Genomic DNA, 519,024 nt, shown 5'->3' with positions numbered 1-519,024 from the left:
CCATTACTCTGAGAAAGGGCCCATAGGTTCACCAGATTGGCATGGGGTCCATGGCACCAACAAGATTGGTGCCTGACACTGTTCAGTGCCCACTAACCCTGGATCACCTACCTCTGGAATTTTACAAGAGAAAGCAATACAGTTGTCACCTACTTTAGGTGTTTTACTTTTTTTTTGGACAGAGCCTTGCTCTGTCGCCAGGCTGGAGCTCAGTGGCGCTATCTCAGCTCACTGCAACCTCTGCCTCCTGGGTTTAAGCAATTCCCCTGCCTCAGTCTCCCGAGTAGCTGGGACTACAGGTGTGTGCCACCATAGCTGGCTAATTTTTTTGTATTTTAGTAGAGATGGGGTTTCACCATGTTGGCCAGGATGGTCTTGATCTCCTAACCTCATGATCCACCTGGCTTTGCCTTCCAAAGTGCTGGGATTACAGACGTGAGTCACTGTGCTCTGACAGTGTTTTAGTTCTTTTCTGTGATTATCAAACTGAATCCTAACTAATATCCATGATAACTTTCCCTTATTTTTAAGTTCTTGTAGCCCAGAAGTACAATAGTAAATTTAAGATTCTGGGCTGGATGCAGTGGCTCACACCTGTAACCTTAGCACTTTGGGAGACCAAGGCAGGAGGATCACTTGAGCCCAGGAGTTTGAGACCAGCCTGGGCAACATAGCGAGACCTCATTTCTATTAAAAAAAGAAAGTTTCTGGAATGCTTTAGACTCCGTGTTATACAAGCTTTCTGACAGTGCCAATGAATCAGGGAGGATTAAGTTAGCAAATTTCTGACCAGACAACTGACTGGAAAAAACAGCTCGTGAAGCGCTCAGTATATAACTTCATTCCTCGGGTTCATGTAACAAAGGTTTGAAGGCTCACAGCATATTTCAATTCCATGCGATTAATCTTACCCCTGCACTAGTTTTGTATCTTGCCTCAGTAACAGGTTCACCCAGCCCTCAATGTCTACAGGAGACAAGGAAAGAAAGGCAGAGCAAAGACAAATCACCCACCAGAATTGTTAGCAAGAGAAGCGCCGGCAGCAATAGGTCCTCTTACAAAGAAGAAACTTACGATGAAGCTGTTTCCTGAAAAGACTGAAAGATCTTTTATCCTCCATAAATAGCTACTCACCCAATTTCTGGCAAATCCCCACTTTTGCTTCAAAAATGAATAATAGCAAATACTTACCTAAGCTTATTATGCACCAGGAACTGATCTAATCATATATATATATATATATATATATATATATATATATATATATATATATACATCAGTTTAAATACTTTTTTTTTTTCAAAGAAAGAAAGATGGATGGGCATGGTGGCTCATGCCCGTAATCCCAGCACTTTGGAAGGCTGAGGCGGGTGAATCACGAGATCAGGAGTTTGAGACTAGCCTGGCTAACATGATGAAACCCCATCCCTACTAAAAATACAAAAAATTAGCCAGACATGGCGGCACATGTCTGTAATTCCAGCTACTTGGGAGGTTGAGGCAGGAGAATTGCTTGAACTCCAAAGGCAGACGTTGCAGTGAGCTGAGATCGCACCACTGCACTCCAGCCTGGGTGATAGAGCAACCATCTCAAAAAAAAAAAAAAAAGAAGAAGGGCCTACCCAGAGGTTGCTGTGAGGCAAGATTGCACCACTGCACTGCACTCCAGCCTGGACAACAGACTTCATCTCAAAAAAAAATTATTTTTATTTTATTTTTTGCAATGCCACAGTTATAGGAGTGTATGAAGAGGTAACACATCTCCTTTTCCTTGACCATGCTTTTTTTTTTTTTAATCTTCTGCACAAAGGTAAAAGTTTGTGTTAATCTCATAGTTAATGGTATAAAACAGAGGTTGGCAAACTTTTCCTCCAACAGGCCAGGTGGTAAATTTTTTAGGTTTTACAGACCACATATTTTTTTCTTTTATAACTCTTTAAAAACATAAAAATCCCTGGAACCAACCCAAATGCCCATCAGTGGTAGACTGGATAAAGAAAATATGGCACATACACACCATGGAATACTATGCAGCCATAAAAAACATGAGTTCGTGTCCTTTGTAGAGACATGGATGAATCTGGAAACCATAATTCTCAGCAAACTGAACAGAAAACCAAACACTACATGTTCTCACTCATAGGCGGGTGTTGAAAAATGAGAACACATGTGCACAGGGATCACACGCCAGGGTCTGTTGGGAGGAGGGGGACCAGGGGAGGGTCAGCAGGGGGTGGGGAGGTTGGGGAGGGATAACACTGGGAGAAATGCCTGATGTAGGCGATGGGAGGATGGAGACAGCAAACCACTGTGGCATGTGTGTACGTATGCAGCAATCCTGAAAGATCTGCACATGTACCCCAGAACCTAAAGTACGATTAAAAAAAACAGAAGGGATATAAAGGAGGAAGTACGTGACCTAAACTCTCATCACTGTTAACATTCTGATCCAGTCTTTCTCCTCTTACGCGCATTTGAATTTTAAAACATAGTTGGAATCATACTACATAAATGATTTTGTTTTCTGGTATTTATAGCTATTATATTTTTAGAATTTTCTCACAATTATTAAAATTATTTTAAATTTAAAAAGTACAAATCATTTAAATTTGCACCATACAGAAACAGACTGGGCTCAACGTGGCCCGTGGGCAGCAGTTTTCCAACCCCTGGCATAAAATACCTACTTCGTCTTGTCAGAGAAATTGCTGTTCTTAGGCTTCTAGACAATCTGCTGAGAAATGAGAACGTGTGTCTATACAAAAACCAGTATATGAATGTTCATAGCAGCTTTATTTATTTATTTATTATCTTTTGAGACGGAATCTCACTCTGTCACCCAGGCTGGAGTGCAGTGGTGTGATCTCAGCTCCCTGCAACCTCCGCCTCCCGGCTTCCGGTGATTCTCCTGCCTCAGCCTCTGGAGTAGCTAGGATTACAGGTGCCCACCACCATGCTCAGCTAATTTTTGTATTTTTTTTTAGTAGAGATGGGGTTTTACCATGTTGGCCAGGCTGGTCTCAAACTTCTGACCTGAAATGATCTGCCCACCTTGGCTTCCCAAAGTGCTAGGATCATAGGTGTGAGGCACTGCAGCTGGCCAATGACAACATTATTTATAATAGCATGTGAAAAGAGCTCCAATGTTCATCAACTGAGGAATGGATAAACAAAATGCGGTTTATCTATTTTGTTTATTCATTATGGTCTATCCAGATTATTCAGCCATAAAAAGGAATGAAATACTGATACGTGCACAACATGGATTAACCTTGAAAACATTCAGCTAAGTAAAAGCAGCCAAACACACACATACAAACCCCACATATTGTATGACTCCATTTTTATTTATTTTTATTTTTTGAAACAGGGTCTCACTCTGTTACCCAGGCTGGAATGCAGTGGTGCAATCTTGGCTCACTGCAACTTTACCTCCTGGGTTCATGCAGTTCTCCTGCTTCAGCTTTCCAAGTAGCTGGGATCACAGGCATGTGCCACCACACCCAGCTAATTTTTGTATTTTTAGTGGAGATGGGGTTTTGCCATATTGGCCACACTGGGCTTGAACTCCCGGCCTCAAGTGATCTGCTCACCTTGGCCTCTCAAAGTGCTGTGAGACATGGCGCCCAGCCTGATTCCATTTTTATATGAAATGTCCAAAATTGGCAAACAGAGACAGAAAGTAGATTAGTGGTTGCCTAGGTCAGGGTGAGGGTGAGGATGGTTGGGAGCATTGGAGGTGACTGCTAATGGGCACAGAATATCCTCGTGGGGTAATACAAATATTCTCAAATTGATTGTGATGATGATTGCACAAGCCTGTACATATACTAACAACTACAAAATTGCATATTTTAAATGGCTAATTTTTACTTACATATGTGACTTATAGCTCAATAAAGCTGTTACTGAACAATTGTTCATTTACTGAGGTCATTCTTTTATACGTGTATACTTTAGTTTGTCTAGCCATTCACTTAGTTGATGGTCATTGGATTGCTCTCCACTTTTGGCTACTAAAAATAAAGCTGCAGACCAACGAGGTGCTCACATCTGTAATCCCAGCACTTTGGGAGGCCAAGGTGGGAAGATGGCTTGAGGCCAGAAATTTGAGACCAGCCTGGGCAATATAGCAAGATTCCATCTCTACAAAAAACTAGCCAGGAATGGCAGCTTGCACCTATAATCCCAGCTACACAGGAGGCCGAGGTGGGAAGGTCACTTAAGCTCAGGAGTTTGAGGTTGATCAGCTACTATGAACACGCCACTGTACTCCAACCTGAGCATTAGAGTCAGACCCTGTCTCTAAGAAAATAAAAATCAATTAAAAAATAAAGCTTCAAGCAAAGTGTGGTGGCACGTGCCTATAATCCCATTCACTGAGAGGCTGAGGCAGGAGGATCACTAGAGCCCTGGAGTTAGAGTCCAGCCTGGGCAACATAGCAAGACCCTATCTCTTAAAAAAAGAGCTGCTATGATTTTTATTTGTCAATTATACCTCAATAAAACCGAGGAAAAAACAGCAAAGCTGCTATGAACATCCGTGTACAAATCTTTGTATAAACATGTGCTTTTTCTTTTTTTATGTCTAGATTAGCATTTGATTAACATGTGCTTTTTCTTGGGTAAATACACAGAGGTGGAAAGGCTAGATCATATGGTAGTTATGTTTAACTTTTTAAGAAATGGATCAGCTGTTTCCCAAAGTGGTTTTGCCATTCCCACCAACAGTGTATGAGAGTTCTAGTTCTCCGCATTCTTATCAACGTGTCGTATGATCGATCTTTTTAATCAGACATCTAACAGGTATGCAGTAGTTTCTCATTGGGATTTTAATTTGTATTTCCTTAATGTGTAATAATGTTGAACATCTTTTCACCTGCTTGTTTGCTATCCATTTTTTTTTGATGAAATATCTGTTTAGATCTGTTGCCTACTCTTTTTTTAAAAAATCGAATTGTTTGCTCTTATTGATTTCTAAAGTTCTTTATATATTCTGGACACAAGTCCTTTATCAGAGATATGGGCTTTGTAAATATTTTCTCCCAGACAGTGACTGGTCTTTTCATTCCTCTCATAGTGTCTTTTCAAGAAAAGACGTTTTTAATTTTGATGAAGTCCAATTTATCAAATTTATTTCTTATGGACTGTGCTTTTAGTGTAATACCTAAGACATATTATCTAATTCAAGGTCGCAAAGATTTTTCTTCTATGTTTTCTGGAAGTTTTATAGTTTTAGATTTTACACGTAGGGTCATGATCAATTTGTACATGGTATGAGGTGTAAACTGAAGTTCCTTTTTTTTTGCACATGGCTATCCAATTATTCCAACTCACTGAAGTTATTCATTAGAAATTAGCCTTTCTCATTATCTTGGGTCTTTTTAAAAATCAGTTGTGTATGTGTCTGAACTTTCTATTCTGTTCCATTGATCTGATATTACTAGCACCTCATCCGGATGACTGACTATTATTTTATATGAGGCCTTGAAATTAGGTGGGGTTAGCCCTCCAACTTCGCTACTCTCTTTTCAAAGTTGTTTTGGCTAATCTAGATCTTTTGCATTTTCATGAGAATTTTTAGACAGCTTGTCAGTTTCTATAATTTTTTTTTCCTGTAAAGCCAAGACAGAAACCCAGGGCTCTGAGGTCAGTCTGCCTAGGCTCGAGTTCCATCTTCACCTCTTTATAACTGTCTGACTTTGGCCAAGTTGCCTAACGTCTCTGCAATTCCATTTCTCATTCATAAAGCTGAAATAATGATATTATCAATCTCATGGGGTTGTGAAAGGGCTTAGATGAAGTAATGCAGATAAGGCTGATAGACTTGAAAATACCGATAGACAATGGCTAGACCATATGTGACAACAGAACTCTGGCCCACAACCTCTGCAGCAACCCATCCAGGAAAGCAAACCACAGGCTCTGCAGCAATCAGCCCAGAACTGTCAGAACTTGACCAAGTCAGTGAGTGCAGCTGCCCTACCTTCTGCCCCCACTTCTAACTCAAGACCAAGCAGAGAAAGCCAAATACGGTGCCAGAGTGGCTCACGGGAGGCCAAGGCAGGTAGATCACCTGAGGTCAGGAGTTTGAGATCAGCCTGACCAACATGGTGAAACCCCGTCTCTACTAAACAATACAAAATTTAGCCATGGATGGTGGTGGATGCCTGTAATCCCAGCTACTCAGGAGGCTGAGGCAGAAGAATCTCTTGAACCTGGGAGGTGGAAGTTGCAGTGAGCCGAGATTGTGCCACTGCACTCCAGCCTGGGCAACAGAGCAAGATTCCATCTCAAAAAAAAAAAAAGCCAAATATGTTTCCCGATCCAATCACATTGGATGCTCCATTTCTAGTCAAGCCACCTCCAGCTTTCCCATATCAACAAGCTCCAATCAGGGTAAAGCTGAAGACTTCCCTTTTTTCACTATGAAGCTTTGCATAGCCCTGCCTGCCTGAGTCTCTGACGAATGTGAGTGATGGTGGCTGAGTCCCTGACTAAAGCAAGCTCTGAATAAACAGCTTCTGTTTCTTCTCACTTGGGTGGTTTTTGCTTATTTCCACAGTGCTCTCAGAGTTAGTGATTGCCCAGCACATTTTATATAGAGCAGTAGAATTGTTTTGTCAAATGAAACATTAAACAGGATTCCAATAGATAAATAAAAACGGCATTTCAGTAGTTCATTTTATCTGTCAGTCAATAATAAAGGTAGGATTTTTGCAGTGATTTCAATAACATTACATGAGAACATGATGGCTGATCCTTGCAACCACAAGATTTTTTAAAAATCTTGATTCACACAATAAAAAGTTGCAAATGCTAAGTATCTGTTTTCTTTTAAACAGGTCACCTTGTAATTAAATATCTGCAGAACCTCTGAAGCACCTCTTCGAAACTCTAGGGCTCTCAGAAACATGGGAGTAAAAACCCTGGTGTGAGGTTAGAGTTCAGGGTCTTGATTTCAGTCCTAGGGATGCTGCCAATCTGCTGGGTAACCTTGGACATGACACTTGACCTCTGAGATTTGTTTCTCCCTTGGAAATGGAGGAAGCTAAACTAAAGAACTTCTCAAAATTTAGTGTGCATGGATAACCACGTGTTTATACTGGGGGAGGGGGTGTGCCTGTTTAAAATGTAGGTTTCTGGCCCACCCAGTGGTGTCCGAGTCAGGGCTCTGGAATCTGCATTTTAACAAACACAGGTGACTCTAGGTGCTGGTGACAATTGGGCATAATTTGAGACGCACAGGAGCAAATGATCTTTTGGGTCTCTTCTGGCTCCGACGTGTGTGATTCAGGTGGGGTTGATGAAGAGCAGTCACTGGGCTGAACACTGGGAGAGGAACAGTGAAGGAGAAAATCATTCAACAGTAGGGTGTTGATTTTTTTAAAAAGCCTATTGTGTCAGTATTTCACTTTTTTTTCTTTTTCCTTTTCTTTTCTTTTTTGAGACGGGTTCTCACTCCGTGGCCCAGGCTGGAGTGCAATGACATTGATCTCGCCTCACTGCAACTTCCACCTCCCAGGTTCAAGCGATTCTCCTGCCTCAGCCACCCAAATAACTGGGACTACAGGCACCCCCCCCACCATGCCTGGCTAATATTTGTATTGTTAGTAGAGGTGGGAGTTTCTGAATGTTGGCCAGGCTGGTCTTGAACTCTTGACCTCAAGTGATCCTCCCACCTAGACCTTCCAAAATGCTGGAATTACAGGTTGGCCACCGCACCCGGCCACTTTTGAAAGCTCCCATGACCCTGGTCCAGAAGGATTTGGATTCCTGGTCCTGGTCTTCGAGCCCTTTGCAGAGGCAATGTGCATTTTATTCTCCAAGAGACCACAGGGGAAAAAAGCACCCTTAAATTTCCCAACCCCATGCCCTAAATTTCAGTGCGCCAGAGATGAAATGCAACATGTGAAATACCTCCCTGCTCTTCTGCTCCACAGTTTCTCCATAGCTCAGCTTGGGGCAGGAGGGGACAGAGGAGGGTTTGGCCAGTTGGGCGTCTAGCCCTCGAAGCTAGATGAAACCCAGGCCACAGCTCATGCACTCCGACTCCTCTCAATTCTACAACTGGGTCCCAGTTCAGTGTGGCCATATCGCCCTCTTGCGGTGGGGAGCCGGACTCCGCCTGGAGAAGAGAACAACCGCCAGGGGCAGAGACAGCGGCAAAGACTGGAAGCTCTCCTTGGATGGAAGGCAGACGCGAGGAGGGAAAAAAGGTATCACCAGAGGGACACTTTTCATTGTGACTTTTTCTTTTTTAAAAATGTTTTAATTCATATTCGGCTTTTTTTTTTTTTTTTTTGATATAGAGTCTCGCTCTGTCGCCCAGGCTGGACTGCAGTGGCACGATCTCGGCTCAAGGAAACTTCCTCCTCCCGGGTTCAAGGGATTCTCCGGCTCAGCCTCCCGAGTAGCTAGGATTACAGGTACAAGTCACCACCCGCCGCTAATTTTCGTATTTTTGGAGGAGACCAGGGTTTCACCATTTTGGTCAGTCTGGGTCATCGAACTCCTGACCTTGTGATCTGCCCGCCTCGGCCTCCCAAAGTGCTGGGGTTACAGGCATGAGCCACTGCACCCGGTGAGACTTTTTCTGCTTTTCCTCTCCCTTTCTTCTTCCCAAACCCAGTTCTCCCACTTACCCTGCCCACTATTAAAAACTGTTTTGTAATGAGAAAACCAGTCATTTACGAGGTGTTTTCACAAACTTCATCACGTGTGAGCTACTCTCACCCCCTTTTCTCACCTCTCTTCCTCTTCCAGAAAGAGAAGAAAAAAACTGGAAAAAAACCGCTAAAAACCAAAACAAACTGAAAACATTTACAAATGTCTTTCTAGTATTTTGCATAAGGGTGGATCTGCCCACACCTTTGGTTTAGGTTCCGGGACTAGTTATCTTGGAGCTGAAATTCAAGCTTGACCCCCGTCAGGACCCTTTAGCTTTGTGATCACAAATAGAATCTTAAACTTGACAGGGCTTGATCACAAGAAGACCGAGCAAAGCATATGACCAAAGCCACAAGCCTGCTAAACAATTTTTTTGTTTCAACTTTTTTTTTTTTTTAAGAGACAGGGGTCTGCCACAAGATTCCTAGAGGAAAAAAAGAATTTTAATAAAAATAAAGAAAATGTTTAAAAAAAAAAAAAAAGGGGGGGGTCTTAGTGTGTTAGCCAGGCTGAACTTGAACTCCTGGACTCAAGCAATCCTCCCACCTGAGCCTCCCAAGTAGCTGGGATTATAGGTACACACTATTGTGTCCAGCTAGTTAATTAACTTTTTATTTTATTTTATTTTTTTGAGATGGAGTCTCTCTCTGTCACCCAGGCTGGAGAGCAGTGGTGCTGATCTTGGCTCACTGCAACCTTGAACCAGGGTTCAAACAATTCTCCTGCCTCAGCCTCCTGAATAGCTGGGATTACAGGCACGCACCACCACACCCAGCTAGTTAATTAATTTTTTTAAAAAATTAATCAAATTATGGGCAGGGTGTGGTGGCTCATGCCTATAATCCAGTACATTTTGGAGGCTAAGGTGAACGGATCACTTGAGGTCAGAAGTTCGAGACCAGCCTGGCCAACATGGTGAAACTCTGTCTCTACCAAAAACACAAAAATTTAGCCAGGCATGGTGGTGTGAGCTGTAGTCCCAGCTCCTCAAGAGGCTGAGGCAGGCGAATCACTTAAACCCCAGAGGCAGAGGTTGCACCGAGCAGAGATTGCGCCACTGCACTCCAGACAGAGCAAGACTCCATCTCAAAAAAATAATAATAATCAAATTATAACAAAAATAGAAAAATGCACAAATCATAAATGTACCATTCAAATAATTTTCACAAAGTGAGTATACCTGTGTCACCAAACCTCCAGATGAAAAAAGAGAACATTACCAGCATTCCCTGATGCCTACCTTCATGTTCCTCCCAGCCGCAAATCACCCCCAACGGAACTCCTATTATGATTTTTAATGTCATAGATTAATTTCATCTGCTTTTGAATTTCATATAGAAGGAATCACACAATATGTACTCACACATATGCCTTTTGCTGAACACTGTGAAATTAATCTATATTGTTGCACACCATTCTTTCCTATTGTGCTAGTATCCCATTGTAGAAATATACCACAGTGTATCCATTTTATTCATGGTAGACATTTGGGGATTTATAGTTTAGGGCTAGTATAAGAGTGCTTTGGATTCATGAAAGCACTTGTTCTTGTATTCATGAAAAAACAGCATTTTCTAGAGTGATCAAAGGGATTAATGGGACATTTATATACCTAGAAACAGGATTTATATATATGATGTAAGAAAACAGCAGGCATTATGAATCCTATTTATTTATTGAACTTCCACGTTTATTGCAGCACTATTGACAATAGCCAAGACATAAAATTAGCCTAAAAGTGTCCGTCATCAAATGAATGGGAAAATGAAATGAAATGTATATACACGACGGGATAGGATTCAGCCATAAGAAAAGAAAACCTTGTCATTTTCAATCTTGTGGATGAACCTGGAGGACATTATGTTAACTGAAATAAGCCAGACACAGAAAAACAAATACCTCATGATCTCACTCATATGTGGAATCTAAACAAGTTGACCTCGTTGAATCAGAGAGCAGAATGGTGGTTAGCAGAGGCTGGGGTTTGACGGGGAGCAGGTTTGGTGAGATGTCTGTCAAAGCACACCTAATTAGTTAGATAGGAGGAATAAACTCAGGAGATCTGCCACACAGCAGGGTGACTGTAGTTAATGATGATATACTGTATCTTTGAAGAATGCTAAGACACACGATGTTAAGTGCTCTCACTACAAAAATAACTCTGAGGTAAAGCACTTAATTGGCTCGAATTAACCATTCTACAATGTATATACACTTCAAAACATCGTGTTGTACTCACATATACGCCTTTTGGCCAAGATGATGAAACCCCATCTCTACTAAAAATATAAAAAGTAGCCGGGCGTGGTGGTGGGTGCCTGTAATCACTGTTCATCATCAAATGAATGGGTAAAGAAAATGTGGTGTATATATACACAATAATTGTATACACACAAAAATGTGGTATATATACACAATTATGATAAATGAATAAAATTTTATCTGACAATTTTAAAAGTAAATTAATTGTATATCAATATCTTTATCTACCTATATATCTCTATCTATCTGTCTATATATATTGTTTTATTTTTATTTTTTCTTTGAGACAGGATCTCACTCTGTCACCGAGGCTGGAGTGCAGTGTAATTATGGCTCACTACACTTTCAACCTCCTGTGCTCAAGCAATTTTCCCACCTCAGCCTCCCAGATAGCTGGAACTAGAGGTATGCATCATCATGCCTGGCTAACTGTTGGGGGTGGGGGCGGAGCGTGTAGACACAGGGTCTCACTATATTGCATCGACTGGGTCTCAAATTCCTGAGCTCAAGCGTTCCCCTTGCCTCGGCCTCCCAAATTGCTGGGATTAGAGGTGTGAGCCACCACACCTGGCCAAAAAAAGTAAATAAAATTTTAAAACACATTATGAAAGGATAGCAATAGGAGGGGGCACAGGGGCTCATGCCTGTAATCCCAGCACTTTAGGAGGCCGAGGCAGGTGGATCACCTGAAGTCAGGAGTTCAAGACCAGCCTGGCCAACATGGCAAAACCCCTTCTCTACTAAAAATACAAAAATTAGCCGGGCGTGGTGGCAGGCACCCGTTATCCCAGCTACTCAGGAAGCCGAGGCAGGAGAATCTCTTGAACCCAGGAGGCGGAGGTTGCAGCGAGCCCATCTCGCCATTGCACTCCAGCCTGGGCGACGGAGTGAGACTCCATCTCAAGAAAAAAAGAAAGGATAGCAATATTCCAAGGGCTGAGTCTGTGTCTTTGTCACAAGCTTAGCTGAAATCACCAAAAGCCATGATGCTTTTGTTGTTCTACTAGTTGGTCATAAGCATACAAGCCCTGATGATTACCAGCACGTTTAACACACGCGCACAGCGGGGGAGCCACTGAAGGGCTTCAGGACTTTGACTTGAACCTCGTGCACCTGGAGATTTTGGTGCTGATGATGCTGGCGTGGAAGACACTACAGAGGCTAAAGTGCTAACAGTTCCATTTCTGGCCACTCTGAACACAGAATAAAGTTTGCATCCAAAATCACTGAAGAAGTGTTTCAAGCCACATGCTTCCACAGGCCAGGCACAGTGGCTCACACCTGCAATCCCAGCACTTTGGGAGACTGAGGCGGGAGGATGGCTCAAGCCTGGGTGTTTGAGGCCAGCCTGGGCAACATAGTGAGACCCCATCACTACAAAACAAACAAAACAGGCCAGGCACAGTGGCTCACACCTGTTATCCCAGCACTTTGGGAGGCTGAGGCAAGCAGATCACAGGGTCAGGAGATTGAGACTATCCTGGCCAACATGCTGAAACCCCATCTCTACTAAAAATACAAAAATTAGCTGGGCATGGTGCTATGTGCCTATAATCCCAGCTACTCAGGAGGCTGAGGCAGGAGAATCGCTTGAACCCGGGAGGTGGAGGTTGCAGTGAACTGAAATCATGCTACTGCACTCCAGCCTGGTGACAGAATGAGACTCTGTCTCAAAAAAAAAAAAAGCTTCCACAGTCATTGAGAATTTTTCTAGAGAGAATGACCAAGGACTTGACTATAGTTAGGTAACTAAGAATAAAAACTGTAGAATGTGAACTGCAACCTTTAAAACGAAGGAAGATATCATATATGAGAGTAAGAAATAGGCCAGGCGCAATGGCTCACGCCTGAAATCCCAACACTATAGGAGGCCAAGGCAGGCGGATCACCTGAGACCAGGAGTTCAAGACCAGCCTTGGCAACATTGTGAAACCATGTCTTTCATGCATTGCTTACGAAAGTTATAAGTAAACCACAAATGGCCTGTACACTTAGATTTTCCTCATGCCTCTTACATTTCAGAGTTCTTAATCTTTCATGGAAAAGTGTACATGAATGATGTCCACCTGAACTTGTCCAGTCTTTCCTTAAGTGTAAACTCTCAAGGCTTCAGCTTCCATATCTTTTCACTATCACCTTTTGAAATTAATCTTTTTTTTTTTCCAAGACAGAGTCTTACTCTGTCTCCCAGGCTGGAGTGCAGTGGTGCAATCTCCACTACTCTCTGCAACCTCCGCCTCCCCGGTTCTAGCAATTCTCCTGCCTCAGCCTCCTGAGTAGTAAGATTACAGGTGCACGCCACCATGCCCAGCTATTTTTTTTTTTTCTGAGACAGAGTTTTCCCTCTTGTTGCCAAGGCTGGAGTGCAATGGCACGATCTTGGCACACAGCAACCTCCGCCTCCCCGGTTCAATTGATTTTCCTGCCTCAGCCTCCTGAATAGCTGGAATTACAGGCAGGGAACCACCACGCCCATCTAATTTTTGTATTTTTAGTAGAGATGAGGTTTCACCATGTTGGCTAGGCTAATCAGAAACTCCTGACCTCATGATCCGCCCACCTCAGCCTCCCAAAGTGCTGGGATTACAGGCGTAAGCTACTGTGCCCGGCCTAATTATTGTATTTTTAGTAAAGATGGGGTTTCACCATGTTGGCCAGGCTGGTCTCAGACTCATGACCTTGTGTTCCACCCACCTTGGCTTCCCATAGCGTTGGGATTACAGGCATGAGCCACTGTGCCTGGCTAGGAATGAATCTTTTATGTCCTGCTCTGGCAAAAGGTCTTGAGTGAAATGAGAAGACATAACTGGGTGTATGGCTCCTTTCTCCTGTCTCTTCATATTCCAGAGCTCTTGCCTTTGCTCCAGGCAGGTGATCACGTCTGGCTTAGATATAGCAAGACCCAGAGAGGCCAGGTTTCTATAGTTGTCTAACATCACAGCCCTATACAAATTCTGCTATGCAGGGTCCAGCCATTCCCACTCCTCTGGAGAGAAGACCTCCACATCCCTGAACGTCAACAGACACATTTCCCAGCTTCTAGGGTGTCCTGGTTTTCTCCCTACGGATCTCTGAGTACCTGTAGATCCCAGGGTTGCCAATCACAGCCCATTCTTGTATTTAGTTTTTGGGAAATATATGTACACATTTCTGTTGGCTTTATAACTAGGAGTGACATTGCTGGGTCAGAGGATCGCTTTCACTGATACTGCCAGCTTTCCAAAGTGTTGTACTTACCTTTTTTTTTTTTTTTTTTTTGAGATGGAGTCTTGCTCTGTCACCAGGCTGGAGTGCAGTGGTACAATCTCAGCTCTCTGCAACTCCTGCCTCCTGGTTCAAGCAATTCCCCTGCCTCAGCCTCTCGAGTGGCTGGGACTACAGGTGCACGCCACCCCGCGTGGCTAAATTTTTTGTATTTTAGTAGAGATGGAGTTTCACCGTGTTGGCCAAGATGGTCTCCATCTCCTGACTTGTGATCTGCCCGCCTTGGCCTCCCAAAGTGCTGGGATTACAGGCATGAGCCACCACGCCCGGCCCCCAAAGTGTTGTACTAATTTACATTCCCATCAGCAATATATAAGAATTTCATGTTTTGTTTTGTTTTTTTACAACAATTGGCATGTTATTTTCCATTTAGTTATCTTGGTATGTGGGTAACGGTATTTATTACCTTATGCTTTTAATTTCCATTTCCCTAATGACTAAAGCACCTTTTCAGGAACTTGCAGCCATTTGGTTTGGTATCTTCTTTTGTCAAGTGCCTTATTTAAGGCTTTTAGGCAAACAATTTAAAGTCTAAATTTATCCACCATGAATGTGATAAGACTATTGTTAAAAATAAAATAAAATTAAAAAACGAAAAAAGTCTCCAAAACTGAATTTTTTCTTTATAAAATAAATAAATAATTTAAAAAGACCATTGTTAAGTTGCAATCTAATCCCAAACAAGCAAGCTCTATGCATGAGCGACATTGAGAGATAATCCTCACACCTGGACGGTATCTGCATGAGCTCATTTGGCTAATACAGCAAGTACTCTGGAAAGTAGAAAGCTAAGGTTATACTGTTTTACCTGGAAGGGAGCCATCTTGGAGGGTTTGTGACATGCTCAGAGTAAGTGGCAGAACCAAGATTCTCAAAGTTTTGCAACTTCCTGACCAAAAACTAATTTCACCATAGTAGTTCTCAACTCCATTTAATTCCTCCACATTTATAATAAACATTTTATATCATCCCCTTTACTGCAATGAGATTAAATTTATAATTTCAAAAGATAATCAAGCCAAGCACGTGGTATCCACCTGTAGGCCCAGCTACTCAGGATGCTGAGGCAAGAGGATCTGCTTGAGTCCCTGGGGTTTGAGGCTGTAATATACTATGCTCATACCTGTGAAAAGCCACTGCTCTCCAGCCTGGGCAACATAGTGAGACCCTCTCTCTGAAAAAAAAAAAAGGTAATTGGCTGGGCGTAGTGGCTCATGCCTGTAATCCCAGCACTTGGGAGGCTAAGGTGGGCAGATCACAAGGTCAGGAGATCAAGACAATCCTGGCTAACATGGTGAAACTTCATCTCTACTAAAAATACAAAAAATTAGCCAGGCATGGTGGCACACGCTTGTAGTCCCAGCTACTCAGGAGGGTGAGACAGGAGAATTGCTTGAACCCAGAAGACGGAGGTTGCAGTGAGCCAAGATTGTGCTACTGCACTCCAGCCTAGGTGGCAGTGTGAGACTCCTCAAAGAAGAAAAAAAAAGATAATCAATATATTGCCTCTATGGTAAAAAGGGGAAATAAAAGGATAGTAATTTATAATAAATAATTACTGGCCTGGCACAGTAGCTCATGCCTGCAATCCCAGAACTTTGGGAGGCCAAAGTGGAAAGATCACTTGAGCCCAGGAGTTCAAGAACAACCTGAGCAACATAGAGAGAACTTGTCTCTACAAAAATTTAAAAAAAAAAGCCAGGTGTGGTGGCACATGCCTGTAGTCCCAGTTACTTAGAGGCTGAAGTAGGAGGATCTTTCAGGATTGCTTGGGCCGGGGAGGTAGAGACTGCAGTGAGCCATGATCACACCATTGCACTCCAGCGTGTGAATTTATCCACCATGAATGTGATAAGAGCATTGTTAAGTATTGGATTTAACCCCACACTAGCAAGTTCTATTCGTGAGAGACTTTGAGAAATAATCCTTACACCTGTACGGTTATTTTCATGCTCTCATTTGGCAACAGAGGAAGACTCTGTCTCAAAATAAAATAATAATTGCAATGATTACAAATAGAAGAAGTAATAACTATGTAATTATAAGTAAAACAATAATAAATCCCGGGCACAGCTATATGAGAGCGTGTAATGGAGTGACAGATACTTTCCTCTACAAACGGACTGGCTTTTGTCTGAAACAGACCAACATGATTTTCGACATTGGTGAACAACTCTCGGTAAAACTGTGAACAAAACAAAGTATGATACTCTTTTACATGGTAGTTGTATTCCAGGGAAATTAACTGTGGTAATTTTTGACATGCTTTTTAAATCATTATATGAGTTTTAGGCTCAGATAATTATGGACAGTTTTTCACCTACATGATTATCTGAGGATACATTCAAAAGCCGGACAATTCTTTACTCTACAGGAGGGTCACATTCAGTGCAGAACAACATAGCAACCCTGGCTCCATGGCCCCTAAATGGCAGTAGGGTCCTGCAATCATTGTGACAACCCACAGCTCCTTGGGGCAGTGCTTCTCCTACCGACAATACTATACTACATGCCCTGTCCAGGAAGGTTCCAGCCTGAAATATGCAATGTAACCAACAAGCCGAGGTTTGGCTGAGAAAGACCTGGGTTTGGCACTCAGCCATTCACTCGCAGTGAGACCCCGAGCAACCCACGTCACATCCCTGAGCCTTGGTGTCCCAGCTATGAGGCTGGCCTCTGCCTTTCGCAGTAGCAGCAGCAGCATTTACTACGTCACTACACCTGCTGCAAGCTGCATGGAGCATCTGTGTCCCTCCCACTCCATCACTCAGCCCCTCGTTCAAGCACCACCCAGCCTTGCCCCATGTTGGCAGAGATTTGCAAGGTTGACAAGCTAGTGACTCATGCACATAATGCTTTTGATTTTCCCACTCTCTGTTGATCAATATGTTCAGCAGTAACATGGAAGATATTAGTATGAACTATCACTATCAGGAAAAAAGTGTCAAAATGTGTATCTATTGGCTCAGTAGAAAATATTCCTTAAGGCCGGGCACAGTGGCTCATGCCTGTAATCCCAGCACTTTGGGAGGCTGAGGCAGGCTGATCATGAGGTCAGGAGATCGAGACTATCCTGGCCAACATGGTGAAACCCTGTCTCTACTAAAAATACAAAAATTAGATGGACATGGTGGCAGGCACCTATAATCCCAGCTACTTGGGAGGCTGAGGCAGGAGAATCGCTTGAACCCTGGAAACAGAGGTTGCAGTGAGCTGAGATCATGCCATTGTACTGCAGCCTGGGCAACAGAGCAATACACCATCTCAAAGGAAGGAAGGAAGGAAGGGAGGGAGGGAGGGAGGGAGGGAGGGAGGGAGGGAGGGAGGGAGGGAGGGAGGGAGGAAAGGAAAGGTGGAAGGAAGGAAGGAAGGAAGGGAGGGAGGGAGGGAGGGAGGAAGGAAGGAAGGAAGGGAGGGAGGGAGGGAGGGAGGAAGGAAGGAAGGAAGGGAGGGAAGGAAGAAGGAAGGAAGGGAGGGAGGGAGGGAGGGAGGGAGGGAGGAAGGAAGGAAGAGAGGGAGGGAGGGAGGGAGGAAGGAAGGAAGGAAGGAAGGAAGGAAGGAAGGAAGGAAGGAAGGAAGGGAGGGAGGGGAAAGGAAAGGAAAGGTGGAAGGAAGGAAGGAAGGGAGGGAGGGAGGCAGGGAGAGGAAAGGAAAGGAAAGGTGGAAGGAAGGAAGGAAGGAGAAAGAAAGAAAAGAAAATACTCCTTAAGGTTTTAGCTATTGAAAAAATATTCTGTTTGACACTTTCTCAAGTCCAAATGCAGAAGCTCATCATAAGCAAAGACTTGGTAAATATAACACTTCCCCACCGGGATCCCAACTGCAGGCCTTGCTAGCACATGCCTCTTGAAATGTGTGATAATTAGCTGCTTGAAAAATAGAAATCAAATTAGTGAGTGATGTCACAGTGGCTTCAAAAGTATGACTACAACTGAAATTCAAAGGCACAGGGGTGCAGAGTATGAACATATTATTATTAAAGCATAGTTTTTAAAAAAGTTAATAACATGAACTTATGCAAATATAAAATTAACATACATCAAATATTTCATTCAACTCAATTAGTAAAGGAACCAATAAGATATTTTTAAAAATTCAAATGAGAATTTTACCTACAGAGATTTATATTCTCCACTAGACAAAGGTTTTTTTTGTTGTTTGTTTGTTTGTTATTTGAGACAAGCTCTCACTCTCATCTAGACTGGAGTACAGTGGCATGATCATGGCTCACTGCAGCCTCAACCTCCCGGGTTCAGGCAATCCTCCTCTCTCAGCCTCTTGAGGAGCTGGGATTACAGACATGTGCCACCATGCCGGGCTACTTTTTTGTATTTTTCATAGAGATGGGATTTCACTATGTTGCTCAGGCTGGTCTCAGACTCCTGAGCTCAGGTGATACACCTGCCTAGGCCTCTCCAAGTGCAGTGAACCACTGCACCCGGCTGAACAGAGTATTTTTAAAGTTCTACGAACAGAAATCATTTGCATTACTACGGACAAGAAGCATTTGTATCTCTATCAATTTCTACAACTAAACTACCCTAGAGGCTGTAAAACAATCTGGTCTTAGTCCCCTATTGCTGCTGTAGCAGATGACCCTTAAACTCCAAAGCTTAGAGCAACACATATTTATCTTACAATCCAGTTGGAGTTTCTGACAGTGGAGGGCAGAGGCCCTAAATGAGCTTACTTGGCTGAAATCAAGGTGTTGGTGGGGCTGTGTTCCTTCCAGAGGCTCTAGAGGAAAATCCATTTCTTCACGTTTTTTACCTTTTTTTTTTTTTTGAGAGACAGTCTCTGTCACCCAGGCTCGAGTGTAGTGGCATGATCTCTGGCAACTCCCTGTTAAAGCAATTCTCCTGCCTCAGCCTCCCCAGTAGCTGGGATTACAGTCATGCACCACCACACTCGGCTAATTTTTTTTTTTTTTGAGATAGAATCTTGCTCTGTTGCCCAGGGTAGAGCACAGTAGCATGACCTTGGCTCACTGCAGCCTCTGCCTCTTGGGTTTAAGCAATTCTCTTGCCTCAGCTTCCCAAGCAGCTGAGATTATAGGTGCCTGCCACTACACCTGGCTAATTTGTTTTTTTTTTTTTTTTTTTTTGTATTTTGAGTATTTTTTGTATTTTTCACCATGATGGCCAGGCTGGTCTCGAACTCCTGACCTCAGGGGATCCACCCGTGTTGGCCTCCCAAAATGCTGGGATTACAGGCATGAGCCAACGTGCTTGGCTGCTTTTTCTACCCCCTAAAGACCACCCACATTCTTTGGCTCATGGCCTATTCCTCCATTTCCAAAGCCAGTAATGGTTTTGCTTGAGTCCTTTTCACTCTGCGTCATCTCAAGTTCTCTGCTTCCATGGTCGCACCTTCAACTCTGACTCTCTGTCTCCCTCTTTCATTTATAACCTTGTAATTATGTTGGGCCTACCTGTATAATTCAGGACAATATCCCCATCTGAAGACCTGTCAGGCTGGGCATGGTGGCTCATTCCTGTAATCCCAGTACTTTGGGAGGCCAAGGTGGACAGATCACTTGAGGTCAGGAGTCCAAGACCAGACTGGCCAACATAGCAAAACCCTGTCTCTACTAAAAATACAAAAAATAGCCGGGCGTGGTGGTGGGCACCTGTAGTCACACCTACTCAGGAGGCTGAGGCAGGAGAATCACTTGAGCCCAAGAAGCAGAGGTTGCAGTGAGCAGAGATCATACCACTGCACTCCAGCCTGGGTGATAGAGCAAGACTCTGTCTCAAAAAAAAAAAAAAAAAATGAAGATCCATCAATGACACAAACTCCTAGAGTCAGATCATCCTCAGAGAATGTGTGAGACTACACCCTATGATCCACCGAAAGGACACCCAATAGTCTCTTTTACCCTTTTCCTAGTCTTTAACTAGTCTTTAACAGTTTTCCTGGCAATGTCAAGGTTAATAGCAAGGGTGATTTTGCAAAACACAAGATCATACAGCCCGGGGCCCATGGTCCCTGTGAACAACCAACCACCTGAGCAGGGAAGCAGCTGCCCCGTTCACCAGGACATGGTCACTTTGTCCCTACCCAGCCAGCCCGGCTTGTTTCCCTTGGCTTCTTCGAGGGTGAGAGTTTTTCACCCCTGGTTACTAATTAATCACATTACATTCCCTTCCCTCCATCTTGGAGGGATGAAAAGGGAGCAGAAATATTTAGCCTATAAACTGGGAAAGAGTTAGAAGGAGACAAGGAGGGAAAAGAGACATACAAGTATTAATAGGACACAAAGCCAACCCTTATCCATTTCATACTTTTGTGTAGATCTGGCATTGTCCCAGGGCTGGGGCAGGAAGTAGAGGCAACAGAGAATGGGGTGAAGATGTCTCTCCACACTGCCCTCTTTCCTGAACCCATTTGGCTCTTGTGGAATAAGGGGGAGCCAGGACACCCCCTATAACAAATCCAAGATGGCTTCATGCTATTAACTATGTGGCCATGGTGAAACAGAAGTAGCTAGACACTCGATTAAGCCAACAATTTCCAAACTACTCCTGCTCAAAGCCTCATTTAACACTGATTTTCCCCACTGGTTAGTTACTCATCTCCTCCTTCCTGAGCAAATCCTCCTAAATAAATGGCAATTGACTAAGACATAATAAGGAGCTGCCTGATGGAGACCAGAACATCGTTTTAGTCAAAGCCAGAGTAATTCATTCCTTCCCCAAGCAAACACTGATTGAGCCTCTGATGAGTGCTAGGTCCCACGTCCGGCTCTGTGGGAAATACAAGTACGCCTACAGTCCTGCCTTCAAGGAGCTCCCAGTCCAGTGGGTAGAGGGGTGAGAGTGAAATTGCACACACAAAAGCAAAGAGAGGGAAGAAGAGAATTTCAGAATGATGGGAGAGCCGTAGAGAAAGCACAGATAGGTGGACACAGAGGGCTCTGTTCTTGGCTGGGAGCTTCAGGTAGAAAGAAGCAGCTGGAGCTGAGTGAATGGGAGGTGAGACTGCAGGAGAGGAGGGCCAGGTTCATGTAAGCATGCCTTGAAACTGGGGTTCAACAAGTCCCTCATTTGCTAGGTGTTTTTTGAGTACTTCCCATGCACCCAATACTGAGTCAAGGATGGCTAACATAAATATAACTGAATGTGAAATGGCTCTACCCTCAGTAAATCACAATCGAGTGAAGAGAAAGGGCTATGGAGGCCAGGCGCAGTGGCTCAAGCTTGTAATCCCAGCACTTTGGGAGGCCGAGGCGGGTGGATCACGAGGTCAAGAGATCGAGACCATCCTGGTCAACCTGGTGAAACCCTGTCCCCAAATACAAAAAATTAGCTGGGCATGGTGGCGTGTGCCTGTAATCCCAGCTACTCAGGAGGCTGAGGCAGGAGAATTGCCTGAACCCAGGAGGCGGAGGTTGCGGTGAGCCGAGATCGCGCCATTGCACTCCAGCCTGGGTAACAAGAGCGAAACTCCGTCTCAAAAAAAAAAAAAAAGAGAAAGAGCTATGGAAATACTTCGAGTAGAGCAAGTCAAGTAAGGCAAGAGATGTCCTTAAGCGCTAAGTGAACCAGGCCCACAGGACTAGGGAGAGGAAGGCAGGCCCCTTGGGAGGCTTTGCCAAGAGCTATATAATTAGTAACATGCCTCTCGGCATGTTAGAAGTAGAAGACACGAGGAATTCGGGGATGACAACTCATAATCTACTCCAAGGGTCTATGCTTAATAGACACTCTAAAGGCACAACACTCATCACGTCCAGCTCAGTTGGGTAGTTGATGGCTCAGTACCCATGACATCAAGACACACTGAGGGCAGATGACAATCCTGCACCCATTCCTTTTTTCCCTTCTGCTGTATGTACTTGCTCCTGCGTTACATGCATTGGCCTGGTTTCTCCCTGCCCTGCAGCTCTGCAATGAAACTCAGGATCTGATTTCTCCCGACTTTTGACCTTGGACTCACTGTCTGGCTGTAGTTGTTTAAATTTCTGATTCTGTAAAAGGCCTTTGGGTCACAGTAACTAACTCCTAAGCTCTGAGATTCCCAGTCAGGTGAGAAGGAAGAGCTTGAAGGGACTCTGCACTCACTGCGCTTGGCTAACTTGGCGATGTAAAGAAACTTTCTCCTTCTAGAGGTGAATTCCAGCTTTTACAGTGAGAAGAGCCAAAATTCTGAGCCGGCAGCGCCATTCCCATCCTCCCCCCGTGCTGGCCGAGTCCCCGGTCTTCTCCCTCCTCCCAACACTGCTCCGAAGCCTCTGCTGTTTTACGTCATCCTGCTCTGTCGGCATCATTTGTTGACCCTCCTGTCCTCATACTTTGGGGGCAAGGAAAATCACAGAACGATTTCTGTTTTCTTGCCCTACTGAGAAACTCTGAAATGGTTTGTGCCCCTCATGTAGTCAGAGAGACCTTGAACAGAATCCATTCTGCTGGATTCCTCGTGGCACCATTTGGAATACAAAAGGCCCCGACAGGCATCAGCCGTCTGCCGTTTGAGATAAGGAAGGAGACGGTGAGCCTCTCTTTCATGGAAGTCTGTTTCCTGGCTCTGGATTTGACCTGTGTGCAAATTTCCAGGAAGGCTTGAGCATAATGATGCTATCAACCCCCTCAAATGCCCTTGAAGGTGGCCTTACAGAAATGGTAGCCTTGTGGTATGGCACAAAGGGATGCTGGCTACCTGTCTACACCTGCTCACCAGTCTGGCTGAGCCCTGCGACTGGCTGGGCCTGTCCACAGCACTGAGGCTCATGGGGACAACTGTAGCTTTGTGCATGCCCATCAGGGAAGTGTCATTTATGCTACGGGGTGGGACTTGCTGCGTGCCCCTCCTCCAGTAACCATCTGTACGCTCCTCTTTTTCTTCATGCTGGTCTTTTTCTCTCCCCGACTTTTTCTGAATTTCAATTAGCAATAATCATGCCTTGGATACAGCTCATTGGCTACAATACTGCCACTGTGCAAAGCTCTGGCCATTTTTTTTTCTGCAGGAATCTGTCCACGGGCCAAACCCCAAAAGTTTCGAGTCTTGAGCCAACTCATCAACAAGGGCCAGTCCAACAAACCTGGATTCAAACACATCCAGTCTTCTGGTTTTGGTGACTGTCAATGCCAGACACACTCTAGCGGGGATGAGGGGTGGGAAGGGGTTTGTCCAACATGAGACCCCATGACAGCTGGCCATGGAACTTGGGAAGCCATTGCCATTTTTATCACCCATTTGTCACAATAATACTGAGACTCACCTGTTTCAAGATCCCTGTTTCAAGGGTGGTGTCCTGGAACCACCTCAAGTGGTGGCACCCTCCTCAGCCACCTGCTGGCATCACTTACAGACCACCTCCCAGTCACATCTCACTTTCTGACGTGGCCTTCATCGGGTCCAGCCCAGGCCACTGGCCAAACACATGTGTTTTTAGGGTAAATGATTCCTTATGAGTGACCATCTTCCAACAGCCTCATGCCAATTGCTGCTTGTATTTACATACACTGTCCAGCACTGGGTAAAGCACTTAGTAGGCTCTTTATACAGGGTACCATTTTCATTATCATTGTGCTATGTGGTGCTTTCTAAATAAACAGTTTTTGAGTTCAGAACCAAATTGTCATCCAGGCATTCGAGCCGTGAAGTCTTGCCATGGTCTCAAATTCAACATAATTTTTTGTTTTTGTTTTGAGACGGAGTCTTCCTTTGTCGCTTTATTGCCCAGGCTGGAGTGCAATGGCACCATCTCGGCTCACTGCAACCTCCTCCTCCTGGGTTCAAGCAATTCTCATGCCTCAGCCTCCCAAGTAGCTGGGATTACAGACATGCACCACCATGCCCAGCTAATTTTTGTGTTTTTAGTAGAGATGGGGTTTTGCCATGTTGGCCAGGCTGGTCTGGAACTCCTGGCCTCAAGTGATTCACCTACCTTGGCCTCCCAAAGTGCTGGGATTAGCCACCCTGCCCAGCCAAATTCAACATAATTAAAACTGAATTCATTCCCTCCAAATCAGGTTTTTCCTTCCAACTCCTCTATTTCTGTTACCAATTTCTCAGTCTCTGGGATTAAAAAACCTGAACATCTTCCCTCTAAATCCTCTCTAACAATTATCTCTCATATTTAATCAGTTTTCCGATACTTTAGAATAGATTCTTTTTGAATGCTTCCCTAACCCAGTAGTTCTCAACCCTAGTTGTTCATTAGAATTATTAGAGGAGCCATTTTAAAATGAAGATGTGGGTTACGCCTGGGACCACCTCCCTCATACCGCTGTGTGGGTTATTCACTGCGCTAGGGTGAGGGGGTGGTTCCAGCTCATGCTCAGCTTGCTAAGCCTTTGGCCCTGGCATTGAACTACCTTTGATGGCAGAAAAGGGAGCCTTTTTGAACTCAAACAAAGGCACTGTAAGGGCTAAGAAAGGCCTAGCCATTCCCCTGAAATTCCAATTGAGCAGATGTAGGCATTTATATTTTAAATAGGGAAATATATAAACTTTACCCTTTTTTTTTTTTTTTTTTTTGAGATGGAGTCTCCCTTATAGCCTGGCTGGAGTGCATTGGTGTGATCTCAGCTCATTGCAACCTCTGCCTCCCAGGTTCAAATGATTTTCCTGCCTCAGCCTCTCAAATAGCTGAGATTACAGGCACACACCACCACATCCAGCTAATTTTTGTATTTTTAGTAGAGACGGAGTTTCACCATGTTGGCCAGGATGGTCTCGATCTCATGACCTTGTGATCCACCTGCCTTGGCCTCCCAAAGTACTAGGATTATAGGCATGAGCCTCTGCACCCGGCCAACTTTACTCTTAAACAGTCGTGTTCCCTTCTCCCTCTTTTTTGTGATATTATTATTATACATTTTACTTCTTTGTGTCATACATCTAACAGTACATGTTATAATTATCACTTTTTAATTTTTATTAAAAAATTTTTTTTAATTTGAAATGAGGTCTTGCTATGTTGCCCAGGCTGGTCTCAAACTCCTGGCCTCAAGTGATCTGCCCGTCTTGATCTCCCAAAGTGCTAGGATTATGGCTGTGAGCCACTGTACCTAGCTCTAATGATTACTTTGAAAGAATCTGAACGAAGAAGACCAAGTACATATTTATAGAGTTAGTTATATTAATCTTCTTATTTACCTTCCTGTTCCTCTTGATTTCTTCCTATGGATTTGAGTTCCCATCTGGTGTCATTTCCTCACTCCAATATAGCTCTGCTCCCACCTGCCTCCTTTGTGCTGCTATTGTCAAGTATATTATATTTTTACATGTCATAGGCCTAAAAATATAATTCTATACATATTATTTTACACGGCTGCTTTTTAAGTGAACTCTAACTCAAAAACCATAAAATTCACCCCTTGATGGTTATTGGTGACTAAAGATGAGCATCTTTTCCTGTGCTTTTTGGCCATTTTTCTCTCTTCTTTGGAGAAATGTCTATTTCAATTCTTTGATCATTTTACAAATTGGGTTGTCTTCTTATTGTTGAGTTGTAGGGGTTACTTTTTTTCTTTATCTATCCTTTTTTGTTTTGAGATAAGGTCTCACTCTGTTGCCCAGGTTAGAGTGCAGTGGCATCATCTTGGCTTACTGCAGCCTCCACCTCCCAGGTTCAAGAGATCCTCCCACCTCAGCCTCCTGAGCAGCTGGGACCACAGGTGTGCACCACCATACTCAGCTAATTTTTGTATTTTTTTTTCACAGAGCTGGGTCTTCACCATATTGTCCAGGCTGGTCTTGAACTCCTGACTTCAGGTGATATACCCACCTTGGCCTCCCAAAGCACTGGGATTACAGGCATGAGCCACTATGCCCAGCCTAGGAGGTTTTTTTTTTTTATTTTCTTGATATAAGTTATTTATCAGATAAGTGATTTGCAAATGTTTTCTCTGATTCTGTGGGTTGTCCTTTCACTTTCTTGATGTCCCTTACAGCACAATTTTTTTTTTAAAAAAACAGAGTCTCACTTGATCACCCAGGCTGAAATGCAGTGGCGCTCGCTATCTTGGCTCACTGCAACCTCTGCCACTCTGGTTCAAGCAATTCTTCTGTCTCAGCCTCTGAGTAGCTGGAATTATAGGCGCCTGCCACTGTGCCTGGTTAATTTTTGTATTTTTAGTAGAGACAGAGTTTCACCATCTTGGCCATGCTGCTCTTGACCTCCTGACCTCATGATCCACCTGCCTCGGGTTTCCAAAGTGCTGGAATTACAGGCATAAGCCACCGCGCCCAGCCTACAGAATTTTTTAACAAAAAATACTGTTTTAATTCTGATAAATTCCAGTTTATCTGTTTTTTTTTTTCCTTTTGTTGCTTTTGCTTCTGGTGTCATGTTTAAGAAACTGTTGCCTAGTTCGAGGTCATGAAGATTTACCTGTATGTTATCTTTTTTTATGCCTCTCACAGCTGAAGAATACCTGTATTTTCTTTATACATTTTATCATTTTAGTTCTTACATTTAGGTCTTGGAACCCATATTGAGTTAAGTTTTGTATGTGATGTAAGGTAAGGGCCCAACTCCCTTCTTTTATATGTGGATATTCAGTTGCCTCAGCATCACTTTCTATAAGACAGTTCTTCCCTTGTTGAATGGGCTTGGCATTTGTATTTATTTCCTAGGGCCACTGTAGCAAATGACTCCAAACTGGGTGCCTTAAACAACAGAACTTTTCTTACATCTCACAGTTCAGGAGGACAGAAGGCCAAAATCAAGGTGTCATCAGGGTCGGTTCTTCTGGAGGCCCCGAAGGATAAACCATCCTACCCCCGTCTCCATGCTTGTAGCTGCTTGCAGCCCTGGGCATTTGTTGGCTTGTAGAGGCAGGACTCCAATCTCTGCCTTCATCACGTGGCATTCTCCCTGTGTCTTTCTCTCTGCATCCTTTCTTCTAGGACACCAGTCATATTGGAGTCAGGACCCATCCTGATCTCAGGACCTCATCCTAACTTAACTAATTATATCTCCAAAGACCCTGTTTCCAAACCAGACTACATTCTGAGGTTCCTCATGGACATGAATTTTGAGATGACACTGTTCAACCTAGTACAATCCACCCACTGGCACGCAAAATTCACATCCATCCCATGTGAGCAATACACTCACTTTACCCCAAGACTCACAAAAGTTTTAACCCATCCAGTATCAACTCTAAATCCCAAGTATCATTTAAATATCAACTCAAGAAGTTCCAGAATATCTAAAAAGGTATGGGTGAGACTCTGGGAATGCTCCATCTTGGGACAAAATTCCTCTCTGTTCATAGACCTGTTAAACCTAGAAAATAAGTGATCTGTTTTCTAAATGCAGTGGCAGAACAGGCATAGGATGGACATATTTCCATTCAAAAAGGGAGATAAATGGAAGGAAAATGTGGCAGGGGGAGTTATTGGTCTAAAGCAAGTCTGCAATCTAGCAGGGCCAATTCCATTAGATTTCAAAGCCTGAGAGTAATCCTCTGCGGCTCAATGCTGTGTCTTCCGGGCCTCTACGGTAGCCCTGACTTCGCGCTTTCTGCTTCTGCAACCACAGCTCTGTCCTCAAAGTCGTTCTTCTTCCATTTTATTCTATCTCTTTCTCATTCAGTCTAGCCTGGCAGTGTTTGTGTTGGTATAAAATTCTCAAAAACCTTGTTGGTTTTCTGTGATATTAAGGGAATCCACACCGCTAGACATGAGGGTTTGTCACTGATTCGTCCTGGAGAGTTACATTCCTGCCTTCTGCTGAGATGGTTGGATCCATGAGTCACCCGCCTGATCTCCTTAGCAAATGGGTTGTTGAGGCACGGCCATGATGTTTTCTCTAGAGCACACTTTCTCATCTTTTGCAATGTGAATAAACTGAGAGCATTCCAAACCATGAAGTTCTGATTACCTTTTGCTTAACCATTTCTTCCTCTATTTCTTTCCTTTTGCATTTTACTATCAGCAGCAAGGAGGAAGCAGACCATGTCTTGGATATGTAGATTAGTATTTTCCATCAATTTTGGGAAGTTTTCAGCCGTTATTTCTTCTTTTAAATTTTTGTTTTATTTTAAGTTCCAGGACACGTGCAGGATGTGCAGGTTTAAATGTGTGCCATGGTGGTTTGCCGCACCTATCAGCCTGTCACCTAGGTATTAAGCACAGCATGCATTAGTTATGTTTCCTGATGCTATCCCTCCCTCCGTGCCCCACTGACAGGCCCCAGTGTATGGTGTTCCCCTCCCTGTGTCTATGTATTCAATTATTTCTTTGAATATTTTTTTCTGTCTCTTTCTCTCTCTTCTCCTTCTGGTACTATCATTATATGTATGTTGGTGCATCTAATGGTGCCTCACTTTTCCTTGAAGCTCTGTTCATTTTTATCCATTGTTTTCCTCTTATAATTGCATAACCTCTGTTGATCAGTCTTTAAATTCACTAATTCTGATTTTTATTTATTTATTTAGACAAGGTCTCATTCTGTTGCCCAGGCTGGAGTGCAGTGGCACAGTCACAGCTCACTGCAGCCTTGATCTCCTGGACTCAAATGATCCTCCCAGCTCAGCCATCCAAGTAGCTGGGACTACAGGTATGCACCACCATGCCCAGCTATTTTTTTAATTTTTTTGTAGAAATGGGGTCATCTCTCTATGTTGCCCAGTCTGGTCTTGAACTCTTGGGCTTAAGTGGTCTTCCTGCCTTGCCCTCCCAAAGTACTGGGATTACAGGCATAAGCCAGCACACCTAGCCTGATTCTTATTGTTGTCAGAACAAATCTGTTAAGTCCCTGGAGTGAATTTTTCATTTTGGTTGTAGTACTTGATATTCTCTATTTGATAAGACATTGTCCTCATATCTCCCTTTACATCCTTTTGCCCCATTGTTAGCGAGGGCCTAGCAGCATGAAGGTTCCCTCTGATGGCTCATGATAAAGTGCAGCCTTGGGTATGCCCAGAATGTTCTCAACTACCAACCAGGGAAGAGTGTAATTTTACTTCCAAGCCTGAATTCCTAGGAGTTGCCCTGGTAAGAGTAGTTTATTGTTCAGTCATTGTTTAAGGCCTTTGTGCCAACGAGCCTTCTGCTCTGCATTAAAGGGCCTGCGTGTGGCTTAGAGAATGTTCTCAAGTCTGCCCCATGCAGCCAGAAACGTGCACACCCTTTCCCGACCCCAAGAGCTGAATGTGCATCCAGGGTGCTTTGATTTCTCTTTCCTTGGTTCTCTGTATGAAATTTCTGTCTGCTCTGCCGTTTTGCTGTGTCATGGAGCTGCCAGCCTCCTCTTAACTGCTCCCTTTCAAGGTCTCTGTTGTTTTCCACAATACCCTTAGGCAGCGTTCTCCAGGCTCTGTTCCAATAAAGCCTGTGTCCTCAAGTAGAGCTCTTAAGCTCTCTGTCCTATTGGCTGCTTTTCTTCCTGGAAGAACCCCGGTGACACTGCATCAGGGCTGGGGTGGGGCCCTGTGTTGCCTGTAGTGACACCTGGCTCTGTGGGTGGGCGGTGGAGGAGGCAGGGGAACCCGCTGATTCTCTTTGCTTGACCCTCCTGGTATAGAACCTCCTCCATTCTTCAAACTGGCTGGGAGGAGAAAGGGGAAGTGATCGGATCCCAGTATTCTCAGCCTGCCATGCCTGGAACAGTTTCTCCCCTACAGTTGGGGTTGGGTGAGGGGAGGGACCAGATCCTGCCTGGAATACAGCAGAGGACGGGGAGGGGACGAGAAACCCTGGCGGCCTCCCCCTACCTGGGTAAAACTTGTAGTCACAGACTGGGAGCTGGGAAAAGTCTTGCCAAGAATAGAGCTCTCAGGTACAGCTTCCATAACAGGGAACGGGGATGAGGAGTAAAAGAATGGGTCATGCCTTAAATGCCATAAACTGACTGATTGTTCTTACCAAGATTTAGATTCTCTTGAATAATATTTCTATGCCCTTAGGACAATTTCCAGATTTTATATGATTGTATTCTGTTTTGCAATTTTTTTAAATTGTCCTTGAGACAGCGTCTCCCTCTGTCACCCAAGCTGGACTGCAGAAGCACCATCACAGCTCACTGCAGCTTCTGTTTCCCAGGCTCAAAGGATCCTCTCATCTCAGCCTCTTGAAGAGCTGGGGCCACAGGTGTGTACCACCATGCCTGGCTATTTTTTTTTTTTTAATTGTTTTTGTAGAGACAGGGTCTCACCAAGTTACCTAGGCTGGTCTTGAACTCCTGGGTTCAAATGAATCTCTCACCTCAGCCTCCTGAAGTGCTGAGATTGCAGGTGTGAGCCACCATGCCCTGATCATTTATTCTTTAATATTCTTCACTCATCAGTGAAGACTTATTTTGAGTGCACAGCCCATGATGGCAAGCCTGCCTCTGAACCCAGTAGCATTTGTTTTGTGCTACTTTGCCCAGTTAGCTACCTTCTGTGCAAGAATGTCGCCTCCCTGGCTGGGCCATGAGATGCTCTTATGCTTTTTTATATCTCCAGTACCCCAGATACTCAGTAAATATGTTAAATGCTATGAAACACAAAGCAGTATGGACAACAGAGGAATAGCCTGTAGCAGACATCTATGTGACTAATCCCAGTGATACATCCACTCAATATACTTTTCTTTTTTTGTAACAGCTTTATTGAGATATATTTCATATACCATACAATTAACCCAGTTAAAGTGTACAAGTCAATGGCTTTAATAAATTCATGGAATTTCACAACAATTACCATAATTCTAGAACATTCCCATCTTAGCCTTTCAAAGTACTAGGATTACAGATGTGAGCCCCTGCGCCTGGCCAAACAAATTTTAACAGAAAAAAAAAATTATTTTTCACAAATTCTGAGGAAGTTTGAACAACACTAATCCATGGAAGGCCAAGGACATAGACTACAGAAAAGAGCTAGATTCATAATCTCTAATAGCACCAGGGTGCTGGCTCCAGCTCTCCCCTCACTTATTCTAGTTACATGGCCAGAAACTCAATCCCTCACAGCTCCAAGTTTACATCTCGCAATTCTGACACCATGGAAGGGTTGCTCATGTGGTTCATGTGTCCACGTTCCTAGCAGAAGCAGATCTGCTGCCTGTCCCCTGCGCCTCACAGTACATGCCAACGCCCATCCCCAGCAAGACATCTTATATGCAAAGTTATTTGGCTGGGTACAGTGGCTCACACCTCTAATCCCAGCACTTTGGGAGGCTAAGGTGGGCGTCATCTGAGGTTAGGAGTTCAGGACCAGCCTAGCCAACATGGTGAAACCCTGTCTCTACTAAAAGTACAAAAATGAGCTTGGCATGGGGGCAGATGCCTGTAATCCCAGCTACTTGGGAGGCTGAGGCAGGAGAATAGTTTGAATCCAGGAGGTGGAGGCTGCAGTAAGCTGAGATCATACCACACCAGGCTGGGTGACAGAGTGAGGCTTCATGAAGAAGGAGAAGAAGTAGGAGGAGAAGAAGAAAGAAGAAGAAGAAAAAGAAGAAGAAGGAGGAGGAAGAAGAATATGAAGGGGAGGAGGAGGAGAAGGAGGAGGAGAAGAAGAATAAAATAAAAGCAAAGCTACTTTCTGGAAAGATGTATAGGACTTAAAGTGGTCACTGGGGATCTAGGGATAAGGGTGGAGGAGAGGGACTGTCACTTTTTATACTTTTTATCATATGCATGAATTACTTAAAAATTATTTAAAACAAAGTGAATCTTTAAAGATTATTTAAAACAAAGTGAATGTTTATAAGAAAAAATTGCATATTGGAGAAAAGATAGGAAAGAAATATTCCAAATGCTAGCAAGTGACAGATGTATTAAGACAATGAGGTCATGTGTGATTGTTTTCTGTTTTCAATTTTTCCCCAAATATTTTGGTAAAGTGATTATATAATTTTATACCAAAGATAATTTTTAAAAATAGAACCATATAAAAGCTAAAGAAACCCTTCAGAGATGTTGTTGGAAAACAAAATATAAATGAAATAAGCAAACAAATACATACTCTCCTCCCAAATGTATCATTTTGGGAAAAACCTCTGGATTTCCATAAGTTTTGCATAAAGCAGGGCTGACCCAGACACCCTCTCTCCTTTTGGTGCTGGCAGTCACAGTTGCTACTGGCTAGTACAGGAATCAGAAAACTGAGCAAAGAACCTTTTCTGTCATCCATGTTGGCCCAAGTCTGGTCTGGGGTAATAAGCTCAGAAATAGCAGTGAGGTTTTAGAAGCCTAGACATGATGATAAAGCTCCTTGATAAAAGAAGTGAAGTTAGGAACAAAGCCTGCTTGACAGCTCCAGTGTTGCTGAACATAGTCCACCGGGATCTATTCTACAGGGAACTACTCAGCCACAGACCTAGCTGCAGGGATGACCTTGGATTGCTGTTAGCAGATTCCCTTCAACCTCAGCCCTGATATGCCTCTTTCTCCTTCCCTTAGTAACCTCTTATATAATCCCTATAAGACTCCCAATCTCTCTGAGGCTTTCCCTTAATCTCTAAACTCTGCCCTAACAAAGGTTTCTGGTGATTCTCTCTCCTGAGCACTTGCCATGGCTTTTACTGTGTCACCAAATACATGTCAGGGAGCAGAAAAGTTGAGTTGATGACTAGAAAGAAGATGACTAAAGTGACCATATTTCTAACAAATAATTTTAAGTGTGGATCAGGCACAGCCAGGCAGAATGAATCAGGGACTGGAAGAAAGCCAGCTCTGTCCTTTCTCTCCAGCTCCAAGACTCAGCCCCAGGCTGTAGGAGTAGGAATAAGGTAGTTAGGAGTGGTATTGGCTTTTCTATGGGACTCTCCATTGCTTTTAGAATTCTAAGCTTAAGAGATATTTCCTTATATTATTTGTTTATTGATGTTATTACTTCAGCTTGGCCACCATATTTTATACATAAGTGCAAATTTGCTTCATAGTTTGCCTATGGTTGTGTGTTAATGCTGGTATAGGCCATCAAAACCCAGAGCATCTCAACATTTAAGGATGTCCTAGGGCTGCGTCTGACCCTTCTAACCCTTCCATTCAAAAAATCAAGCTGACTCCCAAGTTGGGGGAATTAGGGATTCCTTTTCCGAGAGACATTCTCAACCTTGTGTAAGAGAATAGGATGGCAATGAGAACACACAGACGCAGAGAGGGGAACATCACACACCTGGGCCTGTCAGTGGAGGGATAGCATTAGAACAAATACCTAATGTATGCAGGGCTTGAAACCTAGGTGATGAGTCGATGGGTGCAGTAAATCACCATGGCACATATATACCTATGTAACAAACCTGCACATTCTGCACGTGTCCCAGAACTTAAATAATAAACATAATTTTTTAAAAAAGAGAATAGGATGGAACAAGATGGGTGGCAAATAGTACTGGCCTGAGACCAAATTCAGAGCTAGCAAACTCCTGGAATAGAAAGTTGCCCCTTTGTAATATACATCTAGAAACTCCTGAGATTCTGCTAGTTTCCTGCTATTAACCTGAATTTGCTTTTACTTAATGGATTCTGGTCCCTTTCTCTGGTCCTGTTTTAAGCTCAGACCATGATGTCCTGGGGCTTGAGGGTGAGGAGCAGGAGCCTCTGTAAGGGGAATAAGGATGGTGTATAGAGGGGCACAGGGTAGGTAAATCCAGGAGTTTTCAGAGGGTGTCAAGATTCCATATGCCAGTTTCAAGCCTGTACAGAGCTAGGAGCCTCTGAGGCCGGATCAGGATTTAAGAAAAAAGAGAGAAGAGACCAGAAACAAAACAACAAAATAAGAGTATGAAAGCTGGGGGGCTGGCAAATGCAATGTGACATTTTGTTCTTTTTTTTTAATTGATATATAATAATTGTATATATTCGGGGGTATATGGTGATGTTTTGATATATAATATGTAGCAATTAGATCAGGGTAATTAGTATATTCATCATCTCAAACATTTATCATTTCTCTTTTTTAAATTCTGTGGAATGAAATCTTAAATTATGGTACATATAAAAAATTCATGAGACATTTCTCTTTTGTAATGAATAAGGCAGTGGCCAATTATTACTCATGAACAGCTTTTTTGAGATAAGCTATTGAGTCTGCCCTTTCTCCCTTCTTCTTAATGCTGCTGAAGATCATTTTTGTTCCAGAAATGCAATTCTTTGGATTCTCCAAATACTCTGTTAGTGTATCCTCTTCCCAGGTGAGGCCTTTGTTCTTATTGGTGTCTGTGAAGCAGACTCCAATGCCCTGGCCTGTCTTCCACCCAAAGAGACCATGGAGATTAGGCTCAGCCTTGTGCTTGCCTCCCTTTTCCCTGGTGTGGCACTGGGAACACTGGTGAACACAAATATTCTTAGCTGTCTCAACATCACCCGTATTTAATTCTCTCTTTTGTACTGACACTGTGAAGGTTCCCACTCAGAAACCAGACATCCCGCTCTCTCATTTATCATTTCTTTGTGCTGAGAACATTCGATATCTACTTTTTAGCTACTTTTTTTTTTTTTTTTTTTGGCGACTGAGTCTTCCTCTGTTGCCCAGGCACAATCTCAGCTCACTGCAACCTCTGCCTCCTGGGTTCAAGCAATCCTCTTGCCTCTGCCTCCCTAGTAGCTGTGATTACAGGTGCATGCCACCACACCTGGCTCATTTTTGTATTTTTAGAAGAAATGGAGTTTCACCATTTTGGCCAGTCTGGTCTCTAACTCCTGACCTCAAGTGATCCACCCGCTTTGGCCTCCCAAAGTGCTGGGATTACAGGCATGAGCCACCTTGCCTGGCCCTTTATAGCCATTTGAAACTATATATTATTGTTACATCTAATCATCCTACAGTGGTATAGAACAGGGGTCCCCAATCTCCGGGCCATGGATGGGTACTTGTCTGTAGCCTGTTAGGAACTGGGCCAAACAGCCGGAGGTAATTGCAGCTTTGTCGGTATTTACATTTGCTCCCCATTGCTCACATTACTGCCTGAGCTCTGCCTCCCAGCAGATCAGTGGCAGCATCAAGGTCTCACAGGAGCTCGAACTCTATTGTGAACTGCGCATGGCAGAGAGCAAGGTTGAGTGCTGCTTATGAGAATCTAATGCCTGATGATCTGTGACTGTCTCCCATCAGCCCCAGATGGACCATCTAGTTGCAGGAAAACAAACTTAGGGTTCCCACTGATTCTACGTTATGGTGAGTTGTATGATTATTTCATTATATATTGATATTACAGTGTATTAATAATAGAAATAAAGTGCACAATAAATATAAGGCATTTGAATCATCCTGAAATCATCCCCCACTCCCTGGTCTGTGGAAAAACTGTCTTCCACGAAACTGATCCCTGGTGCCAAAAAGGTTGGGGATCACTGGTATAGAACACTAGAATTTATTCCTCCTATCTAGCTGTAATTTTGTATCATTTAAAAATATCTATCCCCCACTTCCCTTTACCCTTCCAGCCTCTAGTATCCTCTGTTTTACTTTTATGAAATCAACTTTTCTTAGCTTCCACATAGGAATGAGAACATAAAGTGTTTAATTTTCTGTTCCTGGCTTAATTCACTTAACATAATGTACGCCGGTTCTATCCACATTACTTCAAGTAACTGGGTTTCATTCTTTTTTCAATAGCGGAATAGCGTTCTATTGTGTACATATACCACATTCTCTTTATCCATTCATCGGTTGTTGAACACCTAGGTCGAGTCCATATTTCTGCTATTGTGAATAGTGATGCGATAAATAGGGGCACAGATGTCTCTTTGGTATACTGATTTCTTTCCCTTTGAATAAACGCCCAGTAGTGGGATTGCTGTATCATATGGTAGTTCTATTTGTAGTTTTTGAGGAATCTCCAACTCCTCTCCATAGTGGCTGTACTAGTTTACATTCCCACCAACAGTGGATGAGAGTTCCATCTTTCCACATCCTCACCAACATTTGTTATTTTTTTCGTGTTTCTGATAATAGCATCCTAACTAGAGTGAGATAATGGTTTTGATTTGCGTTTCCCTGACTTTTAGTAATGTCGAGTATTATCTCATATATTTGCGGACCATATGTTGGTATGTCTTCTTTTGAGAACTTTTGTTCATATCATTGGCCTTTTTTTTTTTCTTTGAGACAAAGTCCTGTGCCATTGCCCAGGCTGGAATGCAGCGGAATGATCTTGGCTCACTGCAACCTCTGCCTCCCAGGTTCAAGCGACTCTCCTGCCTCACTCAGCCTCCTGAGTGGCTGGGATTACATGCACATGCCTAGTTTTTAATATTTTTGGTAGAGACAGGGTTTTACTATGTTGGCCAGGCTGGTCTCAAACTCTTGACCTCAAGTGATCCACCTGCCTTGGCCTCCCAAAGTGCTGGGATTACAGGTGTGAGCCACCATGCCTGGCCCATTTGCCCATTTTTTAATGGAATTGTTTACTTTTTTGCTGTTGAGATGTTTGAATTCCTTGTATGTTCTAGCTAATAATCCCCTGTTGGATGAATATCCAAATATTTTTTCTCATTCTGTAGCTTGTCTTTTCATCCTATTGATTGTTTCCTTTTCTGTGTAGAAGCTTTTTAATTTGATGTAATCCCATTTGCTTATGTTTACTTTTGTTGCCTTTGCTTTTGAAATCTTATAAAATATTTTCCCAGACCCATGTCCTGAAGCATTTCCCCATCGGTTCTTCTAGCACTTTTATAGTGTTGGGTCTTACATTTAGGTCTTTGATCCACTTTGAGATGATTTTTGTTTAGGATGAGAGTTGGGAATCTAATTTCATTCTTTTGCATATGGATATCCAGTTTTCCCTGCACCATTTATTGAAGAGATTATCAGTGAGGGTTCTTGGTATCTTTGAGGGTACCAGTGAGGGTTCTTGGCACCTCTGTCAAAGATCAGTTGGCTGTGGATACATAGATTAATTTCTGAGTTCTCTATTGTTTCTAGTGATCTATGTGTTTGTTTTTGTGCCAGTGCCATGCTGTTTTGCTTACTACAGCTTTGTAGGCTATTTCTAAGTCTGGTAGTATGATGCTTCCATCTTCATTTTTGCTCAAAATTGCTTTGACTATTTAGGGTCTTTTGTGGTTCTATACACTTTTTTTTTTTTTTTTTAAGATGAAGTCCCACTCTGTAGCTCAGGCTGGAGTGTAGAGGTGCGATATCCATTCACCAAAACCTCCTGGGTCCTGGTTCAAGCAATTCTTCTGCCTCGACCTCCCAAGCAGCTAGGATTACAGGCATGTACCACCATGCCCAGCTAATTTTTGTATTTTTAGTAGGGGCAGGGTTTCACCATGTTGGCCAGGCTGGTCTTGAATTCCTTACCTCATGATCCACCTGCCTCATCCTCCCAAAGTGCTAGGATTACAGGCATGAGCCACCGCACCCAACAACATTTTAAGATTTTTTTTTCTATTTCTATGAAGAATGTCATTGGTGTTTTGATAGGAATTACATTAAATCTATAAATTTCTTTACGTAGTAAGGTACCTGAATGCTAAAACTGCAGGTACAAATAGGATGGCACTGCTGGTTCAGAAGAAGGGCTGATTGGCCAGGTTGCCCCCTACTTGCCCTGACTTCACTAGTCCCCAGCCTCCTCTCAGTAATTTGAGGGACTAAGACAAAAATATCTCATATCACAGGTCTGATGCTGAAAAAGTTTGTTCTTTTAATGAGATGGGTTTTGACAAATTGGATCCAATATCTCTTGTTACAATGGAAATACGTATTTGGAGTGGTGGTAGGGTAGGTAGATAAGTAACAAGCCTGAGCAACCATCAGCACTTTAGTATGAATTAATTTAAGAACAAAAAAAATTTCCTGGGAGGACATGATCTATAATGGGATGGTTGGGGGTTTTGTTAGTGGTGGTGGTAATGAGTTAATTTAATATTGAATGTGTGCTGCAGGAAAGGAAAAAGTTTAATGGAGTGTCCAGAGCTAAAGCCATGCTGAGTGACAGGTGGAAGGCAGTCTGATGGATCATAGTCATCTGTTCTCAAAGAATACATAATTCAGGCTTGCATGAGACAAGATGAGCCACTGACATCCTAGTTTCTCAAAGTAGTCATTGGAAGTGGAAAGAAGAGCCAGGATTTATTGAAGGGTATAGTCATACAGAAAGGGTTGATGGAGGTGGGGGACCCTTTCACCTCCCCACTGGGCAGAAAGCACTTGCCATAAAAAAGGGTGGGAAAAAGATGATTAAACTCAGCAAGAAAAGTGTCTTGGGCCAGTCTCTGTACTGCTAAGTAGGGCCTACCAGCCTACCCTGCCAATCCCTTCATAGTCCCTGTCTTCAGTAAACACCAGGGTTCACTTACCTTCCATTCCAAGAATCAATTTGACATCTGCTGTATTAGTCCATTTCACACTACTGATAAAGACATAACTGAGACTGCGCAATATACAAAGAAAGAAGTTTAATGGACTTACAGTTCCACATGGCTTGGGAGGCCTCACAATCATGGCAGAAGGTAAGGAGTAAGTCACGTCTTACATGGATGACAGCAGGCACAGAAAGAGCTTGTACAGGGAAACTCCCATTTTTATAACCACAGATCTCACGAGACTTACTCACTATCACAAGAACAGCATGGGAAAGAAGTGCCCCCATGATTCAATTATCTCCCACCAGGTCCCTCCCACAACATGCGGGAATTCAAGATGCAATTTGGTTGGGAACACAGCCAAACCACATCATTGGCTGTGCCTTATCCCACAGATAGCAGAGATTCCTAATCTATCAAGAGAACAGCATTTTGTGAGTGGTCAGGATCTCACCCTTCTTTTAACCAACTAACCACCACCAGCCAGCCACCACCGTCAGAGGTGGGCCTACAGAGAGCCTCAGGGTCTCCAGGAAGTGGGCCACACTCAGTCTACTTCCTAATGTGCTATGGCTCCTGACACCCTGTGTAGGGGGTCTCCCCTCCACACACCAAAGGAATGACTGGACTTGAAAAACGTGCCAACTTGCTTATAAATCAGTATCTTCAGATCGTACAATTCACAGACCCATAAAACCTCAGAGCTTCCAAGATCTTTAGAAAATATCAAGGCCAATGTTCCCAGGAAGCCTCAAGGCTGCCATTTTACAAAGGAAGAAACTGAAGTGCAGAGAGATTAAGGGGCTTGTCCGAGTCACACAGCTACTTAGTGGCAGATCTGGAACTAGAAAGGTTTTAATTCAAATTCAATGTTCTTTCCTCTAGAATCTAGCCTCTGCCCCCTTGTTATTTTTGGCATGAGAGAGGATTATATTTGTGTCTCTAGAAAAGCTGTGCTCTTGGATTGAATTCTGATTTTCTCTTCCCAAGTCTCATTGAGAACCACATGAAAAAAATTTCTCTGTTGGATTTGAGTTAAAAAAAAAAAATGAATCTGAAGAAAAACCAGCAAATCTGGTGTCCTAATGAGATAATGAATGCATAAGTACTTTGAAAGAGATACACCACTTCAGTGCTTTTCAGATATGAGGTTTTATTATGCTCTTGAAAGAAACACATAGGCCTTAACTGACGTGGGGGCTGGGGCCAGGGCCCTGGCAGAGATGGGAAAGCACAGGCTGGAAACAGGGGTTTCTCCAGAAGGCTGACTCATTTCTTGGCTGTCCCAAGCTTAGAGAGCCAGATTTCTTGGGGTTGTTTACCACCTTAGTAAGGAACTGGTGGAGGGATTTTTTCTGGGGTTAAGCACTGCAGGAAGAGCTGCCCACAGTATGGGGGTGGGTCATCTGCTTCAGGACTGCCCAGGCCAACTGTGGTTACCCCAGTTAACTGTGGTGAGCTGTCCGCATAACCAGCCTTCTAGAGGAGTCCCGCTGTGCTCCGCCCTGCTGAAGCTTCTGAAAGGAAGTTGTAGGCAGTTGCTAGAGGCGAAGAAAAAGGCAGTAGCTAAACTATAAACACAGGAGTCCTGGATCTGGCTACATCCTGGTGATCTTGCATATGGGATGAATTCCTAAGAAAAGGTGAGTCTTGTTAATGTACATAGCATACAAGCTGGTGGAATGGTGTGCCAGTCAGTAGATTTTCAGTTGCAAGGTAACAACAACCACACAATTTCATTGATTCCCATAATGGAAAAGTCTAAGGATAGGGCTTGTTTCAGGCACCACCCTGATCTCGTGGCTCAAACAACGTCACTGGGACTTGGTTTAACCCCGTCTCAGCTCTGCCTTTCCTCAGTGTTACTTTCTTTCTTGGGAGCCTTGGGGTAAGCCCCCAGTGGCAGCAGGTCATCTGTAACGCCAGGGGGTCCCAGCAAAACAGAAAGGGAAGCTCTTTCAGTAACGGTCCCCTCCCCCACCAAATTCTTGGTTTCATTCTGATTGGACCAAGTTGGAGCACCTAACCATTCCTGGGCTCTGACTGGCCATAACAAAGTCCAACGCTCCAGCTGCCAGGCTTAAGGGTAGATCTCTCCTGTCTCAGGGTCACTGAGCCTGAGACAGGAGGTGGGGTGGTTTCCTAAAGGAAATCTGGCATGCTGGTACCAGAACAGGGAATAGGCTTGTGTTGACATTTTTCTGTTTTGCAGGGCTCTTCCTGGGCAGTACATTTCCTTCTCTTCTAGTGGAGTTAGAACTTAGTGCTTACAACTCTTTCAGAAAATGGCAGTAATTAGAAATGGAGTCTGAGGAGGTGGGTTTGTGCAAAATATTCTTTATCATTTTTCTTTAGCAATATATTCTGTAATCATAGATGAGCTGCTTGAAGAATTGAGCACAGCCTGGAAATATTGCATGTTTAATACCAGCCTCCTTTCCCTTCTTCAGAATTAAACTCTGGGTCCGTCTTAGACTTGGTCAGTTCCAAGTCACTACTTCTCCAAATATACTCTTGTCATAAGAGGCAGTAAGCTTCAGTGGTTATGATCACAGACCTAGAGCTGGTCTGAGTTTAAAGTCAGACCCTATAGCTTCCCGGATGTGACTGTCCGTATAACCTTGGGCAAGCTAGGTGACCGTTGTTTGCCTCAGTTTCCTCATTTGTGAAGTGCAGATAATAATAGTGTCTACCTCATGTCATCATTTTAAGGATCAAAGGAATTAACACATTTAAAAAGTTGGGAAACATTGGTAGACTTGTTTTTAAGCAGTGTATTAGTCAGCTTTTCAAATAACATGGTCAGGATCTTTTTCTTCAAGGCTTGGACAACCCCCTGTTTAAGGCAATGAGTCCAGGCCAGGCATGGAGACTCACGTCTGTAATCCCAACACTTTGGGAGGCCGAGGGAGGCCAATTGCTTAAGCCCAGGAGTTTGAGACCAGTCTGGGCAACACAGCAAAATCTTGTTTCTACCAAAAAAATAAAAATACAAAATACAAAAAAAAATTAGCCAGGTATGGCAGTCCACACCTGTGGTCCCAACTGCTTGGGAGGCTGGGCAGGGAGAATCATGTGAGCATCGGAGGCTGGGAATGCAGTGAGTGTGATCGCGCCACTGTATGCCAACCTGGGTGACAGAGCTAGCCCCTGTCTCAAAAACATTATAAATAAAATAAAGCAATGAGTCCAATTTTAATCTTTAAGAAGTACAATAAACACACTAAAAAGTGTCCAAAATTTCTGGAAATATGGGAAAAGATGTCTATTTAATCTGAAGTAAACTTTTTTCCACATTAACAAATGGATTCATAGCTTCAAATTTAGAAATATTTCACCTGAAAAGATGTCTTGGAGTTAAAAAAAAAATTGAACATATTGGCCGGGCGCAGTGGTTCACGCCTGTAATCCCAGCTCTTCGGGAGGCTGAGGTGGGTGGATTACTGAGGTCAGGAATTTGACACCAGCCTGGCCAACATGGTGAAACCCCGTCTCCACTAAAAATACAAAATTAGCTGGGCGTGGTAGCGCAGGCCTGTAATCCCAGTTACTTAGGAGGCTGAGGCAGGAGAATCGCCTGAAACTGGGAAGCAGAGGTTGCAGTGAGCCGAGATCAGGCCATTGCACTACAGCCTGGGTGACAAGAGGGAAACTCCGTCTCAACAAAAAAAAAAATTAACATATTATTTGAAAAGCTAAATAATATACAATTTAAAAATCTTTTTATCCTGTTTCCCAACTTTTCAGATACCCTGTACTTAACACGGTGACTGGCCCTTAGTAGGCATTGTTGCCAATGTCATTTTCCTATGATTAATTAAGTCCCTTCACTTTACAGGGAGGGTTCCCTCCTCTGCCTGGACCATTGTCCAGTCTAATGTATCCCATTTTGGAAACTCTTAAAGTAGCATGTCTTCAAAGAGCTGCATCGGCCAACGCCATTTCTCACTGTCCTGGGAAGTGAAGTGATAAGTACAGAAATGGTGTTTGTCTTTGCTCAGGCTACTGCAGTCTCACTGTTGCCTAGGCTGGACTACAGCAGCACAATCATAGCTCACTGCAGCCTTGAATCCTGAGCTCAAATGATCCCCCCACCTCAGCGTCCTGAATAACTAGGACCACAGGCACATGCCACCACACCCAACTAATATTTTATTTTACTTTTTGCAGAGACAGGGTCTCGCCATGTTACCCAGGCTGGTCTCAAATTCCTGGCCTCAAGTGATCCTCCTGTCTCAGCCTCCCAAATTGCTGGGATTACAGGCATGAGCCACTGCTCTGGTCTCTTCTTATAAAAACACTAATTCCATCATAAACGCCCTACCCTCATAACCTCATCTAAACCTAATTTTCTCCCAAAGGCCTATCTCCAGATACTATCACATTGGGGTTAGGTATTTGGTGGGAGGGGTGATTCAGCTCATAGTAATATTATACACCTGCCCAAAAAGAGCGAGGGAGCAACTTAAAGTGATACTGGAAACCAAAGATCTTATATGATAAATAGCCAGGATACTTAATGGCACTAATGCATAAAGACACCAAATTGACCAGGTGTGGTGTCTCACGCCTGTAATCCCAGCACTTTGGGAGGGTCACGAGGTCAAGAGATCAAGACCATCCTGGCCAACATGGTGAAACCCTGTCTCTACTAAAAATACAAAAATTAGCTTGGCAGGGTGGCATGTGCCTGTAGTCTCAGCTACTCAGGAGGCTGAGGCAGGAGAATCACTTGAACCCATGAGATGGAGGTTGCAGTGAGCCAAGATTGCACCACTGCACTCCAGCCTGGCAACAGTGAGACTCTGTCTCAAAAAAAAAAAAAAAGACACCAAATTAATGCTGACAACTTATTGCCCCCAATAGTTTCTTTATTTGTTTCTTAAGTAGCTGGTACATTCACGTGGTTTACAGTCAAAAGAGGCAAACGGATATGCAGTGAAATATCTCCCTCTCCTGTCCTTGCTGTCCAGCCACCAGTTTTCTTCGCCAGAGGCTATGGCTGGTGCTCTTGTCTCCTTCCAGTGATAGCCTATGTACTTCCAGGTCCCTTGGCAACATGGATTGCAGAATCCAGAGCATTTCAGGTTTAGGCAGTAATAAGGTGCATATACATGTATTCCATAACACCCCAGGCTCTGTCTAGGAACACCAGTCACCCCAGTTTGTCCTAGACTGCCCCAGCTTTAGCACTATCAGGCAAACCAGGCTGATTTGACCACTTTTTAGTTTAACCAAGTTTTTGTGAGTGACTTTTTTACCTTTGCTGCTTCTTAACATCTATTCAAGATTGTTTTGATATCACTTTATTCTTCCTTTTCAGATATCACTTTATTCTTCCTTTGGTTTTCAGACTTGCCCTCTCTTTCAAACCATCAGGCAAAACCCTGATTAACGTATCAAATTCAGCATCAAAGTAGACACTTACAAACAATTTTAATGCTCATTATCAATTAACCTTAAAATAGCTACGTAAATAAAATCAGCAGGATTATCAAAGGATAGTTCAAATAGCAATTACAGATTTCTTTCCCTCTTCTTTAAAAACTCCAGAGATTGGCTGGGCAGGGTGCCTCATGCCTGTAATCCCAGCACACTGGGTGGCTGAGGCCAGCGGATCACCTGAGATCAGGAGTTCAAGACCACCTGGCCAACATGGTGAAATCCCCATCTCTAATAAACATACAAAAATTAGCCAGGTGTCATGGCGGGCACCTGTAATCCCAGCTACTCAGGAGGCTGAGGCAAGAGAATCACTTAAACTAAGAAGCGGGAGCCTGCAGTGAGCTGAGATCGCGCCACTGCACTCCAGCCTGGGCAACAGAGAGAGAATGTCCCAAAATGTATAAATAAATAAAATAAAAAATAAAAACTTTAGACATTGTTTGTGATGTTGTTTAGGTCTCTGGAAACATTAAATGTCAGGCTAATTTTTTGTGAAAAATACATGTTTGTATGTGTATATGCATGTGCCCAGAGAAAACTCTGGAAGGTAGTGGCAGTGATTTTATTTATTTATTATTTTTTTTGAGAGTGACTCTCACTCTGTCACTCAGTCTGGAGGGCAATGGCACCATCTTGGCTCACTGGACCCTCCGCCTCCCAGGTTCAAGCAATTCTCCTGCCTCAACCTCCTTAGTAGCTGGGATTACAGGCACCTGCCAACATGCCTGGCTAAATTTTATATTTTTAGTAGACACAGGGTTTCACCATGTTGGCCAGGCTGGTCTTGAACTCCTGACCTCAAGTGATTGGCCCACCTCAGCCTCCCAAAGTGCTGGGATTAGAGGCTTGAGCTACCACACCCCCGCCTGTTTATATATTTTTATAATGAATATGTCCTAATTGTATAATAGTTTGAAGTAATTTTTCTTTTCCTTTTTAAAAGGGGGCTGATATGTTGTTTCTGGGATTATCATGATTCTTTTCAAATTTACATTTTGTCATTATTGGTAAAGCAGAAGTCACTTCTGTTTTGAATCCAAACAACGTAGCTAGGCTTGTGGCTAGATCACACGCTCATGGCTAAGGCTGTCTTGTTCATCAATTTCAGTGTATGTGCTGCCTAAGGGAGCACTGGCTGCCTCATTCACATTTGTACCCCGGCCCTTACTGTAATGCCTGACATGAAATGGGTGCTCACAGCTTGTTTTCGGTACTGCGTGTGAACACTCCTGTAAGCATACTTTATTCTGGATGCAAGGATCCAAATTCTTTTCACGGATTAAATAGTTTAAACCTATTATCACAGGTTTTCATCCATGGTGAGTATCCACACACAGTACCACCGAGAATAGTATCCTATTACAAATACATCACCTTCAAAAGGTGAGTCACAATGCTCCTATAATCAAGGTGACATAAAATCCAAGACTAATCTTAGTCAAAATTGCCAAAGGTATTTCTACTCCCTGCAAATGCTATTACAAATACATGAATTTCATAATAGAGGTAATGTAGTCTGTGAAACCCAATGATATCCAACCTCTTTCAAATAGAGAAAATTTTTATTTTTTAAAAAATTTATTTATTTTACTTTAAGTTCTGGGGTACATGTGCAGACGGTGTGGGTTTTTACACAGGTATACACGTGCCATGGTGGTGGTTTGCTGCATCCATTGCCCCCCATCTACATCAGGTACTGACTCTTGCTCTGTCTACAGGCTGGAGTGCAGTGGCACGATCTCAGCTCACCACAACCTCTGCCTCCTGGGTTCAAGTGATTCTCCTGCCTCAGCCTCCTGAGTAGCTGAGATTACAGGCATGCACTGCTACACCCAGCTAATTTTTGCATTTTTAGTAGAGATGGGTTTCACCATGTTGGCCGGGATGGTCTCAATCTCCTGACCTAGTGATCCTCCCACCTCAGCCTCCCAAACCAAAGTGCTGGGATTACAGGCATGAGCCACCGTGCCCGGCCAATTTTATCTATTTTTAATGTAACAAAATCATATCTGTAAAGAACAGATCATAGTTGAAATGCAAAATTCAATTACATTTCAATGTTTTAATTTATTTTTCCCATGTCATTCCATTAAGAATTTGTGACAGGCTCCCCTTGCCTGAAGAACCTTTAATGGCCTTCCCCAGAGGTAGATGCTTTGCAAGGGACTCCAGGTCCCCTTAGGACTCATCGCGACTACTTTTCATTGCTCCTAGACCTGTACGATTTAGGTTATAGCAGGTCCCTCGGAATGAGGTACAAAGTGTAACCCATGAAAAGACAAAACACACACTGAAGAATTACATTATTTTACCAATTTATATCAACGAATTCCCAGACTGAAAACAGTTCACAGATGTAGAACCTCTCACATATACCAATTTTTGTCAACCAATTTATATCAATCTGGAGAATATTTGTGGAATTGGGTCCTCAGAGTATGGAATCAGAGTGAAAGAAATATAAAGTGGGGCCAGGCCAAATGGATTGACATGAGCTCGGCAAGCAGAGATTCTAGATTTCATATTGTTAGCTCAAGTTGCTAGAAATGATGATAGTATGTTTGGTTAGTTAACTTGAAATCTGGACCCAAAGGTGGCTTACACTGAATAAAGTTTCCTTCATATATTCTGGAGCAGAATTTCTCAATCCTGGCATTATTAACTAAGAAAGAATCAAAATGGAGCCACTGATGTTAAAAACCCTGACAAATAGAGCTGGGGAAGGCCACAAAGGGAGGATTCTCATGCATCTCTCCATGAAAGAGGGTCCTGATTATAAGAACAATTACAAAAAAACTCTACAAAACCACAGCCTTGCACAAAGTCCATCTCAACTTTACACAGAAAAATCCTTCTGCAAGGATTTTAGAGAGTCTCCCTTTCTATTCGTTATTTAGGTTGACATAACATGAGACTCTGTGGTGGGGGCTGTCCTGTGCATTGCAAGATGTTTAGCAGCAGCGCTGAGACCAGGGTGGGTTGAGCAAGACAGCTAGCTTTGGGCCTTGGGTCACCTCATCCTGGTCCTGGCTTCATTTAGCAGTAGCTCTGCCTCCTAGACAGCAGGTACTAGCAGCACCCACCTATCTGTGACAATCAAAGATGTTTGCAGACATTGCCAAATGTCTCTGGGGGACCAAAATCACCTTTAGGAGGGAACCACTGCTCTAGAGGAATGTTTTCAAAGTCTTAAGGATATTGGAATGCAAGAGTACATTTATCGGCCGGGCGCGGTGGCTCACGCCTATAATCCCAGCACTTTGGGAGGCCGAGGTGGGTGGATCATGAGGTCAAGAGACCAAGACCATCCTGGTCAACAAGGTGAAACCCTGTCTCTACTAAAAATACAAAAATTAGCTGAGCATTGTGGTGCGCGCCTGTAGTCCCAGCTACTCAGGACGCTGAGGCAGGAGAATTGCTTGAACCCAGGAGGCGGAGGTTGTGGTGAGCCGAGATTGTGCCATGGCACTCCAGCCTGGGTAACAAGAGCGAAACTCCATCTCAAAAAAAAAAAAAAGTACATTTATCACACAATAGGTGCTCACCCATCCTTTACTATCTCCCCTGGGGCCCATGCCAGTGAGAAATATATTTGTAAGGACCACTCCAGCTTTTTCTTTCTTTTTTTTTTCTCTTTCTTTGCTTTTTATATATAGAGACAGGGTCTCACTGTGTGGTCCAGGCTAGTCTCGAACTCCTGGTATCAAGTGATTCTCCTGCTACAGCCTCCCAAAGTGCTGGGGTTACAGGCGGGGACCGCCATGCCTGGTCCTGCTTTCTTAAAAAACTCTGTATTGGCTATTCTCTGTGGGCTAGGAATGACAGTTGGAACTACTGTCATTCAACTGGGATCCCTGAATTTGGTAGGGGTGGTGGGATCCTGGGGTGGCAGGGACCAAGTGGTGGCACTTAATTGGCAAAGATAATGTAGAAGTGGTTACCGTAGTAACAAACAGCGGAATCAAAATCATAGTTAGAATAGTCTGACAGGAGAGCTCTTTGCCACTGACCAGTTGATCACATGTTCCTAGAGCTAAGATAGATGGGCAGCTTACTGAAGCCTAACTTAATTTGTGTAAGCGGGAAAGCTTTGGTCCTGGTGAACAGAATTCTGACATGAATCACCACAAGAGAGAATCTTAGCCCTTCAGCCAATTCCCAGACTGGAACATGCTCACAGACCCAGAACCCTTTGCATGAAGGAGACTCCAGGTCACGAAAAAGAACCTGCTGTCTAATCAACAGTTTATACTATAAACCTTCTTCCTAGCCTTCTCTGGAGGAACTTTAGCCCTTTTCCTGGATGACTGTGCATTGGTAAAGGGGAAATGAATGTTTTAGAGAAAACCAAAACAGGCTCTCAACTGATACTAATTCCTGAACATCCAAAATGCCACTGTGGCCTACTACTCAGAACAGAGGTTTACGGCCATCATGTGATCCATGGATGATCCTCAGGTCAATCGATCTCACAGTGGAAATCAAGGGGTGAAGATGAGAGTGGCTCACAGATGTCTTAGTTCGTATCAATGTGTTAATTTTCAAGGAAAGAATGCTTCTATGTAGGGGCCAGGCATGGTGGCTCATGCCTGTAATCCCAGCACTTTGGGAGGTCAAGGCAGGTGGAGCCCAGGAGTTTGAGACCAACCTGAGCAACATGGCAAAACCCTCCATCTACAAAAAAATATATACAGATATTAGCCAACCATGATGGCAGGCACCTGTTGTCCCAGCTACTTGGGAGGCTGAGATGGGAGGATCACTTGAGCCTAGGAGGTCAAGGCTGCAGTGAGCCAAGATTTCACCATTGCACTCCAGCCTTTCATCAGGAAGGAAAGAAGAAAGGAAGGGAGGGAGGGAAAAACTTGGGAAATTCTGACTCATAACAACATTTTTCCTGCAAAAATATCAATAATAAATGTTGTTTTGATAGCTCTAAGTGTATAAAGTCTAAATATCACTAAGTCCAGCACTTAATTACATCTACAGTTGCTTTTGGTCATCATTAGCATGACCATTAGCATAAATTTCAAATATAGCATCACCTCCTCACCTGTTATTATTATTATTATTTTATTTTAGAGATGGGGTCTTGCTCTGTCACCTAGGCTGGTCTGGAACTCCTGGCCTCGAGGGATCCTCCCACCTCTGCCTCCTCAGTAGCTGGGACTACAGGTGTAAACCACAGTGCTGGGCTCACCTATTATTCTGATTAAAAGAAATCAGAGAAGTTCAGTGATGGGCAGTTGTCAGAAAAAAAAAAGAAATCAGAGAAGTTAAAACAAAGTAGCCATGTGTTTAAAGTCAGGCATTTCTTCTGCTCACAGAGTTAGCCCCTGAAAGACAGAAGGTAATAATCAAAGCAGTTAATATAATAAAAACAGTTTTCATAATTAGTTGTTTCTTATCATATGTAATACGTGTTATGAAAACTTGCAGTGCAAGGAAAATGCCTGAAATTCCGCCTGGATGTAAACTTATTCTATGAATATAATGATGATGACTAGTAAATACATAATTCAAAAATAGCATCACTTTGGAAATGATATGATGCCATGGATTTACTTCAAAATAGTCCTGTGGTGGGGGCAGTAAGTGGGACTGGTGATGAAATAAGAAGGGCTACGAGTCAATGACTGTTGTAGCTGGGGGTTGGGTCCAATGGGTCCTTGTACTATTATCTTTACGTCATTTATATTTGATTTCATTATATAATTTTTGTTTTTCTTTTACCTTTAAAAAATTTTTTAACTTTATTTATTTATTTATTTTTGAGATGGAGTCTCGCACTGTCACCTGGGCTGCAGTGCAGTGGCACCATCTTGGCTCACTGCAACCTCTGCCTCCTGGATTCAGGCAATTCTCTTGCCTCAGCCTCCCGAGTAGCTGGGACCACAGGCGCCCACCACCATGCCTGGCTAATCCTTGTATTTTTAGTGGAGACGGGGCTTCACCATCTTGGCCAGGCTGGTCTCAACTTCCTGATCTCAGATGAACCACCCACTTTGGCCTCCCAAAGTGCTGGGATTAGAGATGTGAGCCACCACGTCTGACCTACTAAGTTTTTAAAGAATCATCTTTTCCTACTTAAGCCCATTCTTTTGTTGAAATTATTTGTTTCAATTGTTTCAAGTTGCCTCTGCCTATTATTTCAGGTTGCTCTGATCTTTTATTTTGTTGCCTTTTTTAGCATAAGTTTTGCTATATGACATACTTAAACAGGTATGTCATCAAGGACAGACATGCTTCCTCTTATCTTCAGGCCTGATTGGGTGCCAGTCTCCGTGGGTAGGCTTGTCCGCCCCTCCTTTCACAGGCCTTACGTGCCGGCCCACTGGCTGCCTCCCGTTGACCATACATTTGCAACCCTCTGGATCATCATATCTTCTCTGTTCAGCAAAATCCTCCTTCCTCTAGCTCAGCTCAAAAAATGCCACTGCTCTCTCCTCTTCAGAGCTTCACTTCCCTTTCATTCCAGCCCACTTCCCTTCTAGACATGCCAAGTTCTCTTTTCCACCTGTTCCAAAAGAGCATTGCTCACGTTTCCCTTATGCGATTTATTACATCCTATCATTTGCCATGGTAATAATAAGAATTATTTGGTTGAAGGAAAGAGAAACTAACTTACACTAGATTAACAGGAAGTGTATTAAAAGAATAACAAGGAAACTCTTCAGACTAAACTGCATGTGGCCAGCTGGGTCTGAGGGACTACTCCCAGAAATAAACACTTCTCCAACTCTCTCTCCTCCGTGCTCTTCTCTGGGTGGCTGGTCCATTCTCCTGCCACAAATCAACTATTTTGCTCTGTAGTCCCTATGGCAAAAAACATGGGTGTCCCTCAGCTACCAAGTTTATCTGTTAAAGGTTTAGCCACACAAAGAGTGAGTGACTATCTCTGTTTTGAGAGGGAGGGAATGGATTGGCCCAGTTTAGGTCAGGACTTATCTGGGGGGAGTGGAGGGTGGGTGGGCAGGATCCATGGTACAAAATAGCCACCACCTCTATGGATGGGGATGGAGCAGTTATGGGTAAATAGGGACATGGTAGACCTTCCAAAGCTTCCACAGCAGTTACACACATGTCTAATTCCCCAGTTAGATAGTGAGCTTCTCAAGGGCAGTGACAGTGGCACCTTCATCTTTGTGTGCTTTTGCCAAGAAACACATATTTATTCAATGAATTTATAACCAATTCTGTGGACTTTAGCTTACACATTAGGCTCACACAAGCATCCGAAATAATGCATACAGACATATTCTGATAGACACTTTAACATATAATAAACACTTTGTGGACTGGATGTGGTAGCTCCCACCTGTAATCCCAGCACTTTTGGAGGCTGAGACAGGCAGATTGCCTGAGGTCAGGAGTTCAAGACCAGCTTGGCTAACATGGTGAACCCTGTCTCTACTAAAAATACAAAAATTAGCCAGGTGTGGTGGTGTATGTCTGTAGTCCCAGCTACTCGGGAGGCTGAGGCAGGAGAATTGCTTGAACCCAGGAGGCAGAGGTTGCAGTGAGCCGAGACAGCACCACTACTCTCTAGCCTGGGTGACAGAGAGAGATTTTGTCTCCACAAAATAGAATAAAATAAAATAAACACTTTGTGGCAGACGTTGTCCTAGTTTCCTACCCATATCCTTTCTTCCCTTCTTTCTTAATAGAACCCCACTTTTCTTTCTTTTAGGGGAGTAGTACATTTAGTTAGCAATATTTACTCAGAGGTGGTGATGTGGCTGAGTTCTAGCCAATGAGATATTAGCACAAGTTCCTGGTAAAGCATCTGTGAACATTTTGTAAAGGGGACAAATGTGTCTGGCTTGTAACTTTTGCTTCTCCCTTTCCCTGCCTGGAATGTGAGTGTGAGTGATGTTTGGATGTGTAGCAGCTACCTTGTGACCAAGAGAATGAAGGTTGCGCCCTAAGATGGGGTAGCAAAAAAATAGAAGGAGTTCTGTCTCCTTGAGAATGTTATTAAGTCTTTGTGTGCAAAGGACCAGCCCTGAACAGTCCATCCCCAGACTTCTTGTTGCCTTAGATAGCAAATGAAAACAAAACAAACTTCCTTGTTTAAGCCATGGTTCGTTGTTTTTTTGTTACTTGCAGCTGAAAATAGTCCTAACAAGCTTAAAAAAAAAAAGATTGGCCAGGTACAGTGGCTTACATCTGTAATCCCAGAACTTTAGGAGCCTGAGGGGGTGCCAATTGCTTGAGCCCGAGAGTTTGAGACCAGCCTGAGCAACATGGTGAAACTCCATCTCTACAAAAAATATATATACATATATATTATTTATGATATATATAATTATTATATATATATAATATATTTATATATTATTACATAATATAATAAAATATGATATATTTTATATATATAATATATATATACATATATAGTCAGCTGGGCATGGTGGTATGTGCCTGTAGTCCCAGCTACTTAGGAGGCTTAGGCAGGAAGATCACTTGAGCCTGGAAGGAGGAGGGTGCAGTGAACCAAGATCGTGCCACTGCATTCCAGCCAGGGCAGCAGAGTGAGACCTGTCTCAAAAAAGCAAAACAAAAAAATGTAAACTAGAATTTATTTTTTAACTGTGCAAGCCCTATTCTTACCTAAGGAAAGACACTAGATCCTTAGAGATGTCTTTTAAAAGTATTGTCCATAGATGATCCACATCAGAATTATACAGGCTGCTCGCTAGGGAAAGTAAATTTTCAATGTGCTTGTTTGCTCGACCTAACCTCTCAACCGAGAATCAGAATCACTGGGGCTAGGGCCTGGAAATCTGCTCTTTCAACAAACTCACCAAACAATCCCTGCGCTCAGAACATCTTAAGAACCATGAATAAATAATCCAAAAAAGTTTGAATCATTTGCTGGACAACACGGTAAATGTAACTAGTTTTTTTTTTTCTCTTTAGTTTAACACTAATTCCCACACCTACCAGCTTCACTTGCGGATAATCAAGAAGCATCTAACCTCTTTTTGGAGAGAAAATAAACTGTCAAGCTTTAATAAGAGCACACAATTTCCTGTGAGGTTGAAGCAAACGTTCTGCTTTCTTTATTAAGTTTATTTTAACTAAATTTGCTAAGCTTCCTCTAAATGTGTCATAATACCCCTACCCCCTTCCTTTTTTGAGCACTGCCAGTCACAGTTCCATTTCTGAGCACATATGCAATTGTGAACAGTGTCATATTCTAATTGTCTGACACATTTGAAATGAACACAATCCAATATAATTCTGATTTAATATTCCCTTAGCTTAGGCTCTCCTGAGTTATTAATTCTTTTTAGACTCAGAATACTCTTATCTAATTTTGTCTTTCTTATTGGACTAAAAATTATTCATATGTGAAAAAACTTAAGTAGAAGAATTTTTAAAACCCCAAATCTGGCTGGGTGCAGTGGCTCATGCCTGTAATCCCAGCACTTTGGGAGGCCAAGGCGGGTGGAACACGAGGTCAGGAGATCCAGACTACCCTGGCCAACATGGTGAAATCTGTCTCTACTAAAAATACAAAAATTAGCTGGGTGTGGTGGCACACACGACTGTAGTCCCACCTACTTGAGAGGATGAGGGAGGAGAATCACTTGAACCCAGGAGGCAGAGGTTGAAATGAGCTGAGAGAGCGGCACTGCACTCCAGCCTGGTGACAGAGCGAGACTCTGTCTCAAAAAAACCCCAAATCTTGAATTTGAATATGATCAGAAGTTATTTATTAAGTACCACCAGAGGCAAATGACTAATATTTGAACCCCTAAACTATTGTGATCCTATCTTTTGAAGTCTCATTTCTCAAAACACCACAAAGCATATTCTCCTCTCTAGTCATTATGCCATCCTGAACTCATTCTCAGCTGCTCATCTTTACTCAGGCTGTTTCCCCACGTAAGGTAGCCAAGCCTCACCTCCTCTTCAATTCCTGCAACCCATTCTGCTAGCTCTCTTCTCCAAATTCTTATTCTAGTCACTATCATTAAATCTTCCCAAATGAGATTTTGATATGTCAGTCTCCAACTAAAAATCCTTCAGTATCACCATGTCTACTTTCTTTCTTTCTTTCTTTCTTCCTTTTTTAAAGACAGAGTCTTGCTCTGTCACCCAGGCTGGAGTGCAGTGGCGTGATCTCAGCTTACTGCAACCTCCGCCCCCCAGGTTCAAGCAATTCTCCTGCCTCAACCTCCTGAGTAGCTGGGATTACAGGTGCCCACCACCACACCTGGCTTATTTTTAGTAAAGACGGGGTTTCACCCTGTTGGCCAGGCTGGTCAGGAGTTTAAACACCATGTGTTTTGTTTTGTTGTTTTTTTTTTTTGAGACGGACTCTCGCTCTGTCATCCTGGCTGGAGAGTGCAATGGCACGATCTCAGCTCACTGCTACCCCCTCCTCCTGGGTTCAAGTGATTCTTCTGCCTCAGCCTCTGGAGTAGTTGGGATTACAGGCACCCACCACCATGCCTGGCTGATTTTTGTGTTTTTAGTAGAGATGGAGTTTTGCCATGTTAGTCAAGCTGGTCTCGAACTCCTGACCTCAAGTGATCTGCCCACCTTCGCCTCCCAAAGTGATGGGATCACCGAGCTACCATGCCCAGCCGAGCGCCATGTTTTAAACACTGAATACCTCCTGTGTCCCATGCTCTGCTAGGTTCCAGGGGTACACATACTAATGCAACATGGCCAAAGTCCTACAGGCATTATGAACTTATGGGTTATTATCACAGGGGCTCACTAGAATTCAAGCTGTCTACAGAGTGAACTGGAACTGGAAACAACCCTCAAGGCCCTCTGTGATCTGTTTCTAATTTGTTTTACTAATTTTAGCCCCCCTTATTCTCTTCCCTTTGATCCAAATACATGGGGCTACTTGCCCCTAGCCAAACACACCTGCTCTTTTTTGCTTTCGCTGAATTTGCTCACTTTGATCTGGGCTCCTGAAGTGACCTCACTTCTCTACCCATGTCAATTCTGACAAATCCTTGAGGACTCAGATTTCAAACGCCACCTTCTTCATGAAACATTATATTGCTCATGAAGTTCCAATTAAGTCAAATTTCTCAAAGAGAACCCCACATAATGCCAAATGCAATGACTAGTTCTTGATTAAATCCTGGTTTGAACAAACCAGTTGTAAGATATTTTGAGGTCATTTCAGGAAATTTGAGTATGAACTGGGTACAAAATTATATTAGGAAACTTTGTTAAATTTATAAGGAATTATAACGTTATAGTTTTAGAAAAAGTCATTATTTTTAGATATTAAAATGAAATTAATGGATAAATGACATGATAGCTCAAAAATGGATGAAGGAAACATGAGAAAATGGGGAAATTTGGTAATGGGAATACTCTGGATTATTCTTTCTACTTTTCTGTACATTTGAAAATATTTCTAATCAAAAGTGAAAACAAGAACACCAAACATTTTTCTTATTAATAAAAATAAAACATATTAACTAAATAAAATCTGAGGAAAAAGAAAAATAACACAAATAGAAAGCAACTGGCCGGGCGCGGTGGCTCACGCCTATAATCCCAGCACTTTGGGAGGCTGAGGCGGGTGGATCACAAGGTCAAGAGATTGAGACCATCCTGGTCAACTTGGTGAAACCCCGTCTTTACTAAAAATACAAAAATTAGCTGGGCATGGTGGTGTGCGCCTGTAGTCCCAGCTACTGGGGAGGCTGAGGCAGAAGAATTGCTTGAACCCAGAAGGCGGAGGTTGCAGTGAGCCAATATCATGCCATTGCACTCCAGTCTGGGTAACAACAGCAAAACTCCATCTCAAAAAAAAAAAAAAAAGAAAGCAACCAATATCCTACCACGCAGAGAAAATCGCTGCTTATATTATGATGCCTTTTCTTCTATACACTTATAAACCTAATTTTTTTCTTTATTTTTTATTGACACATAAAAATTATATATATGTTTATTGTACACAGCATGGTATTTTAAAATATATAATTCTTTTTATTATACAAAATTGTGATGGCTCTGAATATCTAGTTTTGTACTGATTTCAGATTTTAAAAGGATATACCCCAAAAATAGAAAGAAGCACATAAATAAAAGAGAGCACTGCATTTTGTAGATATGTTATATGTCAATAAAAAGTTAAAATACAAAAAATATATAGTAGGAAAACTTGCTAAACAGAGAGCATGGTGCAGACAAACCTTCCAATCTTTCCAGAGTCATATATCACATACCATCAGTTAGTTTTCTAATAATCCTAGAAAACTAGGGTTTTTCAATGGTGCATTTCAAATGGTGCATTCCAGACTCAGTTGTCTCTTTGTAGTGTCCAGCATTTGTAGTTCTCACTGTGGGCTCTCCAGGGTACTACATGCTTTTTGTTTCTTTTGTTTGTTTGTTTGTTTGTTTGTTTGTGAGATGGAGTCTCACTCTGTCACCCAGGCTGGAGTGCAGTGGTGAGATCTTGGCTCACTGTAACCTCCCCCTCCCAGGTTCAAGTGATTCTCCTGCATCAGCCTCCTAAGTAGCTGGGATTACAGGCACACACTGCCATGCCCAGCTAATTTTTGTATTTTTAGTAGAGATGGGTTTCACCATGTTGGTGAGGCTAGTCTCGAACTCCTGACCTTGTGATCCGCTCACCTCAGCCTCCCAAAGTTCTGGGATTACAGGTGTGAGCCACTGCGCCTGGCCTAGTACATGCTTTTTGAAGGAAATCATCAGGCTGGCTAACTGGGATTACCATAGTCATCAGCTACTCCACCTGGGCCATCACTGCTGCTGACCTGTCTTTCGTCGGGTCTACTGCCTTGCACTACCCAGAACTCCCCTGTCACTGCTCCTCTCTTCACATGGCTTCTTGCCAATGTTAGCTCCAGAAACATGACCCTCTTTCTTTACAGAGATATCATTCAAATGTTTTAATTCTCTTCATATTTATATGTGATAATATTAACTATATTTTTAAGTTAGAAATTGCTACACATCCCATCACAACAACGCAGCTGATTTTACTTTTATATTTTTTCATCTCTGTTGAAATTTGCCCATATTTCTTACTGTGAATGTGCTTATATTGTTAAAATCTTACATACTATTACATAATCTTTTTGAGTTCCATTTTTGTTTGTTTGTTTTCTTTTTTTTTGTTTTTTGTTTTTTTTGGAGACAGAATTTCTGTGCCCCAGGCCGGAGTGCAGTGGTGCAATCTTGGCTCACGGCAAGCTCCACCTCCTGAGTTCAAGTGGTTCCCATGCCTCAGCCTCCCAAGTAGCTGGAATTACAGGCACGTGCCACCACGTCCAGCTAATTTTTGTATGTTTAGTAGAGACAGAGTTTTGCTGTGTTGGCCAGGCTGATCTCAAACTCCTGGCCTCAAGTGAGCCACCTGCCTCAGCCTCCCAAAGTGCTGGGATTACAGGCATGGGCCACCGCACCCGGTCTTGAATTCCATTTTAAATGGCAACATTATATATTTCAAAGAACTGAAATACCTTCTCCAAGGACCCAAAATAAGTTGAAACTATTCACTGATTATCAGATACTCTATATGCTTAATTCTACAATCTGATCTTTGCACCTCCTATGTCATGGACCTTTTTGCAAGTCAGTACATACATTTTCTATGTTATTTTAAATGACTGCATAGCATTCCATAGTAAAACTATATTTTTTCAATTTTTAAATTCTTTTCAACTTTTCAATTTGTGTGATTTTTTTCAGTTTGAATCATTAAATACACTCTATGCTTCAAAAACCAGAAAGAATAAAATGGCACACAGTGAAATCTCTCTCTTCTCTTTTTAGGTCTCATCACCATCCCAGTATGTAACCTCCTTTCTTACTTGATGTCTTACATTTCCTTCCAGAGTTTATTTAGGCAGGGGGAAGCAAATACAAATGTCATTCCTTATTTTTGTTCTTTCTCTTTCTCTTTAACCGGAAGGTAATATATCATATCCACTGTCCCTCATTTTGCTTTTTAAACTTAATGACTTAACTTGGAGATTATTCCAGCTCAGTGCATAGAGCGTTTCCTAATTCTTTATTCTATATTTGCGTGGCTTCCTACTTCATGGGTGGCGTCCATGACTTCCACTTGAGGGACATTGTGGTCATCATTTTAAATCCTGATCCCATCTCTACCTGTTAATTCCAAAACCTCATTCCGGCCATTATCCACCTTAATCCCTTTTTACTGTTTCTTGTTTGTTTGTTTGTTTTCCTACAAACATGTCAGGTCTCTTATACGTGAAAAGAGAACTTTCTCTTTATTCTGAGGTCCCTTAAGGCTCCCATAACCTTCAAAGCTCCAGTGAGAGACATCCACAGTCTTTGTTTCCAACGTCCATTTCACCATTCATTCCTTCCTTGACACTTTGTGATCTTCCTTCTTCTTCCTGTCTCAGTTTAAAATGATCTCTTGCCCGGGGGCAGTGGCTCAAGCCTGCAATCCCAGCACTTTGGGAGACTGAGGCAGGTGGATCACTTGAGGTCAGACCAGCCTGGCCAACATGGCAAAACCTCATCTCTACTAAACATACAAAAATTAGCCAGGCATGGTGGCAGACACCTGTAATCCCAGCTTCTTGGGAGGCTGAGGCAGGAGAACTGCTTGAACCTGGGAGGTGGATGTTGCAGTGAGCTAAGATCGCATCACTGCACTCCATCCTGGGTGACAGAGTGAGACTCCATCTCGAAAAAACAAAACAAAACAAAAACCTAATTTCTGGAAGATCATCTAATAGAAACATTCAGCATCTTGGTCTATTTCTCTATCCTCCCTGCTCTAACATCTGAAAATGGGCACCTACCCATTCACTCGTTAACTTCTTGTAAGATGATCTCTATCCACCCTACCCTCTTCATACTAAAACTGATCTCCAAGTATCACTTAACCTGTTAACAGCCAGTAATCACCCAATAACCTGGCTGTGACTGCCATCTTTAACCTTCACTCTTAGTGCTCCTTTTTTGCCTGCTCCTCACCACAGCCTAGCTCTCAAGAGTCTATCTTGCCAGAGGCTTCCCTTCTCTCCTCTCTTAACCTTCTATTATTCTATTACTCCTAAATCAGTTCGTGATTTCTGATTATCTGGATGACGAGTAGCATGCTTCTAACAAGTCTTTCTCTCTCCAGCCTCTTTCCCACTCTAACTGAAAACAGTGGGTTTTCCATCATCCCTTTCTTCAAAACTCTTATTTCTAAATCATTTAAACACTAACTCCTCAATCTGATATTCAAGTACTTCCACAATTTTAACACAATTCAACATGTGTCGGCATCGGTCAGCATTATCTCTCACTGCTATTACAAGCATACTCTGTGCTCCAGCCATAGCAGTCTGCTTATTTTGCACAAAACACATGGCATGCTTCTGCACTTCCAAACTTTGGTTCACTCTTTTTTAAAATCCACCTGGATTATGTTTCCCCTCCATCTCTGCTATTCTAAACCCCATCCTCCCCTAATTTCACTTGCCACGATATTTTCACTAACCCTTTACCACATGTATTATAATTATTTGTGCAGTTATATTTCTACACTAGATTCTAAATTCTGCTAAAATGAAATACTGTACTGCCTTTGATGAGCCTTTCCATGTGCCAGTCATGTGCTAAGTGAGCTAAGCATCCATTATCTCATTTAATCCTCACATGGATAGGTCAGGACTCTCCCATTTAACATTAAACAAACTGAGGCTCCGAGAGATTAAGTAGCTTCCAGCTTTCAGGCAGCTAATGATGGTGGAATCAGATCCTTCCCCGAGGTTCACGTTTGTATTACTTAGGGTAGCCAGCACAGTATATTCACCAGCAAGACTGCACTCAACCTGTGGGTGCCGGATCAGCATGTTTAAAACGGTGTGTGCAAGTAGACCAAGGGAAAGAGAGACTGCGGGGGCGGGAATTGACACAGCAATGAAAGGACGGCAGGATTGGCGGTGATGTTTCCAAATTTCCACTGTTGGGTTATAGAGCTTTTGAAATAAGCGTTTAAAATACGTAATTACTAAAAAGGATCACATCTACTCTTAGTCTAATTATTATATGTAGGTTAGTTTTGTCTCCCTGATTTTATTGTCATCCCCCGGGGATTGTTTCTGTTCTCTCGTTTTCCCAGAGCTTTCGGCGCATTGCTTAACACACGGTGTGCGTACTTGTTGATTTTAATGTATGTGTGTTTGCATATGTGCACAGCAACTGGGCAGAGGACGTGGGTGTGGGATGCACGGTGCATTCCTTCTCCTCATTCTTGTTCCTTTGAGCAGCTGCAGCCTGGATGTTTTCCCTTCGGGGAAGGGGGGAGGCAGAACCGCTGACCCTTTAACAAGTTGTCCCTCACAGAACAGGTGTCTCCCCCGACTCTCGGTGGAGAGGGATGTCTGGATACTTAGTGACATCAGCCATGAGCCAATGGGAAGTCGGGCTCCAGCCGCCGCGCCAATGGGCGGCCGGGGGCGGGCCGGGTTTCCTGGGCGCCGGGCTGGCCGGGCTGGTCCTGCGGCCGCCGCGGAGTCTTGGTCGCTCGCGCTGCCCACCGCGGCTCCGGCGGCTCCAGGCGTGGTTCGCCAGCCCGCGCTGCTCCCGGACCCCCGGCTAGGGCGCCTCCGGCCGCGGCGCAGCTCCCCCGCCGGCCGGGCACCTGCGCGGCGCGGCTCATGCCCCCGGGCGCGGGGCGCACAGGCCGGTCGGCCGCCGCTGGAAGATAGGCCCCCGGGGGCGGCGGTGGCGGGGCCATGGCGCGGAGACCCGGGGCGCCGGCAGCCTCCGGGGAGGAGTTCTCCTTCGTCAGCCCGCTGGTGAAATACCTGCTCTTCTTCTTCAACATGCTCTTCTGGGTGAGTCTCGGGGTCGAGGGCATTTGGGCGGCGGGGTCCCCCCGCGGGGCGGAGGGGCGCCCCGGGGTACCCGCGCGCGGGATCCGCACTGCCGAGTTTTCTGGGCTGACGGCACTTTGGGGGAGTTCATCCTGGGGAGGGGACAGCACACGGGCACCTCGTCTGCAGGGGGCGTTGGAGGGATGAGGGTATGCCAGGGAATCAGTGAAGACCGATGGCTATTCTCCCGGCATCGGAGGAGGGTCTGTGCCAGGCTAGCAAGCTGGGTTTGAGGGAGCCCGTTGGCTCAAGGCAAACCCACTGGCACATTTATGATGGGGGTTGGGGGTGGGGGGTAACTTTCAGGCTTGTGGGTAGAGGCCCAGCTGGCAAAGAAAGAAGAGGAAGGAAAAACCCGTACCTCTCTCCCCACCACCTCAGAGAGGTCGGGTTATGGGCCTCATCTCTTCCTTTTGCAGGCCTCATCTACCCCCGCCTACCACCCACTCCCCCAAAGTCTGGCCTCCAGGTTCAGATGTCTTTCGCATCCCAGCACTGCCCCAAACTTTGTCCCCCTCCCCACCAACCTTCTCAGGACCAGACTTCACCCCTGGAACCTGACAGTCATCAGTGTCTTTAAACAGGACCTCGTGTTAGGCTGGAAAGCCAGGGGTCCTTTCAGAATCTTCTGGTTGGAGCGGGGGAAGTAGAAGAAGTAATGGGTTGGGACTCTGGACACCTGGATTCCTATCTCACTCTGCCATTCATTGTTGACTCGACCAACCTACTAAGCATGTATGTTCATGTCTGCAGGCCTTAGCTCCCTCCCCCACAAATCCAACCCAGTGTGATCAGGGGTGGCAGAAAGACTGCTGAAGCTGAGAATTGAGCTGAACCAGATCATGCAATGCTAGCTCGACCCCGTTTTGTGTCCAGAGTCCTGGAGTTCCTGGGGTGTGAGAACATAGGGACGTCCTTCCCTCATTCACCTCCTCTTCTGGCTCCTACCACACCAGAGCTGCTGCCTCTGGAGCCCATCATCCTTGCCCACTTCAGAAGGAAACCTAAAGTTCAGACTTGCAGGAGGGAAGAACTGAGTCTAAAATATGTTTCCTAGCAGAGGGAGCAGAACAGACATCTAAGCCATTTGCCATAAGGGTTTCACAAAGCCTGTGGGGTGAAGTGCAGACACAAAGCACATAGTGCTGGCCTGTTGGGACAAATGAGAGAAACCTCAGAGGGTGGTGATGACAGCGCACTCAGCCATCATACTCCTGGGGAAAATGAAACTTGGGCTCCTATCAAATGCTCAGTTTCAGAACTGGAAAAAATTTTTAGAAGACATCTTGTCCAGCATCTGCGTTTATGTACATAAAATGTAGAAAATGAAAGCACAGAGATGTTAAACCTTTTGTCCAAGGTCCAACAGCTAGTTAGCAGGCTTGGTCTGGTGACCTTTCTACTGAACCACAGTGCCTCTAGGGGAAGTCCTCGGCATGGATGGCTGCTGCTGTAGCTGGGGTACTGGCAGTATGAGTAGTTTACCAGTCAACCCAAGTTCCCATGGTCTACGTTCTGCTTCAGCTGGAGGTTAGGGAAGAACAGAAGAAAATCCCTTATCACTCTGCCAGTGCTGGGGGATGTTCTAAGGGACTCCCCACCTAGGGGCAAGCACCAGTCAAGTCTCTGTGCTCACTGAGTGTGAAAGGCCAGTGACATGCCATCCTTGGAGTCAGCACTAGCATCTCAGGGACTTTAGGTCATCACTCTGGCCTCCTGTATCTGCCAAGACTGTCTCCCTTGGAGCCATCGGCATCCCACCCTTGTCTGCGCTCACCAGTGACAACAGCTGGGTGCATCTGTTACACTTGTGTTCTGGTCATCTTTTTTTTTTTTGAGCTTCCCTACCGCCTGCCTCCACCCTACCCTCCTTTTAATAGCCAAATGTCTTTGAGAGATCTCAGCCAGGAGAGAGTTTGGCTCGACAGACCCATTTACCTTGGTAAAAAATGCTTCATTCAAGGTCACAAGACCTGGCTAGCCAAGCTAGCACCACCCCAAATTAGAACAGAACCCCTTCTTGGTCCTACAGTAGACTCATAAAAATCAGAGGCTCTAGAAATAGCACACTGAAGGACAAGAGGCCCAGCATCATTTTGGCACCAACTTACTGTGTGACCTTAAGCCAATGTATCCATCTCTCTGACCTTAATCTTTCTCCTCTAAAGGAGAAAAAATGTCTGCCTCAGTGAACTATTTAAAGATGAATGAATCATTTTGCGGACTGTTTTCTTTCTTTAAGACCTGGAGCTGGATCGAAGGATGACTCTCCCTGTGTCCTGACTGCACTTCCTAAGGGACAGTACTTTACCCCTGTTATTGAATGTCCCTTCTCCCCCAGACCCAGTGCTGCACAGGTATATTCCATACAAGGGCCTCTGGGGAGAAAAGGCTGCTTCCCCAGATCAGGGGGCCATCTTTCTTCCAGCCCCTCTACAGACACTGGTTCCCATGCTTTCTTTTTTGTAGACTTCCACCATCCTAACCGAATTCCCCTCTTCTGCCTGGGAAGCACTTTTGGATGAGATGATGGTCAGCCCACACCCTTTGCGAGTAGAGTGCATGCTCTGGCCAGCTTCTGGAGTTGCCGTACGGCAGTGGTGTTTGTGTCTATGCCTGGAACCCACTAGAAGGTATCTGGCATCCTCTGGGCTCACACTCAGTGGTGCTGGTGGTGATGGTGGCCACCTCTGCTGTTGCTCCAGAAGCCCTGACTCTTGGGGCATTTGGAGTCTGACTCAGAAAGCTAATGGATTTTGGGGGACTGGGACCTGTTCGTACTGTTCATGTTTCAAATCTCACTTCCCCTTTGATCTGGGAGTTCTGATTTTCTTCCCAGAATTGTGTTGCTGGGTTACCGACTGTTAGGATTCCATGGCCTGGAGTAGTTGCTCTAAGATCCGAGATGTTGTATTTGTATCAGGTCGGGTGACTACAGAGCAGCTGCGTCTCCTCACCTCCCTCTGCAGGACAGCTCTGTGCAGAGGGTGCCTGCTGTATCAGCTTGGCCATGTGTTGTCAGGAATATTTGGTGCCGCCCACCTCCTTCCTCACTGGTCCTTCTCCCACTCAGGGCAGCAGTTGGCTGGCTTTTGAGTCAGGCGGAGCCCAGAAGCTCAGACCTCTACCCACTGTGTTTCAGCCCAGGTTTCCTTGGCAGCCATACCTTGGGGCTCCTGTGGCACCTTCTGTATACTTCGATTGTCACATCCCTTACCTGTGCTGCAATTGTGTTCATTTCTCCATCTCCCTCTCTAGACTTTGGGCTCTCAAGGGTGGGCACAGCCCTATTCACTTCTGGATTCCTGGTGCCCAGCTGTGTTTGGCAGAAATTGGGCAATTATTGAATGTTTATTGGATGGTGAGTAAGAGAGCAAACCCCATGGGATAGAGGCATGATGCCTGTCCTCCCTCCTTATGGACCCTGGCCTGTCAAGGTGCGGCTCAACCTGGGGTCTTTGAGCACGCTTGGTGATGAGGCACCCAGCTGTGTTCTCCTCTGTGTTGGGTCTGGTGGCCTGGCAACCCCTCCCTCAAGCCAGGTCGGAAACATGGCGGCCATCCCCTCCTCAGAGCCATGTATACTCCACTTTTCTCACTTCCACTGCTCCATATATGGACCCCTGTCCAGGTCTTCCCTAGGCTGATCCAAGCCACTGGTGGGACATCTTCTTCAACAAATCCACTCTCCCATCCAGGACTACTGTTTTGGAGTCCTTGGACACTCAGAATCACCCCAGACCACTCACAGCACCATCTCTTTTTGTCTGGCTCAAAAACCATGAGGAAGTAACCAGGCATCAAGCTAGGCAAAAACCTCTTCTAAGTGACGGAAGCCCTTTCTGCCATCCAGTCCCTTCCTCCTATACTTCCAAATACACTAGGAGGCAGAGCCTACAACCTTCCTCTCCCCTGTCTTTCCCATAGACTTGGCTGGCTTCAATAACTGAGGGTAATTAGATGCTTTTTATAAAAACAACAAAAATTACAGAATAAGGGAAAAGAAGATGAGAACCATCTGCTTTGCTACGCAGGTCACATGCACACCTCCTTAACTCCGCAGCAGTTCTGTTTGCCTCGTACCAAGTAGAAAAACCATAGAGTTCAAGCAGCCTTAAAAAGAAGCAGAGAAAACACAGAGTGCCTCTCAGATCTTGGTAGGATGCTAGTGCTGGGCCAGTCCCTCCGGGGCTGTGAGTTGGAATGTTTATTTACTGCGATTGCAGACCTCCCTTCCTTTCTTAACCTCCGAAGAACTAAGCCAGCCATGGCCTGAGGAAATGCCAAAGGCCTGGCCCCAGACACTGGTGTGGAAGGAGCCCTGTGGACTCCTCCACTCCAGAGGGACAGTGCCTCCCAATCCAGAGGGAGAGTGCTGAGAGCCAGCCTCACATGGACAGCTGCCACCTCAGACACCCAAGACAGCAGCGCCATGGGGACCACAGAAAGACCGTGGGCAGGGAGAGAGGTGGCCCTGCTCTGAGACCAGCAGGCTGAAAGTTCCTTTATTTCATCCAGATATAAGGGGAGGGAGGACTGAGAAACCAGAGGTAAAGACCACTGCCTTGCCCACTTCCCTCTGAGCAGAAACAGGGTTTTGATTGCCACACAGGGAACCACTCTACCTTCAGCTGTCCCCACCATCACCTTCAAAAGAGGAGGGAAAGAGATTCTATGGAGGATGCGTGGACCCTGAGACATTGGGGCTCCAGTGCTTCTTGCAGCCTGGACTTCGGACTATGGAAGACAGACAAGGCTAGGGCTTTCCTTGGAGGCTGTGCCAGTGGGGGGGGCCTCCTTGTGCCAACACTGTGCCTTCCCTTTTCAGAGTGCTGTTCCAAAGACTTCCCTCTGAGCCGCCTCCTGGAACCAGCTGGCACCCTGTCCCCCAACCCCCCAACCCTGCCAGCTGCTATCTTCCTTCCCCTGCCTGAGCCCCAGCCCGTTTGGAGATTATCAGCTACTCCCCAAAGGGAACCACAGTCCGCTGCTTCTCACCTCCCATGATGGCTGAGGTGAACACACAAGATTCTGGGGGTGCTGGGAGGCAGAGATAAGAAGGCAGCCAAGTGGCTGAGCTCATAAGGCTTTGGGTCATCAAGACCTAGGTTCCAGTCCCACTTCAGCCACACACTAGCCAAGTGAAGTAGGGAAAGTTGCTGGAACTCTCTGAACAGCAGCTCTATAAAATGAGATCCTAACAACCTCTTAGGTTTGTGGTCAGAATTAAAGGAGACAATGTTTAGCCCAGCACCTGGTCCTTAGCACTCAACAAAAGGTACTGCCACTACTGTCCCTGTAAATGCTCCTAGAGGTCACCTGCTTGGGGTGGATGTAGAGAGTGAGGCTGAGTGCTCCTCCAGGGAGGAGGAAAGAGGGTGGTAAGCAGACCGGGACTGAGCTAGGGAAGGGCCAGCCTTTGCTCAGCCCCGTTTGCTCACATTCCCATCATAATGAAGGAAGACAAAAAAACAAAGGAAGAAAATTAAAGAGAAAAGAACAAAAGCTAAGCAAGAGACAATCATTATTAGTGGCTTGATATTTTTTACTTTGTGGAGAAATTTCCTGTCTATCCCAGGAACAGAGCCCCACTGTTGTCTCCGGGGGCCTTCCCTAGCTGTGCTCCTCAAGGCTTGTCAAATCACCTTGGTCTTTTAAAATTTTTATTTATGTATTTATTTGTTCATTTGTTTGTTTAGAGACATGGTCTTGCTCTTTAACCCAGGCTGGAGGGCACTGATGGGATCACAGCTCACTACAGCCTCGACTGCCTGGGCTCAAGCAATTCTCCTACCTCACCCTGTTGAGTAGCTCAGACTACAGGCATGCATCGCCATGCCCAGCAAATTTTTTTTTTAGAGACTGGTCTCACTATGTTGCCTAGGCTGGTCTTCAAATCCTGGCCTCAAGCTATTTTCCCCCTTCAGCCTCCCAAAGTGGTAGAATTACAGGCATGAGCCACCATGCCCTGCCCTACCTTGGTCTTAAATATAATCCAGTAGAGATGGACTCTGGGAGCTAATTTGCCTGTAATTATTGGCATTTGGGCATAAGAGCCAGGAGAACAACCTTTGTTCAGGAACTCAAGTTGAGGTCCTCCAACCTTCCTCTCTTATTACTGATGGCCCTGAAGTACTGTCCTATGGGCTAGAATAAGGGTTTTTCCTCTTAATCATCAAATCATGACTCTTTTTTCACAATCTGCAAGAAAAAATGTCAAGATAAGAGAATTTTCTTCGTTTTCTCCTTTCTCCAAGAACATTAGTACCTGCAGCTGCTTATCTGCCTGCAGGTGCTAACAAAAGGCAAACGAAAGAGGACAAGTAGCAACTATTATGGAAAAGTAGGAAACAATTTATTTAGAGTATTGCCTGCATTGTTTTATGAGACATGTGTCCAGCAACCACATCTCTTAGTAAAATTGTTCCTTATTTCTGTAATAAAAGTTAATGGGTTTTGCCTCCTCACGTGATATAGTGAGATGGGCATAGCAGTATCTATGTAATATTCCTGTCAAAATGTATAATCTGAACCTAACTATGAGGAATAACCAAATAAATCCAAATTGAGGGACATTCTGCAAAACAGTTGGCCAAGACACAAACAATGTCAGTGTTTGTTGAGTGTGGTGACTCAACGCCTGTAATCCCAGCACTTTGGGAGGCCGAGGCAGGTGTATCACAAGGTCAACAGATCGAGACCATCTTGGCCAATGTGGTGAAACCCCGTCTCTACTAAAAATACAAAAATTAGCTGGGCATGGTGGCACGTGCCTGTAATCCCAGCTACTCAGGAGGCTGAGGTAGGAGAATCACTTGAACCAGGAGGTGGAGGTTGCAATGAGCTGAGATGGCGCCACTGCACTCCAGCCTGGTGACAGTGTGAAATTCCACCTAAAAAGAGAAAAAAAAATTAAACATAGAATTACCATATGACCCAGCAATTCCTAGGTATAGAAAACATTGAAAACAGGTATTCACACAAGACCTTGTACACAAGTGTTCACAGCACTACTATCCACAACAGCCAAAAGGTAGAAACAACACAAACATTCACCAGTGGAGGAATGGATAAACAACTGTGTCATAGTCACACAACCAAGTATTATTCAGTGATAAAAGGAAATGAAGTTGGCTGGGTGCGGGGGCTCACGCCTGTAATCCCAGCACTCTGGGAGGCCATGGTGGGCGGATCACTTGAGATCAGGAGTTCAAGACCAGCCTGGCCAACATGGTGAAACCACCCCTCTACTAAAAATACAAAAATTAGTTGGATGTCGTGGCGGGCACCTGTAATCACAGCTACTTGGGAGGCTGCGGCATAAGAATTGCATGAACCTGGGAAGTGGAAGTTGCAGTGAGCAGAGATCGTACCACTGCACTCCAGCCTAGGCAACAGAGTGAGACTCTGTCTCAAAAAAACAAAACAAAACAGGATATGAAGTTTTAACACATGCTACAACATGGATTAACCTTGAAAACATTCTGCTAACTAAAAGAATCCAGACACAGAAGGCCACATAGTATGTGATTCCAATGACAGAAAATGTCCAGAATAGGCGAATCCATAGAGACCAAAAGCAGATCTGTGGTTACCAGGAGCTGGGGGCGGTGGGAATGGGGAGTGACTGTTTTGTGGGTACAGGTTTCTATTTGGGGTGATGAAAAAGCACTGCACCCTGATTGTGGTGATGATTGCACAGCCATGTGAATGTACTGAAGGCCACTGAACTGTATACCATAAAATGGCTAAAATGGTACATTTTGTGTCACACGTATTTTACCATAAATTTTAAAGTCAGTGTCTTAAAGACTAAAAACAAAGGAAGAAAAGTAAAGAGAAAAGAATTAAAGCCAAGAGACAGTTCCAGGCTAAAGGAGATTTAATCTCTAAATGGGTGATCCTTGATTGGATCCTGGATAAGAAACAAAAAAACAAGGTTCTTTGTAAGGACATTTGGGGGATAATTGGGGAAACTTACATATGGACTGTAAATTAGGTCATAGTAATAGTGTATTAAAGTTTTAAAAAGAGGTCAGGCACAGTGGCTCATGCTTGCAATCCCACAACTTTGGGAGGCCATGGCGGGTGGATCACTTGAACCCAGGAGTTCGAGACCAGCCTGGGCAATATGGTGAAACCCTGTCTCTACAAAAAAAAACTAAAAAATTAGCCCAGTATGGTGCCATGTGCCTGTAGTCCCAGCTACTCAGGAGGCTGAGGCAGGAGGATTGCTTGAGCCCAGGAAGTCAAGGCTACAGTGAGCCATGATTGTGCCAGTGGGTGATAGAGCAAGACCCTCCCTCAAAAAAAAAAAAAAGAATATGGCAAAATCTGTAATGTGCACCAACAGAGCACCGTGATTTCCCAGTGCACTGTCACTTGAACAGTTTTAAGATTTACTACCTTAGCCAAGCATGGTGGCTCATGCCTATTCATCATAGGGGGTGGGTGTTAATAATCCGAGCACTTTGGGAGACCAAGGTAGGAAGATCACCATAGGCCAGGAGTTCAAGACCAGCCTGGGCAACCTAGCAAGATCCTATCTCTACAAAAACTTATAAAATTAGGTAAGTGTGGTGACATGTGCCTATTTTCAGGAGGCTGAGGCAGGAGAATCTCTTGAGCCCAAGAGGTCGAGGCTGCGATGAGATATGATTGTGCCACTGCCCTCCTAAGCAACACAAGAGTGAGACCTTGTCTGTTGGAGGGCTGGAGGGGATGATCCACTGCCTTAAGTTTTGGTGTGATTGATGGGAAATCACTCAGTTCTAAGTGTGTAAAACTGTATGCAAGTGAACCCTATTTTATGAAAATCTGATATTAAAAAATGTGTAAGCTGGGCTCTGTGATTCATGCCTATGATCCCAGCACTTTGGGAGGCTGAGGCGTGTGGGTCACCTGAGGTCAGAAGTTCAAAAACAGCCTGGCCAACATGGTGAAACCCCATCTCTACTAAAAATACAAAATTAGTGGAGTATGGTGGCACATGTGTGTAATCCCAGCCTCTTGGGAGGCTAAGGCAGGAGAATCGCTTGAACCTGGCAGGCGGTGGTTGCAGTGAGCAGAGATTGTGCCATTCCACTTCAGCCTGGACAACAAAAGCAAAACTCTATTTCATTGTTTTTGTTTTGTTTTTCTTTCTCTCTTTTTTTTTTGTCTTATTTCTTCTTAAATTTTCTTTGTTTTTGTTTTTTTGTTTTTTCTTTTGAAACTCCATCTCAAAATATATATATACTAACAAATTGGGTGGGAGGTTAATAGACTTTTTTTCAGAACAGTTTTCTTCTAACAGAAAAATTAAGATAGAACAGATGTGGACATTTCTCCAAAAATAGAAATACTGGACAATCTGGCAATCCCACTACTGTTGATCCAAAGGAAAAGAATCTGTTGAAGAGACATCTGCACTCCTATCTTACTGCAGCACTATTCACAATAGCCAAGAGATGGAATCACCTTAAGTGTCCATATGCAAATGAATCGATACAGAAAATATGGTTCATATACATAATGGGATATTATTCATCCATTAAAAAAATGAACCCTGTTATTCACAACGTAGATGGAACTGGAGGTCATTATGTTAAGTGAAATAAGCTGGGCACACAAAGACAGCTATTGCATGTTCTCACTCATATTTGACAGCTAAAAAAGTGAAACTCATAGAGGTAGAGAATAGAATGATAATTACCAGAGGCTGGGATCCAGGAGCAGAAGGATAAAAAGAATCTGGTTCATAGGTACAAACATATGGTTACATGGAAGGAATAAGTTGGCGTGTTCCACAGCACAGGGTGACTATAGTTAACAATACATTGTATTTTTTCAAAATAGATTAAAAATGTTCCTAACACAAAGAAATGATAAATGTTCAAGCTGATGGCTGTTCCAAATACCCTGATTTGATCATTACACTTTGTACACATGTATCAAAATATCACGTGTACCCCATAAATATGTATAATTTACATATATCAATTAAAAACATCTTAAGATACCATTGAGAATTCCTATATATCCCATACTCAGTTTTCCCTGTTACTAACACATTAGTATGATACATTTTTTGCAATTAATAGCATTATCATTATGGTCTATACTTTATTGGGATTTTTTTCATTTTTATTTACTATCTTTCTGTTCCAGAATCCTATTCAGGATACTACATTACTTTTTTCTTTCTTTTGAGACAGAGTCTTGCTGTGTTGCCCAGGCTGGAATACAGTGGCAAGATCAGGGCTCACTGCAGCCTTGACCTCCTGGGCTCAAGCAATCCTCCCACCTTAGCCTCCCAAGTAGCTGGGACTACAGGTGCGCACCACCATCCCCAGGTGATTTTTATTTTATTTTTTGAGGAGATGAGGTTTTACTATGATGCCTAGGCTGGTCTCAAACTCCTGGGCTCAAACCATCCTCCCACCTCAACATTCCAAAGTTCTGGGATTACAGGTGTGAGCCATCACCTGCCCTACATTATGTTTAGTTGTCATGTCTCCTTAGGTTCCTCTTGGCTCTGACGGTTTCCTAGACTTGCCCTGTTTTTGATGACGTTGACAGTTTTGGGGAGTGCTGCTCAGGTATTTTGTGGAATGTCCCTTTATTGGAACCTGCCTGCTGTTTTTCTTATCATTATAATACTGGGGTTATGGATTTTGGGAGGAAGATCACAGAAGTAAAGTGCTGTTTTCATCACATCATATCATATCATAGCATTGATTCGGCAACATGATCCTCGTGGATGTTGGCCTTGATTGCCTGGATGAAGTAGTGTTTATCAGGTTCCTCCACTTAGAGTTAGCCTATCCCCCATGTTCCACACTGTGCTCTTTGGAAGACAGTCCCTGTGCACAGTCTACACTGAAGGAGTAAGGAGTTAAGCTCTACCTCCTTGAGGATGGAGTTCCTACATGGATTATTTGAAATTCTTCTACATGGGAGATTTGTCTTTTCTCCACTATTCTCCAATAAGTCATTTATTTATATCAGTATGGGTCCACAGACATGTATTTTATATTTTGGGTAATAATTCAATACTTCTTTATTTTGATGCTCAAATTGTTCTAGCCTTGGCCATTGGGAGCTCTTTCAGTTGGCTTCTGTGTCCCTTTGGGATGCTCACCTTGATGAGGGTAGTGATGTGGGGGATTCATTTTTATTTCTTTGTGAGCATTTCCTTTCTTTGGGGCACTACAAGATTCTCTAGGCTCACCTTGTGCCTTTCCTGCCTCCATCCTAGAATCAGCCACTTCTCCAAGGAGCCCAGGGGTTGGCTATTTTCATTACAAGGTGATCACTCACCTTACATAGGGATCATGGTACTGGCGTGTGCAAATTATTTTATATAATTTGACTGACAGCTTTTCAGGAGCATACATTTTACTAAAAGCTATACTCAGCCATTTTATTTTTGTTTATTTTTATTTTTATTTTTTTTGAGACAGAGTCTCGCTTTGTCACCCAGGCTGGAGTGCAGTGACACAGTCTCACTTACTGCAACCTCCACTTCCTGGGTTCAACCAATTCTCCTGCCTCAGCCTTCTGAGTAACATGGACTACAGGCACCCGTCACCACTCCCAGCCAGTTAATTTTTTTACTTTTTATATTTTTAGTAGAGACGGGGTTTCACCGTATTGGCCAGGTTGGTCTCAAACTCCTGACTTTGTAATCCACCCACCTCGGAATTCGAAAGTGTTGGGATTATAGGTGTGAGCCACTGCGCCTGGCCCAGCCATTTTAAAAATTGTGTCTAGCTCTTAAAAGTTTCCAGCCAGGGCCGGGCGCGGTGGCTCACACCTGTAATCCCAGCACTTTGGGAGGCCGAGGCGGGTGGATCACGAGGTCAAGAGATCGAGACCATCCCAGTCAACATGGTGAAACCCCGTCTCTACTAAAAATACAAAAAATTAGCTGGGCATGGTGGCGCGTGCCTGTAATCCCAGCTACTCAGGAGGCTGAGGCAGGAGAATTGCCTGAACCCAGGAGGCGGAGGTTGCGGTGAGCCGAGATCGCGCCATTGCACTCCAGCCTGGGTAACAAGAGCGAAACTCCGTCTCAAAAAAAAAAAAAAAAAAAAAAAAAAAGAAAGTTTCCAGCCAGGCTTCATTCTAGTCAGAATGTGAAAAGCTATCCAAAGAAGATAAATGTCTTTCTCTCCATCTTCAGTGTGAATGGAGGTCATTCGTGATACTGTGAGGTGCTATAAGGATTTTACAGAAAATACCGACGTAGTGGAAAGAGTCCCAGAGTGAGATTGGGAGGTTGGCTTTAGCCCAGATGTTGCACTGCATCCATTTGCACTTGGCTCAGTGTTACTTCCACTCTTTTGGCCTAATCTATAAAAAGAGGTGAGTGGCAAACCCATTTCTAAAGTTCTGGTCACCTTCAAATGTGATGCCATTAACAGCAGCAGCACTAACCTAGGAATGGCAGTAACTTTGAGGAATCCAGGGTAGGAAGTGGGGGCAGGAATGGGAGTTGGCAAGGTCAAGCTGTGAAATGCAGAATTTGAGAGCTCAGGAGAGGACATCATTAATGATCATATTAAGTATAATAATAAAATTAAAGACTTAATCTTGATTTATTTTTCTTTTGGTGAGATGGAGTCTCTCTCTTTTGCCAGGCTAGAGTGCAGTGGTGTGATCTTGGCTCGCTGCAACCTCCGCCTCCCTGGTCAAGCTATTCTCCTGCTCAGCCTCCTTAGTAGCTGGGATTGCAGGTGACTGTCACTGTGCCCAGCTAGTTTTTGTCTTTTTAATAGAGATGGGGTTTCACCATGTTGGCTAGGATGGTCTCGATCTCCTGACCTTGTGATCCATCCACCTCAGCCTCCCAGAGTGCTGGGATTACAGGCGTGAGCCATCATGCCCGGCCCTAATCTTGATTTTAATGTAGGCTGCATCTATGGCTCTAGATCCCTGGCTGATTGTTCTTTAGGCTTGTAGGTTCTCAAAATTGGCTGCACATTGGAATAACCTAGAACACATTCAGAAATACTGTTGGTCCCAATGCCAAAGATTCTGATTGACTTGGTTTCAGATGCAGCCTAGGCATTAGCAGTTTTTTTAAGCCTCTCCCCCATAACCCTAAGTCCCAGGCAATTCTAATGGCAGCCAAAGTTAAGCATATGCTTTCAGCTATAAATGCTTTTGTTCCTTTACCTTATGACACATAAATTATAGGTCCTCAACGTACCATCTGCATAGCAGTGGATGAATTGGATTTGGATAGTGTATTAGTTTCCTGTTGCTACTGTAACAAATGACCACAAATGTAATGGCTTAAAACAACACAAATTAATTTTCTTATATTTCTGGTGACCAGAAGTCCAAAATAGGTCTCACCAGGCTAAAATCAAACAGGTCTCACTGGGCTAAAAATCACTGCATTCCCTCAGGAAGTGCTAGGAGGAACTCAGATCCTCACCTGCTCCAGCTTTTAGAGGTGGCACCACAGCAGTCAGCCTCTGCCTCCATTGTCATCTCCTTCTCTGACTCTGGCCCTCTTGCCTCCTTCTTAGAAGGTCTTTTATGATTGTACTGAGTCCTCAGGGACAATCTCCCTATCTCAAAATTCTTAATCACATTTGCAAAGTTTCTTTGGCCATGTAAGGGTAACACATTCACATTCACATTCCAGGAATTAGGACATGGCCACCTTTGAGGGGACGTTATTGTACCTACCATAGATAGAGACAGAGCAACTGCTGTCATTACAGTCTCATAAATAGAGTTAACTTACTCTATGATATGTGGCATCTCTTTATTTTGCCCACTTTTTCACCTTTTATTTTAGGTTCAGAGGTACATGTGCAGGTTTGTTATATAGGTAAGTTGGGTGTCACAGGGATGATATTTCATAACCCAGGTAACAAGCATAAGTAGTTTTCCATCCTCTCCCACTTCCTACCATTCACTCTTAAGTATATGTGTCCATGTGTACTCAATGTTTAGCTCCCACTCACAAGTGAGAACACACAGAATTTGGTTTTCTGCTCCTGGGTTAATCTGCCTAGGATAATGGCCTCCAGCTGTATCCATGTTGCTGCAAAGGACATTATTTCATCCTTTTTTATGGCTGCATAGTATTCCATGGTGTGTATGATGCACCACATTTTCTTTCTTTTTTTTTTCTTTAACATGGAGTCTCACTCTGTTGCCAGGCTGGAGTGCAGTGGCGCGGTCTCGGCTCACTGCAACCTCTGCCTCTCAGGTTCAAGCGAGTCTCCTGCCTCAGCCTCCCAAGTAGCTGGGACTACAGGCATGAGCCACCACTTCCTGCTAATTTTTGTATTTTTAGTAGAGATGGGTTTCACCATGTTGGTCAGGCTGGTCTCAAACTCCTGACCTTGTGATCCACCCACCTCGGCCTCCCAAAGTGCTGGGATTACAGGTGTGAGCCACCATGCCCAGCCCTAATCTTGATTTTAATGTAACCTGCATCTGTGGCTCTAGATCCCTGGCCTTGTGAGCCGCCATGCCCGGCCCAGCCGCACATTTTCTTTATCCAGTCTACCGTTTGTGAGCATTTAGGTTGATTCCATGCCTTTGCTATTGTGAATAGTGCTTGTTTGGACTTTCTTGTTTTAGCTGTGCTATAATCTAATCAGAGACCATCTTTATGAAAAGTTATACACCCTGGTGAAAATTGAACCTGAAAAATAATGAAGGGCCTGGGAGCAACAGAAATCAGGAGTGGATACACATTTTTCAATAGTTCAGTAAAATGACACTCAGAACTATAATTGGCTACGGTGGGCTTTAAAGGGCAGACAGAGATGCTCTCTCACTCTGGCGGAGGACTGGCTACCAGCCCTGGGGGATGACTGGCATCTCTATCGTATAGTTTCCCTGCCTCCCCCATGTTCCCTGAGCCTGGCCTTGCTGTGGGACAGAGCGCCAGCTGGCACCTGCCACTCTGCTAGCAGCTCCCTCCCTCTTAGACAAAGAGTATGAAGGCTGGTAAATAATACTTTGGGCCCTGAGTTAGAGGCATGGTCAAATGATGTGGGGCAGGAAGAGTGGGGCTGGCTGGGTGTAATGACTCATACCTGTAATCCCAGCACTTTGGGAGGCTAGGGTGGGAGGATCAATTGAGCCCAGGAGGTCAAGGCTGAAATGAGCTATGATTGTACCGCTGCACTGCAGCCTGAGCAACAGCATATGAGACCCTGCTCCCCCACCCCCGCCAAAAAAGGGGGCTGTACAGGCAGAGAAGGGTCCTGGAAGAGCTGGTTTTAGGTAATGGTTTGCCATTTACTGCTATATGCACCTGCCCTCCCCTGCCAGATGGCAGAGGACCTTCAACAAGGAGGCCTACAGGGAAAAATGTCTTTGTACTGAGGGACTCACCTGACCCTATTACCTGTTCTGAGGGCCCAGCTCCCTTCTCCCATCAAATCCCCATGGTGGCTCTTTCCAGCTGCTTTCTGTCTTGCAGAACAGTGGTGTCTAGTCAGCCATCTCCTTCCCCACTGAGTTGGTCAAGTCCCTGCTGCTGAGAACTCTCTGCTGCCAGAGCTTGGGCCCATCTGTTGCCATGGCAACAGCCAGCTGCTGCTTAGCACCAGCCTGGAGACTGGGCACAAAGAAAGGGTAGCCAAGGGAAGTATGCACTGGGGCTGCCCTGCACCCTTGGAGGCCTGTGGGGTGGGTAGGGGCAGATAAAGCCCCTTTGGGGTCTCCTATTAGTCTCTGATGGGTTTCTTCTCTCAGGAAATTTGGAAGAGCTAAACTCCTTTCTGTTTCTCCACACTAGAATCAGAGTTGGTGGAGATAAAGGTTCCTTTGGCAAGGCAGTTCCAGTGCTTACACACATGCACTCACACACAGTCCTTCACACTGGAGTACACTTTCTTTTTGTACTTGACATGATGTTGACCTCTAAGAGGATTGGAAGCCTGGAAGTATGCAACTGCCCAGGCCTGCTTTAGGTATAAAACCCACCCTTTAGGCCAGGTACAGTGGCTCACGCCTGTAATCCCAGCAGTCTGGGAGGCAGAGACGGGTGGATCATGAGGTCAAGAGATCGAGACCATGCTGGTCAACAAGGTGAAACCCCGTCTCTACTAAAAATTCCAAAAAAAAAAAAAGAAAAAACTAGCTGGGCATGGTGGCACATGCCTGTGGTCCCAGCTACTTGGGAGGCTGAGACAGGAGAATTGCTTGAACCCGGGAGGCAGAGATTGCAGTGAGCCAAGATTGCACCACTGCACTCCAGCCTGGGCAACAGAGCGAGACTCTGTCTCCAAAAAAAAAAAAAAAAAAAAAACTGCCCTTTGATGCAGATAGATTCGAATTCAAAACTTCCATTTCTATGTGACCCTGGTCAAGTTAACTATTAAAATGATAGATAACATTTATTGTCAGGCATTGTGTTAAATGCTTTCCATGCATTATTTGCTTCTCAGTAATCTTATCAGTTGTTTGTTCTTACTTCCCATCTTCAGATACAGAAACTGAGGCTCAGAAATTTGCCCTATGTGTGCCCAAGTTTGACTTGCTCTAAAGCCCGTGTTCTTTTTAATTTTTACTTTAATTTTTTTTTTTTTTTTGACACAGAGTTTTGCTGTTGTTGCCCAGGCTGGAGTCCGATGGCACAATCTTAGCTCACCACAACCTTCACCTCCCAGGTTCAAGCAATTCTCCTGCCTCAGCCTCCTGAGTAGCTGGGATTACAGGCATGCGCCATGACACCCAGCTAATTTTGTATTTTTAGTAGAGAAGGGGTTTCTCCATGTTGGTCAGGCTGGTGTTGAACTCCTGACCTCAGGTGATCCACCTGCCTCAGCCTCCCAAAGTGCTAGGATTACAGGCACGAACCACTGTGCCCAGCCTACTTTAATTTTTTTGAGGCAAGATCTCACTCTGTTTCCCAGGCTGGAGTGGCATGACACAGTCACAGCTCACTGCAGCCTTGCTCTCCTGTGCTCAAACCATCCTCCTGCCTTAGCCTTCTGAGTAGCTGGGACTACAGGTGCACACCACTGCACCCAGCTAATTGTTTTTTTTTTTAAGAGACAAGCTCTCACTATGTTGTCCCAGCTTGTCACAAGCTCCTGGCCTCAAGTTGATCCTCCTGCCTTGGCCTCCCAAAATGCCCGTATTCTTTTTTTTTTTTTTTTTTTGAATTAGAGTCTCACTCTGTCACCAGGCTGGAGTGCAGTGGTGCGATCTTGGCTCACTGCAACCTCCACCTCCCAGGTTCAAGCGATTCTCCTGCCTCAGCCTCCCGAGTAGCTGGGATTATATATAGGCACATGCCACCACGCCCAGTTAATTTTTATATTTTTAGTAGTGACGGGGTTTCACCATGTTGGCCGGGGTGGTCTTGATCTCCTGACCTCGTGATCTGCCGGCCTCAGCCTCCCAAAGTGCTGGGATTACAGGCGTGTGAGCCACTGTGCCCGGCCCATATTCTTAATCATTGTTCAGTATTAACCTTGGATTGCTTTAATTTCTTCATCCATAAAATGGGCATAATATCTGCCTCGCAACATAATTGTGTTTCCAGAATCTCTGGTTTCTCTGGTTTCCAGAGTATCAGGCTCTGGCTCTTTCCCCATGTCCGCAGGTGATTTCCATGGTGATGGTGGCTGTGGGTGTCTATGCTCGGCTGACGAAGCATGCAGGTAAGCTGGAGCTCTCCCTCCCTGCTCCCACCTCGTGCCATGCCCCTTCCCCCTCTGCATCCTTCAGCCTGGCTCTCATACATAAGCTATGGGGCTAAAGAAGGCAGCCTCCCTGGAGCCAGATCTTCATGGTCTATTTAGGTGTCAGAACCCGCCCCCATGCCAGTTCCCCTGGATTTCCCTGAGCCCCTCTGAGTCTTCCAGGATATATCTATATTTGAGGCTTAGGAAGTGTCTAAGATAGAAGGTAAGCCTCTGGAAGCAGAGAGTCACCAAGGGCTTTAGCCCCTCCCTAGCTCTGTCCTGGAGAAACCCAGTCACCGTTCCTCTTTCACCACACAAGTATCCAGGAAACAGAATCTGTAAAGCTGGTGAGCCTAATGCCTTTCTGATTCTGTTCTGGGGTGAAAGCCTCTCCTCTCTTAAGCCCAGGAATAAAGGTTTTTATTTCTGTAGTATCTCAAATTAAATGCCACAACCCTTCTGGGCCCTTTTGGTTCTCCCCGTGGGACAGGGGTACTGCCTCCTCTTAGCCTTCATCTGACCATACCGGAGATTCCCCCACCAGGGAAGGAGAACATTTTGGGGGCACCCTCCCATCCCATCCGTGGGTTCCTCAGTGGGTACCAGGCTCAGTCTGAGGGCTGGCTCCTTCCCCAGAAGCAGCCCTAGCCTGCCTGGCGGTAGACCCTGCCATCCTGCTGATTGTGGTGGGTGTCCTCATGTTCCTGCTCACCTTCTGTGGCTGCATTGGGTCCCTCCGTGAGAACATCTGCCTCCTGCAGACGGTGAGTGGTCAAGGCCCCTGTGGAAAGCCCCTGGCCCCTCCCCATCATGCCTCTTAGCCTCCTGGTGCCATTCTTATGGCCCTTTGGTTTCCTCATCCCATCCACCCCCAGGCCTGTGCTGTTCACTCCTCAGTGCAGAGCTCAGCCCAGGTGACCCAGCACATGGTGGCCACCCCCAGGACAGTGTCCTAGAAGCAGCTGTCTTTCTCATGTGTGGGGCATCTGGGAGAATTGCCCAATAGATCCCAGCATCCCCATGGGCCTGGGCGGTGGGTGCTGCTGCCCTGACTGGTCCCAGAGGCCTCCTCTTCCTGCTGCTCCACAGTTCTCCCTCTGCCTCACCGCCGTGTTCCTGCTGCAGCTGGCCGCTGGGATCCTGGGCTTCGTCTTCTCAGACAAGGTAACACTGGGAGCTGGGAGGCCTCTTCAGGTGTGGCCCAGAGGGAGGAAGGAAAGTTCCTGTCCATGTTTAGCCTGGTTAATTAACCACAGCTCTCCTTCCCCTGATAAACATCAGCCGTGGAAAGGTTCATTAGGGATGAATGAATGGCCTGTAAGCACATCATATTTGAGGAGAATTTCAAAATCATAAGGTGCTTTCCTCTGACAGTCTGAGAAGCTAACAGGGAAGTAAATTATACAAACACAAAAAATAATTTAGAAACTCTAAAAGCAATGACAGCATCAAACTCAATAATCAAATGGACCACTGATAATATGAAGAGCCTCTTATTTCTTTTAAAAATTGTTTATTGAGATAAACAGAAGAAGGAAGGAGGAAAGAAAACAAGATTTTGGTTTGGGTTTTGTTTTGTCTTTTCTTTTGTTTTTTTGGTTGGTGTTTTTGTTTTTTAAGAGATGGGAGTCTCACTAGGTTGCCCAGGCTGGCCTTGAACTCCTGGGCTCCAGTGATCCTCCTGCCTCCATCTCCTAAGTATCTGAAATTACAGTCATGTGCCACCATGCTTGGCTTAAGACAAGATTGTGAATAATGCTTGCCATATATGGAAGTGGTCTGCCATTCAGTGACAATCCTTTTAATTAAGAACCAGAATGCCTTTCCCAAAAGGCAGATGATTGCTAAAGGCAGAGTACAGGACTATGGAAGGAAAATTTAAGAAAAGTAGTGGAGCAGGAAGGAAGGGACCATGGTAGAAAATTATGAAATCAGACCAGGCGCCATGGCTTGCGCCTGTAATCCCAGCATTTTGGAAGGCCAAGGCAGGCGGATCACTTGAGGTCAGGAGTTCGAGTCCAACATGGTGAAATCCTGTCTCTACTAAAAAATACCAAAAAAATTAGCTGGGTGTTGGGAGGCTGAGGCACAAGAATGGCTTGAACCCAGGAGAAGAGGTTGCAGTGAGCTGAGATCGCACCACAACACTCTAGCCTGGGTGACAGAGTGAAACTGTGTGTCTCAAAAAAATAAAAGAAAAGAAAATTATGAAATGGAGAGCCACTGAGTTAATTCCAAATTTCCTAGTCCTCCTGGCTTAGTAAAATCCTGAAGTGATGTATTAAATAGATCCGTTTTGAGTCTAAAGAGATGTAATTATCTCGTGTCCACTAGAGGGCAGTGCCTCAGCTCAGTAAGCTACTTTCTGCTAAAAAATTAAAAATTAGTTTGTTTTCATCAGTCAACAAGTATTTTGCGATAATAGCATTCAGAAGTAGATAGACATTGGAATATCTTGATGTGTCTCTGAAAAGCTTCAACAGCAGGTCCAGCATTTCTGCTGCCCACTGGTACCTGAGGGCCCTCGGGTCGATAGGCTTTAAACCAGAAATGGCTGTTTTCCACCATTGGGACTCTATTCTGACTTCAAGGCAAACTCAGTTAAGAAGGATGATCCCTGGCCAGGCACGATGGCTCACGCCTATAATCCCAGCACTTTGGGAGGCCAAGGTGGGCAGATCACCTGAGGTCCAGAGTTCAAGTCCAGCCTGACCAACATGGAGAAACCCCATCTTTACTAAAAATACAAAATTCACCGGGCATGGTGGTGCATGCCTGTAATCCCAGCTACTTGGGAGGCTGAGGAAGAATCGTTTGAACCCGAGAGGCGGAGGTTGTGGTGAGCTGAGATCGCACCATTGCACTCCAGCTTGGACAACAAGAGCAAAATTCCATCTCTCAAAAAAAAAAAGAAGAAGAAGAAGGATGATCCCTGTCTACTGTTATTTTTGCAGGAAGGAGCAAGTTAGGGATTAGTCCTGTGTTCTGATTCCTTGCCCATGTCTCCGGCAGGCTCGAGGGAAAGTGAGTGAGATCATCAACAATGCCATTGTGCACTACCGAGATGACTTGGATCTGCAGAACCTCATTGATTTTGGCCAGAAAAAGGTACGGGTCAGCCAGTGGTCTGGGGGACTGTGGATAAAAGTGAACATCATCTCAAGAGATGCCTCACCCTCTGTACCTGTGGGGCTCTTGGTTACCTGCCAGGTAATGGCTTCTGCAAAGGGGTTTGGCAAAAAGGCATACATAGCAGAGTGTTTTAAACATACCTTTAAAGGCACAGAACAGTATATATAGTAATCTACTGTGTTATATGTGGTTGCCTACAGGGGGATGAGGAACTGAGCAGATTCTTAAATATAACCTCTTCAAAAGTGATATTTTAGGCTGGCCGGAAAGTAGAGTTATCTGACTTGATTGTTCACAGTCAACTATGGATCTAACTCCTTGTTCTACTCTTTTCCCCTTTCACTGCTGCACTTGACTAGTCTAAAAAAAAAAGAAAGTTACATTTTAAAAATTGTGATAATATTTACACAGTGTAAAATTTACCGTTTTTAAGGATACAGATCTGTGGCATGAAGTATCTTCAATTGCTGTGCAACCATCACCATCTCCAGAGCTCATCTTCCCCAGCTGATACTCTGTATCCATGAAACACTAACTCCTCATTTTCCTCTCTTGAAACTGTATCATGGCCGGGTGCGTGGCTCACGCCTGTAATCCCAGCACTTTGGGAGGCCGAGGTGGGTGGATTATGAGGTCAAGAGATCGAGACCATCCTGGTCAACATGGTGAAACCCCATCTCTACTAAAAAATACAAAAAATTAGCTGGGCATGGTGGTGCGTGCCTGTAGTCCCAGCTACTCAGGAGGCTGAGGCAGGAGAATTGCCTGAACCCAGGAGGCAGAGGTTGCGGTGAGCCGAGATCGCGCCATTGCACTCCAGCCTGGGTAACAAGAGTGAAACTCCGTCTCAAAAAAAAAAAAACAAGAAAAGAAAAAGAAACTGTATCATCAAATACTAACTCCCCATTTTCCTCTCTTGAAACTCTGTATCTATTAAACACTAATGCCCCATTTTCCTCTTCCCAAGCAACTGCTATTCTACTTTTTGTCTGAATTTGACAACTCTAGGTACCTCAAATGAGTGGATTTACAGTGTTAATCCTTTTTTGAGTGGCTTATTTCACTTAGCATGTCTTCAAGTTTCATCTCTGTTGTAGCATGTGCCACAATTTCCTTTTTAAGACTGAATAATATTCCATTATATGTATATGCCACATTTTGTTTATCTATTCATTCACCAATGGAAACAAGGGTTGCTTCCATTGTTTGGCTATTGTGAACAAGGCTGCTATGAATCCAAAGTTAACAATTAGGCCGGGCATGATGGCTTATGCCTGTAATCCCAGCACTTTGGGAGTCCAAGGCAGGCAGATCATTTGAGGTCAGGAGTTTGAGACTAGCCTGGCCAACACCCATCTCAACTAAAAATACAAAAAGTAGCCAGGTTTGGTGGTACATGCCTGTCGTCCCAGCTACTCGGGAGGCTGAGGTACGAGAACAGCTTGAATATGGGAGGTGGAGGTTCCAGTGAGCCAAGATTGTGCCATTACACTTCAGCTGGGGTGACAGAGACTCTGTCTCAAACATAAATAAGTAAAAAATATGGCCAGGCGCAGTGGCTCATGCCTGTAATCCCAGCACTTTGGGAGGCTGAGGCAGGCAGATCACGAGGTCAGCCTGGCCAACATGGTAAAACCCCACCTTTACTAAAACACAAAAAATTAGCCGGTTGTGGTGTTGCACACCTGTAGTCCCAGCTACTCAGGAGGCTGAGGCAGGGGAATTGCTTGAACCCTACCTTAATTGGCTGAGATTGCAGTGAGCCAAGATTACACCACTGCACTGCAGTGCAGCCTGGTGACTAAATAAATAAATAAATAATAAAAACAAAAAAAATAACTTTTAAGTAAAAGTGCTTTTGAGACAAGTCCCGAGTTCCCCTTCCTCTGGTGTGATAGACACTTGACTTTGAGATCCAGTTTGCTCTCATGGAATAATGATGGACTCACAATGTTGAAGATTCCTCTCCTGTGTTTTCTTTATCTTTCAGGGAAGTTTTTCAGCACTGATCCTTTAATTATTTCAGCCCGTACTTTTGAACACTTCCATTTGCCTACAAAGCCAGAAACTTCTCTCAAGAAGATTATAGCCGAATATGTAATACAAAATATATGTACAACTGTAATACCAACAAGCATAGTGGTAATTTATAACAAGATATACAAAGCAATAGAAATTAAGAAGTGAGAATATCTTCAGATGAAGGCAACTGGGAAGCTGGAGCTCAAAGTTTAAACCTGTGTTTAAACAAAGTTCCCAGTGGAAGCATGCCATAGACTTTTGGTGGCTCTGAGAATTTCCCTGGTCACCTCAGTGTGAGGGGTGGGTGAGTCTTAACCTCTGGTGGATTTTATTGCAGTTTAGCTGCTGTGGAGGGATTTCCTACAAGGACTGGTCCCAGAACATGTATTTCAACTGCTCGGAAGACAACCCCAGCCGAGAGCGCTGCTCTGTGCCTTATTCCTGTTGCTTGCCTACCCCTGACCAGGTGAGCCAGCATCCTGCCTCATTTCTTCCTGGGCAGTCAGCTGAGTCGCTTTCTGATGGCCGCAGTTGCTACTGGGAATCCCCATCCTGTAGCTTAACCGATCAGTTGTGTGGGACAGCTGTCAGGTGACTTTCTTCACCCCAATCTGATGCTTCTGTAGCCCACATGGAATTCAGAAGGGATAGGTTTAACTTTTTTTTTTTTTGAGATGGAGTTTCACTCTTGTTACCCAGGCTGGAGTGCAATGGCGCGATCTCGGCTCACCGCAACCTCCGCCCCCTGGGTTCAGGCATTCTCCTGCCTCAGCCTCCTGAGTAGCTGGGATTACAGGCACACGCCACTGTGCCCAGCTAATTTTTTGTAATTTTTAGTAGAGACGGGGTTTCACCATGTTGACCAGGATGGTCTCGATCTGCCGACCTCGTGATCCACCCGCCTCGGCCTCCCAAAGTGCTGGGATTACAGGCTTGAGCCACCGCGCCTGGCCAGGTTTAACTTTTAAGGTCAGATTCAGTACCTGTGCAGGTTTGTTACATAGGGAAACGTGTGTCTTAGGGTTTGTTGTACAGATTATTCTGCCACCCAGAGCAAAGAGACCTGGACCCTGACCTTTCAGAGGAAGGGAAGTCTGCATTTAGCAACTTCCAACCCAGCATCCTCCACATGCATTCTCTGACCATTTAGCAGTTTAGAAAGGGTGGGAAGCCCATCAGCTAAGGCCCAAAACAAAAAGTAATAGGAATGGGAGTCCTAATTGGTTTTTCAACTCTTTTCCCAGGCAGTGATCAACACTATGTGTGGCCAAGGTATGCAGGCCTTTAACTACGTGGAAGCTAGCAAAGTCATCTACACCAATGGCTGTATTGACAAGTTGGTCAACTGGATACACAGCAACCTTTTCTTACTTGGTGGTGTGGCTCTAGGCCTGGCCATCCCCCAGGTAACTTACCCTGTGAGACTTGTGGGTCTCACACACTCTGTAAAGACTCCTTTGTTTTGGGGAAGGCACCCGGGGATCAGCGAGGGTGTCAGGCACTGATATGGCTGAAGGGTAGGAAAAGGGATAGTGCTGACCGCACCGGGAAGATTAAGCCAGGGAAAACAAGGCCATCACTCATTTCTGAGGGCCCAATTCCTTCTTGCCTCTCCCAGCTGGTGGGAATTCTGCTGTCCCAGATCCTAGTGAATCAGATCAAAGATCAGATCAAGCTACAGCTCTATAACCAGCAGCACCGAGCTGACCCGTGGTACTGACAATCCATCCAGCACCTCCTCACCATGGCAACCGGCAAGCTTCATCAACCAACAGCAGCGGGTGCTGAGAACAGCCCCAAATGGAGACTTGGATTCCAGCCCCCCAGTGATAGCCCAGTGGGAAGATGGAAACTCCAGATGGGCAGAAGGCAGGGTGCACAGGTGGCTCCGGTCTCGGGAGGATGGGCCTCCTCTCCCCCGTCCTCTCCCTCAGCACTGTGCGAGAGTTATACTCTTAAGTGTTTGGGTTTATGTTTTCAGTTTTGTTTGGGAAACAGCAGCTGCACAGAGTTGGGAGTCCTGCTGCTGCCTTTTCACCAGGCAACACCATCAGCGCTGCTCCTGAGCTTGGTGGACAGACTTAGATCTTAACGTGCCAGTGAGACCTGGCTGTGGAGAGTTGCACTAGCAGCCCTGCCTGGAGTCCACCTGGCATGATACCAGCTCCAGAAGAGAAGGGAGTGAAGCAGGCAGTGGGGAACCTACCTGGGGTCGACTGGGGACAGCCCTAACTGCTAGGTAGGCGTGGAGGGGGATATGTTTACCAAATGCCTGCCCTGCCATCCTCCCAGGTAGTCAGAGTGAGCTACATCCTGCCCCGCCTTCATTACCATGGAAACGTGGCAGCAAGGGCACGGGGGACTACTGCAGCCAAATTCTTCCCCACCCCACCCCCTTCGAAAAATAATGTGGACCCCTGGTCCCTGTACTCTGCAGTCAGAAGTGGGACTGAGCCATGCGTGCCCTTGAGTTCCTCCCTGTCTGGCCCTCCGTCTCCAGCAAGCGGGGTTTTCTTTAACTTGGCAGGGTGCAGAGAAGTGGTAACACTCCCACCCCATTCCCCTGCACCGGAGCTCAGTATTCCTACAGGGTAAGAGGCAGGAATCTTGCTGGGACGCGGGGGGAGCCTGAAGTGGCAATAAAAGCGTGTTGACCTGGGCTACGCCGGACTCCACGAATTTTCCATTCTGGCAACTGGAAGGGGAGGGTTAGAAGGGCCCTGCCTCCCGGAGGGCACTGGAGACTCTCCTAAACGCCACACATCTCTGCCTTACTGCCTGCCACACGCGCGTCTCCTTCTGCGATGCACTGCACCCTCCCACCGCCTCGCCCTCTGCTCTAAATTAGGTCGAAAGAGTTCCCAGCTCCAATCTAGGAACAGCATCATTTTATTCCAAAACCTGATGTGTTTTTTTCGAATTAAAATGGATTAAAATTAATTTGTCACCCAAAACAAGAGGGGAATGGGGAGGAGGGAAATGAGCACTCCGCTGGGGCCGGGAGGAGGATGAAGAAGAAGGCCCTCTCTTCACCCGCCCTGGGACCTCCATGCCCTTCTCCCCCAGCTTGCTGTAGGGAGGATTCCGAGGACGCTCGGCGCGGTGGCGCCCGGAGGAGCCCGCGAGGCAGGCAGGGCGGGCGCGTCCGGGGCGGGGCTCTGGGCTCCGTGGGTGGTCCCCGCCCCCGCGGCGGCCCCGGCCCGCGCCTGCTTCCCCTGTCCGGGAAGAGCTAGGAGCTGTGCGAGCCGCTTGCCAAGCGAGCGTTCCCGGAGTCTCCCAGCCGCACCTCGCTATCGGGCGCTCAAACCCCGGGCTCGGCCTCGCGGGGGGAAAGCCTCGCAGAACCGCTGGGGGGACAAAGAGCCGTGAGTTCGCTCCCTGCCCCCAATGTCTCCTAAGCCAGCCTTTTGCTCCTGAGAGGGCGCCTTTCCAGCAGCTGCCTGGGGCCCCGGCCAGTGTTTAGCTTCCAACTAGTAACAGACGGAAAGAAAAAAATAAAATCATCTAGAATAAAAAGTAAGGGCCTTTTATTCTGGGAGAGGAGAGTTTTAAAGCACCCTTTCTTGCCAACTTGCCTTTCTTGCTTAGTGCCAGAGACGTGCGCTTTAGAAACTTCTCTAAGTGACACGGACTCAGAAGTCGATGTCTTGGGTCAGGGGTTGGAATGATGCGCCCTCTGGGTTCAGCGGCTCAGCCTGCAGCGGGGTCCGTTTGGGGCCTCTTGGAGGAAGTAAGAGACCAGGAACCGTGGCGCTCAGTGTGAGGATTCAAATCCGGATTTTTAAGAATCCGAACTACACTTCTACCATGGCCTCTGCTGTCTCTCAGTGACTAGCCTCCTGGGTCTGGACTAAAAGGCTGGGGTCTTCTGCCCATGCCCCAGACTTTATAATGCACAGAGCAAATGTTCAGTGTAGTGAAGCTCAGGGTTCCTAGCCGGATTCCAGATTGCCAGTGTCCCTGATTCTCAGTCCCTAGCTTGCTTTCTCTTCGGTCTGATGCTGGGGAAGAAAATGCCCAAAGTTTTATATTTCATGTTTGCTCCTTGAATTTCTACCTATTTCTAGTAACCCTCACCCCAAGTGTAAGGGATTAACACCGCTCTTACCAGACAGAGTCCCAGTCCAGACCCCAAGAGAGGGTTCTTGTATCTCATACAAGAAAGAATTCAGGGCAAGGCCGGGTGCGGTGGTTTATGCCTGTAGTCTCAGCACTTTGGGAAGCCGAGGTGGGCAGATCACCTGAGGCCGGGAGTTTAAGACCAGCCTGACCGATCAACATGTAGAAACCCTGTCTCTACTAAAAATACAAAATTAGCCGGGTGAGGTGGCACATGCCTATAATCCTAGCTACTCAGGAGGCTGAGACAGGAGAATCGATTGAACTCAGGAGGCAGAGCTTATGGTGAGCCGAGATCGCGACATTGCACTCCAGCCTGGGCAACAAGAGAGATACTCCATCTCAAAAAAAAGAGAAGAAGAAATATTCAGGGCAAGTTTATAGAGAGTAAAGTGAAAGCAAGTTTATTAAGAAAATAAAGGAATAAAGAATGGCTCCTCCACAGACAGCAGCCCCAAGGGCTCTGATTGCCCATTTTTATGGCCATTTTTTGATGACATGCTGAACAAGGGATGGATTATTCATGCCTCACCTTTTTAGATCGTATGAGGTAACTTCCTAATGTTACCATGGCATTTGTAAACTGTCGTTGCGCTGGTAGGAGTATAGCAGTAAGGACTACCAAAGGTCACTCTCATTGCCATCTTGGTTCTAGTGGGTTTTAGCTGGCTTCTTTACTGCAAACTGTTTTGTCAGCAGGATCTTTATGAGCTGTATCTTGTGCCGACCTCCTATCTCATCCTGTGACTTAGAATACCTTAACCTCCTGGGAATGCAGTCCAGTAGGTGTCAGCCTTATTTACCCTGCCCCTATTTAAGATGGAGTTGCTCTGGTTCAAACGCCTCTGATGCCACTACTTTAGAATAGGTAATCAAATACAGGCTGCAAAGGTGGTTGAATGAAAGGAGATTCTTGGGGACAGCAGAAATCAGGCTGAGTATACACAGGTGGAGGGAAAGGCCTGAAGGATGGTGAAAACCTGGCAGGGTGGCACAGCAAGAAGGGTGCCACTAAGTTCTGTGGGCCTCAAGCCCTGCAGTTAAACAAGGACTTGTGTGCAGAAGAGCAAATTTTGCAGAATGTTCAGTGAAATTCTGATTTCTTCCTCTATGTTTTTTATTGCTACTGTTATAAATTACCACACATTTGACTGGGTGTGGTGGCTCATCCCTATAATCCCAGCACTTTGGGAGGCCAAGGTGGGAGGATCACCTGAGGTTAGGAGTTTGAGACCAGCCTCTGGTCAACATGGTGAAACCCTGTCTCTACTAAAAAATACAAAATTAGCCAGGTGTGGTGGCGCGTGCCTGTAATCCCAGCTACTCGGGAGGCTGAGGCAGGAGAATCCCTTGAACCCCAGAGGCGGAGGTTGCAGTGAGCCGAGATTGTGCCACTGTACTCCAGCCTGGGCAACAGAGTGAGACTCTGTCTTTTTTTTTTTTTTTTTTTTGAGACTCTCAAAAAAAATTACCACAGATTTAGTGGTTTAAAGCAACACAAATTTATCTTACCATTCTGGAAGTAAGAAGTCCAAAATGAGTCTCCCTAAACTAAGATCAAGGATGGAGCAGGGCTGTTTTCCTCCTCGGGGGCTTTAGGAGAGAATCCATCTTTTCCTGCTCCCAGAGGCCACATGCATATTTTGGGTGGTCTCTTCCTCCAACTTCTGTCATCACATCCCCTTTTTCTCTGACTCTCCTACTGCCCTCCGGCAGGACCCTGGTGATTGTATAGGCCCACCTAGATTACCCAGGATGCCCTTCCCCCATGAAGATTTTCCATGTAACCACATTTACAAAGTCCCTTTTACCATGTGAGGAAAGATACCCATCGGTTCTAGGGATTAGGACATGGACATTTTTGGGGTGGCGTGATTTAGCTCATCCATCCCTTTCCAGCCTTCAGGTGCAGGCATTTGGGAATGAGCTGATCTTGGATACTGGCAAGAGTTTGAGGTAGGTGTTCTCTGGCCTTTGTTCTGATAATTACCTAACATCTATCGAGTGCTTACTATGCACCAGGCACGTATTTATTATGAAGTTTAATATGCAGCCTTTGCTATTTTCTGACTAATTCTCTTCCTAAAGACCAGATATGTTAACAGGGCCAGAGACCAGATTCAAAAAGGAGAGCAGGCCAGGTGCAGTGGCTCATGCCTGTAATCCTGGCACTTTGGGAGGCCAAGGCAGGAGGATCACTTGAGCCCAGGAATTTGGGACCAACCTGGGCAACAAAGGGAGACCCTATCTATACAAAAAGTAAAAATTAGCCAGGTGTGGTGACACATTGGCCTCTACTGTCTCTTGACATCTGGCCTCCTGGATCTGTCCCAGCTACTTCAGAAGCTAAAATGGGGAGGATCACTTGAGCGTGGGGGTGGGTGGGGGTGGGAGGTGGGGAGATGGGTGTCAAGGCTGCAGAGAGCTGTGATTGTCCCATTGCACTCTAGCCTGGGCAACAGAGAGAGACTTTTCACAAAAAAAAAAAAAAGAACAGCGAGCAGCATAGTTTCTTCCACCACCAGCAGAGTTCTGTTTTATTTTGTAAACACCCACACCCCACCCCTAAAAATAAGAGTAATTAGATATTTCAAATCATCATAGATAAAGCACTTAGGGGCGGGAATAAAGTAAGGAGTATCCATGGTTTAGAACTCAAGTTGGAAATTAAGCCTCCTGAGTCTTCTCATTACTGTACCAGGAACCTGGAAAATCAATCAAATGAATGGAAATAGCAAAGGGATTCCAGAAATAATTTTGAACATTGGTGCTCACTGTCCAATAAACAAGAAGCAACACAGTGTTGAGAGGAAGCTGTAATCATAATCACTAATAAATGTTATTAGACAAATGAATCATTGCAGTGTGGAAAATAAGGACCGGCTTCCTACCTCACACTGTGCACTGCAGAGCATTCCAGAAGAATAAGAGAGCTGAGATTTTAAAGTAAAACAAACAGGAAAACCAGAATATCATGTTGTCCTAGCTCTAGGAAGCTAGAGTGGACAGCTTTTCCGTGTATCTGCCCAACTTGCAATGATTCTCTCTTCTCTGGAAACTAGTGCCCACCCCTCAAGCCACAGGAGTGAGTCTTGAGGAGCCATGTTTGTCCTCTAAGGCTGGGTCCCCTGGGCACAGCCGATTAGATCCAGCTCAGGCACTCTCTTCGTTTCCTAGAGCTCCCATCACAAAGTGCCACAAAGTAGATCGCTTAAAACAACAGATATTTATTGTTTCACAGTTTTGGAGGCCAGAAGTCTGAAATGGAGGTGTGGACCGGGCCATGCTGCCCCGAAGCCTCCAGGGGAGGGTCCTTCCTTGTCCTCTTCAGCTTCTGGTATCGGGGCATTTCTTGGCTTGCGGCAGCATAAATGCAGACTCAACCTTCCTCTTCACATGGCCATCTTCCCTCTGTGCCTGTGTCTCAGTTTCTGTCTTCTCACTGTACTCCAGTATCCTCATCATTTTTGTTTTGTTTTGTTTTTTCAAGATGGAGTCTCACTCTGTTGCCCAGGCTGGAGTGCAGTGGCTCAATCTTGGCTCACTGCAACTTCTACCTTCCCGGTTCAAGCGATTCTCCTGTCTCAGCCTGCCTAGTAGCTGGGATTATAGACGCTGTGCCACCATACCCAGCTAATTTTTGTATTTTTAGTAGAGACAGGGTTTCACCATGTTGGTCAGGCTGGTCTTGAACTCCTGACCTTAGGTGATCTGCCCATCCCAGCCTCCCAAAGTGCTGGAATTACAGGTGCTAGCCACCATATGCCCAGCCTTCAGTATCCTCATTTAACTAATTACTTCTGCAATGATCCTGTCTCCAAATGGGGTCCCCGTCTGAGGTGCAGGGGTCTAGGGCTTCTACCTGTCTTTTTTGGGAAGACACAATTAAATGCACAAGAGGCACCTAACCCAAACAGTAACAGAGTTCTTTCCCTGGGACTTGGGAATTGGGAATGAGGTTCTAGTCACAGCCTGGGCATTATTATTCTCTTCTTGAAGAGAAATAATGATTGGGGGTGGGGTGAGGAGGAAGAGGAGGGGTCCTCCTGGAAGCACCTTCCCTGTACAATTCCAGAACCTTTCTGCAGCACAACTGCTTTCCAGCTGTGGCTTCCCTGTCTGCTTACAGTAAAGCCTGTTTTGTTTGCTTAGGGAAGCTCAACTTGGTTTCTCCTGCTTGCAAGCAGAGCTAGTAGAAAAGCTAGAATCAGAGTAAGATGCTGTATTCGTTTTCTATTGCTGCTGTAACAACTTTCCACAAACTCATTACTCAAAGCAACACAAATCTGGCCAGGCTCAGTGACTCATGCCTGTAATCGTAGCACTTTGGGAGGCCAAGGCAGGTGGATCACCTGAGGTCAGGAGTTTAAGACTAGGCTGGCCAACATGGTAAAACCCTGTCTTTACTAAAAATATAAAAGTTAGCCAGGTCTGGTGGCACATGTCTGCAATCCCAGCTACTTGGGAGGCTGAGGCAGAATTGCTTGAACCCGGGAGGCAGAGGTTGCAGTGAGCTGAGATGGTGCCACTGCACTCCAGCTTGGGTGACAGAGTGAGACTCTGTCTCAAAACAAACAAAACAAAACAAAAACCCACAAATTTCTTATCTTACATTCTGTTGATCAGAGGAGTCTCACTGGGTTAAAACCAAGGCATCAGCAGGGCTGCGTTCCTTGCTGGAGATTCCAGGGACAATATATTTCTTTGTCTTTTCCTGCTTCTTGAGGCCACTTGCTTTCTTTGCTTTATGATCCCTTTCTTCAACTTCCATGTCAGCAAGGGCAGGGCAGGTACTTCGCACACTACTGTCTCTCTGCAGCCAGGAAAGAATCTTCACTCCTGAGACTAGGCTGAGCCATCTGTATAATCCAAGATACTTTCCCCAACTCAAGGGATGTAACCTTAATCACACCATCTGCAAAGTTCCTTTGGCCATGTGAGGTAATTTATTCACAGGTTCTGGGGATTAGGATATGGATATCTTCAGGGCCTATTATTTTGCCAACCACAGATGCACAATAGAATATGTTATGAGCATTGTAGTAAGATAGATAACCAAGAGTTTAGTGGTATTTCTTTGTACCATTTCTTTTTCTCAAAAATCGTTTCATTTCAACAATTCAGTCTGAAGCTCTTTTGGAGGAACATAGGGTCAATTCTGTCACATTCAAGGACCTTTATTTAGCTGCCTTCTCATAGCAGAAGTTTTAACTCTCCCAGAAAGAATGGGATAAAATATGTATTTCCCACTAAAGAATTTCATTTACAGCTGGGCATGGTGGCTCATACCTGTAATCCCAGCAATATGGGAGGCCAAAGTAGGAGGATCACTTGAGCCTAAGAGTTCAAGACCAGCCTAGGCAACACAGGGAGACCCTATCTCTACAAGAAAAAAATAAAAATTTAGCCAGGCATGGTGGTATGTACCTGTGGTTCCAGCTAGATGGGAGGCTGAGGTGGAAGGATCACTTGAGCCCAGGAGGTTGAGGAGGCTGCAGTGAACCGTGTTTGTGCCACTGCATTCTAGCCTGGGCATCTAAAAAAGACTCTGAAGAAAGAAAGAAAAAGAAAGAAGGAAGGAAAGAAAGAAAGAAAAAGAAAGGAAGGAAGGAAAGAGGGAGGGAGGGAAGGAAGGAAGGAAGGAAGGAAGGAAGGAAGGAAGGAAGGAAGGAGGGAAGGAAGGAAGGGCATTTATTAAAATGTAATTGCCAGAAAAAGGCTATTTTAAAAAAATGTGGTGTCCAGGCACAGTGGCTCACATTTATAATCCCAGCACTTTAGGGAGCAAAATGGGAGGATCACTTGAGCCCAGGAGTTCAAAACCAGTCTGGGCAATATAGGAAGACCCTGTCTCTACAAAAAAATTTTTTAAAAATTAGCTGAGCCTGGTAGCAGGTGCCAGTAATCCCAGCTACCAAAGAGGCTGAGGTGAGAGGATTGCTTGAGCCCAGGAGGTTGAGGCTGCAGTGAGCTATGATTGTGCCACTGCACTCCAGCCTGAGTAGCAGAGGGAGACCCTATCTATAAAAAAAGGGAACGAAGGAGGGAAGGGGAGGGGAGAAGAGGGGACTGGAGGGGATGGGAGGGGAGAGAAAAGAGAAAGAAGAAAAGGAAGGAAGAAAGAAGAAAGGGAGGGAGAAAGAAAAAAGAGAGAGAGAGAAAGAAAAGAAAGAAAGAAAGAAAAGAAGGCTAAATCTCTGCACTGAGAATCTGGGATGAATACCTTGATAAAAGTGATGTTTCTGGTAGAGGGCTACAAGGTCTAATTTATGTATAGACACAATAAATGAAATGGTCACCTGTAGGAAGCCAGGTATGCCCACACATTCACTTAACAAATACAGTGTGCCAGATGCCATTCTAGCACCAGGGAGAGAACATAACAAGTGCTGGGCCCCCTAGTTTACGTTCTACAGATCTATACAAATATATGTTATAGCTTATCCATTATATATACTATAACGTCAGATATAAGCTATGAAGAAAAATAAAGCAAGTTGAGAGGATACAGAATGATGGAGGGAGTGCTATTTTTGATGAGACGTTTTTCGTTCTTTGTTTTTCTTTAGAGACATGGTCTTGGTCTTGCTGTGTTTCTCAGGCTGGCTTCAAACTCCTGGGCTCCAGCAATCCTGACTCACCTTCGTGAGATGCTGGGACTACAAGGCACTTTTTAAAATAACTATTTTTTTTTTATTTAAATAATTACAGACTCACAGCAGGTTGCAAAGGAGTGCACGGGGAAGTCCTATGCATTTTCCCCCACCCTCCCCTATTGTTGACATCTTATACGATTACAGTGTAATACATTAGCAGAACGAAGGAATTGACACTGGTACCATGTATAGAACTTATTTGGATTTCACTAATACATGCACTTATTTGCATATGTGTGCATGGCTCTGTGATTTTATCACATGTAGCTTTGTGTAATTACCACTACCATCAAGGTATACTCAACTGTGTATGTGAATTATATCTCCATGAAACTGTTACAAAAACGTACTCAACTGTGCCATCATCACAAGACACACTGGTGTTACCCCTTCATAGCCACACCCATTCCTCCCCACCACCACTAACCTCTGCAACCACCAATCTGTTCCCCACCCCTATAATTATGTTATTTCACGAATGTTACAGAAATTGAATCATTCACTAGTTACCCTTTTGAGATCGGCTTTTTTCACTCAGCATTTCTTTGAGCTCCATCCAAGTTGTTGCATGTATCAATAGTTTGTTCCTTTTTATTTGTGAGTATTATTTCATGGTTTGGATAAACTACAGCTCATTTAACCACTCACCCATTAAAGGAGATTTAGTCGATTTCCAGTTTTGAGCTATTATTACAAATAAAATGGCCATGACCATTTGTGTACAAGTTCCTGCGTGAAAATAAGTCCTCATTTCTCTTGGAGAGATGCCCAGGAATGTGACTGCTGGGTCGTATGGTATATATGTTTTTTCCAGAAACTAACAAATTGTTTTCCAGAGTGGCCGTATCATTTTATGCTCCTCAACACTGTACGAGCGACTCAGTTTCTCTGCAGTCTTGCCAGGATTTGGTGTTCATCACTATTTTTTATTTTAGTTATTTTGATCAGCATGTGGTGATATCTCATTGTGGTTTAATTTGCATTTCTCTAATGGCTAATGATGTTGAACATCTTTTCATGTGTCTATTTGCGACCTACATCTTCTCTTTGGTAAAATGCCTCTACATGTCTTCTGCCCATCTTCTAATTGGATTGTTTGGTTTTTTTAAGTACTGTTTTCAAGTTCGTTGCATGCTCTAGATACAAGGCTTTTGTTGGACATGCAATTTACCAATATCTTCTCCCAGTACTTAATTTGTCTTTTTATTTTTTTAATAGTGTCTTTTACAGAGCAAAAGTTTTAAATTCTGATGAGATCCAATTTGTCAACTTTTCCTCTTTTGGTTTTGCTTTTTATTTTTTATTTTACTTTAATTTTTTTAGAGCTATTGCCCAGGCTGGAGTGCAGTGGCTGTTCACAGCTGCAATCACAGTGCACTGTAGCCTTGAACTCCTGAGCTCAAGTAATTCTCCTGCTTCAGCCTTCTGAGTAGCTGGGACTACAAGTGTGCATCACTGCGCCTGGCTCTGGGATGTGCTTTTGGTATCAAGTCTAACAACTCTGCCTGGTATGAGTCCTGAAGATTTTCTATGTGTTTTCTAGAAGTTTTATAGTTTTATATTTACATTTAAGTACGTGACTTGTTTTGAGTTAATTTTTGTTTAGGGTGTATGAGGTTTACATAGCAGAGTTTTATTTTAATTTTTTGCATATGGATATCTAATAGCTGTAGCACCATTTATTGAAAAAGTCCTCTTCCACCATTGAACTACTTTTGCTACTTTGTCAAAAACTAATTGGCCATATATGTGGGCATATTCTGCTACGTTGATCTATGTGTCTGTCCTTCTACCAGTACCACATTGTCTTGATTACTGTAACTACGTAGTCAGCCTTAATATTAGGCAGTGATTCCTCCCACTTTAATCTTTTTTAAAAATTGAGTAAAGCTTTCACTTTTCATATTAATTTTGGAAAAAGCTTGTCTATGCCTACAGAGAAACTTGTTTTCTTTCTTTCTCAAAACTTGAGATTTTGATAGGAATTTTGTTAAACCTAGAGGCTTAGGGTATCAACTTAGGGAAAAGCAACATCTTTGCTCTGTTAGATCTTTTGATTCACGAGCAGAGTATGCCTCTCCAAGGATTTAGGTTGCCTTTGATTTCTTTCATCACCATTTTATAATTTTCATCATAAAGATCCTTTATAAGTTTTGTTAGATTTATACGTATTTCATTTTCTTTCTTTTCTTTCTCTTTCTTTCTTTTCTTTTCCTTCCTTTCTTTCTTCCTTCCTTCCCTTCCCTCCCTCCCTCCCTCCCTCCCTCCCTCCCTCCCTCCCTTTCCTTCCTTCTTTCTTTCTTTCTTTCTTTCTTTCTTTCTTTCTTTCTTTCTTTCTTTCTCTTTCTTTTCTCTGTTTTTCTTTTTTTAGACAGGCTGCAATGCAATGGCGTGATCTTGGCTCACTGCAACCTCTGTCTCCCGAATTCAAGTGATTCTCCCACCTCAGCCTCCCCAGTAGCTGGGATTTCAGGCACCTGCCATCATGCCCAGCTAATTTATGTACTTTTGTAGAGACAAGGTTCCACCATGTTGGCCAGGCTGGTCTTGATTATCCACCCACCTCAACCTCCCAAAGTGCTGGGATTACAGACATGAGTCACTGTGCTCAGCCAAGTATTTCATTTTCTTTGGAGCAGTTTGTTAGGAATGCCTTCTGAGGAAGAATATTTGAACAGACCTAAATGAGAACATAAGAGTAAGCCTGAGTGGCAAGATGCTGAGGCAAGTGCTTGCTTGGTGTGTGTAAGGACACACAGCAAAAACTGCACCCATTAATCAGCAAAGAGGACAGCATGTTCAAGGTGGTGTGAGCTAGATAAAGAGTGCAGCAAATGAGATCCAGGAGGTTGCCAGGGGTTAGCAGATCCTTGGTGAAGTCCTGATGAGAAATTGAAATTTCACTCTAAGTGTGATGAAATGCCATCAAAGTGTTGAACACAAGAACGATGTAATCAGACATATTTTAGGAGGATGACTGTGGCACCTGAATGAAGAATAGGTTGTAGGAGGGAAGGGAAAACAGGAAAGCTGCTAGCTCTTGGAGCAGCCCAGGGGACAAGCGACAGTAGCTCAGAGGAATCAGATGAGAGCCACAGTGTGAAGGGGACGAGGAGTAGTTGGATCTAGATACATTTTGCAGGTGTACCTGTGAGGATTTGCTGATGACTCGGTGTGAGAAGTTAGAGAAAGGGAAGAGGCAAGTACGACTCCAAGGTTCTTGGCCTGTGCAGCTGCGTGAACAGTGGTGCCGTTTACTGAGAAGAGAACTACATTCTTCAGTACACAGAGTGTCAGCCGGCACAGTGATGCTGCACCTGTAGTCCCAGCAATCTGGAAGGCTGAGGTGGTGCGGGGGTATCATTTGCCCAAAGAGTTTGAGGCCAGTCTTGGCAATCTAATGAGACCCCATCTCTTAACAAACAAACAAAACAGAACTGTCACTACCCAGAAAAGACCTGAAACCTAGCATCTCAGTGTGCAGTCATAGACTGGCATAGGATAAGCTTTTTCATGCTACTTCAAACTAATCCTCATTAGACTCATTATAACTAAGTAAAAATACCCTTGTTTTCCCCCTTTTTTCTTTCTTAAAAAATTGTAGTAAAGTATATATAATATGTATTATTATTATTATTTTTGAGGCAGAGTCTTGCTCTGTCTCAGCTCACTGCAACCTCTGCCTCCATTCGAGTGATTCTCCTGCCTCAGCCTCCCGAGTAGCTGGGATTACAGGCACGCACCACCATGCCCAGCTAAGTTTTGTATTTTTAGTAGAGACAGGGTTTGACCACATTGGCCAGGCTCGTCTCAAACTTCTGACCTCAGGTGCTCCACCTGCCTCAGCCTCCTGCAGTGCTGGGACTACAGGCGTGAGCCACCATCCCGGCCTCCGTATTTATTACTTTAACTATTTGTAAATGTTCAGTTCAGTGCATTAAATATGTTCACAATGTTACATAACCATCATCACTATCTTTTTTTTTTTTTGAGGCAGAGTCTCCCTCTTTCGCCCAGGCTGGAGTGAAGCGTCACAATCTCGGCTCACTGCCACCTCCACCCTCTGGGTTCAAGCAATTCTCCTGCCTCAGCCTCCCGAGTAGCTGGAATTCCAGGCGCCTGCCATCATGCCTGGCCAATTTTTGTATTTTTAGTAGAGATGGGGTTTCACCACGTTGACCAGGCATGTCTCAAACTCCTGACCTCAGGTGATCCACCCGCCTTGGCCTGCCAAAGTGCTGGGATTACGGACGGGAGCCACCGCACCTGGCCCCATCACCACTGTCTATAGCCAAAACTCTTTCATCACCTCCAACAAAAACTCTGTACCTGCTAAATAATAAATTCCTTTTTACCACTTTACCTCAGCCCCTAGAAACTTCTGTTATTTTCTATTTCTATGAATTTGCCTATTCTGGGTACCTGACATCAATGGATTCACAAAATCACAAATATTTGTGATTCACAAAATATTTGTTTTTTGTGTGTCTGGCTTATTTCACTAAACATTGTTTTCAGGGTCCATCCATGTTATTCATATATCAAAATTTCTTTTTTTTATGGCTTAATAATTTACTGTTATTACAGTATATTATTAATTACAGTATATTGATAATATATCTGTTATTAAAGATATACCACGTTTTGTTTATCCATTCATCCATTCATGGACACATTTCCACCATTTAGGTATTGTGAGTAATACTGCTGTGAACATTGATGTACAAATGTCTGTTCAAGTCTCTGCTTTCAATTCTTTCCAATACATATACCTAGGGGTGGAATTGCTGGATCACATGTTAGTTCTATCTTTAGCATTTTGAGAAACCACCAAACTGTCCTCCACAGCAGCTGCTCCATTTTACATTTCTGCCAGTAATACATGAGGGTTCCATTTTATCCACATCTTCACCAATACTGGTTATTTTCTGTGCTTGTTTTAATTATAATCATCCTGGCTGGGGGTGGTGACTCATGCCTATAATCCCAGCACTATGGGAGACCAAGGTGAGCAGATCACTTGATGTCTGGAGTTCGAGAGCAGCCTGGCCAACAATAGCGAAACCCTGCCTCTACTAACAAACACAAAAATTAGCCGGGTGTGGTGGCATGCACCTGGAATCCCAGCTACTCAGGAGGCCGATGTAGGAGAATTGCTTGAACCTGGGAGGCAGAGTCAAGGTCGCAGCACTGCACTTCAGCCTGGGGGCAGACTGAGACTCCATCTAAAAAAAAATTAATTATAATCATAATTATGTGAATAAATGTGAAATGGTATCTCACAGTGGTTTTGATTTGCATTTTCCTGGTGGCTAATGACGTGGAGCATTTTTTCATGTGTTTATTAGCTATATGTGTATCTTCTTTGGAAATAGAGTCAAGTCTTTGTCCCCTTTTTAGTTGGGTCATTTCTTTTATTGTTACTGAGTTTCAGGAGTTCCTTCTTCTGGTTGTGAGCGCCTTATCAGACATATGTTTCACAAATGTTTCTCCCCTTCTAAAGGTTATCTTTTTGCTTTCTTGACATTGTCCTTTGATCCTTTGATGCACAAAAGTTCTTAATTTTGATAAAGTCCAATTTGTCTATTTTTTTTCATTTACAGCCTTTTTTATTATTATTTTTTGAGATGAAGTCTCTGTTGCCCAGGCTGGAGTGCAGTGGCACAATCTCAGCTCATTGCAACCTCTGCCTCCTGGGTTCAAGCAATTCTCCTGCCTCAGTCTCCCAAGTAGCTGGAACTATAGGTGTGTGCCACCATCCCTGGCTAATTTTTGTATTTCTAGTAGAGACAGGGTTTCGCCATGTTTGGCCAGGCTGGTCTTGATCTCCTTACCTCAAGTGATCCACCCGCCCCGGCTCCCAAAGTGCTAGGATTACGAATGTGAGCCACCGAGCCTGGTTGCTCAATTTTTCTTTTGTTGTCTGTACTTTTGGTATCATATCCATAAAATCGTTGTCAAATTCAATGCCATGCAGATTTTCCCCAATGTTTTCTTTTAAGAGTTTTACAGTTTTAGCTGTTAAATTTAAGCCTTTGATTCATTTTGAGTTAATTTTTTTAATATCATGTAAGATAAGGGTCCAACTTCATTCTTTTGCATGTGTATATGCAGTTTCCCCAGTTCTATTTGTTGAAAAGACTGTCCTTTTTTTCACTGGTGTTGGCACTCTTGCCTAAAACCAATTTGTCACATATGTGAGGGTTTACCTTTAGGCTCTCTATTCTCATCTAATGACTTGTATTTCTGCTCTTTGCAAGTAGTACAGTGTTTGGTTTGGTTTTGAGATGGAGTCTCACTCTGTTGCCCAGGCTGGAGTGCAGTGGTGCAATCTCGGCTCACTGCAATCTCTGCCTCCCGGGTTCAAGCGATTCTTCTGCCTCAGCCTCCTGAGTAGCTGGGATTACAGGCACGCACCACTATGCCTGGCTAACTTTTTGTACTTTTAGTAGAGACGGGGTTTCACCATGTTGGTCAGGCTGGTCTCGAACTCCTGACCTCTGGTGATCCACCAGCCTTGGCCTCCCAAAGTGATGGGATTACAGGTGTAAGCTACCACGCACCTGGCCCTAATTCTTTTAGATGGTATTGTAAATGGTATTACTGTTTTAATTTCCCTTTCAGGTTGTTAGTCACTGGTGTATAAAAACACAACTGATAATGTTCATTTTTGGAAGGGAAGAAACTGAGGCTCAGAATAAGTTGTCAAAGGTCCATAGTAAGGCCCAACTCAGGGCTCTGATTCCGAATCTACTATGCTGTCTCTCTGAGGAGCTTGTTTATTGGGCCTTTTACCATTTTGCCCTTTCTCTTCGACTCAATGCTATTAACTGCAAAATAGGGAGCACTGGGAAAAAAAAGAACTGGAGCACAGCTGGGTGCAGTGGCTCGTGCTTATAATCCCAGCACTTTGGGAGGCCGAGGTGGGCAGATCACCTGAGTTCAGGAGTTGGAGTGCAGCCTGGCCAACATGGAGAAACCCTGTCTCTCCTATAGCTGGGCATGGTGGCACATGTCTGTAATCCCAGCTACTTGGGAGGCTGAGGGAGGAGAATCGCTTGAACTTGGGTGGCGGAGGTTGCAGTGAGCTGAGATTGCACCACTGCACTCCAGCCTGGGCAATAGAGTGAGACTCCATCTCAAAAACAAGACAAAACAAAAACAAAAACAAAAAACTGGAGCACTGCAACAGTTATGCTCCCAATTCAGTGTAACAGCTGAACCATAGGAGGCAGCCATGGTCTCAGGGATACCCATGGATAGCCCATAGGTACGTTCACATCAACCCTCTTCAACTGGAGGGCCCACAGGCAAATAACAGTTAACATTGAATGTGTGACTTCAAAATACTTGATGAGAATGACTCCGAAATCAAGAAGCCACTTGTAACAGATCAAGTACTGAAATGCATTGTCAAGACAGGACAGTCTCTCATCCCTGACAAAAGGTCTGTGTTAGGACATGTAGTTGGGGCTAAGACTCTTGAGGAACTGGGTGGGGCGCAGCTCAGGCTCGGGAGAGAAGCACTTCGAAGCCTGCCACCAGGCTGGAGACCTGAATGTGCCAAGTCACTCTGCGGAGCCTAACAGACACTGGCAGTCTTGCTATGTCTACAGGAGGGATGCATGAACTTTCTCCAGGAACCTGAATACCCTTCATGAACTACTGGGAAATTCTGTCTCCCCAGTCCCCACTGAACACTTTCCTTCTCTAAAATGACAGGATTCCTGAATCTCTTTCTACTTTCCTCCCTATCTAAGAGCTAGCACATCACTGCAGCTGTCACTAATGGGAACCCTACCTGGTAGCTGTGGACAGTACTAGGAGTGTTTTCTTAGTCTGGCTTCCTGCTACCGTTTGCTAGACCAGCAGGACTCCCACAAAGGAATAGTGAAGTGTGGTGAATAGGAGCACACGTGTGCATGAGTGTACATGCACACACACACGCATACATGGAGAGATAATTGAGAACTTAGAGTATATTCTCTCCAACCCCCAACACCAGAAAGGCAGAGCATTCTGGCTGGAAGATAGTGTCTCAGGATAGCCTCCATTCGCCTCTTCTATCTTCAGTGTGAAGGCATTCTATTCCGACAATACAAATCTTCCTCACACTTCCCGAGAAAGCTCAGACAAGACATGGGAGAGCCTATATCCTTGAAGAATTACCTACTAATGTTTTGGGGTGGACAAGTAAGGGCCACCTGACCACATGTGTAAGTTCTTTCCTAATACATGAAATATTAAGAGAATCCCACAGGGCTTCAAGACTGCCAAGGTAACAACCAGATATTTTACTCTTGCTCACTCAGGAAGGTAAAGAGAAAAGCAAAAACAAGCAAAAAGAAACACACACACACACACACAGAAAATAAGTGCAGATAGTTCACAAAGCAAAGCATCAGGTGAGCTATCAGGCTCCAAGGCAACTTTCTCTACGGGCTGGACTTGGACACGTTCTAACAGCCATTTTATTACATCACAGAAAGAAATAACTGAAGTAGGTCATAACATTTCCAATAACTTTTCCAGTAGGAATATTATGCCCTGATGATATAGTCTCTTTTCACTTCTTCCATAAATCACAGGTGACTTCCCTTAAAGTGGCCCCTTGTCTCCAGCCTCTTGCACTTCATGCCATCCTCATGCTGCTTTATGCATTAGTCTCTTCTCTCATTGCTCTAAAGAAATACCTGAGACTGGTGAGGCGCCATGGCTCACGCCTGTAATCCCAGCACTTTGGAAGGCTAAGGTGGGTGGATCACCTGAGGTCAGGAATTTGAGACCAGCTAGGGCAACATGGCGAAAAGCGGTCTCTATTAAAAACGCAAAAATTAGCCTGGTATGGTGGTGTGTGTCTGTAATCCCAGCTACTTGGGAGGCTGAGGCAGGAGAACTGTTTGAACCTGGGAGCTAGTGGTTGCAGTGAGCCGAGATCGCACCACTGTGCTCCAGCCTGGGTGACAGAGCATGACTCTGTCTGAAAAAAAAGAAAAATGAAAAAAGAAATACCTGAGACTGGGTAATTTATAAAGAAAGAGGTTTAATTGGCTCACGGTTCAGCAGGCTAAACAGGAAGCATAGCAGCTTCTGCTTCTGGAGAGGCCTCAGGAAACTTCTAATCATCGTGAAGGCAAAGGGGCAGTGAGACATCTTACAGGGCTGGAGCAGGAGAAAGAAGGGGGAGAGATCCCACACCCTTTAAACCATCCTCGTGAGAACTCGCTATCATGAGAACAGCACCAAGAGGATGGTGCTAAACCATTCATGAGAAACTGCCTCCACGATCCAGTCACCTCCCACAGGACTCACCTCCAACACTGGGGATTACAATTCAACATGAGATCTGGTGAGGACGCAGATCCAAACATATCACCTTGTTAACAATTCAAGATTAATGGCATTCCCCTAGTCAAAACTTTAATTTCCTTACCACCAAGAGAATTGTCCTTTAATTCTGTGTGTTATTTGAGGCTTCTTACCAATCAGTTTCCCTGCTTATCTTATTCCCTATGTCCTGATTCTAACTCCTACTTAACACTTGAGTCCTGGATTCAAAACCCACCTCTAATACTTCTCTTTTTTTGAGATGGAGTCTTGCTCTGTTGCTTAGGCTGAAGTGCAGTGGCACAATCTTGGCTCACTGCTACCTTTGCCTCCCAGATTCAAGCGATTCTCCTGCCTCAGCCTCCCGAGTAAGCTGGGCCTAGAGGCACTTACCACCATGCCCAGCTAATTTTTGGATCTTTGATAGACGGGATTTCACCATGTTGGCCAGGCTGGTCTTGAACTCCTGACCTCATGATCCACCCACCTCGGCCTCCCAAAGTGCTGGGAATACAGGCATGAGCCCCTGTGCTCTGCCATCCTCCACTTCTATTCATGCTAACTTCTGTCCTGTATTACTATTGCATACTCACGGTAGGCCTTATTTTGGCAGCTTATGTATCAAGTGATTAATGTGTATGCCCAAGTGACCTAGAAGCTTTTTGGACACAAAGAGAATAAGACAAAGTCCCTGATCTGGAGGATGAAATGTTGCTGTTTTGTTTGCTGCCATGTTTCTTGAGGGCAAGCCATATCTCCACAGGAAAATGCAAGTCTTCAAGCTCTTTCAGGATGTCTCCATGCTATGTACATGCTGGAATTTCAGAAAGGTTGCTAAATTGAATTAAATTCTCTCTTTCTCTCTGGGGCTCACTTTCCAATTAAGGATTTAGTTGAAGTGCAGTAGCTAATACGCACTTAAATTGTCCAAAGTAACAGAACTAGTCCACTACAGCTAGGCCATGAGTGAGTCTTCCATAAGTAAGAAAGGAAAACCCACCCTGCTGTGCTGCCCAATCAGCCAAAAGGAAAAAAGTAGCTCAGTGCTTGGGAGGCCAAGGCGGCGGATCATGAGGTCAGGAGTTCGAGACAAGCCTAGCCAACATGGTGAAAACCTGCCTCTACTAAAAATACAAAAATTAGCTGGGCATGGTGGCGCGTGCCTGTAGGCCCAACTACTTAGGAGGCTGAGGCAGGACAATCGTTTGAACCTGGAAGGCAGAGGTTATGGTGAGCCAAGATCGTGCCACTGCACTCCAGCCCGGGCAACAGAGAGAGACTCCTTTTTTATTTTATTTTATTTTATTTATTTATTTATAGAGACAGGGTTTCACCTTGTTGGTCAGGCTGATTTCAAACTCCCGACCTCAGGTGATCCACCCACCTCGGATTCCCAAAGTGCTGGGATTACAGGCGTGAGCCACCGCACCTGGCCCAAGACTCCAAAGAAAAAAAATTGCTCAACGCAAGTCCACTCTCCTGGCTGGAGCCTTGGTGGTTATATTGGGTTGTACTTGGTTATGCAGGTGTAAACTGTTACAATGGGAAATTAAGTGTGGTGACCAAAGGCGTGATACGCAAAGGAGTCAGGAAAGGCAAAGCAGTGAGCCGCGTGGGGAAGAGGGGCAGCAGGGCCATCAAAGGACTGGTTTCCTTCTCACATAACCAAGGCCAGTCCCTGGGAACCACAGTTCAGACTTCACATATTTGTAGCAGTAAAGCCTTCATACTGACAAGTTTATTTCCCAGACACCTGTTCCCGCAGGTAATAGCAACCGGAGCATCTGCTGGAAGTGACTCTGAGGTCTTCTTTCTCAAAGATCCCGAACTGAAGGATTTGGAGAAGCGCAAACCCCAAACATGGCTTCTTATCCTTGGGGCCCCGGGATAAGTTGGAAAATCTAACCTGAAGCAGGAAAAACTGGCGGGACTGGGGCAGTGATGGAACAGAAGACCCCGTTAACTTCAGGCATCCCCTCTCTCTCCCACCCTAAGCCAGGAGAAAAGTCCGCTGCCTGCAGACGACCTCAGACCAACCAAGGTCTCCGCCGAGTCTCTCCTTGCAGGTCCGGCCCACGATTTCCACCCATCTCTGCTCCCCCGCGCGGGCGGGGTCACCAGATCCCCCCCAGCCCGGGCCCCTCCGGGCGCCTGGGACGCAGAAGCTCGCGCTCCTCCTCTCCCGCCTCCCATCTCCACCTCTCCCGTCCTTCGTCCAGTCCCTCCCCCAGCCTCGGCGCAGGGGGGCCGGGCTTGGCTCCGCGAGGCCCGTGCATTCCAGAGAGCCCAGCGAGCTAGAGCAACAAAGGAGCCGGGTTGTCGGCGGGGAGAGCTCGGGGGGCTGCGGCGCGCTCGGGCGAAGGTGGCTGCTGGGCCGCGGGCTGGCGCGGGAGAAAAGCCGGAGCCGCACTCGCAAACCCGGCTCGCACCTGGCCTCCCTCGCGGGGCCGGGAGTTGGTTTTAATGGTGGGAGAGGGAATGGGGCTGGGGATTGGCGGTCCAGGGGGCTCCCAGGGCTGAAGACAAACTTGGACTGCGAGGCGAGGGCTTGGGGAGTTGTGCATCCCGGCCCGGGCCTCCGCAGCCCAACATGGGCCCCGGTTTCCAAAGTTTGCGAAGTTGGGCGCCTAGGGGCCGGGGCGCGCCGAGCGTCCTGGGGGGCCCGCGCCCGGATTCCCTGGGCGCCCAGGTCGCCTGAGCCGCCTCCGCGGCTGCCGGGGTCGTGCGTGTGGCCGGGGGGCTCCGAGGAGCGGGCGGGGACGCCGGGGCTTTTGCTGAGTTGGCGGGGTTGGCCATGGCAACTGCCCGCCCCGCGCGGGGGCCGGAGCTCCCGCTCCTGGGGCTGCTGCTGCTGCTGCTGCTGGGGGGCCCGGGTCGGGGGGCGGCCTCGAGTGGGAACGCGACCGGGCCTGAGCCGCGGAGCGCGGGCGGGAGCGCGAGGAGGAGCGCGGCGGTGACCGGCCCTCCGCCGCCGCTGAGCCACTGCGGCCGGGCAGCCTCCTGCGAGCCGCTGCGCTACAACGTGTGTTTGGGCTCAGTGCTGCCCTACGGGGCCACCTCCACGCTGCTGGCCGGAGACTCGGACTCTCAGGAGGAAGCGCACGGCAAGCTTGTGCTCTGGTCGGGTAAGTGTGCGGGAGCTGGGTCTGGGGGGCAGGGGGTGCCGCGGTGGGATGGGGGCACCGTTGGAAAGAATAGGCTCAGGCCTGAGCTTCGGAGAGGGCGGGGACAGCACCCGAGAGAGTTGGAGGGACAGAGTTCGAAACTTTGGGGGCAGGTTACGTGCAGGATGGGACCCTTGGTCATGGGGAAGGGAGGGCGAGGAAGTTGACGAAGCGAGCTACAAAGGGTCTGAGGTGGTGGGTGAGCAAAGGATGGCGGGGATGAGGGGCCCTTGAGGAGGGGGCTTAAGTGAAGGGAAAAGACATTGTGTAAGAAGAGATGCTCCACCTACTCTGTAAGCCGGGGATTCCAGGAGGTGTTCAAGACCCTGGGGAAATTGGAGTTGGACAGGAAAAGGAGAGGGATGACGGTAGAAAAGGTTTAGGCATTTGGAGGGAAGGGCAGGGGGACACGATTGACTGAAGTTTTGAAGGAAAAGTATCCTCCCTAGTGATGAATTATTAAAAGGTAACCAGAAAGTTCTGGAAATCTTTATTTGGGAGACAGGAAGGAAGCCTAGAGAACTGTGACCTTGTCTGGCTCTCGCAGATTTCATTCAGTTTGTGCATCTGAAAAATGGGCACTCTGATGCACGCAGGAGGTTGTGAAGGAATAAGACCTTTCTAACAATTATTTGTGTGTTTTTTGGAAATTTGGTTACTGAGGCTGGTTAGGGCTGTGGAAGGACCCTTAAGTCTGGGATGTTGAGAGCCTGTGGACACTTTCATGGTGTGTTGAAGTCTCAGAACCCCCTCACTGGAGGGGCAGAATCTGAAAAGCTTCGCATTGAACCCAAATGTCCTTCTTTAGCAATGTGGAGTAGACGCTTTCCCCACCTGTCACTTTTCTAGATGAGGCCTAGAGGGTGCTGGGGAAGGGAGCTGGCCTTATCAGCCCTCACTTCTGGACAGTGTGATTCTAAAACTGTCCTTGAAAAAGAAAAGAGAACCAGGATCCAAGAGCAGACCTGGAGCCTCCTTCTTTTGACAGGTCTGGGGTACCCCATGTCTTAGCTCTGCCCAGGGGGCTCGTGAGGGCCCTCATGTAGGGAGTGTATGTAGGCCACCTGTCATTGACAATCTGGCCACTAGAGTTCTCAGCCTTTGTCAGATGTTGGACAAGGTGATAAGGTTCCTGGCTTAGTTCAGATGCTGGAGGAGGAACCTGGAGGATGGTATCCATGGTACCCATGAGGTGGAGCTGCATCCTTGTAGGGATCAGGTTCTAAAGTCAGCCCATCACCTTGGACAGAAACCATGTGTAATCAACAGTGGCTTTGAAAACTCTGCAGATTACTGTAATGTCAGGTCGATGAGGTTTTGCATATATACTCCTTCTATGTCTGCATAAATTTATTACCTGTAGTGTACATGTATACTCATGTATGAGAAGGGGTATACATAGAAGATAATAATTGTAATTTTGAAGTTACATTCATGCAAAAGACTGAAAGAAAAAGAATAATAATAAAAGAGGCTGGGTGTGTGGTGGCTCCTGCCTGTAATCCCAGCATTTTGGGAGGCCAGGGCGGTCGCTTCGTGAGATCAGGAGACCGAGACCATCTGGGCTAATATGGTGAAACCCATCTCTACTAAAAATACAAACACATTAGCCAGGCATGGTGGCATGCGCCTGTAGTCCCAGCTACTCAGGAGACTGAGGCAGGAGAATCCACAGAACCCCGGTGGCAGAGGTTGCAGTGAGCTGAGATCATGCCTCTCTGCACTCCAGCCAGGGTGACAGAGTGAGATTCTGTCTCCAAAAACAAACAAGCAAACAAAAACACCAAAGTAAGATTAAGCAAGGTGGCTTTGAGCACCGCCTGAAATGAGACTTGCGTTTAGAAGCCAGCTGTATGGAAAGTCCAAATCTCTCAGCACTAGAATCTCACCCAGTTCTGAGTTGCTCTCAGAGGATAGTCTTTCTATCCCTCTCTTGACTGAGTTTGCAGAGGCCCATGGTTGAATTCTCCCAAGTTAAATGCATGTTTTTGATGTTGCCTCTGTGTAGTTACCATCAGATCAAGGAGGAAGGGTATGAACCTCTTTCCAGCCCATCCTCTTGAGAGCAGCTGCTGAGCAGACAGAAGTAGCTTAAGCTGAACATGTATGAGTTAGAACCATCTGCTGGTTGTGCAAGTTGAAATCTCACTAACTCTGCCTTTTGGCAGGGGAGGCTCCTACAGAGAGGCCAGCACTGAGCCCAGCGCTGTTAGTTCCATTAGTTCACTATGAGCTCTTCTCTGCTACCAACCACCATCCCTCTGCTCATTCCTGTTTCCATGTGTGTTCCGGTCACACTTTTTCTGCTTGGGTCTCTCAAGTGGGGCCAGAAGTAGGTGATGGCTTGAGCTGGGTCATGCATAGCTAGAGTGAACCCAAGCCTCGTGTGAGAATCACAGTCAGGTCATCAGCTGGTAGCCTCTGACAAGTGATTTATTCTGTCCTGAGTTAGTGATCTTGATTTTGCATTAGACATGATCAATGTCACCTGGCTCTTAGAGGTGTTTTTGTGGGTGAAGGATGAAGATGATCAGATTGTCTTCATTGGTAAACTCTTGAAGGTAGGGACTGGTCTTCACTTTTTTTCAAAGCCTCCAAATACTGAGTACACAGCCATTCTTCCACTCAAGCATTCAGTTACGTATTGAATGTTTGCCATGTGTCACATTCTGGGCATGTAAAGATGAGGAATACAGACACGATCCTCTGTCATCAAGAGGAAGACAGGCTGGGTGTGGTGCTCACACCTGTAATCTCAGCACTTTGAGAGGCTGAGGCAGGAAGATTGCTGAATCCCAGGAGTCTGAGACCAAACTGAGACCTTGTCTTCAAAAAAAGAGGAAGACAGGCTTTAGAAATACTTGTGAGAGGTACTGTGGCATTTTAGGGTGCTGAAAAAGCAAAAGGACCCAAAGAACATCCCCAGAAGAACTGACACTTAACCCATAACTTGACACATAAGCAGGAAATGCCTGGCCGAGGGAGAACTGAGGTGTGAAGGGATAGAAAGAGGAAATAGCATGTACAAAGATGTAGACGAAGGAGTGCTTGGTGCTTTTAAAGAAAGTATAAGAATTGCAGTAGAACTGGATCAAAGCATGTGAGGGGTGGAATTGTAAGAGATAATTAGAAAATTAGAAAATAAAGGGACTTATATCCCATATTAAGTTTTGATGTTATCCAGGGTGATAAGGAGCCACTGAAAGCTTTCCTTTTTTTTTTTTTTTTCACTCTGTTGCCCAGGCTGGAGTGCAATAGCATGGTCTCAGCTCACTGCAACCTCTACCTCCTGGGTTCAAATGATTCTCCTGCCTCAGCCTCCCAAGGAGCTGGGACTACAGGCATGTGTCACCACACCCAGCTAATATTTGTATTTTTGGTAGAGATGAGTTTCACTATGTTGGCCAAGCTGGTCTCGAACTCCTGACCTCGTGATATGCCTGCCTCAGCCATGATTACAGCTATGAGCCACTGCACCTGGCCCATTAAAGCTTTTAAGCAAGGGAGAGATGTAATCATCTTTGCATTTTAACTGGATCTCTTTGCGTGTGGTGTGAAGAAGCCACAGGAGCAGGGAAGGCCTGGAGCCCGTCTTCTTCAGCAGGGGATGTTGAAGTAGCCCTAGTAAGAGATGATGGTGGTCGGGACTGGGTAACAGGATAGAGGGAGTGGGCAGATCCCACTAACTTTCAGAGGTGGAGCTAATAGGACACTGATGGGGTCTCAGTGAGCAGGAGGCCTCCGGTTTCAGGCTTGGATGGAAGGTGGTGCCATTGCCTTTCACTAAGTCAGAGAATGCTAGAGGAGGAAGAAGTTTAGGAAGGAGATGTGGCTTTGATTTTGGCCATATGAATCAGAGATGCTCATTGGACATCTGTGTGGAGATTCTTGGCAGATCTGGAAATAGGAATTGCTGGAGAGATCTGGCCACTCTGTGCTTCCTTAGCCCTGACTACTGAGGCTTTGGAAGGATGCCATTGCCTGAGAAGGTTTATAGCTCAGGTTGATCCAATTTCGAGGTATGTATAGACCTCAGGTCTTTCCTCTGTCTGTCATCTCTCTGGCCTCAGGCTTCTTCAGTCACTTAGCATCTCTCCCCTTTACAGCTGGAAATGCGTTCTCCCGGGCATTCCAAGCTGACCAGACAAACATAATGTCCAGGCCGTGGTCCATCTTAGGCCAAACCTGGTTTAGTAAGTGGGGCAAAAAAGCAGAGAGGCCTGCAGCTGGCAGTGGCGATAGGTCCCTGAGAGCCAGCACGTAGCCTCCTTGACCACTGTGTGCTCTGTGTGGTACATGAGTGTGTGGCCCTGTCACCCTGCCCAGGTGCAGGTAAGCAGGAGAGAGACAAAGGCTGGGAGGAATTTCTTGTTTGCCTTTCACATGTTGAATTGGGGGTGAGAAGAGGAATGTTTTTGGTGATGGTGGGTTATTTTCAGGGACGGATCAGAAAGAATTTTCTTTCTTTCTGTTTTTTTGAGATGGAGGCTTGCTCTGTTGCCCAGGCTGGAGTGCAGTGGCGCGATCTCGGCTCACTGCAACCTCCACCTCCTGGGTTCAAGCAATTCTCTGCCTCACCCTCCCGAGTAGCTGGGATAACTGGCACCTGCCACCATGCCTGGCTAATTTTTGTATTTTTAGTAGAGACAGAGTTTCACCATCTTGGCCAGGCTGGTCTTGAACTACTGATCTTGTGATCCACCCACCTCAGCCTCCCAAAGTGCTGGGATTACAGGCGTGAGCCACCATGCCTGGCCTAGGAAGAATTTTCTTAGAGCTGTTGCCAAACTTGGCTGATGATCAGAGTCAGTTAAAAAGATATATATGTATAGGCCGGGTGCAGTGGCTCACGCCTGTAATCTCAGCACTTTGGGAGGCCAAGGCAGGAGGATTACTTGAGGCCAGGAGTTCGAGACCAGCCTGGGCAACAAAGTGAGACTCCATTTCTACCAAAAAAAAAAAATTAGCTGGGCATGTTGGCATACACCTCTGGTTCCAGCTACACTAGAGGCTGAGGCCAAAGGATCGCTTGAATCCAGGAGGTTGAGGCTGCAGTGAGCCATGATCATACTACTGTACTCCATATTGGGTAACAGGGCAAGACCCTGTCTCAAAAATGTATGTGCATATGTATGTATACACACATGCACATGCACAAACACGTGCACAAACATGTATCAGGAAAGTATAAAATACAGAAAAACACACATGGACCTAAGTCTTTTTTTTTTTATTATTATTTATTTATTTATTTTTGAGACGGAGTTTTGCTCTTGTTACCCAGGCTAGAGTGCAATGGCGCGATCTCTGCTCACCGCAACCTTTACCTCCTGGGTTCAGGCAATTCTCCTGCCTCAGCCTCCCCAGTAGCTGGGATTACAGGCACGCGCCACCATGCCCAGCTAATTTTTCGTATTTTTAGTAGAGACGGGGTTTCACTATGTTGACCAGGATGGTCTCGATCTCTTGACCTCGTGATCCACCCGCCTCGGCCTCCCAAAGTGCTGGGATTACAGGCTTGAGCCACCGCACCCGGCCTCTAAGCCTTTTTTAAAAACAAAATTTTATTAATTATTTGAGAAATGAGGTCTTGCTGTGTTGCCCAGGCTGGAGTGCAGTGGCTGTTCAGAGGCTGGTTCATAGGGCACATGGTGCTTCTGGTGCCTTGAATAGCTGGGACCACAGGCATGTGTTCTGCGCCAGCCCAAGTCTCCAATTTTGCTTCAGATCTTTAATTTTTAATTGTGAAATATCATGTGTATGCAGAAAAATACATAGAACACAGAGGTACTGAGTGACAAATACTTATAAAGTGACATGTGGTTCAAGAACTAGAACATGGTCAGACCCCAGAAGCTCCCTCTGTGTCTTGTCCAGTCACATCCTCCTTCCCTTGCTCAAGAGGTTTTCAGTCATCATTTCCTTTTTTTCCTCTATGGTTTTACCTCCTAGTTTTGGAATCCCTAAGCAGTATATTTCAGTTTTGCATGTTTTTGAACTCTGTACAAGTGGAATTATGCTGTGCTTATTATTTCTTGCCGTTTTGCTCTACATTATTATGTAAGATTCATCCATGTTATTGCAGCTTATTTCTTTTGTTATTTGTTTGTTTCTGTTTTTTTGAGACAGTCTCACTCTGTTGCCTAGGCTGGAGTGCAGTAGGGTGATTTCAGCTCACTATAATCTCCACCTCCTGGGTTCAAATTATTCTCCTGCCTCAGCCTCCCAAGTAGCTGGGACCACAGGTGTGCCCCACCATGCCTGGCTAATTTTTGTATTTTTGAGTAGAGACAGGGTTTTGCCATGTTGGCCAGACTGGTCTTGAACTCCTGACTTCAGGTGAGCCACCCACCTCATACTCCAGCTTGTTTCTTCATTGCTGAATAAGATTCCATTGTGTGAGTACACCACCAATTGTTTACTCATTTTATTGTCATCTCAAGTTTTTGCCCAGTGTGAATAACATTGCTGTGAGTAGTCTTTTATGTATATCCTGGTACAACTGGCACAAGTTTCTCCAGGTATATACCGAAGGGGTAGAATTGCTAGATAATAAGGCATGCATACTTTAGGCTTTTGCCACACCATTTTTCAAAGTGGTTGTACCAACTTATACTCCCACTAGCTAGTAGAAAGTCAGCATTGGTTCACATGATTCCCAGTTCTTGGTATTATCAGCCTTTTACATTTTTGACAATTTAGTGGATATTTTGTGGCATAGATTTGTAGTAATTTATGCTTCCCTGACTGCTAGTAAAGTTAAATGCCTTTTCAAATGCTTACTAGCCATTAGGATTTCTGCTTTTGGGAAGTGTCTGTTCAAATCTTTGATCTATTTTTCTATAGGGACGATCTGTCATTTTTGTAATATTTGTAGGTGTTCTTTATATATGCTAGATATTAATTCTTTATATGTGCTAGATATGAACATATAGGATTACAAAGGAAATCAATTATATTGATATAATAGTTATCAAACATAAAAATGCTCACTAGATTTTCCTGCCTCAGTGTCCCTAGTAGCTGGGACTATAGGCATACACCACCTTGCCCAGATAATTTTTATATTTTTAGTATAGACTGAGTTTCACCGTGTTGGCCAGGATGGTCTCAATCTCTTGACCTCGTAATCTGCCCGCCTTGGCCTCCCCAAGTGCTGGAATGACAGGTGTGAGCCACCATGCCCAGACTGAATTTTCTAATATTAAACCAGCCTTATAACAGTGGTACTCAACTTGACTAGTCTTCAGAATCACACAAACAGAACGTCTTTTTCAAAGTCTAGATCAAATTGTAGCAAATGTTATTTTAAAAATCTGTGAATATAGAAAACTGTAGAGACTAATATTGTTATAACACCTGTATTCCTATTTCTCTTTATTTCATATTTTATTAAAATAAAAGAAGTAAAACAATACAGATAAAGCTAATGTCCTCTTTCTTTCTCTTTTCAGTTTCATACCCTTCTCTTCTCTGGAAAGCTTCCCCATCCAAGTAATTCATGTATTTCTTTATTTTGTTTTTAAGCTCAAGTATTTTATTTTATTTTATTTTTTGTAGAGATAAGGTTTGGTCATGTTGCCCAGGTTGTTGGTCTTGAAGTCCTGAACTTAAGTGATCCACCCACCTTGGCCTCCCAAAATGCTAGGATTATAGGTGTGAGCCACCACGCCCAACCTTAAGCTTACTTTTAAAAAATAGGTTATATCGCTGGGCACAATGATTCTGCCTGTAATCCCAGCACTTTGGGAGGCCGAGGCGGGTAGATCACAAGGTCAGGAGTTCAAGACCAGCCTGGACAGCATGGTGAAACGCTGTCTCTACTAAAAATACAAAAATTAGCCTGGCATGGTGGCATGTGCCTGTAATCCCAGCTCCTCGGGAAGTAGGAGAATCACTTGAACCTAGGAGGTGAAAGTTGAAGTGAGCTGAGATCACGCCACTGCACTCCAGCCTGGGTGACAGAATGAGACTCTGTCTTCAAAAAAAAAAAAAAAAGGTTATACATGTACATGGTACAGAATTCAAAAGGAACAAGTTAAGTCCTACTTCCACATCGAGCTACCCATTTTTCCTCTGCAGAAGTAACCACCAACACTGGTTTTGTGTCCTTTTGGATATCTGACATCTGTCCAGATGTAGATGTGCTTGTAGTCTCCTCTACCGCCCAGCCAGAACCATGCTCTACAGACTGTTCTCCACTCAACTGAGTCCATGTAACATTACAGCATCAGACATCATTCTATTTCAATGCACATCCTGTCATGCACCCCATAAGGAGATTTTGGCTAACAATGGACCACATGTGATGACGTTCCCTTAAGATTATATTACCACATTTATACTGTAGGCTTTCAATGTTTAGATATGTTTAGATACACAGATACTCAACGTTGTGTTACGATTGCCTATAGTATTCAGTATAGCAACATATTGTATAGGTTTGCAGCCCAGGAGCAGTAGGTTATCCTGTATTGCCTAGGTTGACGGTCGCCCATACCATCCAGGTTTGTGTAAGTGCACTCTACCATGTTCACATAAAGATGAAATCTCCTGATGACACATTTCTCAGAAGATACCCTCATTGTTTTTGCTTTTTTTTTTTTTAGAGGCAGGGTTTCACCATGTTGGACAGGCTGGTCTCTAACTCCTGACCTCTGGCGATCCACCTGCTTCGGCCTACCAAAATGCTGGAACTATAGGTGTGAGCCACCACACCTGCAGATACCCTCATTGTTAAACAACATGTGACGATAGTGCGTCCTTGAATACTGAATAGTATTCTATTATAATGGTGTATGTTATTTTACTTGGTTGGTCTTCTATTGATGGGTATGGATTCAAGCTGTTTCTACTCTTTTGCTATTACAAACAGTGCTGCAATTAATAATTTATATTATCTTTGGGAACGTGAAGTAGAAGTACTAGTATAAAATTTTGGTAGATAATGCCAAAGTGATCTCCACAAGTGTTTACTAATTTTTATTCCTATCAACAGATATAAAAGTGCCACATATCCCCAAACTGTTTATACAATGTTTTCTTTTTTTTGAGATGGGGTTTTTTTCTGTAACCTTGGCTGGAGTGCAGTGGTGTTCTCAGTTCACTGCAACCTCTGCCTCCTAGGTTCAAGTGATTCTTCTGCCTCAGCCTCCCAAGGAGCTGGGATTACAGGCACCTGTCACCAAGCCTAGCTAATGTTTGTAGTTTTTTTTAGTAGAGATGGGTTTCACCATGTTGGCCAGGCTAGTCTAGAACTCCTGACCTCAGGTGATCCACCCACCTCGGCCTCCCAGAGTGCTGGAATTACAGGTGTGAGCCACTGTGGCCAGCCTGATAGTACAGTATTTTCAAATGTTTTGAGCTTTATCACTAAGTGATAAAAAGTATAAAAGTTTAAAAAAGAATATTCCTGCCGGGCGTGAAGTGCAGTGGCATAATTCTGCCCAGGCTGGAGTGCAGTGGCATAATCACAGCTCACTGCAGCCTTGACCTCTCCAAGGCCCAGTTGATCCTCCCACCTCAACCTCCCGAGTAGCTGAGACTACAGACTCACACCACCACACCTGGCAAATTTTGGTATTTTTCTGTTGAGGCAAGGTTTCACCATGTTGCTCAGGTTGGTCTTGAACTCCTGGGCTCAAGCGATCCTCCCACCTTGGCCTCCCAAAGTGTTGGGATTACAGGTGTGAGCCACCATGCCCAGCCCTCTTTATGTTTTTAAAGGCCATTTATATCTTCTCTGTGTGATCTGCTATTTGTCTTTTGCCTATGTTCCTTTAGGATTATGCAATTTCTACTGATTTGGAGGAGCTTTATGCATATAAGGAAATTAGCTCTTGTGATATGCATTGAAAATAGATTTTTTCACTGTCTTCTTATGATTTTGTGTCTATTTTTCTGAAGTCTTTTGTTTAAATCTTTTATTTCATGATGTGTAGGTTTTGTGTCATTTCAGAAAGCCGTCTCCACTCCAAGGTTTAAAAAATCATTTCCCATCTTTTCTTCTAAAATTTTAATTTTTTTAGAAAAACAATGTAGTTATTTTTGATCCCTGTGGACTTTTATGTAAGAAATGGGGTAAGGATTCACCTTATTTTTTCCCTAGATAATTCCTCAGTTGTCCTTTAAGATTTATTTAATAATCGTTTTCCTGAGGAGTTTTATTTTTAAGATATGAAACAATATTCACAATGGGGAAAAAAAAGAAAAACAATCAAATTACACATTTTTAAAACCCGATTGTTGTCGGGCACAGTGGCTCACCCCTGTAATCCCAGCACTTGGGAGGCCTAGGTGGGCAAATCACAAGGTCAGGAGATTGAGACCATCCTGGCTAACATGGTAAAACCTCTTCTCTACTAAAAATACAAAAATTAGCTGGGTGTGGTGGCACACCCCTGTAGTCCCAGCTACTTGGAAGGCTGAGGCAGGAGGATCGCTTACACCCGGAGGCGGGGGCTGCAGTGAGCCAAGATCGCACCACTGCACTCCAGCCTGGATGACAGTGAGACTCCCTCAAAAGGAAGGAAGGGAGGGAGGGAACCCTGATTGTTGTTACCACGGATATAAAAAGATTGAGAAAAATAACACATTTTAATAAAATGAGACAGCGTCTTACTCTATCACCTCCACCTCCGTGATTCTCCGGCCTCAGCCTCCCGAGTAGCTGGGACTGCAGGCGTGTACTACCATACCTGGTTAATTTTTGTATTTTTTATTAGAGACAGGGTTTCACTATGTTGGCCAGGCTGGTCTCAAACTCCTGATCTCCGGCAATCTGCCTGCCTCAGCCTGGGATTACAGACATGAACCACCATGCCTGGCTGACACAACTTTTATTTTATTTTATTTATTTTTTTGAAACGGAGTTTCGCTCTTGTTACCCAGGCTGGAGTGCAATGGCACGATCTCGGCTCACCGCAACCTCCGCCTCCTGGGTTCAGGCAATTCTGCTGCCTCAGCCTCCTGAGTAGCTGGGATTACAGGCACGCGCCACCATGCCCAGCTAATTTTTTGTTTTATTTTATTTTTTCCAGACAGGGTCTTACTCTGTCACCCAGGCTGGAGTGCAATTGTGCCATCTTGGCTCATTGCAACGTCTGCCTCCTGGGTTCAAGAGATTCTCCTGCCTCAGCCTCCCAAGTAGCTGGGATTACAGGCATGTTCCCCCAAGCCTGGCTAATTTTTGTATTTTTAGTAGAGACAGAGTTTCACCATGTTGGCCAGGCTGGTCTCAAACTTCTGACCTCAGGTGATCTGCCCGCCTTGGCCTCCCAAAGTGCTGGGATTACAGGCGTAAGCCACCATTCCCAGCCAGCTGATGATGGATCAAGTGGAAACTGTTAAGGACATTGTTTCTTAACTGGCAGGAACTTGCTCTGCACCCTGGAATAGACTCTGAAAGCTGGGAGCAGTCAGAGGCCTCAGCCAAATAAGCATAACAGCTAACATTTCCTGAGCACTTACTACCTGACAGACACTGTGCCAAGCTCATTTAAAGCATATCTCACTTTTCACAGCAGTTCCATAAGGTAAATCTATCATTCCCATTTTACAGATGAGGCAATTGAGACTAAAGATAAAGTACTTTGCCCAAGGTAATACAGCCAGGAAAGAGTGGAGCCAAGATTTGGAACCAGGCCAGTCAATTGCCATGTGCATGCTCCTTACCCCTCTACTATAATGCCTTCCCCACAAAAGAGCGATTACCTGTCTTCACCACCCCCAGCCTGGCAATGTGACTAGCACCCACGTTGGCTCTCACATCCTCACGTTCTCCCCTAATGCAGCTTCTTACTTGGGAAATAGATAATACTGAAGCAGGGATGATCAGGAGGGGCTTTTGTGATGGGCGGGAAGGAGGCCTGGGCTGTGGGGGTGCTGGGAGACCACCGCCTGTTTCTGTCTCACTGACAATATTTTTCCCCTCTCTGCACTGGACAGAGCCTCCTCTGTTCCTCTCCATCTGACTTCCTGCTTCCTCCTCTGGCTTTGGAGTGCCTGGCTCCTCTGACTACCTCTCCTTAAGCCCCCATCTCTTCTCTCTCTCATTCTGCTTGGTAAGAGGAACAAGGGTTCTGGGGTCTGGGCAAATGGAAATATTTCTTGGTTCTAGCAAATGGGCTCCATAAGAGTTGGGTGCACCCCTGAAAAGGTAAATCCACCCCGTGAAGCTCCACCAGAGGCATTGCCGCTCCCTAGCAGGGCATCTGGAAGCAGCAGTTTTTTTCTTAAAACTTAAATTATAGTAAGCATACAGAATAGCGCACAGATCGTGAACTTGGTTTCCACAAGGTGAATACACTCATGTAACCAGTATCAGATTAGGAGACAGAATATTCCCAGCATCCCATGTAACCAGTACCAGATCAAGAAACAAACATTCCCAGCAGCCCAGAGGTTCCTCTCCAGGCTCTCTTCTAGTAACCACCCCTAGAGTAGAGGGCTGAGGGCATTTTTGTTACAATGACTTCCGGGTTCTACTGGCATTGAGTGGGCAGGGTCTAGGGATGCTACGTGTCTGCAGTGCCTGACACCCTTCTACAGTATAAAGAACTGTCCTGTTCAGAGGACTGTTGAGAAACACTGTGCCTGCCAGGTCTGACCAGTGATGGGCTGCAGTATGGCAAAGGCCTGGGGGACAGGGTTGCAGCTGTGTCTGTGGGTCAGGGTGAGGAGGGGTCTTCACCGCAATGCCGTTGCCACCCCCAGGCCTCCGGAATGCCCCCCGCTGCTGGGCAGTGATCCAGCCCCTGCTGTGTGCCGTATATATGCCCAAGTGTGAGAATGACCGTGTGGAGCTGCCCAGCCGTACCCTCTGCCAGGCCACCCGAGGCCCCTGTGCCATCGTAGAGCGGGAGCGGGGCTGGCCTGACTTCCTGCGCTGCACTCCTGACCGCTTCCCTGAAGGCTGCACGGTGAGTGCTCTGCGAGATGAGGTCCAGGCTCTGGGCTGGGCAGGACCAGGTATAGGGCAGAGTCCAGTGGGGAACAGGGGAGCCCAAAGCTTTGTCTCCTGGAGACCCTGAGCCTACAGCCATGGAGTAAATAGGCCACACATTCAAACTGCAGCTTAGTGGCTGGACTGTCTATTAGGGATTCTCTGTTTATTTATCAATGATCACATGTTCAGCAGAGTGTTTTGAGCACTTGCTCTGTTGGATGTTTTGGTGTTACAGGCATCATGGATGACAGGAGCCGATCAGGAAGTTTATCATGTATGTTGGGAGTCAAGGCATGTTCGTGTGAAACAGCTAGAGCCACCAAGAAAGGGCACCTGAGCTATTCTCGGTGGTATAGGAGAGACCTTAAATGATGAGAATAAGAGTAATAATGGTGGCAATAATACTAATTAGTTATGTTTAGTATATGCCAAATACCATTAAAATAAGCTCACGCCTGTAATCCCAGCACTTTGGGAGGCCAAGGTGGGCGGATCACCTGAGGTCAGGAGTTTGAGACCAACCTGGCCATCATGGTGAAACCCCATCTCTACTAAAAATACGAAAATAAGCCTGGTGTGGTGGTGCACACCTGTAATCCCAACTACTCGGGAAGCTGAGGCGGGAGAATCACTTGAACCTGGGAGGTGGAAGTTGCAGTGAGCTGAGCTCATACCACTACCCTCCAGCCTGCACCACAGAATGAGACTCCATTTCAAAAAAATAAATAAATAAGCTGGCTGAGCAGAGTGGCTCACCCCTGTAATCCCAGCACTTTGGGAGGCTGAAGCGGGTGGATCACTTGAGGTCAGGAGTTCAAGATCAGCATGACCAACATGATGAAACCCCATCTCTACTGAAAATACAAAAAATTAGCCAGGCATGGTGGTGGGCACCTGTAATCCCAGCCACTGTAATCCCAGCTACTTGGGAGGCTGAGGCAGGAGAATCTCTTGAGTCCGGGAGGTGGAGGTTGCAGTGAGCAGAGATCACGCCACTGCACTCCAGCCTGGGCGACAGAGCCAGTCTCAAAAAAAAAATTTTTATGTTTATTTAACCCTTAAGCCATACCATGAGGTAAATACTACCATCTTAGAAATAGGGAAGCTGAGGTACAGAGAGGCCAGATAATTTCCCCAAGGCTGCACAGCCAGCCCTGGGATTCAGATCCTGGAAGCATGTCTCCAGCCACATGCCAGGCTACCTGGGTACCTTTCCCTAAACAAGAGGCTCAGCTCTGAACTGCCTTGACACCATCTTTTCCCATTCCTGGTGCCAGAATGAGGTGCAGAACATCAAATTCAACAGTTCAGGCCAGTGCGAAGCTCCCTTGGTTCGGACAGACAACCCCAAAAGCTGGTACGAGGACGTGGAGGGCTGCGGCATCCAGTGCCAGAACCCGCTCTTCACCGAGGCCGAGCACCAGGACATGCACAGCTACATCGCGGCCTTCGGGGCCGTCACAGGCCTCTGCACACTCTTCACCCTGGTCAGCCTGGAATGTGGGAAGAGAGCCAGAGGGAAGGGGGGCAAAGGGGTCCCCAGGGAAGGGTTGTGATCAGAAGGGTCTGGGGTTCATTTAAGGGTGTCTGTGTCAGCAGAATAACCCTAACCTTGCAGAACGGTTTGCTTCTCTCTTCTAGGCCACATTTGTGGCTGACTGGCGGAACTCGAATCGCTACCCTGCTGTTATCCTCTTCTACGTCAATGCCTGCTTCTTTGTGGGCAGCATTGGCTGGCTGGCCCAGTTCATGGATGGTGCCCGCCGGGAGATTGTCTGCCGTGCGGATGGCACCATGAGGCTTGGGGAGCCCACGTAGGTGTCTTGGTTACCCAGAGGTGAAGATGGGAGGAGGAAGGCTGAAGTGTGCATTTACCCCAAAAGGGGCAGGTGCGTGTGAAACCGAGCTCCAGGGTGGGATCTGGCTCTGCCTTACTGCATACTGCATACAAGTCTCCTGCGCTAGGATCTCGGTTTCAGAATCAGGACCTTCATGGTTTGCATCTGCTCAAAGGGGCAGCTCCTAGAGCCTCCACAAACCTGACCTGGGTCCTGTCTCCAAGCCCTGACTCCTGGGAACGCCCACACCTCAGCAGCCAAGGGTCTGGGCACAGGGTGGGGAGAACAGGTACAGGGAGTCCGGAGTGACCGTCTCAAGTGATATCTCACTTGTCTGCACAGCTCCAACGAGACTCTGTCCTGCGTCATCATCTTTGTTATCGTGTACTACGCCCTGATGGCTGGCGTGGTTTGGTTTGTGGTCCTCACCTATGCGTGGCACACCTCCTTCAAAGCCCTGGGCACCACCTATCAGCCTCTCTCGGGCAAAACCTCCTACTTCCACCTGCTCACCTGGTCACTCCCCTTTGTCCTCACTGTGGCAATCCTTGCTGTGGCCCAGGTATAGTGACTGGTAGGGATGGGAGACCAGGGTAGGGTGACTTTGGGGAAGGGGGCTGGTGACCCACCTTCCCTCCCCCCGCTTCCTGCTGCAGGTGGATGGGGACTCTGTGAGCGGCATCTGTTTTGTGGGCTACAAGAACTACCGATACCGTGCGGGCTTCGTGCTGGCACCAATCGGCCTGGTGCTCATCGTGGGAGGCTACTTCCTCATCCGAGGTGAGTGGAGACCAGGCCAGGACCAGTCAGCCAACAAAATGTGCTGGGCACCTGCTGTGTTTAAGTGGGAATTGGAAGCTGCCAGCACTGCCGCCCCCATGCTGAGACCCCAGCTAGCTCCGACAGGGCTTTCACACAGAGTAGAAGAAGGTGACCCTCTATGCAGATGAAACACCGTGAGTGCTTGCTGTGGGACAGCACCTTTGTGCTGGCCAGAAAAATCCATCCCTCTTCCCAGAGCCTTGGCCCAGGGCTCACAGTCTGGTTTTTGTTTTGTGTTGTGTTTTTAAGACAGAGTCTCACTCTGTTGCCCAGGCTGGAGTGCAGTGGCGCAATCTTGGCTCACTGCAATCTTCGCCTCCTGGGTTCAAGTGATTCTCCTGCCTCAGCCTCCCCCATAGCTGAAATTACAGGCACACACCACCATACCTGGCTAATTTTTATATTTTTAGTAAAGAAGGAGTTTCTCCATGTTACCCAGTCTGGTCTTGAACTCCTGACCTAAAGTGATCCACACGCCTCAGCCTCCCAAAGTGCTGGGATTACAGGCGTGTGCCATGGTTCCCAGCCTCACAGCTTGTTAGGTGGAGTTGGACCAAGATTCAGCCCCAGTCAGCTCCTGGCCAGTGCACTTGTGTGATGAATGCCCTGAGTAACACTGCCCACTTGGACCAACCTGGGTCCTTTGGTTAATATCCATGTGCACACAAATTTTATCTGTATTGTCAGTCTTCTGGAGCTTGGTTTTCATCTTCTTTCTGCCCCAACACACAGATCTCACAACATGCATGGAATCAGTGGTCCCTAACTTTCTGTCTCATGCTGCCATCCCACAATAAGCCTGAGCATCTATTGAGCTCATTTTCAATGGGTTTTCTTTGTGAACTTCAGTTTCCTCACCCTGAAGTGCCAGCCTTCTGTTCAGTCCACCTCTTTCCCCTCTTTTGGCATAATGTTGTAATATTGGGGTTCAGGGGTTCAGGGTGCCCTCAGCTCCCGAGAGGATGTTTCGCCAGGTTCTTGGGTCTCCTGCCCTCTCAAGAATGAGAGAGAGGACCATTTACGGCGCAGTGCGCAGTAAATGCCGGACTCAAAAGCGTTTGTAGAAAGTGATTTATTTAAAGAGAGAGAAACCGCTAACTCTCACACTGAGTGAGAGAATCCAGAAAGATGGAATCCAGGAGAGGAAAGAAGCTTCCATGAGAGTGTTAGGGAATAGAGAGAGATGGAGTTTATGAGGGGAAGACAGGCTTCCATGAGAGAGTGTGGAAGGGGACTCCAGAGGGAAAATCCAGGAGAGAGAAAGATGGCGTCCACGAAGGGAGTGTTCATGGAAGGGGACCCAAACATGGAGTCCAAAGGGGTGTGGAAGAAGGGGACTTTTAACCTGGGAGGAACCCCCACCTTCTCCAAGACCCCAGGCCAATGAAAGGAGTTCCTTAGAACTCCTGGAGTGATTGACTCTTAGTTTCTTCCTGCACCCATGAAATTCAAACATAAACTGTTCAATCCCAGATGGAGAGAGATGGGAGTGGGGCATGGTGCTAGGAAGTTCTTGCCCTTAAAACTACGCCCCCTTGTGGACCCGGAAAGAGAACACCTTCCCTCAGTGTCGGGGCCTCTGATTTGTGCTTCCTTATCATATTGTCCTGGTATGGTGATCACTAGCCACATGTGTTGAAACTAGTCCAGGCTGGGTGCAGTGGCTTACTCTTGTAATCTAAATACTTTGGGAGGCTGAGACAGACAGATCACTTGAGCTCAGGAGTTCAAGACCGGCCTGAGCAACATAGTGAGACCCCATCTCTACAAAATATACAAAGGTTGCCTGGGCAGAGTGGTACATGCCTGTGGTCCCAGCTATGTGAGAAGCTGAGGTGGGAGACTTGCTTGAGCCCAGGAGGTTGAGGGTGCAGTGAGCCATGATCATGCCACTGTACTCTAGCCTGGGTGACAAAGTGAGACCCTGTCTCAAACAAAACAAGACATGAAGAAGATATGAGTTGGCTGAGTGTGGTGGCTCACACCTGTATTCCCAGCACTTTGTAAACTGAGGCAGACAGATCATGAGGTCAGATTGAGACCATCCTGGCTACCACGGTGAAACCCTGTCTCCACTAGAAATACAAAAATTAGCCGGGCATGGTGGTGTGCACCTGTAATCCCAGCTACTCCAGAGGCTGACACAGGAGAATCGCTTAAACCCAGGAAGTGGAGGTTGCAGTGAGCCGAGATGACACCACTGAATTCCAGCCTGGGTGATAGAACGAGATTCCATCTCAAAAAAAAAAAAAAAAATAGAAATGAGTCCAAATTGAGATGTGTTGTAAAATGTGAAATATACACTATATTTAAAAAAAACAGCGGAAAAAAATGTAAAATATTTCAGTAATTTGTTATAAGGATTATATGTTGAAATGATTTTATTTTTAATAGAGTAGGTTTGTAAAATATGTTGATATTAGTTTTGTTTGTTTCTTTTTACTTGTTTTAAGTGGCTACTAGAAACTTTGTCATTATATATGTGGCTCACATTATATTTCTATGGGAAGGCTGGGCGTGATGGCTCACGCCTATAATCCCAACACTTTAGGAGGCCACGGTAGGCGGATCATCTGAGTTCAGGACTTAAGACCATCCTGGCCAACATGGTGAAACCCCGTCTCTACACAAATATAAAAATTAGCCGGGCATTATGGTGTGAGCCTGTAATCCCAGCTGCTTAGGAGGCTGAGGCAGGAGAATCGCTTGAACCCCGGAGGTGGAGGTTGCAGAGAGCTGAGATTGCACCATTGCACTCCAGCCTGGGTGGCAGGGTGAGACTTTGTCTCCAGATAGATAGATAGATAGATAGATTAGATAAATATATATTATAGATCAATAGATATAATAGATCTCTCGATCTATATATATTTCTATTGGATAGCACTATTCTTGAGTCTGTTTTATGCCTTTTCCATCAGAACAGCTTTGATCTGGCCACCTTCCTCAGGGGCAGCTGGGCCATGACCGAGGCTCCCTCTTCTTAAGTGTCTGTCTAGGTTCTGCCCTGTAATCCCAGTCCCTGGCAGACCTGCCACCAGCTGCTCACCATTTCTCCAGGGTCTCTACTCCCCAGGCTTTCAATCAGCACAGGGGTCATCAGACTCGGGACTCCAGAACCTTAGGCCCCTCCTCCCACACACCCATCCTTTCCAGCAGGGTAGCCTCACCCCTGCTAATGTCTGAGCTCCCCCTTCTGTTCAGGAGTCATGACTCTGTTCTCCATCAAGAGCAACCACCCCGGGCTGCTTAGTGAGAAGGCCGCCAGCAAGATCAACGAGACCATGCTGCGCCTGGGTGAGTGGCCCTGGGGACTTCAGTCTGAGGTCCTGGCCAGCCCAACACTGTACCCTCTGAGGCTATGCCACTGTCAGGATGCAGTAAGTCAGTGGGACAAGTTAGTCATGGGGACAAGGACAAGGGGTGTGTGTAGGTAGTAGTGATAGTGGCAGCTCAAAAGAAGGGGCCCTACTTGGGCAATCAAGTTCATGCCGGCACTGCTTCCTCCTCCCACCACACCCCACATGGGCCCTCTCACAGTTGCCTCAAGTGCCCTTCTTTATTTTAGAGAAAGCAGTTCTTGGCCAGACTCAGTGCCTCCTGCCTGTAATCGCAGCACTTTGGGAGGTCAAGGTGGGTGGATCACGAGGTCAGGAGTTCAAGACCAGACTGGCCAAGATGGTGAAACCCCGTCTCTACTAAAATCACAAAACTTGGCCAGGCACAGTGGCAGGTGCCTGTAATCCCAGCTACTTGGGAGGCTGAGGCAGGAGAGTTGCTTGAACCCCGGGTGGCAGAGGTGCAGTGAGCCAAGATCACGTCATTGCGTGCCAACCTAAGCAAAAGAGCAAGACTCCGTCTCAAAAAAAAAAAAAAAAGAGAAAGCAGTTCTCAGACTGAGCCCAGCACGAGTTCACCCCAGCCCCTGCGGTCTTTCAGGCCTCGGTGGAGCAGACTCCCTCCTCCCCGCTGCTGCTGTGGGCTCTGGGCTTGATAATGTCCTGTCCTGCCTCCATCCTCCACAGGGATTTTTGGCTTCCTGGCCTTTGGTTTTGTGCTCATTACCTTCAGCTGCCACTTCTACGACTTCTTCAACCAGGCTGAGTGGGAGCGCAGCTTCCGGGACTATGTACTGTGAGTGAGGGGCCTGGAGACAGCAGGGGTGGGAGTAGAACCAGGGCTGTAAGGACACCTACCTCCACCCACCTGGCAGCAGGGATTGGCCAGGCCCCTGCCGCAGACAGCAGATTCAACTGATGGTGTCTTGGTGCACAAGGCCTCAGTCTCTGTAGTTTCTCAAACATGGCAAATAACATTTGAGTCCCTCCCACCCCTGCCCCTCCCTCTGCACCGCCTTGGTTGCCGGGCTGGTGCACATGTGACTGTTAAGCAGCTATTTCAGCTTCGGCTTCTCTGACCGATGCTAAGTTGCACTCTAATACTGTGTGTGTTCCCGCAGAGCCTGTTGTAGATCCCCGCAAGGGACCAGTTACCTCTCTACCATATGTTAATGAGCTGCTAACGTCAGCTAGTTTTGCTTGTGCCTTTTCATGTCATAATGAGGACGGATTGGAGAGAGTCAGACATCTCTACTGCTGAGAGAAGTGCAGCACCGTTACAAGGACAGCCGCTAAAATGGATGCTAGTCCAAGCCATGGCTGCTTCAGGCTCTCCCTTAAAGGTTCCAGCTTCCAGTCTGGGACGGTTTAAACCACAATGATGCCTGAGTCTCTGCCCCAGAGATTTGATTTAATTGTCTGGGGTGGGGCCCAGACATCAGTAGCTATTAAAAGCTCCCCAGTTGATTCTAATGAGTACCCAGGGTTGAGATCAGTGCTGTGGGGCTTAGCCCTTTCTAAAGTTTTTGGATTGATTGTCTGAGTCTACCTAGTAGACTCAGAAAGCCCCACCTGTAGTCTCAGCTACTTGGGAAGCTGAAGCAGGAGATTGCCTGAACCCAGGAGTTGGAGGTTGCGGTGGGCTGTGATCATGCCACTGTACTCTAGCCCGGGTGACAGAGCAAGACCCTGTCTCAAAAAACAGAGAGAAAAAAAGGAAAGCCTCACCTGTCTCCCTTCCCTCACCATAGGTGCCAGGCCAATGTGACCATCGGGCTGCCCACCAAGAAGCCCATCCCTGATTGTGAAATCAAGAATCGCCCGAGCCTTCTGGTGGAGAAGATCAACCTGTTTGCCATGTTTGGAACTGGCATCGCCATGAGCACCTGGGTCTGGACTAAGGCCACGCTGCTCATCTGGAGGCGAACCTGGTGCAGGTGGGGGTGGCAGCCAGCCCCTCCTGCCCCGCCCACCTCACCCTCAGCCTTGGGACCCCATCCTTATTTTTTTTGAGATGGAGTCTTAATCTGTCACCCAAGCTGGAGTGCAGTGGCGCAGCTCAGGGTTTACTGCAACCTCTGCCTCCTGGGTTCAAGTGATTGTCCTGCCTCGACCTCCCAAGTAGCTGGGACTACAGGGCACGTGTCACCGTGCCTGGCTAATTTTTGCATTTTTAGTAGAGTCCAGGTTTCACCATGTTGGCAAGGATAGTCTTGATAGCTTGGCCTCGTGATCCGCCCGCTTCGGCCTCCCAAAGTGCTGGGATTACAGGCGTGAGCCACCACACCTGCAGGGATACCATCTTTAGGTTTTGGCAGGTCCTCCTTCCAGCACAGCCTTGGTCAGTGGTTCACCACTGCCCCCTGGTGGCACCTCCTGTCCTTGGGGGGACCAAGGCCTGGGCCAAGTGCAGAGCCAGCTGCTAGCATCTTCTAAGAGTGGAGTGCTTGGGGGGCTGGCTACACAGTAGCTCTGCATTCTAGTCACACTTCTTTGCAGAGGCCTCTACTCCTCAGTCCTTGAGGGACATGAGGCCCTCCGAGGCCGCCTTCTCTGGAAAGAAGGGCATCGCGGGCCCTACCCCAGATTTGATGGGAAGCGACTGCTTCTTCACCCATCTTCCCTATCCCTTCTGCTCTCAGGTTGACTGGTCAGAGTGACGATGAGCCCAAGCGGATCAAGAAGAGCAAGATGATTGCCAAGGCCTTCTCCAAGCGGCATGAGCTGCTGCAGAACCCGGGCCAGGAGCTGTCCTTCAGCATGCACACCGTGTCCCACGACGGGCCCGTGGGTGAGCCTCACCCCCCTCCACCGGAGCCACCTGGCCCCGCAGAGCCCGTGTGCTCATCTCTCCTAGGCTGCTAGGGGCCCACAGATTGTTTGGAAGACCGACTGAGGGGCAAGATGCCCCTCTCCCACCCCATCACTCACATGCCCATTCTTCCCCAGGCCTGTCCCACCCTCTGGGGGACTCTCCCCTCTGTTTCTGCCCCTGGGTGGGGTTGCTGGTGCTTGGGTTCCAAGAGGACTCCCCTCTCTCTCCCTTCTCCAAAATTCTCCAATTGCTAACCCTGGGCAAGAGTAAGTCAGGGTTCCAGTAATTGGATTTCTAGCCTCCAGTGAGGCCTTTGGGGACCTGAGGCCCCTCTCTTCAGATTCTGAAGGGGTAGAGATCACCGTGATTTCAGGGTGAGCTTTCTCTGGTGAGCAGGAGGGAGTGCCTGTGGGAAGATGAATGGCACTGGGTATGGGAGGCACTGCCAGAGACCAGGGAATCACTGTTCCTTCTCCTTTCTTCCTTCTGTCCCCACAGCGGGCTTGGCCTTTGACCTCAATGAGCCCTCAGCTGATGTCTCCTCTGCCTGGGCCCAGCATGTCACCAAGATGGTGGCTCGGAGAGGAGCCATACTGCCCCAGGACATTTCTGTCACCCCTGTGGCAACTCCAGGTATGAGTTCCAGCTTCTCGAGGAAGGTGGGGGGCACAGAGGCTGGGGGTTTCTGGGACTGGAGTACGGGGGCTGTCAGAGAAGGAGGAAGAGGAAGGAAAGGCCCCAGAGGATCTGCAGGGTGGGGCTGAGCCTCGAAAAGTCTAAAGGTCTGGGCCCCAGAGCTAACCTCAAAAAGTCTAAAGGTAAGGGCGCCCAGGGGAGCAGGGGTGGCATGGACAGAGCCAGGGCCCCAGGCTCGTGTTCCCTCTCCTCCTGTCAGTGCCCCCAGAAGAACAAGCCAACCTGTGGCTGGTTGAGGCAGAGATCTCCCCAGAGCTGCAGAAGCGCCTGGGCCAGAAGAAGAAGAGGAGGAAGAGGAAGAAGGAGGTGTGCCCACTGGCACCACCTCCTGAGCTTCACCCCCCTGCCCCTGCCCCCAGTACCGTTCCTCGACTGCCTCAGCTGCCCCGGCAGAAATGCCTGGTGGCTGCAGGTGCCTGGGGAGCTGGGGACTCTTGCCGACAGGGAGCCTGGACCCTGGTCTCCAACCCATTCTGCCCAGAGCCCAGTCCCCCTCAGGGTCCGTTTCTGCCCAGTGCACCGGCCCCCATGGCCTGGGCTCATGGCCGCCGACAGGGTCTGGGGCCCATTCACTCTCGCACCAACCTGATGGAGGCAGAGCTCATGGATGCAGACTCGGACTTCTGAGCCTGCAGAGCAGGACCTGGGACAGGAAAGAGAGGAACCAATACCATTTGAGGCTCTTCCTCACTGAACATGCTTCCCCAGGATCCAGTCTCCCAGAGAACCTGTGAGCTAAATGCCCTCCCAGGAGAGTTCTGGATGTCTGGCTCAAAGCAGCGGGACTGTGGAAAAGAGCCTGACATCTCCACAGGGAGGCCTCACCCCAGGGGCAGGGCCCTGGAGCTCAGGTTCCTTGTTTCTGCTCTGTCAGCTGTAGCCTGGCTGGCAACATCTGCTCCAACAGGGGCAGGGGGGATGCAGAGCTTGTGGTGGGGTAGGAATGGTGGAGGCAAAGGTGACAGTTCCCGAAGTGGGCTGTGATGGCCAGGGAGGCAGCCTAGCCCATGTCTGGCAGATGAGGGCTGGCTGCTGTTCTCTGGGCTGATGGGAGCCCTTTCCTGGCACTCTCAGTCCAAAAGTGTTTATTGTGTCATTAGTCCTTTGTCTAAGCAGGGCCAGGGCTCCCTCTTCCTCTCCCAGGTATTTGTGGGGCTGGAAGTGCCTGCTGCCACAGGGGCTATATCCCCTCTTAATAGGTGGCCCTACCCCAAACCCATCTTTTGTTCTCCTGTATCCTCCTTCCCCTGTTCCATTTCAGTTCAGTTTTAGAGGTGCCAACCTCTTCCCATTTCCTTTTTGTTGATGAGGACCCAGAGCTGCCACACACACTCACCCCTACCCCCCTCCCCTCGCTGCTGGGCCGGTCTCCACAGGAGAGACTGCACTCTAGGGCCTCGGCCTGGAGCGGGATAGGAGCAGTGAGTGACGGGGCCTCCAAGAGAGGTGTCATCTCTTCCTCACACCCATTCAGTGGCGGATGGGCCTCTAGACTTGAGAGGCTACCCTGGGAAGCTGCTGTAGCTTCAGCCAGGCAAGAAAGAGCATCTTTCCACTTCTACAACCGGTGGTGAGGAGATTACCACCTTCCATACCCTCCAACCATGTCTCCAAGGTCCCACTTTCAAGAATCAGATAGCAGGAAGCCATAGATGCTGGCTGGGTTCCAGGTTATGGGGGAGAAGGAAATACAGTCAATAAAAGGTTTTTGTATAAACTCTTGGTGTGTTCTTTTTTAAGATAAGAGTCTCACTCTATCCCCCAAACTGGAGTGCAGTGGCGTGAGATCAGCTTACTGCAACCTCCGTCTACTGGATTGAAGCAATTCTCCTGCCTCAGCCTCCTGAGTAGCTGGTACAGGTGCCCACCACCATGCCTGGCTAATTTTTTTATTTTTAGCAGAGATGGGGTTTCATCATGTTGGCCAGGCTGGTCTCAAACTCCTAACCTCAAGTGATCTGCCTGCCTCGGGCTCTAAAGGGCTGGCATTACAGGCGTGAGCCACCATGCCCGGCTAGTGTGTTCTTTCTTCTGTGGGCCGCGGTCCTGGCCTCCTTACCTTGTGTTGGTCCTGATCTCTTTTGTCTTCCATGTCTTCCCAAGGCTGTTCTGAAAGGCCAAGAGCTTGATGCTAATGTGACCACGGCTGACAGTCAGATGTCAGGCTGATGGTAGCCTCATGTGCTGGCTATCCGCCTGAGCTAGTCGGCTCTATATGAACAAAAGCCCTTCTGTGGCCACAGCTGCCTCGCTGGGCACTGATCACAAGATAATTGAGCACAGGCATGCAGCTTCTGGAGTGATGGTGTCTCCTTTATGGGAGTGGAGATGGGCAGGGCTCCTCGAGACAATCCTGGACCCCATCTCTCAGTCTCTTCCTTCTACCAGGGATGTCCATCAGGCCAGGTGCATTCTGATCCACTACTTCCTCCCCGGCCAGTCACGGACACCTGTTAGCCCCACTTCCTCCAATGAGATAATCAGTAGAAGATGGGGAACTGGGGTGCAAGGGCTCGGGATTATGAGAGAAGGAGGTCCATGGAGCAAAGGGGCTAGTGCCCACAGACCTGGTGGGTATTGTGGAGTACAGGCCAGTCTTGTTCGGGAGTTGTTTTTTTTTTTTTGAAATGGAGTTTCCGCCGGTCTCGGGGACTCATGCCTGTAATCCCAGCACTTTGGGAGGCCAAGGTGGGTGGATTACCTGAGGTCAGGAGTTCAAGACGAGCCTGGCCAACATGGTGAAACTCTGTTTCTACTAAAGACACAAAAATTAGCAGGGTGTTGGTGGTGTGTGCCTGTAATCCCAGCTACTCGGGAAGCTGAGTCAGGAGAATCACTTGAACCAGGAAGTAGAGATTGCAGTGAGCCCAAATTGCAACATTGCACTCCAGGCTGGGCAAAAAGTGAAACTCCATCTCAAAACAACAACAAAAAGAAATGGAGTCTCACTCTGTTGCCCAGGCTGGAGTGCAGTGGCGCTATCTCAGCTCACTGCAACCTCTGCTTCCTGGGTTCAAGCGTTTCTCCTGCCTCAGCCTCCTGAGTAGCTGGGATTACAGATGTGAGCCACCACGTCCAGCTAATTTTTGTTTGGGTTTTCTGGGGATTTTTTTTTTTTTTTTTGAGATGGAGTATGCCTGGCTAGGAATACTCTTGTAATGCTGCTCATGTGATGAGGACATTGCATTTTGACCAGGGCCAGATTCCAGAAAGAAGGGGAAAGGGAATACTAACCCATGGATTGTATTCTAGGCACTTAATAGGGATTCTAATAATAGTTAACTCTTGGCTGGGCACAGTGGCTCATGCCTGAAATCCCAGCATCTTGGGAGGCTAAGTACCAGTGGGTACTTAGCCATGGTGCGCCACTGTCTCTTAATTCAGAGAATAACAAACCAATCAGAGGAGCTCATTTTATGTGTTAGGTTGGTGCAAAAGTAATTGCAGATTTTGCCATTTTAATTGGCAAACATAAGCTCAGTGAAGCAAAATGACTTGCTGGAAACCTCGAAGCTAGTGAGTGACAGACACTAGGCAGGCTCTTCCTGACTTCAGTATCCAGGCTCTTGGGCAGGCTGGTCTCAAACTCCTGACCTCAGGTGATCCACCTGCCTTGGCCTCCCAAAATGCTGGGATTACAGGTGTGAGCCATCGCGCCTAGCTGGCTCTTCCTACTCTTTGATTTTTCCACCTGTCCACCTTTGATTTTTCTCCCTATCCTGGTTTCCTGGTCTGTGTTCCCTCTGGCCATCCCGCTTGCTCTTCTTGTTCATCCTGGCTGTTACTGCTTCTCTCAGCAGTGCTGCAGCTATTTTTTAGCCTTTATCAACAACAGTAATTAAAATAATAAAAGTTATCAGTGCTGTTTAAGGATCTTTTCTGAAACAAGGGAGAGTGTTACAATGTTCTTTTCATCTCCAAAGACAGGTGACTACTAGTTTTCCTCCCTCCTTCTGTCCTTTCTTTCTTTAGTGGGATTACTTGTGTAAAGGATGGGAGATAGGGTGAAAGGGGAGTTCAATCTGGGCCTTAAAAACTGAGAAATAGGCTAGACACAGTGGTTCACACCTGTAATCCCAGCATTTTGGGAGGCTGAGGCAGGAGAATCATTTGAGTCCTGGAGTTTGAGACCAACCTGGCCAGCATGGCAAAACTGTGTCTCTACAAAAAAGAAATTAGCTGGACGTGGCGGAGCATGTGTGTAGTCCCAGCTACTCCGGGGACTGAGGCAGGAGGACTACTTGGGCCTGTGACGGTCGAAGCTGACCAAGAACACACCATTGCACTCCAGCCTGGGCGCTAGGTGAGCAACCACGACCCTGTCACCAAAAAAAAAAAAGGCTGTGTGTGGCTGTGGAGGTGGGCAGAGATTCTGTGTCCACTAGAGGGCAATGTGAGCCCACCTTTGTGAATGCAGATGTCCAGCAGCATGCATGGACACTCCCACATCCGAGAAGTCATCCAGTAGCACCCTCACTGGAGCACCAGATCTCAGGAATGAACAGTAACCACCCTTTGACCAAATGCTCCTGAGTGAGATCCCCGGAGAAACCCCTGAGGATCCAAGTGGAGCCTGGTTTGGGGGACTCCCAGTCTGGGGGACTCCCTGCTACACTTTTGCCCTGAGAACAGAGCTCTCCACGCATCCCCCTCACCATAGGCTCTGCCCTCAGCTGCCTCATTGGACCTCTTACCATCCATTCTTCCAAGTTCAGTCAGCTTTGCCTCTGTTGGTCCCAGTTTCCTTAAATTGGTCTGTCCACTGTTCCTCTTTGTTCCTCTGCCTGCTTTTTTTTTATTTTGAGACAGGGTCTTACTCTGTTGCCCAGACTGGAGTGCAGTGGTATGATCTTGGCTCACTGCAGCCTCAACTTCCTGAGCTCAGGTTATGCTCCTGCCTCAGCCTCCCAAGGAGCTGGGACTACAGCTGCACATTACCATGCCAGGCTAATTTTATTTTTTGTAGAGATGGGGTCTTGCTATGTTGCCCAGGCTGGTCTATAATCTGGTCTGGTCCCAAGAGATCCACCAGGCCTTAGCCACCGGGGGCAGTGGCTTGTGCCTGTAATCCCAGCACTTTGGGACACTGAGGCAGACAGATCAACTGAGATCATGAGTTTGAGATCAGCCTGGCTAACGTGGTAGAACCTCATTTCTACTAAAAATACAAAAAAATTGCCTGTAATCCCAGCACTTTGGGAGGCCGAGGCGGGTGGATCACGAGGTCAACAGATCGAGACCATCTTGGTCAACATGGTGAAACCCCGTCTCTACTAAAATTACAAAAAATTAGCTGGGCACGGTGGTGTGTGCCTGTAATCCCAGCTGCTCGGGAGGCTGAGGCAGGAGAATTGCCTGAACCCAGGAGGCGGAGACTGCGGTGAGCCGAGATCGTGCCATTGCACTCCAGCCTGGGTAACAAGAGCGAAACTCCATCTCAAAAAAAAAAAAAAAAATACAAAAAAATTGCTGGATGTGGTGGTGCACGTCTGTAATCACAGCTACTTGGGAGGCTGAGGCAGGAGAATCACTTGAACCTGGGAGGCAGAGGTTGCAAGGAGCAAGATTGCGCCATCGCACTCCAACTTGGGCAACATGAGCAAAACTTGGTCTCAAAACAAACAAGAAACCCCCAGAAAAGGTAACCTTTGCCAGAAAACCACAGCTACACAATGTTATGTCTATCATGTTAAAACATGCATTAGACACACATATAAAAACCATTTTAAAAAGTCACCATTCTTCAATACTCTGAGCAAAAATAAATCTTTCCTATTTTAAATTTCTTTGAGTTTTAAAAACATTTCTGTTCGCATGCTTTCATTTGAAGTTTTATGTTTGTTTTCTGAACGTTCATGTCTTGAAACCGCATGTTCTTTCGTTGCTGTTTGTTTTGAGACGGGCAGCCTCTGTCTTTCATATTAAAAGTTTTCTTGGCTGGGTGTTGTGGCTCACACCTGAAATTCTAGCATTTTGGAAGGCCCAGGTGGGAATATGGCTTAAGACCGGGAGTTGGCTGGGCACAGTGGTTCATGCCTGTAATCCCACCACTTTGAGAGGCCAAGGTGGGTGGATCACTTGAGGTCAGGAGTTTGAGACCAGCCTGGTGAAACCCCATCTCTACCAAAAATACAAAAATTAGCCAGATGTGGTGGCATATGCCTGTAATCCCAGCTACTTGGGAGTCTGAGGCAGGAGAATCACTTGAACCTGGGAGGTGGAGGTTGCAGTGAGCTGAGATCAAGCCACTGCACTCCAACCCTGGGCAACAGTGTGAGACTTCGTCTCAAAAAAAACAACAAAACAAAACAACAACAAAAAAACCCAGCCTGGCACAGTGGCTCCTGGCTCCTGCCTGTAATCCTAGCACTTTGGAAGGCTGAGGTGGGCAGACTACCTGAGCTCAAGAGTTCGAGACCAGCCTGGGCAAAATGGTGAAAACCTATTTCTACTAAAATACAAAAAATTGGCTGGGTGTGGCAACATGTACCTGTGGTCCCAGCTACTCGGGAGGTTGAGGCAGGAGAATTGCTTGAACCCAGGAGGCCTAAGTTGCAGTGAGCCTAGATTGCGCCACTGCACTCCAGCCTGGGTGACAGAGGGAGACTCTGTCTCCAAAACACAAAACAAAACAAAAAGCAGAAGTTCCAGACCAGCCTGGGCAACACAGCAAGAGGTCTTCTCCACCAAAAAAATAAATAATATATTTTTTTAAAAATTAGCCTGGTATGATGTTGCAAGCCTGTAGTTCCAGTTACTTGGGAGGCTGAGGTGGGAGGATTGCTTGAGCCCAGGAGACAGAGGTTGCAGTTAGCTATGATCATGCCACTGTACTCGGCCTGGGCAGCAAGAGTGACACCCCGTCTTGAAACAAAAAACCAAAGTTTTCTTCATATGCCTGGTGACTTTGGTTGTCTGTTCATACTTGAGAGTGTGACACTAAATAGTTCACAGAAGCTCTGTGAACATGAGGAGTATGGTCTTCAGGGAGGGTGATCTAGCTGGCTTATTTTCTTTAGAAACTCTCAGTGTTAGTATCTTTGTTTTCTCTCTTGGATTAGTCAGATAACTCAGAGAAATTCTTCTTTATACTAGTCTCCTTCATGGAAGACACATTCCTGCTTGCCAGCATTCTGGAAGCTGAATGAGCCGGGTGGAGGAAGAAGACCTGTAGTCTAAATATTTCATTAAATAGTTCATAAACTTCTGCTTAATTGCCCTGTTTCTAGTATGTAATTTGATCTTCAACTGTACCTGGTGTCCCTCAGCTGCAAAGATGGCAGAAGCAGCAGGTATGTAGGGATGGAGTTGAGAATGGGTTGAAGAGTGTGTGCTGATGGTTGGCCCCAATCACTGGTGGTGACTGGAATAAAAAAGGGTATCAGTTTCATTCCAGTGTTCTAACTCCTTACATTTAATAACTACATCACACTGAAGAATTAATTCATCCCCTCAGTAATCAATTCTAGCGGCAGTTCAGGTAGGCAGCTGCTGCCTGTGAGCTCCAACACATGCCAGGTGGCTGTACCAGAGCTCCCTTGAGCATTAGGGGGAAGAATGAAATCAGTTACAGAGCTGCTAATCTCTGCCCCGACAGCTGGAGGACGAAGCTCTGGGCTGGTTTCTTTTTAACAGGAAGGAAATTCTGAATGCTGGAATGTGACGAAAAAGCTTAAGAATCTCTTGTGTCTTGTGGGCTCCGTGGAAATGGCAGTACTCAGATGCCTTCTGACACATAGTATGAGGCACAAATTTGGAGATCAGGAAATGAGAGACTCCATTCAAGGCAGGACAACATCAGAGAGCGAACAGATTTCCACAATAGTAGCACAGGAAAAAGAAAGATCAAGGCAGGTGATTTCTTCCTCCCTCCTCCCTCCTCCTCCTTTCTTCGTCTTCTTTTTTTTTGAGACAGAGCCTCGCTCTGTTGCCCAGGCTGGAGTATAGTGGTGCAATCTCAGCTGACTGCAACCGCCATCTCCTGGGTTCAAACTATTCTCCTGCCTCAGCCTCCTGAGTAGCTGGAACTACAAGCACAAGCCACCACACCTGGCTAATTTTTGTATTTTTATTAGAGATGGGGTTTCACCATGTTGGCCAGGCTGGTCTTGAACTCCTGACTTCAAGTGATCTGCCCGCTTCAACCTTTCAAAGTGTTGGAATTACAGGCGTGAGCCACAGCTCCTGGCCTCCTTCCTTCTCCTTGCCAGGCAAAACAGTGACACTGAAGGCTAGCTGTCTAAAGTGCAGATGTCCAATGTCTGCCTGGGTTGTTCAGGTTGTTAGTCTCTGAAACAGCTGTAAACTGTATGAACTCCTTTGTTCCTGTTTCTCTGAGAATAGAGAAGAAAACCTCCCCATAATCTGTCGAGGGTCAACGGCATTTTCTTTTTTTAAAGTATTCTTTACACAAAATCTTATGGAATGTGAATTTTGTCTCTTGCTTCTTAGCTTAATATTTTTATCATAAGCATTTATTCTGAGAGCCAGAATCCCTTGATTTTCTTCCCTGTGCTATTACGATTTTGGAAATCTTCACTTTGTGAAGTTGTCCTGCTTTGGAGTCTCTCATTTCCTGATCATCAAATTCGTGCCTCACACCATGTGTCGGAAGGCATCTGAGAACTGCCTTGTCCACAGAGCTCACAAGTGTACCAGACACAAGAGCTTCTTAGCTTTCTCTTCACATTTTGGCTTTCAGAGTAAAGAATGATAAAGGGAAACCCCTATTATTAAAAACATATTGGCAAACAATGCCCACTATGGCACTATGGCGTTAACCGCTATGTCCAGCCGGCAAACAATTTTCAAAGGCTGTAACCATTCCTCTATTTGTTGGACATTAGTTTTAGATGCTTTTTGTTATTAAAAAGGAAAGTGCCATGCATGTCTTCGTGCTTACATCCTCTAAAATAAATGTAAAAGTTAAAAATTCATAAAAGTACAAAGTAAAAATCACCTTAAATCCCATCACTTAGGAAATTTACTATTCATATTCACTATTCATATTCCTCTATGCTGATATATGTATTTGAATTTCAGATTTTTGCCCTAGTAGAATTATAGGTCAAACGATTTGGCCTCGTTTAAGGCAACGTGTGATTCCTCGGCCTTGAATTTTGTTCTAGTGATACCTAACTTCTGTGGGGAATGATCTTAGCTTCCAAACCTAGAACGTGCCAGAAAGTGCCACAGCAAGCAAGGTCCTACTTTATCCCTTCTAAAAACGAAGCCACTGAAGTTTGGAAAGGTGTTGGATTCTCAATTTCACGAAGAAAAATCAAGCCACTTCCAGCCTGGAGCCGCCGCTTCTCCTTTAAATGCCCGCCCACGTGATCGCAGACGTGCACACGCGGAGGAAATTCACGCTGTCAGGGCAACAAGCCATTCCTCCCCCACTTCCCCTCCCTGAAGGCTTCTTGGCGTTCCCTCCCTGGAAGCCACAACTCCTCTGGAGACCTTCTCATCCTCACCCTCTCCGTCGAGTCACCTATCCTCACTCCTTTCTATTAGTTGCCGGCCTCAGCGATCCCTCTCTCCGCCCGAATCCCACTTTCCGGAGGAAAGGCCGAAAGGGACTACAACCCCCAGGGGGCGCTGCGGGCTCCGCCCCCGCGGCGCGCAGTGTAGGTCGGGGCCTGAGGTCCCACGGTCTTCCAGCCGCGTGCGGCGGAGAGCAAACGCACTACAGGTTCCGTGGCGCCTCGCGCGAGGCCGGACCGGTTCGGGGTGGGTGGGGCGGGGCTGGAGGGGCCGGGGCTGGCAGGTCGAGGAAGGGGGTGGGAGCGGAGGCGATGGAGGGGAGGAGTGGGGGCATGGGGGAGGGAAGAGGAAGGGAGGCGGGAGGCGGGGCAGACCAGGAGCAGGAGCAGGAGTCTGAGCCGGCGGTTGCAGCGGAGGCGGTGATGTCGGTGCAGGTTGTGTCAGCCGCGACCGCCGCCAAGGTGCCTGAGGTGGAGCTGAAGGACCTGAGCCCCTCCGAGGCGGAGTTGCAACTGGCACTGAACACGGCGGCTGTGGGCGCCATGGGTCCCCCTGCGGGCGGCGGAGACCCTGAGGCTCCGGCTCCCGCCGCGGAGCGGCCCCCAGCCCCCGGCCCGGGCTCGGGGCCCGCCGCCGCTCTCAGCCCCGCCGCCGGGAAGGTGCCTCAGGCGTCGGCCATGAAGCGGAGCGACCCACATCACCATCACCAGCGGCACCGCGACGGCGGCGAGGCCCTGGTCAGCCACGACGGCACCGTCACCGAGGCGCCGCGCACAGTCAAGAAGGTACTGGGGCCGGGCTGCCTCTCTAGGAGAGGAAGGGAGGGAGGGGAACCGCGGATCCTCTCGGCACGGCAACATCACCCTCCACGCCCTCCTTTCTGATCGCAGGATATACCCAGAGATACCCCTTGTCCCCTCAAACCCACTCTCTTAGAGATGCCCCCAGCCGGCCCGTAGTTACTGGTGGCGGAGACTCCAGGAGGCACGGCCGTACTTCTCTTTGAATAATATGGAGGTAGCGCTCTTCCCTACTACTTGGAATAGGCAGCGGGAGGAGAGGCACCTAATACTACGTCCCGCGCCCCCAACCGCTCCCAGGTGTGATTTACCAGCCTATCGGGGAGGACACCTCGATGGTGTAGAAAAAAAAACGTTACCGCTCACGGGAGTTCACCCAGCAATAAGGATGAAAGAGCTTTAATACTTGGAGAACGCGTAAGCTGTAGTCACCTTGCGTGGAAATCGTCAGAGTTGTCTGGTTTCCGTACAGTTGATGACTTTCTGCCCTTCTGTGGCCAACCGTGTCCATATAGCAACACGATGCTGTGCCCTTCATTTCCAGCCACTGCGATATTCTCTCTTCCCTGAATATGTGAAAGGGTAATGGAGAGATTCTCCTCACTCTCATCTTAAGAGCTTTGCCGTTATTAGGCTGTGTATGAAGAGAATGAATATCTTAATGGTTCCTTTATTATAACCTGAAAGTGATAGGAAGAAGTGCTGCCACTTTTGGGAAAGGCGATCATTGTGGGATGTTCGGTCTCAGGCGTTAGCTTCTTTCAAACAGTTTTGAGGGTGTCTCAGAATACCAAGAAGTAATTGCCTAGATGGACGATACCCCTGTATTACCCGTACATTGCCTAACCATAGTTGTCTTTCTTTCTCAAAGCTTGTCTCCCTTTCTCTCTTAAAGCTAAATCAGCACAGAAAAACAGGGCAAGTATTGGAAAAGACAGAAGTGTGGGTCATATAAAAAAGGCTTACAGCTCCAATTTCCTGGGTACAGAATGGACACAGGGATTAATTTTTTTTTTTTTAATTGTTGTGAATGGTTTTTAATTGCGTTCTCAGAACAGCAACAGAGACGTGAAGTGTGCATTGGTTTTACTGTGTGGGACTCAGCTGAAGTGGAACCTTGGATCCACCATAACTTTTTGTTGTCATAGCCTCATGATTAAGGTACAGCAGGTAATCCTTTCATTCTAACTATACAAATTTAGGTGATAAGTCAGAGACAAAACCGAAGGAATTTAATGGTTTAGACAGTGTCTTTGTCATTTGCAGTATGAAACTCCTCTGGGGAAAATTACAGTAGAAAGAGGCAGCATCCTGTAGAAATGGGTTTAAAGAAACAAAAAAAGTAAAGTAAAAAAGAGACAGCAGTAACACCAATGCTGGGGGTACCTAGATACCAGTCTGGAAATTGAAAGCATACTTCTGACGAGTTGAGATACTTTGTAATTTTAGTCAAGTCTTTTTCTTGTGATTAGGACTGATTTTGTCTAAAATCTGTAATTTGGTTGGATCTGTTTAGGCGTTTAACAAATTGCTTTTAGAGCATGAGGTTTACAGTCAGGCAGACCTGGATTTGAATCCTAGTACCCCCACTACTGTCTTTTGGGTAATTTCCAAACTATACAAATCACAGTTTCCTCTTCTATAAAATGAAAGAACTAATTATGATTGAGGATTAGAAATATTTGTAAAAGGTTTAGCATGGAACTTGCCACATAAAGTCTTAAGAAATGATATTATTTCTTATTATTATTAATGCTATTTTAATTATGAGACAGTCTGGGCAACATGGTGAAATCCTCTCTCTCCAAAAAAAAAAAAAAAAGATCCCGACATGGTGGTGTGTGCCCATAGTCCTAGCTACTCAGGAAGCTGGGGTGGGAGGATCACTTGAGCTCAGGAAGTTGAGGCTGCAATAAGTACTCTAGCCTGGATGCTGGAGTGAGACCTTGTCTCAAAAAAAATAAAAAATCAAAAAATCGAAGATCACCATACTGGAGTCTGGTTTTGTTTTGTTTTGTTTTGTTTTTTCTGAGTCAGAGTTTCACTCTTGTTGCCAAGGCTGGAGTGCAATGGCGTGATCTCGCTCACAGCAACCTCCGCCTCCTGGGTTCAAGTGATTCTCCTGCCTCAGCCTACCGAGTAGCTGGGATTACAGGCATACGCCACCACGCCTGGCTAATTTTATATTTTTAGTAGAGACAGGGTTTCTCTATGTTGGTCATGGCTGGTCTTGAACTCCTGACCTCAGGTGATCCACCTGCCTCAGCCTTCCAAACTGCTGTGTTTACAGGTGTGAGCTACTGCACCTGGCTCTGTTTTTCTTAATTCTAGATGTACTTCTTGACCACTTTCCTTGTTGTTGAACCATCTTCCTGTTTTTTCAGCATCAAATGTATGTTCCATGATTCTAGATTTACTCAGCAGCCTCAAGGCTATTGTAAGGCAGGGCTGAGCTTGCCTTACAATGTTAATTGCACCAAAAAACAACTTCTCTGCTGAAAGTTAAGCAGGTGAAGCTCTAGGCAAGGATACAGCTGGATGATGAAATTCTGGGCATTGCTGAGCTGCTTTTCAGGTGCACAATCTTTAACCTTCTTTATATTGGATTGACTAAATCAAAATAAGTACCCAAGACTGCCCCTCTTTCCCTGAGTTGAAAGTCATCTCGCCAAGGGACTGCCGTGTGACATTTTGATTTGTTGAGCCTTTGTTGATTCTCAGATTGTCTATGTAAATAACCACTCTGACCTTGACTCCTCGATTTTTCTTTTTTTTTAAGAGATGGAGTCTTGCTCTGTAGCCCAGTCTGGAGTGCAGTAGGGTGATCTCAGCTCACTGCAACCTCCACCTCCAAGGTCCCTGTTTAAGCTATTCTCCTGCCTCAGCCTCCCGAGTAGCTGGAATTATAGGCACGTGCCACCATCCCCAGCTAATTTTTGTATTTTTAGTAGAGAGGGGGTTTCACCATATTGGCCAGGCTGGTCTTGAATCCTGACTGACATTGTGATCTGCCTACCTTGGCCTCCCAAAGTGCTGGGATTACAGGCATGAGCCACTGGGCCCGGCCCTTGCTGTTTTTCTCACAGTGTATGAAGGGACTGAGGATACTAGTATTGAAATAGCTGCCTTTGGCTGTGGAACTGCTGTTGCATTTGTTTTGTAACTGTCATGTACAAACATTTATTTTAAGTCACATTTCACATCCATAGATAGTTTCCCTTACTCCATTCACGCATCATCGGTTTTCTTAGTTTTGCTACTTTGCTCAGCCACACAAGGGAAATAAACTTTTTATAAGAGCCTGAATTCCCAAGTGCAGTAGTTAATAGTAGGGAGCATATGGTGTGCAGTTTACTCAGTCACATCTTATCTTTGGCACCCACCTCCGTCCTGTAACTTGTGGTGCTTTGGGGAGGGCAGGGGGTAGATTATGTCACGTGGCTGTGATATATTTACATATAATGTCCTTTTTCGTAAGCTGACATCAAGCGAACCTAGCAAGCCAAAAATCTCTGTAAGAAATAATTTGGGCGGTAGGAAGATAAGTTCCACACGGAATGCAGTAGTAGTAGTCAAAAGGGATTTCTTCCTTGTTATTCTTGAAATTGAGAGGAGTGTTGGAGCACAGCAGGTAAAACAAGGCAGGAGAAGATTTATTTCAGAAAAGTTAAAACTTTGTGACAATAAGGCTGCAAGCCCAAGAATCTCAACTAGTTTGTGCTTATATCATGTTCAAACAGACTCTTCATTGCTTTTGGCACACATACCCATCTTCCCTGGCTTTGTTGCTGTCAGGAGAGAATGAGTTGAGCCATGTTAGCATTTCTTGTCCTGAATTGCTTAAGCTCTTGATTTGGTTAATTACAGAGTACTGAAATGGAATGTCTTAGATATAGACATGGGAATGTGGGAGCAGTATGACTCTTTTCGTCTGTGGCTGGGCATGGTAGCTCATGCCTATAATCCTAGTACTTTAGGTTACCAAGGCAGATGGATCACCTGAGGTCGGGAGTTACAGACCAGCAGCCTGATCAACATGGAGAAAGCCCGTCTCTACTAAAAATACAAAATTTGCTGGGTGTGGTGGCGCATGCCTGTAATCCCAGCTACTCGGGAGGCTGAACCAGGAGAATTGCTTGAACCCGGGAGGCAGAGGTTGCAGTGAGCCAAGATCGTGCCATTGCACTCCAGCCTAGGCAACAAGACCAAACTCTGTCTCAAAAAAAAAAAAAGAAAGAAAAAAAAACCCAGAGAAAAGTACTGCTTTGAAAAGTATCCAGTAAGGCAATTGGCAGTTGGGTTCTAATAATGGTTAACCAATAATTAGCCTTTTTTTTTTGAGATGGAGTTTCACTCTTGTTGCCCAGGTTGAGGTGCAATGGAGCCATCTCAGCTCACCACAACCTCTCCTCCTGGGTTCAAACGATTGTCTTCCTGCCTCAGACTCCTGAGTAGCTGGGAATATAGGCATAAACCACCACGCCTGGTTAATTTTGTATTTTTAGTAGCGACAGGGTTTCTCCATGTTGGTCAGGCTGGTCTCGAACTCCTGACCTCTGGTGATCCATCCACCTCGGCCTTCAAAAGTGCTGCAATTACAGGCGTGAGCCATTAGCCTTTTATGTGCCAGGAATTGTCACAGGGGTTCTGTAATCCTTACAACAGTACTATGAGATATAGGTGGCATTATCTCATTTTACAGATGCAGAAATGAGATCCCGAGAGGTTAAGTGTCTTGCTCAAGGTTATACATCTAGAAAGTGGCAGAGATAGAACTTAAACCCAGATCTGTCTGTTTCCAAAGCCCATGTCCTTCTCGTTACGCCACACTGATTCTTTCTAACTTCTTAGTTGCTGGGTTCTTGCTTTCTGCCAGAGGTCTTTTAGAATACTAAGTGAACTTTAAGGTGTGTCTGTCTAGCTAAGGCTTAGGTGATCTCAAGACCAAAGTCAGTCAGGTCTGAGTAGGAAGATAATGGGAGATGTAGAACCTGAAAGAATTGTAAATTTAGAAGAGGAGAATAAGAGCATCTTATACAGAAAAGCATTTCAAGATCAATGATACAACTTCACACAAGTAATTTACTGATAATCTGAGAAATTTATCCATATTTTTAAAGTTATAAATAAATCTGGAATACCTGAGGAATATACCCTTTCTTCCTGTTCAGCTAACACTTTTTCCCTATTCTTTAAGCCTCACCATCTCTATGAGTCAATCTTTGATAAGAGCTTTTGAAAATTACAAGAGGAAGAATATTCCTACTGTGTACCAGGCATTGTACTTAGAGTTTTATATATACTGTTTTATTTAATTCTTTTAAGAGGCTTTGAAGATAGCTAGTGTTATCCTTGTTTTATCGAAGAAACTGTGGGTTGGAGAGAGTGAGGAATTTGTCTCAAGGTTACACAGTAATATGCTGGATCTAACGGAGCCCTAACTGTTGCTTTTCAATTCAAGTAGTACTCTGTTCGAAACTCAGGATGAACCTTCAAAATTTTTTTTTTTGAGGCAGAGTCTCGCTCTGTTGCCCAGGCTGGAGTGCAGTGGTGCTATCTCAGCTCATTGCAACCTCTGCCTCCTGGGTTCAAGCAATTCTCCTGCCTCAGCCTCCTGAGTAGCTGGGACTATAGGCGCATGCCACCACGCCTGGCTAATTTTTGTATTTATAGTAGAGACAGGGTTTCCGCATATTGGCCAGGCTGGTCTTGAAGTCCTGACCTTGTGATCCACCTGCCTTGGCCTCCCAAAGTGCTGGTTTACAGGTGTGAGCCACCATACCCTGCATTAATCTTAATCTTAATCTTAATTTTTTGGGTAGATGTTTTTTGGTATTGCACTGACAGTTTCTTTTTATTTATCGGGTGGTTGAAGATCTTACCATATGTTTTTGTGAGCATTTACTAATTTTCTGGGAAGGCAGCCCTTATTTTGTATTAATATAATTTGTGAATTCTATTCTCCTGGAACCTGGGAAGGATTGAACATTAAGAGCTGCTTTAGGCTGGCGTGGTGGCTCACACCTGTAATCCCAGCACTTTGGGAGGCCAAGGTGGGTGGATTGTGAGGTCCAGAGATCGAGACCATCCTGGCCAACATGGTAAAACCGCATCTCTACTAAAAATACAAAAAATTAGCCAGGCATGGTGGTGCGTGCCTGTAGTCCCCAGCTGCTGGGGAGGCTGAGACAGGAGAATCACTTGAACCTAAGTGACAGAGGTTGCAGTGAGCCGAGATAGTGCCACTGTACTCCAGCCTGGTAACAGAGCGAGACTCTGTTTTAAAAATAAATAAGAGCTGTTTTAGGAGCTGAAGTTGCAGTTGAGTGTTTAGTGTCTTGAGGAAGATGATTACTACTGCTGCTGCTACTACTACTACTCGTACTACTACTGCTTTCTTTCTCAGCGCCCAGTTAATGAAGAAATGAATAGTTCACTAAGAAGGGACAGAGTTTCTTTATTACATCATTTCCTTGAAAATGATTCCCTCCCCTACAATGAGAGAACAAAAAAGCTTGTTGTAATCTGTATTCAGACCCTTTGTCAAGTTAATTTTGTAAAGATATGCAGTTTCTTTCATGGTGATTTTTGTTTAAATAATGCAGAGGTACAACTGAGGCAGATGGGAAGAGAACAATCTTGGCAGTTGCCCTGATCCACCGCCCTGCTGTCATGTTCAGGTGGTAGGCACAATTAGAGGAGCTAAAATTCCATTCGCTCATCAAGAGGTTTAGTAAGCTTGATCAGATTTCTATGGAATTTGCAGGAGCTTTTTATAGTCTGAATGACCTATGGCCTGTGATTTGGTGAGAGCAGAGCAGAGCAGAAAGCAGCAGTGGATTGACATCTCTTTCATAACAGTTCCTAAGTCTAAAATTACTTTGATTAAATTAGATGATTTTTTGTATGGGTTTAGTCTCCCTTTTCCCCAGCTTTGTCGTGCAACAGTTCAGTTAGCTATTTCCCTCTTGGGCACTTGCATTAATAGCTTGTGATTTTTTTTTTTTTTTAGACGGAGTTTCGCTCTTGTTACCCAGGCTGGAGTGCAATGGCGCAATCTCGGCTCACCGCAACCTCCGCCTCCCGGGTTCAGGCAATTCTCCTGCCTCAGCCTCCTGAGTAGCTGGGATTACAGGCACGCACCACCATGCCCAGCTAATTTTTTGTATTTTTAGTAGAGACAGGGTTTCACCATGTTGACCAGGATGGTCTCGATCTCTTGACCTCGTGATCCACCCGCCTTGGCCTCCCAAAGTGCTGGGATTATAGGCGTGAGCCATAGCGCCTGGCCGATTTTTTTTTTTTTTTGAGATGGAGTCTCACTCTCTTGCCAGGCTGGAGTGCAGTGGTGCGATCTCAACTCACTGCAACCTCCGCTCCCTGGGTTCAAGTAATTCTTGTGCCTCAGCCTCTGGAGTAGCTGGGATTATAGGCACATGCTATGACACCCAGCTAATTTTTGTATTTTTAGTGGAGATGGGGTTTCACCATGTTGGCCAGGATGGTCTTGATCTCCTGACCTCGTGATCTGCCCTCCTTGGCCTCCCAAAGTGCTGGGATTACAGGTGTGAGCCACTGTGCCCAGCAGATTTTCTTTTTTCTTTTTCAAGGGTCTATCAGTAGAATCTATTGGTTTGGAGCACCTAGTTCTTAGCTTAGAACCTATATAGAGGAAGCGTATTTGAGTTGCTAGTTGACTTTCTCTGAGTATAGGGCTTTTCCTTAAAGCCTTTCTGAATGTTGCAAACCTGAGGGTAAAACTGGTTTCATCTTCCCTATACACACTTACCTTCTACAGTGCTCCAAGGTGGAAACTTGATCTATTGGCTACTTTTTCTTGGAAACTCTTCTCTTGGCTTCAATGACACTTATAATCGCTGCCATTTACTGAATACTTACTCTGTGCCGGGAATCTCTCTCATTGCATTTAGTCTTCAAGACAACTTTATCAGATGAGTAGTACTATCTTTATATTATAGATAAGAAAATATAGGCTCAAAGAGAGTAATTAACTTGTCCAAGGCATTGTCAATGAAATGCTGGCCCTAGCAACATTAGGCAGCTTTGCCGCAGTGCCAACACCCCTGATGCTCTGGTCAAACTTCCACGTGAGGTCAGCTTAAGCTGCTGCTAAGACCACTTTGGATCTCTGTATCTACTCTCTTCCAAGGGGAGGCCTAAACACCTTGCCTCACATCCCTGTTGGTTTCAGTCACTGCCCGACATCCGTCATCCATTCCCTTCCTAATACTAAGTCCTTTACCACTCTCTTCATCCTCTCAGCTGATTCAATCTCCTCAAACCGTTCCACCATGTTCTTTACAATATCCTCCTCCTTAATCAGCAAATCCCCATGTAGTCTCAGCCTCTAGTAGCAAGATCAAGTTACAGGGGCAACAGTGGCAAGTGTTAACGCTTAGTATCCAGAACTGTAATGGTGCAAACCAAGCTGCAGTATCTCCTACTTGGCACTAGCAGTCACATCTTTGCCAAAACAGTTCTGTAATTTTGGGTGGTGTTTTAGCTGTGTAGCACTTAAGTTCTTCACTGCAAAAGTGACCTCACATCCTTTCTGCAAATCCTTTTTGTTTAATTCAGCCAGAGCTGACTTCTGCTGCTTGCAGAACTTGGTGATGTACTGGTTGAACCTAACCATCTACCTTCTTACTTGCTGGCACTCATGGAGCTGAGAGTTGCTAGAGAAAATCAGCAAATCAGACAGATCACTGTCACTAAAAATTTATAATCATCTATTTCATATGCGTAATCAGCATTACTTAGCAATGCTATACATTTCTCTCATTCACTTTCTAACTCAGTGTGAATTATTTTTTCATATTATCTCTCTTTCTTTCTTTTTTCTTTTTTACTGAGACAGGGTCTCCCTCTGTCACCCAGGCTGGAGTACAGTGGTATAGTCACAGGTCACAGCAGCCTCAAACTCCCTGGTTCAAGTGATCCTTCTGCCTCAGCCTGAGTAGCTAGAACTATAGGTGTGCTACCACACCTAGCTAATTTTTAATTTTTTTTGTGGAGACAGTTTCTTGCCATATTGCTGGTCTTCAATTCCTGGGCTAAACTGATCCTCCTGTCTCACCCACCCAAAGTGCTGGGATTATCAGCATGAGCCACTGCGCCTGGCCTACTGTTTCTGTTTCTAATCTCTCATATTTTCTTCTTCTTTAACCAATCACAGGCTTTATGCTTCATTATAAAAACAGAAGCTGCTAAATGGGAATTCCTTCATCCTTGTACCTCCCAAGTCTACTAACCTACATGCATCTGGGACTCATTTTTTTCTCCTTCATTCTGTCAAGACCAATCCTTTCACAGGTGCTGTAATCATTCTCTTCTCCCCCTTCCCCTCCTTTCTTTTTCTTTCTTTTTTTTTCCTCTCTCTCTTTCTTTTCTTCAAAAGATGAAGTCTCACTCTGTAGCCCAGGCAGGAGTGTAGTGATATGATCGTAGCTCATTGCAGCCTCAACCTCCTGAGCTCAATAGATTCTCCCTTCTCAGCCTCCCAAGTAGCTGGGAGTGTGGGAACATGCCACCATAATTGGCTATTTTTTTTTTAAACTTTCTTGTTGAGATGGGGTCTTGCCCAGGCTAGTCTTGAACTCCCAGCCTTAAGTGATCCTTCCTCCTTGTCCTTTGAAAGTACTAGGATTATAAGCATGAGCTGCTGCACCCAGCCACATTTTAAAAACTTTTTGTAGAGATGGTGTCTCACTTTGTTGCTCAGGCTGGTTTCGAACTCCTGGCTTCAAGCAGTCCTCCTGCCTTAGCCTCCCAAAGTGCTGGGATTACAGCTGTGAGCCACTGTGTCTGGCCTCTCCTGTGTTAAAGAATTTCTTCCTTTGCTTTATTTCATCTTTTTACTAGGTCTTTTCCTACATAATTCACCCTTGCCCTACTGTCTCCCATTTTGAAAACCCTGTGCTTTCACCTGCATATTTTCTATTTGCAGTCATGTTTTTCTATTCTCTTTCACAGGCATGCTGCTTAAAGGAGTTTTCTGTGCATGCTATATATGCTTTTTCCTCTCATGAACTCTTTAACCCATTCCTGCTATAATATTCTGTTTAACCAAAACCAGACCCTCCTGCTAAAGTTGTTAATGTCCATTAGATTGGGAAACATGGTGGTCTTTTTTTTCAGTCCTCATCTTCTTGGACCTCTTAGCAGCATTTGACACTGACTCCTTTTGATGAAACACTCTTTTCCCTTCGCTTCTACAGGAAGCTCTTGTTGCCCTGGCTGGAGTGCAGTGGCATGTTCTCAGCTCACCACAACCTCTACCTCCCGAGTTCAAGGGATCTCCTGCCTCAGCTTCCTGAGTAGCTAGGATTACAGGCATGTGCCACCACACTCAGCTAATTTTCTATTTTTATAGAAATGCAGTTTCTCCATGTTAATCACACAGGTCCCAAACTCCCAACCTCAGGTGATCTGCCCACCTCAGCCTCCCAAAGTGCTAGAATTACAGGCATGAGTCACTGTGCCTGGCTGACTGTGCCTCTTTATTAACTCAAGTATGACACTAAAAATTATCATCCTGATACTATTGATTTAGTGTTTATGATGAATTATTCATAGAAACACTTGCTATTTTAGTGAGTTTTTCTTTTGTTTAATTGATACAGATTAGTTTATGTTTTGACAGAAATTCAAGCCCCAATGATATCTCATATACGTATCCTATGCAGTGGTAGCCTACAGAGAAACTCATCTTCTGAATTACACTAAGTTAGAAAAATGTTGGAGCGAAACTCCAACTCAAATGAAAAAAAAAGGCACAGTCTTCAATCACAAACTCCTTCTACATGTAAATTAAGAGTTAAGAAAGAAAAATGGTTAAGAAGGACAAGTTAAAGAGAAAGAAACAATCAAGAGAAGAAACCAGAAAAAGAAACAATATCATATTTTATTTGAGGACAAATAGAGCCATCTTATGTTAAAAATAATCCCTATTTTATATTACAAACAAAAATAAATTCCAGATGGATTAAAAACCAAAATATAATACATATAACCATATAAACAGTTGAAGAAAATATAGATGTTGTTTACAAATTTGGGGTAGGAAACACAATTCTAAGACACAAAATGTTTAAGCCAAAAAGGAAAAGAACTGGTAAATCCAAGTTTATAAAAACTTTGAAAATCATCAAGTTATAAGAAACAAGAAATGGAAGGCCGGGAGCGGTGGCCTTTCTTCTCTTTTTTTTGAGACAGGTCACTGTGTTGCCCAGGCTGGAGTGCAGTAGTACAATCGCTGTAATCTTGAACTCCTGGGGTCAAGAGAGCCTTCCACCTCTGACCCTAAAGGACTAGGATTACAGACATGAGCCACCTTGTCCAGCCTCCTTCTCATTGTTCTTCTTCTTCTTTTGAGATGGGGTCTCACTCTGTCATCCATGCTGGAATGCAGTAGTACCATCATGGCTCACTGCACCTTCGACTTCCCAGACTCAAGCAATCCTCCCACCTCAGCCTCCTGAGTAGCTGGGACTATAGGCACATGCCACCGTGCCCAACTGATTTTTGTATTTTTTGTAGAGATAGGGTTTTGCCATATTGCCCAGGCTGGTCATGAACTCCTGGGCTCAAGAGATCTGCCCACCTCAGCCTCCCAAAGTGAGTTTTGTAATAATTTGTAAATAAATAAAAGCATACTCTCTCTCTCTCTCTCTCTCTCTCTATATATATATATATATATATATATATACATTGTTTTGCAGGTTCCTTTTTTTACTCAATAGCGTGTCTTAGGGCTCTTTCTGTATCAATACCTATGGATCTATCTCATACTTTTTAACTCCTCAATTAATTTCCTAAGTCTATATTGTTGCTTTTTTTTTTTTTTTCCCCGAGATGGAGTCTTGCTCTGCAGCCCAGGCTGGAGTGCAGTGGGGTGATCTCAGCTCACTACAACCTCTGCCTCCTGGGTCCTGGTTCAAGCAATTCTCCTGCCTCAGCCTCCCAAGTAGGTGGGATTCCAGACAATGCCACCATGCCCAGCTAATTTTTGTATTTATTTATTTAGTTAGTTTTTTTGAGATGAAGTCTTGCTCTGTTGCCCAGGCTGGAGTGCAGTGGCGTGATCTTGGCTCACTGCAACTTGCGCCACCTGGGTTCAAGCAATTCTCCTGCTTTAGCCTCCTGAGTAGCTAGGACTATAGGTGTGTGCCACCATACCTGGCAAATTTTTTTGGTATTTTTAGTAGAGATGGGGTTTTACTGTTTTAGCCAGGATGATCTTGATCTCCTGACCTTGAGATCCGCCTGCCTTGGCCTCCCAAAGTGCTGGGATTACAGATGTGAGCCACTTCGCTTGGCCTAATTTTTGTATTTTTAGTAGAGATGGGGTTTCACAATGTTGGTCAGGCTGGTCTTAAACTCCTGATCTCATAATCCGCCCACCTTGGCCTCCAAAAGTGCTGGAATTGTAGGTATGAGCCACTGTGCTTGGCCTATTGTTGCTTCTCTTTTTTTTTTTTGAGATGGAGTTTCCCTGTTGTTGCCCAGGCTGGAGTGCAATGGAGCGATCTCGGCTCACCACAACCTCCACCTCCCAGATTCAAGCAGTTCTCCTGCCTCAGCCTCCCTAGTAGCTGGGACTACAGGTGCATGCCACCACACCCAGCTAATTTTTGTATTTTTAGTAGAGATGGGGTTTCACCATGTTGACTGGGTTTGTCTCGATCTTCTGACCTTGTGATCCACCCACCTTGGCCTCCCAAAGTGCTGGGATTACAGGCATGAGCCACCGCACCCGGCCTATTGTTGCTTCTTAAACCATTCTTCTGTTGATGCACATTTACTTTAACTTGTTTTTTCTTTATTTATACATGGTGCTGTAATAACTATCTGTATGCATTTGTGTGTGTGTGTGTGTGTACATGTAGAAATGTTTCTCTAGGATAGATACCTAAAATTATAATTTCGGGGTCAAAGATAGCCTTTTTTTTTGAGAGTTTCCCACTCTGTCACCTGGGTTGGAATGTAATGGCGTGATCTTGGCTCACCTCAACCTCCACTTCCTGGGCTCAAGTAATCCCCTCAGTCTCCTGAGTTAGCTGGGACTACAGGCTTGTGCCACCACACCCAGCTACCTTTTTTAAATTTAAATTTAAATTTTTTTGAAACAGTCTTGCTTTGTTGCCCATGCTGGGGTACAGTGGTATGATCTCAGCTCACTGTAACCTCCATCTCCCAGGTTCAAGCGATTCTCATGCCTCAGCCTCCTGAGCAGCTGGGATTACAGGCATGTGCCACCACACCCAGCTAATTTTTGTATTTTTAGTAGAGACAAGGTTTCAGTGTTGACCAGGATGATCTTGAACTCCTGACCTCAGGTGTTCTACCCGTTTTGGCCTACCAAAGTGCTGGAATTACAGGTGTGAGCCACCCCACTTGGCCCAGCTAATTTTTGTGTTTTTGTAGAGATGGGGTTTCGCCATGTTGCCCAGGTGGATGGATCTCAAACTCCTGGGATCAAGTGATCTGTCTGCCCATTTCAGCCTCCCAAAGAGGCATGAGCCACAGTGCTTGGCTATATTTTAAACTAAATGCAAAATGCCATGTTGTCTTTAAAAATGTAGTACCATTTTATGTATCAGCTAACTATCTACAGAACAACTCTTTCACTATACATTTATCGATAGTGAGTATTTTGACATCTTTGGGGGAAAGTCTTTTACCCGTCTTCTTATAATATTTGCATTCTCTTGACAGAATGAGGCCAACAGTGTTTTTATGCATATATTGGCAATTTATATTCTTTTTTTTGTAATTTGCTGTTCATATTAATTAACAAATTATGTATTGATTGACTACTATGTGCCAAGTGCTGGGGATACAGCAGTGAACAAAACAGATAAAATCTAACTTCGTATCGGATATTTTTTCATGTTTGTTTTAGGAATTCTTAATATATTCTGGATATTAATTCTTTGTGTATATGTTGTAAATATTTTTTCCTACTCCATTTCTTGTTTCTTGTTTTTTTTTTGAGACGGAGTTTTGCTCTTGTTACTTACCCAGGCTGGAGTGCAATGGCGCGATCTCGGCTCACCGCAGCCTCCGCCTCCTGGGTTTAGGCAATTCTCCTGCCTCAGCCTCCCGAGTAGCTGGGATTACAGGCACGCACCACCATGCCCAGCTAATTTTTTGTATTTTTAGTAGAGACGGGGTTTCACCATGTTGACCGGGATGGTCTTGATCTCTTGACCTCATCGTGATCTACCCCCCTTGGCCTCCCAAAGTGCTGGGATTACAGATTTGAGCCACCGCTCCCGGCCTTCCATTTCTTGTTTCTTATAACTTGATGATTTTCAAAGTTTTTATAAACTTGGATTTACCAGTTCTTTTCCTTTTTGGCTTAAACATTTTGTGTCTTAGAATTGTGTTTCCTACCCCAAATTTGTAAACAACATCTATATTTTCTTCAACTGTTTATATGGTTATATGTATTATATTTTGGTTTTTAATCCATCTGGAATTTATTTTTGTTTGTAATATAAAATAGGGATTATTTTTAATATAAGATGGCTCTATTTGTCCTCAAATAAAATATGATATTGTTCCTTTTTCTGGTTTCTTCTCTTGATTGTTTCTTTCTCTTTAACTTGTCCTTCTTAACCATTTTTCTTTCTTAACTCTTAATTTACATGTAGAAGGAGTTTGTGATTGAAGACTGTGCCTTTTTTTTTTCATTTGAGTTGGAGTTTCGCTCTTGTTGCCCTGGCTGGAGTGCAGTGGCATGTTCTCAGCTCACCACAACCTCTACCTCCCGGGTTCAAGGGATTCTCCTGCCTCAGCTTCCTGAGTAGCTAGGATTACAGGCATGTGCCACCACGCTGAGCTAATTTTCTATTTTTATAGAGATGCAGTTTCTCCATGTTAATCACACAGGTCCCAAACTCCCAACCTCAGGTGATCTGCCCACCTCAGCCTCCCAAAGTGCTAGAATTACAGGCATGAGTCACTGTGCCTGGCTGACTGTGCCTCTTTATTAACTCAAGTATGACACTAAAAATTATCATCCGGGTACTATTGATTTAGTGTTTATGATGAATTATTCATAGAAACACTTGCTATTTTAGTGAGTTTTTCTTTTGTTTAATTGATACAGATTAGTTTATGTTTTGACAGAAATTCAAGCCCCAATGATATCTCATATACGTATCCTATGCAGTGGTAGCCTACAGAGAAACTCATCTTCTGAATTACACTAAGTTAGAAAAATGTGATACTCTGTGGTCCTTTTCCAAAATGACACCTTATGCTGATGAGGATGATGATTTTTATTATTATTATTTTGAGATGGAGTCTTGCTCTGTTGCCCAGACTAGAGTGCAGTGGTGCTGTCTCGGCTCACTGCAACCTCCACCTCCCAGGTTCAAGCAACCCCAGCCTCCCGAGTAGCTGAGATTACAGGCACCTGCCACCATGCCTGGCTAATTTTTGTTTTTTAATAGAGATGGGGTTTCACTATCTTAGCCAGGCTGGTCTCGAACTCCTGACCTTATGATCCACCTGCCTTGGCCTCCCAAAGTGCTGGGATTACAGTCATGAGCCACCGTGCCTGGCTGATTATCAGTTTTTTAAGGCCTTGTCAGGAATTGAGTATGTGTGATGAGGCTATAGGAAGAAAATGTTTTGCCTTGGTTAGGTAGGTGTGGTCATCTATCTTTCAAAGTTGTCATTAACTGCTTTAGCTTAAAGGGGAAATTCTTTTCCTGGAAGGTAAAGATTCTTCAAAAAAGCTTTATTGGATATATAGCTCAACTGTGTCTAGTCTTGGGTCACTGAGCTCGGGGAGACAGAAATGGAATAGGACATTGTACCACATTAATTCATGTCTTTTGTTTCTATAAGGGAGAAAAGATGATTGGCCTAATGCTAGTTTTTTATGATGACCTTTGCTGGACTGTATTAGAGAAGTAACTTGACTACTTCTGGGTATTTGTCTAATAAATTGTGAGCTTCTTTTGTCAAAATCCATTTATTTGTTGAGTGCCAAACACTGCTAGGTGCTTGAGTTAGAAGTCAGCAAGATACCGTTCTTGCCCTCCAGGAGAGGGTAGGGAATGTAGATACAGAAATAACTAAATACAGTGTAGTTTGATATAAGCAATATTAGAAACAGGAATTGTAGTTTGAAGAGGTCAGCATTGAAATTGAGGTGAAACCCATGTATCAGAACCTTTGTGGCCAGGTGTGGTGGCTCACGCTTATAATCCCAGCATTTTGGAAGGCCGAAGCAGAAAATCACTTGAGCTCAGGAGTTTTGAGACTAGCCTGGCCAACAAAGTGAAATCCTGTCTCTACTAAAAATACAAAAATTAGCCAGGTATGGTGGCAGGTGCCTGTAATCCCAGCTACTTGGGAGGCTGAGACAGGAAAATCGCTTGAACCCAGGAGGTGGAGGTGGCAGTGAGCTGAGATCACACCACTGCACTCCAGCCTGGGCAACAGAGCGAAACTCTGTCTAAAATAACAAAACCTTTGCGAGGTTTCCTTGTTCCAGCTTTATAAGTCTAGAAATTCACCTTTTTGTATACTCAGAGGTCATTTACCTATTATGACTGGCTCAGACTAACCAAAATTATGAGAGACTCATATTTAAAACAAAGTGATAACTCCTAATTCACAGTCACATATAACACTCAAGCTAATCTGATATATGTGTAAATCAGACAATACTCTGGAAAATCTATATGGGAGGTCTAATCATAGTTAGAGACAGTTTACTAAGTTTGGAATTATTTAGATCCTTGCTATTCTAACTGATCCTTGCTACTCAAACCAGAAGCATTGGTTATCACCTGAGAGCTTGTGAGACATGAACAATATCAGGTAACTCTGGCTCTGTACTAGCATATACCTGTCAGAACCTCAATTTTGTATTCGATGTTGAGTAGATGTTGGCTTAGCAGTTAGTCTCATTTCATGTTTCTCATTTTTATTAAAAAAAATTTTTTTTAGAGATGGAGGTCTTGTTTTGATACCCAGGCTGGAGTGTAGTGGGGCTGGAGTGCAGTGGTGTGATCATAGTTCACTGCAGCCTCGAACTCCTGGGCTCAAGCAATCCTCCCACCTCAGCCTTCTGAGTAGCTTGGGATTACAGGGACAAGCTACTGTGCCCAGCTTCATGTTTCTCTTTTATGAAACCTCAGAGTAGAAAAGCAAGAAAATAATTTTAGGGTTTTATGGAAAGGTAGAAGCTTATAATAAAACTTGTTATAAAACTTACAACAAAATATTCAGTAGACACAGAGACATAGAAAAATAAGCAGGCACAATATACAGAGACAGGTACACTGAGACCCAGAGAGAGGTACATACAGACACTGCCGACACAAGGAGACACTTCCCCCATATACACACAACAGAACCCCTGTTCCACCCTGCCCAAGCCTCTACCCCAGTCCCTTCCCACACACAGAAACGCCACACCCACAGGGAGAACCCCACAGCCATCTCCACAGTCTTCTCCATGTTCCCACAGAGACACCCCACACAGACAACATATACCCTGAAGCCCACCCACACATAAAAACACAGGCTTCCACAGAGAGAAATACATTTACAGACCCACACACTGACATCCAACAGGTAATGCTTAAAACTAAGATTTTCGTGGAGCTTGAATAGGTTCTCCACAGTTATTTTGAGGAGAAGGAGCAAGTGTTCTATTAAAGGTACTTTTAACTGAGCCAGAAAATGAAGCAAAAACAGACGGGCTGCCATTGGGTCTGTAGAACAATGAATGTTACAAAGCATTTATAACAGTTTGATTTGGATTCCTGTTTCTGGAACTGCTTGTTCCTGGGCATTATTTTCAGTTTGATGTACTCATCATGCTTGGGTGGAAAGCCATTCTCTGCTCCTCAGGAGCTTGCATCCTAGATTGCTGGTTAAGCAGAGTTTTATGCTCAGTCCCCCATGGCACTAATGGACACGCTCCCTTTGTGTTATTTGAGTCATATAAGTCTGCCCAGGATTGGAAAATCCAGAAACACTGTACCTCTGTGGAGGAACTCGTACTGAGTCCTCTGTGGGTGCGTGGGACCGAGGAATGTAGGGAGATTATGTTAAAAGTAGAAAGAGATATAATTTTCATTTTTTTAACCTGTGGGTCATTTATGGTATATTTGTATAGAGAGCTTGGTGGAACTTAAGAATGAATCAGGAATTGTTTAGTTGTAAATTAAATGATTTTTTTTTTTAGAGCTTTGTCCCCCAGGCTAGAGTTCAGTGGCACGATCTCAGCTTACTGCAACCTCCGCCTCCCGGGTTCAAGTGATTCTCCTGCCTCAGCCTCCTGAGTAGCTGGGACTACAGGCATGCGCCACCATGCCTGGCTAAGTTTTTGTATTTTTAGTGGAGCTGGGGTTTCACTGTATTAACCAGGATGGTCTTGGTCTCCCCTGATCTGCCCACTTCGGCCTCCAAAAGTGCTGGGACGACAGGCATGAGCCACTGTGCCCTGCCCATAAATTAAGTGATTTTTTAAGCTACACTGATGTGGGCAGGGAATGGTACATTGGACTATTTTGGTTGCAAGATACACTGAAACTACATAGGCAGATTTCTTAGTGACTTGGGCAGCATATTCCAAGAAGTTGTTAGGGAAGAGGAGATTTGACACAGACAGCATGTTTGTGTGTGTAAATACTTGAAAGTTTCTATCACACTGAGGGAGCCAGACACCAGAGACATCAGGAGAATAGTTTTACAAACATAAGTTCCAAAAAGAACTCTCTTGTTGCCTGATACATGTATGTGTATTCCTTTGACTAAACCTGTTTAAAAAGTTTAATTTCAAACAGGCTGGGTATGGTGGCTCACCCCTGTAATCCCAGGACTTTGGGAAGCTGAGGTGGGTGGGTCACCTGAGGTCAGGAGTTGGAGACCATCCTGGCCAACATGGTGAAACCCCGTCTCTACTAAAAATACAAAAATTAGCTGGGCATAGTGGCGTGCGCCTATAATCCCAGCTACTCAAGAGGCTGAGGCAGGAGAATTGCTTGAACCCGGGAGGTGGAGGTTGCAGTGAGCTTATATTGCACCATTGCACTATCGCCTGGACAGAGCAAGACTCTATCTCAGGAAAAAAGAAAGTTTTATTTCAAACAGATGGAAGAGTCCTGAGGAAAGTGCACTCATTACCCAGTTTACCAAATGCTTTCATTTTGCAAAATTTCTTTATTTTTTAAAGATATAAAACATTGGATAAAATTGGCCGGGCATGGTGGCTCATGCCTGTAATACCAGCACTTTGGGAGGCCAAGGCAGGTGGATCACAAGGTCAGGAGTTTGAGACCAGACTGACCAACATGGTGAAACCCTATCTCTACTAAAAATATAAACAATTAGCCATGCTTGGTGGCATGTGCCTGCAATCCCAACTACTCAGGATACTGAGGCAGAATTGCTTGAACCCAGGAGGCTGAGGTTGCGGTGAGCAGAAATGGTGCGCCACTACACTCCAGCCTGGGTGACAGAGCGAGACTCAAAACAACAACAACAACAACAACATTGGATAAAATTGAAGACCCAGCTGGGCGTAGTGGCTCACACCTGTAATCTCTTTGGGTGGGAGGATTGGTTGAAGCCAGAAGTACAAGACCAGCCTGGGCAACATAGTGAGACCCTGTCTCTATTTTTTAATAAAAAGGAGGCAAAAAAAAAAAAAAAAAAAGGAACCCTGTGTACTCCTTCTCTATTCATTCCCCTTCATCCCTTCTGTCCTTTCCAAAAGACCCACAAAGATGACTTTGTGCTTTTAACTCCCCTTCATGTTTTATTACTTGTTCTATATATTCTTTATCAGTATCAATTGTATGTCAATAGATAATATATAGCATTGTTTTGTTTCCAAACTTTACATAAATGGTATTTATGTATTCTGCAGCTCACTTTTTTACTCAACTTTAGAGTTTTAGCCAGTGTGATGCATGTAGGTTTTCTAATTGATTTATGTTAACTACTGTATGGTATTTCACACGTATGAATATACTACAGTTTACGCATTCCTGTATTGATGGACGTTAGATTGTTTCCTTTTTTTTTTTTTAAAGAGTTGCAGTCTTGCTCTATCACCCAGGCTATAGATAGAGGCCTGATGATGGCTCACTGCAGCCACGAATTCCTGGGCTTAAGCCCAGCTTCCTGAGTGTCTGGGACTTCAGGTACATGCCACCATGCCTGGCTAATTTGTTTTTTGTTTTGTTTTGTAGAGACAGGGTCTCACTGTGTTGCCCAGTCTGGTCTCAAACTCCTGGACTCAAGCGATCCTTCCTGCTTTGGCCTCTCAAAGTATTGGGATTCTAGACAGGAGCCACCAAGCCCAGGTTTTTTTTTTTTTTTTTGCTTTTTAAACTGAAATGAACAACCTTACTCATATTTCCTTATGCATATGTGTGAGAGTTTCTCCAGGGCATATCTCTAAAAGCAAAATTGCTTATGGTCAACTTACGTCATCTCGACCAGATATTTCCAAATTGCTTTCTGAATAGCTTTATTAATTCCTGTTTTCAAATCCTAACTAATACATGCTATTGTGAGACGTAAAACTTCTGTTAGGTAGTATCTCTGTTGTTTTAATTTGCATTTCCTTGGATATTAGTGAGGTTGAGTTTCTTCTAATATGTTTGTAGTTCATTTGGATTTCCTTTTTCATATCCTTTCTTATTTTTCTGTTGGGATCGCAGTGGTGTTTTCTTATTGATTGTATTGTTTCCAGTTTCTTGTCAGATATGTGTGTGTGTTGAAAATATCTTTTGGTCTGTGGCTTGTGGTTTTACTTATTACTTTTATTAAAAAATTAAAAATTTTAATATAAAATGGATTTTTTTTATTATTTGTTTTTTTTTTTTTTTTGAGTCTTGTTTTAGAAACCTGTCCTGGGTCATATTTTCAATATAGTCTTCTAAAATAGTTAATTTTGTGTTCTCACAGTTATGCCTTTAATCCATCTGAAATTAATCTTTTAAATGGTATGAGATAGTGATCTAATTTTATTTTAGTTTATTTATTCATTTATTGTTTTTGGTGGGGGGACAGTATCTTGCTATGTTGCCCAGGCTGGAGTGCAGTGGTACAATTGTGGTTCACTACAGCCTTGAACTCTTAGACTCAAGTGATTCTTCAGCCTCAGCCTCCTCTGTAGCTGGGACTACAGGTGTGTGCCACCATGCCTGACTTTTTTTATTTTGGTAGAGACAGGGTCTTGCTGTGTTGCCCAGGCTGGTCTTGAACTCCTGGGCTCAAGTGATCCTTCAGCCTTGGCCTCTCAAAATGTTGGAATTGCAGGCATAAACTACCACGCCTGGCCTTATTTTATTTTTCCTTATGGATAACCAATTGTCCCAGCCCTGTTTGTTGGCTGAGTATATCTTTTCTCTGTTGATGTGTGTCGTAGTCCACTCAGGTTGCTGTAACAAAAATACCATAGATAGGGAGGCTTATAAACAACAGAACTTACTTTCTCATGGTTCTGGAGTCTGGGAGTCTGAGATCAAGCAGCAGCAGATTCAGTGTCTGGTGAGGCCCAGCTTCCTGGTTCATGGATTACAGTCTTTTTGCTGTGTCCTCACATGGGGGAAGGGAAAAGAGAATTTTCTGGGACCCTCTTCTATGAGGGCACTAATCTCATTTATGAGGGCTCCACCCTCATGACCTAATCACCTCCCAACTGCCTCACCACCAAATACCATCACACTGGGGATTAGATTTCAACATACGAATCTTTGGGCAACACAAATATCTATGGTGATATGTAATCCTGCTTTCTGATACTCCAGATCCATTCTGTTTCTGGCTTCTCCCTTTTGTTTCACTGGCGTCTTTGATATGTCTTTATCAATTTCATACTTTCTAAATTGTTAGAACTTTGTAACAACTCTTGGTATTTTGGTTGGTCAAGTTCTTCCTAATGTATTCTTTATTTTAAACAGTAAGAGGTAAAAAAAATCCACCGATTACAAATTACAATTCAATGACATATATTTGTAGATTTTTTAAATTTTTTGAGACAAAGTCTCACTCTGTCGCCCAGGCTGGAGTGCAGTGGTGCAGTCTTGGCTCACTGCAATTTCTGCCTCCTGGGTTCAAGTGATTCTCCTGCCTCAGCCTTCTGAGTAGCTGGGATTACAGGCGTGTACCACCATGCCCAGTTAATTTTTGTATTTTTAGTAGAGACGAGGTTTCACCATGTTGGTCAGGCTGGTCTTAAACTCCTGACCTCAGGTGATCTGCCCACCTCGACCTCCCAAAGTGCTGGTATTACAGGTGTGAGCCACTGTGTGCAGCCAGAATATTCTTATTATGGTAAAGTATATATAATTTAACAGTTTATACATTTTTAAGTGTATAGTTCAGTGGCATTAAGTATATTGACATTCTTGTGCAACCATCACTACTACTCATCTCCTGAAGTTTTTCCATCTTCCCAAACCAAAACTCTATACCCATTAAATAGTAACTGTCCATTCCTTCCTCCCCCAGCCCTGGAAATCACCATTCTACTTTGTCTTTTATGAATTCGACTTCCGTAGGTACCTTATATAAGTAGAGTCATACAGTATTTCCGGCTTATTTCACGTAGCGTAATATCTTCAAGGTTCATCCATGTTGTGTCACATGCCAGAATTTCATTTATTTTAAGGGTGAATAATCTTTTTTACATATATATCACATTTTGTTTATCCATGCATTTGCTGATGAACAGTTGGGTTGTTTCTACCTTTTGGCTCTTGTGAATAATGCTTCTATGAACATTGGCATACACATATCTGTTGAACTCAATTTGTTGAGTTCTTTTGGTTATTTACTCAGAAATGGAATTGCTGGGTCATATGGTTATTTCTGATGTTTTGAGAAACTCATACCATTTTCCATAACAACTGTGCTATTTTACATTTCTACCATCAGTGTACAAGGGTTCTAATTTTTATACATGGACAACACTTACTTTGTTTTTTGATAATAGCCATCCTAATGGATGTGAAGTATGTAGAATTTTTTTTTTTTTTTGAGACAGGAGTTTGTTTCACTCTTGTTGCCCAGGCTGGGGTGCCATGGCACAATCTTGGCTCACTGCAACCTCGGCTCACCACAACCTCCGCCTCCCAGATTCAAACTATTCGGCTTCAGCCCCAAGAGTTGCTGGGATTACAGGCATGCACCACCATGCCTGGCTAACTTCGTATTTTTTTGTAGAAATGGGTTTCTCCATGTTGGTCAGGCTGGTCTTGAATGCCCTCCCCTTGGCCTCCCAAAGTCCTGGGATTATAGATGTGAGCTACCACGCCTGGCCAAGTATGTAGAATTTTAAGAATCACCTCCATAATCCTGTTTTAGAACATTTTCATTTCCCCCAAAAGTCCCTTTTGCCCATTTTCAGTCAATCCCTGATCCCACCCTCTGCCCCAGGTAATCACTGATCAGCTTTCTTTCTCTTTATTGTATTTTTGTTTTTTTGAGACAGGATCTTGCTCTGTCACTCTGGCTGGAGTGCCGTGGCGCAAACTCAGCTCACTATGGTCTTGATCTCCTGGACTCAATTAATGCTCTTGTCTCACCTCCCGAGTAGCTGGGGCTATAGGTGGGTGCCACCATGGCTGGCTAATTTCTGCATTTTTTGTAGAGATGGGATCTCATCATGTTGCTCAGGCAGGTCTCAACTCCTGGGCTCAAGTGATCCACCAGCCTCAACTTCCCAAAGTGCTGGGGCTACAGGTGTGAGCCACCATGCCCAGCCTGCTTTCTTTTTCTTTAGATTTGCCTTTTCTGGAAATTTAATATAAATTGAATTATACAATATGGGATCTTTTGTATGTGGCTTTTCCACTTGATGTAATGTTTTTGAGGTTCATTCATGTAGTAGGTTCATGTAATAGTTCTTTTTTATAGCTAAGTTGTATTTCATTGTATGGCTTTACCACATTTTATAGTTAGTAGTCAATGGACATTTAGATTATTTCTACCTTTTGGCTATTTTGAACAATGCAGTTGTGATCAAGTATGGATAAATCTTTTTGCAGACATATATTTTTATTTCTCTTGGGTAGATATCTAGGAGTGGAATTGCTGGGTTGTGTGTGTTACATTTATGTATAATTCTTTCACATAAATGAAACTGGAAAACTGTTTTCCAAAGTGATTGTTTGATGTTAGATTCCCACCAGCAATGCATGATGGTTTCATTTTCTCTACATTCTTGACAATACTTGGCATGTCGGTCTTTTTGATAAGCATCGAAGCAGTTGTATAGTGCTATGTGATTATGGTTTTAATTAGTGTTTCCTTATGACTAATGACATTGGGCATGTGCTTATTAGCCATTTGTATATCTTTTGTGGTAAAATGACTATTTAAATCATTTTCCATTTTTAATTGAGTTGTTTTTTATTGTGTTGCAGGAATTATTTATACAGTATATTCTGAATATAAGTGATTTTTCAGATACGTGATTTGCAAATATTTTCTCTTAGTCTGTGGGTTGTCTTTTCATTTTCCTGATGATATATTTTAAAGAGCTAATCTTTTTAATTTTGAAAGAGTCCAATTTATTACTTTTTAAATAGATTGTACTTTTTTTTTGAGACAAGGTCTCAATCTGTCGCCCAGGTTGGAGTGCAGTGGCATGATCATGGGTCACTGCAGCTTTTACTTTCCTGGGCTCAGATGATTCTCCAACCTCAGCCTCCTGAGTAGCTGGGAGTCTAGGCATGTACCACCATGCCCAGATAATTTTTCTATCTTTTGTAGAGAAGGGGTTTTGCCATGTTGTCCAGGCTGGTCTTGACCTCCTGGATTCAATCAGTCTGCCCGCTTTGGCCTCCCAAAGTGCTGGGATTACAAGGGTGAGCCATTGCACCTATCCTTAGATTGTGTGTTTGGTGGTATAACTAAGAAATCTTTGTGTAATTCAAGGTCATAAAAGTTTTCTCCTTTGTTTTCTTTTAATGGTTTTATAGTTTAGGTTTTACATTGAGATTTTTAGGCTTGGAGTGAAATAAAGGCCCCATTTTTTCCTTTATATGGAAATCCAGTTATCTTAGTACTGTTAATTGAAAGGACTATCCTTTCCTCATTTGAATTGTTCTGCTACTTTTGTTGAAAATCAGTTGTCTGCAAATGTGGAGGTATGTTTCTAGACTTTTTTCTGTTCCATTGATCAGCTTGTCTATCTTGATACCAATACTACACTCCCCTGATTTTTGTAGTATAGTCATCTGTTGGTTTCCTTGGGGGATTGGTTCTAGGGCCCTCATAGATACCAAAATCTTGGGATGCTTGAGTCCCTTATATAAAATGACTTAGTATTTACATATAACCTGTATGTATCCTCTTGTATACTTAAATCATTTCTACATTACTTTTACCTAATATAAGTGCTATATAAATATTTGTTTTGCTGTATGTTTTATTTGTATTACTTTTTATTGTTGTGTTGTTACTTTTTTTTTTTTTAATTCGGAGTTTCACTCTGTTGCCCAGGCTGGAATGCAATGATGGGATCTCAGCTCACTGCAACCTCTGCCTCCTGGCTTCAGGCAGTTCTCCTGCCTCAGCCTCCTGAGTAGCTGGGATTACAGGCACCTGCCACCATGCCCAGCTAGTCTTTTGGCCAGGCTTGTCTTGAACTCCTAACCTCGTGATCTGCCTGTCTTGGCCTCCCAAAGTGCTGGGATTACAGGGGTGAGCCTCTACTCCCGGCCTTTTTTTTTAAATATTGTTGGTCTGAGGTTGGTTGAATCTGTGGCTGCAGAACCCATGGATATGAGGGCTGATGATTGGAATTGGGTAGTATAAATCCTGGGTACTATTTTGTTTTTTTCAAAATTATTTTGGGTATCCTAAGTCCTTTAAATTTCCATATAGATTTTAGGATAAGCTTGTCAATGTCTATACAAAAAAGCTTGCCGGGATTTTGATAGGGGTTTCATTGAATCTATAGGTCAGTTTGGGAGAACTCCCATGTTAATGATACTGAGACTTCTAATACATGAACATGGAACTTCTCTCCATTTATTTAGATCGTCTTTAGTTGCTCTTTAGCAGTATTTTGTATAGGTTATTGTGAACAAAATTGTTTTCTTGATTTTACTTTCAGATTGTTTATTGCTAGCATAAACAATTATATAAATACAATTTTTTTATTGTGGTAAAGTTTACATAACAATAAACTTTTTAATTTTTTTATTTTTTGAGATGGAGTCTTGTTCTGTCATTAGGCTGGAATGCAGTATTGTGATCTCAGCTCACTGCAACCTCCACCTCCTGGGTTCAAGCAATTCTCCTGCCTCAGCCTGGGATTACAGGCACGTGCCACCATGCCCAGCTAATTTTTGTATTTTCAGTAGAGACGGGATTTCACGATGTTTCATCCCATGTTGGCTAGGATAGTCTCAATCTCTTGACCTCATGATCCACCTGCCTCAGCTTCCAAAAGTGCTGGGATTACAGGCATGAGTCACTGTGCCCGGCTTTTTTTTTTTTTGAGACCGAGTATTCTTCACCCAGGCTGGAGTGTAGTGGCGCAATCTTGGCTCACCTCAGCCTCAACTTCCTAGGCTCAGGTGATCTTCCTACCTCAGCCTCCCAAGTATCTAGGACTACAGACGTGCCACTGTGCCCGGCTAATTTTTGTATTTTTTGTAGAGACAGGGTCTTGCCACATTGTCCAGGCTGGTCTTGAACTCCTGGCCTCAAGCAACTCTCCTGTCTTGGCCTCCCAAAGTGCTGGGATTACAGGCATGAGCCAATTTTAACCATTTTAAAGTTATTGGCATTAAGTATATTCACAATGTTATATGACCATTACCACTATCTATACCCAAAACGTTTTCATTGTCTCTAACAAAAACTATGTATTAAACATTATCTTCTTGGGCCGGGTGTGGTGGCTCACGCCTATAATCCCAGCACTTTGGGAGGCCGAGAGGCGGGTGGATCACGAGGTCAAGAGATCCAGACCATCCTGGTCAACAAGGTGAAACCCCGTCTTTACTAAAAATACAAAAATTAGCTGGGCATGGTGGTGTGCACCTGTAGTCCCAGCTACTTGGGAGGCTGAGGCAGGAGAATTGCTTGAACCCAGGAGGCGGAGGTTACGGTGACCGAGATCGTGCCATTGCACTCCAGTCTGGGTAACAACAGCGAAACTCTGTCTCAAAAATAAATAAATAAATAAAATAAAAAAACATTATCTTCTTTTCCCTGCTCCTTCAGCCCTTGAAAACCTCTATTCTACTTTCTATCTGTATGAATTTGCCTATTCTGGATACCTCCTCTTTTTCCTTTGGTGTCTGGCTTATTTTACTTAGAATAATGTTTTCAAGTTTCCTTCATATCCCTGTATTAGAATTTCATATTTTTAAGGCTGAGTAATATTCTATTGTTTATCTATTCATCTGTTGATGGATACTTGGGTTGTTTCTATGTTCTTTTGACTATCGTGAATAATGCTGCTATGATTATTGGTGTACAAGGCTGGACACAGTGGCCCACATTTGTAATCACGGCTTCTGGGAGGCCAATAGAGGGGAGTCTTGCTTGATGCCAGGGTTTGAGACCAGTCTGGGCAATTTAGCAAGAATTGATCTCTTAAAAAAGTTAGCTGGGCATGTTGGTGTGCAGTTGTAGTCCTAGTTACTGGGGAGGCTAAATTCGAGGCTATACTTGGCTATTATTGCAACACTGCACTCTAGCAGGGATGTCAGAGTGAGATCCTGTCTCAGAAACAAACCAACAAACAAAAAATTGGTATGCAAATATCTGTTTGAGTTCCTGCTTTCAATTCTTTTGGATATATACCTAGGAGGGGAGTGCTTGATTACAATTGATTATTGTGTTGATCTTATATTCTGTAATTTTGATAAAATTGTTTATTACTCTAATAGTTTTTTGAAGATTCTTTAGGATTTTCTTTGTACAGGATCATGTCATCTACAAATGATCATTTTACTTCTTCTTGTCCAATGTGTGTGCCTTTAATTTCTTTTCTTTTCATATCGCACTATCTAGAACCTCCAATACAACGTGAATAGAAGTGGCAACAGTGGACATCCTTGCCTTGTTTCCGATTTTGGAGGAAAAGTATTCATTCTTTCATCATTACATGTAATATTCACTGATAGTTGGTAGGACAAATTTCTTTTAATATATCATTTATAATGTCTTAGTTTTGGCTGATAAAGGACAGAATAAATTGGCATGTGTTAGTGAATATCACCTCTTGACATTTATACATCTCTTAGCTATAATATTAAAAATCCTTTTCTTTCTTGTAGAATGGAGCAACCCTTATGATAATGCTGTAAGTTTCTACTTTGAGTCCTTCAGTTTTTGAATTAATCAAATTACTCATCTAAATTGGCAGTTCATAGTCGGCCTGTCCATATTAAAGTCTAGAGTGTCTAGATTGTGACCAAAACCAGTGAAGCCTATGTGTTCTTTGATGCTGTTTTAAAGTTTATTATAATTTTCCCTTCTACGGGGAGAGATTCTGTGCTATTTTCTCTTTTTTTTGAGACGGAGTTTCGCTGTTGTTACCCAGGCTGGAGTGCAATGGCGTGATCTCGGCTCACCGCAACCTCCGCCTCCTGGGTTCAGGCAATTCTCCTGCCTCAGCCTCCTGAGTAGCTGGGATTACGGGCACGCGCCACCATGCCCAGCTAATTTTTTTTGGTATTTTTAGTAGAGACGGGGTTTCACCATGTTGACCAGGATGGTCTCGATCTCTTGACCTCGTGATCCACCCGCCTCGGCCTCCCAAAGTGCTGGGATTACAGGCTTGAGCCACCGCGCCCGGCCCTTGAGCCACCGCGCCCAGCCCTGCTATTTTCTCTTAAAGTAAAATATAAGTGGTTGTGTGTTTTTAAATAGATGTAATTTATTTTACAGTCCAAACCTGTTGTTTCATCTATTCCCATAAGATCCACAGGCAGCCTCCTTCTCCTTTTGGATGGGGACAGTGAGGTTTATACATCTTGATTGGTAAGCCTGTGTCTGATGTTTTAGGTGCCTTATCCCCTAAATTGTAAACTCCACAAGGACTTAGACCATGTCTTTCTTGTTCGTGTATTGTTAACAGCTGGCAGATAGTACTGATTTTTTTTTTTAAATGAAAGAATGATTAAATCAGTCTGTTTTGTGATGCTTGTGTGAAGAGGAGTGATTAGTGTAAATTGGCTTTGCTTTAGGGTTTTCATTCTCTAAATTCTCAAAGCATTCCAGAGTAGGGATTGTTGTCTATTTAGTTTAAATATGATTTTTTTCCAGTTTCTTCTTAGTAATTAAGCTATTACCAAGTTTATTATTCTCTTACATATGTGCATTTAAAAAATTTGAAACCCATCTCACCTTCTTTACAGTTTGGTAAAGGCTGCCTTGGCCTCCCAGAGTAGTGGGATTACAGGCATGTACCACTGTGCCTAGCCAGCTGAAGTTTTTGACTCCAGACTTATTCTGTTTTTGCACCTCAGTGATGCTTCAGTAAGCATCATCTGTTTTTCTCAAACTGCTTGATATGATGGTAACTCATATAGTTTGATAATGAGGATATCCAAAAATAATTATTTCCAGTTTGAATATACCATTAATCTGCACACTTAATACTAAATTTTTTTCTTGTCACACTGCCTTCCGAGTTATTATAGTGGCTTATACATTTTATCGTTTCTAGAATCTTTTTGAGTGAGAATCATTGAGTGAGAATATTTATTTTCCTTCCCTTGGGGTAGTGTCTGTTAATCTCTTCTGTTTATCAAGCTGATCTGCTTTTTGTTAATTATTTGGCTGGCTTTTAGTGGATCTTGCACAATTCAATGCTGGCACATAATAAGTTCATAATAAATGTTTGTGATTATCGAGCTAAGCCCCAGTCGTGAACCACTGATTTCTAATGTATTCTCTTCCTTTAGCAACCCAGTTACCACTGTCCCTTAAATAAACATAACCCCTGATGCTGTCACATATGTGGAGACTTTAGTATTAATTTTTCAGTTCTCATATGTAACACTCTTAGGTGGAGTCTCTGTCAGATGCACTGATAATTAAGCCTTTGGAAAGATCCCAAGGGTTTTCAGGCTCTCTGGCTAGATGTTAACAACAGGAACAGTGTGTAGTATATAGCAACAAGATAATACTTGGCAGTTTTAAAGCAACACTGGCTTTACTTAAGAGCATCAGATTAAACCAGTTAGTAATACTCCTTTGGCTTAAAACCTACTTTGTAGTTTTTCCTGTTTGGTATACTCTTTTCCTCCTTATATTCCTTATATATGTAGCAGAGGCTGCACATGGTGGCTCACACCTGTAATCCCAGCACTTTGGGAGGGTGATGCAGGAGGATTGCTTGAGCACAGGAGTTTGAGACCAGCCTAAGCAACATAGTGAGACCCTGCCTTTCCAGAAAATTATTGTCTGCGTGTGGTGGCACATGCCTATAGTCCCAGCCACTTGAGAAGCTGAGGTGAGAGGATCACTTGAGCAAAGGTGTTTGAGGCTGCAGTGAGCTATGATCATCCCACTGCACTCCAGCCTGGTGACAGAGCGAGACCCTGTCTCTGATTGATTGATTGATAGATAGGTAGGTAGGTAGATAGATGATTGATTGATTGATTGATTGATAGATAGCAGAGATCATGATAAGTCTGTATCTCCACTTGAAGATTGGGAGACTCAGCAGGAGGGCTCTTGGCTTAAAAAGAAGGCAAAGGTGATAGGTATTTTGGGAGTCACAATCAGACTCATGAAGCCTTTGTCTCAATCTTGAAGAAGGGAACCTTAGGAAGACTAGGACCTTGCCAAGCTATAGTGTGTAGCAAAGTATCAAAGAATACTCTTTTTAGAGCACTTATAAATATGAATTAATTCTTATGATAGCACTGTGGTAAGCAAGTTTACTAATGGCAAGACCAAACAAAGTGAAATTCAATTAATGTTTGTTAAATGCCGTTAAGCACTATACTTATGGCTTGTCCAAAGCTTCAGAGCCGTAAATGCAAATGGCAAACACTGTATTTTGCTAAGACAGCACCTCAGTTTCTCTCTCTCTAAATATAATCCCAGAGTTATAAGGTTGTAATCAAGAAATTATTTTTTATTTTTGAGACAGGATGTCACTCTGTTGCCCAGGTTGGAGTGCAGTGGCTCAGACACAGCTCACTAGAGCCTTGACCTTTTGGGCCCAAAAAGTGATGGGATTACAGGCATAAGTCTCTCTACCTAGTCAAGAAATATTCTTAAGCAGAGATTAGAATGCAAACGTTTCAAAATATACTTGTTTAGGTTTTCATGTTTCATGCATTTTCAAAGGAGTGAAGAGAATTATAGAAAAAAGAAACATTTAATTTATAGTTATATCTTTTCTTCTTATATTATGATTTAGTTAATCGAACATAAGGTAAAAAGCTGAACTTGAATTCTTGTTCTGTAATACTTTAACGAAATGTTTATTTCACAGAATCATAATATTAGCACTTGGTTTAAGTATTACAGAATTCAAGTTCAGTTTTTTACCTTGCCTTTGAAATAGTATAACATCTCAGTGAAGACATCTTGCAGATAGTTAGAACTGGATTTATAGTGGAAGTGGGGAAGAAAAGATTAAGAAATAGCTTTGGAAGGTATCAGAAAGGTCCCAGTCATAATGGTAGCTATACTTTGATTGGTATGGAGAACAAAGATGGCTAATGAGAGTACCTTTTGTACAAAGCACCATTAATGGACAGAAAGAAGAAAAAGTATTGGCAAAATTATATTATTATCCTACAATAATATAATTTTACCTTTGTGTAACTACTTATACCTTTCAATCCAGTAAAATCCATTATCTTATTTGATACTGAAATAGTTTGAAACAAAGCGGGTGACTTCTTAGTACAACATGTTAATTTCAGAGAAACTAGCTAGTAATGTTTTTTTGTAGAAACTCTGATTATAAAGACAAAACCTAGATATTTTACATTGAATTATTTTGTACTTGATTGGTACATTGTTAATATTTTTCAAAGAAATAGCAATTTCATTGAACTAGAGCCAGGTCTCAGTTTTCTGTCTGGTCTTTGTAGCACCATACTCCTATAAAACCATCCATGCTCATTAAGCTGCGGATCACTTTGACTTTTCTTAACCTAGTTAAAGCAATGTTCTCCACACGTTTTATTTCAGAGAAGCTAGAACTTTGTAAATAATGTGAAAGCAACTTTATAGCTACCCTTCTATTGTCTCTGAGGGTAGGTCACAAACTGTGATGGGGAAGAAGAAAAGGGTTCCGAGGTTTGAGAAAAAGTGGTGAAAATTTGAATAGTTTTTTGTGAAGTGTAAGCAAGTGAATTAATTAGAAATGTAGTAGATTTCTGAATTAATTAGAAAGTAAAGAATTAAATTTTCTAGTAGTAGTCACATTAAAAGTAAAAAGATACAAGTGAAATAGATTTTAATCTTATGTTTTACACAATAAATTAAAGTTATTTTAACATATCAATATAAAAATTAAGATATCTTGCTTTTTAGTTTTGTACCTGAGTCTCTGAAATCTAGTGTAGATTGTGTGTTGACAGTATATCTGAATTTGTACTAGCTACATTTGAAGTGTTCGGCAGTCATATGTGGTTAGTAACTACCTATTGGACAGTGTGGGTCGAAATTAATTAAAAAATAAATTTTGAACTGCATAGACAATGTCATAATTATTTACACAAATGCGTGTGTGTGTGTGTGTGTTTAGCAATTCTTAGGGCTAAGACAATTCATTTGATAGACTTGGGATGATGAACTCAAAGGAAGTTGGTGTGAATAGAGAAGACAATGAGAGCCAGGCGTGGTGGCTCAACCATGTAATTCCAGCACTTTGGGAGGCCAAGGCAGGCAGATCACCCGAGGTTGGGGGTTCGAGACCAGCCTGACAAACATGGTGAAACCTGTCTCTACTAAAAAAAAAAAAATTAGCCTGGCATGGTGGCAGGCACACGTAATCCTAGCTGCTTTGGAGGCTGAGACAGGAGGATCGCTTGGGCCTGGAAGACAGAGGTTGCAATGAGCTGAGATTGTGCCACTGCACTCCAGCCTGGGTGAGAGAGCAAGTCTCTGTCTTAAAAAAAAGAAAAAAAGAAATTGAGATTGAGTTAAAAGAGAAGTCAATGCAAGGAGGTAGTGCCAGTACTAAGCTTAATACCTCTGTCCTGTATAGGCACATCCACCTTGTTGAATGGAAAGCTGGCCTCTTACTACCCTTCAACTACTTTATTTTTTCTGTTTACTTGAAATAAATACTGTCTAACTGGAAGTCAATGTGTTACAAATAGAATGTGAGGATGAGAAGAAACTAATACAGGTAGGACTAGGAAAAAATAATAGGTTAGAATGATAAAGTAAAAAATTTAAGAATACGTGAACTAGTATAAAAATCAAAAGCTATAAAAAGATTATATATCAAATATAAAGCTCTTATCCTTTAACCATCTGATTCCCCTCCTTGGGAGTAACCAGAATAGTTTCTTATGTCCTATGTATCTTTTAGGAGTAGCCTTTGTATTTACAAGTGTATATGTACTTTTTTTTCTTTCCTCAAATAAACCAATAACATATTTATATTCTTTTGAAAATAATACAGAAGGTAGCATACAGCACACACAATTTTACATCTTGCTTTTTACCCCCTACTTAGTCTATCTTGGAGCCGCTTTGTTGTTTTTAAAGTCTATATGATATTTCATTGTAAGGATGTACTATAATTTATGTAACCAGTTTGCTATTGATGGTTATTTAAATCATTTTCAATATTTTGCCCTTAAAATTAATACTGTAATGAATATCTTTGTGTATATGTTTTGAACACATAGATGGATTATATGGAATAAATTGTCAGTTGAATTTCTTGTTCAAAGTTGTTTTTTTTAATTTTGTAAATCTTGTCAAATGCAATAGAGTTTACACTCCCAACTAGTAATGTGTGAATAAACTTTTTCTTACATAAAACTCATTGTTTAAACTGAGTCTTAGGAGAAAACAAAATTTCTAAATAATAAAATTTTTGTGGTGCTGTTGAATTGAAGAGGCATAAATTTGTCTTGACATGATCCTTTTGAGCGACCTCATAGGAGTCCCTAGAGTTGCAGAGGCATAGACTGAAAACACCGATAGCCAGCTCCCTGTATTTTATATATGAAGAAGAGTGTTCTGAAGAGATGAAGCTATTCCTCCAAGGCCACCCAAAACCCAGAAAAAGATGAACTATAGAATCCTCAGATAGGAATACAAATGGCTTGGAAATATATGCAGAAGTGTTTTGTGTAATGGGTAAACCCCAATTAATTACTTTTGAGAATCAAACCTTTTTAATAAAAATAACATTTGCTGTTTGATTTTGTTTTAGTAAGCTTCATGGTTAGTGCAGCCTTCACAGCCTAAGTGATCCTTGCAGTAGAATAGGGAACTTGGTGGTCAGAGCAAAGAAAGGGAAGAAGTCCTACCTTCTTCTGACATGGTGATGACTGATAGGAAGAACAGAAGGGGCAGAGACGAGCTGAAGAGAAGGAGGAGTTGGAGAAGCAAACGGATCTCAAGTACCTACCCAGTGCCTCCTGGTACATGGTAGCTGCTCAGTAATGCCAGTTCCTTACTGGCGGAAATATGGACTGGTCTAACCATTTTGGAGGATGGTACTAAATCAGATTATGCATTGTGTATACCCTGTGACCCAGCAATTTTTTTTCCTATATGTATATGTGAAAGAAATTCTCATACAGGTTCATAAGGGGTCATTCATTTCAGTGTTCGATGTTCTTGTGGAAAAGTAATTTGTTGTCCATACCGTTTTCCCAGTGACGGGTAAAATGTGATGATAGATTTATATAGATTTATACCACAGTTTGAAGTAACGGTCTAGATGTGCACATGGCAGCCTAAGGATCTTAAAGACATAGTGCTGAGCAGAAGATAAGGAATGAGCTAGGTAACACAATAGCATTTAAATACATTTTAAAATGTATGTAAGTGAAACATATTACATACTTTACAAGAAAACGTTAACACATTAAACACATTACAGTTATTGCCTATGTTGTGAGTGATAGGAGTGGAATAAAGGAGAATAAGCAAATAAGGTTAAAAATATGCAAATGTGAAACTTCATTTCTTTGACGAAGTGATCTTTAAAGCATCTGTTGGATAATTAGAAGGACACCTATAGACCAGTACCCCTGTGTCTTCCATTCTTCCGTCGTGGTTACCTTTGGGAGTAAAATTTCTGTTAACAAATTACCATTGGAATATTTTTTGTTGTTAATTTAACAAAAAGTAAATCAGATTCACAGTTCTGAAATTGTTTTTTGCCTTTAAAATGCAAAAAAAAGCTGGGCGCGGTAGCTCACGCCTGTAATCCCAGCATTTTGGGAGGCCGAGGCGGGTGGATCACGAGGTCAAGAGATCGAGACCATCCTGGTCAACATGGTGAAACCCCGTCTCTACTAAAAATACAAAAAATTAGCTGGGCATGCTGGCGCGTGCCTGTAATCCCAGCTACTCAGGAGGCTGAGGCAGGAGAATTGCCTGAACCCAGGATGTGGAGGTTGCGGTGAGCCGAGATCACGCCATTGCACTCCAGCCTGGGTAATGAGCGAAACTCCATCTCAAAAAAATAAATAAATAAAAAATAAAATGCAAAAAAAACCCCTCCCATCCTTTACTTTTTCCGTTACTGTATGTTCTGTTCGATTGTTGCTTAGATACAAAATATACTGACCTTATGCCTAATTTATGTACTACGTGTATACCAGCACTGCATGTTATCCTTAGAAGATAATACTCAGTGACATTAATAATTCACTGGGAGACTTCTCCCTGTTCTTTTAGATAATTGGCTTGCTGATTAAAGCTTGGAAAACAAAACAGTTGGAATAAAGCAGTCACTTCTTTGATCTGTTACCCATTATAAAATTTGTTATTTATCTTGCCTTTTCTACAAGAATCTCTGCTTATGGCAGGTAAAAATACTGACCGACTCCCAGAGAGTTCTCTAAGATAGAGATCTGGGGTAACAAACAGTTCCTATCATAAGCAATTTTTGTTGCTAGAACAAAATCCTTTTGTAGGTCATGAACTTTTGAGTAGTCTGAGTTTTGAGTTAGCCTCAATTAAGGTTTTTGGTTGTCTTACCACCCAGGCTCCATCCAGATTAGCAACTGGAGACAGGAGCTGTGATGGAATTAAGTAACCGTGGTAACCGTTATAATGTAAATGAGCCTTCTTGGGAAGGAAGTTTAGAGCGTGGGCACTTGTTAGGGCATTCCTTTATTACATCTACAACTAGACTGAGTAGCATTTTGCTATTTTAAAATCCTGCTCCTTGGACACTATTGAGTCCTGTGTTATTCCAACCGTCTTTTAGTTTTCTGAGAGACTAACACCAAACCAATATGTATATAAAATAGGAAATGAATCTCTGGTGTACTTATTCTCCTTCATTCACATTAAGATGTCTTCTTCCTTTAATCATGTTACCCTTTTCCCACTGCTTCTGGCACTAACACTAGCATCAAGTCTCTGATAAAGAAGGCCACTTAGGTTTCCACGAAGTTTGGTGTGTACCTAGTATACACCTGATGGCCAAGATTTGGCTTACGGTAGAACAAGTGGTGCCAGGGCTACTTCTTAAGCAGCACAAGAGCAACATTCTTTGGTCTCAAATCTTAATTTTTTATATTAGTCTTAAAGTTTTTTAAATTATTAAAAATTTTTTTCATTAAGTGTTTTGTACTCCTAACCTTTGAGTTTCAAGTCATAAAATTGTAAGTTTTAGAGTGTTAATGTAGGCTTATTCTTTGTGGATTTCGATTAGATGACTGGAGATTAGGTGACTGGAGGAGAATAATAAAAGTGAAACTAAAGTAATTACCAAACTGAGGTTGAGTTCTAAGTAAGTCACTGTTCTTGTTTACTTCCTCCCTAGTGAGTCCATTCATTGACTTTAACAACAGGCTTGTAAGTGAAAAGCTTAAGGTTCCTGTTCAAGGTCAATTATTGTTATGATGTTGGTGCTAGGCAAATCAGTTTTTCTCTTTGTAAAGAATAGTGAAAACAATAACTCACTCTGTTGTCGGGAAATATTTACAAAAGGAAGTAAAATATAACTAGTAGTATGGTCAAGAATGTCAGCTGAGGTTGGCTGGGCAAGGTTGATCATACCTGTAATCCCGGTGCTTTGGGAGGCTGAAGTGGGTGGATCACCTGAGGTCAGGAATTCGAGACCAGCCTGGCCAACATGGTGAAACTGTCTCTACTAAAAATACAAAACTAGCCAGGAGTGGTGGCGTGTGCCTATAATTCCAGCTACTCACAAGACAGGCAGGAGAATTGCTTGAACCCGGGAGGCAGAGGTGGCAGTGAGCCAAGATCACGCCTTTGCACTCCAGCCTGGGCAACAAGAGTGAAACTCCCATCTCAAAAAAAAAAAAAAAATGTCAGCTGATGTTAAGAGAAATTCTGAATTTTAAGGTATGTGCCTTAGTTATACCTGCTTAGCTTGTGCCTGTTAAGGCTTTTGACTTTGATTTTAAGTTTCCTTCCTCCTATTTTATCCTTTTGTTGAGTTGTCATTCAGATCACAACAGATACTCTTGTATAAAAACTGTCTTTGATGGCTTAGTCATCAGCAGGTGGGTTGATCTTGAACTTCAAATATTTGAACATTTATTATATGGAAGACTTGGAACTGGGTGCATAGGGAATAAATATAAAATGTATAAAAGCATGATTCCTGCCCTGTCAATATACAGTAATTCAAATACTTGTAGACAGCCCTACTCTTACTTTTCCTACTCTATATCGTCTCTTCTACATGGAAATCATTCCTGCTTCTCTTTGTCATTCTTCGTGTAATCTAGTCTGCCAGGCCATTACCACCATCCTGGTTATCAGCATCATTTGTAAGAAGTCATATTTCAAATTACAATTCTCAGGATGTTGCTTGACCTGTATTGATTTTCTTCCTTGTTCAGGTCACTGTACCGTTATTTTATTACCTATGAATTTGTATTAACTCTTTAAGCTGTCAATTCAGGACAGAGGCCCACCTTGAGCTTACAGTTAACTAAACTCTCATCAACACATGTTAAAATTGATTTCTTATTAGTTGTATACTTTAAAAAAATAAATGCATGGATATATAGCCTTGATAAATTTTATTTTGTATCTTCAGCACATTGTTTCTATGTGTTCAAATATTTGATCTTTTATGTCTTTAATGATACTGTTTAATCTTTATAGATAGGTTTAGATCATTAGAAAATTTGTAAGCTATCATTTACATCTTTGCTGTATTGATCAACATCTACTAAGATAAGGCCAAATAGAGAGTTCTGTGACAACCATTAGGTTACTTCTGCCCAGATTTATATTAACTATTGATTAATAATCTGAGAATTGTTGTTCAACCAACTGTAAATCTATCACTTAGCATAAGAAAGTTAATCTTGATTTCAACAATACGTATTGGATCTACTTTATGTTATTTCTCTGATCTCTTAGTCTAATAGTTTTGTTAAAAGTAAAATGAGGTTAGCATGATCATTTTTCTTGGTGAACCTCATCTGACTTACGGTGTTCTCTATACCCGTTTCCTACCCAACTATAGGCTAACACAGGAAATCTTTGTTAAACTCTTATTCTATGGTTTCAAGAAACCAGTCTCTTTTTTTCCTTTGAAATTTAGAAAATTAAAATCGAACTTTATTGTTTCTAGTCTTCTATCTTCTCTTCCATTTTTCATGAGAGATCATGGAGAGCTTAGGCTGTAATTTATCTAGTCCTAGATATTTTATTTACTAAAAGCTACTGAGTGCTCTTTTATTATCTTTTCTCCTATTTCAGGCTTCAGTTTCCTCTTAACCATTTGCATACTTTTTTCAGTATGGAAAATTACTCTTGATAAAGAACATGCAAGCAAAATAAGAATTGGATAAGTTCGATTTTCTGTATTATTTTTTAACATGGTAGAAGGGCCTGTCTTATATTTTTGCATATAACATCACTAAAAAAAAGACTGTATGTTTGTACTTTTCATAACCTTATATTGATATTCCTTATGTGCCAGGCGCTGCATTAGATTCTTGGGTTCCAAATATAAATAAGATATGATCTCTGCTCTCAAGGAGGTCATAATATAATTGGAGATATATATATTTATATAAATATTTACCATATAGCAAGAGCCACTGGCCAGGATCAGGAAACACACTTTGAGGATTAAAAAAAAAAGAGGGATTTATAACGAATGAGGTGGCAAAATGAACATATTCAATAAGCTATAGGAGTTGTGAATATTTATCAAAGGAGAAACATGTACATGCACAGTTGAGCTTCTTGCCCCTTTATGGGTTGCATATACAGAAAAAAGGCAGCATTAGCATGATCCAAGGGTGGAGTTTTTGGGCCTCTGGTCTCAAAAGGTGAAGCAGAGGACCTGAAAAGCTTCACTGTGCATCCTCTGTAGACTGGCCAGAGCCACTCCATGGTTGGTGGTCTCCTATTAGGAAGGAATGTTGGTTGGTGGTTGTGTGGAAACCACAAAAAGGAGGGGCAATGTCAGGTGGCTGGTTTATATTAGCAGGGGAGCAAGTAAAAGGCTGGTTTCTGTTTAACCCTTAGGAAAGAAGCCCAATGGTGGGCAGCGAGGGATGGGTATGATTAGGTGTGTCTGACCTTCCACCTGGTCATGGCTGGGAACTCAGATTTCAGGGTTTCTCTGGAGTCTCCTTGGCCAAGACATGGTCAGTTCAATCAGTTGGAGGGCTTAGAATTTTATTTCTCAGGGGGAACAACATTCTTTTTTATGAAGAATAGCATGTAATAAGTGAACATGAAAATAGAGGGTAAAGGCTGACCTGATGTGTTTAGAAATCTTAAAGTAATCCAGGATTGTTGGAATATGGAATAGGAGTAGTCCCAAGAAATGAGGGTGGAGGTAGGCCATATTCTTTACTAGAAGAGGCCTTATATTCTTTGCTAGAATTTGGACTCCAGGAAGCACAGGAGTGTCACTGAAGGGTTTTAAGCTGGGGATGTGATTAAAACCAAGCTTGGCTACTCCTTCCATATGACATACTATATAAGTTTAGTCTAAGTTATGCTGTGGTAACAAACAGTCCCCATATTTCAGTGGCTTACAATAACAAGGATTTATTTTTTGCTCACACTAATGCCCATTGTGTGGCTTTGTTTCAAGACTTAGGCTAGATGCTCCTATCTGAGACATTTCTGTTGTAGCAGAGAGAAATGAGGCATGGAAGAACCAAACCACTGCTCTGAAAGTTGCTGTTCAGAGGTGGAATATGTCATTACATCTTATTTCCTAGCATCATTGGCTAAAGCAAGTCATGTGGCCAAACTTGATATCAACTGGACAGGTTGTCTAATTCTTTATCAGGAAGGAGCAGTGATTTTTGAACAATAATGGCATTTATTTACATGTATCAAATGTTACTTCTTTGCTTTCTGGGATTACCTGGGAGCATCTAGTGGCTGTGCTCCCAGTGACTTGAAGTAGTATGAGGGAGTAAAGCTAGTTGTAGGCAAAGAAACAAGAGACCAGAAAAATGTCCTGGCAGCTTTAGTTTGTTTCTTTTCTTTCTGGGGCTGCCCTGGTTCATGACTTTCCTTGTCTCTGAGCTAACAGGAGAGTGCCATGATCAGATGTGTATTTTAGCAAGATTACTTCAGATGCAATATGGAGAATGGGGAGAGTGCATTAGAGTAAAAGCAGGAAGAACAGTTAGTGCCTTGTGTAGAAAGAATGATTAGTAATCTGTTTCAGATATAGAAGGACAGACTAAGGGCCTGGCAATGGAAATGGAAAAATGTGGGATTCTTTAGAGTTTCATCAGAGTGCTGGTTATTGTGGGGAGAAATGAAAGAGAAGGAAGAAAGTTATGTCAAGGTAGGACATTTGGGTGGATGGTGGTGCCATTCACCAAAAAGGGGTAAAACAGGTCGGAGGAGATGATATTTTACATGTTGAGTTTGAGGTGTCTGTGGAACATCTAAGTGAAGATGACTACTAGGCAAATTGTACAAACTGGTATCGAGCTCACAGGATGTAGAGTGATTAATTAAAGAGATGGTTCATGGAATGTAAGGTTAAGAAAGCATGGATAAGATGGAAAGGAAAAAAGGAGATGACCGAGAAATTGAAAGTAAAAGAATTCCTGAGCTAGAGTCTCTGAAATTATAGTAGAGAAAATTAAACAAGCAAGCTAAAAAGAAGTCAGAGAACAAGATACCCAAATTAGACATTTTTGGAGATGGAACCGTTTCTAGTGGTGATAAGGTCTGGGGTAACCTTGGTTGTGCTTACCTGAGTTAGAATGGAACAGAATGTCATTGGAGATGACATTAGGGAACTCAATGGCTAAGGTCTTTATGGGCCACCCATGTGGATTCTTGCTTGTTCAATGTGACAGAGACTCCTACTCAATATCCAGTTTCTACTTCTTCCTTATTAACAGAATCCTAGGCAATGGGCATTGGAAAACTATACATAGAATTAGATTCAACTGCGTATAACAGTAACCCCCAATCACAATGTCTTATATTGCATATGGGTTTATTTTCATTAAAAAATCAGCTTCGTTTCACATCTTTTACAGAATTTATGGTATTTATTCGATTCTAACTTGAGTACATTATATACATGATTAATTAATTTTGGTCAGTTATAACCCAGAATATATGTACTGGGTTTTATTTGTAAAGAAATATAGAGATAAACATTTACAAGATTGATATGGTGACTGCAGGGAGACCTAGACTCCTGTCATTTTTCTCTCCATTGTTCTTAGTATGCTGCCTCCATCATTAGGGACGCTTTCATGGCTCAAGATGACTGCTGGAGCTTGAGACATTATTTCAACATTATATGAAGCAAGAAGGAAGAAGGGGAAAAAGGCAAAAAGGGCATCCCCAAAAGCCCCATTCAACGACTTCCGCTTACATATCATCTGATAAACTCAGGTTGATGGTGGGATTTAGGATAACTAGAATCTGAGAGAAGAATTTGGTAGATAGCAGTAACTAGGAGAGTAAGAGATGAGACAGTTGAATGGCATGACCTTAAAGGAGCTGCTTTTTTGTGAGAGTGAAGTAGTAGTATTCTGGCAGAGTGTGGCAAGTGCAGAGGTTCTGAGGGAGTGCATGTGGGTGAGGGAAGTGTATCAGACATTTTTCAGGAATTATCAAGGAGGCAAGTGCAACTGGAGTAGAGTAAGCAAGGAGTAGAGTTGTGGAGATGAGGCTGGCAGGTAACAAGGAGCCAGGTGTCATATATGGTGTTGATAGGTCATATTCAGGATTATGCTTTAGCTTTAGCTTTAAGTGAGACAGAAAACCATTGGAAGGTTTTGAGCAGAGAATGACAGGATCATATTTAAGTTTTGAAAAGATCACTCTGGCTGTAGGACTGAGAATAGACTGAAGGGGGTCAAGGAGGCCAGTTAGGAGGTTACTGCAGTAACTAGAGAAGAGATGATGGTAGTTTGGAGCAGATGATAGCAGTGAAAATGAGAGAAGTGGCCAGAATTCTGCATATATCTTGAAAATTGAGCAAACAAGTTATGCTAATGTATTTGATGAGTGTTTGAGAGAGAGAAGTTTTGGATGACTTCAAAGTCTTTGTCCAGAACAACTGTAATTATAAAAGCAATGGGAAAAAGTTGTCCAAAATGAGGATAATTGTATTGTACAGTAGTGACCTACTGTATGTGTAGTCAGTATCTTCCTGTTTTAGTATATTCCTGTTTCTTGTCTCTTTTTCTTTTTTCTCAGTGCACATTTAACTAATTTTCAGTACATTCACTATTTTGCTCAACCAGCAAATGACTATTAACAATTACAGAGTATTTCAGCCTTAATCGATTAGGCTTCTTTGGTTGCAAAACAAACCAAAATTGACTTTGTTCAATTGACTTACGCAAAAAAAGTTAGTAGATGGATGAGAAGAGGGGGGAGGGAAAGGCTAATAGAGGTGTAAGTCACAGAATCAAAGGAAATGCTAAAGAATTACACCTTGGGGCTGGGCAAGGTGGCTCACCCCTATAATCCCAATTATTCCAGAGGCTGAAGTCAGGAGAATGGCTTGAATCTAGGAGGTGGAGGTTGCAGTGAGCCAAGATCATGCAATTGCACTCAAACCTGGGCAATAAGAGCAAAACTCCATCCGCCCCCACCCCCCTAAAAAAATTACACCTTGGGAGAACCCTGAACTAAAGTATCTCACTGAGATCTAGGAAGCATAATGGACATAATGGTTTTTATCAGGATAACCTCATCTGGATAAATCACTCATATCATTGAGTATCTAATTTCATAATGATACTGACCTAGATACTGGGGGCGGGGAATAGGAGGGGCAATCCAAAGCTGAATGAAATATAGTACATACCTTTTGAGGGTTATAATAGAGTAGAATTAATAAATCATGTCTATAACTTACTCAAATTAGAATGTAATAACTACCATAAATACTACAAAAGATATGAAACAAAGATGATTAGATGATATTATATGCCTAACCATAGCAATATTTAACATGTTAGATACAAATAGATTTTAAAGGAAAGATAAGCATAAGAAAATGTCAGATAAATTTTTTTTTGCCCACTAAAACCACACAAAATATTCATGTTGTGGAGACATAGTAGATTATGATACATTCATAGACTGTTATAATACTGAGCAGCCATCAGAAATTTTGCTCACGTATGCCAAATGAGAAGGGGAAATGATTTTAAGTGAAAACGAAAAACAGATAATGAAATCACACAAATAGAAAATCTGAAATTTAACATAAGTGAGGTATATGTGTGTATGAGAAAGAGTAGTACACACCCTCAAATTTATTGAGTTCACTCAAGGGGTGTGTGTGTGTGTGTGTGTGTGTGTGTGTGTGTGTGTGTATACATACCCTCCAATTTGTAGGGTTCACTCGGGCCTTATTAGATTTTTTTTTTTTTTGAGACAGTTTCACTCGTCGCCTAGGCTGGAGTGCAGTAGTGCAATTTCGGCTCACTGCAACCTCTGCCTCCCAGGTTCAAGCGATTCTTCTACCTCAGCCTCCCAGGTAGCTGGGATTACAGGCATGAGCCACCACGCTCGGATAATTTTTTTATTTTTAGTAAAGATGGGGTTTCTCCATATTGTCCAAGCTGGTCTGGAACTCCCAAGTGATCCACCCACCTCGGCCTCCCAAGGTGTTGGGATTACAAGCAGGAGCCATTGCCTGGACCCCAAGCCTTATTAGATTTGAATGTTAGTGTGAATAGTATATTGGAGGTGGAGGTGAGGCTAGTATTGAAGCAAAGAGAATAGTCAGGCTATTGTAATTAAGTAAAAGTGGTAAGGGTCTGACCTAAGATAGGAAGTGGAAAAGAGGGAATCTTATAGGAGAGATGTTAAGATGACAGAATTGATAGACTGGTGACTGACTTCTGTATGTGTGTAGGGGTGGATGCCCTGTGTGATAACAGAGTAGGATGAGTTTCTAGGCTTATATCATTGGATAAATGGCCATATTCCCTCCTATTTATTTGACAGTACCTGTAACATGGGCAAGGTGGTCACCCCTATAATCCCAGTTATTCTGGAGGCTGAGTCAGGAGAATGGCTTGAATCCAGGAGGTGGAGGTTGCAGTGAGCCGAGATCACACAGTTGCCCTCAAGCCTGGGCAACAAGAGTGAAACTCTGTCCGCCCCCACTCCCCCCCAAAAATTATTAGTTTAAATTTACTGAATTACTAATTACTAAACTACTATGTTACACTAGGAGTAAACATAGTAGTTTAGTAATTAGTAATTCAGTAAATTTAATAATTTGCAAGTCTGAATTTTAACAGCCATGACTGATTTTTAAGCCTCTGTGTTATCTTGATGATCTTGTTTTTATCAGCTATACCTTAAAGAATCTCAGCTTTGAAAGAGCTTTGTGATATAATGAAGTTTTGGAAAGACCAAGGTATGAAAATGCTGTAACTTTGAAGGCAGCATTAGGGAGTTTGCTTGTGCTTTCTTGGGAACATTAATGCTGTGGTTGAATCTTTCCTTTGTTTAAACAAACCTAAAGTAAGATTTGAAGGCTGCTTGGGGAGCTGAATTTCTCCTTTGGTAGAATGTTTCAGCATGTTAAAAATAAATAGACCTCTTTACTTTTTAAAAATAGCTTTATTGAGATATAATTTCATACTACAAAGTTCACTCATTTAAAGCATACAATTCAGGGAGCGATTTTATTTTTGCATATTTACAGAGTGTATAACCATTACTATAATTTAATTTTGGAACATTTTCATTATCTCAGAAAGCAACCTTGTAGTAGTCATTCCCTAGGCAACCATGAATCTATTTTCTGTCTCTGGACATTTCATATAATTTGCCTGTTCTGGACATTTCATATAAATGGGATCATAACCATGTGTGTAGACCTTTCAGCTTTCAAAGTTTCTTTTTTTTTTCTTTATTTCCTAAATGATTTCTGGCTTTTAAAAATTATTGTTTGTATTTTTTGGTGCTGTGACTCGGATTTGAACTGGCTTTTTCTTTTTACTTAATCTGTTACCCAGTCTGAAGTGTGTGGCATGATGATGGCCTGCTGCAGCCTCAAACTCCCAGGCTCAAGCCATCCTCCCACCTCAGCCTACTGAGTCCTACTGGGACCACCATGGTGTGTACCACCAAGCCTGACTAATTTTTTTTTTTCCCCGAGACAGAATCTTGATCTATCACCCGGGCTGGAGTGCAGTGGCATAATTTTGGCTCACTGAGATGTACGATATAGGTAGCATAATGGACATAATAGTTTTTGTCAACCTCTGCCTCCTAGGTTCAAGTGATTCTTCTGCCTCAGCCTCCTGAGTAGCTGGGATTACAGGCATGTAGCACCATTCCTGGCTAATTTTTTGTATTTTTAGTAGTGACAGGGTTTCACCATGCTGACCAGGCTGGTCTCGTGATCCACCTGCCTTGGCCTCCCAAAGTGCTGGGATTACAGGCGTGAGCCACCACGCCTGACTTTTAAAAATTTTTTTTAATGTAGAGATGGGAGGTCTCACTATGTTGCCTAGGCTTGTCTTGAACTCCTAGGCTCAAGCCTCCCAAAGTGTAGCCACCATGTCCAGCCCTAAATGAGTTCTTTCTGTGTTCTATAATTTTTAGGGTTCACCTTAAATTTTGCACTGTCTATAGCTTGATAAATTTGCTTGATATTTAATTCATGCTTATATCCTTTTTATCAATAAATGCACAATATATGTCAAATAAATAATTTGTAATGGATTTTTTATGGACATTAAAAGATATCCTTTATTGATATTGTTCCAATGTCTGACCTTCATTTATTTCTTATTACTATTTTTGCTCCTGTCTACTCACTTTCTAGCTAAAGTGTTTATGCTTACAGTGATGGAAAGTTTTTGACTCAGCCCTTCCTTATTCCTGAAGGTTATTTAATTTCAGTGTTTGGTAGAAGCAAGGTCAAAAGTTTACTGAAAAGAAAATGAAGTCCATTAGGAGACTATTAGGTATATCTTAATATTTCCTTTCTCAGTTCCTTTAGACCCTTCCTCATTGTATTATCTGGGTCAAACTGATTGAGGGATTCTACCTTCCTAATGTAATGTCAGTTGTGTTTAGAACTGCCTTGACATACACACCTGCTTGATTGGTGTCCTCTTCCTAGTCACCAGACAACAGAGATATTCAGTTTGGATGGTAAAAATAGTATACATTCCTTTAATTAGACTCTTCTTAGTGCAAATAACCTTGGACCTGTCCACGATAAAAGTCAGAACAGTTTTCACTTTTTTCTTTGAGTGTCTTTTCCTATGACTTCCCCCTCGTTATATGTTTTACATTTGACAAAAGGGGAAAGATGCCTAGTCATATGCCAGATAAATATGTAATAGACATTATTTTAAATCTATAGCTGAGTTTGTGAAAAAATAAGGAAAATCCTTAGGGGCAAAAAATTAAGAGGGCATTGAAAATCAGTATTGGGAGTTCTATCTCTTGGCTTTGGAGCCCCCCTCCTTCTGTCTCTGTACAGGTGACCTGCTTCTTACTTCCTCCTTCTTTCTTGCCTATTAAACTCTCCAATCCTTAAAACCACAAAAAAAAAAAAAAAAAAAAAAAAAGGAAAATCAGTATTAAGCACATAAGCTAAAGCTACGGCTGCTCTGGGTGACTAGGAGACTTTAGTTTTAACAACAAAGGAATAAGAGACTTTTTTACTCTCCTGAAGAAAGCTAAGTTCCTCAAAGGGTTACCACATTATTGAAAAGCAGATCTAGAAAAAAATATTTGCCCCGTGGCATAGAGAGATATCAAGGAAGTTTGTTCACTCTGTGTGGGCTTTAGGTGGGAAAAGTTTCTCTGAGAATTTGTTACCTGGGCTTGTCTTCACATAGGTTTGGTTTAGAATGCTTTTCTTTCTCTGCAGTCCAGGAAACCCACAGCCGAGAAACTAACATATAAAGTAGTCCTGAATCTGCAGCAGTCATAAGGCAGGCATCAGGCTGAAGCAAATGCAAAACTTCTCCATAGGGATATCCTCAAGCTAGGTCACACAAAATCTCAATGCTAATTCTAAAAAAAAGTTTCTAAATAGACCTTCAAAAAATATGGTCACTGAAATTTAAAATTTGGTGGACAACATCAATGGTAGAATGTATAAATTATGGTATATTCATACACCAGAATACTCTTAAGCAATGGAAATAAATAAATTGCTACTATGCACAAGATCATGGCTGAATAATGATAATGTTGAAGGAAGGGAGCCAGATGTAAAATAATATATACTACGTAATTTTATTTATATAAAGCTAAAAATCCTAACATATGATGTTAGGATTCATTATAGTAATTTTTAAGGAAGAGGGAAGAGATAGTGATTAGGAGGTGGGATGAGGGAAGCTTCTAGGGTGCTGGTAACATTGCATTTTTGTCCTGGATAATAGTTACATGGCTGTTTCACTCTGTTATAATTCATTGAATTTATAATTTGTATATTTCCTCCATTTAATAGAAAGCAGCTAAGGAAAATGTAATAAATGTCATAGAAAAGATAGGATAAATAGAAAGCATAATAAAAGATGATAGAGATAAATCCAAATGCATCAATAATCATACTGAATATAAATGAACTACACTTATTGAAACAAAGACAGTTTGTCTGCTGTATCATGTTTTCAAGGTGGCTAATGTTAGTTCCTTCCCTCCACATGTGCACCACCCACATCTAGTGGTCGAGTTTATTCCTCTGTTCATACTGAATCTGGGCTGGCCTAGTGACTTGTTGACCAGTGAAATGTGGCAGAGATAACATTCTGGGACTTTCAAGGCCAGGTCATGAGAAGTTTTATAGCTTCCATTTAGGCCTCTTTGAACATTCTCTTTCGGATTGCTGTGCCATGGAACATTCAGTGAGGGAATCTAGCCGCCATGCTGTGAGAAGTCATGCCAGTTGGAGAGGCTCTGCTGAGCTCCTAGCCAACAGCCAGCATCACCTTTCAGCTGTGTTAGTGATTAAAGGAATCATCTTGGACATTCTAGTTCCAGTAGGCATCATATGGAGAAAAGTCCAGGCCCTAGGCATATGTCCCCCAGTCTAGTCATCCCCAGTCAGTTGGAGCCACCTTACCTCAGGCCTCAGATGTTATGGAGCAGACACAAGCTGTTCCTGCTATACCCTGTCTGAATCAGAATTGTGAGTATAATAATATGATTGTAGTTTTATGCACTAAGCTTTAGGGTAGTTTGTAGTGATAGATAATTGGAACCAAATCTGGTACCTTGAGATGAGGTGCTACAGAAAGCTAAAATTTGCATTGGCTTTGGAATTCGGTGAGGACTGAAGACGGAGGGACCTTGAGAAGACAGTGAAGGCTTGAAGCACAGTGAGAAAAGTGTTATTGGCGGCTGGGAAAAGAGTGAACCTTTGTTATATAGTGATACAATCTCGGAAATGTATACAAGGTTTATTGGCACTGCCACATGGTTACATAGAATATAGAAAAAATATATCTAATGACTTCAGTATATCTAAGAAGATTTCTAGGCAGAATGTTGAAAAGTATTACCTAAGCTGGGCGCAGTGGCTCACGTCTGTAATCCCAGCACTTTGGGAGGCCGAGGGTGGATCACGAGGTCAAGATATCGAGACCATCCTGGTCAACATGGTGAAACCCTGTCTCTACTAAAAATACCAAAAATTAACTGGGCATAGTGGCGCATGCCTATAATCCCAGCTGCTCAGGAGGCTGAGGCAGGAGAATTGCCTGAACCCAGGAGGCGGAGGTTGCGGTGAGCTGAGATCGCGCCATTGCACTCCAGCCTGGGTAACAAGAGCGAAACTCCATCTCAAAAAAAAAAAAAAGAAAAGTATTACCTAGTTTTTTCTAAGTATGGTAAGGTACAAATAGATAAACTAAAAATGAACTACTAAGTTTTAAAACAGAACTTAGAGGAAATATTTCTAATACAGGAATGGTTGTGTTATTATGGAAAATCAAACTTTCTCATCTCTAGTTGCTTCAAATGGCCAATGACTTTTATCTATTTTTATTTTTATTATTATTGTTTTTTTGAGATAGTTTTATCGCTCAGGCTGGAGTGCACTATGGTGAGATCTTGGCTCACTGCAACCTCCGCCTCCCAAGTTCAAGTGATTATACTGCCACAGCCTCCCCAATAGCTGGCATTACAGGTGCCCACCACAACACCCAGCTATTTTTTTGTATTTTTGGTAGAGACAGGGTTTTGCCATGTTGGCCCGGCTGGTCTCAAACTCCTGAGCTCAAGTGATCCATCTGCCTCAGCCTCCCAAAGTGCTGGGATTACAGGCATGAGCAACCTTGCCCAGCCTGGCCAATGACTTTTAAATAAATGGCTTCAGAGCAAAGATAAAATTCAAGATGCTACCAATAAAACATGGCCTCAAAGTAAAGAGGTCAGTGGTGCAACTGTAAATCCCTTTGCTAAGACTTTAGATTTTTTTTTTTTGGAGTTGGAGTTTTGCTCTTGTTGCCCAGGCTAGAGTGCAATGGCGTGATCTTGGCTCACTATAACCTCTCTCCGCCTCCTGGGTTCACATGATTCTCCTGCCTCAGCCTCCCAAGTAGCTAGGATTATAGGCATGTACCACCATGCCCACCTAATATTTGTATTTTCAGTAGAGACAGGGTTTCACCATGTTGGGCAGTCTGGTCTCAAACTCCTGACCTCAGGTGATTCACCTGCCTCAGCTTCCCAAAGTGCTGAGATCACAAGCGTGAGCCACTGCACCTGGATAACTTCAGAAAGATTTAAGACAGTACCTCAGAAAACCTTTTAATTAGATAAAGGGATATCTAGAAAACCTCTTAGGCTCACTGTGTTAAACAATAGGGCTTCTAGGGATCTTGAGAGTGTTTTCTTACAGTAGCCTTACATAAGACTTGAGATAGAAAAGATGGATGTAGTTTTTGTCTGCTAGAGTGGATCCTAATAAGATTCATAGGAAACTCACAAGATTTTAAAGAAATCACAATAATAAAAAAGCATGCAGCTTAGATTAAAAGGAACAGAGACAGTAGAAAGTGAAAATAGGCCTTTAGATTTCCAATCATCTCTAGGCAGGAAACAAGCTAATAAGGCCACTCCATAGCAAAAATTAAACCATCTCATATGTAAAAAGAAGAGTAACTCAGAGGGTGGAGCCAAGATAATTATTCTCAAGGAGTAGGACTTGGCTGTAATAGAGGAACTGGTGATTAAATTTCAGAATTGTTATGGGCCAGTAACTGCTAAGTGTCTCCTGTTCCTTCTCCCTTTTTCCTCACATTTTGAATGAGAGTGTCTATTGTGGTTATCCTAAGTCAGCCTCACTATTGTATGTTTGTATGTTGGGTGTGTGGGAGCAGATAATTTGTTTCTTTAATTCAGATCAAGAGGAACTATACTGCAGTAGCTGTACCTGAGGAACTGCATCTGAGGAGCCTCAACCACATCTGGACCTGATTTAGATATCGAGATTCTGGACATCAAGCTGATGCCATAATGAAATGAGACTTTTGAAGGTCTTAGAAGAGGGTGAGTGTATTTTGCATGTGGGAGGAACTTGCTGGGACCAGAGGGTGGTCTGTGGTAGCTTGTCACCAAAGTGGCCACCACCAGTTTCTTCTCTTCTTGCCATTTAGAGGTGGAGTCTGTTTCCCTCATCCCCTTGAATTGGGCTGGCTTTAGTGACTTGCTTAACCAATAGGATGTAACTTTCTGGGACTTCAGAGGCTAGGTCATAAAAGCCTTGCATCTTCTGCCTATGCCCCTTGGAATCCTCTCTCTTGGACTGCTTGCTCACAGAATTCAGCCGCCATGCTGTGAGAATCCCAAGCCGGATGGAGAGGACACATGTAGGCACTGGTTGATAGCCCCAGTGAGCTACCAGCAAACAGCCAGTATCAACTGACTGTCAGCCATATGAGTGAGTGAAGGAACCATGTTGAATAATCCAGCTGTAGCAGACACCACCTGGAGAAGAGCCAAGGTTTCAGACTTATGGCCCCTGTTAAGACATCTTAGCCATCTTCATCCTTTCAGGGCACCCCACCTGAGTTCCCAGACATTGTCAATCAGAGATAAGCCATCTCTGCTGTGCCCTGTCAGATTTTCTCAGCCCACAGAATCATGATAAAAATAAAATCATCATTTAACACTACAAACATTTGGAATAGTTTTTAAATTTAGATGTAGATAAATAGAACATGAGCAGGCACAGTGGCTCACACATATAATCCCAGCACTTTGGGAGGCTGAGGCAGACGGATTATCTGAGGTCAGGCGTTCGAGACCAGCCTGGCCAACATAGTGAAACCCTGTCTACTAAAAATACAAAAATTAGCCAGGCATGGTGGCGGATGCCTTTAATCCCAGCTACTCAGGAGGCTGAGGCAGGAGAATCTCATGAACCCAGGAGGCAGAGGTTTCTGTGAGCTGAGATTATGCCACTGCATTCCAGCCTGGGTGACAGAGCAAGACTTTGTCTCAAAAAAAAAAAAAAAAAAAAATACTGGAGCATTGCCAAACTGAGCAGAAAATAATCCAAGTCTATGCAGTTTATAAGAAATACACCCAAGATATAAGGAATCAGAGAGATTGGAAATAAATATATGGAAAAACCTATTCTATAAGAAAGCTAGTATAGTAGGTAAATAGTAGGCAAACTGATTTGAAGGCAAAAATCATTATTTGTGTTAAAAATCATCAGAAGGATCACGAGGTCAAGAGATCGAGACCAACCTGGCCAACATGGCGAAACCCCGTCTCTAGTAAAAATACAAACATTAGCTGGGTGTGGTGGCACATGCCTGTAGTCCCAGCTACTCAGGAGACTGAGGCAGGAGAATCGCTTGAACCTGGGAGGTAGAGGTTGCAGTGAGCTGAGATCGTGCCACTGCACTTCAGCCTGGCGACAGAATGAGACTCCGTCTCAAAAAAAAAAAATGCAAAAAAATTGTAAAGGAAGAATTAAACAAGAAGCTATAATTCCAAATCAGCATGCATTCCTATAGCAAGACCTTAGAATATATAGAGAGGATATGTAGATAGAATATAGGAAGAAAATCTATAGATACAAATACGAATACATTCATAAATCTATAAAATGGGAATATTTAACATATCTTTTCAAGTAATTGATGATCAAACAGACAAAAAAACTTGAGAATATACAGAAGATTTGAACAAACAACCAACAGGCTTCATTTGGTGGATATGTACCAAGCCCCACACCTAGTAGATGAGAATATACATTGTTTTTAGGGAGTTTTTAAAAAATTGAACACACACTGAATTTATAAATCAAGTCTCAACAAAACCAGTGAATGGATATTATGCAGACTGTTCTCTTACTCAATTCATTTAAGATTGAAATTGAGCAAAAAGATAACCAAAATTTTATGTATTTGGAAATTTAAAAGCATACTTCTAAGTAACTCATAGATCAAAGAAGAAATAATAATGGAAATTATAAGTAAAGCTGAATGATAATATAAATACTGTATATCAGAATTATGGGTTACAACTAAAGCAGCATTTAGAGGGAAATTTATATCATCACAAAGAAGATGAAGGTAAGAAAAACGAATTGAAAACATTAAAAAAGCCAGAGGGAAATTTACAGCCTTACATGTTTATATTAGGAAAAAAACAGAGCTCATTATTAATCAGTCTTAGTATTTGACTGAAAAGTTATTTTTAAAAAGAAACGAATAAAAGCCAAGGAAAGTAGAAGGAAAGAATAATAAAAAATAACAGCAGGACTGGGCAAGGGGCTCACACCTGTAATCCACACTTTGGGAGACCAAGGCGAACAGATCACCTGAGGCCAGGAGTTCAAGACCAGCCTGGCCAACATGGTGAAACCCTATCTCTAATAAAAATACAGAAATATTAGCTGGGCATGGTGGCAGGAGCCTGTAATCCCAGGGCTTGTAATCAGGAGGCTGAGGCAGGAGAATTGCTTGAACCCAGGAGGTGGAGGTTGCAGTCAGCCGAGATCGTGTCATTGCACTCCAACCTGGGGAACAAGAGTGAAACTCTGTTTCAAAAAAATAAAATAATAACAGCAGAACCGAATGAAATCGAAGATACTCTGGGTGCAGTGGCTCACACCTATAATCCCAACATTTTGGGAGGCTGAGGCAGGTGGATCACTTGAGGTCAGGAGTTCAAGACCAACCTGGCCAACATGGTGAAACTCCGACTCTACTAAGTAAAATATAAAAATTAACCAGGTATGTTGGGGGTACCTGTAATCCCAGCTCCTCAGGGGGCTGAGGCACGAGAATTGCTTGAACCCAGAAGACAGAGGTTGCAATAAGCTGAGATGATGCCACTGCACTCCAGCCTGGGCAACAGAGTGAGACTCTGTCTCAAAAAAAAAGAAAAAGAAAAAAATTGAAAACAAAGATGTAAAAGAATTAACAACAACAAAAGTTGGTTTTCTGAAAACACAATTAAAATAAGACAAAGCCTAGCAAAGATGAATCAGGAAGACAGAGAGTGAAGATACACATACTAAGGTTCAACAAGAAGGCATATCTACAAATATGGCATAGCTTATGAAATAACAAACATTAACAAATCTATGGTGCTAAATGGTAAAACTTAGATAAAAAGAATAACATTGTGAAAAAGATATATAGTTTACCAAAATTGATGCAAGGAGGAATACAAACCCAAAGAGACCTATAATCATTAAATATTTTGAATTAATAAGTAAAATTCTGCCTAATTGAAAAGAGGCACAGATGCAATTTTTACAATAGTTTTATAGAGGTATAATTGACATACAGAAAACTGCACATATTTAAAAGTTGCAATTTGGAAAGTTTTGATATATGGCTAAAACCATGCAACTACTGTTACAATGAAGATAATGAACATATGTATTACCTCTAAAGTCTCTTCCCTTTTTTTTTTTTTGGACATAATAGAGATACCTTTTTATTCCTCGTTGTTAAATATCTGGAAGTGTAATGGTTGGATCATATAAGTATATGGTTTAACTTTTAAGAAACTGCCAAACTGTTTTTCAAAGAGGTTTTGTCATTTTACATTCCCACCAGGTTTGAATTCCTCCACATCCTCATCAACATTTGGTATGGTTAGTCTGTATTTTTAGCCATTCTGATTAGCAAAAATAGTATTTCATTGTGGTTTTAATCTACTTTAGTTACTAATGTTGAGAATCTTTTATGTACTTTTGGTCATTTGTATGTCTCTTTTGGTAAAGTGTCTATTTAAATATTTTGACTATTTTTATTTTATTTTTTTAGAGATGGGATCTTCCTGTGTTGCCCAGGCTGGTCTCAAACTCCTGGGCTCAAGTGATCCTCCTACATCAGTCTCCCAGTGTGTTGGGATTACAGGTGTGAGTCACCACATTCAGCCTCTTTTGACCGTTTTTAATTCATTGGGTTGTTTATTTTCTAATTATCAAGTTTTGAGAGTTTTTCATATATTCTAGATATAAGTCCTTTATCAGATAGATAATTTGAAAATATTTCCTCCCAGTCTGTGGCTTGTTTTTTTATTCTCTTCACAATACCTTTTGAAGAGCAAAAGCTTTGTATTTCGATGAAGCCCAATTTCTCAATTTGCTCTCTTATGGCTTATAGTTTTGGTGTCCTATCTAAGAAATCTTTGTCCAATCCAAGATTAGAAGGGTTTTCTCTTAATGTTTTCTTCTAGAAGCTTTATAATTTTGGTTTTACATTTGATGCCAGTGGTCCATTTTCAGTTAATTTTTGTATATGGTACAAGGTTTGCATTGAAGCTCTTTTTTTTGCGTATGAATATCTGATTGTTTGTTGCAGCATCATTTCTTGGTAAGACTGTCGTTTCTCCACTGAATTGCTCTTGCACCTTTGTTGAAAATTAGTTGTCTACATATGTGTGGGTCTATTTCTGGACTTTCTTCTGTTCCATTGATCTGTTTGACACAACTACCACATTATTTTGATAGCTGTAGTTTTTATAAAAAACTATAAAAACTGATAGAGGTAGTACTCCAGCTTTGTTTTTCTTTTTCAAAGTTGTTTTGACTCTTCTGCATCCTTTACATTTCCATGTGAATTTTAGAATTAGTTTATCAGATTCTACAAAGTGTCTGGGATTTTTATTGGAATTGTATTGAATCTGCATTTGGAGAAAATTGATAGCTTAACAATATTGAATCTTTTGGCCATGAATAGCATATCTATACATAATTGTGGACGTCTTTTATTTTTCTCAGAAGTGTTTGATAGTTTTTTTTTTTTTTCCTGCCTTAGCCTCCTGGGTAGCTGCGATTAGTAGAGATGGGGTTTGCCATGTTGGCCTGCCTGGTCTCACACTCCTGACCTCAGGTGATTCTCCCACCCTGGCCTCCCAAAATGCTGGGATTACAGGTGTGACCCACCGTGCCCAGCCAGTGTTTGGTAGTTTTCAATAGGTCTTGCACATCTTTTGTCAGTGCATCAATATTTCATGTTTTTGTTATTATAAGTGGTATTTAAAAATTTCAATATAATTACTGGAAAGGGGCCCTGATCTAGACCCTAAGAGAGGATTCTTGGATCTCATATAAGAAGAATTTGTGGTGAGTCTGCAGAGTAAAGTGAATGCAAGTTTAAGAAAGTAAAGGCATGGCCGGGCGCGGTGGCTCAAGCTCGTAATCCCAGCACTTTGGGAGGCCGAGGTGGGTGGATCACGAGGTCAAGATATCGAGACCATCTTGGTCAACATGGTGAAACCCCATCTCTACTAAAAATACAAAAAATTAGCTGGGTATGGTGGCGCGTGCCTGTAATCCCAGCTACTCAGGAGGCTGAGGCAGGAGAATTACCTGAACCCAGGAGGCGGAGGTTGCGGTGAGCCGAGATCGCGCCATTGCACTCCAGCCTGGGTAACAAGAGCGAAACTCCGTCTCAAAAAAAAAAAAAAGAAAGTAAAGGCATAATGGCTGCTTCATAGACAGAGCAGCCCCAAGGGCTGCTGATTGGCTATTTTTGTGGTTATTTCTTGATCATATGCTCAACAGGGGGTGGATTATTCATTCATAAGTTTTGCAGGAAAGGGGCAAGCATTTCCCACAACTCAGGGCTCCCCTTCCTTTTAGGGTAACTTCTGATGTTGCCATGGTATTTGTAAACTGTCATGGCACTGGTGGTAGTATCTTTTAGCATACTAATGCATTATCATTAGCATAGAAGAAGAGTGAGGACAACCAGAGGCACCTCTTCGTTTTGGCCAGCTTCTTTACTACATCCTGTTTTATCAGCGATGTCTTTGTTACCTGTTCTTGTGCCAAGCTCCTATCTCATCCTGTGACTAAGAATGCCTAGCTTCCTGGGAATGCATCCTAGCAGGTCTCAGCCTCATTTTGCTCAGCATCTATTTAAGATGGAGTCACTTTTGTTCTAATGCTTCTGACAATATGATTGCTCTTTGCTATTATACAGAAATATCAATTGACTTTTATAAATTGATCTTATAGTCTTTAAAGTTGCTAAATTATTTTTTATTTTTTTGAGACGAAGTCTTGCTCTGTTGCCCAGGCTGGAGTGCAGTGGCGTGATCTCAGTTTACTGCAACCTCTGCCTCTTTGGTTCAAGCAGTTCTCCTACCTCAGTCTCCCTAGTAGCTAGGATTACAGGCACCCACCACCATGCCCAGATAATTTTTGTATTTTAGTAGAGACAAGGTTTCACCACGTTGGCCAGGCTGATCTCGAACTCCTGACCTGAAGCAATTCACCCACCTCAGCCTCCCAAAATGTTGGAATTACAAGTGTGAGCCACTGTGCCTGGCCCTAAATTTGCTAAATTTTTGTTTTACTTCTAGTAGCTTTTTTGTAGATTTCATTAGATTTTCAACTGAGATAGTCATGTCATCTGTGAGTAAAGACCGTTTTATGACTCACTTTCTAGTCTAGATACTTTTTAAGTTCTTATTTTATTCTTCTTTTTAGGACATCCCATACAATGTTGAATAGATGTGGTAAGAGTAGAAACTGTTAAGTATGATATTAGCTGTTGGGTTTTTTTTAGATCCCCTTTATCAAGTTGAGAAAGTTTCCTTGTATTTCTAGTTTTCTGACAGTTTTTATCAGGAATGTCTGGTGGATTTTGTCTAAGACTTTTTCCATATCTATAGATATGATCACATGATCTTTTAAAATTTGTTAACATGGTGAGTTACATTGATTCATTTAAAAATGTTAAACTCACCTTACATTCTTAGGATAAATTTCATCTGATTGTGATGGATTCTTTTTATATATTGCTGGATTTGGTTTGCTAAAATTTTTTAAAGATTTTATGTCCATGAGAGTTATTAGTATGCAGTTTTCTTTAGGTGTTTGGTATTAGTATAATGCTGACATCATAAAATGGTTGGAAATATTTCTTCTTTTCAGTGTTCTCGAAGAGCTGGTATAGATTTCCATCTGATCTTTATTTTCTTTCTTCTGCTTACTTTGTGTTTTATTAGTTCTTCTGTTTCTAGATTTTTTTTTTTTTTTTTTTTTTTTGAGACAGAGTCTCACTTTGTCGCCAGGTGCCAGGCTGGAGTACAGTGGCGTGATCTCAGCTCACTGCAACCTCCGCTTCCCGAGTTCAAGCAATTCTCCTGCCTCAGCCTCCCGAGTAGCTGGGACTGCAGGTACTCACCACCACGCCCAGCTTATGTTTGTATTTTTAGTAGAGACGAGGTTTCACCATGTTGGCCAAGATGGTCTCGATCTCTTGACCTCTCTCCTGATCCGCCTGCCTTGGCCTCCCATAGTGCTGGGATTACAGGCGTGAGCCACCACACCTGGCCCATTCTGGTTTATTCTGCATAGTTTTTATTATGTGTCTTATGTTTTGTCTGATCTGCCATCAATCTTATCCAATGTATTTTTTCATATTAGACATTATTCTTTTTATCTGCAGATGTTGGATTTAGTCTTTATTTTCTTTCTCCCATGTTTTTATTTAGCTTTTTTAATATGGAATAACTTTTTAAATGCCCCTGTCTGCTAATTCTAACATATATATCAATTCTGTTAGCTTCATTTGAGTGATTTTTCTCTTCTTTATTGGTAATGTTTTCTTCTATGCATGTTTGATAAACTTGCATGGATTCTAAACATTGTGAATTTTACCATTTTAGGTACTGAATTTTTTAAAATTTGTTCTATATCACAGTTAATTTATTAATACAGCTGAATCCTTTCCTTAAGAGTTGTTTCAAAAAATAGAGAGAAAGAAAGATTTGTGGGGTCAGAGCAGTTTTCCATCTAGGGTAGTTATTCCTCAAGACCTTTTGGAATACTCTACCTTGTGGCTTGTTAATTATGGAGTTTTCCATTTTGGCTGGTGGGAACAGGCATTGTTTTGTTTGAGTGCCAGTTAGCATTCCCTCTAGTTCTCTGAGTAGTTCCTACATGCACTCACTGGTCAGTACCCCACTGGGTAATTAAGAGGAGGCCACTGCAGAGCTCCAGGTGCTCCTACCATGCAGCCCCTTTTCCAGCACTCCATCCGGCATACTCTCTCTGCCTTGGCCTTCCCAGACTCTCAACTCCATCTCTTCAACTAAGGCTCTACTTGGGTTCCTCCTTCCTAAACTGCACCTTGGAAATGTTCTCAAGGTAGTAAGCACAGGCATTCACAGACTTGCTTCACTTGTTTTCTGTCTCTCAGGGATCGCTGTTCTTTGTTGCCTAATGTGCAATGTCTTTGGAACCATCGTTTCATGTGTTTTCTCTGCTTTTTTGGTTTGTTTGTTTGAGGTAGGTAGGTGAATCTTATACTTTTTATTCCATATTGGCTAGAAATGGAAGTCCATTATTTTAAATACTTTTTTATGTGCTTGAAATGTTTCATGATAAACATATACACTAAATGGATATATTTGCCAAAGGTGAGGGACTGATAGAAATTTTCTAGACTTTAAAATTGTTTCACCTTCTTCTCTTCCATCATTTTGAGGGACTGAAGTTTTATATTTTAAGAGTTTTTTGGTAATTGCTTGTGCTTTGATTTTTATCTATAAAAAAAAGAGGCTTAATATGTTCTATGATTGTGTGAATAACACAATATAGTACCTCTTGTACTGCAGGCCCTGAGGTCTGAACTCAGCATCACTATCTTTTTTCATATTAGCTTCCAAATAGCATCAGGTGGTCATTTTAAAAATTTAAAACCAGGCTACCTATCTTGTTTGATTTGATCTTGTGACCTTAGGGAAGAAACCCCCCAGGAATAGAATAAAGAAACTTTTTACATCCTGAGGCTTTAAAAAAACAAAATCAAGATCCAGCTATTCAAAAAATTGTAATAACTTTAAACCTTTCTACAATGGAGTTATTTTTTAAAAGAAAGCACTGTCCTTTTGCCTGGTTAATGAAGAATGTGGATAATATTTTATTATAAATAATTGATTTCCAGGATTTCCTGGGGGAGGAAGACTGTGTCCTAGCTGAATACATAATGGGAAGTGATAAGGACTGAATTCTGTTAGTGGAAGTAATAAAGGAAAGAAAGGTATGAGGTTGGAGTTAATTGTGAGCAGAAAGTCATTCTATAGTTAAGATGAAGTGATTTGTTAGTCTTCTCAGAGAGGAAGAACAAGAGTGAGGAACAGGGAAATTTTACCTGTAGGTGGGATGGAAAAAGCTTGGAATTGTTGTTTGGGGTGCCATCCTGAGACAATGTGATTTCTCACATATGGGACTATGAAGATGAGGATCCCTTGGAGAATTCTACCTTGTGACTTTCACTCTTGCTTTCTCGTTCTTCTCTGTGTTCAGTATGCAATTGTTGATTAATTGAAAAGGAGTGGCAATGAAAAAATTTAAAAAAATTTTTTTCAAACTAGAAAAATGTATTAAGAAATTGAAAATGAAATCATTAGTTTCTAGAGCTTTATTTTTGGCAAACTAGAATAATCCAGGTTTGATTGTACTAATTTGTAGAATTATAGCCCTAGGAAGGTAAACAAATTTCTATTTTCTGCTACAGTATTTTTGTAAAGATGAAATCTAGTTAAAATATCCTGGAGTATAAAAAATTAGAAGACATGGTACAGAAGAGTCCAGTGCTACTCGGGGGTTAATAAGGCTGGGACCGCCAGCTCTAGCTGTTAGCATATGTAGATACTACATGTGCTAGATGCTGTGGGCTATAAGCCTTTGCTTTTTCTGCCATCTGTGACCTCCCTCGTGTATTTATGTACGTAGCCTCCCTGATGTGTGAATGTATGGATGTATTTACAGCTAGCATCAGCTATGGTTAGGGCTGCATTTTTTTCTTTCTCTCTTATTTGAGGCCTCCTGAAATCATTCTTGCAAGGGTTCATACAAGTTTCTTGAACTGAATTAAACTTCAAGTTTTTGTTAGAAGAATTGGGCAGGGATCAGAGCATAGATATTCCTCATGGAGAATCTACCAGGCAAGAAAATGAACAGCTCTTTGTGTCCTGAGATGACCAGCTTCTCCTACCCAGACCAGGAAGGATTGTTTTGCCAGTCTTCCCACGGTGTCAGGGAACCAGGATCGAGGAGTTTAAATTTCAGTTTTGGCAAGTTGGAAAAGAGAAAAGGTATATTTAAAAAAAACAGAACTTAGGTTGGACTTATTGCCAATTTTTCCCCAGAGGGAAATGTTCTTCCTGACCTTGTAGAATCCATGTGATTAAAGTTCTTCATGTCCTTTTTAGATCCTCTCTTTTTTTGTCTTTCTCTCTCTCTTCCTTCCTTCTTCCTCCCCTCCCCTCCCCCCTCCCCCCTCCCCTCCCTTTCTTTTCTTTTCTTTTCTTTTCTTTTCTTTTCTTTTCTTGTCTCCTCTTCTCTTCTTCTTTTTTTTCTTTCTTTTTGAGATAGGGTTTGGCTCTGTCACCCAGGCTAGAGTGCAGTGGCACGATCTCAGCTCACTGCAACCTCTACCTCCCAGGCTCCAGTGATCCTCCCACCTCAGCCTCTTGAGTAGCTGGAACTACAGGTGTATACTACTACACCCAGCTAATTTTTGTATTTTGTATAGAGACAAGGGTCTCACTTTGTGCACCAAGCTGGTCTCAAACTTCTGAGCTCAAGTAATGTGCCCTCCTTGGTCTCCCAAAGTGCTGGGATTAGGGGCATGAACCACCTGGCCTTAATCCTCTATTTTCTTTTAACCAGGACTACCTCCCTACCCGCTAACGCCACTAAAAAGAAATTTCAGTTATATCAGACCAACTCATTTTAGGTCACAGTGTCTTTTCTTCGAGGGTGACAATAAAAGAATTGAGGCTACACAGTATAAAATGAAATGGTAATGTTAGCATTAATTAGAGTTATAGGTGTTTTAGAGCAGTAGTTCTCAAACTTTTTGGTCTCAGGGCCTTTCCACTCTCTCTCTCTCTCTGTGTGTGTGTGTGTGTGTGTGTGTGTGTGTGTGTGTGTGTGTGAGAGAGAGAGAGAGAGAGTGAGAGAGAGAGAGATAGATGGTGCCTCCCAGGTTCAAGCTTTTCCCCATGAGGCTTGCCCTGGCCTTTTCCTTTTTTCCCTTTACCTGGCTTTCAAAGAGAAATATAAATATGAGAGGAAGTTTTGTGTGTGTGTGTGTGTGTGTGTGTGTGTTCTTTTCTTTTTTTTTTTTTGAGACAGGGTTTCACTCTCATCACCCAGGCTGCAGTGCAGTGGCATGCTCTCAGCTCACTACAACCTCCACCTCCCAGGCTCAAGTGATTCTCCTGCCTTAGCCTCCCGAGTAGCTGGGAGCACCGGTGTACTCCACCACGCTTGGCTAATTGTATTTTTAGTAGAGATGGGTTTCACCATGTTGGCCAGGCTGGTCTCGAACTCCTGACCTTAAATGATCTGCCCACCTTGGCCTGCCAGAGTGCTGAGATTGCAGAGGTGAGCCACCACATCTGGCTCCTTTACACTCTTAAAAATTAAGGATCCCAAAAAGTGTTTGTCTCTGTGGGTTATATCTGTCTCAATATTTACCATGTTAGGAATTAAACCTGATAATTTAAAAATGATTGACTGATTGATTGATTTAAAATATCTGTAAACCCAATGTGTGTTATTTATTTAAAATGGAGACATTTAAAAATATTTAAATATTAATAAATTGAAAAGCCCACTATATGTTAACATAAATAACATTTTCATTAAAAATAACTAGATTTTCTAAAACATTTAATGGGAAGAAAAGTATTGTTTTATATTCCTGCAGATCTCTTTGATGGCCAAATTCATAAAAAACAGTTGGATTCTTATATCTGCTTTTGCCTTACCTGGTGCGTTGCCACACATCTTGTATCCTATGGAAAATGCCACTGTACACTTATAATGAGAGTAAAAAGAATAAATATCATCTTAGTGATCATGAAAATACTTTTAACCTTAAGCACCTGCTCCAGGGAGACCTCCAGTGGTTTCTGGACCACATTTTGAGACCACTGTTCCCAAACTGTTTATGTGTGAGAAAAGAGAAACACAAGAGTTATCACCATCAGGTCTACAGCAGATTTTTCCATGTGTCTAATCAGTACTGGCTGTTTAAGCTAATTAAGCAGTATAACATCCAACATTCAGACTCCAGAATTGAAGTGGGTGGTATAGCTGAAAACTCCAAGCACTGAACTGGGAGTAACTCCCAGTTTATGTGCTTTTTAAACGTAATTGTTGTTCGGTGTTTTTGCAGGCCGTTGCTAACCAGTGGGAGAGGAAAGTTAAGGCAGCTCTCTGGGAAGAAGAATAAAAAAATTTTAGAGATGACCTTTAAAGATAATCTAGTCATTGAATTTTAGACTACTGGATTTGAAAGTCAGATGCTTAGAGGTCATCTAATCCAATCCTTAAGCGTTTTAGTGATACTTGTGATATGCAGACTAAGTTCTTTATGTAGAGCTCTTTCTCCCCCCCATGTCATTTTAATGTTTACTGTGTCTTTTTAATGTTTTTTATAATAGAAAAGGTCAATCATGTACTCCATTACCCACCTTCAACAATTGTGAATTCATGGCCATTTGTTTCATGTATGGCCCTATCCATTCCACTCACTCCCCGGATTATTGGATACAAATCGAAGAAATTCATCTGCAAACATATCACTATATCTCTAAAGATAAATACTTTAAATAAATAACCTCAATTCCATTATCACACTAAAAAGTTAACAATAGTTCTTTAATAGCATAAAAACCCAGTGTTCACATTTCCCTCATTGGGAATATTCACAAGTATATTTTTTCAGTATGTTTGAATCAGGATGCAAATGAATATCATATAATGCAGTTTGTTGATTTGTCCCTTCACATTGGTCCTCTCTTCTCCCCTGCTTTTTGTTTTGCAGTTTTTTTCTTGTAGAAATGAAGTCATTTGGTTTACAGAATTTCCCTGAGTCTGAATTTTGCTGATTACATCTCTATAGTGTCTTTAACATGTTCCTTTGCCTTCTGCAACTCCTGTAAATTGGTGCTTATATTTTATTTATTTATTTATTTATTTTTCTTGAGACTCACTGTTGCTCAGGCTGGAATGCAGTGGCATGATCTCGGCTCACTGCAACCTCTGCCTTCTGGGTTAAAGAGATTCTCCTCCTCAGCCTCCAGAGTAGCTGGGATTATAGGCACCTGCCCCGGCACCTGGCTAATTTTTGTAGAAGCAGGGTTTTACCGTATTGGCCAGGCTGGTCTCAAATTCCTGACCTCAAGTGATCTGCCCACCTCAGCCTCCCAAAGTGCTGGGATTACAGGCATAAGCCACCATGCCCGGCCTATTTTTATTTTACTTTTTTTGAGTCAGGGTCTTGCTCTGTTGCCCAGGTTGGAGTGCAGTGGCACAATTATGGCTCACTACAGCCCCAACCTCCTGGGCTCAAGTGATCCTCCTGCCTCAGCCTCCCTAGTAGCTAGGAGCACAGGCTTGTGCCACCAGGCCTACCTAATTTTTAAAAATTTTTTGTAGAGGTGACTGTCCCACTATGTTGCCTAGGCTCGTCTTGAACTCCTGGGTTCAAGCAATCCTCTTGACTTGGCCTCTCAAAATGTTGAGATTGCCGGCATGAGCCACCTCACCCAACCTGTCTCTTTTTATGTGATATTAGTAGCTATTGATGATTTTTACTTAGATCCATTAAATCAGTAAGAGCTATGCAATGATGATAATCCAATTCTATTATTCTTTCTTCATTTATTAGCTGTGATACTTCTATAAAGAGAAACTTCCCCTTTTCTAATCTTTTATTTACCCAGTGGTATAATACATATGGGAAAGTCAAGATGAATGCTTTGTTCTTTCCCCTTATTTACCAATTTTCAGAATAGTGTATTGGTTCACTAACATTCTCCAGATAGGCATTGGTTTTGGTGGGTTTTTTGGTATCATAAACTCTTGGGTTTAAACAGTTTTGAATATGTTTCAATTCATTGCATTTTAGTCATTTTCTAGTGATTTTACATATATATATTTCTTTTCTTTTTCTTTTTTTGAGACAGAGTTTTGCTCTTGTTGCCCAGGCTGGAGTGCAATGGCACGATCTCAGCTCACTGCAACCTCCACCTCTCGGGTTCAAGCAATTCTCCTGCCTCAGCCTCCCATAGCTGGGATTACAAGCATGCGCCACCATGCCCAGCTAATTTTGTATCTTTAGCAGAGATGGAGTTTCTTCATATTGGTCAGGCTGGTCTCGAGCTCCCAACCTCGGGTGATCTTCCTGCCTCGGCCTCCCAAAGTGCTGGGATTACAGGCGTGAGCCACCACATGCGATTGCATGTGTATTTTTTCTAATAAACTAAGCTTGATGATGAAGATGTATCTTAGACACCTTTCTGTCCCTGGTGCCCAGTGCATGACTTTCAATAAATGTCAAATGAAAGAGTTGATATTCTGAGTAGCATTTAAAAATATGAGTTCATTCTGGAGGCATGACAGAGGAACAGTGTCCAGCATGGCTTTCCTGTGTGATCTGAAGAAAAGCCAATATAACAGTGAAAAATAAATAATATGGGTACATGTGAAAGAAAAAAGTGTTTTTTAAAAAGTGTTATTTAATTGCCATTCGTTAACAGACATGGCATTGTTTCCAGTGGATCTTTTAATTATATTTTTGTCTGAAGAAGTCAAAGTCCTTGTCTTTACTTCTCTTGCTGTAAGATAAGCAACATTTTAAAAGCCTCCTTTGCTCCCCTCACGTTCTTTTCTCATTTAATATAAATGGCAAAGAACATTCATGTTTATGACAGACATGTTCCCCATGAGTTTATCCATTTATTCTACAAACCTCCCAAAAATTGTGCAGGGAAGTAAAACAAAACTGAGTACCCACAGTATATGAGGCACTGTTCTGAACATACTTACATGGATTACATTTTTATTTTTACATGGATTATCATTTATTTTTACCACAACCCTATAAAGTTGGTAGGATTATTATCATCTCCTTTTTTATAGATGAAGTAATTAAAGCACAAACACTAACTTAACTGTCGTACAACTAGTGATAGCATTAGGATTCAAATTAAGCATTTGAAGCTTTATTTCCAGAGCCTTTGCTGTTAAATTACTTTTAGTGACTTTACCTGAGACCTTTTCTTTTCTTTCGCAGGATGGGGTGGTATTCATAAAAGGATTTTATAGTCATGTGAATAATAAAATTTATTGTCACAAAATCTGTCATTTTATAATGACAAATGTGGCTAAGTTTTTTTAAATGGAACTTTATTCCTCAAAAAAATTACTTTTAATTTTTCCCAGGCCATCATTTCATGGGTGATATTAAGACAAACAATTATGAAGTATTGAAGAGTTAAGTTCCTTTTATCCTGGTCTTACTGTAAAAAAAAAAAAAGAATAGAATTCATAAAATTTGCAAATGTTGAACATTTTTAAGGACTACTGCTTGTAACATAATTTGCTTATTATCACATTCCCTTTGATTAGATAGTTATAACTTGTTTTGTGTGGTTATGAACAGGTTCGTAACATTCTCATACATGAGTCCTAAAGAGGCAGTCATCCTAGTTTCTTCATCTGTCTTTGCTTCATTATCATGAATTTATGCATGGATAAAGATAAAATAAGTCACAAGCACTATAATAATCAGCAGTTGTCACAGCTGTGAGTATAGCTATGTAATAGAGCCCACTAGTTGTTCAAAATTTCTTGCTGACTAGGGCTCTATATCACTCCTTTTTCTCCCACTCAGTAAAGTTAAATGTAACACAAGAATGAAAATGATGTTAAGGTCAGGCGCGGTGGCTCACACCTGTAATCCCAGCACTTTGGGAGGCTGAGGCAGGCGGATCACCTGAGGTCAGGAGCAAGACCAGCCAGGCCAACATGGTGAAACCCCGTCTCTACTAAAAATACAAAAATTAACTGGGCTTGGTGTTACACGCCTGTAATCCCAGCTACTTTGGAGGCTGAGGCAGAAGAATTGCTGGAACCTGAGAGGCGTAGGTTACAGTGACTCAAGATCGCGCCACTGTACTCCATCCTGGTCAACAGCGTGACACTCTGTCTCTCAAACAGACAAAAAAAGAAAGTTATGTTAATAGGGAAAACTTTGAATTTACTTTAACTTATTCATTAGAAAGGAACTTAAATATTATTAGGAATAAATTATTTGGGACCCAGTTTTACAACGTCTAGGTTGAGAAGCATTACTCCTAAAAGCATATTGCTTTGGGAATGAAAGTAAGAGGAATAAAGAATAAAGGCATATTGCTTACCCACTTTTAAAATTACTTACTTGCTTATTAGAGATGGAGTCTCATTGTGTTGTCCTGGCTGGTCTCAAACTACCAGGCTCAAGCACTACTCCCACCTCTGCCTCCTGAGTAGCTATGATTATAGGTACTTGCCACTGTGCCTGGCTTTCTCAAGTAGATTAGTGAAGACATAGAGTTTTTGGTGTTTTTTTTTTTTTTTTTTTTTTTCTTTTTTGGGTATCTTCCAAACTATAGCATTGGGAAACTCATTTGTAATGGTTGCAGAAAAGGAATTTTTAAAAGAGGAAACTAAGAAATAATAAATGCTAAACTTACTGTGTAAGTTTTATTTTGCTGGTTTTCCAAGACTAAGAGGTTAAAAATACTCTTAAAGCACATAAAAGTTATATGCAAATATATGTATACCCCTTCAACTAATAACCAGAGTCTAGCCTTGAACATGTTCTAGTAGAAGCCATAGATTGATTATAGCAGACTAAAACTGGCTGGATGTGGGAAGCCAAGACCAGTGGATCACTTGAGCCCAAGAGTTTGAGACCAGCCTGGCCAACATGGTCAAAACCCGTCTCTACAAAAAATAACAAAAGTATTTGCTGGGCATGGTGGCACATGCCTATAGTCCTAGTTACTAGGGAGGTGGGAGACTGTTTGAATCCAGCCTGGGCAACAGAGTGAGCCCTTGTCTCAAAAAAGCACCCCCCTCACAAAACCCCAAAAACTTATTTGAGGAAACCTATATACATATAAATTTTCTTCAAACAAAAATGATAAAAATTGCAACAATTTAAGCTCTTATAGGTCAAGGATCTAACAAGTTCAAATTGTTAAAGTATTTACAGCAATGATGTCTTAACCGTCTTTTGAAATACAGTATAATTCCGGGGGAGAGGTGGCTTAGTAGGAATGTGTATAGAGTACTGAGATTAAGACTGCCATGTGATTTGTTCTAAACTAATTTAGGGATTGTTAATTCACTTTTAGGAACTTATTTCACAGTTAACATGATTTTTTACTTATTGGTTGTGAAAAGTACTTTATCTTATTTGGAGAAAGATTATTTAGATTAATGTTTATATTATTTCACTTTGGCTCTAACTGGTTACTTCGTAGGAAAAGAAACATTCTTCTCTTCTTTATTGGGAGATTGAATAGTGTATTCTAGCTGGCATTTAAATATATGTTTAGTTGGTAGAACAATTACTCTGTGTACCCATGATGAATGTTATTTATTTGGACACATTTGCCTTTTCCTATTTTTTTTCTTAATTGGTTTTGACTGCATCTCTAAAAGCTCTCTTTAGACTGATGCCAAAAAATCCCACATGTCTGAGGGAAGTGCCAGGAAAGTATTAGTGCTTCAGTTTCCCTGATTCTTATCCCTTAATTTTTAGGGGTCAGTGAAATCAGAAGGGTTAGACTCTCTAGAGGTTGTTGGTCTGTTCAAGGACTCTTCCAGGGAAGGAAATTAGCACTTACATGCCTTTTAGTATTAGGAAGTTGTGTGTTAACTCATTTAATTCTTAGAATTCTGTGAGGTAGATGGTATATCAATTTTTCTGATAAAGCAATTGAAGCCAGTTAACAATTTACCGTAAGTTACACACCTTAAGTGGCAAGAGTGTAATCTGAACCCATCCTGGCTTCTAAATATCCCTCTTTCTACTCCACCATGCGAATCTATATCCACACAACACTATAGCTGTTTATATGAACAGGATATCTTCTATTAGCAAATATTTTAATAAGATGGGGCAGATATCGAGATTAGTAGACATAGTAAGAAGATTGCAAAGATATGTGATGTATAGAAAATCCTGGGACTATAAGATGTAACTTCATAAATTAGAATTTAGATCCACTATTGACATGTGTACCCTGGATAAGCCACACATTGCCTTTGTTGTAGTTTTCCAGTCTATAAAATGAAGATATGAATAATAACTATTCTACATTCCCAATGGGGTGTGTTGAGTGTGTGTTTGTTAGCTTCGAAAATGATAAAACTTTACCAATGTAATGTATTAAGTATTATGATTATGGGGAGTCATGTGGCTCGATGGATTGGTACCATTCTTTTAACCAAGAAACAATCAGTTGATCTTGGCAGTAGGCCATTGGAACTCAGAGAAATAGCATTTGTCAATCACAGTGATTTCTTGGAAGGAAGAATTGAAAAATGGCACAGCAGTTACTCTCCTTGACCTCTTTCTCTGAAAGGGAATTCGATTAGACAAGCTGGTTTCATAATGGAGTAGAGCTTCTTCTCTCTTCTCTCCGGGGAATTGAAGCTGAGCAGCCAGACTGGTTCTGTGAAGCCAGAGCAATCTGGTTTTAAAGGATTTAACTAAATTCTCTATGATTAAGGTTTTATGAGGGATGCACATTGCTGAGCAGGAACTTTAAAAATGTTACATATGAGTCAGTCTGTGTCCCTAGATTGAGAACAGAATAGTGGAACTAATTTAAGTTCAGGGAATAGTCTTCAGTAAGTTAGTAGAATCTTAAAGAGAAGCCTAGGCTCTGAAAGCTGAGATAATAGGCATTAGGAGACCATTGCGTAGACTATAGAACTGAGACCCCGTCTAGCCATTATTTGGCATTTCTCCAGACCTTTGTTAGTGAGCCGACTCAAGTACTTTATAATATAGAAAAATGAAACTGAAGGTCAACAATCAACATATAGTAGGTGTTCAGTAACAGTATGAATATGTAATAAAAATGATTGTAAAATTATGCCTCATTATTGTCTTAAAGTGAAGGCTGTGAATGGCCTGAGAAGCTACTTAAAACATTTGAGTTTCTGTAACTATAGGCATCCTCAGAGGGTTAATGCATGCTCTGGTGGAACTCAAATGTCTCTAATTAGGAAGATCTTAATCCTTTGTACTTCCAACAGTTGTTGGTTTGCTAGGGGGTTGTTTCTATATATTCAGAATTAAAGCCACTGGTTTAAGTAATTTGGCCAAAGTCAGGATAAAAATAGATGAGTTTCTCTAAAGGCTCTCTTCATTTATACTGTTACCTTTATTTGCTAAATAGATTTTGGATAAATATAGCTGATTTTAGATCTTGGAATCTTAGTACTTTAGACAGCCACTCAGCTTCACTGCTTCAATTCCCATCGCAGTATGTGTTATTCCAACTAACTGGGGACTTTAGAAATGTGATTAGATGAGTCTCATTTTGGAGGAATCATTTAGGATTACCCCTATGATAGTTACTTAAAATGCTTATAACTATATTTAGAAGAAAACATAGTTAGATGGAAGTAAGAAAATAAGAAGAAGAGTAGAAGAGAGGTTCCATAAAGGGAGCTAGTGAAGGACCTCTGTACACCTTAATATACCATCAGCCACAGACTTTTCTTCCAATTAATTACGTTCCCAAAAAATCAGAAACATCAAGGGAAGAAAGACAAAATTATTTTCTGGCGTTATGTTGGCTTTCATTGGATTTAAATATTTTGGGGCCAAGTATGGTGGCTTATACCTATAATCCCAGCACTTTGGGAGGCTGAAGTGGGAGGATCACTTGAGTCGAGGGGTTCGAGACCAGCCTTGGCGATATACTGAGACCCCCATCTCTATTAAAAAAATTACAAAATTAGTTGGGTATGGTAACACATGCCTGTAGTTCCAGCTACTTGGGAGGCTGAGATAGGAGAATACCTTCAGCCCAGGAGTTTAAGGTACAGTGAGCTATAATCATGTCACTGCACTCTGTCCTGGGTGACAGAATGATACCCTGTCTCTAAAAAATAAAAACAAATTAAAAATTTTGGCTTCCTAGAATGGTCCCTGCAGTTGATAAATGCCTGGGGTTTATTAAAATGGAAAGGTTAGGATGCTTGTACCTATTTTTCATGTAATCTGGAAGGTAAAATAAATAAAAATTTCAGGATGTTCTGATACTAGGTAGTCTAAAACAATACTCAAATGGTTTCTGAAAATAGCCTTATAAAGGAGAATTAAACTAAATTGCACATTGGCACAATGTGTGACTTTAAATAGGGTGGTTGGGGATGTGAACGGTAAAAGGATGGTAGAGAGGTGGCTGCTCCAAAGAGACGGAATTTCTGAAAACATCACCGTTTATTCCAATTGGAAATTTTTTGTAGTGCCTCTGTCCCCTGGTTAGTGATGGTGTCAGTGGTTGTCTTGTGAGTCCTTGCACTCTAGTATGCTTTGCTTTGAAGTAAACTTCATCTTAGGACCTGGCTGAATTGTGCATACTACTGAAATTAAAGGTACTGAAAAAGCATAGGGTAGACAGACCCCAAGGGAGAAGCTCCTGCTGGGAGCTTTGGAAAGCTAGTGAACAGCTCCAGAGCAGCGCGCCTGGGGAGCAGAAGTATCACACGGTGAGAAAGAAAGTGTAGAATGCTTTTGCTTGAGGCCTAATTGAATAGTCTCCTTCGTCCCACAGACTGCTGGAAATTGCCGTGCAGCTCTGGACTATGGATTCCAAAGTTGGAACCACCATTCTGTTCCTATCATTTGTAGTATAGAAAAGTTTTTTTTTGTTTATAAAATGAGAAAAATTTTTGAGAAGGATTTTTTTTTTTTTTGGTGAGTGAAAGTATATGGTGTTTGATAAGGTAATTTAGAGCCGTAATCAAAATCATTATCTGGCTGGATGCAGTGGCTCATGCTTCTAATCCTAGCCCTTTGGGAGGCTGAGGCTTGGGAGGATCCTTTGAACCCAGGAGTTTGAGACCAGCCTGGACAACATAGGGAGAGCCCGTCTCTAAAAAAAAAATTAAAAATTAGCCTGATATGGTGATAGACTAACCCACTAACAGTCTCAGCTACTCAGGAGCTTTAGGTGGAAGGATTGCTTGACCTGGGGAATTTGAGCTGTGATCCTGCTCCTACACTCCACCTTGGGTGATAGAGTGAGATCCTGTCTCCAGATAAATAAATTGTTACTGCTGAAATAGTCATTCCCAGTTTATATAATCAGATAGCTAGGGAGTAACCGTAGACAAGAAGGCCTGTGGTTTAATTTGGTAGGAAAGGTGCTAACCTCATTGAGAGAAAATGAACAGAAAATACTTCTGTTCTAAGGGCAAGAGAGGAAAAACTTGATTTATTTAATCATATAAATTAGGTTCATATTCTATAGGGAATGGGGTATTCACCAACCAGCCTATTTCTGATTCCTTAGTGAAATCTGATTTAAGAAATACAGGGTAGCCTGGTTTTATTATTGAACTAGGGAAGGAAAAAAATCACTTTGTCCTATCTAGTTAACCAAATATTTCAAGGTAGGATATGAAGGTAGTTCAAATTTCCGTTACAACTGGTATCAAAGTTTCCTTCTCTGCTTTGATTAGAAACTGTCTCCACCTACTGGCCGCAATTCACTTGACATTTCATGTGGGAACCTGGTGGGTTTTTTTTGTTGTTTGTTTTCTTGAAACGTGTAACAGCTATGGAAGGTACCTAGGTAGGGTTGTAGTGACTAAAATACCTCTATGTAGCTTTTCCTAAAAGTCCCAGAAGGATTTTGGAGTTTTTTACTAAAGTTTGCATGGGAGATAATGGAAAAGAAGCAATGTAAGGCCTTACAAGAACCAAACTGAAGCAGCACATTTGTAGTGTGTGTTTGGTATTTGTCAGTCTACCAAGTGAATTATCTGTTTTATGTATTATATTCAACTCTTTAAGCTTTGTTAATTATAATTGACTAAGGTAATTATTTTCCAAATTGCTGTTGGTTTCACCTTTGTGCCTATTTGGAAATAATTATCATGGTCATTTTTGAATTATACAATAAAATAAAACTTTTCTTGGTCCAAAGGTAAGCAAGGTTTTTCTGTAAAGTGTCAGATAGTAGGTATTTTAGGCTTTGAAGACGATATGGTTTTTGTTGTAACTACTCAAACCTGGTATTGTAGCAAAAAAAAAAAAGTAGCCATAGGCAATACATGCATGAATGTGTTCCAAGAAAACTTAATGGAAATCAAAAATTTGAATTTGATACAGTTTCCATGTGCTGTGACATGTTGTTCTTTTTAAAATTTTTTGACCTTTTTTGGGAGGGATTCAGGGACAGACTGGACATTTTTCAACCATTTAAAAAGGTAGAAACTGTCGGGCACAGTAGCTCATGCCTGTAATCCCAGCGACTTGGGAGACTGAGGTAGGAAAATTGCTTGAGGCCAGGAGTTTGAGAGCAGCCTGGGCACCATAGCAAGTCTCCTTCTCTACAAAAAAAAAAAAAAAAAAAAGAATTATCTAGGCATAGTGGCACACCTGTAGTTCCAACTATTCAGGAGGCTGAGGTGGGAGGATCCAACTTTTACGAGTATTTCCATAACAAGGAAAGCTTGTCAGAAGGGTGTTGTACCTGTTGCATCTTATCACCAATCCCATGATATAGAAGTACAGAACTTTGTATATGTGAAAGATGATTCTTTGCCCACACATGTAGGATCTGACCTGTTGTGGTTTGATTATATATCCATGGTTTAGATAAATTCAAAACACCTGAATAATTTTTTTAAAGGAGAAGATTCTTTTTAAAATTTTTGAGACCAACCTGGAAATTTTATACATACAGGAGAAAACTCTTTTTAAAATGTTTTATTTATTTATAATTTTTAATTTTTATAGGTACATAGTAGGTGCATATATTTATGGGGTTTGTAAAATACTTTGATAAAGGCATACAATGTGTAATAATTACATCAAGGTAAATGAGGGTATCTATCACCTCAAACATTTATTGTGTTACAATCTATATACTCTTTTAGTTATTTTTAAATGTACAATTAAATTATTATTGAGTATAGTTACCCTGTTGTGCTATTAAATACTAGATCTTATTCCTTCTTTCTGTTTTTTTATACCTGTTAGCCATCCCTGCTTCCTCCCCAACCTCCTCACTACCCTTCCCAATCTTTGGTAACCATCATTCTACTCTCTATCTCCATGAGGTCAATTCTTTTAATTTTTAACCCCCACAAATAAGTTAGAACATGCAAAGTTTGTCTTTCTGTGCTTGGCTTATTTCACTTATAACATAAGGATATCTGCTTTGATACATGTTGTTGCAGATGACAGGATCTCATTCTTTTTTATGGCTGAATAGTACTCCATTGTTTATATGTAACACATTTTAAAAAATCAGTTCGTCTGTTGATGGACAGTTAGGTTGCTTCCAAATCTTGGCTATTGTGAACAGTGCTGCAACAAACATAGGAGTGCAGATATCTCTTAAACATACTGATTTCCTTTCTTTTGAATATATACCCAGCAGTCGGACTGCTGAATTATATGGTAGTTCTATTTTTAATTCTTTGAGGAACCTCTAAATTGTTCTTCATAGTGTATGAGGGTTTCTTTTTCTCCACATCCTTGCCAGCATTTGTTATTGCCTGTCTTTTGAATATAAGCCATTTCAACTGTGGCAAGATATCTCATTGTAGTTTTTTAATGTTTTTGAGATGGAGTCTCACTTTCTTGCCCAGGCTGGGGTGCAGTGGCACAATCTCAGCTCACTGCAACCTCTACTTCCCGGGTTCAAGAGATTCTCCTGCCTCAGCCTACCAAGTAGCTGGAATTACAGGCATGTGCTACCACACCTGACTAATTTTTATATGTTTAGTAGAGATAGGGTTTCACCATTTTGGTCAGGCTGGTCTTTAACTCCTGACCTCAAGCGATCTGCTTGCCTTGGCCTCCCAAAGTGCTGGGATTACAGGCATGAGCCACCACACCTAGCCCTCATTGTAGTTTTAGTTTGCATTTCTCTGATGATCTGTGATGTTGAGCACCTTTTCTTTTTTTTTGAGACAGAGTCTTGCACTGTCACCTGGACTGGAGTGCAATGGCATGATCTCGGCTCATGGCAACCTCTGCCTCCTGGGTTCAAGCAGTTCTTCTGTCTCAGCCTCCCAAGTAGCTGGGACTGCAGGCACACGCAAACATACCCAGCAAATTTTTTATATTTTTTAGTCGAGACAGGGTTTCACTATGTTGGCCAGGCTGGTCTCCAACTCCTAACCTTGTGATCTGCCTGCCTCAGCCTCCCAAAATGCTTGGATTATAGGTGTGAGACACCGTGCCCAGCACTGTTTTCTTTATTTCTGAGACAGAGTCTCACTCTGTTGCCCAGGTGGAAGTGCAGTGGTGCAATCTCAACTCACTGCAGCTTCTGCCTCCTAGGTTTAAGCGATTCTCCTGCCTCAGCCTCATGAGTAGCTGGGATTACAGGCAAGCTCCAGCATACCCAACTAATTTGTGTATTTTTAGTAGAGATGGGGTTTCACCATGTTGGCCAGACTGGTCTCGAACTCCTGACCTCAAGCGATCTGCTCGCCTTGGCCTCCCAAAGTGCTGGGATTACAGGCATGAGCCACCACACCTGGCCCTCGTTGTAGTTTTAATTTGTATTTCTCTGATGATGTTGAGCACCTTTTCTTTCTTTTTCTTTTTTTTTGAGACAGAGTCTTGCACTGTCGCCCGGGCTGGAGTGCAATAGCACCATCTGGGATCACTGCAACCTCTGCCTCCCAGGTTCATACAATTCTCCTTTCTCAGCTTCCCGGGTAGCTAGGACTATAGGCGCCACCACCATGCCCGGCTAATTTTTAGTAGAGATGGGGTTTCACTATGTTGGCTAGGTTGGTCTCGAACTTCTGACCTCGTGATCCACCCTCCTTGGCCTCCCAAAATGTTGGGATTACAGGCATGAGCCACAGCCCGTGGCACCTTTTCTTTTCGAGACTGAGTCTCACTCTGTTGCCCTTGCTGGAGTGCAGTGATACAATCTTGGCTCACTGCAGTCTTTGCCTCCTGGGTTCAAGCAATTCTCCTGCCTCAGCCTCAGGAGCTGGGATTTGTAATCCAGCTACTGAGATTACAAATAATCTGTGCGCTGCCACACCCGGCTAATTTTTGTATTTCTAGTAGAGACAGGGTTTCCCCATGTTGATCTGACTGATCGCAAACTCCTGACCTCGTGATCTGCCCGCCTCAGCCTCTCAAAGTGCTGGGATTACAGGTATGACCTCCCGCACTCAGCCTTGAGCACCTTTTCATACACCTGTTTGCCATTTGTATGTCTTCCTTTTGAGAAATTTCTAGTCAGACCTTTTGCCTATTTAAAAATTATATTATTAGGTTTTGTTTCTTTAGGGTTGTTTAAGCTCCTTATGTATTATGATTATTATATTAATAATATGATTATTAATCCCTTGTAAGATGAGTAGTTTGCAAATATTTTCTCCCATTCTGTGGGTTTTGTCCTCACTTTGTTGATTGTTTCCTTTGCTGTGCAGAGGCTTTTTAACTTGATGTGATCCCATTGGTCCATTTTTGCTTTAGCTCCTGTGCTTGTTCAGTATTTACTCAAGAAATCTCTGCCCACTCCAGTGTCCTGGAGAGTTTCCCCAATGTTTCCTTTTGGTACTTTCATAGTTTGAGGTGTTAAATTTAAATCTTTAATCTATTTTTATTTGATTCTTTATATAGTGAGAAATAGAGGTCTAGTTCCATTCTTCTGCATATGGATATTTAGTTTTCCCAGCACCATTAATTGAAGAAACTGTTCTTTCCCCAATGTTTACTTTTGGCACTGTAGATATATGGATTTGTTTCTGGGTTCTCTGTTCTGTTCCATTGGTCTGTGTATGTGTTTTTATGCCAGTACCATGTTGTTTTGGTTACTATAGCTCTGTAGTATAATTTGAAGTCGGGTAATATTCCTCCAGTTTTGTTCTTTTAGCCCAGGATAGCTTTGGTTATTCTGCCACTTTTGTAGTTCAGCATAAAATTTAGGATTTTTTAAAAAAATTTTTATGAAGAATTTTATTGGCATTTGGAATCTGTAGATTCAGTGCAATCCCTATCATTGCGTTGATTCTGCTTTAAATAGGATGGACATTTTTACAATATTGATTGTTGTAATCCATGGATGTGGAAAATCTTTTCTTTTTTTTTTTTTTGTTGTTCTCTTCAATTTATTGTATCAGTGTTTTATGGTTTTTATTATAGATATATTTCACTTATTTGGTTAATTCCTAGGTTTTTAATTTTGTCTGTAGTTATTATAAATGGGGTTATTTCCCTGATTTCTTTTTCAGATTGTTTGCTGTTGGTATATAGAAATGCTACTGACTTTTGTATGTTGATTTTGTATCCTGCAACTTTACTGAATTTGCTTATCAGTTCTAATAGTTTTTTGGTGGAGTCTTTAGGTTTTTCCAAATATAAGATCATATCAACTGCAAACAAGGATAATTTGACTTCTTCCTTTCCAGTTCGAGTGTCATTTTTTTCTTTCTCTTGACTCATTGCTCTAGCTAGGACTTCCAGTACTATATTCGATAACAGTGGCGAAAGTGGGCATTGTTGTCATGTTCTAAATCTTAGAGGAAAGGCTTTCAGTTTGTCCCCATTCAGTATTACACTAGCTATGGGTTGTTGTATATGTTTTATTGTGTTAAGGTTTTTTTCTTCTATACCCAGATTTTTTAGAGTTTTTATCAAGAAGTGATGTTGAATTTTATCAAACGCTTTTTCAGCATCAATTGAAATGATCCTATGGTTTTTGTCCTTCATTCTGATGATAGGCTGTATCACATTGATTGATTGGTGTATGTATGTTTAACCATCCTTATATCCCTGGGATAGATCCCACTTGATCATGATGAATGATCTTTTTAATGTGTTGTTGAATTTGATTTGCTAGTATATTGTTGAGGATTTTTGCATAAATGTTCATCAGAGCCTGCAGTTTTCTCTTTTTTGATGTGTCTGTCTGATTTTGGTATCAGGGTAGTAGTGGCCTCATAGAAGGAGTTTGGAAGTATTCCTTCCACCTCCATTTTTTTGAATAGTTGTTTGAGTAAGATTGATGCTCTTCTTTAAATGTTTGGTAAAATTCATCAGTGAAGCCACTGGGTCCCAGGCTTTTCTTTGCTAGGAGACTTTTTATTTTACTTTGACTTTGATCTTGCTACTTGCTATTGGTCTGTTCAGGGTTTGGATTTCTTCATGATTCAAACTTGGTAGGTGTATGTGTCTAGGAATTTATCCATTTCTTCTAGGTTTTCCAATTTATTGGCATATAATTGCTCACAGTACGCTAAATGGTCCTTTGAGTTTCTCCAATATCAGCTGTAATGTCTCCCTTTTTTAATCTCTCATTTATTTTGGTCTTCTCTTTTTATTCTTAGTCTGGCTAAAGGTTTGTCAGTTTTATTCTTTCAAAGAAACAATTTTTTATCTTGATCTTTTATATTGTTTTCTTCATTTCAATTTCATTTATTTCTGCTCTGAAATTTTTTTTTTTTTTTTGAGATGGGGTCTCGCTGTCACCAGGCCGTAGTGCAGTGGCTCAATCTTAGCTCACCGAAACCTCTGACTCCCTGGTTCAAGCGATTCTTCTCCCTCAGCCTCCTGAGTAGCTGGGATTACAGGCACTTGCTACTGTGCCCATCCAATTTTTGTATTTTTAGTAGAGATGGGATTTCACAATGTTGGCCAGGATGGTCTCGATCTCCTGACCTTGTGATCCGCCCACCTTGGTCTCCCAAAGTGCTGGGATTACAGGCATGAGCCACTGAGTCTGATCTTTATTATTTCTTCTCTTCTAACTTTGGGTTTGGTTGGCTCTTGCTTTTCTAGTCATTTAAGATGCATTGTTATTTATTTGATGCTTTTCTAATTTTTTGATGTAGGAACTTCCAGCTATAAACTTCCCTCTTTGGCTGGGCACAGTCGCTCACACCTGTAATCCTAGCACTTTGAGAAGCTAAGAGGGGTGAATTGCCTGAGCTCAGGAGTTCAAGACCAGCCTGGGGAACATGGCGAAGTCTCGTCTCTACTAAAAATACAAAAAATTAGTCGGGCTTTGGTGGTGCATGCCTGTAATCCCAGCTACTCGGGAAGCTGAGGCACAAGAATCGCTTGAACTTGGGAAGCGGAGGTTTCCGTGAACTGAGATTATGCCACTGCACTCCAGCCTGGACAACAGAGCAAGACTCTGTCTCAAAAAAAAATTAAAAAATAAAAAACTTTCTTCTTAGTACTTACTGCTTTAGTTGTATCCCGTAGGTTTTGGTATGTTGTGTTTTCATTATTTGTTTCAGGAAATTCCTTCATGTTTGTATAATTTCCAAAATTCTTGTTATTGATTTCTAGTTTTATTCCATTGTGGTCAGAAAATGCCTGATATTACTTCAATTTTTTGGGTGTTTTAAGACTTGTTTTGTGACCTAACATACAGTCTATCCTTGAGAATGATCCATGTACTGAGGAGAAGAATGTGTATTCTGCAGCCATTGGATAAAGTATTCTATAAATATATATATTAGGTCCATTTAGTTTGTAGTGCAGATTAAGTCTGGTTTGATTTTCTGTCTGGATGATCTGTCCAATGCTGAAAATGGGCTATTATTGTTGTTGTTGTTGTTGTTTTGAGATGGAGTCTCACTGTCTTGTATATAGGCTGGAGTGCAGTGGCATAATCCCAGCTTACTGCAACTTCCACCTCCTGAGTTCAAGCAATTCTTCAGCCTCAGCCTCCTAAGTAGGTGGGACTATAGGCACCTGCCACCCCGCCCAGCTAATTTTTGTATTTTTAGTAGAGACAGGATTTCACTATGTTGGCCAGGTTGATCTCGAGCTCCTGACCTTGTGATCTGCCCCCCTCAGCTTCCCAAAGTGCTAGGATTACAGGCGTGAGCCACTGTGCCTTGTCTGTTTTGGAGTCTTACCTATTTAGCCCTAATAATATTTCCTTTATATATCTGGGTGCTCCAGTATTGGGTGCATATATATTTTAAATGGCTATATCCTCTTGCTGAATTAACTCCTTTATCATTATATAATGACCTTTTTGTCTCTTTTTATAGTTTTTGTCTTGAAATCTATTTTGTCTGATACTAGTACAGTTAGTCTTGCTCTTTTTTGGTTTCCATTGATATGGAATATCTTTTTTCATCCTTTTATTTTCATTCTGTATTTGTCTTTAAAGGTGAATTATGTTTCTTATAGTCAACAGATCACTGGATCTTGCTTTTTTATCCATTCAGCCACTCTGTATCTTTTGATTAGCGAGTTTAGTCTAGTCTATATACATTCAATGTTATTATTAATAAATAAGGACTTATTCCTGTCATTCTGTCATTTGTTTTCTGGTTATCTTTTGGTCTTTCTTTCTTTCTTTTCTTCCTTCCTAGTTTCCTTTTAGTGGAGGTGATTTTCTCTGGTGGTATGTTTTAATTTCTTTCTTTTTATTTTTTGTGTATCCACTGTATGTTTTTAGATTCATGGTTACCACGAAGTTTGCAAATAATACCTTATAACTCATTATTTTAAACTGATGGTAACACTGATTGCAAAAACAAACAAGTAAGCAAAGAAACTAATAAAAACTTTATACTTTAACTTTCTACCCCCTACTTTCTAATTTTTTGTGGTTTCTGTTTATATTTTATTGTACTGTCTTGAAAAGTTGTAGTTTTTATTTTTGATCAGTTCATCTTTCTGCTTGAAATATGATTAGTTTACACACCACAATTACTTAAGTTCAAAAACACTTGAATCTGTGTTTTTCTGTATACTTATTACCAGGGAGGTTTTCGTTTTTGTGTTTTTTTTTTTGAGACGGAGTTTCGCTCTTGTTACCCAGGCTGGAGTGGAATGGCACGATCTTGGCTTACCACAACCTCCGCCTCCTGGGTTCAAGCAATTCTCCTGCCTCAGCCTCCTGAGTAGCTGGGACTACAGGCGCACGCCACCATGCCCAGCTAATTTTTGTATTTTTAGTAGAGATGGGGTTTCACCATGTTGACCAGGATGGTCTCATTCTCTTGACCTTGTGATCCACCCGCCTTGGCCTCCCAAAGTGCTGGGATTATAGGCGTGAGCCACAGCGCCCAGCCACCAGTGAGTTTTATGCCTTCAGATAATTTCTTTTGTTCTTTTCTTTTCTTTTTTTTTTTTAAGAATCGAGGTTTCACCATATTGGTCAGGCTGGTCTCAAACTCCTGACCTTGTGATCCGCCTGCCTCAGCCTCCCAAAGCACTGGGATTACAGGCATGAGCCACCATGCCTGGCTCTTCAGATGATTTCTTATTGCTCATTAGCATCTTCTTCTTTCAGATTAAAGAACTCTTTTTAGTATTTCTTGTAGTACAGGTCTGGTGTTGATACAATCCTTTAGCTTTTTATGTCTGGGAAAGTCTTTATTTCTCCTTCATGTTTGAAGGATATTTTCACTGGATGCACTGTTCCAGGGTAAAAGTTCTTTCCTTCAACACTTTATTTATGTCATGCTGCTCTTTCCTGGCCTGTGAGGTTTCCACTGAGAAGTCTGCTGGCAGATGTATTCGGAGCTCCATTGTATGTTATTTCTTTTCTCTTGCTGCTTTTAGGATCCTTTCTCTATCCTTGACCTTTGAGAATCTGGATATTAAATGCTTTGAGGTAGTCGTCTTTGGGTTAAATCTGCTTGGTGTTCTATAACCTTCTTGTACTTGAATATAGATCTCTTTCTCTAGGCTTGGGAAATTCTCTGTTGTTATCCCTTTGAATAAACTTTCTATGTCTGTCTCTACCTTCTCTTTAAGACCAGTAACTCATATTTGCCCTTTTGTGGCTGTGTTCTAGATCTTGTAGGTGTGCTTTATTCTTTTGTATTCTTTTTTCTTTTGTCTCCTCTGGCTGTGTGTTTTCAAATAGCCTGTTTTCAGGCTCACAGTTCTTTCTTATGCTTGAGCAATCCTGCTCTTAAGAGATTCTGATGCATTCTTCAGTGTGTCAATTGCATTTTTCCACTACAGAATTTCTGCTTTATTCTTTAAATTATTTCAATTTCATTGTTATCTGATAAGATTCTGAATTATTTCTCATGTTATCTTGAATTTCTTTGAGTTTCCTCAGAACAGCTATTTTGAATTCTGTCTGAAAGGTCACATATCTCTGTCTCTCTGAGGTTGGCCTCTGATGCCTTATTTAGTTTGTTTGGTTAGATCATATTTTCCTCCTGGTCTTGATGCATGTGGATGTTTGTCGGTGTCTGGGTGTCGAAGAGTTGGGTATTTGTTGACTTCTTAGCAATCTGGTCTTGTTTGTACCTGTCTTTCTTGGGAAGGCTTTCTAGATATTCGAAGAGACTTGGGTGTTGAGATCTAATTGCAGCCATATCTGCATTAGGTGGCATCCAAGCCTAGTAACGCAGACTCTTACAGACTTGTAGAGGTATCACCTTGATGGTCTTGGGTAAGATCCAATTGAATTCTCTGGATTACCAGTCAGGGACTCTTGTTCTCTTCCCTTACTTTCTTCCAAACAAATGGAATCTCTCTCTGTCTCTGTGCTGAATCGCTTGGACCTAGGGGTGAAGTGACACAAGCAACCCTGTAGCATCAATACCGGGTCTGAACTGGGTCAGTCCTGAAGCCAGAATAGCATTGGGTCTTGTCCAGTGAGTGCTGTAACCACTACCTGGCTACTGCCTATGTTCTCTCAAGGCCCTAGGACTCTACAGACAGCAGGTAGTGAAGCCAGCTAGTCTTGTGCCCTTCCCTTCAGGGCGGCAAGTTCCCCTGTTCCCTGGCGAGTCCAGAGATGCTGTTCAGGGCCTGGAGTTGGAAACCTTAGAATGAAATCTACCTGGTGCCCTATTCCATTGCAGCTATGCTGGCAGTGAAACCATAAGACAAAGTCCTTCCCACTCTTCCCTCCCCTTTACCCAGGTAGAGGAGTCTCTTCCCATATTTTCTACCACCACAGGCCCATGAGTACCAGGGTACCGCCAATGTTCACTTAAGGCCCAAGGGCTCTTCAGTCCGCTTGTGGTGAATGCTGCCAGGCCTAGAACTCACCTTTCAGAGCAGTGGGCTCCCCTCTGGTTCAGGGTAGGTCTGGAAATGCCATCCAAGAGCCAAGTCCTAGAATCAGGGACCTCAGGAGCCTGCTTGGTAGTCTTCCCCACTGTGGCTAAGCTGGCACCTAAGCTGCTAAACGAAGTCCCCTTTATTCTTCCCTCTCCATTTCTCAAGCAGAAGATTCTCTCCTCATAGCCAACACAGTTGTGAATTGGCTGGGACACACCTGAAGTCAGCATGTCTCAGAGTCTCACCTAAGACCCATGGCATGAACTAGCTGGTTACTGCTGCTGATTATTTAGAGCCCAAGGGCTCTTTAGTCAGCAGGTGATGAATCCTGCCAGGACTGGTTCCCTTCTGGCCCAAGATATGTCTAGAAATGTCCAGGAGCTAGGGTCTGGAATGGGGGCCTTATGATCCTGCCTGGTGCCCTTTCCCGTTGTGGCTGAGCTGGTATCCAAGTTACAAAACAACAGCCTCTTTACTCTTCCCTCTCCGCTCCTCAAGTGGAAGAAAGGGGTCTCTTTTGAAGCTGGGAGCTTCAAGCTGCACTGCCTTAGGTTGGGGGAGGGGTGATACAAGCACTCCCTTAGCCACCCTCGCTGACATCTCACTAGGTCATGTGCCCCTCAAGTGCCCTGGCTCCAAGTCCAGCACTTGTCAAGGAGTTGTAGTCCTTGTGGCCTAGACAGCCTTTCAAGTTTATTTAGAACCCCAGAGGAATTTAGCCCATGGTGGCAGGGCTTACTGAAACTAGATCGGACCGCTGGGTTGGGTGAATCCCCTCTGGCTAGGGCTCTTCTGAATCCTCCCTCTGTGGGTACCTGCTGAGTCCTGCCTGGTGTTGCCAGCACTGAGTTCCAATGCAAAGTTCCATAATCACTGAGCTCTCCCTGCCCTGAGCATACAGATTGCCCATGTGGCTGCTGCCAGGGGATGGGAGAGGGGTGTTGCTGCATTTCAAAACTGGTTTTCCTTCCTTTTTCGGTGCCTCTTTCAGTAATACAGAGTTAAAACCAGGTCCTGTGATTGCTCACATGATTTTGATTCTTATTGAAAGTGCTTTTTGTGTGTGTGTAGATAGTTGTCAAATTTGGTGTTCCCTGCAGGGAGGATGATCAGTGGAGGCTTCTATTCAGTTATCTTACTCCACGTCCTCTCAGGAGAAGATTCTTCATGTTCATTTAAAAAATAGAAACATTCAGATAGTAGAATTGTTCTAAGACAGTTTCAAAAAAGAAACTATCCTTATAACTGAAGAATAATTTGCTATGGTGAGGGGCATGTGGGATTGGTATTTGGTGCCCTAGGCCACATGATCTGGGCAGGATGGTGTAGATCATTCATTACAATTTCAGTGTGTTGTTACTGTGGTCATGTGGTGGTTCTTAGTCTTTCATATTTTGGAAGATAACTATTTTTAAACATTGAATTAAAAATACTGAGATGGGGCAGATAACCTGAGGTCAGGAGTTCAAGACCAGCCTGGCCAATATGGTAAAACCTTGTCTCTACTAAAAATATAAAAATTAGCCGGGTATGGTGCCAGTCACCTGTAATCCCAGCTACTTGGGAGGCTGAGGCAGGAGAATCACTTGAACCCAGGAGGTGGAGGTTACAGTGAGCTGAGATCGTGCCACTGCACTCCAGCCTGGGTGAAAGAGTGAGACATTGTTTCAAAAAGAGAAAAGAAAATTATGGTTACGGTCAGATGCAGTGGCTCTCACCTGTAATCCCAGTTCTTTGGGAGGCCAAGATAGGAGGATCACTTGAGGCTAAGAGTTTGAGATCAGTCTAGACAACATAGTGAGACCTCATCTCTACAAAAAGATTTAAAAATTAGAAATTAGCTGGGTGTGGTGGTGCATGCCTGTAGTCCCAGCTATTTGAGGGGTTGAGGTGAGAGGATCACTTGAGCCTAGGAGTTTGAAGCTGCAGTGAGCTGTGATCACACCACTACACTCCAGCCTGGGCAACAGAGCAAGACCTTTTCTCAAAATAAATAAATAAAAGAAAGAAAAGAAAATTTATGGTTACAAATGGTTGATCATTTTAGTTTGTCACATACAAATATCTTCTATTCCCCTGGTTCTTGTCTGCTTCTAGCCCCCATATTCCTCGATCAATCCTACAGTCTGCCTTCTCTGTTTCTGTCTATGCCTTAAAAGCTCAGTGCTATAGTTACAGAATTGCTGCCACTCTAAGCTCATGTCTTTAAACTCCAGTCTCATTTGAGTTCTCTTTACCAGTCACCATTTTGTCTTTCACATTATGTGGGTTAGTTCCCTTTGCCTTTTCCTTCAGCAGCTATTACACACTTCCACTCGTCTCAGACCCCTTCCTAATCTCTGTCTCATTGTTATCCAACTCACCTTCGATCTGGGACACAAAAAGTTTAGGCTTTCTCTTGTCAACTTTCAAATTCCTTCTGACTTTCTCACTACATGTCTCTGTTTGACCTCATTTTGACCATTTTCCTTTCTGTCCCAGAGAAGGAGGTTTAGCTCTTCCCATTTTAGATAGTTGTGACATCTGTCTAAATATATGATTCTTGATACCATCTCATCCACCTCCTCGGTGATAAAACCAGGTACTGTGATTGCTCACATGATTTTAATTCTTATTGAAGGTGCTTTTTTTGTGTGGGATATCATTTATATTCTTGATCTTTAGTCTTTCCCTCTCCATTAACTTCATTCCCATTAAAAAAAAAAAAGATGACAAAATAGATTCCATAAATCTCTAATCCTACCTATACATGCTCTTTTAGATTTATCATTTCATTTTCTATTTGATAATAGAGCATTTCTCCTCGCCTTTTCTCTGAAACAATCCTTGGTAAGATTACCATGGATCTTCTGTCAAATCATTCATTCTTTCAGTGGAATCACCAGGGAGTTTATATGAAGTGATGGAGACAAGGCTGAGAGTGGACCACATTGGACATCAACATTTAAGGGAATTGGTTAAGGAAAAGATAATGAAGGAAATTTGAGGCCAGGGTTGAAGGAGAAAGCCAGGAGAGTGTGGTGTTCCAAAAAGAAGAGTTTTTAAGAAGGAGGGGAATTCAGTGTTAAATGCTATACAGATATAAAATGAAATCAGTATCGAAAATAATTCACCAGCTTTAGCAGCAAAGCAGTTGTTTAAGTGTCAGGAGAGATGGTAAGGTTAAATCGCGCTGGTTAGAGACATTATTTGTGGGGAAGCAAAACAAGCTGTGGTATAAAACTGTTTTGAAAATATTGACTGTGAAGAATAAGGGAGTTAGAGATGCCAGAGAGGGATGCAAGCTCTAGGGAAAATGTTTTTTAAAACAGTATATAACAGACTTGATGGGACAGGTGCAGTGGCTCATGCTTGTAATTCTAGCACTTTGGGAGGCTGAGGTGGGCATATCACTTTTAGCTCAGGAGTTCGAGTGCAGCCTGGGCAACATCATGAAACCCCATTTCTACGAAAAATACAAAAATTAGCCAGGTGTGGTGGCTCACACCTGTAGTCCTAAGCTACTCAGGAGGCTAAAGCTGGAGAATTGTTTGAGCCCAGGAAGCGGAGGCCAAGATTGCACCACCGTACTCAAGCCTGGGCAAGAGGAGACCCTGTCTCAAAAAAACAAAAAAAAGTATGACTTGAATATGTTTAGGTGCCTATGGAAAAGAGTTTGGAGAGGAGGAAAGCCAGACCGGAAGAAGGAAATAAAAATGGACTGAAGTCCTTGAAAAAAGGGAAGGAATATGATTCAAAGCATAAATAGGACAATTGGCCTTGTTTACATAGAAACAGGATGTCTTACGCTGTAAGAGACCTATTAATATGGAATGCCCTGGGGCCAGTCCTTGAATAAGCTCATCTCTTTTCTGTTCTGGTGATCATACCTATTCCATGATTTTAAATATCATCTAACCCAAATGCTGACAAGTCCCAAACTCTACTTGAATTCCAGACTTGCATCTCTAACTGCTCTCTTTCTATTTTCACTCAGGTGTCTATAGATATCTCAAAAGTTAGCATGTCAAAAGTGAATTCCTCTGAAACTTATTTCTTCTGCAGTCTTGTCTTACTGCCAGCAACTTGGACAGAAAGTCCTATTGTCATTGTTGACTCACCTCACTAAAACTCATCTATCAGCAAATCCTTTTGGCTCTGCTTTCAGTATATTCATAGTCTAACCACACCTCACCACGTTGGTGTAAGCCACACTGTCGCGTCTTACGTAGATGATTGCGGTAGCCTTCCAAATGGTCTCTGCTTCTGTTGTTGCTGTTTCTATAGTCCGTTTTCAGTTTATAGCCAGAGGGAACTTGTTAAAACCTACGTCAGATCATGTCACTCCTAGGCTCTGACTCTTGCCGTGGCTTCTCATGTCATGGGTAATGAAAGCCAAAGTCTTTAAAATTGAATACAATTATATTAAACTATAAACTCATATTTATATTTCTCCTTGTTCATTCTGCTACACTCTTTTTTACTTCTTTTGGAGACAAGGTTTCGCTCTTGTTTTGGCTCCAGGCTGGAGTGCAGTGGTGCAGTCACAGCTCACTGTAGCCTCAACCTCTTGGGCTCAGGCAATCCTCCCACTTCAACCTCCTAAGTAGCTGGGACCAGGCTGGAGTGCAGTGGTGTGATCACGGCTCACTGTACCTCTTGGGCTCAAGTGATTCCCTCTCCACCTCTTGGGCTCAAGTGATTCCCTCACCTCAGCCTCCCAAGTAGCTGGGACCATAGCATGCACCACCACGCCTGACTAATTTTGAAATTTTTTGTAGAGACAGCCTGTGTTGCCCAGGCTGGTCTTTAACTACTGGGTTCAAGTGATCCTCCTGCTTCAGCCTCCCAAAGTGCTGGGATTACAAGTGTGAGCCATTGTACCCAGCCTCCTTTGTTTTCTTTTCTTTCTTTTTCTTTTTTTTTGTTATCTTTTAGAGATGAAATTTCATTCTGTTACTCAGGCTGCAGTGCAGTGGTGCCATCATAGCTCACTGCAGCCTCGAATTTCTGGGCTCAGACCATCCTCCTGCCTTAGCTTCCCAAGTAGCTGTGATTACAGATGTGAGCTACTGTGCCCAGCTTTGCTACACTCAAATCTCTAGTTCTTAATTATTTTTAGTCAGAAAGTCAATATACAGGATTACCTCTTTGCTACAGTTACCTTTATTTAGTCTTTTTTTAAATTGAGTATAAATTGAGTAAAATACACAAATATTAAGTATACACCAGGCACATCAAGACATTGAACATTCTCATTCTCTAGAACATTCTCTTACGCTCTTTCCCTGTCAGAAGCTCCCTGCCTCCCACCCCCGCCCCTGTGTAACCACTATTCAGAGTTACATCACTTATATTTTAAATTAGCTTGTCTGTTTCTGAATTTGAGCCCTACTTCTTTAATACTATTAGCTGTAATACTATAGCCTGACCATCCACACCAACCCCTACTTCTGCACTTTCTACTTTTTACCCTGCAGTACTTTTTCTTTCTTCTGTCTTGTTTGCCACCTTCTAACACATAATTTATTATGTTTGATATTTATTGTCTCTCTCCCAGAATCTAAACTCTACAAGGGCAGGATTTTTGTTCTGCTATAACCCAAGAACAGTCCCAGATACACAGTAAGTGTTCGATAAATATTAGTGAAATGAATAAATGAGAGGACTGATGGATGGCTGTAAATTTGTAGGCAATCCGGATGGGAGGATTCAGAAATCGAAGAAATTCCCATGTTGTATTTTTATGTTTTTAGACAATAAGGGATAAAATTGTCTTTTGGGAGTGCAGAGATGTTGATGAGACTGGGATTTTGAAGACAGTGAAGGAAGTTTGAAATATTAGGAGCATGAAGAGTGAGGACTTGGGGAACACTGATTTATTGCTTATTGTTGGAGGCTCAGTGTTCTGGCCGTGAGTGTGGTTGATGTAATACCAGCCAATGTGGTTGAATGAGTTACTTCAGCAGAACTTAGCTCAAGTGTAGAAACAGAGGAAGTTGACAGTGTTTTTTGCCGTGTAGGTATAGTGGAAGGCCAGAGAGACAAGGGAGTTAGCAAGATACTGACTGAAGTGATAATACCTTTAGTTTTGGTTAGCTTGAGAAGGAAGTCATAGGCAAGAAAACAGACTGGGATAGTACAAAAGGATCAAGTGTCCAGAGGTGTAGTTGAGAGTTCAGACTATTTCTAAATAGACATAATGAAAAAAACAGAATGGGATATTGATAAAAAGATAAGCAGTTGTCATAAAAGTGAAGATACCATAGTTGATTGATTTTAAGGAATACTTTCTTTTTCATTTTAACATTTCTAAAGTTGAGATCCCAGTTTAATTGGTAACACTTTCTTCTTACTATTATGTGAAATAATGATGAGTCTTCCAATTAAGGGCATATTAGAATTGATGAAAGACAGTATTTGAATGTTAGATTCCAGAAGTGTAGCAGTTATAGGTACTGACAAGGTTACCAGGGCACACCAATAGAGAATGTAACTAAAAAGGAGTTGAGATCAAGTAGCTGACAGGTACATTATGCCCATGGACTCAAAGACCCAGAGTCATGAGCTAGTTGTAAGAGTTTTCAGCAAATGACATTGAGTGACTAGAGATAGCAGATGACAGCATAGAAATAGGTAGACAGGAAAATTCACCTTCAAGTCATCCCTTCTTCAAGTCTTATATGTCACATTCTCAAAGATCTTCCCATAAATCTCCTCAAGTCTAACTATGGTTTTCCTTTATACTGTCTCATAATATGTACTTTTTCTTGTATAATTCTTTATTCATTTCTAATTACATATTTTATTATGTGATTATATCTTGTTTCTCTTTCACCTCTGGTGAAAGCTTACAATCTTTGTAAACTCATTGACTGTAGGAATTATTTTTGTACTGTGCCTAGCACATTGTCTTAGCCTATTCAGGCCGTTATACAAATGACACTCCATGTCATTTGGTGAAAACTCTTAGAACTAGCTCATGACTCTGGATCTTTGAGTCCTTGGGCATAATGTATCTGTCAGATACTTGATCCCGACTCCTTTTTAGTTACACTCTCTATTGGCACACCTTGGTAACTTTGTCGGCACCTGTAACTGCTACACCATACACTGGGTGACTCCTAAACAGCAGTTTATTTCTCATAGTTCTGGAGGACAGGAAGTGCAAGAACAAAGCACCAGAAGATTCGGTTTCTGGTGAGGGCTCACTTGCTGGTTCATAGAGAGCCGTCTTCTCGCCACGTCTTCACGTAGTGGAAGAGCACTAATCCCATTCAGTCCTCATGACCTAATGATTTCCCAAAGGCCCCACTTCCAAATACCAACACATAGGAGATCAGGAAATTAACATACAAATTTGGGCCGTGGTGGGGTGGGGACACAAATATTTAGTCTATAGGATACATTCTAGGTGCTCAATTCATGTTTGCTGAATAAATGAATTGAAATAGAGAATGTGAGCTGTATGTGACTATATTAAAGATATATTGCCTGGAATAAGGTTCTAGAAGCCACAATGACAGTACAGGGGACATTTCACTAAATTTGATCTGTTTTGGTGGGTGGTTTATTTGCTGCATTATTTTTTAGCTTCATCTGTTTTCTCTGAGCCTCAGTTTCTTCCTGTTAGATTAAGATATTAACGCCTATCTGAGAGGGTTATGATAACCATTAAATGAGTTTAGTATGGAAAGTGCATCATACAACACCTACCCCGTAGTTTAACAAGGAAAAAATTTAGGTAAGAATTGAATAGAGAGGGGGAAAATGGTCACTTATGAAAATTAGCAGTCAGCCATTTTAGTACTAATGTCAGGCCAGAATATGAACAATATTCATTTATCTAGGAAATTAACAATAAAACACAATTCTACTCTTGTTTTGGAGGCCAAAGAGGAGATACAAGAGATCTGATGGAAAAAAATAAATGAAACCCAGAGAGCCAGAGAGACTTGACAGAAATGGCAGATAACAAACTTGGTTTGGGCTTGAAATGTGATCTGGCAGTCAAAGGAAAGCCGGTGCTATTCTGGGCAGTGAACAAAGAAGAATTGTGCCACTGCATAGGGAGTTGGCAAGAGCCCACTGGGAGTATTACATTTAGCAGAGTGTCAGCATGATAAAAACAGAAGGTGGTGAGCTCTGAGAGCAACTGTAGTGCTGAGGGGGATAAATACATGAATTTATGAAGATCAGTTAACAAATCCAAGCATGCGCGGTTGACTGAATTCCAACTACAAGATCCAGGAGAGACACTCCCAAATATTTGAAGGGTGTTAACATTGGAGGAGGAGAGGAATTATTTAGCCTTGACTACAGAACTTTGTAAGAAGGTGAAACTAAGGGCAGGGCAAATTTATACCTCTCTAAAAGAAATGCCCTGATGTCGTTTTTGGGTGATGCTGTTGCCTTTGTCCCTCAAGACTTTTTGTAGTGTGAAGCTGTAAGGCCACAATGAAAGATCTGAGAGTTCTTTTTCTGGAGAAATGGTTGAGTAATATTTTGGTCTTGTGAATAAAGAGTTTTTGTCCCAGAGACAAGTTATGAAGGATTGATTTAGTATTTATTAGCCATGCACAGTTTATTAAACACTGTATACAACATAGTACATAATTCTTGAGGTTCTAAAATAAAACCACTGGTTATTATAGGCTTTATGCATTTTCAGAGTGTTTCAATAATTTCGAAATTTTGGCAAATTTCCTAAGACTTTCCCTTTGGAATAGAATGATGGAGGAAAGAGGCCAAATGTAAATGTAAAACAACAACAATGACAGATGAAATCCTATTGAAATGAATGCTTCCTTTCACAACATGGCAAAACATATGTCCTTGAGTCGAGAGTTTCCTCGGTAACGGGGGTGAAGAAGTCTTGAGCTGATAACATATTTGTTCTTCAGGATATTTTAAATGCCAGATAGAGGTGCTATATTTGCCTTCATTGCTGGCCAGGTCTCTGTTATTTCTCAGTTCAAGATAGGTCAAAGGAAAATTTGTTGATTGATTTAGAGACTGTTCTGTTTCCTGTGGCAAATGTACTTGAATTGTCAAGTGAAATGGCCAAAAGGCCCACAGTATACTTAGATTTCTTTTAAAAGCTTGTATCTCCTTTTACACCTGGGCTTCATGACTTCCATCTGCTTGTCTACAGAAGCCGTCATGCAATTTTAAAGATAATATTGGGTATGAAGAATGTGGAGTCAGGTTCTATTTAAATAGGCAATTGAGTCTTTCCTCAATTAGCTAAATTATCTTATGCTCCCTGTGTCAGTGTGGAACCTCCAAGACAGACTTAGAGGCCTAAGATTTATTTAACCACAATCAGTTGGGAGGGAGCTGGGAGTAGAGAGGGAGAGCTTTTTGAATATGATGCAAGTCTGTTTATTACCTATGAAGAAAGACCAGGAAGAAAAGATTGGGTAGGAAATCTCACAGACCACAGCATAGTTGAGAAAATCCCAGCCATGCAGAGGTAGAGTCCCCAAGAAAAAGTTGCCTGTGAGCAGAATCCCATATGGGGCAGGTGGGCAGGCACTTACTACCCCTGTCTTGCTCAGGCACTGGCTGGGAGCAGCTTTGGCAAAGAGTGCTTCATTGTTCATGGGGTTGGTGGGTAGAGGCTAAACTGTGGTCCATACAGTAGGTTCTCTTGAAGCAGATCTGAGCAACACATCTTGGCTACCACACTTTTCCAGCAAGCTTATTTATTCATTTCATCACAAGATTCACAAAGTTTTCATGTGTCTTGCTAAATAACATTTACAATAGCGTAATAAATACTAGGGAAGATAAAAATAGAAATCCAAAGAACTTACTATTAGTTCCTCTGGATAAACAAAATTTTCCGGGATATTTTTCAAGGAGGATTCACACTGGAAATACTGAACGAAAATACTGATTTCATTGTCTGTAGAACTCCTGAATAAATATGTTTAGTTGTTTTATTTTCTAATGTCTCTTTTATGTAATATATTTTGAGAAAACCCAAGGGTTTAACATTATAACACAACTAACTCATTGAAGATAAGTACGTGGAAGCCAAGATTATATGGAAGAGTCATGTCATATAGCTGACTGTATTGTTGGAATAGAGAATAGAACTGTGACTTTTCAGAAAAGGAAGTAGACTGAACAGCCTTTAAATAATCTGACATAAATATGACTTCTGTCAAATAAATTTCGTGTTGTTCTTTTTTTAAGAGACAGGTCTTGCTATGTTGTCATGACTGAACTCGAACTTCTGAGCTCAAGGGATCCTTCTACCTCAGGCCCCTGAGTAGCTGGGACTAGGCATACACCACTGTGCCCAGCTTATAAAACAAAATTTTGGTAAAAAGTTTGAAATGATAGACTATTCAACATTATATTCCTTAAAATAGAAAGTTTGTTAACGGACCCAAAAGATACGTAATATAAGATAAAGGTGGCATTTTAAATCAATGGTGTTGGGTAGAATTGTGGAAAAGAATGGATTATTTAGTAAATGGTGTAGAGAAATTTAGGTAGCCAATATGGAAAATACATTTGTCTTCATACCTCACATTTTATATCAGGATAAATTCCAAATGGATCAAATATTAAATGTAAGAAATGGAATTATGGTACTAGTATGGTAAAGTACTAAAAGAAACCATGGGAGAATTAAAAAACATAATTTTGTATAGTATAGTGTGATGAAATATTCCAGAAGCCATAAAAGAATAGACTGTTTGTTTTTTATTTCAATAGGTTTTGGGGGAACAGGTGGTGTTTGGTTATATGGGATAAGTTCTTTAGTGGTGATTTCTGAGATTTTGGTGCACCCATCACCTGAGCTAGACTATAAATTTGACTACTTAATTTTTTTTTTTTTAATTTGTGGGTAGGGGAGGGTGGCATGGCAAAAACTATAAGCAAAGTTAAAAGACAAATGAGAAACTGGGGAAAATATTTGCCACTCACAAAGTGCTGATTTCCCTAATATATAAAGAACTCTAAAAGTCAGTGAGAAAAAAAAGAGTAATCCAGTAGAAATAATGGGCAAAGAATATGAACAGATAGTTCAGAAGAAATGAAATACAAATGTCACTTAAACCTATGAAAATAAACACAAGCTGGGCACAGTGGCTCACCCAGCACTTTGGGAGGCCAAGGCGGGTGGATCACATGAAGTCAGGAGGTCAAGACCAGCCTGGGCAACATGGTAAAACCCCATCTCTACTAAAAATATAAAAATTAGCCTGGCATGGTGGTTCCCGCTTGTAATCCCAACTACTTGGGAGACGGAGGCCATTGCTTGAACCCAGGAAGCAGAGGTTGCAGTGAGCCAAGATTGTGCCACTGCACTCCAGCCTGGGCGACAGAGTGAGACTCTGTCTCAAAAAAAAAAAAAAAAAGAAAGAAAATAATCACAGTCTCATTCTTGATTAGGGGAATGCAAATAAAAACTGCTCCAAGATACTGTTTTGATGTCTCAGATTGGCAGGTACCTGGCAATTCAGTAATAAACTGTTAGAGAATATGTGGGGAAGCAGACACACATTGGCAGTTACTTATCTGCTATCACAGTAGATTTGTTTGCATTTTCTAGAATCTTAAACATGTTCTATGAACTCTTTTCTGGCTTCTTTCACGCAGCAAAATTATTTTGAGATTCATTCATGTTATAGTATGTGTCAATAATTCATTCCTTTATAGCCGAATGGATACACTACAGTTTGTTAACAGGTTTACTGTTAATGGACATTGAGGTGGTTTTCAATCTGGGGCTATTACAAATAAAGCTATTATAAAAATCTCTGAACAAGTCTTTGTATGTACACGTGCTTTCATTTTGTTTTTTAGGTAAATACAAAGGAGTGGAATAGCTGGATCTTATGGCAGATTTATGTTTAGCTTTAATTAAAAACACAAGCTGGTTTTTAAATTGGTTGTATTGTTTTACACTAATGCCGATAGTATGTGAGAGTTTCCTGTTTCTCCAGGTTCTAGTCGTTCTAATGGGTGTGTAGTGGTCTTCGTGCTTAATTTGCAATTCCATAATGTCTGATGATAAATCCATGTGCTTTTATTTTTATTTTTATTTGTAAAAGTGTGGGTGTCTTTTTGCCTAATTTTTAATTGGGTTGTCTTTTCGTTAAGTTGTAAGCGTTCTTTATATGTTCTAAATATAAGTACATTGCCACATAACATATTTTGTAATATTTTCTACCAGTCTGACACAGTATCTTTTTATCACAGGGTTTTTTGTTGTTGTTGTTGTTTTGTTTTGTTTTTGTTTTGAAACCGAGTCTTGCTCTGTTGCCTAGGCTGGAGTGCAATGGGATGGTCTTGGCTCACTGCAACCTCTGCCTCCTGCGTTCAAGGGATTCTCTTGCCTCAGCCTCCCAAGTAGCTGGGAATACAGGTGGACACCACCATGCCTGGCTAATTTTGTATTTTTGAGATGGGGTTTTACCATGTTGTCCAGGATGGTCTCCAACTCCTGACCTCAGGTGATCCACCTGCCTTGGCCTCCCAAAGTGCTGGGATTATGGGCGTGAGCCACCATGCCTGACCAATGTAAATATTCTAAAATCTGAGACACTTCTGGTTTCAAGCATTTCAGATAAGTGATGTTCAATCTGTATTTATTTTTCCTTAAGTCACATGATTGCAAGCAAAACTAAGTCTTGCTCTGTTGCCCAGGCTGGAGTGCAGTGGCACAGTCTCAGCTCACTGCAACCTCCACCTTTCGGGTTCAAGTGATTTTCCTGCCTCAGCCTCCTGAGTAGCTGGGATTACAGTTGCATGCCACTACCACCTGGTTAATTTTTGTATTTTTAGTAGAGATGGGGTTTCACCATGTTGGCCAGGCTGGTCTCAAACTCCTGACTTCAGGTGATCCACCAGCCTCAGCCTGCCAAAGTGCTGGAATTATAGGCGTGAGCCACTGCACCCAGGCTTATTTGGCTTTCTAATGCTATTCCTGCATACCTATTGTTTTTTCCTATTTTATGACATCCCTAATCAGTATTTCAGCTTTGTATGTTTATTCTCTTGTTTTGCCTAGATGATTTGTTTTTTCTCCTTTATTTTTTTTTAGTATATGGAGTCTTTTATTATGCTTCTAGTATAGTGTTTCTCAAACTGACTTGAACGTGAATTTTAAATCTTTTTAAATGAAATATCTGCCTGGGTCATCTTTTGAAAAGGTAGGCCAAAGGATTAGGTTCCAGTGATTACCAAAGGGTCATGGTCAACCCAATGAGAGAATGCAGTGAAAGAATGACAACCAAACTCAACCAAAGCAGTGAGAGAATACCTTGCAGGAGCTGGTCCTGGACCTGCTATTAATGTTTTTTGAATTTTGTTTTGTTTGAGATAGGGTCTCACTCTTGCTCAGGCTGGAGTACAGTGGTGTGATCACAGCTCACTATAGCCTCAGCTCCTGGGCTCAAGCGATCTTCCCACTTCAGCCTCTCAAGTAGCTAGGACTACAGGGAAAGTGCCACTATGCCTGGCTAATTTAAAAAATTTTTTAAATAAAAACAGGGTCTGCCCATGTTGCCCAGACTGGTCTCAAACTCCTGAGCTCAGGCAGTCCTCTACCTTGGCCTCCCAAAATGCTAGGATTGGAGGTATGAGCCATGAGCTATCATGCCTGGCCTATTAATATCTTTAGATTGATTTCTTAGATAATGATGTAGACATTATGTTAATCATGAATATGGATATGATATTACACTAGGGCAGGAATGAAGGCAATTTTGTGAGAGAAGAGTGGAGCTTTAGAATCTGTGAATCAGGTTAAAATCTTGGTTTTAGCCTTTGCTAGGCTGAGTAGCCTTTGGCAAGTTGTCTAATCTCTTTGTCTTCAGTTTCTTCATTTGTAAAACGAATGGGATGACACCTACCTTGTATGGTTTTTGTGAAGAGCACATAACATGTGTAAGGTATAAATTTCTTAATCCACTTTCATTGTTGTTCTGTCCCGTCTTGGAAGGTGGGGATAGAATCTGTTATAATGTTAATAAATTGGAGAAGGGGCAAAGCAAACAAGGTAATTTAGTGAGAATAGTTCTGAATAAACATAAATACAGCATATAAGATCAATGAGGTATAAGCGTTTTTTACTTGGATGTTTGGAATCTTAGGAATAGAAAACCTTTTTTAAAATTAAAATTTAATTTTTAAAAAGACAAATGAGGTCTCACTCTGTTGCCTCAGGCTGGAGTACAGAGAGGCACAATCATAGGTGAGCTTGGGCTCACCTCCTAGGCTCAACCAGTCCTCTTGCCTCAGCCTCCCGAGTAGCTGGGACTACAGGAATACACCATCATGCCTGGCTAATTTATTTCATTTGTACAAGTGGGTTTTCACTATGTTGCCTGGGCTGGTTTCAAACTCCAGGCCTCAAGTGAGCCTCTCACCTTGGCCTCCCAAAGTGCAGGGATTATAGGCATGAGCCACTGCACCCTGCCCAAAAGCTGTTCTTAAACAAGACTTTAAACATCAAGTAAAAAACATTTATACAAAAAAGAATACCATAAACAATGTTGAAAATTAAGCTGTAGACTGGGAGGAAATGTTTGTAATATGTATGTCTACAAGTCAATAGGAAATAGATACACAAACGAATAGAAATATGGGCAAAAGATACAAACTAGAATTACAAAGATGAGAAATTACAAATGGCCATTAAAATATGAATATGCAGGAGAGATCCAAGATGGCTGATTACTAGCAGCTCATGATTGTAGCTCCCAGTGAAAGTGCAGAGAATGAGAGGACGCCACACTTTCAGACGAATTTTTGTTGCTCACGGACCAGGAGATTCCCAGTGGAGGAGCCCCACGGGTCGCCAGCACGACTCTTGTGGCCGGCGCAGTGGTTCTTGTTGCAGAGTAAATGGGACTGGGTCCCCTTTTGGTCGATGTTTGGAGCTCTGGGAAGGCAGAGTCGCTTATTCAGCTGATTGAAAAAGGGACTCAAGAAGGAAGCCAGACCGGAGATTCCCAGACAGAAAAGCACCATGAATCTTAATGCCACTGTTTTAGCCGGCGCAGTGGGTTGCTCAGATTTCAGCCCTGGAAATCAACAAGTTGGACATCCACTCAGAGACCTAATTTGAAAGTCGGTAATTACAAAGATGACAGGTGGATAAATTTACAATAATGGGAAGAAACCAGCATAAAAAGGCTCAGAATACTTAAAATCAGAATGCCTCTCCCACTACAGGGGATCACAGTTCTTCATCAACAAGGGAACAAGGCCTGATGGAGAACGAGTGCATTCCATTAACAGAAATAGGCTTCAGAAGGTGGATAGTAAGAAACTTCTGTGAGTTAAAAGAACATGTTCTAGCCCAATGTAAAGAAACTAAGAACCTTGAAAAAAGGTTTGATATAATCCTAACGAGAACAGACAATTTAGAGAGGAATATAAGTAAATTAATGGAACTGAAGAATACAATACGAGAACTCCATGAAGTATGCACAGGTTTTAACAGTCAAATTGATCAAGCAGAAGAAAGGATATCAGAGGTCAAAGACCAACGTAATGAAACAAGAAGACAAGATTAGAGAAGAAAGAGTAAAAAGGAATAAGCAAAGTCTGCAAGAAATATGGGACTATATGAAAAGACCTAATTTACATTTGATAGGTGTACCTGAATGTCATGAAGAGAATGAATCCAAGCTGGAAAATATTCTTCTGGATATTATTTCAGGAAAGCTTTCCTAACCTAGTAACGCAGAACAATACTCAACTTTAGGTAATACAGAGAACACCATAAAGATATTCCTCAAGTAGAGCAACCCCAAGACACATAATCGTTAGATTCACCAGGGTTGAAATACAGGAGAAAATTCTAAGGGCAGCTAGAGAGAAAGGTCAGGTTACCCATAAAGGGAAGACTATCAGACTCACAGCAGATCCCTCAGCAGAAACTCTACAAACTAGAAGAGAGTGGGGGGTCAATATTCAATGTCCTCAAAGAAAAGAATTTTCAACCCAGAATCTCATATCCAGTCAAACTAAACTTCATAAATGAAGGAAAAATAAAATTTTTCACGAACAAGCTAGCACTCAGATTTCATCACCACCAGTGCTTCTGAAAGAAGCACTCTACGCAGAAAGGAACAACCAGTATCAGTCATCCCAAAAAATTACCAAAAGATAGAGTATCTCCATAATGAAGAATCTATGTCAACGAATGGGCAAAATAGCCAGCTAGCATTAGACAACAATATTAAACTCACAAATATCAAAATTAATCCTAAATTTAAATGGATTAAATGCCCCAATCAAAGACACAGACAGGCAAATTGAATAAAAAGTCAAAACCGATCAGTATGCTGTATCCAAATCCATCTCATAAGCAAGGACACACAAAGACCCAAAACAAAGGGTTGGTGGAAGACTTATCAATCAAATGGAGAGCAAAAACAAAAAAAAACAGGAGTTTTAACTTTAGTCTCTGACAAAATAGACTTTAATAGTAACAAAGACTAAAAGAAACAAAGAAGGACGTTACAGAATGGTAAAAGGATCAGTGCAACAATAGGAGTCAATGATCATAAATATATATGCACCCAATATAGGAACACCCAGATACATAAGACAAGTTCTTAATGGCTTATAAAGAGACTTAGACTCCCGCACAATGATAGCGGGAGACTTTGACACCACATTGTTAATATTCGATGGATCAACAAGATAGAAAATTAACAGAGACATCTATGATTTGAACTCAGACCTGGAACATGTAAACTCAGTGAATATTTATAGAATCCTTCACCCCAGGTCTACAGAACATACATTTTTCTCAGTATCACATTACACCTAATTTGAAAGTGACCACATAATTGGAAGTAAATCACTCTTCAGCATTTGCATAGCATTTCACAGACTTAAATGAAATATTGGTTGGCTGTTTGTTATTTTCTTCCCTTATTCCTTCCTGTCTCAGCTGTTAAGCACAATTATCAGCATAAAAGAGGTTTTTAATACCTATTTTTAGATTGCATTCCAGCCTGGGCAATAGAACAAGACTCCTGTTCTCTCTCCCCCTTTTTCTTTCTTTCAAAAAAAAAAAAAATGTGAATATGCCCACCTTCACTAGTAATTAGAAATACAAAAAAAGTGAGAGACCATTTCTGTCCATATTAGAAAAATTTAAAAGATTAATAATATTGGGTATTGACAAGGTTGATAGAAGAATGAATTTCAACATCCTTTTGGAAGACTCTTCGGCAATAGTTATCAAAATAAAAAATGCTCATACTCTTTGACTTGCCAGTTCCATTTTGTAGTACTTACCCTCGAGAAATATTTACACAATCAGTAATGGCACTGGTACAAGAACTTTTCTGTTGCAGCATTGTTTGTAATAGTGAAAAATGGAAACAATAAGGTAACAAAAGAATGATTACATGAATCATATGTAGTACACTCATGCAATGAAATATTTTCCAGTCTTTCAAAAGAATTATACAGATCTATATATTTGGACATGGAGTGGTTTCCAGGATACTCTGATACATTTTTTAAAAAAGGAAATTTACCACTTTTGTAGTAGGGTAGTGTATGACCATATCTGTATTTATAAACATGTCTATGAATTCATAGCTAAAGGTCTGAAAGGGTGACCTTCAAATTATTAGCATAAACAACTTCTATACTTTAGTCTTGCATACATAAAAATGAGACTGAAAAGGTACTGTAAGACGCCATCAGAGATTGTTTTCTAAATATGACATAAAACCCATAATTCACAAGAGCAATATATTTGACTACATAAAAATTAACCTCCAAATATGGGAAATCAGCAGTTCTGATGTGATGGGGTTTTCTATTAGAATCCTATATTTTTTCACTCTGAAACATAGATTATTAAAAGATACACATCTTTTAATGTATAAAAGTCTATGTGGATGAAGGGGTGAGGAGATGAACATTTTTATACACCGTGATAGAAATATAAATTGGTGCTTTTCTGGTGGATACTTTGGCAATAGAGAACATGTTATCTCTTTTGACTTAGAATTCTATGTATAGGACTTATTTTAATGAGAAACAATCACAGACAAAGATTTAGATTTAGCATTTATTGCATTGTTATTTATAATATAAATTTAGAAACAATATCTGACAATAAAGGATTTTTAATAAAGTAGGATACATTTATTCAGTGGAATACTAGCCACATAATATATTGTAGAAGTGCAAAATTGATGCAACATATGTTGTTGAGTGCTTACAATGTACCACATTTGTTCTAAGTGCATTACTATTAATATTATTTAATCCTGGCCAGGCTCAGTGGCACCATGCCTGTAATCCCAGCACTTTGGGAGGCCAAGGCAGGCAGATCATGAGATCAGGAGTTCAAGACCAGTCTGGTCAAAATAGTGAAACCCCATCTCTACTAAAAATACAAAAATTAGCCAGGTGTGGTGGCACACACCTATAGTCCCAGCTACTCGGGAGGCTGAGGCAGAGGTTGCAGTGAGCCAAGATCGCACCATTGCACTGCAGCCTGGGTGACAGAGTGAGACTCCATCTCAAAAAAAAAAAAAAAAAATATATATATATATATATATATAAATACACACACACATATGTATGCACACATATATGTGTAATTTAATCCTTAGAATAAGCAAGTGAGATAATCATACATAAGGTAACTTGGGAACTCAGAGAGATTAAATAACTTGTCTAAAATCACATAGGGAGTGAGAAAGCTGGGACTCACTTTTATCTGCCTAATTTCAAAATTCATACTCTGAATTACTGTATTTAATCATTTTATAGATATATATCATAATACTTTCATGAGAAAAGGTTATAAGATATCTTTTCTGCATATAAAATATCATTGTTTTCCACATTAACATGAATGACTTTCATAATTACAGTTTTTAAGAGATATTCATTTCAGAGCAGAAGGGTGGAGTGTATTAAAAAAATAATTATTCCTCCTTTTCCTCTGTTTCTGGGAGTATTTCTGAGATATATTTCTGAGTTTGGGTGTATTCACTCCTGATGTTGCCTGTAATTGCCTCTTGGCACTAGTTTGTAAAAACTAGAAAGTTCAAACAGGGATGTTATTCTAAGATCTGAAGATGTGGACAGATGAAAGATGTTTAACTAATGACATTTTAACCATTATTCAGTTCCCTAGATCTGGGACCAGGGCCACTGATAACAGAATTCAGAACCCAGAAGCATAGTACCACACTGAGCAATTCCCCAGACTTGTCTCTTTGAGCTTTTCACTAGAAAATCCTCCTTCACCTCTCCTTTCTCCCAGTTCCTTTTTATTAATTTAAGAGTCTTTTTCCTTGGATGAAAATAATTTGAGCCAATCATAAACAAATAGCTCTCTTTTGTGCCTGACTTTTTATGCATTTCTGTTGCCATGTAAACCAAATAAAGCTAGCTGTGAGAAAACCAGCTGCTGCCTGCAGCTTCCTTCCCTAGAGAAAGGGAAAGGGTGGTGAAGGTAATTGGGAAGGACTATAAGAAGAGTGGAAATTGAGGGAAGAGAGTATTCTATTTACATTTCTGGTCCTGATTCTCACTCTGTTTCTTCAGCTGTTTAGAATATTATGACTATAGTTAACTTAGTCATTCTTCCCAGCAGCTGAGAGATATAGTGACTAATAATTTTTTTCTCTATTTGTTTGCATGTTAGAAATTGTTACTATTGAGGGGGTGGAATTAATAGATTTTAAGCTACCTTTCAGGACTGGAAAATCTAGGAAAATAAATGGTTGTAGGGAATAGCATGGGGTTTATGATTTTTTTGTTTCAAAGAGTTACGCTTCGGGTACTGGCATTAAAAAGTAGTTCTAGGGGCCAGGAATGGTGGCTCATGCCTGTAGTCCCAGCACCTTAAGAGTCTGAGGCCAGGAGTTCAAGATCAGCCCTGGCAACATAGCAAGATCTCATCTCTACCAAAAAAAAAAAAATGTTTTTTTTAAGCTCCAGGGTGTCCAACTGAATGTACCCTGGAGGCACTGTGCAAAGACTGCATATAACTGGTCAGTGACTGTCAAGCATTTACGCTCCCAACTGGTAGGATGTGACAGCTGAAGCCTAAAACACATGACATAGTAACTGGGTAAGTGCTTGGAGTCATTAATGAAAAGATAGTCAGGTGTTCCCTTAAATTGTAGATATCGATTAGGGGTAGTAGAGGTAATACATTATTGTGAGATGAGGAAAGTGAGTGTGGCAGTTACTCATCTAGTTCAGATATGGGGGGAAAAGGTATCTTTTCTCTGAGCTCAGGAAACTTTGGAAGTCAGTCAGCATCAGATACACCGATCCTCAGACTTTATAGTGCCATCCAAAGCTAAATATTCGCATTCAGATGATCTAGTTCATCCTTAAGTTGGAAAGAGCAAAAGTTAAAGAACAAACATTGTAATAATCTTAAGTTTCTCACTGAGCCATCAAGTTGATAGTGAAGTTATGTGTAAATATCCAAAAACATTTTTTATGGCCCAGCCTTAATTTCTGATTGTCTAATTATATAAATATGAACAATGCATTCATTTATTCCTATCCCCTTTTTCTTATACAATAGGGTAGTATAATGTGAACCTTGCTTTTTTTCCCATATGAGTACAAAGAAAGTTTCATCTTTCTTTTTATAGCTATATAATATTCCATTGTTGGATGCACCTCAGTTTATGCAACTAGAACCATGTTGATGGATAGTTGAGTTGTTTCAAATCATTTTAAGCTGTAATTTTACTGACTTTAAGTCTCTTTTATTAGCAATCCCACTTTGAGGCCAGGCTACAGAAGTTAGTATATAGAAACCAAATGAATATAAATTTAAAAACTACAAATCCAACTTTAGTTCTAATCTGGTCTGTGGGGACAATGGCTGTCTTCATGCAGTCTCTATTTTGTTTTTCTTTGCTGCCATCTATTTATCTGGTGATGTTTGCTTTGTTTTTTTTGTCTTCTAATTTTTCTTTTCATGGTTACTTCCTGTTCCTGTTGAATACACCAGCCTTCCTAACTCCTGCTTAGAGCTTTGTTAGAAAATTATTAGACAAGCAGATCAATATTTGCATTTTACCATTGACAAAGGATAGCAGTTTTCAGTCTAGATGATGATGAGATTCCTTCTATCTACCTTGCTGGAAGCTCTGTGAAAATCTTAATATTTGGATAATGCCCTTCTACTATCATTGCTTCCCTGCTAACAAAGTACAGTTGGTAATAAATTAACATTCTATTAGTGATATTTAACTGCCCCAGGAGGCTGGTACCTGCTACTGCAAGTGAGATGTCAAAGTTTATTCCTGCTCATTAAGAGTAGAGACAAGCAGAATCGAGAATTGCTTTTTGAATCTGTGAATTGTAAGCCTGGGTTCTTTGAGGAAGCCATAAAGGGGTGATTGATTAATATGATTTTGGTTGCTCTTCTGCCACAAAGAATAAGAGTAGAATAAAGAAAGGAAGAAGATACAAAGAAATTTAGATTAGGGAAGAAACACTACATTGAGAATCAAGAAGCATGGGTTTTGATCTATATTCTGTTACTAATTTGGTCTGTGATTTGTTCTGTGATTTCACCTCTCTGGTCCTAAGTTTGTAAAATTAGTGATTTGGAATTTTTAAAAAATAGTCTGAAATTCTAAGGCAGAAAAGAGAAGTAAAGCAGCAGGCCAGGCATGGTGGCTCATGCCTGTAATCCCAGCACTTTGGGAGGCTGGGGCTGAGGATTACTTGAGCCCGGGAGTTCAAGACTAGCCTGGGCAACACAGCAAGACTCTGTCTCTACAAAAAAATAAAAATAAAAAAATTTGCCTGGCCAGGTGGCACATGCGTATAGTCACAGCTACATGGGAGGCTGAAGTGGGAGGATCACTTGAGCTTGGGATGTTGAGGCTACAGTAAGCTGTGATGGTGCCACTGCACTTGAGCCTGGGTGACAGAGTGAGACTGTCTCAAAAAAAAAAAAAAAAAAAAAAGCAGCCATGTCTTCAACATTCCATATTGTAGCCAGGTATGGTGGTACATGCCTATAGTCCCAGCTACTGGGGAGGCTGAGGCAGGAAAATTGCTTGAGCTCAGGAGTTCGAGGCTGCAGTGAACTATGTGATCACACCCCTGCACTTTGGCCTGTAACAGAGTGAGACCCTGTCTAAAAAAAAAAGTCCATATTGTTATTAAATAATATAAAGAGGAGAGATTGTCTACTAAAGTAAAATACCTGTTACGGTTAATGTCGTTGCATAGCAAATTATTCCCAGGATCTAGAGACTTAAAGTAATCATTTTACTTTGCCTCTGATTTTGTAGGTCAGGATTATGGGAAATGGCTCAGCTAGATAATTCTTATTTGGGGTTTTTCATGAGGTTGTTGTCACTTGGGGCTACAGTCATCTGAAGGCTCAGTTGGGCTAGATGTCCAAGATGGCTCACTCACATGGCTTGCGGTTGATTTTGGCCATCAGAGTGTCTGCATGTAGCCTTTCCAGCATGGTGGTCTCAAGATGGTCAGGTTTTTTTACATGGTGGTTCTCTTCTACCAGAGTCCCAAGGAAGACCAGATAGAGGCTGCATGACTTTTTCTGACCTTGTCTTGAAAGTCACGTAGCATCACTTCCCCTGTATAATGTTGGTTCAAGCAGATACAAGCATGCCCAGATTAAAGGGGACAGGTCCTGAATCCCACCTCCATGAGAAGAATGTCAGAGAATTTGGGGGCCATGTGTTAAAACTGCCACATTATCTCTTCATAGAGTAGACGGCTTCTATTAAGAGTAACATATAAGTATTGAAGTTTATTCTTTCTTTCTTTTTTTTTTTTTTTTTGAGATGCAGTCTCACTCTGTCACCTAGGCTGGAGTATAGCGGCATGATCTTGGCTCACTGCAGCCTCTACTCCCAGGTTCAAACGATTCTCCTGCCTCAGCCTCCCAAGTAACTGGGATTACAAGCACATGCAACCATGCCTGGGTAATTTTTGTATTTTTGTTAGAGATGGGCTTTCACCATGTTGGCCAAGCTGGTCTCAAATTCCTGACCTCAAGTGAGCTGCCTGCCTTGGACTCGCAAAGTGCTGGAATTACAGGCATGAGCCACCGCACCCGGTCAGTCTTCTATAAACATTTAAATTGTTTTCTGTCTTTCTTTACAACAAAAAATGCTTTAATGAATATCCTCATTATTTCATACATGGTGAAGTATATCTGTGGGACAGACTGCTAGAGGTGGAATTGCTGATTCCAAGGATGTATGCATTGTACTTGTTTTTTATTTTTTTTTTAAGTGACAGGGTCTTGCTCTGTCACCCAGGCTGGAGTTCAGCTTACTATAACCTAGAACTCCTAGGTTCAAGCAATCCTCCTGCCTCAGCCTTCTGAGTAGCTAACACTAAAGGTATGTACCACCATACCTGGCTAATTTTTAAATTATTTTTCCCTGTAGAGACTGGAGGTCTTGCTATGCTTCCCAGGCATGTCTCGAACTTCTGGCCTCAAGTGATCCTCCTGCCTCGGCCTCCCAAAGAGCTGGGATTATAGGAGTGACCTACTGTGCCTGGCCTACATTATAAATTTTGATAGATGTTACTAAATTGCTTTTCATGGAGAATATAAACCAGTTTATATTCTCACAAGCAGTATATGAGAGTAATTGTTTTTTGCAACTTCATTAGCACTGTTATCAGACTTTTAGATCTTTCCTGTTCTGATGGATGAAAGGTAGTATGTCATTAAGTTTCAATTTACATTTCTCTTTAAGGCCATTTGTATTTATTTCCCTTTCTATATAAACTGTGACATGCTCTGCATACTTTCCTGTTGGATTGTTGGTCTTTTAAAAAATCAATTTGTTAGAACTTTTTGTATATTGAAGAAACAGGTCCTTTGTAATATGAATTGTGACTATTTCCCCCAATTTGTCATTTGTCTTTTGATGATGTAGTTTAATAGAGCTTACTTTCTTAATAGTGTCTTATGTAGTTTGTGTCATATATAGGCCCTTTTCACTTTACAGTTATTTTAAGTGATGGGTCTTATTTCAAATCTTCTGTACATCCGTTGTGTTCAGATCTTACTTCCTATTATAATGGGAAAATAGAAGCTATTAAGACTTTAAACTTGCTCTTTTTCCTTTTGTTTTATTTAGAAAAGGCATCCTGGGTGCTAAGTTGGTATTGATCTGTTATCTAATTCTCAGTGCCTTATGATATTTCAGGGATGTTGCCACATTGGCTATTCTCTCTCACTTTTGCATCTTTACCTTCTCCCTCAGTTCTACCTTCACATTAGCCATTTAGGTTCTTGTCTCTTATGTTTCCTTGTTTATTTATTTGTTTTAAAGAATTAGTTCAGGGAGCTGGGGAGGGATAGCCTGGGGAGAAATGCCAAATGTGGGTGAGGGGCAGGAAGGCAGCAAAACACACTGCCATGTGTGTACCTATGCAACTATTTTGCACGTTCTGCACATGTACCCCAAAACCTAAAATGCAATAAAAAAGAAAAGAAAAGAAAAAAAAAAAGAATTAGTTCTAGGTGTAGAACAACAGACACTCATATGTTCATGGTGGAAGTATAGTCTTGGTGCAGTCAATTTGGAGGGCAATTTGAGACTTAGTATCTGTTGAACCTAAAAATGTATGTAGTCTTTGACCAAATTATTTTACTTTTTAGAAATTTACCCTATTGATATACCAAACACATATATGAAAATTATATACAAAGATATGTTACTGCAGTATTTGTGATAGAAAAAGACTGGTAACTATCTTTGTTATATCTTTCAGTAGTTATGTATCCATTTATGTTTCCATGCCTTTAATGCAGACTTTAAAATTCACACCATTCTGGGAATTATTTTTTTGTCATTTTTCTTTTCTTATTTAGAGCCAGGATCTCACACTGGTGTCCAGGCTGAGGTGCAGTGGCATGATCATAGCTCATTGCTGCCTCAAACTACTGGGCTCAAGCAGTCCTCCCACTTCAGCCTCCCTAGTAGCTAGGACTACAGGTACATGCTGCCATGCCGATTATTTACTTTTTTTAGAGACATGGTTTTGCTATGTTGCCCAGGTTGGTCTCAAAATCCTGGTTTCAAGTGATCCTCCCACTTCAGCCTCCCAAAGTGTAGGGACTACAGGCGTGGGCCACCTCACCTGTCCACTAATTAATTTTCTTTTAGAATTTTGAAGGAGTACACCATTATCCAGTATTGCTCTTGAAGTTTGCTGCCATTCTGATTTCTATTTTGTATAGTTCTTTTGCCCACTTCTAATGAAGCTTTTAAGATATTCCCTTTCTCCTTGATCCATGGTGTTAAAATTTGATGTGATATGATCTTGCATTCATTGTCCAGAGCATTGGCTGAACCCTGTCATTATTTTCAGTCTTGGGAAATTTTCTTTTCTCAGTTCTGGGAAAGATTACTTTTTTGATAGTTTTATTTTTTCCTTTTCCTCTGTTCTTTGTGACCTTCTGTCCTGGTCTGCCAATTAAAAAAATTTTTTTTCTCCTTTTTATCTACTTTTTGTAAAATTGTTTTAACTTCCTCTTTCAGTTCTTCTATTGAATTTTTAAATTCCTATTATTTTTAATTTCTAAGAACTGCTTTTACCCATTTGTTAAGAGTTTTTAAAACATTATAAATTGTTGAATTTTATCAAATCTTTTTTTTTTTTTTTTGAGATGGAGTTTCGCTCTTGTTACCCAGGCTGGAGTGCAATGGTGCGATCTCGGCTCACCACAACCTCCGCCTCCTGGGTTCAGGCAATTCTCCTGCCTCAGCCTCCTGAGTAGCTGGGATTACAGGCACGCACCACCATGCCCAGCTAAGTTTTTGTATTTTTAGTAGAGACGGGGTTTCACCATGTTGACCAGGATGGTCTTGATCTCTTGACCTCATGATCCACCCTCCTCGGCCTCCCAAAGTGCTGGGACTACAGGCTTGAGCCACTGCACCTGGCCTATCAAATCTTTTTCTATGTCTATTGAGATCATATGATATTTTCTCCTTTAATCCATTATGGTGGTAATTCTGTGAAGCAGTTTTTTAAATGTTTAATCACTCTTGAGTACTTTGAATAAACTTACGTGATCATGCTTTTTTTACATTGCTGTGTTCATGTGTTATTAATTTGTTCATGAGCTCATGTATTGTATATACCTATGTCCATGAGTGAAATCAGTTTGTAATTTTCCTTTTGTACTGCCCTTGTCTGGTTTTGGAATCAAGGTTATGCTGGTTTCATGAAAGTTGGCTGGGGCTGCAAATTATACTTACAAAAGACAAATTAACAAGAGGAAACAGAAAGTTATTAATATATGCATGGTACATATAGAAGGAGAGCTCAGTGATGAGTAACTCAAAGAGGTAATTAGAACTTGGGCTTACATAGCATCTTAACAAAGAATAGTAATTTTTTAGAGAAGTGACAAGACAAAGGAAAAGGACATTGAGCTTTTAGGGAAAGCAAGTTGTGGGAACACAAATGTATGGGGAAACTAATGGCGGATCAAGGGTAGTTAGCAAGGTTTGTTTGTGTTGACTCTCAGTGCCGTGCTGTCTCAAGTGATGACTCTTTAAAAAAATTTCCGGGAACGATTCAAGATGGCCGATCGCTAACATCTTGGGATTGCAGCTCTCAGTGAAAGCGCAGAGAACGAGAGGACACCACACTTTCAGACAAATTTTGGTCGCTCACGGAGCAGAAGATTCCAAGTGGAGGAGCTGCACAGGTTGCCAGCGCAACTCTTGTGGCCGGCGCAGCGGTTTTGCCAGCACCTCGGCGTGGCAGCTCTTGGTGCAGAGTAAACGGGACTGGTTCCCCTTCTGACCGAGGTTCGGAGAAGCTGCACGGGTCGCCAGCACGACTCTTGTGGCTGGCGCAGCGGCTTTGCCGGCACCTCGGCGTGGCAGCTCTTGGTGCAGAGTAAACGGGACTGATTCCCCTTCTGACCGAGATTTGGAGCTCCAGGAAGGTAGAGTCGCCTATTACAGACTCAAGAAGGAAGCCAGACTGGAGATTCCCAGGCAGAAAAGCACCATCAGTCTTAATGCCGTTGTTTTGGCCGGCGCAGTGGGTTTCTTATATTTTGGCTCTGGGAATTAACAACTTGGACGACCACTCAGAGACCTAATCTGAAAGTTGGTAATTACAAAGACGACAGGTGGATAAATTTACAATGATGGGAAGAAACCAGCGTAAAACGGCTGAGAATACTCAAAATCAGAATGCTTCTCCCTCTAAAGAGGATCACAGTTCCTCATCAACAAGGGAACAAGGCTTGATGGAGAACGAGCGCATCCCATTAACAGAATCAGGCTTCAGAACATGGATAATAAGAAACTTCTGTGAGTTAAAAGAACATGTTGTAGCCCAATGTAAAGAAACTAAGAACTTTGAAAAAAGATTTGACGAAATCCTAATGAGAATAGACAACTTAGAGAGGAATATAAGTGAATTAATGGAACTGAAGAATATAATACAGGAACTCCAAGAAGTATACACAGGTTTAAACACTCGAATTGTTCAAGCAGAAGAAAGGATATCAGAGGTTGAAGTCCAGCTTAATGAAATAAAACGAGAAGACAAGATTAGAGAAAAAAGGATAAAAAGGAATGAGCAAAGTCTCCAAGAAATGTGGGACTATGTGAAAAGACCAAATTTACATTTGATAGGTGTACCTGAATGCGACGGAGAGAATGAATCCAAGCTGGAAAATATTCTTCAGGATACTATTCAGGAAAATTTTCCTAAACTAGCAAAATAGGACAATATTCAACCCCAGGTAATATAGAGAACACCACAAAGATATTCCTCAAGAAGAGCAACTCCAAGGCACATAATTGTTAGATTCACCAGGGTTGAAATGAAGGAGAAAATACTAAGGGCAGCCAGAGAGAAAGGTCAGATTACCCACAAAGGGAAGCCTATCAGACTTACAGCAGATCTCTCACCAGAAGCTCTATAAGCCAGAAGAGACTGGGGGCCAATATTCAACATCCTTAAAGAACAGAACTTTCAGCCCAGAATTTCATATCCAGCCAAACTAAGCTTCACAACTGAAGGAAAAATAAAATCTTTTATGAACAAGCAAGTACTCAGAGATTTTATTACCACCAGGCCTGCTTTACAAGAGCTTCTGAAAGAAGCATTACACACAGAAAGAAACAACCAGTATTAGCCTTTCTAAAAATATACCAAAAAGTAAAGAGCACCAACATAAAGAAGAATTTACATCAATGAATGGATAAAACAGCCAGTTAGCAGCAAATGGCAGTAATCCTAAATTTAAATCAACTAAATCCCCCAATCAAAAGGTACAGCCAAAACCCAACGGCATGCTACATCCAGACCCATTTCACATGCAAGGATACACAAAGACTCAAAACAAAGGGATGGAGAAAGATTTACCAACCAAATGGAGAGGAAAAATAAATAAATAAATAAAAAGCAGGAGTTGCAATTCTCGTATCTGATAAAATAGATTTTAAAGCAACAAAGATATAGTGGTAAAAGGATCAATGCAACAACAAGAGCTAACGATCCTAACACCCAGATACATAGAGACTTAGACTCAATGAGACAGAAAATTAATAAGGATATCAAGAACTCGAACTCAGATCCGGAACAAGTAAACTTAGTAAATATTTATAGAGCTCTCCACTTTAAATACACAAAATATACATTCTTGTCAATACCACATCACACCTACTCATAGGTTTAAATGAAATATTGATTGGCCATTATTAATACCTGTTTTTTTTTAGAATAAAGCAACATTTCCCTTCTCTCTCCCTCTTTTTCTTCCTCTTTCTTCCTCTCCTTCACTCCTTTTTTTTCTTTCCCTCTCTTAAAAAAAGAAGAAAAGAAATCAACTTGTAGACCTCTAGATCCAGGTCAGCAATGTCTCTTTCATTGCCTGATTTCCTTCCTTCCCTTCTCTCCCTCCCTCCCTCCCTTCCTCCTTTCCTCCCTTCCTCCCTTCCTGCCTTCCTCCCTTCCTCCCTTCCTCCCTTCCTACAATAAATAAATAAATAAATAAAAATAAAAATTTCCTTCCTGGTAAGGGAAGTGCTTGGGGGACACTTTCGCAAAGGTAAATGAAAGGTAGATGGGGGCAGGGAGGCAGAGAACTTGTCCTGCATCTGCTTTTTCTCAACTGCCTACAGCGCAAAATAATTCTTATGCCAGGGTAGCATATTCTAGGGTAGCATACACTGAACCCCTTCATTAGAATTAACTAAAAGCACAGCATGTAATTCTTTGGTACCATTTACCAGATGGAGGACTGTGTATGTATAAGTCTTTGATAGCAGTAAAAGCGACTATTGTTCCCAAAACTTTCTTGAGGAATTCCTGTGAATTTCTTGGGTGGGAATAACACACTCATGTGAAACCTATTTGGGATTAGGTTTGTAGAAACCTATTCATGTGAAACCTATTTGGGAAAGATAGTAGAAATAAAACAAACTGTATGATCTGTCCACAGTCTTGAGAATTTACCAGCACTTGGGAAAAATGAGCAAGTGCTTAAAGAGAAGAATATCAGTGTAAAGGAGCATGGACTACAAGTCTGCTAAGTGGTACAGGCAGTAATTACAACCATTAAACCACTCAGAAGAATATTTTATCTCCAAGGGATATAAAGGTAAAGCTTTTTGTGGGAAGCAGCATGTACTTTGGCATTAAAAAAAGAGAAGGAGAACAGAAAGTAAGTAGAAAGCGTAAATAAAAAGGAGACAGAGCAGGCATTTTAGACTGAGGAAATTATATGCAAAATACAGGAGAGTTGGGGAGGGACGTCAGTGTTGGAGTATTCCTGTTACTTGTTGGTATCATCACTCACCCAAGTCTTCTTAGACTCCTCCCCATTAACGCAAAGATAATATTTAGAAGAAACAAAGAACATTTTTGGAAGGAGAGTAAGAATTATGACTCAGTTTTGAACGTGAGTGACCAGAATAATAGGTTTTAAAAATATTTGGGGTAGGGAGGTAGTTTGAAGGAGATGATAATGAGGAGAGAGACCCCTTCTTTTAATATAGGAACAAAGAAGAAAAAGGTAGGTGAATACACTAAGAACTTCCAATTAAAAGATGAGGGGTCTTGTAGTTATCTGTCTCCCTTCTGTGTGTTACAGAATGCGGCTACATAGCTTTGTACCTTGAGGGACTTAACAAGGGTTAGTTAATTATAATCAACCGTGGGAACACACTGTTCTGAACAAAGCATTATTCACTTGCCACCTATTTTGGGAGTTCATGTGTAAGCATACAAAATTACCATTAGATTGTTTCAAAATGGTAGACCTACATTTTAAAATAAGAGCATTTATTTCACATGTTTAAAATAAGGGATATGTAAATCCTCCCTTTCTCCCTACTCACCCCTGCTTTTCACAGGCAATCATTGTTGACATCATCTTGTGCTTCATTCTAGAAAAATTTGGTGTATATGTATATAAAATTACATATTATGTGTTACATGCAAGTATATATTAACATATGTCTTGATAATGCATTCATACTATGTATCTTGAAACAATTTCATCTACTTTTAATTATGTAAAATCTTACCTCTTTTCCTTTGGCTTCTGGCCCCATTTCCTTTGTATAGGGAAGTACACTATGGAGATATAAATTCCAAATACCTGTTTTGTTTGTCACTCCAATTTTCTATTTCATTGCATTCACATTGGATTAAAGTTGCTTAAAACAGCAAAACATTTTCCGTTTTTGTTTAAAATTTTTCTGTCTTAAAAAACTTTTTTGATATTAAAAAATGTGAGTAGAATGCATGGAAATATTGGTCAAATTTGTTGGTATTCAGTATTTCTGTGAGTAGTGTTTATTAGCTCCTTTGTTTGGCATATCCTTACAGTTTCCTCCCACTAGAGGGCACCAGGATATTGTTTGTTTTTAGTGGTCTGTTTATGATGAACTTACCATTAATTTTCATATGTTTCTTATTTGTCCTGCATTTTAATAGGAATAAAATCTTCATGCTGATGTCACTTTGTTAGGGATATATGGACAATTAACTTACTTTCCCTGTTATCAGTTATAATTTTGAAGACTATTTTGTGCTTAATACTTAAGAAAAGGAGAGGGGGAGCTTAGAGCAATGGGAAATAGAGTCCAGAAATAGACCTCTACAAATATAATGAACTGGATTTTGAAAAAGAAGCCAAGATAATTCTGTGGGGAAATTTTTTTTTTCAGCAAGTGGTGCTGGAACAATTAGATATCTTTTTGGGGGGAAAGTGAACTTTGTTTCTGATCTCATTCCAAGTATAGAAATTAACTCAAAATGGATCATAGACTAGAAGAAAACAGGAGAAAATCTTCATGACCTTGTGGTAGACAAAACTTTCTTTGCACACAAAAAATACTCTAAAATGAAATGTTTAGGGCTGGGCATGGTGGCTCACGCTTGTATCCCAGCACTTTGGGAAGTTGAGGCGGGCAGATCATGAGGTCAAGGGTTTGAGACCAGCCTGGCCAATATGGTGAAACCCTGTCTCTACTAAAAATACAAAAATTAGCTGGGCGTGGTGGTGCGTGCCTGTAGTCCCAGCTACTCGGGAGGCTGAGGCAGAAGAATCGCTTGAACCTGGGAGACAGAGGTCGCAATGAGCCGAGATTGTGCCACTGCACTCCAGCCTGGGTGACAGAGCAAGATTCCGTCTCAAAAAAGAAAAGAAAGACACAGGTAAGTAAATAAAAAGGCAAGCCACAGACTAGGAGATAATATTCACAATACATATACCAGAAAAATGACTGGTATTTAGAATTCATATAAATAAATCTTACAACTCAGTAATAAGATGAACAATCCAGTTTCTTAAACGGGCAAATGATTTGAACACACATAACCCCAGAGATACTACATGAATACCAGTAAGCACATAAGATACTCAATATCATGAGAGAAGTGCAAATTAAAACCACAGTAAGATACTGCACGCCTGCTAGAATGGCTAAAATTAAGAGTAACAGTAGCTACTACTGATGAGGATGTGGGACAATTGTAATGAGCATGCATTGCTGGTGGAAAACAGTTTATTATAAGTTTAATATATACTTAACAGGTGACCCAGCTGTTCCACCCTTCCTTATGAATTTACCCAAGAAAATGAAGCCCGTTGTTCACATGAAGACCTGTACACCAGTGTCCAAGGCAGTTGATTCATAATGACCCCAAAGTAGAAACAACACCAAATGTCTACCAATAAGTGAATGGAAGGCCGGGTGCAATGGCTCACGCCTGTAATTGCAGCATTTTGGGAGGCTGAGATAGGTGGATCATGAGGTCAGGAGTTCAAGAACAGCCTGGCCAAAATGGTAAAACTCCATCTCTACTAAAGATACAAAAAATTAGCCAAGCATGGTGGCATGCGCCTGTAGTCCCAGCTACTTGGGAGGCAGAGGCAGGAGAATCACTCAAACCCAGGACATGGAAGTTGCAGTGAGCTGAGATCATGCCATTGCACTCCAGCCTGGGTGACAGAGTGAAACTGTCTCAAAAAAAAAAAGTGAATGGATAATAAAGTATGGTACACCCATGTAAAGTGCTAGCAGTAAAAAAGAACTACACATGGAACAATATGGATGAATCTCAAAAACATTAAGTGGAAGAAGCTAGATGATATAAAAGAGTATTTATTTTATGATTCCACATGATTTGCATGACATTCCATAAAAGGCAAATCTATCTGTAGTAACAGAACAGATCAGTGGTTGCCTTGGGCTGTGGTGGTGGTGAGACGAGTCAGAAACAAAAGAGAAGCAAGGTAAACTGAAGTAACCAAAAATTCTAAGTGTTACAAAGGAAACAAAGCAGGTGGCAGTATGTGTGAAGTCTAAGTTGGAAATACTGTCGATGGAGTAAAGTGAGCAAAGGAGTGAGTGGTGGGGGTGGGGATTGGAGAGCTAAGTAAGGGACCAGGTAATGTGGAAAGAGTCCTTAAGAGGGGCGGGGCCTGGGCGTGGTGGCTCATGCCTGTAATCCCAGCACTTTGAGAGGCCAAGATAGGCAGATCATGAGGTCAGGAGATCAAGACCATGCTGGCTAACATGGTGAAAACCCCTCTCTCACTAAAAATACAAAAAATTAGCCACCAGGTGTGGTGGCATGCGCCAGCTACTCAGGAGGCTGAGGCAGGAGAATTGCTTGAAGCCAGGAGGAGGAGGTTGCAGTGAGCTGAGATCGTGCCACTGCACTCCAGCTTGGGTAACAGAGTGAGACTCCATCTCAAAAAAAAAAGAGGGATGGGAAGTGGGGAGGAAAAAAAAAGAGAGTCCTTAAGAACTTGGCAGGGAACAGACTAGAGCACAAATAGAAATCCTTCCTTCAACTGGACGCAGTGGCTTATGCCTGTAATCCCAGCACTTTGGGAGGACGAGGCGGGTGGATCACCTGAGGTCAGGAGTTTGAGACCAGCCTGGCCAAGATGGTGAAACCCCATCTCTACTAAAAATACAAAAATTATCCAGGCATGGTGATGGGCGTCTGTGATCCCAGCTACTTGGGAGGTTGAGGCAGGAGAATCACTTGAACCCAAGAGGCAGAGGTCAAAGTGAGCTGAGATCAGGCACTCCGGCCTGGGCCACAGAGCAAGACTGTTTCAAACACACACAAAAAAGAAGCAATCCTTCCTTCAGTGAGAGAGGGTAAGAAGGAAGCTGTGCAAATGAGCTATACCTAGTAGTTGGAAAAGGAGAGAGTTTACATTAGACATTTTTCTGTTTTCTTTTTTATTTCTTTTTTCTATATAAGGCTGCCACCTGAAAGTGAAGGTGGAAGAAGGTGAAAGTTGAGGAGACAAACATGCAATATTCTTCCTGGGAGGGGATAGGGGAGTATGTGCCTACTAAAGAAACTTCGTAAGATAACTGAAGAACTATTGATGCTCTTTAGATGTTTGGGAAGGTGATTTTTAACATGAAACCTGTCAGCTTAGTCACATGGTTTTTCTCTTGCAACATGTAACTTCTTGGGCCCAAACATGGAATTAATAGATTGGTATGTGCCATCAGGATTGAGGTTTTGCCTGGGAAAAATAATGAAGGGAGTGAGGGTGGTGGTGTTTGCTTGCTTTTGTCTAGACCATTGATCATTGAGTGAAGGTGTTTCTAGGAGTCATTATCAAGATGGACAGGAAATCTAGGCTAGAAAAATGAGGAAAAGAAAACTAGGAAAATGTTCCTGAATAGGAGGAAAATGATGGGATCATTGGATGGAGAACACAGAATTATATATTGGGGCTGTTTCTGCACATGAAGTGGTAGGATAGGAGGAAGTGATCTCAGGGTGACTTCCAGGTTTCTGAAACAGATAATCCTAGAGGAAGAAGGGCAGGTTTGGGGGGTAAGATGATGAGTACAGTTTTGGACAGGCTGTTTGAGGAACCTGTGGGATGTATAAGTGGAGATATCCAATAGGCAATTAGGTATATAGATCTGAGAGATCAGGGCTGTAAATATAGAGATTTGTCAGTTATCAGCATATAGATGATAACTGAAACATGGTAAGAGAAAAGATGTCGGAGAGGATTTGTGGGGTAAGAGAATGTGAGGGTGTGCAGTTTCCTTTTTCCATAACCAGAGTGGTTGCAGTGGTGGTTGGCATTTGGTTTTGTTTCTTTTCTGTCTGTATTGTGTCTCCTTTTTCAAATAAACCCTAGGAAATACAACATGGAATGATGGTAAGAACAGAGTTAAAGTCCTGTCTTTGCTTTTTCCTAGTATGTGCCTTGAGTAGTGAAACTTCTTAGAGCCTCAATTTTCTCAAATGTTAAAAACAATTGTATCAAAAGAATGAGAAGACAAACTGCAGACAGAGAGAAAATATTTGCACAAGACCTCTATGATAAAGGACTATTATCCAAACTATGAAAAGAACTCTTGAAACTTAATAAGAACACAAACAACCTAACTAAAAAGTGGAAAAAAGACACGAACAGACAACTCACCAAAGAAGATACATAGATGTCAAATAAGCATCTAAAAAGATGCTCAACATCTTATGTCATTAGGGAAATGCAAATTAAAACAATTTGTGATACTGCTACAGATCTATTAAAATGGCCAAAATTCAGAACACTGGTAATGCCAAATGCTAATGAGGATGTGGAGCAAAAGGAACTCTGATTCATTGCTGGTAGGAATGCAATATTGTACAGCTACTTTAGAAGACAGTTTGGTAGTTTCTTACAAAACTAAACATTTTTACCATGCAATCCAGCAATTGCACTCCTTAGTATTTACCTAAAGGAATTGAAAACTTGTATCTACACAAAAACCTGCACACAGGCATTTATAGCAGCTTTATTTGTAATTGCCAAATTTTGGAAGCAGTTTTGAAGATGTTCCTCAGTAGGTGAGTGGGTAAATAAACTGTGGTACATCCAGACATTGGAATATTATTCAGTGCTAAAAAGAAATGAGTGATCAAACCGTGAGAACATATGATAGAAGCTGAAATGCATGTTGCTAAGTGAAAGAAGCCAATCTGAAAAGGCTATATACTGTATGATTCCTTCTGGAATATATGACCTTCTGGAAGAGGAAAAATACGGAGACAGTGAAATGATCAGTGGTTGCCAGGGACTGGGAGAAGAGAGGGATAATTAGGCAAAGCACAGAAGATTTTTAGGGCCATGAAATCATTCTGTATGATGCTACAATGATGGATACACATCATTATACATTTGTCTAAACTCATAGAATGTGTAACACCAAGAGGGAACCCAAATGTAAACTATGGACTTTGGGTGATAAAGATACATCCGTGTAGGCTTACTGACTCGTTGTAACAAATGTACCACTCTGATGCAGGTTGTTGATAGTTGGGGAAGCTATGCCTGGGAGCGGGCAGAGGGTATATGGGAACTCTCTGACTTTCTGCTCAATTTTGCTGTGAACCTAAATGCTCTTAAAAAGTCTTTTTAAAAACAGAACAGCTGTGTTAAGAAACTGCATGGAGACAGGTCAAATAACTAAGAACTACTGGTCTAAATTCAAAATTACCTCTAGGTGTATAGGCATTTATGCATTCACTTATAGCTTAACTTATTGCTGCTTAATGGGAAAGTTTTGCTTCCCTTCCTCATTTTCACCTCCTCTGTTAAGTTTTTTGGTTTTGTTTTACAATGATGGTGAATAATTAAAGTCCTTGGAAAGATAGAATTATAGTCTAATGAATGTATAGATATAAATGTCTGGATTTTTATATTGCCAGGGGTAGAAATGATGAGGGAAACACTCAACCCCCACAATTAAAAGGCATTTATTTCACTATTCTAAGGAATATTTGAATCTCCTTTCAGTTGCATCAATTACCTTGCCTACTTTTACACTCAAGCAGCATTTCATACTTGAAAGCTTTTTAAATAGATGCAAAATACAGTATCAATCTACTTTGGGTACCAGGACCTCCCTCCCCTGTGTTTTCAAAAACATTTTCTGAAAAGACGAGAGAGGGATCTTCATTATACCCATGTATACAAAAAAGCATACGTCTGGATGAATGATACGTCTGGAAATTTATCCTACAGATGTTTTCACACATGTAGAAGGATATTCACTACAGCATTATATCATGTCGATAAATAGCAAAAGATAGCAATCTAAATGTCCATCGGCAGGGAACTGGTTAACTAAATGTTGATATATCTATAAAATAGAACAATGTGCAGAAGTTAAAAAGAGTAAGGCAACTCTGTATACTGATAGTAAAGTCTTCAAGATAATGCTGAGAGGGGACAACTGGATGCAGAACTGTATGTATGATATGCTGCCATTTGTGTAGAAAAAGAAACAAAATACTCGGCCGGGCGCGGTGGCTCAAGCCTGTAATCCCAGCACTTTGGGAGGCCGAGGCGGGTGGATCACGAGGTCAACAGATCGAGACCATCCTGGTTAACATGGTGAAACCCCGTCTCTACTAAAAATACGAAAAATTAGCTGGGCACGGTGGCGCGTGCCTGTAATCCCAGCTACTCAGGAGGCTGAGGCAGGAGAATTGCCTGAACCCAGGAGGCGGAGGTTGCGGTGAGCCGAGATCGCGCCATTGCACTCCAGCCTGGGTAACAAGAGCGAAACTCCGTCTCAAAAAGCAAACAAACAAAAAGAAACAAAATACTACCCCCCTCACATACATACATGCTTTTATGAAAAGAATATCTCTAGAATAATGCACAAGTAAGATTTCTCTCTAGAGAGGATATTCAGGTGCTGAAGGAAAAGGGTAGGGACTTTTCACAGTATACTCTTTATATCTCTTGAACTTTGTGCCGTAGTTAAAAACAAATAAAGAAATAAAATTCAAATTAAAAAAACCTGTCTTATAGAATTGTCACGAGGATTAAGTAAGTGAGTCATGTATATGATTTAATGCATCGCCTGGCATCTAGTTAAGTATATAATACTTAACTTGGCTGGGTACAGTGGCTCATGCCTGTAATCCCAGCCCTTTGGGAGGCTGAGGCGAGTGGATCACCTGAGGTCAGGAGTTAGAGACCAGCCTGACCAACATGGAGAAACACGAACTCTACTGAGAATACAAAAATTAGCCAGACGTGGTGGCGCATGCCTGTGATCCCAGCTACTCAGGAGGCTGAGGCAGGAGAATCACTTGAACCCAGTAGGCAGAGGTTGTGGTGAGCTGAGATCATGCCATTGCACTCCAGCCTGGGCAACAAGAGCAAAACTCTGTCTCAAAAAAAAAAAGCCTTTGTTTCTGTCCCTTCCCCTCCAGTTCCATAGCTGTTTGGAGGGTTCCCAGGATTTATTTTCTTCGCCTAGGCCAAGGATTGTTAACCTGAATGGATCGATGAATCTTTGAAATTGTATACCAAATTTTGTTTGAGTATATGCTTATTCTAGACTTCCTAGATTCTAGAGAGAAGAGAGTCTGTGACTTTAATAAGATTTTCTAAGGAAGGGAAGGTCCTAGCTGGGCGTGGTGGCTCACACCTGTAATCCCAGCACTTTGGGAGGCTGAGATTGGTGGATCACGAGGTCAGGAGTTCAAGACCAGCATGGCCAACATGGTGAAACCCCATCTTTACTAAAAATGCAAAAATTAGCTGGGCATGCTGGCACTCGCCTGTAATCCCAGCTACTGGGAAGGCTGAGGCAAGAGAGTTGCTTGAACCTGGGAGGCAGAGGTTGCAGTGAACCAAAACTGCACCACTACACTTCAACCTGGGCAACAGAGCAAGACTCTGTCTCAAAAAAAAAAAAAAAAGGAGGGGTAGGGTCCCATGGCCCTAAAAAGTGAAAACACACTAACCTAAGCTGTTTTGCTATTTTTTGTCTCTTTCCACCAGAAAATACTCTGTTGTCAGATAGTTTTCTCTTTATAGCTAGGAAGAGTTGGGGGCTGAGTTTCTTTCCTCATAACTTTTATCTTTTCTAATTATGTCATGTTTGGGCAAGTGATTTAAAATTCCTGGGTCTCAACTTCTTCACTATAAAAAGACGTGATTGACTGGACAAATTCAAAGGCTCCTTTCATCTTGAAAATGTTTTGATTCCTTCTAGGTTTACTATGTATAGGCTTTAAAAATTAGAAATATTGTCATAAACCCAGAAAAACTTTTATGCTAAGAATAATCTTTATGTAGAGACCTAAATCTGAACCAAGGGATAAAATTGGAGGTTTGTATATACAAATCTAAGAGCATATGCCAGGCTGGGCGCAGTGGCTCATATCTGTAATCCTAACACTTTGGGAGGCTGAGGCAAGAGCACCACCTGAGGTAAGTGAGTTTGAGACTAGCCTGGCCAACATGGTGAAACCTCTTCTCTACCAAAAAAAAAAAATAACCAGGGGTAGTGGCACAAGTAGCTGAGTGAGGAGGGAGAATCGTTTGAACCTGGGAGGTGGAGGTTGCAGTGAGCTGAGATCGCACCACTGTACTCCAGCCTGGACAATAGCGTGAGATTCTGTTTCAAAAAGAAATCGAATGCCAACCTAATTCTGTACTGAACAGCCATGATTTATTTTCATACTAGCAATAAAGCTTCCTTACTAATGAGGTAGGGCTATGTAAGATGCTCTGGTGGTCCTGTGGGGCAGAGGTGACCTCTCTGTAAAACCCTCTCTCATTTCAAGGTCTTTTCTCTGCTTTGTTTTAGGAAAAGGGAAGAATAGTAGAACCAGTGAGCTGTAGTTCTACGCTAATAAAAAATGCCTCCATCAATATTGATCATTATCTGTTACTTGATTAAGTCCAGATCATAGTTCTTACTTATGAAAAATCAATCTATACACTTTAACTCAGATGTACATTTAGTTATTCATATTATTGTACAACTCAATTACTCTAAACATTTGTCCCAAATTTATCCTGTGGTCATTTTTGCCCACTTCTTCACAAAGTTTTATAGAAGCAGGGATTCTTGACCTACAAGGCAGTTCGGGGTTAATAAGAGTACATTCAACAAGCCTGTGAAGATAAGGGCATTTCAGATAAAGCATGCAAAGGTACCTGGATTCAGGTGTTAGCTCTGTGTCTTACGAGCTCTGATCTTGGGTCAGTCACTTATCCTGTCCATACTTGTCTCCTCGGTTGTGAAATGGTGACAATAAAAGCATCTACTATATAGCATTATTATAAGGATTAAATGAGATAATACATGCCAAAACAACATAGTATTTGGAATATAGAAAACATTCAATAAATGTAGTCTCTTTTTTTCTTATTGTTATTATTAAAGGCATGAAGATGTAAAGCACCATGACAATTTTTTCTGTTTTTGAGACAGAGTCTTGCTCTGTTGCCCAGGCTAGAGTGCAGTGGCACAATCTTGGCTCACTGCAACTTCTACCTCCTGGATTCAAGTGATTCTCGGGCCTCAGTCTCCTGAGTAGCTGGGATTACAGGTGTGCATCATCATACCAAGCTAATTTTTGTATTTTTAGTAGAGATGGGGTTTTGCCATGTTGGCCAGGCTGGTCTCGAATTACTGACCTCAAGTGATCCGCCTGCCTCAGCCCCCCAAAGTGCTAGGATTACTGGCTTGAACCACTGTGCCCAGCCAACAATTTATGAGCCTTAAGGAGTTAGGTATAGCATTTCTTCAAGACTCAAATCCAGTGTTGTTTCCCCAGTGCAGCCTCCCCAAATTTGACAGCTGTAGAGCTTTGTTCCCCTAGCTCTTTGCTTGTTATTGTAATCTCTTTTGCTACTGGACTATTAGTCCTTCTGTGATAGAAGCTTATCTTATTTTCAACAAATATATATTAAGTATCTGAATGTATCAGGCATTATGCTAGGTGAACAGTACAGATAAGGTCTCTGTTCTCTTGAACTTAAATTCTAGAATAAGAAAACAAAAAGTAAGTAGTTTCAGACAGTGGTAATTGAATAAAATTAAAAAGGTAATGGGGCCAGATAGAATGATCCTGGAAGTCCTTAAAGGAGTGACATTTGAGCTGAGACCTGGAGGATGAGCTCCTTGGATTGGGTAATAACACTTTTATTACTCAACTTCACCCATATACAGTCTTCACTGTGTTCTTCTAATTTCCTCCAGGATTACCTTAAGATGTTAATTACTGCATTTTAGTTTGTAGCACACATTCCATATTTATTTGTGCTTAGGTATAGCTCTGCTTTCCCTCCTCTCCATGAGTGAGCTATTGAGTTGATTTGTTTGAGTCTTTATTCTTTTTTTTTTTGAGACAGAGTTTTACTCTTGCTGCCCAGGCTGGAGTGCAATGGCGCAATTTCAGCTCACCACAACCTCAGCCTCTTGAGTTCAAGCGATTCTCCTGCCTCAACCTCCTGAGCAGCTGGGAATACAGGCATGCGCTACCATGCCTGGCTGTTTTTGTGTTTTTGGTAGAGATGTTTTGGTGGGGGGTTTTCTTCATGTTGTTCAGACTGGTCTCAAACTCCTGATGTCAGGTGATCCACTCACCCAGCCTCCCAAAGTTTTGGGATTACAGGTGTGAGCCACTGCACCAGCCCTGAGTCTTTATTCTTCATCCATCCATGTTTTAATCTGATCCACAGGACTGTGTATAAGTTAAATAGTACCATCCCTAGATGTTCCTCTTGGGTATATGTGCTGTTCAATTCTTGTTTATGCTTTCTCGTTAAGTAATAAGTCAGAAGCAGACTTCACTGTAAGCACTTGGGATGAGTTACTCACCATAGTAGATGATATGGGAATTCCAAACAGTAGTTTACACAGACATTTCTGTAATATTATTGACAAAAGTAAGAACTTTTTACTTAAGTGTAATCTAGCCCTCCCAAAGCTAGGCTGCAGCTGGAAAAACATCACCTACTCTTCCTTTTGCCATCTGTTTGGTGGCACCATAAGGACCTTCAATTCACTCTTCTTTTGAGACCTAGCCCATTCTGTTACCCTTCAAGCAGAATGCACTTGATAATTTTGGTGACCATTTAAGGAAATGGCCTTCTGTTGCACTTGGTTAGTCAGAAAGGTAAGAGTCTGTTTTCTGGACTTGAAGGGCCTCATTGGAGGAGTAAGCGTTAGAGTGCACTTTTCTATAAAGAAGCTAGGTTCCTTGGCTTCCATAGTGAGGTGTGGGACAAATAGATAGGGAGTTGAGTGAGTTGTTGATTATCAGAATTAAGAGCCAATTCTCTCCCAAGTTCGCTTTGTTGAATAAATCCCACTGCAGAGATTTCTTTCTGAATGTTCATAACCTTTCTCTTTTTTTGGACAGTAAAGAAAAAAAAAGCAGAACAGCTCAAACATGTCTCAGTCACTGGATTTCTTGGCTTTCAAATTGCACTGGTTTTTTTTTTTTCCTTGTTAGGTACTATCTGAAAAAGAATTAAAGGAGATTCTTGTTATTTGAACTTCTAGGCCCTTTACTGTCTGCCGGTTATTCCAACATGTACAACTCCTACCTAAGTAGACTCTACTTCTAAAAGTTTATTTTTCTGTTCTATTCAGTTTTTCATCGCAGTTTTTCTGGAAGAGTTCAGGATGATTGCCATTTAAGTGGTGATTTGGGGTTTTATCTTTGTTTTGAGTGATACATTTTAAAGAGCTCACCTTGGCCGGGTGCAGAGGCCCACACCTGTAATCCCAGCGCTTTGGGAGGCTGAGACGGACGGATCACCTGAAGTCAGGAGTTCGAGACCAGCCTGGCCAACATGTTGAAACCCCGTCTCTACTAAAAATACAAAAATTAGTCAGGTGTGGTGGCAGACGGGTGGCAGCTACGTGGGAGGCTTAGGCAGGAGAATTGCTTGAACCCTGGAGGCGGAGGTTGCAGTGAGCCGAGATTGCTCTATTGCACTCTGGTCTAGGCCAACACAAGAGCAAAACTCTGTCTCAAAAAAAAAAAAAGCTTACCTTGTTTTTGTTAAAAATATTTCTCTTGTATTTGCAAAGGTATATGCCACAACTGAGAGAAAGAAAAAAGAAAAAAAAATTCACTTGTTTTCCTTTATAAATGATTAGTCTCAAAATAATGTCATAACTTAACCAGCAGCACAATGCTGTTTAAAATATTATATTGCAAAAGACAAAATAAGGTATATTATTATCAGTTATAAGTCTGAGGGAAATATAAAGTTCATTATATTTTCATTATTTATAATTTTTTAAAATTTCCTTGGGAGAGTCTTTTCTCTTTCATGAGTCAGAAAACTCTGAGTCTTTTAATTTCTTCTTTTTTTTTTTTTTTCTGAGATGGAGTTTCGCTCTTATTGCCCAGGCTGGAGTGCAGTGGCACGATCTTGGCTCACTGTAACCTCCACCTCTTGGGTTCAGGCAATTCTACTCCTGAGTTGCTTGAACCCAAGCCTCCTGAGTAGCTGGGATTACAGGCATGCACTGCTATGCACGGCTAATTTTGTATTTTTAGTAGAGACCAGGCTTCACCAGTTGGCCAGGATGGTCTTGAACTCTTGACCTCAGGTGATCTGCCTACCTTGTCCTCCCAGAATGCTGGGACTATAGGCATGAGCCACTGTGCCTGGCCTAATTTTTTTTTTAAAGCAAACAGTTCATCCTTAAGTATTAGAAATAGCATAAATTTTATTTTATTCTAGAATATTATTAAATCCTAAAATAACAGTTTTAAATAAAAATTTTGGCCAGGCGCAGTGGCTCAAGCCTGTAATCCCAGCACTTTGGGAGGCCGAGGTGGGTGGATCACAAGGTCAAGAGATCAAGACCATCCTGGTCAACATGGTGAAACCCCGTCTCTACTAAAAATACAAAAAAAAAAATTAGCTGGGCATGGTGGCGTGTGCCTGTAATTCCAGCTACTCAGGAGGAGAATTGCCTGAACCCAGGAGGTGGAGGTTGTGGTGAGCCGAGATCGCGCCATTGCACTCCAGCCTGGGCAACAAGAGTGAAACTCCGTCTCAAAAAAAAAATTGCATTTATGAAAGTTAAAAAAAGTTTGGAATTTTATTTTAAAACAGGTCAAAGATATATACTTACTTTTTATGTTTCCACATAGGCATAAGGAACACTGTTGGATTTAAAAAATAGCTATTTATTGGATGATAGTGAAGTTACAGAGCTTATAGCGGGTATAACAGCAGAAACATAGTCAAAATCATAAGCCGAAAACACTTTTATTCGTACTGTAACCAATCTCCTTGAAAACCTTTAGAAAACACAAAAATATACAAACACACATTCCATTTAGCCAGCACAGTGATGACATCGTTACACATATAGGCTCTGGAAAACTCCACTCTACACTCATGAGAGAATGAAAAGTGAAAAAGACAAATGACATTTTACTATTATTATGAAAATGCTTTTGACCTCAAAAACCCCTGAATAAAAGGGTAAGGTGAAGAGGACATCCCCATTGGCAATGGTAGAGGCTATGGAAGATCGGGTCTTGCAAAATTTATTAGAAGGCCTTCCTGAAGAGAAGACCTTCTGAGGCACCCCTTTGCAGGTAAAAAGCATTCATGTCTTCTTTCTCCACAAAGCTTTTGTTAATCACCAGATCTGGCAATGGTCTCCCAGCACCTCTTAAAGCAGTGGTTCTCAAAATGTGGTCCATGGACTCCCGGGAGTCCTGATACCCTTTTTTACAGGGTCTGTGAGGTCAGAGCCATTTTCATAATAATACTAAGATGTTTGCCTTTTCTATTGTGTTGACATTTTGCACTAATGGTGCATAAGCAATGATAGGTAAGTAATTAATAACTGTTAGTTATCATTATATTAATCATTGGTATGTACTTACAGTTAACATCTTTTTTCTATTTTCAATTAGAATGTGTTTGATGAAGCCATTAAAATGATTAGTTTTATTAAATATCACTCCTAGAGTATAATTTTTTTAATGAAATAGGAAGTACATATAAAGTACTTTGGCTGCATGCTGAAATACGATGGTTGTCTTGAGGGAAAGCATTCACGATTGTATGAGTTGCAAATTGCACTAGCCTCCTTTTTTAAAATCGTATATCACTTTTACTTGACAGACTTGGTTATTCAGACTTGGGCATCTGGCAGATATTTTCTTGAAAATGAACAAAGTGAGTGTCTCTCAAGGAAACTGACAGTATTTGTTGTCAATGATAAAATTTAAGCTTTCAAGTGAAAATTAGAATTTTGGAAAACCCAAACCTGCCACCATGAGCTTGACAGCTTCCAGTCAAGCTGTCCCCAGTGTAGACCTCTTATTTGAGCTCCAGACTGTCACATCTACCTGTCTATATACATACTATGTCCACATAAATGTTTCATATTCTAAATTTAACATGTCCACAATGGAATTTTTTGTTTCTCCCATAAAACTTATCTCTTTCATCCTGCCTCAATTTTTCTCATCTTAGTAAATCACCTCTAACCCAGTTGTTCAGACTAGAATTGAAGTCATTATTTCTTTTTCCTCACCTCCTACTTCCAATCCATTAGCAAGTCTTATGAGTTCTGCCTTTAAGATGCCTCAGCTCTGCTTGCTTTTCTTCCCCTTTGCTATCAACCTACTGCAAGTTATCATCATCTTGCACTTAATCTACTGCATCAGCTTTCTGATTGGTCTTCCTTTCTTGCCTGTCTATAACCAATTTTCCACGCAGCAGCAGATGTAAATCATGTTACTCTGTTGCTTAAAATCCTTTAATATTACCCATTATACATAGAATAAAATTCAAATTTCTTAGCTTATAATTCCTTTCATGTTTAGGCCTTTACCTCCTCATTCTTTACAACCTAAATCTCATTCAACCTCATTCTTTACATTCTTTTTCTTTTTTGGGGGGGCACAGTTTTACTCTTGTCACCCAGGCTGGAGTGCAATGGCATGTTTTTGGTTCACTGCAACCTCTGCCTCCCAAGTTAAAGCGATTCTCCTGCCTCAGCCTCCCTAGTACCTAGACAGGCACCCACCATCATACCTGGCTAATTTTTGTATATTTTTAGTAGAGATGGGGTTTCACCCCATGCTGGCCAAACTGGTCATCTGACATGAATCAAGAAGCAAAAATTATCCTAGAATACAAACCTTAAAGAAGACCTACAGAGCTGAGTCCAAACATGACAGTGCTCTGCCTTCCTGTTTCATCCCTCATACTGTAAACAAGTATCCTGTTCATAATCTGTTTATGCCATATTTAAATTTTAATTCTTTTTTTTTTAGTGATGGCACTGTGTAAAATGGTCCCCAGGTGTCGTGCTAAAGTGTTGTTAGTGTTCGTAAGCCCAAAAAGGCTGTGATGTGTCTTACTGCGAAAATGTGTGTTAGATAAGTTTAGTTCACACATGAGTTATAGTGCTGCTGACTTTGGATTCAATGATAATATATTAAAATACATTAAATAAGATGTCTTTAAACAGAAGTACACATAAAACAAGATTATCTATTGACACCAATGCTGAAAATCACATACACCTAACCCTGTATCTTTCCTAGGAGCAATGGTTCACTGTTGGTAAATTTAGTGTTCATGGCAACTTTGTAGAATTCAACTACCTCAAATAATAAGAATCAGTGTATTTTATATATTTATTTTGTAGGACCTTAAAGTATCTCACAGACATTAGCTCATTCATCAACACAACTTCCAGAAATTGGCTGCTAGAGAATGAGTTATTTGTTATTTCGAAGATAAGAGAAAATTCACTGTGTAGGTTTTCCTTAAGGTTTGTATTCTAGGACAGTTTTTGCTTCTTAAATAGACAGTATTTTACCCTTGGATGTAAAAAGATCTGCTTGCTAATCATGGTTATGTTTGACTGATTTGCTTCAGAACTCATTAGAATATTCCCTATTTGACTTTAATGGGGAAAGGTTAAAAGGTAAAGCATTTTGAAAAGCACTCAGAGCTTTTTGGCAGAAAAGTACCGGGTAGAGAGAAATAATCATAGTGGTTATTATCACAAATGTAAAAAAGGTAATGATATAAATTGCTGGATACATGAAATTTGAATGTGCTATGCTGAAAATGGCTACTCACATATATATCATAGGAGCTTATCTCTCCTTCAACTCTGCATTCAAACCTTTGTCTAGATTCTGCTAATTCTTCCTGTATATGATTTCTCAAATTTGTTCCTTCTTTTTCATTTGTATGGTTATAATCTGGAAATGCACATTTTAACCATTTTCAAGGTTGACCTTCAAATTGCTCTCATTTCTTTCAGCCACATTTTCCCTTGAATGTAAGAGTTACACAGTAATAAACCATCTTGCTTAAGCATATTTTTATCACAATCTGCAGAGATATTACTGCCCTACTTAGAAACTTTCACTGGCTGCTAGTTGTCTATTTTTACATTACTATATACCACTGTCTCTTCATGTTCCTCAACTCTACAGGCTTTTCCACCCTATCCCCTATAATTGATGTCATCTCATAATTCACTGTGTGTGCAGAGGAACCTCTAGATGTTAATTCCTTCATCTTATTATAACCAAATCTATAAACCTGCCTGTGTCTATTCCTTTTTCCTTCCATTACAAAGGAAAGAAGTATTAGGACTTAGGCATCTTTGATGGGGGGCATTATTTTGTCTACCACACATTTCTATTTTTTTTCTTCTCAGTATAAAAGTGATATATCCTAATTCCAGAAAAATTAGAAAGCTGGCCAGCAATTTAGGAACTGTATAGGCCCTATTGATCTCCTAACAGAAATAGAGATCATATTGATTAAGAAGGGAGGATCTCTGAATACTTAAGGCCTTTAAGATGCTCCAAGAGTTTGCCAAAAGTCACAGAGGAGAAAAGTATCACCTTCCACAAAAAATCCATGGGAAAAAGGAGCACTGTAAGACTTCTGGAAAGGTATTTAGCTTCTCTAGGTTTTGGCTTCTTTATCCTTAAAATAAGAAATTGAATTCGCTGATTTTTTTTTTCTTTTTTTTTTTTTTTTTTGAGACGGAGTTTCACTCTTGTTAGCCAGGCTGGAGTACAATGGCGCGATTCGGCTCACCGCAACCTCCGCCTCCTGGGTTCAAGCAATTCTCCTGCCTCAGCCTCCTGAGTAGTTGGGACTACAGGCGTGCGCCACCATGCCCAGCTAATTTTTGTATTTTTAGTAGAGACGGAGTTTCACCAGGTTGACCAGGATGGTCTCGATCTCGACCTCGTGATCCACCCGCCTGGGCCTCCCTAAGTGCTGGGATTATAGGCGTGAGCCACCACGCCCGGCCGAATTAGCTGATTTTTTAAAGTATTGTCTTTATTAATATATAAAGGCTAGTATCTACATTCTACTACAAATTAATCAAAAGAGATGAATAGATAACATACAGATGTGCTAGTTTTTAATCAAATCAGTGTATAGTGTTATTTCAGGATTCAGTCAGTTACATTTTCACAGTCAGAAAGACAAGGAAAGACTGAGAAGCTGTCACAGATTGGAGAAGAACAAGGAGGACAACCAAATGTAATGTGGGATCCTGGATGCCACATTGGTGGGACATTGGTGGAAAAACTGGCTAAATCCAACTAAAACCTGTAGTTTAGTTAATAATTAATAGTATTATGAGGTAATAGTATTGCACCAATGTTCATTTCTTAGTTTTGATAATTGCTGTGATTTCATAAGACGTTAACCTTAGAGGACTCTAGGTGAAGTACATATGGAAACTCTCTGTACTGTTTTTGCAAGTTGTTTCTATGTCTGAAATGATTTCAAAAGAAAATTTTTTCTATTAATAAAAAGACAGTAAGAGTGGAAAAGCAAGCCACAGAGGGAGAGAAGTTGTTTGCAAGATTTATGACCACAAAGAACTCAAAATTAGAATATTTAAATAACTCATACAAATTGGTAAAGGAAAGACTGACAATAGAAAAATAGGCAAAAGACTTGAAAGACTCTTCGATGATGTCCAAATAGCCAATAAGCATATTAAAATGTGCCTGGCAATGCACAGGGTTCTCATCTCCAAGTTGGAACTCTTGTATATTGCTAGTGAGAATGTGAAATGGTGCTGGTGATAATCCATGTAAAATTAGACAGATTTATTATATGATCTAGCAATTCCACTTGTGTATATATACCCAACAGAATTGAAAGCAGGGCCTCATGTAGATATTTGCACATCACTGTTGATACCAGCACGGTTCACAATAGCCAAAAGCTGGAAACAGTCCAAATGTCCATCGACAGATGAACGTATAAACAAAATGTGGCATAGACGTACAATGGAATATTATTCAGCTTTAAAAAGAAATGAAATTCTGACATGCTACAACATGGAGGATCCTTGAGAACATTATGCTAAGTGAAATGTCAGTCACAAAAGGACAAATAGATTGTATGATTCCACCTATATGAGTTACCCAGTGTAGTCAAATTCATAGAGACAGAAAGTAGAGTAGCGGTTAGCAGACGCTGGAGGGAAGGCAGAATGAGGAATTGTTTAATGGGTAGAGAATTGCAGTTTGATGTCATGAAAAAGTTTTGGAGATGGATGGTGGTGATGGTTGTACAATAGTGTGAATGTACTTAATGCCAGTGAACTTAAAAATGGTTAAAATGGTAAATCTTATGTATATTCACCACAGTGTTTTTAAAAAGTGGCTGTATTGGTAATGGTAATGGTGGTGGTAAGATATAGATGAAAACCACAATGTGACAACATTCTCTAGAAAGGATAAAATGACAGAGACCAAGGGTGCAAAGCAACGGGAATACTGATATTTTGCTGGTAGGATTATAAACTAGAACAAGTATTTTGGAAAATTATTTGACATTATCCATCTAGCTGAACATAAGCATACCCCATCACCTAGCATTTCCACTCCTAGATATATATTCAGTAGAAATCTTTTCATGTGGGCCAGGCGCGGTGGCTCAAGCCTGTAATCCCAGCACTTTGGGAGGCCGAGGCAGGTGGATCACGAGGTCAAGAGATCGAGACCATCCTGGTCAACATGGTGAAACCCCGTCTCTACTAAAAATACAAAAAATTAGCTGGGCACGGTGGCGCGTGCCTGTAATCCCAACTACTCAGGAGACTGAGGCAGGAGAATTGCCTGAACCCAGGAGGCGGAGGTTGCGGTGAGCCGAGATCGCGCCATTGCACTCCAGCCTGGGTAACAAGAGCAAAACTCTGTCTCAAAAAAAAAAAAAGAAAAAAAAGAAATATTTTTATGTGGGTACCAAAAGACATTACAAGAATGTTTATAGCAACATTTTTTTTTTGATAGTCCTCAAGCTGAAAACAACCAAAAAGCCCATCAACAGAAAAAAAGGGATTCAATAAATTGTGGCTGTTGGCGCAATGGGATACCTTCCCACAATATAAATAAATAAAACTGCTAGTAAGTGCCACAAACTTGGGTAACTCTTAAAAATATATTAAGCAGAAAAAAAAGACACTTAAGAATAAATATTTTATGATGTTTATATGAGGTTCAAAAATAGGCAAAACTGATCAATGGTGATAAGAGTCAGGACAGAGACTACCTTTGGGGAGGAGTGAGGGTAACGACTGATAGTGGACCCATGAGAAGGCCCTAGGGTACTGGGAATGTTCTGGTTTCTTATCTGTGTAGTGGTTGCATAGGTGTGTTACCTTTTGAAAGGTAACTTTTATCAAGCTGTAACTTTTTTATTTGTGTACTTTTGTAGATAAGTTATGCTTCAATAAAAAGTTTATTTTAAAAAAGGATATGTAGAAGAAAAAGAATATGACAAGAAGTACAAATTGTACATTTATGTAATGGCATTATGCTTCATTATTAAACCCCCGCTCCCAGCTCAGTGACAAAACTGAGGGCCCTGAATGCAAATTCCTTTCCACTCTTATTCTTGTTGCAGTGTAAGAACAAGTTTTCAAGTTTAAGCTTGACTTTTGTTTGAGGACAGCTTTAGCTAGAGGTGCTAACTGTGCAGCAAACTGAACACTGACCTAAGTGGAGCTCTAATTAGCTGTGTCAGGGAAATGGAGGATTTAAGTCCATACTCCACTCCTAGATTCTACAGACTTAATAGGGAGTAGAGAAGGTAGCTTGGTGACTGCTTTAGAATAATGTAAGCTTTGTATTACTTGTTTGAGAAACACTGGATTAGTCATTGGCAAGGAGGTACATTTAGTTACCTAAATTTTGTTATAGTGACGTTTCTAGTTTTGTTAATTTTTACTCATACCCCATTCTCTTTTCCTTCCTTTTACTCTTCAGGTACCTGTTGTATATTTAATTCATTTTAGGCTTTGCCCTGAGCTAGCTAGCTATTCTTTAAATCATATATTCATCTAGCACATATTCATGAGTTGTTTACTATATGCTAGGGACTTGGAATACAAAAATAAGACATATAACTTCTGCCCTCAGATTGCTTGCAGTTCCAGTTTGGATGGAGACAAATGATCAGTTATAGTATCAATGTTGACATGTACTGTAATAGAGATCAGTCTGGGGTATTGCTCAATAATTCTTGTAATTGATTCTTAACCTAGACCGGGAACTGGAAATGTCTACTGAAGGAAGTTACAGCTAATCTATAGGTTTTGAAAGGTGTGTGTGTGTGTGTGTGTGTGTGTGTGTGTGTGCGCGCGCGCGCGCGCGCACATGCATATGCCTATGTGTGCTTTCATTCAGAGTGGGAGAGTAAGGGAATGTAGAGAGCCAAGGCTCCAGAGATACACAGAGGCCAAGTCATAAAAGGTCCTATATGTCATCATGCTAAGGAGTTTGGATTTTCTTTTGAGGATAGCAAAGAGTAACTGCGGCGTTATAAACAAGGAAGTGACATGACATGTATAAATGAATTTAATGAATAGAAGTAGGCCGTTACATGGTTGGAATTATCTAGGTAGACTTTTACTTCTCAAAGTGTTGTCCCAGCTGTATTGTCATCATCTGAGAGCTGTTCAAAATGTAGAACTTTGAGACCTACTCCAGACTTCCTAAATCAGAGTGGGCATTTTAACAAGATCTTCACATGATTTATATGCACATTCAAGTTTGAAAAGCACTGATTTAGATGGCTATGATGATGGTCAGGCTTTATACAGTTGGTCTGAAGAAGATAGGACAGATTGCAACAGATATTATGGAGTACATGTTCTTCCCTCTATTTGGAATACTCTTCTCAATTCCCAGGTAACTCCCACTCATCCTTTACCTTTCTGCTGAATGAAGCTTCTCTGATGCCATGGCCCCAATACACATAATTGGTGCCTTTGCCATATGCTCCTATGTACTCATATTGTCATTTCTCACACTTCTATGTACTTATTTAAACCTGTCTCTCCCCTTGTACTGTAAGCACCATGAAAACAAAGACCATTTTTCTGTGGTACTTGGCACATGGTAGGCACCCAATAAACATTTGTGATTTGATTAAATGAATTATTTCATGTGTAAGAAGAAAAAATGGATTTGAGTATGTTGGAGAGATATGTTATAATTGTTAACAATAGTAGTTATTTTATATGCGTGTGTTTGTGTTTATTTAGTTTGGGACACCTAGTCTTGTTCTATCTCCCAGAGAGAGTGCAGTGGCAAGATCATAGCTCATTGTAATTTCAAACTCTTGGGCTCAAGCAATCCTCCCACCTCAACCTCCCCAGTAGCTAGGACTACAGGCATATACTACTATGTCTGGCTAATTTTTTGTTTTAAGAGATGGGGTTTTGCTATGTTGCTCAGGCCGAATGATAGTAAATTTTAAATACCATAGATAAGTTCTAGGCACTAAGTGCTTTATACATATTAATTTATTTGATCATCTCAGTTACTCCTATAGAATAGATACTCTTAATATCCCTATTTTACAGATGAGAAAACTGAGGCACAAAAAGAATAAGTCATTTGCCTAAGGTTACCCTGTTGGTAAGAAGTGAGATTCAAACCAGGCAATTGAGTACTATTCTGTGTATCTAATTTTGGACAAAATAGCTTCCAGGTGCTTAGTGTTTTATATGTATCAGTTATTTAGTCTTTATAAAAACAATGTGTAGAAGATAATATTATTCTGATTTACAAAGAAACAAAGGTTCAAAAAGCTTGTGTAGCCTGAGGATACATAGCTAGTAAGTGAGGAAGCTAGCTTTCAAACCCATCTATCCAACTTTAAAAGCCTTTACCAGTAATGATGATGCCTCCATGTTGAGTCCATAAAATACCTGTGGGATATGAATTTTAGATGACTGAGGAACTGAGAATTAAGATACCTAACATCGTATAGGTTGTGAGATAGGGAGAAGGACTTAGCAATGCCCATGTCTGTGGTAGCACTGGCATTTGGAGTTTGAAGGAGTAAGGGAGATTTAAGGTCGAGCATTCCAGCCAGTCTCATAATTGACCACATTGAGCTTTGAACTCAAGTGATTAGGAACATTAGCCTGCATAATAAGCTGAAACTCAGGTGACTAAGGAATAGTTACTGGCTTTTTTTTTTTTATGGTCTTAGAGAAACGAAATGGGTTAGAAATAGTGTCAGAACTGGAAGGAACCAGTTCTAACCTTCCTTACCTCCCTCTCATTTTATGATAAAGAGATTGGAGAAGGGTGTAACCAAAGTCCAATAAAACAAAGCCAGGAAAAGAAGACAGGGTCACATTCTTGTATTCCTTGCACTGTGCCTTATCTCCAGGTTCCAGATTCATCAACTTTAGTTATAGCTGTTCTGCCATCGTAGTAACATCTTCACTGCCTGGTTGTTTTTTAGCTTTGAACCCTGAAAAGATAACTTTGTGTCCCTTCCCCTTTGGCCCTAAGCACATACTCATTGAATTCAGATCATCTGGCAGGCCCTATGCCCTCATGCCCTCATTGATAATACTATAGATCACCACTCCTGGGAACACAACTGGCACAGAGGATTTTGAGCTGTTTTTGGAGTTAAGGTTCTGCTGAGCTGTTGATATACTTGGTCAATTTTTGTACAACAGAAAGCTGCAGGAGCCGATACAGTTGGCGTAACTTTTTTTGGAAGTTACTAACTCCTCACATACGTGTTAAGGGTAATACAATCATATGCAGTGGTCTCACTCCTGCCCTGGCTACAGGTATATCCTCTAAGACACATTATCATAAAATGAAATTATATTGAAAACAAATTTATAACTGGTACTTATTCCTTATGCCTTACACAGTCCTTGTCACTTATTAGGCCTTCAGTTCTCAAATGTAATAGCTACTATTTTATTTTCATTTCAGAATCACTGCAGAAAGATATAGTGAGGTTGCAGTGTTCAAATGGTCTATTTTAGTTAAAATCTACATTAAGGAAACAAAAAAAGTCATAACTAAAAACACTTAGTTTAGCCTGCCAAAGTGATATATTTTACTTGTGTTTGTTTATTTGAGATGGAGTCTTGCTGTGTTGCCCAGGCTGGAGTACAGTGGCACAATCTTGGCTTACTGCAACCTCTGCCTCCCAGGTTCAAGCAATTTTCCCTGCCTCAACCTCCTAAGTAGCTTGGATTACAGGGGCCCGCCACCATGTCCAGCTAATTTTTGTATTTTTAGTAGAGACAGGGTTTTGCCATGTTGGCCAGGCTGGTCTCGAACTCCTGGCCTCAAGTGATCCATCCGTCTTGGCCTCCCAAAGTACTGGGATCACAGGCATGAGCTACCATGCCCAGCCTATTCTTTTATTTTTAATATTGGTTTTTCTAACAGTGATTTTCTTCTGTGGTTTAACACTACCATGAAGGTCGTCATCTTCTATTTATTTAATTAATCATTCCATAGAGAATATAGGCTGGGCATGGTGGCTCATGTCTGTAATCCCAGCACTTTGGGAGGCCAAGGCAGAAGGATCATTTGAGGTGAACTCCTGGGAGTTCAAGACCAGCGGGCAACATAGTGAGACGCCCCCCAGCTCTACAAAAAAAATTAAACATTTGCCAGGCGTGGTGGTGCATCTGTAGTCTCAGCTACTCAGGAGGCTGAGGTGGCAGGGTCACTTCCCCCCCGAGAGGTCAAGCCATGATTACATCACTGTACTTAAGCCTGGGTGACAGAGTGAGACCCTGTTAGGTTAGAATATTTATTTTTAAAATTTTTCATTTACCTTAAAATTTTTTTTTTAACTTTTTAACTTTTTTCATTTTTGAGATGGAGTCTCGCTCTGTCGCCCAGGCTGGAGTGCAGTGGTGCAATCTTCACTCACTGCAACCTCTGTTTCCCAGGTTCAAGCGATTCTCCTGCCTCAGCCTCCCAAGTAGCTGAGATTACAAGTATGAGCCACCTCACCCGACTTCTTCTTTTTTTTTTTTTTTTGAGACGGAGTTTCGCTCTTGTTACCCAGGCTGGAGTGCAATGGCGCAGTCTTGGCTCACCGCAACCTCTGCTTCCTGGGTTCAGGCAATTCTCCTGACTCAGCCTCCTGAGTAGCTGGGATTACAGGCATGCGCCAGCTAATTTTTTTGCATTTTTAGTAGAGACGGGGTTTCACCATGTTGACCAGGATGGTCTCGATCTCTTGCCCTCATGATCCACCCGCCTCGGCCTCCCAAAGTGCTGGGATTATAGGTGTGAGCCACCGCGCCCAGCCCTGACTTCTTTTACCTTTACTTTTTTTTTTTTTTATTACCACACTAGTCTACACTGTCAATATAATCTAGTAATATTCTTATTACTGAAATATTCTAGGGGTTGGGCTTCTGTCTAGCCATAAAATAGACTTTTGGCCTTGATTTGTTCCTTAAAGCTTCATTATAATGCAGATCAGAATGGATTACAATGGGTACAGATCAAGCAATGAAAAGTGGATTATATATTCCTGCAGACATAATGTTGTAATTAAGGATTAAAACACTACTAAGGACTTCTCATTAAATAAGTCACATAGCTGTAGTCAGTAATATAACTAAGCCCCTAAAATATAAAACAATGTTCCATATTCTATAAAATGGATATAAACATACTGAATACATTGATTATGCAAGTTCCTTCCAAAGTATAATAAAGTATAGTACAGCATGCAGAAATTTTAAATTTTGTAATTTCTTAAGCACCTACTATATGCCAAGCATTGTAGGCAAATCAAAGTAGTCTAAGCTCTTGAAGAGCCTGGCGACTAACAAGGGGTAACACATGTACATAGTAACTATAATTTGAGGAAGGGTGAGAATAGTGATAGAGCCAAAGAACAATGTTAGATGAAGGGGAGATTCCTTTTTTAAGGTCAGGTTTCATGGTAGAACTATCATTCCTTTAAGTATTTGAAAAAGTGAAGATGATGGAAGTGAAGGCAGAAACGAATGCATTTTGCTTTGAGAAAATGACATGAGCAAAGGCATTGAAGTGGGAAAGAACACATCATAACAATAACATAATTAAGAGCTACCATGAATTAACTACTTAGAGTATGTACCCTTTTAAAATCCTTGTGTCAGTCCCGTTAGGTAAGTGGCTGTTGTTATTGCCACTATACAAATTGGAAATTGGAGTTATATGAGAGGTCAAATAAGTGACAGAGACAGGATTCTAACCTAACTGTCTGATTCCAAAACCAGTGTTCATGGTTGCGATACTGTAGTCTTTACATTCAAGAAATAGCAGATAATACGGTCTACCTGGAGAATAGAGAGAGAGAGAGAGAGAGAGAGAGTGTGTGTGTGTGTGTGTGTGTGTGTGTGTGTGTGAACTGGATAGTCTTCTGGGAAAGGATTTGTAGAGGGTTTTTAAGAGGCAGTGAAAATGAACAGAAAGGGATAGTTGAAAAGTTTGGTGGAGGAGGGCGCAGAAATAATACACAACTGATTGTTCTGGGGATTGCAGAGAAGGGGGAAGTTAAAGGTGCCTGAGGTTTCATGTGTGGTTGCCTGAGGATAGTGGCATCACAAACACAAATAGAAAAGTGAGGAGAAGAAAGTGTTTTGGGGGGGTGGGAAAGGAAAGATGGAGCAATAATTTTGACTGTAGACATGTTGCATTTAAAACACAGATGAAATACACCATTGGAAATTTAGGCGACAGATGTGACTTCTCATTTTAAGAATTCCTCTGGGTTAAAAGGAAGACCAGAGGACAACAACTAGAGTTTGCTAGGAGCTAAGACTTTATCAGAATTGACACCGACTTCAGTGGGCCTTACCTTCCCTGTATCTCATCAACCTGTGTCCTGACATCACTCAAATCACCTCACTTCATAGCGCCTCTATGACCACAGCTTCCTTTACTAATACCTCTGCTGTTCTTATTTCACCTGCTCTCCATTCTCCCTGTGATCCCTTGATACCTCTGAATGCACCTAGTTCAACAAACAGTCCCTCTCTGTTTTCATCTTCCTTTCTCTCTAGTCAAACCTCTGGCCATTCATTTGAATTCTGACCTCTCTGGCATCTTACTGTACCTCTTTCATAGATACTACCTTTCTCCCCTCCATTCCAAATCCAAAGGATCATTCTCTTAACTAGTGAAGCCTTAAAGGGTAATGAACTGTAAACCCTCCAAATCTGAGACAGGTCTCGGTGAATTGAGAAAGTTTATTTTGCCAAGGTTGAGGACATGCTCTCATGACACAGCCTTAGGAGGTCCTGATGACATGTGCCCAAGGTGGTCAGAACACAGTTTGGTTTTATACATTTTAGGGGGACATGAGACATCAGTCAACGTATATATGATGAACACTGGTTCAGTCTGGAAAGGTGGGACAACTGGAAGCAGGGAGGGGTTTCTAGGTCATAGGTAGATAAGAGACACATGGTTGCATTCTTTTGAGTTTCTGCGTCTCCAAAAGAGGCAGTCAGATAGACATTTATCTTGGTGAGCAGAGGGGTGACATTCAATAGAATCTGAGGCAGGTTTGCCCTAAGCAGTTCCAGCTTGACTTTTCGCTTTGGCTTAGTGATTTTGGGGGCCCAATATATTTTCCTTTCACAGAACTTATAATCATAATTATTATACTGTCCCTATTAGCTCTAGAGGAACTATCCTCTTCAATGGGAATTAGCACTGTAAAGAGTCCTGGCCTTAAAGGAACCAAAGCAGGCATATCTTGTTAGGCTTTGTGCCTGAAACCTTTGGTACTCTTATTGGATAATATACTCTAGAAATGAACGAAGCAGGTGAGATAGGCTAGCTTATGTCTTATTTCCAAACTTCTGAAGTGTGCAGCATGAAGGGAGTTGGCATGGAGACATAAAGCAGAAACAACTTCAGAGCTCCTTTAAGGTGACAGTGTACAGGGCTACTGCACAGGCATCCTGCGTCTTCCTGAAACCAGTCCTGTGTGTAAAATCCAGCATCAGTTAGGGACTTTGAGGCAGCACTAGTCTTGATTGGAAACCCTGGCTCTCCTCTAAACCCACACTTTTGTGGCTCCTGACTAGCCTCAGGGAAGCCGCTTTGCAATCAGCACCTTCTGTCTGTAGCTGAGAGCCCTGAGATCTTCATGTACGTAGCATGGGGAGCCAGCAGAGGGTGGTGTTGTCCCAGAACTTTTTTAGAGCTTCTAAGAAGTTCTGATTTTGAAAAAGATCTTCCTAGGCTCCATGCGAACGTCCCATGCAATAAGACTCTAACTCTTGAGATATGTGAGAATTTGGTGCCAGACCCCTGGTGTGAGCAGATGGGAAAGCTACTGCATAGCTGTTTAAACTTGGAAGCCGCAGGAGCTCTTGATTTCAAGGAAACGCCTGTTTACTGATCCAAATCAAACAACTCTTGAGAAATGGGAGTGCCTTCCTGACCTCAGTCTTTATTGATCTTGGTATCAGCACCTCTAGTGACGTGTCCTGAAGGGTGGGAGAGAATTCACAAGTGCCTCACACATAGGGAAAGAAGAAAGTCCAACTATTGCTGCAGAAAGTCCCCACGGGGAGGTGTGGGTAGAGTGTTTGGGTAGTATTAAACAGTGAGTGCCCCGTGAGAAGCACAGTGCCTGGGTGCCGCACTTTGCATCAGCTCGGATATTGAAATCGGAAACAGAAGACTTTGAAGTCGGCCAGTAAGGGATTGTCAGGCAGTTGACTAATGCTTTTGATTTGAATCGGAGGCTGCTGTGAAAAGGGATGCAGCTTCTGCTAGCCACCGTGAACTTCTGAATCTCACTAGGTTTGGGTCTGCTTTGGGGGACACAGATACCCCCGGTATTTCCAAACCAGCTTTCCCTTTTGCGTCAGGACATATCTTACCCAAGCCTGCACTATGGAGCAGTGGGACGGTAATGAGGGCACCTCGGCTTTCCACATGCCTGAGTGGATGGTGAGTTCTTTGGTCGCTTTGTTTCTCCTTCTGTTTCTTGATAACGAGAGGCAACCATTTTTGACAGGTGACAAGGATCACCTGTAAGAAGCTCCTCTCAAGATCCGTGGTTGGAAAAACAGTTATTACTCTAATTTCTGATTAGTTCCTAGGTACTAGGTTGCCACTGATTCTTATTTATCAGAGAAGCTGGGAAAGGTGTGAGAGTTGCCTGGCCAGGGCTTGTTGCCTGGGTGTCTGTGGTGGGTGGGGGCTTTCCTCCTGCTGCTGGTGTGATGTATGGGGTGTGTTTCCTGTGACTGTTTTGCCCTTCTGTTTTCAACCTGATGCTTCATTTGTTTCTCTCGGGGTACAGAAAAATAACAATGAGGAGAAAAAACAAAAACAGAACTTACAGAAACGGTGCTCTCTCAAGTCTGAAAAGATTTCAAACATTTCTCCCCTCCTGGGCCGTATTTTTCCCTTCAGTCACAACATTTCCCTATTTTCCCCCAGCTATTCTTTATATTTATATTTCTATAAGGCAGGAACTGTAGCTCTCTTGGTATAGTTCTTCAGAATACCGTATTTGTCTGGTCAGTAGTTTTACTATAGTGATAATAAGGACTTATCTGTTGATAAGAACTAGCATATAAACCTGTTATATTGGATCCAGTTTCAACTTTTAATTTAGAAACAGTAACCTTCCTTATGTTTCTAGATGGTTCCTTCTAGATTTAGCCTGATTTCTTACAGCCTATACAGGTTTATGTTTATTGGTTTGTGCTTCCCCACTTTGGAAAACTAGTTAGACTCTTTAAAACATATTTCAAGTTCTTTTTAGTGTTTATAGAATTACGGACTTGAAGAAATAACTATTGATAATGAGATAGAATATACAGTAGGCCTAACAAAGGCCCAGCTGAGGAGCTTAAATTTCAACTCATTGTTACAACTATTGTTTATTATTTTGGGGGATGTTATTGCTGTTCTTCTTAATGTTGTTTCAGAACATTGTGTTCAGTTTGGTTTTTTTTTCCTAATTTTTATTTTGAGATGGAGTCTGGCTCTGTTGCCCAGGCTGGAGTGCAAGTGGCGTGATCTCAGCTCACTGCAACCTCCGCCTCCTGGGTTCAAGTGATTCTCTTGTCTCAGCCTCCTGAGTAGCTAGGATTACAGGTGTGCACCACCACACCGGGTAATTTTTGTATTTTTGGTGGAGACAGGGTTTCACCATGCTGGCCAGGCTGGTCTCGAACTCCAGGCATCAGGTGATCCACCCACCTCGGCCTCCCAAAGTGCTGGGATTGCACATGTAAGCCAGCATGCCCAGCCTTGTGTTCAATTTTAAAACATTTGCTGGAAAGAAATACTATCCATCTGCAAGCTTATTCCAAGTAATGTATTGTTTTAGAATTAATGGAAGGATTTATTTAATAATTCTGATTGGGTTGAGTTTTTTTTAATCTCTTGCTCCTTGCTAATAAAAAGAAGGGGGAAAAAGAAATTTGATTTTCTTAGGGGAAGGGCCACATTAAGGTATCGAACTTTGGTATTCCTATAAAGGAATATTTCAGAAGAATTCTTCTGAACATTAGTGTGCCAACTTAGAATCAATCCAAGTTTTATAGTAATTCTTATTGCTGCCTTAGTCCTCAGCGTGTTACGTGCTTAGCATATCCCCTCAAAGTTCAGTAGCAGCTCCTACTGAACTTTCACCCATCGACCTTCTTTCTACTTATGTGATCAGGAGAACTGCCCTAAAGGAGTTGGTGTGACCACTGCATAAGGTATATGATCTAGGGCTTCCCAGCCTTTAGAAAACACTCTTTAGTAAAGCACAGCTCTTCAGTGTTTAGAAAACATTCTTTAGTTTTTTGGTTGGTAAAAAACTAAAAAATTAAGAAAAGCACAGCTCTGTCCGGGCACGGTGGCTCACGCCTGTAATCTCAGCACTTTGGGAGGCCGAGGTGGGTGGATCACATGGTCAAGAGATCGAGACCATCCTGGCTAACATGGTGAAACCCTGTCTCTACTAAAAATACAAAAATCAGCCAGACATGGTGGTACGTGCTTGTAGTCCCAGGTACCTGGGAGACTGAGGCAGGAGAATCGCTTGAACCCAGGAGGCGGAGGTTGCAGTGAGCTGAGATCGCACCACTGCGCTGTAGCCTGACGATAAAGCAAGACTCCGTCTAAAAAAAAAGAAAAAGAAAAGCACAGCTTTGCTCTGCATTGCTCTGTTTTTAATGAGATATTGCTCTCATTTAGAAATTTCTTGGCCATTCTCTCTTAAATAGCAGGAAAATCCCTTTGCTCAGTGGTTTTTTGAACAGCAATAAGAAGGAATAGCGAGGGGCTAGTCTTCAATAACACGATTATCTCATTTGCTAGCTTTTCCTTGCCAAAGACTTTTGAGGCTTTCTTTTAGGTACCACGTAAGTCATTGACTTCTGACTTGGTCTGAAAGTACTTCATCAGGCTGCTGCCGATACCCACTTAGCCAAGAAAGCTAACCTCTGAGCACCCTCTAGTGTATTGCCTATAGCTTTCCAGATCTTACTTCAGAGAAGTTAAAGTGCCTTTTAATCCCCAAGAAAAAAAAATCCTTGCTCCAGCTCCCATATTGGGCCAAAATTTCAAGTTAAAGTTTTAACAAGTATCTGACTCATGTTCCCATTTACATATTAGTATAATGAAATTTTCACTGAAACTATCCCTGCCACCAAAGGAAATATGAGAAGTCTCTCAAATATTCTTTCAGGAGAAAAATTTAGCAGAGCAGGTATATTACAACATCTCCCTTTCTGTTAAAAATCACAAACAAAAAGGGACTTGCATATCCCTCAGAGAACAGGACTCAAACCACATATAAAGCTGACAGTACTCACATCTTTGATTCCCAGCAGGGAAATAAGCCAGGATGAAGCCTGAAGAACCCCAATCTCAAGAATTGCCAAGGTAGACATTCAGGGTTACGTTCCATCAGTCACTGGAAAACTTCTCCTGGAGCCTCTGCTCCTCAGCTGTTTTCATGTTCAGGCAGTGTTATTGCTGAAAGGTTGGGGAACACGTCCTTTTAAAGATTGTCTTTATTAATGTGTTCTATTTCCCCTGAGCGCTCTTTAGTCCCTTCTGGAAGTAACCTTGTCTAGTATGCATAGAGATCAGCAATCATTTTTTCTGTGTTTCTACATTTTAATATTTCCCCCTCCTCCTGCTCCTCCTCCCACTCCAGCTCTCTGTAGCGCTTGGTACTTTTCCATAGAAAATCTGGTGGATTGACTTTCTTGAGTACCCAGACAGCTTGATGCCCAGTATTCTTTTGGTTAGAAGTAATCCTTTTCATAGCTAAAGGGTTAGTTCAACCTGCTCATTTGGCTTGGAAGAGAGAGGTGTTTTGAGGAATATCTGAACCATATCTACTTGGAAGTAGAGACAAATCCTTCAAAGTATCTGATAAATGGTGGTAGAGGTAGCTTGACTATAACTCTAGGTCAGGATTGGCACTTAGAAAGCCATTTGGAAAACTGATGAAAACTATGGGCTCTCTCCCCAGAAAAATACAAACACAAAATTTTGCATACTGTTTTAGGGGGTTCTAGACATCCACGGAATCTAGGTTAAGAACATTTAATCTGAAAGAATAGAAATATTAATATTTTAGGCTTGTATATCAATATGTACAAGTTTTCAAAACCCTCTCACATTATCTTATTATCTCAGCATACATTTTAGATAGGCAAAGTAGATATGATTATCCCCATTTTAGAAATGATAACAGACCTTAATCATTTATAGTATTACTTTATGTACTTGAAAAGGAATTAATTGGTTTCTCTTGGCCTGGTCCTCTTTAGGATAAACAGATCTTCTGTCCTCTCCATGAGTCCTGTTTTTCTTAATGTATTACCTATCTCTTCTTAAGAGCCTTAAGTTATGGAAATCAGAATTAGACCCAGTTTTCTTTAGACACTGTGTTGGGGGTAAAGAAAGGATCACCTCGGCCAGGCACAGTGGCTCACACCTGTAGTCCCAGCACTTTGGGAGGCCAGGTTAGGCAGATCACCTGACGTCAGGAATTTGAGACCTGCCTAACCAACATGGTGAAACCCCATCTCTACTAAAAAATGCAAAAAAAATAGCCAGACGTGGTGGTGTGCGTCTGTAATCCCAGCTACTCAGGAGGCTGAGGCAGAATCACTTGAACCCTGGAGGCGGAGGTTGCAGTGAGCCGAGATCGCACCATTACACTCCAGCCTGGGTGACAAGAGTGAAACTCTGTCTCACTAAAAAAGAAAAGAAAAGAAAGGATCACCTCATTGTGTTATCTGACCTTTCAAATAACCTTTACTTTTCTGCCTGTGAAGGTGCATCCATGGTTATAGCCGTGGTTAGGATAGAATGGTTGGTTAAGGACAGTCAAGAGAATCAAGGCTGCTTTACTCACGCTTGGAGAAAGTGTTAGAGCAGTGGTTCTCAAAGTGTGGTCTTCAGACCAGAAGCATCGGCGCCACCCGGCTGACTATCTCAAAACCTGGGACTTAACCAGAGAGTTGGAAGCTGAAAAAAATTTTTTTAATTACAAAATAGGAAAGCTTGGGTCCCCTCCAGACCTAATAAGTCAAAAACTCTGGTGGTTAAAATCCAGCAGTGTGCTTTAATAAGCTCTCCAGGTGATTTTGACGCTGCGAAAATTTGAGAATTACTGTAATCGATAAAAACTTTTTAAGTGGTAAGGCTTTTCCTGTCACTATCTTAAAATGTCTTCTGGTTGTATTTGGTATAGCTATGCCAGTCCTTCTGGCTCAGGTTATCTGACTTAAGTCATTGGACCAAGGAGTTCTTTTTACCTGAGTGAGGGAAATGGGAACCAGTTTAGTACATGTGTACTAGGGTAGACATTCTTGTTAGAAGACGCAGAAGTTTAGAGATTCATCAAGCAAGCAAGTGATCTATCTCATTTAACGAAATGATGAATAAGAGATCAGAATTGCTGTGGGTGATGGTGAGCATCCATGTTTGAGTTCAATTAATTTCTGTTTCCATTTCTGGTAGTGGCATTGGGCAAAGTTGCCACTTAAAGAGCTGAGTTCTAATTCTTATATAATTAGGTGTTTTTGAATTGTGACTTGATCAGGGCCCCAAGATTATCCAGATGATGTCATTTCTAAGATGTAATCTGATATAAAAATGAATTTAAGGAATAATTTTAAGTTAAGCAAATTTAAAGATAAAAGAAATGATTTGGGGCTAGTACGTCTAGGATTAAGGCCAGGGGAGTTCTTTGGTCTGATTAATATCATAAGGTATGGTATAGTAGATAAGAGCTTTGGCTCTGGCATAAACATAGGCTTGAATTCCAGTCCCATTGCTTACTTGCTGTGAGACCTTGGACAAATCATGTGTTCTCTCAGAGTTACTCTTTCCTGCTTTGTCAAGTGAGAATAATACTGCATACTTCTTAAGAGTTTTGTACAAATAATAGAAGTAACATACACAGAACTGTGAATATAGGCACTTACCAAACCTTTCTCGTCCAGAGAAGTCAGTAACAGTAAGCAATATGACCTTTTCTCTCTAAATAAAGATTATCCTTAAAAAAAGAATCTGCCGGCCAGGTGTGGTGGCTCAGGCCTGAAATCCCAGCACTTTGGGAGGCCGAGGTGGGTGGATCACCTGAGATCTGGAGTTCGAGACCAGCCTGACCAACATGGTAAAATCACATCTGTACTAAAAATACAAAAAATTAGCTGGGTGTGGTGGCACATGCCTGTAATCCCACCTACTTGGGAAGCTGAGGTAGGAGAATCACTTGAACCCAGGAGGCAGAGGTTGTAGTAAGCTGAGATCATGCCATTGCACTCCAGCCTGGGCAAAAAGAGCAAAACTTCATCTCAAAAAAAAAAAAAAAAAGAGAATCTACCATTTTATGTCCCTTCCTGTGCTCAACAGGAAGTCTTTTAAGTAAGAATTCACATCACTTTCCCCCAATCTCTGTAGCAGACAGTTAAGCATAGCTTTCTTCTTCACTCTCTCTTTCAGAAATCAGCAAATAGATAATGTGATTCTTTGCCCTTTTGCTTCAGTATTTGGTATGTAATAAGGTTGTTGTGATTCTGGGGACTCTGAGGAGATAAGAAACTTCCCTTTGTAGTCATACCGTCCTTGAGCACACATTTTGTGAAGAAAGTAAACTGGGTCACCCTATACCAAATCAGCAACAATCTTGAGCTGGGACTAGAAACCAAATGTCAAAACCTGTGTAAAAGATGCACAATTCAGAAGAAGGCAGTGAACTGAGAAAACTGATTTCCTTGGTGACAGGGCTGAAATCAGTGTCCCCAGTCTGGCTAATCCAAGGACACAGAGTGTAGGGTAGGGACTGCCTGAGTACTTGGCACCATTAATTTTTTTTCCTTACTCTTTTAATAAAGTCTCTCATTGTTTTAGTGGTTCTGTAGTTAATTTTTTTCTAATGAGACTAGGTTAACTAAAATCATCTGATGTGGAAAAGGAGGAGGTAAGGTTAAAAAGGAACCTAATTAGCAAGTTAATTATAGCAAGCGAAAAAAGTGCAGTGGTTATATAAATAAGCTATTGTTATGCGCATGCAAGTTGGGCCTTGTCAAGAGACTTGCTAAGGTTTAGAGGTCAGAGGATCCATGTAATTAGGTGTTTAGGAAATAAATAAATAAATAAAAGCAAAACAGCCACCAGAATTAGGAATGGCTGATGAGCCACTACCAGAAATGCCTTATTAAATTGGGGCTGGACTGCTGAAGGGGTTGTTGTAGCTGCTTCAGGGATTCCAAGGAAGAGTAGTCCCCCACCCCCCAGCCCAAAAAGCTGGCTGGAACCAGAGCCAACAGAATTGCTGATGAGGAAAGTTTAAAGGCCTGATCACAAGGGTCTCTGGACCACAGAGGTGGCAGTGGGGCTGGTTATGTCACTATGCTGGGCAGCAAGAAGAAATACATTGTTAATGGCAACTCTGGGATTAAAGCCCAGGTGAGGCTAAGCTCTTATTTACCAGTCTTGCTGCTGCTATAGCTGTTATTGTAAAGGGCCAGCTGCTTATACTCTTTTTCCCCTCCTTTCCTGCTTTCAGCTCTCCCTCTGGCATAGGTGAGCTACACGTACTCTTAACAGTCTCTTCCTCCCTTGCCTTAATGCCCGTTGGAATTAGGCAGTTCTCTCTCAAATGGAAAAGAAGGATTACCTTAAAAGACTCTGGTTCCAGACAAGGTAGGAAAGTTAGGGGTAGAATCTACCAAGGTACCACGACTGGGGTGGGTAGATTACAAAACCAATCCATTACAAAATGGACTGTTGAGCGAAGGATATAATGGCATTTAAATAGTGAGGGGAGGCAGGCACCCGGGAGCCACTTGACTCATGTTCTAGTTATCGGAGAAAGATACTTGTTTCTTGGGAAAATTGTGTAACTCATATTTAAGTGGTTAGTCTTGCTCTAATATTTTTCTGTCTTAAAGAAACTTGAATTCAGTGTCTAACCTGTAAGCAAGGTTTTAGAACCCTGTGTTCTAAATGGAGAGAGCCTTGCACAGCCTAGTCCTCTTTGATACCAAAAGAAAGCATGAACTTGTCCTGGGAAGGAGGGATTACTGTAAATAGAAAACACTATGGAGAAGACAGCTCAGCTCAGAGAAACTGGTTTGAGGTGATAGTGCAGCTAGATAGCTATATGGTTTATTCGCTGTGATCCTACAAATCTAGAGAATAAGAGTGACTGGCCCCCTCTAGTGGTGTGTGTACATGGTGTGTGTGCATATACACTCAGACGTGCATGTACACAGGTGTGGTTGTGTCGGGGTTGTGTTGAGCATCTGAAACAGAGTTTATTCTTCTTTAAAGGGGACACTGGAAAAGTTAGTGACTCATTGTGGCCTTTGAAAAGTGCCATTATTATTCCTTTTCCTAGATGGGCTTCTTAAAAAGAATTAAGACATGAATGTTTAGAACAAGGTTGGTAAAATGGAAGCCACAGTTTGCAGCCTGACTACTGTCCACCTCCCCAGCTTTCCACACTCCCTCTTCTTCTCTCTAGCTCTTTTTGCCCTTAAAAATTATTTTAACTTTTGACTTGGTTCATGTTTACCATGTTTACTGAATATTCAATCAAATATAGACAGTAAAGATAGAATAGGCTACTTCCGATGTATTGATTTAGCACTTGATTGAGTGCCTAGGATTTGTGCCTGAGGATATAAGGGTCAATAAGAATCACAGCTTCTCCCTTTATGGAGCCTATAGTTTATAGAAAATACAGGTAGGTAGACAGATAGTTACATTCACTGTGATAAGTGCTGTGCCTGGAGAAATGCAATACATGAAAGTTCGTGTATGTCTTATGGGAGTACATAGAAAGGGAACTTTATTTTTTTTGGAATAAATTGCTAGTTGAGCAAAATAATCATCTTTGTCATTTTCTTTAGTAGTGCTTCTAATCTGATGAGTTTTCCTATTGCTGAAAAAAATTTGCAAGCCCTAAAGCACTTTGCATGCTTTATTTGTTGTAGCTTTGACCATGCTGTGAATTCCCGTAAAAGGCAATGTGAGGCTAATTCCATTTGGCAGTGGCTCCCTTGTTGCTGTACTCAGGTGACTCATTAGTTACCTCTAACTGCAGGAAGTGGAGCCATCAGTTCCTGCTTTCATTTGGGTTCACTGTGTGTTCTGCCCATCAAGGAACCATCTCTTTATCATTAAAGGTAGAGTCACTTGTCAGGTCTTTGATCTTTTTCATTAGACCTTCTTCCTCTGTGCCACGTTGGATCCAGAATAGGCAATTATGCAAACAGAGAAAAAGAAAAGTTATTAGTTAAGTAAATTATATGAGCTTTTTTCCCCCCAAACAAGTATAGCTTACAAATGACCTTTGATTTGTAAAGTATTATGAAATATCAGCTGGAACCTCCAACAATAGGAGAAAGATAAAATTGTAAGAAAATCATTATCTAAAATGCAACCTCCAGAGTATGATCTGAGGTTTATACATACTCAATTAATCTGCTGCTTCTACATCTATTATAATGATGAATCTTACTGCTTTTAGGTATTTTATAATATCAAATATCAAAAAACTGATATTTACTTACTAGTAATGGAAAGCTGTCTAATATATTTTAGAAAAGCTTTAACAAATTAGAGTGGCTACCTACAAGAGTTACAAGAGCATTGAACTGTAGGGGTTGGGTAGGGAGTGGATTTGTTGAATTTCCTTCTATGTTTCAGTTTACCTGCATTGTCTCATTGAACCGTCTCTAAAACTTATGAGGTATATAAGTAGTTTTATCTCTGTTGTATTTACGGAAAAATGAGACTCACTAAAGCATCTTGAGCAACATCACACAGCTAATAAGTGGCATAGCCAGAATTTGAATGCAGTTCCAGAATGTTCATTCTTAATGAAGAGCCTTTTAAAAAAGTATTAAGTCATACCATTTCCTGAGATTCTTGAAACCTGAATGCAAGTCATTTTGCCTTTCTGTACCTTGCAATTTTCTCATCTAGATATATAGAGGTTACAAATATGATAGTTTCAAAGATTTTTTCCAGCTTTACTTTTCAGTGAAACTGTAGAAAATATTTCTGAATATGACTCAACTTTCTAAAAATTTATTTTAACCAGAATGTCCCATTCTCTATTTGGGGGGAGAGGGGTGTCACAATTTTACTGCAAAAAGCATATAGCCAAAGAGTGGGCCAGGCACAGTGGCCCATGCCTGTAATCCCAGCACTTTGGGAGGCTGAGGTGTGTGGCTCACTCGAGGTCAAGAGTTCGAGACCAGCCTGGCCAACATAGTGAAACCCTATCTCTACTAAAAATACAATAATTAGCAGGGCATGGTGGTGTGCACCTGTAATCCCAGCAACTCGAGGTGCTGAGGCATGAGAATCGTTTGAACATAGGAGGTGGAGGTTGCAGTGAGCCGAGATCGCTAAGGCAGAACTGATTGAACCCATAAGGTAGAGGTTGTGGTGAGCCAGGATTGTCCCACTGCACTCCAGCCTGGGTGACAGAGTGGCACTCTGTCTCAGAAACAAAACAAAAAAAAGAGTGTATCCAAGATTTAAATTTGATTAGAAACATAGTAGGTAAAGAATAAGATATCTCCAAACACAGTAGCCCCAGCTGTGTGAGAGGCCGAGGTGAGAGGATCACTTGAACCCAGGAGTTCAAGGTCAGCCTGGGCACCATAGAAAGACCCCATCTCTATTTAAAAAAAAAAAAAGAATGAAAAAGTATTCTTCTCTTCAAAGAGTCTTAACATTCCAAATACGGATTGATACAATAAGATCAACTCTTGGGAAAGGTGAGAGCCTGTAATACCAAGCCTTGAACTGCTGTGTCAAAATGGAGGTGCTTTTTCTTTATATAACTAGCTTTCTTTATATAACTAGCTTTCTTTATATAACTAATTAGCTTTCTTTTCCTTAGCAGATCCAGTTTGCTGACCAGAAGCAAGAATTCAACAAACGTCCCACCAAAATTGGACGTCGCTCTCTGTCTCGTTCCATTTCTCAGTCATCTACAGACAGCTACAGCTCGGGTGAGTACTGAGCTGCTGTGGACCCAGTTATTGAAGCTAGTAAGTACCACCTCAATGGGACCTCCTGTCTATCCAAGGCTAATTAAGCACGAGCAAGACTGTGCTTTGAATAAATACTTTGAGTCAAAATTTAGACTAAAATTCTGGGTGGAAGCTTTGCATTTCTCTTGGAAATTCAGAGTGGAACATAACAGAGGCCTCCTCTTCCAACAGAAGCAGAAGAGAGTGATTAAGGCATCTACTCAGAAGGGTGGGAATACGTAGTTCACCGATGACCTTTCCTAAACAGTATGTGTACATATTCGTGGGGTTTTTTTTCATCCTTTGAAAATAAAAAAAAAAAGTTCTTCGTCTCTCTATCTGATACTTGCAAATTAACAGGGAAACCTCAATTGCCCCAAGAAATAATGAAGACACTAGCTAGTTCAACCAAGTGAGTCCTTTGCCTTCTCTCCTAAGCTGTGGACTTCTTGTTACTCCTTCCATCTGTTGCATTAGCATTAATTCAAATACATGTGCCTTGGGACTGAATTATCATTGAATGCCAGTTGAGCTGTTACCACGTAGGACCCCTTGAAGGCATCAGCCATTTGTGCTAACCGCTGTCTAATATGAATCTGATTTAATATGGAGTTAGTTTATTTTGTTCTTGTGTTGGGATGTGGTAGGGAGCTGAGTGTTTGCCCTAGTTACCTCTTCACATTATAAATAGTAATATTCAGTAGAAAATTTTTATCATGACCTGAAATTTTATTTGTTCTTTGTACAAATAGGGAAGTAATATTTGTTATATAAAGTTGAAGAACAGTTGTTTGGGAAACTGCAGCTTTTAGGCTGGGTAGATTATATACTTTTTACTTTTCTCTTTTTACTTTCCCCCCACAATAACAGTGAATGATGTAAAGCATATGACATCACTTCCTATGGATTTTTATCTAAAGGTACAGAATCTTGTACTACCTTTTTTGAGGGGTAGTACAAGATTTGAGACAGGGTCTCACTCTGTCACCTAGGCTGCAGTGCAGTGGCATGGTCATAGCTCACTGCAGCCTTGACCTTCTGGACTCAAGCAATCCTCCCACCTCAGTCTCCTAAGAGACCACAGGCACCCACCACCATGCCTGCCTAAATTTACAATTACTTTGGGCTCAAGTGATTCTCTCTCCTCAGCCTACCAAAGTGCTGGGATTACAGGCATGAGCCACTGTGCTTGGCTGGGAAACCTATCTTAATCTTATTCTGCTGAAATGAGCAGTGTTGAAAATTCATGAACTGGTTAATGTGACTCTGGAAACCATAATAATTGTGAAAAATGTGAATTGTAAATTTTAAGCTGTGGGTTTGTGCGTGTTATCTAAAGATTGATACTGAATAATAATAATATCAAATTTTAACTCCAGCTCAATCTCACCCCTACACACTAGATATACATATCCAACTTTGTTCCTGCAGAGGAAACGAATGCCTGCCATCCCACCCAACCCCCATAGGCAGGGAGGGTACTTTAAAAATATCTATTTACCTGGAAGAGAGTAATTGATGCCCTTGGTTTCTAAGTGAGCACATAGTGGCTTGGCATAGCTTTTTGGTGAATGATATGGACTGGTATCATCCTGGTAAATTTGGACCTTTTAGATTAAACTATATGAAATTACCCTTTTTATAAGTCAAAAATTGTCAACCTAATATATCTATTTAACAATATTAAGTTTAGGAGCAGGGAGTCAAAACATCCTGGACATGAAAAAGAACTTAAAAATCTCATTCAGCTTCCCACTGGTTGCTGACCTCTTTGGGGGCATTTTAAACCATGGAGGGAGACTTACTATAATTTATCTCCTGTTAAGTTCTTATATAATCCCTGGAATTTAAAGATTTTATTTAAAATTTGCTGGTTTTGGTTGCCTGATTTAGGGTTGTCCCACTGCCCTGGTTACCCTCAGCTGGACCTGTTTCAGATTAGGTATTATTTAAAAAATATTATGCCTGTCAATACAACATTCTCAACGATCTGAACTAGCACTGGTTCTGCAAACTCGTGATTTTAAAATGAAACCTAAAATGTTTGCTTCTTTAGCAGCTGCATCACATGCACTGTTGCCTTGTTTTGTTTTTTCTTTTTTCTTTTTCTTTTTCCCCTTTGAGTGCATGGTCATCAAGCCCTTTTAAACAGACTCTGAATAGAAATGCCTACTACCTTGATTCTTGGACTAGGGGTTAGGAGAGACCTAGTTTCTGGTCTTTGATCCATGTTTGATTTGTTGTATGATGCTGGAAAACTCTTGCACTTGGCATATTCATAATCCAGACAATGGAAAGTTATATAAAATGATAGAAAAAGAGCTCCATGTGCATCGGATGAAAAGCCAAGAGTAATGGAACTGACTCACCACTCTCTAAATATGAGATGATATGTATGCAAATATATGTCAGTAAGGACTGGAGGCCCATTTTCAGCATGTATTATAATTTAAATGACTAGGCTGGATACAGTGGCTCACACCTGTAATTCCAGCATTTTGAGAGGCCAAGACAGACAGGTTATCTGAGGTCATGAGTTCAAGACCAGCCTGGCCAACATGGTGAAATCCTGTCTCTACAAAAAAATATAAAAATTAGCCAGGTGTGGTGGCACACATGTGTAATTCCGGCAACTCTGGAGGCTGAGGCATGAGAATTGTTTGAGCCTCGGAGGCAGAGGTTGCAGTGAGCCCAGATTGTGCCACTGTACTCCAGCCTGGGCAACAGAGGAGACTCCATCTCAAAAAATAAATTTTTTTTAATTAAAAAAAATTTTTTAATGACTATAGAAATTAACACTGGAAAGCCCCAAAGACTGATCCTTGGACCTCTTCCCTTCTCAGTTTATACTTTCTCCCTAGATGAACTCATTCAGTCTCATAGGTTTAAATACCATGTATTGGTGTCTGATGCTCATATTTTATCCTCAGCTCAAATCTCTCTGCTATATAAACAACTGCCTACTCAGTTCTTTCACTTGAATGTTTTATAGATATCTCTTTTTATTTTATTCTATTTTATTTTAAGAGACAGGGTCTTGCTTTATTGTCCAGGCTGGAATGTAGTGGTAAAATCATGGCTCACTGTAGCCTCGAACTCTTGGGCTCAGGCAGTCCTCCCACCTCAGCCTCCCCAGTAACTAGGACTACAGATATGTACCACTACATCCAGCTAATTTAAAAAAAGTTTTTTTAGAGATGGGGGTCTCACTTTGTTGCCTAGGCTGGTCTCGAACTCCTGGCCTCAAGCAATCCTCCTCCCAAAGTACTGGGATTACAGGCATGAGCCATGGCACCCAGCTCATAGACATCTCAAACCTCTCATGTATTAAAAACTGAGCTCCTCAGTTCCAACCTTACCCATCTTCAGTCTGTTCTCAACACCACAGCCAAATGTATTCTTTTAAAATAAGTCATGTCACATCATTTCACTGCCTAAAACTTTCCAGTGCCTTCCCAGTCTCACTCTTGGTAAAGCCTAAAGTTCTTAAAGTGGCCTACATTACATTTCTGTTCACTTCTCTACTTTCCCAAACCTCCTTCCTCCCTGTGATGTTCATTTCATTCTGGCCATACTAGCCTCCTACTGTTACTTTGAAACATGCCAAGCACTCTCCTGCTTCAAGACCTTTGTACTTTTTCCCTCTGCCTGGAATGCCTTTTATCCAGATACATGCATGGCTGGCTACCTTACCTCCTTCAGTTCTTCATCAAAAATTATCAGCTTCTCATGAATTCTATCCTGGCTACTCTTTTAAATTGTACACAACATGGCGACTATAATTAATAACAATGTGTTGTATTCTAGAAAATTGCTAGGACAACAGATTTTAAGTGTTCTCACCACCAAGAAATGATAGGGTTATGAGATAATGCATATGTTATCTCTGTTGAGCCATTCCACAATGTGTACATATCGCAAAACATCATGTTAATACACAAAAATGTGTACAATTATTGTCAATTAAAAATTAATTCATTAGAAATATATACTGTACAGAACCCCACCCAACATTCCCTATCAAATTTTCTTCCTTAATATTTTTTCATAGCACCTTATCATATAAAATGTATATGTTACTAATATATTTTGGTCTTTTTCTTTCTACTTGAATGCAAGATTCATGAGAGCAGAGATTTTTTTTTTTTTCTGTTTTACATTGCTTTATTCCCAGCCCTTAGAACTGTGTTTGACATGTAAGAGGTACTCAATAAATAAATATTGATGAAAGGTGTTCAGAGACATTATATTTTTATACCCTTGTTGAGGTCTCTCATATACTCAGTGTGGGTGAACAACGAAAGAAGGATATGAGATTTCAAAAGTACACTTTCCTATCCAGAGTGCTTGTTTTGCTGAAGACACATAGAGGTTTACATAGGCTGTAGCCTCCTCTCCCTTCCTAAAGATCCTAGTACTAAGTTTTCCCATGCTTTCATTTAGGAACCTCTACCAGCTTTCCTTAACCAAGGATCTTCATCTGAATCACAGAACACAGAAAATAATTTTATAGACTTTTCTTAATTCTCCAAAAGATGATACATAACTAGTACCTTTCCAGTTGCGTGGGAAAGAAGTTATCATTATGTACAATGGATGCTTCAAGGCATTAGGACTTAATTCTAGCAGAACCCAGGTTGAAAAGTGCTGCATTAATCCATGAAACTATTTTATAAGAAGCAAACTTCTAAAAACTCTTCCCCTAAGGAGAAAACCTCATAAAAACAAATGAACAGAAGAGACTCTTTTTTCAATCAGACCATTCTCAGTGATATATTTCTGAATAAGTTGTCTTTGCAGTGAGTTCATTGGTTAAGGCTGAGGAAAGAAGACAGGAGTCCCTTCTTCACGACTGGTTCTTTTTTTCCCCAAAATCTACAATTCTTATAAAGTTTGAGATATTTTCAGATTTTTCCAAACAACAAAGTTTTATATTATTTGGGTTGCTAACATAGCTTGTTACACATTTCTAGTTATTCACCAGTGAAGTCTACTATAACCTGACACACAGGTCCCTACTGCTATTTCCGTTACCAAATGTATAGGTTAGGCCCAAGAGGAGTTGCCTGACTTAAAATAGTCTGGTAGGACTAATTCAGTCAGGGTTCTGACTGCTTCTTCTCCTAGCAGTAATCCACAGTATCACAGCTGCTGAGAGGTAAAGCTTAATCAGGCCTGAACTATAAAACATGTATACATGTTCTGTGGGATAGATTGTGGATTCTTGATTCATTATGTTGTATTTTCATTTTGGAAAATAATGAAATAAGATGACATCCCATAGTAAAGTTATGTTGTACTTCATACTACTTTTCTACCTAGAAACTGAACCCTTTTGAGTATTATCTCATTTATTCATAAGATTTTTCTGGTGGTAGTTAGGGGAAAGAGAGAGCATGAGGAAAGAGGGAATCTGTTACGGTTTGCAGTCACATAAATTAAAAATGGGTCACTTAACCACTTAGGGTTGAAGCTAGATCTGGGATCTCAGGACTACTTTAGTAGGTTATTGGTTGTTCTTGTTTACTTAAATTGTGACTCTGGGCTTTAGAGTATACTGACAATCACAAATGTTTTAGAAACTCTGTTCATGGGAGTTTGTACATATGTGGTGAGTTTCTCTTTATTTTTCTAGGAAGAATCAATGCTATCTCAACTGTCATCATAAGTTTGTTACTTTGTGGCAGAAATAAGTATGATTCAAAGAATAAATGAGTAAATGTCACTAGTTCAGCAATAACTTTTCTACTGTGTTTTTAGAACTAATAATACATTCTCTTAGTCTGGCTCTGTCAGCCATGTTGTATCCACATATTAGTGCAATCTAGACAACTGATAGCAGTTTTGGTGCTTACCTGATAGCAGGTTCATATACAGGGCTCTCTGAGGTCGGGCGTGGTGGCTTAAACCCATAATCCCAGCACTTTGAGAGACCGAGGTGGGCAGATCACCTGAGGTCGGGAGTTTGAGACCAACATGGTGAAATCCCGTCTCTACTAAAAATGCAAAAATTAGCCAGGTGCACTGATGGGCACCTGTAATTCCAGCTACTCAGGAGGCTGAGGCGGAGGTTGCAGTGAGCTGGGATCATGCCACTGCACTCCAGCCTGGGTGATAGAGTAAGACCCTGTCTCAAAAAAAAGAGGGGAGGTTGGGGGGCTCTTTGAAAACAAATATGTTTTGGCTCAAAGAAAAACATTGGTTGAATTAACTGTAACTACTTGACTACTGTTAAGAAAGTAAAATACTTTTTTTCCCCAGCTTTTAGAATAGGTAAGTGGTATAAAGATTTTTTTTCTTTAAGTTTGGGGGGCAAAATGGTGAAGCCAGAAATTGAAATGCTTCCCTTAAGGGAAAATTTCAAATTTTGTTTTGCTTTTTGGTTTTCTTCTGACTCATCCTTAGAAACTAAAGAGGCATAGGAAGGGGGATCTATTCTGGGTAGAGTTAGGACTCCAGTCTCAACCATTCAAATGACTGCCAGCCAGCCACCTGCTGCTTGGGTAGATTAGCAGGAGATGATGGAGGTATAAAAAAAGAGAAACTGCTAAATGGTAATGTATGTATATCATTCTTTTTCCATTCAATATCCTAAAGCTGAGTAAGAACCCTTAAAAATGTTATATGTGGAACTGAATTTTAAATATGTGCAAAAGTGAGCAATACCAGGTATCATTTATTGAGTGTTTGATTACTGTATGCCAAGCATTGCACTAAGCACTTTACATACATTATCTTACCTAATCTACTCGACAACTTGACTTTGACAAATCATGTCCTCCTATTATATAGTCTGACATCCTGATTTCTGCTTTATAGCACACATTGCAACTGTATTTTTTTAAATCCTCTAAATAATTAATTTTGTAACTAGTTATTTCTTTCTTGACTCACTCACTAGACTGCAAGCCCCATGAAGGTAAGGACCATCTATATCTGTCCTGTATTTCCAGCACCAAGGCTATGTCTTGTACATAATAGATGCATAATTAAAATTCGAGTGAGCAGTTGTGTGAATGACTGAACATGTGAATAAATTCACAGCTCTTTCAAATGGATTCTGGTATCAGCTCCACTTCATATACCCAGAAACAGAGACTGAGACTTAACCAAAACACATGATCACTGTATTTAAATGGCCATTTGGGAAGCATGAAAACCCTCATGACTCTGAAAAAGGATTTGAGATGTCAGGATATTATGAATATGAACACTTTCTTCAAAAGTAATTTTCCCTAAATCTGGATCAGGATTAGTGATGGCTGTTATCCTTTTATCTCTCAGGTGGTAGAAGCATGGTTCCCCAAGCCTCTAATTTATTAGGTATTTCTGAATATTGATTCGTAAAACAAATGACTTCCCAGAAAGCTGTTTCTGGGTTCTGTTGCCAAAAGTACTTTGAGCTCTCACTCACCCTAGGAAAGGGAATCATAAACTTTTTGTACAGATTAGCTCCTTTCAAAAACAAAAGTCTCTTTGGAGATTTACTAATTCCCTCACCACCCCTGGTGCCCATGTTCGTTCCTGTTGCCTCGTGTTAGGACTTTGCTCCAGCTCCAAGAGAAATTCTCAAGCCCCTGCTGTCCAAATAGTGCCATGCCTGATTAACTGGGCAAGGTCAGACTTGCCTTTTACAGCCCTCCCAGAGATAGACCGTTTGCTAAGAAATCTCAGAAATGCCTTAATTCTCTGGATATAAGTAGATCAGAGCATCACGGATCCTAGGCACTCTGACCTTTCACAGTTTTCCACCCTTAAAAGTGATGGCAGTACTTACTCCACTGAGAGAAGCATTTTCTAGAGAGTGTTTCTTAACCCCTAAGAAAACTTGGGGGTTAGGGAACTATCTTCAGAAACTCAAACACAAATCAGGGAAGGACACTGCTTCAAATAATCTAGCAAATGGTTAGCAACTACAGAACTCTATGAAGACTAAAGACCTCAGCTAAGCATGTGAATAGCAATAGCAGCAGCTGCCTGTTATAGCCACAATAAAGTTTTAGACCTTTCACGCTCTAGGGTATGTTGCTAAATGGATTCGTTATCAGAGCATTTTTTTGTACCAAAAGAGGATTTATTTACTTCTTTGAGAGCCTAAAATGCACAGCACCCACTGAGGCCAGCAAGAAGGGAGAGCACATTGAATACTTCATTGTCGATGTATAATTGGGTCTGCAGGCACAATTCAGCTTCATCAGAGTCAGTCTTAAAAAAGAAAGCTCTATTATGTCAGACAAATACTTTTTGTGTGGTTCTTAATTACTTTCCCGTGGGTTCCTTGTTTTCTAGGTCTTATCTATTCAGTAATTTCACTAAAACACAAATTATATCAAATACTTAGGCAGCACACAGAGCAGAGTAGCTAGAATCCCCAAAACCCACAGGTTAATGACCATGATTTTCACCTAAAGCTACTGTTGTGTAACCTCTCTCTTTTTTGCGAATTCAAGGACCTCTGCATGTTCTGAAGATAAAGTTAGCCCTAGATTTCAAGTTAAGGCTATCCAGGGAGAATGTCTTTGGCAGTCTCTTTCAGCTTCCCTCTTCTGGCCTGTGTTTAGCATGTAGGTGCTTACCAGAGGTAAAAAATTTATATGGTGCTAGCTGGCTAGAGAAACTTCAGTTCACTCCATGATCCAGAATTTTAGAGGAAGCATTTTTTCCCCCTGAGAGTTTTTTATTCTGTCATTCCAGCGGCTTCATATACAGATAGCTCTGATGATGAGACATCCCCCAGGGACAAGCAGCAAAAGAACTCTAAGGGAAGCAGTGACTTCTGTGTCAAGAACATCAAACAAGCAGAGTTCGGACGAAGAGAAATTGAAATTGCTGAACAAGGTAAAGAAAACAAGCACATTTTCCTTCTCAGCCTGCCTGTGTCTTTTTGTCCATATTAATCCCTTATGTCTGGGGTCTGGTAGCTTGTGAAATTTCTATGTGATAATGAAGAGTACTTAAAACAAAATAAATATGAGCTCAGGAAACACTGAGGAACTCTGACAAGTCTACAAGGAACCCTATATTAAAAAAAAGGGGGTCCAAAGTGGCTCCCGCCGGAGGTCGTGGCGCTTGCGAAGGCGAGGTCATGAGCTCAAGGCTAACCTGAGCAACCTTATAAGCTCAAACTGATTGGCAAAAAAATAAATAAATAAAAATAAAAAATAAAGAGAGGCCAGGCACGGTGGCTCGCACCTTTAATCCCAGCACTTTGGGAGTCTGAGGCAGGCGGATCACCTGAGGTCAGGAGTTCAAGACCAGTCTGGCTAACATGGTGAAACTCCATCTCTACTAAAAATATAAAAATTAGCTGGGCATGGTGGTACACGCTTGTAATCCCAGCTACTCGGGAGACTGAGGTAGGAGAATCGCTTGAACCCAGGAGGCAGAGGTTGTAGTGAGCCCAGATCGTGCCATTGCACTCCCACCTGGGCAACACAAGTGAGACTTCATCTCAACAACAACAACAAAAATCATTAAAAAAAAAAAAAAAAAAAAAAGGACAGAGACTGGATAATGACTAGAATATAGAGACTCAGAACCCTGAAACATTTGTCTCTAAAAGTTTTTTATAAAGGAAAATTCAGGTTTAATGTCTTGATCCCTTGAGGGGAAGGATCTTAAGAAAGTAAGTTTTTCTGTTTGTTCTTTTATCTCTTATTCCCTCCTGTTTAATATTGTTGTTTATATATTGGGCCTTTTCAGAAATGCCTGCACTGATGGCTTTGAGGAAGAGAGCTCAAGGAGAAAAGCCTTTGGCTGGAGCCAAAATCGTGGGTTGCACACACATCACTGCTCAGACTGCTGTGAGTTCTTTTCCTTTCTCCTTTTAATAAGAATAGTTAATAATAGCCACGAGCTACTGAAAGCTTACAACATGCCAAGTACTGAGTTAAGAGCTTAGCAAGTATTAGCGCATTAATCCTTATAATGGCCATATAAAGCAGGTATTGTTTCCATTTTGTAAACAAAGAAGCTGAGGCTCAGAGGACTTAAAATATTTGTTTAAGGTTACATAGCTAGAAATCACGGAGTCAAGATTTTAACTTCAATATACAGTAGTCTCCCTACCTTGTCTGTGGGGGATAAGTTTCAAGACCCCCCAGTGGACACCTGAAATTTTAGACAGTACCTAACCCTATGTATACTATGTTTTTTCCTATACATATATACCTATGATTAAGTTTAATTTATGCAATTGGGCCTCCGGTGCACACCAGTCCTTCCTGAGGATTTGACCAATTGCAGATCAAAATATTCAGAAAATAAAATAATACAACAATAAAAAAAGATAAGAAATATAACAACTATTTATGTAGCATTTATACCATATTAGGTATTATAAATAACCTAGAGATGCTTTAAAATATACAGAAGGGGCTGGGCACAGTGGCTCACACCTGTAATCCCAGCACTTTGGGAGGTTGAGGTGGGCAGATCACCTGAGGTCGGGAGTTTAAGACCAGACTGACCAACATGGAAAAATCCTGTCTCTCCTAAAAATACAAAATTAGCTGGGTGTGGTGGTGCATGCCTATAGTCCCAACTACTCAGGAGGCTGAGGCAAGAGAATCGCTTGAACCCAGGAGGCAGAGTTTTCAGTGAGCTGAGATCATGCCATTGCACTCCAGTCTGGGCAACAAGAGTGAAACCCTGTCTCAAATATATATATATATATATGTGTGTATATATACATGTGTATATATACATATATATACACACACACACATATATACACACGCACATATATATACACACACACATATACACACGCACATATATACACACACACATATACACATGCACACATATATACACACACACATATATACACATGCACATATATATACACACACATACACATGCACATATATATACACACACACATATATACACACACACACATATATATACACACACACATATACACACGCACATATATATACACACACACATATATATATACACACACACACATATATATATACACACACACACACATATATATATATATATACACACACACAGAAGGATGTGCACAGGTTATATGCAAACACTGCATCATTTTATATAAGGGACTTGAGTATCCTCAGATTTTGGTATCATGGGAGTCCTGGAATCAATCCCCTGAGGATACTGAGAGGCAGCTATAAATTAGGCACTATAAGAAATGAATAATAATAACTCAAAATAAAAGAGAGCAATTATAACAATAGACTGTAATAAAAGTTATGCCACATAAAGGAATTTATCACAGTACATAGCAGAAAGTCCAAAGGGAAGGCAGACTTCAGATGCAGGATCTCAGGGCTCCAGCTTCACCTCTCTGATTCTCTTGGAGCTGCCTCCTCAGTGTGCTTACTTCACTCTCACGCTGATAGCAAGATGCTTACAACTATTCTAGTCATCACAAACTGACACGAAAAGGAAGAGGGACCATTTCTTCCTTGCTTAAGGGAAGTCCCTCCAGGATACTCCATTGTGTCTCATTGGGCAGAACCGGATCACATGCCTGTGCTCCACCAGTCCTAGCCAGGGGACAGGATTACTATGATTTGCTTACACCAGTGATTCCTACCTTATGCTCATCAGGTTTAATGTCCCCTTTTTATTAAATAACATTTTTTTGCAGCATCCCTGAATTATCCTGAAATGAAATTCAGATGTAACATGTCTAGGTACATATCTTTTAAAAAATCAATATAAAATCCTAACCAAAATATGAAGGAGGAATAAAAAGAAAGCATAATACTTAAAATAATGTGTATTTTAATATGTAAATACTTGGGGACAACTCTAGTAGAAGAGTCAGATATTTGTACTAGTTCATGGTATTGTTTCAAATAGTATTATTTGAAGATAGAAAGAAATGTATTTCAGAGCATCACAGTAGCATTGCCAAATTCTATGATTTTCTGAAATAGTAAACAACTTTTTGTGAACTTCTGAACAAGAACAACAAAAAAATATGAGTTTTCTCTTGATTTACATAGCTGTTACATTCCTGGAAAAACTATTGTTTTGTATTAAAACTACAAAGCTACTTTTTGTTAATTTGTAAAGTGGAATTAGTTTCTAAACTCAGAGAATTATAAATAGGTTTTTTACCCCTGTGAACTTTCATTGGGATATTTGAAAATTTTATCAGCTGCAGCACAGCTTGTTGTTGAGACTGTCATGCACTTTCAAAATGTTCAGATTCCTGGTCCACTAAATGCCAGTCACACTTCCCTTCCAATTATTGTGACAACCAAAAATACCCCCACAATTTTCTAAATCTCCTCTTTTATAATCAGAGATGTAATATATATAGAGTTGCTAACCATAATGAGACCACTATAGGGAAATTGGTCTATTGAGCAATGGTCTGGAATCTTTTATGGGGTTCATAAGATCTAGGTCATCTGTGTGACTAGATCAGCTTTCCAAAGATTTTCTCACCCAAAGCACAACACTTGTGTGGTCACATTCCTGATTAAGAACTTAGAGATTCCTCAAGGTACAGACAGCTACTGTTAGCATCCTCACTATGAGACTTTTCTGGGTTATAAAGTATATATATACATATATGTGTGTGTATATATACGTGTGTGTATATGTGTGTGCGTGTGTATATATATACACACACGTATATATACATGTATAAAGTATACATGTATAAAGTCTCACTATGAGACTTTTCTGGGTTCTCTAAGGAAAAAAGTACCTTGGCTGCCCAAAATTAATATAATAAATTGAAAATATATCTGTTTGGAGCTACAGACTAATGAGTCGAGACAGAAACACTCTTGAATCTTTTCTGGCCTGCTCAGTCAGCGACATGAGACTTCAGTGTGGTAGCTTAAAATAGTAAGTGCTTCTCTACTGTCTCAGGTTGCTGAATTACATCGTTTGTTTTTCACCCTTAGGCTCACTGAGCATTACCACCCTTCATGATTCCTTTTCTATTTTTTCCTGAATGGATTAATCACAATTAGCTTACCAATTTTAATATGATTTTACTGTTTCCACCCCACATTTTTTTTTCTTTAAAAAAATAACTACAAGAAAATTTTGCTTTGTTTCCCAACCTAATACTCTTTCACCCTTGTCTTAGTTGATTTGGGCTGCTATAACAAAATACTTTAGACTGGGTAATTCAAAACTAATGGTATTTATTGTTCACGGTTCTGGAGGCTGGGAAGCCCAAGATCAAGGCACCAGTAGATTCAGTGTCTGGTGAGGGCCTATTCCTCATAGATGGCGCCTTCTATGTGTCCTCACATGGCCAAAGGGGCAAGCAAGCTTCCTCAGGCCTGTTTTATAAATGCACTAATCCCATTCGTGAGGGCAAAATTCTCATGTCTAATTACCTCCCAATCACTTCCATAATCTCCTTTTAATGCCATCACTTAGGGGGTTTGGTTTTAACATATGACTCTGGGGGAGGAGAACATACATTCAGACCGTAGCAACCCCCAAATACTTAAGTGTATCTTTTCTACAAACAAAGATATTTTCCTGTACAACCAGTATAACCATCAGAAGTAGAAAATTAACACTGATTCGTTACTACCATTCAATGTTTAGAATCCCACTGGAGTTTCACTGGTTGTTCTGATGCTATTTTTCTAACCAAAGAATCCAGTCCATAGTTACATGTCACATTTGATTGTTGTGTCTCTTTAGTCTTCAGTAGTACAGAACAGTTTCTCAGTCTCTTTGATTTTCATGACTTTGACACGTTTGAGGATTACAGATGGATTATTTTGTAGAATGTCCTCAATTTGGATTTCTCTAGTGCTTCCTCATGAGATTTAGGCTATGCATCTGTGGTGGGAATACAAAGAAGTGATATATCCTATCAGGTGACACATGATTTCAGTTTGTCCCAGAACTGATGATGTTCTCTTTGATCCCTTGATTGAGGTGGTGTCTGCCAGGATTTTCCTCTGTAAAAGTTAAAATTAATATGTTTTTTAGGCTGGGCTCAATGACTCATACCTGTAATCCCAGCACTTTGGGAGGCTAAGGCTGGCAGTTTACTTGAGCCCAGGAGTTCAAGACTAGCCTAGGCAACAGAGTGAAACTCCATTTCTACAAAAACTTATAAAAGTTAGCCAGGCATGGTGACATGTGCCCAGAAGGTAGAGATTGCAGTGAGCTGAGATTGCACTGCACTACAGCCTGGTTGACAGAGTGAGACCCTGTCTCAAAAATAAATAAATAAAAATAAAATTAATATGTTTATGTGGGGTAGTACTCTGAAACTATAAATATCTCATTCTTCATCTTTGATTTATTCATTATTTTTATTTGTATGGAATCATTGTTTTCTATTTTATTTAATAGGTTATAATCCATTACTATTATTACTTATTTACATGATCATCTTGTTCCCGATTTGACCAGGGAGAGCCTCCTCAGTTTGGCTTCTGTGACTTGTCTTTTGACATATCCCTTTCATTCTTTGAACACTTCCTTGCTCTTGGTACAAGATCATCTAAGCTTATCTTGAACATTCCATGTCCTACTCTTGGAATCAGCCATTTCTCCCAGAATGCCTGGCTCCTTTTAGTGGATCTGGGCACTGATGTGCTCTTTGCTTTGAAATCTCATTGTTCCCAAATCCTCTTTTTTTCCCTCTCCATACGTGTAATTGGGGTTCCAGAAGGCAAAGAGGGAAAGAATCCATAGTTTACCAAATAGACCCCATAGAGTTTGAGCACTTTGTTCTAATTCTTTTCTCCCAGTCTTTTTCTTTTCGTATTTTAGTTCAGTAACTTCTTTTGTTGTTGTTGCTTTGTTTTGTTGAGTGGGGTCTCACTGTGTCAACCAGGCTAGAGTGCAGTGGTACGATCATAGCTCAGTGCAGCCTCAAACTCCTGGGCTCAAGCGATCCTCCTGCCCCAGCCTCCCAAGTAACTGGGACTAAGGCATGTACCACCACGCCCAACTAATTTTTTTAATTTTTTATAGAGATGAGATTTTGCTGTGATGCCCAGTCTGCTCTCAAACTCCTGGCCTCAAGCGACCTCCTGCCTCAGCCTCCCAAAGTGCAGGGGTTACAGGCATGACCCATTGTGCCTGGCTCAGTTCAGTAATTTTTATTGGTCTATCTTCAGGTTCACTGATTCTGTCCTTGAATGTGCCCAGTCTGATGATAAATCTGTTGAAGGAACATTTAATCTGACTTTTTTTTTCTTCTGGCATTTGTACTTGACTTTTTTTTTTTTTTTTTTTTTTTGAGACAGGGTTTGCTCTCGTTGCCCAGGCTGGAGTGCAATGGCACGATCTTGGCTCACTGCAACTTCCGCCTCCCGGGTTCAAACGATCTCTTGGCTCTGTCTCCCAGGTAGCTGGGATTACAGGCATGCGCCACCACGCCCAGCTAAATTTTGTATTTTTAGTAGAGACAGGGTTTCTCCACATTGATCAGGCTGGTCTCAAACTTCTGACCTCAGGTGATCCGCCCACCTTGGCCTTCCAAAGTGCCAAGATTACAGGTGTGAGCTTCTATGCCTGGTCTGTATTTGACTTTTTATAGTTTCCATCTCTGCTGAAATTTTCTATCTATTCATGGATGTTGTCTGTCTTTCTCAACTAGATCCTTTAACATAAACATGTTAGTCCAGCCTGGGCAATGTAGCAAGAGCCTGTGTCTAAAAAAATAAAAATAAATAACATAAACATATTAATCATAGTTATTCTAAAGCTCCTGTCTGATCAAACATCTGGCTCATCTCAGAGCCTGCCTCTATTGTTTACTTATTTTCTGACAGTGGGGTTTTTTTTTTTTTCACTTTTTATATGTACTGACATTTTTGATTGAGTGGAGGTATATTAGTTTTCATTATAGTCATGAGTTGAGCTGGATTTAATTTGTTGTATACCAACAAAGGCTTCAAATTCCTGCAGCAGTGGACTGCTATAACCTAGTGATTTGAGGTTACTAGAGGACATTCCTCAGTGCTTCTGCTTTACCCTCAGCTTTCAGCTGCTTCTGCACATGCATGCCACAGAAGTGTCCTCTTTTCAAGTACCTGCTCCATCTGCTGCACCAGACTGCCACTCCTTGTTTCCTGGGGCGAAGCACACGGTGAGGGCAAGTCTCACCAAGTCTCTTGGATCTCTGGTGCAGTCTTAGTCTTAGGCAGACCTCTGTGAGGGCAGGGCTTTCTCAATATTCCTGCCTCTCCTATCTGTAGCAGCCAAACTTTGGCTTGCATCTGTGGTGAGTCTTGAGCAAGACATATTTTTCTGCCCTTCCTGGAGAGCTGGAGAGGTGGCAGATTCTTACTTTGTATCAGTGAACTGTCCTGGGCCCAGGAGGTTTTCCTGTGCCTCTCTCAGAGGCAGAGAGTTTTTGCTTTTGCCTTCCTCCAGAAACAGTGGATCTTTGCCTGGTCCCTGATGGCAGGCCCAATTCCTGCTCTTCCTGCAGCTTGACCCTTTTGCTTCTTATTAGAGAAGAGTGTAGGGAAGTGCCCAGGTTTCATGTCTGTTTCTGAGCCCAGCTAGTCAGCTCCCTGCCCCAGTCTTTCTTCTGAGCTCTGGGTGGAAGCCTCTGGAAAACAGCCTGCATGTGAATGGGAAATCTACATGTGCTTGGAGCTTCAAAAAATTCTGCATTGACACACTTTCCCACACTCAGCCTTTCCTAATTATTCAAAAATTTAGCTGATTTTTTCTTATCCTTATCTGTGGCAGCCACTTCTTCTTCCCATATGCTGCCAAAGGTAAAACAGTCTTCCCTCTCTCTTTAAAAGGATTTGTCACTCTTTGGAGGGCAGTTCACTTGAGTACTTTATGACCTCAGCTCCTGGATAGTCTCAAAAAGCATTTGGCTTTGTATATTACACAGTTTTGGGCTTTTTTGTGTGTCTGTGTGTTTGTTTGTTTGTTTGTTTTTGATGAGCTTCACTTTTGTTGTCCATGCTGGAGTGCAATGGCATAATCTCAGCTCATTGCAACCTCCCAGCTTCAAGCCATTCTCCTGCGTCAGCCTCCCAAATAGCTGGGATTACAGGTGTGCACCACCACACCTGGCTAAGTTTTTTGTATTTTTAGTAGAGATGGGGTTTCACCATGTTGGCCAGGCTGATCTTGAACTCCTGACCTCAGCCTCCCAAAGTGGGGGCATTACTGGCATGAGCCACTGCGCCTGACCATGTGCTTGGTTCTTTGGAGACAGGGTCTCCCTCTCTGTTGTCCAGGCTGGAGTGCAGTGGCACACTCATGACTCACTATAGCCTCTATCTCCAGGCTCAAGCCGTCCTCCCACCTCAGCCTTCCTAGTAGCCACCCAGCTTTTTCGTGTTGCTAAGGTGGGAGCTTCTCTTGTAGCTTTCTGTATTCTAGGCAGAAGCAGAACTGTAAATCTGTGTTTTTTAAGAAAAGTTTATGGCCAAGCACGGTGGATCACATCTGTAATCCCAGCATTTTGGGAGGCTGAGGCAGGCGGATCATAAGGTCAGAGTTCGACCAGCCCGACCAACATGGTGAAACCCTGTCTCTACTAAAAATGCAAAAATTAGTTGGGCATGGTGGCGGGCACCTGTAATCCCAGCTACTTGGGAGGCTGAGGCAGGAGAATCACTTGAACCTGGGAGGCACAGGGTACAATGAGCCAGGATCACGCCATTGCACTGTAGCCAGGTCGACAGAGCAAGACTCTGTCTCAAAAAAAAAAAAGAAAAATTTTGGCTCTGAAGTCCTTTCCTTGGTTTGTTCAATCTTATGGGGAGGCCCAGTTTAAATTGGTAAAAACATAGAGGCAGCGGGAACTTCCCTCTTTCTATGGCTTCCCCCAATACTTGCCTTCTTAGAATACTGAAGAGGTTCTATAAAGCACAATTTGAAAATCACTGGCCTAAGTTATTCCTGTTGTATTTTCTCATTGTGAAATATATGAACTTTATTTGCTTGACTAGGTGTTTGGCCCAGGCTTGCTCATCGCCTGCTTTGTCGTTAATACAGGTGCTTATGGAAACTCTGGGTGCTCTGGGGGCCCAGTGCCGATGGGCTGCCTGCAACATCTATTCCACTCTCAATGAAGTGGCTGCTGCTCTAGCAGAAAGTGGTAAGATCTTGTTCTCTGTGACTTTGGCTAAAGTAAGTCTCCAAAAAGTCCTGTTGTTTCACTATAAATTTTTAAGGAAGGTTGATAGTAAAAGAACTATCTCAGAAGAAATGGATCTCGATCCTTGATGAATTTGCTTTTTCTGGCCTTCACTTGTAAAATATGATCTAGTTAACTTTGCTGTTTTACAACTGACAAATATCTACCTGTGTCTAATATTCCATAGTTAATGCTTTGTTTTGACTCACTAATTCACCAATAGCAGAGCACTAGTGAACACTACTCACTGAAGTAACATGGATTACAGGAGAAAATGCTTCAGCCAGAGTTTTGTGACTCTGTTGGTTTTCCAGCAAGTAATTTGCCCTGACTTAATGTTTGGTGTTTCTGCTTCAGGCATAAAGAGGACTTGACCTGGAAGGTTAATATTTGATCACAACGTCCACTGGTACTTGATGGACAAAAGAAATAGAGAAATTTGGACTTTGCTAGCCTCTTGCCTTTACTCCTTGGCAGTACAGCTAGCACTCTCAGCATTTCATTTGTTCTTTCATTTTTATTTATTTATTTACAAAATTTTATTGCTGTATATATGATAGAAAAATATTTAATACTTTATTAATACAAATACTAAATCTGTAGCCCAACGAATTGTACATTTGCATTCATTTCTTTTCCTTTTTTTTTTTTTTGAGACGGAGTCTCTCTCTGTCATCCAGGCTGGAGTGCAGTGGCATATTCTTGGCTCACTGCAACCTCCGACTCCCTAGTTCAAGTGATTCTCCTGCCTCAGCCTCCTGAGTAGCTGGGATTACAGGCACATGCCATCACACCCAGCTAGTTTTTGTATTTTTAGTAGAGACGGGGTTTCACCATGTTGGCCAGGATGGTCTCAATTTCCTGACCTTGTGATCCGCCTGCCTCAGCCTCCCAGAATGCTGGGATTACAGGCATGAGCCACCGTGCCCAGCGTCCTTTTTTTTTTTTTTTTTTTTTTTTTTTAAGTAGAGACAGGGTCTTGCTCTGTCACCCAGGTTGGAGTGCAGTAGTGCAATCATGTTTCACTGCATCCTTCAATTCCTGGGCACAGGTGATCCTCCCACCATCTGCTGAGTAGCTGGGACTTCAGCCACTTGCTACCATGCCCAGCAAATTTAAAAAACTTTTTAAGACATAGGGTCTTGCTGTGTTGCTCAGGCTAGTCTCCAACAGCCAGCCTCAAGTGATCTTCCCACCTCATCCTCCCAAAGTGCTGGGATTACAGGTGTGAGCCACCATGCCCAGCCCATTTCTTTTTTTAAACAAATGCTTACTGACCTACTCTAAGAACTGTAAGGGCAAATAAGACAATGTCTTTACCCTCAGAATCTTATACTGTGGTTGAGGAGATAATACACATATATAAACAATGATGCTACGAGGATGTATATGTTAAATGCCATGACAGAGTATAAATCCATATTCATTACACAAACAAGAGGCTTAGAAAAGTTCAGATTCCCACTTTGGGAGGCCAAGGCGGGTAGATCACCTGAGGTCAAGGCCAGCCTGGCCAACGTGGTGAAACCATGTCTCTACTAAAAATACAAAAACCCCAGGAGGCAGAGGTTGTAGTAAGCCAAGATCGTGCCACTACACTCCAGCCTGGGCAACAAAGGGAGACTCTGTCTCAAAAAAACAAAAAAGAAAAGTTCAGATTCCTTGAGAGCTCATTTCCAGCTGCGTTAATTAGGAACATGACACTTAACTAGGCTATGAAGTATAGTAACGTTTTAGCAAATGGAGAAACATGTAAAGGTTTTTTCTTAATAAGAGGGTGGGATGACTACAGTATAGAAGCAAGAAAAATTCAAGTGTAATTGGGAAATGGTGGGAATGCCAGTTTGAGTGGGTCAACAAGTTCCTGTTTCTGGTTTTTCTTTTCCCTCTAGTCACTTTTTTTCTTTTTCCTTTTTTTTGAAACAAAGTCTCACTCTGTCACCGAGGCTGGAGTACAGTAGCGCGATCTTGGCTCACTGCAACCTCTGCCTCCTGGGTTCAAGCTATTTTCCTGCCTCAGCCTCCCAGGTAGCTGAGATTACAGATACACACCACCACGCCCAGCTAATTTTTGTATTTTTGGTAGAGACAGGGTTTCACCATGTTGGCCAGGGTGGCCTCAAACTCCTGACCTCGGGTGATCCGCCGGCTTCAGCCTCCCAAAGTGCTGGGATTACAAGTGTGAGCCATCGCGCCTAGCCCCTTCTCGTCATATTTTAAACACCTGTCATACTTTTGTCCATTCTGCTTGTCCTCATTGGGCTATGAGGGCTAACAAGAGCAGAATGACCCTCAAAGACAAGAACGGATAAAGGGGCTGAAGGCAATACCAATCAGTGAAGAAAGTCAATCCAAAGAATATAGCAGAATAAGAGAGGTGGGAATTAGGAAAAAGTAGAATCTTCTTACCAAAGTTTGGGGGTCGGCCTTTTTCTGGTCTTTAATAGTTTCTCTTTGTTCCTTTTCTTCTCAGGATTTCCTGTCTTTGCCTGGAAGGGAGAGTCAGAAGATGACTTTTGGTGGTGCATTGATAGATGTGTGAATGTGGAGGGCTGGCAGCCAAACATGGTGGGTCAGATTTCTGCTAACATAATTCTGTAGGGGTCAAGACTGGGGATGGGAGGAGGCTATGGCCTGGGAGAGGGTTTTTCAACAAGAAGGAAGGAAAATGGCTTCATTTCTATCTGATGTGCCTGAGTTTCCAGCAGAACTAGATTCTTATGCTTCTGATACTCTTAAGACTGTTGAAGCTCTTATAACCTCAAAGTGCCTTATTTGTTGGTTCTAATGTTGGAAGCATTTATATTCATTAGAAACAATAAAGCACTGCCCAGGATTTACAACTGGCTGGTTAAAAAGCAAGAGGAATGAGTTTCCATCCCCTGCTACTGCCTACTCCCCACCCCTTACAACAACCAAATAACCCCAACAAACGAAAAACCCCAGAGCTCTCAAGATATTTAGTCTTCTCTCTAGAATCCATATACTCATCATATTAGTCAAGACTAGAAAAATTAAAATAAAAATAATAGAGTTCATATAATGAATTTATAGTAAACCTGAAGAGCTTCCAAGTTCAAATTTCTTCTCTTTATATTCATTCCCCACATTAAATAAGATAACCAGGTGAAGTTTTGGGGTTTTAATTTTTGCTTCATTTCTATTTTTGTTTCATTTTTTAGAAGATCAGGTCTTGAAGCCTGATAGCACATTAGATTTGCAAGGAGGCAAAAAGCTACACACAAAGGGCTGGGTGTGGTGGCCTGTAATCCCAGCACTTTGAGAGGCCAAGGCAGGTGGATTCCTTCAGCCTAGGAGTTCGAGACCAGCCTGGGGAACAAAGGGAGACCCTGTCTCTACAAAAAATAGAAAAATTAGCCAGGCATGTTGGCATGTACCTATAGTTGTAGTCCCAGCTACTCGGGAGACTAAGGTGGGAGGATCACTTGAACCCAGGAGGTGGAGGTTGCAGTGAGCTGAGATCATACCACTGCAATCCAGCCTGGGTGGGAAAGTGAAACCATGTCCCCCCTGCCCCCCGAAAAAGCTACATACAGAGTATGAGGTATTTCTGTTTTGCAAATAATTCTGCGTATTAGTCAGGGGAGGGGGCAGAGATTAGGGAATATACTGAGAAAAGAATCCCTGAAGCTCTAGTCCAACCATTGCTTGCTGCTGAAGACTGCGGAACAGGCCTCACTTGGTGCGTGGCAGAGAAGTAGCTTCTTTCTGAATTCTGTGATCCAGGTCACATTGCACCAGGCTTGTTTGAGGAAGCTGGGTTAGAGCCTTCAATTCCTGAAGGGGTGGGGGAGCAGAGCTGACAGTGGCTGTAAGATGAGTCAGCTCATTCCAACAGTTTTAATAGTGACAAGAGGGAGTATGACTGGCAGATGCTAAAGAAGATATGCCAGGGGGTTTCTCCTGGGAATAAAACACTGATTTTTAAAGTCAGGAACCATGGGAGGACATTGGGATTATACCTGGAGAACTTTTACAAACTTTAGAATGAGCACAAACGGCTAGGAAGGTTAATAAACAAAGTAAGACAAGGACAAAAACAGTTGTCACCCAGAAAACAGGACCCGTATATACGTCTTTGGATTCTGTCAAGGTTTAGTATTTTTCCCTGCTTCCCAACCTCAGGAAGATTTCCTGATGACAAGCATTTTCTGCAGTAGATTCACACGGTGAGAATTATGGGCAGCGTTCATTAAATAAATCTTACAGACTGTAACCACTTGCCTGTGTCATATGTGCATTAAAAGGGAAAAGTGGATGAGAATAGGGAGACTTGCAACACAGTTTCCAGTTATTCGATCTCTTTTGTCTCTTTTCTGTGGCAAGCGAAAACTTCATGAGGGATTCCATACATGGAGAAAGGGAGAGAGAAACTCAGAAGAGTCTTTTGCTTTCTTGGGGCATCTGTTCTTGGGGTTTCTACTTGTAGTATGGAGCAAGTATAAGAGCTCTGATGAGAGTCCTACCTTAGATCCCAGTTGTCAAGCAAGGTTTGATTGAGTGAGAGAAAATAGATCAATAGGCCAGGTGCAGTGGCTCACGCCTGTAATCCCAGCACTTTGGGAGGCCAAGGCAGGTGGATCATGAGGTCAGGAGTTCCAGGCCAGTCTGGCCAATATAGTGAAACCCTGTCTCTACTGAAAATACAAAAATTAGCTGGACATGCTGGTGGGCACCTGTAGTCCCAGCTAGTGGGTAGGCTGAAGCAGTAGAATCACTTGAACCTGGAGGCAGAGGTTGTAGTGAGCCAAGACTGCGCCATTGCACTCCAGCCTGAGCCATAGAGTGAGACTCCATCTCAAACCAAAAAAAAAAAAAGAAGAAGAAGAAGAAAAAAAAAATAGATCAACAGCAAGAGCAAAAGCAAAAAAGAGATCAGGTGGTAGACATGAAGTTGGGGATTTTGTGTCCTCTGAGGTCTAGGATGGCAGTTTTGGCACTTATAGTAGAGTTCATAATTGATGAGACTGCACGATGAGTGCGTGTCAGCAGAGGGCAATTCAGTTCTGTGGGACTTTCCAGGAGGATGGGTATAACAATTTGCAAAGTCCTGCTAAACACTTCTGACAGCCCAGTGAAGGGCTGAAGTGTCACAGCCTCGTGTCTGATAGTGTTATAAGCTGATTTTTCTTTAGCTTTATAATTCAAAAACTTTTCTCCGCTGATGAAAGCTCCAGTGGGCACAGCATTGTGTTTATCTTTAATCCCAACCTGAAATAGTGATAGATGAGCTGTTCAGAGGCATGCTTGCACACCTACATGCTGCACGGTTCCCTGGTTATTTTTAATTTGGTTTGTACAGAGTGTGAGGTTGTGCTAGGCAAAACCCTACAGTGCTGCCTGATATTTTGGGTGGGAGAGTGCCTATACTTTGGAAGAAGAAGAGGATTAAGGAATATAGTTTTATGAGCCATTGTTCTGAGAGGGAGACTTAATTATCTGACCATTTATTTATTTATTTTTCTCTCTTCTTAAGAGACCATGTAATCTGAAACCTATTGTTTAAACTAAGCCTTGACGGGCCCGGTAGCTCACCCCTGTAATCCCAGTATTTTGGGAGACTGAGGAGGGTGGATCATGAGGTCAGGAGTTTGAGACCAGCCTGACCAACATGGTGAAACCCTGTCTCTACTAAAAATGCAAAAATTATACAGATGTGGTGGTGCACGCCTGTAATTCAGGAGGCTGAGACAGGAGAATCACTTGAACCTGGGAGGTGGAGGTTGCAGTGAACCAAGATCATGCCACTGCACTCCAGCCTGGGTGACAGAGTGAGACTCCATCTCAAAAAAGCAAAAACAAAAACAAAAAAACACTAAGCCTGACTGAATATATTTAAAGTCCATTTAGCCTTTCTGAATCTCTATAGTAGATTCAAGATCTAGTGGCCTAGCTAACCACAAGTTATCAATCCATAAGAAAATCCTCAGTTAGTTGCTGTGTATTTTGATACAGTAGATATGTCATGGGGAGGGTCATTTGGCTATGCAGATTATCATTGGCCTTTCTCCTCTTGTTGTCTTTTACTTCAATATAATGACTATTTGGCAGATTATTGCATTTACTCTGACTTTAAGTTACTTTGCATAACCATATGGAAAATTTTAAACATCTGTAAATTGCTGATTAGATTGGGATGCAAGACCCAGAGAAGGAGTGAAGCCTTGAGGTTTCAGCAAAGTGAATGATGTTATTGATGCTTCCTATTGCAGATCTTGGATGATGGAGGGGATCTTACCCACTGGATTTATAAAAAGTATCCCAACATGTTTAAGAAAATCAAGGGCATAGTAGAGGAGAGTGTTACTGGAGTTCATAGGTAAGATTTGGCATGGGCATACCTGGTTTCATTGTCTAGACATATAATCTTATAAACACATACCTATAAAACACATGTTAAAAATCAGAGCCTGCTTTGAGGTAACCAGATCTCAGCTTGCTATGAGGGGACCAGATCCCTCTTGTTTTTTTTTTAACTAACACACAAATAATGAACCTAAAATAGTGAGGACGGGGCAGGTGGGAGAACAAGTGAAGTCCTCATGTTTTCTAGTGATTGTGAACAATTACTTCTTATCCTTTTTGGGCACATTTATTCATTCATTCATTCAACAAATATTTATTGGACTTCTATAATGAACCAGGAACTGCTCTAGGTGCCAGGAATCTAGCAGTAGACAAAACAAACAAACCATCTTAGAGCTTATATTCTTAACATGGAGAGCAAGGACTTAGTGAGCCTTCTGCTTCTCAAATGAGCAGTAATTCTCTGAGTAAAATTGAAATTATTTCAGTTCAATTTCTGTGATTTATTTCACCCATAAAGAGCTGAAAGTATGAAAAAAAAAGTTTTAGGGAAGTAAATTCTGAATCAGCCACCATCACTGCTTCAATACATTATGATCTTTTTGATTGTACAAAACTGTGAGTTATAACGTATCTTTGCACTCTTAGAAAGGGATGAATTTTGAATAAAACACAATAATCGACTCAGTTTAAAATAAAACTCCTATATATACATACACATATTGAGATTATAAATTTGAGCCTATTTGGGCCAGGCACAGTGGCTCACACTTGTAATCCCAGCAGTTTGGGAGGCCAAGAAGGGTGGATTACCTGAGGTGAGGAGTTTAAGACCAGCCTGGCCAACATGGTGAAACCCTGACTCTACTAAAAATAGAAAAATTAGCTGGGTGTGATGGCATACAACTGTAGTTCGAGCTACTCAGGAGGCTGAGGCACAAAAATCACTTAACCCAGGAGGCAGAGGTTGCAGTAAGCCAAGATCATACCACAGCACTCCAGCCTGGGTGACAAAGTGAGACTCTGTCTCAAAAAAAAGGAAAGAAAACAAACAAATGTGAGCATATTTGAATATTAAATTGTTGCAGTAAATGATCGGATATATTTAAAGTCCATTTAGACCGTCTGAACATCTATAGTAGATTCAAGATGTCAGCATGGTTTTTAAAATAGTATTTAAAATTACTCCTTTATAATTAAAAAGATGAGTGAAATTAATACACAGTTTAAGCTGGACACAATGGCTCACGCCTGTAATCCCAGCACTTTGGGAAGCTAAGATGGGAGGATCACTTGAGTCCAGGAGTTTGAGACCAGCCAGGGCAACATAGTGAGACCCTGTCTCTATTAAAAAAAAAAAAAGTCCAGGCACGATGGCTCATGCTTGTAGTCCCAGCACTTTGGGAGGCTAAGGCAGGCAGATCGCCTGAGGTCAGGAGTTTGAGACCAGCCTGACCAACATGGATAAACCCCATCTCTACTAAAAATACAAAATCAGCCGGGCATGATGGCATATGCCTGCAATCCCAGCTACCTGGGAGGCTGAGGCAGGAGAATCACTTGAACCCAGGAGGCAGAAGTTGCAGTGAGTCAAAATTGCGCCATTGCACTCCAGCCTGGGCAACGGAATAAAAGTCCATCTCAAAAAAACAAACAAACAGCCAGGCGTAGTCTCATGCACCTGTGGTTCCAGCAGGCAGGATGACAAGTGCAGATTTAGTGAACACTGTATCCAGTAAGTAATTTTTCAACCTTCAATCTGCTGCCACTCTCCCACTTTTTATAGTCTCCAGTGAAAGCCTTAAAATTTAGAGGTGGGTCAAGGATTTTCCCCACATGACTTTTGAATAAGACCTTTATTGTGAAGCTATATATGTAGGCTCTAGAAAGATATTCTTTGTTTCTCAGTAGTCACCTAATAGGACAAAATTAGTCATGTCTCATGCTCTCATGCCCACCCAATCAACATATTTCTGGGGCCCAGAATGGTAGATTGTAATGAAAGCAGTGGTAGATTGTAATGTCCCAATGTTTTATGTTCTTCTTGGCTTCCCTCATCCTCAGGCTGTACCAGCTGTCCAAAGCTGGGAAGCTGTGTGTTCCAGCCATGAATGTCAATGACTCAGTCACCAAACAGAAATTTGACAACCTCTACTGTTGCCGTGAATCAATTCTTGATGGGTAATGCTTATTATCTTTGAGACGAACTTGTGTTGTCAAGTTGAGGTTCTAACTTTTTTGGCTTTGGTTATTTCTGGAAAGGACTCATGTAGCACCTCTAGATAGCTCCATTAAGCCAGAGCCTTTTCACCTTCTAAATTAAAATTGCATTATTTTTATTTTCTCCTTTGTATATTTTCTTCTATTTCTAAATATCATATATTCAAAATATTGTTGAATAAATATATGTTGCTTTTATGTTTAAAAGTTGCTGTTTTACCTACATCTTCCTTTCTGCACCACTTGTAAGAAAGGGAAAAAAAAAACCCTTACATATAGGATTGGTTGGACGGCAGGGAGTGAGAAAATAAGTATTTTATTCAACCTTTCTTTCTGGTCATTAGTTTCTCTAGGATAGAAACCAGACTTTCAGTGTTATATCTCTTTTAGAATTTGTCTAGCAGGTTTTCTGATCGTTAACCAGAAAACTCCTTAAAAAAAAAAAAAAAAGAAACCAGACTTTCTTTCAAAATGAACAACAAACCAACAAAAACCCCATGAAAACAAAGAGATTCAATCTAACTTCAAGGGAGAAACAAAAGCAGATTTTCTGATTTAATGTGTTTTTTTTCCCCCTAGACTTAAAAGGACAACAGACATGATGTTTGGTGGAAAGCAAGTGGTAGTCTGTGGCTATGGAGAGGTAAAGTTTAACCTTTATTTACTGGGTGTTTTAAATGGGTTTTGTTGTAATATTCTGGAATTTTTTCTTTGTCTGGACTTAAGAGTATGCTCACGACTTTAGATGAGAAAAAGAACTTCAGAGACCCTCTGGTTAAAGTACAGTCTTTCTTTTTCCCTTTGCGTTGCTGCCATTTTTCCTTAAGTTGATCTTCTGACTTGCTCCAGTACCACCGTTAGTGATGTTCTTTTAGCTTGTGTTTTGATTATGAATCGTGAGCGTGGGTGTTCTTGTGCACATGAATGCGGTAAGAAGGAGCCAGGGGTTTGTTTATGAGCTGCATTCAATTATTTGTTCTTCTTGTTTTCCCCAAGCATGAATCTATTCAGTGAAATTCCTCTCGGGGGTGGAAAGAGGGGGTGCACTTTACGAGAAGCTTTGAGAAATGGTTTTGTCAGTGACTTTCCTTAATGTGCATGTTCTTTCTCATCTTCAGGTGGGGAAAGGGTGCTGTGCTGCCCTGAAAGCCATGGGCTCCATTGTGTATGTAACTGAAATTGACCCCATCTGCGCCCTGCAAGCCTGGTAAGCCTCTACGCCACCATCTCACTTGCAATCATGGAGCTGCCTCCAAAGAATGGCCTAATTGATGCCACATTTTATTTTAGAGGGGCCCAGATCCTCAGAGAGGCTGCCACTAGCTCTAAGCATCTGTTTTTCAAAGGTCAAGGAGCTCTGCTTGGAGAGAGCAGAGACTATCAGAAAAGCGAAAATTTAGAAATCCTATGGAGATAGTAACAGGGATTCTGTCAGCTAGAGAACAAGTAGCCCCTTACCATTTCCATGTGTAATACTTCCCCTTCAAACAATGATCAGAAAAGAAATTGGCAGGCATCAGATGCCTTATGATGTATTACACTGAAAATAGCCCTTCTATGGTATTTCTCCCAAAAATGTATAACCTGAATCTAATTGTGAGGAAACATTAGACAAATCCCAATTAAGGGTAAAATCAACTAACTCTGAGTGGAGGGTATATGAGAATTATTTACACTACTATTATAATTCTTAAGTTTGACATTATTCTAAAATTAAAAGTTAAAAAAATAGTTTCTTTCTTATTTCTAAAATGCGGGTAATCATACCTACCTCATAGGATTGTGAGAGTTCAATAAAATAATAGTTAACGTAGGCTGGGCTTGGGGGATTCGTGGCTGTAATCCCAGCACTTTGGGAGCCTGAGGCAGGAGGATTGCTTCAGCCAGGAGTTGAAGACCAGCCTTGGCAACATAGGGAGACCCCATCTCTACAAATAATTTTTTTAAATTAGCTGGGTGTGGTGATGCATGCCTGTGGTCCCAGCTACTTGGGAGGCTGAGGTAGGAGGATCACCTAAGCCTGGGAAGTTGAGGCTGCAGTGAGTTGTGGTTATGCCACTACACTCCAGCCTGGGTGACCCAGCAAGACCCAGTCTCAAAATAATAATAATAATAATCATTATTATTATGTATTATACATTATATAACAAATACATAATTATATAAGGTACAGAGCTGCTGCCACATAATAGATGCTCACTAGATTGTAGCTATTATTAAAATTGTCTCTTGCCATCCCCAGGAGGGTGGGAAATACCACTGTCCTTAAAAACTATTGCAGAGTCTGAGTGTCTATAGCCTAGGGGAACCATCATCCTTCTAGTACACTAAGGGTTTATTATAGGAACCTGAACATGTTTTAATAACACATTCTTAGATTCCTTCTCAGCACATAGTACAGTATCTAATGCATAGTAAGTGATTAATTCATGTCTATAGGATAATCTAAACAGTATTACAATTATCACAATTTATTAAAACAGTTTCACAGTTTATTAAAACCAAATTTTGTAGACTCTTGACTCTTTCTTAAGAGATGGGATCTCACTATGTTGTCCAGGCTGGAGTGTAGTAGTAGTCACAGGCATAATTGTAGTGCACTACAACCTCTAACTCTTGGCCTCAACAATCCTCCTGCGTAGGCCAGGACTACTGGTGCATACTACCAAGCCCAACTTCTATGAATTCATGAATCCTATAGACATGAATTGCTCACTTACCGTGCATTGCATACTGTGCTATGTGCTGAGAATGAATAAGATGAATAGATAAATGAGATAAGGTCCTGCTTTTAGAAGCACACAGACAAATAACCACTGTGCATCATAGTAAATGCTGTCATGTACTTAAACAGCACATGCTTCTGTAGGAGCATAAAGGAGAAATTACTAACTGAAGAGCAAAGGAGCAGGGTAGAAACAGACGTCAGCAGAGCTGAGTTTTGACATTTGTATAGATGTTTTCCTAGTTTGGAAGTATATTCCAGATATAGGGAACATGTGTGTTGTTTCCAAGGAAGGAGATAGCATGGCATATTTAAGAAGCTGGAAATATTTTAATATAGTTGGCAGATGGGATACATTTGGGGGAGTGGTACTATCAAAGTAGGAGTCATATGTCAATATAGTCACATATCACTTAAGTATGTGGGTCATATTCTAATCCTGCCTTATCCTTAAGAACAGGCAGTCTCACTGAGGTATTTTAAGCAAGGAAGTAACATGATCCAAATTGCATTTAGGAAAATCACTCTGCAAAATGATTTAGAAAGATGTAAACCTATCGCTTCTTGGCCTTTTGGCTGAGCTCAAGTGTAGAAAGATGTAAACCTAGCGGCAATGAGATTGGGCCAGGGGTTACTATAGTAATCTAGGCAAGATTTAATAGACCTAAACTTAAGCAAAGCCAGTATGTATTGGAGAGGAGAAGACAGATGAAAGCAACTTTTAAGGAATTAAAGGAAAAGAGCCAGATTTGGTGACAACTTTAGTTAGGAAGAGGCAGCAAGGACATTCTTGTCTATATGGCTCATACAGTTGGATGAACAGTGATGCTATTGATCAAAATAGAAAATATAGAAGAAGAAATAAATAAGGTTCTAGGTTCAGAGTAGATAATAAGTTTATGTTCAAACACAGTAAGTTTGAGATCCTTCTGGGACATTCATGAGGTGCTATCCAGTGGCTAATTTGATCCTTGGCTATGAAGCGTCAGGGAGATCTAACCTAAAGATAAAAATGTAAAAATCAGCCACCTATAAGTAGTCATTTGCAGCCAAGGGAAGAGTATGGTTCTCTATACTGAAAGAACAGAGAAAAGAATAAAGGCATAACCATACAGAGTACCAATATCCAAAGAGGAGAAACAATTAGAGAAGTAAGAGGAAAACCAGGAGTGATGTATTGTGGAGTCCAAAGGATTTAGAGTTTTAAGAAGGCAAATCATGTTTAATATAGTAGAAGAAATCAAGTAATAAGAGTCTAAGAAGTTGGGCATGGTGGTATATGCCAGTAGTCCTGACTATCCAAGAGGCTGAGGCAGGAGGATTGCTTGAGGCCAAAAGTTAGAGGCTGTAGTGCACTATGATTATGCTTGTGACTAGCTACCACACTCCAGCCTGGGCAACATAGTGAGATCTCATCTCTTAAAAAAAAAAAAAAAAGACTGAAGAGTCTAAGAAATTTTGGGTTTGGCCCTCAGGAGATCACTGATGATCTTGAAGAGAACACTTTCAATGAGGTAGTTGGTTAAGTGGCTAAGTGGTACTTTCTACAGTTTCTAGAAATGCGGTCAGGAAATCTCATGGTAACCCCTGGTTCCCTATTGTCAGGAAGAAATAAGTTCTGTGATATAAAGGGACCTTTTATTTCTGCCTTGTATGAACTAAGGAAATTTTTGGATTTTTCACTTCTAAGAATAGTCTAGCTATCTCAAGAAATGACAGCAACTTGGTAATAGCTTTTGAAGTTCTGTGTTAAAAGGCTCCCCAGCTGCCTGTTTAGGTTAATTGGTCATGCTTTATTTCAACAGTATGGATGGATTTCGACTGGTGAAATTAAATGAGGTCATCCGACAAGTGGACATTGTTATTACCTGTACAGGTATGATAATGACATTTTAAATGGGGTAGCACTTTGAAATGCTTTTATGGAGCAAGTTCAAGATGATTGGAAATATTCTGAAAAACCAAACTCTAAAAGCTAGAGAGAGATAGTAGCCCACAAAGCCGGTCAGTCTTGTCTTTCACATTTTTCCGAATTCCTGAGAGCTCTGACCAAAGATCATTACTGTGTAAAAAAGTTTCTCTTCACCCTTTTAAGGCAACTGTTATATCTCCATTCATCCTAGGAGATAGCTAGAGATGAGATTCAGTTATAAAGTTTTATTTGGGAAGCCAGCTCTTAAATGTACACTTGATTTTTTATTTTACTTCCAGAAGTGAATTATGTTTCTCTCTAGTACGTAATTAAGGCAAGGCTAGAGAGAAATTCTCATAGTCAGAGTGGAAGAAGTTATCGTGTTAATTCCTGAAGAGGTAGATATTGAGTTTTAAAGAAGATGCAGGAATCACTAGTTTCCTCTAGGGTAGGATATTTATTTTATTTTTATGGTAGAACCGTAAACCACAGGAACACTGGTTTTCTTTTATAATTCTATTTTTGAGGGGAAGTCAGAAAAGAATAAAAAGACGTTTGTAGTTGTAGCCTCAAGGAGAGAGGGGCAGAGAAGAGGTACCATAAGAAGTTGTTCTTGGTTCATATCAATCCCCTGTATCTCTTTTGCTTGTTTGTTTTAAATAGAGATGAGGTATTACTCTCTAGGCTGGTTTTTTGTTTGTTTGTTTGTTTGTTTGTTTGCTTTGAAATTTAGAAACAAATTTTATTTCAGATCTGAAATACAATTCCTAAAATATCAACTTTTCCAGAAAACCGTGCTATACAATAATGCATCGCCTCTATCATATTAGAACGTGCATTAGACTCAAATACAAAAACCATGAAACAAATCACCATCCTTCAACAATTTGAGCAAAGATAAAATGTCTAAGAACAACATAGATGGACTTGTAGAGGATGGGCTGTTTTACTTCAAGCACCATTAAAAAAAAAAAGAGCACAAATGCATGGGTTTTCAGGTATATACATTAAGTTGAACCTTTGGCACTAGGAATCAGGGCGTTTTTTTCACGTAGCATTAACACATATTAGAAAATTGCGTAGTGTCAAAGGGATAGGAACCACCAGCATTCAAGCAATGTTGTCAACTAGGCAATAAAATGTTCTGCTGAATGTTTCTTCTTTGTTCTAATTACTGCATACACTGGTAGCAACTTTGAAATGAGAAAAGGAGCTTCACTCTTTATTTTCTGTTTAAAATAGAACAGAAAACAAACTGAAACATAAGCCCTGTTATACATTAATGATTTTAAAGAACATCAATTTTACAAGAAAAAGACTAAGAACAAAAAGTGTTTATAGATACAGCACAAAAATGGTGAGCTGTCTATAGATGCTCACAGGGCTTTTTAGTGGTACTCATCAGAAGCCACTTTGTAATCACTGGCAGTAAAGACAGATGCAAAATCCTTTGCCAGATGTTTTAGGAAATTGTGCACATAGCCCAGCAACAATGCAAGGCTTTTCTCATCAAGGGGCGTATAGGCCAACATTGCTCCAGTTCTTACAAATAATCTCAGTAGGTGTGGTGCTCCATAAAACCTGGGACATTGGAGCATCAGGGTGAACCAAGAGGATTTCAGCATACTGGGGCCTCTCAAATCTGTAGAGCAGCTAGCATCAGGTGATCCTCCCACCTCTGCCTCCCAAAGTGATGGGATTATAGGCGTGAGCCACCTTGCCCAGCCTGGACCTTTTAAAAAGAAAATTTGCTTTTTTCGAGTTGTAATTCATTTACTACACATTTCCCACATTTAAAATGCTTACTGTTTTGTTTTGTTTTTTTTAGTAATTCACAGGGTTTGTACAACCATCACCACAATCTAATGCTTTTACTGAGTTGTAATTCACATCATAATGTTCGTCCTTTCAAAGTATACAGTTCAATGGGTTTTAGTAAAGTTGTGGAACATCCCAGTTATCTAATTTTTATCGCCCCAAAAAGAAACCTCTTATCATTAGCAGTTATTCCTTATTCCATCCTCCATAATCCTTCAGCCCTATTCTGAACATTTCATGTAAGTGGAATCTAGCAACACTGTGAAAAGAAGGGGAAAAATAATAATTTTTTTAAAAGGAATCATTCATGGCCGGGCACTGTGGCTCATGCCTGTAATCCCAGCATTCTGGGAGGCCAAGGTGGGTGGATCACCTGAGGTCAGGAATTTGAGACCAGCCTGGACAACATGGTGAAACCCTGTCTCTACTAAAAATACAAAAAATTAGCCAGGAGTTGTGGCAGGTGCCTGTAGTTCCAGCTGCTCGGGAGGCTGAAGCAGGAGAATTGCTTGAACCCAGAAGGCCAAGGTTGCAGTGAGTCGAGATCATGCCACTGCACTCCAGCCTGGGCAACAAGAGTGAAACTCAGTCTCAAAAGAAAAGGAATCATTCAATATATTATGGTCTTTTGTGACTGGCCTCATAGCAGGATGTTTTTGGGACCTGCCCATGTGATGGCATATATCAGTACCTTATTCCTTTCTATTGCTGAGTAATGGTCATTGTATGGTATACCATATTTTATTTACCCATTAATCAACTGGTAGACAGCTGGGTGGTTTTCACTTTTTGGAATGAGGAATAATGCTGCTCTAAAAATTGAATATAGGTTTTTATGTGGACTTATATTTTCAGTTCCCTTGCATATATTCTAAGAGTAGAATTGTTAGATCATACAGTAACTCTATTTTTAACATTTTCAGGTGGGTGTGGTGGCTCACACCTGTAATCCTAGCACTTTGGAATGCTGAAGTAGGCAGATCACTTGAGCCCAGGAGTTCCAGACCAGCCTGGGCAACATGGCAAAACTCTGTCTTCTACAAAAACAAAACAAAACAAAAAAATTAGCTAGGTGTGGTCCCAGATACTCAAGAAGCTGAGGCAGGAGAATCACTTGAGCAGTTCAAAACAAAAAAGCAACACTTTAAGGAATTTCCAAACTTTTTTTTTTTTTTTTTTTTGGAGATGGAGTCTCGCTCTGTAGCCCAGGCTGGAATGCAGTGAGGCAGTATCGGCTCACTGCAACTTAAAGCCTCCCAGGTTCAAGTGATTCTCCTGCCTCAGGCTCCTGAGTAGCTGGGACTACAGGTGCACACCACTATGCCCGGCTAATTTTTTGTATTTTAGTAGAGACGGGGTTTTACTGTATTGCCCAGGCTGTTCTCAAACTCCTGAGGTCAGGCAATCCACCCGCCTTGGCCTCCCAAAGTGCTAGGATTACAGGTGTGAGCCACCATGCCCACCCAGAATTGCCAAACTTTTTAAAAGTGACTGCACCATTTTACAATCCCACTAACAATACATGTGCCTTCTAATTTCTCCACATCTTCACCAGCACTTGTTATTGTCAGTCTTCTTGATATTGCCATCCTAGTGAGTGTAAAGTAGTATCTTGTTGTGGTTTTGATTTCCATTTCCCTAATGACTAATGATGTTGAGCATCTTTTCATGTGTTTATTGTTCATCTTCTTTGAAGAAATGTTGATTCAGATCCTTTTCTTTTTTTTGGAGACAGGGTCTCACTCTGTCTCCTGGGCTGGAGTGCAGTGGTGCAATCACAGCTCACTGCAGCCTCGACCTGTAGGGCTCAGTCGATCCTCCCACCTTAGTCTCCCTAGTTGCTGGGACTACAGGCACATGCCATGATACCCAGCTTATGTTTTTATTTTTATTTTTTGTAGAAAATAAAAATTTTGCCATGTTACCCAGGCTGGTCTCAAACTCCAGGGATCAAGTGATTACTTCTTCTGTCTCAGCCTCCCAAAATGCTGGGATTACAGGCGTGAGCCAGCATGCCTGGCATGCTTATTTTTAAATTGTCTTCTTACTGGGTTCTAAGAATTTCTTATAACAAGTGCCTTATCAGTTACATGATTTGCACGTTTTTTTTTTTTTCTCATTCTGTGGATTATCTTTCTTACTGGTATCATCTGCAGCACAAAAGTTTTTAATTTTGACATAGTTCAGTTTATCTATTTTTTCTTTGGTTGCTTGTGCCTTAGGTGTTGTATCACTTAAAAAACTGTTGCCTAATCCATCACAAAGAGTTATTTCTGTGTTCGTCTTCTAAGAGTGTTATAGTTTTAGCTCTGCAATTAGGTTATGATCCATTCTGAGTTAATTTTCATATGTTGTATGAGGTAGTGTCTGACTTTATTCCTTTTCATGTGGATATCTTGTCTGGGGTCTTTTTGTGGTTTTGTGGTTATTATTGTTGTTTTACGTCCAGCGCCTTCACTTAGGTTCTCTGGTCAGAATGGTAGGCAGGGAGTGGGGAAGGTGGTGCTTGAGCCCCACTCAGCAACTGGTCAGTCCTCATCCTCCAGCAGCTGGATCTTGCTGGGGTCAAAGCAGTTGGATTCCACTGCTTTGGGGAGGCCACTGGCCTCTTGGTATTTCACAAGCCTCTCAGTTCTGCGGCGAGCCCATTCTTGCATTCTGTAGTCAGGCAGATAGGCCGCAAAGGTGCTGCCAAGGACCAGGATGATGGAGAAGCCAAACAAGAAGACTAGTTGCATTTTCCAGACGTCCAAAACGGGGTCCTTGTTATAATCATGCGAGTCTGGGTTCTTCTCATAGATATTTTTGTCCTTGAGATCTGGGTCCTCTTGCCAGTGCATGAGGATTCTGGGGCTGCTTTCCTGCCACAGCCGACAGGACAGGGCGACCACAGTCCTGGAAAAGCTGGATTCCCAGTGGATGCGGGTGGCTGGGAGCTCTCACGTCGCTGTGGCCACCAAAAGATGGTGAACACTCAAACCTTTCTTCTGTTTTTAAGGAAACAAGAATGTGGTTACCAGAGAGCACTTGGACCGTATGAAGAATAGCTGCATCGTTTGTAACATGGGACATTCCAACACGGAGATTGATGTGGTAAGATCAAGTGGCTCATTACTGGGGGCTTTTTTCTCTCCTTCACAAGAAACAAACTGGAAAATGAAAAAGCGGGATCACAAGCCGTTCTAAACATGACTATCCTGGCAGAGTTGTCCGTGTGTTTTCACTTACTAGCCCTATAGCCTGTGTTTGTGGAGACTATGAAGTTTCTTCATCTCATTTTAATCATTTTAAATGATTGTCATCTTCTACTCAAGCTTATGCCTGTTTACACTGTAAGCCTTATCCCTATGTTTAGGTCTGAGAGCAAGATAAACTCAAAACTAAAAAAAGGATGCAATGGATGTGAATCAGTATGGTAGTCAGTATTTTGGGGGTGTTTGGTTTTACTATAAAGATGAGATAAGTACATTAGTACAAGGAAATAAGGAAATCTATGGGTTGGGGTGGTTATGTTGCTTAAGATTGACTGTGTGTACCAAATACTGTGTTTTCTTCTTTGATCCCCCTCTTTTATTGGAGTAGGTTCTCCTGTCACATGTTTTCCAAACTGTAGTAATTGGGTCTGCAGGTGTCATAATCCAGCGCCGTTGTGTAGTACCATGTCTTCTTCAAACCCGGAAAATATATCACTTTGATTCTCTAATTTGGTTACGTTCACCCTAAAACTTTGCAATCCAAAATAGCAGTTGGTACTAATAAGCGGCCCAAGTAATAGTTAGTAGAAATGTTGTTTCTTTCTTTTTTTTCTTTTTTATTTTTTTGAGACAGAGTCTCACACTGTTGCCCAGGCTAGAGTGCAGTGACACGATCTCGGCTCACTGCAACCTCCACCTCCTGGGTTCAAGCAATTCTCCTGCCTCAGTCTTCCAAGTAGCTGGGACTACAGGTGCCCGCCACCATGCCCAGCTAATTTTTGTATTTTTAGTAGAAACAGGGCCTCACCATACTGACCAGGCTGGTCTCAAACTCCTGATTGTGACCTGCCCACCTTGGCCTCCCAAAGTGCTGGGATTACAGGCGTGAGCCACCACGCCCAGCCAAGTGTTGTTTATTTTTTTTCAGACTTACCAAAGTATCTCTCAGTGTGACTTTTACTCTGGTTTTAAATTTTTATGGTATACCTGTATTTCTCTCTGGGTAACTGGCTCAGGCAAAGCATGCTTTCATCTCCACTGAGAGCTGCTCTGATTGAGCTTTAGCATTGCCAGGTAAGGACCAGCTGATGTATTGAGAGCCTACTGGATATTATTTATTAAATATGGTTTCCTTTTTAAATTCTGTGCCCTATTCTTCCGTTATGAAAAATAGTTGGCAGAACAATCTACTAAAGCCTCTTTCTACCCTGGGGTATCTAAGAGGCATGGCCTCATTACTCTCTCCTACCATGATATTTTGCTTACAATGAACAATTTAGTTGGTAGTTGTTTTTTTACTTTTCTTTTGCTTAAGTTTCATTTATGTGCCATACTGCCTCTTTGCTGAATGATCAAAGATATTAGTATTTCTAAAACTATCTAGCACATGATTATCATTTCCTAGATGACTTTGCTTCTAGAGCCCCCAAAGGGGAAAGGCCTGAAGGGAAGTATTTGTGTTATGCCCTGGGCCCTAATGGAAAACTGTCAGAGTAAGGGAAGGGGAAGGCATTTTCCTTTCTAAACCCTCAAGAACCTCTGAAATAAAAATAACTCCAAATGCAGTCATGTACCTTTTGTATTTTTACTTTATCTCATTTCATCTTTTTGACCACTCCATGAGGTATTATTCTTAGTCTTATTTTTCAGTTGGGAAACTAAGAAGTTAACTACCTCGTCAATCATATAACTGATTCAAAATGAAACCAGTGCACTGGCTCCCACCTGTAATCCCAGCACTTTGGGAGGCCAAGGCAGGTGGATCACCTGAGGTCAGGAGTTTGAGACCGCCCTGGCCAAGATGGCAAAACCTCATCTCTACTAAAAATACAAAAATTAGCTGGGTGTGGTGGCAAACGCCTGTAATCTCAGCTACTTGGGAGGCTGAGGCAGGAGAATCTCTGAAACCCCTGAGGCAGAGGTTGCAGTGAGCTGAGATTGTACCATTGCACTCCAGCCTGGGCGACAAGAGCAAGTGACACTCCATCTCAAAAAAAAAAGGAAAAGAGAAAAGAAACTGGTGTACAAAATCCAGAGTTTTTTTTACTCCCAGTCTAGTTTTCTTCGTTTTGTTTTTCTGTGTGTTGTATTATTTTCTCCTCATGACTTGTGGATTAACTTCAAATCATGATGGTAATCTCTCCTTCAGAGGCAGCCCAGACATAAGTAACCTCCCAGGATAAAGACCAGAAGACTGTTCACCTTCAATTACAAATATTTGTTTGTGTGAATGCTATATGCCAGGTGTTGTTCTAAATGCTTGGAGTCAGTGAACAAAACAAAATATTTTTGTGTGATTGCTATGTGCCAGGTGTCATTCTAAATGCTTGGAGTCAGTGAACAAAACAAGAAAAAACATTTCTGCCCTCATGGAGCTTAGTGAGAAGAAAAACAATAAACATAATAAATATGTAAAATCTATACTATGTTAGAAGGCAAAAGCACCACAGAAAAAGAAAAAGTAGAGCAGGGTGGGAGAATTGAGCACCGGATTTTAATTTGAAATAGATTAAGCTGTGAGCCTTATTAAGAATATTATGGGCCAGGTGCAGTGGCTCATGCCTATAATCCCAGCACTTTGAGAGGCCAAGATGGACAGATCACCTGAGGTTAGGAGTTCAAGACCAGCCTGGCCAACATGATGAAACCATGTTTCTAGTAAAAATACAAAAAAAAAAAATAGCCAGGTGTGGTGGCAGGAGAATCGCTTGAACCCAGGAGGCGGAGGCTGCAGTGAGCTGAGATTGTGTCATTGCACTCCAGCCTGGGCAACAAGGGCAAAACTCTGTCTCAGGAAAAAAAAAAAAAAAAGAATATGATGTTTGAGACCATGCATGGTGGCTCACACCTGTAGTCCCAGCATTTTGGGAGGCCAAGGTGGGATGATTGCTTGAGCCCAGTAGTTTGAGACCAGCCTAGGCAACATAGTGAGACCTCATCTTTACAAAAAATAAAAAAAACAAAATTAGCTGGGTGTGGTGGCTTGGCACCTGTAGTACCAGCTATTTGGGAGGCTGAAGCAGGAGAGTCACTTGAGCCTCAGAGGCAGAGGCTGCAGTGAGCCAAAATAGTACCACTGCACACCAGCCTGGGTGACAGAGTGAGACCCTGACTCCAGAAAAAAAATTTTTTTTTTAAAAAAGATGATGTTTGAGGCAGACTTGAAGGAATTTGCCATGTGGATTTTTAGTGAATAGCATGTCAGCAAGAGAGAAAGGCCTGTACACATGCCCTCAGGCAGGAGTGTGCCTAGTCTGTTTGAGGAATAACAAGGAGGCCAGTGTGCTTGGAGTAGAATGAGCATAGGGACAAGGAAGAGTGGAAGATGAGGTCAGAGGGGTAAAAGGACAGATCTTAGAGGGCCTCATAGCTCATTGTAAGAACTGATTATATGCTGAGAGAACTAAGGAGTCATTGAGGGCTTATAATCTGACTTACGTTTTTAAAGGATGGCTTTTATTTTAAAAGGATTGCCCTGGTTGCTGTGTTGAGACTAGACCAAGTTTTGCAGATATTGCCAGGTGGCCCCCGTATCTGCCAGTCACATGAGCCAAGGGCCATCTCTCACTTACTTCTCTTTGTGTTTCTCTTGGCAGAAGGTATATGGCTAAGCTAAATGGTCCAGAAAAAGAGATGCTCAGAGGAACTTTTGAAAAGTTAAATTATTCAACCTTTGGTGGTAGTGTCACAGGGCATGTAAAATGAAATTCAAGGAAATATCAAACTCATCTAGTAATGAAACCAGAATTTTTATTCAGTGTTTAGCAAATTTATCTTGAATCCTGCTCTGCTGTATGCCACATACTAGTTTACTGAAGAAATGACAGTGAACAATATCCTGTCTCTCAGGGAGCATATATTCTAGTGTGGGCCACAAATAATAAAGAAATAGGTAGTTATTGTTAGTTAGGGCTTAGTATTGAAGAAAAACAGCAAGGTAAGGACACTGGGGATTCCATTTTAGTTAGGGTAGTCAAGGAAGTCTCTTTGAGGAGATAATACTTTTTTTTTTTTTTTGAGATGGAGTTTCACTCTTGTTGCCCAGGCTGGAGTGCAATGGCGCAATCTCAGCTCACCGCGACCTCTGCCTCCTGGGTTTAGGCAATTCTCCTTCCTCAGCTTCCTGAGTAGCTGGGATTACAGGCACGCGCCACCATGCCCAGCTAAGTTTTTGTATTTTTAGTAGAGATGGGGTTTCACCATCTTGACCAGGATGGTCTCGATCTCTTGACCTAGTGATCCACCCGCCTTGGCCTCCCAAAGTGCTGGGATTACAGGCGTGAGCCACCGCGCCCGGCCTAGGAGATAATACTTTTAAAAACCTGAATGAAATAAAGGAGCAAGCCCTCTGAGCATTCTGTTCAGAGAGAATGGCAGGTAAAACACCCTGAGGTAGACACCCGTTTGATGTGTTTGAGGAACAGAAAAGAAGCCACTGTGGCAGGAACACTGGCCGAGGGGGTCAGAAGAAGAGTTAACTCAAGAAGGTATAGGCAATGTCAAGCTTTACAGGTCATGTTAAGGACTTTAGATTTTATTCTGAAAGAAGCCATCGGAAGGTTTTGAGTAGATGAATGACAAAATCTGACTTAGGTTTTTAAAAATTACTCTGGAAGCCAGCTGTGGTGGCTCATGCTTGTAGTCCCCAGCTGTTCAGGAAGCTGAGGTGGGAGGATTGCTTGAGCCCAGAATTTCAAAGTCAGCCTGGGCAACATAGCAAGATCCTGTCTCTAAAAAGAAAATTACTCTGGCTTTTGTATAAAGAAAACACTCTGGAGCTTGACTGATGATAGGGATAACAGCAGGTTCTTTCAGTATTTCTGACTCTAGGAGGTGGTGGCTTGGATTAGATGGACAAGTGTTAGCAGTGATAAGTGATAGGTTGTGACCAATGGAATTTACTAAATGGATTGGATGCATAGTGTGAGAAAAAGGCGGAAATCATTACCAGTCAACTCAGTGAAACTGTAGGAGGATGATTTGGTAAGTATCCAGATATTTTTAGTAATCAAAATTTTTAGAGGTTTTTTTTTTTCCTTTTTTAGTAGGAATTCGTAGTTTTACCTAACCTTGAGATGTTGCCTGCTGCATATTTAGGAAGGAATAGCTCATCAGAAGAGTTGGCCATTTAGAAAGCTCCATTTTTTTCTGAGAAATGTGAATGCAGTGAATACTGAAGGAACCTGGAAAAGGGATTGTGCACTCTGCTGCCTTTTTGCCACGTTTTTCTTTTACATGTTTGCTTTCTCATAAAAGCAGACCTGCTTACCCATGTGCATGACATAGAAGGCCTGTGTAATTGTAAGCGTCGTAATTCAGGTGGTCAAACCATTAAGTACATAGGCTTTAAACGCTTTTTCCAGCCAAAGAATGATTTAACCTGAGACTTTGTGCTTTACAGGACTAGAACTACAGTTGTCCTCCCTGAAAAAAATAAAACAACAAAAAAAATGGACGTTCACTGTCCAAAATTTTCTAAGACCAATTTGTGCAAGGATAATGAGTGGCTGATTTATTGTGGCATGTACACCTGGTTTGGGAAGGTAGTCTGCACAGGAATCCCTTTTCCTGGTAGATTGCTTAGTGATTATAGAGCCATAGCAAAGACAACTGGATGTTTTTAAGAGAGATTCTTGTCAAGCTGTGCCAGCTGTAAAGTAGGAAACCCTTCTGGTCTTGAGCAATGTGACTGCTGACTAGACCTTAATAGTCAGGTTATTGGAGCTTCCTGGACAGTGGTGGAGATAAGTTAACCAAGTTTCTCTTCAACCCTTTTTTAAATTTACTGTCAGGCTTTCACCTACAGCATAGCCATTCCAGTGCTCTAGTAAACTGCTTCTACTAAGCATTGGTTATTTTCTTACATTCATAAGAAGTGTTCTTTCCTGGATTCTGCTGTATCTTTCTTCCCAAGGAATATTTCCTAAGATGGGTTTTAGCTCTTTGCTCCCAGTCACCAAGATTGTGATTGGCCTCTGGAAGATTAGGGGTATAAAACACTAACAACCTGAAATACTGAGATGAAGTCCCATCATCTCAATAAAAACTGCCATTGTCACCAAGAGTATCTCTTAATTCTTTGTGGTTATTACCCTCCATAGTGCTAAGCTCTAAAAGCTAATGGATTCTACTTTGTATATCCTTAATTTCTCAAAATGGTCTGTTTGCTTAAATTCATTTTTTTTTTTTTTTTGAGACATGGTTTCACTCTGGCATTGCCCAGACTAGAGTGCAGTGGCGCAATCTCAGCTCACTGCAGACTCAATTTCCCAGGCTCGGGCAATCCTCCCACCTCAGCTTCCTGAGTAGCTGAGACTACAGGTGTACACCAACATGCCCGGCTAATTCTGTTCTTTTTTTTTTTTTTTGTAGAGACAAGGTCTCTCACTATGTTGCCCAAGATGGTCTTGAACTACTGGGCTCAAGGGATCTTCCTGCCTTGGCCTTCCAAAGTGTTGGGATTACAGGCGTGAACCACTGTACCCTGCCCTTAAATTCTTTTTAGCCCTGTATTTACAGTATTTATTTATAACATTTTTTTAAATTCCAATTTTAAAATAATACTTGCTTAGTTTAAAAATTCAAACACTGTAAATATGTTTAAAATAAGCAAAAAATTTCCATAATTGAAGTTAGACTAGATTTTTCTGCAACTTAATTTTTTTCACTTAAGAATAGTGACTGGGTTGGGTGCAGTGGCTCACACTTGTAATCCTAGCACTTTGGGAAGCTGAGGCAGGGAGATCACCTGAAGTCGGGTTCAAGACCAGCCTGGCCAACATGGCAAAACCCTGTCTCTACCAAAAAAATGCAAAAATTAGCCAGGTATGATGACAAGTGCCTATAATCCCAGCTATTCGGGAGGCTGAGGCAGGAGAATCGCCTGAGCCCAGAAGGCGGAAGTTGCAGTGAGCTGAGATCACGCCATTGCACTCCAGGCTGGGTGACAAAGTGAGACTCTGTCTCAAAAAAAAAAAAAGAAAAGTGAATGGTTTTTTGTTAACACATATATGTCTACTTCTTTTTTGGAGCTTCTCATTGTAGTACTTTTTTTTTTTAACTAGAATAACCAGCTTAACTTTTTTTTTTTAAAGATTTGTATAATATTTCACTGTTTGGAACTATCCTGATTTACTTAACCATTCCCTAGTTTATTTGCATTTAGGTTTTTTTACATTTTATTTTATTTACAAATAAGGCTGTATTGAACATTCTTGGGCACTTATATTTCTGAACTTGAGCAAGTGTTTTTATAGGATAGTGCCCTAAAAAAGTGAAACTGATTGGTCAAAGATTAGGTACATGTAAAATTTTGCTAGCTGCTGCCAAATTGCCCTCTAGAGAGATTGAACCAATTTATGAAACTTGACATTTTGAGAAATTGTATGTGTTTCTCATCTACCTAATAAAGAAATTGTCCACACCATTAATATAGTTCTGAGTACACTGAAATATAATGGTGTATGTCTTTCCTACTAGATCGGAACTTCTTTGGGGACAGGAACCATGAATTTCTAAACTTTAGTTGAGCATCCCATTGTTTGCTTAAATAGACCCTGGGGATACAAAAATGAAGGTACTGTCTTTGTCCATAAATGGCTCACAGCCTAGCAAAGGAATCCACAGTCTTATCTATATTCATGCTCTTTACTACAGTGCCTAGAATATGGTATGCACCCTGTAAATCATTATTGTATAACCAAAAGTGTTTCACTTTATTTGTCTGAAAGCTATTTGGCAGAACTTCTTAATTTTATCAAATGAGCCAATGGGTGGTTTTGGAATATGAACTCATTTTCTATTTTAGGCATTGCCTATTGGAAGAAGGAAGGTGTTGTCTTAAGTCTACTCCCCGTGGCTGTTATTTGATTGCTGCTGTTAATAAACATAACATTTTCTCATTTTCTCTGAATATACAATATACAGAAATGGAAGGAGGGTGAGCCATTGGGAGCTTTACTCTACCATTAAGCATTTCTTTAAAGGCTACCTCACATTTGCACTTAGGTCACAAAGCTTCTGTAACTAGGGTGAACCACCATCCTTGAGAAGGTGGAACCTGGGACCTTGGGATATGAGGGCAGAACCTTGGACCCCAGCATGCTATGTTTAGGACATTTGGCCTCTTACTAATCCCACTCAGCTGTGTTCCTCCTTTTCTTCTGTGTTTCTTCAGCACTTATATATTCAGTTTGCACTGTATTAATTTGCACTTGTTTGCATGTTGCTTTGTAAGTATTTTAAGGGCGGTTTTTTTTCCCTCTCTCATATGTATTGTTTTGTGTCCCCAGCTAAAGTACAAACTTTTTGAAGGCAGAAACCATGTCTTTGGTTTCTTTTGTATTTTCCATAGCACCTTTTACTGTGAGAGTGGGCACACAGTATATGTTGTGGAATGACATCCTGAGTGATCCCTCCCTGGCTGGGCCTCAGATTAAATTCCCTGAAATGGAACAGTCCTGACCAACCCAGGACAGGTATTCTCCATCTGGCATGTTGGTTGCTCCTTTCAGCCTGCTATTTGAAATGGCTCCCTTCAGCATCTTACTGTCCCCACAGTGGGGCTTGCCATGGCTGAGGATGTACTTGCTGTATGTGTTCCAGGCGAGTCTGCGGACACCAGAACTGACCTGGGAGCGAGTGAGATCTCAAGTTGACCATGTGATATGGCCTGATGGCAAGAGGATAGTACTGCTGGCAGAGGTAAGGCTGAGACTGGCAAACAATGCTCCCCCACAACAGGAGGAACTGCAGTACCCAGGTCCCCTCCTCCTCATGTTCTCTCATACTTTCAGCTCCTCTGTTAAGCACACGTTTGACTACTTTCCCAATGGATTTTACTTCTAATTGTGAAAGATCTTTTCATTCAGCAATTAAGAAACTATTTTGGTTCTCCACTTTTTACCAATTATCTCGTCTCTCCATGTCAATCCACAGATTGAGTCAGATAATGATTATTACTGTAGAAGGAATTCACAGATCGAACCAGTGCCACTTTGAGTGATGCTTATGAAGAGATAATGTCATTTGTGAGATGGTTTAATCAGTAAGCACAAAGCAGATATTCCCAACTATAACCAGGACTATCTTAGGCAAGCTCTGGGAAAGTATATTTTTACTGATAGATTCCCTGTTTTTGAATGCCCATTCCCTTGAATTGAGCCAGATGTGTAGTAGGCTCAATTGACATTTCCCCATCCTGGCTCCTAGCTCACATTGACACTATTGACTTTCATTTCACTTGGCTTTCGTGTCAATGTTTGACCACTTTTCCTTTCTTAAAAGCTCCTCTTCTCTAGTCCTGGATTCCTGACAGCTATGATGATGCCTTCTATTCTTACCTTGAAGCTTTCTCTTCAGAGAAAGATACCAAAATAACAAGGAGGATAATAATACTTTTCTCAATTTTGATTTTCAGTCAGTTTTTTTGCTTTTTTTTATATTAAAGAACCTTAATATGAAAATGTAAAAGATAAACTGTCTTTATCTAGGGGCCCAGAAGTTAGGGGTTTTTAGTATCCTTACTGTTCTCTTCACCTTTTCCTTACTTTATCTCATCTTCTCCGATACTTTAGGGCATTTGTAAAGGGACTGAACTCTTTCTTCATGAGGAAGGAGTATACATGAGGAGAAGATGGGCAGATTGCCAAATACGCATTAGTAGCTTTAATGTCAATCTGCTGCCTGGTGACTTACTTCTAGCTGCCCTAGGAGGTCCCACCTGGTAGTTTTGGTGACAAAAGCAAGTACCATGGGTGTTTTGGCTATATGGTTGAGCAAAAAGGTGGTTAGGTTTCTTAAGAAACAAAATAGGAAAGGCTGGCATTGGGGGCAGTTTCTAGTTCTTCTGCTGTCTGAATCACCAGCTCAAAATACAAGGCTGACAAGGCTGTCTTTGAATTCAGAAGAAACAAACTGAAGGAGAAGCACAAAAATCATCACAGCTACGGTGAAACACCATCTCTACTAAAAAAAAGAAAATCCAAAAGTTAGCCAGGCATGGTGACACATGCCTGTGGTCCCAGCTACTTGGGAGACTGAAGCAGGAGAATTGCCTGAACCCAAGAGGCAGAGGTTATAGTGAGTCAAGATCATGCCACTGAATTCCATCCTGGGCACGGAAGGAGACTCCATCTCAAAAAAAAAAATTATCACAGCTTTCTAAATCCAAAGATATCTCCCCTCACAACCTGGGGAGATTGTCCCTGGATTTGACTGATCATTGTTTATTTCAGGATAGTCTTCCAAAGGAATGCTGATCCTCAGAAGGGGAGGATATTTTGCTATAGAGAGTGGAAAGTTCAAGAGAAATATACTGATATTTGGCATAAGCCTCAGTGTCGTATGACCATCTGTATTCCTTTTAAATAATTCCAGAAATCTTTTAGCTATTAGTTTCATCAAATTTTCCAGAATTTTAGTAGTTTCATTTAAATGTCAGTTGGTTAGTTCTTGTATATCGAACAGCTGCTTTTATTCCAGCAAGTTAGTAGGGAAGTGTTTGGAAAATGGCAGTCATGCTTCTCTTCCCTCACTTCTCAAAGGCCATCGACTTTGTCCTAATCCATTTGTGTCTTCGCCTTTGATCACTAGGGCCGCCTGCTGAACCTAAGCTGCTCCACAGTGCCTACATTTGTGCTCTCAATCACTGCTACTACTCAGGTAAGGCTTCCAGAGTGGGACAGCAGTAGTCTGGAGAGGGTCCTCAGACTAACCAGGTTTCACTTTCTTGGGTGAATTGCTATGAATGGCACATCAGCATCCATCTCTCTGCTTTTCTAGGCGCTTGCCTTGATAGAGCTTTACAATGCTCCTGAGGGTCGCTATAAGCAGGATGTCTACCTGTTGCCCAAGAAAATGGGTAAGTATTTGCTCTTCCATCTCCATCCTTACCAAAGTAGTTCAGAGTCTGAGGCTAAAGGAAGTTTGGGGGCATTAACTTTCTTAAGAATAGGGGGATAAAAAGGTATCTTCATCTTCTAAAGTAGGAGTTAGGATTCCTAGGTTCCAGTCCTAGTTGATTTATCCCATTTTCTTTTTATTTGTTTTATTTTTATTTATTTTTTTATTTGTTTGAGACAGAGTCTCACTGTGTCACCAGGCTGAAGTGCAGTGGCCATGATCTCAGTTCACTGCAACCTCCGCCTCCCAGGTTCAAGCGATTGCCTCAGCCTCCTGAGTATCTGGAACTACAAGCATGTGCCACCATACCTGGCTGATTTTTTTTGTATTTTAGTAGGACAGGGTTTCACTCTGCTGGCCAGGGTGGTCTCGATCTCCTGCCCTGGTGATCCACCTGCCTCAGCCTCCCAGAGTGCTGGGATTATAGGCCTGAGCCACCACGCCCAACCTTTGTCTCATTTTCTACATGCGTTGCCCTAGCAAAGTTGTGACATTTTGCTGTGATTTAGTTTACCTGCCTGTGAATTTTAAGGATTTATTTCTCTTAAAGTATCTTTATTTGGGAATCTCAAAGGAGGAAAAAAAAATACTCCCTTAAAAAAGAAGAATTATCTCCTACCTTGTGACATCTGACTTATTCCAATGCTAGGCTGCCATATAGCCCCTACCAAACTTTTCTCAGACCACACAAGACTTGCCTACCACACCTTCCAACACCAGTCCCAATGCTTCAGCCAAAGGAGAGATGTGGAATAGGAGCTATTTAGTTACATGGGTGTTTTGTATGAGAGAAACATTAACCTGTCTTAAATTTTTAAAGAGCCTACCTCAAGCACCTGAACTGATACAGTGTGTTTATAAACTCCTCAGGCAAATATCAAGTAATAAATCAGCTTCTGGTTTTGTTTTGCTTTAGCACTAGGTATATAACAACTGTTAAAAGTTGATAGATTTTCCCTTTAGTAGACATTTTGGAAGGATATAAAAGCAACAGCACAGTCCATATTCTGACAGAATGTATAATGAAGTTGGGAGACCAAACAAATACATAGGAAATGACATAAGATTATGAATAAGTACTATGTAGTCAGATAATAGAATGTGAACAGAAACCCAAAAGAATTAAGACTACTCAAAGCAAAGCAAACAGTTCATTTATCCCATTTATCTTGTTGGAGTATCCTTCTTAGTTTTTCCATTCAAGTTTCCCCAGGCATTAGTTGTTCTAAATGACCCAAAGTATAGAGTCTAAAGCAAAACTAAAGTTGGAGCTTCCCATTATTTAGTTCCCACATTATCCTATTCCTTCTTTTAGATCCTGATGCCTGTTGTTTCTTTCATTTTTCCTGTACTTTTCTGGATGGCAAGGTTCAAAGCTGAAAGAGTTAGTAAGGATGGATTGTTAAGGCTTTGGAAAGTACTGGGCTTGAAGCTGAAGGCAGCTATTCCTTAGAATTGAGGACCAGTGAGTAAAGGTTGAACATTTTTTATTCAGCTCCAGGAATTAGAAGGTGTCTTTGAACTTTTTAAGGCCTAGCTTGAGGAGAACAGTCATCAGGTAAAAGGCATGAATGCTTATACCAGGGCTTCTGTGGTCTGTTCCAGATGAATATGTGGCCAGTCTACACCTGCCTACCTTTGATGCCCACTTGACAGAGCTGACAGACGAACAGGCCAAGTATCTGGGACTCAACAAGAATGGGCCCTTCAAGCCTAATTACTACAGGTGCCTTGGGCTCCCCAGAAATCAGGGACACCTGGGCAGTGACGAGCTTCCTGAACTGGAATTGGTCTTTGCATCCCCAACCTCATATGCTTACATGAACTCAGAAAAATGAACCCACTTCCCCTCACTGCCACCCCTAAAAGACTCTTCAAGGCCTTAAATAGTATTCCCCTTCCTGAATTTGCCTTTTGGAGATAGAGAGGTAGAGCTTGGGTAAGTGGCTATTTGCCCCATTAAATAAAGTTCCCCTTCCTTAATTCCTTTCCCCATTTCATCTTCTTACTATGATTTTTATCTCTTTATGGAGAGTATTGGCCTTTTTCAATGATGTGAAAAGGAGACACAGTTGTCTCCTGTCACCATACACTCCAGAAAAGTCTCTGCCTCCCTGTTATACCTTTAGGCAAGCTCTTCATGTCCCAGCATCCCCATTAGCTGATAACATCACAATCTCATCTTTCTTTTTCCCTCCAGGTATTAAGTTCCTGTAACTCAAACCAGAAGTTTTAAGAAATAGGACTTCAAGCCTTTTCTCCACTACTATACAAGAAATAATTCAGCAAGCTGCTTCTCCAATCAGAGCTGCCTGCCGTGCTCACCCTGTGTGTTAGGTTATTTATTTATTAAAATCAAGAATCCTGTGCCTGTAGCATTGGCCCAGAGTGTGGTTACTGCCCTGAGGGCCATGAGAGAGCCACAGAGGATGGACAGAGGAAGGAAAGAAATGGGGTAACTGCTCCCAGTGCATTATTCACATCATTCCCCATTGACTGAATCCTCAGCAGTGGCCATTTTTCCTCTTGTCCAGGCTCACGAGTTAGTCCAGGGATTCCATATTTCCCATTCCCTGGAGTTTTCTGGAATAAATTTTCAGCACCTGCCTTTCTCAGCTTTGGCCCGTCCCCAGGTGAGGCCGTTTGGAATTAACATGGCCAGTGTTTCACACAAGATTGGGTTCGCAATCTTGACCATCACTATCACCGCCTTCTTTATATAAAGGCTAATAAGGAAAGAATGTTATTTGTGGCTTTGCTAAGCTATGTCAGGAACTCAGCTGTGCTGTGCCTACCAGGGGTCTCCTTTCTTACCTTGGACTCCTTTCTTCTCCTTGAATATTTATGTCCATTTTAACACTTTCTCGTTGCAAGAGGGATGTGCCTCCATTATTTCCTCCACAGTTTTGGTATTTGTCAGACATTTTTTCTGCTGTCTTTCTAATCCAACCAACCTCTGCTCAGGAAGTGGGGCCAGCTCCACTGGGACCCATAGTTTTACTTCCTTGTCATTTGGATAGTTTCCAAGGAAGCTCCTCCAGATTGCCACGATGTCAGAAAAGGAGAGCTTGTTGTGAAACACTGCTTCCTGAAACTTCCTGCTATTGCCTAACCCTACGTCTGAAACTGAGTAGGGAAAGGTATACTTTTCCAGGGATTTGGGGGGTATAAGGCTTTGGAAATGGGACAGGTCTTTCAGACTCACAGCTTGATACCCCAACAAAGCAGAGTATATTTATTTGTTTCCCAGGAAGGCCATCGCAGCTTGACTGTCTGAGGGATACGGAGATGAAATCGTAAACAGTATCCAAATTATCAAAGCTAATTTGAGGAGTTTGAACCTCATCAGATATTCATTCCTTTGGCCATTGGTATGGATGAAACAGAGATCTGCAATCTGATCTGTGGTCTTCTCTGCTGGCATGTATTTTATGATTTAACTTCTTCCATTGAGGATTCTCTACTTCAGAGGCAGTTTCTCGAGTAACTCCAGTGCTACAAAAAGAATTAGTAATGTGTTATGGGCAGCATGATATTTTGTGTCCCACCCAAAAATTGAATTCCTTTTGGAGACTGATCTGCTGGTCTCAAGGGTTTCACTGGGACCCGATTGGTTCTAAGAGTTAAAGTCTGGAGTGGCCCTAGAAACTTGAATTAAATAAGCCTCTTCCCCTTGCCGATTCTATTCAACACTCTCAGGTTGGTTTGTTCCCCACTTTTTTCCTACGCTGGTCTGCCTCAAAGTCTCAAGACCAAGGTGACTCAAGGAAACACCAGACCACCCATTATCACTATAACCTTCCCATCCTGATTCTCTCTTCTACCTCCACCCTCTCTTGGTCTTCACATATACTCTCAGCTAGTCTGAAAGTTTCTCTTGGTCTTCACATATACTCTTAGAGCTTCACATACACTCTCAGAGCTAGTCTGAAAGTTTCTCTTGGTCTTCACATATACTCTCAAAGCTTCTCTTGGTCTTCACATATATTCTCAGAGCTAGTCTGAAAGTGACCTTACTTTTGGAAGTAGGGAAGTGGAACTTTGGTAAATGACTCTGTCTCATTAAATAGTATACAGGCTCAGCCCATAGACTACAGTTATTCAGAGGCCATATGTCTTAGCAAGCACTGGTTTTATTCTTTTTTATAAGGAAGATCATATATGCTAAATATTTCCACTAAGCCATTCAGGTCTTCCTTTTGCCTACCTAGGCATGATTTTTGTATTAATTGGGTCCCTTTAGCAAGAGATTCAGATTGTTGTACCCTATCTTATATCCAGAGTAGATTCCATTTGGCAGATATATGGTCTCTAGCCTATTGTATTCTTAGCCCAAAAATCATAACCTGCTGTTTCTCAGCAAAGCCTTGCTCTCTGGAGCTTACTATGTGCTGGTACTTAAAGAATACACTCTGCCTTGCTGTAGTGAAGAGACCCACTCCAAATAAAAAAGGAGCCACACTGGACTTCTGAGTTAGGTTGCCAGTGTTGCTGCCCATGATGAGATATTTGCCTCTGAGTTTCAGATGACCTCTCTTCTTTGTAGGGACCTATGCCATCAACCATTAAGAAGAAAGGGCCACAGGCCTCCCAAGTATTTGGGCTCTATCTTAGTGTTGGAATCTGGTCATTATAATCTCTTCCCTTGGAATCAGGGCAATGTGTCATCTTTCCTCATGCCTCTTACCTTAGATGCATCCCAGTTATCTGGAAGTATGGGAAAGAAGACTGACTATCTTTGTATGTGGCTCCAGTCTGTGAGGTTACATACTATTTTCTCTACAATTAATTTGTGCTAGTTTTTCCTTCTTTCTTTTCTTTTCCCCATTAGAGACATGGTTTCACTGTCTTTCCAGGCTGGTCTCAAACTCCTGGGCTCAAGCAATCCTCCTGCTTCAGCTTCCTGAGTAGCTAGAACCACAGGTGTGTGCTACCATGCCTGGCCCTTTTTTGCCTTTTTCGTGGAGATATTCCGTTTTCTTTCTTTCTTTTTTTTTTTTTTTTGTTTCATTTAAACAACAACAAAAAATGTATCTAATCTACCTTCTCCCTGCTGTCTTCCCTCCCGATCCTACTTGCCCATATGAGCGCAGCTCCCTGTGGCCACATACTCCTGCAAAGCTTTTTTGCTGCTTGGCTTTTCTCTGAACAGATCTGATATTGCTGCTCCTGTGGTTTTCTCAAAACTTTGTGATGGTTTTCAAAAAAGGAATCAAATGCATCATTGCATTAAGCGTTTTCAATAAAGGAAAATTATAGAAGGAAAATAGGCAACACCAGCAAATTATATGTGGACAAGTTCTAAACTATATATATATATATATATATATACATATATATACACGTAATCATCTAGTTCTGTCATCTTACTGAAAAGAATAAAACTTCTAAGGATCACCATTTCTGAGAAGTTCTTGGAAATCTTTATGTCTAAGTGATTGTATTAGATCAGCAATAATGACTGTGTAATCTCGAAAAACAAATAAAATATTCTTAACATGGAATTTAAGGGTATTTCTTGTTTCTGTAAACTTAAGAATTCAGAGATGAGAGCGATCTCTGGGTAACAAACTAGTATCCTGCTGTAGGGCAAGGATGTAAAAATGTTACCAAAAGGCATGTTTGAATGACCTTAGGCTTGTTAATAAATATCCTGTTCCCCTCCTCCCCGGCAGCACACACCGGCATCTGCCTTCTCAGAACCACTACCCTGGGGAGCTGAGGACTGTAGGCTTCAGACAGAGAAACTAAACCATAGTTCTAGGTCCCTGACTCCCTTCGTTTGCTGCCCTTAGTTGAAAAGTGCAGGAAATCAGCATCCCCCAGTTTCGGACCAAAGGACTCTGACAACTAGGACCTGATTATATCCAGACTGCCTATTCTTTCTCAACTGCCAGTAGGGTAACCATCTTTGGCTAACTTTCTGCTAGCCAACTTCTTTAGTTGACAACCTAAACTAGTTCTGCATCCTATATGCAAGATGTTTTCTTACCATAGCAGAATCTTCTGCCACTTTGGCTTCTGATTACTTAGATTAAGGGCCACAGGGTTAGAATAGTCTGGGCAGTTGGTAATCCTCAAAATAAGTGCCATTCCAGTTAAGAGGAGGACACAGCAGCTAGCAATGAAGCTGGTGAGTCAGCTGAAAGGATTTTGCTCCCCTGTAGCAGAGCTTGACTCCTCATGTGTGATGGAATTTTGGGTGCCTGGGTCTTCATTTCAGAATCATAGGGTAAGCCCAAGCTGTCCACTGTAGCACAAGTTTCTCCGCCTCACAGTATTGTGGAAAAGAGCTTGAACTTTGAAGCAGGCTAACTTGGGTTTGAATCCCAGCTCTGCCATTTACAAGTTATGCAACAGCCAAATTACGTAACCACCCACAGCCTCGATTTTCTTGCCTGTGAAATGGATACTGCTTATCTCCTAGGGTAAGGATTTAATGAACTGATGTATAAAAAGTGCTGCTTATTTACAGAGCCTGGCATGCACCACTGACTGCATACACATCATTTCTTGTCTCAACCTGGAGCCCTACAACCTCCGTTGCATCCTTACACCCACATGTGACTTCATGGAGAGAGGAGGATGTTCTTTCCTTTTTTTTTTTTTCACTAAATTATCCTAACTGCCTGATAGCCTCAAAAAGCAGGTACTTCAAGACTTCCTACATCTTATGAAGCTTTCTCAGTGCCAGGTGCTATCCATTTAGTCAAGTATCTGACCTCTGTGGATTAAAGTGGAGTGCTAATATGGGGAAAAGGGTGTATGTGATCCTTGTAACTAAACCTATTTATTACCGCCAACCCTCTGCTGGCAGCCTGAGTTTTGGGACAAGAGAAATTGGTAATGTAGGTTTTTTGATAACTTCAAATATAAAAATAACAGCATTGGAGCCATCTCTGCAAGATGGAGAGATTTGACCAGCCTTGACTAATTAGCTCTCAGGTATGGATGCCTCTGTGGTCAATGGTATTGATGGCTAGCCCGCCTTTGTTGACAAATAAGCTAAAGGAAATCGAGTGTGTGCCAATTCCATGGCCTATAGTTTCAAAGTTTTCAGTTACTCAATGGTTTTTTGTTACGTCCTCCCATTGTTTCCAGATATCTTCCTCTTTATAAGAAGTTCTGAACGTCTGGCCCTATAATGAGCACATAGGTGTCTGATCTTAGAAAAGGTCTATTCCACTGAAATGTGGAAAAGGTCATGGATTGAGGTCTCTTCTCGTGTTGACTCCACATCTTCATAGCCCAGTTTTGCACATTCATTCTCTGAAATTAAAGCCAGTTGGAGCTCTAGGCTTAGCAAGTGGTTTTAGGTAGACACCAGAGGGGACTTATGAGCTGTCCTCTATCCTACTCTCAAGATCAGTCTGCCCTTCCCCCTAGGAATAGGCAGGAAAAGGAATAAAGTGTCAAAACTGGCCACTCCTGTCTGCCACCACTGTTGGGATCCTGCTGATTGAGGCTCACAAAAGAATATGAAGTTCTGGGCCCATTAACCGTAGGGCTCTGACTACTTAGGAGGAGAAGAAGTACTGGGAAGAAGAGGTAAAATAATGAATTCTTTTTATTAAGAAACCCCAATGGGCTGTGCTTTGGCAGGTTTACCACACTGAAGCAGTGATGAGCAAGGCGTGGGTTGTGAATTTTAAAGCAGAGTGTAAATTTTTAAGAGTTTAACAAATTATACCCTGAAAAAAATCCAAAGTCAAGTAGTTTAGGCCTTGAGCCAGGGACTTTCTTGGAAATTCAATTCTGTAAACTGCCTCCCCCCCCCCCCAGGACATTTTGCAGTATCTGGAGACATTTTTGGTTATCACACTAGGGAGAGGCTACCACTGGCATCTAGTGAAGAGAGGCTAGATATTCTCCCAAGCATCCTACAATGCACAGGACAGCCCCCTACAATAAGTATTCAGCCCCAGTTGTCAATAGTACAGAGACTGTGAAACCCTGCGTTAAACGTACATAAATTAGGCATACAAAAATGAGCTAGATTTGGTCTTACTCTTAAGGAGCCTATATGTGGGTGGGAAGTGGGACTGGAAGAGGAAAGGGAAGATGGGTGGGTACAGTGAGGAGGTATTGGGTATCAGGGAGAGAAAACCCAAAAAGCTCCAAAGAGTGCTCTTAAACTTGTTCTTTCACCTACAAACTGACAAAGGGAAAAAAGTGAGAGAGATGGTAAGAAAGGGACAGAGTTGTCTCTAAGATTTGGGAAGGTGGAGTAATTCCTTTAGGCCCCTTGCTTTGGGTATATCGTGGAAAATGTTATGATTTTGGTTCCAGGCAGAACTGGCTTGACACCAATACAGCCTGAGTGAGTTGAGGGCCAAAGGAAAGCTTTGTGAAGGAGGTGATAACTAACTAGAATCTTTATGGGAGAAAAGGAATCAACCAGGGGAGCAGAAGACAGTCTCCTCCAGAGAACAGCACGGGAAAGACCCTGAGACGACAGAATATACCTTGGGAACTGCAGGGAGGAATCTGCAAGGGCCAGTTTCCTCATCAGTAACACCGGATTCGTAAAAATACCCTGTCGGGGAGTACGATGTGATATCTGGAAAGCGCCTACTGCAGTTCCTGGCACCAAGCACAACGCCCCAGACCCTTCCTAAAGCAACCAGGCCGGGGAGAGCGATTTGGTTCCACCCGTTCCCCGGAGCCTAGGTCTTCGGGGCTTCTATTACCAAGTCAGACTGTCTATATACTTCCTACAAGCTGCTTTTTAAATTCAGGGAGGGCAGATCAAACAGCCTCCTTTGCCTCCAGTAACACTGAGCCCTTAGGAAGCATCTTAGAAAAGAGAGAGGAAGGAAGGAAAGGACTGGCGAGCCGGTGAGGGTGGGGACTTGCTCTGCACTCAACATCTGCTGCCCAGCTCACACCATGAGGAAGAGGCCCCTACAGCAGAAAAGACAGATGACAGGAGCAGCCCCGAAGCCACCAGCAATTTCAGTAATGGAAAAACGTCCCCATCCCAATCCTTGACCCCCAGTCTCCCAGCCAAGCCCTCGCTCCGGGAGAGATGCGTTCTCTTCAGAGAAACACTGAGAATTCTCAGCTTCCGGAGACAGCGAGTCCCTCGTTTCGGGGGGGGTGTCCCTGGCCACTTGGTGGTGCCATCCCTCCCCCGCGACTAAGCGGGATGTGGGACGCGTGCAGGAGCCGGGATTTGGGGGTCCGGGTCGATGATACTAGGGAAACAGAGACTGCGGTGGAGCAGGAGGCGGAGATTGGAGCTACGGAAAAGGTCGCTACAGGGGGCGGGGTGAATGCTGAAAGACACCGAGTGAGGAGCACTGAGATTACCCGCCGGAGCTCAAGGCCCCGCATTCCGGGGGTGTGGAGCCTGGAGCTAACCTAGGAGTCTCCGGCTGCCAGCAGTGCCGCAGGACTGAGAAGATCCCCCCAAATCTCTTCAATGAGCCCCCACCTCCTCGAGTCCCGCTCAGGCCGGTGGAGCAGCCAATTGCCTCGCGGGGCGGGGCCGCGGAGAGCATCTGTAGCCAATAGTGGCGGAGGAGGCGGGCCTGGCTCCCGGCGCGCGGCTGTGTGGTCTCCCCGGGCAGAGCAAGCTGAACCCTGAGGGGAGCCGCTGACCAGCTTCATGGAGGACCTCGCCGCGCCTGGGAACGGAGTCCCGCCCGCCAATGGCAACGGCAACGGCGGCGGCAAAGGGAAGCAGGCGGCGCCCAAGGGCCGCGAAGCGTTCCGAAGCCAGCGGCGGGAGTCAGAGGTGAGGAGCCCCCGAGCTTCGGTTGGGGCCCGGAGACGCCCGCGGGCGGGAAGCAGCGGCTGAGGCGATTCGGCCTTGGCCCCGGAGCCCTCGGCGCGCTTCGTCAGCCCCACGCAGTGTGCGCCTGCGGGGTCCCCGCTGCTGGACACTGGGCTCTGCAGCCCCGACCCTCGTCCGCACGTCTCCTGCCGCGGATTGGGGTCTTTCTAGCCCTGTGGCCTCCCCTCGATGCACGAAGATGAGGGCTACGTTGAACGGACCAAATACTTTACAAATATTTATCTCACTTAATCGCTGCAGCTCCTTGAAGCAGAAATTCCGATCCCGGTTTATAGATGGGGGAGCGGGAGCGGAGAGGTTAAGTGACCGGCTTGAGGGGTGGGAGGCCGGAGCTCAGCTGCGGGAAGGCCGGGTTGGCGAGTGGGGCAGCCGCCCTCCCCCTCCCGCGCTGCCTGCGGCGGGCCCCGGGGCCGGTCCGCATTGGCCGGGGGACTTCTGCCCGCCGCCTGCTTGCCCGCTTCTCCCTGCAAGTCTTAGGCGGCTTCGGGAGCGCCTTTCGCGGACATCAGGCCCCCTGCCTGTGAGGGCTGAGCGAGGCGGGATTCCGCAGCCCAGGGGTCGCTATCTGGCGGGAGCAGTCCCAGCATACAGATAGGAGTAGGAGGATTTCCATCTCTTCCTCCTCTCCTAAAGAACAAATCCTGTCTCGGAAGATGAAAGCATCGAATTATGCACACTCCCCTACCCCCTCATCTAGGAGCGGGGATCAGAATAGACGACAGAATGTCACATGTGGCGGGGTCTGCAGAGATCATCTGCTATGGCCCTTTCATTTTACAGACCTAAAAGGAACGGGAGTGACTTGCCAAAGATCAGACATCTGGCACAGTTTGTGGTCAGGAACACCAGGCTTTGGAGTCAGTCAGACCAGGTTTTGAATCCCAGCCCTATCATTTACTACCTGTGCGATTACCCAACCCCTCTGAGCTCTGGTTTCTGCATCTGTAAAATGAAATTAACACTGCCTGCCTCAGAAGGTTGTGATAAAGTGAAAATGAGATAATTGACTATAAACTTTTTGGCACAGTGCAGCCACAATGCATGTAATTGGTCAGCACATAGTAACTCTTAGTATATTATTGTCATCATCATCATCATCAAGTGGTAGAGCTGGTTCTAGAAGCCAGGTCTTTGGCAGCCCAGATCTTGCCTTACCATTTGAATAGCATTTCAGTTTCCAAAGTGATTTCATGTATGCTTCCCATTTTGATGTAGGCAGAGTAGGAGGAATCCATTCTTTTTTTTTTTTTTTTAAGGTAGAAGTGGAGGTAAAAAGACCAGCTCAAAGTCATCATCTTGCAGAGGCAGAGCGCAGCCCTCCTGTCTTGCTAGATTATATCCACCACATCATCTCCCTCCCTACCTCAAGATGAGTCTGGTCTTTTAGGGCACCCTGGACCTCCTTCCCCTACAGAGACATTGTTCTCACTCAAATGTTTTTTGGGGAGATGAGCCATTCATTAATTCAACAATTATTTATCGAGGACTTTCTATCTGCCAGCCACTGTTTTAGATGTTAGGGATGCATCAGGGAACAACATAGGGTCTTTGGCTGTGGAGAGACAAATTGTGAGCAAATAAAATAATTTCAGAATGATATGTTCTATGGGGGAATAAAAGTCTCTCCCTGGATGTCCCTTCTAAAGTTGCAATCTGTTCCCCGCCTGTCAAGTCTTCTTCAGGCAAAGGCTCTGATAGTGTGGTCTTTTGCCAGTACTTTGCAGTGTCCAGAGACTTAAAAGCTTTCCACCTGCACTGCAGTTTACCTGCTGATCGGCTGCAGCTGCACTCTTCATGCCTGGAAATGAACAACTGCAGCGATCATCTCTGGCTGGGCTCATTGCCTGCCAAAAGCCTGGCTGGAAAGATTAACTTTCCTCTACCTTCTGCTGCAGCAGAACTCTTTTTACCTGCCAGTGCCTCCTCTATCACCACAGTACCCAGATGCGAGATCTGCTTTTCTTCTCTCCCTCTTTTTTGCTTTCCTGTGAAAGGCAGTCCTTAGAGGAGATAGGTGTTTTTTTTTCCCCCTCTCTAGGGCTTTTAGAAAATCACTAGAAGAGAATTACTGAGGCACAAGTCAAGAGAGTCTCATCATGTATCACTGTTTATGGGAACACCGTTGACCTACCTTCTCCCAGTGGCTTAGCCTGTGAACATCCCAACCTAAAAAGAAAGCTAAAGAGTAATTGTTTGCTTAATAAGAAGAGTCCTAACCTAACAAAAGGATTCACCTCAGGCCTCTTTTAGCCAGATCTAGTTTATTGATCTCAAACTCCTTGACAGAGTTTTAACTGGTCTGTGGTAAAATGTGGAAAATTCGGGTCATCAAAGTGAGTTTTTGTAAAAATTTAGTTCAATATATTAATTTAAGGATGTACACAATTTAAAACAATGTTTTTGAAACTGCTATGGGGGCAACCTGTTGAGGCTAAAATTTTTATTTTAAGAGATAACCCAGCATGATGACTCATGCTTATTATCACAACACTTTGGGAGGCTAAGGCAGGAGGATAGCTTTAGCTCAGGAATTCGAGACCAGCCTGGGAAATGTAGGCAGACCCCGTCTCTACAAAAAATAAAAAACAAGAAAAATTTAGCCAGTCATGATGGTGCACATCTGTTGTCCCAGCTGCTCGGGAGGCTGAAGTGGGAGAATCACCTGAGCCTAGGAGGTTGAAGCTGCAGTGAGCTGTGATCAAGCCACTGCACTCCAGCTTGGGTGAGAGGAAGACCCTGTCTTTAAAAAAAAGAAAGAAAGAAAAGAAATAAAATAATAGAAAAATCAGTGCATCATATGCAGTAAAGATAAGTATTTTGTTAAAAATGTGTTCCAGATTTTGTGTGCCTGTGTGGGACATAATATAAAATGTATCATTTTTCCAAAAAGTTTGAAAAGCAGTTTGTAATGATTGTTCTTTATTCTGACATTCTGTCCTTCATTTTGGGGGTTTAAATAGTTCTTTTTTGAATTACAAAAATTTTTTTTAAGTCTTTACCCATCAGAATAAAACAGCAACAACCCTATGTATGTCATATCCCACTCTCCACCTTTTTCTTTTTCCCATACTGTTCTCTATAATCCACAAGTTTGGAAGTCTTTGCCCTCGTGTATTTAAACATGGTTTGTCTTGTTGACAGTATAAATTGGCATGTTTTGGGGAAGCAACTCGTCATATACAAAGAGGCTTAAAAATGTTCATAATATTTGATTCATTAGTTTTCTTTATTTAAAAAAATCTATGCTTAGGAGATATCCTAAATATAGAAAAAAGTATAAGTCTATAACAGTTTCATGCATATAATAAAGGAAAATTAAAAACAATTTATTCAACAATAAGGAACTGGTTAAGTAAACCAATAAATGTACATCCATTTATACAACCATTTAAACTAATATAGTAATATGAGAAGAAGGCCTTTATAATATAATATTAAAATTATGAACAGAGTGACCACCCACACAGTGGTACCAAGTGCTAGGTGGTATGCTAAGTGCCTTTCCTGTATTAGCTCATTTAGTCCTTACAATAACCCTATGAAGTAAGTCCTGTTATTATCCTCATTTTACAGATGGGAAAACCGAGCAGGTCATTTTCCAACAATTTCCTGACACCAACTGGATGTCCTACAATTGATTTCAATTCTGATATTAACTACCTAGAATTAGCACAGACCCCACAAGTTAAGGGCTCAGTCCTTCAAGGCCCCGCTTTGGATGCCAGCCATAGATGGAGTCCCCAAGCTATCCACACTTCAGCCTGGCCAACTACAAATTAAGTGGTTATGATGATCCTCCCTTCAGGTTCCGTAATGTGCTAGAATAACTTGCAGAATCCAGGAAAGCATGTATTTATGACTATAATTTTACTATAAAGGATACAATTCAAGACCAGCCAGATGGAACAAATGCACAGGACGAGGTGTGGGGCTGGGTTAGTGCTGAGTTTCCATAGTCTCCCTGGACACCACTCTCCTAGCACATCTGTTTGTTCCCCAACCCAAAAGCTGCCTGAACCTAGTTGTTTCTGGGTTTTCATATAATGTTTTATTACCTAAGCATGATTAAACTATTGACTACATGACTGGACTTAATCTGTAGTACCCCTCCCCTCCCTGGACATGGGGCTGGTGATGAAAATGAAAATCTTTAATCATGTGCTTGGTCTTTCCTAACATAAGTCACCTCATGAGCATAAATTGTGGTAAAGCTGACAGTGACCCATTACGAATAACTGACATTCCTACCACTCAGGAACTTCTAAGAGTTTCAGGAGCTCTGTACCATATTTTTTATGTCATGCTGAGACACAGAAAGGTTAACTTATCCAAGATCAAAAAGTATGTGACAGAGCTGAGACTGAGATTTTAAAAGTCATATATATTAACATATACTGGAAGGAAATATCCCAAAATGCTTAAATAAGTTAGAAGATGGAATAATTAAAATATATTTAATAGGATTATAAATTTATACATACAACATCATAGGAAATCTAATCTTTACTACAACTTGGAGTGGAGATGTTGTGTTATTTGACAATCCTAAAGTTGTGGAATATTAGAGCTAAAGAATCTCATTTTAAAAATGAGGAGCTATGATCCACAACATGAGACTTGACCTATATCATACAGTGGGTTGATGACAGAACTGAAGCTAGAATCCAGTTATCTTTGTTTCTGTCTGTCTCAATTTTATATAAATTAGCTAGATGCTTCTCTAGTCTGTGTTCATGTAGATTAGATGTGGATACAGACTGTAGCTTTCATATGTGTTTGAGATCCTGGCCCTTTATTCAGACTTTCTGATTTGGATAAGAATCCTCAGTCCCTTCACTGACCCTCAAGTTTTGGCTTAGTGAAGGGTACCTCTGAGATGAAAGACCCAAATACTACTCTCCTAACTGATTCCCTGATCTAACCTTGGCCTCCATGAGGGGAAAAAGATAAATAAGGGTACAATCTTCCCTTGGTAACCCCTTTTCCCAGGTTATCTCAGTTACTAACAAAATTTCTCTGTTACAGGGCTCCGTAGACTGTCCCACTCTGGAGTTCGAGTATGGAGATGCAGATGGGCATGCAGCAGAGTTGTCAGGTATGAGGTAGTTGGGTCAGTAGCTAGTAAAAGAATGTCCAGGAGGAGAGGGAAGGGGACTGTGATCTCCCTGGAAGCTTGTCTGTTCTCACCAAGTGGCTATTGAACAAAGGTTGTTCTCCACATTCCTTTTTCTCTCTACCCCAGAGTGGTAAAATCTCTTTGTCTTCATATTTACTTCTGTGACTCTCCTTGGCTATGGTATTCTTCATTCTGTCGTGCTATCACTCTTTCCTGCTCACTCTTCTTTATTCTCTTTGAAAATAACTGATTTGATACACTCTCAAATCAGTTTTCTCTCCATCTTCTCCCTATTCCTCCTCTCTTTTCTTTCTGTCACCCATATCTTTGCCTGCCTCCTCCTTTCTGCTGCCCTCTTTCTCTCCCATGCCATCTCTTTTTCCTTTGTCTCCTCTACCTCCATCTTTTCCTTCTTCCCTCGCCTCTGCCCCTTATTAAAGATCTCAGCAGAGTCTGAGGAAAAACTCTATAGTCAACTGGCCAGCTGAGCAAGGCTGGACATGTCACCTGCATTCATTATAGTGGAGTTCTGCTTGGATGTTTATGAACTGAGGTTAAGTGATTCCATTCTTTTAGTGCTGGACTGCTTCTCTCTGTCTGGATTTTTAGCTTAGGGTAAACATGATCTCATCACATTAAGTGCCTCCATGTAACATGTCCTGTGAATGCCAGTTATTAATAAATTAGCTTTGGGTGGAGATGGTGTGAAAGTTAAATATTCTGTCACATGGAAGTGACACTGAGACATGCTTTTTCAGAGAAAAGAGACACTTTTAAAGAAGTTCTTGTGCATAAGCACAGGGAATAAATTTTGTGATGAGTGACAGGGAAATAGAGAGCTAAGTTTTATAACTAGCAAAGGATTAGAATTCATAATGGGAATATGATATATATATGAGAGGAGAGAGATGAGCAACCCAATAGAGAAGTGGGCAAAGAATATAATAAATGGGAATTTATAGAAGAAAAAGCCAAATGGTCAATAACTACATGAAAAGATGTTGAACTTTATTAGTAAATGGGGAAAAGGAGGTTAAAAGAATAAAATATTATTTCACAATCATCAGGTTGCAAAACTGAAAAGCCTGGGGTCGGTGAGGGTGCAGAGATATTAGTACTTTTATGCACTGCTAGACATGGGGGAGCAGAGTATAAAATTGAAAAGCAGTTTGCTTATATCTTGTAAAGTTGAAAATTTCGACCCAACAAATCTACTCCTAGATATCCACTCTAAAGAAAATCACACTTGGGCACAAGAAAATGTAGAAAGATATTTATTGCAGCCTTGTTTATCAGTGTAAAAAGTTGGAAAACAACCTACAATGCCCATCAGTAGGGAAATGGATAAACTATAGCTATTAGTGCAGTAGGCTATTGAATAGCCATTAAAATAATTGATCTAAATTAAGACATTTCTTCTTTTTTTAGAGATATGGTCTGATCAGTATGGTGAAATCCCGTCTTTACTAAAAATACAAAAATTAGCCAGGCATCATGGCATGTTCCTGTAGTCGTAGCTACTCAGGAAGCTGAGACAAGAGAATTGCCTGAACCCGGGAGGCAGAGGTTGCAGTAAGCCAAGATCACACCACTGCACACCAGCCTAGGTGACACAGCCAGACTCCATCTCAAAAAATAATAATAAATGCTAAAGACAAAATTGGGAGAAAAGAGCAGTAACAAGAATTTATACAATATGATACTGCTTGTATTAAAAAAAAATTTAAACAGAACAATATCATATGTTTGCAGGCACCTATGCATATAGTAAAAGTAGAAAAATAGGCATGTGAAGGATACACACCAATTTCGTTATAGCAGTGGCCTCTGGAGAAGGGAATAAGATCGACTGAGGAGCAGTCTGAAGCATACATAACAAATGCTAACATTTTTACCTGCGTAGAAGATAGTACACAGATGTCTTAAATGTACTATTCTGTACTTACCTGTATATGAAAATTCATGATCTAAAATTTAAAATGAAAAGAATAAAACTAAAGTTCAGTACCTAATAGCCTTGCTCACTTTTCTGATTGGTCTTGTAGTGCTTTACTCTTAAAGATACATATATCCACCTCCTCCATTAATGACTGAAGAATTTAAAATTCAGAGATGAGATTTGCTTTTGGTCATGCCTGGATTCTGGAGCTGAGGACTCAAAAGCCCTGACTACCAGACAAGGTGTTTCTCAACCATTAGACAGGTGGCTGGAACATAAGTGAATTTCTCTTGCTTTGTGAATTACCTGTGACCTAGTTAAATTTCCAGGAAGGGTCTCAGGTAGGGAGCAGGTAGAGATTTAAAGGAAATCTGTTCTGTCATCTGTTGATTTCTCTATTACAGTTCATCTTCTGTAAGATGAGGGTGTATATATATATATGTATATAGTTAAAGAGAGAGAGAGAGAAAGAGAGAGAGAGAGAGAGAGTATGTGTGTATGTAGAAAAGGATATTATTTTTATTTCTCTCCTTTTTAACAGACAGAGTCTCATTCTGTTACCCCAGGCTGGAGTGCAGTGACATGATCATAGCTTACTAAAGCCTCAAACTTCTAAGCTCAAATGATCCTTCCACCTCAGCCTCCCAAGTAACTAGGACTTGGAGGTTGATCCCAGCCTGATCTAGTAAAAGGCATGTGCCACTACACCTGGCTAATGTTTAAACTTTTTGTAGAGAAGGGGTCATGCTATGTCGCCCAGACTAGTCTCAAACTCCTGGCCTCAAGCAATCCTCCTGCCTCAGCGTCCCAAAGTGCTGAGATTATAATTCTATCAGTGTGAGCCACCACACATGGCCAGCATTTTTATTTCTCATAAGCTTTCTGCATTTTGTATTGAGAGGCTGCTCTTAGCAAAGTTAGATTTTCCTGGGTACAACAGCCCTTTGGCAATCATAGCTGTTCTCTAGATGTTTTTTGTTTTTGTTTTTGTTTTTGTTTTTTTTGTAGCGTCTACCTAGTGGCTGTAGGCAGGAATCTAAACTTCTATACCCTTTGAGGAAACAGCAGGGAGAGAATGAACTGGCTCCAATCCTGAAGAGCCATCCAGCAGCCCTTGCCCTGGTTTCCTGAACAGCACAACAATCTTTCCTCTGAGTTTCAGGAGTTGTGTTGCCCTCCTCTTCCCTTAGAGATAGAATAGTTCCTGGTCGGGTTGACAAAGCAGGAGTCACAACCCTGAGAAACAGGAGTGGTGAGATTAAGCTCTCTGTGCTCCAGTCCTCCTCCTGGCCACACCAAATGTTGAAGGCTGCCTTCTCTGCTGCAGCAGTCAGCTGGCAGGAGGAGGACAGGTTTGATGGTTTAATCACCCAGGGACACAAGTGGCTATTTTTAACTGCTCTGAAAAGGAGGAAGCTGGCTTTAGATTGAATTGGACACAGGAATGTGTTAGAAGCTTCAGCTCTTTCATGCCACCCTCTCTACCTTGGGCCCCTTCTTTAAGGATCTCCCGAATGTGACTGTTAATGTTCTTTCCTGCCACAGAATTGTATAGTTACACTGAGAGCCTGGAATTCACCAATAACAGGAGGTGCTTTGAAGAAGATTTCAAGACTCAAGGTAATTCCAGATCTTTACTCACAGAAACCTGCTTTTTCCTTCTATGATATCCCAGCCTGATCTAGTAAAAGGCTAAAACAAAATATGATCCTTCATCCCCTCTGTATTAGTTAGGGTTCTCTTAGAGTGACAGAACTAATAGGATAGATAAAAATATATGTATAAAGGGGAGTTTATTAAGTATTAAGTTACACAATCACAAGTTCCCACAATATGCTGTCTGCAAGTTGAGGAGCAAGGAGAGCTAGTCTGAGTCCCAAAACTGAAGAACTTGGAGTCCGATGTTCAAGGATGGGAAGCATCCAGCATAAGAGAAAGATGTGGGCTGGGAGGCTGGGCCCATCTCTCCTTTTCATGTTTTTCTGCCTGTTTTATGTTTGCTGTCAGCTGATTAGAGTGTGCCCACCAGATTAAGGATGGATCTGCCTTCCCCAGCCCACTGACTCAAATGTTTATCTCTTTTGGCAACACCCTCACAGACACACCCAGGACCAATACTTTGTATCCTTCAATCCAATCAAGTTGACACTCAGTATTAACCATCACAAGTCCACCCTTGTCAACTTAAACTCACACACATCTCCTGAGATTATACATAATCTTCAAATATAGAAAATAATAAGGTCATAATTACGCCCAGCATAATACACCTGGAAATGCACCAATCCCCAACCCAAATGCTATTAAGTAAAATTAACAATACTTAAATGCTGATATGAAGTCAATAAATCTTATGTCACATGATAAAGGAGAAAGGAAATCAAATGAAGATATTTTTTTAGTACAAGTGTATACATGCACATTTTTTTTTACAAAAGAAGGAAGAAATACTCATGACAACCTCATTTTTGCAGCTGGTCATGTGGTCATAGCTGGTATTGATGACTACCTTCTTCTACTACCCATTCTGTATTCCCTTTGCCTTCAGCAAGCATCTCAGCAGATCGTGGTTTTTTCCTAGTGGAGTGACCCAAACCTTCATTCCTGAAGGGTCTGGGTCATTTGTAGTCCTGCCTGGATTGGGCTGTTGTAGTGTCCCATTGACCTTAATCACAGGGCATGGTAATACTAAGAGATTTCCTAATGGATCTCCTGTATTCCACACATACTCTTCCTTACCTCCATTGTGGAGTAGTAGACTGATTTCATCTTAATAGTCTGGGTCAGTCACCCCAGACAACACTGTAACTCCCTTCTTAGCCTGTTGACTTAAAGGTAGGAGGAGCCCAAAGTGTCCAGGTGGCAATCTTAACTTCCAGTTTAATAATGTTGTTGTGTCTCCTGGTGGCAGTGTTCTTCCCTTTGGAGCTAAAACTTCTAGGCCAGCAGAACATAGTGTCATAGGAAGAGGAAGCAAAAATTTTGCTAGTAGATCACTAGGGGTGATGGTTAGTGGTGCCACTTCTATTTCCACCCCTTGATTCCTGGACTGGTAAATCCTGATTATGGGAGAAATAGTACCATATATTGGATGTTGATTCAGAGCATACATACACAGCATTCTAGAGGACTTTGCCCCAGCCCTGCAAAGTCTTGTTACCTAGTTGGTGTTGTAATTGTGATCTCAAAAGGGCATTCCACTGTTCAGTCAATCCAGCTGTTTCAGAATAATGGGGAACATGGTAAGACCAGTGAATTCCATGAGCATGAGCCCACTGCCATACTTCTTTAGCTGTAAAGTGAGTGCGTTGGTCAGAGGCAATGCTGTGTGGAATACCATGATGGTGGATGAGGCATTCCATGAGTCCATGGATGGTAGTCTTGGCAGAAGCATTGCTTGCAGAATAGGCAAACCCATATCTGGAGTAAGTGTCTATTCCAGTGAGGACAAATCTCTGCTCTTTCCATGATGGAAGATGTCCAGTATAATAACCTGCCACCAGGTGCCTGGCTGATCACACCAAAGAATGGTGCCTTATCAAGGGCTCAGTGTTGGTCTTTGCTGCTGGTAAGTTAGGCACTCAGCAGGGGCCGTAGCCAGGTCAGCCTTGGTAAGTGGAAGTCCATGTTGCTGAGCCCATGCATAACCTCCATCCCTGCCACCATGGCTACTTTGTTTATGGGCCCACTGGGTGATGCCAGGGGTGGCTGGGGAAAGAGGCTGAGTGTCCACAGAACAGGTCATTCTATCCACTTGATTATTAAACTCCTCCTCTGCTGAAGTCATCCACTGGTGAGCATTCACATGGGATACAAATATTTTCAGTTTTTGACCACTCAGAGAGGTCCATCACATACTTCTTTCGCAAATTTCTTTGTCACCAATTTTTCAATCACGCTTCTTTCAAGTGCCTGACTATCCAGCCAAACCATTGGCTACAGCCTATGAATTAGTATTTAATCGCACATCTGGCCATTTATCCTTCCATGCAAAGTGCACAACCAGGTACACTGCTCAAAGTTCTGCCCACTGGGAAGATTTCCCTTCACCACTGTCCTTTAGGGATATCCTAGAAAGGGGCTATAGTACTGCAGCTGTCCACTGTCAGGTGGTGCCTGCATATGGTGCAGAACCATCTGTGAACCAGGCCCTAGTCTTCTCTTCCTCTGTCAACTGATCATAAGGAACTCCCCATGAGCCCATTGAAGCAGGCTGGGGGAAAGAAGACAGAGTGGCAGGACTGGAGACCATGGGTATTTGAGCCATTTTCTCATGTAATTTACTTGTGCCTTCAGGACCTGCTTGAGCCCGATCGTATATATACCACTTCCATTTGATGATGGAATGCTACTGTGCATGACTTATTTTATGGCTTGGTGGGTCAGAAAGCACCCAGTTCATGATAGGCAATTCAGGTCACATGGTGACTTGATAAATGTTCAGTTTCTGCCAAAGACCAGTAGCAGGTCAAGAGCTGTCTCTCAAAAAGAAAGTAGTTATCTGCAGAAGACGGCAGGGCCTTGGTCTAAAATCCTAGAGGCCTCTGCTGTGATTCACCTATAGAGGCCTGCCAAATGCTCTAAACAGCATCCCCATCTGCCACTGACACCTCAAACACCATTGAATCTGCTGGGTCATACGGCCCAACTTCCAGAGCAGCTTGCACAGCAGCCTGGACCTGTTGCAGAGCCTTCTCCTATTCTGGAAGCCCTTTGGGTCACTCGATAAATGGGCTGGAGTAACACACCCAAATGAGGAATGTGTTACCTCCAAAATCCAAATAGGCCCACTAGGCATTGTGTGTCTTTCTTGGTTGTAGGAGGGGCCAAATGAAGCAACTTATCCTTTACCTTAGAAGGAATATCTCGACAGGCCCCACAGCACTGGACCCCTAGGAATTTTACTGAGGTAGAAGGTCCCTGAATTTTAATCAGATTTATTTCCCATCTTCTGGCACACAAATGTCTCACCAATACGTCCAATGTGTTTGCTACTTCTTGCTCACTCGATCTAATCAGCATAATGTGATCAATGTAATGGACCAGTGTGATATCTTGTGGAAACAAAAAGCGATCAAGGTCTCTCTGAATAAGATTATGACTCAAAGCCAGAGAGTTGATATACCCCTGAGGTAGGACAGTAAAGGTATATTGCTGGCCTTGCCAGCTGGAGGCAAATTGGTTCTGGTGGGCCTTGTGGACAGGAATGGAGAAAAAGGTATTTGCCAAGTAGGTGGTCACATACCAGGTACCAGGAGATGTGTTAATTTGCTCAAGCAGTGAAACCACATCTGGTACAGCAACTGCAATTGGAGTCACCCCTTGGTTAAGCTTATGATAATCCATTGTCATTCTCCAAGATTCAGCTATCTTCTGCAGAGGCCAAATGCGACAGTTGAACAGGGACTCACCACCCCTGTGTCTTTCAAGTCCTTGATGATGGTACTAATGTCCGCAATCCCTCCAGGGATGTGCTGTGTTTTTCATTTACTATTTTTCTAGGTAGAGGTAGCTCTAATGGCTTCCATTTGTCCTTTCCCACCATAGTAACTCTCACTCTATCAGTCAGGGACCCAATGTGGGGGTTCTGCCAGCGACTAAGAACATCTATGCCAATTATGCATTCTGGCACTGGGGAAATGACCACAGGATGAGTCCATGGACACACTGTAAGTTGGACCTGAGCTAAAGCTCCATGAATTACCTGACCTCCTTAATAAGCCCCTACTTTAACTGGAGGACCACAGCGATGTTTTGGGTCCCCTGTAATCAATATCAGCTCAGAGCTAGTATCCAGTAATCCCTGAAATAGCTAATCATTTCCTTTTCCCAGGGCACAGTTACCCTGTAAAAGGCCAGCAGTATCCTTGAGGAAGGATGGGAGAAAGATTCTCTGCATAAATTATTGGTAATATAGAGCAATTATGGGGATCTTCATAGATGCAGGTGCTGCCTTCACAAATCTGTTTTGCAAGGCATTGGTCAAGGGTGTATCTTCTGGACCCTCCCAGCTGAGATGAGTAGCTCTAAAGTGACTAATCTACTCCACCATCCCAGTCTCCCTAAGCCTTTGGATCCCTTCCTCTACATTAAACCAAGGGAGACCAGGCATTGCCAGCTTGCTTACAGTGGGCCATCTTTTAATCCATATTTCAGCTAAGCAAATAAACTATTAGAACCTTTTATAACTCCCTAAGCTGCAACATTAAATGCAGAGTCCCTGTTTACTGGGCCTAAATTAATAAATTCAGCCTGATCCAACTCTGTCTTCCTTCCTCCATTGTCTCATACCCTTTATATCCATTCCTATGCCTGTTCTCCAGATTTCTGTTTATATAAATTAGAGGACTCAAATAGTTCTTTTCGAGTGTAGCAAACCTCTTCATGGGTCACACTCTCAACCTCACCTCTAGGGGCCTACCAGGACTTTCATCTAGTTATAGGTCTAGAAGCAAACAAAGATGTTGAGGGTGGCTTCTGAGGAGGATCAACATTATCTTGCCTGGCAACTGTTTCAGGGCAACTGCCGTCACTGTTGCTTCAGGCAGCACAGGGTTTGTCTCCTCAGACAAAGGTGTTTCCACCTGACAGCAGCATGGGTCTGGGAGGAGATATTGCCACTGGTAGGGATGGGGAAGCTGTTCATTCTGGCAAAAAAGGTTAATCAGAGTTTACAAACTCAGTGTCCCCAGCTTCACCAGGGTCCTCCCACATGTCCCCATTCCAAGTTTCAGGGTCCCATTCTTTTCCAATAAATGCCCTCACTTTAACAGTAGACATCTGACAAGTATGTAAATGCATCTTTCATTGCAGGTCAGCCATTTACATAATAAGAACTTGTGTCTGTTCCACAATTTCAGCTCTTTCTCTACAGGAGATAAGACTCTCACTCAGGGCAACCTTAGCAGATTTGAGGTTCAGTATCTGCTTCTGAAGCTGGGAGATAGAATCCCTGAGTTCATCATTTCCTTTCATCACTTTGTCCACTGAACTTAGGAGCAACCAAACAGCTTCCTTATGTTCCTTGGTTCTCCACATATGGTCAAAGGTATTATGTGTAGTTACTAAACTCCTTGCCTCTCACAAGTGGTGAATCGAGAGTGTCAAATGCATTTATTTTGCGTAACTCTCTAAACAGTTTCCTCCAAGGACTACCGGTGTTCTTATACTATTAGAAGTAAAGTCCTTAGCATTTTTGGATCTAATCATATTAAGCAGCCAACTCCAGAAACCCCAAAACCTCTAGAACCACTCCTGGTACCCAAATCTGTATTAGTCAGGGTTCTCTTAGAGGGACAGAACTAATATATATATATGTATATACATAAAGGGGAGTTTATTAAGTATTAATTTACACTATCACAAGGTCTAGATCTGGATCTCCTTGCTCCTCAGCTTGCAGACAGCCTAGCTGAGGAGCAAGGAGATCCAGTCCAAGTCCCAAAACCGAAGAACTTGGAGTCCGATGTTCTAGGGCAGGAAGCATCCAGCATGGGAGAAAGATGTAGGCTGGAAGGCTAGGCCCATCTCTCCTTTTCATGTTTTTCTGCCTGCTTTATATTTGCTGGCAGCTGATTAGATTGTGCCCACCAGATTAAGGGTAGATCTGCCATTCCCAGCCCATTGACTCAAATGTTAATCTCTTGGCAACACCCTTAGAGACACACCCAGGATCAATATTTTGTATCCTTCAATCCAATCAAGTTGTTACTCAGTATTAAGCATCCCACCCTCCATAACCATATAGTCTTTCCTTTTTGCTTATGGGATATAGGATTCTCTGTATCTCAAGTGGAGAGCAAAGCATGAGAAACTGGTGCTGTGCTGCCTGATAGAACCCTTGACCTTAGTGTTCCACCTCTATCTTCAACTCTGCCCTACTCAGTAGTAATTTCATGGGCCCACGCTGTGACATTCTCAGACATTCTCGTCCATTTTCTTATTTGGTCAGTGGCAATTCAATTTTCAGTTCAGTAATGTATGGTGAATATCTGTTCTGTGTCAGATACTGGAGGCAGGGTGAGAGGCAGCTTTTACAAAGAAGTTATAGTTTGAGAGCAGAGGAGAGATGTACACATCACAGAACTAGCTGAGGCTCAAGCAATCCTCCTACTCCAGCCTCCCAAGTAGCTACAATTACAGGCATGTGCCACTATGCCCATCTTCTGCCCAAGGGCCTTCTCTGTAGCCTGTACGGGGCTGCCAGGAAGGGTAGGAAATCAGTGTGCTCTTCTAGTTTAGCCCCCCACCCCCCGCCATCCAGGAGGAAAATGCTGTGTCAGAAAAGTTTTAAAAGTGTCTTGGAAGCAGAGTATTTGACTGGAGGATTTATTGAAAAAGGTCATTTTATATTGGGCATGTAAGAGTAGGAAAGAGGTCATTTTGTGTTGGGTCTGTAAGGATGACTAGGAATTGAATGTGTAGGGGAACAGAGGGAATTCTTTGAGGAAAGGCAGAGAGACAGGCAAAGATAGGCAGTGTGTGGAGGACAGAGGGGATATTGAAGAAGATGAGGCTATAGACAGGGTTCAGTCCAGAACGTTTTGGGTCCTTTTCCCATCCCTTATTCTTTCTCAGCGAAATAAGGAAAGCTTTTGGAGAAAATAATTTTGGGGGGCACTGAGATCAGAGGTGGGTATGCTATGAGGAGCCTTTCCAGGGATAGTGGCAGTAGCTGACACTGGTTGTATTTGGCCTTTTATTCCCAGTGCAGGGCAAGGAATGGCTGGAGTTAGAAGAAGATGCCCAAAAGGCCTATATAATGGGACTCTTGGACCGGCTGGAGGTGGTCAGTAGGGAACAGCGACTGAAGGTGGCCCGGGCTGTTCTCTACCTGGCCCAAGGTGAGTGACCAACCTTGATAGTTTCAGAGGGGTGGAGGATAGAGAGGGAAGTGGAAGTGGCATTATCAGGACTGAGATGAGGCAGGCTGTGCTGGGAAAGCAAGGTTTCTTGCCTCTCAAGGACAGATCTTGTCATGTGCTAGGAGTAATCTGTGCTTATAAGGAAGATTAGATAGTGTTGAGTGCTGTTCTCGATCCCTTGGGATCTACCTTTATCTTACCAGGCATGTCAGAATTTTTTTATAGGATTCTTCTTTTCCCTACCCTGTACTATAATCATATGTGAATACTAGCAAAGAGGATCAGTGTGGCCAGAGCTGCTGCTGTACCACCAGCTGATCATGGAGACAATACATCAACTGTGGCCTGGCCCCAAAACTGAGGAGAAATAGGAAAGTGTCATAAATACACATGGACCCCTTGCATTGTTTCTCATTGGCATTTTGAAAGTTCAAGCCAACATAGCTGCAGGAGTGGATGCTGTGAGTAATTTGGAGATGATCAGAACTAAATAGAGTAATTGGGGAAAGCATCCCAGAAGAAACCCTAGCCAGGTGTTGGAGAGGGAAATGAGATAGCCCAGCTGGAGCAGTGAAAATAAGCACTTCAATCATACATAATGAGGCTTGTTAATAGAACCAACCAGTTGGGAACTAAACAAAAAAATTGTAAAAGAAAAAAATAATAAATGAAGAGGGGAAATTGTGGACATTGGGTGAAGAGAAGACTAGCAAATAGGACTGTGTCCTCTTGTATCTCTTGGGTCTGGTGCTCTGGCCAACTTCCAACTGTAATTACCTTCATATGTTTGCCCAAGAACTTTATATATATATTTAAGGTTTTTAAAACAAAGTCTCACTATGTTGCCCTGGCTGGTTGAACTCATAGGCTTGAGCTGTTCTTCTGCCCCAGCCTCCCAAGTAGCTAGGATTATAGGCATGTGCCACCATGCCCAGCTTCTGCCCAAGGGCCTTCTCTGCAGCCCATACAGTGCAGCCAGGAAGTATAGGGAATCAGTGTGCTTCTCTACTTTAGCACCCCTTATCCAGTGACTGACAGGAGTTAATAGATGGATAGCCTGACTATCTCACCCCTCTTGGATAGAATAACTGTGAGTTGTGTGTTTTATACTGTTTCCAAAGTTATCCCTGAGTGAACTTTTTTGGCTTCCTTTTCTTCCCTGTCTCTACTGATGATTCCTGGGAACAGTTCCCAAATAAGCTACTTACACTGGAATCCTTACTTACCTCAGAATCTGCTTCTGGGAGAGCCCCCCTTAAGATGACAAGCCATTGATGAGCACATTGGACCTAACCATGGAGACTACCTCTCCTCTCCCCTGACTCATTCCAGGAAGTTCTTGGGGTCCCTGTCATATCTATGTCAGCCTAATTATTGGGCAGAGTATTATAGGAAAATCTGAAGATCATGGTGCAGGGTAGAAAGAACTGGGATACTGCTACCCCTCAACCCCTGTAACAACTGTCTGGTCCTTTAGGTACTTTTGGGGAATGTGATTCAGAGGTGGATGTGCTACACTGGTCCAGGTACAACTGCTTCCTGCTGTATCAGATGGGGACCTTCTCCACCTTCCTGGAGCTACTCCACATGGAAATTGAGTGAGAAGCCTTAGGGGAAGGGCTGACCTAGACAACCCCCATTCCTTAAAGGGGCCTCAGGTTCTATGCTGGTTCCCTCACTATAGAGACCCCCTGTGAGGAACTGGGTCTACTCTCACCTCAGCCCAGAGCTCATTGACAGTTAGCATCCAGCCATGTTCTCTGATACTCTGTTCTCCCTCCCGGAGGTTAGATACATCTGTGTAGCTTCTGCCTCACTTACAGCTTTAATCCTGGGCTTCAGGGGCCTATCCTGAGTGGGTTCTCTTTATTCAAGGACTTTCTTAGCTTAGCCTAATTCTGGAATTCAAGAGGGAAACTGTTTTGAGTGCATGACCCAAGAAAGACAGGAAATCAATTTTTTCCTGTCGCTGTGCCCATTTCTTTCCCTCATGGGCTATAGTTCTAGAGGTGGCCTTATTTGCTGCTACCACTACAGTGACCTCTTGTTTTGTCTCATGTCCATCACCCAGGAGTTTGAGATAGGGTACAGTCTGCTTATTATTCATCAGGTGTTTCTTAGCATCTGTTTTATGTCCAGCACAGTACTAAGCATAGTGGGGAATGCAAGAGGCATGGATACCACAGATCCTGCCCTTGCCTGTCTTCATTATAGGTAAGAGTTTGCTAAGGTGGCAGGGGAATTTTGTCGGCTCCTTTACCCTAGACTAGTTTCATTAGTGGCTGCCTAGCTAGGGAATGGCAGGCACTCATGTTTGTGTGTGTGATAAGTAAGAGCACAGAGAGAAAAGAGGTCTTATCATTCCGTTCTTTTTTTCCTCCCGATGGCAGCAACAGCCAGGCCTGTAGCAGTGCCCTTCGGAAACCAGCTGTCTCCATAGCTGACAGCACAGAGCTCCGGTGAGTGGGGCTGACTATGGGCTTAGAACGGGGCGGATGATTAACACCTGGGTTACCTTTTCCCCAAATTGCAGATAACTCAGACAATTAGGAAGTTGCCCTCTATCTAATCTCACTGGGTTGGGCTCCCACAGAGACCATCCCTGAGGGCTCTGACTGTGGGCTGGGAATTGCCTTGGGAACCTCTTGTGACTCTTCTGTAACCCCAGGGTGCTGCTGAGTGTTATGTACCTAATGGTGGAAAATATTCGCCTGGAGCGAGAGACAGACCCCTGTGGGTGGAGGACAGCCCGGGAGACCTTCCGCACTGAATTAAGTAAGAAATGGCACTTGTGGAAGGTGTGGATGGGGTGCTAAAAGGGAGAAGGGAAGCAGAGCATCTGCCTAGGAGAGGCAGACAGTCCTTTTTCCTTTTGTTTTCTTTTTTAAAATTAATATCCTTTCTTTTAGGACAGAGATACTGCATGGCAGGCATGAGGGCTGGGCTTGATTGCTCCTCTGTATCTATGAGCTAGGTCCAGTCATGTAACTTCTTTATGCCTTGGTTTCCTTGGTTATAAGTGGGGATAGCCATTTCTCTCCCACTCCATCATGAATCCTACATGAAAAAAATGAATCACCTTGAAAACAGAGTTCTATTCAAATGTAAGTTGGTGTTGTCATCTGAGAGGGATAGGATATGAAGACCTATGGGATTTTAAAAATATATTTATTGATGTGGTAAAGTGAATTACACTGAGTTTTTTATCCAGAAAGCAATGTCTTCATTATTGTTACTTCTAGTTTGGCATTTACCCCCAAAGCATCACCCTAAGCTCTGGGACCTAACACATTTTAATTCCATGTCCTCCCTTCCTGCCCTTGAAGGGCTTCCTTCTGGGGGCTAAGCCTCCTTCTCAGGACCAAGTACTCTGGAATTCTTCAGGGGAGGTGAGTGCCTTCCTCTGTGTGTCCAGAATCAGGTTTACAGGAACAAGGTTTTAGCTGCCTCATTCTTACTTTCTGACTCCACTCTCTCCTCACTCCTAGGCTTCTTCATGCATAATGAGGAGCCTTTTGCCCTTCTACTCTTCTCCATGGTTACCAAGTTCTGCAGTGGCCTGGCTCCTCACTTCCCCATAAAGAAGGTCCTGCTCCTGCTCTGGAAGGTGGTCATGGTGAGTGATTCTCCCCACTCCCACATTATAAGATCAGCAATGCCCTATGCCGCCTCAGTGTCTTCTATTCTTATTCCAGGAGGCTTGAGCCAGGGAGCAGAATAGAGCAGCCTTTAGCCAACTGCTAATACGGAGGGGCAACAAGGCTGTCCTAGAGACATCAGATATTCTGTTAGAAAAGGTTTCGTGTTCCTTATTTATTTATTTTACTTCTTTTTTTGTTTTTTTTGTTTTTTGTTTGTTTGTTTTTTATTTAGGTTTCGTGTTTCTATTGGATGAATAGGAGATGCTACTCCATAAACTGGGGGTGTCAGTGCTAACTTCTCTTGATAAAGCCAATGTTTGATGGAAAGAACACTGGTTGAAAGTTGGTAGATCTGGTCTTTGCTGATGCTGAGAAACTTTGGGCAACTCTCTGAGCCTCAATTTCTCTAGCTATAAAAGGTTGGGGTGAGTGCCTGCCATCCCTCCAGATAAACAGAGGATTTGTATTATATTTTTTAATAAAAATTACTTTTTTTTTGTACAGTCAGGTCTCCTTGTGTTGCTCAGGCTGGTCTTGAACTCCTGGTCTCAAGCAATCCTTTTACCTTGGCTTCCTAAAATGTTGGGATTATAGGCATGAGCCACTGGGCCAGACCAGGATTTGCTTTTTTTTTTTTTTAAATAGTGAAATTCTTATAAATATGTGCCTGTAGTTTTGTTACTACTTATTCAGCCTCCTTCATCTCTGGCTCCCATCTCCCAAGGCAGGCCTAATAGGAGGAACCACATATTGACTGCAGAGGAAATTGAGTGACTCTGGGGGTTTATAGTATCTGGATGTGTTCCTCAAAAAAGGAGATAGTTTCCTATTTTTTTTTTTTTTTTTTTTTTGAGGAGGCACCCAGGAATCTCTTTCCTAACTTCTGGTTATGTTTCCCATACTGGGGTAGTAAATAATGCTTTGTCCTGGCCCCTGAGCTCCTCAGTTGCTGTGGGGATTGTAACCACATTTGCCTCTTCCTGCTTTACTGCTTCCTTATTAAGGAGAAGGTCTGAAGGGACTGGGGGTTGTGGCTCTTTCTTTTCATCCATGTTTCCCTGACCTTGGCTCTCTGTTACTTCCCTCCCTTCCTCTCTCTTTGCCCCTTTTCTGTTTCTGCCTTAGTTTACCCTAGGTGGATTCGAGCATCTGCAGACTCTCAAAGTACAGAAGCGGGCAGAATTGGGCCTACCTCCACTGGCTGAAGACAGTATCCAGGTGGTGAAGAGCATGCGTGCTGCCTCCCCACCTTCTTACACTCTTGACCTGGGGGAATCTCAGCTGGCACCTCCACCCTCCAAGCTGCGAGGCCGCCGTGGCTCTCGAAGGGTATGGACTGAAGCAAACAGTGGTACTGTGACACTGACTGGCCAAAAATCAAGATTCTAAGCTACTCTGGGTATGGTAGGAAAAGGCAGTAAATGGGCTCATCCTGCCCAGGTTTGCCCGATGACCAACCTGAAACCTTAGAGTCTCTACTTTGGCCTCTATCCCCCAGCCCTGACAGCCCCTGGGCTGTTGTGATGTAACACTGTGATATCACATTGTATAGCCATGTCTTGTTACAGAATCATTGGCCTGGACCTCAGTGGCTAGAGTTTCTTACATTCTGAACAACAATTAAGGGTATAATCCTGGGGATAGGGACCTAGGGCACCTGAAGAGGGCTCCAAGAAAATCCATTTTTCTGGGATGTAAGGCATTTTACTATTTTGAGATAGCAAGAGGGTTTACTGTCAGCTAGCCACATTCTTAACCAGCCCTGAAACCAAAGGCTTACATTTAAGAGATGACTGGGTAGGGTTCTATGTATATAGCTATGTGACACTTAGTGACAGGGATACAATCTAAAATATGTGTCATGGAGTTTTGTCACTGAGCAAACATCATAGAGTGTACTTACACAAACCTGAATGGCATAGCCTACTGCATACCTAGGCATATAGCCTATTGCTCCTAGACTACCAACCTGTACAGAAGGTTACTATTCTGAAAACCATATGCAATTGTAACCTAATGGTGTTTGTGTATCTCAACCTAGAAAAGGGCACCGTAAAAATACAGTATTGTAATCTTATGGATCCACAATTATATATGCAGTCCATTGTTGACTGAAGCATCATTGTGCAGCACATAACTATAGTCTGCTGTCCTGAAAAGGTCAGAATGACAAGTTATAGTGAGACCTGACTTTGTTCTTACAAACTGCCCTGCTGCCAGTTTATCAACAGGGCTAGACAGTAGTGCTCAGTAATCCAGTCTCTATTATCTGCAATGCAATTTTTTAACCTTTATTTTTGTTTTATAAAGTAATGCTTACTCATTGTAGAAAATTTGGAACAAATATAAAAATGTGACGAAGGGAGAAAAGAAAAATCACCCACAATCTTAACAACCAGAGACAGTCACTGTTAACTTTTTGGCTTATTTCTGTCCAATCTTCTTTTATTTGTGACAAGATTTAAAATTCCAAACTTGCTTCCCTCTGCCTAGCAGTAAGCTTCTGTCCTCCTCTTCCTCAGTCCGCCAGCTGGTGTATTTTCACAGAAGGCAAACTAATTGAATGTTCACCTAAGCAGAGCATAATTAGGAAGGAAAGTGCTGGCAAAAAAAAAAAAAAAGGCATCAGTGCTTTCTGAAAACTAAGTAACTGTGACTTTGGGATTATCTATGCTTTGTTCTCTGGCTAATGGCATGGTTGCCTGAGAACTTCTTGTCCTGTTATTGGGCCCAGTGGGGACAGTAGGGTTGAGATACAGAATGGGATATTTTCACAAGGGCTGTTTTTAGATTCCATGTTCCCTGAAATCTGGAGGCCTGTGGATATGAGGTAGCCTCAGACAAGGATGCCCAGAGTGAGATCTCTGCATGCCTACTCTCCCTTCTTTCCCCTCCAGCAACTCCTTACTAAGCAGGACAGCCTGGACATCTACAATGAAAGGGATCTCTTCAAGACTGAGGAGCCAGCCGCAGAGGAGGAAGAGGAGTCTGCTGGTGATGGAGAAAGAACCTTGGATGGAGAGTTAGACCTGCTAGAGCAGGACCCTCTGGTGCCACCTCCACCCTCACAGGCACCCCTCTCTGCTGAGCGGGTGGCTTTTCCCAAGGGCCTGCCCTGGGCCCCAAAGGTCAGGTAGGTTTAATAGCATCAGGGTCCCCTATGCTTTGAGGTTTCAGTCACCAAAAGCCCAAGATGGAGTAGTCTATGTATTCAAGACTCGTTAAGTTAGCCTGAGTTTGAAATTCTGTCTGTTGATTGCTACCTTTCTCCAGTGCTCCTGTCCTCTGATTTGGAGGGGCAGGAGCCCAGAAAGATTCTCTCTCTCAAAGTTTGCTTTTCTTCCCTTTTCTGGGATTGGTCTTTCCATCATCCTCTCAGACAGAAGGACATTGAGCACTTCTTGGAGATGAGCAGGAACAAGTTCATCGGATTCACCCTGGGCCAGTAAGTGACTGAATGGTTGGAACTGGCTATAGAGTGGTTCCTAGGGGGCCAGGTAGCTTGTAATGAGGAATGGTGGGTGCCTTGTAGTCATAATGCAACCTAGAGCACCCAGGCCGTGGACAACTCCTAGTAATGACTTTGGGTTCTTTCTATGGACTTTTTTTCCTTGAGTTTCTTCCACTTTTACTCGAAGAACTTTTGTGTTTTCAGCCAACTGTAGGACTTGGAGCAACAAATAATTTCTCTTTTGGGCCTTAATTGTTTCATGATGTTGTTGGATTAGGTGTTTCTATGGCCTCTTCCTGCTCTAATGGGCTAAAATTCTGTGAAGAAGAGACATGGTCAGAATAGATCCCATCTTCCCTCATTTCCCTATCCACATGAATCCTTTCCATTGGCCTCCTGAAAATTGAGGCTTTCTTAGTGGGGTTTCAGAGTCAAGGTGTCATTGGGGTATATATTCTTTGAAGTAGGAACCTACCACTCCCACACCAAGTGAGTACCCAAAAGACTATAAAAATCTCCTGATTTCTAGGAACATTTCTGTGTACCATTATTATTTTTGTGTCCTGAAGCATTGACTGGGGACCTGCTAGCTTGCAGAGGAAGATCCAGGGTACTGGGGGTAGAGGTTGTTGAAAGTAGCACGGTCCATGTGACTCTAGGGGAGTATTGGGGTATCAGCAGTTCTCTGTACTTTGGAAGCTTATGATCTTGTATGTCTGGCCTTTTACAGGGACACAGATACATTGGTTGGATTACCCAGGCCCATCCATGAGAGTGTGAAGACCCTAAAGCAGGTGACCAGGGTGGGCTCGCAGTATTCAGGGATAAGGAGCCATCAAGTCAGGTCAGATTACCAGGCTCCTGGACACTGGGTAGAGCTCTTATACCAAACTCTTTCTGGACCTTCTGCATTTCCCCTGCACTCCTTTTGACCAAACAGGAAAAATTAGGTCTCTCCCTACTTACTCGGTTTCCTATATTCAGATAGATTTTTAAATTCTCCATTCTTCCTCTCATTTCTTTTTCCTCTTCCTTCTTCTCTCTCTCTTCCCATTCCTTGCTTCTTTTCCTTTCTCTTCTCTCTCTCAGTAAGTCCATTAACTTCCAAAGGCCCAGGGTTGAGTAGGACCCTGCTCTGTATCCATTGTGCTTGGAGTCATCACTCCGTCCTACATGCACACACATTAAAACTCTCAGGGCAGTGGTCCAGGGGCAGGGGACTATTTCTGCTTCCCCTTACACTTTGTTTGAAGGTAAATGCTTAGGTATTTGCTGCTCTTCGGCAAATATAGAAACAGAATAAACAGAAACACTGTGCAGAAAACATTTGTGGTGATGATGCAGAGGTGATTAAGACTCCTGCCTTGAAAAAGTTTATGTCTATAGGGGGTGACAAACCCATTAGCAGAACATTTCCTTGCCTTTGGGCAATTTAAGTAAGAGACTGGTACACATGTAAATTAGGCTCTCAGCCCTTGTTGATATCTCCTTATCTTGTCAGCACAAGTATATCTCCATCGCAGATGTGCAGATCAAGAATGAAGAGGAGCTGGAGAAATGCCCTATGTCTTTGGTGAGCCAAGGAGGTCCTGCACAGGAGGAGGGTAGAAGAAAGTCTGCCTGCTGTGCTGTCACAGAGCATGTGTGCATGCATTCATTCAGCATATTAGGCTCTAACTGTGTCCCAGGCAAGACAAGGTCCCTGCTTTCAGGATATATTGAAGTTGGGAAAGAAAGATTAAAAAAACGAAAGTTAAGTAAACCAAACTCTCAGAGAATGGCAGATACAATGAAGAAAATTTAAACAGGATGACATGAAAGAAGCATCAGTAGACTACTTAAGATTGGGCAGTCAGAGTAGGTAGAGCCTCTGAGATGGTGACATTTAAGCCAAGATCTGAGGGACGGAGCCAGCCGTAGGAACATCAGGGGAAAGAGCATTCCAGAGAGAACAGCCTTAGTAAGGGGAAAGCAGGCTTAGAGTGTCAGAGGTAATGAAAGAAGGCCGCTGTGGCTGGACCACAGGGCTGAGGGCCTGGATCCTAGAGGTGGAGTCAGAGGGGTGGCCTCAGGCCACTTTGCAGAGGACCTGTAAGCAAAGGTAGGGAGCTCGAAGTTGACTCCATCAAATAGAAGGAAGCTTTTGGAGATTTTAAGCAGGGGAGTGACATGATCTGATTTATGTTTTTAAAAACATTAGCTTCTATGTAAAGATTGGACCAGGAAAGCATAGAAGAAGCACTCAAGGGAGATTAGCAAGGAAACCCTTGAAATAGTCAAGGTGAGAGATGATGCTGACCTGAATTTGGAGGTACAGCTGACAAGATTTGCAGTGCATTTGGATGTGGATAGAGAGAAAAAGAGAGGAATCAAGAATAAGTACCACTTGCCAGGATGTGGAGGGAATATCAAGAGTTCTGTTTTGGTCATACTAAGTTTAGAAGCCCATTAGAATGTGGAGCTGCAGGCCATTGGAAATATAAGTCTAGAATTCTAGGAAGAGGGCTGGCTTTGAGAAATAAATTTGAGAGTTGCTTGTAGCACTTATAGGCAGTGTTAATTAAAGGCCATAGAACTGGCTGAGATAACCCAGAGAGGGAGTAGAGACAAAGCAGAGGATGGAACACAGGCAAAGCCCTGGGGCACACCAGCATGTTGGGTGGGGAGGGATGTGTCAGAAATGGAGCCAGAAGAGTACGAGAAAGACAGTGAAGTGGCTGGAAATCCAAGAGATTATGATAGCATCATAAAAGCTAAGAAAAGAAAGTCAAGAAAAAAGGAGTGATCTGCCAGGTAAAATGCTACCAATAAGTGGCATGTGGTAAGAACAAAGGTGCCCATTGGATTTGGCAACATGAAGATAGTGACCTTGATAAGAGCAACTCTAAGTGAAGTAGTGGAACCAAAAGCCTAATTGGAGTGTGTTGAAGGGAATGCCAAGAAAGGAAAAGTTTTGTGAAGAGGAGAAAGAAAGTAGACGGTAGCTGAAGGAGAATGTGAAGTCAAGGGAAGGATGTTTTATAGATGAGAGATACTAGAGCATTTTTTTATGTCCTAAAATAAATGATCCAAGAGAGGGGATAATTTTAGGACCTAGGCATTCAACAAAGCAAATGGGTGTGAGATCCTGAGCACCAGTAGGAGACTGGCGTTTGTTAGAAGCACAGGCAGTTCATCCATCATGTCAAGAGGAAGGAATAAGATTCTTTATAGATTTGGTGTTGAGAAGATGAGTGTCTGCCTGTCTGATTACTTCTGTTTTCTCCATGAAGTGTGAGGCAGTGTCAGCAACTGTTTAGGAATGATGGGGCAAAGGAATTGGTTTGAGGAGAAGGAAGACGGTATGAAATCAGCCTTCTGGAGAGCAGGAAGGCAGACATGCCAGGATTGCCAGGCTCTGTTGAATGTCCATTTAGGATTTATGTCAATTTAAGCAGCAGATGAATTATGTGGGACAGAAGGAGCCTGGTTATTCTTCCCTGCCTCAGAGTCTTATGGCAGTGACCCTTTGCCCTGTAATAGAGGGACCTTATGGGAGAAGGGGAATTGCACTGGTGAAAGATGACAGTGACCTGAGCAGCCTATTGGGCTCTTGAGGCTGATAAAGGGCTTAGTTAATGTCATCAATGGGACAGAAATACTTGTATATGGGGGAGCGTTTCAGAAAGGAGAAAGTGATGTAGGGGCCAATGGAGAGGGGAAGAAAATCATTTCTGTCCACTTAAAAGCGTCTTTGCTAATATTCCTTCCTGTTTCTCCAGGCCATAGGTTACCCAACTTCCATTTAAACCCTCACTGTTGAGCCACCTACCTCTCCTTCCAGCCTCAGATTGACACCATGGGAAGTGCTTCTATATGGAGCATCTGTTCCAGTATCCCAGGTCCTAAGAGGTCATCCAGGCCAGCCTGATGGTCCTATTGAAGAGTAAACTAGGACTCAGAGAATGAATGTGACTTATCTAAGGATGTACAGTGAGTCATTAACAGAGCTAGGGTAGGAACCTAGATCTGACTCCCAGCTTAGTGCTCTTTTCAGGTCACCCTTCACAACCAAGAAAATAAAGCCTTTGGCCACCTGGAAAGTGGCCTTGGCAAATCATGTATTTCTTGTCATAGGGGGAAGAGGTGGTACCAGAGACGCCATGTGAAATTCTGTACCAGGGAATGCTGTACAGCCTCCCCCAGTATATGGTAAGGAGGTGGCTAGGCCAGAACTGCCTTTCTCTGCTGCAAGGAACAGACAGCTAAAAACCATTTCAAGCCGATCCATCCAACACTTGAGCTTGTTTCCTGAGCCTGTGCCCATTTGGCAAGGCATTCTCTGACATGAAACTTCTGACTTTCCTCAGTACTCCTCTGATGGTACTGTTCTCTCTAGTCCTTCTTTGGGAGAGGTGGGGAATAAGTTGAGTTTCTCTACAGGATACATTGGGGACCCTCCTCCGAGATAAGTACTGTAGACCCTTTGATATCTGCTGTGGTCTGTCATGTCCTAGATAGCCTCAGGCTGGGGGGTGGGGAAGATGCCAATGGTTTGGGTTAGAGGAAGGAAAAGAGTGGGAGAAGTTGGGCTTATGCCTCTCACCTTATTTCTACACACTGTCCCTCTCATTCTGTTCTGTCCATATTCCCCTTTGAAAAGAACAGTCTTTTTTTTAATTTATTTTTTTGAGGCAGAGTCTCACTTTATTGCCTAGGCTGGAGTGCAGTGGCATGATCTTGGCTCACTGCAACCTCCACCTCCCGGGTTCAAGTGATTCTCCTGCCTCAGCCTCTCAAATAGCTGGGATTACAGGTATGTGACACCACACCAGCTAATTTTTGTATTTTTAGTAGAGACGGGATTGCGCCATTTTGGCCAGGCTGGTCTTGAACTTCTGACCTCAAGTGATCTGCCTGTCTCAGCCTCTGAAAGTGCTGGGATTACAGGCATCAGCCACCAGGCCAGGCCCTGGAAAGAACAGTCTTGAAGCAGAACAGCCAATGAGCTCCCTCTGGCTTTCTCTTTATCCTCACGGGCAGGCCTCTCAGGACTGGGCACCTGATTGGTCTTCTGGATGCTAGAGAGATATGGTCATTGAGGGAAGAACTTAGAGAATGGCTTTAAAACACTTTTCACAGGGATGTTAAGATGTGGAAGAACCACTGCCTTGCTGAGTGGGTTGGACAGTGGTGGATTTCTTTATTTTCTACTTTCCAGATCGCTCTGCTTAAGATTCTGCTGGCTGCAGCTCCCACCTCCAAGGCTAAGACAGATTCTATCAATATCCTGGCAGATGTCCTACCTGAGGAGATGCCGTGAGTGCTTCAATGGGGGCAGCTGCTGGATACTAGCTGTCTTATCTGCAGGGTCTCTCTAGTCCCCACTCACCTTGTTAATACTTACAGAGATTGTCTCCAAAGAGATCTCCCCCTCTCTCCACACCTGTACCCCCTTTCCCCTACAGGGCTTTCTGCTTGGCTCTTTTTAGCTCAGAACTCAGGATCTGGAGGGTGATATGAGTGCCAGTGACTGGCTGCCCAGATATATGGGTGAACATTCCCAAGGGATGAACTTGCCAAAAGAGAGAGACAGAAACAAAGAAATCAGTGGAATATTTCTTCAGACAGGCTGATAAGTGGTAACTCTGGAGGTTTCCCTGGCACAGAAGTTCAAGTTTTCCAAGTTTTGGCTCTCATGTGTACATTGTATCAGACCCAAATACCTGGATCCCTACAGGGCTCCCTTTAAGGCCACTCTCTGCGCTAATACCTTCTCTCCCCATTGTAGCATCACTGTTCTCCAGAGCATGAAGCTGGGCATTGATGTGAACAGGCACAAGGAGATTATTGTAAAGAGTATCTCTACCCTGCTTCTGCTACTCCTCAAACACTTCAAACTCAACCATATCTACCAGGTGAGCAGCTAGCAGCTCTTCTCCACAGGTCTTGGATGTTTTCCAGGCCCTATCTTTCAAAGGAAGGATACGAGGGCCCTTATAATCCTGACGAGCATCTTTCAGCCTTTTCTTTGCCCTTCCTCAGAGAATCTGGCCACCCATTAGTGTTATGGAGTGGGAACTGTCCTAGAAAGGTACAGATGTCTGTGTCCCTTGTAAGTTATCCCAGGGTTATGGATAGGAATCTCTAGGTTCTCAAGAATATGCCCAGCCAGTTTTTGAAACAATGCAAGAGAGAGTGCAAACATTTCACACAAATGGGGGGAAAAGTATGTTGACCATACTTTTCTATATGTGAAGCACTTTTCTGACATTTGAGGTATATTCTGAATAAGGCACAGTTCTGTCTCTTTGGGGCCTTGAAATCTTGTAAAGGATACAGATATATAAGTAACCAATTATAGTGAGATAAGTGCTCTGATACAGGTAAGCACTGATTGCTATGCAAACACCTGATTCAGCTTGAGGTGGAGAAGAAATGACTTCTAACCTGAGTCCTAAAAAAACAGATGCTAGCCACGATATGAGAATTGTTAGGGAAGGAGGACAGGAGGCATTTCAAGCAGAAAAGTTAATATGCAAAAGTCCAGAGGGGGAAGAGAGAGAGAGAGCAAAGTACCTTTAGAAACTAATTAAATGTTGCTGGAGTTCTGCCTGGGGTGGGGAAAGATGAGCATGGCCTGGTGATACATGAAGCTGAAGGGATCAGCAGGGAGCAGATCATAATCTATATGCTAGCACACAATTACTGAGCACCTGTCCTGTGCCCAGCACCCTGTTAAGCTTATTTAGGCCCTCATTCTCTCCACCCTATGAAGTAGTCTTATTTAATACCTCTTTTATAAATGATGAAATCGAAGCTAAGAAAAGTTAAGAAGCTGCTTTCCCATAAAACATTGTTTGCCATGCTAAGGAGTTTGGACTTGGTTTCATGGCGTTGCCAATATATAAGGACAAGATGGGGACAGCAAATGGATGCTCCTGTCTGTGAGGAGACCACAGGGAGAATAGGAATGCTTCTCATTCTTGCCTAGAGGCTCCACCCCATTTTCCTCCTAAGAAGTCAGAATCAAGCTTGCTGGTAGAAGAGCAGGTCCTCAGAGTACAGAGAGGCTCCTGCAGGGTCTATGTCATGGCCCTATCAACCAGGGTATTTTTCCATTTTCATACCTTCAAAGACATCTTTGGGTATGTTCGGTTGCCCTCGGTGCTCCCACTTTTGCCAATGTTTGCTGAGTAGCAGCAGGGCTGGGAGGAATAGGGGTAGGTAGGAGATAATGTTGCTAGTGTAAAGAGAACAGAGAACTGTGGATGTGTGTTTACTTCTGCTTATCTTGGTGGGAAGTATGTGGATTCATAGCTAGACAGGTGGGTGGCTTGATGGGCCTTGGCAGTGTGTCAGTGAATCCTGACAGGGCCACAGGCACATCTCAAACTAAAAAAAGCTTTCCATCAGTTAATACTGGATATGTATTGGCTCTTCTGTCTGGGGCTTTGGAAAATACACTGGATTTTATAAATATATAACCTTACAGGGAGAAAATATTGAGCAGAAGAGGGAAGTGGTCTTGTCATAAGCTGACTCCCCTGCTCTAATTACATACCCAGGATCATTAGGCAGCTTAGCTTGCTGCTTGGCTACTTGTTGGTGATCAGAGAGCTGAGGATTTAAAACACCACAGTTCTCTGCTTTTTCAACCTCATTTCTATACTGTCCCAGCACACTAGGTTCTGGATCTGGAGTTAAACTGTGTTTGACACTCCTTAGTGTGTCATGGGTAACAAAAACGCCATGACACTGCTCTTATAGCTACTTGCCCCACTAAGTTATCCCATACACAAACCACATGTGGATTGGAGAGATGTGGAGAATGGAGTCTCCACGTTCTGATATTTAGCCCATGAAAGACACCTTAGACTTCTCAGTGCAGTATCTGTTGGCTGAAGGGCTCTTGTGCATTCATTAAAATACTTACTAATATTCTTTTTCCCCTTCTCCAAGTGGCCAGTATACTTACTGATATTCTAAGTACTAAGAAGAATATGGTGTTCCAGACAGACTGGAGCTGGAGCCCAGTGGTTCATTTGGTTATTATATGCTGTCCCCATCCTGACAGAGCGATGACAGCAGTTGCCAAGAGTAGGCTGCAGCTGTCCCTGCTATATCAATCACAGTTGAAACATTTTGAGCCAGAGGTTTGGTATGGAAACCATCTCCCTCAGGGAGCCTTCCTTTCCTGTTGGGCTTAGGAACAAATCTCATAGCAATTCTTTCTCTTTATTGGAGTAGGATTTTATTTTCTGGCTTCTTCTTTTTGTGCTTGTGACATATACTGCAGATTATCCCCTTCCATGTAGAATGGGCTGGCTGAAGATGATTCTTCCCATTTCCCAGACAGGAAGACTGATAACACAAGTGGATAGTAGATATTCTCAGGAATGGATATTAGATTTGTACTTCTCTTTTTTTCAAACATTCTTCTCCAAATTAGCAGCCCTTTCTGCTTTGATTTTTAATTCAGTTTGAATATGTATCGCAACATTTGGTATTTGCCAACTGCATCCCCTTGATCCTGAAGTTCTTCAATCAAAATATCTTGTCATACATCACTGCCAAAAACAGGTATGGACTCTGGACAGGTTTATTTCAAGGGGCTTTTTTGGGGTGGTTGAGAAAATTACATTATCTCCAAGCCTTTCAGTTTTCCTGATGTCCCTAGTCCCTCCTGTCTTAGAGCTGTTACTGTTAAATTTAATTTAAAAGTGTTAGCTAATAGAGTATGTAGTTTGCCTTCTTTGGGGAGGTATTTGTATTTGAATAGTTTTGAACACTGAAAAATGTTATGACTTAAAGAAATGAAGTGGCAATTATGAATTTTTAGCTTTGTGTCAGGCAGATGCAGGGGTTGTTCTTTGTGAAACAACCTGCTTGTCTGGCCAGGCCTTATTTTAGTGTAAATCATAAATTGGAGCAATTGGAACAGTTATGCTGCTCCGTAAACTGTAATGTGTTATACAAAATTTGTAAATGAAAGTAGATAATAGAATTTACTGAGGTACATCAACTTGTAGTTTAAAAAAATAAGGCATTTCACATTCATTATTTAATCTCCTCAGCAATGCTAAGAGTTGTTTTAAGTTTTATTCTCATTTTGCTGATTAGGAGACAAATTCAGAGATGTTACTGACTTGATCAAAATTAACATGTTGGTGAGACCCCTTAAGTAAGCATCCGAGACAGGATCAGAACACAGGCTTCTGTGTTAATACAAATTGCTTTCCATTCCTCCAGCCAAGCAGGGACTTGGGGATTACAGAGCAGATCCTTGTTCCTTAATATTGTACTTTCACAAGAACTGGAAATGTGTTAATCAGTAGAGTTTACCAGAGGCAAAATTCCTAAAGTAGAAGTAAGAGGGCTAATCTCACACTTGGGGTGACTAGAGATACTGCCACACTAGTCTGTCAGTACTACCTGAAATCCCACCATGGAGATGCAGCATACTTATAGGTAGCTTAAAACACACACATACACTCCCATGGAACCTGAAGTCATGAGACCTGTATTCGTGACCTGGATCTGCCACTTACTAGTTATGTAATCTCAAGCAAGACACTGTTTCTCTGAACCACAGTATTTTCATCTTTAAAATGAGAATACCTCTTCTGACTATAATCATAGAATGTTATAAACATTAGTTAATATTAGTATATGTAAGATTGCTTTAAACACTTTATCTTGGGGGTAAGCATTGGAGGATGAGTTTTTCCTAACTACGTGGAGACCTGTGCACTGACCCCTTTAAAAATGGCACTTCAGATGTGCTACTTGAGTTACCAGGGAAAATGAAAGTACAGGTTAGGCTATGTCAGGGCCATGACTGCATGCAGACACCTATGTGTATCAATTAACACTCTTGATTAAAGGTAACCAAAACTAGCTGCACTAGACTCATGCAGAATAGTCACTTTGTCAGAAGGAAATGACATGTGTCATCTTGAGGAACCTAGGACAGCAATGCAGCTCTGGACCTCTGGGTTGGCCTGCAGTGTGGGGAGCCCAGAAAGCCTTCCACTTCTATCTGTAAGACACCAGGCCTCTGTATTTCCACTCCAGTTTCCTCTCTCACGGACAAATTTATCAGTCTGCTTTGTTTGCTTATCAGGCTGCTTGGTGAAATATGTCCATATGAGCTAAACATGCCTTGCCTCAGAGACTGAATTGACTCTCTAATTCCTGTTCCAGATTCCCTGGGTTAGAGGTTCACTCCTAGATCAACTGTGGCTAGGGGAGTGGTATACAGAAACCGAATGCTCCTTCTGCACCCATGGACCTAGAGTGGGAGGGACAGACAATTCAATAGATGTCCATTTGGTTCAATTGGAGTTAGAAGAGTGGTAGCAACAGACTACACCTTTTGCTAGGTTGGCCTGAACAAGATGGTTCTCTTATGTCCCACCTTCAAGTTTTACTTCTGAATGATCTCTGAGAACTTGGAGCACTCATAGCTCATTATTGCAGAAATGTCTTATCGCTCTTACAATTTAGATGTTCTAGATACTTGCAAATTAATTTTATGCCCCCTTAGGCTAGATTTCAGTTCACTAAGAGAATGGAACAAATTCATCTTTGATTTCCCACCCCCATTTCCTGGTTGCCAGCACCTGCTTTGACACAGGGCTTCGTCAGTGGGAGGTGGGTGGATAGGTAAATGAGCCAGCCAAGAATGTTCATCCTAATGGAGCAGTATCGAACTGGCAACCCTGGGAAAATCTAATAGAGTGAACGAAGATGATGAACAACATTACAGATCGTTTCACAGTATCCTCTCCCAAGCTGACACTTCTCTCCTACCCTGGTCCCCCAGGTTATCTTTGTCTGAATATCTTGGACAAAGGTAAACATTTCTGGCCAAATAAATTGTTGCCTTTTACTTGTGTAGAAATTTTGACTTTTAAAATGTAGAGGCAGGTTCAAGGAACCCCATACTCGTCTTTATAGCCACTGCTTTGCCAATCGATTTCCAACTGCACTAATTCAGATAGATTGGTGTTCCAAACCAAATAGAATGTCAGAACCAGAAGGAGTATTAGAGATTAGCTAGTCCATATTCTGTATTGTGTCCATAAAGAAGGGAGAAGAGGAAAGAGAGAGCTGTCATTTATTTTGTTACTGTGTCCTTGTCATAATACAGTGCCTTATTTCCCCTCTTGACTCATGCCTGCTTCCCTGAACTCACCACAGAGCTTGTAGCCTGCAGTCCCCCACTGTCAGCTATTACCATTCTTGAGTTACTAGATTAGCCTTACTATAGGAAGCGGCCCCTTTCTCAAGCTTCCTTTAGGAGTGGCTTCTATAATCATTCCTCAGAGCTCCCAGCTTTACAAAAGACCTGGTGAGAGACACAGGAGGATCATTTCATCCTCACATCCTCAGATTGTTATCAAGTGGGATGGGTTTGGGCAGTGTCTGTGAGAGCACAGTTATATTCACACATACAGTTAAATGCAGAAACACAAATGCACTCAAGTTTATGTATTCCTTTAAAAAAGCAAGGAGCACTAAGAAAAGAGGTTCTCTCTCTGCTTTCTTTTGCATCTGCCAGATGGGGGCCAGCCTCAAAGAACTCATTGGTTCCTCTCATGACAGGAAAGGAGACTGGAGCCAGAGTTGCCTGACACCAGAGCCCTCAGTTTCAGCTGTGGTCGCTAAGCAATTTGGGAAATGTGTAGGGACTGCTGGAGAGAAATAACTCCTGCCTTTTCAGATACAGCCAACTCCTGCTGTTGCCATTTACCTAAAGCCTGTCCTTATCTCTGCATCTTGCAGCATCTCAGTCTTGGATTACCCATGCTGTACCATCCAGGATTTGCCAGAGCTTACGACCGAAAGTCTGGTAAGCAGATGGGGATTTGGTAGCCTTTGAAACTGCTAGGTGGCAGAGGCTGGCATTTGCTCTTTCATTTCTTCTCCCACCCCTTAATGCCCTGGTTTGAGAGTCTCAGATCAATGAAGGCATATTGGCAAGAACACACACAGATGCAGCAGGGGTTTAGAGTTGTTGACCCAGTTGAGAAAGATCTGGAAAAGCTTAGCATAGCATTTTTCAGAGAAGAGGAAAGAGCCAGTGAAAAACACTAAGGAGGAGAGGGAATTTAGAAAGATAGTGGGACTGAAATTCAGTGTGAATATCTATGCTAATAGATATTATTCTTTAATGCAAGAGACTCTCTGCTGGTCCAGCACAAATAATTATCTGTCCTCTTTCTGCTGTGCTACAGGCGGTTTACTTCTTATTTCCATATAGGTTATAAAACCTAGCAATGTGTACTTGAGAAAACACCTTGTCTAAGTCTCTCGGAGGTACAACTCTATATTGCCACAAAAGGATAGCCCAGAAAGTTTCTCATCTTGAAAACAGCTCTAGGCAAATCAGAAAAGTCACTGAAAGTTATTCTGAATTCCATGAAACTGACCAACAGCCATACTGAAGATGAAGTATCTACCGCATCATGTATTGCCACAGCTCCTTAGATATGCCACAATCCATACCTCCAGCCTGTTGCATTGTAATTATGCATTTGGGTCTGTTTCTAAATTTGACTGTAGAATCCTTGAAGGAAGAGATAGCATCATCATTTTTATATCCTTAGAGTCTAGCACCTTGTCTGGTACATTGAAGAGCTCAATAAATGTTAAATGATTGAATCATGACACACACCAATGGGTACTACAACCCTTTGTTCTCCAATTGTAATTCCTGCAAAATGTTGAGTCAGAAAAGTATATTATGCAAAAAAGAATAATAACCTCTGTGGTACAGGTTTTATAGAACCATAGGATTCTTGGCTGGAGGGAACTTAAGAACCATTTGATCCAACCCCCTTGTTTCAAAGGTAAGAAACCTGAGGGCGCAGTGAATGAAGTGACAGAGCCTGAAATAGACATGAGTCAAAAGACCCATATCTTGAGACACCAACCTAGCACTCTTTTTTATCACTGGGATAGAGAGATTTTCTTCTTATTTAGATGTGACCTCAGCAACCAAAGAAGTTGGAAGCTTTTATTTCTACAGAGAAGTAATAAATTGTCTAACCCTCTTTATGTACACGATGCTATTCAGTCTTTTTAAAAATTTTTATTAAAAAAAATTTTTTTAGACCAGGCATGGTGGCTTACGCCTATAATCCCAGCACTTTGGGAGACCGAGGAGGGTGGATCATCTGAGGTCAGGAGTTCAAAACCAGCCTGACTAACATGGTGAAACCCCATCTCTACTAAATACAAAAAATTAGCTGGGCATGGTGGTGCATGACAGTAATCCCAGCTACTTGGGAGGCTGAGGCAGGAGATTCGCTTGAACCTGGGAGGTGGAGACTGCAGTGAGCAAAGATCATGCCATTGTACTCCAGCCTGAACAACAGGAGTGAAACTTAGTCTCAAAAAAAAATTTTTTTTTATTTTTTGCCCACACTACACAGATGTAGCTATTCAATCTTTGAAACAACTCTGTGAGGTTGGTATTACTATTTTACAGATGGAGAAGTTAAATAGCTACCAAGATCTTTCAGTTGAAAGGGGCAGTCAGGGTAGAGACATGCATCCCTGCTATTCAGAGTTGGAATGAAGAATACATTTTCCACGGAAACAGTGGTACACAGTAGCATTAAAATTCTGCTATTAGTAGGGTATTTCAGAAGATAAAGTCAACTTCTGTGGCCTGAATTTATTTCTTTATATAATATGTTCTCTATTTTCAGTTCCAACCCCATTGGCTCACATATAGGAATTGACAGGAACCACACTTTCACATCTCTCCCAATCGACCTTTGGGATATGTGCATAAAATTATTGAAATGAAGTGAACATAGTAAGTTATTATGTTTTCTAAGAAGATTTTATTATTATCCCAGAATGAAAGTATGTATTTATTCTTCCTAAAAATAGTCATGCTAGGTAATTTGCTTCTTTCCGTGAAGCAACAGTGGCACCTGGTGGTTTAGTTTAGTAACCACAGAGTTGTGGTTTTTTTTTTTTTGCTTGAATTTTGAATGTAAGTGCTTCCCAGAGCCCAGTCATGGACTAGAGTAACTAGTGAGTCTACTCCACTTAGGTATATCTAAACTGGTGACTTCTATGCTCAGAAAAAGACTAATGTTCATATGAGTAAGATTTATCTTTTTTTTTCAGGCTTAACAAATTGCAAGCACAGAAAACGTACTGGATATTTAAATGTATAGGCTTTTCTCATTTTCTTTTATTTCTTTTTTTTTTTTGAAAGAGTCTTGTTCTGTCACCCAGGCTGGAGTGCCGTGGTGCAATCTCAGCTCACTGTAACTTCCGCCTCCTGAGTCCAAGTGATTTTCCTGCCTCAGCCTCCCTAGTAGTGGGGAGTACAGGCACGTGCCACCATGCCTGGCTAATTTTTGTATTTTTAGTAGAGATGGGGTTTCACCATGTTGGCCAGACTGGTCTTGAACTCCTGCTCTCAGGTGATCCACCCTCCTCAGCCTCCCAAAGTGCTGGGATTATAGGCATGAGCTATCACGTCTAGCTATAGGATTTTCTTTAAGTAACTTTTGAAGTTTTTTTCCTAATAGTAAAATCAATAATATATATATTACAGAATGTTGGAGAAACAGAAAAGTATGAGGAAGAAAAGTACTCTTATGCCAGCTACAGATAGCCACTGTTAATATTTTGCTGCAATTATCATATATATATTCACTCATAAACACATTAACAAAACTAAGACTTTATACATAGATTTGACAGTAAAATTTAAATGCTCACAGTATAATTTTATTAAACATTCTAGAGGACAATTTTTCTTTTTTCTTTTTTGAAGACAGGGTGTTGCTTTATCACCCAGGCTGGAGTGCAGTGGCATGATTTTGGCTCACTGCAGCCTCAAGTTTCTGTGCTGAAGTGATCCTCATACCTCAGCCTCCGAAGTAGCTGGGTGTAGCTAGGACCACAGGCATGCCAGCATGCCAGGCTAATTTTTGTATTTTTAGTAGAGATGGGGGTCTCTGTGTTGCCCACACTGATCTCGAACTCCTGGGCTCAAGCAATCTGCCTTCCTTGGCCTCCCAAATTGCCATGGGATTATAGGCATTAGCCACCATGCCCAACTGAGGACATAATTTTTAATAGTTACATGTAATAGTCCACTGTTTAGTTTCAAAAAATGATTCTTCTCTGCTGTTGGTGGACATTATTTATGTTTTCCTTGTGTAATTCCAAAACGAATATCCTTGCACATGAATCTTTTTTTTTTTTTTTTTTTTTTTGAGACAGGGTCTCGCAATCATTCAAACTGGAGTGCAATGGTGCAATTATAGCTCCCAGGGTCAAATGATCCTGCTACCTCAGCCACCTAAGTACTATAGGCACACATCACTATGCCTCACTAATTTTTAAATTTTTTATTTTTTAATTATTTTTAGAGACAGGATCTCCCTATTTGCCCAAACTAGTCTCAAACTCCTGGGTTCAGTGGTTCTTGGCCTCTCAAAGTGCTGGGATTACAGGTGTGAGCCACTATGCCTTGGCCTCTTGAAGTGCTGGGATTACAGATGTGAGCCACTATGCCAGGCTACACATGAATCTTCTGTTATTTCCTTTAGATTCCTAGAAGTGGAATAATTGGGCTACAGTAGTTTTTTTTTTGAGACAGGGTTGCCCAAACTGGAGTGCAGTGGTGCAATCACTGCTCACTCCCAGGTTCAAGCAATTCTCCTGCCTCAGCCTCCCAAGTAGCTGGGATTACAGGCATACGCCATTTACACTCAGCTAATTTTTCTGTTTCTAGCAGAGGTGGGGTTTCACCATGTTGGCCAAGCTGGTCTTGAACTCCTGTCTCAAATGATCCACCCACCTGGGCCTCCCAAAGTGCTGGGATTACAGGCATGAGCCACTGTGCCCGGCCTGGGCTGAGGTAGTTTTGATTTATATTTTTTCAGTTTTCTGAATTTGAATTCAGTTCAGCTTCATTTGAAACTCTACGCAGCATGATGAACATGAAATAAAAGGTAGAGCTAATGGCATATTAATTTCTGAAGTCTTCCCATTTTGTCAAAGTAATTAGTTTTAGATAGGCCATCCTCACCAATATATTGAATAGTTTTTCCCCACCCATGTGGTACAGGAAGGCTAAAAATTTGTGGATCTCCAAATGTCTATATTCATATTCTATCCACTAAGCTAGGAAAAAATTGAAATAAAATTCCAAACTGAAATGAAAGATGGTGAACGTATAATTATGTGGAAGTTAAGTGTGGTCTTTGAAAGGAGGTTGCTGGAGAAGACAGTGGATGTGGGCTCAGCATGTATTTTGCAATGCTTAGCACCTGAATGGTTGTTGAGAGCAGTGGTATGAAATGTAGGCTATGCAGGTAATGCTTTGGGGGATGGAAAATATTAAATCTTTTATATATATTATATTGATATATTTGTTCTGTACTTATGTGTATTCTACAATGTTATTTTAAAGCTATGCATTTATAAGTAAACATACATGCGTTTCAGAGATACACTGTAAATATTACCACAAGTTATATATCCATTTTCCATGAGGTATTTATGCAAAGGAAGGACCATAGATAAAATTTTTTTAGCATTATATCAATTTTCCTTTGGTCACTATTTCTGTAATGGGTTCTTGGGAAGAGTAGAATCTCCAGGATGATTTTTCAAACTCACATACCCACGTATGTTAGCGCCCCTTACTGGGGCACTTGTAGTTTGCTAAACTTTGCCAAACTATCTTGAAATTTTCTTTTCTCCTTCCTCCTTATCCACTCATTTCATTGAGAACCATTATTCTCTTTTAAGCTATCTAGATCTAGGTCCTTAATCTAGCAGTAATTTATCACAAACCTATATGATAAGAGAATTCTTCCATAATGATGTAGGTAAAGAAAATCGAAATTGAAAAAAAATGCTGACAATTGATTGGCTAATGAGGTGGGTGATGCCAGATGCAAAACTGCTTGTCCTACTGCAGGAGTAAGAGAGAGGCCATACATTCCATCTCAAGCCATCTGTGACCCCGTAGAATAGACACCATGAGCAAAGCTCATCCTCCTGAGTTGAAAAAATTTATGGACAAGAAGTTATCATTGAAATTAAATGGTGGCAGACACGTCCAAGGAATATCATGGGATTTGATCCCTTTATGAATCTTGTGATAGATGAGTGTGTGGAGATGGCAACCAGTGGGCCACAGAGCAATATTAGAATGGTGATAATATGAGGAAATAGTATCATCATGTTAGAAGTAATAGTCAAAAAAAAGAAAATCTGAAATAAAAATAGGATTTCATTTTCAGTTATGTGAGCCATAATAAAGAAATGAAGCAAAAGAATCATTTATCAAGTAATAGCTATTACCATGATTTTGAAATCCATTAAGTATTAAGACCTAGCATTTTTTTTTTTTTGTCTGTCACCCAAGCTAGAGTGCAGTGGTGTGATCTTGGCTCACTGCAAACCTACTCCTCCAGGTTCAAGTGATCCTTCCACCTGACCCTCCTGAGTAGCTGTGACTAGAGGCACATGTCACCACGCCTGGCTAATTTGTTATATTTTTTTGTAGAGACAAGGTCTTACTATATTGCCCAGGCAAGTTTTTAATTTTTTGTAGAAACAAAGTGTCACTATGTTGCCCAGGCTGGTTTAAAACCCATGGTTTCAAGCAGTCCTCCTGCCTTGGCCTCCCAAAGTGCTGGGATTACAGGTGTGAGCCACTGCGCCTGGCCAGCATAAGTTTTTGTAATAGTTTCAAATAAATGCAGGGCTAACATGGCAGGGAAAGCCTGAAGCACAAAGTAGAGAAATAGATTAAGCCTGCCTTTGCCACTTACAAGGAATCTTGATCAGGTTTCCTGTAGACTATAGAGGTTTCATCTATAAAGGAAGGAAGGTGGTAGGTCATTAGATAAGCATCCAACTTTCCTTGGACTATAAAATTCCCCTAGATTCATTATAAAATCACCAAGTTAATATTAATAATTTTGATTTATCAGTGCAGAGCTTGTTTGTCACACAGGGACTTCAGAGGAGGTTTGAGATATAGTATTAGATCTCACACTTAGTAGCCCTTCTTTAAAGGTTCCATCTGATCGTAGGCTGACTAGATTCAGTCAAATACTCCACTTTAAAGCAGGAAACCTCACTGTTTTTTGTTCTTGCTTTTCCTGGAAACAATTATTTTCTTCTGGTTTGAAGTGCAAATTATAGCAGGACCCAAGAACCAGCTTTTCCACTGTTGGGTCTTCAAGAAGCTCAGAATGCAGGAGATCCAACCAAATTTTCTCTCAATTGTCTTCTGTTTGCAGGACTACAGCAGTGCAGCTAGAAGGTGAACAGTAAACAAGAGTCTTCAGATTGACTGACTACCAGAAATTGGGTGCTTATTATGTGACCTTGCACAAGCCCCTTCCCTGTTCTGGGCCCCAGTTTTTGTTTCTGTTGATGACAGAATTGGGACTAGAACAACTACTTTCCTTCTGGTGCTCACATTCTAACCAATATGATTTCCTCAATCCAAAAGGAAGAAATGCTCCATTCTTCCCTTAGTCATCTGAATTGGCATAGCCTACATTTATTTGGCTTGGCTCACTCAGCTAGGTTATGGATGGATCTTTGAGAACAAACCCCTCATAGTGCCTTAGAGATACTCTGAAAGGGTAGGATATAGTCCTTGAACTGAATCTTTAGACCTAAGGCATACTGCAAACAAGTATTTGTTAGAGTAGGTCATGGGTATATGTTCTCTTTTTTAACTTTAGTTGATACAAAGGAAGTAAAGGTCTTGCTTTGGCTAGTATGAAGTACCAGGAACAAGAGAATGTGACTGTGTGCTACTGTTCACAAATTACATCTCCTCATAGAGGTTTACATCTTACTTAATAAGTTGGGTCTTGCCAAAAAAAATACAGAAAGGTGACTTAAATGAACATAAATATGAAGAAAAACCCCTCAAGTTTGGCAAAACAGGTACCTTTAGAACTGAAGGCCTGCTGGGAAAAACAGTCATCTACTGGGTTGGAACAAGGCACAGTTGGAGCAGTGGTTTGGGTAGAGCCTGCTGCAAGCAAGGGAGACAGAACAAGCTAGGGGTTGGTAGCTGTCCTGAGTGAGCCATTGACCAGTGTGTGTGCTTTCAGTGCCAGTTGCTGGCAGCATCTGATGTGAGGAGCAGGCCAGTTACAGTTGTCTGGGGAAGCAATATCAGAAGGAAATGAGAGTTGGCATGTGCCTATAGTCCCAGCTACTTGGGAAGCTGAAGTGGGAGGATGATGAATTTGAGCCCAGCCTGGCCAAAATAGACTCAGCTGGTTGCAGTGGCTCATGCCTGTAATCCCAGCACTTTGGAAGGCCAAGGCAGGCGGATCACCTGAGGTCAGGAGTTCATGACCAGCCTGGCAAACATGGTGAAACCAGCCTGGCAAACATGGTGAAACATGACGAGTTTGAGGCTCAAACTCATCTCTACCAAAAATAAAAAATTAACCAGGAGTGGTAGCATGTTCCTGTAATCCAAGCTACTTGGGAGATTGAGGCAGGAGAATTGCTTGAACCGGGAAGCAGAGGTTGCAGCACGCTGAGATAGTGCCACAGCACTATTCCAGCCTGGGTCACAGAGCAAGACTGTCTAAAAAAAAGCCAAAAAAGGCTGAGCATGGTGGCTCATGCCTGTAATCCCAGCACTTTGGGAGGCCAAGGCAGATGGATCACCTGAGGTCGGGAGTTCGAGACCAGCCTGATCAACATGGAGAAATCCCATCTCTACTAAAAATACAAAGTTAGCTGGGCATAGTGACATATGCCTACAATCCCAGCTAACTTGAACAAGGGTGGCGGAAGTTGCAGTGAGCCAAGATCGTGCCATGCCTGGGCAACAAGAGTGAAACTCTGTCTTTAAAAATAAAAAAAGTGAGACCCTGTCTCTAAAAACAAACAAAAGAACGAAAAAAGGAGAAAAGGAGAGCAAGGCCATGGGCAGCTGAGACTATCTTCAAAGATAAAACTTGGGTTCCTTTCCTGGAATCCTTGAGACTGAATCCTAAGGAAAGGTAGTCACAAACAGCTTACCCTCACTCAAAACTTCACTTTTAAAACTTTATTTGGTGGGGCACAGTGGCTCACACCTGTAATCCCAGCACTTTGGGAGGCTAAGGTAGGTGGATCACTTGAGGCCAGGAGTTTGAGACCAGCCTGGCCAACATAGTGAAACCTCATCTCTCCTGAAAATACAAAAATTAGCTGGGTGGTGGCACATGCCTGTAATCCCAACTAGTCAGGAAGCTGAAGCACAAGAATCACTTGAACCCAGGAGGTGGAGGTTGCAGTGAGCCAAGATCGTGCCACTGTACTCCAACCTGGGTGACAGAACTAGACTCCATCTAAAAATAAAAATTGAAAGATAGGCAATAACCTAAATGCCCACTAATACAGAGCCAACTGGTTAAATAAATTATGGTATATACTTGGAATACAATATTAGGTAACCATTAAAAAGAATGAGGCAGTTTTTTTCAGCTGGAGAAAATCACAGAATTAGAATGCTCAGAGCTGAAATGATCTTAAAGATTAGCTAGTTCTACCTCCTACAGGAAAGAAGGAAAATGATTTACCTAAGATCATACAGTCAGGGGTGAGACCATAATCCAAGTGTTCTGGTATCTATTCCAGTGCTGCTTCTATAAGGGTATGCCTTCACTCCCGTATTATTCTTTGAGGTACTGAGGAATACAAGGCTTTTTACGCCTCTACCATATTGAAAATCAGGATAAAGGAAGCTCATAGTAGAAATATACTTACCTATCCCATATGTTTTGTGTTTCCCATGCATCTTAACAATTTAAAAGTCTGTCTCTATTAACCACACAAGATATAATGTCTGTAGAACTTGGTCTATTTGGGGCAAGCCAGACTATCTGATGCACTACAGTAGAAAGTCCCATAAAAGTTTTCCTCAAAAGCAGGCAGATGGTTCTCCTGGGACAATATTGAATTATTATAGGATGGAGAATATTATTTATAAATAATATATATAGGTATATATTTTGAGATGGGGTTTCTCTCTTGTTGCCCAGGCTGGAGTGCAGTGGCGTGATCTCAGCTCACTGCAACCTCCACCTCCCTGGCTCAAGTGATTCTGCCTCAGCCTCCCAAGTAGCTGGGACTACAGGCACCCACCACCATGCCTGGCTAATTTTTGTATTTTTAGTAGAGATGGGTTTCACCAAGTTGGCCAGTCTGGTCTCGAACTCCTGACCTCAGGTAATCTGCCCACTTCAGCCTCCCAAAGTACTGGGATTACCAGTGTGAGCCACTGTGCCCAGCCTATAAATAAAATCTCTAAATAAAAAATTTCCCTGAAACTTTTTGGTCCTCTGTATTAGGTATTAGGAAAGCCTAATACCCTAAAAAATTTTGGATGTTCATTCCACATTAGATATATGCCTATCTTGCTTCAAATTAATTTGAGGGAGGAGGAGGTAATTTTCTATTCACCGGACAGCAGCTCACTTCTACATGTCATCTACTCCTACATTCTCCTATCACATTGTAGATGTGAGGAATTTCCAAGATGTTAGTTTGGCCATCATGTGTGCTCATTGATTTATATAGCTTCTGACACCAGTATCTATTTGCAAGACCCCAGATCATATAAGGACTCATATTTTTATTTCTGAAAAATGTTTCTTTGAGTAGATACCTGCTTTTAATCTGACATCCATCTGTTGTCTCTGGTTAGGTGTTCACAGACTATCAGAAATATATAAGAAAAGTACCTGGTTAGAATAAACCATCTGCCAATTTTCCTTCCATTCTGAAGAATTAAATATCTGATCTGAGTCAGGGCACCAAAAAAAAAAAAAATTAAGTATCTGATTGTAATATGGTTTGATAAAGGAGGGTGGAGGCTGACAGAAAAAAATTCAACCATAATAGATATCAGATCCATCCAACATAGTTTAAAATATACCAGAATTGGCAGGGCACGGTTGCTCAAGCCTGTAATCCCAGCACTTTGGGAGGCCGAGGCGGGTGGATCACGAGGTCAAGAGATCGAGACCATCCAGGTCAACATGGTGAAACCCCGTCTCTACTAAAGATACAAAAAATTAGCTGGGCATGGTGGCGCGTGCCTGTAATCCCAGCTACTCGGGAGGCTGAGGCAGGAGAATTGCCTGAACCCAGGAGGCGGAGGTTGCGGTGAGCCGATCGCGCCATTGCACTCCAGCCTGGGTAACAAGAGCGAAACTCCGTCTCAAAAAAAAAGAAGAAAAAAAAAATATACATATATATATATATATACCAGAATTAGACCTAATCCTAACAATTACAAGCATAGTTTATGTAAGTGCGGAGTTCCTGAATATGGGGATAAAATTCTCTCATTTGTTTTCTGATCCCAGAGTACTAAGCTACATAAGAAAGCTTTCTTGAACCAGGTTCCTATGTTCATGTATCAATCTTTCTTTCTTCTTCTTCTTCTTTTTTTTTTTTTTTTTTTTGAGATGGAGTATCACTCTGTTGCTCAGGTTGGAGTGCAGTGGCATGATCTCGGCTCATTGCAACCTCCACCTCCTGGGTTCAAGCGATTCTCCTGCCTCAGCCTCCTGAGTAGCTGGGACTACAGGCACCTGCCACCATGCCCAGCTCATTTTTGTATTTTTAGTAGAGATGGGTTTCACCATGTTGGCTAAGCTGTTTCGAACTCCTGACTTTGTGATCTGCCTGTCTTGGCCACCCAAAGTGCTGGTATTACACGCATGAACCACTGCTCCCAGCCCATGTATCATCTTTCTAACCAACACATGCTGTAGATAGTCTTCCAGGATTGGCAGCTGAGAGCGTTTTCAAACTGTGGGCTTTAGAGACCTCAGTGTGTCAAGAAACAGGAAGGTGAAGGGGTATCATTTCATATAGGAAGTCCTCACCTAAACTGACCAACGCTGACTTCCAGTCTTCTGTGGGAATTAAAGTCTTGGAGGTATTAAGATAATGAGGGATGTTCCCTATTATAGGAAGCTGGAGACAACAGCCAGTTCTGCTGGAGGAACCTCTTTTCCTGCATCAACCTCCTGAGGCTGCTCAATAAACTGACCAAATGGAAACATTCCAGGACCATGGTAAGTGTGGCTTTAGATCATGGAGTTGTCCATTTGACTGAATTTTTTAAAACTCACTAGTAAATATTTGTGTACTGCCTGGTTTGTGAGGTCCATATATAGACACTGAATGCTATGTAACATTTAGCACCTCCTAATTCTGGGCACTTACTCTATGTTAGATGATTACTTATCAGTCAATTTATTTGCAGGGGGCTGAATCTCAGACCCTCCCTAGGGCAGCTCTAGCAGGGAAGTTAGCAATGTTGTTTGGATTACACGCATTCACAAATGATGCAAGTCTAAGAGTTATCATTGCAACATTGTTTATAATAATGAAAGCTTGGAAACAAGCTAAATGCTTATTAAGCAGGACCAACTGGTTAAATAAATGATGGTATGTCCTTATAATAGAATATTATGCAATCATTAAAAAGAATGAGCAGCCAAGCTCAGTGGTGCACGCCTGTAATCCCAGCACTTTGGGAGGCTGAGGCATTAGGATGGCTTGAGCCCAGGATTTCGAGACCAGACTGGGCAATGTGAAAAGACCCCCATCTCTATTTTAAAAAAGTAAAAGAATGAGGCAGTTCTATACTGACATGGAATAATTTTCAAGGTAATAAAACAAGGTATAGAACAGTGTGGCAGGATATGTAGTTGGCTACCATTTGTGTTAACAAACAAAAGTAGGCCTGGTGTGGTGGCTCACACCTGTAATCACAGCACTTTAGGAGTCTGAGGTGGGATGATCACGTGAGGTCAGAAGTTCGAGACCAGACTGACCAACGTGTTAAACCCCATCTCTACTAAAAATACTAAAATTAGCTGGGTGGGGTCGTGGGCACCTATAATCCTAGCTACTCAGGAGGCTGAGACAGGAGAGTTGCTTGAACCTGGGAGGTGGAGGTTGCAGTGAGCCAAGGTTGCACCACTGCACTCCAGCCTGGGCGACTGAGTGAGACTCCATCTCAAAAACAAAAACAAAAGTAATGTATGCGTACATAGAATTATTGCCAGAAAATAAAAAACTGTGACAGTGGAAATGATATGTGTGGCTGACAAAATTTTCTTTTCGCTTTATACCATATGCTTTGAATATTGAAAACTTGGAATAATAAAATATGAATGGAGTAGTTCCCCCACCCCACTCTCTACATATATATTTTTTTCTTTTTTTTTTTTTTTTTTTTTTCTTTTTTTTTGAGACTCGCTCTGTTGCCCAGGCCGTAGTGCAGTGGCACAATCTCAGCTCACTCTGCCTCCCAGGTTCAAGCAATTCTCCTGCCTCAGCCTACCTAGTAGCTAGGATTACAGGCCCGCACCACCACGCCTGGCTAATTTTTGTATTTTTAGTAGGGATGGGGTTTCATCATGTTGGCCAGGCTGGTCTCAAACTCCTGACTTTAGGTGATCCACGGCCTCAGCCTCCCAAAGTGCTGGGATTACAGGCATGAGTCACTGCACCCAGCCTCCCTCTGTATTCTTGAAGATTAAATCTAAGTTGACTGGACGATAAATTCCTGAAAGCTCCCCAGGGATTTCTGAGGCTAGCTAGGTTTGGTTTAATTTGTAAGCTGGAAATTCCAAGAGACGTTAGATCTTTACCTGCCTTTCTTCGCCCCACCCCTCTTTGAATGAACAGATGCTGGTAGTGTTTAAATCGGCACCGATCTTAAAGCGGGCCCTCAAGGTCAAACAGGCCATGCTGCAACTTTATGTCCTAAAGCTGCTAAAGATACAGACCAAGTACCTGGGGCGTCAATGGAGGAAAAGCAACATGAAGACCATGTCAGCCATTTACCAGAAAGTGCGCCACCGCATGAATGATGACTGGGCTTATGGGAATGGTGAGTCTTCCAAGAGCTCTTGGCTTCCCAGAGTTTCCTGGGGTTTAAACAAAACTAAATAAATATTTGTCTCTCCTCTTTTGACATGAATTGTTACATATTTTAGATGAAAAATATATAATTATAGGTGAGGTATTGATACACCAAACTTTGAGGTTATGCCTCAAATTCTAATATGTGTCCTTGTGCTATGTAAACTATGAAAATCCATTTTATAAAACAAGTAAATTGAGAGATAATTGCCCTTCCAAATCATTCTTTTAAATGACAGTTTTATCCAAAAGATTTAAAAAATTAAAGCAACTTTTCATTATTACAAAGCAGATATCCTATGGAAAATATAAGTAAGAAAACATTTTACTATATTATCATATTTATGTACAATCCAGAAATTGCCACCATTAATATCTTATTGTATATTCCTTCGGATCTTTTTCTATACATATATATGCATATTTTATTAAAATAAAAGCAAGTTATACATGCTATTTTGTAATTTTCTCTTTTAACATTATCTCTACCTTTCCATTTCAGTACGTTTTCATTTCATCTAATAAAATTCATATTCACAATTTTCTAGTTGTCCCCAAATGTTCTTTATAGCTATTTTCCAAGTCAGAATCCAATCCAGGACCACAAATTGCATCTGGTTGTTATATAAATGTTAATTCTTTTTTTTTTTTTTTTTTTTTTTTTGAGAGAGAGAGGATCTCTCGCTCTGTTGCCCAGGCTGGAAAGCAGTGGCATGATAATGGCTCATGGCAGCCTCGACTTCCTGGGCTCAAGTGATCCTCCCACCTCAGCTGCCAAGTAGCTGGGACTACAGATGCATACCACCACCACACCTGGCTAATTTTAAAATTTTTTTGTAGAGGTGGAGTCTCTCTATGTTGCCAGGCTGGTCTTGAACTTCTAAGCTCAAGGGATCCTCCCACCTTGGCCTCCCAAAGTGCTGGAATTATAGGCGTAAGCCACCATGCCTGGTCTCTAGCAGTCTTCCCACTCCTACCATGAATGCTAACTAACTGAAGAACTAGGCCAGCTGTACTGCAAAGTACTCACATTCTGGATTTGTCTGTTTGCTTCTTTGTGGTGTTATCTACTTTATTCCTCTATCTATGGTATTACCTATAAACTTAAAAGTTAAATCTAAAGGTTAGATGAATTCAGTTTAAACCTTTTTGGCTGTAGTATGTCCTAGGTAATCTTGGGAACTGTATATCTTGTATATCTGTATATATATACATACTGTATACCTTGCCTTATATCAGGAGGCAAGATATTTGGTTTGACTAACAGAACTTGTAAGATTGACCAGAGTTTGGAAAAACTGATTTCGGAGAGCTTTTTTTAGCTTTGTATTTCCATAATTGTATTTGAGAATTTTTGGTAATGACTTGTATTTGCTGGATTTGTAACCTGCTTGAATTTTAAAGGATGATGCAGTAAAGAATTAAGAGAACTATACTTACTTACCTGGCAGGGAAAATACCATCATGATGAAGGTGGTTTTCTCGGGACAAGGCTCATCTATTGCACTCGAGATATGCTGACCCCTGCTATTTCCCCCAAATGTGGGAAACTCAACTGTATAATTTGTGGTCGTGAGGGACTGTATTTTCACTAAAAAAGAGTTTAGAGAACTAAGGGAAACATATGATAGGCACATAACAAGCCAGGATGCAACTTCTACTATAAGACATAAGGCACAATTATCTATTTAAATTCTTGTAAATGTTTAAAACATGAAAATGTTTTATCCTGCAAACAGCACATCTGTTGTTGCTGCCATTATGAGTACAAACTCAAACTACGCTTCCTTATGATAAACCATTGTGTGTAGGACATCAGAGATCTGGGAGATTTGTATCTTTAGCCCTGAAATAAGTGTCTAAGTGAATAGAAGCAAAACATGATCTGTTTCCTGTTTTTACCTTCATTGAAGCCATCACTTCATCATCTTAAAATAAGCTGACATACAGATTTATCACATGCTGGAGGAGATTCCAGGGAATCAGGAAAGTCTTCAGTAATTGGTCCATTCGGATTCTCCGTATTATACCCCTCTTGCCCCTTCCCATTCCTGGAGAGCTGGCAATTCCATTCAGATGGGACACTCTCATCCCCCAGGAAAAGCTCCATAAAAGATATTTAATTACACTTTTGGAAAACATAGTACATATAACGAGTAATACATAAAGCTAATAAGAAAGTGAAATAATGAAAAGGAAATACAACAGAAGAAGTCTACCTCCCTCTGGACTCTCATTTCCTTTCTCATAGGTAACGTAACCACTGTTACCAGTTTCTAGACTACCCTTCCAAAGATAATTTCTGCATGTACAAGCTTATGCATCTGGGCATATGTGTATTTTTTTAAACCTAAGTGTCAGCATGCCATATACTTATTTGGTACATCGCTCTTTACAAAAAAAATAGAATTCTGAGCAGTTTTATTTTTGGAATCCCATAGACCATGCTCTGTGGTAAAAGGAGCAGTGTTGGCTGGGTGCAGTGGCTCATGCCTGTAATCCCAGCACTTTGGGAGGCCAAGGCAGGCAGATCAGCTGAGGTCAGGAGTTCAAGACCAGCCTGACCAATATAGAGAAATCCTGTATCTACTGGAAAAAAAAAAAAAAAAAGAGGAGCAGTGTCTTGCATGTCTTTTTCTTCCTCTCTTTTCAACACAGACATCGATGCCAGGCCATGGGATTTCCAAGCAGAAGAATGTACCTTGAGGGCCAACATTGAGGCTTTTAACAGCCGTCGGTATGACAGACCCCAGGACTCTGAATTTTCACCTGTGGATAACTGCTTGCAGAGTGTGCTGGGGCAGAGGTTGGATTTGCCTGAAGATTTCCACTATTCATATGAGCTCTGGCTCGAGAGAGAGGTGTTTTCACAGCCCATCTGTTGGGAGGAGCTGCTCCAGAATCACTGACTAACCTCTTGTCAACAAGCATCAATAGATGGAGGTTGGATCCAATAAATGGTGCTCTGCCTACCTTGTTCATACAGGCTTTGTTACCAGTTCTAGGAGTGCTTACACAGGGAGATCAGCCTAAGAACATCCAGTATAGTTCAGGGCTCTTCTTGGGGCTGTTGGACCCAGAGATGGTGCAAGGGTAAGATCCTGAATCACAACAAAATGATCAACTTACCCAGAGGTCAGTTTGGTGTCCAGTTGGCCTTGGGAATCTTTTTGTGGATCAATCCTGGACAAGCTCTTTGGTGGGACCTCTTCCTGCTCTAGTCTTAACTAGAACCAGGCTAGACTTTGCTGGCTTTAAAGAGGAAATTTGTTATGGCATTTAACCCATGGCATTCGTCACGGATAGTGGGAGGTACAAGTTATAAAATAGGGAGAAAGTTTTCTTCTTGCTCACCCTGGATTCCTAGGACTTATCAGAGGTTTGGAAAAACCAACTTTGAAATTAAGTTTGCATTTCAAATTTCAAATTTGGACAGCCTCTTTCTAAAATCATTAGCTCAAAGATTATTTTAGAACACCTGCATCTTCTTTGTGAAGGATGATGATTTACTATTCCCTCAATACTGCATGTTATAGAAAAGTGTGTCGTGAAGAGTGTTTTTTTTCCCCTCATTCTGTAGGAGATCTATATTCAATGTGGAAATTATTTCCTTCTGTACTCTGTATAGGGCATGGAATGCTCTGCCATTTTTAAAGCGCCACAACCAATATGAAATAATCAGACCCTCTTTAAGGATGTTTCCTATTTTTCTTAAATGGCTCCAGTCTCAAAATGGCTGAGTACACTGCTGAAAATTATCCTTTTCATTCTATTCATTTTTTAAATGACAAGTTAACTATAGGAGGTTTTATTTATTCAGATGGTATGTCCACTTGTGCTCATGATCAATATATTTTTCTAATTGAAAAGATAGTAAGAGCTTCACAGCTTACCATTTTTCTTTTTCTCCAGTGTTAATTAATGATTTTTTCCCTTTTATTGCTAGCAGTTTCAAAGTGTCATGTGGAGATTTAAGCAATACTGCTTCTACCTAAAAGTATTGCACATTTCATTGAAAATATAAGAGTTGATGTACCAGCCTCTTTATATTTCTCTTTTACAGCAGGATCACATACTTTTCAAGATAAACAAGGTTTTTAGAAAAGTTTCTGATTTAGTTAGGATCATTTTATTTCTCTTCTGGCCCTGCAATTATACCATCTGTATCCTCAAGCTTTTTTTTTTTTTTTTGAGACGGAGTTTCACTCTTGTTGCCCAAGCTGAAATGCAATGGTGCAATCTTGGCTCACTGCAACCTCCACCTCCCGGGTTCAAGTGATTCTCCTGCCTCAGCCTCCAGAGTAGCTGGGATTACAGGCATGTGGCACCACGCCTGGCTAAATTTTTTGTATTTTTAGTAGAAACGGGGTTTTACAATGTTAGCCAGGCTGGTCTCTAACTCCCGACCTCAGGTGATCCATCCACCTTGGCCTCACCAAGTGGTGGGATTACAGGCATAAGCTACCTTGCTCAGCCTCTTCAAGCTTTTTTACTATAAATGTTGTCCCCCTTTCCCAACTTAGGCACTACTGAATCTTTTTGTGATGGCACCAGGTCACTTTATACTAGGAGATCTAGTCAAAATTTGCTTATTTATTCTGCCCCTTGTCAACCACAGTCTCATTTGGAGATTATAAATAAAATACTTGGAAGTATCCAAAGGAGCTATACCAAAATCTAATAAGTAAATCTTGGATTTTACCTCTTTGTGCTTTAAAGTAGCAAGATTTCTGTCTTTAAGGTTAGGTCATGGAGAATGTTAAGTAATGGATGAAATTTTTAAAAATAATTTGTAAATTTTACTTAAGTAGGACAGTAGTCTTTATTGCAATCAAAATAATTTACTTGGGCGCGGTGGCTTACGCCTGTAATCCCAGCACTTTGGGAGGCTGAGGCGGGCGGATCACCTGAGGTCAGGAGTTCAAGACCAGCCTGGCCAACATGGTGAAACCCCGTCTCTAAAAAAAAAATAATAATGATTTACTAAGCACAACTTCTGTAAATTAATCTATGGTCATGCTAGTATGATTTTAATGTGATTTGAGTAAACGGATAATTTTCAAGGAAAGAGTAGTCATTCATCAATTTATTTTAAGGCCAGATAGTATTCAGTTTATGTCAAAAACAAAGAAATTGCCTTTTTAAAAGCATGTACCTGAATGCTTTTTGAGGGACAGAAGTATGCTAAGCTTTAACATTTTATATTTATTTATAACCCTTCTCTAAGGAAAGGTTAATTCTCAGTGCAGATGAAGAAATTGAAGCACCAAGGATAAGTGATTAGTTTCCACTCACATCAATTTTTTCCACAGACTTGCTGGCACTAGCTTTCAGGTATTGACAGCCAGCCCCATATATTAAGGTAACCAGGTTGACTCTCCCAATTTGTGAACCCATGTTTGTGGTTAGGAATAAATTCAAATTAACTGTCTCCCAATGATGATTACCTTTACTACATAGAAAAACATTATTTGAATGTCTTACAGAGGATTTTTATTTGTGAATATTTCAGTAAAGTTTGTATTGATTGTTGATAACACTGTTCATCTACTGAAGTACTTTAATAAAAAGAAAATGAGCTGAAATTAGAAATTTGGTGTTTAAATTTTTCAACACAAGAGAACCTCAATGTCAGATGTAGAAAGGAAGGCTATAGGCTGGGCACGGTGGCTCACGCCTGTAATCCCAGCACTTTGGGAGGCCGAGGCAGGCAGATCATCTGGGGTCAGGAGTTCAAGACTAGCCTCACCCACATGGAGAAACCCCATCTCTACTAAAAATACAAAAGTTAGCAAGGTGTAGTGGCGCATGCTTATTTGCAATCCCCAGCTACTCTGGAGGCTGAGGCAGGAGAATCGTTTGGACCCAGGAGACAGAGGTTGTGGTGAGCCAAGATCACACCATTGCACTCCAGACTGGGCAACAAGAGCGAAACTCCGTCTTAAAAAAAAAAAAAGGATATAATAAAGTTAATATTACAAACTATTATTTTATTCCCAGAGTGTTCCCTGAGGATAGACTTAATACAAGCGAAAACTCCAAATCTTAGTGACTTTTGACAAATGTTACTTCTTATTCATGGGTCTGGGAGTCAGCCACAGCTCTGCTCCACTCAGCTTGCCTTGCTTGGATTGGCTCTGCTCCACAGTCTTCTTTTTCTGGCACTAGACTAATAGAATAGCTCCTACTTGGGACATACATTTTTTATAGTGAAGAGCAGGAGCAAGAGACAAACCATATACCATGCAAGCACATTCAAAGCTCTTGCTTGGATACTGTGTAAATCAAATTGTTCATATACCATTGACCAAAGCAAATCACACGGACAAGCCTAACATGAGACTGGAGAAGCATACTCTACCTACAGAGTGGCAAACATGGCTGGTATAATACTCTCATATTAGAGAAAGTGAATTGGTCAAGAATATCTGCTCCTATATTACACACAAAATATGCACAGCCCCTCTTCAAGGAAGACCGAAAATCTTATCCAGTCATGTGAGACCTGAGGTTTAGGATCTCATCTAGAAGAAGATGTAGTTGAAATGTTTCTTGATCTGTGACTTGTAAACTTAACCAACAAGATATGTCTACCTAAAATGAGCAAAAAAGACCGACTCTCCAAAGCGGAGTTTATTTGGAAATAGCAGGGGACTGCAATCTGGGATATGCATGCTATGGTAGACTATACGCTTATTTAAAGGGGTTGTGCCAAAGGAGAAGCTTTTAAAGACAGAAGTCCACGTAAACTCTTTTGAAACAAAGACCATTGGTTACAGGGGCTTGTTGCAGGAGTTGGCAATAGCTCATGGGTGGAGACGTTCATTGTTGGGTGAGTATCCTTGTGTAAGTGGCCTATCTGGAGTATTGTGGTATTGAAGAATTTTTTGCACAGTTCCCATCATAGGCCCTCAAATGAGGGCTCCTCGTCCATGGCCTCAGCTCCATTTTGTTTGTTAGAGTTTGACATTAGTGACTCCATTTTGATAATGTCATCAGTTAATAAGCTGAATTGTGGTGGTCAATTCACAATGTATACATATATCAAAACATCAAGTTTTACTCCTTAATTATATAAAATTTTTATCGCTTTGATATCCAAACTACATGAAGTGTAAACCGATGTGAAGTGTAAAACTTGCCACACTGGGACTCTGGGAACATATGGGATAAGTGTGTAATGTTTAGGGTGGTTTGTCTTGACATGATTTCAGAAATCCTAGGCACACCAATTAACATCTGCTTTACCTACAATAATAGTTCCAGGTCAGTCTTTTTGATAACAGTGTGATAGAATGTTATCTGTAGTAAAAGAATGTTTTACAGAATACAGAATCCCCTTTTGTGAAATACCCAGTAGATTCTTTAGCAGCTGGTACTATTCTGACATGTGGTTAATGCTAGCACATACAGTTGGGATCTGAGTTACCTAGACCATCTCCATCCAATGCAGGAATACCTTCACTAGCTCCCCCTAGGTGCTTATCTAGCCTCTAATATTTTTACTGACAAGAACCTTACTATTTCACACTTTCATTAGTAACAACTGAACTGTCTATGACAGAATTATGTGACTCAATACAATACTATCAACTTTTGGTATTATTTGGGCCAGAAAAACCACAATTACATTTATGGAATCCAAAAACCAAACTTTAGCTACTAGTTGCACTTTCTTCCCCACTGTATTAGTTTCCTAAAGCTGCTATAACAAGCTACCAGAAACTGGGTGGCTTAAAACAGTAGAAAATTATTCTCTCTATATGCCTGAAGTCAGGTGTCACTAGGAAGGTGCTCCCTCCAAAGGTTCAGATGGGAGAATCTGTTCCCTGCCTCTTCCAGCTTCTGGGGGCTCCAGGATCCCTAGGCTTGTGGTGCATCACTCCAGTCTCTCTGCCTCTGTGGTCACAATGCTTCCTCCCCTTCTCCCTCTGCTTCTCTCTCATAAGGATATGTGTGATTGCATTTAGGACCCCCTCAGATGATCCTCCCTTAAAGATCCTGAACACCATATTCACAGTTTCCTGGGATTCAAATGTGGACAAATCTTTTTTGGAGCCACCATTCAACCCACTATACCCACTAACACTCATGAGAAATCTAACAAATAGCAACATTGGTTCATTTACTCCCTCTCTATCACCATTAGTAGTGTAAGGCAAGTCCCATGAGAGGTTATTTTTAATTGAAAAATGCTTGCAACTGTAAATGTATTCCAAGGAGATCCAGGTAATCTGGCTTGGATACGGGATATGCCGTGAAGAAGTAGGTATCCAGTTGAAGAATGCATTTACGTATTTATTGGTATTTTAATTAAGAATATACACATTAAAAATTCAGAGAATACAAGAGTATACAATGAAAACTAATTTCCTCCCATCCAGATCCCTATCTCCTTCCCCAGAAGTAATGACTATCAATATTTTTTTATCCTTTTAGAAAACTTCCACAATACTCATCCATCTCCTCCCTATCCACATTTTTTTACACAATTGGGAACACAAGACATGCTGTTCTATATGTGCCTTTACCATTCGTCTTTGATATCTTTCCATATTAACATTCTATCATATGGCTATAAATTATGATTATAATCATTTAATAATATATTATGTTAATTACTTAATAATCGAATAAGTCTTCCCTAATATTACCTTCAAATACTTTTCACGTAAGAAGGGTATAGGTGGGAAGAATGGTGTGTAGCACGTGTGTATGTGTGTTGTGGCTGGGGTTAAGGGAGATTCACTAAGTTCCCATATCAATAGGTCAAAACAGTCTGACATATCATTTCCTCACAGAAGTTCTGGTTATTCAGACTCCCAAATCCTGTAAACGTAATGAGATGGTGCCTGAGTGTGCTGTGGGGAGGTGTTCAGGCTGTTTGCTTCTTTAGTAATTAGCCATATTTGGCCAACCACAGTGGCTCACACCTGTAATCCCAGCACTTTGGGAGGCCGAGGCAGGTGGATCACGAGGTAAGGAGATCAAGACCATCCTGGCCAACATGGTAAAACCACGTCTCTACTAAAAACACAAAAATTAGCCGGGCATGGTGGCAGGCACCTGTAATCCCAGCTACTCGGGAGGCTGAGGGAGGAGAATCGTTTAAACCTGGGTGGCAGAGTTTGCGGTGAGATGAGATTGAGCCACTGCACTCCAGCTTGGCGACAGAGCAAGACTCCGTCTCAAAAATAGATAAATAAAAGTAGACAGATTTAAATTTCAAAAATCAAGAATTTTAAATTTTTACTTTTATTTTATAGAAAAGAACCAAAGTCTTTCTAGGGAACTGCAAGACTACAAGTCATCCCACCTCTGCTCAAACACTTTCAGTGAAAGTGACTTCTTTACTAAATAAAACAGTGCCATCTGTCCCCTTGCCTCCAAATGGAAACATTACTTCAACCATTCTGTAACTTTTTGTTCAAATGCTTAATGGACCTGGCAGAACAAAGATCTTCCATGTGGATGCCTGTAAAAAGATGTCTTTGCCAGAAGATAACATTTTACCCAGAAAGGCAATACAGCATAATGGCTCAGATAGAGGGTGCTAGACCCAACTTGGTGAGCTATTATGTCATGCTCTGCCTCTATTAGCTGTGTGACTTGCAACAGATGGTTTAATCTCTCTATGCTTCAGATTCCCCATCTGTAAAGTGGGGATAATATTACTACTTACCTTCTATGGTTGTGTTAAATGAGTATACATTATATATACACACATACATACACATAGTGCTTAGGAGAATGCTTGCTAAGTATGAGTGCCCAATAATTGCTATTATTTTTCCTACCTCATTCCTCTCCCTCTCAATCCCCCAGCAAGAATAATAAATAGCATTTTAACTCAGGGGTTGGCAAATTAACAGCCCATGGGCCAACTCTAGCCTACTACCGGTTTCTATACAGCCCATGAGCTAAGGATTTTTTTTTATTTACATTTTTAAATGGTTGGGAAAAAGCCAAAGGAGAAAATTATGTTCTGATATATGAAAATGAACATAGATACGCTCATTTGTTTACATGTTGTTTATACAGTCATGTGTTGCTTAGTGATGGGGATACTTTCTAAGAAATGCTTCATAAGGCAATTTCATCATTGTGCAAATACCATACAGTACACAAACCTAGATGGTTTAGCATCCGGCACACCTAGGCTATATGATATAACCTATTACTCCTAGGCTGCAAACCTGCACAATATGTTGCTGTACTGAATACTATAGGCAGTTGTAACACAACAGTGAGTATTTGTATATCTAAATATAAAAAAGGTACAGTAAAAATGGTAGACATCTATAGGGCACTGATCATGAATAGAGATGGCAGGAATGAAATTGAGTGGTGTGTGAATGTGAAGGTCTAGGACATTATCATAGACTCCTGTAGACTTTATGAACACTATACACTTAAGCTATACTATTTTTTTTTTTTGAGACGGAGTCTCACACTGTCACCTGCGCTGGAGTGCAATGACGCAATCTCAGCTCACCTCTGCCTCTGGGGTTTGAGCGATTATCCTGCCTCAGCTTCCTGAGTAGCTGAGATTACAGGTGCCCCACACCCGGCTAATTTTTTATATTTTCAGTAGAGACAAGGTTTCATCATATTGGCCAGGCTGGTCTCAAACTCCTGACCTCGTGATTGACCTGCCTCGGCTTCCCAAAGTGCTAGGATTACATGCATGAGCCACTTTGTGCGGCTAAACTACACTAAATTTATTTGTTTTTCTTCAATAACGAATTAACCTTTGCTCACTGTAACTTTCTTACTTTATAAATTTTTTAATATTTTTAAACGTTTTTACTCTTTTGTAATGACACAGCTTAAAACACACATATATTGTGCAGCTGTACAAGAATATTCTTTCCTTATATCCTTATTCTATAAGCTTTTTCTATGTCTAATTTTTTTCTTTTTCCGTTTTTAAACTTTGTTGTTAAAGACTAAGATAGAAACAAATACATTAACCTAGGCCTGCACAGGGTCAGGAACATGAAGACATCATGGGTGATGAGAATTTTTCAGCCCCATTATAATCTTATGGGATCACTGTGGTATATGCAATCCACCATTGACCAACGTGTTGTTATGCGGTGCATAGCCTGTAAACGGCACAGTTTAATAGTTGTAAAAGAAGACACAGGGCCAACAGGCTCGGTGGCTCACATCTGTTATCTACTTTGGGAGTCCGAGGTGGGCCAATCACGAGGTCAGAAGTTCAAGACCAGCCTAGCCAACATGGTGAAACCTGTCTCTACTAAAAATACAAAAAATTAGCTGGGCATGGTGGTGTGTACCTGTAATTCCAACTATTTGGGAGGCTGAGGCAGGAGAATCGCTTGAACCCAGAAGGTGGAGGTTGCAGTGAGCCAAGAGTGCGCCATTGCACTCCAGCTGGGCAACAGAGCACGACTCTGCCTCAAGAAAAAAAAGAAAAAAAGAGGACACAGGGCCCAGAAAGTCTGAAATATTTATAATCTGGTCCTTCACAGAGTTTGCTGGCCTCTGCCCTAGATATGAATAACTCATCTCCTAAGTCTGCCCCAGCTGGTCTTACCTCTCAAGGTCTTGCATTCTCACTGCTAGTACCCTAGTGGCTGACCAGAGGAAATTACCTACAAAGAGCGTTTTATTTTTTCCATAACTTTTTCTTCAATATAAGGGCTATCACAGGTGGGGCTATCATGAAATGAATGCAGTGCTATACTATTGCACTTAATGAAATAAAAAGAAAAAGAGGAAGAAAAAATAAAGGAAGGATGGAAAGAAGACGTGACCAGAGTAGAAAGGAAGAAACAGGAATTTTTAAGTGTAACTTCTAAGAAAGACAGTGATAGAATATTCTAAATTTGGATATTCTAAGAATGCATGCTTCAATTCTGGTAATTTTTTAAAAGAACAGCACAGTTAGCATTACTATTTATAAAGAAGACATAAGGATGTGTATTCATAAATAGATAAAATTAACTAGTGCTATTCTGATGTGAGAATGAATAGTTATCTAAATTTAAAATCTTCTTCCATTTTACATGGGAAGATTTCTTCAGTTCTTGTGGAATAAACATCTAAGGTCCTAAACATTAAGCGATTCTTAACTGAACTGGCATTTAAGACAAATGCATATATGATCAACGATGTTCTGATACTAGCAAGGATCTGCACTATGTGTTATAACAAGTCTACCACCCAGCCGCACACCTCAGCAGCCCTCCTTACCTCCCTGCAGGTCAGTGCTAAGGCTTTCTCCCATGCAAAGGCTAAAGATCCATTTGGTCAATGGAAAACAGTCCTGCCCCTGAAATGATTCCAATCATCACTAGACTATTCATTTTATATCCTGCCCGTCCACTGGCAAAACATGCTTTCTTGTGCTTTATATCTTTTACAGCAAGGCGCTTTATATCTTTTACAGCAAGGCTTCTTGAAAACACTTTCAAATTCACGTAGCAGGCTGGGTACAGTGGCTCATGCCTGTAATTCTAGCACTTTGGGAGCCCAAGGGAGGATCACCTGAGCTCAGGAGTTTGAGACCAGACTGAGCAACATAGGGAGACCCTGTCTCTATAAAAAATTTAAAATTTTAAAAATTAGCTGGTCGTGGTGGTGCTAGCCTGTGGTCCCAGCTACTAGGGAGGCTCAGGTGGGAGGATCATTTGAGCCCAGGAATTCAAAGCTGTAGTGAGCTATGACTGCACCACTGCACTCCAGCCTGGGCAACAGAGCGAGAGTCTGTCTCAAAATAAATAAATAATAATAAATAAATTCACATAGTACTTTCACAGTTATTCTATCATATTGCCTTCACAGCAACCCAAGGGAAAAAAAGTGAAGCTCAGAGAATCACCCAACTAATAAGTAGTGAGGCTGAGACTTGAACTCACATCTTCTGGACTTAGGAAAGGCCTACCTGAATAATTATAATGGTTAACAGCACAGGCTCAACAGACAGAGGGTTCTTTGACTCTGACTGTGAAGCTGGGAAAATTAGTCAATTTCTGACCACGTGTACAAGGTGGAGAACATAATAGAAATGACCACACTGGTTACAGTGAAGTGAAAATACAATGCCGGCAGACGCTCCTTCATTGTTGGCTATAATCTGCTGTATGAAAGGATGAAATGGGATTTCAAGGGAGGGATTGATAAAAGAGAATTTCCAAAGGACGTCTAGGCCTGAGTGATGAATGTATCATTCTAGATGGATGAAAATGAGTTAGAGGAGACGAAGAGCAGGAGCCTGGGAGAACAGTGCAGCCAGTCAGGACTGGGCGAAGCAGGAGACGGCCAAAGCACAGGAAATGATGGGGCAGAGGACCAGTCTCAGAGGGCAGCCATTCTTCACATAGAGACTGTGTCATCACGAGAGTGGTAGGCACTGATGTGACTCCCTGAGCCGGCAGGGGAGGGGACGCTGAGGGGGAAGCGCACAAGCTGAGGAGTGGACTTTGAGATCATCCCCCAGTTGCAGTGTGGCAGGAGGAAGATGGGCATGTAATGATAATGTCAGCCGGGTTGGGCAAGAAGCAGAATGCATGCCTCAGAAACATGTGGGGACTTACAGAAGGAGGGGAGGCTAGTAGCCTTCACTCAGGCTCAGACATCAATGAGAATGAAGTCTCTAGGCTTGGCAGAATGAAGGCAATAATACTTCTCAATGAACCATGAAAATTATTCCATTAACGTCTATCATTACTGCTGTGGCATACAGTGAGGAATCTAAAAGAGGCTGCTCATGTGGAGAAGACAAGGAAACCTCTTTTTAACTGGAGTGCAGATTCTTGCAATGCCAGAGGCTGAGGCTGAGTTTACTGGCATAAAGTATTGTTAGTGATTAATGAGCTCACAGTTTGTGCTAGGCCTTGAAGGTTGAACAGGCTTCTGATGATAAGCAAGAAGAAAACACTCCAGCTAAAGCGGACCACATAAGTAGAGGCTGGGAGGTGCGGAGCACCACAAATCCCAGAGGCAGAGGAGAGTGGCCAAAATGAGGCATGAGGGGCCAGCAAGCGTAAGTATTGAGGTGAGATTCAGAAAGACTACAGATATTCATACCATACCAAGGAGTTCTTTGTAGGAGAAAATGGGTGACACATGATTAAATCTGTGCTTTAGAAAGAATGCTAGAGGGAGTGCAGAAGCCTGAGGCAGCAGCCACAGGCCTGGGCGGGGTGGCAGTCTGAGGAAGAGGTGGGTGGGGAAGGGCGGTCCCCCAGAGAGGCAAGGCTTGGCAAGCAGTGCAGGAGGGCACACTGAGAGGCTTGCAGCTGGGTGATTGGGAGCAGGTGGCACCATCCACAGGCTTAAAAAAGTCAGGGTCAGGTGTGGTGGCTCATGCCTGTAATCCAAGCACTTTCAGAGGCTGAGGCAAGAGGATCCCTTGAGTCCAGGAGTTCAAGACTAGCCTGAGAAACATAGGGAGACCTCCCCCCACGCCCGGCCCCGTCTCTGTTAAATAAAAAAAATATATTAAAGAAAAGAAAGGAAATCAGCCGGGTATGGTGGCTCATGCCTGTAATCCTAGCACTTTGGGAGGCCAAGGTGGGTGGGTCACCCGAGGTCAGGAGTTCGAGACTAGCCTGGCCAACATGGCAAAACCCCATCTCTACAAAAAATACAAAAATTAGTCAGATGTGGTAGCGCACGCCTGTAACCCCAGCTACTCTGCAGGCTGAGGCAGGAGAATTGCTTGAACCAAGGGGGCAGTGGCTGCAGTGAGCCAAGATCACGCCACTTCACTGTAGTCTGGGTGAAAGAGCAAAACTCTGTCTCAAAAAAAAAGAAAAGAAAAGAAAAAGGAAGTCAGGAGGCAGCCTCAAGTAGATGCAGATGAGAGTGTTTAAGATAAAAGGAGAGAGACATGGATCAAAGGTGACCAGTTCCTAGCTTGGGTACCCAGATGGCTGCTGAGGCCATCATCCAAAACAGAAGGAGGAGATGAACATTTGCTATGAGAACTGTTTGATTTTATTTATTTAGAGATAAGGTCTTGCTCTGTCACCCAGGCTGGAGTGCAGTGGTGCAATCACAGTTCACTGCCATCTTGATTTCCTGGGCTCAAGTGATCTTCCCACCTTAGCCACCCAAGTAGCTAGGACCACAGGTATGTGCCACCATGCCCAGTAAATTTTATATTTTTTTTAATAGATGGAGTTTCACCATGTTGCCCAGGCTAGTCTCAAACTCATGAGTTCAAGCAATCCACCTGCCTCAAGCCTCCCAAAGGACTTGCAGGTGTGAGCCACCACGCCCAGCCATGTTTTATTTTAGATGTTTTAGGTAAGTTTCCTAAGAGTTGAAGTTTCAAAATCAACTTATCAAGTTATAATTTATATATTGTAAACTGCACACATTTGAAGTATATAATTTAATTAATTCTGACAAATGTATAGACCTGTGCAGGGCCAGGTTCATGGGTTGTTTCACCCCAGTGGGCACACGGAGTCCTACTCTCAGAAGGGCCACATGCTTGGGGGTTAATGCTCTGAGTTCACGGTGTGAAAATTTCTTAGTAATTTTACCTTTCTTTTTCTTTTGAGATGGAGTATCACTTTGCGGCCAGGCTGGAGTGCAGTGGCACAATCTCGGCTCACTGCAACCTCTGCCTCCTGGATTCAAGCAATTCTCCTGCCTCAGCCCCCTGAGTACCTGGGACTACAGGCATGTGCAACCAGGCCTGGCTAATTTTTTTTTTTTTTTTTTTTTTTTTGTAGAGACAGGATTTCACCATGTTAGCCAGGATGGCCTCAATCTCTTGACTTCATGATCTGCCTGCCTCGGCCTCCCAAAGTGCCCAGATTACAGGTGTGAGCCACCGAGCCCAGCCTTAATTTTACCTTTGAATTTGTGTTTTGTCAATAAAATTGAATGGGAAACGGAGCATGTTGGGGGAAGGGGGTTGGCATCTTAGCTCCTGCTGAGTCTCACCTCCTGTCACCCCCAGCAACCCCCAATCTCCACCCTCACCCTACCCTACCCCCACTCCCACCCCTATCTAGGGCAGGGCATGGCAGTACCCCAGCACATTCAGAGTGAGACACGTGAGCATCCTGTCCACCACAGTCATGGTACCAGGCACATCCTGGCACAGAGGGCACAATCCCTCAAGGGTCACCCATCTGCTATGGGAAGTTAGCTAGGAAAGGGAGTGTTCCCGGACTGAAGGAAACACATTAAACAGTAAATAAAAACAGCATAACAGGTTGCTAGAGACTGCAAAGAAAAGGAAAGCTTTCTAATTTGGTACCTTTAGTGGCACTTTTCCCTGCTTCTTCCTGTTTTCATTTTGCACTGAGCCATGCAAATGCAGCCAGCCCTGCACCTGTGTAACTACCGCCACAATCAGGATGGAGAATTTCCATCACTCCGGAATTTTCCTCTTAACCCACTGCAGAGTCAATCCTCCCCCACCATGGCACACCTCAACCACTGATCTACTTTCAAGACAGCTGAGTTTTAAAACCTATAGCAGGAGGCCAGGTGCGGTGGCTCACGCCTGTAATCCCAGCACTTTGGGAGGCCAAGGCAGGCTGATCACCTGAGGTCAGGAGTTCAAGACCAGCCTGGCCAACAGGGCAAAACCCCATCTCTACTAAAAATATAAACATTAGCCGGGTGTGATAGCACACGCCTATTGCTTGAACCCAGGGGGTGGAGGTTGCAGTGAGCAGAGATCATGACGTTGCACTCCAGCCTGGGCGACAGGGTGGGATTCCACCTCAAATAAAAACAAAAACCTTGTAGCAGGACTCTGAATCTCTGATCTGGACGTCAGGAAAAGCAGGGCTGGAACAGATTTGGGAGTGATCTCACAGGGATAACCTTGGTTGAAATGAGATAACCCAAAGAAAGTGCAAGACACTGGGGTGGGCCAGCCCCATCCAGGGATGAAGACAGAGGCAAGCAGAGAAGAGGTGGAGAGCAGGAGAATTTGCTTTATCCAGGGTATATGCACTCATAAGAAAAACTCACAGACATATTGAAAGTAGTTGGAAGTTGGGTTTGCTTTATTAATGAAGGATTAGGGAAAGCGTATCTATGAGAACGTAGAACATAAACACTCCCCTTTGAAAGCCAGTTCATCTTTCAAGAGAAAGCAAACAAAACATCTGATCCTTGCAGAGCCTTCCAGGACCCTACTCTTGCTTCCTGGTCTAGTCTCCTCCTCCTCTCCCTCATTCTGGCATAATTGACTGCTCCTTGTCATCCAGATCTGTTTTAAAGAGGCCTTCCCCAGTCGCCAATCTAAAAGAGCACCTAGTGGTCACATGAATTTAATGCAGTATGCCATATTGTCCCTATCACTTTTAATGTCTCCAGGCCCTCCATTTCAATCACGACCACCTCCCCCAGAACACCCCTTAAGAGAACAAGGACTTTGCCTTATTCAGAGCTCAGTTTCCAGGGCCTAGAAGAGTGTCAGGCACGTGGCAAATGCTCAATAACTGTTGAATAAAACGGAATCACAGGCCAGGAGCCGTGGCTCACGTCTGTAATCCCAGCACTTTGGAAGGCTGAGGCGGGCAGATCACCTGAGGTCAGGGGTTCGAGACCAGCCTGGCCAACAAGGCAAAATTCCATCTCTACTGGAAATACAAAAATTAGCCGGTAGTGGTGGCGGGGGCCTGTAGTCCCAGCTACTCCGGAGGCTGAGGCAGGAGAGTGGCTTGAACTTGGGAACTCGGGAGGTGGAGGTTGCAGTGAATCGAGATCGCGCCACTACACTCCTGCCTGGGCGACAGAGAGAGACTCAGTCTCCAAAAAAAAGGAATGACAAGTCATAAAAAAAACAATGAGTCGTACCCCCCAAAGTGTAGCCTTCCCCTGCGGAGAGGGAGGCTGGAACCAGCAAGGCTGGAGGCAGAACTGTACCTTTCTCGCCCAATCCTACCTGTAAATGAACTCCCTCTCCAGCCCTTTAGTCTCTAGGGCCCTGACTCTCTTTATCGGGCTCTTTTGCAAATATTTCACATGATATTCCCCCTTCGCCGTCAGTCCTTATGCTCGTCTTCCAAAAGAGCTTCTCCGATTATTTCTCCCAAGTCGGCCGAGTGAGCCGCCTAGCTTGCGCTCTCACCCCAGCGCCACCCCAGTGGGAGCTCCTCCCGCGCCCGCGCCCGCTGCGTCGCCCTGCGCCCGCCTCTCGGGCCGCTCAAGCCCAGACACTACAGCACCGAACTCGGGTTCCTAGAGCTGGAGGGCGTGGTCTGCTTCGCGCTACGTAAAGGCCCAGCCCGCGCGCGCGGCCGCGTTGCCCTGGCAACGGTAATTCAGAGAGACCCCGCCCCGCCCCCGGCGATTGTGCGCGCGGCCCCGCCCCCAAGGCGCCCGCCTACCCTAAGCGCACTGCTCCTGCGGCCTCTGTGCCTCGGCGCCGGTGCGGTCTGGGGCGGGAAGGCACCTCGCGTCCAGGCGGCTCCGCAGCTGGCTGCCCACTGAGCCGGCCGCGCCCCTCCCAGCGACCCTGGGGAGGCGTGCAGCGGCCGGGTCTGCGGCGGTTCCCCAAGGAGGTCGGAAAAGGGGCTGGGGCGCGGCGGGAACGGGCGCTGGGGCAGCGGCCCGGGTGGATGCGAAGGGCTTCGGGATCCGGAGTCCATGCCACGGCCGCCAACTCAGCTGAGAAAGGGATCGCCATGGTAATCCCCGCCTCCCTGAAGTACCGGGTGCCCGGGCACGCGCCGTGGAGCCCAGGCTGTTCCAGAGAGGAGCGTGCGCCGAGGTCACTGCCTCTCCCAAGGGGCGACCTCAACGCCTGGCGAAAGATGCAGGAACAGGGGGTGCCCGGCAGTCGGCTCCTGCCAGGCGCGCAGCAGCAGCAGCCGGAGTCAGGCGAGCCTTCTTCGGGTTCTAGGTCGTGGTCCTGTTGAGCAGCCCTCACACCCAGACGGTTGATATGGGAAATAAAGGCGGGTGGGGGGGTGGTACCATGGTGTGGGACCTCAGGGCGCCAGGCCATGCCCACTGTGACGGGTCCGGGCTCTTAGTTGCCGCTGCCACCCTGAGTCCCCGCGCGGGACTCTGCTGCTCTGCAGACTCAGGAAGTAGAGAGTGAGCCCTGGTGCCACCACCTTGCTGCCAACAGCATTCCTGTTCCTCAGCCCTCTTCCAGTCACTTTCGACCTCCTTCCCACCCTCGCTGTTCTTTCCAGAAGGGCTGTGACCTTCCAGCTCCTGCCCCAAGTCCTAGGGAGGCACCATTGTCTGCTAAACTAAGTATTGCACGCTAGAGCTGGGTGCACAGAGCGCTTGCTAAAGGGGCCTTCAACCTCGAGCTTTCTCTGCCTTATCCTCTCTGCTAAACAATAACAAAACCAAAAACCCCTCATCCCACACTAAATCTGCATTCTTCTGGAAGCCCCTTGCGCCTTCCCTGTCTTGATCCGTTTTCTTTGAGACTTGGTTCAGAAGGACCGTGCCTTCTGTTTCCCCAGTGCCCACAGCCCTTTGTACCTCACCTCTGGTGCTTTGGCTGTGTTTTCTTGGAAAGCCTTACTCCTGATCCGCATTAGACTCTAGTGTAGAAATGTCATTGTTAAGTTTCTGTGTTGTTTCCAGTTTGTTTCGTGTAAAATGATTAAGTAAAATTTCTTGGTTTAAATTGAATCATTCCATGGTTGCTTTTTTTTTTGAGACGGGGTCTTGCTTTGTCACACAGGTTGGAGTGCAGTGGAGTGATCACAGCTCACCGCAATCCTCTACCTCTGGGGCTCAAGCAATCCTTCTGCCCCAGCCTCCCAAGTAGCTGGAACCCCAGGTGTGCACCACCATGCCTGGCTAATTTTTGTATTTTAAATAGAGGCAAGGTTTCACCATGTGGGCCAGGCTGGTCTCAAACTCCTGGGCTCAAGGGATTTGCCCACCTTAGCCTCTCAAAGTGCTGGGATTATAGGCGTGAGCCACTGTGCCCAGCCAATTGCCATTTCTTTCAGGGCCCAGGGAACTGAGGCAGAATGCTGTACATAGCCATTTAAGCAAATGCCAATTAATTCATGCTCCTTGAATGAAGGTCAAACACATTAGTGCACAGAGCCTGCAAGCCAGAGCAGCGCCCTGCCTACCTTTCCTGACTTAGCTGCTCTCACTGGCCCTCTTGGTTGCCTCTGGGCTGGCCACGTTGGCTTTTTCTGGGTTTCAGTCTCTTTTTCTCACCTTCCCTCCAGCCTCAGAGACTTTGTGTAGGCTGTTTGCCTTGGAATTCCCTACCCTTAGCCCACAGGCCACTCAGGGAACTCTTCCTTTAATGTCCCAGACTAGGTCAGCCCTTGCCCCTACTGTGCTGTTATAACATCATCTATTATAGGCATTTTAGGGCCTTTCTTTATTAATTTATTGTTTTTGTTTATTTTTTTTGGGATAAGGTCTTGCGTTGTTGCCTAGGCTGGAGTGCAGTGGTGCCATATGTAGCTCACTTTGGCCTTGAATTCCTGGGCTCAAAGGGTCCTTCCACCTCAGCCTCCAGAATAGCAGGGATTACAAGTGTATGCCACTGAGTCCCGCTAATTTAGAAAAAAAAAAAAAACATTTGAAAAATTGAAAAATTAGAAAAAAAAACATTCCATTTGAGATGGAATCTTGCTCTGTCACCCAAGCTGGAGTGCAGTGATGCAATCTCGGCTTACTGCAACCTCTGCCTCCAAGGTTCAAGTGATTCTCCTGCCTCAGCCTTCCGAGTAGCTGGGATTACAGGCACCTGCCATCATACCTGGCTAATTTTTGTATTTTCAGTAGAGATGGAGTTTTACCACATTGGCCAGGCTGGTCTCGAACTTCTGACCTTGTGATCCACCTGCCTTGGCCTCTCAAAGTGCTGAGATTACAGGCATGAGCCACCACCCTTGGCTAATTTTTTACATTTTTATAGAGACGGGATTTCACCATCTTGCCCAGGTTGGTCTCAAACTGGGTGCGAGTGATCCGACAGCCTTGGCCTCCCAGAGTGCTGGGATTACATGTGTGAGCCATCATGTCCAGCCAATAGGGTCCTTTCTTCACAGCCCGGGTCATGAGTAGATGTGTGTTTGTGATTAGGTGGCTAGTGTCTTTCTCAGACTTCACTGGACTGTAAGCACCATGAGATCTCCTTGGCTCCCCATCTAATACAGGGCCTGGGTACACAGTAGATATTTGTTAAATATTTGTTGAATGAATGAAGGAGGGATCTTAAAACTCAGAAAAGCAGAAATCCACATTTGCTTTCTAAATCCTGTTCCTGCATTGCATCTCGGTTGCAATGTATTCATTCACTCAGCAAATATGTATGCATCCTTGCAGTGTGCCAGATGTTGGTGTAGGCTGGGGAATTCAGTGGTAAATTCATAGAACCTCTGGTCAGGGAAACAAACAATAAACATAAACAATTACTATTAACTAGGGAAAGGTGCGGAGGGTAATGGGATGGAAAGTGACTACGGGGTTGTTGGGAGACTGTTAAAGACAGAGAGACCACTGTACGTCCCCCCGTCCCCAGCCTGGGACAGGGTCAGTTTATATTTGTTTATATTTGTTGAAGTGTCTTGGTTTGGGCAGTAAATTATGTGGTTGCTCTAGTTATAGGCAGAATATAGACACAGTGTCAGGAGGTTTTTCTTTCTTTTTTTTTTTTTTGGAGATGGAGTTTCTCTCTTGCTGCCCAGGGTGGAATGCAATGGTGCAACCTCAGCCTCCCAGATTTCAAGCGATTTTCCTGCCTCAGCCTCCCAAGTAGCTGGGACTGCAGGCGCTCGCCACCACACCTGGCTATAGAGACAGGGTTTCACCATGTTGTCCAAGATGGTCTCCATCATCTCCTGACCTCCCAAAGTGTTGGGATTACAGGTTTGAGCCACCACGCCCGGCCAAAAATGTCAAACTTTTATGTAAATTTTAGGTCCCAAACCATTTTAAATATTAAAGCACATATTTTAAGTCAAGTGTGGTTGGTATGCAAGAAAGTATACGGTCATAAAGAAAATCAAGACCCAAAGTCTTTAAGAGTTTCTGGTAAAATGTACATGCCATACCTGATGGGGTGGTTTGGCCAGGAGAATGCGTTACGTAGGATTTTCATTCGGATTCTCTCAGAGAAGCCAGGCAACTGCATTGCAAGGTATGTCTCATCTTCATTCTCAGGGTCTGTATCTAGGAATGTACTCCATTTCACCTAGCAAAAATGTATTTTAGTAGTTTTAACATATGAACTATGTTCCTCTTTGTTTAGCTTGGGACATTTTTTTGGCTGAAATGCTTTGAACAGGACATCTATTTTATAGAAATGTTTAGCCCTTGCCGATGTCCTTGAACATTTATACCTTCCTCTCCTCTCCCTTGCCTACAAGAGACACTTTTATTTATGTGACGGAGTTTCACTCTTTGTTGCCCAGGATGGAGTGCAATGATGTGATCTCGGCTCACTGCAACCTCAGCCTCCTGGCTTCAAGAGATTCTCCTGCCTCAGCCTCCTGAGTAGCTGGGATTATAGGCATGCACCACCGTGCCCGGCTAATTTTGTATTTTTAGTCAAGACGGGTTTCTCCATGTTGGTCAGGCTGGTCTCAAACTCCCAACCTCAGGCGATCTGCCTGCTTAGGTGTCCCAAAGTGCTGGGATTACAGGCATGAGCCACCTCACCTGGCCATAAGAGATACTTTTTATTTTATTTTATGTATTTATTTTTCGAGACCAAGTTTCGCTGTTGTTACCCAAACTGGAGTGAAATGGCACGATCTTGGCTCACCGCAACCTCTGCCTCCTGGGTTCAAGCAGTTCTCCTACCTCAGCCTCCCGAGTAGCTGGGACTACAGCCCAGCTAATTTTTGTATTTTTAGTAGAGACGGGGTTTCACCTTGTTGACCAGGATGGTCTCAATCTCTTGACCTCGTGATCCACCCGCCTCGGCCTCCCAAAGTGCTGGGATTATAGGCGTGAGCCACCGTGCCCGGCCAACACTTTTTAATAATATACTTCCATCTGTTATTTTCTGGATGTGTGAGTCAGAGGACATAGAGAAGTTCAGTCCTCTGAACTCAGTTATCTAGCAAATATAAATATAAAACCAAAAACTCTAACACTTCTAGAAGAAAATATAGATGTTTGTCACTTGGGTTAGGCAAAAATTTCTTGGATATGACAAAAGCACAATCCATGAAAAACAAGTTGATAAGCTCAAAATGTAAAGTTTACTTCCAGTTTAGGATGGTATCCATTCATTTTCCCAGAGAACACCAACCTCACGGGGCAGTCATAGAAGGAGAATAGACTCCGAGCCTGGTGGACATGGGTTTCCATGTGCTGGGTAACCTCACGGAGCCCCTACATTTTCTTGAAGGCAGGAATAATACCTACCTACTTTGAAATACAGCTCTGAGGATTGGTGGTATTAAAGATAATGGCACGGGCTGGGCACAGTGGCTCAAGCCTGTAGTCCCAGCACTTTGGGAGGCCAAGATGGGAGGCTTGCTTGAGCCGAGGAGTTCAAGAGCAGCCTAAGCAACATAGCAAGACTGTCTCTACTCTCAAAAATAAAAAAATTAGCCAAATGTGGTGGCTCACACCTGTGGTTCCGGCTACTTGGATGACTGAGGTAGGAGGATCACTTGAGCCTGGAAGGTCAGGGTTACAGTAAACTGAGTTTGTGCCACTGCGCTCCAGCCTGAGCAACACAGGAGGACCCTATATCCAAAAAAAAAGAAAGGAAAGTAATGAAAATCATCATTTATTATTTGTTTCATGTCAGACATTGTGCTTAGTATCTTATCTTTGTGGCTCACCTAAACCTCATCACTGCTTAATGAGGTAGAGACTACTTGTAAAACAAATGCCACAATATATATTTGCATCCTGATTATCAAACTTGTTTTAATATTTATTATGAAAATTTCCAAACATAAGTGAAAATGGAATTGTGAAGTAAATCCTCATATATCCAGTTCTCAGACTCAGAAATGATTAGGATTTTGTCACATTTGCTTTCTGTTTTTTCTGGGTGAGGGACAGTGGGGGAGCTGCAGTGTTTTAAAGCAACCTCAGGCCTCCTTTCATCTCATCCCCGCAGCTTTCAGCGTGTGTGCTTCAGAAGCGTGCGGACATTTTCTTCTACCATCCGATGCCATTATCAGACCTCATAGAATTACTAATAATTCTTTGACATGATCAGATTTCCCTGATTAACTCAAAAACATCTTTTTGCAGCTTGTTCAAATAAGAATTCGAACAAGGGCCACACTCTGCATTAGGTTGGGTCTCTTTTAATCTGGGTGCTTAATAAACACTTGTCAAATTAGATTGCATGTGACTTCCATGCAGATTAGATTGCATGTGAATTATTATAATTCTGGGTCAGAATTACACGTTGCTCTCACAAGGCAGTTCTGGTTGCATTAATTGTTTTCTTTTGCCAAAGGGGGTTTGTCATTTAGAGAAGACAATGCAAACTGGTGTGGCTGCTGTTTTGACTCATTTCTTTTTAGGAATTTTTTTCTCGTTCAATACAGAAATACTGAAGATATCAAGTTTATAAAAACTAACTCGACCTGGTGCGGTGGCTCACACCTGTAATCTCAGCACTTTGGGAGGCCGAGGCAGGAAGATGACTTGATGTCAGGAGTTTGAGACCAGCCTACCCAACATGGTGAAACCCTGACTCTACTAAAAATACAAAGATTAGCCAGGTGTGGTGGGTGCCTGTAATCCCAGCTACTTAGGAGGCTGAGGCAGGAGGGTCATTTGAGCCCGGGATGTGGAGGTTGTAGTGAGCTGACAGCATGCCACTGCACTCCAGCCTGGGTAGTGGGAGTGAAACTCTGTTTCAAAAAAAAGAGGCTGGGCGCAGTGGCTCACACCTGTATTCCAAGCACTTTGGGAAGCTGAGGCAGGTGGATCACCTGAGGTCAGGTGTTTGAGACTAGCCTGACCGACATGGAGACACCCTGTCTCTACAAAAAATACAAAATTAGCAGGGTGTGGTGGTGCACGCCTGTAATCCCAGCTGCTCCAGAGGCTGAGGCAGAAGAATTGCTTCAACTCAGGAGGTGGAGGTGGAGGTGAGCCAAGATTGTGCCATTACACTTCAGCCTGGGCAACAAGAGTGAAACTCCACCTGAAAAAAGATAATAATAAAATGAAAAACTAACTTCCCTCCTTCCATATTTATTTTTGTCTTTGAAAGCCAGGTAAAGGGAAAAAAGGAAAAGGCCAGGGCAAGTCTCATGGGAAGAAACAGAAGAAACCGGAAGTGGACATTCTCAGCCCTGCGGCCATGCTGAACCTCTACTATATCGCCCACAACGTCGCTGACTGCCTGCACCTGCGAGGCTTCCACTGGCCGGGTGCTCCCAAAGGAAAGAAAGGGAGGAGCAAGACATAAGTGACAGCATTTCAGCATTTCACTGAAAGCACATCTCTGTTACGGGAAGAGAAGTCAGGATAACACAACTATTGCCGGCAATGTAGACTTGACTCCAGACGACTTGAGATGCACGTTAAGTGTGCTCTTCTGCGATGGCTGATGATCAGGAAATGTACTGTACTTCCTCAGTTATGCCAGACACGGTTTACCACTGTGGTTTTTCAGGAGTGATAGGGTGGGAAAAGTCTGAGTAATAATTCCTACACAGTGTGGTGGAATTAATAGAACTTTCAACAATTATTATAATTCTGGGTCAGAATTAAACGTTGCTCTCACAAGGCAGTTCTAGTTGCATTAATTGTTTTCTTTTGCCAAAGGGGGTTTGTCATTTAGAGAAGATGCAGCAAGAAGCGCTGTTTCCTTAGGAAATTTCCTCTCTTGGGCACTATTTCCTTTTTTTAAATGGAAAATAATAAATACTTTGTCTCTATAATTTTCTTCTCAGCAGTCTGACTGTCTGATTTGAATGAGCCACAGGCTCCGAGGATGCTAAGATGGTCACGACTGCTCTGACCGTGCCAGTCCTGCAAGCAGATGGCGAGAAGCGGCTGACAGTGTGAAATGGCTCCATGCAGGTCAAGGGGCAAATCTGCTGGTTCCTTTTTATTTATTTATTCATTTTTATATTTTTAGTAGAGACGGGGTTTCACCATGTTGGCTAGGCTAGACTTGAACTCCTGACCTCAGGTAATCCGCCTACCTTGACTTCCCAAAGTGCTGGGATTACAGGTGTGAGCCACTGCGCCCGGCCTCTTTTTTCTTTTATTTTTAAGATGGAGTCTTGCTCTGTTGCCCAGGCTGCAGTGCAGTGGAAAAATCTGTTCACTGCAGCCTCTGCCTCCCAGATTCGAACAATTCTCATGCCTCAGCCTCCCAAGTAGCTGGGATTACAGGTGCACACTACCACGCCAAGCTAATTTTTATATTTTTTAGTAGAGATGAGGTTTCACCATGTTGGCCAGGCTGGTCTCAAACTCTTGACCTCAAGTGATCCACCTGTCTCGGCCTCCCAAAGTGCTGGGATTACAGGCGAGAGCCACTGCACCTGGCTGTCCCTCTTTTTTCCCTATTTCACCTGACTCTTCTCCCTCCTTCGCTCCACACTCTATTTGTTTAAACTTGGCTGGCCCCAAGTAATAGAATTGGTGCCAGGAACTTGCCATGGGCATTCGAGGTGTTCTAGGATCTCCTGGCCCTGGAAGGAGATGCCTAAGAGGTGAGCTGCAGTTCTTTCTCCTCGGCTCCAGAGGCCGAAATTCTCCAATGTAAAAGCCAGCGTTTTGTAAGTGCGGACGCCATCTGCGACTCCCTGAGCACTCCATTCCTGCCTCCTGCTCTGTCTTCCTGGCTCTTCCTGCCCTCCCCTGCCCCTGCACTGTCATTTCCATTCTGAGCCCAAAGCTGACAGTGTCTAGGCAGCATCTCTGGGTGTGTTCTAGTTTGTTGGGATTATAATGATGCTGCAGGTGGCCTGGTTGGCAAGGATTCAAGAAAGTTCGCTAAGGGAGGCTGCAGCTCAGGACTCAGGCTTTCATAAGTATCAGAGGGGAAAAAGAAAGTTACATGAATCTCTGTGCTAGAGAAGCGGGGTGCCAGTGCCCCACGTGAGGCTGTTGGGAACAATATTGTCTGTCTGCGCTATCCGTGCAGCTTCCAAAGAAGCCCTTAGCCAGTTGCCAGAGGAGCCCTCACTCAGGTGAACCTGAAGGGAGGTCTTCTCTGTTCTCTGTCTTCTGGCTTTGGAAACAGGGAGCACCCTTCCACCCTGTTAGGGACTGCTGGGGTGGAGCTCTCTCTGAACTCACTAACTCCAGTTAGCAGTTCTCACACTTGAGCGAGCCTCTCATCACCTAGAACACTTGGCCAAGTGCGGATTGCTGGGCCCTACCCCGGTAGGAAGGGTGGGGTTCAGGGATTTGCATTCTGGTAGGTTCCTGGGTTATGCTGCTGCTGCCCAGCCTTAAAGGTAGAGAACTGTGGCTCTAGTTCATGCTGCCTTCTTAGAAGCTAAAAGCCTTGTGGACTCCAAACCTGTGGGATGTATAATGTTCTTTCCTGCCTCACCTGGGTTCCGAAGCTTCTATGTGAGCAGTTGGTTATTGGAAGGCTGGGGGAGGCACCTGCAGAGCATCTTTTGATCGCTGACTGCCTGCACCTGCGAGGCTTCCATTAGCTGGGTGCTCCCAAAGGAAAGAAAGGGAGAAGCAAGACTTAAGTGACAGCATTTCATAACATCTCTGTTACGGAGAGCAGGACTTGGGGAAGAGAAGTCAGGATAACACTATTGCCAGCAACATAGACTTTACTCAAGATGACTTGAAATGCTGCTCATCTGCAGCGCAGATACAGGCTAACAAGGTCTGACAGTGGCCATGCTCTTTTCTTTTCAGACAGTGAAATAAAGAGCCAGGGCTGTGAGCGCTGGGATGCGGGAAGCACTGGTCTGACCGGGTGGGGCACCGTGACTCAAGGCTCACCTCCAGTGTTTAGCAGACTGGCTTAGGCTGTCTCACTCAGTATTCTCATCGGAGCCCTGGGGTTTTGAGAGAAGCTGTAAGGAATTTTGGGTTCAAACAGCCATGCTGTAGTGTTGCCACATATACATAAAGACATAAAATTAACACTCTGTATGCAAGTTATGATGCATTTTACTTTTTTTTTTTTTTTTTGAGACGGAGTTTCGCTCTTGTTACCCAGGCTGGAGTGCAATGGCGCGATCTCGGCTCACCGCCACCTCCACCTCCTGGGTTCAGGCAATTCTCCTGCCTCAGCCTCCTGAGTAGCTGGGATTACAGGTACGCGCCACCATGCCCAGCTAATTTTTTGTATTTTTGGTAGAGACAGGGTTTCATCATGTTGACCAGGATGGTCTCGATCTCTTGACCTCGTGATCCACCCGCCTCAGCCTCCCAAAGTGCTGGGATTGCAGGCGTGAGCCACCGCGCCCGGCCAGCATTTTACTTTTTGAGAATTATTTTTAAATTTTGGTGGAACACTACACTTAAAACTTTTTACAACAAAAACTATTTCAATACATTAATTGAGCATCTACTATGCTTGGCACAAAGAGAGCAAGACAGGATCTCCACTGACATGATTTGGCTGTGTCCCCTATCAAATCTCATTTTTAATTGTAGCTCCTATAATTTCCACCTGTTGTGGGAGGAATCCTGTGGGAGATAATTGAACAGTATGGGGGCGGTCTTCCCCATACTGTTCTCCTGGTAGTGAGTAAGTCTCACGAGATCTGATGGTTTGATAAGGGGTTTCCCCTCTCACTTGGCTCTCAGTCTGTTTTGTCTGCTGCTGTGGCCATAGGAGATGTGCTTTGCGACTTCCGCCATGTTTGTGAGGCCTCCTCAGCCACGTGGAACTGTGAGTCGGTTGTAAGTTTTCTTTTTTATAAGTTAGTCGGGTATGTCTTTATGAGTAGCATGAGAACTGACTAATAATACACTTACCCTCAAGGTGCTTCCAGTCTGGTAAAGAAGGCTACTACCCAGATTAACAGGGGGCGACTATTCAACTTTGATAAAGTACAATCATGATATAATTTTTATGAAGGTGATTAAGAGGAGGGTGGCATTAAGACCCCTAGAGGACATCCAGAGGACATCTGATGATAAAATACATCCTTGAACCCTGCTGTTTTTATTTCCCCTAAACCCAAATTGGCAAGGATCTGATTTTTTGCTGCTTTTAAAGATACAAAGAGGAGCTTGTGAAAGCAGCACTGTGTTAGGTCATTTTGCATTGCTATAAAGAAATACCTGAGGCTGGGCGCTGTGGATTGTGCCTAAAATCCTCACACTTTGGGTGGCTGAGGCAGGTGGATCAGGTGAAGCCAGGAGTTTGAGACCAGCCTGGCCAACATGGTGAAACCCTGTCTCCACTAAAAATAGAAAAATTAGGCTGGGTGAGGTGGCTCATGCCCGTAATCCCAGCACTTTCGGAGGCCACAGAGGGTGGATTACCTGAGGTCAGAAGTTCAAGACCAACTTGACAACAAGGTGAAACTCTGTCTTAAAAAAAAAATTAGCTGGGTATGGTGGCGCACACCTATAATCCCAGCTACTCAGGAGGCTGAAGCAGGAGGACTGCTTGAACCCGGGAGGTAGAGGTTGCAGTGAGCTGAGATCACACCACTGCACTCCAGCCTGGGCAACAGAGTGAGACTCTGTCTCAAAAAAAACAACAAAAAAAGATACTTGAGGCTGAGTAATTGATAAAGCAGTTTAATTGGCTCACAGTTCTGCAGGCTGTACAAGTATGGCACCAGCATCTGCTGGGCTTCTGGGAAGGCCTCCAGGAGTTTTTACTTACGGCAGAAGGGTGCAGGCACATCACATACCTAGAGCAGGAGCAAGAGAGGGTGTGGGGAGGTGCCACACACTTTTAAACACTAGATCTCATAAGAACTCACTATGGAGAGAACAGCATGGATCCATGTAGGATCCATCCCCATGACCCAAACACCTCCCACCAGGCCCCTTTTCCAACTCCGGGGATTACATTTCCACGTGAGATTTTGGCAGGGACAAATATAAGCAGTGACAGGGAAGTCCACATACAGGCCATGAGGGCTACCTGGAGGAGGCAATGGCCAAAGCGAAGGCCCTGCTGTGAAGCTACAGGGTCTTTTTGTGAGGAAGGCTCTATGCATGGAAATGGGGCCTGATGGTGAGAAAGTGGGAGAGAAGGCTGAGTGGGATGGCTCATGCCTGGAATCCCAGCACTTTGGGAGGCCCAGGTGGGCAGATCACCTGAGGTCAGGAGTTTGAGACCAGCCTGGACAACATGGTAAAATCCCATCTCTACTAAAAATACAAAAATTAGCTGGGCGTGGTGGTGGGGACCTATAATCCCAGTTACTCAGGAGGCTGAGGCAGGAGAATAACTTGAACCCAGGAGGTGGAGGTTGCAGTGAGCCAAGATTGCCCCACTGCATTCCAGGCTGGGTAACAGAGCAAGACTCTGTCTCAGAAAAAAAAAGAAAGTCGGAGAGCAGGGAATGGTGACTACAGGAATAGACAAAATGTCCACTGAGGAGGAAGGAAGACTTGGCAGTCACATGTGGATGGGGAAGACATGTTTTAGGATGGAATTCTCCATTATAAAACTGATGATAGAATCCAGAGAGACAAGTGTCAAGTGTCAGGGAGGGTGGGAGAAATTATAACCCTCACGCATTGCTGGGGGGGATGTAAAATGCAGCTGCTGTAGACGAGTTTGCAGCCACTCAGGACGAAAGTAGAGCTACCATACAGTCCAGCAATTCCACTCCCAGGTTCATGCCCAGAGAACTGCACACATGGCCACATACCTTGTACGTGAGCCAGGCACGGCAGGGCTCACCTGTAGTGCCAGCTACTCAGGAGGCTGAGGCCAGAGGGTATCTTAAGCCCAGGAGTTCAAGGCCGGCCTGGTTAACACAGCAAGACCCTGTCTCAAAGATACCAAAAATCAAAACAAAACTTCCATACAAATGTTTATTACAGCACTCTTCATAATAGCCAGAAAGTGAAAACAACCCAAATGTCCATCAATGACAGATAAAATGGGGTCTATCCATACAATGGAATATTATTTAAACATAAAAAGGAATGAAATATCAGAGCAGAACTGAAGGAGATAGAGACACGAAAAACCCTTCAAAAAATCAATAAATCCAAGAAAAAAAAAAAGGAATGAAACAGTGATACGTGCTACACCACACGGATGAACCTTGAAAATGCTGTGCTACGTGAAAGAAGCCAGATACAAAGCCACATATTGTGTGGTTCCATTTAGATGAAATACTCACACAGGCAAAGCCATAGAGACAGGAAGTGGATTTGTGAGTGCCAGGGAGAAATGAGAAGCAGTGACTGCTAATGGGTCTCTAGCCTTTGGGTCCTTTCTCGGGTGGTAAAAATGTCATAGAATTCGATAGTATTGATGGTTGTATAACCTTGTGACTAAGCTAAAAACCACAAAACTGTACATTTTAAAAGGGTGGATTTGATGGTATGTGAATCATGTCTCAAGCTGATGGCAGTTAGAAAAGGCCTGACAAGACAGATAAAAGAGAAGGCAAGTCCCAAATGCCAGAGCAGGTGGCCCCAACAGAGACAAGACCACGGAAGAGGGAACAGGGCCTGGTCAGACCCCTGCAGCTAGATCCTGGGACACAGAAACTTGGAGCTGTGGCAGGAGAGTCCGCAGACCCGAGGCATCTAATGTTCCTGCCAGGGAAGAGCCTGCCAGGGCTGAACTCACCTTAAAATAAATAAATAAATAAAGGGGCCAGGTGCAGTGGCTCACATCCATAATCCCAGCACTTTGAAAGGCCGAGGCAGGCAGATCAAGGCGTCAGGAGTTCAAGACCAGCCTGGCCAACACAGTGAAAAATACAAAAAAATTTAGCCGGGTGTGGTGGTGCACGCCCATAGTTCCAGCTATTTGAAAGACTGAGGCAGAAGAATCCCTTGAACCCAGGAGGCCGGGGTTGCAGTGAGCTAAGATTGTGCCACTGCACTCCAGCCTGGCAATAGAGCGAGACTTTGTCTCAAGAAAAAGAAAAAAGGCTGCACGTGGTGACTCACACCTGTAATCCCAGCACTTTGAAAGGCTGAGGTGGGCAGATCACGAGGTCAGGAGATAAAGGTCATCTGGCCAACATGGTGAAACTCCGTCTCTATTAAAAATACAAAAATTAGCTGGGCCTGGTGGCGTGTACTTGTAGTCCCAGCTACTTGGGAGGCTGAGGCAGGAGAATTGCTTGAACCCGGGAGGCAGAGGTTGCAGTGAGCCGAGATTACGCCACTGCACTCTAGCCTGGAGACAGAGAAAGACTCCATCTCAAAAAAAAAAAAAAAGGCTGGGCATGGTGGCTTATACTTGTAATCCCAGCACTTCAAGAAGCTGAGGTGGGTGGATTACTAGAGGTCAGGAGTTTGAGACCAGCCTGGGCAACATGGTGAAAACCCATCTCTACTAAAAATACAAAAATTAGCCAAGTGTGGCAGGTGCCTGTAATCCTAGCTGCTTGGGAGGCTGAGGCAGGAGAATTGATTGAACCCAGAAGGTAGAAGTAGCAGTGAGCTGAGATCATGCCACTGTATCCAGCCTGGGCGACAGAGTGAGACTCCATCTCCAAAAAAAGACTACAACAAATTCCATCTCTAACAACTTTTTTTTTGAGTCAAGGTCTCACTCTGTCACCCAGGCTGGAATGCAGTGGTATGATCGTGGCTCACTGTAGCCTTGACCTCCCAGGCTCAAGCAGACTTCCCACTTCAGCCTCTGAATAGCTGCGACTATAGGCATGTGTCACCATGCCTGGCTAATTTTGTTTATCTTATTTTTTTTTTGTAGAGAGACAAGCTCTTACTATGATGCTCAGGCTGGTCTTGAACTCCCAGTCTTGAGCGACCCTCCTGCCTCAGGCTCCCAAAGTGGTGGATTATAGGCATGAGCTACCTCACCCAGGCCTCCAACAACTTCTTATGTTTTTTCTTATTCTTTTAGTTTATCTCTTATTTATTTAATTCATTAGTTACACTTTAAAGTCAATCAAACTTTTAAAAATGTGCCATTTTAGGCTGGGTGTGGTGGCTCATGCCTGTAATTGCAGCACTTTGGGAGGCCGAGGCGGGTGGCTCACAAGGTCAGGAGTTGGAGACCAGCCTGGTCTCCAACATGGTGAATCCCCTTCTCTACTAAAAGTACAAAAAATTAGCTGGGCATGGTGGCATGTGCCTGTAGTCCCAGCCACTCAAAAGCCTGAGGCAGGAGAATCGCTTGAACCCAGGAGGTAGAGGTTGCAGTGAGCCAAGATCATACTGCACTCTAGCTAAAAAAAGAAAAAAAAATTTACTTCTCACAATTCTGGCAGCTGTGAAGTCCAAGATCAAGGTCAAAGTGCCAGCAGGTTCAGTATCTGGTGAGGGCTGCTCTCTGTTTCCGAGATGTCACCTTATTGCTGCATTCTTTGGAGTGGAGAAATGCTATGTCCCTATATGGAGGAAGGGAGAAGGGCAAGTGGCCAAATGCCACATGAAGCCTCTTTTATGAGGACCTTAACCCACCCTGCAGGAGGAACCCTCATGTTCTAATCACCTCTTGAAGGTCCCACATCTTAATACTATCACATTGGAAACACCAGGTTTTTGGAGGGGACACATTCAAACCATAGCACCCGCCTTCCCTGGACCACCCCAAATCAAATCCCTAGTTATCTGTGATTCTATTCTTTCTTACATCACCAAAACTTTTCTCAAGTCCCCAGTGACTTCCTGGTCTTCAGTTCAGTGGGCTTTTCTCCATCCCTTTAATTCTTTGCTTTATCCTTCAACTTACGTGTTCTCAGCGTCTCCCATCTGGCAGGTGCTGGGCTAAGGGCTAGAGCCTCATGTTTCCGCCTCCTCTTCCTCTTCACAGGGAAATTGGAGGCTTAGTACTGAATAGGTCCCCTCTACTCTGCCCCTTCTACCCTCACATGGTCTCCAGGAAGACTCTGTTTTTTGAACTGACTTCCATTTGGCTTTGAAATCCTTTCCCTCTCATTTCAGGATGTAGACCCTACTTCCCTGATTACCCCTTTAAAAATATATACAGGGGCCAGGCCTGGTGGCTCACGCCTATAATTCCAGCACTTTGGGAGGCCAAGGCGGGCGGATCAAGAGGTCAGGAGATCAAGACCATCCTGGCCAACATGGTGAAACCCTGTCTCTACTAAAAATACAAGAATTAGCCAGTAGTGGTGGCGCCTGCCTGTAATCCCAGCTACTCAGGAGGCTGAGGCAGGAGAATTGCTTGAACCCGGGAGGCAGAAGTTGCAGTGAGCTGAGATCACACCACTGCACTCCAGCCTGGGTGGCAGAGCAAGACGCCATCTCAAAAAAAAAGTGGGGGGGAACACTTGAGAAAAACGAGAGCCACAAAGAAGACAATTAGAATCACCAAGTCCCACCCACCTGCAGCTAAGCTCTGTCAGCATTTGTCACATTTGGTGACTGTTTTCTATGTGGTGGTATGAGTATATCTCCACGTATACACGGGTATATATTTTTATTCTAGGGCAAGTCTTTTTTCTGCATTTTCAAGCTCTTCTTCCTTGCTGGCTCCTTCCACACAGCCTAGAAAAGACAGATTCCTTTCCCAACTTTTTAATGCAAGAATCTGGGGCTCACTGAAGTTAGGAGTGAGGGTGCTCCAAAGAAGTATGGACCAGGAAGAAATGAGCATTCATTCATTCATTCATTCATTAAATGAGTGTTTATCAAGGGTCTGTGTGTGCCAGGCACTGGGCAACAGAGATGAGGCCAATAGACATATGATATGGTCCTGTTCTCCTGGAGCTCCAGTGTATGGGGAGCAAAAGGGGAGTAGGTATCGGTTGGTGCTGCTTGGTGCAGAGTTTTGCTCTTGTTGCCCAGGCTGGAGTGCAATGGCGCGATCTTGGTTCACTGCAACCTCCGCCTCCCAGGTTCAAGCGATTCTCCTGCCTCAGCCTCCCGAGTAGCAGGGGTTACAGGCATGTACCACCATGCCTGGCTAATTTTGTATTTTTAGTAGAGATGGGGTTTCCCCATGTTGGTCAGGCTGGTCTCAAACCCCTGACCTCAGGTGATCCGCTCACCTCAGCCTCCCAAAGTGCTGGGATTACAGGTGTGAGCCACCATGCCTGGCCTGATGGAGATGTTGCACTGTCCATCACAGCCTTGAACCACACAGGGCTGCTGAGCATGACCTGTGGTCAGTGCCACTGATGATCTGAATGTCTGATTTGGTTTCATTGTAATTAATTCAAATTTAAGTAGCCCCATGTGGCTAGTGGCTATTGCATCAGACAGTGAAGAGCTACCTGCAGAAAAGCTCTGACCTAGTTGGGCAGGGGAAGAGAGGCAGGAAGATGTTACCGAGGAAGTGATGGAGTTGAGACCAGGAGAGGGATTTACCATGAAGCCAGTGAAGCTGGGCGGTGTTGTATTCATGCTGATGTGTTCTTTTTCTTAAAGTCCCAAGCTCTAGGCCCTGCAAAACCTGGCTCTGCCCCTGGACTAAGTTAGGCAGGGCCAGAGCATATGCAAAGGCAGGAAGGAGGGAGCATGGCAGGGTGAGGGGACTGAACAGAGCAGAGGCAAGGAGGAGGGGATGAGGAGGACCCTGTGGAATCCCAATGGATCCCTTGGGACTAGCCCAGTGGCTCCAGGATCCAAGCTGGCGCCAAGGACAGCAGCAACAGCAGTGTGGTGATTCCGTGCTCCTGAGGGGCTGTAATGAGAGGACAGATTCTTCAAGCTGAGCCCCGGCTGCCTGGTCCTCTAGGCTCTGCACAGCTTTCTCCACCTGTGAGTTCCACAGTCTGTCGGTTTCAGTGTCTCCAGCCCCGCAGTGTGTGAGCCTCTGGATCCCCTATGACTCCTGCTCTACTTTCTGGTCTCTGCCTTTGCTTGCATTGAGCTCCAGCTTCCTCTCCTAAATGCTTTATTCTCAGGGTTTGACAGGGGCAAGAGTCTGATCGATCGCCCTTGTCTTTCGGGGCCAGGCTGTGTCGTGGCAGCCACTGGATGAGCTGTGGGGTCTGGGGTCTCCCGCCCCCATCAGCTATGCCTGAGGTGGGCAGAGGTCAGGAGCTATGAAATACTCACTCAGGAGTCTGCTTTGGGGTTGGGGGTGTGGGGACCGTGGGTAGCATGAGGGTTTGCTTCTGTCTCTGTCTCTCCCTGGGAAGAACCTGCTTACATTTCTTTTTCCTTCACTTCCTCACCTTTCTGTTACATATTTTTTTCCTCTGTCACTGTTTTTTTGTTGTTGTTGCCACTTTTGTTATTTATTTATGAGACAGGGTCTTGCTCTGTTGCCCAGGCTGGAGTGCAATGACAGAATCTTGGCTCGTTGCACTCAACCTCCTGGGCAGAAGCCATCCTCCCATTTCAGCTGTGACCACAGGCACATACCACCACGCCTGACTAATTTTTTGTAATTTTTCTACAGACAGGGTTTGACTATGTTGGTCAGGCTGGTCTCGAACTCCTGAGCTCAAGTGATCCTCCCACCTGGGCCTCCCAAAGTGCTGGGATTACAGGGGTGTGCCTCCACGCACTGCTGGCATTGACCTTTCTGAGAAGTCCCAGCTCGGTGGTTTTGTGGAATGCTTCTCTGCCTTTTCAGTCCATTGCATTTGGATGACACCCCCAATGCTCCAGTGGAGCAGCTTCTTAACTGCCTTTGTTCCATCAGTTCTAAGAGTCCATGGCTTTTAAGCCATTCCGTCATTTTGTGTACCACTAAGAGAGAAGGAAGAAAAACACCCCACCACCCTTTAACAATGAAGTGCCACCTGTGGTGTGAGACATGTGTTCAAGTGTGAAAGGGGGTCTTTGAATGGATGAAATTTGGTGTTTGCCAAGGCGAATCCCCTGTTTTCACTCACTTCCATCTTGCAACTCTGTCTTCTCTCGGTTGCTTTGAGCCTTCTCTCTGGCTCTCCCTCTGCCTCTGACTGTTCCTCTATATCCTTCTGCTTCTCCTCTTCCTGTGTTCTCCACTGATGTGTTGGTCTCCCCATGGCCACCCTATCTCGGCTATGCTCTGTACCTCTTTCCCCCCTCGACCCTTCATTGGCCTGGGCAGATGGGACCAGGGTAGGATCACGGGCTGTACAACCAGAGCTGGATGAATTAGACTTTCTCTCTGGAGCCATGACAATGGCTGTGGAAATTCAGGGAGATGACCTTCCTGATTTGGAGAGTAGGGAATTTGGGTCTTGGGCTCAGAAGAGAGGTATTGGCTAGGGGCAGGGCTGGGGGGAGATTTAGGCACATTCAACCGTAAGTCAGGGTTGGAAGCAAGCACTGGGAAGGACAGGGTAGAGGTAAAGGAGTTAGAGGCCGGGCGTGGTGGCTCATGCCTGTGATCCCAGCACCTTCGGGAGGCCAAGGCAGGTGGATTCAAAACCAGCCTGGCCAACATGGTGAAATCCCATGTCTACTGAAAATACAAAAATCAGCCGGGTATGATGGCGGGTGCCTGTAATCCTAGCTACTCGGGAGGCCGAGGCATGAGAATCGCTTGAGCCCTGGAGGTGGAGGCTGCATTGAGCCGAGATTGTGCCACTGCACTGCAGCCTGGGTGACAGAGCAAGACTCCATCTCAAAACACAAATAAATAAATAAATTTTTTAAAAAATTAAAAAATGTTTTAAAAAGGAGTTAAGCCTTCAGGCACTGGTTCATATCGATTTATAAAAAATAAAAATAAAATAAATAAAAATTTTAAAAAAGAGTTAGGAACTGTGGGAACAACCCCCCTTCCTTCCTTTAGGGGCAGAAGGAAAAGGAGGAGCTGTGAAAGTTGTGGGAGGAGCTGAGAAGGGTGAGGAGCCTGGGCGGCGTTTGTGGAAGAAAAGGAGGGTCTATGGGGCTACGCACTGCAGAGCTGCTAGGGAGGATGAGGGATGGGGACAAGGACAAGTTTCCTCCTTGTCAGGCTCTGCTGAAAAATAGGAGCTGAGAGTAAATATGGAAGGGAGAAATCAGGGGCTTCACTAGTACAAATAATAATAATAACAAGAGGGCACAGGCCAAGCACGTTGGCTCATGCCTGTAATCCCACCACTTTGGGAGGCTGAGGTGAGTGATCATCTGAGGTCAGGAGTTCAAGACCAGCCTGACCAACATGGAGAAACCTGTCTCTACTAAAAATACAAGATTAGCCAAGTGTGGCGCTGCGTGCCTATAATCCCAGCTACTTGGGAGGCTGAGGCAGGAGAACTGCTTGAGCCCAGGAGGCAGAAGTTGCAGTGAGCCAAGATCGCACCATTGCACTCCAGCCTGGGGAACAAGAGTGAATCTCCATATCAAAAAAAAAAGAGGGCAGGGCCACCTCCTGGTCTCTGAATCCTGGCCTGAGCCCCGCTGAAGCAGACATGGCCAGCACGTGCCCCCTCTCTGGGCCTAGGGAGGATGCAGGGGTGTTCTGAGTGGCCGTGAGAACCTAGAGATGCAGCCAGCTTGAAGCCATGTCCCTGGAGTGGCTGCTGCTCCTGGAGACTGGGCGGAAGTGCGGGCTGAGCCACCGCGGCCGGGCTTGTGGGACTGTGGCCTGTCCTGTGGAATGGACAGAATGGATGTGGTGTTGATTTCTCTTCACCTGATGTTTCTTATTAGACGCAATCCCCGTTGGCCATTGGTCTTTAAAAGCACCAGTGAGGGTCGGGGAGAGGCACACTGCTCCCCTGCCTCAACACGTCCATGACACCATCCCATGGCTCTTGAGATGAGACCTGAGCCCACAAGCCCTGAGTGGCCTGGCCCTGCCCATCCCCCACCCTGCTAGCCCTTCCTCACCCTCCTCCTGGCAGTCCAGCCACCCAAGCTCCCTTCTGCCTCTGCCCGCCACACCGGCCTCCCTTCTCCCTGCCTAACTCCTGTTCATCCTTCAGCTCAGCTTCCCAGGCCTTCAAGAGCAGCTCTTCCCGGCCCCCAGCAGGTCACCTGGCTGCCTACACTCTTCAGGACCCTGCACATCCTCATACTTGTTTTGTAGACGGGATTTTGCCCTGTCATCCAGGCTAGAATGCAGTGGCATGATCACCACTCGCGGAAGCCTGGACCTCCTGGGCTCAAGCAATCCTCCCTCTTCAACTTCCTGAGGTGCTGGGACTACAGGCAGATGCCACCACACCTGGCCAGTTTTTTTTTGTAGAGACAGGGGTCTTGCTATGTTGCCCAGTCTGGTCTCCAAATCCTGGCCTCAAGTGATCCTCCCACCTCATCCTCTCCAAGTGCTGGGATTAGAAGCATGAGCCACCATGCCCAGCTTCTTCACACTTTTACAACAAAATAGTGAATTGTACAATGTGTTGTGACGTGGCTCTCTTCCCTGCTACCATGTAGCTCTCCAACAGGAGAGCTGTCAGCTTACTGATGGCTTTCTTGTTCCCTGTCATATTCTCAGCACCTTGACACGTTAGTAAAGATTTATGGAAGATTTTTATAACAAGTTATGTCACAGTAACAAGTAATCCCAACCCTCAGCAGCTTAATGCAACAAAGGCGTATTTCTTGGTGAGGCTTTGTGCCCATTGGAGGTAGATGGGGGTGACTGCTCCATGTCACCCTCCTCAGAGGTATCAATTGCACACAGGCTTTTACAGTTCCCACCTGGAGGAGAACTTTAAGTGACAGGGGCCACTTCTCTTGTTTTGTTGGCCAAAGCATGTCACATAGCCACACGTCACTTTCAGGGAGCAGGGAAGAGCAATGATACAATAGGCCCCGGAGAAGAACCAGAAATAGCAGCGGGACAGCACTCACTTCCTCAGGCAGGCACCACTTTTGTAATTAATTTATTTCTTTTCTTTTTTTTTTTTTGAGATGGAGTTTTGTTCTTGTTGCCCAGGCTGGAGTGCAACGGCACGATCTCAGCTCACCACAACCTCCCCTCCCCAGTTCAAGTGATTCTCCTGCCTTAGCTTCCTGAGTAGCAGGGATTACAGGTGCCCCCCACCACGCCTGGCTAATTTTTTTGTATTTTTAGTAGAGAAGGGGTTTCATCATGTTAGCCAGGCTGACCTTGAGCTCCTGTCCTCAAGTGATCTACCCACCTCGGCCTCCCAAAGTGTTGGGATTACAGATGTGAGCTACTGAGCCTGGCCTGTAATGAATTTTTTAAAATTCAGAAAACAATTTTTTTTTTTTTTTGAGATGGAGTTTCCCTCTTGTTACCCAGGCTGGAGTGCAATGGCGTGATCTCAGCTCACCACAACCTCCGCCTCCTGGGTTCAGGCAATTCTCCTGCCTCAGCCTCCTGAGTAGCTGGGATTACAAGGCACGCACCATCGTGCCCAGCTAATTTTTTGTATTTTTAGTAGAGACAGGGTTTTACCATGTTGACCAGGATGGTCTCGATCTCTTGACCTCGTGATCCACCTGCCTCAGCCTCCCAAAGTGCTGGGATTACAGGCGTGAGCCACTGCACCTGGTTAGAAAACAATTTTAAAAACACACATCGGGAGCTGGAAGAAGAGGTGGAATGATTGGCACCTATTCCTCAACTTGCTGTTTCTGTGCGGTGTGTTTAATTTCTCCAGCTGCCTGTAAAGGTGTCCAAAGCCCTTTTTTTTTTTTTTTTTTTTTTTTTTTGAGACAGAATATCACTCTGTTGCCCAGGACGGAGTGCAGTGGTTAACATGGTGGCTCACACTTATAATCCCAGCACTTTGGGAGGCTGTGGCAGGCAGATCAACTGAGGTCAGGAATTGGAGACCAGCCTGGCCAACATGGCAAAACCCCAGCTCTACTAAAATCACAAAAATTATCTGGGCATGGTGGTGGGCACCTGTAATCCCAGCTACTCAGGAGGCTGAGGCAGGATAATCACTTGAACCTGGAAGGTGGAGGTTGCAGTGACCTGAGATTGCACCACTGCCCGGTGACACATCGAGACTCTCTCAATCTATCAATAAAAAACATAAAAATTTTTTAAAAATCAAGGGTTGGTGCAGCCACTGTGGAAACAGTTTGGATATTCCTCAAAAAGTTAAACATAGAACGTGACCCAGCAATTCCCCTTCTAGGGGCATACTAGAAGGGGAATGAAATGAAAGCCAGCAGCCAAACAGGTACTTGTCAGCAACGTCCATAGCAACATTATTCGCAATGGCCAAAAAGCGGAAACAAACCAAGCGTCCATGAGCAGATGAATGGATGGCAGAATGTGATGCATTCACACGATACTCAGCCCTGAGGAGGAAGGAAATCCTGACACATGCTACAACACAGTGAACCTTGAAAACATCCTGCTAAGTGAAATAAGCCAGGCCCAAAAGGACAAACATTCTATGACTCACCTGGATGAATAAGCTACAGTAGGTGAATTCATTGACTCAATGTTGAACAGTGGTCACGGGGGTGGAATGCAAAGTCATTTTTTTTGTTTTTTTGAGACACAGTCTCACTCTGTAACCCAAGTGGGAATGACAGATTGTTCCAGGTTGGAACAATCATGCCTCGCTGAAACCTCCACCTCCCAGGCTCAAGTGATCCTTACACCTCAGCCTCCCAAGTAGCTGCGACAGCAGGGTACCCCCCACCCCCGGCTGGGAGTTATTGTTTAATGGGACTATCATTTGTTTGGGATGATGAAAACGTTGTAAATGGGTGTCAGTGATGGTTGCATGACATTGTGACTGTACTTAATGCTGCTAACTTCTACACTTAAATGTGGGTAAAATGATAAATTTTATGTATATTTTACAATAAAAAGTACAAAATAAGACAAGGCATGGTGGCTCACTCCTGTAATTCCAGCACTTTGAGAGGCCGAGGCAGGTGGATCATGAGGTTAGGAGTTCAAGACCAGCCTGGCCAAGATGGTGAATGCCATCTCTACTAAAAATACAAAAATTAGCCAGTCCTGGTGCCATGTGTCTGTAATCCCAGCTACTGGGAGGCTGAGGCAGGAGAATGGTGTGAACCCGGGAGGTGGAGGTTGTAGTAGCCGAGATTGCGCCACTGCACTCCAGTCTGGGCCACAGAGCAAGATGCCATCTCAAAATAAATAAATAATAGAATAGAATAAAATAAAATAAAATCAAGGCTTCTCCCTTTTTGTTCCAGGTCATTGGGAGAGGTGGCAGGGGAGGGACAGCAGATGCAGGGGAGAGGCCCCCCTGGCCTGAGGCTTCCTCTCTGCCTTGAGGTGGTGGGGCGGGGTGGGGAAGGTGGCGGGGTGGTAGATAGGAGGGAGGGGCTTTCTCAGAAGGACAGGCCCCCACTCCAGTCCTTTGCTCACAGCCTTATTTCTCCTCTCTCCTTGCAGTGCAGAGAAGTCAATCCTCCCTCTGCCCTTATACACCTCACCCTCCAGGCTCAGGGCCACACCTGGCCCACCCCACCCCTCTACCCTCTGAGGCCTCGAACCCACCTCCCACAGAAAACAGTCCATACCTCCTGCTCACCTTGCGCTGCTCCCGATACGCCCGGCTGGAGTCCGAGTTCCCTGCTCCCGATTCACACCTTGGATCTGCCATGCCGCGAGCAGCCTTCCGCCATTATTTCAATTTTGTGTTTTCTCTCCCTGACTGGGATATAAATGCATTAATGATGAATGAGGCAGAGAAGCTGTGAGGAGACACATCAAGCTGGAGGCAGAGCCTCAGAGTGCAGACTTGCGGAGGCTGTGCAAACCGCGGCTGCAGCTCAGGGGCTCACATGTCCCCAGGCACTGTCGTGCAGACCGTCATTGTATATGCCATGAGTGCTTCACAAAGGGAGCTCTGAACAGCAGTGTCACCCAATAGGACCTGCACCTTGGCCTTGGGAGTTGGATCGTCAGCACCGCTTGACCCCTTCTCTCTCTCTCTGTGTCCTTTGTCCTTGGCCTCTTTGGCAGTGTGGTGCTTGGTGTGTGCAGCCTGAGGGCTTCTGTTCTGGGACACGGCTGAGCTCCGTCTGCCCTGCTGAAGTCAGCCTCCAAGAGCCCGCATGGCAACAGCCACAGCGCAGCCAGTCTGTGTGTGCATGTGTACACACTGTGTGTGTCTGCGTGCGTGTGTCTGTGTGTGTACATGCACACTCTGTGTACATGTGTACACTGTGTGTCTATATGCATGTGTGTTGTGTGCATGCATACTATGTATGTGCGTGTATACACTGTGCATACGTGTTGTGTGCATGCATACTCTGTGCGCATGTCTGTGTGCATGTGTATATTTTGTGTCTGTGTGTTGTGTGCGTGCACACTCTGTGTCTATGTGTTTCTGTGTACATCTGTACATTCCATGTGTCTGTGTGCATGTGTTGTGTGTATACACACTCTGTATGTCTGTGTGCATCTGTATACGCCATGTGTCTGTGTGCATGTGTTGTGTGTATGATTACTCTGTGTGTCTATGTGTGTCTGTGTGCATCTGCACACCCCATGTGTCTGTGTGCATGTGTGTTGTGTGTGTGCACACTGTGTCTATGCGTGTCTGTGTGCATCTGTACACTCCATGTGTCTGTGTGCATTTGTGTTGTGTGTGTGCACACTCTGTGTCTATGCATGTCTGTGTGCATCTGAACACTGTGTGCATGTGTGTGTGTGCACATTCTGTGTGTCTATGCATATCTGTGTGCATCTGTACACTGTGTGTGTCTGTGTGCATGTGTGTTGTGTGTGCACGCACAACACCCCTGAGTGAGCTCAGATGGAGGATAGAAGAGTTTGAAGGTGCAGCTAATGTTGATCTTGAGAGGCGAGAAAAGGGCTGCACAGGGTGTGGGCGGGAGGACCCGGGTTGCTGCGGCGCAGAGAATCCCTAGGCCCAGCTTTGCTTTGTTGGATGGGTCAGCTGAGACTCTGCTGGTTTCTGCCTCTGGTCAAAACACAGAAGCCTGCTGATAGGTCCTTCCCTCATATGACAAGTCTGGCTCACCATGGTGCCCAGTCAGAGGCATCTGCCCCTGTGCCCCCTTGCCTTTTTCCCAGTGCCCTCCATTCACAGGCCCACTGCAGGCTCTGTCTCCCCACTGCCTGCACGTTGACCTCAGCCCTTTGTAGGCTCCATGGATGGAAAAGGAAGGTCGAATGGCTTCTCCAGCTCTACCTTAGGGCCGGCCACCATGGCTCCAGCAGCCAGCCCACCCAGAATGTCTCCAGCTGCCACCATGTATGGAATGGAGGGGCAAGAATTGCCTGTTAAGAGCCAAATGTTGCCAGGCTCAGTGGTGCACACCTGTAATCCCAGCACTTTGGGAGAATGAGGCGGGTGGATCACAAGGTCAAGAGATCGAGACCATCCTGGCCAACATGGTGAAACCCCATCTCTACTAAAAATACAAAAATTAGCTGGGCATAGTGACATACGCCTGTAGTCCCAGCTACTTGGGAGGCTGAGGCAGGAGAACTGCTTGAACCTGGGAGGCAGAGTTTGCAATGGGCTGAGATCATGCCATTGTACTCCAGCCCAGGTGACAGTGTGAGATTCTGTCTCAAAAGAAAAGAAAAGAAAAAGAGCTGAATGTTTTTGTCTTTCCCTCTTCAGTTTATTGAATCCCTAACTCCAGAAGTAATCGTATTTGGAGGTGGGGCCTTTGGGAGGTAATTAGGGTTCATGAGGTCGCAAGGGTTGTGATGGTGCATTGAGAACACCTGGATGGCTGGCAAAGTACCTTCCTGGGTGTGTCTTGAAGGTGTCACCAGAGGAGATTGGCATTGGAGTTGGGGATTGGGAGAGGAAGACCCACCCTCATTGTGGGTGGGCACCATCCAGTCGGCTGCCAGGGCAGCTAGAGCAAAGCACGCAGAAGACTGGTGACAGCTTTGCCGGCTGAGTCTTCTGGCTGTTCTTCCTTCCGGAGTTGGATGCTTGCTTCTTTACCTCCTGCCCTTGGACTTCAGGCTCCAGGTTCTTTGGCCTTTGGACTCTGGCACTTGTACCAGTGGCTTAGGCCTCAAATGCAGATTTTGGATGTCTTTGTAAAATGTAAATTTACTTAGCATGGGGGTTAATTCATGGGTTGTAGAGCAAGATGTTTGTAATCAAATCCAGGCTCTACTGGGTAGATAGATGTGTAACCCTGGGGAAAGTTCCCTAATTTATCTGTGGCTCTGTTTTCTCATTCATCAAATGGAAGATTAAAAAGAGAACTCACTGCCACCAGGTGTGGTTGCTCATGCCTGTAATCCCAGCACTTTGAGATGCTGAGACGGATGGATCACGAGGTCCAGAGATTGAGACCATCCTGGCCAACATGGTGAAACCCTGTCTCTACCAAAAATACAAATAATTAGCTGGGTGTGGTGGCACGCCTGTAGTCCCAGGTACGTGGGAGGCTGAGGCAGGAGAGTCACTTGAACCTGGGAGACAGAGGTTGCAGTGAGCTGAGATCGTGCCACTGTACTCCAGCCTGGGCAACAGAGCAAGACTCTCAGAAACAAAACGACAACAACAACCAAAAAACCCCAGAACTTATCCTGAGGATTAAATGAGATAATACATGTGATGTGGTTTGAAACTTCCCCCAGATGTCATGGGTTAGAAACTTAATCCTTAAATTGTCTGTTGACCGGAGGTGGGGCCTTTGAGCGGTAATTAGGATTAGATAAGGTCATCAGGGTGGGGCTCCCATGATAGGGCTGGTGGCTTTAGAAGAGAAAGAGAGCCCTAAACTGACTCACAATCTCTTGCCCTCTCCCCATGCAATGCCCTTCACAGTGTTACAAAGCAGCAAGAAGGCCCTTGAAACATGCCGACACCATGCACTTGGACTCCCAGCCTCCCTCCAAAACTGTAAGAAACAGCTTCTTGTCTTTATAAATTATCCTGTATGTGGATTTTGTCCTAGCTACAGAAAACAGGTGCAGACAACATGCTATGTACTTAGCCCAGCGCCCAGCATGTGGTAAATACATAATGCACGTTAGTGCTCACAAGGACTAGTTAAAGAATTTTGTCATTGACACAGCCTGCAATTCAGACTGTGGGTTTGGTTTCTTCCACCTTCAAGTTTGTTCCCACACAAAAATCCTGTGAGGTTGACTTTAAAATTCTCAACAGAAACTTAATTCTGTACATCAGAATGGAAAGTTTAAAGTTGAAGCCAGGCGTGGTGGTTCAATCCCAGCACTTTGGGAGGCTGAGGTGGGTAGATCACCGAGGTCAGGAGTTCAAGACCAGCCTGGCCAACACGGTGAAACCCTGTCTCTACTAGAAATACCAAAATTAGCCAGGCATGGTGGCCTGTAATCCCAGCTACTTGAGGCTGAGGCAGGAGAATCGCTTGAACCCGGGAGTCGGAAGTTGGAGTGAGCTGAGATCACGTCACTGCACATTCCAGCCTGGGCAACAAGAGCGAGACTCCATCTCAAAAAAAAAAGAAGTCGAATAAACTGACTATTAGGGCTTTGCAGAGAGTGCTGACGAAGTGTGTGTTAATGTCCTGAAACTCAAAGAGCTTCCATTTTTCAAACATTTAGCTTTGAAAGAAAGAATGGATACACAGATCTCGAGTCTGGAATAGCAGGGAACAGTAGGTCAGCTGGCACTGCCCAGTCATAGGGTTGAGGGTTGGCGTGTGGGGGTAGAATGAAGCATAGCTCAGGAAATGGTTACGACTTTGTGGCAGGAGTGACAAGTTTGTCCTCAAAGCTGAAGGTAAGAATATGCATTTGCAACAAATCGACTCCTTCAGAGCGGCAATATTGCAACAGAATCTTAAAAACAATGACACACATTTTCAAGGAACAAATGAAATGGAACTCCAGTGGTGTCTAGGTCCCCGGAGCCCAGGACTTCCATCATTCCATTGTTAAACCCTCTGGACTCTTCTGAGGTGGTCCCCGTGGGTGTGGGTTTTGTGAGACATTAAGATAGGTGCCACCAAGTTCTCTTTGTTTAAATCGACTTCTGTTCTCATGGTAACGGAGGGTCTATCAGCACCAAAATATATAAAGGCACCAAGGCAGCATGAAGATGTTACTACGACAACTGGAATTCAGAGTACACGTTTTTAAAGGCATGTGGGAGGCTTTCATTTCACTTTCTTCACGAAAGCCTGGGCAGGATGAGGCAGGCATTTTAGAAAACAGGGGTACCCTGGGGTCTAAGGTCTGGGTGGTTCCACAATCACGGTGCTGGCTGGGACATGGGGTGACAGTCTGTTAGCTACAGAACTCTGTGAAATCTCTTCAATGATGGTCTTTTTTTTTTTTTTTTTTTTTTTGAGACAGAGTTTCGCTCTTACCGCTCAGGCTGGAGTGCAACAAAGGCGTGATCTCGGCTCACCGCAACCTCCACGTCCCGGGTTCAAGCGATTCTCCTGCCTCAGCCTCCCGAGTAGCTGGGATTAGAGCCATGCATCACCATGCATAGCTAATTTTTTGTATTTTTAATAAAGACGGGGTTTCCCCATGTTGGTCAGGCTGGTCTTGAACTCCTGGCCTCAAGCAGTCCCCTTGCCTTAGCCTCCCGAATAGCTGAGATTACAGACGCAAGCCATGGAGCCTGGCATATAATGAGAAATTTTTTTGAGAAATTTTAAATCAGAAATTATGTAAAGATATCTTTGTGTTGGGAGGAGGTAGGATTGAGGAGTACTCGTGAAGATGAACTCTGGAGGTTCAGTCTTCACGGAATTTGTAAATACAAGATGACCAGGAGAAACAATTCTGTTTAAAAACGGTTTATTCTTGGCCAGTGTGGTGGCTCACACCTGTAATCCCAGCACTTTGGGAAGCCGAGGTGGGTGGATAATGAGCTCAGGATATCAAGACAATCCTGGCCAACATGGTGAAACGCTGTCTCTATTAAAAATACAAAAATTGGGCCGGGCGTGGTGGCTCAAGCCTGTAATCCCAGCACTTTGGGAGGCCGAGGCGGGTGGATCATGAGGTCAGGAGCTCGAGACCATCTTGGTCAGCATGGTGAGACCCTGTCTCTACTAAAAATACAAAAAATTAGCTGGGCATGGTGGCGTGTGCCTGTAATCCCAGCTACTCGGGAGGCTGAGGCAGGAGAATTGCCTGAACCCAGGAGGCGGAGGTTGCGGTGAGCCGAGATTGCGCCATTGCACTCCAGCCTGGGTAACAAGAGCGAAACTCCGTCTCAAAAAAAAAAACAAAAATTAGCTGAGTGTGGTGGCATACACCGGTAGTCCCAGCTACTCAGGAGGCTGAAGCTCAACAATCCTTGAACCCAGGAAGTGGAGGTTGAAAGGATGAAATCAGCTGAGATTGCACTACTGCACTCCAGCCTGGGCAATAGAGCAAGACTGTCTCAAAAAAAAAAAAAAAAAAAGGCAGGCTGGGTGTAGTAGTTTATGCCTGTAATCCCAGAAGTTTGGGAGGCTGAGATGGGCAGATCATGAGGTCAGGAGATTGAGATCAACCTGGCCAACATGGTGAAACCGTGTCTCTACTAAAAATACAAATTAAATTAGCCGGGAAGGGTGGCACGTGCTTGTAGTCCCAGCTGAGGCAGGAGAATCGCTTGAATCCCAGTGGTGGAGGTGGCAGTGAGCCTAGATCACACCACTGCACTCCAACCTGGTGACAGAGTGAGACTCTGTATCAAAAAAAAAAAAGTAACTTCTCTTGGCCTCCCTATGTATCCACAGTTAAATTGTAGCCCAGGCACAAGTCATATGAAGGTCTCCAGTAGAGCTAGGACCTTCCTAGTCAGCTCCAAAGGGATCTCAGGCAGGAGCTGCATAGCTCAGAGCAAGAAGCCCCGGTAGAGAAGCTTCTGTACACAGATTTCTTTTAATTCTCACAACAAGCTTCCCAGACTCAGAGGGGGAAGTAACCTGCCCAAGGTCACAGAGCAGTAACTGATAAGTGAAATTCAAGCCCAGGAGAGGGTGACAGTGTAAGTTTCCACCAGCTGACATCAGCGTTGAAGGAACCTGGAGCATCTTGCTGTGCCTTTGCCATTTTGGCTTCTGGGCCCTACGTCACTGGGTGGGGCTTATAGAGAAGTTACAGACTCTGAAGAGATTCACAGATGCTCTGCCATGTTCTGGCAGATATTAGTCACAGGTTTTTCCTCTGTATTTTGTGATGCTTTGACATTTTTTTTTTTTTTTTTTTGAGATGGAGTCTTGCTTTGTCACCCAGGCTGGAGTGCAGTGTCTCGATCTCAGCTCACAGCAATCTCTACCTCCTGGGTTCAAGCAATTCTCCTGCCTCAGCCTCCTAGGTATCTGGGACTGTAGGCATGCACCACCATGCCCAGCTAATTTTTGTATTTTTGGTAGACACAGGGTTTCACTGTGTTGGTCAGGCTGGTCTCAAACTCCTGACCTCGTGATGCACCTGGCTTCCAAAGTGCTGGCATTGCAGGCGTGAGCCACTGCATCCAGCTGCTCTCTTAGTTTGAAAAACAAAGCCCCAGATTCATTTTAAGCCTCAGGAAAGGAGGATGAGGAGGGCCAGAGTGGGCCACTCACATTGAAGCCGTCCCCTTTCCCATTTATGGGAGTGAGGGGTGTCCTGCACGGCACCTGCCTGCCTCTTGCATTAGGGTGAGTGGCCTTTTCTCCCCGCTTCTCTAGCTCCTGCCTCTTCTACCCTTTCCCCTGCAGCCCAAAGGCTAGGCTTGGGTTCAGGGAGAGGCCAGGCCTTGGACAAGATAGATCAAGGATGTGGCCTATTGAGTTTCTTCCATCTCCTTTCCTCTCACATCAGTGCCTGCTCGAATCCACTAGAGTTTTGGGGAGAATGCATTTGCCTCCAGAATTTTTCCAGCCACAAGGTATGAAAACTCCTTCATGTGAAGTTGAATCTCCTCACATTGTAGATATGGCAGGCTCAGCAGGGTGGCTTGGCTGGGGACGAGGCCCAGGACCGTGGCAGGGGCACGCTGCTCCCCCATTACCCACATCTTCCCAGCTCCCTGGGCCCTCCTGGGATGAGCAGGCTGCCTTTCAGCCCAAGGCCACACACTTGTCACCAGATCCCTGTCCTTTGTTTTTCTCTCACTTATATAATGTATGCAATTTGAATCATCAGCTGTGTTTTTAGCATTTTATGGTCTTGCTCTTCTTTTTTTTTGAGACAGACTTTTGCTCTTATCACCCAGCTGAAGTGCAATGGTGCAATCTTGGCTGCCACCTCTGCTTCTTAGGTTCCAGCGACTCTTGTGCCTCAGCCACTGGAGTAGCTGGGATTAGAGGCGTGTGCCACATGCCCAGCTAATTTTTGTGTTTTTAGTAGAGACAGGGTTTTACCATGTTGGCCAGGCTGGTCTCGATCTCCTGAGCTCAAGTGATCCTCCTACCTCAGCCTCCCAAAGTGCTGGGATTACAGGTGTGAGCCACCATGACCAGCCTGGTCTTGCTCTTCTTAGCGGACTATTTGTAGTTTGGAATGTTAGTAAGAGTGACAATATGATGACCTGGGACAATGGCAACGCTGATCAAATTGACAGAGCATGTGACATGGTCTGTGTGCGACCCCCTTGTAGACCCCTGCCCGGTACCCGACCCCAAATAACAGCTCGAGAGTGGGAAGCCTAGTTCAGGTTTATTGGGACCAGCGGGCAGGCCAGGAAAGGAAGGAGATCGGGGCTGGCTGCGACTGCGCAGCTGGGGTAGGAGGGTTTTATAGGGAGGGTGGACGGGGCGTGGACACAGGGCTGGCGGAGTGTCGTAGGAGCTTAGGATAGGCTGTCCGTCTCTGGGCAGACTGCTGAGGTGGCTCAGAGGGTTACGTGTCGGTTCAGGATAGGCCGAGGCTTGGCGGGCTTTCCTGCTGCGATGATTGGCTGCTTGTTGTTGCTGGGCAGAACAGAGCAGGCTTGGCGGGCTTTTCTCAGGGCAGCAGGAAGCCTGGGGGGAGGGTGGGGGCAAGAAACCTGGGGGAAAGATGGCGGGACTTTCTACCAAACAGTCTGGTTCTTTCATTGCAGAGTAGCTGCACAGGTGAATTTGGTTGCAGCAGGAGAAGCAGCAGTGAGGAGGGAAAGCCTGGGCAGAAGAGAAGGCAGCAGAAGGGGCTGCGGCCTGGCTGTCATGGCTGGGAGGGCCAGGTGAGGGGCTCAACCCTGGTTCTGCAGGATGCAGTCCCTCCCAAAGGGCCAAGAAGAGTTGGGAAGCTGAGCAATCCGGAGATTAGCAGTAACAGGAAGCCACTACTGTCCCTAAGTGGAGGAGCAAAAAGAGGAGGTGGAGTTACCGGAACCCAAGGTTACCCCGTGGAAGTTGATGCCATGGAGGATCTCATTTGCTGCCAAAGAGACCACCTGAGGCAGCAAATGAGTTTTCTTCCCCTACCTCCTCTCCTGTCTTCCAGTCTATGTCTCCCATTGGTTAAACCCAATTCAGCCCACCCAGGAGACAGAGAAACTGCTCCAGGGATCAGCCCTTCTGTAAGTCAGAGTAAGACAGGAGAAGAGCAAGAAAAGTATTTGAAGAAAAACGGCCTGGAATTGGCTCAAAAGCCAAGAGCTGATTCTCAAAAGGAGAATAATGACTTGTTGAAAGAGACGTACTTTTCTCCAGAATCCTACAGCTCACCTCCATGATTGCCACAGACTCCATAAAGTATCGCAGTCAATCTCAAACACTTCAAGAAGTGCTGGATCTCAAACCAATGCTTCTTGAAGTGTTGGATCCACTAGGTCAATGGACGAAGTGACAGAGCTGCTTTTTCGGCAGCCTGGACCAGCTAGAGAGCTTCTCTTGCTCTGGGCCCCACTCAACACTGGGAAACTTTTGGGTCACTCAGTGAATGATCAGAGTAGCACACCCAAATCTCTTCTATATTTCCTTCAAAATTCAAAAAGCTCAACAAGCATTCTGTGTCTTTCTTAGTGAAAGGGAATTCAAGGTACAGTGACTTGGAGTTATCTCAATAGCCTCAGACTACTGGCCTCATGCCCCCCAAAGTCACTGAGGTAATAGTACCCTGTACTTTTGTGGAATGTATCTGTACTCTCTGCCATGCATGTGTCTTATCAAAACAGCTAGGAAAGCTGCTACTTCCTTTTCTTTAGGCCTGATCAGCATTGTGTCATGAATAAAATACAAAAGCATATTTCTTGTGAGAGAGTGAGACAAACAAGGTTCCTAAGAATGATATTGCGGCTCAGAACCGGAAGTTGGTATATCCCGAACTAGATTGTGAAGGTGTACTACTTTCCTTACGTGTAAAAGAAAACAATTCTCAGAATTCTCTGCTCATCTGATTAGAGAGAAAAAAGACTAAATAGTTGCAAATCAGAGGCCAGAGGTGGTGTTTGTTTGATTCGGAAAAGAGATTAAATCCTTAATAGCAGCTGTAAAAGAAATGACCACTTTGTTAGGCTTGTGACAATCCACGTTTCTTCTATAAGGCACATCTTTTGGTTTTCTGTTCTGACCGAACTGGAATATAAGGTAGACTTAAGGAAAAAACTCTGTAACCTGACCACTTGTGTAAGGTAGGATGATTTTAGCTTGAAGTAACAGAAGATCCAGTTAAAAGTAGTTGAATCAATAAGGAGTTCATCTTATCACAAACAAGAAATTTAAAGGTAGGAAAAGTGTAGGGTTGGTAATTTCAGAGTATAATGATATCATTACAGACCGAAGGGATGGTTTCTCAGCCTTATTTAGCACAGGTCTCCTCTGAGTCTTGGTTTAAGGCCACAGTGAGCAAGCAGTGATCACCACTTGCAGGTGCTGTACCTGGCACACTGAAGATAGGATCTCTGGTAAGCACTCCAGATTTTTTTTTTTTTTTTTTTTAGACGGAGTTTCGCTCTTGTTACCCAGGCTGGAGTGCAATGGCGCCATCTCGGCTCACGGCAACCTCCACCTCCTGGGTTCAGGCAATTCTCCTGCCTCAGCCTCCTGAGTAGCTGGGATTACAGGCATGCGCCACCATGCCCAGCTAATTTTTTTTTTTTGTATTTTTAGTAGAGACGGGGTTTCACCATGTTGACCAGGATGGTCTCGATCTGTTGACCTCGTGATCCACCCGCCTCGGCCTCCCAAAGTGCTGGGATTACAGGCTTGAGCCACCGCGCCTGGCCAATTTTTTTTTTTTTTGATACAGAGTTTCACTTGTCACCCACACTGGAGTGCAATGGCACAATCTGAACTCCCTGCAACATTGCCTCCCAGGTTCAAGTGATTCTCCTGCCTTGGCCTCCTAAGTAGCTGGGGATTACAGCCACCTGCCAATACGCCCAGCTAATTTTTATATTTTTAGTGGAGATGGGGTTTGCCATGTTGGCCAGATCTCAAACTCCTGACCTCAGGTGATCCACCCTCCTCGGCCTCCCACTCTCTAATTCCTCCTCGGAATTACAGGCATGAGCCCGTGGCCAGCCAGCTCCAGGATTTATAAAATTGCCTTGTTCTAATAATGACCTTCCCCTCTGCATATTTTCTCCAAATCTTTGCCAATATAAGTTAGCAAAATTTCCCCAGGATTCATCCATGTTTTAGCACCTGTCAGAATTTCCTTTCTTTTTAAGGCTGAATAGTATTCCATTGTACAGCTATAACACATTTTGCTTATCTGTTCATGTGTTGATGGACACTTGGATTGTTTCCTCATTTCAGCTATCACGAATAATGCTGCTTGAACATGGGCATATAAATATCTCTTTGAGACCCCGCTGTCTCTTCTTTTGGGTATATACGTAGAAGTGGGATTGCTGGATCATGCAGTAATTCTATTTTTAATTTATTTGAGGAATCAGCATACTGTTTTGTATGGCAGCTCTGCAAAACAGTATGGTAGAATTTTACATTCCCACCAGCGTAGCAGTGCGCAAGGGTTCCAATTTCTCTACATCCTCAAACATCACTGATCTCCTGGTTTTGGGATAGTGATCATCCTAAGGGATGTGAGAGGGTATTTCATTGTAGTTTTCATTTGCATTTTCCTAATTTTATTATTTTTTTGAGATGCAGTCTCACTCTGTCGCCCAGGCTGGAGTGCAATGGAGCCATCTCAGCTCACTGCAACCTCCTCCTCTGGGGTTCAAGTGATCCTTCTGCCTCAGCCTCCCCAGTAGCTTGGACTACAGGCACACACCACCATGCCCAGCTAATTTTTGTATTTTTAGTAGAGGCGGGGTTTCTCCATGTTGGCCAGGCTGGTCTTGAACTCCTGATTTCAGGTGATCCATCCGCCTCAGCCTACCAAAGTGCTGGGATTACAGGTGTGAGCCACTGTGCCTGGCCATATTTTCCTAATGTTTGGTCACATTGAGCATCTTTGCATGTGCTTATTGGCCATCTGTATGTCTTCTTTGAAACATGTCTGCTCAAGTCCTTTGCCCACTTTTGATTTGGGTTGCCTGTTTTTTGTTGTTGTTGGGTTTTAGAAGTCCCCTATATTTTCTGAATATTAATCCCTTATCAGATAAATGATTTGCAAATAGCTTCTCTCATTCTGTGGACTGCCTTTTTACTCTGTGGATATTGCCCTTTGATGCACAATTTTTAAAATTTTCATGAAGTCCAGTGTGCCTAGTTTTTGTTATTGTTGCCTGTGCCTTTGGCATAATATCCAGGAAATCACCGTCAAATGCAATGTGTGCACTATGTTTTCTTCTAAGAGTTTTATAGTTTTAGGTCTCACAATTAGGTCTTTGATCAATTTTGAGTCAATTTTAACATATGGTATTAGGCAAGATTCCAACTTCATTCTTTTGCATATGGATATCTAGTTATCCCAGCGCTATTTATTGAAGACTGTCCTTTCCCCACTGAATGATATTGGCACCTTTGTCAAAAATCACTGGACCATGTATGTGAGGGCTTTTTTGGGGGGCTTTCAATTCTATTTCACTGGTTTCTATGTCTGTCTTTATGACAGTATCACACTGTTTTTTAAATTGCAGCTTGGTATTAAGTTTTGATGGCATCTTCTCAGTAAGGGCTCTAATCCCATTCATGAGAGCTCCACCCTCATGACTTACTCACCTCCCAAAGGCTTCATTGGCAAATACCATCTCATCTCAGGGATTCGAGTTTTAACCTATGAATTGGGGAGAAACCCACCCATTCAGTTCATAACAACAAAAACTCTCTCAAAGACATCATTCTTGGTCTTCAAGGAAGGCAGGGATCGCCTCATTAGGGGAGAGTGGCTGCTCTGATGTCAAAAGAAGGCTTGCAGGGTGTGGTGTTGAGAAAGAGAGGGGATGAGTGAAGGAATAATACAATAATTTCCAAAGTTTCTCCAAAGTGCTGCTAAAATGGGCTTCAGGGTGCTCTGTCCTCCAGGCTGTTACCTGACTGTTACATCAAGAAAGGTAAGGGTGATCTCCTTTCCCCAATGCCACAGCTACTGTGAGCCCAACCTCGGCAGCATGTCGTGGAGCATCACAGCCAGTGTCTGGGAACTATACGAGACCCTCCACCCAGCAGTCAACCTCCACCGTGTCACGGTGCCTGCCTTCCCTTGCACCCCCTGATAATGCTGCCCAGGCCCTGCTGCTGCCCTCTGGGCCCAGTCATTCAACTATAGAATGCAGAAACTATTACAGCCACAGTGATCCCCCAGATTCCCCTGAAAGCTCATCATGAACCTTTCAAGATAGGGAGCCTCTTTGCAGGGACAACCTGATTCTGCTCCGTTTTGGGGGGCTCCTCTTTACCAGGACAACTTCGTTCCCTTGGTATCTCTCTCCCCTGTCTTCTCTTTCAATCTAATCAGAAAAACAAAATGGAGACAAACGGTCTTTTCTCCTCACCTGCAATTAGGAAAATTGCAATTAGGAAATTCCCCTTTGCTGGTTAACAATACTGGGCCGCGCCATCCCCAGTTCGGGGAGCAACGACCTGCAGTTGAAACCAGCCTCAGCTGCTTGTGTTTTACAACCTGCCATGAACCTTTGGCAGATCAAATTAATTTTTTTCCTAATTATACAAATAATAAGGCACATTCAGAAAGTATAGAAAAGTAAAAGCAGGGGGGAAAAAAGCCACCTATAATCCTGCCACCCAGAGGCAATCCCTATAAACATTTGATATATTTCCTTCTTGGATTTTAAATGCATTTTTCTGTAGCTGAGATCATACTGTACACATCATTTCATGCTCTAATTCTTTTCACCTGTTGCAGTCTTTGCCCATATCATTAAAACTGGTTGAATATATTAATCATTTTCCATATTCCCTTTTTTTTTGAGATGGAGTCTTGCTCTTGTTGCCGAGGCTGGAGTGCAGTGGTATGATTTCAGCTCACTGCAACCTCTGCCTCCTGGGTTCAAGCGATTCTCCTGCCTCAGCCTCCCAAGTAGCTGGGATTATAGGTGCCTGCTGCCAAGCCCAGGTAATTTTGTATTTTTAGTAGAGATGGGGTCATGCTGGTCTCGAACTCCCGACCTCAGGTGATCCATTTGCCTCAGCCTCCCAAAGTGCTGGGATTACAGGCGTGACCCACTGCACCTGGCCCATATTCGTTTTTTTAATTATAAAAGTAATACATACTTAATGTAGAAAAAAATTCAAAAAAATGTAAAGAAAACAGTAAAATTTTCACTTTAATTCTTTTTCTTCTGCCTCAGAGGGAACCACTTTTTTTCCTCCATAGAAATAAAATGGAAATAATACCTACTTCTCAGTATTACCAATACCAAGAAGATTAGCTGTGTAACATGTAAATATCTAAATTATAATAATGGCCAATTAGTGTTTGTTTCTATTTTCTTTCTTTTTTTTTTCAAGCTACTGTGAAATGGGTAATGGATTATTGTAAACTACAGCACCCTACTGATCTACCAAACACTAGGTCTTATTTCTTCTATCAGACTGGGCATTGGCACCTGTTAATTAACTCCTCTTCATCTCTTCTTCCCCCCTGCCCCTCCCTACTTTCCTTCTGCTCTTGATCCCTCCAATTCATTCTTCCCACAGTAGGCTGAGAGATCTTTTCGAAAACGTAATCAGATCCTATCACAGCTCTGCTTCAGACCTTTTAAAGTCATCCATTACTCTTTTTTTTGGAAAAAAGAAAGAAAGAAAAAGAATGAAGGAGAGGAAGGAAGAGGAAGAGGGAAGGAAGAGGGAGAGAGAATGGGAGTGTTGCTTTATTGCCCAGGCTAGAATGCAGTCTAAAAATGGGTATTGAAAACCTCTTTTATGCCAATAATTGTGCTTAATAATAGAGACAGGAAAAAATGAGGGAAGAAAATAACAAACAAGTAGCCAACCAATATTTTATTTAAAGCTGTGAGTGGGTGTGATGTGGTACTGATAAGAGTGTATATTTTGTGTATTTAAAGTGGAGAGCTCTATAAATGTTTATTAAGTTTACTTGTTCCGGATCTGAGTTCAAGTCCTGGATATCCTTGTTAGTTTTCTGTCTCGTTGATCCATCTAATATTGATGTTGAAGTCTCCCACTATTGTGTGGGAGTCTAAGTCTCTTTATAGGTCTTATGTGTCTGGGTGCTCCTGCATTGGGTGCGCACACATTTAGGATCATTAGCTCTTCTTGTTGCATTGATCCTTTTACCATTATGCAATGACCTTCTTTGCCTCTTTTGATCTTTGTTGCTTCAAAATCTATTCTATCAGAGGTGAGAATTGCAACTCCTGATTTTTATTTATTTATTTATTTTTGCTCTCCATTTGGTTGGTAAATCCCCCTCCATCCCTTTGTTTTGAGTCTTTGTGTATCCTTGCATGTGAGATGGGTCTGGATGCAGCATACCAATGGGTTTTGGCTGCGTCTTTTGATTGGGGGATTTAGTCAATTTAAATTTAGGATTAATAATAATATATGTGAGTTTATCATTGCCATTTGATGTTAGCTGGCTGTTTTGCCCATTAGTTGATGTAAATTCTTCATTATGTTGATGCTCTTTACTTTTTGGTATATTTTTGGAAAGGCTAATACTGTTGTTCCTTTCTATGTGTAATGCTTCTTTCAGAAGCTCTTGTAAAGCAGGCCTGGTGGTGATGAAATCTCTGAGTACTTGCTTTTTCACAAAAGATTTTATTTTTCCTTTGATTGTGAAGCTTAGTTTGGCTGGATATGAAATTCTGGGTTGAAAGTTCTTTTCTTTAAGGATGTTGAATATTGGCCCCCACCCTCTTCTGGCTTGTAGGGTTTCTGCTGAGAGATCTGCTGTAAATCTGATAGGCTTGCCTTTGTGGGTAACCTGACCTTTCTCTCTGGCTGTGCTTAGTATTTTCTCCTTCATTTCAACAACCCTGGTGAATCTAACGATTATGTGCCTTGGGGTTGCTCTTCTGGAGGAATATCTTTGTGGTGTTCTCTGTATTACCTGGAGTTGCATATTGTCCTGCCTTGCTAGGTTGGGAAAGTTTTCCTGAATAATATCCTGAAGAGTATTTTCCAGCTTGGATTCATTCTCTTCATCACATTCAGGTACACCTATCAACTGTAGATTAGGTCTTTTCACATAGTCCCATATTTCTTGGAGACTTTGCTCATTCCTTTTTATCCTTTTTTCTCTAATCTGTCTTCTCGTTTTATTTCATTAAGTTGGTCTTCAACCTCTGATATCCTTTCTTCTGCTTGATCAATTTGGCTGTTAAAACCTGTGCGTATTTCGCGAAGTTCTTGTGTTGTGTTTTTCAACTCCGTTAATTCACTTATATTCCTCTCTAAATTGTCTATTCTCGTTAGCATTTCATCAAACTGTTTTTCAAAGTTCGTAGTTTCTTTGCATTGGTTTAGAACAAGTTCTTTGAACTCCCAGAAGTTTTTTTATCATCCACCTTCTGAAGCCTACTTCTGTTAATGAAACACACTCGTTCTCCATCAGGCCTTGTTCCATTGCTGTTGAGGAATTGTGATCCCCTGTAGAGGGAGAGGCGTTCTGATTTTGGGTATTCTCAGCCTTCTTAGGCCGGTTTCTTCCCTTCGTTATAAATGTATCCATCTGTCGTCTTTGTAATTACCTACTTTCTAATTAGGTTTCTGAGTGGACGTCCAATTTGTTGATTCCCAGCATGGGAATCTGAGCAACCCACTGCACTGGCTAAAACAGCGGCATTAAGATTCATGGTGCTTTTCTGCCTGGGAATCTCCGGTCTGGCTTCCTTCTTGAGTCCATCCTTTATTCAGCTGAATAGGTGACCCTGCCTTCCCAGAGCTCCAAATGTCGGCCAAAAGGGGACCCAGTCCCATTTACTCTGCACCAAGAACCGCCATGCCAGGGCACCAGCAAAACTGCCACGCCCCCCACAAGAGTCGCGCTGGTGACCCGTGGGGCTCCTCCACTGGGAATCTCCTGGTCCGTGAGCAACAAAAATTCATCTGAAAGTGTGGCGTCCTCTCGTTCTCTGCGCTTTCACTGGGAGCTACAATCCTGAGCTGCTAGTGATCAGCCATCTTGGATCTAGTTCGGGAACCACTTTTAACAGTTTAGTTTTTATCATTGCAGACCTTTCTCTTTTTTTGAGATGAAATATCACTCTGTTGCCAAGGCTGGAGTGCAGTGGCACCAACTCGACTCACTGCAACCTCCACTTCCCCAGTTCAAGCAATCCTCCTGCCTCAGCCTCCCAAGTAGCTGGCATTACAGGTGTGTGCCACAACACCAGGCTATTTTTGTATTTTTAGTAGAGAAGGGGGTTCACCATGTTGGCCAGGCTGGTCTCAAACTTCTACCCTCAAAAGATCCTCCTGCCTCAGCCTCCCAGTGTTGGGATTACAGATGTGAGCCACCGTGCCCGGCTACAGACCTTCTCTATACTCACACAAAACAGCTTTTAAAAAAATGATACTGGCTGAGACCCTGAAAAATCATCTGAGTGAGACCCTATCTCAAAAAAAAAGTAGAGAGATTGAGAAAGAGCTGCCAAATATTGCATCTATAATTCATTTCTCTTGGATGGTGCCTGTATTAGTCAGGGTTCTGCACAGAAAGAGAACCAATAGGAGCTACAGATATAGGTAAAAGAGGAGATGCATGATGGGAATTGGCTCACGTGATTATGGATGCCAAGGAGTCCCATCATCTGCTGTCTGTAGCTGGAGACCCAGCAAAGCAGGTGACATAACTCAGTCTCGGTGTGGGAGCCTGAAAAACAGGGAACTAATGGTGAAACTTCCAGTCCGAGGCCAAAGCTCTGAGCAAGAATTGGTAGGGTCCCCACTGGTGTAAGTTCCAGAGTCAGAAGGCTCAAGAACCAGGTGTTCTGACGTCCAAGGGCAGAGAAGATGGAGGTCCCAGCGCCAGAAGCGAGAGTGAGTTCACCCTCCCTCCAGCTTTTGGTTTCCTCTGGGCCCTCAGTGGCGTGGATGATGCCCATCACATTGGTGAGGGTGGGTCTTCTTTAGTTAGCCCATTGATTCAAATGCTCATCTCTTGTGGAAACACCCTCAAAGACACTCAGAGGTCACGAAAGTGATCCCATCGCCTGGGACTTGATATTGACTTCTGTCACCTTCAGATCTCTCTGTGATTATCCAAATGGACAGTCTCCTGGGCTCCACAAGACCAAGTTCCGTATCCCAGAAGAGCTGAAAACATGCCAGCACTCAGGAGGCTTCCCGTGTTCCCGTGTTGCAGGATTCAGCCCAGAGGTGTGAAGTTGGAAACAGAAAGTTAGTCTTGGCCTTAGGCTTGCCCGTAACGAGGACTAAATGGGTTACCAAAGTCACACATATAAACAATAACCGAGTTTACAGGCACCCGGGTACCACGGCCTCTGCTTTCTGGACGTGCCTTGCCCGAGGCATGTGGATTATAGGAAACACAACACAGATGCTTGGCGGCTGGGCAAGGGCTTTGAGAGTTTATGAGACAACAGAGAGAAAATCCAGTACAGTGGAAACATTCAATAAGGAGCCAGAACAGGGGCCTGCTTAAACATAACCCAAAAAAGCAAAGGGCCCTGGCTCTCCTAGAAGTCACTCTGTTAAGACTGACGTCTCCTGGCCTGCAGCTACTCTGTGGCTGGTCCAGGCCTCCCAGGGATACCCGCAAATTCTGCAGCGCTCAGAGTAGGTTGCTGGGAGCTGCTTAGTGGAACAACCAAGAATTCCCTTGCATCCCCTTTTTTCTTTTTGAGAGAGAAAGTCTTGCTCTGTCACCCACACTGGAGTGCAGTGGTGCGATCTCAGCTCACTGTAACCTCTGCCTCCCAGGTTCAAGTGATTCTCTTGCCTCAGCCTCCCTGAGTAGCTGGAACTACAGGCACATGCCACCACCTCTGGCTAATTTTTGTATTTTTGGGTAGAGACAGGGTTTCACCATGTTTCCCAGGCTGGTCTCAAACTCCTGACCTCAAGTGGTCCACCTGCCCGCCCTCCCAAAGTTCTGGGATTACAGGCATGAGCCACCACAGCTGGCCACATAATTATTAATATACATACAACACAGTATACAATATATACAACTCCATGTCCCCACAATCCTGGCATGAACAGATGCTCAAAAATGCTTTTTCCAAACCATAAAGATGCTCAAAAATACCTTTATTGAAACGATTTCATGTCATCCCACTCATAGGAAATGTCCAGTTTTTAATGGCACACTTAAGTAAACTGGAGGGGTATGGGGGAAAAACCTGGGGACATCTCTATGGAGCTTGATGGAAAAAGTAATTGTGTTTTCTTTAGAGTAAAGAATAATAAAAATGAAAATAATGTAATTAGAGAATATATTACATTCTGAATTTGTATGAAATTTTCCAAATAAAATACTTTCAAATTTTTAATGAGAAACCTGAGCTTGCTTCCATGGACATAACTTTAAAATTTTTTTATAATGGTTTTTATTTAACCTAATATATCCACACTATTATGACTTCAACCTGTCATCAGTATAAAATTATGAATGAGCTGTTTTACATTCTTGTTTTCTTACTACATCTTCGATATTGGGTGTGTGTTTCACGTACCCAGCACATTCCAGTTTGGAGCAGCCACAATTCAAATACTCTGCAGCCACATGTGGTCAGGGCTGCCTGAGAGGAGGCCCTGCTCTGCAGTGAGGGTGGGGCAAATATAACACGGACATGGGCTTTTTTCTTTCTTTTTTTTTTTTTGAGACCACTCTGTCACCCAGGCTGGAGTGCAGTGGCACAATCTCGGCTCACTGCAACCTCCATCTCCCGGGTTCAAGCAATTCTCCTGCCTCAGCCTCCCAAGTAGCTGGGACTACTGGAGCACCTTGGCAGGCTAATTTTTTGTATTTTAGTAGATACAAGGTTTCACCGTGTTGCCAAGCTGATCTTGAACTACTGAGCTCAGGCAATCCACCCACTTCGGCCTCCCAAAGTGCTGGGTTTACAGGAATGAGCCACCACACCCAGCCGGAACATGGGCTTTTTTAAACATTCTTTGTTTATATGCTTGAAATGGCTGTAAATAATTGCCAATGAAGATTTTTGAATGATTATTCAAGTTCTTGATAACTGCCATCAATGAAAAATTTGGACTAAGTAGGAAATAAACATTTAAAAACAAGTCTTCTGCCTTTCACAATTTTACAGCAGTTGAAATTATCTCTTTTTTTTTTGAGATGGGGGTCTCGCTCTGTCACCCAGGCTAGAGAGCAGTAACATAGTCATAGTTCACTGTAACCTCGAATTCCTGGGCTCAAGTGGTCCTCCTGCCTCAGCCCCCTGACCAGCTAGGACTATAGGCAAGACTGATTTTTAAAATTTTTTTGTAGAGACGGGGTCTTGCTATGTTACTGGGGTTGGCCTTGAATTCCTGACCTCAAGCAATCCTCCCGTCTCAGCTTCCCAAAACGCTGGGATTATAGGTGTAAACTACCATACCCATCAACCCAGAAATTAAAGAGTTTAAGAGCTCTTATAGAAATGTATTGTGATAAGGCAAAAAGGGTTTCAAAGACATTTAACTTTTTTTTGAGGTGGAGTCTTGCTCTGTCACCCAGGCTGGAGTGCAGTGGCACAATATTGGCTCAAAGCAACCTGCACCTCCCAGGTTCAAGCAATCCTCCTGCTTCAGCCTCCTGAGTAGCTGGAACTATAGGCACATGCTGTCACTCCCAGCTAATTTTTTTTTTTTTTTTGTATTTTTAGTAGAGATGGGGTTTCACTGTGTTGGACAGGGTAGTCTCAAACTCCTGACCTCAGGTGATCTGCCCACCTTGGCCTCCCAAAGTGCTGGGATTACAGGCGTGAGCCACTGCGCCTGGCCATACCATACATTTCAAGATAATGCCTGCCCTCTGGTTAGCAGCTGTGTATGTGCTTACAGAGCCAGTGTCACGCTTTGGCTTGATTACCACTCAAAGGGCTCACGGGTGCACAGGACAGATTCCAGCTGGAATGAATCAGGCCCCAGCCTGGTGCTGCTTCTCCAGCCCAACCTGCCCACGGCCCCCTCTCCCCACGTGGACTCCCAAACACCCCAGTATCTCCTTCAGCTCCTCATCTCCACTTGTGCCAAACCCCTTTGCAGCAGCTACTGACCTAGTGCTCGGGCATGGGGCTTCCAGGGCCGGCTGTCCCCATTTCCCTCACTCTCATACCACCTCCTCTCCAGCCCCACACTGATTGGGCCCCTCTATGAGGACTGACTGCTCTTACACAGCTGGAAGAGACTGCCTGAGTGCTTGGCCACCCCAGAGCCCCCACCACCCCCAAGAACTGAGGTTTTCAGTGACTTGGTGCACCAGGTATGCAGTGCACTGCTGGGAGGCAGACACTATCTGCTGTCCACCCCTGCCTCTTTCTTTTCTTTTCTTTTTTCTCTGAGATGAAGTTTTGCTCTCGTTGCTCAGGCTGGAGTACAACAGCGCCATCCCAGCTCACTGCAACCTCTGCCTCCCAGGTTCAAGTGATTCTCCTGCCTCACCCTCCCTCGTAGCTGGGATTACAGGCATGTGCCTCCATGCCAAGCTAGTTTTGTATTTTTAGTAGAGACGGGGTTTCTCCATGTTGGTCAGGCTGGTCTTGAACTCCCGATCTCAGGTGATCCTCCTGCCTTGGCCTCCCAAAGTGCTGAGCCACCACGCCCTGCCTGCCTCCTAGTAACAGAATACTGGGGTTTTTAAACTGTAACCTTGGGCAGCTCTTGTAATCTTTATGGACTTCAATTTTGTGGGATTATTTTAATAATTTTTTTTTTTGTAGAGACGGGGTTTTACCATGTTGGCCAGGCTGGTCTCGAACTCCTGACCTCAGGTGATCCACCTGTCTCAGCCTCCCAAAATGCTGGGATTACAGGGTGAGCCACTGCCCAGCCAATTTTGTAGGATGTTCATTTGTTTGTTTGTGTTTGGGACTTAGTCTCACTGTTGCCCAGGCTGGAGTGCAGTGGTGCCATCTTGGCTCACTGCAACCTCCACCTCCCAGGTTCAAGCGATTCTCCTGCCTCAGCCTCCCGAAGTGGCTGGCATTACAGGTGCGCACCACCACACCCAGCTAATTTTTGCATTTTTAGTAAAGACAGGATTTCACCATGTTGGCCAGGCTGGTCTCAAACTCCTGACCTCAAGTGATCCACCCACCTCAGATTCCCAAAGTGCTGGGATTACAGGCGTGAGCCACTGCACCTGGCCATAATTTTGTGGGATTCCTGTTTGCTGTTTTTTAGAGACAGGGTCTTCCTGTGTCATCCAGGCTGGAGTGCAGTGGTACAATCATGGCTCACTGCAACCTCGACCTCCTGGCCTCAAGCAACCCTCCTCCCTCAGTCTCCCAACTAGCTAAGACTATAGGTGTATACCACCGTGTCAGGCTAATTTTTAAAATTTTTCATAGAGACAGGGTCTCACTATGTTGCCAAGGCTGATCTCAAATTTTTTGACTCAAGCAATCCTCCTGCCTCGACCTCCCAAAACTCTGGGATTATAGGCATGAGCCACCATGCCCAGCCAAACTTGTTTTTTTCCCTCTCTCTCTCTTTTTAAACAAAAAAGGTTTTATTGAGAGAGTATTCACGTACCATACAATTCACTCATATAAAGTGTACACTTCAGTGGTTCTTAGTACAGTATATCCACAAAGTTGTGCAAAGATCAGTTTCCTGTCTGTCAAACAGGGATAATTGTATATAACCTCATGCGATCGTTGTGAGAGAGAAATGAGCTATGTGAAAAGTGCTGGCACACCGCCTGGCATGTGGGCAAGTCTTAATAAATGGTATTATTATTTCCATGATGAAGATGACAAGGATGACGGATGAAGAGGAGCGGCAGGGATTGCTGCCTCAAAAAGGATGCTGAACTCATGCCTGTAAACCCGGCACTTTGGGAGACCGAAGTGGGTGATCACAAGGTCAAGAGATCAAGACTATCCTGGCCAACATGGTGAAACCCTGTCTCTACTAAAAATACAAAAACTAGCCGGGCATGGTGGTGCACACCTGTAGTCCCAGCTACTCTGGAGACTGAGGCAGAATTGCTTGCATCCGGGAGGCAGAGGTTGCAGTGAGCTGAAATCACACCACTGCACTCCAGCCTGGCGACATAGCAAGACTCCTCCATCTTAATCAATCATCAATCAATCAGGATGCTGAGCCGTGGCCACTGCGTGGGAGTCTGTCCAGTCTGTCCATGTTTTGTGGAATCAAGGCCACCTTGACTCATCCTGCTTCTCCCATGTGGCATACAAATCCCGCTGCCTGCCCAGTAGGTACTCACGGCCACCTCTGTGTCAGAGCAGGATGCGACAGCTGCTCAGCAGCTGCACAGGCTACAGTGCAATTGAAGGCAGGAAGTGGTGAGAGATGCCACTTCTTACAGAAAATTCATGGGGGGAGAAATTCAAGTCGGCAGCAAGAACTCTCCTTTCATTCCCTTAAATTTGATCAACTATCTGCTCTCATTTGTCTAGGACTTTAAGAAAAGTTTTACTCTCAGATTATAATAAAAATAATGTTTATTGTTAATTTTTGGGGGCATACTCCTCCACCCAGTGGGAGTCAATATTAAGTTTAGACTAAATATTTTTGGTCTATATTGTATGTATCTATTTTTAAGTATTTATTTATTTATTGTTGAGACTGAGTCTCACTCTGTCACCCAGGCTGGAGTGCAGTGGCGCCATCTTGACTCACTGCAACCTCTGCCTCCCAGGTTCAAGCAATTCTTCTGCCTCAGCCTCCCGAATAGCTGGGATTACAGGCATGTGCCACCATGCCCAGCTAATTTTCATATTTTTAGTAGAGAAGGAGTTTTCACCATGTTGCCCAGGCTGGTCTTGAACTCCTGACCTCAGGTGATCTACCCACCCTGGCCTTCCAGAGTGTTAGGATTACAGGCATGAGACACTGCCCCCGGCCAAGTATATATATATATATATATATATATATATATATATATATATATATATATAAAGAAAAGAAAAAAAATGAGATAATAAGATGATATTGTTTTGCTATTTGCTTTTTTCACTTAGGAATATATCTTGGCTGGATGGTGGCTCAGCCTGTCATCCCGGTGTTTTGGGAAGCTGAGGCAGGAGGATTGCTTGAGCTTAAGAGTTGGACATAGTGAGACCCTGTCTCTGCAAAAAATTTTTAAAAATTAGTCGGGTGTGGTGGCACACACCTATAGTCCCAGCTACTTAGGAGGCTGAGACAGGAGGATTGCTTGAATGAGACCCTGTCAAGAAAGAAAGGAAGGAAGGAAAGGGGAAGGGAGGGGGGAGGGAAAGAAGGAAAGAAAGAAATATGTGTATATATATATATATCGATTACTGCTTCATGTCAGTAAACAACTGAGTTTTTAAAACACTGCATAGATTCTTTGCATGAATATACCACTATTTGTTTATCAAATCTGGAATAGATAGTCATTTAGAGATTTCCTACTTTTTATTTTATTTTATTTTGAGATGGAGTCTTACTGTGTCACCCAGGCTGGAGTGCAATGGTGCAATCTTGGCTCACTGCGACCTCCACCTCCCAGGTTCAAGTGATTCTCCTACCTCAGCCTCCTGAATAGCTGGGATTACAGGTGCATGCCACCATGTCTGGCTAATTTTTGCATTTCTAGTAGAGACAGGTTTCACCATGTTGGCCAGGCTGGTCTTGAACTCCTGACTTCAAGTGATCCTTCTCCTTGGCTTCCCAAAATGTTGGTATTACAGGTGTGAGCCACTGTGCCCAGCAGGATTCCCTACTTTTTTAAAAACTATGATAACCATAGTGGGTGCTGTGCTGTGCCATCCACACCCCGCTTCAGGACTGGGGCGCTCATTTCCCCAGCTGCTGGGAGTTTTCCTGCTGATGTCCCCATCTAGAATTGTCCTCAGCCAAGTGGGCTGCCTGACACCCCATGTCTGACACAGTTAATGTGTGTGTGGAGTGGGGCGAACAAAGGCCTGGTCCCCATGCCTCCGTGGCATAACTCCCAAGAGCCACTCCAGCTCCAGAGCTCTCCCAGGACCGGGAGAAGCTCCCTAGCCTCACCCCTCCCTGTGTTCAGTCTTGCCGCCTTCTTACGGTGGCTGCTTCCCAATGAACTTCCTGCTCACATCTCTGCCTGTCTGTTTTCTGGGTAAGCTGCCGTAAGATGATCACAGATATAAAAAGCATTTTTAAAAATCTTTTCTTGTTAACAGTTGTTACTAGAATTCTTTCTAGGAAAAGACATGTCTTTGAAGAAAAGAACCTTGGTAAGTCTCCTGGGGTAAGGTATGTGACTCGTAGGAACGGAGAAGGAGAGGCAGCTGGCAGGAAGCAAAAGGGGGAGTCTCTGGTTTTGCTCCCAACCAGGGAGGAGACTGTAAAGAAGAAAGGGGGGTGAAAGGGACGGAGAGAGGCTGGGACTGGTAGAGAGGGCAGAGGACTTTGAAGGGGCCGACGCTGCATGGCTGCGATGTAAACCTCTTTGTCTCCCCTCTGAAGTCGCCAGTGAACTCCACGATGCTGACAGAGCTCTGGTGAGTGAGTCAAAGAGAGGACCACATTTCATCTCTGAGACCTTGTGCAACTGAGATGCATCAAAGGACACAGCAGCCAGGAGGTAGAGGAGGCCGTGTGGGTGGGGAGAGGAGGCTTGGGACTCATCTGAAAGGCAGGTAGCAGAGACAGCCTGGCTGCAGTCACCTGCCCCCAGCAGACGACTTCCACAAGGAATGCATCAGTGCAGAGAAGCCTGGGAAAGGACAAATACTACCTTCTGCCGTCTCTCTTTCTCCTTTCTGGAATCCTGGATATGAAGGACCAGGTCCCCAAAGTGGCAGAGGGCGCGTTGACAGCTAAAGGGGAGCAGCGACCTATGCAATACAAGAAGAGTTGCTCTGGGCCTCCTTTCGCAATTCTATTCAGAGATAACAACCTCCGCTCATTGCCCTCAACCCTGTACCTAGATCACACATCAGAGTCACCCCTGGCACTTTCTCATGGCCTCAAGTCTTATGTAGTCACCGTCCTGGTCGGCAGCACTGTTGTGCAATGTCTTTTGCCTTCTAGTTTTCAGAGGCAGGGTGACATAGCAGGTAAGAGCTTGGGCCCTGAAGTTAGATGGGGCTAGGTTTCAAATCTGCCCTCGCTAACCTTCGAAAGCTTCCGAGCCTCAGTCTTCAGACCTGTACAATGGTCTCCTGTTAAGAGCCCCCTTACAAGGTCCTTGTAATGTTACTGTTTTTTTTAGAGACAGTGTCTTCCTCTGTCATCCAGGCTGGAGTGCAGTGGTGCCATCATGGCTCACTCAAACTCCTGGCCTCAAGTGACCCCCCCGCCTCAGCCTCCCAACTAGCCAAGACTATAGGTGTATACCACCATGTCAGGCAATTTTTTTAAATTTTCATAGAGACAGGGTCTCACTATGTTGCTGAGGCAGGTCTCAAATTTTTGGACTCAAGCAATCCTCCTGCCTTGACCTCCCAAAAACCTTGAAAGGTAACATGTAATGCACGCACGGGCACGGACAGCACCCAGGAAATAATGGTTATTACGATTATTTATTCTTTTTGTCTGCCTTAATCCCATGGCTTTAATATTTGCTGGTGTTGAACATTTAGATGGTTTTCAGTTTTCGTGTATTATAAACAACACTCTTTGTGAAAATATAGAATAATTCAGTACTTTAAATTCTCTTATTTTTATTTTTCTGAGACAGGGTCTTGCTATGTTGCCCAGGCTGGAGTACAGTTGCACCATCATGGCTCACTGCAGCCTCGATCTCCCAGGATTAACCACTCCTTCTGCCTCAGCCTTCTGAGTAGCTGGGATCATAGGTGTGCACCACCATGCCTGACTAATTTTGTTTATTTTTGGTGGAGATGATGTCTCCCTACCTTGCCCAGACTGGTCTCGAACTCCTGAGCTCAAGCAGTCCTCCCTCTTCAGCCTCCCAAAGTGCTGGGATTACAGGCATGAGTCACTGCACGTGGCCAAATGATCTTTTCAAACTTTGTACCCTTTAGCTAATTGACAACAGGTACCTCACAGCACGATTATGAGAATTAAGTGAATTAATACATATAAAGTGCTGAGAACAGTGCCTGCCACCTGGCCCACTGTCAAAACGTGTTTGCCTGCGTTATTATGATAATGATTCCTTACACCTCCACCTGTCCTCCCACGCCTCCCCCGCACCTCTCCCCTCACACCCAGCCCCGCACTCACAGCTGGGTTTAGATGATCTGCTGCTGTCCTGTCTGCCCTCTGTCAGGTGTCACTTCCCAGAGAAAGAATTAGATTTGCATCATCTAAAAATTCAGCTGATTCGGAGCCTGAAATCAAGGGAAAGAAAGGTCCTGGGAAGCACTGAAGAAACCTCAGAGCTGCACGATCACCTACGCTCCAGTTCTGCTGCAACTTCAAGGCCCTCATTGACGTGGACTTCATGGGTGAGAAAGGGGCTGATGGGTCGCCTCTCTCAGGGCAGCTGTTCACTACTCCAGGGAAGAGGGCCATGCTGGCAGTGGGCAACATGGTGAGACTCTAAAGAAAGATCACAATCCCTGCCCATAGCTGATTCCTTCAGTTGCACTGAGCATTTACCTTATTATCTGGGACAGCTCAACAGCGAAGAAAGCCGCTGGCTCTAAAGCCAGCACACCTGAGTTCACACCTGGCTCAGATACCCGCTGACTAGCTGGATAGCTTGAGCAAGTCAGTTAACGTCTCTGAGCCTTTTTTCCTCTTCTCAAAAATGGGCACAATACCTTCCACACAAGGCTGTGGATTTAGTTTGAAAGTGTGATAAAATACAGATACACAAAATGTACCTTTTCTTAGTTCTTTATTTTTATTTTTTTGAGACAGGTTCTTGCTCTGTGGCCCAGGCTGGAATGCAGCAGTATGATCTCGGCTTACTGCAACCTCCACCTCCTGGGTTCAAGCAATTCTCTTGTTTTTTTTTGAGGCAGTCTCACTCTGTCACCCAGGCTGGAGTGCAGTGGTGCGATCTCAGCTCACTGCAACCTCTACCTCCTGAATTCAAGCTATTCTCTGCCTCAGCCTCCTGAGTAGCTGGGATTACAGGTGCCTGCCACCATGCCCAGTCAATTTTTATATTTTTAGTAGAGATGTGGTTTCACCATCTTGGCCAAGCTGGTCTCAAATTCCTCACCTCGTGATCCACCCGCCTCGGCCTCCCAAAGTGCTGGGATTACAGGCATGCGTCACCATGCTTGGCTAATTTTTTTCTTTTTTGCCATACCAACGAATGAAAGCTTAGCTCATTTTTGTATTTTCAGTGGAGATGGGGTTTCGCCATGTTGGCCAGGCTAGTCTCAAACTCCTGGCCTCAAGTGATCTGCCTGCCTCAGCCTCCCAAAGTGCTGGGATTACAGGCGTGAGCCACCACACCTGGCCTCTTTTTTATTTATTAATCTTGAGACAGGGTCTCGTCTGCTGCCCAGACTGGAGTGCAGCAGCATGAGCACAGCTCACTACAGCCTCGACCTCTCAGGCTCAAGCAATCCTCCTGTTTTAGCCTCCTGAGTACCTGGGACTACAGGTAAGTGCCACCACACCCGGACAATTTAAAACATTTTTGTGTTGCAGTAGGGTCTTCCTGTTGCCAGGGTTGGACAACGTACCTTCTTAACTATTTCCAAGTGGAGAGTTCAATGGCGTTAAACACCCAGGGTCATTTCTGAGGATTAAGTGAAATAGTGTATATAAAGCCTCAAGCGTGTAAACGAAAGCACAGTGAGCGCTCCGTGAATACAAGGCGCCCTCTCAGGATTCCTCCTGCTAAATGCGGTGCACTGTGTTGTGAAGGAGAGCAAGAAGCCTTGGTGGGTTTGGGCCTGAAGTTCAAACCCTTGTCCCATCTCTTATCACGGCCCGGCTGCCCTATCTGCAGCCACCGCTTATCGCTGAGTTGGTTTGTGTGTGGAAACGTCTTGGGAGGAAGAGGCAGAGGAGCTGGATGTCTCTGGAGATCTGTTTCCTGAGAGAGCCACCCTCAAATATCCAATGGCCCTCATGGGAAAGAGGGAGCAGCCTTATCAGGGTCTTTCCAAATAGATGAACTAGGCCAATGGGTGAAAATTCCAGGGAGCAGATTTCAACATAATAGAAAAAGATCATTCTGCCATGGCCTGTGGACCTAAGACGTGGAAAGTCACTTCTCAGCCTTTAGGGTGGTTTTTGGCTCCTGGTTTTTTTTTTTTTTGAGATGGAGTCTGTCTCCATCACCCAGACTGGAGTGCAATGGTGCCATCTCAGCTCACTGCAACCTCCACCTCCCACTCAGGTTCAAGTGATTCTCCTGCCTCAGCCTCCTGAGTAGCTGGTATTACACATGTGTGCCACCATTTCTAGCTAATTTTTTTTGTATTTTTAGTAGAGACGGGGTTTCTCCAAGTTGGTCAATCTAGTCTTGAACTCTCGATCTCAGGTGATCCACCTGCCTCAGCCTCCCAAAGTGCTGGGATTACAGGTGTGAGCCACCATGCCCGGCCTTTGCCACATCTTAAAAAGCACTATAGGCCAGTTGCGTTGGCTCACGCCTATAATCCCAGCACTTTGGGAGGCTGAGATGGGCAGATCACGAGGTCAAGAGATCAAGATCATCCTGGCTAACATGGTGAAACCCACCCCACCATCCATTTACTCAGCTTTACTTTTCTTCACAAACGTCACACACACACACACACACTGACATTATATTATATGCTTATTGACTTAAATATCAGTGATATATTTATTGAGGTCAGGGACTTTGCTTACTATTATGTCTCCCAGGGCCTGGGAACATGCTGGGTGCATACATGGCTGTCAGCAAACCTTCTAGAGTAAAGGAATGCCAAGCCTGTCTATTTACTGTGCTTTAATTTCATTGTTTGTACAATTTCCTACCCTCCCTCTCCCCAAAGTTAATATTTATCTTGGTTTCTCACTTACTTGGCCTTGTAGGCGGGCACATCCTCCAACAGCCCTTCAAGGTGTTAATACGAATGAATCAGATAATCCGCTGTGTTTAAACTCCCCTCTGCATGTAAAAGCAATGCAGGAATCAGAGAAATGGAGATAAAATATCCACATTGTTAGATACTGGTAGCCAAACATCTTTGACCACGGCCCATTCCTCACATTAGACTTCGTCTTGGAATTGCCGGCGGCCCCTCCCCAGGCCGTGGGTTCCTACCACAGACCAGCAACCTTTGCTAATGCAGAGAACAAGCCTCTCCAGAGGGAGGAGGTGGATCACATGCCAGGACATTCCCAGCATCACCAGTCAATAATTCTCGCCTTCCTCCCTCAGGAAGAGGGAGAGAGTGGGCATGTGGGCTGAGAGAAAGGCCACAGTTACTCTTTCCAACACTTTTGGAAGGATGGAAATTCCTATTAATAGCCCAGAGAGAAAGGGAAAAGACAGAGGATCTTCCTCCTCCTCTATTAGTTCCTTTTTTTTTTAAGACAAGTCTCATTTGTCCCTGGGGTTGGAGTGCAGTGGTACGATCTTGGCTCACTGCAACCACCCCATCCCAGGTTCAAGCGATTCTCATGCCTCCACCTCCCAAGTAGCTGAGATTACAGGCACCCACCACCATGTCAGGCTAATTTTTGTGATTTTAGTAGAGACAAGGTTTCGCCATGTTGGTCAAGCTGGTCTTGAACTCCTGGCCTCAAGCATTCTGCTCACCTTGGTCTCCCAAAGTGCTGGTATTACAGGCATGAGCCACCATGCCTGGCTCTCTGTTAGTTCCTTTTTATTCCCTCTGGTATTCACCTCTTGGAGTGCTACCTGTACCAGCCTGCAAGGATGACTCTCTAGCCCTATTACCCTGGGATTTTCCCTCATTGCCACTGTGAGGGTTATTGCCAAGTTTAAAATGAGGAAACTGAGGCCAGTATAAGAAAATTAAATGCCAATTTATTCACCTCCCGGGCAAGGTTCTATGGTCCAGGGAAAGGGGGCCAGAGAAGTTGCATTGACTTCCTGGGGCATGGGGTTTTTATGGCTATGAGTAACAAGCAACAGCTGGGTGCTCTGATTGGCTCCAGGGGAGCAGGATTGGGACAGGGCAGGCCGCTGTTGGTTGGCAGGTTGTTGGGCGGGTTTTCCGGTGTCAGAGCCCGCCAGGGTTGCATCAGCTGGAGCCTTCCAGCGGAGCCATGTGGCAGAGCTAGGTGCCAAGTGCAGAGCCTGGTGCCAGGTGCAGAATCAGGTGCTGAGTGCAGAGGTGGGTGTGTCCAGCCTCCTGGCAAGGCAACCGGCCTTACATTCCAACCCTTTTGATGATATTGGGCCCCACTTCTTTCTGGCTACTTCATACTGAATAAGGATGGAGTGAGGGAGAAGGGTCAGTTGGCCTCAGTTGGGAGTCGGACATAGGGATGAAGTAGCATCTGGTTTATGGCCACCCTGGAAATTTCTCTCATGTGGACCTGTAAAAACCCAGGAAAAAAAAGAGCTAGCATTAACAGAAGACAAACTACAGTGATCGGTGTGATAATAGGGGTTAGCCAGGTTAGCATGGGGGATTGCCACCAGTTAAGAGGCAAGACTGATACATTCTGCTTCTTGCAGAGGTCCTCTTGGAGGCAATAGAGAGTGTTGACATTTTCTTCTACAAGGAAGAAGAAAATTATACCCTTGTGTTTCTTCTTCTGTTTCATTGCTGTAATAGCAGCACTGCTCCTGAAGAAACAGGTACCTCCCTTTTCTGCTGTCAGCAGGTCAAGCGCCCGTTAGTTCTAGAGAGTTACCTGGGCCAGTGACGTGATTTGTCACTGGAGGGAGGCCAGGGAGGTGGCCGATGCTTCGATAGCCATGAGAAGCTTGTCCTTTAGTTGAGTGGCTGAGGTGACACTGTAGCCTAGGGTGCCACTACCGCCACCAGAGAGGATGAGAACTGAGTTGTTCTGTTGCTTCAGAGATGATGCGGGTATAGGACCGGAATATTAGCCATGTTCCCTGAGGGTGGTTCCAGGTATAATCTTCACAGACTTTACTGGACACTCCTGCATGCCAATGGCTGTGCCAGGGGTCGCGGATGTTGAGGGCTAAGGAACCATTGCTGAAGCGAGTGAGCATGCAGTTGGGATTGCTTGAATGCTGTGGCTTGTGAATAACACAAGAATGTGTGGGATGAGGATAGAGACAGTTGACTGACAGCTGCCTGTTTGGCAGTTTGCCTGTGCAAGATAATGGGTCCTGGTGGTGGGTCCCTCAGTCCAGGATTCCTGGGTTGCAAGGATCCTGGTTTGAGTTCTTGGAGGAGAACGCTGTTGCCCGGTTGGAGAGGCGTCACTGGATGGGAGTCCTCTGGTCCTCAATAGCAAGTTTGGCCACTACAGGCTTGGAGGTATCCCATACCAGGGGATTAACTACGTCAGGAGGGATAGGGGGTTGGGGTGAGGAGTTAAGACAGGGTGTGGCATTGGTTAGGAGTGGCAGTAGGAGGTGGGCAGATGATGGGCTTGAGTGTGGGGGACCAGTGAGTTGGAGAGTGGCCCCACAGTCTGGAGAATGTCTCGTCCTAAAAGGGGGACTGGGCACAAGGGTATAATTTAAAAAGAGTGGGAAAAGGGGTGTCCCTCGAGGACACAGGCTAAAGGATGGGTTTGATTAAGACAGGAAGGCTTTCCGTCAATTCCCATGACTGAAACCTGGGAAGGTATGCTAGGTTCTGAGTAGGAAGGCAATACAGAATAGGTAGCCCCAGTGTCCACTAAGAAGGAAATGGACTTAACTGCTATGTGCAGCGGTACCCTGGGCTCAGCAAGGGTGATGGGGGTCTTCGAGTCCAGGCTGCGTCAGTTGTCCAGAAGGCCAAGAAGTTCAAGCAATGGGATTGCTTCCTGCGGACCGGCCTGCCCTCCACATAGAGGTGCAGGGGGTGGGCCTGTAGTCTGGAAGGGGCAATTGCTGCGCCAGTGTCCAAGCTGCTTGCAGTCCAGGCAGGTCTTGGTAGGTGGTCGGGAACATGGACACTGACATGCCCAGTGTCCCTCCTGACCGCACTTGAAACAGGGCCCAGGCAGAACACCTCTGGAGTTCTTGGCAGGTTTTGATGGACCCCCTCCACCAGGTGCCTGGTGGGCTGCCGGCCTCAGGGTTGCCACAAGAACTTGGGTTTGGAGGCTTACCTTTTGCTGTAGATGGGCCTGGTGGGTGGCGTCAGCCTTTTCCTCTCGGCTATTAAAAACTTTAAATGCCATGTTTACCAGGTCTCGTATGGGAGTTTGGGGGCCCTCCTCAGCCTTTTTAAGTTTCTTTCTAATGTATTCAGCTGCTGACTGAGAGAGAAATGGGTGGCTAGGACTGTAGCTCCCAGTAAAGAGACCAGGTCCAGCCGGGTGTGAAGGATCACAGCATTAGTTAATTGGTCGAGGAAGGTGGTGGGGTTTTCAATAGGACCCTGAGTTATTTCCCTTAACTTATCATAATTAACTACCTTTTGGGCTGTGCTTTGCATGCCCATTAGGAGGCACTGTAGCATTTGGTCTTGGTGGCAGCAGCCATCTTGACCAGTTTGATAGCTCCAATTAGGGTCGGCCTCAGGGACCGCTGCCACACCTACTGGCATTTGATTGTCTGTGAGATGTACCTGATCAGCATGCGCTCGGGCCGCTGTAAGGATGCAGTCACACTCATCTGGGGTGAGGTTGGAGGACAGAATCACATAGGTATCATGCCAGGTGAGGTCGTAAGCCTGGGTGAAGTAGCGGAATTCTTTGGTGTAAGCAGTAGGATTGGTGGCACATGACCCTAGACGTTTCTTAATGGCTGACAGATAAAAGAGGAAGAAGGGAACATGTACACGAACAATGCCTTCTGCTCTGGTGACCTCACAAAAAGGGCAAAGGAGGGAGGTTTCATCGTTAGGAGCACAGTGTGAGTGGGTGTGAGCACTGACAGGAGAGGCTAGGTTGGGACTAGGAAGAGGAGGAGATGGAGGGGGTTGAGGTTCTGCATATGGCGGAGGGTTTGTGGGTTGGGGGGGCATGGAAAGGAGAGTTCTTTGGGTGGGTCAGGGTCAGAAAAGGAGGAGGATGGTGGAGGGGCCGAGGGCGGTGAGGGATTTTCTTTGGCCAGGAGCACCTGAGCGGTGGTGCAAGAGGAACAGAGGGTGGGGCGGGAGTGAACATACCAGAAGGCCTGAACATAGGGGACCTCGGACCATTTACCATTTCTTTGACAGAAATTGTCTAAATAGGTTAGAATGCCAAGATTGAAAGTTCCCTCTGGTGGCCACTTGGACTGGTTGTCCAGAGGATACTGGGGCCAGGCCATAGTGGAGAGGAAAAGCAGCCTTTTCTTTTTTGTGGAGAGGCCCAGCTTGGGTATTTTGGACTAGACATCCCAATGGCGACTTGTGTTCTAGGTGGGACTCCTGATTACCCATAGTCCATCCTCTGTCACAGAGTAGTCAGGAGTGAGGAACAGCATCCTGGACCTCAACACCTGAGTACCGGAGATTATAGGGAAGGAATGGAGTATAGGGACATCTCCACAATATTCCTGTCTTCCGGGACGGGCGAGCAGGGGCACCGGGACTTCTCTTCGAGACCCACAGCTCGAGATGGAAAGGAGTCCCTGACATGGCAACGATTACGAACAGGGTACCCCAAGGTTCGGAGCAAACAGAGGATGGGGTTATGGGCAATAGAAGTCTTACTGAGTGATGGCTGCAGATGATTGGAGGGGCAGCAGCTCCTTGGTTCAGCTTATGGTAAAGGAGTCAGTTTCCCCCAGGAGGGGTCTTGAACTCCTCCCAGGTTTCAGCACCACTTGTAAGGGTTATTGCCGAGTTTAAAATGAGGAAACTGAGGACAGTATAAGAAAATTAAATGCCAATTTATTCACCTCCCAGGCGAGGTCCTATGGTCTGGGGAAAGGGGGCCAGAGAAGTCGCATTGACTTCCTGGGGCGTGGGGTTTTTATGGCTATGAGGAACGAGCAACAGCTGGGTGCTCTGATTGGCTCCAGGGGAGTGGGATTGGGGTGGGGTGGGCTGCCATTGGTTGGTGGGTTGGTGGGCGGGTTTTCCAGTGCAAGAGCCTAGAAGCACTTTGCAGCTTCTAGAAGCTGCCGACTTTCCTTGGCTTGTGGTCCCTTCCTTCATCTTAAGGGCAGCAGCCTTGGGCTAAGTCCTTCACAGGCTGCCATGTCCAATTCTCCCTTTCATGCCTCTGTCTTCTACTTTTAAGGACTCTTGTGGTTACACTGGACCCATCCAGGTAATCCAGGATAATCTCCCTGTGTTAAAGTCATATGGTTAGCAACCTCAACTCCCTCTTGCCATAACCTAACAAATTCACAGGTTCTGGGGGATTAGAAGATAGACATCACACGGTGGGGGCAGTTATCTCACCTACCACAGGATCTTTGTTTATTTCCAGTGTTCTAAAATTTCATGAAAACATGTCTTGATGATAAGTAATTTTTTTTTTCTTTTTCATGCATTCACTGTGCTAAGTAATTGGTGAGCCTTTCATTCTAGAAACTCATATTCTTCAGTCCTGGAGGTTTTCTTGCATTTCTTCATTGAAAACTTCTGTCTATTTTCTTTTTCGCTTCCGTAACCTGCCCCCAGAGCTCTTATTAGCCAGAAACTGAACCTCCTGGTCTGTGTCGCTCATTCTGTTATTTGATTCCATACCACCTATTTCTTTATCTTTTTATTCTACCTTTAATGGAAGAGTTACACAATTTTATCTTCTATTGAATTAAAAGGTTTTGCTATGAAAATTGTATTTCCAAAAGCTCTTTCTAAAATAAATTAGCTGGGCACAGACATACCTGCCTGTAGTCCTAGCTACTTCGGAAGGTGAAGCAGGAGGCTCCCTTAAGCACAGGAGTTCTAGTCCAGCCTGGGCAACACAGTGAGACTCCTGTCTCTAAAATAAATAAGTAGGCCAGGTGCAGTGGCTCACACCTGTAATCCCAGAACTTTGGAAGGCTGAGGTCGGTGGATCACCTGAGTTCAGGAGTTTGAGACCAGCCTAGCCAACATAGTGAAACCCCATCTCTACTAAAAATAGAAAAATTAGCCAGGTGTGGTGGCAGGCACCTGTAATCCCAGCTACTTGGGAGGCTGGGGCAGGATAATCGCTTGAATCCAGGAAGAGGAGGTTGCAATGAGCCAAGATGACATTATTATACTCCAGCTTGGATGACAGAGAGAGACTCCATCTCAAAAAAAAAAAAAAAAAAGAATAAATGAATGAAAAGATAAAAAATAAGTTCCCTCTTGACAGAGTGGTGAGAACTCCTTGACTAATGGCTGTAGGGACTTTCTGTAAAAATTCCAGAGGCCAAGTCGAAGAAATGGGGGTGAGTTAGCCCTAGAATAAACACTACTCTATATTTACCCCACCCTAAAAGGGCTAAGAAACTAACTACAATAAGTTCAAATGAATTCTCAAGTAAATTAAATGCCTGCAAAGAAAAAAAAAATCCAATACCCTTTCAAGAAACACAACAAAATCTAGCATGCAACAATATAAAATTTGCAATGTCCAGAGTAAAACAAATTACTAGATGTGTGAAGAAGCAGAAAAATATGAACTATAAGTAAGAGAAAAATCAGTCAATAGAAACAAACCCAGAAATGATGGAGATGATGGAATTAGCAGACCAGGGCATTAAAATAGCTATGATATATTCCCTATGCTCAAGGATGTAAGGGAAATAAACACATAAGCAAAGAAATGGAAGCCATAAAATAATATCCAAGCAGAACTTCTAGGGATTAAAAAGATAGTTGTTTTTTTTTAATCAGTCTCTGTAGAGACTGTCAAAAATTGCCAGTGCCGACCATGTTGCAAATCGTCATGGCGGGGTATTGGGAAAAGTTTTCAATTAGCAATATTGTCCCTCGGATAAACCTCATTGGCTATGATACTGCCACTGTGCAAAGCTAAAAAAAGACAGTTTCTTTCTTTCCTTTTCTCTCTCCCTCCCTCCCTTCTTTTCTCTCTTCTTTCTCTTCTCCTTTCTTTCTTTTCTTTTCTTCCTTTTTTTTTTCAATGTCTAGCTCTATTGCCCAAGCTGGAGTGCAGTGATGTAATCAGCTGACTACAACTTCTGACTCCCAGACTCAAGCCATCCTCCCACCCCCAAGGTATCCTCCCACCCAAGCCTCCTGAGTAGCTGAGACTACAGGCATGCACCACCTCATCCGGCTAATTTTTGTTTTTCTTTTGTTTGCTTGTTTTAGTAGGGACAGGGTTTCACCATGATGCCTAGGCTGGTCTCAAACTCCTCAGCTCAGGCAATCCACCAGCTTCAACCTCCAAAAGTGCTAGGATTACAGGTGTGAGCAACCGCACCTGGACAGGGTTTCAAATTAAGGAAAATGAAGACAATTTGTTGCCACCAGCCTTATACTACAAGAAATGTTGATGGAAGTTCTTCAAGCTGGCAGAAAAATTACACCAGAAGGAAGCTCATATCATCAGGAATAAATGAAGAGCATCAAGATGGTACCTACATAAGTAAATATAAGTAACTATTTTTCTATTAGTTAAAAAAATACAGTCAGTTGTCCCTATTTGTGAGTTCCACATATGAGGATTCAACCAACCTCAAGTCGAAAATATTTGGAAAAAAATAAAACTACAACAATTGTTAAATTATACATTTAAAAATACAGTATAATAATTACATAGCATTTACATTGTGTAGGTGTTATAAGTAATCTAGAGATGATTTAAAGTTAAAATACAGAAAGATTAAAATACAGAAAGATGTGTGTAGGTTACATGCAAATATTATACCATTTTACATAAAGAGCTTGAGAATCCTTGGATTTTGGTGTTCATAGAGGCTCCTGGAATCAAGCTCTCATGGATACTAAGGGGCGATGGTACATAACAGAAAGTCAGGTGGTAAATGGACCTAGTTACAAGGTTTCTATATTTTTTCATTACATTCTACTGTATTACTTCTTAAGTAGACTGAGAAACATTAAGGCTATATTTGTCAGTCCTAGTATGACCACTGAAATCATAATGCAAAAAGAAATATAGCTAAAAACCCCATGGATACAGTAAAATGGAACTCTAAAAAAAATTCAAATAATTCAAAAAAGGAAGAGACCAAAATGTGTATAGGCTGTATGATTTCCTTTATATAAAATGGGACTAACCGGGCACAGTGGCTCACACCTGTAATCCCAGCACTTTGGGAGGCCAAGGCAAGCGGATCACTTGAATTCAGGAGTTTGAGACCACCCTGGCCAATATAGTGAAACCATGTCTCTACTAAAAATATGAAAATTAGCTGGGCATGGTGGCAGGCACCTGTGGTCCTAGCTGTTCGGGAGGCTGAGCCAGGAAAATTGAACCTGGGAGGTGGAGATTGCAGTGAACCAAGATCATGCCATAGCACCGCAGCCTGGGTGATGAGGGAGGAGGAGGGGGAGGGGGAGAGGGAAGCGGTGGAGGGGGAGGAGTTACTACTTGATGATATGCTAAACAAGAGGTAAATTATTCATGTTTCCTCTTTTTAGACCATATAGGGTAACTTCCTGACGTTGCCATGGCATTTGTAAACTGTCATGGTGCTGGTGGGATTGTAGCAGTGAGGACAACCAGAGGTCATGCTCGTAGCCATCTTGATTTTGGGAGGTTTTAGCCAGTTTATTTCTCTTTTCTTGAGACAAGAGTTTTGCTCTTGTTACCCAAGATGAAGTGCAATGGTACCATCTCGGCTCACTGAAACCTCCGCCTCCCAGGTTCAAGCGATTCTCCTGCCTCAGTCTCTCAAGTAGCTGGGATTACAGGCATAAGCACCATGCCCAGCTAATTTTTGTATTTTTAGTAGAGACAGGGTTTCTCCATATTGGTCAGGCTGGTCTCAAACTCCCAACCTCCGGTAATCCACCCACCTCAGCATCCCAAAGTACTGGGATTACAGGTGTGAGCCACTGCACCCCACTTTTTAGGCAATTTCTTTACTGCAAGCTATTTTATCAGCAAGATCTTTATGACCTATATCTTGTGCTGACCTCCTATCTCATCTGTGACTTAGAATGCCTAACCATCTGGGATTGCAGTCCAGTAGGTCTCAGCCTCTTTTTAAGCAGCTCCTATTCTAGATGGAGTTGCTCTGGTTCACACGCCTCTGATATAGCAATCCTCCCACCTCAGGGGCCACAGGCATGCACCTCCATGACTGCCTATTTTTAAAAAATTTCTCTTTAGGCTGGGCATGGCGGCTCACACCTGTAATCCTAGCACTTCAGGAGGCTGAGGTGGGCAGATCACTGAGGTCAGGAGTTCGAGACCAGCCTGACCAACATGGTGAAACCCCGTCTCTACTAAAAATACAAAAATTAGCTGGGCATGGTGGTGGGCACCTGTAATCCCAGCCACTCAGGAAGCTGAGGCAGGAGAATCACTTGAATCCAGGATGTAGAGATTGCAATGAGCCAAGATCATACCATTGCACTCCATGCTGGGCGACAAGAATGAAGCTCCATCTCAAAAAAAAAATCATTTTTATTAAAACAAGGTTTCACTCTTTCATCCAGGCTGGTCTCAAACTCCTGAGTTCCAGCAATCTCCTGCCTCAGCCTCCTAAAGTGCTGGGATGACAGGTGTGAGTCATCACTCCTGCCCCTCTTCCCCTCCTTTCCATTTTTACGGTCACTGCCTTGGATTAGGTTGTCATCCCTCTGTCTTGGACAATTACAAGAATCTCCTAAAGGATTCCCTGACTCCAATATCTACGCTGCCAAGGAACTGGTATTAAAGTGCAAAAACCTGATTATGTTGTCTCCTCTTTAAATCCATCAAGAGCTCCTCTGTTGCTTTCAGATTAATTTCCAAAGGGCCTTTAGCATGTCAGGAGGAGGACAGAAGGGTTGAATTTGGAGGTTTTAGAATGTGGATGATGTTCAGGAGACAGTGTCCAGTTACATCTTAAGAAAACAGTGCCCAGCCGGGCGCAGTGGCTCACGATCTGTAATCCTAGCACTTTGGGAGGACGAGGTGGGTGGATCACCAGAGGTCAGGAGTTCAAGCCCAGCCTGGCTAACATGGTGAAACCCCATCGTTAAAACAAAGAAAGAAAACAGTACCCAATCTGGCTTCCTTCAGCCACCCACTGATGACTTTGCATTGCTCCATTTCATAGTCATGCTTCTTAAGAAAGGTGCCTCTGCATCATTTCAGCTCTTGTTTGTTTCTTAACTTGTGGTAATTTGGCTTCTGTCTCTAAAACACTAGAGAAACTACTCTTTTAAGATCACCAATGGATACTTTTCTTTACATTTAAAAACGTTTAATTTAGAAATAATTTCAGATTTACAAAATGTTGCAAATACAGTAAAAAACAAAACCCAAAACTCACATATACTTTACCTAGCTCCCCCAAAGTACATCATACATAACCACAATGCAAATAACAAAGCCAGGAAATTAACATTGATACTATTGACTAATCTATATACCTTAATTTAAATTTTGTCAATTGTTCTGCTGATGGGATAGAATCCAAGCCAGGGTCACACATTGTGTTAGATTGTTTATTAGTCCAGTCTCATGCTGCTAATAGGGACATACCCCAGACTAGGTGCTTTATAAAGGAAAGGGATTTCATTGACTCAACAGTTCAGCTGGCTGGGGAGGCCTCAGAAAACTTATAGTGGTGGTGGAAGGGAAAGCAAATGCTTCCTTCTTCACAGGCAGCGGGGAAGAAAAGAATGAGAACCAAGCAAAGGGGGAAGCCCCTTATAAAACCATCAGATCTCATGAGAAGTTTTCATTGTCATGAGAATAGCATGGGGGAATCTGCCCCCATGATTCAGTTACCTCCCATTGGGTCCGTCCCTCCCTGCACTACAATTCAAGATGATATTTGGGTGGGGACACAGCCAAACCATATCAAATTATCATGTCACCTTAGGTTTTTTTTTTTTTTTAACTGAAATCGTTCCTCAGGATTTATTTCTGTGTGTTGTTCTTCTGATTTTAACACATTTGAACAGTACTGGCCAGTTCTATTATTGAATGTCCCTCAATTTAGGTTTGCCTGAATTACTTGTGATTAAATTCATTTTCGGTGGTGGGCAGGATAATGCCCTCCCCCTACCACAAAGATGTTCACATCTGAATCTCTGAAATCTGTAAATATGTCAGATTATATGGCAAGGAGTAACTAAGGTTGAGGAGGGAATTAAGGTGAAATCTGGAATTAAGGTTGCTAGTTGCTGGTATGGATAGATTAACCCAGATTATCATGGCAGGCCCAATACAATCACAGGAGTCCTCATACATGGAAGGGGGAAGCAGAAGAGACAGAACTAGAGAGACAGCAGCAGCTTGAGGACTCAGCCTGACATTGCTGGCTTTGAAAATGGAGGAATGGGGCCATGAGCCAGGAATTATGGGAGGGCTCTGGAAGAAAAGGCAAGGAAATGATTTCTCTCATAGAGCTTCAGGCAGGAACATGGTCCTGCGACACCTTGATTTTAGCCCAGTGAGACTCATTTCAGGCATCTGATTCATGGAAGTACAAGATAATAAATTTGTGTTGATTTAAGCTATTCTGTTTGGAATAATTTGTTACAGCAGCAAAGGCAAACTAATACAGATTTCGATACATGGAAGTGGAGTGCTTCTGTAACAAACACCTGAAAGTGTGGAATTGAGCAGTGAGAAGAGGCTGGAAGAGTTTTGAGGAGTTTGACAGGAAAAACCTGAATTGCCTTAAACGGGGCTGTTAGTAGAAATATGGATATTAATAATTCTGCCAGTCACGCCCCAGAAGGAAGTGAGGGACATGGTAGAGAAAACATATATCACCTCGGAGAATACCAACATCATCATAAACAAGCTATTGGTAGAAATATGGATATTAAAGATGTTGCTGATGAGGGCTTGTCTTAGTCCATTTTCTGGTGCTATAGCACAGACTGAGTAATGTATAAAGAATAGAAGTCTACTTGGCTCATGTTTCTGGAGGCTAGGAAGTCCAAGACATGGCACTGGCGTCTGTTGAGGGTTATCCTCTAGTAGGAGGCACCACATGGCAAGTGAGCACATGAGACAGGGAGTGGTTTTATCCTTTTACCAGGAGCTCACTCCTACTTTGATTATAGCTAACTACTGTGACTAACTCACTCCCATGATAACACCGTTAATCTCTTCATGAGGGCAGAACTCTGATGACCTAATCAGCTCTTAGAGGTCCCACCTCTTAATACAGTCACAATGGCAAATAAATTTTAATGTGAGTTTTGGAGGGAACATTTAAATGACAGCAGGAGTCAATTACTGGAATCAAAGTAAGGGAATCCTTGTTATATAGCGGCAGAAATCTGGGCAGAATTGTGTTCTACAGTCATATGAAGAGCAGACTTTATAAATGATGTGATTGGACATTTAGCTGAGGACATTTCCAATCAATGCATTGAAGATGCAGCTTTGTCTCTTCTTGCTGTTTATAGCAAAATGCAAGAGGGAATAAATCAAATGAGGGGAAAATTGTTAAAGAGGACTGAGAACTTCAATTATTTGGGAATTTCTTAGGCTATTCAGATGGCAAAAGATGTTAAAATTAAGATATTCACTGCTGAGAAAGTATGCTTTATGGGAAAAACCAAAAGGTGTCTGACAAGCTTTTGTGAATACCTTAGAAAGATTAAAAAAAAAAAAGCATAATTAGTCATATGAGAGGCTCTTTAGGCCAGACACAGTGACTCACATCTGTTATCTCAACACTTCGGGAAGCTGAGGTAGGAGGATCACTTGAACCCAGGTGTTCAAGACCAGTCTGAGCAACAGAGTGAGGCCCTGTCTTAAAAAAAAAAAAAAAAAAAAAAAAGCCACATGCCTGACAGTGGCACATATCTGGAGGACTAGATATTTAGGAGGCTGAGGTAGAAGGATCAATTGAGCCCAGGAAGTTGAGGCTACAGTAAGCCCTGATCACACCACTGCACTCCAGCCCGATGGAGTGAGACCCTGTGGCAAAAAAAAGAAAAGAAAACAAATGAAAAAGAAGGTTGTTTAAAGAGTGTGGGATTTATAAATCCTCCCAGCCGTCTCGACAAAAGCCAAACATGGAGAGAAGGTTGTCTTGAAAGGATTTGTGTACAAGCCTCTTATCTAATGGAGTGAATCCCCATGACATTCACCGGAAACCCACTAAGTTCTTGAGAATTTTATTCTAGCAGAAATATTGCCAACTTGGACTGAAAGGAAAAGAGAGGATGAAATGTGAGAAGGCCAGTGGATCCCTAGAATTCTACTGGCAGGAAACAGGCTGGCAAAACCATTCAGCTGCAAACACCAGCTGCGTTTCATGAAAAAGGAAGGATGCCTCAGAGGGCCAAGGTTTGAGCCCAGAGGATGGGGTAGAGCCTTGAATTACAGAGAATCATTACCAGGTCTTGAAAACTAATGTTGTTTGCCAGGGTAGTTTTTGTTTTGTTTTGTTTGTTTCTCTTTTGAGATAGAGCCTCACTCTGTCACCCAGACTAGAATGCAATGGCAAGATCTCAGCTCACTGCAACCTCCACTTCCCAGGCTCAAGTGATCCTCTCACCTCAGCCTCCTGAATAACTGGACTACAGGCACATGACAGCATGCTAAATTTTTTTTTTTTTTTTTTTTTTTTTGTAGAGATGGGGTTTCACCGTGTCGCCAAGCTGGTCTTGAACTCCTGATCTGCGCCCGCCTCAGCCTCCCAAAATGCTGGGATAACAGGTGTGAACCAACACTCCTGGCTTGCCTGGATAGATTTTGAAATTGCATGGGATTGGTGCTTTCTTTTTTCCTTCTGTTTTCTCCCTTTTTTGAATTGGAATGTCTACAGTTGCAATCTTATGCATGTCTCACTATTGTATCTTGGGACCAGATAACTTGTTTTCTATTTTCAAACATCCACAGATTGAGAGAAGTTTTGCCCCAAGAGGGACTGTACCAACAGCCTCACCTATATTTGATTTAGATGATACAGATGATGAGATTTGGGACTTTGGAGCTGATGAGACTTCAATGACATTTTGGACTTGAGTTGTTGCTGCAATGGGTTAGACTTTGGGGGACTTTGGGAATGGGTGAATATGTTTTTGCACTTGGGACACATGTCAATCTTTGGGAATCAGAGGGCAAATTAAGTTTGTGGCAATTTGTTACATCAGAAATAGGAATCTCACACATGGACCAATATATATCAATAGATACTTTTCAACCTACAACATCTCATTCCATTTCTGGTCTCTTATGTTGGCTTTCTTGGCCCGTATATTTCTGTTTTCCTCTCTTCTCTAGAAACTTTTCCTTCTTTTTTAAAATTAAAACATTTTTAAATAATAGAGATGGGATCTTACTATTTTGACCAGGCTGGTCTTGAACTTCTGGCCTTAAGGGATCCTCCCATCCTGGCCTCTCAAAGTGCTAGGATTACAGCTGTGAGCCACCGCACCTGGCCAGAGACTTCTCAGTCTTCATGTTGACTCCTTCCTCTACCTGTCTCTTAGATGTCAGCACTGTTCAGAAATTCTGTCCTACACCATTTTCTCCTCCGTGAGCACACTCTCTTTGCATAGTCCAATCCACTCCCTAGAATTCCACCTCTACCTACATCCAAATCTGTATCTCCAGTCCAACCGTCTTTCCTGAGTCCTGGGCACAGGTAATCATCTGCTTCCGGCACTTCTCCATGCGGCTGTCCAACAGACATTGTAAACTCATCCTTTCACTGTTCACCGCTTCCCATGCAGCAGCCATTCTCCGTTCTTGCTGAGCAAAGTGCACATTCCCTCACAGCTGTGAATCTGTTTGGCTGGAATGTTCTTCTCTACATTCTTCCTCTTGGCTACAAGCTGTCTTTCAAGACTCATTTCAAGAAATGGGGCCAGGCTTGGTGGCTCACGCCTATAATCCCAGTACTTTGGGAGGCTGTGGCGGGCAGATCACCTGAGGTCAGGAATTCAAGACCAGCCTGGCCAACATAGTGAAACCCTGTCTCTGCTAAAATACAAAAATTATCTGGGCATGGTGGTGAACACCTGTAGTTCCAGCTACTCGGGAGACTGAGGCAGGAAAATCGTGTGAACCCAGGAGGCGGAGGTTGCAGTGAGCCGAGATCGTGCCGCTGCATTCCAGCCTGGGCAACAGAGCCAGACTCTGTCTTAAAAAAAAAAAAAAAAAAAAAAAAAAAAGACTATTTAATACAGGAAGAGAAATCCAAATAAAGAAATAAAAAACAAGAAGTAAAAATAAAGCATTTGTTACTTTGGGAAACTTTCTCTCTTCCTTGGACTTCAACCAGCATCCCTCTTCTGTTTGCCTTTAGTAGCCTCACAGCTCCCTGCGTTCATGCATTAATATGTTCACCCAGTAAGTATTGATTGAGCACCGAAGGTGCCCCAGGCACAGCCCAAGGCTCTAGGATACAAAGGTGAACAGGGCTTGGCCTCCACTGTCACACTGGAGTTAAGAGAAGGAAACAACTTATTTGTCAATTCCAATATTGCTGCATTACAAGTCAAGGAAGACTGGGGGTAGAAAGAAGTATAGGAAATGGCATTTCAGGCAGCAGTCTATGCAGACACAGAGCCTGGAGAAAGAAGAATGTTTCAGAGGACCTCAAGATTTCTCAGTGCCGGGTGCAAGAGCTCCTGCCTGTCCCAGCTACTCAGGAAGCTGAGGTGGGAGGATGCCTGAGCCTAGGAGATGAGTCTGGGGTGAGCCGTGATTGTGTTACTGCACTCCAGACTGGTTGACAGACCAAGACCTTGTCTAACTAAATAAATAAATAGGGAGCAGTGTGAAGAATAGGTGAGAATGTCCCCCAGATCAACCAAAGCCCACACGCCCCTGCGTCCCACGCCCTAGGTCCCACCGCCATTGCTGCTGCCACCATGCCCAATAGAAAGGCTGAAGGGGATGTAAAGGAGATAAAGCCAAGGTGAAGGACAAACCCAGAGAAGATCCACAAGGTTTCCTGCTAAACCTGCTCCTCCAAAGCCAGAGCCCAAGTCTAAAAAGGCCCCTGCAAAGAAGGGAGAGAAGGTGCCCAAAGGGAAAAAGGGAAAAGCTGATGCTGGGAATAACCCCGCAGAAAATGGAGATGCCAAGTCAGAGCAGGCACAGAAAGCCGAAGGTGCTGGAGACGCCAAGTGAAGTGCGTGCGTTTTTGATAACTATACTTCTGGTGACTGTACAGTTTAAAATACTATCTTTTATCAAGTTTGATAAAATGCAGACTTTTGTTTTACTTTTTTTTTTTTTTTTTAAGCCATGTTGTTAGCACACAGAACGCTTCATAGTCGTTTTCAGGGAAGGGGCATATGTCACTAACAGAATGTCTCCAAAGCTGGATTGATGTGGGGAAACTTCTCTCCCTTCTAGTTTTGAGAGACTTCCTCTTGGTGCCCAGGAGGAGGGATTCCCTAACTTGGACACACATGGCCACCTTGGCACTCAAAAGCCCTGTGGTGTGGAAAAACAAATTCGTTTTTATATCCTCTTCTCCCTTTCCATCTTCCAGCATAGACTTAACTCCCTTAAGCCCAGACATCTGTTGGGACCTGACCCCCAGTCATTGGTTACCAGTGCATCAGGCAATCTGGACTTTCCAGTGTGCCACTGAGATGGCACCTGTCAAAAGGGCAGTGGTTCCATTTCTAGATTGTGGATCTTCAGGTAAATTCTGCCGTTTTCATTTCACTTCCTGAAAGTCAGGATCAGCTCATAAAAAGTTGTTTAACAACATGCTGAATGTGAAATGTCAACCCTCACTCTAAACTTTCCCTGTTCAGAGCATCAGATGAAGACTTCATTGGATTTTATAGTGGCTTTCTGATTTTTGGTAGTCCATCAAAGAAGGGAGTTTGAAAGTTGTACACCGTTAACGATTGTCTGCCCATGTCCTGCCTGAAATACCATGATTGTTTATGGAAAGCATCTTTAATGAAGCTAGATACAATTTGGCTTGGAAAATAATAATGACAAATAAATAAATAAATTCTTATGGAATGTAGAAGGGGGTGGTGGTGGGCTGTGAGATACAAAACTAGAGGGGTTGACAGGAGCCCTGATCAAGTCCCAACTCCTTTGATCCTGCAGAGCAAAGGGAGCATTTGGAGGCATTAAAAGGGGACTACCGTAGCTATAGTCTGGAAAATGGATTGGAAGGGAAACAGATAGAAGAGGTTACAGTTACTCAAGTAAGAGACAATGGTGAGTAGTGGGGACGGGGAGGTGCTGGGGAAGATATAGTTGTTGGATGTTGGAAGAGAGGCAGAATTTGAGGCTGATACGTAGGGGCCTTTCCTTTTTGTCTCTCCCACTGGTCTGTCTTATTCCCCTTAGCAGCCACATCAATTAGAAAAATACCTGATACCTACAGGGGCTCGACAAATATTTCCTGAATTCGGTTTCTTCAGAATGACTGCATTTAAAACATTAAAATGCAAGATAGTGTAACTAGACGGAATTTGAAAATGAGATTGCCCTGGGAAAACCCAGGTGGCTGCGGTAGCTGCAGTTAGGAAGAAATTCCCAGGGGAGATGCGGTTCTGCCATTCTCTTGGCCCGCTTGCTTGGTGCTGCAATGAAATTTGCATTTAATCATCCTCCATTTTTCTCAGAGACTGAGAAAATCCACTTGATTGATGTGGATAGCTTTAAATTAGCATTAAAAAATCTTCTAAAGTAATTCTAAGGAATCTTATCTTTTGCCTGAGAATCTGCCAGCAGGGACCTAGCTGGGTTTTGTGGGTCCTTGTCTTTATTGTGAGTGACGCTTTTGTAGTGGATTGAGATGTGGATTAGAGGGGGTCAGTGCAGGCTAGTGGAATGAACATTAGTCGGGGATAACTGTTTATTTAGACTTTCTCAGTCTAATCTATTCTGCAGAGACAATGATCCCTAGCTTGCACCCAGGTAAGACTTCCTACACTTTTTATGGACCTCAGGCACTCATAGAGTCCTTTCTCTAACAGTAGACATTTGCATAGTCAGCTGTACATTTAACTTCGGAGTAGCTTGAGAAGATTTAGTGCCCTCCCTGTGGGCCATTAATTCTACCAGTAGGGTTCAGCCGGAAGGACCCACTCCTGAACACGGAACACTTAAAAGGCCAGAGCTGTGGGTGAGAGCCAGTTCTTTTTTTTTTTGGAGATGGAATCTCACACTGTTGCCCAGGCTGGAGTGCAGTGGCACGATCTCAGCTCACTGCAACCTCTGCCTTCCAGGTTCCTTTCTCTGCCTCAGCCTCCCAGGTAGCTGGGACTACAGGCATGCACCACCATGCCCACCTAATTTTTGTATTTTTAGAGACAGGGTTTCACCATGTTGGCCAGGCTGGTCTCGAATTCTGGACCTCAAGTGATCTGCTCACCTTGGCCTCGCCAGAAAGCCAGTTTCTGATCTAGGAAATGTTTCACTGTGGCTGGGTCCATAGGGTAGTTGCTATTGTTTCCCAGAAAATAATAACATGGGCAACCATGAATATAGCACTTCCTATGTATCAGGTATTGTTCTAAGCACCTCGTGTCTATTTTGTTCTAGAGAAGCATACTTCTGGCGGGCTACCCCAACTCCTACCCTGGCACGGAGTGGGTGACTTCCTAGAGAGGGCCAGTCCACCTTGGGCTCACTGCATTTTCTCATATCCGTTTTTGTTCATGGTCTCTAACACAGTGATCTTTGGGGATACTGAGGAAGCTCAACAACAATTTGCAAAATGGAGGCAAGAATAATGGCTATTTCCTCTGCACAAAAGCAGAGCAGCATGGCTTGGAATGAAGCACATCTGATTGGAACTCGAGAGTCACATCCTGAATGGGAAAGTTACTGGCTTCTTTCTCTCTACAAGACTTGCTGGTAAAGTGAGATCATTGTACTTGACTTCCAAGGTCTAAGTCAGAGGACAGCTGCTAGCCCCGCAGAGGACAGCTGCTAGCACAGCATTTGGTGTATAATACGCACCTCAACAGACATTGCTCCCCTCCCCAATGAATCGCCCTGCTTTCTGTCCTCCCTCCTTGCCTCTCCCTCCCTAATGTTTTCACCCTTCAAGACTTAGCTGAAGTTTAAGAACTTTCCAGGCCTCTCCACCACTTCCCACTGGAATATTATCCTCCCCGCCCCCCCGGCATGTTTGTGGATGGCACTCAACACTTCCTGTGTTCCCTGCTAAACTGTGAAGGCCTTGAAGCCTTGTAAAAACAAATATCTGAACATCAAAGGCGAGCACAGATGTGAAAATACCTGCTTTGTAATTTGGAATATTATGTTTAAAAAAAAAAAAAAAAGGGTTTAGCCAGGCGCCATGGCTCATACCTGTAATCCCAGCATTTTGGGAGGCTAAGGCAAGTGGATCACCTGATGTCAGGAGTTTGAGACCAGCCTGGCCAACATGTTGAAGCCCCATCTCTACTAAAAAATATAAAAAATTAGCTGAGTGTGGTGGTGGATACCTGTAATCCCAGCTACTTGGGAGTCTGAAGTAGGAGAATTGCTTGAACCCGGGAGACAGAGGTTGCAGTGAATTGAGGCCATGCCACTGCACAACAGCCTGGGCAACAAGAATGAGACTCCATGTCAAAAAAAAAAAAAAAAAAAGGTGGAAGAATTGAGACAGAGGGTCCCAGCTTTCCCTGTGAAAGCTTCAGCAAAGCTCCAGGTGCATGGGGGACGCAATATCTGAAAAGATGAAGCTGAGGGCAGGTGCAGAGAAGGTTGTACCTCAGGAGCCCAAAAGGAAGGGCAGGGTGAGAAAAGGCAGCACATCCAAAGCTCCTTGTGGGGGGTATGAAAAAACATTGTCCCGAGCACTTTTGCAGAAGCTGCTCATCCTGATCCCCAGGGACCAGTCCAGCTCCAGAAGGATGTTTCCAGCTAACAGGACTGAGATCCCAAAGGGCTTGGAAAGAAAGTGTTTCTTTCCAGAAACCCAGTCAACCAAAGATGTGGCCTCTGGCTTCTGGAGGTGTTGGAGTTCAGCTTTCGGTCCCTAGGAAAAGAGAGGCACACCAGTTGGTTCTTCTGCCCTATGAATAAGAAACATATAAGGCCTTTGGCCTCCTAGGAAAGTACTTGATGGTACACATTATGCAGGAGTGAAGTAGCAGGAGCTAGAAGAACTCTCAAAAAACCAAATGGATAAACAAAATGTGGTATATACCCACAATTGAATATTATTCATTAAAATTAAGGAAAATTTAAAAGAAAGGAAATTCTGATGCATGCTACACCATGGATGAACCTTGATGACATGACACTAAGTGAAATAAGCCCAATGCAAAAGGACAATTGCTGTCTGACACCACTTATATGAGGTACCTAGAGCAGTCAAATTCATGGAGACAGAAAGTAGAAAGGGGATTGCCAGGGACTTGAGGGACTACAGGCACCCTCCACCACACCTGGCTAATTTTTGTATTTTTAGTAGAGATGGGTTTTCACCATGTTGGCCAGACTGGTTTCTAACTCCTGACTCAGGTAATCCACCCGCCTCAGCCTCTCAAAGTGAGCCCACCATGCCTGACCTATAATTCTGCTTTTGAAAAGCAGAACATATCAGAAATGGGGATCACCCAGTCCTAACTCAACCCCTTCATCTTTCAAGTAAGGTAACTAAAGCTGGGGTTCTTCTGTGGCTTGTCTGACTGGAATTGGACCTAGAACCCTGGGAGAATGTTGGGATAACAGAGAACCTGGTGTTTGCCAGAGCCTCCAAGGACACAGTCACAGAGAGGGGGCTGTGAAGATGGCAACACAGCAGCAGTAAAAGTAACTTCCAAAGAAGATGGGAAAATCTTTTTATTGCAGAGGTGACATTTGAGCTAGTAACAAAAGCACCATAGGTATTTGCCAGGTGGAGAAAATGTAAGCTGAAAAGATAAGAATCTAGGGATCAGTACGTGTAACCACAGATCAGTACATGTAACACAGAGAGGTGTTTCTCAACCACAAAAGAGGATATGATTTTAATGTGTACTGGTTAAGATTTATGTAAAATGCATTAATAACAGGGGAAACTGGCTGTGGATCTGGGAACTTTATACTATCTTTATCATTTTTCTCTAACTCTAAAAATTACAAAGAAAATATTTTATGGATATTTATTTTTAGAAATAAAGTAAAATAAAATATATACTTTAAAAAGTAAATACACAAATAAGTAAATTTTAAAAACAAAGCTTTCTGTAAAATGATACTACTCTTACTGAACCAGAGTGCTGTTTCCCTGGAGTCTGTGGCACAGCACAAGATGGCCCCTCGGTGTGTTCACTGACCCTGTGCTCACCCAGACTGGGGGTATTCAAAACTGACAATTCCCTCAGTTTCACCAGAAATCCTCCATGACTTGGGCCACTGTCAGCAGGACCTGAGCCTGGCCCTCCAAATCCTTACTCATAACATTGGCTTAAATGACATTCACCACCAGTGTGTTACCCCCTACACCAAGACTCTAGCCTCAGGTGCTATTTTTTGTTTGTTTGTTTTTGTCTTTAGAGACAGGGTCTTGCTGTGTTGCCCAGGCTAGATTCTAACTCCTGGAATCAAGTGATCCTGCCACCTCAGCCTCCTGAGTAGCTAGGATTATAGGAATATACCACTGAGCCCAGTTTATGGTGCCATTTTTATATACCCCTGTCCCTTCCTTTGTTCTTCCTAAATCCTATAGGAAAATTTCAGCCTTGGACTGAGAGGTTTAGGGGACTAGGCTGGAAGGAAGGCTTTTCATGGTATGCCTTTTTGAACCTTTTGAATGTTGGTCCATGTCCATTTGTCAATGTACTATCTGCACCATAAAACACAAAATAGTCTCCTTTTCTCTGTGAATCCTTCCAACCACTCCAAGGAAGAATGAAGCCTTCTTGCCTCTGGCCTCATGTTCACTACATTTGGCATTCGGAGGTCCTGCCAGTCAGTGCTGCTGATCACCTTTCCCTGTGTAAATGTCTGGCTCCCTTCCCTGGCTAGAAGTGCCTTAAAGGAGGCGGGGCACAGTCGCTCTCACCTGTAATTCCAGCACTTTGGGAGGCTGAGGTGGGCGGATCACCCAAGGTCAGGAGTTCAAGACCAGCCTGGCCAACCAACATGGTGAAACCCCATCTCTACTAAAAATAGAAAAATTGGTTGGGCGCAGTGGTTCATGCCTGTAATCCCAGCTATTCAGGAGGCTGAGGTGGAAGAATCATTTGAACCCAGGAGGCAGGGGTTGCAGTGAGCCAACATTGCACCACTATACCCAAGCCTGGGCAATAGTCACACTTAAAAAAAAAAAAGTACCTTAAAGGGAAAGGGCTTTCGGAGGCTAAGGCAGGTGGATCACGAGGTCAGGAGTTCGAGATCAGCATAACCAAAATGGTGAAACCCTACCTCTACTAAAAATGCAAAATTAGCTGGGCATGGTGGCACATGCCTATAATCTCAGATACTCGGGAGGCTGAAACAGGAGAATCACTTCAACCTGGGAAGCGGAGGTTGCAGTGAGTGCGAGATTGCAACAGTGCACTCCAGCCTGGGCAACAGAGCAAGACTCTGTCTCAAAAAAAAAGGGAAAGGGCTGCATCCACCACAGTATCTTCAATGGGGCCTGGCAGGTATCCCATTCGATGTCGGATGACTATTAATTAAATAAGAATTAGAAACTAGAAAATCAGAATCCAATGCGAGTTGAATGACATTGAAGGGAAGGGAAGAACATGGAGCATCTGATTCAGTAAACTAAAAGTTAAATTATTTTAGAATGTGAAAGTGGGACATTGTGTTAGTTGAGTCTGTTTAGGTGGCAAGTTGCAGAAAGCCAGCTAAAAGTAGCATACATGAACCGGAAGACAACAAAGGAAGAGAAGGAGAAGGAGGGAGGAAGGGGAGGAAAAAGAAAAAGAGAGAAGGATAAAACAGTGAAGTTCTTCTTGATACGCACAACCCCTTGGATTTGGGTAAGGTGCAATCCAGGGACTCCCTGCATCACCCCCCATCCCCTGCCTCTGCCTTCCCCTGGATCGGCTCATGCCCAGGCAGCTCTTTCCCTTGGTAGCAGAGAAGGCTACTGTGGTAGCTCTAGGCTTATTTTATTCTTATACCTGCAATCTAGAGAAAAGATAGTGCTTTCCTTCTGCTCTCTTCAGCAAAAAGTCCAAGGATGCTTTCCATGGATGTCACTTGTGATCTCTTTTTTCAGTTCATCAGTGTGGTCAGGGTATAGAAGATCCGTTTGGCAATGACGTGGGCCATGTACCCAGTCTTGGAACTATGAGTTAGGAGTGAGTTCTGCCCCACTTGAACCAGAAGACCAAAAGTAAGGGATTGGTACCTTCAAAGGAAGGTACATAGGGCAGACCAAAAAGAAAAAGAAGCGTATGTCCACAATGGGAATTTAAAATGGCATAATTTAATATTTATTTATTTATTTATGAGATACGAGTCTCGCTCTGTTGCCCAGATTAGAGTGCAGTGGCATGATCTTAGCTCACTGCAATCTCTGTCTCCTGGGTTCAAGCAATTCTCCTACCTCAGTTTCCTGAGTAGCTGGGACTACAGGTGTGTACAACCATGCCCAGCTAATTTTTACATTTCTACTAACTTTTTAATAGAAACAGGGTTTCACCCTGTTGGCCAGGCTGGTCACAAACTCCTACCTCAAGTGATCCACCCTCCTTAGCCTTCCAAAGTGCTGGGATTACAGGCATGAGCCACCATGCCAGGCCTAACATATACTTATTGAAGACTAAATATACACAGCATTGAGAATTAAAGCTCTTTTAAGCTTTCAGGGATCTAGCTATCGATTCACAGAGCGTCAAAAAAGACAACTAGACACTATGTTCCTCCTGAGAGAAGCACATATCACCACCTAGGCAGTAATCTGCCCCCTCCCCGAATGTTTTTGAACCAAAATCTAATCAAGCCTGTAGATCTTTTTTTTTTTTTTTTTTTTTTGAGACAGTTTTGATCTGTCGCCCAGGCTGGAGTGCAGTGGCACGATCTTGGCTCACCGCAACTTCCTCCTCCTAGGTTTAAGCAATTTTCCTGTCTCAGCCTCCCAAGTAGCTAAGGTTACAGGCAGGTGCCACCACACCCAGCTAATTTTTTTTTTAGTAGAGATGAGATTTTACCACGTTGGCCAGACTGGCCTCAAACTCCTGACCTCAAGTGATCCACCCACCCTCCCAAAGTGCTGGGATTACAGGCATGCACTACCATGACCAGTCAAGCCTGTAGAGTGAATTACAGGAAATACAGAAGGCTTTGCATGAGATGTATCAGCAAAAATTACATTATGGGAAACTCTACGAGACCATTTACCTGGTTTCTTTGACCAAAAAAATTGCAAGAAAAAAATATAGATTAAAAGAAAGACAGAAAAAGATATTCGCTGGGCACGGTGGCTCATGCCCATAATCCCAGCTACTCAGGAGGCTGAGGCAGGAGAATTGATTAAACATGAGAGGTGGAGGTTGCAGTGAGCCAAGAATGCGCCCCTGCACTCCAGGCTGGACGACAAAGCAAGACTCTATCTCAAAAAAAAAAAAAAAAAAAAGATATTTAACCCACCATAGTATATGGACCTTGTTTGAATCAGGATTTAAATGAACAATGAGGGAAAAAAATAAGAGACAATCAGGAAAAAATTAACATTGAGGGGATATTTGATGATACTAGGAAATTATTGTTACCTTTGTAAGGATGATAATGTTGTGATTGTGTCCATATATTTTATGGAAACATCTGCAAATATTTACAGAGAAATGCTATGAAGTCTGGGTTTTGCTTTGAAATATTCCTGAATAGAAAAGATGTGGATGGAATAAGATTGGCTGTGATTAAGACCTGATGAAACCGGGTGATAGGTAGATGGAGGATACTGTTGATGCTCTTCCTTCTACTTTGTATGAACTATTCTATAATAACAACATTTTTAAAAAGCTGTTCCATGCTAGTAAGACAAGAAATATCTTTTCTTTTTTTTAACTTTGATTTTAGGTTCAGGGGTACCTGTGCAGGCTTTTGTATAGGTAAGTTTCGTGTTGGGAGGGTTTTGGTGTACAGATTATTTTGTCACCCAGGGAATAAGAATAGCACCTGATAGGTAGTTTTTGATCCTCACCCTCTTCCCACCCTCAACCCTCGAGTAGGCCTCTGTGTCTGTTTTTTGCTTCTTCGTGTCTATGTGTACTCAAAGTTTAGCTCCCACTTATAAGTAAGAACATGAGGTATTTGGGTTTTTTGCTTGTGCTAATTTGCTTAGGATAATGGCCTCCATCCAGCTCCATCTATGTTGCTGCAAAGGACGTGATCTCATTCTTCTTTTTTTTTTTTTTTACGGCCGCATAGTATTCCATTGGGTATATGTTCCACATTTTTTAAAATCCTGTCTACCATTGATGGGCATTTAGGTTGATTCCATGTCATAATTACTGTGACTAGTGCTGCAGTGAACATATGTGTGCATGCATCTTTATGGTAGAATGATTTATATTCCTTTGGGTATATGCTCCGTAATGGGATTGCTAGTTTGAATGGTAATTCTGTTTTAAGTTCTTTGAGAAATTGCCAAACTTCTTTCCACAATGGCTGAACTAATTTACATTCCCATAAGCAGTGTATAAGTGTTCCTTTTTCACCTCATCGGCATCTGTTCTTTTTTGACTTTTTAGTAATACCCACTCTGACCGGTGTGAAATGATATTTCGTTGTGGTTTTGATTTGCATTTCTCTAATAATTGGTGATGTTTAATATTTTTTCACATGATTATTGGTCATGTCTATGTCTTCTTTTGAAAAGTATTCATCATATCCTTTGCCCATTTTCTTCTTCGTTTTTATTAACAACTCATTTCTTCAACACTTTGCCCATTTTTAATGGGATTGTTTGCTTTGCCAAAAGTTCAAGATCAGCCTGGGCAACAAAGTGAGATCCACCCTGCCTCCTGCATCTCTATAAAAAATAAATAATTAGCTGGGTATATTGGTGCATGCCTGTAGTCCCAGCTTCTTGAGGGGCTGAGGTAGGAGGATCACTTGAGCCCAGGAGTTCAAGGTTACAGTGTGCTCTGATAGCTCACTGCATTCCAGCACAGGGAACAGGGAGAGACCCTGTCTCTTAAAGCAACAGGCAGGGCACGGTGGCTCACGCCTGTAATCCCAGTACTTTGGGAGGCCGAGGCAGGCAGATCACGAGGTCAAGAGATCGAGACCATCCTGGCCAACATAGTGAAACCCCGTCTCTACTAAAAATACAAAAATTAGCTGGGTGTGGTGCCGCGCGCCTGTAGTCCCAGCTACTTGGGAGGCTAAGGCAGGAGAATTGCTTGAACCCGGGAGGTGGAGGTTGCAAGGAGCCAAGATTGTGCCATTGCACTCCAGCCTGGCACCTGACGACAGAATAAGACAGTCTCAAAAAAAAAAAAGTTGGTGATTTTTTTACTCCAGCCTGGATAACAGAGCAAGACTCTGTCTCAAAAAATAAAATAATATGTAATGAGATTACAGATATTTGATTCTAAAAAAGACTTTTCATTATTCCAAACAAGTGATTATGTTTTCCATTTGTTTGTTTGTTTGTTTGAGACCCATTCTTACTCTGTCGCCCAGGCTGGAGTGCTGTGGCCTGATCTCGGCTCACAGTAACCTCCGCCTCCCAGGTTCCAGTGATTCTCCTGCTTCAGCTTCCCGAGTATCGGGATTACAGGCACGTGCCACCACACCCAGCTAATTTTTGTATTTTTAGTAGAGATGGGGTTTGACCATGTTGGCCAAGCTGGTCTTGAAGTCTTGACCTCAGGTGATCCACCTGCCTTGGCCTTCCAAAGGGCTGGGATTACAGGTGTGAGCCACTGCACCCGGCCTGCATTTTGCTTTGCAGGCCAGGCACAAACACCTGAGGTCAGGAGTTCGAGACCAGCCTGGCTAATATGGTGAAACCCTGTCTCTACTAAAAATACAAAAATTGGCCAGGCACAGTGACTCACACCTGTAATCCCAGCACTTTGGGAGGCCAAGGCCAAGGTGGGTGGATCATCTGAGGTCAGGAGTTTGAGACCAGCCTGGCCAACATGGTGAGACCCTGTCTTTACTAAAAAAAAAAAATACAAAAAAAGTAGCCCAGCATGGTGGCACACGCCTATAGTCTGAGCAACTCGGGAGGCTGAGGCACAAGGATCGTTTGAACCCGGGAGGCAGAGATTGCAGTGAGCCAAGATTGTACCACTGCACTCTAGACTGGGCAACACAGTGATTCTCTGTCTCAAAAAAGAAAAAAAAAAAATAGCTAAGCATGGTGGCAGGCGCCTGTAATCCCAGCTACTTGAGTGGTTGATGCATGAGAATCATTTGAACCTGAGAGGCAACGTGGGCGCCAAGATCGTGCCATTGCACTCCAGCCTGAGCGACAAGAGTGAAACTGCATCTCAAAAGAAAAAAAAATGCGGAAGAGTGTATAGATCACACTGCTTTTGTAAAAAAGCTGTACTTTATACTGGCTTATGTATGCATTTTAAAATATCTGGAAGAAAAATAAGAAACTAATAGGAGTTGTTTCTCAGGTGGATGGAAACTAGATAGGACAAATAGAGAGGGAAAGAGACTTTTCATTGTGTACTTTTATAGATATTTTAACGTTTGAATCACAAATATCTATTACATATTCAAAAACATAAGTAAAGAATTTTTTTAAATTAAGTAGCCTGAGCCAGGTGTAGTGGCTCATGTCTGTAATTCCAGCACTTTTGGAAGCCAGGGAGGGAGGATTGCTTGAACCCAAGAGTTAGAGATCAGCCTGGAAAGCAAAGTGAGACCTCCGTCTCTACAAAACCAAACCAAAACAAAATAAAAAATGATGAAAGTTTATGTTACCGTTTGTATTTATTTATTTTTGAGACAGAGTCTCACTCTGTTGCCCAGGCTAGAATGGAGCGGCATGATCTTGACTCACTGCACTCCAGCCAGGATGACACAGTGGGGCTGTGTCTCAAAAAATTAAACATATAAAAGAAAAAGAAAACTAGGTAATATGTTGAAATGAAAGCTAATAAGATAATAGTAATAAATTTTCCTATTAATATATGTTTATAATGAATGCCTCTAAACGTTCCCTTTCACCTTCTGAAAGTTCTTACATAAATTAAAAATCTGCAAAGTCTAATGACACAGAATAATGAGTACAAATCCATATGAGTCACTTTATTTTTGTAGCAACACAGAGCATTAGGGGAAGAACAGTGGTTACTAAATCATGCTGGATCCAGGGCATATCCTTATTATTATTTTTTTCAATAGCAGCTTGATCTTTACCTCATACCATAACACAAATATATATTCCGTATGTGGTAGATATAAATGTGAAAATATGACAATATAGTTTCAAGAAGATAATATAAGAAACTATCTTCATCATTTTAGGGTAGACAAAGATCTCAAAGTGGAGACACAAAACACTAACCTTTAAGAAAAGATTGGTCTTGTTCATTAAAAGTCACCATGAAAAGAGTGAAATGACAAGCCTCTGAGTGAGAGAAAATACTTGCGGTGCCTCTAACACACAAAGGACTAGTCTAGAATATGCCCTTAACTCCTACAAATCAATAAGAAAAAGAAACGATCAACAGAAAATCAGGCAAAAGGCTTAAACAGACATTTTATAAGAGAAAGTATACGTGCAGTGATTCACACCTGTAATCCCAGCACTTTGGGAGGCCGAGGAGAATAGATCATCTGAGGTCAGGAGTTTGAGACCAGCCTGGCCACCATGGTGAAAACCCATCTCCATTAAAAATACAGAAAGTAGCTGGGTGTGTTGGTGGGCACCTGTAATCCCATCTTCTCAGGAGGCTGAGGCAGGAGAATCACTTGAACCTGGGAGTCAGAGGTTGCAGTGAGCTGACATCGTGCCATTGCACTCCAGCCTGGGGGACAGAGCAAGACTCTGTCTCAAAAAAAAAAAATGAAATTATACAAATAGTAAGGATGTGAAAGCTACTTAACCTCTTTAGTTGACAAGGAAATGCAAATTGAAACGACCATGAAATACCACACCCACCTACCAGCATGGCTACATTTAGAGATGCTGACAATGTCAAGTGTTGACAAAAAAACGTGGACCACCAACAACTTTCATATAGTGCTCATGGGAGTGGAAAATGGTACAACCTCCTTAGAAAACTGGAAATATAAACTGAACATACACGTTCCTGATGATCAAGCACTTCCACTGCTGGGTATTCACCCAGCAGAATTACATGTTGGTGTGCATTCAGAGACATACACAACAATATACAGGCATTCTTCATCAATATTACCAACCCAGAAACACCTTCAATGTCCAGAATCATAGAACAGATAAATTATGGTATATTGTATGAATGACTAACAGCCATATAAGATATGGTTACTCTCACAAACTATGTTAAACAAAAGAAGCAGGGTACAAAATAACTCATATTGTAAATTTCTGTTTATATTAGCTTCAAAAGCAAGCAAAACTAATATATGGTTTTAGAAGTCAGGTGTTGAGAGGTGAATCTGGGGTGCTGGTGACATTCTACTAATAGTTCTCTTGGGTGAAAGGTTACACAGGTGAGTTGATTAAACTTCGTTGACATCTACACTTCTGATTTGTGTACTTTGTGTGTTAAATGTCATTTAAGAAATTTATTATAAATATATATTGAAAAATCAATGAGACCCTATTTAATAATCCAGTGGCTGACAAAATTATGTACCATGGTTTCCTGAGTCTTTTCTTTTCTTTTTTTTTGAGATGGAGCTTGTTCTGTTGCCCAGGCTGGAGTACAGTAGCACAATCTCAGCTCACTGCAACCTCTGCCTCCCAGGTTCAAGCAGTTCTCTGCCTCAGCCTCCCCAGTAGCTGGGATTATAGGCACCCGCCACCACACCAGCTAATTTTTGTTTTTTGAGTGGAGGCGGGGTTTCACCATCTTGGCCAGGCTGGTCTTGAACTCCTGACCTCGTGATCCACCTGCCTTGGCCTCCCAAAGTGCTGGGATTACAGGTGTCCACACCTGTAAAGAAGAGGACAGTAGCATGTTAGAGTAGCTTTCCTTTTCTTTCTCTTTCTTTCCTTCCCTTCCTTCCCTTCCTCCCTCCCTCCCTTTCTCTCTTTTTCTTTCTTTTCTTTCTTTTTTGACAATCTTGCTCCGTCACCCAGGCTGGAGTACAGTGACACCATCTCAGCTCACTGCAACCTTCACCTCCTGGGTTCAAGGGATTCTTGTGCTTCAGCCTCCCAAGTAGCTGGGATAATGAGCATGCACCACCATGCCCAGCTAAACGCTTGTATTTTTTAGTAGAAATGGGGTTTTGCTGTGTTGGCCAGGCTGGTCTCGAACTCCTGGCCTCAAGTGATCTGCCTGCTTCAGCCTCCCAAAGCATTGGGATTACAGGTGGGAGCCACCGTTCCTGGCCTAGAGTAGCTTTCCTTTGATTAAATCTGCTGTCATTTGTTTCTTCAAATCATTCTTCTAAAATAATGTATTCTTTATGAAAATAATATAATCATACAAACAATATCCCTAACCTCTCCCATTCATTTAAACGTAAATTGCTTTATAATTCTCATACATTTTCTTCTAATCTTTCTTCCTCCACATGAATGTATTTTAAAGTAAAATACATTATTTTTCTCATTCAGAGTTTTAATCACTTTCTCCATAATTTGAAAATATGTTTATTATTTACCCAGGATTTACAGTCATCTTTAAAATACTTAACACTGTAGCTGGGCATGGTGGCTCATGCCTGTAATCCCAGCACTTTGGGAGGCTGAGGTGGGTGGATCACAAGGTCAGGAGATCTAGACCAGCCTGACCAACCTGGGGAAATCCCGTCTCTACTAAAAATATAAAAATTAGCTGGGTGTGGTGGGCACCTGTAATCCCAGCTACTTGGGAGGCTGAGGCAGGAGAATCACTTGAACCCAGGAGGCGGAGGCTGCAGTGAGCTAAGATCATGCCACTGTACTCCAGTCTGGGCAACAGAGTGAGACTCTGTCTCCAAAAAAAAAAAAAAAAAAAAAACCAAAAACAAAAAAAACTTAACACTGTGAATATATGTCAGATAAAAATACAAAGTAAACTTCACTTAGCTGTTCAAAAAATAGCATAAAATATAGCTTAAATTCCAAGTACTTTAAAGCAGTTTATACTCTTGACAGTCATATTTACCTAAAAGGACACTTCCATTTTCTCTATTCTTTAGGTAAGAAAAATATGGCACATGGCTGATAATGTGACTACACCTAGAATGCAAATTTTCCTTTTCAGCTTTTGTATTACAGCAGCCTGGTACCAAAATATCAAATATGCAACTTAAAATACTCTAAGTCATTTAGCTAAGAAATACTAAATAATGGTCAGGCATGGTGGTTCATGCCTGTAATCCCAGCACTCTGGGAGGCTGAGGCGGGCGAATCACCTGAGGTCGGGAGTTCAAGACCAGCCTGACCAACATGGTGAAACCCTGTCTCTACTAAAAATACAAAATTAGTCAGGCATGGTGACACACACCTGTAATCCCAGCTACTTGGAAGGCTGAGGCAAGAGAATCGCTTGAACCCAGGAAGAAGAGGTTGCAGTGAGCCAAGATTGAGCCACTGTACTCCAGCCTGGACAAGGGTGAAACTCCGTCTCAAAAAAAAAAAAAAAAAGAAAGAAATACTGAATAATGCTTCCTTTCCATTCCCTGTTGTCCAAATTCATCAATGCCTGGATACTCAGATAATGTAAATATGCTAAAGTCTGGCTAAAATCTTATCTTTAGGTTCATGCTTGAAAACACCTTATAGCTGTGTCTGTTTTTTCCTTATCTTCCTCTATTATAGGAGTAATAAATCTTAATGAACATATCTTGTTAGACTCAGTTGGATTCCTCCAGAAGCAATCCTGTGGGCAAGAATTTCCATGCAATATTTCATTTGGGAAATGATCTTGGGAAGCCTTGTTGGAAATGGGAAAGTGACACAGGGAAGGGAAGTTATAAGCCAACAGAGGGTGTGAGATAGGGCAAGGTTCTGTTGAGGGCATTGAGGCTGGATCCTGCTGAAGAACTCTGGGAGACACTAGAGAACTCACTTTACATGGTCCCAACCAAAGAGCACAGAAGCTGGGGTGGTTATCCTTCAACGCCCATCTGGTAGTTGACTGAGGGCTATTTCTGCAGGTGTAACTCCCCAGCACTTCTGGCCCACTCCAGCTAAAGAGCTGGAGAGGAGCCAATAGAAAGCCACTATTAATACATTTAACTTGGGAAATTCTCAGTCATTTTTGCTTCAAATAGTTAAAGAAATATTTTGTTCCTTTCTCTCTTTCTTCTTTTTCTGGTATTCCAAACATTATGTGTATTACACCTTGTGTAACTGTCCCTAAGTTCCTGGATATTCTGTTATGAGTGCAGTGGAATGCAATGGCACAATCTCAGCTCACTGCAACCTCTGCCTCTTAAGCTCAAGCCATCCTTCTATCTCAGCCTCCCGAGTAGCTGGGACTATAGGTGTGCACCCCCACACCTAGATAATTTTTGTTTTTGTAAAGACAGAGTTTTGCCATATTGCCCAGGCTGGTCTCGACCTCCCAAAGTGCTGGGATCAGAGGCATGAGCCACTACCCGCCCCAGTCTTTTTCTCTGCATTTCAGTTTTGGAGGGTTCTGTTGACATATCTTTGGCCGGGCGTGGTGGCTCACACCTGTAATCCAAGCACTTTGGAGGCCAAGGGGGGGTGGATTACCTGAGGTTGGGAGTTCAAGACCAGCCTGACCAACATGGTGAAACCCTGTCTTAAAAAAAACAAAAAGACATATCTTCAAACCCACTGGCTTTATTCCTCAGTTGTGTCCAGTGTATGAATAAGCCCATCAAAGACATTCTTCAGTTTTGTTACACTGTTTTTTATTTCTAGCATTTCTTTTTTTATTCATTCTTGGAATACCCATCTCTCCAATTATATTACCCAACTGTTTTTGCATGTTGCCTACCTTTTCCACTAGCACCCTTAGCATATTAGTCATAGTCATGTTAAATTTCTGGTCTGACAATTCCAGCATCCCTGCCATATCTGAGTCTGGTTCGAATGCCTGAGTTGTGGGGAGGGGAAACATTCTAAAGTCCTATGAGTAAGTCTCAGTCTTGTAGTGAGCCAGTTCCCTTGAGCTGTGATCATAAGTGCTTATCAGTCTCCACTATCCCCTTTAGATAAGACAAGAAGTCTAGAAGGGGCCAGAGTTGGGTATTTTCCTTGCCCCAGGTAAGTTAGGCTACAATGAAATTGTTTCCCTTGAGGGCTGGTCTCGTTAGGAAGAACAGAATGCTCTGGGTGTACTTCTAAATGGCTACTTTTCCCCTTTCCTCTGACAGAAGCATGAGAGGATTTTTGTCATATTTTCACTGCGAGAACCTGATAGAGTTAAAACTCACAAAAGTGTGGGTGCCCCACTCAGAGCTTGGGCTCCTTTAGAGTTTTTAACTCACAAATTTATCTATGCTGAGCCTCTAGCAATCCTGCAATTACTGTTGAGATTCTCCTATTCCAAGTTGCAGAGGTTTCTGCTCAGAAAAATTCTGATTCTCTGGCCAGGCACGTGGCTCACGCCTGGAATCCCAGCACTTTGGGAGGCTGAGGTTGGCGGATCAGGAGTTTGAGACCAGCCTGGCCAACATGGTGAAACCTTGCCTCTGCTAAAAATACAAAAATTAGCCAGGTGTAGTGGGAGTGCACCTGTAATCCCAGCTACTTGGGAAGTTGAGGCAGGAGAATTGCTTAAACCTGACCTGGGGGTGGAGGCTGCAGTGACATGAGATTGTGCCACTGCACTCTAGCCTGGGTGACAGGGCAAGACTTCATCACACACATGCACGCACACATGCACACACACCTCTGTTTCTCTGTATTTTCCAGTTTGCCTCTCCAATGTTAGGGGTTTGCCCTGTGACCTCAGTTCTCTGATGGGTCTAATAAGAGTTACTAAGTTTCAGTTCGTTCAGCTTTTTTTCTTGTATGAATGGGAGAGATGACTTCTAAGATCCTATATGCCAGACTGGAAAACAAAAGTCTTGATATATAATTGTTAACTAAAGTCCACACACTTCAGGGCCAGATGCGGCTCATGCCTGTAATCCCCGCACTTTGGGAGGCCAAATGGATTGCTTGAGCTCAGGAGTTGGAGACCAGCCTGGGCAACAGAGCGAAACTCTGTATGTACAAAAAAATACAAAAATGAGTCAGGCATGGTGGCACACGCCTGTAGTCCCAGCTACTTGAGAGGCTGAGTTAGGAGGATCACCTGAGCCCAGGTAGGTCAAGGCTGTAGTGAGCTATAATTGTGCCACCGCACTCCAGCCTGGGCAACAGGGTGAGACGGGGTTTCAGTAAATAAATAAATAAAGCCCACACCTTATTCAAAAGTCCTTAGTTTTTACCTAACATCCTTATTCTGTCTCAAGATCCCATCCAGAATACCATATGTTATATATAATTTTTTTGTGCCACAAAGAAAAGTCAGCACTGGGAAAAAGGATCTCTCAGAAGGCAACCTTTACTTCCTGCAGAAAGGGTCTCTTCACCAGCAATCTTGCTACGAGAGTACAATGAACAATGGAAAAGCAGACATATTTATCCTTTACGCATGTGGGGTCGTCTTTACTGCTGTTTCTGATCTCCATTGGTTGGAGCCAGACCTCATAATCTAGACTAAAATTTGATTGGCTAGCAACTTAAAACTTTTCTAAACAGGTAAAGGCAATGGAGAACAAAAAGGAAATCTAAATAAGGAAGGGGCACAGCTGCAAGCTGGGACATGCCTGTTAGCACGTTCAGCATAGATATCTTGGTTAAAGCACAAGGACGCAGAATGTACTATGTGCCTTTGAGCATGTCTAACAGCTACATAGGATAGGATTTAACAAAGAACTACTAGCAAGAAGGCTTTGAAGAAAGTGTTTAAAACAAACTATTATTTGTAACACTTCTGAGTATTCTTTTTGTTTTTAGACAGAGTCTCACTCCGTCACCAGGCACCAGGCTGGAGTGCAGTGGTGTGATCTTGGCTCACTGCAACCTCTGCCTCCTGGATTCAAGCAATTCTCCTGCTCAGCCTCACAAGCAGCTGGGAATACAGGCGTGTGCCACCATGCCCAGCTAATTTTTGTATTTTTAGTAGAGACAGTGTTTCACCATGTTGACCAGTATGGTCTCGATCTCTTGACCTCATGATCCGCCCACCTCGGCCTCCCAAAGTGCTGGGATTATAGGCGTGAGCCACCGTGCCTGGTCCTGATTATTCTTTAACAAGAAAGGAAACTTGGAAGAACTTCTCTACTTCCTATACCATATGAAATGTATCCATCGTGTCTCCTTAGGTTTCTCTTGGCTGCCACAGTTTCTTGAACTTTCCTTATTTTTGATGACCTTGAGAGTTTTGAGGGGTACAGATTAAGGTACTCTGTGGAATATCCCCCAACTAAAATTTGTCTCATGAGAAAATTATGATTAGACTGGTGATGGGGTTTTTAGAGGAAAACCACAGAAGTAAAGTGCCATTCAGATAACATCATATCAAGGGTACATACTCTCAACATGAATTATCACTCCAATGTTGACCTCAATCGCCTGGTTCAGACAGTCTGTAAAGTTACTCTTTCCCCAGTCCCTTTCCAAATTGTATTTGTTGGAAAGAAGTCACTATGCTCAGCCCACACTTAAGGATGGGGGAGCTATACTCCATCTCCTTGAGGGCAGAGTATCTACACATGCTATTTAGAATTCTGCAGAGGAGCTCTGTCTTTCCTCATTCATTTGTTTATAATACCACTTCATTTTGAGACAGGGTTTTACTCTCTGTCACCCAGGCTGGGGTGCAATGGTGGGATCTTAGTTCACTGTAGCCTCAACCTCCCAGGCTCAAGTGATGCTCCTGCCTCAGCATCCCAAGCAGCTGGGACCACAGACATGGGCCACCATGCCTGGCCAATTTTTAAATTAATTTTAATTTATTATTATTTTTCTTATCTCCTAGAGCCTTCAGATGAGATAACTGTTTAATTTTTTTGTGGAGATGGGGTCTCCCTATGTTGCCCAGGCTGGTCTTAAACTCCGGGGCTCAAGAGATTCTCCCTCCATAGCCTCCCAAAGTGCTAGGATTATAGGTGTGAGCCACCATGCCCGGCCACGTCATCTGTTCTGTTGCCCCACATTGTTCCAGCTTTGGCCACTAGGAGTTCTTTGAGTTGGCTCCCATGTCCCTTTGCAATAACCACATCGTGTGTGTGTGTGTGTGTGTGTGTGTGTGTGTGTGTGTGTGTGTGTGTATTTCCTCAGTGCTTCCTTCCTTCTGGCACTGTAAGATATTCCAGGCTCAGGATACAAAACTGCAGCTAGATAAGAGAACTAAGTTCTAGTGTACTTAGAATGCACTACAGTTAACACTGTAGGATGACTATAAATAGTTTCTTTTTTTTGTTTGTTTGAGACAGAGTCTTGCTGTCACCCAGGCTGGAGTGCAATGGCACGATCTCAGCTCACTCCGTCACCTCCGTCTCCTGAGTTCAGGTGATTCTCCCTGCCTCAGCCTCCCGAGTAGCTGGGATAACAGCTGGCTAATTTTGTGTGTGTGTATTTTTAGTAAAGACAGGGTTGGCCGGGCGCGGTGGCTCAAGCCTGTAATCCCAGCACTTTGGGAGGCCAAGGTGGGTGGATCACGAGGTCAACAGATTGAGACCATCCTGGTCAACATGGTGAAACCCCGTCTCTACTAAAAATACAAAAAATTAGCTGGGCATGGTGGCGTGTGCCTGTAATCCCAGCTACTCAGGAGGCTGAGGCAGGAGAATTGCCTGAACCCAGGAGGCGGAGGTTGCGGTGAGCCGAGATTGTGCCATTGCACTCCAGCCTGGTAACAAGAGTGTAACTCCGTCTCAAAAAAAAAAAAAAACAACAACAACAAAAAGACAGGGTTTTGCCATGTTAGCCAGGCTGGTCTCAAACTCCTGACTTCAGGTGATCCGCCCACCTCAGCCTCCCAAAGTACTGGGATTACAGGCATGAGCCACAGCACCCAGCCAATATATAGTTTCACATAGCTAGAATTCAAATATTGAAGGTTCCTAACACAAAGAAATGATAAGTGTTTGAGATTATGGATATGCTAATTACACAGATCTCATCATTATATGTTATATGTTGAAACATCTTCATGTACCCCATAAAATATGTACAATTATTATGTAAACTAAAAACTGCAATTTAAAAAGGCACATCCAGGCCAGGTGTCGTAGCTCACACCTGTAATTCCAGCACTTTGGAACGCCAAGGCGGGCAGATCACTTGAGGTCAGGAGTTCAAGACCATCCTGGCCAACATGGTGAAACCCCATCTCTACTTAAAATACAAAAATTAGCTGGATATGGTGGCGCATGCCCATAATCCCAGCTACTTGGGAGGCTGAGGCAGGAGAATCACTTGAACCCTAAAGGTGGAGGTTGCAGTGAGCCAAGATCGTGCCACTGCACTCCAGCCTGGGTAACATTGACAGACTCTGTCTCAAAATAAATAAATAAATAAGTAAATAAAATGACTATAAAAATCACATGCAGGTTTCTGAGAGGACTTAAATGTTAAAATTAGTTTGGTAAAGACCTAGCAGTGTGTTTGCTGGATCATATGTTAAGACTATGTTTAGATTTGTAAGAAACTGCCAAAGAGTCTTCTAAAGTGGCTATACCATTTTTGCATTCCCGTCAGTAACGAATAAGAGTTCCTGTTGCTTGTCGTCCTTACCAGAAATTAGTATTGTCCGTTTTTTGGATTTTAGTCATTCTGCTAGGTATGTAAGTGGTATCTCATTGTGGTTTTAATTCGCAATTCTCTGATGACAAATAATAAGCATTTTTTCATGTGCTGCTCTCATTTTAAAATTTGTCATTAATATAATCAGTTAAAGAAAATAGGATAATGTACTCTGGCATCTATAACATATGTAGGAAAAAACCCATGACCAAAATAGCAGAAAGGACAGGTTGACAGAAATTGATTTACGTTACAGTTAAGTTCTTACTTTAAATGTGAAGTGATATCAAATGAAAGTAGATTGTGATAAAAGTGTACGCTTGTAAAATCTAGAGCAACCACTAAGAAAATTAAACAAGGAGGCTTAGCTAATAAGCCAATAGTAGAGATAATGGGAATCATAAAAGAAAAATACACATTCAATCCCAAAGAAAACAAGCAAATAGGGAAAAAGAACAAGAAACACATGGAACAAAAAGAAAGCAACTTGTAAGATGATAAATTTAGGCCAGGCACAGCGGCTCACGCCTGTAATCCCAGCACTTTGGGAGGCCGAGGCGGGTGGCTCACCTAAGGTCAGGAGTTCGAGTCCAGCCTGGCCAACATGGCAAAACCCTGTCTCTACTAAAAATACAAAAAATTAGTCCTGGCACGGTGGCTCACACCTGTAATCCCAGCACTTTGGGAAGCCAAGGCAGGTGGATCACTTGAGGTCAGGAGTTTGAGACCAGTCTCACCAACATGGGGAAACCCTGTGTCTAGTAAAAATACAAAAATTAGCCAGGCATGGTGGTGTGCACCTGTAATCCCAGCTACTCAGGAGGCTGAGGCAGGAGAATCACTTGAACCCAGGAGCTGGAGGTTGCAGTGAGACAAGATTGCACCATTGCACTCCTGCCTGGGCAACAAGAGTGAAACTCTGTCTCAAAAAAAATAAGTTAAATTTAAAGTCAACCATATCAATCATAAATTAAATGGAAACAGTGTAAATATCCCAATTTAAAGGTGGAGATGAAATGGACATGTTGGCTCAAACCTGTAATCCCAGCACTTTGGGAGGCTGAGGCGGGAGGATTGTTTGAGACCAGCCTGGGCAACATAAGAAGACCGTGTATCTAAAAAACAAAGAAGAAGGAGAAGAAGAAAGAAGGAGGAGGAGGAGGAGGAGAGAAAGAGAGAGAGAAAGAGAAAGAGAGAGAGAGAGAGAGAGAGAGAGAGAGAGAGAGAAAGGGAGGGAGGGAGGGAGGGAGGAAGGGAGGGAGGATTAGCTGGCACGTGCTTGTAGTCCCAGCTACTTAGGAGTCTGAGGTGGGAGGAGGATTGCTTGAGGCAATTGTTCAAGGCTGCAGTGAACTATGATTACACCACTGCACTCCAGCCTGGGTAGAGTGAGACCTTGTCTCTAAAAAAATACCAAACAACCAATAAAGTAATTATCCCCCCTAAAATAACACAGGAGAGTAAAAAGCAAAAATTATCCAAAATAATTTTAAAATTACACTAAAAAAAAAAATTCCATGACTTTCCACAGTAGTATGCAGACACTTATTAGGTGAGCAATACACATTTTTTAACACAACAGGAATAATGAGCTTAAGTGTATCTCAAGTTACTATTATAACAAAGAGAAAAAGATTCTTTCAAGTGACTTTAGACCATAGTGTTTTTTTCTTTTTTCTTTTCTTTTTTTTTTTGAGACAGGGTCTTGCTCTCATACCAGGCTGGAGTGCAGTGGTACGATTATGACTCACCACAGCCTCAAACTCCTGAGCTCAAGCAATCCTGCCCCAGCCTCCTGAGTAGCTGGGACTACAGGTGCATTCCACCATGCCTGGATACTTAAAAATTTTTTTTTGTTGGCTGGGTCCTGTAGCTGACACCTGTAATCCCAGCACTTTGGGAGGCTGAGATGGGTGATCACTTGAGGACAGGCATTTGAGACCAGCATGGCCAACACGGTGAAACCCTGTCTCTGCTAAAAGTACAAAAGTTAGCCAAGCATGGTGGTGCACACCTATAGTGCCAGCTAAATAAGGATTGAGGCATGTAAATTGCTTGAGCCTGGGAGGTGGAGGTTGTATTGAGCCAAGATTGTACCACTGCACTCCAGCCTGGGTGACAGAGTAAGACTCTGTCTCAAAAAAACAAAAGAAAAAAATTTTTATTTTGTAGAGACAGGGTCTCCCTGTGTTGCCCAGGCTGGTCCCAAACTCCTAGGCTCAAGCTTTTGCCTCAGCCTCCCAAAGTATTGGGATTACAGGCATGAGCCACCATGCCTGGCCTAGTCCATAGTATTTTGACTATACATCCTTAATAAAATATTTTTTTAAAGCACACAAAGCTGCAAAGAAATCTCACACTTTCTTCAATAGTCTTGCTGTAAATAGTAATATTGATATTATTACTTTGAAGCTCTTTTACATACATTATGTAATAAAGCAAATAGGGAATTGTCTTTATGTTATTAGGACTAATATTTTCAGTGTAAGAGAAAAATGATAAAAGTATAAAATCAGTAAGGTTAATTAAACAATCATATGGTTACATTTGAATCAGAAATAGCTATATAAACTATTTTTGTTGTTTTCAAAAATACTTATTTCATAGCTCTGTCCATTGAAATGACAAACCAGTAGTCGTGATCACTCCCAGTGTCTAAATTGCGGTCTGTAAATATTCCTCACTAAATAGAACCTGGGCTTTTTATAGGAATGCTGATTGTTAGTATGTGGCTGGAATGAGCCTGAGACATCTTATTTTTGCCCGGGATATCGTCATGTTACAGAAAGCAAGTGAGCTGTAAGACACACGAAACATCGTGAATACATGAAAAACAAAAACAAAGACAAAAAACAACAAAAAAAACCCCACTGAACTGTACACCTCAAAATGGTTAACATGGTAAATTTGTGTCACGTGTATGTTATGTATGAGTCCCGCTTCCTGCCAATTTAAATCCTGACACCCTAACCCCGAGCACCTCGGAATGTGATCATTTGGAGATAGGGCCTTTAAAGAGGTAATTAAGTAAAAATGGAGTTAGTGTGAACCCTAATTCAGTATGACTGGCATTCTTTTAAGAGGAAATTGGGAGACAGAGAGAGAGAGGGAGATAGGGAGGGAGCTAACAGACACACATGTGCACAGTTAGAAGGTTGTGTCTGCCCGCCAAGGAGAGAGGCCTTAGGAGAAACCAACTTGGCTGACACTTTGATGCAGACTTCCAGCCTCCTGCACTGTGAGAGAATACATTTCTGTTGTATAAACCACCCAGTTTGTGGGATTTTAAGGCAGCCCTGGCAAACTAATACAACACATTTTACCACAATTTAAAAAACCAACCAAGCAACCGACAAGAAAACCCTAAGCTGACACTTAGCAGAATAGAAAGCTCAAAACAAGCAAACAGGCTAGGCGTGGTGGCTCATCCCTATAATCCCAGCACTTTGGGAGGCCAAGGCGGGTGGATCACCTGAGATCAGGAGGTGAGACCAGCCTGACCAACATGGAGAAATCCTATCTCTACTAAAAAAACAAAAAAACAAAAAACAAAACAATTAGCTGGGCATGGTGGTGGGTGCCTGTAATCCCAGCTACTCAGGAGGCTGAGGCAGGAGAGTCGCTTGTACCCAGGAGGTGGAGGTTGCAGTGAGCTGAGATTGCACTCCAGCCTGGGCAACAAGAGCAAAACTCCATCTCAAAAAAAAATAAAAACAAGCAAACAAAACTATGCATTAGCCACTGGAACATCTGTGGTCTGCTGTTGAAGGTTCCAGAAAGCATGAGCCATGATGACTGGTGTCAACATATCTGAGTGGGTCCTAGTTTCCGCTGCACCCTCCACACTGGTGTCAGCTCCCCTGTCCACCTTTATTTGGCGCCTTCTCCCTCTGCAAGCCCTGTTCCACACCTTCACCATTGCTCCCCATTCCCTGTGGATTGGGGGTCCCCTTTCAGCAGATGACTTCTCTTGCCTCACAGAAAAGCAGAGACCAACCAACCTGACTTCTCCCTCCCTCCCAGGGCCCCTGCAAACACCCTAGCCCACACCCACACCCTCTCCTGTCCTTCTTCCCTCTCTCCAGTCTCCCTCCTTTCAGTCCCTCCCCATTTTGTGCTTTCTTCCCTCCTTAGAAGGCTTCCTCCATCAATTTCCTCCTCTTTTTTTCTGTTTTCTAACCCCCTGTATTCATAATTCTCCTCCTTTTTTTTACACCCTCACGTCAACCCCTCTTTACTGGTTCCTTTCCAGAAGCCCCTAAGTAGGTTCAAATCTCCCTCATAACCAGTACATACATGCTGCCTTGATCCCGTTTTCTCTAGCTATCACAGCCTCTCCATCACTCCCTTTTCCTCTACCTTTTTTTTTTTTGAGACAGAGTCTCTCTCTGTTGCCCTGGCTGGAGTGCTGTGGTGCTATCCCAGCTCACTGCAACCTCTGCCTCCTGGGTTCAAGGGATTTTCCTGCCTCACCCTCCCAAGTAGCTGGGATTACAGGTGTGAGCCACCACACCGGCTAATTTTTGTATTTTTAGTAGAGACAGGGTTTCACCATGTTGGTCAGGTTAGTCTCAAACTCCTGACCTCGTGATCCACCCGCCACGGCCTCCCAAAGTGCTGAGAGCCACCATGCTGGCCTCATCCACCATTCTTTTTTTTTTTCTCTTGAGATGGAGTCTCAGTCTGTCGCCCAGGTTGGAGTGCAATGGTGCCCTCTGGGCTCGCCTCAGCCTCCACCTCCCGAGTTCAAGCAATTCTCCTGCCTCAGCCTCACAAGTACCTGGGATTACAGGTGTACACCACCATGCCCAGCTAATTTTTGTATTTTTTTTAAGTAGAGACAGGGTTTCACCATGTTGGTCAGGCTGATCTCAAACTCCTGACCTCGTGATCCGCCCGCCTCAGCCTCCCAAAAGTGCTGGGATTACAAGCGTGAGCCACTGCGCCCAGCTTCATCCACCATTCTTAAAGGATTCAATTCTAGTTACCTCTACATTCCCACTTTCCCTTCATCCTACTTCCTCTTGAATTTTGGCGTTTGCTCGCACCACTCCTCAATAACTATTCTGATAAAGCTCTTTCAAGCCTCCTATTGGATTGCTTGCCCTCCTCCATTGCTTATGGGCTGCTTCTCTTTTATGTATGTACAATTGGCATCCCAGACTCTGTGTATCCCAAGCCAAACACATCATTATTTTTCTCAAGTGCACTTTCCTTCCTGAGTTCTTTATTTTTGTTAATGGAGCTGCTGTCACCCAGCTCCATACTTCAGTATCATCATGGGCTTTGGGGTTATTTATTTATTTATGTCTTATTATTTATTTTTTTGAGACAAAGTCTCACTCTTTCACCCAGGCTGGAGTTCAATGAATGGCACGATCTCTGCAACCTCCCAGGTTCAAGTGATGCTCGTGCCTCAGCCTCCTGGTAGCAGTGACTACAGGTGGATGCCACTACGCCCAGCTAATTTTTGTGTTTTTAATAGAGACAGGGTTTCACCATGTGGGCCAGGCTAATCTTGAACTTCTGACCTCAGGTGATCCACCCGCCTCGACCTCCCAAAGTGCTGGATTACATTTTTATTTATTTATTTAAGCAATTTAAAGTAATTTTCTTCATTAGGTAATTCATCTAAAAGGTTCAAGATTTAAAATATTCAAATTATAAACACTAAAAAGACTGTCTTTCACTAGTAATCAGTAACCATCCCACTTCTCCTCTTAAACAGGCCACTTAATGTCATCAATTTTGTATCTATTTCTTTAGGAATACATAAACATATGTAAGCAAAAATGTTTATTTACTCTCATGTTACCTTTTTATGGCCAGGTGCAGTGGCTCATGCCTTTATAGCATTTTGTGAGGCAAAGGTGGGCAGAGCTCTTGAGCCCAAGAGTTCAAGACCAGCCTGGGCAACACAGTGAAACTCCATCTCTACTAAAAAATACAAAACAATGGGCCAGGCATGGTGACTCATGACTGTAATCCCAGCACTTTGGAAGGCTGAGGTGGTTGAATCACCTGAGATCAGGAGTTCAAGATCAGTCTGGCCAACATAATGAAACCCTGTCTCTACTAAAAATACAAAAATTAGTCAGCCTGGTGGTGGGCCCCACACCCTCTCCTGTCGTTCTTCCCTCTCTCCAGTCTCCCTCCTTTCAGTCCCTCCCCACTTTTGTGCTACCCTCACATGTCCTATAGCTGGGCATGGTGGCATGTACCTGTAGTCCCAGTTACTCGGGAGGCTGAGGCAGGAGAATTGTTTGAACCAGGAAGTCGGAGGTTGCAGTGAGCCGAGATTGTGCCACTGCACTCCAGCCTGGTGACAGAGCGAGATTCCGTCTCAAAAAAAAAAAAGAAGATGAAGAAAAAATAAATAAATAGTGCTCACTTTGGCAGCACATATAAAACCACACCTCTACAACAATCTGATCTTTGACCCACCTGACCAAAACAAGCCATGGGGAAAGGATTCCCTATCTAATAAATGGTGCTGGAGAACTAGTTAACAATATGCAGAAAATTGAAACTGGATCATTTCCTCATACCTTTATACAAAAATTAACTCAAGATGGATTAAAGACTTAAATGTAAAACCCCAAACTATAAAAACCCTAGGAGAAAATCTAGGCAATACCTAATTCAGAACATAGGGATGGGCAAAGATTTTATAATGAAATTGCCAAAAGCAATCACAACAAAAGCAAAACTCGACAAATGGGATCTAAATAAACTAAAGAGATTCTGCACAGCAAAAGCAACTATCATCAGCTAGGTGCGGTGGCTCACACCTGTAGTTCCAGCACTTTGGGAGGCCAAGGTGGGCAGATCTCTTGAGGTCAGGAGTTCGAGACCAGCCTGGCCAACATGGCAAAACCTTGTCTTTACTAAAAATACAAAAATTAGCCAGTTGTGGTGGCACACGCCTGTAATCCCAGCTACTCGGGGGGCTGAGGCAGGAGAATCACTTGAACCTGGGAGGCAGAGGTTGCGGTGAACTGAGATTGCACCATTGCACTCCAGCCTGGGCAACAAGAGCGAAACTCTGTCTCAAAAAAAAAAAAAAAGAAGAAAAAGAAAAAGAAAGATACATGCATGCGTATGTACCTTGCAGCGCTATTCACAATAGCAAAGACATGGAATCAACCCAAATGCCCATCAATGATAGACTGGATAAAGAAAATGTGGCACATATACACCATGAAACACCATGCAGCCATAAAAAGGAACAAGATCATCATCTTTGCAGGGACTTGGATGGAGCTGGAAACCATTATCCTCAGCAAACTAATGCATGAACAGAAAACCAAACACCACATGTTCTCACTTATAAGTAAGAGCTGAACAATGAGAACACATGGACACAGGGAGGGGAACAACACTTACTGGGGTCCTGTCAGGGGACGGTGGTAGGGGAAGAGCATTAGGGAAAAGAGCTAATGCGTGCGGGGCTTAATACCTAGGTGATGGGTTGACGGGTGCAGCAAACCACCATGGCACACGTTTACCTGTGTAACAAACCTGTACATCCAGCACATGCACCCCAGAATTTAAAAAAAAATCAAGTGGCTGAACATTTTGCAATTGATTAAATTTGTAAATTAGCGTTTAAAAAAAGAGAAAAAACAATAAATAAATATAATTTAAAAAATTAAAATGCAAATGATAGCTTGCCGTATACACAGTTCTATCCCTTGTGTTTTCAATGTACGTATCTTAGATGTGATCTTATTGAATGCTGTCTCCTTCTTTGTTATAGCTGCATAGTGTTTAGCAGTATCTCTGACTACTCTTTTGTCTCCGACATCTAATCAATGGCCAAATTATATCAATGAGGTATTATTTTTCCTACAGCATCTCCATTCCCAGTGCCGATTAGTTTAGACTTTTGCTTCTCTGCCTGGATTGCCACAATAGCCTCCTTGTCTGTCCTCTCCTTAGCCTTTCCTTTATTTAGATTCATCTTAAGGACCACTCTGATTATGTTATTTCCCAGCTTAACAATCATCACTATTTTCTCCTGCCCTGCAGAATCTGATGCTACGTTCTCTCCATTTTTCTTACTGTCCCCTCCTTCTTCGTGGCCTGAACTCCTTTTTTTTTTAAAGACGAAGATTCACCATGTTGCTCAGGCTGGTCTTGAACTCCCGACCTCAGATGATCAACCCGCCTCGGCCTCCAAAGTGCTTGAATTACAGGCATGAGCCACCACGCCCAGCCGTGAGCTCTTAAGCCACACCGAAGAGCTGGTTGATTCTAGAGCAGGCCTTGTGATTTCTCACTGGAGCGTTTTCCATGTTGCTACTTTACCTCGAGGTATAGGACATTGCCACCAAGTCCAAAACCACCCTGTCCTTCAGTTCAACTCAGACACTAGCTTTTCTGTGAAGACCTCCTGAGCCTCAGTGAGCCTGGTAAGGTGCCCAAGATACAACATTTAAGGGGTTGCTCATTCTCTGGGTCGTGCACGCACCAATTCTGCACTCGCACACCCTGAGAGTGGGTGGCTTCTTAAATTTTGCCCTCTCAGTGACTCACTTACCTCTCCCTAGTCCCAGCCTTACCTCAGCAGTCCTAGGCCTCCTCTAAACCCCCAAAGAGCTTGCTTTGCATATCTCTAAGGGATGTCCTCTTCCTAGCTTCCTAGCCTGCACTGTAGTTACTGAATTACAGACTTCATTTTTTCCCCACTCAGTTCCTTGTGGGCGGCACCATGCCAGACCCATATTGGATCCCTGGCGCCTCTCCCAAAAAACCTCACACACAGCCCGTGTGTATTTGTTACCGCTCTTTAGGTTAGGAGTGTCTGCTCACCTGAAAATGTGCTCAAAATGCTTTCAGTAAAAAAGACAAAGGCAATTAGGAGCTATTCAGGAACATAAGAAACCCAAAGGCAGTTGTCCTGTGGGTCTCAGGAAGAGAATCAGAAACCAGAGCACAATAGGGACTCTGGGAAATCCCGCCCCTCTCCCGCCTGCTTCCCCTCTCTCTGCTTCTGTGTGGTCTGCCTTGCTCCTCTCTCACTAACGATGGACTGTTTCCCACTTCATTTAGTGGAAAACTCCCTCTGCCTACAGCTCCCACAGCTGGGTAAGTTGTATCTCAAGTACACACACAGAAGGGCAGAGAAAGAGAGAGACAGAGATCTCAACTTCAATTTCAAAACCTTCATGAAAGGCTCAAATTGGCCCAGGTTGAGTCAGGAACCTGATTCTGGACCAACACCATCTGTAACCACAAGGCACGGCAGGAATATGGCAATCTTGGGGACCTCAGTGGTGTTCATGCATCTTATCTCCATAGCTCCATCATTAACATGACTCAGCTCCCCAGTTTCCAGTGTCTTTTAGCCAAACATTCTAAATCCCAAGACAGAGAATAAACTTGGGGCTGCTTGGGTCGGGTGACCATCCCTGGATCACTCAGTCATGGAGGGGTGGAGGGAGAGAGGTCCTCAAATATAGGCATGACTGGTGGAGGTCATCTCTGTGAATGGGGCAATTTCTAGAGAAGGGGGACTCTGTTGAACTAGTGAGTCATACCCAAAGGTGACTGTTATGAGGTATTTGTTGAATAAATAAATGCAATGGCTGAATGATCTCATTTTAAAAAGAGCAACTGTCCAAAGCTATTAGCTAAGTATTAGGCAGCTATTAGAAAACTCATTCACTCCATCACCCAAATTGGAATCAGTCTCTGAGCCTTGATTAAACTGGTGGCTGGGCACTGTGGCTCACACTTGTAATCCCAGCACTTTGGGAGTTTGCGGCAGATGGATCATCTGAGGTCAGGAGTTTGAGACCAGCCTGACCAACATGGTGAAATTGTCTCTACTAAAAATACAAAGATTAGCTGGATGTAGTGGTGCTCACCTGTAATTCCAGCTACTCAGGAGGCTGAGGCATGAGAATCACTTGAACCCGGGAGGTGGAGGTTGCTGTGAGCCGATTGTGCCACTGCACTCCAGCCTGGATGACAGAGCAAGACTCTGTTTCAAAACAGAAGAAAACAAAACCAAAACCAAAACCTTTTCTTCCCAATGCCTCTCAAATCCCCCCCTTCCCTCGATTCCACCAACACCATCACAGTTTGCACTCAGATCTGATGCTCTGCTAAGCCTTCTCCACTTCCATTCCAGCTGCTGACTATATCGAGTAATCTGCTCCAAACAAGGCTTTCTTGTTGCCACCAGTCACTTGATCTGTCTGAAATAACCAAACACATCCTCTTTCTGTCAGAATTCACTTTCCATTAGAAGATCATCAAAAACACTACCATCTCTCCATTATTTAGTTCTTAAAAACCTGGAATTTTGTCTGACCTTTGCTCTCCTAGTCCTTCACTCTCTCATCAGTTATCAGTCTTGAATTTTCCTTTATTGCCTTTGTTGGTCTTCTTTGTTTTGTTTGTTTGTTAATTTGAGACAGAGTCTTGCTCTGTTGCCAGGCTGGAGTGCAAGGGCACAATCTCAGCTCACTGCAACCTCCATCTCCCGGGTTCAAGTGATTCTCCTGCCTCAGCTTCCTGAGTAGCTGGGATTTCAGGTGTCCACTAACAGGCCTAGCTAATTTTTGCATTTTTAGTAGAGACGGTTTTACCATGTTAGCCAGGCTGGTCTTGACCTCCTGACCTCATGATCTGCCATCTTGGCCTCCCAAAGTGCTGGGATTACAGGCGTGAGCCATCGCTCCTGGCAGTCTTCTTTTCATTTCCTTTAGCCATCTCCAACCTAACTCTGGTCTGTTAGGGAGTCTAGGAAATCGTTCAAGGACCAATGATCAGATGGTATGAAGAGCATATTTGGTTGGGGGTCTGGGCCTGAATCCTGTCTTGGCCATCTCAACTCCTCATGAGGAGTGTAGGGAGCACATGTGCAATGACACAACCAGGCAGAGAAGCACTTTATTATTAGCTGGGTATGAACCGCAATGCAGAAGTCAGGAAAGATAGGCTGGGCTCTGGTCATCTCTGTCTATCCTCCCCACATAAATGCCCAAATATGAGTTTTGGAGCTTTTCTTCTGAGTTCGTCAGAGCCACACTAACCAGAAAAACTAGAGAAAAAAAAAAACCGCAGCCTCTTGACCGCAGCCCAGGGCTGTGCTAAGACTTTATCTGTGGGCCAGAGCCTTAGGGCCTGGCTACCTCATGGGGGAGGCAGAGAGCAAGCTGGCTGGGCTGCCTCTGAGAAGGGCAAGGGCAGCCCTTGTTACCACTCAGGTTATGTTGAAGAACAGGAAGGATATGGCACCCATCTTTGTTGAACCTGTTCTCTTTTAAGGGCTCTATCCCAAGAAAATGTTATTCCATATACTCCAGTTTTAGTAAGATTTTCTTCCTTTGTGCATTTGTGTGTTGTGGGAGAGGGGTGAAATTTCTTACTCACCTTCCTACCTTCACCTGGGGAGAAGGAAGAGGAGGAGAGAGGAGCCTTGAGTGCCCTCTAGAGACCAGAGGCTCAGCTCACTCCCTGGTGAATCTACACTGCTATGACCTTAGTGCTTTGCTCAAAATTGTCAAAGCTATCCTATTATTGCCTACTAAGTTAAGAACCAATTTCTCAGCTGGCGCAGTGGCTCAAGCCTGTAATCTCAAGACCTTGGGAGGCTGAGGTGGGTGGATCCCCTGAGATCAGGGGTTCAAGACCAGCCTGGGCAACACGGTGAAACCCTATTTCTACTAAAATTAGCTGGGTGTGGTGATGGGTGCCTGTAGTCCCAGATATTTGGGAGGCTGAGGCAGGAGAATCACTTGAACCCAGGTAGGTTGCAGTGAGCCAGGATCATGCCATTACACTCCAGCCTGGGCAATAATGGGGAAACTCTTGTTTCAAAGAAAAAAAAATTCTTAAGAAGTCAATTAGAACCCTCTACAGCCTGTCTCAAGGTACCCTTTTTTGGTCATTATAATGACTTTAGGATAGTAGCAGATAGGACAAGTACAGAAAATGAATGCCAAATTTAATCAACCAATAGAGATTGGCTAGATCTAATCAAGAGGGGAAGGAAACCAGGTGAGGTTACCAGAATTTCACCTACTTCATAACCAGATCAATAAGTCCAGCAAGAATTGAGTCAGGCATCACGGGAATTTAATCGGTAGGGTAGGATATGCGGACCCCTGTTGACATAGCATCTATGGACTTGATATGTTCATGGTGGTAGCAGAAGAATCTGTCTTGACTCTTAGCCAAAAAAGCTCTGGCTAAAAGACAACCTCCATTCCGAAACAGGAATCCCTGTTCTGCAAAGGTAAGCCCAGTCCGTTTGGGGCAGTAGCCTCGATTTGCTTGGGATGGGAAGTGTCATTTAATCCTAAGAAGGTTCAGCATTAAAGATGAGGATGGCAAAATAAATCAGACCTGCACTACTCATACTTTTGTATTAACCTTGGTAATATTT

At 43.0% G+C, this 519,024-nt stretch overlaps 5 protein-coding genes, 1 long non-coding RNA gene, 3 other non-coding genes and 5 pseudogenes across 27 annotated transcripts; 9 read left to right on the top strand and 5 right to left on the bottom strand.

Moving 5' to 3' along the window:
* Positions 1 to 23,071: 23,071 nt before the first annotated feature.
* On the bottom strand, positions 23,072 to 23,142 carry LOC144578468 (U4 spliceosomal RNA; annotated as a pseudogene).
* A 10,991-nt stretch (positions 23,143 to 34,133) lies between these two features.
* Positions 34,134 to 46,029, bottom strand: LOC128928370 (cytochrome c pseudogene; annotated as a pseudogene).
* Positions 46,030 to 60,286: 14,257 nt separating this feature from the next.
* Positions 60,287 to 86,170, top strand: TSPAN33 (tetraspanin 33). Of its 5 annotated transcripts, XM_078343801.1 has the most exons (10): positions 60,287 to 60,660; positions 62,942 to 63,056; positions 63,169 to 63,332; positions 78,272 to 78,329; positions 78,990 to 79,117; positions 79,443 to 79,517; positions 81,366 to 81,461; positions 83,845 to 83,973; positions 84,752 to 84,913; positions 85,126 to 86,170. In XM_078343801.1, the coding sequence occupies exons 4-10, from the start codon at positions 78,281 to 78,283 to the stop codon at positions 85,225 to 85,227; spliced, it is 741 nt and encodes a 246-aa protein (XP_078199927.1). In that variant the 5' UTR covers positions 60,287 to 60,660; positions 62,942 to 63,056; positions 63,169 to 63,332; positions 78,272 to 78,280; the 3' UTR covers positions 85,228 to 86,170. The 5 variants fall into 5 exon arrangements, with proteins under 5 accessions (XP_078199927.1, XP_035110669.1, XP_035110668.1 ...); XM_035254778.3 differs by lacking the exon at positions 62,942 to 63,056 and having other exon boundaries at positions 78,993 to 79,117; XM_035254777.3 differs by lacking the exon at positions 62,942 to 63,056.
* Positions 86,171 to 105,883: 19,713 nt separating this feature from the next.
* Positions 105,884 to 130,945, top strand: SMO (smoothened, frizzled class receptor). 6 transcript variants are annotated; one of them, XM_078343797.1, is made up of 16 exons: positions 105,884 to 105,971; positions 106,648 to 106,734; positions 114,228 to 114,267; positions 118,334 to 118,373; positions 118,720 to 118,835; positions 119,488 to 119,693; positions 120,997 to 121,206; positions 121,361 to 121,533; positions 121,900 to 122,119; positions 122,214 to 122,337; positions 125,584 to 125,676; positions 126,405 to 126,513; positions 127,469 to 127,654; positions 128,360 to 128,508; positions 129,031 to 129,165; positions 129,428 to 130,945. In XM_078343797.1, exons 6-16 carry the CDS (start codon positions 119,547 to 119,549, stop codon positions 129,853 to 129,855), a joined length of 1,974 nt encoding a protein of 657 aa, XP_078199923.1. In that variant the 5' UTR covers positions 105,884 to 105,971; positions 106,648 to 106,734; positions 114,228 to 114,267; positions 118,334 to 118,373; positions 118,720 to 118,835; positions 119,488 to 119,546; the 3' UTR covers positions 129,856 to 130,945. The 6 variants fall into 6 exon arrangements, with proteins under 6 accessions (XP_078199923.1, XP_054093697.1, XP_035110666.1 ...); XM_054237722.2 differs by lacking the exons at positions 114,228 to 114,267; positions 118,334 to 118,373; XM_078343799.1 differs by lacking the exons at positions 105,884 to 105,971; positions 118,334 to 118,373 and having other exon boundaries at positions 106,636 to 106,734.
* Positions 130,946 to 139,081: 8,136 nt separating this feature from the next.
* On the top strand, positions 139,082 to 341,356 carry AHCYL2 (adenosylhomocysteinase like 2). Of its 6 annotated transcripts, none has more exons than XM_035254769.3 (17): positions 139,082 to 139,496; positions 291,657 to 291,765; positions 300,481 to 300,624; positions 301,489 to 301,589; positions 309,742 to 309,844; positions 312,357 to 312,451; positions 316,117 to 316,223; positions 318,275 to 318,391; positions 319,010 to 319,073; positions 319,549 to 319,637; positions 322,961 to 323,031; positions 327,884 to 327,978; positions 336,684 to 336,782; positions 338,673 to 338,741; positions 338,862 to 338,940; positions 340,587 to 340,707; positions 341,182 to 341,356. In XM_035254769.3, the coding sequence occupies exons 1-17, from the start codon at positions 139,134 to 139,136 to the stop codon at positions 341,186 to 341,188; spliced, it is 1,833 nt and encodes a 610-aa protein (XP_035110660.3). In that variant the 5' UTR covers positions 139,082 to 139,133; the 3' UTR covers positions 341,189 to 341,356. The 6 variants fall into 6 exon arrangements, with proteins under 6 accessions (XP_035110660.3, XP_035110659.3, XP_035110663.1 ...); XM_035254768.3 differs by having other exon boundaries at positions 291,654 to 291,765; XM_035254772.3 differs by lacking the exon at positions 139,082 to 139,496 and adding an exon at positions 280,880 to 281,209.
* On the bottom strand, positions 263,458 to 284,360 carry LOC118143788 (uncharacterized). Its single transcript, XR_004728217.3, has 3 exons — positions 284,080 to 284,360; positions 266,065 to 266,095; positions 263,458 to 264,428 (listed from the first exon to the last, which is right to left on the bottom strand). It is a non-coding gene; the product is annotated as an uncharacterized LOC118143788 (long non-coding RNA).
* LOC118143963 (U7 small nuclear RNA) lies at positions 318,801 to 318,863 on the top strand. Its single transcript, XR_004728441.1, has one exon. It is a non-coding gene; the product is annotated as a U7 small nuclear RNA (small nuclear RNA).
* Positions 327,334 to 327,878, bottom strand: LOC103795049 (NADH dehydrogenase [ubiquinone] 1 beta subcomplex subunit 11, mitochondrial pseudogene; annotated as a pseudogene).
* A 7,195-nt stretch (positions 341,357 to 348,551) lies between the features above and the next one.
* STRIP2 (striatin interacting protein 2) lies at positions 348,552 to 402,334 on the top strand. Of its 4 annotated transcripts, none has more exons than XM_078343794.1 (21): positions 348,552 to 348,720; positions 353,806 to 353,875; positions 357,381 to 357,455; positions 364,544 to 364,678; positions 366,177 to 366,225; positions 367,090 to 367,158; positions 367,368 to 367,474; positions 368,188 to 368,315; positions 369,466 to 369,669; positions 371,238 to 371,473; positions 371,720 to 371,785; positions 372,522 to 372,585; positions 373,293 to 373,364; positions 375,908 to 375,982; positions 376,992 to 377,089; positions 377,562 to 377,688; positions 380,253 to 380,353; positions 383,561 to 383,627; positions 394,777 to 394,881; positions 396,506 to 396,710; positions 399,401 to 402,334. In XM_078343794.1, exons 1-21 carry the CDS (start codon positions 348,592 to 348,594, stop codon positions 399,649 to 399,651), a joined length of 2,433 nt encoding a protein of 810 aa, XP_078199920.1. In that variant the 5' UTR covers positions 348,552 to 348,591; the 3' UTR covers positions 399,652 to 402,334. The 4 variants fall into 4 exon arrangements, with proteins under 4 accessions (XP_078199920.1, XP_002807112.2, XP_035110658.1 ...); XM_002807066.6 differs by having other exon boundaries at positions 366,177 to 366,297; XM_035254767.3 differs by lacking the exon at positions 357,381 to 357,455 and having other exon boundaries at positions 366,177 to 366,297.
* LOC144578451 (small nuclear ribonucleoprotein G pseudogene) lies at positions 388,673 to 389,179 on the top strand (annotated as a pseudogene).
* On the top strand, positions 398,179 to 398,337 carry LOC118144038 (U1 spliceosomal RNA). Its single transcript, XR_004728503.2, has one exon. It is a non-coding gene; the product is annotated as a U1 spliceosomal RNA (small nuclear RNA).
* Positions 402,335 to 415,083: 12,749 nt separating the features above from the next.
* On the top strand, positions 415,084 to 422,559 carry SMKR1 (small lysine rich protein 1). 2 transcript variants are annotated; one of them, XM_078343792.1, is made up of 2 exons: positions 415,084 to 415,380; positions 421,887 to 422,559. In XM_078343792.1, exons 1-2 carry the CDS (start codon positions 415,312 to 415,314, stop codon positions 422,082 to 422,084), a joined length of 267 nt encoding a protein of 88 aa, XP_078199918.1. In that variant the 5' UTR covers positions 415,084 to 415,311; the 3' UTR covers positions 422,085 to 422,559. The 2 variants fall into 2 exon arrangements, with proteins under 2 accessions (XP_078199918.1, XP_035110656.2); XM_035254765.3 differs by having other exon boundaries at positions 415,297 to 415,573; positions 421,891 to 422,559.
* A 53,076-nt stretch (positions 422,560 to 475,635) lies between these two features.
* LOC118143886 (U4 spliceosomal RNA) lies at positions 475,636 to 475,775 on the bottom strand. The gene has a single exon (XR_004728375.3). It is a non-coding gene; the product is annotated as a U4 spliceosomal RNA (small nuclear RNA).
* Positions 475,776 to 484,731: 8,956 nt separating this feature from the next.
* LOC144578224 (non-histone chromosomal protein HMG-17 pseudogene) lies at positions 484,732 to 484,993 on the top strand (annotated as a pseudogene).
* The last annotated feature ends 34,031 nt before the right edge of the window (positions 484,994 to 519,024 follow it).

This window comes from Callithrix jacchus, chromosome 11 (genome assembly GCF_049354715.1).
Source record: "Callithrix jacchus isolate 240 chromosome 11, calJac240_pri, whole genome shotgun sequence".
NCBI classification, from domain to species: domain Eukaryota; kingdom Metazoa; phylum Chordata; class Mammalia; order Primates; family Cebidae; genus Callithrix; species Callithrix jacchus.
The sequence above is the reverse complement of the archived record's forward strand: the minus strand, read 5'-3'. Positions and strand labels throughout refer to the sequence as shown.

Excerpts from the sequence above, each read along its gene's own strand:
- TSPAN33 (XM_002752012.6), top strand. The coding sequence starts at position 60,559 with ATGGCGCGGAGACCCGGGGCGCCGGCAGCCTCCGGGGAGGAGTTCTCC. Across the intron at positions 81,462-83,844 it reads TTGATTTTGGCCAGAAAAAG|TTTAGCTGCTGTGGAGGGAT; the intron begins GTACGGGTCAGC and ends ATTTTATTGCAG. Across the intron at positions 84,914-85,125 it reads TAGGCCTGGCCATCCCCCAG|CTGGTGGGAATTCTGCTGTC; the intron begins GTAACTTACCCT and ends TGCCTCTCCCAG.
- AHCYL2 (XM_035254768.3), top strand. The coding sequence starts at position 139,134 with ATGTCGGTGCAGGTTGTGTCAGCCGCGACCGCCGCCAAGGTGCCTGAG. Across the intron at positions 316,224-318,274 it reads AGTGTTACTGGAGTTCATAG|GCTGTACCAGCTGTCCAAAG; the intron begins GTAAGATTTGGC and ends CCTCATCCTCAG. Across the intron at positions 323,032-327,883 it reads CATTGTTATTACCTGTACAG|GAAACAAGAATGTGGTTACC; the intron begins GTATGATAATGA and ends TCTGTTTTTAAG.
- SMKR1 (XM_035254765.3), top strand. The coding sequence starts at position 415,312 with ATGCGAAGGGCTTCGGGATCCGGAGTCCATGCCACGGCCGCCAACTCA. Across the intron at positions 415,574-421,890 it reads GCAGCAGCAGCCGGAGTCAG|GTAAAGGGAAAAAAGGAAAA; the intron begins GCGAGCCTTCTT and ends TTTGAAAGCCAG.
- STRIP2 (XM_002807066.6), top strand. The coding sequence starts at position 348,592 with ATGGAGGACCTCGCCGCGCCTGGGAACGGAGTCCCGCCCGCCAATGGC. Across the intron at positions 367,159-367,367 it reads GCTGACAGCACAGAGCTCCG|GGTGCTGCTGAGTGTTATGT; the intron begins GTGAGTGGGGCT and ends CTGTAACCCCAG. Across the intron at positions 373,365-375,907 it reads AGAAATGCCCTATGTCTTTG|GGGGAAGAGGTGGTACCAGA; the intron begins GTGAGCCAAGGA and ends TTCTTGTCATAG.
- SMO (XM_035254774.3), top strand. The coding sequence starts at position 106,404 with ATGGCAACTGCCCGCCCCGCGCGGGGGCCGGAGCTCCCGCTCCTGGGG. Across the intron at positions 119,694-120,996 it reads GCTTCCCTGAAGGCTGCACG|AATGAGGTGCAGAACATCAA; the intron begins GTGAGTGCTCTG and ends TCCTGGTGCCAG. Across the intron at positions 125,677-126,404 it reads CGAGACCATGCTGCGCCTGG|GGATTTTTGGCTTCCTGGCC; the intron begins GTGAGTGGCCCT and ends CATCCTCCACAG.